At 42.9% G+C, this 576,716-nt stretch overlaps 2 protein-coding genes and 1 long non-coding RNA gene across 18 annotated transcripts; 2 read left to right on the plus strand and 1 right to left on the minus strand.

The window, feature by feature from the left end:
• The first annotated feature begins 25,220 nt into the window (after positions 1 to 25,220).
• On the plus strand, positions 25,221 to 274,795 carry OTUD7A (OTU deubiquitinase 7A). 16 transcript variants are annotated; one of them, XM_056572520.1, is made up of 17 exons: positions 25,221 to 25,544; positions 52,056 to 52,147; positions 52,701 to 52,775; positions 104,915 to 105,023; positions 118,280 to 118,364; positions 122,384 to 122,527; positions 161,960 to 162,116; positions 188,930 to 189,112; positions 192,548 to 192,766; positions 203,474 to 203,575; positions 204,601 to 204,728; positions 211,180 to 211,292; positions 233,747 to 233,874; positions 237,526 to 237,675; positions 253,545 to 253,659; positions 260,276 to 260,360; positions 266,587 to 274,795. In XM_056572520.1, exons 7-17 carry the CDS (start codon positions 162,032 to 162,034, stop codon positions 268,009 to 268,011), a joined length of 2,733 nt encoding a protein of 910 aa, XP_056428495.1. In that variant the 5' UTR covers positions 25,221 to 25,544; positions 52,056 to 52,147; positions 52,701 to 52,775; positions 104,915 to 105,023; positions 118,280 to 118,364; positions 122,384 to 122,527; positions 161,960 to 162,031; the 3' UTR covers positions 268,012 to 274,795. The 16 variants fall into 16 exon arrangements, with proteins under 16 accessions (XP_056428495.1, XP_056428493.1, XP_056428500.1 ...); XM_056572518.1 differs by lacking the exon at positions 52,701 to 52,775; XM_056572525.1 differs by lacking the exon at positions 52,701 to 52,775 and having other exon boundaries at positions 122,393 to 122,527.
• A 156-nt stretch (positions 274,796 to 274,951) lies between these two features.
• On the plus strand, positions 274,952 to 283,744 carry LOC130368609 (uncharacterized). Its single transcript, XR_008892521.1, has 3 exons — positions 274,952 to 276,288; positions 278,085 to 278,139; positions 283,506 to 283,744. It is a non-coding gene; the product is annotated as an uncharacterized LOC130368609 (long non-coding RNA).
• A 64,822-nt stretch (positions 283,745 to 348,566) lies between these two features.
• Positions 348,567 to 424,733, minus strand: KLF13 (KLF transcription factor 13). Its single transcript, XM_056572534.1, has 2 exons — positions 423,726 to 424,733; positions 348,567 to 353,010 (listed from the first exon to the last, which is right to left on the minus strand). The coding sequence occupies exons 1-2, from the start codon at positions 424,225 to 424,227 to the stop codon at positions 352,718 to 352,720; spliced, it is 795 nt and encodes a 264-aa protein (XP_056428509.1). The 5' UTR covers positions 424,228 to 424,733; the 3' UTR covers positions 348,567 to 352,717.
• Between the last annotated feature and the right edge of the window lie 151,983 nt (positions 424,734 to 576,716).

Below are 576,716 nucleotides of genomic sequence, written 5' to 3' on the forward strand. Positions count from 1 at the left end.
TACTGTAATCCTCCGCCCATGTGAGTGTACCCTGTACGTTCACATTGGGGGGGACATCCAGCTGTTGCATAACTACAACTCCCAGCATGCCCGTTGGCTGTCGGTGACTGCTGAGAGTTGCAGTTTTGCAACAACTGTAGGCACACTGGTTATGTATCACTGAGTTTGTGACCTAACTCAGTGTTTCACAACCAGTGTGCCTCCAGCTGTTGCAAAACTACAACTCCCAGCATGTACGGTGCATGGTGTACGGTGACTGCTGAGAGTTGTAGTTTGCAACAGCTGGAGGCACACCGGTCGTGAAACACTGAGTTAGGTAAAAAAAAACTCTGAGTTTCACAACCAGTGTGCCTTCAGCTGTTGCAAAACTACAACTCTCAGCAGTCACCGACAGCCAACGGGCATGCTGGGAGTTGTAGTTATGCAACCAGCAGATGCACCACTACAACTCCCAGCATGCACTTTAGCTGTTTGTGCAAGCTGGGAGTTGTAGTTATACAACAGCTGAAGGTACACTTTTCCATAGAAAGAATGTGCCTCCAGCTGTTGCAAAACCATAAGTCCCAGCATGCCCATAAGGGAATGCTGGGAGTTGTGGTGGTCTGCCTCCTGCTGTTGCATAACTACAGCTCCCAGCATGCCCTTTTTGCATGCTGGGAGCTGTTGCTAAGCAACAGCAGGAGGCTGTCACTCACCTCCAACGATCCAGACGCTGCAGGTCAGTCCCGCCGCCGCAGCTGCTCCTGGGGCCCCGATCCCAACAGGGGCGCCGGAGATCGGGGTCCCCAGCACCCGGGGTGCACGTCCCGCACCCGCTCACGTCCTCCAGAAGAGGGGCGGAGTGGGTGCGGGAGTGACACCCGCAGCAGGCGCCCTGATTGGTCGGTCGGTAATCCGGCCGACGAATCAGGGCGATCGTGAGGTGGCACCAGTGCCACCTCACCCCTGCAGGCTCTGGCTGTTCGGGGCCGTCAGAGACAGCCCCGAACAGCCAGTAATTCCGGGTCATCGGGTCACTGGAGACCCGATTGACCCGGAATCGCCGCAGATCGCTGGACTGAATTGTGAACTGCATAATGACCCCCCTGGGCGATATGCCGGGATGCCTGCTGAACGATTTCAGCAGGCATCCGGCTCCGGTCCCCAACCGGCTAGCGGTGGGGGCCGGAATTCCCACGGGCGTATGGATACGCCCTCGGTCCTTAAGGACTCGGGATGCAGGGCGTATCCATACGCCCTATGTCCTGAAGAGGTTAAAGAATGAATGAATCGCTTATTGCATGTGTATGCTGCCACTTCATTCATTAAGAGGACATTTGTCTTCCATTCTTGGCCTCAATGGAGGTCCCAGCAAACAGCTTCCCACCAATCCTCTTGTTATACCCTATTTTGTGGAAATGGACAGGGAAAACTTTGAATCATGACTACTTATAATCCAAATGATTGATAGATTATAACAGTGTTTGTTGACCTGTTCTATGAAAGCATGATCGGGAATGAAAGTAGTCATACATACACATGTACTGCAGAAATGTAAGTAATGTTGGGCTGTCACTTCTTTTGGGATGGTTCCGTCTCATTCTTTTGTTATTTAGGTTGCGTGATGATTGTAATCAAGCCAAATGGCTTCATTCCGCCTGATATCAGAACGTGAGCACTGCAGGTGTGCACATCAAACAGAATGAGGTCTGAAGAAGCATACATTCTGTAAAGCTGATTAAAGCCTCATTTATTAACATAGTTATACTGTCATTTCTGTTTAAGGATTCCAACCCATGTGTCGCTTTTTCTAAACTAGGCTGGTAGAAGCTCTTCACAATGTCATATGTATGCTAACAAAAACAGACTCTTGTTTTCATGTAACAATGTAAGGCACGCGTGTAAGTTACATACATACTGTATTTTTCGCACCGGCATATAAGACGCACCCAAATTTAAAGGTGCAAAATCTAGAAAAAAAAGATTCTGAACCCAACAGTGATCTTCAACCTGCGGACCTCCAGATGTTTCAAAACTACAACTCCCAGCATGCCCGGACAGCCGTTGGCTGTCCGGGCATGCTGGGAGTTGTAGTTTTGCACCATTGGAGGTCCGCAGGTTTAAGACCACTGGTATAGGAGGTAATACTCACATGTCCCCGCCGCTCCGGACCCATCACCGCTCATCACCGCTGCCCTGGATGTCGCTCCATCGCTGTCGCCGCGTCCCCGTGGTGTCCCCAACGCTCCAGACGTCTTCTTCCCCGGGATCCACGCTTTCCGTTGCCGTCATCACATCGCTACACACGCCGCTTCTATTGGATGACGGGACAGAGTGCGCGACGATGTGATGATGTTGAAGGAGAGCGCCGGCCATGCAGGGGATCCTGGTACGGAGCAGACACCGAGGAGGCAGGTAAGGTCCCTCCCGGTGTCCTGTAAGCTGTTCGGGACGCCGCAATTTCACCGCAGCGGTCCCGAACAGCCCGACTGAGCAGCCGGGTTAGTGTCACTTTCGCTTCAGACGCGGCGGTCAGCTTTGATTGCTGCATCTGAAGGATTAATACAGGGCATCACCGCGATCGGTGATGTCCTGTAGTAGCCGCGGGTCCCGGCCGTTGATGGCCGCAGGGACAGCCGCGATAGGTGTGTATTCGCTGTATAAGACGCACCAACTTTCCCCCCCCCCCCCCCCCAGTTTTGGGGAAGAAAAAGTGCGTCTTATATGGCGAAAAATACGGTACTTAGTATGACTGAAAAAAAAAAGACACATATACATCAAGTTCAACAAGAAACTTATAAAGTGATTTCCAGCCTCCTCTTTAGCGTGTATACTCAGCATCTGTTACCTGGGACAGGGCTGAAGATTAGGAATCTATATACTGGTCTTGCAGTGATTTTGCAGAATTAAAAGTTATAAAAAAAAAATTTTTAAACTTGCAATTGGTGTGAGCCATATTTACAGGCCCTATTTTATTATGTCATAATGTATATCATGACATCAGAGGAAGTCCAGGAAGTTTAAAGAAACCACTAGTGTTGAGCGGCATAGGCCATATTCGAATTCGCGAATATTCGCGAATATATGGACGAATATTCGTCATATATTCGCGAATATTCGCATATTCGTAATATTCTCGTTTTATTTTCGCATATGCATAAATTAGCATATACGAAAATTTCGGATATGCGAAAATCAGCATATGCAAATTTTCGCATACGCGAAAAAACGCACGCCCGTCTCACACAGTAGTATTAGAGCCTTCTTTACACCACACAAGCTGGAAGCAGAGAGGGGTGATCACTGTGAAAAAAAAATAAAAAAAATAAAAAACTAATATTCGTAATTACGAATATATAGCGCTATATCCGCAAATATTCGCAAAATTCGCGAATATGCGATATTCGCAAATAAAATTCGCATTGCGAATATTTGCGAGCAACACTAGAAACCACAACCAGATTTTTTATTATGGCACCATACAAAGTATGTACAAATGCACCATGTATAGATTCTAGCCAAAAAGAGACTGACTCATTTATGAATTTGAATCACATTAAAGGGGTTATCTGGCAAAAAAAAAAAAAAATAAAGCATTTTTTTTAAATATACCCTAGCTACCTGCATTACATTTAAAAAATAAATACTTACCAATCATGCTCCCCTGGTGCCTCCAGTATTGCCCCGATGCAATCCTCTTTTTGGTGCTGAGGGTCAATGCGCCACATACAGTGCTGCTCAGTGAATCTCTGGCAGCAGCAGTCTCCACCTCAGCCTGTGCATCAATGTGATGTATTGAGCCCCAGTCTTCTTCCTGGTGCACGGGTCCTTATGTCACATGCCTTTAAGCCAATTACTGGTAGAGGCGGGAAACTGATGCAGGGAAAGATTTACTGAACTGTATGGTGAAACACGACCAGTACAGCTTTTAAATCAATTCTTGATGTGAAAATTAAATCTTTGGCAGATTTTCATTGACATCAATAGGGCTAGAATTCCAGACAGATTTCAGATGGATTTCCGGAAAGCTGTCAGAGCCCTATCCTCTGAGAGGACAACCAGAGGGTCCCGACCTGACTGTGCTGTCCGATTGGTGATCCAGTTATACAGGTAGCCTCAGCAGCTCTAACACAGATCAATGCTATGCCTATGGCTAGTAATCTAAAGATTGCAGGTAATAGCCCTCTATGGGGACCATAAAATAGTGGAATAGTGGAAAAAAATTAATGTTTAAATCACCTTGTTTTTTCAATATTTAAAGCACCCCCCTTTTTCCATATTTTATATAAAAAATGAAATAAAAAATAAACATACACATATTTGTTATTGCTGTATGTGGAAATGTCCAGGCATTAAAATATAATGTTAGTGTTTTCTCTTTTCAGTCTTCCTCTTCGCCCGGACACCGTCCCCCTTTAAGCTGCTCTGTTCTGGTTCTGGTGTGGTCTGCCATGTTGGGTTCCTCCATGGACTCCCCTCCCCCGCCCAGTGACATAGAAGCCTAGGAAAGGGACCTGGGGACTTTGTGCTTTGTGTTGTGGGGTGTATTCCTTCTCTATTTTCATCTAGGTACCAAGAGGTGGGTTTTAAGCTTCTAACTTGTTGGTACCCAGCACCGATTTGTATCCACAAAATGTTCCCCGCTTCCTCACATCTCAGTTGGAGAGGTTATGGTCACCCTGGATCCATTTTACATGTGTTCTGGGAGTGCCCGCTGCTCTCCGCCTTTTGGAGGGAGGTATAGAAGTTAATGTCATCCTATACAGACCTTGTTTTGCTGTTTTTTCCTGCCTTCTTCCTCCTTCACCTCTCCGATATCCCACGGTCAACCTACAGACACTCTGTCCTGCATCATTTGGTCAATTCAGCCAGAGCTTGCACCCTCACCCTTTGGAAGTGTCCAGAACCTCCCACTCTTCAGGTAATGGATCACTAAAATGCTCTACCTACAGTGTATGAGGAGCTTACTGTTCCCCTCCATCACCATATGGATTGGTATACAAAGACCTGGTTCTACTGGTCTGCCTCTCATTAGACGTCTGAATACCACACTTAATTGCACAACTAACTTCCCCTGAGGTGCCCCCCTTCCTTTCTCCCCCTTCCTGTTGTAGTTGTGTGTGTTGCCCTTATTTTGTGTGTGTCCTGTGTTGTCATCTATGATCATATGTTTTTTCCCCTTCTTATCTGCTTCCTCCTTATTTTTCTTCCTTTCTTTTATCACTGCTCTCCCTCTTTCTATTTTGCTACTTATGCCCTGATAGGATCATTTTGTGTTTGCGTCGACTGTCCTGGCCCCCCATACAGACATGTTCCCTTGCTCTTTATTACTGTTAATGTAGAGAGAATATGTAATGTTAGTGAAACTGCACAATGAAAGGCGTAAACGTAAGAAAATGCCAAAGTCCAGAATTGCTGATTTTTGGCCACTTCATAAATTGCACTGCATAAAAATATAACTACCTAAAAGTTGCAAAATTGCTGTTTTCATTTAAAGGAAGGAGGGGAAAAACTAAAATGCAAAAGTTTTAATTGGTTGCTTCCTCAAGGACAAAACAATGCTGTATCATTAAAGGGTTAAATGGTGAATTTACAATGATTATCTACTTAATAACATTATAATAAAATGCTTATCTGTCACTGCTGTTAGGTCACTTAGGCAGAAGCAGATCAGGGCTTCTGCATCCCAATGCCAATGTGCAATGATGCCACTTTAATTTGTGGCCTGCACCAAAGCAAAAGAAGAGGGAGAAGTTAAAGGAGTACTTTGTCTCTAGACATCTTACTCCCCATGCAAAGGATAGGGGATAAGATGTCAGATCGCGGGGGTCCCGCCACTAGAACCCCCCCCCTGCGATCTCCCCCAGCGGTGTCAAGCCACGCCCCCTCCATTCATGACGCCCACCAGGCCCCCTCCCATTGACATGAATGAGGGGGACATGGTGTGACGTCTCTAAGGGGAGTGGCGTGACATCACCACCCCCGCCACAGGAACCCAGCAATCAGACTATTAAGAACGCTGGATGCTGCATGGAGATGAAAGGAGTCCCAGTGGCGGGACCACCACAATCAGACATCTTATCCCCTATCCTATCCCCTTTTACTCATTTTTTTCTTGTTTATATTGCTAATGGGCAATACTACTTGCCAGCTGGTGGGACCTCCCAATGAGGAAACTAACTACCTACCCACTGGGGGGGGGAACCTGCCTATATACTAGAGAGACCTACCTACCTAAGTGGCTAAGCTACCTACCTATTGGGGGAAATTAATACATTCTGGGGGAACCTATCAAATGAGGGAATTTAATGGGGGAGAAGTACCTACTTAATGGGGAGGACCTAACTACTGACTGGGGCACATTCCTACTTCCTACTAGGAGGCCCAACCTATCTAACAGGGGACATTAATAGGTATTTTTGTGTTCCACAAAAGAAGATACAAAAATTGTAAAACATATCAAAAACTATTTAGTATTTTTGTAACCAAAACAGCCAATAGAAAAAAGATCACATAATATTCCTAACCCATAGTTACTGCCATAAAAATAAATCACAAAAAAAGCTATTTTCACATTAAAAGCTAGTAAAAGTTATTCAATATATTATATGTACATCAAAATGGTTTGCATAAAAGCTATAACTCATTCCATAACATACAAGGTCTACTACAGCTGCACTGAAGTAAAACTATAAAAAGTTATGACCGCTTAAACACAAGAGGGGGAAACATTTTACTGGTCCTGAAGGCTAAAATTGGTCACTGACATATTAAAACCCAGTTAGGGCACCTAAATTATGTGCCATATATACGGTATTCACTTCGACCATAAATTCAAAACCTACAATAAAAAATAAAAAAAATTCAGAAAGGCTTTTTTTTTTTTTTTTTTTTTTACATGTAGCATAATTTTACACCATAGACAGATTTTCTGGATTTTATTCTTCAGTGTAAAGGATGAAATCCTCAATAAGTCTACGCCAACTCCGCACATAAGATATGCAGCTTTTGTGGTAGATTTGTCTGTAGTGTAAAGTTACTCCACACGTGAGAGGGGTTAACACAGGTTTTGTGCAGGAATCTTCACACCGAAGACTGGACATGAGAATACTGTAGTGATCCGGCACAGTCAGAAGCACAATAAACAATCATTAAATCCAATGACTCACAGTCGACATCTTCACTGATTGTAGTCATTTGTTTTCCTGTCACCTCCATCTGGTCCAGACTGTCATGAAGGCTTTTCTCATATTGAACTCTCCTCGGCAGAGTTTACCTCCCAGACATTTTCCCTCTCTATCAACAGATTCTTCTATTCTGTTGCCACCTGTGCTGCTAACCCCAAAATTGTACCCGTTGATGCCCCTAACACAGTGCATGCTAATCCTTAAAGAAGAACTCTTTTTTTTTTTTTTTGCACATTTCATGCACACTCACCATCACTATTCCCACAGTAGTGTCTGTTTTATTCTAGCACAGCTGCATCTACATGTTTCATTACTGTACCTGGGTCATGAGATGAGCATTCAAATCACCAGAAAAATATATGGCTTTATTTGTCTCAGGAAGTGGTCTGTCCTGGGTCAGCTGCCTTCCATTAAACTACAGGATGACATCTTAACCTATGAGATCCCGCTTGGCAGCTCCCAGAGCACTCCCCACCCTTCTCTATCTGTATACTGCTGTTGCTATATCTTTGGGTTCAGACTCAGGCCCTGCTCCACCTACAGGTGAAACTCGAAAAATTAGAATATCGTGCAAAGTTCATTTCTTTCTCATTACATGCAAGGCAAGACAGTTCAAGCCGTGATTTGTCATAATTGTGATGATTATTGCTTACAGCTCATGAAAACCCCAAAGCCCCCTCCCTCCAATTACTATGATTCGGAGAGCCATGTCATCTACTGGTCTTGATCCACTGTGCTTCATTAAGTCAAGGGTCAACGCATACATCTACCAGGAGATTTTGGAGCACTTCATGCTTCCTTATCTTTTAAGTTGCATTAATGAAATACAATGAACTTTTGCACAATATTCTAATTTTTCGAGTTTCACCTGTGTAGGCAAAATAGGCAGCCGACTAGAGTGCCCTCTTCATGGGGGCGCCGTTCTGCCCTCCGCAAGAAAGTTATTTCTCCAGGTCCTGACAGCCTTAAAACTGTCACCCCATTAGTAAGGTAATTACAAGAGGAGGTTTGTTACAGTGTGTGTCACCCCAGTAGTAAGGAGATAACATGAGGGAGTGTGTAGCAGTGTGTCACCCCAGTAGTAAGGTAATTACAAGAGGAGGTTTGTTACAGTGTGTGTCACCCCAGTAGTAAGGAGATAACATGAGGGAGTGTGTAACAGTGTGTCACCCCAGTAGTAAGGTAATTACAAGAGGAGGTTTGTTACAGTGTGTGTCACCCCAGTAGTAAGGAGATAACATGAAGGAGTGTGTAACAGTGTGTCACCCCAGTAGTAAGGTGGGACGTGTCAATGGGAGGAGTCAAGCAGGTGACAAAATTAGTTTTTGCCTAGGGTGGCAAAAATAATTGCACCAGCCCTGTTCAGACTATATAGTAGCTACCTATTTTGCCTTAGGCTGTATTCCCCCATCGCATTTTTGCCATGTTTTTACTGTTTATGCCAAAAATCACAGCAAAAAGTGCAGTTTTACTACCATCGTATTTCATTTTTTGTTTTTTTTTACAGTTTTTAATTCAGTTGGCCAAGGTTAGAAATTAATTCAAAAGTAACGGGTAATATAAAAGAAGGACTTATATGTCTCCTATCTGTTTTTTCTAATTCTGAATTCTCATAAACTGCCTCAAAAACTGCAGTTACTGTTTTCCAAAAAATGTTGTCTACGATGTCAGCCTGAAAGTGCAACATATTGTTTCTGTCAGTACTTTGAACAAAAAGCTCCATAGGAACCCCACCAAATCTTCTTTCAGGGGGATCCCAATGGTAAATTTATGATTTTTCTAAATATACATCCTGATCACTATATTTATGTATCTGAATAATTTTATTTTTGCTTGGATTCTTTGTCCACATATCAGCTAACAACTTGTGAGAAGGGTGTGGTTGTAATATCTTCAACCCAACTTTTATTTTCACTTTGTACATTTCTAAGAAATTTGATTTATTTGCCCCCCCCGTTGCGCCGATAAAGGTCTTCGGTCCTCCGGTCCCGGTCTTCTTCCTGCTTCTGTGTGCACGGATTGTCATAGATGTGCTTTGTTTAATAGCTTTTTGTGTATAATTAATAAAGATTGACATATTTATGAGATATTGGGTGTGCGCTATATGGTGTATTTTTTCTTCTTTTTCTCATCCAGTGTTTTTAAGTGAACTGGTGACAGAAAGTTACACAGTTTTATAAAATACTTCTATTAAAAAATCTTAATCCTGGGGGGGCGTGGCCTGGACGCGCATGGTGGCGGTCGCATAATCCCTGTGCTCCGCTAGTCTCCGGCAATAGAGCGGCCCAAACCGGCTCACCTCGGCTAATTTAACTACCCTCGTACCTGCTTACTCCCGCTGCACCAGGTGTGTGATGGCTCGGACGAAAAAAGCCAAGAAGAGCCCACTGAAGCTCACCCAATTCTTTCCAGCGGCTGACTTACAAGATGGCGCGGGTGGCCTGCCAGCTGCGAGCGCAAGAACATCCCCAGAGGCCGGGAGCTCTCCTACCTCTATGAGCTCCGGTCATCCACGTGGACCATCATCCCCGGGTTCGGCGGGTTCGGTCTCCAGTGGCTCTACCTCCCGCTCTCCTCCGGCATCACCTGACGCTGCCTGCTCCTCTCTCCGGCATCCCTCTGCTCCTACCGGTGGGTCCTCACTTGGCCCTTCCTCGCCCCTCACGGAGGCCGCGCTAATGGCTGTTGCAGCAGACCTCACTTCCACCATCCAGAAAGAAATACGTGCTGCTGTCTCTAGTCTCCAAAAGGAACTCCACTCACTTGGATCCCGCACTTCTCATGTGGAAAACAAAATGGGAGAACTTACCTCAGCCCACAATGCTGTAGTGGACAAAGTTTCCTCCCTCGAAGAGGAGATCGCGGCTATTAGGTCCAAGATGGCGGACATGGAGGATCGCTCCCGGAGAAACAACCTTCGCATTAGAGGGGTACCGGAGGAGATCAAAACGGAGGATTTGGCTGGATTTGTGATGGACTACTTTGCCTTGCTTCTACCAAATGCGTCTTCGCCAGATCTTCTTCTAGATCGAATCCACAGGCTACCCAAGCCGAAATCTGTCCCGCAGACGGCACCGAGGGATGTCATTCTACGGGTACACTTTTTTCATGTTAAGGAGAAGATTATGCTTGCAGCCAGGAACCCGTCTGCGCTGCCGACCAGATTTGCTTCTCTTTCTATCTTTGCTGATCTATCACCTGCTACCATGGCTAGACGACGAGAGTTCGCCGAAGGCACTAGCCTACTCAGAGCTAATGGAATCTCCTACAAGTGGGGATTCCCCACCAAAATCATTGTCACCTACAGCGGATCTAAACACCTGGCTGCATCTCCTGAGGACCTGTTGGAGCTGTGCGCCAAGTGGCACCTCACTGCCTCCTCACCTAATTCGCCACAGATTCCTGCGAAGGTCCCCACTGCGCCTCAACCATCTCCAGTGAAGATGACAGAAGACTGGACTGTGGTACAGTATGGAAAGCGGAAATCTTCTTAATTTTCTGCCAAATGCCATAGTTGGGGGGTAGTTCGTATATTGCCGGTCCGGCACATGTTAGATATAGGTATAGCTTCTCCTGTATCTCCCCCTAAATTGCTCCTTCATGGAGTAATTTGTCACTCTGCATTCTACTTTACAGTTTGTGTCCTGTTGACACTTATACGGTATATGTCTGTTTATTTGTGGTTTTGCACAACCCTTCCACGAACACTCACAGTGTTGAGAACATATGTCCCTTTTTATTGTGTCTTTATTGTCTATGTTAACCTCTTGCCCAGCGATCCGCCTCCCTCTCCACCATGGTAATACAATTTGTCTCCCTTAATGTGAGGGGCCTGAATTCCCCCTTCAAACGATCGATGGTGTGGGCTGAAGCCAAACGCTTGCAGGCAGATTTACTCTGTCTGCAAGAAACCCATTTACTGGAGGCTGATTCCACTCGTCTCCACCATAAAAATTACCCACATATTTTCTTCTCTCATGCACACCGGAAAAAAAGAGGTGTTGCGCTTGCTATCAGAGACTCTATTGCAGTCTCAGATGTGAGAGTGGAGGCGGACGGGGGCGGCAGGTATTTGATCCTACATTGTCTACTTAACCTAATTAAGTATTCTATTGTTGTTATCTATGCACCCAATACTAAACAACATGCTTTCATCAAACATGTCCTGTCCAGGGTGGCGAGGTCATCTCCAGCTGACCGTTTACTAGTTGTGGGTGATTTTAATGTCACCTTATGGCCCTCTATGGATTCTACTTCCCCCACACATCTTACTGAGCCCACGCCTATTTTCCGAACGATCTCAGACAGAAACCTATTTGATGTCTGGAGGATCCAGCACCCTGGTGAGCGCGATTTTTCCTTTTTTTCTCACCCACATAGTTCCTACTCTAGAATTGATTTCTTCCTAGTTACTAACCCCCTTTTGCAATCTATCTCCACATCGCAGATCCACAATATTACATGGTCGGACCATGCCCCTGTATCCATCACTGTAGAAGAGTCATACCCTACCCGAAGATCATTATTATGGAGAGCCAAACCATATATCCTCCAGCATCCCACATACCAACCTGTTATGCGCTCCAACATTGAATCCTTCTTTTCTATCAACAAGGGCTCTGTATCTTCTGAGGCGGTTTTGTGGTGTGCCTTTAAAGCCAACGTTAGGGGTACTTTAATCAGTCAATCAGCTCACCATACCAAACAGATTAACGCCAAGCGGCTTTCCCTCCAACAGGACCTCGCCACCCTACACAGACAAAATAAGTTATCTCCCTCACAAAGCATTCAATCGCGCATATCTGCGCTAAATACTGAACTTCATTCCCTAGACCTACACAAATTCGACCTGGCGCTACGTCGTCTGCAACTTCAGACATACTGGCTTGCCAATAAACCGGGGAAAGTTTTGGCTAGGCAAATTAAGGTGAGGGCTGCCAAGAGCCGCATTCCTTTCTTATCCTTACCAGATAACACGAAGGTTTTTGACCCCCAATCCATCGCCAATGCTTTTGCTTCCTACTACTCTTCCCTATACAATCTCACTTCTGACCCCTCCTCAACGGTACCTACCCCTCACTCCATTTCTTCCTTTCTATCCTCAGTTTCCTTGCCTTCTCTGTCTTCGGAGGCGATCTATTCTCTGACCTTACCTTTTTCATCCATGGAGGTTTCAAAGGCAATCGGGACATTGAAGGGAGCAAAGTCACCAGGTCCTGATGGGCTGGTGAATGAATTTTTTAAAATACACGCCGACACATTAATACCTCATTTGACAGACCTCTTTAATGATATAGCTCAAACTGGCCGGATTCCACCTGAGATGCTAGAAGCGACCATTGTCACCCTCCCCAAACCAGGGAAGCCACCTACATCACCTCCCAACTTTAGACCGATCTCTCTTTTGAATTGTGATCTCAAACTTTACTCCAAATTATGGGCGATTCGCCTTTCAGCTGTTCTCCCATCTCTAATCCACGCCGATCAGGTGGGGTTTGTCAAGGGCCGTCAGTCCTCCGATGGAACTAGGCGGTTTCTTAACATCATTAACATTGCATGCCGGGGTCGGACGCCTTCTCTTCTCCTTTCTTTGGATGCGGAGAAGGCGTTCGACCGGGTGCATTGGGGTTATCTCCGGGGGGTCCTCACCAAGTTTGGTTTTCCCCCTCCCCTTATTACCAGTCTGATGGCGTTGTATTCCTCGCCATCCGCCAAAGTATTTTCATCCAACACTCTATCCTCCTCATTTACCATATCGAATGGGACTAGGCAGGGATGTCCTCTATCCCCCATTCTCTTTACTCTGGTTATGGAACCCTTTGCGGAACATCTCAGGTGCAATACTGGTATTACCGGCATAACTGTTGGCAGCGAAGAGCACAAAATTGGGCTGTTTGCAGATGATGTCCTGATTGCCTTGTCCTCTCCCCTGCAGTCTCTACCCAATGTCTTAAACCTTATCTCTCTCTTCAGTGCAGCCAGTCTTTATAAACTTAACACCTCCAAATCAACCGTTCTACCACTTTTTCTGTCCCACTCTGATACTACACTGCTTAAATCTAGGTACCCTCTTCAGTGGGCTACTGAGGGCATTACATACTTAGGGGTTCTTCTTACGCCTTCCTTGTCCTCTCTTGTTTCCTCTAATCTCTCTGCTTTGACCTCTACCCTCTCTTCTGAAATCAAACGCCTCTCTCATATCCAGCTCTCTTGGTTTGGACGCATAGCAGTTTCCAAAATGTTTATTCTACCCAACATTCTGTATCTCTTCCGCAACTTACCTGTTACCTTCCCTGTCCCTGCTATTAAAAGACTCCAATCCTTACTTATGCATTTTATCTGGCAGAATGGTAGGGCGAGAGTTACAGCCAAGTTATTGTTCCTTCCGACTAAATTTGGGGGCTTAGGGTGTCCTGATCTACTCAATTATTACAGAGCTTCCCACTTGGTGAGCCTCAAGCAGTGGTGGAGGAGAGACACAGATGCCCGGTGGCTTCCAATGGAAGCGGCTATTGCTAAAGTCACGTCTCTACAGCATTTACTTTGGAGAGTGGCCATCCTTAAAACTCCCCTATCATCTCCCAGCCCTACCATTTCTGCTTGTCTCCACATCTGGAACTTTGCACTCTCTTCTGGGGTCCTTTCCCCTTGTGCCTTCTCCTCAACTCCCTTCTCTGTTATACAACATCTTCTTCCCCACATTGATTTCACTAATTGGACGAATGGGGGGGTCAAAAACTTAAGTGATATATGCTCTTCTACCTCTTTACTCCCCTTCTCAACATTTGCCCCTAAATATCGCATACCCCATACTGATTTTTACAAGTTCCTCCAGCTGCGGCACTTTATCTCCTCCCATTCTTGGCCCTCGGAAGCAGGTGATAAGATATACACTTTTTACTTTTCCAACACCGCAGGGATTACAGGTGGAGTGTCTAAAGCATATAAACACTTACAATTACTACGAGCCTCTGACGCCCATCCCTTTCAACTAATGTGGGAGGGAGACTTGGGTAGGGATATTTCAGGGGACCAATGGCTAACCCTATATTCTCTCCCATTTAAGCTCTCTAAGTGCACCAACCATGTTGAATCCGCCCGAAAACTGTTATACCGTTGGTATTACACCCCCGAAAGACTATCTAAGATATACCCTGGAACGGACCCTACCTGCTGGAGGTGTGGCGCTCAAGTGGGGACCTTCCTACATGTTTGGTGGACATGCAGTGCCTTAACACTCTTCTGGTCTAGAGTTCACCACCTACTCCATGATGTTCTGGACGTTGCTATCCAATGGGGCCCAGACTTTGCTCTGCTCTCCAACCACATTATTGATCTCCCTAGTCAATGCAAAACTATCGCATTTCACATTCTTGCAGCTGCTCGTCTTCTTATTGCATCTTCATGGAAGTCCAAACATGCTCCGGACTTTGCCCAGTTACGGGCCAAAATAACATATGCCTGTGAAATGGAGAGAATGATAGCACGCAGACAGGGCAAGGAACAGTCCTTTATTCATTTGTGGGACAGTTGGCTGCGATATATTGCCCGTAACCAGTCAGCAGCTCAATGAAGAAATACCCAATTTCCGCCTTGCTTTACGATTTTATTTTATTTATTTTGTTCCTTTTATCCCTATTTTTCCTTTACTAGGTCGTGTTCTCTAACTAAGGACCCGCTAAATTAGTTGATAACTAAACATGCTCCTGGGTTCTATGTTGTCAGCTACCATTTACCTACGGTTCGTGTGACATTTGCGACAAAATATTTAATCTATGGGTTGTGCTCCTTCCCCTCCCTTCTTCCCCATGTCGGTATCCCCTGTTTGTTTCTTCCCTCTACCCCTTTCTCCTACCCAAATTTAATAGGTTATACTGTAATCTGCGAGGTCACCCGACCGCATGCTATGCTTACTTGTGCCTTATATACCTGTAAAACCTGATAAATAAAGTTTTGAAAAAAAAAAATCTTAATCCTTCCAGTACTTATCAGCTGCTGTATTCTCCATAGGAAGTTCTTTTCTTTTTGAATTTCCCTTTTACCTGACCACAGTGCTCTCTGTTGACATCTCTGTCCATGTCAGGAACTGCCTAGAGCAGGAGAGGTTTTCTATGGGGATTTGCTCCTATTCTGGACAGTTCCTAAAATGGACAGAGGTGTCGGCAGAGAGCACTGTGATCAGACAGAAAGGAAATGCAAAAAGAAAATAACTTCCTCTGTAGTATACAGCAGCTGATAAGTACTGGAAGGATTAAGATTTTTTAATAGAAGTCATTTACAAATCTGTTTAACTTTCTGGCACCAGTTGATTTGAAAAACACGGCGGGGCTTTTAAACTTATTCCGTGAAGAATCTCATTTTATACTGAGGGCATCTCTGTGGGCATCCCGCTCCATTCCCTGCTGCAGGTATGCTGCCCATACTTAGAGCGCAATCACAGCGGGGGGATGAGCAGCAGGGAATGGAGTGACATGTCCCCGCTATGTGCTGATTGCCCTCAGTATAAAATTAGATTCTTCACAGTATAAGTTTAAAAACCCAACTGAGAGCCCTGAATAGCCATTCGGTACCGGCCATTCAGAGCTCCTGGTGGGGTAGTTCAAAATGAAAGTACGGACAATATATACATGCATGGGTGTGGAATTTTTTTTTTAAAACTACTTGTCCAAAGGACTAAAACGGAGAAGAATCTACTTGTCCCTCATAACAATTTACTTGTCCTGGTACAAAATAATTGTAACCCAAACCGTATGTAAATAAGGTCTTTTCTTAATAAAAACTTGATAGGCAGACCACTATGTCACCCCATTAAGTGGATAGGGTCCCTGATAAGTAAGTCTGCCCCACTAATGGAATACTGCAGTGCAAAATAACTGATCCTGACCGCTGGGAAACCCCTCCCCCCGATCTCTTGTAAGGGGCCCCGGCAGGAATGGGGGCTTGTCCGCATGACGCAGCATGACCCATGTATCCCATAGAGGGGGCATTTCAGCAGCCGTGTCATGCAGGGATGGAACATTCCCTTCATGCCGTCTGCTGGGGCCTCATACAAGAGATGGGGGGGGGGGGGGTTGTCCCAGCGGTCAGACCCCCGCAATCTATCACTTATGGGGATAAGTTATTTTGCACTACAGTATTCCTTTAAGTAGGTAGTCCCCCTTCAGGAAGGTATGTCCCTTTATCAGGTAGGGATCAAGTAGGGCCCCCTGCACCATTATGTTACCCCCCCCCCTCTGATGCCCCCTGCGCCATTATATTTCCCCCCTCTGATGCCCCATGTGTCATTATATTCCCCCCACTGATGCCCCGTGTAATTATATTTCCCTCCTCTGATACCCTGTGTCATTATATTCCCCCGCCCTCTGATGCCCCCTGTGTCATTATATTCCCCCCCTCTGATGACACTGGGGGCATCAGAGGGTGGGGAATATAATGACACAGGGGGCATCAGAGGGGGGGATATAATGACACAGGGAGCATCAGAGGGGGGGAATATAATGACACAGGGGGCATCAGAGGGGGGAAATATAATGGCGCAGGGGGCATCAGAGGGGGCGAATATAATGATACAGGGGGCATCAGAGGGGGGAATATAATGACACTGGGGGTATCAGAGGGGGGATATAATGACACAGGGGGCATTATATCCCCCCCCCCGATGCCCCCAGGGTCATTATATCCCCCCCCTCCTCTGATGCCCTGAGGGTCATTATATTCCCCCCCCTCTGATGCCCCTGCGCCATTATATTTCCCCCCTCTGATGCCCCCTGTGTCATTATATTCCCCCCTCTGATGCCCCCTGTGTAATTATATTCCCCCCTCTGATACCCCGTGTCATTATATCCCCCCCCTCTGATGCCCCCTGTGTCATTATATCCCCCCCCCCTCTGATGCCCCCTGTGTCATTATATACCCCACCCTCTGATGCCCCCAGTGTCATCAGAAGGGGGGGATATAATGACACAGGGGGCATCAGAGGGGGGGAATATAATGACACAGGGGGCATCAGAGGGGGGAAATATAATGGCGTAGGGGGCATCAGAGGGGGGGGAATATAATGACACAGGGGGCATCAGAGGGGGGGGAATATAATGACACTGGAGGCATCAGAGGGGGGGATATAATGACACAGGGGGCATTATATCCCCCCCCCGATGCCCCCAGGATCATTATATCCCCCCCTCTGATGCCCCCAGGGTCATTATATTCCCTCCCTCTGATGCCCCCTGTGCCATTATATTTCCCCCCTCTGATGCCCCCTGTGTCATTATATTCCCCCCTCTGATGCCCCCTGTGTAATTATATTCCCCCCCTCTGATACCCCATGTCATTATATCCCCCCCCCCTCTGATGCCCCCTGTGTCATTATATCCCCCCCCCCTCTGATGCCCCCTGTGTCATTATATCCCCCACCCTCTGATGCGCCCAGTGTCATCAGAAGGGGGGGATATAATGACACAGGGGGCATCAGAGGGGGGGGGGGATATAATGACACAGGGGGCATCAGAGGGGGGAATATAATGACACAGGGGGCATCAGAGGGGGGAATATAATGACACAGGGGGCATCAGAGGGGGGGGAATATAATGACACAGGGGGCATCAGAGGGGGGGAAATATAATGGCGCAGGGGGCATCAGAGGGGGGGAATATAATGACACTGGGTGCATCAGGGGGGATATAATGACACAGGGGGCATTATATCCCCCCCCCCGATGCCCCCAGGGTCATTATATCCCCCCCCTCTGATGCCCCCAGGGTCATTATATTCCCCCCCCCTCTGATGCCTCCTCTGTGATTATATTCCCCTCCCTTCTAGTGCCCCCTGTGTCATTATACCCCCCCTTCCTTCTGATGCCCCTTGTGTCATTATATTTTAGCCCAACCCCCCTCTCCTCTCCCACATTATTTGCCAAACCTCCCCTCCTCTCTGATCCCCTGCTACCTGTACTCCGGTCCCATGTGTGCTCCGGCAGGCCCACATATTAGGCAAGTTTATCTCACTCACTGTGAATTCACACAGGTCCGCTCACACTGTTACTGTACTTACATCTCCCTGCAGCAGTCTATAACGAGACTGCCTTGCGGTGATGCGCTCGATAGGTGACGTCATCACAGGCGCCGCACGGGACGTCAGCGTCCCGACGTCCTGAGCTGCGTATGTGATGACGTCACCAATCGCGCGCATCACCGCAAGGAAGTCTCGTTATAGACTGCTGCAGGGAGGTGTAAGTACAGTAACAGTGTGAGCGGACCTGTGTGAATTCTTCTGGCATTTAACGCTGCTTGCCAGAAGCAGGGCTAAATGCCTGAAGAAATCACCTGCCCGGCGTCCGGAACTGCTTGTCCCGGGCGTCGGGCGATAGGAATTCCACATCCCTGACATGGCAGGGGAGCAGAGCATGCCGCCCACTTCCCTGGTTAATAGCTTATTATCGCATCGGGTCTCAGAAGTGAGACCCAGTGCAATCAATCCCTCAGCTCCTGTACTACTACTACCCCCTACATGGAACAGATTCTGTTCCACGATGGGAGTAGTAGTACAAATACTGATGCAGTATCCCCAGATGCCCGTAGACTCTTGCAGCTGGGGGAACTACTACTCTCATCATTGAAATGAGTATGTTCCATGATGGGAGTAGTAGTACCCCCCCCCCCACCCTTTATTCACTGAAGTAATAAATGGATATTAAAAACCTGGTGCAAACGGATGACATTAAAGGCTCATCCGTTTGCCATAGACTTCAATTATAAATGTATTAAATCTGTTTCTCTTCTGTTCTTTATTTTTAAGATACTGCATGCACCGTCTTTTACATAGTAACATAGTTGATAAGGTTGAAAAAAGTCTATCAAGAGTCTATCAATACCAGAGTCTATCAAGTTCAACCTATATCCCTAATCAGTCCCTACTGAGTGATCCAGAAGAAGGCAAAAAACCCTCATAGTAGAGGTAGAAATTCCTTCCCAACTCCAAATATGGCATCAGAATAAATCCCTGGATCAACGTTCTGTCCCTATAAATCTAATATACATAACCAGCAATGTTATCACTCTCCAAAAATGCATCCAGACCCCTTTTAAATTCTTTTATAGAGGTCACCATGACCACCTCCTCTGGGAGAGAATTCCACAGTCTCACTGCTCTTACAGTAAAGAACCCTGTCTGTGCTGGTGTAGAAACCTTCTTTCCTCTAAACGTAGAGGATGCCCCCTTGTTATAGATACAGTCCTGGGTATAAATAGAACATGAGAGAGATCTCTGTACTGCCCCCTGATATATTTATACATAGTTATTAGGTCTCCCCTAAGCCTTCTTTTTTCTAAACTAAATAACCCGTATTACCCTGGTTGCCCGTCTTTGAACCCTCTCCAGCTCCCCTATATCTTTCTTGTACACTGGTGCCCAGTACTGTACTCAGTATTCTATATGTGGTCTGACTATTGTACAGCGGTAGAATTATTTCCTTGTCGTGGGCGTCTATGCCCCTATTGATGCACCCCATGATTTTATTTGCCTTGGCAGCAGATGCCTGACACTGATCACTACACAAATTTATTGTTAACTAAAAAAAAAAAAAAAAACTGAAATTAAACCAAACGGGTGCAAACAGCTGATAAAGGATTGTAAAAAAAATCCTAGTGACATCAATGGGATCCATTTACAACTGTTTAAAAGCTGTTTAACCCCTTAACGACGCAGGACGTAGTTTTGGGCACCTGTCCATAAAAGGGACACTGCGGAGTTGGAAAGGGTGCAGAGACGCGCGACTAAACTAATATGGGGCATGGAACATCTTAGCTATGAGGAGCGATTAAAGGAGTTACAATTGTTTAGTCTTGAGAAGAGACGTTTAAGAGGGGATATGATAAACGTATATAAGTATATTAATGGCCCATACAAAAAATATGGAGAAAAACTGTTCCAGGTTAAACCCCCCCAAAGGACGAGGGGGCATTCCCTCCGTCTGGAGAAGAAAAAGTTTAGTCTCAAGGGGCGACACGCCTTCTTTACCGTGAGGACTGTGAATTTATGGAACGGTCTACCTCAGGAACTGGTCACAGCAGGAACAATTAACAGCTTTAAAACAGGATTAGATAAATTCATGGAACAAAATAACATTAATGCTTATGAAGAAATATAAAATCCCATCCCTTCCCCAATATCGCGCCACACCCCTACCCCTTAATTCCCTGGTTGAACTTGATGGACATATGTCTTTTTTCGACCGTACTAACTATGTAACTATGTAACTATGTCCTGCGCCGGCTCCCGCATCATATCGCATCGGTCCCGGCGCTAATCAACGGCCGGGACCCGCGGCTAATACCACACATCGCCGATCGCGGCGATGGGCGGTATTAACCCTTTAGAAGCGGCGGTCAAAGCTGACCGCCGCTTCTAAAGTGAAAGTGACCCGGCTGCTCAGTCGGGCTGTTCGGGACCGCCGCGGTGAAATCGCGGCGTCCCTAACAGCTGACCGGACACCGGGAGGGCCCTTACCTGCCTCCTCGGTGTCCAATCGGCGAATGACTGCTCCGTGCCTGAGATCCAGGCGGGAGCAATCAAGCGCCGATAACACTGATCACAGGCGTGTTAATACACGCCTGTGATCTGTGTAAAAGATCAGTGTGTGCAGTGTTATAGGTCCCTATGGGACCTATAACACTGCAAAAAAATGTTAAAAAAAAGTGTTAATAAAGGTCATTTAACCCCTTCCCTAATAAAAGTTTGAATCACCCCCCTTTTCCCATAAAAAAAATAAAACAGTGTAAAAAAAATAAACATATGTGGTATCGCCGCGTGCGTAAATGTCCGAACTATAAAAATATATCATTAATTAAACCGTACGGTCAATGGCATACGCGCAAAAAAATTCTAAAGTCCAAAAAAGCGTATTTTGGTCACTTTTTATACCATTAAAAAATGAATAAAAAGTGATCAAAAAGTCCGATCAAAACAAAAATCATACCGATAAAAACTTCAGATCACGGCGCAAAAAATGAGTCCTCATACCGCCCTGTACATGGAAAAATAAAAAAGTTATAGGGGTCAGAAGATGACATTTTTAAACGTATAAATTTTCCTGCATGTAGTTATGATTTTTTCCAGAAGTGCGACAAAATCAAACCTATATAAGTAGGGTATCATTTTAACCGTATGGACCTACAGAATAATGATAAGGTGTAATTTTTACCGAAATATGCACTGTGAAGAAACGGAAGCCCCCAAAAGTTACAAAATGGCGTTTTTTTTTTCAATTTTGTCGCACAATGATTTTTTTTCCATTTCGCCGTGCATTTTTGGGTAAAATGACTAATGTCACTGCAAAGTAGAATTGGCGACGCAAAAAATAAGCCATAATATGTATTTTTAGGTGGAAAATTGAAAGGGTTATGATTTTTAAAAGGTAAGGAGGAAAAAACGAAAGTGCAAAAACGGAAAAACCCTGAGTCCTTAAGGGGTTAAAAGAGGCTTGAACGGAATTTTAAACGGGAAGGAAATTATGCAAACAGACGGTTGTGTAACCGAGCCCTAATTTTTGTGCAAACCTGGGTATGCAAACATGAGGGCTGAGACCTTTACTAGACCTCCAATGCTGCCATAACTGATCTGCTATTACAGGCTGCCATAGTTCCCTGTAATACTAAAGTAATACAAGGACTAAAGAAATCAAAAACCGAGTCACTTGATAGATGAACTGTTGAGCAAGGGGATGCCACCCCAACGCGTATTTCAGCACAGTTGTTTTAGTTAGTTCTTGAGTTGATGTGGGAGATCACATATTGGCCTATACTCAGTCAGGGGCCAGCATTAACACACACGTTGTTTATATGATATATTACTTGCTATCAATATTGGGGAAATTTATCAAAACCTGTGTAGATAAGGATTAATGAAGATCGCTTCTTTCGTTTTTAAAAAGGCCTTTGAAAAATTAAAAAAGCATTCTGATTGGTTCCTCTAAACGGGTTTTGATAAAGTTCCCCCATTGCCCCCACTTTTGTCTGTAAACTGTACGAGTGATCAAGCGATCACATAGTTTAGTCTTCTAGGGGAAGTAAATAAAAAAGGAAGGGGGGGAGGGGGGTTTAGAAATATGAAAATTCCCTCCCCCATAACAAAAATTTAAATCCCTCTGCCCCAATTTTATAAATACAAAAATGTAAACATAATAAACATATTTGGTATTGCTGTGAGCCCAAACTATTAAAATATGACTTATCTTCGAATAAAGCTAATGTCATTTTTACCGCACGCTTGAACCATTCACATGGAATTTCAGCGGCGGAAAATTCTGCTGTACAAACTCCCACACTAAAAGAATGAACATGACTTTTTTCAGCCACATTAGCAGCCAACTGTATTACCATCAATGGTGACCGCGCGCAGGTTCGCATGGTCTTAGCGCTAAAGGATTTCGAAGGCGGCTGCGCAGATGGGATGTGACCAGGAATATGTTTATGTGGAGATTTCAGTGTGAACATAACCTCAGAAGGCACGGATGAAAATCAGAAAACATTTATTCCTCTATAAGGGTTAAAGAGACAGCTTTGTGAAATTTTTTCCCGTTAACCCTTTACAGACACCGGACGTACAGGACTAACACCCTGGAGCGTTAGGTGACTATGAAGCGACCACAGGAGCTGCGCTCGCTTCAGAGCAGTGAGTGTCAGCTACTGTCAGTAACTAGACACTCACTGCTAATAAAGGGAAGCGGCAATCCCGCTGCTGCCGATCACGACGTTCAGACGAGCGGATCCACAGCGTAACTGTGGATCCGCCGCCAAAGGACCCCTAGAGGGTGCCTCAGATGTGCCTGTTTGGAGCAGCAATCCGCCACTACAAGGAGACACGCTGTTGCGATGTGCAAGACGCCGTGCAATGTACTAGCAGACATCACGGCCGCTCCCCCTGCTCCCTGAGCTAGGCCGAGAGCAGCCGCGATGTGAGGGTATACTGTGTATGCACGTGGCGACTCACACATCGCAGTGTGTCTGCTCATAGCAGCGGATTACTGCTCTGAGAAGGAATATCTGAGGCACCCTGTAGGGGTCCTTCGGTGGCGGATGCCGAAGGACCCCTAAAGCAATAAAAAAAAAAAAACAAGCCCTCCCATGGGTCTGTGGATGAAAGGATAAAAGAGTTATGGCTGTCAAAAGGCGAGGAGGAAAAAAAACAAAAATGCTACAATAAAAATTAGCTGTGGACCTTTATGCCCCTTGCTTATCTGTAAATACCCTCCATAAGTTGGGCACCCTGGGTAATGATCTGTTACATAAGTGTTTACCAATCAGTGTGCCTCCGGCTGTTGCCAAACTACAAGTCCCGGCATGCCCGGACAGCCTTTGGCTGTCCGGGCATGCTAGGACTTGTAGTTTGGCAACAGCCGGAGGCACACTGCTTGGCAAGCACTTTTGCTTAGCTCTAGCCTTTGGCTGTCCGGGCATGCTGGGACTTGTAGTTTGGCAATAGCCGGAGGCACACTGATTGGCAAGCACTTTTGCTTGGCTCTAGCCTTTGGCTGTCCGGGCATGTTGGGACTTGTAGTTTGGCAACAGCCGGAGGCCCACTGATTGGCAAGCACTTTTGCTTAGCTCTAGCCTTTGGCTGTCTGGGCATGCTGGGACTTGTAGTTTGGCAACAGCCGGAGGCACACTGATTGGCAAGCACTTTTGCTTAGCTGTAGCCTTTGGCTGTCCGGGCATGCTGGGACTTGTAGTTTGGCAATTACCGGAGGCCCACTGATTGGCAAGCACTTTTGCTTGGCTCTAGCCTTTGGCTGTCCAGGCATGTTGGGACTTGTAGTTTGGCAACAGCCGGAGGCACACTGATTGGCAAGCACTTTTGCTTGTCTCTAGCCTTTGGCTGTCTGGGCATGCTGGGACTTGTAGTTTGGCAACAGCCAGAGGCACACTGATTGGCAGGCACTTTTGCTTAGCTCTAGCCTTTGGCTGTCCGGGCATGCTGGGACTTGTTGTTTGGCAACAGCCAGAGGCACACTGACTGCAAGCACTTTTGCTTAGCTCTAGCCTTTGGCTGTCCGGGCATGCTGGGACTTGTAGTTTGGCAACAGCCGAAGGCAAACTGTTTGGCAAGCACTTTTGCTTAGCTCTAGCCTTTGGCTGTCTGGGCATGCTGGGACTTGTAGTTTGGCAACAGCCGAAGGCACACTGATTGGCAAGCACTTTTGCTTAGCTCTAGCCTTTGGCTGTCCGGGCATGCTGGGAGTTGTAGTTTGGCAACAGCCGGAGGCACACTGATTGGCAAGCACTTTTGCTTAGCTCTAGCCTTTGGCTGTCTGGGCATGCTGGGACTTGTAGTTTGGCAACAGCCGGAGGCACACTGATTGGCAAGCACTTTTGCTTAGCTCTAGCCTTTGGCTGTCTGGGCATGCTGGGACTTGTAGTTTGGCAATAGCCGGAGGCCCACTGATTGGCAAGCACTTTTCCTTAGCTCTAGCCTTTGGCTGTCCGGGCATGCTGGGACTTGTAGTTTGTCAACAGCCAGTGGCACACTGATTGGCAAGCACTTTTGCTTAGCTCTAGCCTTTGGCTGTCCGTAAATGCTGGGAGTTGTAGTTTGGCAACAGCTGGAGGCACCCTGGTCGGGAAACACTGCTACATGCTGCATTGTGGGCACAGTACATACTTCTCATTGTGTGTAAACGAACTCATAGCCTGTTTACTATCAAATACGATCTTAGTTTTTATTTAAAAAAAAAACAAAAATAAATTTACATAAAACGCTAGTGTGAACGAGAACTATAAAAAGGAAGCTACATAGTGGCAAACCGGCACACTTCACGAACTGTCCTAGTGAACCGATTCCAGCCGGTACTGCTAGAGGTTGGGGTGAGGTGCAGGATGCGGGGAATACACCGGGTACATAGCTGACACACAGCAGCAGACCCTCTCCTGTCCCGATCACACACAGCACCAGAGGACAGCAGCAGCAGGTACGGCCTTTAATCTTCACCCAATCAGCGGCCGCCTTTTATCCCCGCCCACACGTCGCCGCACGTTCCCTGTCTCTCCCATTTGGCCCCGCCTCCTATTCTCCAGCCCGCTCAGCCGCGCCACCTGCTGGTCGCTCGCCGTCACTTCTCTCTGGCTGTGACAGACAGGTGGCTGAGCCAATGACCCGGACCTGGCTGGTGTCATTCAGCGGTTCTTCTCCTTCATAGCGCTGTGCTGCTGGGCCGGAGAAGGGGAGGAGCCTGGCCGGGTGATGTCACACGTCTTGAAGACAAGGGGGCTGTCCCTCGGTTCTGCAGGGTGAAGTAAGACGGGATCGGATGCTGTGGACGGTGCTGGGATTGGAGCCTGGGTGCACCGGCTTCGATACGATGCGATGCACGGAGGATGCATGAGGCGGGTAAGCCCGGTCCAGCCGTGCATGGTGGATGCTGAGCGTTGTTGTTGTGTCTGCAGTGCGGGGATGGGACGGGATCCTCTGCCTCTGGTGCACGGTCACTCCGCATTGTCTGATCACCTTGAATGGATGTACTAGTAGGCAGAGAGTTGGCACTGCAGTGCCAGGACTGCCCTGTCTATGCTGTGACCTCCACACCGGTCCCATGCATTCAGTCTACATACGTGATGCTGTGCAGATGGCAGCTCATCATGTATGGGCATCACATGCCATCTAGGTAAACATCACCTGCATTGGTCATGCCAGCCTCATACCCCTCCATGTCACATGGATTGTACTATAAGATCAATGAGACATGTCATATCAGGGGGTCACATGATGTTCTAGAGCAGTGGTCTCCAACCTGCAGACCTCCAGATGTTGCAAGACTACAACTCCCAGCATGCCCGGACAGCCGTTGGCTGTCCGGGCATGCTGGGAGTTGTAGTCTTGCAACATCTGTAGGTCCGCAGGTTGGAGACCACTCTTCTACAGGGTCACATGCCATTGCCATATCACAGGTGCACCACCATGGTGTTAGTGCCATGGAGCATTGTAGACCCTGATGTATGCCAATAGCACCGTGCTATATATAACAGCGCCAGCCAGCTCTATTTTTACTACCTAGGCCAAAAAATAAATAAATTAAAAAAAAATAATACCAGCCAGGTGCCAAACCTACCTGCCTGTGTGCCAGTCTGACCCAGATTATGAGGTTCATCTAGTTTCGGATTGGTCATTGGAATAAGGATACAGTGAAGGAATGCCAGGTACCAGCGGGCCTTGGGCTACCTTGGTGGTGGTAGGTGTCACCCACTGTGTGTTCTATTTATTTGTTATGGTAGTTGGCATCGGTGTATTGTATGTGATTACTGTCCATGGTACCTCGGTGGCTACTGGGGTTCTGGTAAATCCTGTGTGTACAATGTAATATTCCTCTGTAGCCTTACAAGAAGAGGATACGGTGTCGTTTATTTGCAGATTTAATTGGGAAAATCCACAGGCCTTGTGTGAACGTACCCTTAAATAAGTTGCCGGTTGGTACGCTTTGTGGGCACATCATCTCGGGTGGTGTAACCAGATACCATGCTTCCTGCAATTGTGGCTTTTGGTGTAAATAGATGTTTTCTGTGGGCAAGGTGTTTGTTTTATACTTATTTCAGTTGTCAAATCTTAAAGGGGTATTCCTATAGAGCAGTGTTTCCTAACCAGGGTGCCTCCAGCTGTTGCAAAACTACAATTTCCAGCATGCCTGGACAGCCAACTTTTTATAGAGTGATGGCATGTCGCTAGAATACGTCATTGCTGTATGATTGTTTGAGGGTCCGATCTGATCCTGAGAAAGAAGGGTCCGCAGTACTCCACTACATGGAAAGCTGCTACCCGCCACTGCTGGGAGAGGTTGGACCCCTACTGAGCAGAAGGTGATGACATATCTTAGTAATATGCCATTACTTTGCGCAGCGATGACATCCCTGTATACCATTGGTTTCCAAACAGTGTGCCTCCAGCTGTTGCAAAACTACAACTCCCAGCATGCCCGGACAGCCAAAGGCTGTCCGGGCATGCTGGGAGTTGTAGTTTTGCAACAGCTGGAGACACGCTGTTTGGAAAACACTGTCATATACCAATGTGACTGCTGCAACCAGTTACTGGCCTTAGTAGCCTTGTACTATATACCACTAAGGCCAGCGATTGACTGGCATATACTGGCACATCCTCGCTGCAGTGTGGCAGCACAGGGGTTTTGTTGAGTTTATCCGGTGATTAATTGGATATTTTGCTGATTTATTAGGTTTTGTTGCCATTAACCCCTGTAGAATATTTTTCCAGAGAACCCCTTTAGCCTGGCTGGGCTCACATAAAGTATTTTGGACATTATTTTAGGTAAAACCAGAAATGGGTTCAAAACACACAAAAAAAAAAAAAGCTGCAAATCTTTCTATTAGGAAAATGTACGAAGTGTCCATTTTACTGACCAAAATACTGTGTGTGTGAACCCATCCTTAAAGGAGTAGTCCAATGGTGAAAAACGTATCCCCTATCCTAAGGATGGGGGATAAGTTTCAGATCGCGGGGGGTCCGACCGCTGGGGCCCCCACGCGATCTCCTGTACAGGACCCCGGCTCGCTGGCCAGATAGCACGTGTTGACCACCGTACGAAGCGGCGGCTGACACGCCCCCTCAATACATCTCTATGGCAGAGCCGGAGATTGCCGAAGGCAGCGCTTCGGCTCTGCCATAGAGTTGTATTGAGGGGGCGTGTCAGCCGCCGCTTCGTACGGTGGTCAACACGCCCCCTTCCAATCTTAATCCTTCCAGCACTTATCAGCTGCTGTATGTTCCACAGGAAGTTCTTTTCTTTTTGAATTTCTTTTCTGTCTGACCACAGTGTCCAGAGCAGGAGAGGTTTGCGATGGGCATTTTCTCCTACTCTGGAGAGTTCCTGACATGGACAAAGGTGTCAGACAGAAAGAAAATTCAAAAAGAAAATAACTTCCTCTGGAACATACAGCAGCTAAGTACTGGAAGGATTAAGATTATGATATGGCAGTAATTTACAAATCTGTTTAACTTTCTGGCACCAGTTGATTTACAAAAAAATAAAAAATAAATGTTTTCCATTCTAGTACCCCTTTAATTCTGCACAATTTTGTTTCTGCAGAGGTTGCTAAACGGAATTGCCAAATTCTGCTGGAATTGTGGCAGAATTCTTTGTTTACAAAACACAGAATTGCGCTGAAATTCCTAGCCCCATTGACTTGAATGGCATTCCGCTGCGGAATTCCCCAAAATGAAAGTCCACTGTGTGAATGGGACAGCAGAATCCTACTAAAATCTGCTGGCAGTAAATTTCGTCAGATTTTCTGGTGGAATTCTTTTGTGGAATTCTGCACGGGCATCAGGCCTATTGCAGAAAGAACATTTTACACTGGAGTTCTCCTTTAATGTGTATGCTGTTAATACAGTCATTATTGGAGTATATTCACTTATGGCAGGGTCATCACAAAACTTTCTGGGGGAGATTTATCAAAACCTGTCCAGAGGAAAAGTTGTCCAGTTGCCCATTGCAACCAATCAGATTGCTTCTTTCATTTTTCAGAGGCCTGGTTAAAAATGAAAGAAGCAAGCTGATTGGTTGCTATGGGCAACTGTGCAACTTTTCCTCTGGACAGGTTTAGATAAATCTCCCCCTCTGTGATTATACTTTATGGGGGAGATTTATCAAAACCTGTCAAGAGGAAAAGTTGCCCAGTTGCCCGTAGCAACCAATCAGATTGCTTCTTTCATTTTTAACAAGAACTTTACAAAATGAAAGAAGCACTCTGATTGGTTGCTATGGGCAACTGGGTAGCTTTTCCTCTGCACAGGCATTGATAAATCTCCCCCTATGTGAATATACCTTAGACCAGTAAAATACATTAGTAGTTTTGCAGTTCTTGCAAAACTACAACTCCCAGCATGTCCGGGCATGCTGGGAGTTGTAGTTTTGCAATAGCTGGAGGCACCCTGGTTGGGAAAACGCTACCCTAGCTCAAAGCCTTGGCCTTTAGGTGCAATTTGTTTCACTCATGTATTTTATTGATTAAAACTATTCACATACAAAAACACAAAAAAGGAGATTAAAAAAGCAAAAAACAAAAAAAAAAACAATAGTTCATACAAAGGTATCAGCCAACTTCTTTGGTTTTCCAACTGTACAGCTGTGGTGCCAAAAATTAAAGTCTAATAGTGCCGAGTGGGTGCACATCACGTTACCTTTTTCTAGGTTTGTTCAGTTATTTACCTATACTTATACATTGTATTTGGATAAAAATATTACCGTAATTTCATTTAGAAGAGCAATGTATATAGCAACATAAGTGATCAGGTAATAAAAGTGGCTCTTTTTAGACCTTTGTTTCTATTTTCGCAGCCCAGTAAGTTACATTTGGGTCCCTCCTATCAGACACACATTGTCAGAAGAGCATTCATTTGGTCATATACACCTAATAAGGTTCTGAAATCCTTCTCTATGTACATATGTTTATATATATATATATATATATATATATATATATATATATATATATTATTTATTTATTTTTCTTCTTCCCTGTTATGCAGATTTTGAGTTACAGTATATAACTGCCACTGTCTGAAAGTTGGCATCTTCCTGGGCATGGTAATAACTCCTTTTTCTTGCAGTGTTATATTATAGAATGCCGGGCTTAGCCCACAGTGAACTTAAATTACACTTAGAGTACCCATCACCAAAAAAACTTTTTTTTTAAATATTTTGTTGATCCATGTATTAGAAACAACTCTCTAATTATTTTTATTTTTTTTTAACTTTAAAAAAAGGACCACTAGGGGTCTCCCTACATGCCCTGGCGCATAGATTTCGGACTCATGCCGGCCTTGCAGCATGAGTCCGAAATCTTAGTGCTGCCGGACACTGAAGAGCACAGTGCATCTCCCTGCCTCCTGCCTGTCAATCGGGGGGGGGGGTGCTCCTGACCCGGCCAGCCGCGTCATCAGGCTGCTCCCCCTTGCAAGGAGAGCCGGCGCGGGCTGGCCAAATGTCAGTGTAGCGCACGGCTGCGTAGAAGAGGATCGGGTCTGCCTTTCCTGTGTCTGATCGAGGTCTTCAGCAGGGAACAGCAAGGTCATGGGCATTATATATTTGTGTGAAGAGGAAGAAGGGTAGAAGTGTGCCCCGGCAGGCATCAGATGACGTTGTGCCTGCTGGGCCACGCCCCCTTCCTCCCTAGCTCACGGCAGGAATTTGAGCAGCCACAGGGGATGAAAAAAAGGTATTTATAGGCAGTTTTTGGTACAAATAAAGACAGGGATAGAGTCAGTGAGAGTCAGGGACAGATGGAGAGGGGGGATTAGGGACAGTTTAGTTGATGAAAAGGTACTCTTTAATTGTTTTCTGACCTATATCAAACATTAATGCATTTGTATGTCAAGAGTAGTTTTACACGGTTGAAATCACCAGCGGTAAAAGCACCTTATTCGAGCAGCTCGTAACTTGGTTTTCTCTTGTGCACGTTTACATATACCAGAGCGTGAGTGTGTTTCCTCCGCCTGTAATAGTCTGCTGTATGGATACCTTTCCTTCTTGTTCAGCATTACGTATTAGGGCTGCATGGTATATCCCAATTGAAACGTGTTTTTTGCGAATTGCGATCTAGCGATATGACCCCCTGGGAAAATTTGTGATTACCTGCGGTGGCGGCCCGACATCATACGTGCACGCAGGGTTTGGGGCTGGACTGCCACCAAAATTTTAAGGCAAAGGCTGTCTTGGCATGCTGGTAGTTGTAGATTTGCAACAGCTGGAGGGACCCTGGTTGGGAAACATTGTCCCAAGTAATAATAGGGGCATGGGGGAAACATAAAAAAAACCTGATGCCCCCCTAACCCTGGTCCCTGTAGGCCTGCCACAGATCCCATTTTCCTCCATGCTGTCCCGGTGTTTTCTCTGAGGCTCTCGACAAGCAGCTGGTTCCAGGACCTTTCCTGCTCAGCCAATCAGTGGCCGCAACGGGGTCAGCTACGGTAATTGCTGAGCAGGAAGGTTCTGTATGTCCCATAAGACTCCAGAGTACATGGAGGGGAGTGGGACTGGGGATAGGTAAGCATCAGGGTTTTTTAGGTTTCCCTCTGTGTGTGCCGCGGTACAACTTTAATGGGGTATATGTGACATGGGGGGGGGGGGCTGGTGACATGGGGGTTATGTGACAATGGAGAGCATGGAGGAGAATGTGACATTAGCGGATTGATATGAAATGGGAGAGATGTGTAATTGAGGTGTGGACAAGAAATGGGGGGCGGGGGGTCATGAAATGGGTAATGTGAAATGGGGGATGGACATGAAATGAGGGGATAGAGGTGAAATGGGGGAGAATGTGAAATTGGGCGATAGAGGTCAAATGGGGGAGATTGAACATGAAATTGGGGGATTTCACTATTTGTTTATTATATCACAGTCGCAATATCCAAATTGCAATATTTACCTCCATAATCTCAATTGCACATTTTCCTATTGACAAAGGGATAATTTATATGATCAATTTCCCTCTAACTAGCTTAATATAAAAAGGTCAATCTTAGGTTTACAGAAAGAATTGACATAGAGTATATAGATGTATACTGTGTATGTATTGGTCATCTATAGAGTATAGAACGCTAGTCAGTGTGTGATAACTGTAGGATACAGAACTATATAATACAGTGGATAACCTTAGGGAATCACTAGAATTGCTCTCTATTTTCCATCCATTAGAGGGCTAATAAAACATAACATTTATTAACTTAGAAATAGAGAAACAGAACATGGCCGCACATCCACAACTTGTGCAATGATCTAAAGCACCACAGCAATAATGGCCACCACAGAGCACCACACCAATGTGAACACCTACCATATGATACCCGCCAGTGGGCTGCTAATTTTAGTCTAGGTACCCCCTCTGATCATGTGACCTTGACAAGGCAAGTGGGCTTACACATTTTTATCAAAAGGAACAATAACAACCTGTTTTTTTGAAATTATGCTGAGAAGCGGTTAGATCATTGTACAAGTTGTGGACGTTTCTCTATTTTTGAATAACATTTATTAAAGGGGTATTCCAGGAAAAAACTTTTTTTTATGTATCAACTGGCTCCAGAAAGTTAAACAGATTTTTAAATTAATTCTATTAAATCTTAATCCTTTCTGTACTTATGAGCTGCCGAAGTTGTGTTGTTGTTTTCTGTCTAAGTGCTCTCTGATGACACGTGTCTCGGGAGCTGTCCAAAGTAGAAGCAAATCCCCATAGCAAACCTATTCTGCTCTGTGCAGATCCTGAGACAAGCAGGGATGTCAGCAGAGAGCACTGTTTCCATACAGATAAGAACAACTCAACTTCAGCAGATGATAATTCTTGGAAGGATTAAGATTTTTTAATAGAAGTAATTTACAAATCTGTTTAACTTTCTGGAGCCAGTTGATCTAAAAAAAAAAAAAAAGTTTTTTCCTGGAATACCCCTTTAAAGGAAATCTGTCATCAGTTTAACCTGCACTTACCTGGTCCGATTCCGTGCTCTTGTTCTTCCACAATCTTCCATTGTATCTTCCCTGGAACAACCAACTTGGTGCATGGGCAGAGTGATGTCACTGCTGCTGTTCTCTGCTGGGTGCCGCTACTAGCAAACAACAGCGGTGACATAAGCTCCGCCCATGTTCCATGTCAGCCCCAGAACGCAAGATTAAATATGGTAAGTATGGTTGTCATCAGTGTCAGCTGTACTACCTGTGTGTACCGACAGTTTAGTTCAGGTGAAACTGATGAGATTTCCTTCAGGCTAAGTTTCCACTTGGCAGTTTTTGGATATCTGCCACTGCAGTTTTTGAGCCAAAGCCAGAAATGTATTCATAAGGAATAGGACATATATAGGAAGGATTACATTTCTCCTCCCTTATGGATCCACTTCTGACTTTGGCTCAAAAACTGCAGTGGCAGATATCCAAAAACTGCCAGAAAAAAAAAAAACAAGTGGAAACTTAGCCTTAAGGTGCCTTCCGGATACAGAAATGGAGCATGTGTGACTGACAATGTAAAAGCTGTAACTTAATGTGGAAGACTACAGAAAAGAGACAGGCGTCCTGCACTCACCACGTAAGTTCTGGTTATTCAGCTTCCATCTCGGGTCGCTCCTCCGGTAAGGGTCTCAAGACGGCATGGGGCGCTCAGAGGCCTTTGAGGGCTGTTGGTATCAGTGCCACTGTTTTGTTCTTAGTGTGGAACAGATTATGCAAGGCTAAAACCTATTTTAAGGGGGTATTTACTTTTAGTCAAATTAATCCACCAAACCTAGTAAGGCTGGGTTCACACTACGTTTTTGCCATACTGTTTTCAATCCGTTTTTCTAAAGAAAACCGTATGGAAAAAAAACGTATGGAACAGTAGGGAAAAAAAGTAAACCGTATGTGTTTTTAAAAGTGCATACGGTTACGTCAGTTTTTATTTTTAAAAAAAACATACGTTTTTGAAAATTTTGTCCATTTTTAATGGGAGGGGTCTTGGGTGTGGACTTCAGGATTCAAATGCGCATGTGCAAAGTAAAAACGTATACGTTTTCCCGTACGGAACCGTATACATGTGCGTTTCCCATTGACATCCATGTTAAAAAAAACGTATGCGGTTGCAGTACGGTTTTTAAACCGGAGACAAAATCGTGGTCAACCACGGTTTTGACTACGGATTAAAAACCGTACTGCAACCGCATAAGTTTTTTTTAACATGGACGTCAATGGGAAACGCACATGTATACGGTTATTTCCATACGGGAAAAACGTATACGTTTTTATTTTGCACATGCGCATTTGAATCCTAAAGTCCCCACCCAAGACCCCTCCCATTAAAAATGGACAAAATTTTCAAAAACGTATGTTTTTTTTTTTTTTTTTATTATAAAAACTGACGGAACTGTATGCACTTTTAAAAACAGTATACTGTTTAAAAACACATACAGTTTACTTTTTTCCATACTGTTCCATCCGTTTTTTTGCCATACGGTTTTCTTTAGAAAAACGGATTGAAAACAGTATGGCTAAAACGTGATGTGAACCCAGCATAATGTGTTTGACTTAAATGTGTCATCAGGAAATGACCTATTGTTTAAAAGAGAAAGCTCATGCCTGAAATTACAGAAAAACTCTTTAGATCGCAGGGGGGTCTGACTGCTGGGGCCCCCACGATCTCCTGTACGGAGCCCCATCTCTCCCCCAGAGCGGCACATCATTCATGACCCCTGCCTGAAGCTGGAGCCGCCACGCCTCCTGGGAGAGCTGAAGATTGCCGATCGGCTCTCCCACTTTGGGCGTGGGTCGTGACTGCCGCTCTGAGGAGATCTGCGCCCCCCCCCCCCCCCCCCCCCCCAGGGTCTTAAGCTTATCCCTGTAATTTCAAGCATGTGACTTTTCCTTTAAATCAAGTTTTATGTGAAAGTCTTCCTGTCGTTATAAAAAAAAGTTTTTATCGGTCAGGGTCTATTGGTTATGTATTAGAGAACCTGCTAAGTGCGTACTTTTCCCAGTTCATTCTACTGATTTATATAAGGACAGTGCCCATTTAAACATTTTTAAATGTTTGGTGATTTATTTTTCTCATTTTCCCTTTTACTACCTATATTATAAAATAATCCTGAAGGTTTGCAGTTTTCAGTCTTACCCTTAGCATATAACTAAGTAAAGACTTCTTGTACTGTACAGATTACTTCCAGCAGTGTCCTCCTTATTACAGACAAGATTACAGTGAAGGGGAACACCAGTGTATAGATAAGACATCTATCACAATATATGATACTTAGAGCTCGGCCTTCCCCTCCCTGTAAAATAACCTCTGCACAGGTCACAGAGCAAGCCTAGAAACCTCTGTCATACTAGTGAATAGGGCGATGTTTTTCAACTGGTGTGTGTTGCAGTTGTGCTGCAAGACCTGACTGACAATCTTCACAGATTGTCAGTCTGTGGGGCCGCAGTGGCCTTCCAATTTACCGATCTGGCATCCGCGTTTGTTTTGCAGCGGGGCAACCATAACAGCGCTTAGCCTCTGAGTCTACTCTGCAGCATTGCTCTCCAAAGCCCACGCTTAGTGGAGTTTTGTCCCGCTCGTCTGCAGGGAGGAAGGGCTGGAGGAGGCCAAGCTCCCTGTGCATGATGGTCCACAGCTTGATAACAACAGGTGCATATCTATTACTGCTATAGGATCTGCAGGTCACATGTAAAGTGCGCTCCAAACATAAATCCTCCTTGAATCAGCAGACGTAAGGTGAACTACAAGTATCAAAAATCCATAATATAAAAATTTGCTAGAATATTAACACTGAGCGAAAAGGCACCATACATGTTTATGTATATGTTTTATGGTGCCTGTATAATTAGGTTGCTCAGGAGACCACGGTAACATCTATCATATAACCCTCATGATCACAGCATCTGTTTGGTATTGCTGCATGCGGAAATCTCCAAACTATTAACCCCTTATGGATGCAGGGATTTTTGCACTTTCATTTTTTTTCCTCCTTTCCCACATCTAGGCTTGTTTTTTGTGCCACCAGTTGTACTTTGTAGTTACATTGCTCATTAACCACCAAATCTAAAATTACACATTATCTTTATTCTGTAGGTCTATATGATTATGTAGGGCTGGGTGGTACACCGGTTCATACCGAATACCGACATTTTGGTGCTGCACGATATGAATTTTCCCCCACACCGCAATATCGGTTTGGCCCCTCCCCCTCGGGAATGAATGAATCAGCCCAGCGCTGCGCTGTCCCCACACCGGGTTACTAATCCTATGTGACCCGCAAGCACGGTTCTGCCCCCTCCAATTAATTATTAGCCCAGCGCTGTCCCCATCAGGGTACTACTCACGTCACTCGCATGCGCTGCCCTCCTCATCCTGTTTGTTGCGGCCGCCGGCGCTGACACTCTATACTAGGGATCGACCGATTATCGGTATGGCCGATATTATCGGCTGATAATCACGATTTTGGGCATTATCGGTATCGGCAATTATCTTGCCGATAAGCCGATAATGCCCCGCCCACCGCACCGCGACCGCCACCCCCTCGACCCGCCGCACCGCACCCCCGACCCACCGCACCGCGTCGCACCCCCCACCGTGATGCTAGGCGGTATACCGGTATGGATTTTTGCCCATACCGCTATACCGGTCGGGCCCCTCCCCCACCCTCCGAGTCAATAAAAAAATTAAACTTACCCGTAATGGGGGTGGTCCGGACCATCCATCCTTCCTTCCTGTAGTGTCCGGGGGCGTTCCGGGTGAAGAGTGAACCGGTCCGGGCTGTCCTTCTTCTCCCACGGTCTTCTTCTCCACTCCGGGCAGGCTCCGGCCTAGTACGCTGCATAGACGCCGCTACGCCGTGACGTCAGGTGCGTCACTGTGCACGGGCGTCACTGCACAGCGGCGTCTATGCAGTGTACTAGGCCGGAGCCTGCCCGGAGTGGAGAAGATGACCGCCGGAGAAGAAGGACAGCCCGGACCGGACCACCCTCCTCCCGGAACGCCCCCGGACACTACATGAACGATGGATGGCCCGGACCACCCTGACAGGTAAGGGGAGAGAAGCGGGTGGTGGCGGCGGCGGCCTATGGCCCCGCAAAAGCCACTGCAGATCAATGATTTGAAGCGCCCGCTTTAAATCAATGATCTGCAGCGGTGTCGCAGGGGGTTAAATAGCCGATAACTTATACCGGAATATCGGTATAAGTTATCGGCTATCGGCCCTAACCTGCACCGATTATCGGTATCGGCCCTAAAAAAGCGATATCGGTCGATCCCTACTCTATACCAGTGGTCTCCAACCTGCAGACCTCCAGATGTTGCAAAACTACAACTCCCAGCATGCCCGGACAGCCGTTGGCTGTCCGGGCATGCTGGGAGTTGTAGTTTTGCAAAATCTGCAGGTCCGCAGGTTGGAGACCACTGCTCTATACTGTGCAGTATCCCTATGCCCGGGCTGCAAAAAATAAACAAAATAAACTTTAACTCACCTCCCGTTGGTACGGTACCGGCCTCACTTGTTTCCTGGGGACTGGGGAGGACGGCCGTCCGCCTATCACCGGCCGCAGCGATGTTCCGCCTTGGCCGGTGATAGGCTGACAGCTCTCTGACGTTCCCGTCCCCAGCGTAAGGCCGACGTAGGTAAGTTAAAATTTCTTTTGTTTACCTTTTGCAGCCCGGGCATAGGGATACTGCACAGTATAGAGTGCCAGCGCCGGCGGCCGCAACAAGCAGGACGAGGAGGGCAGCGCTTGCGGGTGATATGCGAGTATTTACCCCGATGGGGATGTGGGCTGATAATTAATATGGGGGGGGGGGGGGGGCTAGGAAATACTGTTATATACCGTGGAACCGCCAAAAGTTAAAAAATACTGTGATACACACATTTTGTCATCATACCGCCCAGCCCTATGATTATGACGATATCCAATTTCTATAAGTTTTTTTTGTTGTACTGCTTTTAAAAAATTATAACTTCTTGTACAAAAATGAATATGCTTAAAATTGTCCTCTTCTGACCCCTATAACACATTTATTTTTCCGTATACAGTAATGTACGAGGACTCATTTTTTTGTGCCATGATCTGTAGTTTTTATCGTTACCATTTTTGTTTTTAATGAGGCTTTTTCATCACTTTTTATACATTTTTCAGGTATATGAATTGACCAAAAATCTGCAATTGTGGTATTTTTTTTAAAGTTTATGCCATTAACCTATGAGGTTCAATTAGCGTTAGATTTTAATAGTTTTGGACATTTCCGCATGTGTCGATTTTATTTTTTGTTTATATTATGCTATTTAAAATTGGGAAAAGAGGGATGATTCAAACTTTTATTAGGGAAGGGGCTTGTTTACATTTATTGACCTTTTTTTTCTTTCTACATCTTATTCACTATTTTTGACCTTTATTACATGCACTCTTTCGATTGCATACGCTGAACAATGCTGTTCCATAGCACAGCTTTGATCTGTTTTATCAAAACCTGTCCAGAGGAAAAGTTTCTGAGTTGCCCATAGCAACAATCAGATCACTTCTTTCATTTTTTAAAAGGCCTCTGAAAAATGAAAGAAGTGATCTGATTGGTTGCTATGGGCAACTCAGAAACTTTTCCTCTGGACAGGTTTTGCTAAATCTCCCTCTATAAGTACAGGCTGCTGAGGATTCCAGCACTAATGGAGCGCTGATCAGACGGGACGGATCTAGGGAACTCCACCTGTCATCTGAGCTAATCAGAACTCCGTGATTTCACTGCGATGGCCCTTTAGCTAACCAACAACAGTTTTTAACACATTTAGATGCCACAGTCAACTTTGTCTAAGGCTTCATAGAGCAGGCGCAGGTCGTGCATTAATACTCTGTGTAAATAAGGAGTTAAAATACAATGTTAATAATCAGACACGGTGAATGGAAAAAAATTGACATATGCTAGAGTTTCAAATCTTTGATCACATAATATATCAGAAAAATGAATAGAAAGTTATAAAAAAAAAGTCCCATCAAAACAAAAATGGTTGCAATGGAAACTGCAGATCACGGCGAAATACTTATTGTGCGCCTTGACAATTATATTTCCTGGCTTACTGTGCCTGGAGCTGAAGAAGGTTGCAAATCAGTGGAATACGGTCGGGGCCAGTCTATTGTCATGGAGCCTGCTGTAAAGAATATTCCTAAATACTCTTTAAGAAAAACTGTCAGCCTATTCACCCACTCTAAACCCAATGAAGTCCGATGAAGGGTCCCTTACTAAAATACGTCCAGTAGGTCCTGAGATATGTCCCCCCAGAAGATCCTCTACTAAATTCAGTAAATTGTGAGCTAGAGGCGGGGCCCTGCCGGCTAAATTTACATATTCATGGTCTGTGACTCCGCGTCTTTGTAAAGTGGAGCCGCTAGTCACATGAGCCCTCAGGTGGCTTATGCGCTGTATGTATGAGCAGAGCACTTACATGACCAGCAACTCCATGTCACTAGGACTAGGAGTCGCAGATCATGAATATGTAAATTGAGCCGGCAGGGCCCCGCCTCTAGCGCACAATTTACTGAATTCAGCAGAGGATCTTCTGGGGGACATATCTCAGGACCTACTGGACATATATAAGTAACTGACCCCTCATTGGACTCCTGTTCGCCCACATTATAACCCAGTGTATTGGATTTAGTATGGGTGAATAAGCTGACAGTTTTCCTATAAAATAAGCTCAGGCAAGATGTCTGCCACCAAAATAATGTATATATGATAACAGACTGGAAAAAAAACCATGTTCTAGTATCTGAGTGTAAACAGTAAAACAAATTCTAGGTGATGCGTCCCCTTTGGTGAAGAGGCTGAGTATTCTTTACCACAGAATGACTTCCTCTACTCTATACCAGGTATTATTAATATTCACGTTTGTTCATTTTAGAACATGTTTATTTTTAGAGTTTATACACACAGCCTACAGAAAAAAAGTTGTGTGTCCTTGCAAGTGCAGCAGTTTACTTTTCTTCACTGATCCTACAACGTAACTTGCATTATAGTCAATAGTTATTATTTCATTACAAAAGGCTTCTGTTTGTTATTGGAACCAGTCGACAGGCTCATCCAGAATAGCTTAGCAGCGATCCTATAATGTACAGTCATGGCCGTCAATGTTGGCACCCCTGAAATTTTTCTAGAAAATGAAGTATCTCTCACAGAAAAGGATTGCAGTAACACAGGTTTTGCTATACACATGTTTATTCCCTTTGTGTGTATTGGAACTAAACCAAAAAAGGGAGGAAAAAAAGCAATTTGGACATAATGTCACACCAAACTCCAAAAATGGGCTGGACAAAATTATTGGCACCCTTAACTTAATATTTTGTTGCTCACCCTTTGGAAAAAAATATCTGAAATCAGTTACTTCCTGTAACCATCAATAAGCTTCTTACACCTCTCAGCCGGAATGTTGGGCTACTCTTCCTTTGCCACTCTCCACAGGTGTTCAATGGGATTTAGATCTGGACTCATTTCTGGCCACTTCAGAACTCTCCAGCACTTTGTTGCCATCCATTTCTGGGTGCTTTTTGACGTATGTTTGGGGTCATTGTCCTGCTGGAAGACCCAAGATCTCGGACACAAACCCAGCTTTCTGACACAGGGCTGTATAGTGCGACCCAAAATCCGTTGGTAATCCTCAGATTTCATGATGCCTTGCACACATTCAAGGCACCCAGTGCCAGAGGCAGCAAAACAACCCCAAAACATCATTGAACCTTTACCATATTTCCCTGTAGGTACTGTGTTCTTTTCTTTGTAGGCCTTATTCCGTTTTCGGTAAACAGTAGAATGATGTGCTTTACCAAAAAGCTCTATCTTGGTCTCATCTGTCTACAAGACGTTTTCCCAGAAGGATTTTGGCTTACTCAAGTTCATTTTGGCAAAATGTAGTCTTGCTTTTTTATGTCTCTGTGTCAGCAGTGGGGTCCTCCTGGGTCTCCTTCCATAGCGTTTCATTTCATTTAAATGTCGACGGATAGTTCGCGCTGACACTGATGCCCCCCGAGCCTGCATGACAGCTTGAATATCTTTGGAACTTGTTTGGGGCTGCTTATCCACCATCTGGACTATCCTGCGTTGACACCTTTCAGCAATTATTCTCTTCCGTCCATGCCCAGGGAGATTAGCTACAGTGCCATGGGTTGCAAACTTCTTGATAATGTTGCGCACTCTGAACAAAGGCAAATCTAGATCTCTGGAGATGGACTTGTATCCTTGAGATTGTTGATATTTTTCCACAATTTGGGTTCTCAGACAGTTCTCTTCTCCTCTTTCTGTGGTCCATGCTTAGTGTGGCACACACAGACACACAATGCAAAGGCTAAGTGAACTTCTCTCCTTTTTATCTGCTTTCAGGTGTGATTTTTTTTATATTGCCCACATCTGTTACTTGCCCCAGGTGAGTTTAAAGGAGCATCACATGCTTGAAACAATCTTATTTTTCCACAATTTTGAAAGGGTGGCAATAATTTTGTCCAGCCCATTTTTGGAGTTTGGTGTGACTATTTTCTTCTTTTCCTCCCTTTTTTGGTTTAGTTCCAATACTTACAAAGGGAATAAACATGTGTATAGCAAAACATGTGTTACTGCAATCCTTTTCTGTAAGAAATACTTCATTTTCTAGAAAAGTTTCAGGGGTGCCAACATTTATGGCCATGACTGTATGCTCTACAACTTTCTTGGAAAATGCTTTTTACTACATGAGGTTACAGTAAAGTGCCTGCCCAAGATGTTATACATTTACAGATCAAACCAGAGCAAGCTTAGAACAGACACTGAACAAGCAGGGAATGGTGGCAGACTTGAGTTCAGGAGCCTATAGAATTGTGAAGGCATCTTTTTATGTGAATATATTGCATGTCATACATAAGGCTAATTAGAGATAAACAATGTGCTGAGAAAGAGACTTCACCCTAAAAGTTGAGTAAACTGTTGTTCAGTCATAAACATATTGCCTAATGTACAGTAAGATGGGGGTTATTTTACAGTTTTGGACTAGTTATGTTCCATATGATTTTTTGGGACTTTAAAGAGAGTCTATGGTCAATCCCCCCCAAAAAAGAGATCTTACAATCATTAAATAGCATAGGGTACCCTGATCACACACTTTTTGACAGTTTCTTGATCCACCCTCAAGTTCCTGAGATATGAGGGCTTATAGTTTTTGTTTTCCTGAATTGTCATACAAATTATAAACCCTCATATCTAGGGAACGGAAATGAGGGAACAAGAGACTGTAATGTGATGAATAATCAGGACACCCAAAACTATTTTTATTGATAATGTAATCTCATATTTTTTGGGTTGGCCACAGGTTGTCTTTTAAGGGGTGCTTCACTGGCCAGCGTTCAGAACATTTAGTTCTGAACGCTGTGTGCGCTCTGCGCACACAGCGTTCAGTACTAAATGTTCCGAATGCTGGACAGTGGAGTACCCCTTTAAGGTAATTGCAACAACATCAGATCCCTCCCCTGCGTTACTAGCCTACGGTGCATTCACACCTATTGGATCCATTGTGGATCCGCAGTTGTAAAATCATCTCTTGCGGATTTAACAAAACAATAACTTTATTGACATGCCATTCAAAAATATATAAGAATTGTCTTGTTAACCCCTTAAGGACTCAGCCCATTTTGGCCTTAAGGACTCAGACAATTTAATTTTTACGTTTTCATTTTTTCCTCCTCGCCTTCTAAAAATCATAACTCTTTTATATTTTCATCCACAGACTAGTATGAGGGCTTGTTTTTTGCGCGACCAGTTGTCCTTTGTAATGACATCACTCATTATATCATAAAATGTATGGCGCAACCAAAAAACACTATTTTTGTGGGGAAATTAAAACGAAAAACGCAATTTTGCTAATTTTGGAAGGTTTCGTTTTCACGCCGTACAATTTATGGTAAAAATGACGTGTGTTCTTTATTCTGAGGGTCAATACGATTAAAATGATACCCATTATTATATACTTTTATATTATTGTTGCGCTTAAAAAAAATCACAAACTTTTTAACCAAATTAGTACGTTTATAATCCCTTTATTTTGATGACCTATAACTTTTTTATTTTTCCGTATAAGTGGCGGTATGGGGGCTCATTTTTTGCGCCATGATCTGTTCTTTTTTTTGATACCACATTTGCATATAAAAAACTTTTAATACATTTTTTATAATTTTTTTTTAATAAAATGTATTAAAAAAGTAGGAATTTTGGACATTTAAAATTTTTTTTCGTTCACGCCGTTCACCGTACGGGATCATTAACATTTTATTTTAATAGTTCGGACATTTACGCACGCGGCGATACCAAATATGTCTATAAAAAAAGTTTTTTACGCTTTTTGGGGGTAAAATAGGAAAAAACTGACGTTTTACTTTTTTATTGGGGGAGGGGATTTTTCACTTTTTTTTACTTTTACATTTTTTTACATTTTTTTTTACACTTGAATAGTCCCCATAGGGGACTATTCATAGCAATACCATGATTGCTAATACTGATCTGTTCTATGTATAGGACATAGAACAGATCAGTGTTATCGGTCATCTCCTGCTCTGGTCTGCTCGATCACAGACCAGAGCAGGAGACGCCGGGAGCCGCACGGAGGAAGGTGAGGGGACCTCCGTGCGGCGTTATGAATGATCGGATCCCCGCAGCAGCGCTGCGGGCGATCCGATCGTTCATTTTAATCGCGAACTGCCGCAGATGCCGGGATCTGTATTGATCCCAGCACCTGAGGGGTTAATGGCGGACGCCCGCGAGATCGCGGGCGTCGGCCATTGCCGGCGGGTCCCTGGCTGCGATCAGCAGCCGGGATCAGCCGCGCATGACACGGGCATCGCTCCGATGCCCGCGGTTATGCTTAGGACGTAAATGTACGTCCTGGTGCGTTAAGTACCACCTCACCAGGACGTACATTTACGTCCTGCGTCCTTAAGGGGTTAAATACAGACATTACAACTGCTGATCCACAATGGCAAATCCACAACTTTAACACCACAGTGGATCTTATGTGTAAATGTGCCCTACAGACATATTTTAACCATGGTCCTCACTTTCTGCTCCTGAGTTGTTCTCCCATAATTTGCATGGCCATGAAGTGGACCATGAAGGTCCGTAGGATCCGACTCATTTGGCACTGAAACTATTTAGATGCTGGGTAAGGCTGCGTTCACACGGCCGTCTAGACCCGTCCCATTCTTCTCCCGTCAAAAATAAAAAGACTTTAAAAAAAAAAAAAAAAAAACAGGACAAGAAGGGGTGCAAACGGATGTTATCCGTTTGTATCCATTTGAATCTGTTATTGCTCAGTTAATATACAAAAAAAAATTTTTTTTTTAGTTCTGAGCATGCTCAGAAGTAAAGATGGATCAAAAAACGGATTGAAAAAACTGATGCAAACGGATGACATTAAAAGCTCATCCGTTTTCCATAGACTTCAATGTTAAATTTACTGTATCCGTTTTTTCTTCCGTCATGTGCATGTGCCGTTTTTTCTGCCGTAAAAAAAAACAAAAAAACAGAAATGAGTGCACGGTTACAAATGGATGTAAACGGATTGTAAAAAAAATTCCATCGACCTACATGAATGTGACTTTTTTTCAAACCATTTTTAATCCATTTACAGCCTGCAAGATCGGAACTGAAACGGGGATAAAAAAAAAACGGGGACAGTGGGCCGTGTGAACGCACCCTAAGCAGTCATCCCTTTTTAGGATTAATAGCATTTATAGTAAATGTGATAATTTATTAAGAGTTTACAGAGAAAATAGCACAGTGTGTTTTATATGGGTATCTGTCTGCTAGTATTTCCTTCTTTGTGTATATTTGCAGTCTACTGTGACCGCAGAGGAATTGTGATGTAAAGTATATGTTCTAAAATGTCAAAATTCTGTATCCAAGTAAACAAGTAATCATGGCAGTGCTATGAGCGCAGGCCACAGTGAACCTGTAGTTGGCTGGTGCAGCAGGAATGATCAGAAAATATCATCCTGCTAGTTTGTAACCAGAAACTGTTCACCTCAGCAGTCTCATGACTACATAACCTCAGTGTCTGAGTGCAAGCTGAAATCTTAGGTTTCAATGCCTGCATAGTTTGGCATGATGCCTGCCTGGCTGGTCACCCAAGTCTTCCCTATAGTTCATAAATCACAGCTGTACTCACAGCAAGGCGCTGTTATTTAAAGCGAATTGTACGAACGCTATGTGAAGTGCCTCGGCCAGTGGGGTTGTCGCAATCAATTGCTAGTTAACATATATGGGCAATAGGTACTGTAAAGGCATGCAAAACATTGGTGGAAAGAAAGTAGAAAGTGATGCATTATATTTAAAGTGTGTGTAAACTGCACATTTTTGCGTCTTTGTCCCATGTCCATCAGTTTACGTTTTAGGGCTCTGGTCTAATTTATCAGAAATCCAGATTCATAACTTGTGCTTAAACCTTTTCTACACCTTAAGGTAAGACCAGGCTGAGGTTGGGTTCACAAAGAGTCTTTTGGTCAGTAATTCAGCCAAAACCAGGAGTGGGCCCAAAAACACAGTAGAAGTAGCAAATCCGACTACTCTTAGTTCCTAGTCACAGGCTCACAGTTCAGTATGTGATGCACTTCTGATTTTATCAATTTTGTTTCCTTTAACCCTTTAAAGTGTACCTGTCAGCCCCCCCCCCCCCCCCCCGATAAAAAAAAAACTGTTATATGTTGCTCAGCACCTCATACTGATCATGCACAGGTTTGTGTCTACAACCTATATTTCTGTAAGAATGACCTTTTATTTACTTGCCATCATTGCTCAGTGAGGTTTCTGTCCATGCAGAGGCATGGGGCGTGTCCCTCTCTTCTCCTCACTGTGATAACTCCTACCCCTCCCTCACTCTGCTCTGACTCACAGATACCGGGAGCAAGCACAGCAGCTTTGGACCTGCCTGCAGCCCTGTCAATCACTCACAAGGATGTGGAATTTGTATCAGCCGACGCCCGGGACATGCAATTCCAGGTGCCGGACAGCTGAATTTTTCAGGTACTTAGCCCTGCTTCGGGCAAGCAGGGCTGAACCTGAAAGCCCCCGACAAGCACAGCGGCACTCACAGGGGAGTATGGAGTGGGCTCCCGACTCCAGCCTGCTCCGTACTCTGCAGCCCCCGCTGTTTTCAGTAGCTGGGGGCCGCTGCTAATAGCCAACGGCTAGCTATTAACCCTTTAGATCGCCGCTGTCAAAGCAGACAGCGGCGCCTAAAGGGACATGTGCATGCTCCCTGGTGGGGTAGTGGGGTGGATCCCCCCCCCCCCGCCGCAACGTGTTCACAGGGGGTGGGGTACTAGGCTCTATCAATGGATTGCAGAGCACACAGATCAATGGTGTTCAATAGAACTCTGTTGATCTGTATGAGGAATCTAATGATTCCTCCTAAAAGTCCCCTAAGGGACTAATAAAGTGTGAAAACAATGTTTAATAAAAGTTTAAAAGATACACATTAACCCCTTCCATATTAAAAGTTCAAATCACACACTTTTCCTATATAAAAACATGTAAACATAATAAAAATAAACATATTTGGTATCACTGTGTTTGTAATTGTACGAACTATTAAAATATAACATTACTTATCCCATACAGTAAATGACGTAAATGTAAAAAAAAAAATACCAAACCAAAGAATTGCATTTTTTATAATATCCCCCCCAAAAAAGTTAAAATCTATTAAAAAGTCAGATCAATAACAAAATGCTACCGATACAAAATACAGATTATGGCGCAAAAAATTAGCCCTCCAACAGCCTGGTATGTGAATTTTTTTTTAAAGAGCTATAGGGGTCAGAAAATTGCAATAAAAAAAATCTAAAAAGTTCAGATTTTTTTTTTTAAATTAGTAAAACATGACAGAAACTAATCAAATCTGGTATTGCTGTAATCAGGCCGGCCTAAAGTATCAACAACATGTTAGCTCAACCACAAGGTAAATGGCGTAGAAAAGAAAACCACCAAATTTGCTAAATTATCTTTTGCTATTTGAATTTCACTTCACCAATATTTTTGTTTTGGAGAATAAGTTTAAAAAAATTAAAAGGTATCATTATAGTAGTTAGTTATGGTTATTATAGGGCGAGGAGGAAAAAACGAGAGTGTAAAAACGAAAATTGGCCCGGACAAGTGGATCGTCATGAGGGACAAGTGAATTTTGCTCCGTTTTAGTCCCGTGGACAAGCAGTTTTTTATTAAATTTCCACACCTCCTGATTCATGGTGTCCATGACGTGTCGATGACCACTGGACACAGGACTGGTATGTGTCCCAGGAGGCAGGGGGACCCCAAGTGTCCACTTTTTTGACTGTTTTTTTCAGTATGAAATACATAAAATTTTCTGATGAAAGCAATTGCAAAATTGCATGCTTTATAACATGTCAAAAGTTATTGTATCTGACAGTGCCCCTTTAAGGACAATGGATGTAAATGTATGTCTTGGTGCCCTGTTACTTTTACGTCCTGAGTGGCGCTTGCTTCACAGCCTGTAAGTGATGGCTGCAGTCAGCAGCCGTGCAGTTACAGTCAATGATGGAGAACTGCGATCTCGGCATTATCCTTCATTAACCTCTTTAGTACCATGATCAAAAATGATCACAGCACTTAAAGGAAATGGTCATCCTTTTCACCCACACTAAACCCAATACACTGGGTTACAGTGCGGGTGAACAGGAGACCGATGTGGGGTCTCTGACTAATATACATACCTTTACGCTGGTACCCGGTCCCACTGAAGGTCAGCTTTTATCTTTGCTGAATTGCGCGCTGGAGACGAGCCCACCAGGGGAATTTGAATATTTATGGCCGCTGGTCACTTAAGCACTTGTGCCTACTGAGCGCTCACATGACCAGCAGCCATGAATATTCAAATTCCCCCGGCCGGTCCGCCTCCAACGCGCAATTCAGCGAAGATGGAAGTTGATCTTCAGAGGGACCGGGTACCAGACTGAAGGTATGTATATTAGTCAGAGACCCCGAGTCGGTCTCCAGTTCACCCGCACTGTAACCCAGTGTATTGGGTTTAGCGTGGGTGAACAGGATGATCGTTTTTTTTTTTCTTTTAAGTGTCACAATAACTGTCCCTCTAGTAGATTGGCACCCCTACATCGTATATGCAGGGGTCCGATACGTTTGAATGTCCGCTAGAGGCCCACTCACCTGCTGTCTGTGGGTCCCGAGTCCAATCTGCTTATAGAGCCTTTACCTTCAAGCCATCCCTAACTGACAAATAGGATTCAAATACAGGTGACAGATTTTCTTTAAATTTGTCTTTTTTTTTATTTAAAAAAAGATACAAATTGGAAAAATAAAAAATACAACTTGTAAATATTAGAACTCTGTGTAGCAAGTGTGAAAAGGAAGTTTCCGGTTTAGGAATTTTAGGTTGATACAATGAGCAGATGTTGTCCTCTAATATGGTAATATAAAGTCTGTCAAAATTGATCCCCAGGAGCTAAATCTGGGGCCTGTTGATGGGGGGAGGGGGGGCGGGGGGTCTGCTTTTGAGCAGGTAGACTTGAAGCATGTGCTATTATGGAGCACAGTGCTGTACTATAATGCACAGTGCTGAATATCCACAAACTCTCCAACGTTACGTGTATAGTTACCAGCCACTACAGACTGCACAGTACACATAGCTCTACTACTCTAGAGAGATCCAATCTGGTATATCAAAGACAATGTTTACACCATGTTCAATACACGTCACAAAGAAAGGTTTTGAAAAAGGAAAGTAAATGAAATGTAGTCAGGATTGGAGTCGAGGAGTAATTTTAATCCCTAAAATGTAAAATATTGGCGCCCACCTCATGGAGTTTTTTTTTACTTCTTCTGGATCAACACTATAGGGTAATAGGCTGAACTGGATGGATGTGTCTTTTTTCAGACTTAGGCTGGGTTCACACTACGTTTTCTCCCATACGGGAGCGCATACGGCAGGGGGGAGCTAAAACCTCGTGCTCCCGTATGCCTTCGTATGCGCTCCCGTATGTAATTCATTTCAATGAGCCGGCCGGAGTGAAACGTTCGGTCCGGTCGGCTCATTTTTGCGCCGTATGCGCTTTTACAACCGGACCTAAAACCGTGGTTGACCACAGTTTTAGGTCCGGTTGTAAAAGCGCATACGGCGCAAAAATGAGCCGACCGGACCGAACGTTTCACTCCGGCCAGCTCATTGAAATGAATGACATACGGGAGCGCATACGAAGGCATACGGGAGCGCGAGGTTTTAGCTCCCCCCTGCCGTATGCGCTCCCGTATGGGAGAAAACGTAGTGTGAACCCACCCTTAGAAACTATGTAGAAGCTTGCAGCCTTTTTACTATACATTAGGGCTGCACGATATATCGAAATCTCTAATCCAATCGCGATAAATGTGGATTGCGGTATAGCGATTTCGTCCGTCACAAAATTTTGCGATTATGTAGTAATGCTCATTTCAGAGAGGCCAGGCCGTGCAGCACAGGAGCTGACTTTGTTTTGAAACACTGCAGCCGCCAATCCTGGCCCTGATCCTGGCGGCAGCTGCATGCAGCGCGGCGCGGCCCCTCCAGCAGGACTCTCGCTGTTCCTCTTCCCAGCAGTGCCTAGCGCTGGGAGGAGGTGTCTTAACTCCCTTGTGGCTGGCCACTGTTTATATATGGCGCAGCCGTTTGGTGGGGGTCTATGAAGCGAGCTCAGGAGCTGAGCTCGCTGCATGCTGGCTAATGCCGGGCATCACCAATGTGGGTGATGTCCAGCATTAACCCTTTAGACGCCGTGATCAAAGTTGATCGCAGTGTTTAAAATGCTTAAAGTACATGCCAATAGCTCAGTGGAGCTGATCGGGACACTTGCGGTAAAACCTGCGGGGTCTCTATCAGCTGAGAGGATGGGCGGAGGTTCCCTACCTGCCTCTGGCTCATCCAGTCGTTGCTCCAATAATGCAGACAGCCTCAGCACTGATCAGTGCTTTGCTATAGGCTTCTATGGCACAGCACTTATCAGTGTTGTTGCAAGTAATATTCCCCAATGTGTCTCCAGCTGTTACAAAACTACAATACCCAGCATGCCTTTGGCTGTCTGGGAATGCTGGGAGTTGTAGTATTGCAACAACTGGAGACACACTGTTTGACACTGCCCTAAAAATTGTATAAAAATGTAATAAAAAAAAAAAAAAAGTGAAACAAAAGGTAATAAATGTGAATAAGCCCCTCCTATAATAAAAGTTTATGGGTAGAGTCATACGACAGGGATCCGCAGCGTTTTTTGGGCTGCGGATCTGCCGGTGACCCGACCGTTCGTGTCCCTCCAACTGTTTATCCGCGCTCGTATCGGCAACCCACCACTCCGAGCAGTCACACAAGGGTCTGCAAGTTGATTTGCGCGATTATTCGACCTGTGTGACTGCTTCATATACTTCATATACCAGAAAAAAAATAATAAAAAGTAATAAAAAAAAGTCCCATCAAAACAAAAATGGTACCAATAAAAACTACAGATCACAGCGCAAAAAATAAGCCCTTATGCAGCCCGCATACTGAAAAATAGTAAAGTTATAGGGGTCAGAAGAAGACAATTTAAGCATATATATTTATTTATTTATTTATTTTTTAAAGATGTAATTTTTAGGTAGTAGATTAAAACAAAACCTATATAAATTGGGTATCACTGTAATCGTATGGATCTACAGAATAAAGATAACGTGTCATATTCATGGAAAAGTGCACTGCATAGAATAAACCCTGTCCCCAAAAGTTTCTAAAAAAAATCCCCCCCCCCCCCCCCCAATTTCTCCCCCCAAAAATATATTTTTTTTGTTTCAGGGTAAAATGAGTAATGTCATTACAAAGTACAATTTGTGGTGCAAAAAAAAGCCTCATATCAAAATGGAAAGCATTATGGCTATTAGAAAGTGAAGAGGAAAAAATTACCCCCCCCCCTTCCAGGTCCTCAAGGGAAGTCACATATTCCCAGTGCTCCCTCCCAGTCAATGAACAGGAAATTTGGGGAAAGGGGGCTATTTGAAATAAGGGTATTGGACATGAAATAGGGACGCATGTCACCATTTGTTTATTATATCTCAATCACATATCAAAATCGCAATATTTACCTCCATAATCACAATTATGCATATATATTCTAGTGATATGGAATAAAGCCACCTTTTATTTTTTCTATACTTTGGAGTGCTGCGACTATTTTTCTATTGCTGTATCTGGATTGGGGTCTTAACCGGGCCCAACTAGTTGTTTGCATCCTCTTATTTATTTCTCTCTCTCTCTCTCTCTCTCTCTCTCTCTCTCTCTCTCTCTCTCTCTCTCTCTCTCTCTCTCTCTCCCTCTCCACCTGCAAATTGCATTTCTCTCAGGCTGCAGAGATTGCCCAGGAGTTTTAGACATCCTTTGTCCAGCAGGTGCAGAGAATAATTATTTCGGGGAACTGGATTTGAGGTCAGATTATGAGGACAGGATTTGAGGTCAGAATAACAGGAAAGGCTATGAGTACAAGAGCATCATTGTTGCCCTTCCTCTCTCACAAGGTGAAGGTAGTAATACCAGGCAATGCCGGGTGCTCTACTAGTAAGAAATAATCTTTATGAACACAAGGCTGGACAACTCTATGGAAGAAATTTATCATTGTTGCCTTTTGAAAGGGTCTTTTCTCTCTGGTTTGGTTTGATTTTTCTGCGGGTGTTGTTACCAAATTTTATATTTTGTTTTAACACTTTTTTTTTTTAAAGGAGTACTCTAGTGCTGACTATTCCTCCTCCCTTGTGCCCAAGCTGGAAAAAAAATTAAAGGGGTTATCCACCATAAGGTGATTTTAGTACATACCTGGCAGACAGTAATGGACATGCTTAGGAAGGATCTGCGCTTGTCTTGGGGATAAATGGCTATGTTGTGAGATTACCATAACACTGTGGCTAGCTTTTTGTGAACTAGTATTTCCTGTTTGACTTTTCTTTTTTTGACTACAAATCCCACAATTCCATTTTCCTCCCTCCCACACATCAGCCACCCCACCCATTGAAACATAAATTAGCTGCAGACTTGTTGTTTTCAATCAGGGTACCTACAGCTGTTGCATTAGTTGCAGATTGATCGCTCCACCCATTGAAGCAGACAGGCTCCCTGTCATCAGCTGACTAGTGAGTCAGGTCTCGGCCGCATTGCAAGCTGGTAAAAATCTGAGACAACAGTCATTATGTATGCTGTTAAAAATAAATATTGGGGTGAAAATCACATAAGAATTGTGAGAAAACCGTCACACACACAGGTACAGACACTATATTATGAACTACACTAACTTTACAGCCCCTGTAGCATAGTCAAATAAAAAATTCCTGGAATACCCCTTTAAAATAACATTTCATTCACCTTCCTGCTTTCCCCCAGAGAGCTGTTACAGCTGATCAGTCCTCCGGTCCCCTCTTTGGCCTTCTTCCTCTGCATGGATCATCACACGGCACTCAGCCGTGCTCAGTAAGGTGAGTGAAAGTTTATTTTCATTTTTAATTTTTTCTGAGCCCAGGCACAACAGTGGAGGAATAGTCTGCACTAGAGTACTCCTTTAGTTGCCATATTCTGAACTATGGAGCTGTGTAAGGGCTTGTATTTTGTCCAGTAAGGTGTACTTTTTATTGGTACCAATTCAGGCATTGTGGGTGTTTTATTTTTTATGGCTCAGCACTGAACAGTACAAGCAATCAAATGATTGAACGTCCTGCCATCACTTACTGGACTGTGTCCATGCCTGGGCTTCAGCTGGGACAAAGATGATGGTGCAGCCAGAGCCAGACAGGATTATGTTCTGGATGGTATAGGGACCCCTAGTGGTGTTTTTTAGCCAAGATTTTTATACAAAGTAGATAATTTTTTTTATCAAGTATATTAGAAAGGTTACTGTTTTGCCAAGATGTACAACATATATGCAAAGCTTTTGATTCTGACAGTGCCCATGATAACTTCATGTCATTTTAACAGTAGAAACTAATATACATATTTTTTATTTATTTTTTTATTAATTTTTTTTTGTTTCAGTGATTATGTTATGGAAAAATGAAAGAGGTCTTTCCAAAGTACAATTGGTGCCACAAAAAACAAGCCTCAGTTAAGGTGGGTTCACACCACGATTTTCTATACAGTTTTTGGATACGTTTAAAAAAAAAAAAAAAAAAAACTTATGCAACTGTACAGCAAACCGTGGCCTTAGACTTTCCATTCAAAACTGTATGCACCATATTGTATACGGTTGTCTCCGTTTTTCACACCACACGGTTTTTTACTTTTTTTTTTTTCTGGACTGAAAACCGTGGCCTACCACGGTTTTTGGTCCAGGTGAAAAACCGTATTGACCCGTATACGTTTTTTTTAAACATGGGAGTCAATGGGAACCGTACAGAACTGTATGTGTGTACGGTTCCATCCAGTTTTTACCATTCCGTTTTTGACGATGCACAGTTTTTTTTCTTGGAATTTCAATCAAACAAGTGAAACTTTCTTCATAATGGAGTGAAAAGTTCCAAACGTATACGTTTTTTTTCTTAAAAAACGGATGCATCCGGATATCATTTTTCAAACCGTATAAGGTTTTCAACCGTATACAGATAAAACTTTGTACACACTTTGTACAAACGTTTTAGTCAGGTTTTGAGGAATCCGTTTTTTTAATCAAAAACCTGATAAAAAACTGTATTGCAAAAACGTGGTGTGAACATGGCTATTATAGGGCAAGGAGGACAAAACAAAAGTGCAAAAGCTAATGAAGACCTTTTTTACATACTATTTTGGTTGAAATTATTTTGTGTACCAGGACAGGTGGATTTTCATGAGGGACAAGTAGATTGTGTTCCGTTTTAGTCCCTTGGACAAATAGTTTTTCTTTTTTTTTTTTTCAAAACCCCTTGGTCATTATCTCTTTTTTTCCTCAAAAATCTGAATACATATGGCAGTACTTAAATAGGCACTGTCAGATATAAAAACTTTTGATATTTTGTAAAGCATGCAAAACCAATAGGCTTTCATTAGAACATTTTCAGTATTTCATACTGAAAAAGCCAGTCAAACAACTGCCCCCCTGCCTTCTGGGATGCATTCAGTCCTTCTCTGTACACTGCTTCGTCCTGGACGTTTTGGAGGGGGGAGGGGCTGTACACACTGCAGACTTACGTGAAGAGAATGGGAGGGGAAGGGGCAGGAAGACTGCTGCCGGGCTCTCACTGATGTCTGCTGTGTGAGAGAAACACATTGCATTGCAGATGAAAAAGTAAGTGTCCCTGCATGTATGTGTGTGTGGATATATGTGTATGTGTGTATATCACTGTGTCTATCTAATGTGTATGTGTAAGAATATATGAAGCCTGTGTGTGTGTGTGTGTGTGTGTGTGTAATAAAGGGGGACTACAATCATATGTCTCCAGCTGTTGCAAAACTAAAACTCCCAGCATGCCTGCACAGGCAAATGATGTGTGGGCATGCTGGGAGCTATAGTTTTGCAACAGCTCGAGGCACCCTGGTTGGGAAGCACTTGACTGAGGAGTGAGGGAGGGGGAGTGGTTATCACAGTGAGGGACTCGCCCCCCCCCCCCCCTGCTTCTGGTGGACAAAATTAAGGTATTTCAGAAATAAAGCTAATTCTGAGAGAAATGTAGGTCACAGAATCATACAAAGTACATGTACATGATCAGGATGAGATACTGAGCAACATATAACAGTTTTGTTTTTTTTGAGTGATCTGACGGGTACGCTTTAACATTATACCAATATCTAGCTCAATATTGTTATCACTGAATCCTAGGTGGCTGCTTTAATTGCTGACTTATGAAATATTTATGTATTCTGTGATTGGTCACTTTAATCCATATATATACACTTTGTACAGGTTTTTTTTTTTTTTACTTTGACTTAAAGGGGTACTTTACTTAGACTTAAAGGGGTGGAAAACATATATTTTTTTTATATCAACTGGTGCCAGAAAGTTAAACAGATATGTAAATGAATTCTATTAAAAATAACTTTACCTTTCCAGTACTTAGAGTGCTCTCTGCTGACACCTCTGTCCATGTCAGGAACTGTCCAGAGCAGCATTAGTTTGCAATGGGAATTTTCTCCTGCTCTGGACAGTTCCTGATATGAGCATCAGGTGTCAGCAGAGAGCACTGTGGACAAGACAAAAAAGAAATTCAAAAAGAAAAGAATTTCCTCTGTAACATACAGCTGCTAAAAAGTACTGGAAGGGTAAAGATTTTTTTAATAGAAATAATTTACAAATCTGTTTAACTTTCTGGCCCCAGTTGATTAAAAAAAATAATGTTTTCCACCAGAGTACCCCTTTAAGTTAGAAAATGGTGTAAGGAGTATGCTATAGCAGTGGTTCATATCCAGTGGTTAAGGAGCCACATGTGACCTGCGACTCTATGCTGTTTGGCTCTCCAGAATCCTAAGAGACAACCAAATGCACAGAAAATTTACAGTATTGGAGACCTATGCAATCCTCGAAACAATGGCAATTTGGATAGTATAAAACTAGCGTCACAACGTTTAATATATATCTCCTCAGGTTTTCTGTTTAATGTAAGTCCTGACCATTAGTTAAAGCTGAATGTGGCTCAGAAGGTACAAAAGGTTGGGGACCTCTACTAGAGCTTCTGTCTTTTGGACGTATACACCATGAACATAATTAGTGTTTTATGATGAGTTTCATGTTCATTTGCATTAGAAACCCTCTGCTTGACAAACTGCGTAAGACTTTTAAATGAGAAAGTTCACCATGTACTATAGTATAAGAAAATGTGACTGGTTATGCCCTATACCTGGAGACAATAAAATGATGTGAGTGGATGCCCCGTATTATAAAGCCATGTAAACTGTGGTTTTTCTTTTTCTGCAGCTCATTGTAAGGAGACGGTATTGTACTGAGCATAGAGAGCAACATAGTTTAGTAGCCTAGACGATATTCATTCTCATCTATAGACTCAAGGTTATGCAAGGGGTTACATGAGCCAGCATAGCAGCTACTTAAGTGACATATTTACTGTTCACTTGGATTTGCCAATTTTATGCTGTTAAACTCTGTAAGTGGCTATTTTGAAATGAACCCTTAGAAGACAATTGCCTGGTTGAATAATGTCTTCTCTCTGTAATGGTTTGTATCCCAATCCTATAAAAAGGCTTTATAAATAAACATTATTTTTAAATGAATAATATTTTTATACTAGGACGATCTCAGCTTTTAAAGGGGTACTCCGCCCCTTAGACATCTTATCCCCTAGGGCTGGGCGGTATGACCAAATGTGTGTATCACGGTATTTTTTTAAACTTTTGGCAGTTCCACGGTATATAACGGTAATTCCTAGCCCCCCCCCCCCCCATATTAATTATCACCCCACATCCCCATTGGGGTAAATACTAGGGATCAACCGATTATCGGTATGGCCGATATTGTCGGCCGATAATCCCGATTTTGGGCATTATCGGTATCGGCAATTGCCTTGCCGATAAGCCGATAATGCACCGACGCACCGCACAGCGACCGCCCCCCCGACCCGCCGCACCGCGTCGCACCCCCCACCGCACCGCCCCGGCCCCATTGCCTCCCCCATCCCCGGTTTTATAATTACCTGTTCCCGGGGTCCACGCTACTTCTTGCTCTTGCTGCGTCCTGCGTTACGCTGTGCGCAATGACGAGTGACGTGACGTGCGCGACGTGATGTCACCGCCAGTGCGCACAGTGACAGCTCAGGAGGACGCCACCGGAGCCAGATGTAGAGTGGACCCCAGGAACAGGTAATTATAAAACCGGGGATGGGGGAGGCAATGGGGCGGTCGCGGTGCGGTGGGTCGGGGGGGGGGGGGGGCGGTCGCGGTGCGGTGGGTCGGGGGGGGGGGGCGGTCACGGTGCGGCGGGTTCGGGGGTCGCGGTGCGGCGGTGGGGGGGAGCAGTGGCGGTGATAGGACTCAGGTCCCCCGGACAGGCAGGGGGAGAGAAGCGGGTGGCGGCGGCCTATGGCAGCGCAAAAGCCACTGCAGTGCATTGATTTAAAGCGCCCGCTTTAAATCAATGATCTGCAGCGGTGTCGCGGGGGGGATAAATAGCCGATAACTTATACCGGAATATCGGTATAAGTTATCGGCTATCGGCCCTAACCTCCACCAATTATCGGTGTCACCCACAAGCGCTGCCCTCCTCGTCCTGTTTGTTGCGGGCCGTCGGTGCTGGCACTCTATTCTGCCCAGGCTGCAAAAGGTAAACAAAATAAACTTTTAACGCACCTACGTCGGCCTTACACTGGGGACGGGAACGTCGGAGAGACATCAACCTATCACCGGCCGCAGCGTTGGTCCGCTTCGGCCGGTGATAGGCTGAGCCCACTGTCATGTAAGAAGGCGGCTTCTTACATAACAGTGGGCTCAGCCTATCACCTGCCGAGGCGGAACATCGCTGCGGCCGGTGATAAGCTGACGGCTGTCCGACGTTCCTGTCCCCAGGAAACACGTGAGGCCGGTACCGGACCAACGGGAGGTGAGTTAAAGTTTATTTTGTTTATTTTTTTTGCAGCCCGGGCATAGAGGTACAGCGTACAGTATAGACCAGTGGTCTCCAACCTGCGGACCTCCAGATGTTGCAAAACTACAACTCCCAGCATGCCCGGACAGCCAACGGCTGTCCGGGCATGCTTGGAGTTGTAGTTTTGCAACATCTGGAGGTCCGCAGGTAGGAGACCACTGGTATAGAGTGTCAGCGCCGGTGGCCGCAACAAACAGGACGAGGAGGGCAGCGCATGTGGGTGACATGTGAGTAGTACCCTGATGGGGACAGCGCTGGGCTGATAATTAATTGGGGGGGGGCAGAACAGCGCTCACAGGTCACATAGGATTAGTTCCCCGAGGGGGAGGGGCCAAACCGGTATTGCGGTATGGGTTAAAATTCATATCGTGCAGCACAAACATTTCGTTATTCGGTATGAACCGGTATACCGCCCAGCCCTATTATCCCCGGTCCAAAGGATAGGAGATGAGATGTCTGATCGCTGCACCCAGCGTTTGTTTAGCTCGTCAGGTGCTGCGCCAGAGGCTTGTGACGTCAAGGCTGCACCCCGCTCGTGACGTCACGGCCAAGCCCCCTCAGTGCACGTCTATGGGAGGGTGTGTGACTATTGTCATGCCCCCTCCCACAGACTTGCATTGAGGAGGCGTGGCTGTGATGTCACGAGCGTGGCGTGGCTGTGATGTCTAGAGCGGGGCGTGACCGTGATGTCACGAGCCTCCACCCTGCATCGCCAGTCTTCCGGCATGGAGCGAAGTTCACTCCATGCACCTGATGTCTGGGGACCCTGCGATAAGACATCTTATCCCCTATCCTTTGAATTGGGGATAAGATGTCTAGGAGTGGAGTTCCCCTTTAAGGCTGCAGAGAGCCATATCTGGATTATATAAATTATTTCACCTGGAGTTCCACTGCTATTTTCACTACTAATGTATTAGAACTGTGTTCATAAGATTTTTATTCATACATAACCTAGAGCTTAAAAAAAATAAATGGGGGTAGCAGTTTCTGCATTTGACAGTGCATGTATATTCCAGTGAATAGAAATGAATAAAGAACTGCTAAACACCTCTAGCAGTGGCTTCTCTTCATGATCAAATCCAACATGATCAATTCTTCTTTCTCCTGATGGCAAATTTTGGACACCATACACATTATGCTATGTTCACATTAAAGTTGTTCATTGTTTTGCTAGGTCTTAGGAGCAAAATACCAAAAATGATGGTAGTGCTGGATCCATTACATGTGGACACCATTGTGCCAGTTGGGCCCCCTTTACCATAATGGTGGTCTGTCTGATTTTGGTCATGTTGTCCATTAGGTTACAGGAGCAAACAGCACTGCATGCTGTGCTATTTTGTCTTCCATTTTTTATTGGAAGTGCCCTGAAGGCTATTAATAAAGCCTGTGAAATCTGCCTTCCCTGAAAACTCGGATGTTTCCTTCCTCTTCATGCTCTTATCTGCTGTGAACAACCTTCGACCGCTCCCTGCTGCTATATCCAACACTGAAATCAAGGTGGGGAGAGCAGATAGAATCGGCACCGCCAAAAGCAGTGTGCTGTCCAATATATGTCAAAAGCAGCTATGTAAAGAAGTCACAGAATGCAGCAGCTAAATGGTAGAACATTTCTAAAGGAGACTATTTAGAATGTTGCCTAATTTGGCATTTAGGAAGAGATTAATAACAATAAATTCAGCCCAGAGGTGTCCATATCTGGTGCTCATAATTGTGAGCCAAACTTACCGATTTTAGAGCTATTGGTAAATCATCTGGCCTTATGGCCGATATTGAGGGAAAAATTTGCATTCCTGTTGGTGTTCATCGTTTCTTCTCTATTGTCCCTGGAGATAAGTCACTGTTAGAGGGGTTTAGCAGCACCTGGTCTCTCTTTTCCCATCCAAACATGCCAAAGTGAGAAGTGGGAAACGGAAAATTTAAAGGGGTAGCCCAGTGCTGAAAAAGGTATCCCCTATCCTAAGGATAGGGGATAAGTTTCCGATTGCGGGGGGTCCGACCGCTGTGGCCCCCCCTGATCTCCTGTACAGGGTCCCGGCTCGCTGGCCAGATAGTGGGTGTCAACCACCGCACAAAGTGGCGGCCTACATGCCCCCTCAATACAGCGCTATGGCAAAGCCGGAGATTGTCGAAGGTAGTGCTCCGGCTCTGCCATAGAGTGGTATTGAGGGGGCGTGTCGGCCGCCACTTCGTACGGTGGTCAACTTGCCCCCTTCCCGCGAGCTGCCAGGGCACGAACAGGAGATCGTGGACCCCAGCGATCTGAAACTTATCTCCTATCCTTAAGATAGGGGATACCTTTTTCAGCACTGGATATCTCCTTTAAAGGAAGAACATATATCTCTCTTTCTTGCTAGATCCAATTCTGACTTTCTGAGTGCAAAACTGGCAACCTTCTTATAGCCTAGGCCATCTTTATATAGAGCATCAATTATTTTTAGATCCTCAGAAAGGAAATAATTGGTTCTTTGCCATGATGAACTTCCAGTGACCAATATTAGAGAGTGTGAGAGCAATAACACCAAATTTAAGACACCTTCTCCCCATTCACACCTGAGACCTTGTAACACTAACGCGCCACATGACATCAGGGAGGGAAAAATGGCTAATTTGACCCATTTTGGCCATTTCCACTTAGGGTTGTACTCACTTATGTTGCCAAGGTTTAGACATTAATTACTTTACATTGTAGCAGAGGGTCATTTCTTCAGTGTTGTCACAAAAAAATAAGATATTTGAGGAGTGTACTCACTTTTATAAGATACTGTATGTCCATGATATATCAGACAATCATTTTTCCAACTGGGTTACCATTTAAATATGTGTAAAAACATGTAAGAGCCCAATTACACTATGGGGGAGATTTATTAAAACCTGTGCAGAGGAAAAGTTGCTGAGTTGCCCATAGCAACCAATCAGATCGCTTCTTACATTTTTGAAAAGGCCTCTGAAAAATGAAAGCAGAGATCTGATTGGTTGCTATTGGCAACTCAGAAACTCTTTTCCTGGACAGCTTTTGATAAATCTCTCCCTATGTATTTTCCAAGCAAAATTCTACTTTGGAATTCCACTGCAGAAAATGCGGTGCAGTAGCCTCCAATTGTTTTTAATTGAGTTCTGCTGCACCATTCACACTGGAATTATCGGACACAACAAAATTCTGGACCCCAGACTCATGTTCATTCTTTCTATGGAATCTGCTCAGAAATGCATTGCCATCTGTGGAGTGTGGAATGCAATTCAAGCAGTCCTAACCTTATTTCTTCTGCTCGCTACAGATGGAATCTCTGTCCAGTGTATTTCCGGGCAGAGATTCCGTAGTTTGAATGAGCCCAAACACCTACTGCTACCTAATGAAAATAAAATCTGACTATTGTCTGAAATAAAAAAATGACACCTATACCGCTTGCCTTGTTTGACTAGTGTTATATTTCATGTGGGTAACGTGTTATGAGCTGCTATTCTTCAGCATTTTACTAGCCAAACTGATGATATTTTTATCCTTCTTTATTACATTTCCATTTTAATGGATTTTGACCTAGAGGGTGCAAAGCCCTAACACATAATACAGTTTTATATTACGGTTTTGAGGTTACTGGTCACAAAAGGAGCTTTTCATGAAGATTCTTTTTAGATGATTTGTATTCAAGACTCCCTTTGCTCAGAGTAATGATAATGATGAGATATCAATCTTTCTAAAGCTCATTCTCCATCTGTTAATTCATTTATTAGACCAAGCTTGCACTCATTTTTTTCTCCCTTTTATTTAATTATTTTATACTGTATTTATTTTTCCAAATACTATTTTCCAGAATTAAAGGGGTATTCCAGGAATTTTTTTTATTTGACTATGCTACAGGGGCTGTAAAGTTAGTGCAGTTCATAATATAGTGTCTTTACCTGTGTGTGACGGTTTTCTGACAACTCTTATGTGATTTTCACCCCAATATTTATTTTTAACAGCATACAAAATTACTCATGTCTCGGATTTTTCCCAGCTTGCAATGAGGTCGAGACCTGACTCACTAGTCAGCTGATGACAGGGAGCCTGTCTGCTTCAATGGGTGGAGAGAGCAATCTGCAAATAATGCAACAGCTGGAGGCACCCTGATTGAAAACCACAGGTCTTCAGCTCATTTATGTTTCAATGGGTGGGGTAGCTGATGTGTGGGAAGGAGGAAAATGGAATCATGGGATTTGTAGGAAACAAGTAAAACTGAAAACAGGAAATAAAAGTTCAGAAAAAGCTAGCCACAGTGTTCTGGTAATCTCACAGCATAGCCATTTAACCCCAAGACAAGCGCAGATACTTCCTAAGCATGTCCTTAACTGTCTGCCAGGTATGTGCTAAAATCACCTTATGCTGGATAACCCCAAGAGTACCTATCATCAAAAAAATTGTTGATATGTTAGAGCTGATTGTATATAGAACAACTTTGTAATTAGATTTAATAAAAAAAAAAAAAAAATGCTTCCTTTCATGTGTTTTTTAGTTTTGAAAATGTGGCCACTGGGGGTCTCCCTAGCCGCAAACTATTCATTGATTTCGGACTCACGCCGGCCTGGCAGTGAGTCCGAAATCGCCGTGCTGGCTGAGCACGTGACCAGCTCAGTGCAGCTCCCCGCCTGTCAATCAGACAGGCGGGAGCGCTGTGCTCACATGCAGGGCACTGAACACCGAGGATAAGCGGCGCTCTGAACACTGGGGACAAGCAGGCATCTGGGCACTGAGGACAAGCGGCGCCCCGTACACTGAGGACAAGCGTCGCCCCGTACACTGAGGACAAGCGGCGCCCCGTACACTGAGGACAAGCAGCGCTACATTCACTGAGGACAAGCAGCGCTACATTCACTGAGGACAAGCAGGCATCTGGGCAGTGAGGACAATCGGCGCTCCATTCACTGAGGACAAGCAGCGCTCCATTCACTGAGGACAAGCAGCGCTCCATTCACTGAGGACAAGCAGCGCTCCATTCACTGAGAACAAGCAGGCATCTGGGCAGTGAGGACAAGCGGCGCCGCGTACACTGAGGACAAGCAGGTACTATTCCCATGCCCCCCCTCCCCAAGTGAGGGCGGAAGCAGTCCCCCCAGCAGGCTTCAGTGACGTGAAGCCTACTGGGGCATACCCACATCCTCCTGCCGGGTGCTCACACTAAGTGAGCAAGAAGAAAGGTAAGTTACAGAGCTTTTTAAAGCTCTTTAAAAAGTTTTTAAGGGCAGGGAAGGTGTTAGATGTAGTTAGGGAACATAGCTTAAGTTAGTGTAGAAAAGTTTACTTAGTGATAGGTACTCTTTAAAGATATGTAGAATTCCACCACTTCTAACTCTCTAAGGCTGATGATTTGTACTGATATAAGAAATGTTTATTCCTTTGGATGAATGTATAATAGCCAGGGAAGTTGTGTTTACATTGCACTCGCTCGTTGCTACAGGACACTTTGTGATGGAAACTAAACTTGTAACTTTTCTTTTGTCTGTCTTATGCCACACTTCTTCAGCACTGAGGTGGGTTTTTCCAGATCGTATCACGTCCTATTTAGACGTAAGAAGCATTTGAGTTTTCTGTTTTGACTTTGTGATAGATCATGTCTGTCTCATATGTCAGGTTTTTAGTGAGGTCGACTTCTATATAAAGAAAAAGGAAACCCAAACCAAGCAATAGGAATCAAAGTTCATAATCTTAAAGGAAAAGGGTGAGTTTAGATCTGTAAATAGTGACTTTAAGTGCCACAAACACCCATCAGCCATAACGTTAAAATTTGTCAATGGCATCTGATAAGGGGTTGGTTATTTTAGATTCCAAATTGTGATGGCTAGATGAATGGGTCAAAACATCTAGGGTATGTTCACACGAGCGGATTTTCGCAGCGTATTTAGCTGCAGATCCGCTGGTGAAGGCCCGCTCTATGCTGTCTTTACATGTGCCTGCTCGTAGCGGCAATACGCCGCTATGAGCAGACACACTGCGATGTGTGAGTCGCAGTATACTCTCACATCGCGGGAGTGAGTACCATGCACATTGCTGCAGTGTGTCTGCTCGTCGCGACGTATTGCCGCTACGAGCAGGCACATGTAAAGACAGCATAGAGCGTGCCTTCACCAGCGGATCTGCAGCTAAATACACTGTAAATCCACTCGTGTGAACGTACCCTTAAAGTGGCTTATCTTGTGGGTTGTTCCCTATCTAAGGGTCTGATCCCACAGAGTTATCATTGCTGAGAAGGAATACAAGATGGCACTCATGGTTTGCGGTGAAAAACTTGGTATTCTTTATTGATGGGGTAGCATAGCTGTAAAAACAGGAGCGGTGCTTGGGACGACGAACGTTTTTCAGGTGCTACCTGCTTCAACTGGCCCCTAGGGGACAGTTGAAGCATGTAGCGCCTGCGAAATGGTTGGGGCCAGTTGAAACTGGTAGCACCTGCCATGATGTCACTCACCGCGCGCACCTCCACCAGGAAGAACCCGCAGGCAGATGTAAGTAGCAGTTTAGTGACGGGGCAAGACTGATTGCCCCGTCATATGTGCACCGTGTCCCATGTAACAGTGTTTGCCGAAGTGTGTGAAGTCTTCCAGCATCTAGCCCTGCTTGCCCAAAGCAGGGCTAAATGCCTGAAGAAATCACCTGCCCGGCGCCCGGAACTGCATGTTCCAGGCGATATAAATTCCAGATCACTGGTGCGGGCTGAAAAATTTCAGAAGTTTGAGACCCCTGAACTACAGTGTTTAAGATGAGACAACCACTTTAATGTGTACCTGTCAGATCCCCACAAAAAAAAAACTGAAAAACATATATGACTCCTAATCCTGGCCATGTACACAGTTTTATGCCTTTATTACCTATATTTATTATAAAAATCCTTTTTTTCCATTAGCGCACGGTGTTAGAAATTCTCTCAGGGGAAGGGTGCGTGTCCCTCCCTTGTGGTAGTGGGAGGTCATTTTCAGGTGCCATTTTCTTTATAAAATATTCAAAAATATTTTAAACAGCCATGTTACAAAAGATCTTTTATTTTCATCAGTAACTGCATTGTACTGTTTTCTGTCAGCAACCATCTTGCCCTTGAATATGTATAGTGTTATTTTATCTTAATAGTGCTTTAATGGGTTGTCCGGCACCTAAAAGTTCTTGGTCGGGCTATGTTCACATAAGCATTGTGAAGCTTTATTAGGGAGCTCCTTTACAACTTTTGATAATGGAGCTGGGGTGTGACACCAGACACCAACATTACCCAACAGGTTAGTTGCCCGTGATTTTTATCAGAGAAGAAAAACTAGCATACAGGATTTTTTTTCTCTGCTAACATCCCATAATTTCAACGGATTCCGCAACCGGAACTCTGAACGTTGATGTGAGCATAACCTGATATATTATAAGCTGAGTCTGCATACAAAAAAAAGTTCTGCATACCTGCTCCATCCCACTGCCGCTTCCTGTCCCGACTATGCTCTGCCTCCTGCATTGTTTGTGAGATTTGTGCAGCTGTTGCTGGTCAAAGTGAGTTTTCTAGACTTAAAGGGGTGCTCCAACCCTAGACATCTTATCCCCTATCCAAAAGATAGGAGATAAGATGTCTGACCAGCGGCCGCCACGCCCCCTCCCATAGACTTTTAATGAGGGGGCGGGCCATGACATCATGAGGGACGGAGCTGTCACAATGCTCCGGCCCCTGTATGGCCCGTCATTACGCACAGAGCGAGTTTGCTCTGTGCAGTGATGATGGCGGGGTACCCCAGCAGAGATCACGTGGGTCCTCAGCGGCATTGTCCCCGCGATCAGACATCTTATCCCCTATCCTTTGGATAGGGGATGAGATGTCTAGGGGTGGAGTACCCCATTAAAGGGGTTATCAAGAAAAAAACTTTTTTATAGATCAACGGGCTCCAGAAAGTTAAAGGGGTTATCCAGCATAAGGTGATTTTAGTACGTACCTGCCAGACAGTAATGGACATGCTTAGGAAGGATCTGCGCTTGTCTTGGGCTAAATGGCTATGTTGTGAGATTTCCATAACACTGTGGCTAGCTTTCTGTGAACTTGTATTTCCTGTTTTCAGTTTTCTTGTTTGCCTACAAATCCCATGATTCAATTTTTCTCCTTCCCACACATTAGCCACCCCACCCATTGAAACATAAATGAGCTGCAGACCTGTGGTCTTCAGTCAGGATGCCTACAGCTGTTGCATTAGTTGTAGATTGCTCTCTCCACCCATTGAAGCAGATAGGCTCCCTGTCATCAGCTGACTAGTGAGTCAGGTCTCGACCGCATTGCAAGCTGGGAAAAATCCGAGACAGCAGTCATTTTGTATGCTGTTAAAAATAAATATTGGGGTGAAAATCACATAAGAATTGTGAGAAAACCGTCACACACAGGTAAAGACACTATATTATGAACTGCACTAACTTTACAGCCCCTGTAGCATAGTCAAATAAAAAAATTCCCGAAATACCCCTTTAAACAGATTTGTAAATTACTTCTATTAAAAAAATCTTAATCCTTTCAGTACTTGAGCTGCTGAAGTTGAGTTGTTCTTTTCTGTCTAAGTGCTCTCTGATGACACGTGTCTCGGGAACCGCCCAGTTTAGAAGCAAATCCCCATAGCAAACCTCTGCTACTCTGTGCAGTTCCCGAGACAAGCAGAGATGTCAGCAGAGAATACTGTTGCCAGACAGAAAACAACAACTCGACTTCAGCAACTGATAATTATTGAAAGGATTAAGATTTCTTAATAGAAGTAATTTACAAATCTGTTTAACTTTCTGGAGACAGTTGATATTTAACCCCTTAAGGACACATGACGTACTGGAACGTCATGTGTCCACTCCCGATCTATAACGCGGGGCCACGGCGTGGCCCCGCGTCATAGCGGGTCGGGCCCGGCCTCTAACAACGGCCGGGACCCGTGGCTAATAGCGCGCGGCATTGATCGCTGTGCCGCGCGCTATTAACCCTTTAGACGCGGCGTTCAAAGTTGAACGCCGCGTCTAAAGTGAAACCGAAAGCATCCCGGCTAGCTCAGTGGGCTGTTCGGGATAGCCGCGGTGAAATCGCGGCATCCCGAACAGCTGACAGGACAGCGGGAGGGCCCCTACCTGCCTCCTCGCTGTCCGATCGCCGAATGACTGCTCAGTGCCTGAGATCCAGGCATGAGCAGTCATGCGGCAGAATCGTTGATCACTGGTTTCTTATGAGAAACCAGTGATCAACATAGAAGATCAGTGTGTGCAGTGTTATAGGTCCCTATGGGACCTATAACACTGCAAAAAAAAAGTGAAAAAAAAAAGTGAATAAAGATCATTTAACTCCTCCCCTATTAAAAGTTTGAATCACCCCCCTTTTCCAATAAAAAAAAAAACACAGTGTAAATAAAAATAAAAATAAACATATGTGGTATCACCGCGTGCGGAAATGTCCGAATTATAAAAATATATCATTAATTAAACCGCTCGGTCAATGGCGTGCGCGCAAAAAAATTCCAAAGTCCAAAATAGTGCATTTTTGGTCACTTTTTATATCATTTAAAAATGAATAAAAAGTGATCAATAAGTCCTATCAATGCAAAAATGGTACCGTTAAAAACTTCAGATCACGGCGCAAAAAATGAGCCCTCATACCGCCCCATACACGGAAAAATAAAAAAGTTATAGGGGTCAGAAGATGACAATTTTAAACGTATTAATTTTCCTGCATGTAGTTATGATTTTTTCCAGAAGTCCGACAAAATCAAACCTATATAAGTAGGGTATCATTTTAATCGTATGGACCTACAGAATACATATCAGGTGTCATTTTTACCGAAAAATGTACTACGTAGAAACGGAAGCCCCCAAAAGTTACAAAACAGCGTTTTTTTTTTCAATTTTGTCGCACAATGATTTTTTTTCCCGCTTCACCATAGATTTTTGGGCAAAATGACTGACGTCATTACAAAGTAGAATTGGTGGCGCAAAAAATAAGCCATCATATGGATTTTTAGGTGTAAATTTGAAAGAGTTATGATTTTTTAAAGGCAAGGAGCAAAAAACGAAAATGCAAAAACGGAAAAACCTCCGGTCCTTAAGGGGTTAAAAAAAAAAAAAAAAAAGTTTTTTCCTGGAATACCCCTTTAAGGCTGTGTTTCCACCTATTTTTGGAGAACTGTAAGTGCAGTTTTTGAGCCAAAGTCATAAGTGGATCCATGATGAAGTCCTTCCTTTTTATATTTTCCATTTCTTTTGAATAGACTTCTGATTTTGGCACAAAAACTGCATTGACAGTTCTCAAAAAAAAAAAAAAAAAAAAAAGTGCCAAATGGAAACACAGCCTAAGGGTAGGGTCATACACAGCGTCAAATAGGCCGCGGATGTGCTGCCGGCAGTCGCAAACTGAGCTCCCTGTAGCTCTGCAGTCATTCTGTGACTACCGCCAGCTCATCCGCAGCATCAAGTATGCTACAGATGCGCAGTTTGTGACCCTACACTAAAGCTAGGTTCCCAAACAGGTTTTTTTCTGGTGTTTTTTTTGGAAGTCTTTTATATTTTTTTGGATACACTTCTGGCTGTTGCTCAAAAACTGTAGTGACAGTATTCCAAAAAAAATGTAAAACAAAAAGAGAAACATAGCCGCACATCCACAAATTGCATATTGATCTGCTTGCTTCTCAGCATAATTTCAAAAACTAACAGGTTGTTAGTATACATTTTGCTCAAAAAGTACAAGCCCACTCGCCACGTCAAGGCCACCTATTCAGAGTGGGTCCCTATCCTAACACTGGCATATCGCCAGACGGAGACCACTGCCCTGCGACACCAAGCTGACTGGGGAGTGGCCCGGCAGCCCCACTGCTGCCCGACCAAGCCCCTGGCTCCGGGCCACACCACCCCACAGACAAAGTATTAAAGCAACAATGGCCACCACAGAGCACCACACCAGTGTGAACACCTACCATGTGCTCCCTGCCAGAGGGCTGAGAGAATGCTAGGAGGAATCCCATATGCAGTCTCCTGCTAATTAAAAACACCTGGGCCAAATGGGGGGACTGGAGTGTTCCAAAATACACCAGAAAAAAGACTGTGCTGAAACCTAGCCTAATGGTGAAATCATACGATCGGGTTGCTTTGCAGTTGAAATGCGGTTTGTAACCATATAATGTAAATTTCCAATTGTAAACAATAGAAGAAATTTTTTGCTGTATTACAAATTGCATTGCCACTCTAACACAACCTGACCATGTTTTTTCACCCTAATACAACTATATCTACTTCTTAGGCTACTTCCAAAGTGCCTTTACAGTGTATGTTATATTGGAGGTTTCCATATATCCATAGGCCCCCCCAAACACCTATACAATGTGGAAATCCTCCTAACACTGCACATTGCAAAACACAATGGGGGACATTTATCAAAACTTGCCCATAGCAACCAATCAGATCGCTTCTTTAATTTTGCAGAGGCCTTGTTAAAAATGAAAGAAGCGATCTGATTGGTTGCTATGGGCCACTCAGCAACTTTTCCTCTGGACAGGTTTTCATAAATCTACCCCAATGTAAAACTAGCCTTAGATGTGTGTATGTATGTATGTGCTTAATATAAAAAATAAGAGTGTTCTCATCCACCAATGGCTATCAAGTATCCTGAAAATAGTGAGAAAGTGAAACACAAAGTATATTAGGAAGTACCGTAATATATGATTTATACAATGATAGTCTTATTGACATAAAAATGGAAATCCCCTAAACCATCATGACTCAAAAGTAAAAAAAAATATGTCTCCTTCCACAGTCATTACTGTACCGCACATCTCTAGGTACTTTTACATACTTAGATCCTTTAGATCTTATTTTTTTTATAAACTAAACCTAAAGAGTACTCCGCCCCTAGGGATAAGATGTTTGATCATGGGGCGTGGTCGTCTGATCACGGGGGTCCTGCCGCTGGGGACCCCTGCAATCTTGGCTGCGGCACCCCAGACACGCCCCCTCCCATAGACATCATGCTCCCTCCCATAGACTTGCATTGAGGGGGCGTGCCTGTGACGTCACGAGAAGGGCGTGGCCATGACATCACAAGCCTCCGCCCCGCAGCGCCAGTCATCCAGCACGGAGCGAAGTTTGCTCTGTGCACTAGATGTCTGGGGAGCCGCACCTGAGACATCACGAGTGGGGCGTGACCGTGACGTCACAAGCCTCCGGCGCTGCACCCAACGCTCTAAACGAATACCTGGTACAGCAGAGAATACCTGAAAGGGGTACTCTGACTACTCTGACTACCCTGACTACTACACTCAAATGCAACATATTATCCAGAACCTTTTAGTGACAGTGTGCATGTGGCCTGTGGAATCAGTCGGAATGGTTTCCTATTGCAAACAGAACCACAAGTATAAATTGTGAAAAAATTACCAATGCACGGCTGCTTTTTACCTATTAACCCCTTAAAGGGGTAATCCGCTGCTCAGCCTTTGGAACAAACTGTTCCGAATGCTGGAGCCGACCGTGGGAGCTCGTAACGTCATAGCCCCGCCCCTCATGATTTCACGCCCCACCCCCTCAATGCACGTCTATGGGAGGGGGCGTGACAGCTGTCACGCCCCCTCCCGTAGACTTGCATTGAGGGGGCAGGGCTATGATGTCACGAGCTCTCAGGGCCAGCTCTAGCATTCGGAACAGTTTGTTCCAAATGCTGAGCAGCGTAGTACCAGTTTAAGGGGTTAATAGGTAAAAAGCAGCCAGGCATTGGTCATTCTTTCACAATTTATACTTGTGGTTCTGTTTGCAATAGGAAACCATTCCGATTGGTTCCAGAGGCCACATGTACACTGTTACTAAAAGGTTCTGGATAATATGTTGCAATTGGGTGTAGTTGGGTGTAGTTGTCAGGGTGTATCTCTCCTAAAACATTGTAAGTGATCGTGTCCATTAGTAAGCTGGCATTCTTTGATAGAAATTACTGACATTGGGACAGCTGGGAAGAGACAGGCGCATGGCTAAATGCCAATGTACACATAACTTTATGACTCTTCTCCATTTTGTTAATAAGGCTTTCCGCTGTTACCCTTGTCTGTAGCATTGAAAAATCCTGTGATGTTATAAAATGTGACAGCCATTGAGTTTTGACAGAAGCTCTTACCAGTGGCTGTGAGGCCAGAAAGTGAGACAACCTGAGGCTTGCAAACAGTGACTTCAAAAGCAGTTCACACTGGCTGGAGGCGCAGTTGCTGTGTTGGGTTTTAATGCGTGATGAGCGACAAACAGCTGGGACCTTGTTAATTTTCGTAAGAACTGGCTCATGTGCTGCCATGCATGACTGGATTGTATCATGATCGCTCTGACGCTGCACCTTTTTCTTCTTCTTCTTGCGTCTGTCATATTTTAGGTTGTTTGCCCTTTTTATCGCTTGGACGCTGTACATGACAGGTCCCTGGGGAGTCATGAAGAAGTGTATTATTACACATAGAAACACTGAAGAAAAAAAGACATGATTGCACATCAACCTCTTGTACAGAGATCCAATGCTTCTCAGAATATATATATATATAATGAACAGTACATAAGTGTACATTATGATCTTAAAGTGCAAGTCCGCTCACCATGTCACAGCCATCTGTATTTATAGGGTCCCTAACATCCATAACATAAAACTATGCAGCGCTTGGAGGCGACTATGACGGGCAAGACACCAGTGCCCAAAAGAGGCCCAGTGGCAGAGCAGCCCCAACACTGTCCAACCTAGCCCCTGACTCTGGGCTGCCCCACCCCACAAACATGGCACCACAGCAGCGATAGGTGGCACATTTACCATATACTGCCAGTCTGAGGAAGCATATAGTAATCATAATATACACTAATGACATATAGCTATATATTTTGTTATTGTGAATTATATCCTCTTAATTTTTTTTTTGTTTTCACTTGGTAAGCACTCTGCCAAAGCCACTCAGCCAAGGCCTATTTTTTTTAACAGGGGACTGAAAAGGGGTCTGTTTCTAGCAGTCTTCCAGCACTCAGACTGGTGTGGTGCAGTGCTGTTGCTGCACCATGGCTGTGGAGAGGTGCGACCAAAGATGGGGGCTAGAACGGGGCAACATTGGAGCTGCTCTGTCACTGGCCCATTCCCCCTATGGGCACTGGTGTGGTGTCTTGGGTGAAAGCTACCTAATAGTTATTTTATGTAATTACAGATCAGTAATACAGTATTACAGTAAAGTTTTTATTCAGACTATGTAGAGTAAATCCATAATATGGTATTAACCTTGGTATATTCATATGAAGAAAATGCAGGTTGACTTGTACACATATATCAAAGGTCCACCTCAAAGGCCATGTGAACTAGTGAATGTGCCTTCTATATAGTTTCTCCATTTATTTAATGTATTTTGTCAATTTTTGGAAATTACTTTATTACATAATCATTGTGCCGCTCGAATAGTAAATGGCTTACTAAAGACGGAAATGCAGACCTGGATAGAATTAGTCATATGTTCATGCTTTTTATAACCGTTCTGTATAGCATTATATTAAAGGACAAATACCATGTCAATTGCCCTTAAAGGCCAGACTAACCATTTAGCCTTTTTTCACTGATGGAAATTATAGTGAGTCACTTTGAAAGTACTTTTCGCTTTTTTGTGCTCCTGGTTTTCAGTGCATGTATTTATGTGTAGTTACAGTCTACAAGGCAAGTGACTGTTCTGTTTCTGTGGGCACACTTGACTTCCATGTGATGACTGCAATTTTAGATAATTTTACCAAGATGTGATGCCCCTTGGTTTACATACAGAATGACAGCTCTAATTCCATTGTTATTTACTGAACTAGGTGTCTCTCTAATATTTAAAAGTATTTTCCTGTCTTATTTAAATACATTTTAATTATAGTGCTGAAGATTCTACATCTTTCTTATTTGCTTTGGGAGATGCTTTCTTACCGATTGAGATAAGTTTGGCATATAAAAGACACAAGTCACGTGCACTTTTTCGCTTCTCTCTGAACTTTATATAAAAGTGACGAGAAGTGGGCAAGGTTTAGTGCCCTGCTCTTTATTGTTTGATACCATATGGAAACAGTCTAAGGGTGCGTTGACACAAGATTTAATTTGAAACCCGCTGTGAGTTTGAAAGGGACGGGCTCTGCACGACCTGTTCACTGCAGATTTTCAGCAGCAAGTCAATGGAGACTGCAGCGCATTTTCAACAGCTGAGATTTTGCTGCTGGAACTCGCCCCGTTCAAACTCGCAGCAAGAAACCCGCTGTGAGTTTGAAAAGAAATCCACTCGTGTGAAAGAGCCCTAAGGCTAAGTTTCCACACAGGTTTTTTTTCTGCCATTTTTGAAGAATTGCCACTGCATTTATTTAGTTAAGTTCAGAAGTGGATTCTGTAGGAAGGAAAAGTATAATTCCTTCCTTTATATTTTCCATTCCTTTTGAATATACTTCTGGCTTTGGCTAAAAAAAACTGCAGTGGCAGTTTTTCCAAAAAAAAAACCACCAGAAAAAACCTGCGTGGAAACCTAGCCTAAAGATGAGATAGGCGAGTTAAACACCATGAGTGTGTTCCACAGTGCAAAGCTGGACTCTCTATTATTCCCAGTCACAAGTCCATTCACAAATAAAAGCATCGGATACAGTAATAATCTTAGCTTTTATTGCTTTTTATTGTAGGTGACACGATGTAGAAACGGTCATTTGATAGCTTGTTTTTGGCAAGTTCTCTACTTTGTTCATAAAAGTGAATGGTTTTCTGTCCCCAACGCAGAAAAACAGTAGCCAAGTCAATCACATCCATTTTTTTGTTATTTGGCCATGAGAAGAGACCCTGCACCATTACCATCATATGAGAAGGTACTTCCAGGAACCTGTATGTAGACAGCAAACCTCAGTCTGGTTACTAGGGATTATACTATTGTTTAGGAGTGTGTCAGCATAGAACTTTATTCAACTATCCTCCTCGGGCAGCCGGCATATAGAATAACAACCTGGATTTAACTGCCGCAGCTCCCACAGTTCCCCGGTATCGCCGCTTTTGTCCTTTGGTGCCTTCTTCTTCCTGGTTACTGGTGGTCGATGCGTCTCACTGCTGATCAGCTAATCATCTGCTGCAGCGATGTCCTGTCTTGTCCAATGAGGGTCTCAGAGGCAGAGGGACATATTGAGGCCCGGCACCAGGAAGAAAACCAGTGCCAGGGCTCCATACGTCACACTGCTGATCACTATTGCTGATTCTCCTTCTACTCTATCGTCAAACTTCCCTAATTTCCTTACCTTTCTTTTAGGTGCAAGTCAGCCTGAGCAGACCCTGAACCCTCCCCATCCCCACCCCCTAGTGTGATAGCTTACTTAGATTGTGCCACTTCAGCAACAATGAGTTCTGCAAGCGCCTCTTTTCCCATGACCAAGGCTTTTGGGTACAGCACTCTATCAGGTATCTGTGGAGGCGCTATTTGTCAATTACTGACTTGTACAAAGATCTATGCTTGCTCATAATTGGCATAGGTTTGATTTTCCATTAAACAGTTCCAGCGCTATAGACTTATTAAGAGGCATGCACCTTTCAAGAATTTTGGCACAGATCTCTTAAAATATCTTCTTTACTCAGACTGGTGGAATATGCTCCACATAACATTAGCATTTGTAAAATATGATTCAGCCAACCTGTTCTGAATTGTATGACCATTAATAGGGCTATCCCAAGATTAAACCGTATGACCTATCTACAAGATATGTGATAGGTATCTGATTAGACTACTGATCATGAGATTGGGAGTTCCTTGTCCTATTGAATGGAGCAGCAGCACCCATGCTTGGAGACCACTCCATTCACTTGCTATGGGACTGTCATAGGTAGCTGAGCATTGTACTTGGCTGTCTTTGGCAACCCATAGCGAACAAAAAGAGCAGCAGCCATGCATGCTTCCTCCCACTCCATTCACTCTAGAAATGCAACTACATTAAAGGGGTACTCTGCTGCTCAGCGTTTGGAACAAACTGTTCTGAGCGCTGGAGCTGGCGCCGGAAGCTTGTGACTTCATAGCCCTGCCCACCTCTTGACATCACACCCCGCCCCCTCAATGCAAATCTATGGGAGGGGGCGTGACGGCTGTCACACCCCCTACCATAGACTTGCATTGAGGGGGTGGGGCGTGACATCATGATGGGGCGGGGCTATGAAGTTACGAGCTCTAGGCGCTGGCTCCAGCGTTTGGAACAGTTTGTTCTAAACACTGAGCAGCAGAGTACCCCTTTAAACCTAGAGAGGGTTTTGTAGGAGAAACTAGCTTGCAGCTAAAATTTATTTGATGGAGCTGCATGTAGCAGATTCTGTTTGTACACATACCCTCTGTATAAGTACTGCAGAACATTGGCACCACATAAATGAAGATTATTATGTCTACAATTTGTAAATAGCTGTTATTACTTACATTTAGGTTTTGCATGAATTGTGTTTCTCATTTTCAGCTGTGGTCAATTGTTTAGTGGTGGCGTTTTTAGATGGTTATGGAAAGTTACTTACTTTTATAACTTTTAAACTGAATAACATTGATTCATTTGTTACAGTTATATCTGTCAAAAGGTGACTTATAAAAGACAGCAAGTGAATAGTTGGTTATTGAGGTTGATTGACAACAGGAACAATGGGCAAGCATAAAGATATGAGCGACTTTGACAAATTTTACGTTGTGAAGGTTAGATGACGGTCTGTAAAACCCCGAATGGCATACAGTAGGCACCTCTGCATCCAAATTGGGCCATGGTCTGATAAATGATGTTCTCTTTTACATCATGTGGGTAGCCATGTGCATGTCTATTATGACTACAATTGACCCTAAGAAGGGTAAGGGGTCCTCAATATATAAATACACCAAAACTCCAGAGCCGAAGCCCGGAGTAACTAACACCCTTACAATGTGCCCTCCCCTAAAAAGTAACTTTTATTAGGTGCTCAAATAAAATCCTATAGATATGGTTAACATAATACTGTGGTGGTGTTTGTGTTAGATATCACATATGATTCACAGGGAAGGTCCCTGTTGCTAATGTAAATATGGCGATGTAGCCTGCCAGTTACTACACCATCACAGTGTGCTGTTTAAAATGCAATCACTTTGCCACCCTCAACATGTTTCACTGTTACAACGGCGTTGTCAAGAGGCTAAAACATGGCAAATTGCGTTGCCATATTCTTGTCTCTTGACAACACCGTTGTAGTGGCGAAATACGTTGAGGGTGGCAAAGTGTTTGCATTTTAAACAGCACACTGTGATGGTGTAGTAACTGGCGGGCTACATCGCCATATTTACATTAGCAACAGGGACCTTCCCTGTGAATCATATGTGATATCTTGCCAAACACCACTCTATAGGGTTTTATTTGAGCACCTAATAAAAGTTACTTTTTGGGGGAGGGCACATTGTAGGGGTGTTAGTTACTCCGAGCTTCGGCCCTGGAGTTTTGGTGTATTACTATTAACATGTGCATGCCTGTCACTTACCTGAGAAACATATGTTACCAGGATGCTCTATGGGATAAAGGCAAGCTGGTGGAGGCAGTGTGATGCTCAGGGTGATATTATGCTGTGAAACTTTGGATGTTGGCATTCATTTCAATGTTACTTTAACACATTTGGCAAGTACCACCTACCTAAACATTGTTGCAGATCAAGTATTCTCCTTCATTGTCATGGTATTTCCTTATAACAGTGGTCTTCTCCAGCAGAAGACCACTGACTTGGCTGTCAAAATCCTCATCTCCTGCTAACATCTTGGAACCAAATACCACTGAGGTCTTGTAAAGTCCAAGAGCTTTTTTTTTTTTTTTTTTTTTAAGCAGCGCAAGGAGTACCTAAACAATATTTGGCAGGTTAACATTGTAATTCTGATTTGCATGGTATCAGGATTGTTATTGTTACTTGCTTAGGTATTGTTTTGCTTGTTGCAGTTCTTTGTTCTGATTTTGTTCTGCCTTTTTATTATTACTAACAAAACACATTGCAATTCCCTAATGTCTTTTGTCAGGTGTTGCCTAGGAAATGTTTTGTGCTGAATCGATGAAGATGCTTGTAACATTAGTAGAAAAGAATATCCACCAGCCTTTTGTAAAGAAGCAAATATTCCGTATATGTTGTACGTGCCTGTTCCCTTTCACACATGAGGATGTGTCCATGTGGACCAAGATATGACAGAAATACATGAAATACATCTCTCTCTCTCTCTTTCTCTCTATAATATATATATATATATATATATATATATATATATATATATATATATATATATATATATATATAATATATATTGCTCGAAAAAATAAAGGCAACACTAAGATAACACATCCTAGATCTGAAAGAATGAACTAATCGTGTGAAATACTTTCGTCTTTACATAGTTGAATGTGCTGACAACAAAATCCCACAAAAATGATCAATGGAAATCAAATTTATCAACCCATGGAGGTCTGGATATGGAGTTACACTCAAAATCAAAGTGGAAAACCACACTACAGGCTGATCCAACTTTGATGTAATGTCCTTAAAAACAAGACAAAATGAGGCTTAGTAGTGTGTGTGGCCTCCACGTGTCCGTATGACCTCCCTACAATGCCAGGGCATGCTCCTGATGAGGTGGTGGATGGTCTCCTGAGAGATGTCCTTCCAGACCTGGACTAAAGCATCCACCAACTCCTGGACAGTCTGTGGTGCAACGTGGCGTTGGTGGATGGAGCGAGACATAATGTCCCAGATGTGCTCAATCAGATTCAGGTCTGGGGAACTGGTGGGCCAGTCCATAGCATCAAAGCGATCCTCTTGCAAGAACTGCTGACACACTCCAGCCACACGAGGTCTTGCATTAGGAGAAACCCAGGGCCAACCACACCAGCATATGGTCTCACAAGGGGTCTGAGGATCTCATCTCAGTACCTAATGTCAGCCCCCATAGAAATGCCACCCCACACCATTATTGACCCACCGCCAAACCAGTAAGACTGGAGGATGTTCATTCAGCAGAACGTTCTCCACGGCATCTCCAGACTCTGTCACGTCTGTCAAATGTGCTCAGTGTGAACCTGCTTTCATCGGTGCACATGGTGCAAGTGGCAAATTTTCCAATCTTGCTGTTCTCTGGCAAATGCCAAACATCCTGCACGGTGTTGGGCTGTAAGCACAACCCCCACCTGTGGATGTCGGGCCCTCGTGCCACCCTCTTGGAGTCTATTTCTGAACGTTTGAGTGGACACATGCACATTTGTGGCTTGCTAGAGGTAATTTTGCAGGGCTTGGGCAGTGCTCCTCCTTCTCCTCCTTGCACAAAGGTGGAGGTAGCGGTCCTGCTGCTGGGTTGTTGCCCTCCTACAGCCTCCTCCACATCTCCTGATGTACTGGCCTGTCTCCTGGTAGTGCGTCCATTCTCTGGACACTATGCTGACAGACACAGCAAATCTTCTTACCACAGATCGCATTGATATGACATCCTGGATGATCTGCACTACTTGAGCGACTTGTGTGGGTTGTAGACCTCATCTCATGCTACCACTAGAGTGAAAGCACTGCCAGCATTCAAAAGTGACCAAAACATCAGCCAGGAAGCATAGGAACTGAGAAGTGGCCTGTGATCACCACCTGCAGAACCACTCCTTTATTGGGGGTGTCTTTTTAATTGCCTATAATTTCGACCTGTTGTCTGTCCCTTTTGCACAACAGCATGTGAAATTGATTGTCAATCAGTGTTGCTTCCTGAGTGGACAGTGTGATTTCACAGAAGTGTGAAAGCTTGGAGTTACGTTGTGTTGTTTAAGTGTTCCCTTTATTTTTTTGAGCAGTGTGTGTTTGTGTGTGTGTGTATATATACAGTGGTCCCTCAACATACGATGGTAATTCGTTCCAAATGACCCATCGTATGTTGAGGGATCCGTGCAATGTAAAGTATAGGAAGCTGTACTCACCTGTCCCCGCCGCTCCGGACCAGGTCCTCACCACTCCCGATGCTGTCCCAGGAGCTCCCGATGCTGTCCCGCTGCTCAGCTGTCTTCTTCGTGATCCTCCGGCTTCTTCCGCATCTTCTGCAGGGTCCGGGCCTCGCTTTCTGGTGACGTTATTACGCTGCTGCGCCGGCACGGCCTGCGTAGTGACGTAATAACGACGCCGGAAAGCGAGGCCCAGACCCCGGGGAAGATGCAGAAGACGCTGGAGGATCGCGAAGTGGACCCGGAGCAGTGGGAATAGGTAAGGTAACCTGCCCGGGATGCTTAAACTGCTATCCGACAGCAGCTTAAGCATTTTGCGCTGTCGGATAGCAGTTAATGCGATGGCCCCGACATATAAAAGCATTGTATGTCGATGCTCTGAGAGGCCATCGTATGTCGATTTTATCATATGTCGGGGCCATCGCATGTCGGGGGGTTACTGTGTATATATATATATATCTTACATGACAATAATGTTTTAATCTAAAGTGTGTTATTTTGAAGGAAATATTTTTCTAAAAGCACAGTACATTATTGCAGTGTTGAAATCATGAGTGCTCCAGACCTTGTCCTCATTTTAGGGCATTTGGTTGCCATTTAGGGGTACCTCAACTGATCTTTAGGAGTACATCAGTGATGAGCAAATTGGTGGTGGAGTAACATTTAGAAAGTGGTTTGTCCAGGTTAAGTTCACATTTCCATTGTGCTTCATTCCCTTATGGTCTATTGGGCCCTTTTTTGCCGTGAATGGACCCAAAAAGGGTTGGAGCACAGCTGACAACATCTCCACTCCAACTCCCATTGTTCTAACAGAACAGCCAAAGGAGCTTAATTTACCTGAGGCCAACGGCAATGTGATTGAATCCTAAGCTATATCATTCTAACTCTGGATCGACAGATATCGATTTTTTTAGGGCCTATACCGATAATCTGTGGAGGTTAGGGCCGATAGCCGATAACTTATACCGGAATATCTGGATAAGTTATCGGCTATTTATCCCCCCCCGGCGGGAGATGCGGGGGCGGGGCATTATTGGATTATCGACAAGGTAATTGCCGATACCGATAACGTCCTAAATCGTGAATATCGGCCGATAATATCGGCCAAACCGATAATCGGTCGATCCCTAATTCTAACCCCTGCCATAAATGTTCTATGTCTAATCACTTTACTTGTATACTAAAACACAAGCCCTAAAGATTGGAATTGACAAGTTAATATCTGAATAGACATGGAGTTATTTTACTTCTCTGATTAACAGACATTTACTGAATCTAGAAGTTGCAATGTGAATTTTAAAAACTGGATCAGTAGCCATTCTTCTGTGCCCTTGCATTGCTGTGCATGTCGCGATAGATAATGGGAACAATTTGCTAAGTGTACCTAAATCCTGGCCTAGAGAGGTATTCACTTCGCTTGAAGTTATGTCATCCACAGGATATAAGTTGATCGGTGGCGGTTTGACAGCTGGGATCCTCCACTGATCCAGTAACTGGGGACATAATTTGCCCCCAAAATGAATGCTGTGCACCTCGTGTGCGTGGCCAGTGCTCTGTTTATTCTCATTTTCTAACTGTTGGGACCCCTGCTTAATCCTGAGTACGGGGCCAAAATTTTTCACCGGAGTGCAACACAGTATATAGTACTTGATGGTCATTCTCTATGTGGTCGTGTGCTTTTCTGAGTTTAGCACTTGCCAATGTTCAGTTGTCCCATAGAGAGTGAATAGAGTGCAGGCCATGCACTGTGCTGCATTCATTCCATAGATAGTTTTGTCCTTGTACTTGGGTTTGGAAGGGGTCTTAATAGGTAGACCCTCCCCCTGACCTTTGTTATTTCTTATCATGTATATAGAGGATACCTTTGTGAGATAGGAATACCCCTTTAATTTGTGCCAAAAACTGTCATATGGGCCTTATGGACAATGGGGAACATGTATCAAAGATTTTACCTGTGTTTTGTCTTACATTTTTGCTTAAAATTTTGCGCAAGCTGTTATTTTTCATCTTTTTTTTTTTTTTTGCATACATTCTGGTGGAACATTTCCTCCAGATGTGTATGTTTCAGTGTAGCTTGGAGTGACATATTTAGTACGCACAAATTTATTAACTTCGTACATTTCATTTACCTTCAGAAATCTTGCGCAATGACCATATTTTTTACGCAAATATATGCATATATGCATCTTGGACTGCATGTAGCAAGATGCTCTAAATCGTGGATTGAGGAGTTTACTATCTTATATACTCGAGTATAAGCCGAGTTTTTCAGCACGATTTTTCGTGCTGAAAACGCCCCCCTCGGCTTGTACTCGAGTGAACTCTCCGCCTGTCAATCCCTTCATCAGTGGTCTTCAACCTGCGGACCTCCAGATGTTGCAAAACTACAGCTCCCAGCATGCCCCTCCCCCCCCTCTTTTGTTTTGTACTCACCTCCCCTCGGTGGGAAGGAAGGGTGAGCTGGTACGGGCCATACTATGCTGTGGGGAGGGTTAGTCATTGCGGGCTGTCCATTTTCACGGGGGGGGGGGGGGGGGCCTTCTCCGCGCTTCGGGCCCGGCCCCGGACTAGTGACGTTGCCTTGACGACGATGCACAGGGACGTTGCGCATGAACATCCCTGTGCGTCGTCGTCAAGGCAACATCACCAGTCCGGGGCCAGGCGCAGTGAAGAGGCCCCCCCGTTGAAAATGGACAGCCCACAATGACTAATCTTCCCCACCGGACGGTCCCTGCAGCATAGATGGCCCGGACCAGCTCACCCTAACTTCCCGCCGAGGGGAGGTGAGTACAAAAGGGGGGGGGGGGGCTGTATGATGACAAAGGCCGCAGTGCTCTTCAACCTGCGGACCTCCAGTGGTTTCAAAACTACAACACCCAGTATGCGCGGGCATGCTGGGAGTTGTAGTTTTGCAACATATGGAGGTCCGCAGATTGAAGACCACTGATGAAGGGATTGACTGGCGGTGATGATGAAGGGGGGGGGATGATGATGGGGTCTGGATGATGACGGGGTCTGGATGATGAAGGGGGGGGAATGATGTATTTCCCACCCTAGGCTTATAGTCGAGTCAATAACTTTTCCTGGGTTTTTGGGGTGAAGTTAGGGGCCTCGGCTTATATTTGGGTCGGCTTATACTCGAGTATATACGGTATATTTGCCCGCAATTTATGAAACTCCTTGCACTTGATTGATAAATTTAGCGCTTCCGCGCATAATTTAGAATTCGGCAAAAGGGGTAAACTGCTTCTACCATACACAAATAATGATACATGTCCCCCAATGTGTTCTGTGTTCTAGATACATTTTGTGCTCCAGACGTATTGGCTCAAGGAAGGCGTATATAAAAAAAGGGAAGAAAAAAGCTTTTTAACTGCTCTGCCAGCATACACCAAATTTATAATACACCATTAACCTCTGTTCTAATTGCTTGGTCTAATTTTAAGTTGTCTAAGTTAAAAGATATAATATAAATCTGCCTAAATAAGTCTGCTTGGAAAATCTGCGCTTTGGTGTCCAAAACACTTGTGTGTGCACTGCATTTTAGTTGGAGTACATCTTCCCTATTGTCTGTAGGATGGAGCAAATGTCATGTTGCTGCTCCACTGCCGCTTGCTTTAGATCCAGCTCTAGGGTCATTGGGTTAAGAGTAGCTGTGCTTTTTCACTGGTAATGGGGGAGATTTATCAAAATCTGTCCAGAGGAAAAGTTGCTGAGTTGCCCATAGCAACCAATCAGATCGCTTCTTTCATTTTTCACAGGCCTTTTCAAAAATGAAAGAAGTGATCTGATTGGTTGCTATGGGCAACTCAGCAAATTTTCCACGGGACAGGTTTTGATAAGTCTCCCCCATGCTTTCTCCATCTTCTACAGCTGTCCAAAAATGTATAACCACATTATGGAACTAGTGGTGGGTGGTTGAGTGGTAAGAAAGGCTAACTCCAGCCAAGTAGAGTTACTATGCAGCTTTCCTTGTATAGTTTACAGGCTTTCCCCTATGTTAGGTTCACATTGGCCCAGATTTATCAAACTGTGTGAGAGAAAAAGTGGAGGGATTTACCCACAGCAACCAATCACAGCTCAGCTAACGAGATGTGGTAAAGTGAAAGCTGAGCTGTGATTGGCTGCTGTGGAGAAATCCCTTCACATTTTCTCTCACACAGTTTGATAAATCACCCCCATTATGTTTTTGCATCATGCTGAACTGCCCATTTTTTTTCATAATGAACAACAAGAATTAAAGGACAACTGTAGTGGTTAGAAATCCCTGCCCAAATGTTCCCCAAACAAAAGTTATACAATTCAGTCAATTAGTTCTTTTTACCTATATGCAGCCGTTTCTGAGATATTAGAGTTGCCAGCATAGCCCAGTAGTCCTGCGTCCGTCCCCTATTCATTACATTGCAGCCGCCATCTTGGGGACGGAGATCTCTTCCTCCCAGCAGTGTTTGTGCTCCCCCTAGCCTCTGTCAGGTCCTCCCTGCTTATGCATATGCATGAGCGGGTGCTTTCTGAGGCAGCCATAGGCTCATCCTCAGAAACGCCCCTATCTATAAGATTCAAGCAGGGGGAGAATGAGGACGTCCACAGCTCCTCCCCCCTCCCCTGCTCTGTCTACATAGGACCTCACTTATCACCGGGAGGATTCAAGTTATCACGGGGGAAACATAGAGCAAACCACAGAGCAGGGAGGGGGGAGGACGTGTGTGTGAAGGAGACATATTACACTGCACGGGCTGGTGGTGTATAGACTACAGAGAATAAATATCATACTGGAGATGATTCTGTGTGAGAGGGGGGGGGGACGGGACTACTGAATGACACATGCTGGGAGTTGTAGTCCCTGTTATGTGTGTGTGTGTGTGTGTATGCCAGTGTTTCCCAACCAGGGAATTCTGGGAGTAGTAGTTTTGCAACATCTGGAGGCACCCTGGTTGGGAAACACTGGTGTATGAACTACAACTCCCAGGAGATTACTGAGATACAATAGAGGTGTTTGTGAACTACAACTCCCAGGAGACTACAGAGATACAATAGAGGTGTTGTGAACTACAACTCCCAGGAGACTACAGAGATACAATAGAGGTGTTGGTGAACTACAACTCCCAGGAGACTCCTGATACAATAGAGGTGTTGGTGAACTACAACTCCCAGGAGACTCCTGATACAATAGAGGTGTTGGTGAACTACAACACCCAGGAGACTACAGAGGTACAATAGAGGTGTTGGTGAACTACAACTCCCAGAAGACTACAGAGATACAATAGAGGTGTTGGTGAACTACAACTCCCAGGAGTCTCCTGATACAGTAGAGGTGTTGGTGAACTACAACACCCAGGAGACTACAGAGGTACAATAGAGGTGTTGGTGAACTACAACTCCCAGGAGACTACAGAGATACAATAGAGGTGTTGGTGAACTACAACTCCCAGGAGTCTCCTGATACAGTAGAGGTGTTGGTGAACTACAACTCCCAGGAGTCTCCTGATACAGTAGAGGTGTTGGTGAACTACAACTCCTTTATACACTCAAACAGCAGAAAGCTGACACGGCATGCTGGGATGTATAGTCTTACAACAGCTGGAGTCACCTCTGCAACTCCAAGCATGCACATACAGCAGAAAGCTGACAGGACATGCTGGGATTTGTAGTCTTGCAACAGCTGGAGGCACCACTGGAATTCCCAGCATGACCGAACAGCATATAAAATAACTGGGCATGCTTGGAGTTGTAGTTGTGAAAAAGATGGAGGGACCCCTATCAGGACAATTTTATAGACAAACAATTATGTTTTTTTTACCATTTTTCCTTTCACTCTCCACTCTCCAGTGCCCACACTACAGTGAGCACGGAGGCAGCTGCTTCATCACTGGACAGGAGCCAGCATGGGGAGGGGGAGATGAGCAGAAGGGGAGGGCGTATGCATAGGGAAGGGAGATGTGAGCGTTACAATATAATAATTTGCTCGGGGGGATAGAACATGGGGAGGGCAGCAGCTTACAGGAAGTAAGCACAAGGCATGATGGGAGATGTAGTTTTATTTTCACTTCTCCTCCGTAATTCGTGTGCTGATAACGGGAGAAAGACTGGGCCAATTTTGATGGGGGAGACATCGTTGGAAAGGTCTTTCAAAGACCTATTAAAGAGGTAAAAAAAAGTTTTTTTGCCCAGCACTGCAGATGTCCTTTAAGATCAACTTCTGTTTTTTACAGATCTGTTTTTTAGAGGTTTAAGACTAGGTTCATGCTATGTTTTTGTAGCTTGTTGAAAGGTACAGATTTTTGGGCAAATATATCATTAAAACAGAGTGTAACAGGATCACAAAAATGATAGTGATCTCTTTTTTCTTTTCTGTTAGGAATGTGATCCAGTTGGATCCTGTTTTTTCTTTTTTGTCAACTGGAAGTCCATGACAGAATAGGCATTCTGTTGCACCCTGCTTAAAGGAAAACCGACAGATGGATCAACCCCCCCAATAACCTGAATAGACAGGCGGTTATTGTGGGTGATGATGTTGCCCGATCAGCTGAGTAGACAGCGAGAGGGTCCTTACCTTCCTCCTCGCCGTCTGATCGGTTATGTGATGTCCCAGTCAGCCATGGCAGGCTAAAGCAGCAGAGCACCTATAACACTGAGCCAAAGCTCAGCAGTAAACATTGTATGCAATCGGAAGATAGCATGTTATTGCCTCCTATTGGAACTAAAAAAAGTGTAAAAATAAAAAGTGTAAAAGAAAAAAAGGTAATAAAAGTGAATTAACCCATTCCTAGTAAAAGTTTGAATCAATCCTTTTTCCCATTTTTAAAATAAAATAATGTAATAAAAATTATTATAATCATATGTGGTACCGCTGCGTGTGTAAATGTCCAAACTATAAAAATATAGGTACCACACACACGCTGCTATACACATGGGGGGTATTTACAGAGCATTGCACCCTAGTGTCTTCTGCAGACACTAGGGTGCAGTGCTCTGCACATACCCCCCATGTGTATAGCAGCGTGTGTGTACTACAGAATCTGTACTACAGACACTAGGCTACCATGCTCTGGAGTCTGCATATACCCAAATGTGTATAGGAGTGTACAGACAAATCTAATGATTGCTATAGAAAAAGTATAAATAAAAAAAAATAATAAAAGTTTTATTAAAATGTAAATAAACCCCTCCTCCCTCCTCCAATAAAAATGAGTCCCTTTTTCTTATTGTATACCAAAAAAAGTCCAAAATTGCCTAGAAGCTGTTTTAATGTGGCCATTGTACATCAAGTTAAATCAGCTAACCCCCCTTTTTTGGGGGGGCATTTTAGCCTTTTTTTTTTTTAACGATTAATCGATGAAGTAATCTTCAACTAATCGATTATTAAAATAATTGTTAGCTACAGCCCTAACGTCATTACAAAATAAAATGGGTCTGTAGGTTCAAAATGAAAAAAATTAAGGTTTTTAGTAGAGGAGGAGGAAAAAACGAAAGTGCAAAAATGAAAAATGACCTGGTCCTTAATGGGGTACTCCGCCCCTAGACATGTTATCCTCTATACAAAGGATAGGGGATAACATGTCTGACTGCGAGGATCTGGCCGCTGGGGACCCCCGCAATCTCCAACGCGGCACCCCAGTCGTCTGGTGCACGGAACAAACTCTGCTCTGTGCCGAATTACTGGCAACCACAGCTGCCATGCCCCTCCATTCGGCATGACTGCTGTGTACTAGCAGTCATGCCCCCTCCCACATGAATGGAGGAGGAGTGGCCTAGGGCTTCCATGTTCATAACTGCCGCAGAGCAAGTCCAGATATCGCGGGGGGTCCGGTGGGAAACAATTTTTTTTTTCAGATTAACTGGCTCCAGAAAGTTAAACAGATTTATAAATGACTTATATTTAAAAAAATCTTAATCCTTCCAGTGCTTATCAGCTGCTGTATACTACAGAGGAAGTTGAGGTCTTCTTTTCAGTCTGACTACAGTGCTCTCTGCTGACATCTCTGTCCATGTCAGGAACTGTCCAGAGCAAAAGCAAATCCCCATAGCAAACCTCTCCTGCTCCAGACAGTTCCTGACATGGATAAAGGCGTCAGCAAAGAGCACTGTGGTCAGACTGAAAAGAACTTCACAACTCCTCTGGTATACAGCAGCTGATAAGTACTGGAAGGATTAAAATTAGAAGCAATTTGCAAATCTGTTTAACTTTCTGGCTCCAGTTAATTTGAAACAAATAGTTTTTCACCGGAGTACCCCTTTAAGTCTGTTCCCTAACACTTCAGCTGTGTGGCTCAGTTCATATCAAATTTTTTGCATCATTGTTAAAGGGTCTAAAAAAAAAAAAAAAAAAAGAAGAAGGGTTATGGCTATCAAAAGGCGAGTAGAAAAAAAAACTCGAAAAGGAAAATTGTCTAGGTCCTGAAGGGGTTAATAAAAACAAACTGCAGACAGAGAAACCAAACACTTCACCTTCCCATAATGAAGATGTTTTAACCATAGACAGGTGTAAACCTCAGAATGGCGAAACCTAACCCAAACCTGCATTTCCCGTGTCAGCTTTCCCCTGAGGAAGCTATCTGTGAAGGTGTTCTAAGAATAGTGGAGTCCCCTGTCAAATCTATCTGATCTAGTAACATGACAGCCAACCCAATATCTGGTTTTATATGTGTTTAATTCATAGAGCAGAAATAGTGCTGTTCCCTCTAATGCTGCACTCAGTCCGATCATTATACAGGTCCTTAGCACATATTTGAGATAATAGCAGGTTACAAGGATCTGGATATTGAATATGATTTCCAAGCAACAAGCATGGGCATGCTGATATTCCACATGGTACTTTAGTGTGAATAGCCATAGGGAAATGCTCAATATATTATTGAGCTCAGCTCAGGTTACTAACTTATGCCTGGCTGGATCTTATTTAAACCAGAAGCAACATTGTAATCAGGTTGTCTGAGAGTAGAAGAAAGGGTTTGTATTTGTTCTTGGAACAGCGCCACTCTTGTCCATGGGCTGTGTCTGGTATTGTGTATCAGCTGCAATATAGGTAGAGGTAAAGAGCGCACAGTGTGACTGGCATGGTTTCTCTGGTAAGAAAAAATTCTTATTTTTTCTAGTGATAAGTATTATATAATATATGATCTTTTTTGTGATTATATGATAAGCACAGGAAATGATTCCTTCATTGTCTGCTCAAAATGCGATAATTCACCTTGTAGAGCAAATGTTTTTATAACTGAAGGATAGTGTCTAATGATAAAAGCCTTCCAGACATATTTATTTACCCTTAGATAATGGAATAAGGTCATTTTCAAAGTATAAATAGGGTTGTCATTATTTTATTGCACTTCTTATAGACCACTGTCTTGCTGATTGCAAGATAAGAGGCTTAAAATGCACTTAAGACTGACCCCTCCCATTGTGGACATAATTTACATAAATCTAATTATAATTCTTATAACTACCACATACCGGACAATTATACATAACACCATTAGTCAACAGTTATTTATAAATAAGTTATAACTAGTTGGGACTGTGCTGTAATACCAGCCATTACTAAAACCAAATGTACAGTGCTGTTGGTTAAAGGTGAGGTTCACCCAGCTCCCCTGCCTCCTCCATATTCTCTGTCTACCCGTCCCCATCATTATTATGCTAATGAAGGCCACAGGTGAGTACACATAGAGCAGAGCGCCTCCCTGCGACATTCATTAGCATATAAATTAAGGAGGCAGAGCAGATGGAAAATATGGAGAAGGCAGTAAAGCTGGGTGAGCTGGCTCCCTGCCTCCAATGCTCACTGGATAGCAATGCAGCAGGAAGTTTACAGTGCCAGATCTCTGCATATAATCAACTGATGTCACCCTCTTTGTAAAGCTGTTCACCTGCACCCAGTATATTGGGCTTAGTGTGAGTTAACAGGCTGTCAAATTCTCTTTAAGAAGTTACTTCAACCCCCCCCCCCCCCCTCCTCAGTTTCATAAATCACTCCAAAAATGTGTTGAAAATGTTTACCAGGGTAAAAAAAAACATATTACAGGGTGAAATTAGAAGAAAAAAACATTAATCGAGTACTCCAGTGGAAAACTATTTTTTTAAATCAACTGGTGCCAGAAAATTAAACAGATTTGTAAATTACTTCTAATAAAAAATCTTAATCCTTCTAGTACTTATCAGCTGCTGTATGCTCCACGGGAAGTTCTTTTCTTTTCGAATTTCCTTTCTGTCTGTCCACAGTGCTTTCTGCTGATACCTCTGTCCATTTCAGGAACTGTCTAGAGCAGGAGAAGATCCCCATAGCAAACCTATCCTACTCTGGACAATTCCTTACATGGACAAAGGTGTCAGCAGAGAGCACTGTGGTCAGAAAGGAAATTCAAAAAGAAAAGAACTTCCAGTGGAGCATACAGCAGCTGATAAGTACTAGAAGGATTAATATTTTTTAATAGAAGTAACACATCTGTTATACACATCTGTTTAACTTTCTGACACCAGTTGATTTAAAAAAATTGTTTTCCGCTGGAGTACCCCTTTAATAAATAAAGTGAAATGCATTTTCCTGTACTTTTTCCATCTAAACTTACACAGAACTCCAATATTATATAAGGCCCTTAGTGTATGTTATTGTTAACTTGCTTATACAATAAATGAATGGTAATTGTGTAAAACTAGAAAACCCTTTAACAAACCACAATAAGGGCAGGGGCCACTATAAATGCTCTCCTCACACGGGTGAACATTTAAAGGGGTACTCCACGGGCCAGTGTTCGGAAGTGAATGTTCTGAACACTGTTTTCGCGCTGCAGGGGCCGGCCACGCCCCTCAATGCAAGTCTATGGGAGGGGGCGTGACTGCCGTCACGCCCCCTCCCATTGACTTGCATTGGGGGGGGGGCGTGACCATGACGTCACAAGAGGTGTGGCCGACCCCCACAGCACGAAAACAGTGAAAACGCTGGCCAGTGGAGTACCCCTTTAAAAGACACGTTCACACAGTCTTGCTGAAAACTGCAGTGTTTTCAGGGTATACTCTGGCGGTTTTATATATGAAGCCCCATATATATATATATATATATATATATATATATATATATATATATATATATACTGTGAGGGAGAATTCAGCAATATGAACAAAAAGGCTGTACAAGAAAAAAATTGATTTAATTTGCTTTATTGAGCTTTTCTCTCCAATAGTAGATTAGCTGGGTGCCATGCGTCCGAGTAGACAAATAATGTAATTAGTATTTGTTCTCTAAACTCCCACCCTAAAAACCTGTAATGGAAATGGTCATGACTTGGCAGAAGTATCTAGCACAATTTATTGGCATTCTCCTGACCCTTGGTGTGTCTAGTACTGTCAATATTCTGACTGAATAATTCAGGCGGGTGGAGATAGTAATGGGTCTCCCAAGAGATCACACTTGATTTGTTGACTTCATGGCCTTTGTGACTCATAGAATGTCCTTTAAAGGGACAAAGACAGATTTGCTTCCTTCTTTTTGATCACTGAAGACACTGCCGTACCTTGAAGATCTGTTTTGCATATGGGCAAATATCCAAATATAGATGAAACAAAAGCAGATTAGGTCAAGGCAGTTTTGTAAATTACTTCTATTAAAAAATCTTAATCATTTCAGTACTTATAAGCTTCTGAAGTTAAGGTTGTTCTTTTCTGTCTAAGTGCTCTTCAATGACACATGTCTCGGGAACTGCCCAGTTTAGAAGATTTTTGCTATGGGGATTTGCTTCTAAACTGGGCAGTTCCCGAGACACGTGTCATCAGAGAGCACTTAGACAGAAAAGAACAACCTTAACTTCAGAAGCTCATAAGTACTGAAAGGATTAAGATTTTTTAATGGAAGTAATTTACAAATCTGTTTAACTTTCTGGAGCCAGTTGATATATTAAAAAAAGTTTTTTCTGAATAACCCCTTTAAGGTACGTTCACACATACAAGATCTGTTGCATAATTTTGCTGCATATTTTCTGCATCTGATTTTGCTACCCATATAAGTTAATGGGTAGCAAAATCAGCTGCACACAATATACAGCAAAATATGCAGCAGATGCTGTATGTGTGAACGTACCCTTAAAGGAATACTCCATTGCTAGACATCTTATCCCCTATCCAAAGGAAAGGGGATAAGATGTCTGATTGCGTGGGTCTGGTCACTGGGACCCCACGCGATCTCTGTGCAGACATCCGGTATTCTGAACATTGTGTTCAGAACATTAGGTTCAGGAGGCCTTTGTAGTCACGTTAAGCCACCCCCCCTCCATTATTATCTATGGGAGGGGGCGGGACAGCTGTCACGCCCCCTCCCATAGACATAAATGGAGGGGGTGTGACATCACGACCACGGCCTCCCACGCCCAATGTTCAGAATACCGGATGTCTGCACAGAGATCGCGGGGGGTCCCAGTGACCAGACCCTTGCAATCAGACATCTTATCCCCTTTCCTTTGGATAGGAGATAAGATGTCTAGCAATGGAGTACCCCTTTAAGGAGAAAAATGTGGATTAGAAACAGTGATTTTGAGGTATATCCATTTGACATGTTTAAATATTTATTTTTTTAAGGAGCACCTGCTGACATGGAGTTCTCCTCTTTTGGACTTATTGGACTCTTAGTGGCAGAACCTGAGTACATTAGTGATCCAGTCTGTTACTTGTTACTTCTTAAAATGAATGATCTGTATGATATTTTTTATATTGCCTAGCCCTCATTTTAGGAGCAGTAACAATAATGTGTATATTGGGTTGTTGATTATATCTGCCCCTGTTGACCAATGTTGTATTGAAGCTTTCTTTATATTGATTATTAGAGATTGCCAGTATTCCCATAATCCCCAGTAATATACTGGTATTGCTACAAAAGGGAGAAACAGGGACAAATAAAGTTGTAGCTTTACTAGCCTATCCACAGAACAGAACCTAAAGCTGCAAAGATCTGATCTGCTCCTTTTAACTACCAGAATTGGTACAGTTCATTGTAACTAACACAAAAATACCATATATCTGCTTAGAGGATATGGCCTGATGGTGGGCCATACACAAGAAAGTCCTATAAAATTCCTTTAAAGCTTAAATCTTCCAAATGGATAATCCCAGAAATCCCATTACCATTACTAGCCCCATAGTGCCATCTGTTTTTTTCCAGCACAGCTGCATCTATAGGTTTTGTTACTGTAATTGGGTCATGTACTCATCAACCTGGTCCACCTACAATCACAGTGCTTAATGTGGAAGTGGTGAGTCCTGAGTCAGCTGTCTGCCTGTTAATTGCTCTTTTTGCTGTATTTTTCCTTCTTCAACCCCCCCCCCCCCCCCCCCCACCGCGATTCTTCCAGAATTGCGGCAAAAACCCCTTTAACTACACACCTTTACTTTTGCACCATCCATTTTGAATTTCCCTGGTGGGGATTTATGGAGCTTCTACTAAAAGTTTTAAATTTATGCACAAGCCCCGTTTTGCACAAAAAAATTGTGACTTTTAAACAACTTTCTGTTGTGCCCGTCAAGTGGCGAGAAAGGAGGCGTGGCCTAACACACTTAGATTTACACCTGCAAGCAGTCATTTTAATCAGTGGTACACAGGGAAGACACAGATAAAGAATTTGGCAAATCTGAAGCCAGCCCCAAGGTGTAAAATGAAAGTCTTAATAAATCCCCCCCCCCCCCCCCCCCTTATTTTGGTATGGATTGAAGGGGAGATTTATCAAAACCTGTGTAGAGGAAGAGTGGTGCAGTTGCCCATAGCAACCAATCAGATCACTTTCATTTTTCACAGGACTCTTTAAAAATGAAAGAAGCGATCTGATTGGTTGTATGGGCAACTGCACCACTCTTCCTCTACACAGGTTTTGATAAATCCCCCCCTAAGTGTAAGAATCTCAGCTGATCCACCCGGTGTGCAGGTCATGCTTTATAATAGGCTTCCTCTGCGAATGTTCTCTGTCCTACATGTGAGTTCAATGTACTTTTATCTATTTATCATTCTCCTAATCTAGCACCTAACAAGTTCCCATGACATGTTTGAGATTGTCTAGATGTTTTGTTGCTCAATAGGCATTTTATGTCCGTTTAAGGCTAAGTTTCTACTTAGTTTTTTTTTGTGTGTTTTTCCTCATTGAAAAAACGCTGCGGCCAGATGTTTGCTGTAAATCAATGAGAAATAAAAAAAAAAAAATTCCACTTTGCCTTTTTTCAGTTTGGCGTTTTATTTTTATCCTATTCGCATTTTTTCACGCATTTTTTTGGGTGTTTTTCAGCTCCTTGGCGGTTTTGCAAAGTCGCAGCATGTTGAGCCTTATGGCGTTTTGTTTCCTAAAATCGTGGCATTTTTCTCCCATATAAGTCTATGGAAGTAAAAAAAATGCCAAGAACATCGACATGTGGGTTTTAACTTTGGCGTTTTTGCAGGCGGTTTTTATTCTTTTTTTGGAAAAGAAATAAAGAAAGTGATAGATACCTTTTTTAAATAAAATTTCACCATAAAAAAATAAAATAAAAAAGACACAGTAGTGATGAAAAAAATTGTATTTAACGGAATGTATCTTTTTTTATAACAACATTTTTATTAATTTTTAATCAATTTATGTGGGCGGGCAGGGCACTAAAAATGTAGCCGACAATAATAAAAATGTAGAGTGTGTGTTTTTCACTTTTTTTTTTTTTTTCTTACAATTTTTTTAGGTAGTACTACTACTCCCAGCATGGGACACACTGTTCCATGATCGGAGTAATAGTACCTGTACTAATTGACAGATCGCCCCTTTGTGATCCTCCTGTATAATGTATAGATGCAGCCGGCCGCTCTTCCATGGTCCCCTGCACTGCCGTAGATATACACCTATTCATATTTCCCACAGAGAGCTGTGATTGGCCAGATGGTTCCAGCCAATCACAATTCTCTGTGGGAAATATGAATAGGTGTATATATACATCAGTGCAGGGGACCATAGAAGAGCGACCGGCCGCATCTATACATTATACAGGAGGATCACAGTGAGTGTCACAGAGATGCAAGCGCTGTATAGAGCCGCTCCACATCTCTGCTATATTATGGACGATTGCATCAGGTGTCAGGAGTGACACCCTGGGCGATCTGTCTATTAGTACAGAAACTAATACTCCCATCATGGAAGAGTGTGTTCCATGCTGGGAGTAGTAATACTACCTAAAAAATGTAAAAAAAAAAAAAAGGGAAAAAGACACACTCTACATTTTTATTATTGTCGGCTACATTTTTTGTGCCCTGCCCGCTCACATAAATTGATCCCTTTTTAAAATTAATAAAAATTTTGTTATAAAAATATAAACTTCATACATTTTTTTCCATCCCTACTGCATCCTTTTTTATTATTATTATTATTTTTTTTTTTTAGTACCCAACAAATTTTGAAAAAACGTCAAAGGGGCCAAAAATGCAAGGCAAAAACGCCAGAACAAAACGCAAGAAAAAACGCCAAACATAGGAAAATGCTCTGGTGTTTTTTTCTGGCATTTTTTTGGGCCACAAAAAAAAACAAGTGGAAACTTAGCCTAACACATGAAGCTATTTTCCATTGCACATTATCTATTCAGAAGAACAAACAACTTGCCAGAAGAGGTTGGCGTCTTTATATATAGCTCATCATGTAGGAGGAAGGAAGTTTAATGATTTTATTTTTTCTATTTCACAGTCTTATGGAAATAATGACTTTGCTTTACAAGAAACCATTGTAAGACTATACCACCTGATGTAATGATGGGTTTGCAATTAAAATACTATACATCATATATGTTTGACTTATCTCATGAATTACAATCAGGATATAAACAGGTTAACATTACTCTTGTACTTCTCCACTCAGCAGTGATTAACAGAGTAGTGCTGTTTATCTGCGTACACAACCCAACCTGGCCACATATACACATAAATGTTGGTTCCTGGGCAACCCTTTTACCTGTTCACTCACACAGAAATTATTATTCCATACAGCAGGGAAGAGATGCATTTTTATCTCCACTTATAGATTAGTTTATAGCTGCTAATAGAAGTCTACAGAGGGGTATAGGGAAATATAAGGAGGAAGTTGCTGCACAGTAGGGCAGAGAGAGAGAGAGATACACACACAGCGGCTGTTTGATTCACAACTACACCACTCCTAACTGCTTTAGATAGGGGAGCAAGATCCCCCTTCTCTCTATGTCATGTATGCAAGACCTCATAGCAGCTATTCTTATATGTCTTCTTCCTCCTCTCCCTCTCCTCTCCATAGACTTCTATGGGTAACTGTTAACTGATCAGTCAGTGAAGTTTAGGATCCATCTCTCTGTGTCATAGATTTTGGTCACAATTTTTTCATAAAGTGAATGAATGATATTAAAGTGTACTTAAAATTTAATAATAAGACCAGTTATCCTAGAGACATGTCAAAAGTTGAGAATGGTCCCCGAACAATCACTAGAACAAATAGGGAGAGAAGCCATGTGGTTTTAATGTAGAGCAGAGAACCAGCTTGCCTTTACTATAATTGGGTGTTCATAGCCAAAGCCATTAAAGAGGTTCTCCGGTGCGTACACATCTTTTCCCCTATCGAAAGGATAGGGGATAATATGCCTGATCGCGGGAGTCCCGCCGCTGGGGACGTCCGTGATCATGCACGCGGCACTCCGTTTGTAATCAGTCCCCGGAGCGTGTTCGCTCCGGGTCTGATTACGGGCGACTACAGGGCAGGCGGCTTGTTACGTCGCGCCTCTGCCCCCTTGTGACGTCACGCTTCGCCCCTCAATGCAAGTCTACGGGAGGGGGCAGCCTTTGTTGCAGCCTAGTGACAAAATGAAAAAATAAATAAATACCATTCTGCACAAAATATTACATATTGACAACATGAAAACAGAAAGTTTATGCTAATTTATTAAAACCAAAATAACTAAAATATGATATTGACATATGTATTCAGACTCTTTACTTGGTATTTAGTTAAAGCCCCATTGGCAGGGATTACAGCCTCTCAAGCTATATCATGTTAGCTGGAGACAATTGTATACAACCATTTTTAGGACTCCCCAGAGATTTGTTCAGTTGGGTTAAAGACTTGCCCGTAAATGGCCACTGTCAGATACAAAAACTTTTAATATGTTGTAAAGCATGCAAAACCAATATGTTTTTTTATTTGCATTCATTAGAAAATGTTAACTAATTCAGGGTGAAAAAGCAAGTCAACTAGGGGTCCCCCCCCCGTGCTTGGACACAGTCTGCCGTGTCCAGCGGTCATAGCCTATGTCATGGACCCATCCTCTGATTGACAGCAGGTCCAGCGCGTGCACGGACCTCCATGAGCCTCTGAGCAGGATGGGGAAGGTTCGTGGTGCATCAGTGCCCCACATCCCGAGCATCCACTGCATGGTAGTATGTTTATATATGTTTAGGGAAAGGTGGGGTTGCCGACCCCCAGACATTGCCGATCCCCGGACACTGCCGCCCAACACCGCAGCCAGACACCGCTGCCCAAGTGAGTCCTTTACAGTGTTGCGGATGCACGAGGCTAAATCTCCTAGCCAGGCTGAGCAGGCAGAGGACACCCTCGCAGGAGCTGCCGAAACCTGGACATCGCCACTGCTAAGAGCCCGGAGGAGTGGGGCGGGCATAGTGGGCGGAAATTTAGGGTACAGTAAACTGTCTGAAACTACAACTCCCAGAATGCCCTGACAGTGAGGACAAGCTGGGAATAGTAGTTTTGCTAATGTTAGGGGAGATGTGAGCAGACAGCATACTGAAGGAGGGGGCGGAGACTTGCAGTGAGGAGACGCCCCCTCCCTTGGAGAAGTATTCAAACTAGTGAGCTAAATTAAAAGTGTAATTAAAAAAATAAAAATAAAGGTGCCAGACACATAAAAATTAGATGTACATGGTCAGGATTAGGTACTGAGTAATATATAAAAAAAATCATTTTTTGTTGGATCTGACAGGTACACTTTAGGCCTTATCTGTGTGTTCTATTTAGAACTTTTTATTTTGCTTACGCTGGGCGCACAAAATTTTGCACGTGCACCTAAGCACTTTTTTGTGACTTTTGAGGGTACGCAGAAAGTACCAAACCGCCTTACCTAAGCAACTTTCAGTTTTAACTTTGTAGTGGTGACAAATTTTATTTAGCAAGAATGTCGCACATAGGCATAAAAAAGGTCACAAACCCCCCTAAGCCAGATCAGACCAACAACTGCAACTCACAAAGGAGAGGAGGAAACATACAAAATAGTGTTCTGAAGTGATTTATTATTTTTTGCTTATGTGCTCTAAATTTATCAACTAACCCATCCCCCCCCCCCCCGCATTGATAGTATGATAAATGTGTCACACATACAAAACCAAAGCAAAAAAAAATAATGACTTCAAAACTCACTTTCCGAAGACAACCATGATAAATGTCCCCCATTGCCTTGTTGGAAGGAGCTTTCGTGTTTGTGATGTCACGCCACACCCCCTCCACTCATGACGTTCGTGATTGGGGTGCCACAGCAGAGATCACAGTTGTCCCCAGCGGCGGCACCCCTGCGATTAGACATCTTATCCCCCTATCCTTTTAATAGGGGGATAAGATGTTTTCCAGCAAAGTACCCCATTAAAGGGGTACCCCGGTGGAAAAATGACTTCTATTAAAAAATCTTACTCCTTCCAGTACATATTAGCTGCTGAATACTACAGAGGAAATTATCTTCTTTTTAAAACAGAGCTGTCTGCTGACATCATGATCACAGTGCTCTCTGCTGACATCTCTGTCCATTTTAGGAACTGTCAAGAGCAGCATATGTTTGCTATGGGGATTTGCTCCTACTCTGGACAGTTCCTAAAATGGACAGAGATGTCAGCAGGGAGCACTGTGCTCATGATGTCAGCAGACAGCTCTGTGTTTCAAACGGAAAATAATTTTCACTGTAGTATTCAGCAGCTAATAAGTACAGGAAGGATTAAGATGTTTTAATAGAAGTAATTTACAAATCTGTTTAACTTTCTGGCACCAGTTGATTTAAAAAAAATAAAAAATTAAATAAAAGTTTTTCACTGGAGTACCCCTTTAAGTATATCTCTGTACTTTGCTTCATCCAGCTCTCCCTCAACCCTGACCAGTCTCCTTGTCCCAGCCTACTATATAGATAAATGCGAAGAAGCCTGTATCACAGAGGGGTGTTTACTTTAGTGATCAGTTTTGGTTAATAGGTGTTAATTTACAATCACATCTAATTAATGAAAGGTGTCTTGCAGAGTTCCGGTGCGGTGATGTATAGTATGGATATTGGTGAATAGCGGAATAACTCATTGTACCTCCTCACTTATTGCTTCTGCTATTAATTTCTCTGGAATAAATGGCAGGCGCAATTGTGAAATAAACGTGCGTCTCAGCAAGACGTTTTCTGACTTTTCTTTCAATGGGAGAACCAACCTGCAGGGAAGACATAACAGCAGAGTTTTCCTTTAGCGCTGCCTGCTTGTGGGATTACATATGACTCATTTAAGTGCTGGAGAGGATTGGTTGACATTTGCCTGTTTTTAGCATAGAACTTTATTTCATATATAATATTACTTAAGATTCATCACGATTCTTGGTTGGTTTTGTTTTGTAATTTTACCTCACACGTAGGACTGTTTTTTTTCCATTTATGTTATGTAATAAAAACTAAAATTAGAGACAATACTGAAGTTTTCTTTTGTAATACAAAGAAAATAGCAGAATGTAGGCTATGTTTTCCTGTAACCAGTGGCAGCTGCCCAGCCTTTTAGCATGGAGTCATTTAATCATTGCTTCTGAGTCCTAGTGAATTAATAGATTCCATCCTAATGGATATTGATCACATCTACATTATTAATAAATTCAATTTATAAGACTATTTTAATCTATGAGTCTGGGAATTCTGATTGTCGAGAATTTTATTTTTTATTCATTTACTTAACATTAGATCCAAAATTTTGCAAAGCTGGTTGCAGATAGCCATGATAAGACCATGGTTTAATGTAGAACATAGGCTGCCATCAGTCTGGAGGATGTTCTGCATTGTCTTTATTAGGGCTGGGCGGTATACCGGTTCATACCGAATACCGAAATTTTTGTCCTGCACAATATGAATTTTTCCCCATACCGCAATACCGGTTTGGCCTCTCACCCTCGGGAATGAATTATCAGCCCAGCGCTGTGCTGTCCCCACATCGGGGAACTAATCATATGTGACCCGCGAGCGCTGTTCTGAAACCCCCCCCCCCCCCAAATTAATTATCAGCCCAGCGCTGCGCTGTCCTCATCGGGGTTAATACTCACATATCACCCGCAAGTGCTGCCCTCCTTGTCCTCCTGTTTGTTGTGGGCTGCCGGCGCTGACACTCTATATATATATATATATATATATTGTACGCTGTATCCCTATGCCCGGGCTGCAAAAAGTAAACAAAATAAACTTTAACTCACCTTCTCCGTCGGTCCGGACCTATTTCCGGTGGACGGGAACGACGGACAGCCGTCAGCCTATCACCGGCCGCAGCGATGTTCCGCCTCGGCCAGTGATAGGTTGAGCACACTGTCATGTAAGAAGCCGGCTGGCTTCTTACATGACAGTGGGCTCAGCCTATCCCCGGCCAAGGCGAAACATCGCTGTGGCCGGTGATAGGCTGATGCGTCTGTGACGTTCCCGGCCCCAGGAAGAGCGTAAGGCCAACGTAGGAACGTGCGTTAAAGTTTATTTTGTTTACCTTCTGCAGCCCGGGCATAGGGATACAGTGTACAATATATATAGTGTCAGCGCCGGAGCCCGCAACAAACAGGACGACAAGGAGGGCAACGCTTGCGGGTGATATGTGAGTATTTACCCCGATGGGGACAGCGCAGCGCTGGGCTGATAATTAATTTTGTGTGTGTGTGTGGGGGGGGGGGGGGGGGGGGTGGAAATACTGTTATATACCGTGGAAGCGCCATAAGTTACAAAAATACTGTGATACACATATTTGGTCATACCGCCCAGCTCTAGTCTGTATACACAGTAGCCCTGATTTACTAACGTCATCCCCACTCTTTTTATCACAATTTGTGTTGCACGTCCTCTGCGACACTTTGTGTGACACATTTTACTGGTAAATACCTGACTATTTTCGAATTTTTTAACTTGACTAAAGGGACGTGGTTTGCATAATTAGGGGCGTGTTCCCGACATTTTCCTGAAAACCCGAAAGTTGTATTTAAAAACCCACCAGAAAAATAATGAAATAATGAACTTGAAAACCCGACTGCCTTCAGGTGTGGGGAATCTGTTAAAAAGTGTGTGTTTTTTGAAAATCCTGTTACTTTGTCCCCTTTTTATATTACATTTGTAATTTTTTTTTTTTTTTACTTTTTTTTATCTTGGCTTTCATTTTCTTTTTTTTTCTTTTATTTATTTATTTATTTATTTATTGTTTTTTACTTTTTGTTTGTTAACCCATTAACGAATAACGATCATGAATGTAAAATTACCTCCTGGTGCAGAGTTACTTTGCTTTACGCTTTATTTTTCCTGTGCAACACTTTTTTTTCCCCGTGCGACAGAATTTTATATCATGCGACAGAAATTAACCCGACACTCTTAGTAAATGAGGGCCATTTGCCCTGATTTATACTAAGAGTGGATTGTAGGTTTTTTTGTGGGTTTTAATTTCCTACAATTTATTTTCCACTGTATTCACTAAGGTTTCCCTACATTTTCCACATTCCCTATATTTTCCTTTTTTTACACATGCTCTGATCTGTCGGGTTTTCCTCAGCTGAAACCTTAGTAAATATGTTGGTTTTTTTTGTGAAAATGTTGGGAACACGGCCATTTTCGGTGACCACGCCCCTTCCCTCAATGACCAAGCCCCTTTTAAAGGGTTTTCTTAGAAAAATGGAGAGATAGTCGGGTATTTTTTCAATTCTTGCGCAAATTCTGGCGCAGACAGAATTTCTGGCACACAACCCTACAAAACATGTCAGGTTTGCAATAGTAAATGAGGGCCAATGACTGCTCAAGGTCATATTAGTGCCCAAAATGTAGAATTTTTAGTCTTTTAAATGACCATTAAGTAACATGGGATTGAGAGACTACTGTAGAAATTGCACAGTGTATTACAGTTCCAATGATTTTAAAAGCTTGTCTCACATATATTTCCAAAAAGATAGCTAAATCACAAAGTCGTTGTGTAGCATTACACATGCATACATACTAGTGTTACAGATTTTGCTTCAGAAATGGTCTGGATCTACAGCAAAATCTGCAATTGCAGATCTACACATAGTGTAACTATTCACATTCACTCCACAGGTAATAGTTAAAGGGGTACTCCGGCCCTGAGACATCTTTTCCCCTATCCAAAGCCGGGTGGCGACCACGGGGCCGGAGTATCGTGACGTCATGACTCTGCCCCCGTGTGACCTCACCCCCCCCCCCCCCCGCCTCCGCTCTGCAAGTCTATGGGAGGGGGGGCGTGAAGGCCGTGATGCCCCCTCCCATAGACTTGCATAGCGGGGGGGGGGGGGGGTGACGTCACACGGGGGCGGAGTTGTGGCATCACGATACTCCGGCCTTGCGATACAAGATTGGGGGGTCCCTAGCGGCGGGACCCCCACGGTGAGATGTCTTATCCCCTAACCTTTTAAAAGGGGATAAGATAATGTCTCAGGGTCGGTGTACCCCTTTAAAAGCATCCTCACATGCGTACCTTTTTAGATATGCTGATTTTTGCTTCTGAGATGCGCATGTTACTATTTTTCATATTTGCAAGTAAGGCTAAGTTCACTTGGCTTTTTTGCTTCGTCCCGTTCTTGGTCCAATCGGCTCTTTTTTGTGCCCAACGGCCCCAAAAAGAGTCAGCACAACTGACAACCACTGGGTCACGACAGATCCCATTGACTTGAATGAGTTCCACCAGAGATCCGGTAGTTTACCTAAGTTTAGTGGAGGAGAAAAAAATACTGCATGCACTATTTTTTTCTCTGTTAAAATCCTGTTGTTTTGATGGAATTGCCGACAGAGCTCCATATAGTGGAGCCTGACAGAAATGAAAAAAGAGGTATAAGTAGCAAGGTAGAGATTTATGAAACCTTGTACAAGGGAACTGTGGAGCAGTTGCCGATTAGTTGTTTTTAGTTTTACGACTATTTTTATAAAATAAAAGCTAGAATCTGTTAAGTTGCTTTAGGTTTTCCCGAACCTTTACATAGGGTTTCATAAATTCCCTCCCCCCCCCAATGCCCAAAATTTGGAGCTGATTGCTCCATTTTTATCCCCTATCTTTACTTGCCTCCTTCTCCTACATTTGATTGACAGCCATTGTGCTGTAGGGGATGGAAATGCTGGATTCTTAGGCCATGTTTACATGTCTGGAATGACCGCCTGGTGTAATGAAGAAAACTGTGTCCCTGTAGTGGAATGTGACCCTCCGCACAGGGACACAGTTTTCTGCTTTACAGTCCGCTCACCCTCACTCCATCTTTCTCCCACCCACCCGCGTCGCACATCCACCACCCGTCTCCTATATGTGCGGTGAGGGTTGGTGATAGGCTGTGGAGCGCCTCTGGCTGTGCTCCATAGTCTGTCTAAACAGTACGGGAGATGTGCCGAGAAACTGTGTTCCCATCCCCCTGGAGTGAGAGGGAGTGGTCTGCAAAGCAGAAAACTGTGTCCCTGTGCGGAGGGTCACATTCGGCTCAGGGACGCAATTTTCTTCATTTCACCAGAAAATGTCATTGCGGACATTCCGCAGACTTCGAGTGCTGGCACAATATGCCGGTGCTAGGACTGCACGGGAATGCGCTGTCTCATAGGCTGCTATGCTTTCCATGCGGAGTCCACAGAAAAAATGGACAGCTTTGTCTGGCGCTGAAATTCCACCATACGCACAGTGAAACATAATCCCATTGAATACAATGGATAGCTGAGTGAAGAAAAAGACCGTGCAGAGCTCCCATAGAGTAGTATGGTCACAAAATCTCAGATGAACATACAATTGTATTCTGCTCACCTGGAAGACACAACAACTTATAGAAGCATATTCAAACACAATGTTCACATTGAAAAAGAGGTAGCATACCTTGAAAAGCGCTTGTATTTTGGCTTAAAGGGGTACTCCGGTGCTTAGACATCTTATCCCCTATCCAAAGGATAGGGGATAAGATGCCTGACCGCGGGAGTCCTGCCGCTGGGGACCCCCGTGATTTTGCACGCGGCACCTCGTTTGTAATCAGTCCCCGGAGCGTGTTCGCTCCGGCTCTGACTACGGGCAACCACAGGGCGGGCGGCGTGTGACGTCACGCCTGCGCCCCGTGTGATGTCACGCTCCGCCCCTCAATGCAAGCCTATGGGAGGGGGCGTGACAGCTATCACGCCCCCTCCCATAGGCTTGCATTGAGGGGCGGTGCGTGAAGTCACACGGGGGCGCAGGCGTGACGTCACACGGGGGCGCAGGCGTGACGTCACACGATGTCTAAACACCGGAGTACCCCTTTAATAAACTACATTTTCCAACTTCACGCCTTGCTGTGAGTTATACTGGCTGGATTGAGCCTAAAAATGTCCCTGGTTTTTTATTTCTTGCTGAACATTAAATACATTGGGATCCTGCTGCTGCAGAATCTCTGGCAGTATTCCAATGCGGAATTCTGTACAGAAATTTAAGATCTGTGAACATGGCCTTACAGGACCTCTTAACCCCTTAATGCCCTAGTTCTTACACCCCAGGAAGTACAAATAGGTTCTGAGCTGCATTCTGCAGGAGCTGTGCTCACTTCATAGACTGCCGTGCACTCCCAGTCAATGGCAGACATTGGCGATCACGTTGATGTCTGCCGTCAACCCCTTAAGTGTCGTGATCAATAGCAATCATGGCAAGTAAGAGCCCAAATGTGAGCTGTGCTGCCCGATTGGCACCCCCTCACATATATGAAATCTGATCAGTTTCCATGCTAGCATCTGGCAGACTCTACTAGCAGAGTGCTGATCACACTAAACAATGCTATGCAATTGCACGGCTTTGTTCAGTATTAGCAATCTAATTGCTTACAATTTTTTCTGGACTTATAAAACATAAAATAATAAAAACATGTTTTGAAAAATATTTAAAAAAAGCCCCTTCCCTTAAAAAATAAAAATAAAAATTAAAGACATTTTTAACCCCTTGCCACAGAACTCCACCTTTTATACGGCACAGCGGCGCGGCAGGGGTAGGACGCAAACTCAGGAGCTGAGCCGGCTTCATACTCGCTTGGTCCTGGCTGCTAATAGTATGATACCTGTGGCTAATGCCAGACATCACCGTTCATGCCGATGTCCGGTGTGAGGTGCAGACTTGCGTCCTATAAAATTCTGCGTTCGCTTCTCCCCTCAACTGTCCAAAGATTACCGAAGATACAGCGAGGGTAGGGGAAGGCAGAGCTGGGAAGGACACAACTCTGCACCTCCCTCAACAGGAGGGACGTAGATATTCACACAGCCCTGCTCCTGTCATGACAGGAGGGAGGTAGATGTGCACAGCCCCGCTCCTGTCATCACAAGATGGATGTAGATCTGCACAGCCCACTCCTGTCATGGGGACATAGATCTGCACACAGCCCCGCTCCTGTCATGGGGACATAGATCTGCACATCCCCGCTCCTGTCATGGAGACATAGATCTGCACATCCCCGCTCCTGTCATGGAGACATAGATCTGCACATCCCCGCTCCTGTCATGGAGACATAGATCTGCACAGCCCGCTTCTGTCATGGGGATGTAGATCTGCACATCCCCGCTCCTGTCATGGGGACATAGATCTGCACATCCCCGCTCCTGTCATGGAGACATAGATCTGCACATCCCCGCTCCTGTCATGGAGACATAGATCTGCACAGCCCGCTTCTGTCATGGGGATGTAGATCTGCACATCCCCGCTCCTGTCATGGGGACATAGATCTGCACATCCCCGCTCCTGTTATGGAGACATAGATCTGCACATCCCCGCTCCTGTCATGGAGACATAGATCTGCACAGCCCGCTTCTGTCATGGGGATGTAGATCTGCACATCCCCGCTCCTGTCATGGGGACATAGATCTGCACATCCCCGCTCCTGTCATGGGGATGTAGATTTACATCCCCATGACAGGAGCGGAGCTGTGTGCAGATCTACGTCCCTCCTGCCGAGGTAGCTGCGAGGAGGGAGCTGTGTATGGGAGCGGGGCTGAGAGAGGTGCGAGGAGGGAGCTGAGGGAGGTACAGAGTTGCGTTCTGCCCAGCTCTGCCTTCCCCTCCCCTTGTTGTATATTTGGCAATCTCTGATTGTATTAGTTTATCGTTATTCTATGATTATTGGTAATTGTTATGCCTTTTAGTAGAAATACAGCATGGCATCGCAAATATGAAATTTTCATGGTTTTGAGGTTTTTAATTTTGTTACTCTTTGGTGACCTGCAGTAACCTTTTATATTTGCTGTAATTCACTGGAGATTAAAATGAATCTGCTGGCTTATTTGCTAATTTATCTCCCATTAGTATTAGTGATGAATACCTGTGCATTTGACCATTTTACATGGCATTGCTGAAGGTGCACTTCATTGGTTTGTAGTAGACAAGGCTTTTTATAGGCCTGTGTTAGTGATCTGCATTCTGATACAGGTTTCTCGCAGTCATGTGCTATTTTCAGTTGTGGGTGTGAACATGGTCGTTCTATTTTAACTTTTCGCACATTCTTAATGAATGTGTAATTCAATGTATCGCAGCATCTGGTTCACTTCTATTTGTTTTCATTCAATTTGCAGGGCAGACAGTCTTCATAACAATAGTTGGATGGGTGTCAATCCTGCTTCTCCTAAGAGTATAATAAGCCGAGATGCCTGGAAGCAGTTAACCTGACATAAGCCACTACAAGTGAGTGCATTTACAGAAGCTCTTTTCTTTACTGTATCATGCGTGTATAGAGTCTGCTGAGTTAGCTATGTCAGGCTCACATACTGTGTTCTGTATACTATGTATTTCATCTATTGTACATTTTTAGGTTAGAGTCACATGTAACATATTTTGCTGCATATTTTTCTACCCATTCACTTCAATTGGTAGGAGTATACCCAAGAGCAATTACGCAGCAAAATACGGCACGTGTGACCCTACCCTTGGCAGCCATTGCACAGAGCTGCACTGACTGCTGAGATTTGTAGTCTGGGCTGCAAGTAAGAAAAAAGAGTATTCACGAGACAACCAGGACCACAGGAGCTGGAAAAATAACATGGATAACTATAGGGGACACAGAACAGGTTGTGTATTGGGGTGGCTTTGGGGCATTTTTATTTTTATTAACTTCCCTGGAGCACCCCTTTAAACAATCTACATAAAGTTTATAGTCAGTTTGTGACTTCCAGCTCTGAATAATTTTAATTGCAAAATGTTCCTATTGGTAATAAACAACACTACGAAACAGTCATGTAACAACTGCTGACAATCCACTACTTCTGTAGGGTACAAAGTGCACCCTATGGATAGAAAAACATAAGCCCAAGGTGTGCGTTCCACTGTACTGGGAGATTTCTATAGGCCACAGCAGTAGGTCATAACCCCTGACCGGAGCAGCGGTGGTCGGAGCACTGAAGTGGGCAGTACACAGACATACAGCCTCCAGCCATACACTGTATATGGCTGAAGGCTGTATGTCTGTGGGGGAACATACTGCCAACCTAATGTGGGGGAACTGCAACCTATGTGTGGGAACTGCAACCTAATGTGGGGGAACTACAACCTAATGTGGGGGAACTATACTGCCAACCTAATGTGGGGGAACTACAACCTAATGTGGGGGACAGTGCTGTGGAGTCGGAGTCGAAGTTGGACGAAATTTTGGGTACCTGGAGTCTGAGTCGGCAAACAATGCACCGACTCCTACTAAATTTAGATTGTAATTTAAAAAAAGCAAGTTTAAATGTCCAAATTCACAAAAAGTTATAATTAATTACTTCTCTACTGTAAGAATAAAGACCAATGCGTGCAGTGCCTCACATAACCACAAAATGAACACATTAAGTGACCGTGAAGAAGCATGCTTTTCATGTGCTTCACTATATGACACGCAATGCACAATTAGGAGCGGCAATACTTATACTTTCCATAGTGTTGTGTTCTGCTGTTACAGGGAACCCATGGGTAAACTAACCTCTCACTGATAAGGGATTAAGTAAATATGTTTTTTTGCTGGACTAGAGACACTTGTATAAGTGAAGGGAATGGAGGGTCAATAGTTCAAGACTGAAGCTCTAAACCATTGGAAAAACTGCTGTCATTCAACTAAGGCTATAAAAACTTGTAAACTCGATTGTTAGCTTAAACTTTAAACATGACTATGGGATTCTACTAGGGAAATCATGTTTTGTAATAAATGCCCCTTCCTGGATCCTCCCACTGCCCTATCTTCAGCAGCAGATCAGCACACAAACTCTTCAATACTGTAGACTGTTGGCTTCCCTGCCAGTAGTCCTGTGGTAATGACATGTATGTTGCCTTTCTTTCCTACAAGGAATGTTTAAAATACATTTCCATATTAATACAGAGGAGTCAGGGAGTCGGAAGTACAAAGAAACTGAGCAGTTGGAGTTGGAACATTTATCTACCGACTCCACAGCCCTGGTGGGGGAACTATACTGCCTACCTACTGTTGGGGAACATACTGCCTACCTAATGTGGGGGAACATACTGCCTACCTAATGTGGGGGAACATACTGCCTACCTAATGTGGGGGAACATACTGCCTATCTAATGTGGGGTAACATACTGCCTACCTAAGTTGTTTTTTCTAAACTTAAACCTCAGTGTTTTGATTTAATTGCTGTGCTGGCACTTTGAGGGGAAAAAGATGGCGTGCATTACGGTTTGGGCCCTCTGGCTCAAAAAGGTTCGCCATCACTGGTCTAGGCTGTGGATCCACTGTGCTGCAGAGGTGTTGTCCAAGAAGCCCCTAGTTTTTAGCCTTAAAGAGATATTCCGGTATTATAAAAAAATATATATATATATTGCGGATGGTGTAAAAATAAAAAAAAGCTATACGTACTTACGTTATAAGTATAAGTTATACGTATACAGCAGTTAACAAAACATTGTTTAAAAACTAAAATCCCAGGATTGTGTCTGTTTTAACTCCCACTACACTGATGTCCTTGTTTCTTGTCTGTCTGCCCCTGTTCCTCCATTCTAATGTTGTATTTTTGTAGCACTTTCTATTTCTGCAGGAAAGCTTTCCATTAAAATAAACTACATGTCCCATGAGTCACTGCTTCTGACGTAAAGCCTCCCATGTAAAGTCTGTATAACTCATACCCAGAATTTTTTCAAATCTGCCCACTCATTACTGCCAGAGGGGCAATAGATCTCAGTCTATCAGGGCTGAGCGATCAGTTAGTTCATATATATTTCATATGTGGGGCGGATCAACTCATGGCACGGGAGGATGACAAACCTCCCGTGCATCTTGGGAAAATGATGATGCATTAGAGTTAGACCCAAAATTGCTGTCTTATACATTGCTATGGGGGTCGACTAACTGCTAGAACTACTGAGCTTCTGATGGGAGATATTGACCTGCGCTGCAGTACTCCTTTAAAGATCTGCCAGCTCAGCCAATCACTGCAGTGCTGTCCCATCTTGGTCAGTGATTGGCTAAGGGGCCGGTTCTGCTTTCACATATGGTCTTGAAAGCAGTTTAACGACTAATTTGTTCAAAATGTGGAGCAAATTATGTTCAAGATGTAGGAATTTAGTATAACAGCTGGTGTTTTTTTTTATTTGGATGACTTCACAACTATTTATTGAATTACATTTTTTTTGTCTTTTAAACTCCATAAGTAATTCCCTCTTCCACACTGTGCCTTCCCCTAACCATATATTGTAAATGGTCCATATTATTTATGCTTTCATTAACTCTTTTGCATGAAACTTGAAGCTGCCAAGTTCTCCCTTGAGAAATGGACCATTTTAACTTGTTTCCGGTAAATCCCCTGTCTATTGCAGTAACCCTTTCATACTGAAGCCTAATGGCTAAATGTGGCACTTAAGTGAGCATCAATTGGATTTGTCTTTTACCAGCACAGCAAATGCAATAATGTAAGGTAATAAAAAATACATTTGTGGAAATGCTTTGTCGCAGAGTAAAGTTTGGCCAGAGCACGTGCTTTTTTGTTGTGTTCCTTTCGTGGTCCATAACAGATCATTAAAGATGTAAACCATAGACATTTTTCATTGTAGAGAATGGGTACTGTTCATGGAAACTATAGCATAAGCCTTAGAAGACCATTAAAACTAAGAAGTTTATCCAAAATAAATAAGTGTTCTTTACTACTAATAAACGCACACAATCATGTACAACCACTGACTGTAGTTAGCCTTTGCTCTTTCTTTCGTTGACTTTCTTTAGCCACTGTGCTGTGTATTATACATATTACGTAAAGGGGTTTTAAAAAATTAGCACATTTTGTTACCTGAAGAACCAGCTTTATGAATGAACATTGCTAAACCTTGTACTTGGTTATCTTTGGTGCTTCTATAGACTATGAATGGTGGGGAGGAAAAGACTGCACTGCCGTTCCAATCATTGTCGTTTGGGAGGCCTGTTATTGACATGTTCCCCTGTTATGAGGTTTGTTGAATGTCTGAACATTCTATGATTCATAAATCATACCTCATACACATGAAAGTCATTTCTTTTAGTAAAAGGGATGTATTTTACCAGGTTATGTTAAAGAAAAAATGATTGAATTACTCAATGTTGAGGAAAAAAAAAATATGAAATTGTCAACAATGAGAATCCTAGTCAGTAATTTGATCATCCTCCTTGGGCTTTTATAGCAATCTGAATTCTTTGAGGACATCCCTAATGAAAAGTTATATTCTACATCAAGCCATTGCCAAATTTCTTAAGTAGTTAGCTGGTTAGCTGAGCTGTGATTGACAAAACAAGCCAATATTGCCCTGTTTAATAGGACAGCTATCAGCTGAAGAATGAGCACAGGCCTTAGATTTGCCTTGCTAAAAAATTGATTGTAGGCTGCATATCTGCCCCTATAATAGGGGAAGCAGGGCAGACAATGGATGGAAGCAGGTGTTGTTATAGAATTTTTAAATGATCTATGACGTGTGCGCTCATTTACATTGTGGAAAGCTAATGTAATAGAGCTTATTAAGTATCCCAAAACATCATAATTAAATGGGCACTGTTAGATTCAAAAGCTTTTTATATGTTGTACATATTGGCAAAACATTCACCTTTCTAATAGACTTAATTAGAAAAATGTATTTCCTTTTTATAGAAATCATGGCTTATGAAATCATGGCTTTATCCAAGCTGAAGCACAGGCATGGACAAAGTCCAGAAAGTGGGGGTGGGCTAGCACTCCTCTGTGCTGTCTGATAGGACAGGAGAGAGCACAGAGGAGTACTATCAGACAGGAGAGAGCACAGAGGAGTGCTATCAGACAGGATAGAGCACAGAGGAGTACTATCAGACAGGAGAGAGCACAGAGGAGTACTATGAGACAGGAGAGAGCACAGAGGAGTGCTATCAGACAGGAGAGAGCACAGAGGAGTACTATCAGACAGGAGAGAGAACAGAGGAGTTCTATCAGACAAGAGAGAGCACAGAGGAGTCCTATCAGACAGGAGAGAGCACAGAGGAGTACTATTAGACAGGAGAGAGCACAGAGGAGTACTATTAGACAGGAGAGAGCACAGAGGAGTGCTATCAGACAGGAGAGAGCACAGAGGAGTGCTTGCCCACCCTCACTTCCTGGACTTTGTCCATGACTGTGCTTCAGCTTGGACAAAGCCATGATTTTATAAGCCATGATTTCTATAAAAAGAAGATACAGTTTTATTATACAGTATATTAGAAAGATTAATGTTTTGCCAAAACTGTCAGTTTTTGTATCTGACAGTGCCCATTAAAAGAGGTTTGACCACCTTAGACACTTAAAGGGGTACTCTGGTGGAAATACATTTTTATTAATTATTTTTTAAATCTCATGCTGCCAGGGAGTTAAACAGATTTGTAAATTACTTCTTTTTTTAAAATGAAAGTATTTATTAATAACTTTCATGTTTTCGGCAAAACAATACAAAACTAAGATAACATAAAATAACATACAGCCGGATGCAGAAATCCCCCCCCCCCCCCCCAAAAAAAAAAAAAAAAGCAGGATTAAACAAATGCCAACACATGCTCATCGAAGCAGGTAGGTGAGGAGATCCATTTCCAGCCGACATTAAACACTAAACGAAGACGCAGACCACACACACATACGCTCACACACATTCCCGGAGTGTCCCTCGCTTCCCTCACCAGAATAAGGACAACCCTCCTACCCAGGAGAACCAACCCATTCTGGGGGTACAACCGATTCTCCTATAATAAGCCAAGGCATCCAGATTTTGTCAAATTTCTTAGGGCATTTACGACTAATGTACAACATCCTGTATAACGGTACATATTTTTTAACTAAGTTGAACCACCGTCCAATAGAGGTAGTGGAAGTTTCCTTTCAGGCCATAATCAGAACTTTCCGTGCACAGAACATTAAAAATCGAATAAGTAGGCTCCTATAAGAGCCCGAATCTAAGTCAACAACACCCAACAAACAGACAAACGGGGAAAACACACATAGGAATTCCAAGTGGTCCGACAGGAACTGTAGCACCTCCCTCCAGAAGGGTTCTACACAAGGACAGCTCCACGTAGCATGGAGAAGAGAGCCCACATCCGCATGACATCTAAAACAAACATCAGAAGAAGAGACAGCCAAAGGGGAAAGCCTAACCGGAGTGTAATATGAACGAAGGATGAGCCGAACCTGAATAAGCAAATCTCTTGTGCTAACCACCGTGGGATAATAGGACTTAACAACTTCTCTCCATTGATCAGCCGTCAAATCAGGTTTATCCCCTGCCCTTTTCGCAAAGGCCAACTCAAATGGATTAGGACCCATGCATAACCCTGAGTCAAGGGTTTAGTGAGGTCAGTGGTTCCCAGAAGCAACTCTACTTCAGAAAAGGCCGGGGTCACATCAAGAGAGCCAAACTGCGCCACCACCGCATGTCTCAACTGGAAGAACCTAAACTGGGCACTTCGAGGTAGATGAAAGCGGTCGCACAATATCTTGGAATGAAGGGAAAGTAGGAAACTCCCCAAACAAGTGCATGGCGAATTTGACTCTGTGAGCGCTCCAAAACCATGCAGCCTCCAACTCCTGCAGGTGCTCAAAATGAGGATTCCCCCACAATGGTGCCCTGGGAGACATTACTGGTAGTGGAAAGCGTCTAGAAACCACTGACCACACCTCGGCCACTGTTCTAATAGGAGGCAGCAAGTTAGAAGCGGAGGTATATCTGTACAGGGTATTAGTCAGTGTTTCATATGAATCCATGAGAGCTCCCGCTAGAGCAGTGGAAGCGTTCGCCAGATCCAAATCAATCCACCAGGCAGCATACACAAGTTGAGACGCTAGGAGATGTTAGGAGCAGCTAAACCACCCCTCAGTTTAAGCGCGGATGTTTGTCCTGCCAATAGAAGGACCTCAGAGCGCGACTCAGCCTCGTAAAGAATCTCTTAGGGGGAAGCACAGGAGAAAGATGGAAAAGATACAAGAACTTAGGCAAAACAATAATTTTAAATATATTAATCCTGCCTGCCAGAGATAGGGGTAAAGGGAACCAGGCCTGTAATTTAGCTGTCACAGATAACAACACTAGATCCAAATTCAACCTTACATAGTCCTTTAAACAAGCAGAGACCTCCACTCCCAAATATTTAAAGTGAGAGACCAACTGCAACCCGTGAGGAAGCGATGAAACCAGGCCCGTCGTCACAGACAATGGCATCAAGGACAACTTGGCCCAATTGACCCCGAGACCGGAAAAGGAACCAAAATCATCTAGAACCAGAATCAACAAAAAAAAAATTCCCGCTGGAGTACCCCTTTAATAGAATGGCACGTTAACTTTGTTTGTGAACAGGAATGCAGAAACTCCATTTATATACATGGGATGTGAATTGTTGTTGGATTGGACAGCACCACAGCCAAATTTGTATGAAAACCAGAACATATAGTTCTTGACATTTGCTTGTATCATAGAGAGCCAACAGAGGATAGGGAAATGACAAATAGTGCTCACCTTACACAACCTATTCTATACATCTGCAGTACCATTCATATAAATTAGGTTGTAAGAGAGTGGTTATTTACTATTAATGTAATATTAATAATATTATCACTGTTTGCCCTTATATTCACAATGTGCAGTACCTACTGTAATTATATATATAAATTCATACTTAACCCTCCCCCATATACGAGAGTCATGTTGCCTTTTTTTCATGATTATTTTTCCCAATAGAAATATGCAGTTAAAATAGCTGGGGGTCATGTGACAGGTTGACCCTCATAGCTATGCTTAGGTTAATGTGTAAGGTGGTAGTCAACCTTGCTAGAGGGAACAGTTAGTGCTGGGCGGTATGACCAAAAATGTATGTCACAGTATTTTTTCTAAATTATGACGGTTTCACGGTATTTAACAGTATTTTTTTTAAATGGGAATTTTTTTAATTTCATTTCTTTTTTAAAATGGGAAAAGGGGGGTGATTGTGACTTTTATTGGGGGATGGGTTAAATGATCTTTACTATCCCCTTAAAGGGGTACTCCGCCCCTAGACATCTTATCCCCTATCCAAAGGATAGGGGGTGAGATGTCAGATCGCCGTGGTGCCGCTGCTGGGGATCCCCGGGATCCCCGCTGCGGCACTGCGCTATCATTACAGCACAGAGCAAGTTCGCTCTGCACGTAATGATGCGCAATACAGGGGCCGGAGCATCGCTATGTCACGGCTCCGCCCCTTTCAATACAAGTCTATGGGAGGGGGCCCGACGGTCATCACGCCCCCTGCCATAGACTTGCATTAAGGGGACGGGCCGTGATGTCACGAGGGGCGGAGCCATGATGTCACGCGGCTCTGTCCCCTGTATCGCCCGTCATTACGCACAGAGCAAACTTGCTCTGTGCTGTAATGATAGCGCAGTGCCGCAGCGGGGATCCCGGGGATCCCCAGCAGCGGCACTGCGGAGATCTGACATCTTATCCCATATCCTTTGGATAGGGGATAAGATGTCTAGGGGCGGAGTACCCCTTTAAGGACGCAGCTTATTTTTACCTTAAAGACGCAGGCCTTTTTTGCAAATCTGACCACTGTCACTTTAAGCATTAATAACTCTGGGATGCTTTTACTTTTCATTCTGATTCCGAGATAGTTTTTTCGTGACATATTCTACTTTATGTTAGTGGTAAAATTTCGTCGATACTTGCATCATTTCTTGGTGAAAAATTCCAAAATTTGAAAATGTTGCATTTTTTTTACTTTGAAACTCTCTGCTTATAAGGAAAATGGACATCCCAAATAAATTATATATTGAGTCACATATACAATATGTCTACTGTATGTTGGCATCATAAAATTGACATGTTTTTACTTTTGGAAGACATCAGAGGGCTTCAAAGTTCAGCAGCAATTTTCCAATTTTTCACAAAATTTTCAAAATCAGAATTTTTCAGGGACCAGTTCAGTTTTGAAGTGGATTTGAGGGGCCTTCATATTAGAAATACTCCACAAAGGACCGCATTATAAAAACTGCACCCCTTAAAGTATTCAAAATTACATTCAGTAAGTGTGTTAACCCTTTAGGTGTTTCACAGGAAGGGCAGCAAAGTGAAGGAGAAAATTCAAAATCTTAACTTTTTACTCTCGCATGTTCTTGTAGACCCAGTTTTTGAATTTTTACAAGGGGTTAAAGGAGAAAAATCTTCCTAAAATTTGTAACCCAATTTCTCTTGAGTAAGGAAATATCTCATATGTGGATGTGAAGTGTTCTGTGGGTGCACTAGAGGGCTCAGAAGGGAAGGAGCAACAATGGGATTTTGGAGAGTGAGTTTTTCTGAGGGGGCATGTCAAATTTAGGAAGCCCCTATGGTGCCAGAACAGCAAGAAAACCCCCACATGGCATACTATTTTGGAAACTACACCCTCAGGGAACGTAACAAGGGTTCCAGTGAGCCTCAACACCCCACAGGTGTTTGACAACTTTATTTTAAAGTTGGACATTTAAATGAATAATTTTTTTTTTAAAAATGCAGTTTTTTCCCCAAAATTTTACATTTTTACAAGGAGTAATAGGAGAAAATGTCCCCAAAATTTGTAACCCCATCCCTTCTGAGTATGGAAATACCCCATGTTAGGACGTCAAGTGCACTTCGGGCGCACTACCATACTCAGAAGAGAAGGAGTCACATTTGGCTTTTGGAAAGCAAATTTTGCTGAAATGGTTTTTGGGGGCATGTCACATTTCGGAAGCCCCTATGGTGCCAGAACAGCAAAAAAAAAAAAAAACACATGGCATACTATTTTGGAAACTGCACCCCTTTTACAAGGGGTAAAAGGAGAAAAATCTTCCTAAAATTTGTAAACCAATTTCTCTCGAGTAAGGAAATATCTCATATGTATATATCAAGTGTTCGGCGGGTTCACTAGAGGGCTCAGAAGGGAAGGAGCAACAATGGGTTTTTCTGAAGGAGCAACAATGGGAGAGTGAGTTTTTCTGAAATGGTTTTATTGAGATTATGGAGAGAGAATTTGGTTGGAATAGAAGTCGGGGGCCTTGTGCATTTACAAAGCCCCCCGTGGTGCCAGAACAGTGGACCCCCCCCCCCCACATGTGACCCCGTTTTGGAAACTACACCCCCACAGAATTGAATAAGGGGTGCAGTGAGCATTTACGCCCCACAGGTGTCTGACAGATTTTTGGAACAGTGGTCCGTGAAAATGAATAATGTAAATGCACAAGGCCCCCGACTTCTATTCCAACCAAATTCTCTCTCCATAATCTCAATGGCGCTCCTTCTCTTCTCAGCATTGTAGTGCGCCAGGAGAGCACTTGACGTCCACACATGGGGTCACATTTGGGGGGGGGGGGGTCCATTGTTCTGGCACTATGGAGGCTTTGTAAACATGTTGCCTTCAATTCCGGACAAATTTTCTCTTCAAAATCCCAATGGTGCTCCTTCTCTTCTGAGCATTGTAGTTCGCCCGCAGAGCACTTTACATCCACATATGGTGTATGTTCTTACTCAGAAGAAATGGGGTTACAAATTTTGGGGGGCTTTTTTCCTATTTTCCCTTGTGAAAATGAAAAATTTAGGGTAACACCAGCATTTTATAATTTTTTTTTTTTTCTTTAATTTTCCCATCCAAATTCGTCAAACACCTGTGGGGTGTTCAGGCTCACTATACCCCTTGTTACGTTCTGTGAGGGGTGTAGTTTCCAAAATGGGGTCACATGTGGGTTTTTAATTTTTTTTGCGTTTATGTCAGAACCGCTGTAAAATCAGCCACCCCTGTGCAAATCACCAATTTAGGCCTCAAATGCTCATAGTGCGCTCTCACTCCTGAGTCTTGTTGTGCATCCGCAGAGCATTTTACGCCCACATATGGGATATTTCTGTACTCAGGAGAAATTGCGTTACAAATTATGGGGGTCTTTTTTTCCTTTTACCTCTTGTGAAAATAAAAAGTATGGGGCAACACCAGCATGTTGGTGTAAATTTTTTTTTTTACACTAACCGGCCGATGTAGACCCCAACTTTTCCTTTTCATAAGGGGTAAAAGGAGAAAAAGCCCCCAAAATTTTTAACTAAATTCTCTCGAGTATGGAAATACCCCATATGTGGCCCTAAACTGTTTCCTTGAAATACCACAGGGCTCTGAAGTGAGCGAGCGCCATGCGCATTTGAGGACTAAAATAGGGATTGCATTGGGGTGGACATAGGGATATTCTACGCCATTGATTCCCAAACAGGGTGTCTCCAGCTGTTGCTAAACTCCCAGCATGCCTGGACAGTCAGTGGCTGTCCAGAAATGCTGGGAGTTGTTGTTTTCCAACAGCTGGAGGCTCAGTTTTGTAAACACTGCCGTACAATGTTTTTTATTTTTATTGGAGGAGACAGTGTAAGGGTGTGTATATGTAGTGTTTTCCCCTTTATTATGTGTTAGTGTAATGTAGTGTTTTTAGGGTACTGTAAACCTGCCCGTGTGAATGTAGCCTGTACATTCACATGGGGGCACAAACCTCCAGCTGTTGCAAAACTTCTTTTGCAACAGCTGGAGGCACACTGGTTGTAAAACCTTCAGTTAGGTTCTGTTACCTAACTCAATATTTTCCCACCAGGGTGCCTCCAGCTGTTGCAAAACTACAACTCCCAGCATGTACTTATCGCCGAAGAGTATGCTGGGAGATGTAGTTATGCAACAGCTGGAGGGCTACAGTTTAGAGACCACTGCACATTTATCTCCAAACTGTGGCCCTCCAGATGTTGCAAAACTACAAAATCCAGCATGCCCAGACAGAAAACTGCTGTGTGGGCATGCTGGGAGTTGCAGTTTTGCAAAATCTGGAGGGCCACAGTTTAGAGACCACTGCACAGTGATCACCAAACTGTAGCCCTCTAAATCTTGCAAAACTACAAATCTCAGCATGCCCAAACGGCTGTCTGGGCATGCTGGGAGTTGTAGTTTTGCAACATCTGGGGGGGGGGGCTACAGTTTAGAAACCACTGTATAGTGGTCTCCAAACTTTAGCCCCCCCCCCCCCATATGTTGCTAGGCAACTACTCAGTAGTCTTCACCAGGGAGCCACGAGGGAGACGTACGTCATCGCCGCCCACCGCCCCTGGTCAGGTAAGGGACCTCCGCCGGTCACGCTACAGTTCCCCTGTTCTGCCCGGATTACCGTCAGTGGGCAGGACAGGGGAACCTAACTTTAACCCCCCTGCCCCCGATCTGCTATTGGTCATCACTTCTTGATGACCAATAGCAGGGATAGGAGGGCTGGCACCCCTGCCAACTAACTCCTATCCCTTCAGGGGGACCGGGGGTGTCTTGGACACCCCGATCCCCCTGATTTTCTGGGTCACAGGACACCGGTATCACCCGGATCTGCCAAAAATCGCATGTCTGAATTGAGCGGCGATTTCCTGCGATCGCCGACATGGGGGGGGGGGGGGTACTCAGGACCCCCCCTGGGCATATGCACGGGATGCCTGCTGATAGATATCAGCAGTCATCATGGTCCAGTCCCCGACCGGGCTAGCGGCGGGGACCGGAATTCCCACGGGCGTATCCATAGGACTAAGGATACAGATAACTTTTTTTTTTTTTGCAATGTTATAGTCCCCATAGGGGGCTATAACATTGTATACACTGATCTTTTACATTGATCATTATTATCCCATAGGATAACATTGATCAATGATTCTGCCGCTTGACTGCTCCTGCCTGGATCTCAGGCACGAAGCAGTCATTCGGCGATCGGACATGCAGGAGAAAGGTAGGGGACCCTCCTCGTGTCCTCCAGCTGTTCGGGACGCCGCGATTTCGCCGAGGTGGTCCCGAACAGCCCACTGAGCTACCCGGCACTGATTAGCTTTCACTTTAAACGCGGCAATCAACTTTGAATGCCACGTCTAAAGGGTTAATAGCGCACGGCGCCATGATCGGTGCCGTACGCTATTAGCCACGGGTCCCGGTCATTGCTAGGTGCCGGGCCCGACACGCTATGACACGGGGCCCGCGTTATAGGAAGGGAGCGAGCGGAGGGTCTACAGGTTGGCCCCCTGTCCCCAACAGGGTATACACTCACCGGTATTGTGGTATATGAAAAATTCATATATAAAAAAAAAAAAAACACCTTTATTCGGTATGAACTGGTATACCGCCCAGCACTAAGAACAGTACATCGAAGGTAGTCTGCTCCCTTCGCTGTAAAATGACTGATGCGGTGTCTTGCATTCATTCATGCAGATCAAGTCACTAAAATCTTTCCATCCAGCAATGCAACTTGCCAGGATCCCAGAGAATCCCACATTATTGGTGCCCTTTTATGCCAAGACAGGGATTGACGGTTGTCATGGATTGAGAATATTGGATGCACCATACAAAGATCGTATACAGGGACAATGGTGACAATGAATTGTTTTTTCTATTCATAAGTTTGCAAATATATGTATACTTTTACATTTGAACTCTTTCTGATATTTTTCTCTTTTTACACCTTTAGGTCCCAGGAGACATGGCTCATAGACAAAGCCCACCCAGCATCTTTGAGCATAGAATCTAATCCGCATATCTAATTGGACTGCAAGGTGAGTGCTTGTAAAAAAAATAGACAAGTACATTTCACGCTTTATGTCAGAAATATGATTCTTAATGTTTTCAATCTTCTGTCAATGGCTGTACAAGTGTGAAATATGCCTGTGGCTGAAAGCGAGACAAAATGCTGTTTATTTAAATGTGTGATCCTCCTGGCCTCTTAAAGAGCTGATTGTCAGAGGGGTCTTGTAGGCTTGACAGACTGGCACCAGTTTACCAAATGTTGAAAAGAGCTCTGCAAGCCTATTCATGTACTTGACTGGACTAACATAATAGATATGTATGAAAAGGACAGTGTGAAAGACCGGGAGCAGCTCTGAATAGGCAGTTACAGGATTGGCTTCTGCTAGAAAAACCTAGTATATTATGGGTATTTTGAGACATATTCATATTTTACGATCATAGAGAAATGGAGAAATTACATATAGTATTGATGTTGCCAGTCACAACCAGTCAGAGGTTTCTTCTCCTTCCTTCCCCAAGGTGTGTGTGTGTGGGGGGGGGGGGGGGTTAACCCTTAAAAGGAATGTGTGTCAGTGATGAGAGGTAGGGGAAGGCGGAGGAATAAAGATAAACCAGGAGGAACCATGCACTAAGAGTCTTTTTTTATATGGAGGTTGGTGTATTTGGCTGCTCTGCTTTCACATCAGTAAAGCTAAGGGAAGATGGTTACCTAGTTAGTTTGGTCGAAAAAAGACATACATCAATAAAGTTCAACCAAGGAATTGAAGGGAAGGGTATAGTTCTTTAACTTTGCTATTACTTGTTTAATCACAAAAAAAAAAAAAAAAATTATTTACTGATATGGTTTTAGAAGGCTCATAAGCCACAGTATATACTGTGTATATATACAACGGTATATTAAGTGATTTCGTTGTTTTTTGTCTTGGAGAAAGTCTACCACATGCGCATGACAATGGAACTAAATGCCAGTAAAATAACAGTTTAATGATATGTAGAGGCTGGTATACCAGAGCCATAAAGGTTTTACAGAAAAGTGCATTCAAATACCTTCATATGGCATGGGTGTATTGATTTAATTATGGCAAAGGATATGTAACCCTTAAATAGGCATTGTCTTTTCTGCAAACTTTGCATAAGTACATGAGAAACTTAAAGGGGTACACCACCCGTAGACATCTTATCCCCTATCCAAAGGATAGGGGATAAGACGTCTGATCGCGGGGTTCACGCCGCTGGGGTCCCCTGTGATCTCAGCTGCGGCACCCGACGTTCCTTTAGAACGTCTGGTGCACCGCAGGAGGCATGTGACATCACGGCTGCGCCCTGCTTGTGACGTCACGGCCATGCCCCCTCAATGCAAGTCTATGGGAGGGGACGTGACGGCTGTCACGCCCCCTCCCATAGACTTGCATTAAGGGGGCATGGCCGTGACAGGACGAGTGGGGTGCGACCATGACGTCACAAGCCTCCGCTACGCATTGCCAGTCAACCGATGTCTAAGGTGCCGCAGCCGTGGGGGTCCCCAGCATCAGGACTACCACGATAAGACATCTTATCCCCAATACTTTGGATAGGGGATAAGATGTTTAGGAGCAGAGTACCCCTTTAATACAGTGAAACCTCTCCAAAAGACCACCTCTGTGAGAAACCTTTCCAAAAGACCACCCCCTTACCCAAACAAGGTTTTTTTGTGACCGAATTTTATTTTCACTTTAATTATTCATGCTTTAAGAACGCCATCCCCCTAAGAGACTGTTTTTTTGTGCAATTTTGGGTGGTTGTCTCAAAGAGATTTGTGTAAAAAAAATCTAATATAAAAATCTTTTTGATCTATCTAATCCGAGAAAGAGGCTCATTTTCTGCTCCCCTCTACTAATCGTATCATTCACTCTAAACCTTCTTAAATGTATCTTGTGTTTACAAGAAAGACTGTAAGCTCACTAAGGGATCAGTCTACTTGCTACCCTTAGAAGTGTATGGAGAGGGGAGTTGGGAAAGAGGGAGAGCAAACGGAGACTACATGTAGAGTACACAAGCTTATTGGGAGTATTAGATTTACCCCAGGGTTTCATTCACAGCTTAGACTGCTCACACCTGCTCTATAATGTCCTCCATGCTATCCCTGTTTTATAGAGTTATAAGGCAACAAGGTCTCGTCTTGTGTGTGTGTGAATTGTTTGGTAGCCATACACCAACTAGCTCAGGGACAAATTAACATTAGATGTGAAACTTGCAGAGCATAAATCTGATCAAAAATGCTATATACAAGTTATATAATGGCCAGAAGTTATATTGCTTCCTTTGTACACACACATGACAGCTTATCCTGAAAAGTTTCCTGAAAAAAGTATGTTTCAAAAGTTAGGAACAGAGTGATCTACAGGGTGGGCCATTTATATGGATACACCTTAATAAAATGTGAATGGTTGGTGATATAAACTTTCTGTTTGTTGCACATTAGTATATGTGGGGGGGGGGGGGAACTATTCAAGATGGGTGGTGACCATGGCGGCCATTTTGAAGTTGGCCATTTTGAATCCAACTTTAGTTTTTTCAATAGGAAGAGGGTCATGTGACACATCAAACTTATTGGGAATTTCGCAAGGAAAACAATGATGTGCTTGGTTTTAACGTAACTTCATTCTTTCATCAGTAATTTACAAGTTTCTGAACACTTATAAAATGTGTTCAATGTGCTGCCCATTGTTTTGGATTGTCAATGCAACCCTTCTTCTCCCACTCTTCACACTAGCAACACCGCAGGAGAAATGCTGGCACAGGCTTCCAGTATCCGAAGTTTCAGGTGCTGCACATCTTGTATCTTCACAGCATAGACAATTGCCTTCAGATGACCCCAAAGATATTCCAATGTCCTGTTCCAATTTTTGTTTTGCCCATTCTGCAAATTCAGTGTGCCGATCTGGGTCATCCTCGTTGAGATGCTGCAGTAGCTGGAGTTTGTAAGGGAGCCATTTGTGAGTAGCTAATATCCGCCGAAGGGATGTTCGACTAATGCCACTCTCCAGTGACATGCGGCGAGTGCTACGCTATGGGCTCTTGCTGAATGAAGCTAGAATAGCCACTGATGTTTCTTCCTTAGTGACAGATTTCATGCGTCCACATTTTGGCAAATCCAACACTGAACCAGTTTCACGAAACTTAGCAAGCAGTTTGCTAACTGTAGCATGGGAGATGGGTGGTCTCGTAGGGTGTCTTGCATTGAAATATGCAGCAATGACCGGTAACTGCGTTCACCAGACATCAGCACAATTTCTATCTGCTCCTCACATGTTAACCTCGACGACATGTCAATGGCTGTAAACAAAGAGAAACTTGTAAATAACTCATGAAAGAATAAAGTTACGTTAAAACCAAGCACATCATTGTTTTTCTTGTGAAATTCCCAATAAGTTTCATGTTTTACATGACCCTCTTCCTATTGAAAAAACTAAAGTTGGATTCAAAATGGCCGACTTCTAAATGGCCACCATGGTCACCACCCATCTTCAAAAGTTTCCCCCCTCACATATACTAATGTGCCACAAACAGGAATTAAATATCACCAACTATTCCCATTTTATTAAGGTATATCCATATAAATGGCCCACCCTGTACAATGAAAGTTTGATGTGTTCTTTGGGGACCTTTCCACAAAGCACAAGGGATATCTAAAGTCCAAACAAAGGTTGGATGCATACTAATGAATTGATCCTGCCTATCAATGAAATCTAAATTAGTGCACAATAAAAATCTTGATCTTTTGACATTTTGACGTTTGTGTCTGATTAGTCAGTGTCTATCATTATAAAATCCCTGTGCAGAGCTTTGGTCCCCTTTAGGCTTGGAAAACTAAATTCACTTTCATGTCAAATGTATTTTTTTTTTTTGCCTTATTTTGAACACCTGAGGACACATTGATGTTGGCTTTTGCAAGTCTTTCATTTTCAGAATGCTAAATAGATTTAATAGATTTATTTTCAAATATCCCATCATATCAGTGGTAGAACTGCGATGATTTACTCTAATGCAAAGAGTTTTCCCATTTTAGATTGTGTAGACAACAACTGGAATCTTCCAGCATCTGAACTTTGTGCAAGTTTATATACACTGCAGCGGAATGCGAAACAATACAATACAGCGTGTTACCCACCTTAAACGTTTCAGTCCGCATGTTGCTCAAAGGCTAATAAAAGTAAGTATAAGCTGCTTTGCGAATGGACCTCAGCTCAGGAATCATTCATTGCCACCATTACCAACACTCCTAAAGGGGTACTCCACTGCTCAGCGTTTGGAACAAACTGTTCCGAACGCTGGAGCCAGCGCAGGGAGCTCGTGACGTCATAGCCTCACCTCCTCATGACTTCATGTCCCACCCCCTCAATGCAAGTCTATGGGAGGGTGCATGACAGCCATCACGCCCCCTCCCATAGCTTTGCATTGAGGGGAGGTGACGTCATGAGGGGGCAAGGCTATGATGTCACAAGCTCCCGGCATGGCTCCAGTGTTTGGAACAGTTTGTTCCAAACGCTGAGCAGCATAGTACCCCTTTAAGGAACTACATTTTATTCTGCATGAATGTGAACAATGGCTCTCCTCTCTCTAATGTCTATACACTTTGCACAGTGATATATAAGCTGGGCTAGTCTTACAGCCTAAAAATACTCATTGTATTTTCTGGAAAATTAATAGTTAATAATCATGTGCAGATTTATTATGTCAAATCACAACTAAATTGAAGTCCCTCTTTCAATATCTTAAAACTGTTCCTAGATAATGGAAACACACTATGGCTAGTAAACTTATGGGTTGGGGCCTCTAGATCCTTGTGGGCAGGGCTCTTGATGCAGAAAGTTTCTTACATAGATGGGGGTGATATGGTTAAGGCAGAGGAAAAATTAATGATCTTATCGGACACGTATGAGCAATATTTGATTTATTTCATATGGTTTTGTTTCAACACAATAGTAAACAGATAAGGTAATTATATAAAAAGGCGGAATAGTTTATATATATTTTGGGGCAAAATAAAAAGCCTATACTTACTCATTTTGTCACTGACCAAATATCTCTTCCTCTCCGGTTTTCTGTTGGAAATGCTGCAATGACGTCCTGTATATTGAGCATTTGATTCTTCGGTAATGCACTGCCCTTGGTGGTCACCTGGATGGAAGTAACCCATTTTAAGCATGTTTTCATGTATAGGTTTTACTTCTTTTTCTTCTTCTCTTACATCCGCTCACACTGCAGCCTTTAAATGATCACAATCTGCTGAATTATCATTGTGCATTTAATTTAAAGGGGTACTCCCGTGGAAAACATTTTTTTTAAATCAACTGGTGCAAGAAAGTTAAACAGATTTGTAAATCACTTCTATTAAAAAATCTTAATCCTTCCAGTACTTTTTAGGGGCTGTATACTAAAGAGAAATCCAAAAAAAGAAATGCATTTCCTCTGATGTCATGACCACAGTGCTCTCTGCTGACCTCTGCTGTCCATTTTAGGAACTGTCCAGAGCAGCATATGTTTGCTATGGGGATTTTCTCCTGTTCTGGACAGTTCCTAAAATGGACAGCAGAGGTGCACTGTGGTCATGACATCAGAGGAAATGCATTTCTTTTTTGGATTTCTCTTTAGTATACAGCCCCTAAAAAGTACTGGAAGGATTAATATTTTTTTTATAGAAGTGATTTACAAATCTGTTTAACTTTCTGGCACCAGTTGATTAAAAAAAAAAAAAAAAAAAAAAAAAACGTTTTCCATGGGAGTACCACTTTAATTCCACAAATAATTGAAAAGTGAAATTTCAAGTCATAAACACATTGCAGCCCATGTTCTTGCTATAGTTCGGTTAGACTATTGCTAGAGAAGACGTGGCAGAAATGCAGAATGATTTGTCTGCATTTGCTGGTCAGTAGTTGGAGAAGATTTATGTTACACACTTCACTTGTCTAGGAAGTTGTACAGAGATCATAATAGATAAGCGTTATTATAAACACATTTATGAACATTTTTATTTGGTTGCTTCAGCGGATTATAACAAAATGATACAAAAAATTAGGTGCACAAAGCAGTAATGTGTTTTTACTGGATTCTAAATGATAATTGATGATGTTGTCATCTTGGCTGTAAACACTAAATCAATCCTGACAAGTCATTGAAGCAGTAGTGGGAAGGAATCTATAATGGACCTCAGCAGCATCCCATTTCACTTACCTCTCCCCTATAACCACTGTATTTTTCTTTCTAGATGTCCCCAATTTGTGAATGGCTCTGTAGATTTTACACCCTGTTTGTGCACTGAGACTATGTTTGACTAAGGAAATATGTATAGAGAATTCCATGGACTAGAATAAAATAAAAACCACCCATGCATTAATGCCATTGAGTTCTGTTTCTTCTGTTTCTTTTTTTTGTGTTTTACAATTTGCTTTACAGTACCAGCTTTATTATTTATTTATTACATTTTATTTTATTTAGATTTTTATTTTTACCAGTCCCGCAAGAGAACTTTGACCGCCATCAGCAGATCATTGTTATTATACACTTCACGAATACTCTAGTGCAGTGTATTCTGCCTGTCAGCGTAATGCCAAGAGGCAACGTATCTATGCAGACACCCGTTGCTGCCTTGGAAGCCTATTGGCAAAGGTGATCATGTCGCTGGAAAGTTTATTGGGTGAATGGCGCAGAGATTACTTACATGCAGCAGTCACAGTTTGACTGCTGAAGAGTTTATCTACCAGGAGCAGTGAAACTTGCAGCCGAGGTCCTTCGATCCCTGCATTCCAGTGCCTTATTCCAGTACCACCGTAAAAAAACAACATACTAGAATAAGTATTCTTAATGACCACCATAAAAAGATGTATCGGCGGTCATTAAAGGAGTACATAGGAGAACAGAGGAGAACACTCTGCCCCGGCTCTCCCCATGCAGGAGGCATGTAGAAATAGGTCTACAGACACGCCCCCTCCATGTATCTCTATGGTAGAGGTGGAGATGCAGCATTCGTGCTTCCTCGCCTCTCCCATAAAGCTGAATAGAGGGGGCAATGACACGAGCATTAGCCGCGCAGAGCCGCAGCAATGCCTGGTTACCGTAAGGGAGATCTTGGGGGTTCCAGCGGTCGGACCCCCCCCGCAATCAGACACTTATCCCCTATCACCAGGCTAGAGGATGTGTTCTTTGGCTGCAGTACTCCTTTAAGAGAATAATTAGTTATTCCTTCATAATTTAGCATTAGCTCCTTGCCCATCACATTCGAGAGATCCACTCTCCAGTATGTCTTTTTTGATCAAACGGAGGATTGAAGGGAGATTCTTCCTAATATCTATGGGAGATACTTCCTTAAAGTCTACACCTGTGATTTTTTTCTCCTAATGGATATAAAATAAATAACTAAGAAGCTTTTCAAAGGTTACAGTTTTGTTTATGTGGTTCCTATGCAGACAAGGTGTCTCCATGGTAACACAAACTATACTTTTAAGTCCCACAAAAATATTCAGAAAATGTACAAACATAGTCACAACATTCGATCCATTAAACTCAATGGACCCACTGTGAATAAGGCATGGTATGTGTTGGCTTCCATTTTTGCTGGTACCCTGTATATCAGATATAAATGGTGCCATTTAACACAAACAACTTTTTAAGATCCAACCAGACTAGATTGCATTTTACTCCCCCTTTATACTCCACCACTTAACCTAGGACAAAGAGTTGTGGGGAAAAAAAAATATATAATTGTGGCTGGAAATAATGTATTTTTACTAAGATTGCATACTTGCCTTGCTTTGAACTTCCAAGAGATTTGCAATAAGGAAAGAGCTTCTGAATTCCCTCCGGAGCAGGCAACTCTCCTGCATGACTTGCAGCGGGAATGGATTATTCTGCACCTCTCAGCTCAATTATTCTCTAGCACTAAGCATACCATCTTTACCTCGAATTCCTCAAGGACCCCTCTAAGACAAAGAGAATTAACCTTCACTCTTTCTGACTACTTGTAAGCTTTGTTACAGCCATTAGGTTAGTAGTTGCCCCTTAATATATGCCACATTTTTCTAATAAGTTAAGTTGCCCTTAAGTGGCTCTAAAATTCTTCTTATGCTTAAACAAAGGCCATTTATGACAGAATATCTACCAGTGATGAGGATCATCGGGGAAATAACCTTTAAATGTATAGATCTGAGCACTATTATACTTAAACCTTCTTGTACTTGAAGATCTTGGAAGGCCCATTGAAAATCTGTAGCTCTGTAGTTTCCAACACCAGGAGGAGGGAACTACAGGATCCTAGGATTACCACAAAAAATATCGAATCAGGTATGTAGGGAAGTAATTGATAAATGTGGAGGCTTAATCAAAAAATATAGAATCTGGTATGTAGGGCAGTGACTATTGATTGGTTTGTGAGGCTTACCCTAAAAAATAAGGAATCTAGTATGTAGGGCAGTGACTATTGATAGGTGTTGAAAGTTACCCCCCTAAAAAAAAAAAAATGTAAATGTGTAGTATGAAAAGCAATGAATATTGATGGGTAGCACATCTTTAAGTTATTATGTAATTCTATATATGGTTTTAATGTCCTCTCCTGGGTGCCACTGATAAATTAGTACCATCCCTTAAATGTTAAATAACCAACTCAATACATAGTATATGGTCATGTATGGCTACCAAGGGACTTTGGGACTGTGTAATTAAATGAGTAGATAATTTAGAGCTACTCTTCCATATCCTTCCGGGTGAAATGTCATACTGTTTGTGGCACAATAGCATTTCCTATTTAAATGGTTACAACAATAGTCCAATCAATTTTTGATGTAACACGTTTAAACATCACTTCCTAGACGTGGATAGGTGTAATGGACTGGTTTAAAGAATCACAGGCCTCTAGGTTTTTCAAGAAAAGATTTAGTGGTCAGTTTTTAAATGCAAAATTATAAAAATTAAAATAAAAAGAAATTTAACATTTTTTATATAGATGTGTTCAGAGAGTAAAAAAAACTATAGCTGACCAAGAGAAAAAATAGCAGGTATTCCATCTCCCGGTGCTCTCCATCTTTAGTTGAAGATTTATTACCTCCTTCCACCACCTTTTATTCACTAGCTTTATATACATCTTTTTTCTTGTGATGCTGACAAGGAGAACGTTATTGGAAGTTTTTCTACTAGATTTTTGTTTCTTTTCAACTTTTTTGTCTCTTAAAAGTTTGCAGGAAGATGTGGAGAATTGATGTAACATGTCATAAGCTACTCAAGCTCTGTCCCTGTACAGGTTATCCCCTGAACACCAGAATCCACAGGTTTTCATAAGCCGGAAGTGAAGTTGTAGACCCCTGGATATTGTTCCATAATCTCGAATAATTGAAAAAGCCCTTAAGAAGTAAAGACATAGGAGGTCTCAATAGCAGCAAGGGTGCATACTACTGGGTTGTGTAATAAAGGACTTGAATGACTGGAGGATTCCCTAATGCAAGAAGGTGGGGAAAGGAAACGTAATACAATGGAGGAATGTGAGGAGTGTTTGCAGAAATGAATGTGCCTGCAGTAGAATTATTAGGCCTGTTAAAACTAGACAACCTAAAATGGATGAAATCTTCATATCTGAAGCACTCCCACATCTCTGCTCCTAATAGCCCGCTAACCCTTGTGTTTGGAAATGTTGCTTTCCCAGTCAGCCTTCACCCACCCCCCCCTCTCTTTCCTGAATAAACACAGAAGTGGGGAGATGACCTTTAGGGACTTCCTTGACACGTTTGCCTTAAAGCCACTTGCCTCTCTAGTTGGAGATGGTCCACCCTCTCTTGCCTCCACTTTTCAATACTCACCTCTTTTATGACTGCTAAAACGGAACTCCAACTCCATTGCTCACTGACCTCTTTCGAGCACCTGTGTGCCTCCACCTTGAAAGTAAATCGTCCAATCATTGTATTGTACAATCTCTTCTTGGATTCTTTTAAGGACCAGCTTCTGCTTTTTCGACTTAGTTGGGAAAAGGCAGCGGGCCACTCATTCATGGAGGAGTGGGTGACGGCTGTGCCCACATGCCACTAAAACATCTATCTCTTGTAAGTCACAGAAAATAAATGATAAATTACTCACCAAATGGTACAGGGTCCCGGCCTTGCCCTCACACTTCTATCCGTCCTTACCTGACATGTTCAAATAACTGTGAAAAGCAAGAATTAGTGAGCACAATCTCCTCTAAATTGGGTGCCACCTATGTTTAAATTACATAAGTATAAAAACTAAGACCAAGAACAGCATAAACATACCAAAAGGCACACACCAAAAAAATTACATTTTATATATATATATATATATATATATATATATATATATATATATCTTTATTAGTACAAAATTAAAAGCAATTAAAACACAGAGAGGGCAAGAAAACCTCTAAGACCCTCCCCTTAACCACGGAGGGAATCCCACACTAATAGGACCTCCCCACAGGGACACCCTACTCACTCCTATCAATAAAGATATAACACTATCCCCATGCACAAACAAATGTATAATCACAATAGTATAACTGTATACAATAGCCTCCTGTTTAAGGCTCAGTAATCAAATCAGTGCACGGTCCGGATAGAAACATCACCATAAATAAACCATAGTACCAATCAACGGAACTGGTGTCCCCACGTGTTCTGTCACCCGAAAGTGACTTCCTCAGGGACACATGGTATGTGCCCCTGAGTAAGTCACTGTTGGGTGACAGACCGCGTGGGGACACCCGCTCCACTGATCACCCACTCCGCTGATCACAGTCTCACAGACTCGCACCCCAGCATAGATAAGCATATGGTAATCTGGTCCCAGTGGATTTCATTAGTCTCCTCCCCTAATTTCAGAGACCTCCACCACCCATCATCTCCTGGTTAGATCTCCTCCTTGACCTATTGGCAGCCCATGCCCTTGTCCTGCTCAGTAGAGTTGAGCGCGAATATTCGCAATTCGAATATTTATTGCATATTCGTGAATATGGCAAGTATAGCATTATATATTCACAATTACGAATATTCGTATTTTTTTCCCCACAGAACACATCACAGTGATCTCATCCCTCCCTGCTTCCAGCTTGAAAGGGGTAACTGTGGCACAGGGAATGATGTGGCACTAGGGGGGATGGGGCCAAACTGAGGTGCAGGGGAAATTACAGTTGGGGGGATGATGTGGCATTTAGTTCATCATTTATTTAACATTTATTTTTTTAACTTAAATTTAACTGTAAATATTGGGGTGCGTGTTATACGCCAGTGCGTGTTATATGCCGATAAATACGGTACTTTTCTTTTTGAATTTCCTTTCTGTCTGACCACAGTGCTCTCTGCTGATACCTCTGTCCATTTTAGGATAGGTTTGCTAAGGGGATTTGCTCCTATTCTGGACAGTTCCTAAAATGGACAGAGGTGTCAGCAGAGAGCACTGGTGGAACAGAAAGGAAATTCAAAAAGAGAAGAACTTCCTGTGGATCAAGTACTTGAAGGATTAAGATTTTTGATTAGAACTAATTTAAAAATCTTGCAATAATATGCAGAGATAGAAAATAACGCTGCACTCACCCACTGGAACGTTAAAAGTCCTTCTTTATTATGCAGAAATGAGACACTCGGTGAAAGGCATGCATGTGCGGGGAGTGTCTCATTTCTGCATAATAAAGAAGGACTTTTAACGTTCCAGTGGGTGAGTGCAGCGTTATTTTCTATCTCTGCATATTATTGCAATATATATTGTCCTGTGACATTGAATACGCTAGCACCTCCACCTTCCAATAGGACCAGTATTGCCTGCCTGTACGCCACCTGGGATTTATAAGTGGACTATTACTTAACACGTGCAGTGCCTGGTTGGATACTCTTCTTTGTATTTGCTGCTATAATTAAAAAATCTGTTTAACTTTCTGGCACCAGTTGATTTAAAAAAAAAAAAAAAATATGTTTTCCAGTGGAGTACACCTTTAAATTATATACTCACATAAGAAGTGCGGACTCAGGGGGTCAGTTGGGCTTTGATGTGATGGTTTGTGAAGATTTTGTAAACAGCCTGAAGATATGACTAAAGTAATAATTTAGTCAAGACAATGTATTAAAAAGCATAAGATTTAGAGACTATATCTATATATATAAAACTCAATGTGTATATGTATGTATATATGTATACTGTATATGTATGTATATATGTATGTATGTATGTTCCACAAAAACTTTCAAACGGCTAAAGATATTAACATGAAACTTGGCACACATGTTACTTATATATCAACAACAAACATAGGATAGATAATTTAACCCTTACTCACCCCCATTTGCCAGGGGCGGGGCTTATGTTTAAAGTCCCATGCAAGTCAATGGGAAATATGTTACTGGGATATGACAACAATATACGAGGACTGCATATGAAGTCGTCAAAAGCTTCCTCCTTAGTTTATTTTCCTCCCCAAAAAGGATTAGGAAGGAAAAACCGAGCAACGCCGGGTACTCAGCTAGTGGATTATAAAAAAAATCATAAAATAGTGGAGGAGGGTAGGACATAAACATTTTTCACCTGTACACTGGCGAAACTCCATTATTGATTTTACATTTGTGAATAGTATATTGAGACCAGAGGTTTGTATATTCTAGGCATATTATTTGCTAATTGTCTGACCATGATGGTTTTAACGGAAATTACAGTGAGGCCAAAGATGGGAAGTAGAAAGATATCGGGATTAAATCAATATTAACAGATATAAATGTGGTCAATCAGATGAGAAGGTAAAGAACACAAGGACCAGATCTAAAGTTTATTGTTTATATCAGGCATTAAATACATTGATACATGTATTGGAGAAAATTTCAGTGACCAATTACTTGACTCCCAAGTGCATTCCTTAATGCATTATTATAACCTTAGTGCTTGTGCACTGTCGCTTTATTCACTAAGAGGACAAGACCACTCGTGATTCCTGAGGTCGGACCCTCTCCATCCAGCTAGATCATTTTTATCATGGGATAGCTCCTTTAAGACCTGATTGGACAAAAAATGAATTTATATTTTGCATAGATTGCTTTATTTAGGTGTTTACTTGCTTAGGTTAAAATTAAAAGTACAGCAGATCTTCCAAATTTATGTAGTGTAGTCTTTCTTTTCTAAAAATAAGAGGTCTAGATTGGTAAGAAATATGTCTTTGTCCTTTATGGGTACGTTCACACGTATAGGACCCTGCGCAGATTTGATGCGCAGGATTTTCTGCTGCAGATTTTAATGTAAACTAAATGACTGAGCACAACTTCTAATCTGCAGTTATAAATCCTGCGCATCAAATCTGCGCAGGATCCTGTACATATGAACGTACCTTAAAGGGTCTCAAATGGCGCACATGCTTTGTATTAACCCTTTCAGGACCAGGCCATTTTTCATTTTTTGAGGTTTTGTTTTTTCCTCCTCGCCTTCTAATAGACAAAACTCTTTTATTTTTCCATCTAAAGACCAGTATTAGGGCTTGTTTTTTATGTCACCAAATGTACTTGATAGAAAGATGGATCCAGCGCAGGCCACGTGCAATAGAAAAACTTCTTTATTCAAGTACCAAAAAGGACAGGATAAAAGTGAGGCGTTTCAGCCAGATAGAATAGCCTTACTCATGAGTAAGGCTAGGTTATCTGGCTAAAACGACTCACTTTTATCCTGTCCTTGTTGGTACTTGAATAAAGAAGTTTTTCTATTGCACGTGGCCTGCGATGGATCCATCTTTCTATATTGGTTTCCTTCGGTGTTGGGTTACACCTGTCCGGGCGCGGACATTGGGCGTTATCATGGGTGAGCTCATGAACTCTGCTTTTTCCACCAAATGTACTTTGTAATGACATCACTCTATTTACCTCCAAATTTTCAGTGAAGCAAACAAAAAATTATTTGTAGGATAATTTATAGAAATTGGAAAAAACAAAAACAAAAAACACTTTTTTTTTTTTTACTTTTGGGGGCTTCCATTTCTACCCAGTGCCCCTTACAGTAAAATGACACATTGGCCCTCATTTACTATTGCAAACCTGACATGTTTTGTCGGGTTGTGCGCCAGTTTCGGGCGTATTGTGCCTGAAATTCTGTCTGCGCCACAATATGCGCCTGAAATCAAATCAAAGTTAGGCACTAGATGCACACACATATGTAGACTATAAAACAGTAGAGCATGAGGTCTTGTGTTTTATGGGAACACTTCGAATAATGATAGATCAGGAAATCATGTTCCCAAATCCCAGATATATTTTAGAAATGTTATCAACATTTTCCATTTATTAGTCTATAGAATCATCGGTCAAAAATGATTTTACCTCATGTATGGAGATAATTAGCTGCATGCATCATATACATTGGAGGGGCTTCTATATAAGACTGACTTCAATGCTTTTTTTTACCCAGTATTGTTTCAGCACTTTCTCCAATACAGTGTTCCTTGTCCATGACTTTGTTGGTTTTTCTCCATATTGCTGAGATCAATCATCACACACATGATTGGGCGGCATTTGTTACTGTCAGCTATAGTCTGCTGCTGGTTAATGCTGAGTAGTCACATTACTGGTTTACAGAGCAATATTCTGATTTGTGTTTTGTGTCGGCCTTATGAGATCCCTTGGGTTCTAGTACGCTTCTCTTGAATACATACCAGTTTTCCTAACATATGCTTTGCTGATATAGAATAATATGTATGTATGCATTGTCTTGAAAAAGTATTTCTATACTTGAGTGGATAGGTCAGCCTTGTACTTCTGGGCACTGCAGTCATTCTCTGTCCTTTCCAAAACGCTGTTGCAGGTGCTACATAAGTGAATAGTTATTTCTAAATCTAGCCAAACACACAAACTGACCGTCTCCATATACGCTTTCCGGATTCATTTATTGGCCCTGATTTACTATTGTAAGCCCCACCTGCTCTGGTGGGGCTTACACCACCCCTGCCATAGACTTGCATTGAGGGGGCGGAGCGTGAGGTCACACGGGGGCGGAGCTGTGATGTCACGATCACCAGCCCCGTCATTAGACCCGGAGCTGATGTTCGCTGCATGTGAGATTGCGGGGATCCCCAGCGGCGGGACCCCGCGCGATCAGGCAACTTATCCCCTATCCTTTAGATAGGGGATAAGTTGTCAGCACGGTAGTACCCCTTTAAGGACTCGGCATTTTTCAGTTTTTGCATTTTAGTTTTTTTCTCCTTACCTTTTAAAAATCATAACCCTTTCAATTTTCCACCTAAAAACCCATATGAAGGCTTATTTTTTGCGCCACCAATTCTACTTTATAATGACATCAGTAATTTTTCTCCAAAAAACTACGGTGAAACCAAAAAAATTGTGTGACAAAATTGAAAAAAAAAACAAACAAAAAAAAACGCCATTTTGTTACTTTTGGGGGCTTCCGTTTCTATGCAGTGCATTTTTTGGTAAAAATGACACCTTCTTGTTATTCTGTAGGTCCATACAATTAAAATGATACCCTACTTATATAGGTTTGATTTTGTCTTCTGGAAAAAATTATAACTACATGCATGAAAATTTATATGTTTAAAAATGTCCTCTTCTGACCCCTATAACTTTTTTATTTTTTTGCATATGGGGATGTATGAGGGCTCATTTCTTGTGCCGTGATTTGCAGTTTTTATCGGTACCATTTTGTTTTGATTGGACTTTTTGATCGCTTTTTATTCATTTTTTTATGGTATAAAAAGTGACCAAAAATACGCTATTTTGGACTTTGGAATTTTTGTAACATGTACGCCATTGACTGTGCGGTTTAATTAACAATATATTTTTATAGTTTGGACATTTGCGCACGCGGCGATACCACATATATGTATATTTATTTTTATATACATAGTTTTCTTTTTTTATGGGAAAAGGGGGGTGATTCAGACTTTTATTAGGGAAGGGGTTACCGTATATTACATTTATTAACTCCTTTATTTTTTTTGCAATGTTATAGCCCCCATAGAGGAGTATAACATTGCACACACTGATTTCCTACACTGATCACTACCATGCAATAGCATGGCGTTGATCAGTGTTACAGCCACTTGACAGCGAGGAGGCAGGTAGGGATCCTCCTCGCGTCCTGCAAGCTGTTCGTGACACCACAATTTCACTGCTGCGGTCCCACACAGCACGACTTAGCTGCTTAACTTCAGGGTTAATACCGGACATCACTGCGATTGGTTGATGGCCTCCGGGACTGACCCGATATGACGCGGGGTCATCACGAGACCCCTCGTTCTATCGCGGGAGCCGACGCAGGACATAAATATACATCCTGTGTCGTTAAAGAAAGAACATCATTGTCAAAGTATTAAAAACCCATTTAAAAGTGTAAGGATAGGTTGACACTGCGGAAGCTCCAGATGGACAATTTCTGGCCGGAGATACCGACTGCGGCCAGTACCGACTGAATCAGTCGGTGCTAGTACCGTGTGGACATTGCAGTCCCCAATAGAATGTTCCGCGAGTATTTCCGCCTAAAGAATGAGCACCACTATTCTTCAGGCGGAAATTTTAAAGCGGATTTTCCGTTCACAAATTCTGCTTCAAAAATTCCGAAGTGTGAATTTGTGAATGGAAAACCCATTCACTATACTATACATTTCAGTAAGCAGAATTTCTGCCTGCAATTTCAAAGCGGAATTGCAGGCGGAAATTCCGTAGTGTGAACATAGCCTTACCATAATTCGTCAGGGACTAGACCACCACCAATCATTAGAGCGAGCAGAGGAAAGCGTGTGGCTGAGTGCTTTTCTTCCTGGCTCGTTTCTCTCCCGGTATCACTGCAGGATATGGGCAGAATAGCACTACTATAGATCCACCTGTTGCCATGAGATGGAGAGGGCAGCAAGCCGGGGAGAGAGGTGCTTAGCCACATGCTTCTCCCCTCTTGTTCTAACTTGTACACCCAGATCCCAGCCAATCAAAACTTTTGACATGTCTCTGTGACATGTGAAACTTTTTTCTTTTTAGAGCAGAGTAACACTTTAAGTATATCTCACTTGAAGGAGTACTACAGTTATTAAAAACTGATCCCCTATCTAAAGGACTTGTCTTGGCAGTGATGGGCCACTCAATCACTAGCCGCAGCATGGTTCCACCTTAGCTGGTGACTGGCTTAGCGGGCCGTCACTGCCGAGACCAGTTCAACTTTGGAGTTGGGTGCTGGAGCCCTCAGCAGTAAGAGGCTTGCCCTGTTCTGGAGATCTGGTGCATAGAGGTTAAGTTTTTTCATAACCAAAGTACCCCTTTTAAGCATGGTTAGTTATATTTGTGTCTCAAAGTACCTGGGATCTGATTGCATACTTTATTGGGGATAAATCTTTAAAGGGGTATTCCTGGCCAAAACGTTTTTTTTTATATATCAACTGGCTCCGGAAAGTTAAACAGATTTGTAAATTACTTCTATTAAAAAATCTTAATCCTTCCAATAGTTATTAGCTTCTGAAGTTTTCTGTCTAACTGCTCAATGATGATGTCACGTACCGGGAGCTGTGCATGATGGGAGAATATCCCCATAGGAACTGCACAGCTCCCGGGACATGAGTCATCAGAAAGCAGTTAGACAGAAAAAAACAATTCAACTTCAGAAGCTAATAACTATTGCAAGGATTAAGATTTTTTAATCAAAGTAATTTACAAATCTGTTTAACTTTCCGGAGCCAGTTGATATATAAAAAAAAGTTTTGGCCTGGCATACCCCTTCAAATATGGATACTGATTTGGTCATCATTGCATGTTGTTTATGGCTATTAAGGCTGTTCCAAATGGTTGAAGTGTTACATGTATGTGTATTTTAGTCTTCTGTTGTGCAATGCCCTAATAGACAGTAAACCATTAATGGCCAGTGTACATTATTGCCTGCAATGTATCTTGCATGTTAAAGAGAAACTACTGTAAGTAATGGAACTTTTTTGCCGTCAGAAGGACTGCAGACGTCATGGTGTTTCATCAGTGATTGTCCTTCAGGACCTGAAAACCATTCACACAGGCCTAAGATAATCTGCTACGTATTGCCATGCACATCCACTTGGGACTTGTTGCTAGCATATACCCAAACATTTTAGGTGTTGCCTAGCAAAACAGTTTAGGGATCTTGAAAGACTCCCTGATGAATAAACAAGACTACAAAATCTGTTTACGCCTCTGTTCATTAATGACATTTTTTGCTACTTTACAAGCTGGAGTAAAAACCAGGGTAATTTTGGGGCAACCATTCCAAGTTTAGGTTTATTTGTTTGTTTTTTAGCAATCTTGAACAAATTTACAGCACACAATCCATAAACGTGCTCTGCAGTGCCATATGAATAGGCCTTTCAGGTTTGCCAGCTTATAAAATTTATTGATTTGAAGTTTCTTATGGGACTTTTTATTCAGGAAGCCTGAGTCATTTTGCACAACGGTGGTCCCACAATGTTTATATCAAGACCAAATCATTCTGTTCATGATGTAAACACAACTATTACAGGGATGTGGAAATCCTATCGCCCGACGCCAGGGACAAGTAGTTTTGGGCGCTGGGCAGGTGAATTTTTCATATATTTAGCGCTGTATCGGGCAAGCAGGGCCGGACCGACTTCGCGCTCAGAGTGTATGGAGGGGGCAGTGGCGGCCCCCAGCTGATTTCAGTAGCCGGGGGGCGCTACTCAGAGAACTCACCCCCTGCCCCAGTCTGTCCTCCTTCACACACAGAAATCCTCCCGTGCAGTGCAGTCTGTCCTCCTCACACACAGAAATCCTCCCCGTGCAGTCTGTCCTCCTCACACACAGAAATCCTTCCCGTGCAGTGCAGTCTGTCCTCCTCACACACAGAAATCCTCCCCGTGCAGTGCAGTCTGTCCTTCTCACACACAGAAATCCTCCCCGTGCAGTGCAGTCTGTCCTCCTCACACACAGAAATCCTCCCCGTGCAGTGCAGTCTGTCCTCCTCACACACAGAAATCCTCCCCGTGCAGTGCAGTCTGTCCTCCTCACACACAGAAATCCTCCCCGTGCAGTCTGTCCTCCTCACACATAGAAATCCTTCCCGTGCAGTGCAGTCTGTCCTCCTCACACACAGAAATCCTCCCCGTGCAGTGCAGTCTATCCTCCTCACACACAGAAATCCTCCCCGTGCAGTGCAGTCTGTCCTCCTCACACACAGAAATCCTCCCCGTGCAGAGCAGTCTGTCCTCCTCACACACAGCAGTCATTATGGAGGTCAGCAGCTGTGCACGGACGTCCTTTCACCCCGCCCCCCCCCAGTAACACAGCGGCATTCACTGTTATCGAATCAAAAGACTCCGTGTATAAGTCCCTATGAAGACTGAAAAATTGTGATTAAAATATTTTAAAAAGTGCGTATATGTGTGAATAAGCCCCTTTCCTAATAAAAGTTCAGATAATAAATGGTTCCGATAAAAACTATAGATCACAGCACATAAGATTACCCTCATCCCTGTATATGGAAACATTGGCGTTATAGGGGTCAGATGGGGGGCTTGCCTCGGGTGTAAAAGGCGCTAGCTACAGCCCTCCCGCCGTTAATAGCCAGGCATACTGCGCTCACCATGGCCGCTATTAAACCATTAGATCACGGTCTAAGTTGACAGCAGTGTCTAAAGGGATCTTATATCCATCCCTCGTGGTCTAGTAGGGGGGATCGTGCTGTTTTGGTGGAAATTATTTTATCTACCAGGACAAGTGGATTTTCTTGAGGGACAAGTAGATTGTGTTCCGCTTTAGTCCCTTGGACAAGTAGTTTTTTTTTCAAATTTCCACACCCCTGCTATTATTTCATCCAGTTAGGGCATTCGTAGATTTGTAGGGAAGAGTTAACCATCATTTAGTAATAGATAATGGGTAACCTTCAGTTTATGAAGTGATCTGCTTTGTAGAAAAAAACAATAGAAGATGATGCCTGCTATTTATATGATCCTGATGCTTGTGTTGCATAGCAATTTAAATGAACTTTGCCTTTGCAGAGAATTCTATTCCAGCGCTAAGTTGTTTGTCAGTTTACTCTACACATCTAATATTGGCTATGGCTGTAATGATTTTTATATGATATAACCAATATTATCATGAGATACGAGGGAGCTATTTTTGCATCCATACTTTCACTGCAGTGAGATATTATCAGCTAGTTAATTATAATATCCTTAGAATTATTGGGAACATTTATTTTGAATTTTTTTTCTCTTATATGGCAAGATTCTACACTAGTGTTTCCCAACTAGTATGCCTCAATCTGTTGCAAAACTACAACTTCCAGCAGGCCCAGGCATGCTGGGAATTTTTAAAGGGGTGCTCCGCCCACAGACATCTTATCCCGTATGTAAAGGATAGGGGATAAGATGTCAGATTGTGGTGGTCCTGCCACTGGGACCCGCTACGATCTCAGTGCAGAACCCATGCCGCACCCCGCATACTAAACAGTATGTTTAGAACTCTGGGTTTCCGCAGCCAGAAACATGTCACACCACGCCCTCTCCATTCAGGTCTATGGGAGGGGGCGTGATGGCCGTCACACCCCCTCCCATAGACATGAATGGAGGGGGCGTGGCGTGACCACTTGGACGTGGATACCCAGCATTCTAAACATACTGTTTAGAATGCATTGTGCTGCATGAAGATTGCGGGGGGGGGGGGGGGGGTTCCCAGCGGCGGGACCCCTGCAATCAGACATGTTATCCCCTATCCTTTGCATAGGGGTTAAGATGTGTGTGGGTGGAGTACCCCTTTCATTTTGCAATAACTCGAGCTTGTTCTATACTGTGGAACTCTCTTTAATGAGTATGTCACCACATATTCTTTTATGTGCCTTTTTTATGTCATCAGTGTAAAAGAATAAGAATATCCAGCATCATTTGGGATTATTTTCCTATCATAATTTACATTGTGATCCCCCTGAATTTCATTCATCCTGTAAAATGCTGGTTCATTCCCAAAAAATAGACCTCAAATTATGTCCGGGGAATGGCAGCTCTTTGCCATCAGAAATAGGTGCCAGCTGTAAAATACTAGCAACATCCTTCTGCAATAGTCGAATCGGAGACAACTTTAATTCCTGGCTTATAACCCCTTAAATGCTGCTTGATGCATTTCAGTGGTTAAACAGATTGAGAGATCTCTCGATTGCGGGGTGCTGATGGGTGCCTTTTCTAATTCCCAGATTTGCCATGGCTGTATGCATGTGAGGCCAGTAAAATATTGTACCATTACAATATAACTCATCCAGCAAAAAAAAACAAGGCCTCCTACAGACATGAGAACAGTATACAGCTGCAGCAGTATACCGCAAAAAAAATACTGCTATTCTTTACTGCAAATAGGCTCTGTCCTGAAAAAAAAAAAAAAAAAAAAGCTGCTCATAAATATGTTGCAGGTTTTCTGCAGAATGGCCATGGATGTTTGCACTGTGTTGGTGAAATAAACACCAAAATCCGCTTGTGAAAGCATGAAAGATTACAGTGCAGATTTCATCCACGGCATGTGAACTCAATGTTAGTACTGTACCTAATCCTCTCTGGTAATGCAATCTAGAGAGAGGGAAGAAGGCGCCTCATGTGTGGGATCAGCAGGTCTTGTTAGTGGGGGAAGGGGACGGTAATTCCCAAGCCGTTTACCAGAGTTGGTTGTGCGCCCACACACAACAAGGTAAAGTATAGAATGAATATATGTATAGGTCCACTGCAGCCCTCCTGGGTAGAAGTAGAATCAAAACAGGATGACCGTAAATTCAGGAGTTAGTCCGGCGCAGAGAGGAACCATCAGGGAGCCAGATAAAATCAATGGATTTATTAGATGCAACGCGTTTCGCTGCGCATGCGCAGCAAAACGCGTTGCATCTAATAAATCCATTGATTTTATCTGGATCCCTGATGGTTCCTCTCTGCGCCGGACTAACTCCTGAATTTACGGTCATCCTGTTTTGATTCTCTGGTAATGCAGGCTTTGCTCTGTCTTTTGGAGCTACTGTTAGGGAATTGCATATATAACAGTTGCTTATACTAATATTATCTGAATCGCTCCTGGTAGGTACAAGTGCATTCTATATAATTGTATGCAAAGCCTGCAGGAGGCTACACATTCATCAGGCCTACCCTGCAAATCTGTCTGTACAATGCAGACATATTCAGCTGTTATATCCAAATGTACTGTATATGCTGTACTGTCTGTATCTACTGATAGGGGTCAAGTGTTGGAAATTGATTGTCATTGGATCACTCTCTTGCCCGTGTATTTACATGTAAGAATCTTTTATAAAAATCAGATAATCTTTTATCCTCTTAATCTGTTTGTTTGTGAGTTGTCTTCCTAATATCATCCTGTGCCTGGGCAGCCTGATATAAATGCTGCAAATGGATGGATAACACTACGGGTCTTTGAGATTTTGTTATTTGTAAAAAATTTATTTCATCCATGTTGTGAATTTACCCATATCGTATCTGAAATCCAAGCATATATTCTCCTGTGTATATATATGTAAGGAGCTATGTTGATATATTTTATTACTTTGGTTTTACATACTCATTACTTCCACAAGACTTGATAATACATTTATAATACATCTAAGATTACTACGGTATAGAATATGATGTTATGATAAATGTTACTTATTGGCTTAGTTCTTTGTCCTATCCAACCAATGCATAGTAATTTTACAAATCATATGCAACATCCTAGCCATCGACACTTTATGAAGATCTGTGACATTCAAATCCTCCACGTATCCCAAAACACAGATAGACGGAGAGCGATCAACAGAGAGTCCAAGATCTCTCTCCAATGGCCATCCTCAATAGAATCAATGGATCGTTCCTACTTGTCTTTACTATTATTGGGGTATTATCATAAAACAATATCCAGTAAAGAAAAGTATAAGGCAGAGATAGCCCACATGGAGAAGGATTACTTAGCTGTGTGGTCAATAGTTGTTTTAACTTGATGTTTTTTTTTTTTTAAATGAGCACATAATTGTACATTATGTTTTATGGCCCAAGTGCATAACCTTACATTAATTCACATTAAACTTAATTTGTCATGTCTGTATCCAGACATCACCGTATCCAGTTTAGTGTTATCTACAAATATTGAAATTCTACTCTACAAATCTTTTTACAAAGTCATTAATAAATATATATATATATATATATATATATATATATATATAAAAAAAAAAAAGTGGACCCAGTACTGACCCTAGAAGTACCCCACTTTTAATACTTCCCCTGGGACTAGGGGAGGATATATGTAAATGTGAACCAGTTATTAACACATTGACATATATCCTCCCCTAGTCCCAGCCTCCTCACTTTATGTACTAACCTTTTGTATGGCACTGTATCAAATGGCTTAGAAAAGTCCAGATACACAACATCCACAGCTTTACCCCGGTCCAATCTACAACTGACCTCCTCATAGAAGCTGATCAGATTAATCTTACAGGACCGATTCTGCATAAACCCATGTTGGCACCATGTTGAAAGGTTATTTTTTATTAAAGGGGTACTCCAGTGGTTAGGATTTTTGGCTATATTGCATCTTCTTTTAATGTTCATGTTTTTTGTAATTGACATGTATTATATGTTTGTGTAGCATGTGTATTTTTTTCTTACCTGTTTGTGGGCCAGGAAGTTCTGTAGTTCTGTGTTGGATTTCTTACTGTTGTCCACAACGTTGGCCATGTTAGGATTAGGCTGTGGACAACATGTCATGGCTTTTCTTTCTCTGTTCTTTCAGAACTGCATGAGAGAGATAAGCCATGCCTCCTCATCTCCCCCTCCTGGAGGACGCAGGTCTGCATGAGAGAAAGAAGCCATGCCCCCTCATCTCCCCCTCCTGGAGGACGTAGGTGTGCATGAGAGAATGAAGCCACGCCCCCTCATCTCCCCCTCCTGGAGGACGTAGGTGTGCATGAGAGAAAGAAGCCACGCCCCCTCATCTCCCCCTCCTGGAGGACGTAGGTGTGCATGAGAGAAAGAAGCCACGCCCCCATCTCCCCCTCCTGGAGGACGCAGGTGTGCATGAGAGAAAGAAGCCACGCCCCCTCATCTCCCCCTCCTGGAGGACGCAGGTGTGCATGAGAGAAAGAAGCCAGAGCAGGGGGAGAGAGAGGACATACTTCTGAGGACGCAGGTCTGCACTGAAAGAAGACAGAGAAGATAAGAGTGTTATCTGAAGGGGAGGTGACAAAGTGCACGGGCTGGGGATGTATAGACTGCAGGGGAATAAATCTCGGACTGGGGATGATTTCTGTGTGTGAAGGAGGGGGGGGTACTCCTGAATGACACATGCTGGGAGTTGTAGTCCCTGTTATGTGTGTGTATGCTAGTGTTTACAAACCAGTGTGACTCCAGCTGTTGCAAAACTACAACTCCCATCATGCCTGGACAGACTATGGGCATGCTGGGAGTTGTAGTTTTGCATCAGCTGGAGGCACACTAATTGGGAAACACTGGCCTAGCCTATTCAGTATATTACAAACAAATTGCGTTGTTTCCCAACCAGGGTGTCTTCAGCTGTATCAAAACTACAACTCCCAGCATGCCCGTACAGCTTTTGGCTGCAACACCTGGAGGCACCCTGGTTGGGAAACACTGGTGTATGCCCTATAGAGGTGTGATGAACTACAACCCCCAGGAGACTACAGAGGCAGCATGCTGGTGTTATACCACAGACTGAAGACCCCTGAATGACACATGCTGGGAGTTGTAGTCCCTTTTGTGTGTTTATGCCAGTGTATCCCAACCAGGGCTTATTATATTAGTGTTCTGTGTATAAGGGGGCTGACCCGGGAAAATAGTAGGGTGGGTAAAGGGCGGAACAAACCAGTAAGGCATGTGGCATGCTGGGATTTGTAGTTTTCAGCATAGCCAAAACCAGGAAATAGAAGCAAACATAGGAAAACAAAGTGGGGGATAAAAAGACAACAAAGAATGGAAATAGAGTAGCCTAAACAACAAGAATAGAAATGTAACAAAACAAATAGGGTAAGTCAAAAACGGAAAAACACGTTGACCACCATAATACCCCTTTAAGATACCCCAGAATAGCATAGAAAACCCTCAAAAGTTTTACCCACAACGGATATTAAACTTACAGGCCTCTAGTTCCCAGGATCCCTTTTTGACTTTTTTCTGAATATTGGCACCACATTAACTTAGTGCCAGGAAACAAAACCTGTCATTATAGAATCTTTAAATCTAAGGAATAATGGGGAGATATATCAAAACCTGTGCAGAGGAAAAGCTGACCAGTTGTCCATAGCAACCAATCAGGTCGCAACTTTAATTTGTAAAAAGGCCTCTGTAAAAAAAAAAAAAAAAAATCTGATTGGTTGCTATGGGTAATTGGTCAACCTCTTCACTGCGCAGGTTTTAATAAATCTCCCCCTAAGAATCTGTCAAGTATAAGTGTTCTAATTCCCCATAGAGGTCTGTGATGACACTTGGAGGTCTCCTAGGACTGACCCATTTGTTTTGTCTAGAAGAAGTAGATTGGCTTGGAAAGTGTTCTAATTCCCCATAGAGGTCTGTGATGACACTTGGAGGTCTCCTAGGACTGACCCATTTGTTTTGTCTAGAAGAAGTAGATTGGCTTGGCAAGTGTTCTAATTCCCCATAGAGGTCTTTGATGACACCCTGAGGTCTCCTGGGACTGGCTGATTTATTTTATCTAGAAAAAGTTGTTTGATTTGGCAAATGTTCTAATTCCTCTGAAAAGTCTGTGATTAGATTCTGTGGTTTCCTAAGACTGGCTGATTTGTTTTATCTAGAAATAATAGTTTGGCCTGGCAAGAGTTCTAACTCACCAGAGAGGTCTGGGATGACATGAAGACTTGAAGATCTAGAACAGACTGGTTTGTTTTATATAGAAAAAGTAGTTTGGCTTTGTCTGGTATGACACAGGGATTGTTTAGTATGACACATAGATGCCTCTTAGGACTGTATCCAATAGATGCAGTCCTAGGAGACCTTCATGTATCATACTCGACCTCTCTGGGGAATGGGAGCACTTGCCAAGCTGAACTACGTTTTCTAGACAACGCATATTGCCGGCCGATGTTTGAATCACTACAACTCACTTGAATGTAATTCTTTATTTCCCCTGCAGCCACTGGTGATAACAGCTGATCCCCAGGGGTTCCAGGAATAGGCTTCATCTATCAACTGATCATGGGGTCTACTTTTTTAAAGCGTTTGATCAGATTTACAAATATTAATTTCTATTTCCTTATTGCCATCTAGTATGAACCAGAGGTATGCATTACCCTTGACATAGCCATGGAAACAAAAATCAAAAGTTCCTTTGAAATAAATATTACACAGTTACAGTTTAAATTCATAAGTAAAAAACAAAACAGTTTTACGTAAGTAAGAATATGTCACACTTCTTTTCTATTTGATGTTACAGCTTTGATTTCAGAATTCTTTATGGTGACTTTTATGCCAGGTGAGAAAGCAGCTGGGAGTCACCATGACTACAATATCTGCATTTCTAACTCATTTACATCTTCTGGAGGGTTGGATCACTGTGGCCACTGAATTGACACACAGCAGTTGTCATCTCGGCTAAGACATGTGATGACTTTGACAACTAACCATATCTAACAATACAAGTGTTTTTAGTGTTTGACTCATTTATATGGCCATGTATTACGATCTGGTTATTGGACCTCTGTTGTTGTAGGGTTGTTTTCAGTGTAATCCTAAATGTAGAGACACTTTAAAGATTGTTTATGAGTGGTATCATTATTTTGAATTTGATCTAAAGAGTGTTACATACTGTACCTTGACCTCAAATCACACCAGCATTAGAGAAAATTGACGTTCCCTACCAGTGGCTTGGCAAAATGGGGATGGATCCTAAGAGAGATAAGGCTATGCTCACACCTGAATTGTTTATTTAAGAGCAGAACTACAAAAATTCCAGACAGTGCCGGGTGCGTCAAATGTGGACACCATTGTATTTCCACCATAGTCTCCATTATTTAATGTACAATACTAGGGATCGACCGATTATCGGTTTGGCCGATATTATAGGCCGATAATCGCGATTTTGGACATTATCTGTATCGGCAATTACCTTGCCGATATGCCGATAATGCCATACCCCCCGGCCAGAGACGACCATCGCCGCTGCTGCACCATTGCCTCCCCCCATCCTCTGGCCACATACCGCTGCCCCATCGCCGCCCCCCCCCCCCCATCTTCTGCCCACATACCGCCGCCGCCCCATCGCCTCCCCCCATCCCTGGTGTTATAATTACCTGTTCCCGGGGTACATGATCCTTCTGACTCCTGCGCTGTTGCTGTGCGCTGCACTGCGTAATGACGAGTGACGTCACCGGCGCGACATCACCGTAAGTGCGCACAGTGACAGTGCAGGACCCAGAAGGATTGCGGTCCCCGGGAACAGGTAATTATTACACCAGGGATGGGGGGAGGCAATGGGGCGGTATGTGGGCAGAAGATGGGGGGGGGGGGTGCGGCGGTATGTGGGCAGAGGATGGGGGGGGAGGCCATGGGGCAACTGTGGTGGTTAGACTCAGGACCCCAGGGCGAGAGAAGCAGGCGGCAGCGGTCTCTGGCACCGCAAAAGCAGCTGCAGTTCATTGATTTAAAATGCCCGCTTTAAATCATTGATCTGCAACGGCTTCTGCCCCGCCTGGGGGGGGGTGGGGTTTGAAATAGCCGATAACTTATACCGGAATATCGGTATACGTTATCGGCTATTGGCCTGAAAGGTGACTGAGTATCGGTATCGGCCCTAAAAAATCGATATCGGTCGATCCCTAGACAGTAGTGCATGCGGCAATATTTTATCCAGCATTGTTGTCGCTCTCCTAAGAACCCCTCAAATGCAGATGTTATCAGGATCTAACTAGGAGAAATCTTTCAGAGGAAACGTTTTGGTTATGCTGCTCTTATATGTTCTTACAGTTGGCATTACAAATCATCCCATACTACATTTTTCCATGAGGTACCCTGGTATTACATATCCTTCACACTATGAGGCTGATGTATCAAGCCCTGTGCGTCTGGTAGGCTGGTGCACATTCGTGATTTGTGCTACCTTAGATGTGCACTGCGTGTAACAAGCGAACTTCACTGCCACAAATGCCTTTCTGTGTCAAACACGTCAGTGGTCATGTTTTTGGAGTCTTTTGGGTGTGGTTTCACTGGTGTACCAATTTTTGCCTGATGTGTGATTTGCAAAAGTCACACAGTTTTGTACAAAGGCTTCTCCAACCCAGACCACATGCAGTCAGCTACACCATGTGATCTTTAACCCCTTAACGACCACGGACGTATACTTACATCCGTGGCCAGCTCCCAATCTGTGAAGCGCGCTCAGAAGCTGAGTGCATTTCGTTTCTGCGGGGTCCCAATTGCTATCAGCAACCTGGACCCACGGCTAATACCGGACATCGCTGATCGGCCTGATGTCCAGTATTAACCCTTTAGACACTGCGATCAAAGTTGATCGCGGTGTCTAAAACGGGAGAAATCCGTACCGGCTAGCCGTACCGGCTGTCCCATCAGCGTTTGATTGCTCCAAGCATGAAATCCAGGCTTGAGGAATCAAGCGCAGAAAACACTGATCAATGCATTTCTATGGCAATGCATTGAACAGTGCCTGCAATCAGTGTATGCAATGTTACAGCCCATAGAGGGGGCTATAACACTGCATAAAAAAAATGTATAAAAAGTGATCAAAAAGTCAGATCAAAACAAAAATGGTACCGATAAAAACTTCAGATCATGGCGCAAAAAAGGAGCCCTCATACTGCCCCGTTTGTCGAAAATTAAAAAAGTTATAGGGGTCAGAAGATGACAATTTTAAACATATAAATTTTCCTGCATGTAGTTATGATTTTTTCCAGAAGTACAACAAAATCAAACCTATATAAGTAGGGTATCATTTTAACCGTATGGACCTACAGAATAAAGAACAGGGATTATTTTTACTGAAAAATGTACTGTGTTGAAACGGAAGCCCCCAAAATTTACAAAATTGTGTTTTTCTTCAACTTTTTTTTCCCGTTTCGTGTGTAGATTTTTGGGTAAAATGACTAATGACATTACAAAGTAAAATTGGTGGTGCAAAAAAAAAAAGCCATCATATGGATTTTTAGGTGCAAAATGTAAAGGGTTATGATTTTTAAAATGTAAGGAGTTTTTGTGCAAAAACTGAAAAACGCTTGGTCCTTAAGGGGTTAAAATATGCACCATAGCAAACACCGTGATTATCTTCAGTAGTAAAACATGAGGCTTTGGCAAAGTGTAAACATATTCCTGAACATTAGGTTAAGTTGATAAAAACTAAAAATTTCAGCCAAAGGGATAATTTATTGTTACATTTTACTGGGTAAATGACTATTTAAGCCAACAATGGCAGACTGTCATCATCTGAAAAGGAGTCCGCTGTCTTTGAACTGTTCGGATGACCGATGAAAGATCTTTCGTTCAGGAAAGAGCTTTCATCCATGAAGAATGCTGTCCGAACTTTACAAGAACACCCCCTTATAGATCCTTTGTCTGGGGTTATTGATCAGTAATGGTCAAGGTAAACAACTGTTCACCAGAGAATCATTCCTATACCGGTTGTTCAACCATCAACCTACTTATATTGACCAACCTACTTACTATATAATGTATATTACCTTTTTAATTGTTAACATGAAGTGTTTATTTCCGGATAAGAAATGCATAAAATATCTGCATGTAGCCATTAATAGGTTACAGTGGTCACATTATCTAGAAGACTCAGAACAGTTTTACAATTTGTAAGGTCCTCTAGGCTGTCTGTATTAAAGGGGTATTCCAGGGAAAAACTTTTTTCTATATATCAACTGGCTCTAGAAAGTTAAACAGATTTGTAAATTACTTCTATAAAAAAATATTAATCCTTTCAGTACTTATGAGCTGCTGAAGTTGAGTGGTTCTTTTCTGTCTAAGTGCTCTCTGATGACACCTGTCTCGGGAACTGTCCAGAGTAGAAGCAAATCCCCATAGCAAACTTCTTCTACTCTGTGCAGTTCCTGAGACAAGCAGAGATGTCAGCAGAGAGCACTGTTGCCAGACAGAAAAGAACAACTCAACTTCAGCAGCTGATAATTATTGGAAAGATTAAGATTTTTTAATGTAAGTAATTTACAAATCTGTTAAACCTTCTGGAGCCAGTTGATATATAAAAAAACATTCCTAAAAAAATACCCCTTTAATATTACTAAGTCTATGATAAGCTTCTAGTAGAAAAGAAGGTCCCAGCACTCACCAATCTTCTAGCAACTAGTAGTTTTATTGCATATCCTTATAGAACAGGATGCGTTTCGGCCTCAAGCCTTCCTCTGCTGTAAGGCTAAGTTTCTACTTGTTTTTTTGTAGTGCGTATTTTGGTTTAAAAAAAAAAAAAGCAAGAAAAACCGCCAGTGCAATTGCCTGCATCTGGTGTTTTTTCTGGCGTTTTTTCATTTGTGTGGAAATCGCAATTTTTGCCACCTTTGGCATTTTTTTTGGTACCCAAAATTTGTTGGGTACCAAAAAAAAAAAAAAAAAGGATGCAGTAGTAATGGAAAAAAATGTATTTAACAAAATTTACATTTTTTATAGTTACATTTTAATTAATTTTTTTCTCTTACTTTTAATTTTTAATTTTTTCTCTTTACTTTTAATATGAATGAGTGAGTGGCCGGAGTATAGTGCAGAGATGCGGATCGCTGTATAGAGCCGCTCCATCTCTGCATTAGATGATACCCGCTGTGATCTGTTCTTACCTGCAGGTACTACTACTCCCATCATGGAGCACACTCTGCTCCATGATGGAAGCTGTAGTACCTGCATTAATAGACAGATCGCAGCGAGTGTAACTTCTGACACCTCTTGCGATCTGTCTAATAATGCAGGTACTACAGCTCCCAGCATGGAGCAGAGTGTGCTCCATGTTGGGAGTAGTAGTTCCTGCAGTTAAGGAAAGATCACAGTGGATGTCACTTCTGACACCGCTGTGATCCTCCTGTATGATGTATAGATGCGGAATATACACATATTCCAATTATCCACAGAGAACTGTGATTGGCTGGAACCATCTGGCCAATCACAGCTCTCTGCGGGAAATATGAATAGGTGTATATATACATAAGTGCAGGGGACCATAGAACAGCGGCTGGTCGCATCTATACATTATACAGGAGGATCGCAACGGGGGAACTGTCAATTAGTACAGGTACTACTACTCCCATCATGGAACAGTGTGTTCCATGCTGGGAGTAGTAGTACTACCTAAAAAAAAGTGTAAAAAGAAAAAAAAGTGAAAAACACACACACAAAATTTTTATTATTGCCGGCTACATTTTTCGGTCCCTGCCCGCCGACATAAATTGATCCCTGTTTAAAAATTAACAAAAATTTTGTAATAAAAAAAGATAAATTTTGTTAGATACAATTTTTTCCTTCACTACTGTATCTTTTTTATTTTTTAATGGTACCCTACAAAATGTTATTAAAAAAAGGTATCGCCATCACTTTTTGGGATCGCTAAAGTCCAAAAAAGAATAAAAACCCACATATCGTTTTTCTTGGCGTTTTTTTCACTCCCATAGACTTCTATAAAAAATAAAAATATAGCCAGTGGCTCAACATGCTGCGATTTTGGAAAGCCGCCAAGGAGCTGAAAAACGCCAAAAAAGAGTGAAAATACTTCAAAAGGATAAAAAAAAAAAAAAAAACGCCTAAGTGAAAAACGCCAAGTGGAATAAGAATTTAGCAATTTCTCATTGATTTACAGCTAACATCTGGCCGCAGCGTTTTTTGGTAAAAAAAAACAAGTAGAAGCTTAGCCTTAATCTGATTGCTCACAGGCGTCAGCGACGCCTGCAAGCGATCAGATTAACAACAGAGGAAGGCTTGATGCCGAAACGCGTCCTGTTCTATAAGGATATGCAATAAAGCAATATAACTACTATTTGCTTGAAGATTGGTGAGTGCTGGGACCTTCTTTTCTTCTATGTATTAACTCATCCACTTGCACCACTACATGGAGAAGTGCTGACCACCACTTACTGTACTATGATAAGCTTCTACACTGTTTTAGATAAAGTAATTAGGTTCAGTGTATCTTGTAACCTGGCTTTAAAGGGGTACTCCGGTGCTTAGACATCTTATCCCTTATCCAAAGGAAAGGGGATAAGATGCCTGACCTCGGGAGTCCAGCCGCTGGGGACCCCCGTGATCTTGCACGCAGCACCCCGTTTGTAATCAGTCCCCGGAGCGTGTTTGCTCCGGGTCTGATTACAGGCGATCACAGGGCAGGCGGCGTGTGACGTCACGCCTGCGCCCCCGTGGGACGTCACGCTCCGCCCCTCAATGCAAGTCTACGGGAGGGGGAGTGATAGCTGTCACGCCCCCTCCCATAGGCTTGCATTGAGGGGTGGAGTGTGGCCGGAGTACCCCTAAGCACCGGAGTACCCCTTTAATTGATATTTATGGTAAATGTAAATGCAAAGTTATTGAACAGTTGTTCAACATTTCAGACCGTCTGTTTAACATCCTTTAGTTTTCCTCTGCAGTTTTTAGAGCATAAGTTTACTGATCATATAGGAGATTTATCAAGTAGATTTATTTTTGCGTAAAAAAGTTGCACATACTTTTCTATACATGCTGCAACTTTTGGATTTTTGCTTATTCCAACGCACATTTCTGAAATCTGCTCACGTAGTAATTTTTTACTTTGCAGTAGTCATGTATTTATCAAATGCAATAGTCGCTATTTATGAAGAAAAAAAGTCGCATCTCCATTTAAAAGTCGCATATGTATTCCAGGTCCAACCTGGCTTACAGAAAGTGCATACGTCCACAGAATAGAAGATTAACACCCACTTTAACAACTGTTCTTGTTCTGCATCATGAAACAAAGCTACTACATTAATATTGATGTTATTTATAGAAAAAATTAATTATATAACTAATAACTCTATTAATTTTAAGGTTGAAAATACACACTGCACACCTTGTTAATTTTAGGACACGTACATGCTGGCGTACTCACTAAATTTTAAAATTAATGTTGTGTTAAAATAGAATAAGGCACAAAATAATTGTGTAAGAATTTTTATGGACTACGTAAATAACTCATGTACCACAAAAATTTTTCCTTAAAAAAAAAAAAAAAACAAAAAACATCCATGCCATCGCATAAACGGCTATGCGGCAGTGCAGACTGCTTCAGCTGCCACCGGATAGCCGTTTAATGTGCCCTGTGTGGTCCGTGAGTGTCACTCACCTGTCCCTGACGTCCGCGGCATGCGCAGTGACATGATGAGCAACGAGGACACCCCGGGGACGTGATGACAGCAATGACCAGGGCAGCGGTGATGGTCCGGAGCGGTGGGAACACCTGAGTATAACTTTCTGTATTACTATTGCAAGGATCCCTCAACATACGATGGATTCAAGTAACGATGGTTCATTTGGAACTAATTACCATCGTATGTTGAGGAATCACTGTACAGCTTCATGCACATTTTGGATTCGGTAACGTACCAAGCCATTTTTTTTTTTTTTCGTGGCTTCACTATTGTTTATGTGCCTGTTGGTACTGCGCTGTCTTCCTTCCTGACATAAACTATGGGCCTCAGCGCAGCGACGTAAGACTCCGCCCACCAACATCATAAAATGCAGGCTCAATATTAAACATAAAAGCCTCCAGAGTACGGTTATTCATGGTGCAGCATTGTATGTTTTTAATATTTTTTAATTTCTGAGGAGGGTGGATGGGTTGTTGTTGGAGTGCAGCTGTTTAGTACCAGGCAGGTCAGTCAGGGTGTCACCAGATTATGTACGCCGCCCCCTCCTTCCCGTAACTCTCTAGCAACGCTACTGGTAATAAAGAGTAGATAAAGAACTTTGGCTATTAACATAAGAGAAAACTTTTCTGCTTTAAAAAATGCTTTTGTAATCGGGTTTTGCTTACGTACCATTTATTTATCAAGGTTGTGTGACTATAAATAGGTTGCATGTAAGCAAAAGTAAGTTAAAAAAAAATTGATATATAAAAGCCATACGTTTGAAAAGAATGAAACATCTCCTTCGTAGTGATTTCTTGTATTCTCTCGCTTTTTCATTTTTGTGCTGTCAATTAATTTTAGTTGGAAAAAGATAAATAACATAGGGGGAGATTTATCAAAACCTGTGCAGAGGAAGAGTGGTGCAGTTGCCCAGAGCAACCAATCAGATTGCTTCTTTCATTTTCCACAGGCCTCTAAAGAGGCCTGTGGAAAATGAAAGAAGCAATCTGATTGGTTGCTCTGGGCAACTGCACCACTCTTCCTCTGCACAGGTTTTGATAAATCTCCCCAATAATGATGACATTAAGTGACTAATTCCAAAATAGATCTAAATCCTGACAACACAGACAAGGCTTCTGTTAACCCCTCTTCCCCTCACAAAATGGAGCATAACTGCTAATATGTTAAATAGGACTGGCAAGAAGTGCAGTTTCCGAGTAATACTGAAAAACAAGTGTGTATTTGCATATTAGGAGCTATATCTGAGATCCCTTCAGCTTTCCAATGAGTCATTGTCACACAGAGCAGGGTTTGTTGCTCTGAGCAGAAGCAGCATGGTACAGGCAGCCCACGGTAAGCAGTAACCATTGGCACACTGGATCTCCTTTCTAATAGAGACTAGCTATTTAGAGAAGGAACCCAGACTTCCCGAGACTCCTTTCAGATCATTTCATGTTGAAGATGTCCTTTTTCAAAGTGACACTTAGCAGTATCTTGGCAGCGAGCCTTGGTTTTGATTTCCTTCCCTTCCATGGGTTTCCATTGATAAAAAATTCTTTTTTTTTTTTTCTTTGATTTATGTATGAACCGCATATCGTATTGTCAGGTAGAATGTTTTATACGATTTTATAGTAACTAGTGGCGCTAAAGGGGTTTATATACCACCTCTTGGTCTACAAATCGTTCACGGTCACAGATTATTTTGATGATTTCACCTTTCCGTACCAGCATAGATTCTCTGTATGAGCCTTTTTACTGTGTCATTTGAAAGTTTAGCAGTAGCAAGTAGTATTTATGTAGCAGTAGCAAGTAGTATTTATGTAATGTAGTCAGGATATTAATGTGTTCCATTTCCTGCATCCCATAATGACAACTGAGGCACAGTTCATCTGCGGCAGCACATTGCCATGTTGTAGTGTCGCTTCGATATTAGTGGAAGGCTGACAGGGCACCTGCAATGATGTGAGAGGGACAAGGGCATGTATGGGAAGTTGAGTGCTACAGCATGTAGAACACAAAAGGCAATGGGCATCTGGGGTTGTATACCGTGTAAGAGGGAAGTATCCGAAAGTATTAATGTGTTAAAAGAGCTGCCTTTACACCCTAAATAGTGTGGTCTAATTTGGTCATTTCTTTTCCAGTCTCTGGATTTTAAAAGTCTTATCGTTTAAATCTTCGATTTGATGTAGCAGTTTAGGGGCTTGTTTTTTGTGGGAGAAGTGGCACCAATCTTTTGTTTACCGTAAGTGTTGACGTAGTAACAAGTAACTTTAAAGGGGTACTCCACTAGAAAAAAAATGTAATCAACCGGTGCCAGAAAGTTAAACAGATTTGTAAATTACTTCTATTTAAAAATCTTAACCCTTCGAGTACTTATCAGCTGCTGTATGTTCCAGAGGATGTTCTTTTCTTTTTTAATTTTTATTTCTGCCTGACCACAGTGCTCTCTGCTGAAACCTCTGTCTATGTCAGGAACTATCCAGAGTAGGAGCGAATACCCATAGCAAACCTATCTTGCTCCAGATAGCTCCTAAAATGGACAGAGATGTCAGCAGACAGCACTGTGGTTAGACAGAAAGGAAATTCAAAAAGAATAGAACTTCCTATGGAGCATATAGCAGCTGATAAGTACTGGATGGATTAGGATTTTTTTTAATAGAAGTAATTTACAAATCTGTTTAACTTTCTGGCATCAGTTGATTAAAACTTTTTTTTCCAGGGGAGTATCCCTTTAATCAGTAAGTTGTTGTGGTCATGTCGATACTAAAAAGGGAGTTTTGGGGCAGATTTATCAAAACCTTTCCAGAGGAAAAATTGCTGAGATGCCCATAGCAACCAATCAGATTGCTTCTTTCCTTTTTAACAAGGCCTCTGCAAAATGAAAGAAGCGATCTGATTGGTTGCTATGGACAACTCAGCAGCTTTTCCTCTGGACAGGTTTTGATAAATCTCCTCCTTTATTTCTTTTTTTGGCATGGTAACAGCACTTGAACACGTCTATTTATTTATTTATAAATTTTTTATTTTTTTCACAATGATTCTTACCATACAGGTTGTTACAGATGAAGGAAAACAAGTTATTTATGCAGTAGTTTGATTTTTATTTTTTTATATATTTTTATTTTATTTTAAAAAGTTACTATCTTAACAAGATCACTTGACAGGAAAAGGGTGATTATTTTACTTTAGAATTTTGCATTTTAACTAAATACCTTACCTATTTATTTATTTATTTATTTCTTTTCTATTCGCAGTAGGGGATTTGGACATAACGTTCCTTTGATTTCTCATATACTATATTGTAGTACTCCTATATTCCAGGACATTGGGGGAGATTTATCAAAACCTGTGCAAAGAAAAAGTTGCCTACTGGCCCATAGCAACCAATCAGATTGCTTCTTTCATTTTGCTGAGGCCTTGTTAAAAATGAAAGTAGGGATCTGATTGGTTGCTATGGGCAACTGGGCAATTTTAGCTCTGCACAGGTTTTGATAAATCTCCCCCACAATGTCCATATGTGTAGAACTGACAGCCTACTATGCACTGCCCCTTATTTTTTTATTATGCTTTGCCCCCTCAGGTCCTGCACTAGGCATAAGTCCACTTTCACGCAGCTGTATTTTAGTCATTGAGAATGAGAGTCTCGCTTAAAGGGGTTCTCCACTGGCCAGTGTTCGGAACTAAATGTTACGAACGCTGTTTTTGTGCTGCGGGGGTCGGGCCCTGTCATGCCCCCTCTTATAGACTTGCAGTGAGGTGGTGTGATCATAACGTCACTAGGGGCGTGCCCGACCCCCGCAGCGCAATAACAGCGTTTGGAACATATAGTTCTGAACGCAGACCAGTGGAGTACCCCTTTAAGTACAACTAACAATTTGAATGCATTTTAGAATAGAATTTTAGAGCATGTGTGCTTGAGGGCAACAGAACGTGTTCTCCACAGTCTTTTTACCACTGTGTTTTTGCCCTACATTAAATATACTATTTTACTTTTCTTCTGAAATGTACAGATATTAAAAATGTGTCCAGTTTATTTCCCTATAAAACAAAAAGTGTTTTGTTTGTTTTTCTCTGACATTTTTGCTCGGGAAACATCGCTTGTACTATGTTTATACACATGATTCTTCTTATAGGGACTTCCACTATAATAATATAATTTATAATTGTGTGTGTGTGTGTATATATATATATATATATATATATATATATATATATATATATATATATATACATATACAGTGGTCCCTCAACATACGATGGTAATCCGTTCCAAACGGACCATCGTATGTTGAGTGATCCGTGCAATGTAAAATATAGGACAGTGGTCTACAACCTGCGGACCTCCAGATGTTGCAAAACTACAATACCCAGCATGCCCGGACAGCCGTTGGCTGTCCGGGCATGTTGGGTGTTGTAGTTTTGCAACATCTGGAGGTCCGCAGGTTGTAGACCACTGTTAGAGGAAGTTGTACTGCCCTGTCCCCGCCGCTCCGGACCCTCACCGCTCCCCGGGATGTCGCCGTCCATCGCTGTCGCTGCGTCCCCGAGGTGTCCCCGACGCTTATGATGTCCCCGACCCTTATGGATGACAGGACGGCGTGCGCAGCGACGTGATGATGACGATGGAGAGCGCCGACGATGCAGAGGATCCCAAAGAGGACGCGCCGGAGCCACGAGGACAGGTAAGTGATCGTCAGCAAAGGGCACGGGGCACCGTAAACGGCTATCCGGCGGCAGCTGAAGCTGTCAGCGCTGCCGGATAGCCGTTTATGCGATGACCCCGACATACAAAAGCATCGTATGTTGATGCTGCCTTCAACATGCGATGGCCTCTGAGAGGCCATCGCATGTTGAAATTATCGTATGTCGGGGCCATCGTAGGTCGGGGGGTCACTGTATATGAATTATATTATTATTATGCATTCTTGTGGCGATTAAAAGTATATATCAGCCTAGTTCCCTGAAAACAAGATGTCAGGTATTACCTGTCAAATGAATGCCAAGCCAAGATTACAGGCTTTTGGCCTGCATTAAAAATACCTGTGGATATATTTTTTTTAAGCCAAAAAAGGGTTAGAAAGGTGTCAACAGAACCATATGCAACAATTACAAATGAAAGACCACAGACCTGGAAAAATGTAAGCCCCTTGATGCTATTATCCTGAGCCACGCTAGTCACACGGAAACAACATCTTCTATTCAGGCTTTCCACCTCACCTATAATTTCCTGTTTCCCTCAGCAGATATGATTCAAATCTCTTTCCTTAGACAGAATCTCTAGATTTTTGTTTCTTTTCTAACCTTACATATATGTAGTGGAGTGAGGTACTGGTTACAGCAGAGCCATTCTCATCCATTACATCAGCAGTAGGAATCCCATTTAGATGCCTTTTGGACTTTTTAAAAAATGTTCATGTTATTCAAGTAAACCGAGGTACATGGGAAAAAAATATTAAGCAACCGAGCGATCAACAATACATTTTTCATCTTACAGTTGTGCTGCTGCAACATAGAGAATACACAGAACATGCTATATGTGCCCTATTCTTTATCTGTATAAACCTTGGTGCTAGGAATCCTGCTATGAATAAAGACGCACAATTGCTGCCAATGATGATTGTTTAGTATCCCACAAGGAGATTATTCAACTATTATTTACCTTGTTTTTAAAAAACATACCATATATACTCGAGTATAAGCCGAGTTTTTCAGCACGCTTCTCATCGCTCCGGGCCCGGCCCTGGACTAGTGACGTTGCCTTGACGATGACGCACAGGGACGTTCATGCGCGTCCCTATGTGTTGTCATCAATGCAACGTCACTAGTCCGGGCCCGGAGAAGAGGGCACCCCCCTCCCGGACAGCCCGGAACGACTAACCCTCCACACCGGACGGTCCCTGCAGCATAGATGGCACGGACCAGCTCACCAGCTCACCCTTCCTTCCCACTGAGGGGAGGTCAGTAGAAAACTAAAGGGGGTGTCTGGATGATGACGAAGGCCGCAGTGGTCTTCAACCTGCGGACCTTCAGAGGTTTCAAAACTACAACTCCCAGCATGCCCGGACAGCCGTCGGCTGTCCGGGCATGCTGGGAGTTGTAGTTTTGCAACATCTGGAGGTCCGCAGGTTGAAGACCACTGATGAAGGGATTGACAGGCGGTGATGATGATGACAGGGGTCTGGATGATGACGGGGGGGGGGGGGGTGGATGATGACATGGGTGGATGATGTATTTCCCACCCTAGGCATATAGTTGAGTCAATAACTTTTCCTGGGTTTTTGTGGTGAAATTAGGGGTCTCGGCTTATATTCGGGTCGGCTTATATTCGAGCATATACGGTAGTAAAGTGTAGATATTTTTTACAGCAGCGACATATGGACTAGAAGGCGCAGCCTGTAACAAAACAACCACTGCTGACATGGACTACTCTAGAGTAAATGTATAATGTGGTTCCCTGTGTGCCACTTAGTAGATCCATGTCATATGTGAGTTGATGAAGTTCCCTAGTATATACACTATTTTTTAGGCTTATAAAATAGGTTGAATAATAAATAATAAAAAGGGTGTTCTCTCCCTAAATGCCTCAGCAATGCAAAAAGACCAGCATCATGGTCCCCTACCAATCTTTGTTAATATTACTGCAGCCAAGATTTGAAAGCTGCAGCCAATCACTGGTGCATTAGTGGGATCAATATATATATATATATATATATATATATATATATATATATATTAAATAGAAGGAAAGTGTAGCAATCTCAAGGAGAAAAGTCCTATGAGTGCAGGGTGCAGGCAGTCTATGGGACCCTGGTCCTGGGTCTAACAATGTAGAGATAAATGGGGACGACTGCAGCACACAGAAGTAGCAAAAATGAAGCTTTTAATTCCATCTAAAAAATTGACAATGTTTCTGTTTTGAGTCGCAAGTACTTGAAAAAGGTGGTGTGAGACCACAGAAACATTGTCCATTATTTAGCTGGATTAAAAGCTTAATTTTTGCTACTTCGGTGTGCTGCAGTTATATATATATATATATATATATATACCCATTAAGTAGCATTGATCATACCAATGCAAGAAAACTGGCTAGAGCATTAAGAAAAAAAAAAATAGCATTATGGTATCTGAAAAGGTAGCAGTCTCACCTGGGCAAAGATACCTAAGGGGTCCCAAAGACCCCTCTGTCACACAAGAAAACTCTTGTCTTATAAAAAGCACACATGAGATGGGGAACCTGGGACAAGGTTTGCACTGAAGCCCAGTAGTCTTAACCTGTTAACGACTATGGACGTCTATACTCAACCATGTCCCGTTAACGGGGTATGACACAGGCTCCCGGCTCGAGCCCATGTCATACCGGCTGGCCGTCAGCCGATTCTTGTAGCTGGGGGCCGGCGTTAATAGCCGACATGCTGTCAAAGCTGACATCGGCATCTAAAGATGCCTTTATCTGTCCCTGGTGGTCCAGTGGGGTGGATCGCCTCCCCCGCAGCACAATCGCGGAGGGGCGATCCACCGCTGAGGTAGCCTGAAAGATTACCTCTCCTGCTGTGCCGGCTCCGGCGCTCAGAATGATAAAGCCAGAGCACACAGATCAATGTTGGTCTATGGAATAATTCCTCCTAAAAGTCCCCTAAGGGACTAAAAGTATAAAAGAAAAAAAAAAATTAAGAAAGTTTAAAAACACACATTAACCCCTTTCTTAAAAGTTTAAATCACCCCCCTTTTCCAAATTCCATATAAAAAATATATAAACATAATAAAATAAACATAGGGTATATGGTATCGCCACGTGCGTAAATGTCCGAACTAAATATATCGTTAAATATATCGTTATTTAAACCGCAAGGTCAAGGGCGTGCGCACCAAAAAATTACAAAGTCCAAAATAGCATAATTTTGGTCACTTTTTATACCATAAAAAAAGGAATAAAAAGCGAATAAAAAGTCCAATCAAAACAAAAATGGTACCGGTTAAAACTTCAGATCATGGCGCAAAAGATGCGCCCTCATAGCAACCTGTACTTGGAAAAATAAAGAAGTTATAGGGGTCAGAATATGACAAGTTTAAATGTAGTAATTTTCCTGCATGTAGTAATGATTTTTTCCAGAAGTGCGACAAAATCCAACCTATATAAGTAGGGTATCATTTTAATTGTATGGACCTACAGAATAAAGATAAGGTGTCATTTTTACAAAAAATGTACTACGTAGAAACGGAAGCCCCCAAAATTTACAAAATGGTGTTTTTTTTCTTCAATTTTGTCGCACAATGATTTTTATTCCTGTTTTGCCGTAGATTTTTGGGTAAGATGACTGATGTCATTACAAAGTAGAATTGGTGGCGCAAAAAATAAGCTCTCATATGGATTTTTAGGTGCAAAATTTAAAGGGTTATGATTTTTAAAAGGTAAGGAGGAAAAAACGAAAGTGCAAAAACAGAAAAACGCTTGGTCCTTAAAGGAGAACTACGGGATTGAAAAATGTATCCCCTATCCTCAGGATAGGGGATAAGTTTCAGATCGTGGGGGGTCCGACCGCTGGGGCCCCCCGCGATCTCCCGTATGGGGTCCCGGCTCTCTGGTTAGAGAGGGCGTGTTGACCACCGCACGAAGGAGCGGCCGACACGCCCCCTCCATACACTGCTATGGGAGAGCCGGAAATAGCAGTAAATGGAGGGCGCGTGTCAGCCGCCACCTCGTGCGGTGATCGACACGCACTCTGAATGCAGAGAGCCGCGCCCCCTACGGGAGATCGTGGGGGGCCCCAGCGGTCGGACCCCCCGTGATCTGAAACGTATCCCCTATCCTTAGGATAGGGGATAACATTTTCAATCCCGTAGTTCTCCTTTAATAAATAGGTACTGTAATTTTGCATATATCAATGGTACAAGCAAATACAAGAAACTTTTTAATTTATCTTCTTAGACAAAATGGCCTTTTGTCACTTACTCTCCCACCGCCGCCCTCTGCTCAAATTTTTTTTTCTCAGAAAATCAGCTCAACTTTGTCCTGTGTCTGCAAGACAGGCAATGCAAGTCTATGGAGGGGGAGGAGGGGGCTCCACCCACCAGCTCTGGAAGAATTGCTTTTGGGGGATAAGCTGCTGAATTTTCAGAAATCTGCAAAAAAAACAACATACAATTTAGATAAATGGATTCTATATCTAAGCTCCCTGAATGGAGCCCAATGCAAATATCAACTCTTTCTAATCTCTTTGTAATACATAGCCTTTATGTTTGTTTCATATTTTTCCTATGACTTTTGTAAAATTTTCTACCTCTAGTATCCCATTACTTCTTAAAGGGGTACTCCGATGGAAAACTTTTTTTTTTTTTTAAATCAACTGGTGCCAGAAAGTTAAACAGATTTGTAAATTACTTCTATTTAAAAATCTTAATCCTTCCATTACTTACTAGCTGTTGAATACAACAAAGGAAATTATTTTCTTTTTGGAACACAGAGCTCTCTGCTGACATCACGAGCACAGTGCTTTCTGCTGACATCTCTGTACATTTTAAGAACTGTCCAGAATAGGAGAAAATCCTCATAGCAAACATGCTACTCTGGTCAATTCTTAAAGGGGTACTCTGCCTCCAGACATCTTATCCCCTCTCCAAAGGATAGGGGATAAGATGTCAGATCGCCGCGGTCCCGCTTCTGGGGAGCCCCGAGTTCGCTCTGCACGTAATGACGGGCAATACAGGGGCCGGAGCATCGTTACGTCACGGCTCCGCCCCTCGTGACGTCACGGCACGCCCCCCTCAATACATGTCTATGGGAGGGGGTGTGGCGGTCGTCACGCCCCCTGCCATAGACTTGCATTAAGGGGACAGGCCGTGATGTCACGAGGGGCGGAGCCATGACGTCACGCTGCTCCGTCCCCTGTATCACCCGTCATTATGCCCAGAGCAAACTCGCTCTGTGCAGTAATGATAGCGCGGTGCCGCAGCGGGGATCCCAGGGCTACCCAGCAGCGGGACCGCGGCGATCTGACATCTTATTCCCTATCCTTTCGATAGGGGATAAGATGTCTGGGGGCAGAGTACCCCTTTAAAATTTATAGCGATGTCAGCAGAGAGCACTGTGCTTGTGATTCAGCAGAGAGCACTGTGTTCCAAAAAGAAAAGAATTTCCTCTGTAGTATTCAGCAGCTAATAAGTACTGGAAGGATTAAGATTTTTTTTATAGAAGTAATACACAAATCTGTTTAACTTTCTGGCACCAGTTGATTTAAAAAAAAAAAGTTTTCCACCGGAGTACCCCTTTAAACATGTGTTGTATATTTATGATAAGAAATCTGATTATAGTATTAAGATGTCTGTTTGTCTTTTTGTACTTTAGATGGAATCCTCATAGTGACAACATTCTGCTCCTGCTGCTGCTGCTGGGCAAGCAGCGTCACTACATGATCACATGACTCTGGATATGGACTCAGTCCTGTCAGACTTTGTTCGGTCTACAGGGGCTGAACCTGGTCTGGCAAGGGATTTGCTTGAAGGTAAGACTGCTCTTATTTTTATTTTTTGCTTTATCTATTATTACTACATAGCAGAAATAGAACGGATATTCAATGTTTATAAAGTATGATGAGGCAGTTTGATTATGGGTAATAGTACTCATATGTGCCTAGTATTATTTAAAAACATACATTGTTTATGTATCACTCAGTTATATACTACTCTAGTATCTCTTGTGTTACAGATTTAACCCCTTCATGACCCAGCCCATTTTCACCTTCATGACCTGGGCATTTTTTGAAAATCTGACCACTGTCACTTTAAACATTAATAACTTTGGAATGCTTTGGGCTCAGAAGGGGAGGACTCAGAAGGGGAGGAGCGACAATGAGATTTTGGAGAGTGAGTTTTTCTGAAAGGGTTTTTGGGGGGCATGTCCCATTTAGGAAGCCCCTATGGAGCCAGAACAGTGGACCCCCCCACATGTGACCCCATTTTGGAAACTATACCCCTCATTGAATTTAATAAGGGGTGCAGTGAGCATTTACACCCCACTGGCGTTTGACAAATATTTGAAACAGTGGACTGTGCAAATCAAAAATTGTATTTTTCATTTTCACAGACCACTGTTCCAAAAATCTGTCATACACCAGTGGGGTGTAAATGCTCACTGCACCCCTTATTACATTCCGTGAGGGGTGTAGTTTCCAAAATGGGGTCACATGGATATTTATTGTTTTGCGTTTGTCAGAACTGCTGTAACAATCAGCCACCCCTGTGCAAATCGCCTCAAATGTACATGGTGCACTCTCCCTTCTGAGCCTTGTTGTGCACCCCCAGAGCACTTTGCGCCCACATATGGGGTATCTCCGTACTCACGAGAAATTGCGTTACAAATTTAGAGTTTTTTTTTTCCCCTTTTACCTCTTGTGAAAATGAAAAGTATAGGGCAACACCAGCATGTCAGTGTAAAAAATTTATTTTTTTACACTAACATGCTGGTGTAGACCCCAACTTCACCTTTTCATAAGGGGTTAAAGAAGAAAAAGCCCACCAAAATTTGTAAGGCAATTTCTCCCGAGTACGGTGATACCCCATATGTGTCCCAAAACTGTTGCCCTGAAATACGACAGGGCTCCAAAGTGAGAGAGCGCCATGCGCATTTGAGGCCTGAATTAGGGATTTGCATAGGGGTGGACATAGGGGTATTCTATGCCAATGATTCCCAAACATGTTGCCTCCAGCTGTTGCAAAACTCCCAGCATGCCTGGACAGTCAATGGCTGTCCGGCAATACTGGGAGTTATTATTTTGCAACAGCTGGAGGCTCCGTTTTGGAAACAGTAGCGTACCAGACATTTTTCATTTTTTGGGGGGAGGGGGGCTGTGTAGGGGTATGTGTATATGTAGTGTTTTTTACTTTTTATTTTAGGTTAGTGTTAGTGTAGTGTAGTGTTTTTAGGGTACAGTCACATGGGCAGAGGTTCACAGCAAGTTTGCCGCTGGAAGTTTGAGCTGCAGCGCAAAATTTGCGCCATCTCAAACTTGCAGCACTCACTGTAAACCTCCGCCCATGTGAGTGTACCCTGTACATTCACATTGGGGGGAGGGGGCAAACATCCAGCTGTTGCAAACTCCGAGCATGCCCTTTGGCTGTCCGTGCATGCTGGGAGTTGTAGTTTTGCAACAGCTGGAGGAACACTGGTTTGGAAACACTAAGTTAAGTAATAAACTTTCAAGTGTTCTGCAACCAAACTTAGTGTTTCCAAACCAGTGTGCCTCCAGCTGTTGCAAAACTACAACTCCCAGCATGCATGGTCTGTCAGTGCATGCTGGGAGTTATAGTTTTGCAACAATTGCAACAGCTGGAGGCACTGAGGTACGAAACGGACAATGTTTCCCAACTAGTGTGCCTCCAGTTGTTACAAAACTACAACTCCCAGCATGCCCAGACTGCCCAGGCATGCTGGAAGTTGTAGTTCGGCAATATCTGAAGGATCAGATGTTGCCGAACTACAACTTCCAGCATGCTTGGGCAGTCTGGGCATGCTGGGAGTTGTAGTTTTGCAACATCTGGAGGTCCACAGTTTGGAGACCACTGTATAATGGTCTCCAATCTGTGCTCTTCCAGATGTTAGAGAACTACAACTCCCAGCATGCCTGGACAGACTGAGCATGCTGAGATTTGTAGTTTTGCAACATCTGGAAGAGCACAGATTGGAGACCATTATACAGTGGTCTCCAAACTGAGGACCTCCAGATGTTGCAAAACTACAACTCTCAGCATGCCCAGAAAGCCAAAGGCTGTCTGGGCATGCTGGGAGTTGCAGTTTTGAAACTCTCAGAGGCAGCAGTGAGATCGCTTTACGGCGATCTCACTGCTGCCAATGAAGATGCCGCACTGCTGCTGCAAACTCACCGCCAGGACGCAGCGCTGCCGGGACCGCATGGAGGACGCCGGGACCGCTCGGGACACCGCTCGGACGGGTAAGTGACGCCGGGGGACGGGTCAGGGACACTTAGCAGAGCCGTGTGTGTCCCGATCCCCGTGATCGGGACTCACACACCGCGCTGCTATCAGCTAGTCAGATTTGACCAGCTGATAGCAGCGATCGCTGGGGGGGGTTGGGATGAAACCCCCCGTGGTTGCATGGTAAGATGGCTGGCTATCAGTGATAGCCACCATCTTTCCGGGCGCTGCGGGATGCTGCGAGTAGCGGCAGTAATGTTCATGACGTACCTGTATGTCATGGGTCGGGAACACCTTGCCACCCATGACGTACAGGTATGTCATAGGTCGGGAAGGGGTTAAAGGGGTACTCCCGTAGAAAACTTTTTTTTTTTTTTAAATCAACTGGTTCCAGAAAGTTAAACAGATTTGTAAATTACTTCTATTAAAAAATCTTAATCCTTCCAGTACTTTCTAGGGGCTATATACTACAAAGGAAATGCTTTACTTTTTAGATTTCTCTGATGTCATGACCACAGTGCTCTCTGCTGACTAGAAATAGTTGAATCCCTAGCAGACCATAGCTGTTGAAGACTTTGGTAAAGTCTGTTTTTTAGGCCCCAATTTAGGTAGTGGGGCTTTTCATTCTCTTCCTGGCCAGTCCAGGTTTTCAGTATGGCCCAGATGAACAGATACTATAGGCAGCTGGTTCATGAGCTTTAAAACAACTGTAACAACTTGTAACTTGGTCTGCAGGCTGGGGCTTTGAGAAAACTGTACTTCTGATAGGAATCCTGAGGTTTGCAGCTTCAAAGTGGGCAATGTGACTTGTGTAAATAACACATTTGAAGACTGTTTTGTTAGGTGGCTGGTAGTAAGCCACCTGTATAGATAGGGAATATTATTGTATAGTAAGATAGTAAGTAGAATTTTGTGCATGAATGTAAAAGCGTTATTTTTTTTATGCTTAAAAATGAAAAACTGGAGCAGTCCAGTTTAAACATTACTTCTGTGTCCCTTTCTCTGACTGCTATTTGCCTGGCTTTACAGAGCTAATCTCCAACACATGTTATAAATGATGTTTAGTTCTTAGCAATGCCCCTAGGTAGGTGTACTACAGCGAGTATTAAACATTTTAGATGAGACTGCACATTTTCAGAAAATCTATTTTTAATAAACCTACGCATGTACTATATATATGCATCAGTTGTTCTGCTAAAAAAGCAGACGTAGCATTAATAATTCTTTGTTGCAAGTCTTACTATGCCCTGAAATAAAGCACCAATTGCTTGTATTTACACGTTCGTCCAGAGACACCAGTTCCAGTGTTATATTTTGCCATCTATCAATGTCTCATTATGTAGATCTAAAGCATTTAGTGGGTGATTATATTGTGCAGCTACTCCAGTTACCTTCTGAAATGATTATAGAGAGCTTTAGAGACTTTATCACTATACATTTCATGATTTATGAATTATCTTTTCTGAATACGTATGTACAGAGCTTTCTAAGGACGTGACCTGTAGAAAAATGTCCTATTAAAATATTTGTTCAGGGCTGGGCTTTTTAAAAGGAAAAAGCAGCAAATACCTAAGGCGTTTTTCACACAGCAAAATTTCTGAGTGGAATCAGGCAGAAAGATTCTGCTTGAAAATTCTGTTGCAGCAGAGTCCAATTGTTTTCAGTGGGATTTCTGCCGCATTGTGCACACAGTGGAATTATCAAAATGAAAATACCTGCCTCATAAATTCTGGTTCCAGCCTCTGCAGAAAGAATTAACATGTCAATTCTTTCTGCGGATTCCACTCGGAAATGCATTGCCCTCTATGGAGATGACACATTTCTAAGCGGTCCTAGAGGTCCATGTTATGTCGGTGCCCGTGTCTGTGGAATGTCTGATGGAAATTTTCCATCATGTGAACATACCCTAAGACTGAATTTATCCAGGAGCCTCCACCTTCCTCCTCAGTGAGGTTCCCATTGGAGATCCTACAATTTAACCATATTCTGCTAAAAAAAAAAAAAATCACATTAAATGTGCAGTATCAGGGACTTTCCTTATTCCAGGTAATGTTTTACGGATTTTACCCCCATTTTGCGCCATGTTCTGCCCACTTGGTGGCAAAAAGTTGTAAAATTGTTGTGCAAAACGGATGCTTGTGCAAAAATAATGCAACTATTTACAGTCTATGCCTAGCGCAGGCAATAATAAATCCCCATCCCCCTGGATTTGTGGTTGTTGGCTTTATAGCCAGTGCTTCAAAGTAAATAAAACTTATGCAGGTGCTTTTGGTTTCCTAACTAAAATTTTAGGTTTTAGTCTACAAAACTAAATACAAAAATAATTTATGTTCTTTAAAAAAAAAAAGACTTACTCTGTGCAATGCCTCAATCTTATTCCTCAATTTTCTCTTCCATAAAGGGACTATCCCACAATATAAAGTTGTGATTGTGGAGTCTGACGTGTGGAGTTATGGAGGTTGAATATGTCCATTGGGAATGCACTGCACATGCGCAGCCAGCACCTCAGTCATTGTCTATAGATTGGCACTCAGCAATGTTTACCTATGGATAAGAAATAACTTATAATTGTGGAATAATGCTGATAGTCTAGTCTAGCTATTACAATTACTATAATTACCCCTGTGTAGTACTTTACAACTATTATTGTACCCCCATGAAGAGGAATATTGCTACTATATAATATAGTATTATGTACAAGCATATCATTACTTATAATTTACAAGAGTAAAAGTACTATAATACTGCCCGATGTACAAAAGTACCGTATATCTCCTGTAATATTGTCTCCTATGTACAAGAATATAACTACTATAATACTGCCCCCATGAAGAGGAATAGTGCTACTATAATATAGTATTATGTACAAGCATATCATTACTTATAATTTACAATAGTAAAAGTGCTATAATACTGCCGCTGTAGGAAAGTACGGTATATCTCCTATAATATTGTCTCCTATGTACAAGAATATAACTACTATAATACTGCCCCCATGAAGAGGAATAGTGCTACTATAATATTGTATTATGTACAAGCATATCATTACTTATAATTTACAAGAGTAAAAGTACTATAATACTGCCGCTGTACAAAAGTATATCTCCTATAATATTGTCTCCTATGTACAAGAATATAACTACTATAATATTGCCCCCATGAAGAGGAATACTTCTACTATAATATAGTATTATGTACAAGCATATCATTACTTATAATTTACAAGAGTAAAAGTACTATAATACTGCCCGATGTACAAAGTATATCTCCTATAATATTGTCTCCTATGTACAAGAATATAACTACTATAATACTGCCCCCATGAAGAGGAATAGTGCTACTATAATATTGTATTATGTACAAGCATATCATTACTTATAATTTACAAGAATAAAAGTACTATAATACTGCCCTTAGTACTAGAATATATCTCCTGTAATATTGTCTCTAGTACAATGTACAAGAATATAACTACTGTACCGTACACTTAGTCAAGAATATTGCTACTCTAATAATACTCTCTATGCCAAAAGGCCATTAGAAGCAGTATACATGTAATTAAATGTATAATTTATTATGTTCTTTAAATTTAATCATTGGGGTCCCAGGAAAATATTTGGGGGACATTTTATGAATCATTTTATGAATCTAGTGCAACTCCTTTTAGTTAAGTTGCAATATTGTTCCAAAATATATCCAGGTGTGGTAAGACACTGGAACAATGGGGGCCTATACATATAGGGTATGTTTACACTGCAGAATTGTTACGCCTAGCGCTCCGGGTCCCCGCTCCTCCCCGGAGCGCTCACGGCGTCTTTCTCCCTGCAGCTCCCCGGTCAGTCCCGCTGACCGGGAGCGCTGCACTGTCATGGCCGTCGGGGATGCGATTCGCACAGCGGGACGCGCCCGCTCGCGAATCGCATCCCAGGTCACTTACCCGTCCCGGTCCCCTGCTGTCATGTGCTGGCGCGCGCGGCTCCGCTCTCTAGGGCGCGCGCGCGCGCCAGCTCTCTGAGACTTAAAGGGCCAGTGCACCAATGATTGGTGCCTGGCCCAATTAGCTTAATTGGCTTCCACCTGCTCCCTGGCTATATCTGATCTCCTCCCATGCACTCCCTTGCCGGATCTTGTTGCCTTGTGCCAGTGAAAGCGTTTAGTGTGTCCAAAGCCTGTGTACCTGAACTTCTGCTATCCATCCTGACTACGAACCTTGCCGCCTGCCCCCGACCTTCTGCTACGTCTGACCTTGCCTCTGCCTAGTCCTTCTGTCCCACGCCTTCTCAGCAGTCAGCGAGGTAGAGCCGTTGCTAGTGGATACGACCTGGTTGCTACTGCCGCAGCAAGACCATCCCGCTTTGCGGCGGGCTCTGGTGAACACCAGTAGCCTCTTAGAACCGGTCCACTAGCACGGTCCACGCCAATCCCTCGCTGACACAGAGGATCCACTACCTGGAAGCCGAATCGTGACAGTAGATCCGGCCATGGATCCCGCTGAGGTGCCGCTGCCAAGTCTCGCTGATCTTCCCACGGTGGTCGCTCAGCAATCGCAGCAGATTGCCCAACAAGGACAGCAGCTGTCGCAGTTGACCGCCATGTTACAGCAACTTCTGCCTCTGCTACAGCAGCAACCATCTCCTCCGCCAGCTCCTGCACCTCCTCCGCAGCGAGTGGCCGCTCCTAACCTCCGCTTGTCCCTGCCGGACAAATTTGATGGGGACTCTAAACTCTGCCGTGGATTTTTGTCTCAGTGTTCCCTGCATATGGAGATGTTGTCGGACTTGTTTCCTTCAGAACGGTCTAAGGTGGCGTTCGTAGTAAGCCTTCTTTCAGGAAAGGCCTTGTCTTGGGCCACACTGCTCTGGGACCGCAATGATCCTGCCACAGCCACAGTCCAGGCCTTCTTCGCTGAACTCCGGAGTGTCTTCGAGGAGCCAGCCCGAGCTTCTTCTGCCGAGACTGCCCTGTTGAACCTGGTCCAGGGTAATTCTTCAGTGGGCGAGTACGCCATCCAATTTCGTACTCTTGCTTCCGAGTTATCATGGAATAACGAGGCTCTCTGCGCGACCTTTAAAAAAGGCCTATCCAGTCGCATCAAGGATGTGCTGGCCGCACGAGAGATTCCTGCCAACCTCCAAGAACTCATCCATTTGGCTACCCGCATTGACATGCGTTTTTCTGAGCGACACCAAGAGCTCCGCCAGGAAAAAGACTTAGATCTCTGGGCACCTCTCCCACAGCATCCTTTGCAGTCTACGCCTGGGCCTCCCGCCGAGGAGGCCATGCAAGTGGATCGGTCTCGCCTGACCCAGGAAGAAAGGAATCGCCGTAGAGAAGAAAATCTCTGTCTGTACTGTGCCAGTACCGAGCATTTCTTGGTGGATTGCCCTATCCGTCCTCCACGCCTGGGAAACGCACGCACGCACCCAGCTCACGTGGGTGTGGCGTCTCTTGGCTCTAAGTCTGCTTCTCCACGTCTCACGGTGCCCGTGCGGATCTCTTCTTCAGCCAACTCCTCCCTCTCAGCCGTGGCCTGCTTGGACTCTGGTGCCTCTGGAAATTTTATATTGGAGTCCTTTGTGAATAAATTCAGCATCCCGGTGACCCGTCTCGTCAAGCCGCTCTACATTTCCGCGGTCAACGGAGCCAGATTGGACTGCACCGTGCGTTACCGCACAGAACCCCTCCTCATGTCTATTGGACCCCACCTCAAGAGGATTGAGCTCTTCGTTCTCCCCGGCTGTACCTCTGAGGTCCTCCTCGGTCTGCCATGGCTCCGGCTTCATTCGCCCACCCTTGATTGGACCACCGGGGAGATCAAGTACTGGGACTCTGCCTGCCACAGGAAGTGCCTCTCCCCCCCTCCCAGTCCCGTCGGGCAAGCCTCTGTGCCTCCTCATGGCTCCCGTCCTTGTGTCTCCCTGCCCCGTGCCAAGCTTCACCCTCTGCCCTCCCTCCCCATTCCTACTCCTGCTGTACTGCCTGCCATTGAGGAAACCATCCATTCTTTCCCGGTGTCCTCATCCCAGGGGAGGCAGTCACCGGACAAAAAAAAGGGGAGACCTAAGGGGGGGGGGTACTGTTACGCCTAGCGCTCCGGGTCCCCGCTCCTCCCCGGAGCGCTCACGGCGTCTTTCTCCCTGCAGCTCCCCGGTCAGTCCCGCTGACCGGGAGCGCTGCACTGTCATGGCCGTCGGGGATGCGATTAGCACAGCGGGACGCGCCCGCTCGCGAATCGCATCCCAGGTCACTTACCCGTCCCGGTCCCCTGCTGTCATGTGCTGGCGCGCGCGGCTCCGCTCTCTAGGGCGCGCGCCCGCCAGCTCTCTGAGACTTAAAGGGCCAGTGCACCAATGATTGGTGCCTGGCCCAATTAGCTTAATTGGCTTCCACCTGCTCCCTGGCTATATCTGATCTCCTCCCATGCACTCCCTTGCCGGATCTTGTTGCCTTGTGCCAGTGAAAGCGTTTAGTGTGTCCAAAGCCTGTGTACCTGAACTTCTGCTATCCATCCTGACTACGAACCTTGCCGCCTGCCCCCGACCTTCTGCTACGTCTGACCTTGCCTCTGCCTAGTCCTTCTGTCCCACGCCTTCTCAGCAGTCAGCGAGGTAGAGCCGTTGCTAGTGGATACGACCTGGTTGCTACTGCCGCAGCAAGACCATCCCGCTTTGCGGCGGGCTCTGGTGAACACCAGTAGCCTCTTAGAACCGGTCCACTAGCACGGTCCACGCCAATCCCTCGCTGACACAGAGGATCCACTACCTGGAAGCCGAATCGTGACAAGAATCTTCCACAAGCAGAGATTCCGTCTGCGCCATCACCATTGACGGCTATGCAGTGCTAGTGGAATTATCCACCGCTGAAATTCCTAAATGTGAGCAGGTCTCGCGGAAGACCCATTCACACTGATGGTAATGTTCACAGCACGGAATTCTAATTGCGGAATTCCGCTAATGGAATTCCGCAGTGTAAACATACCCGTAGAGTGTACACTATATGCATTCCTGGCGTGTATGCCGAACGTAGAGCCAGAACAAGGTGTGTGTGCAGGCCCTTTGAACAAAATGCCATTGTTACAATGTATATCCTGTCTGAGTGCAGCTAAAGAGATTAAATGAAGACTCAAAAGAGCCACACAAAATCTAAGCCAATAATACATGTTCCCATTTATTTATGTTCTCTTCACGTACATCATAGTCAATCACACATCCTCTGTCTGAGACTATTGTGGCCGACTAAAAATTATTTCTGGCTACGCACGATCCCCAACATTAACTAGAATGACAGAGACTAGAATAGGTTGTGTATTCTTGTATACCCCGTAGTATACTGTGTCCATAAAATGCCAGGCTGCAGAACTCTAAAGCGATTTAAAAAAAATATTTATTCATGTAGCACAAACATTTATGTATAATACCATTAAAAATGGATTAAATGCAATATAGGTATAATACTTATTATAAACAGATGGAAGATGAAAGTTTTGTAGGACAGGAAGCCAGGAGAGATGGATTCATATATTTATGGTGTGTATATACAAAGCTTACTATTTTATTAACTACACAATTATGTAAACTAAGAAATCATTGTGCTTTATTTACCATTCATGGGAAAATGGGGCAGATTTCCTATGTGAGCCTGATTAAGTCTTTCCGAGTTTGCAGTGAATGCTTCCAAGATGTACTTCCTGATCAAAACTGCCAATTCCTGCCTTTTATGTCTTTAAGAAATCTTCTAGTGTCTTGTGAGCCATTGATGTAATTGCTAGGCTGACTGGAAGGACTAAAATGAAAGGCATTGTGCATCGATGTGAACTAATAATCTGCCAAAAGAGCTGCAAATCAGAAGCTGCATGCCTGTCTTCTTTCTGAATGGTTTCTGGCTGTAGTGCCATTACTTCAAGGGTCATATTCAGAAGGCAGAATAAATAGCCACATACAGTCATTGCTTTTGAAGGCCGCATTTTAGTTGACAATGAAAACATCGTGGACTTTCATAAGAATATGACACATCAGAGCCTATTGTCATTAGGTTATGGTATCAGTAACCATTGCTCATTCTTTATCTTCAGCGGATGTAACGGGTAGAACATGTTAAAGTAAGCTGTAATATTTGGGTCAAGCTTCAGCCAGGTAAAGGGTTGGCTAAAATGTGTGGAGAAAACCATCAACAATTTGCGGTTTGTTTGTGGCTGTGATAGTGTTCCTCTTTTATGTATGAGTACAAGAGTCATGTCTGCATAGGGGTTGGTGGATGCATCCAATAATACGTAATGAGGAAGCTCCTTGTCTAAGATTGCTGACTAGCACAAGAAGCTTTATAGTGATGCCTTTTACTTTCATGGTTGTGTTTAATCAAAATAATCTCTTCCATAAGTCTTGTATGAATTTTGATTAATTTCCCTACTATTATAACGTTATCTGCTCTTTTTTGTCAAATACAGTAGTTTGGATTAGCCGTATATTTTCTCCTTATGAGCTCAGAAATGCTTTTAGTAATATCCTTCTTGTGACATTATCTGATGAGTGCTGTTTTCTCCTGTATGTTCAGTAGTAATATATATGTCCTGCAACTATTTCTGATCAGTGTTGTATTCCCCTGTATGTTCTGTAGTAATATATATCCTGTAACTGTGTCTGATCAGTGTTGTATTCCCCTGTATGTTCTGTAGTAATCTATATCCTGTAACTGTGTCTGATCAGTGTTGTATTCCCCTGTATGTTCTGTAGTATTATATATCATGTAACTGTGTCTGATCAGTGCTGGATTCTCCTGTATGTACTCTAGTAATATATATTCTGTAACTATGTCTGATCAGTGCTGGATTCTCCTGTATGTTCTCTAGTAATATATATCCTGTAACTATGTCTGATCAGTGCTGGATTCTCCTGTATGTTCTTTAGTAATATATATGTCCTGTAACTGTGTCTGATCAGTGTTGTATTCCCCTGTACGTTCTGTAGTAATATATATCCTGTAACTGTGTCTGATCAGTGCTGGATTCTCCTGTATGTTCTGTAGTAATATATATCCTGCAACTATGTCTGATCAGTGTTGTATTCCCCTTCATGTTCTGTATTAATATATATCCTGTAACTGTGTCTGATCAGTGCTGGATTCTCCTGTATGTTCTCTAGTAATATATACCCCGTAGCTGTGTCTAATCAGTGCTGAATTCTCATGTATGTTCTCTAGTAATATATATCCTGTAACTATGTCTGATCAGTGCTGGATTTCCATGTATGCTCTGTAGAGCCATATTTAAAAAGTAAAATCCAGGGACAGTGGGGGAGACTTATCAAAACAAGTGGAGAGGGAATGTGGAGGACTCCCGAAAGCTTGTCTCTACAAAATACTGTTAGTCCAGCAAAAAAAAGTTATTACAAGATTATGCAAAATCCTAAGATTTTGCATGTTTTGTCAAATAAAAACATTCTTGTTTAACCCCTTAGGGACTCTCCTTAAGGACTCAGCAAATTTTCGTTTTTGCATTTTCGCTTTTTCCTCCTTCTTTTCTAAAAATCATAACTCTTTCAATTTTGCACCTACAGACACATATAAGGACTTGTTTTTTGCATCACCAATTGTGCTTTGCAATGACAATACTTATTTTAGAATGTTGACAATGAGGCTCGATATGCAAAGAACTGGAACACCTCAGTGGGTATTCCTATAGTAGTATGGGTGGGGCAGCCATGGTGGCAGGGAAACTTAAGCAGCTCAGGCCTAGGACCACAACAAATGTTGGCTTTCAAGGGGGGTTCCTGGGTAACTCAAGTGGTCACACATATACTAAACCTAGGAGAGATCCCCACGGAAGGGATAAAAGTTAGTTTTAACAGGACATCCACAAGTACTGATCTTCTTAAACCCAGCCAGATAGAAAGGTACTTACATGACCCAAGGTGGCCAAATAACACCCTCTTTCCTCAGGCTACTCAAGACGTAGACTGCTATAATATAACAGGACACAAACCATGCAATGACACGTTAGAATACCATCTTACTAATCCAACATGTAATAACCCAGATGTGGGCTACTGCGGTAGATTAGGACAGATACCTTTCTGGTGTTACTTAAAAAAATGCCTAAAGACTTATTGCATAGGTCCTACTTGTTGCCATTACATAGACACTTCAGGAACAATTCAGATGCACCACCAGCTTGAGAACATACCAAAATTGAGGGACAAATATGCCAAAGACAATTAAATCAACAGGGATAAGTGGTGGGGGATACCTTTTCAATATTGAATCCTGCTACCTGGCTCAAGGGCGTAGGAGGATGGATAGGGGGCGTTCTGCAGCTCATAATACACATTACTGTCATTGCCCTCATAGTATATGCGTCAATAAAACTTATTTTCTTATGTATGAAACGCTGCAAGCAGGGACCTGCTGCAGATACTAAAATCCTCCTCTCCACCTCATCAGACACCCAAGTCCCTCTACTTCACCGTCACTCGGCAGAAGGCTATACTGCCTACATAAAGACTTTCCAAAAGAAAATAGAAAACAAGAAAACCAAGTTGTCTAAAGTGACAACTGGTTTTAAGAGGGGATTGAAGGATACAAGGGTCTTGATAAAATAATACAGATCTGTAATCTTGTATGATATATATCTTAATTCTGCCTTTTGTAACCGCAAGGCACGTACCGTACTTCTCGTTTTGTCAACTGCTGATTCGTAACGTACATCCTGTTTTTGTGTTCTGCTGACTTGTAACTATTAAGCAACCATGGTATATATATATGAACGTTGGCAAATAGTAAAACAGAGCGTACTTAGAGGGTACCTTGTGTGTGCATGTATTTTTTCCACACCTGACAAGACGCTCTCCTGGCCAGTACAAGCCTAAAGCCAAATTGGACCTAGTACCAGGGGTACTGAGTAGACAGAGAACCTTTCAGTAACCTGCGGCGAAACAAAAAAAAAATATTTGTGGGGTGAAATTTAAAAAAAAAAAACATTTTGTAAATTTTGCGGGCTCACGTTTCTATGCAGTGCAATATTTGGTAAACATGACAGCATATCTTTATTCTGTAGGTCCATACAGTTACAAGGATACCCAATTCATATAGGTTTTATTTTATTTTAATACTTAAAAAAATTATAAACTACATGCACCAAAATTAGTATGTTTAAAATTGGCATCTTATGACCCCTATAACTTTTACATTTTTCCGTATAAGGGGCGGTATGAGGGCTCTTTTTTTGCGCCGTCATCTTTTTATCGGTACCATTTTTGTTTTAATGGGACTTTTTGATCGCTTTTTATTAATATTGTTATGGTATATGAAGTGACCCAAAAATACACAATTTTGGACTTTGGTATTTTTTTATGTGTACACCATCGACCATGTGGTTTAGCGAACCTTATATTTTAATAGTTCGGACATTTACGCACGCGGTACCAAAAATGATTATTTTTATCCTTTATTACATTATAAAATGGGAAAAGGGGGGTGTTTTAAACGTTTAATAGGGAAGGGGTTAATGAACCTTTTTTACACTTTTTTTTACAAATTATTTTATTTTTTGCCTCCATAGGGGGCTACAACATGCAATCTTCTGATTGCATACACTGTTCAGTGCTCTGTCATTGCAAAGCACTGATCAGTGAAACCGGTGGTCTACTGCTCTAGCATGCTGCGCAGGCATGGAGCAGTAGATTGCTGATCGGACAACGGAGAGGCAGGTATGCATATGCCCTGCGTCCCCAAGAGGTGAAGGGTGCGTTCACACAGCTGTCTGTCCCCATTTTTTAATCCCCTTTTCGGTTCCGTTCTTGCAGGCTGTAAACAGATTAAAAAAGGTTTTAAAAAAATGGGATTTGGACTCCTCTGTGCTCTCTCCTATCTGATAGTACTCCTCTGTGCTCTCTCCTGTCTGATAGCACAGAGGAGTCCTATCAGACAGGAGAGAGCACAGAGGAGTGCTATCAGACAGGAGAGAGCACAGAGGAGTACTATCAGACAGGAGAGAGCACAGAGGAGTCCTTTCAGACAGTACTTCTATGTGCTCTCTCCTGTCTGATAGTACTCCTCTGCCCTCTCTCCTCTCTGATAGCGCTCCTCTGTGCTCTCTCATGTCTGATAGGACTCCTCTGTGCTCTCTCCTGTCTGATAGGACTCCTCTGTGCTCTCTCCTGTCTGATAGGACTCCTCTGTGCTCTCTCCTGTCTGATAGGACTCCTCTGTGCTCTCTCCTGTCTGATAGGACTCCTCTGTGCTCTCTCCTGTCTGATAGGACTCCTCTGTGCTATCAGACAGGAGAGCACAGAGGAGTCCTATCAGACAGGAGAGAGCACAGAGGAGTGCTATCAGACAGGAGAGAGCACAGAGGAGCCCTATCAGACAGGAGAGAGCACAGAGGAGCACTATCAGACAGGAGAGAGAACAGAGGAGTACTATCAGACAGGAGAGAGAACAGAGGAGTACTATCCGATAGGAGAGAGCACAGAGGAGTACTATCCGACAGGAAAGAGGACAGAGGAGTACTATCCGATAGGAGAGAGCACAGAGGAGTACTATCCGACAGGAAAGAGGACAGAGGAGTGCTGTCAGACAGGAGAGAGCACAGAGGAATACTATCAGACAGGAGAGAGCACAGATGAGTACTATTAGATCGGAGAGAGCACAGAGGAGTACTATGAGACCGGAGAGAGCACAGAGGAGTACTATGAGACCGGAGAGAGCACAGAGGAGTACTATGAGACCGGAGAGAGCACAGAGGAGTACTATGAGACCGGAGAGAGCACAGAGGAGTACTATGAGACCGGAGAGAGCACAGAGGAGTACTATGAGACCGGAGAGAGCACAGAGGAGTACTATGAGACCGGAGAGAGCACAAAGGAGTACTATCCGACAGGAGAGAGCACAGAGGAGTACTATCCGACAGGAGAGAGCACAGAGGAGTACTATCCGACAGGAGAGAGCACAGAGGAGTACTATCCGACAGGACAGAGCACAGAGGAGTACTATACGACAGGAGAGAGCACAGAGGAGTACTATCCGACAGGAGAGAGCACAGAGGAGTACTATCCGACAGGAGAGAGCACAGAGGAGTACTATCCGACAGGAGAGAGCACAGAGGAGTACTATCCGACAGGAGAGAGCACAGAGGAGTACTATCCGACAGGTGAGAGCACAGAGGAGTACTATCCGACAGGACAGAGCACAGAGGAGTACTATCTGACAGGAGAGAGCACAGAGGAGTACTATCCGACAGGAGAGAGCACAGAGGAGTACTATCCGACAGGAGAGAGCACAGAGGAGTACTATCCGACAGGAGAGAGCACAGAGGAGTACTATCCGACAGGAGAGAGCACAGAGGAGTACTATCCGACAGGAGAGAGCACAGAGGAGTACTATCCGACAGGAGAGAGCACAGAGGAGTACTATCCGACAGGAGAGAGCACAGAGGAGTACTATCCGACAGGAGAGAGCACAGAGGAGTACTATCCGACAGGAGAGAGCACAGAGGAGTACTATCCGACAGGAGAGAGCACAGAGGAGTACTATCAAACCGGAGAGAGCACAGAGGAGTACTATCAAACCGGAGAGAGCACAGAGGAGTACTATGAGACAGGAGAGACCACAGAGGAGTCCTATCCGACAGGAAAGAGGACAGAGGAGTGCTGTCAGACAGGAGAGAGAACAGAGGAATACTATCAGACAGGAGAGAGCACAGAGAAGTACTATGAGACAGGAGAGAGCACAGAGGAGTACTGTCAGACAGGAGAGCGCACAGAGGAGTGCTAGCCCTCCCTCACTTACTGCCAGTGCTTCAACTTGGACAAAGGCAAATCTAGATCTCTGGAGATGGACTCGTAACCTTGAGATTGTTGATATTTTTCCACAATTTTGGTTCTCAAGTCCTCAGACAGTTCTCTTCTCCTCTTTCTGTTGTCCATGCTTAGTGTGGCACACACAGACACACAATGCAAAGACTAAGTGAACTTCTTTCCTTTTTATCTGCTTTCAGGTGTGATGTTTATATTCCCCACACCTGTTACTTGCCCCAGGTGAGTTTAAAGGAGCATCACATGCTTGAAACAAATCTTCTTTGCTTTTTTTCCTCCCTTTTTTGGCTTAGTACCAATACACACAAAGGAAATAAACATGTGTATAGCAAAACATGTGTTACTGCAATCCTTTTCTGTGAGAAATACTTCATTTTCTAGAAAAAATTCAGGGGTGCCAACATTTACGACCATGACTGTATTACTAAGCAACTGGACATAGGCTGCACATATTACTAACCAAGTGGACATCTGCTGCACACACTAAGCATACTGCACATTACCAGTCCGGACACATGCTGCACATAATAATAATAATACTCACGAGACATGCCAGTAACACTCCACAATTTAAGTTCTCATATAAATCCGCTTATATATTAGAAGTATTTCTGATGCCCCAATTCAAGTCTGTGAAGAGGTACAGTGCAGGACCTTTCTGCTCTCTAGCAGAGCATGTGACCCAGAGGTTGGATCCCTACCTAGTGTACTTTTGGAACCTCTTTGATTGACAGCCTATAAAAGTGATAAAAGACAATCCCTGTAACAGTAGTTACGCTCGCATATCAAAGTTGCTAGATAGAATTTCTAACAGCTTCATACAACAGAACGTCTGCTGCTTCTTCATACGAAAACCTATTTAACAAGTAAATTTGATATAAAATAAAACCAAAGATAAGAACAGACAGCTACGTTTGCATGAAATATTTGTTAAGCCTCAGATCTCTCTTTAGTACATTTCCAGCCCCGGAGTTGATTTATATTTAATCCCTTTAGGCAGAATTTTGAGACCTTAAAACTCTGCAAACGAAATTACTATGAGATTTACTTATTTCAGGCTCCATGTCTTGCTTCTGTTCCATGAGAATATACGCCAGTTTTACATGATGTACTTTTCATGTTGTCAACCTCTAATTTCCACTAATGGTACTTGGCAAAGTCCTCATAGTTCACACTGATTGCCTCTGCATCTTAAATATATTTGTATTCAAGCACTTCTTAAATTGAGTGAAGTGGTAGAATGCATGTCACAAGCAAATTCAATTACTTATTGATATAGATTTCCCTTGGCATCTGATCCAAGCTCCTAGGGCGGCTCTTTCACTCACTCTTACCATACTTTCTGGTAAAGAACTTCTCCGATTTAGCTTTTATGCAGAAATAAGCAAAGTAGAATAAAAGTTAACTCTTTAGGAAGGCCGAACTTACCAGTTCCAGGGCACTAGTTCTATATGACTGTACCAAAGAAGAAGTCCTTATAAAGCTTTTCAATAAAACTTGTCCTTTATTGGATATGAATTAAAACACAGTTCCACTCCATGTTAAACTCCACAACTTACAGCAGGTGCTCCATCTCGTTCACCCCAACTCGTTTCTATGGCTCACACCAAGTGCCCCATCTCGTAAACCCCAACACGTTTCGTGCGCATGCGCACGAAACGTGTTGGGGTGTACGAGATGGGGTACTTGGTATGAGCGGTGGAGTTTTACATGGAGTGGAACTGTATTTTGTTGAATATCCAGTAATGGGCAAGTTTTATTGAAGAGCTGGATCGTAAGGACTACTTCTTTGTTGCAGTCATAGCGGGTGCTGGGTTTGGCGTATATCCGAGCGCTTAATCGACAAAGAGGTGAGCTGTGGATATTTTTTATATTCACTAGTTTAATATACCTGTTCTAAAGGAGACATAGCACCATGGAACGTACTAATGAACAGCCATTCACATGCCTACCTATTGCATTGCAGCCGGATGTAGAAAGGAGAAGGTATCCAAGAAGAAGAAAAAAAACAGCACTTCAGACTTCAGCTCATATAGAACTGCTTTATTGAATTCCATTGAAAATATAGGGAGGCCATTATAAATTTTACAAAAAAAAAAAAACACAACGCAGTTCGGGAAACCCTACCGTGGAAAAAGGGTTTCCTGAAACGCGTAGATTTTTCTGTAAGATTTTTATGACCTCCTTGTATTTTTACTGGAATTCAATAAAGATGTTATGTTTTTTCTATATGAACTGAAGTCTGAAGTGCTTAGATTTTTTCTTCTTCTTCGATACATTCATCTGTATACCTTTTTTTTAAGTGTATTGACTATGTTTTTATATACCAAATACAGGAAGTGTGGGTAGACAAGCAGGGCTGTGTGTTGTGAGGACAAGCAGGGCTCTGTGCACTGAGGACAAGCAGGGCTCTGTACACTGAGGACAAGCAGGGCTCTGTACACTGAGGACAAGCAGGGCTCTGTGCAGTGAGGACAAGCAGGGCTCTGTGCAGTGAGGACAAGCAGGGTTCTGTGCAGTGAGGACAAGCAGGGCTCTGTACAGTGAGGACAAGCAGGGCTCTGTAGACTTAGGACAAGCAGGGCTTTGTAGACTGAGGAAAAGCAGGGCTCTGTGCACTGAGGACAAGCAGGGCTCTGTGCAGTGAGGACAAGCAGGGCTCTGTGCAGTGAGGACAAGCAGGGCTCTGTGCAGTGAGGACAAGCAGGGCTCTGAAGACTGAGGACAAGCAGGGCTCTGTGCACTGAGGACAAGCAGGGCTCTGTGCACTGAGGACAAGCAGTGCTCTGTACACTGAGCACAAACAGGGCTCTGTACACTGAGGACAAGCAGGGTTCTGTGCAGTGAGGAGAAGCAGGTCTCTGTGCACTGAGGACAAGCAGGGCTCTGTGCACTGAGACTATGCCATGCACCCGGCTCACACAGCAGGATAATTGACAAGCCCGGAGCCTGCACAGAGCCCTGCTTGTCCTGTCCTCACTTCCTGTATTTTGTCTTTGCATAGAGAAACATAGTCAATATTTGCAAGGACAGCATTTTTTCATCCAAAAGTATACAAATGTTATAACCAATGTATATTACATTAATATGCTTATAATGGTAGTATCTACATTTATATAAAAAAAAGTTTTTGCAAATGACAGATACCGTTTAATAAAAAAGAAAGAAAAATAAAAACAATAAACTATACAATAGTTATGTTCTGAAATGTGTATGACCAGTGTAAGAACTTCAGTATTATTTCACAGATCAAATGTAAATGTTTTCTCAGTTTGTCACCCAGTCCAAGAATAGATTGAAGTGTTACCAAAGATTTGTTCTGTAAATGTAGTGTTAATGGACAAACATACAGCATGGGTTATGAATATAGACCAAGTAAGGTGTAATGGAGGGAAAATTGTCATAAAAACAGACCTCACTCCATTATAGAGATTGTTTTGTGTCATGCTGTATGGGAACACTTCATGACCTCTTACTGTTTTGGTGCAGAGCAATCATTTTAAAGAGCATTGAAAGTATGATTCCCTGCTGTGTGTATTTCTACCTTTTAAACATTTACCCTATTGCTTTGTTTCCAGTTCTGGGTTAAGGTCCTTTTATTACTTACAATTACACTAGAAAAATATCTGTTAAATAAGATACTTCTGCGAAATGGGATTGATAAATTTAAAACCATCCCATGTAGTGTAGAAAACATGTCTTGCAGACACGTGCTGACAGATAATGGCGCATAAACAAGAACATTACCTTTTCTAAAACTGACAGTTTCATAAAGACATCACAATATTTATTTTGGCTGAAGTGTCAAGGAGGTTGGGCTGAGATGTTGAAGTGCCACTTTAGCCTGCCTCCTTAAAGGGGTTCTCCGCTGCCCTGCCTTCCGGAGCGTCCAGAAGTTCCTTACTCCGAATGCTGTGTGCAGGCTTCCGTGTTCGAGGCCGCCCCCCTCGTGACGTCCCCTCGTGGCCGCCCCCTCATGATGTCACGCCCGCCCCCTCGTGACGTCACGGCTGCCCCCTCAACGAAAGTCTATGGGAAGGGGGCGCGACAGCGGTCGCGCTCCCTTCCCATAGACTTTCGTTGAGGGGGTGGGCGGGACGTCACGAGGGGGCGGGCGTGACGTCACGAGGGGGCGGCCTCGAACACGGAGTAAGGAACTTCCGGACGCTGCGAGTGGAGCTCCAGAAGGCAGGGCAGCGGAGAACCCGGTGGAAAACTTTTTATTTTTTATTTTTTAAATCAACTGGTGCCAGAAAGTTAAACAGATTAGTAAATTACTTCTATTAAAAAAAATCTTAATCCTTCCAGTACTTATTAGCTGCTGAATACTACAGAGGAAATGCTTTTCTTTTTTGGAACACAGTGTTCGCTGCTGACATCACGAGCACAGTGCTCTCTGCTGACATCTCTGTCCATTTTAGGAACTGTCCAGAGCAGCATATGTTTGCTATGGGGATTTTCTCCTACACTGGACAGTTCTTAAAATGGACAGAGATGTCAGCAGAGAGCACTGTGCTCGTGATGTCAGCAGAGAGCTCTGTGTTCCAAAAAGAAAAGAGTTTACTCTGTAGTATTCAGCAGCTAATAAGTACTAGAAGGATTAAGATTTTTTACTAGAAGTAATTTACAAATCTGTTTAACTTTCTAGCACCAGTTGATTTAAAAAAAAAAATTTCCACTGGAGGACCCCTTTAACACTTTAGCACCAGATAATAACCATATTTCATGATTTCTGCAAAGGACCTCAGCTTTAGAAAAAGTAATGTTTGTGTTACTTCGCCATAATTTGTCAGCACATGCCTGCAGCTCTATGGGGGAGATTTATTAAAACCTGTCCAGAGGAAAAGTTTACCAGTTGCCCATAGCAACCAATCAGATTGCTTCCTTTATTTTTCAGAGGCCTTTTCAAAAATGAAAGAAGCGATCTGATTGGTTACTATGGGCAACTCAGCAAGGTTTCCTCTGGACAGGTTTTGATAATTCTCCTCCATAGTGTGTGCACATGGGCTGACAAATTCACCTAAGTAACACCTAAGCAGTCAGTTCTTGAAGTTGATGTGTTGGAAGCAGGACCAATAGTCAAGAATATGGATCTGAGTGACTTTGACAATAGCCAAATTGTGATGGATGGATGGATGGTCAGAGCATCTCTTAGTGTGCTGTCACATATGTCCAGTGATCCTGCTTAGTACAGAGCCGGATCACCAGCAACAATTATGGCAAAGTGCAGCAGGTTTGTATGATCCGGCACCCAGTTATTTCTGCAGGCCGGATCGGGGATTCCCCTGTTCAGCATGTCTGATGATCCAGCATCCCATTTGAGGCAGCGGATAAATCTGAACAGTTCGGATGATCAGTGCCGGAGGGAGCCACATCTCCGGATATATGTGAAAGCACTCTAAGGGCAGGGTCACACAGGGCGCATCCGCAGCGTGAAATATGCTGCAGATGCGCCGCATGTGACCCTGCCCTTAAACAGCAAATCCTTTTGGGTGTTCATAGTATGTAGTGGCCAGTACCTACCAAAAGGTAAAACAGCTGTTGTACCAACAAATGGGTAATGATTGCCCATGGTTCATTGATGCATGTGCTATACTATGGCTAGCATGTCTGGTCCAATCCTATAGACGGCTACTGTAGCATGAATGCTGGCTATGGTAGAAAGGTGCAACAAACTACACTGCAGCTTGCTGCATATACCAGAGACTGGTGTTCCTGTGCTGACCCCTGTCCATCACCAAAAGAACCTACACTGTGCATATATGTATCTGTACTAGACCATGGAGCAACAGAGGAAAGTGGCCTGGTCTGATGCATCACATTTCCTTTTACACCTGGGGGAAAATATGGCACAGGGATGCACTATGGGTAAAAGACAAGTCCACAAAGATAGTTTGATGCTCTAGGCCAGTGGTCTTCAACCTGCGAACCTCCAGATGTTGCAAAACTACAACTTCCAGCATGCCCGGACAGCCATCGGCTGTCCCAGCATGCTGGGAGTTGTAGTTTTGAAACCTCTGGAGGTCCGCAGCTTGAAGACCACTGCTCTAGGCAATGTTCTATGAGGAATCCTTGGGTGTAGATGCACAGTATAATCTCATACCCACAGACACGCATATATATATATATATATATATATATATATATATATATATGTATACATTTAGCTATTAGTAATACATATTGAATGAGTAAAATCAATGTTCAAAAATATAGCCCCAAGACTCCTGAAGTGACATTGAAAGATGAAAATGTAACCTATTCAATTATCATGCTGATAATATATAAACATTACGTAGCCCTGTAATAAATATAAAGTCTATATAACATACAGAAGAGGCAAAGTAACACATCTATGGATCCCTGCCAAGGAACTCGAAATCCAAAATGTGCAACATGGTGGACATGTGAATAGCCTGCCACCTAGTGGAAGTAAATGAAAAGAGTAAATACAACAGTTACATATTTATGATTATCAAAGTATTGAAAGGGTAATGATCATTATTATTATTGTTATTATGATAATCAAATTATTGAAAGGGTAATTATCATTATTATTATTATTATTGTTATTATGATAATCAAAGTATTGAAAGAGTAATTATCATTATTATTATTGTTATTATGATAATCAAATTATTGAAAGGGTAATTATCATTATTATTGTTATTATGATAACCAAAGTATTGAAAGGGTAATTATCATTATTATTATTGTTATTATGATAATCAAATTATTGAAAGGGTAATTATCATTATTATTATTATTGTTATTATTATAATCAAATTATTGAAAGGGTAATTATCATTATTATTATTATATTTATTTTTATTATGATAATCAAAGTGTTAAAAGGGTAATTATCATTATTATTGTTATTATTATAATCAAATTATTGAAAGGGTAATTATCATCATTATTATTATTATAGAAATGCAAGGGGAGAAAGTTTTTATATTTATCTGTAATCAAAGGTAGATTACGCTATATAAAAAATAAAATACAATAAAAAGACAACGCACATCAAATTTACATTGATCTATTTCTGCTAAGCATAAGTGTTTATAAATAACACAACGTAGAAAAAGGGAATAAGACTCAGCTCACCAACAGCAGGGTAGAAGACTGGAAATTCACTTCAGATATGGAGAGCAGGGCAGGCAAGCAGCAGGCAAGAACATCAAAAGAGGGCAAAAAAGCAGGGGCCTCCAGCTGCTCCAAATGATAATGGTGAAAAAATAGATTAAAACTTCACTTTTATTTCATTTAGTTAAAACCAAAGGATATCCATGGAAATTAAAAAAGACACACATGATACACCGACGCATTTCGAGCCGTAAGTGGCTCTTAGTCGTGGATATCCTTTGGTTTTAACTATATGAAGTAAAAGGGAAGTTTTAATCTATTTTTTCACCATTATCTTTTTGAGCAGCTGGAGGCCCCTTCTTTTTTGCCCTCTTTTGATTTTTATAAATAAGCATGAAAAACTTCGAGCACCTCTTCTGTGTGTACACCCAAAATAATATGATAATTAATAAACTAATATTTGTTGCAAAATACATATATGCACAAAACACACCTACATAATTAAAAACACTTAACCCCTAGAAAACACGTCGTAAATGTATGTACATCATGGTGCCCTGAGACTTAGTGCACCATGACATACATTTACGTCAAAAAGCATAAAATGAGTGCAGGAGGAAACCGGGACCTCAGCGATAATGGCAAATATGAGCGATCACACTGATGCCTGCCATTAACCCTTTAGATGCCGTGATCAATACTGATAACAACAACTGAAGCAGTTTGTGCACTCAGTTACACACAATCTGACCACGCGCAGCACGATTGTGTATCCTAGCACTGTTCTTTCCCTGACCCACAGTGATCTCATTTCTGCAGCCCTATAATAAAGTCTAGTCTATAAGGCTGTCCAGTGAAGCAGGATGGAGAACGCTGAGAGCCAGTGAGTGAAGCATGCAACCACCTGCTTCTTCCTGCTCATTCTACTGATTGCTGGGGGCCTCAACACTGATCCAACCAATTAAAACATATGAAAGGCATAGGAGGTTTTTTTTTTTTAAATAGGAAGTTAAACACAAAAAAAAAGAGACATCATCTGAGCTTTTTTTAAAGTAAAAAGAGAAAATATTTTTACTGACTTCCAGCAGAAAGAATTGTTTAATCCACAATAAGTATTTTTAAAGTGTTACTCATAATTTTTTTTTTAAACTCTTAAAGGGGTATTCTATGACAAAACATTTTTTTCCATATCACCTGGCTTCAGAAAGTTAAACAGATTTGTAAATTAGAAAAAAATGGGGTATGTGCAGCTCACAAAATAAATTAGTCGAGGCTATATGGAAAGTATTTACACCAAAAAAATACCAATTTAAAATAATATATAAAAGGAGAAAAGGGGTACCAAATGCCTCTAGACTAATACCATAAATGGTACATGATGATATAAATTACAGAAAAATTAAAGTCGGACTGTGCTTCACTTTAAATGATGTACAAAATTTTATATAAAATAATTACAAATGAGACATAAAATAAATATAAATAATATAAATCAAATACATAAATATCTCCTTCCACAGGGCCCTTGTGGGGAGGTAATTATATAAAAAATAATAAAATATATTCATTTTATTTTTAATATAATTACCTCCCCACAAGGGCCCTGTGGAAGGAGATATTTATGTATTTGATTTATATTATTTATATTTATTTTATGTCTCATTTGTAATTATTTTATATTAAATTTTGTACATCATTTAAAGTGAAACACAGTCCGACTTAATTTTTTCTGTAATTTATATAATCATGTACCATTTATGGTATTAGTCTAGAGGCATTTGGTACCCCTTTTCTCCTTTTAGATTTGTAAATCACTTCTATTAAAAAATCTTAATCCTTCCAGTACTTATCAGCTGCAGGAGTGGAGTTGTTCTTTTCTGTCTGACAACAGTGCTCTCTGCTGACACCTCTGTCTATTTTAGGAACTGTCCAGAGCAGGAGCAAATCCCCATAGAAAACCTCTCCTGTTCTGGACAGTTCCTGAGACAGACATAGGTGTCAGCAGAGAGCACTGCTTTCAGACAGAAAAGAACAACTCAACTTCAGCAGCTGATAGCTACTGGAAAGATTCAGATTTTTTAATAGAAGTAATTTACAAATCTGGTTAAAGGGGTACTCCACTGGAAAACGTTTTTTGTTTTTTTTTTATCAACTGGTGGCAGAAAGTTAAACAGATTTGTAAATTAGTATACAAAAAAAGCAGGTTGCAGCAGCACTCTTTGTCAAAAAACGGAGGCTCTTAGCGCACTTTTTGATCAATACGTGTCCCCCCATCCACCACAGGGAGGTGGCATAATTTCGGATGGGACCCTAGCACAAATTCTTAGCCTAATGTTTTGATCAAAAAGTGCGCTAAGAGCCTCCATTTTTTGACCAAGAGTGTTGCTGCAACCTACTTTTTTTGTATACTCTGTATTTGCCACAGCAGCGTGCACCCGTGTATTAGGTAGTTTTGCTGGCTATTTTTCTTTTTGTAGATTTGTGAATTACTTCTATTAAAAAAAACTTCATCATTCTTTCAGTACTTATCACCTGCTGTTATGATCCACAGGAAGCTCTTTTCTTTATGAATTTCCTTTCTGCCTGACCACAGTGCTCTCTGCTGACACCTCTGCCCATTTTAGGAACTGTCCAGAGCAGGATAAGTTTTCTAAGGGGATTTGCTCCTACTCTGGACAGTTCCTAAAATGGACAGAGGTGTCAGCAGAAAGCAATGTGGTCAGACAGAAAGGAAATTCAAAAAAGAACTTCCTGTGGATCATACAGCAGCTGATAAGTACTGGAAGGACTAAGATTTTTTAATAGAAGTAATTTACAAATCTGTTTAACTTTCTGGCACCAGTAGATTTAAAAAAAATGTTTTTTGCATGGAATGCCCCTTTAATAATTTCTAGGAACATGTCAAAAGTTTAGATTGGTCATGGTCTGGGTGGTGAGACCCCCACTGATCGCTAGAATGAGTGTGAAAAAATACTTAGCCAAGCACACTTTCATGTCCTTCTCCAGGCTCCATAGACTTTCATGTGATGTAACATATATTTATCCTACCGTAATAGGAAAATAATAAGGAAATAAAGTACAGACTAGATGGGGCATGTGATCTTTTTCTGCTGACAATCTTCTATGATTTTTCTTGTCCCTTAAAAAAAAGTATTGTTTTTGTGATAGGGACATGGCTAAGTATAAACTTGGATAAAGAATGTTTTTGTGGACAAACTACATAGCATGTGTAGTCAATGGTCGGAAAAAAATATTCCAGCAGAGAGAAGAGCAAGCGAGAGACAGTCGGGGTGCATTGCGGTCTGTTCCCATTAAAGTGTTAGGTTGTGTCTCCGCAGACAGTCGGGGTGCATTGCGGTCTGTTCCCATTAAAGTGTTAGGTTGTGTCTCCGCAGACAGTCGGGGTGCATTGCGGTCTGTTTCCATTAAAGTGTTATGTTGTGTCTCCGCATACAGCGCCCCCACTAATTCACCTCTGTAATTCAATTTGTCAGGAAAGAACTGGGACCTAACGGCAGCTCTGAGTGACTATGAACAACTGCGACAGGTACACACTGCAAACTTGCCTCAAGTGTTCAATGAAGGGAAATACTATAAGCAGCAGGACAGAGAAATCACCCAGCATGTCAACAAGATTGAGAGACCAAACCTCCAAAGACAAGAAGACATAGCTCAAGGTAATGACATTTTTAGGAATAATTTATTGTGATGTGTACACAGCTGTGTTTATGACAGATTCTCTTTAACTCAACCACCCAGGTCAGCGAACTAAATGTTCATCTGTGAAATCCTTGTAAGCTCAGTGACTACATGCTCAATAGTTTAATGCATATAGAGATAACTGAAAAATTTGGAAAACTTTCCATTGGCACCCACCTATGAAAATATTTTTTACTGGATTAATATCCAATAAAAACTGAACGTCCCGGCAGGAAAGATAGGGCGCATCAGCCGCAGCTGCGGCTGATGCGCCCTATCTTTCCTGCCTGGACGTGCAGTTTTTATTGGATATTAATCCAATAAAAAATATTTTAACCCCTTAACGACCACTGACGTAAATGTACGTCCTGATGAGGCGGTACTTAGTGCACCAGGACGTACATTTACGACCTGTGTATGACCGCGAGCATCGGAGCGGTGCGAGCATCATACACGGCAGGATCCGGCTGCTAGCGATCGGGCGGATGTCCACCATTAGCCCTTCAGATGCCGTGATCAGTACAGATCATGGCATCTGCGGCAGTGCGCATCTTAAAATAGATGATCAGATCGTCCGCAGCGCTGCCGCGGGGATCCGATCATCGATCCGATCATCTGTAATGGCGAACGGAGGTCCCCTCACCTGCCTCCATCCGTCTCCCGGCATCTTCTGCTCTGGTCTGAGATCGAGCAGACCAGAGCAGAAGGTGACCGATAATACTGATCAGTGCCATGCCCTATGCATAGCACTGAACAGCATTAGCAATCAAATGATTGTTTTAGATAGTCCCCTATGGGGACATAAAAAGTATAAAAACAAAGTTGAAAAATGTAAAAATAAAAAGTAAAAAAAAAAGTGAAAAATCCCCTCCCCCCAATAAAAAGGAAAATTGTCAGTTTTTCCCATTTTACCCTCAAAAAGTGTAAAAATAATTTTTTTTATAAAGATATTTGGTATCACCGCATGCGTAAATGTCCGAACTATCAAAATATGATGTAAATGATCCCTTTCGGTGAACGGCGTAAACGTAAAAAATAAAGCAAATCCAAAAATGCCGCTTTTTAGTCACATTTTATTCCCCAAAAAATATATAACCACCCTTAAGGCTTGATACTAAAACATAACTTTTAATAACTCTAAGTTAAAAGAGGTACCAAAACACAAAGATTACAATGGAAGTCTATGTACAAATTTCATATGGCCTGGATTGGAGACTGATCAAGATACATGAATAGATAGATTTAGAACAAGATAAAGGTTAATAATTGTGATTATTACAATGTAGATATGTAAATTGATAGATTGGAGGGATAATATTGTTGGAACAATAATGAGCAGGAATAGGTAATCGTGCCCACCCTAATGGCTATATCCCCCCAAAAAGTATTTTGAGGGACCCATCTCCTTAACAGGATGGCCTCGACCACGGTGACGTTCCCTTCCTGTAAACTATGTGCACAGGATAAAAAAACAAACAGATACAGACGGGGAATAGAGAGATAACAAGGCAGTGAGGGATTATAAATGTATATAAAAGCTCAGATCGTCTCGAATCCAGGCCAGAGTGTATATGTGAACACACGTGAAAAAAAGTTCTAAAAATCACATAGAATGACCACTAGGTATTTGGACCATCCTAGTTGTAGGTAAACTCATTCCCTAAAACAACAAGGTAACAATCCCCATGTGTTTTACCGAAGTGTTTCCCCCCACTCTTAGCATAGAGGGGTTCATCAGGGATAGGGACTAGGGTACATCACTTGGGCAACAATCACCCTGGTACCACAAATTCAAAGTAAGCTAGACCAGAAGGGACACATAACATCAAAGCCACATGATATACAGTATTCAGGTAATGATGACCCAAACAGGGGCTCCACAGAGCATAAGGAGATCACTTTATATACTGTAATATGCATATAGAGCACAAGGCAGATGATACTTGGCTCAATCCCCCCATGGAAGAATAACAAGTTCAAGGTTTTTCAGCCCGATCAGCTGAAGTGCCCAGTCCTGCAGCCGAAGATGTCCAGACTGCGGAGTGGAAGCCCGGTTTCGTCAGGGAGGATGCCAAAAGTTGGACACAGCGATATTGACACCCTGCACTCTGATAAGTGTCCCCTTTTATAGCCCTTACCTGCTGTTTGTCCGGAGCTAATTCGTCTCCTCCCAGGGAGCTGCATGCTGTCTGGTGAATGAACCGCAAACAGCGTTCCAGCCCAGGCGCCTGCGCGTGACTTATCAGAGTGCAGGGTGTCAATAGCGCTGTGTCCATCTTTTGGCATCCTCCCTGGCGAAACCGGGCTTCCACTCCGCAGTCTGGACATCTTCGGCTGCAGGACTGGGCACTTCAGCTGATCGGGCTGAAAAACCTTGAACTTGTTATTCTTCCATGGGGGCATTGAGCTAAGTATCATCTGCCTTGTGCTCTATATGCATATTACAGTATATAAAGTGATTTCTTTATGCTCTGTGCAGCCCCTGTTTGGATCATCATTACCTGAATACTGTATATCATGTGGCTTTGATGTTATGTGTCACTTCTGGTCTAGCTTTCTTTGAATTTGTGGTACCAGGGTGATTGTTGCCCAAGTGATGTACCCTAGTCCCTATCCCTGATGAACCTCTCTATGCTAAGAGTGGAGGAAACGCGTCGGTAAAACACATGGGGATTGTTACCTTGTTGTTTTAGGGAATGAGTTTACCTACAACTAGGATGGTCCAAATACCTAGTGGTCATTCTATGTGATTTTTAGCATTTTTTTTCACGTGTGTTCACATATACACTCTGGCCTGGATTCGAGACGATCTGAGATTTTATATACATTTATAATCCCTTACTGCCTTGTTATCTCTCTATTCCCCGTCTGTATCTGTTTTTTTTTTCTATCCTGTACACATAGTTTACAGGAAGGGAACGTCACCGTGGTCGAGGCCATCCTGTTAAGGAGATGGGTCCCTCGAAAGGCAGGTAAAGACTTTTTAGGGGGATATAGCCATTAGGGTGGGCACGATTACCTATTCCTGCTCATTATTGTTCCAACAATATTATCCCTCCAATCTATCAATTTACATATCTACATTGTAATAATCACAATTTTAGTTTATTTTGTTTTGATAAAATCAAAGCTCCTTTATTCAGCTCTTAAAAGAAAGCAGTAACTGAGTGAGTTGTAGAGTTCAGTAGTAGTAGTTGTTGTTCTGAAGAAAGTCTATTTTTACAGCCCAAAATGATGTGATCTCCACTTGTATCTTTATTTTCCGTGCATGCTGTCCCATGAGTCCTACATAATACTGTACTCCTCCACCTAATATGACAGATGATATGTTTATAAAATGGCGCATGTCCATAAGAAAAACTGTTAAGAAAAAAAAGAGATCTCATTTGTGGATTTTCTTTTGTGTTCTCTAGAGAAAAGACTGTCCCGAGGCATATCCCATGCCAGTTCTGCCATTGTTTCTCTGGCTCGGTTGCATGTGGCCAATGAATGCAGCAGTGATCCTTTTCCTCTAGAAATGCCTATCTATACATTCCAACTACCAGACCTCAGTGTGTATAGTGAAGACTTCCGAGTCTTTATTGAACGGGACTTAATAGAGCAGTCAACAATGGTGGCCTTGGAGCAAGCAGGTACGTAACATGGCTTACGTTGGAGTCTTGAATATGGCGCTTTGCCAAGTTAGGGGTAGTCCAATAAATAAAGAAAAAAACAGCTGCAGATTTTTGATAACTGTAATGCAGAATTCAGAATGTTACCCACAATACCTTCTTGCTCCTTAATCCTTTGCACCATAAATGCTGTTTTATAGTGAACACCGAAAAATTGGTAATATATAGCATTAGTGTAATTATTGTCTACTTAAAGGAGTACTCTGGGATATGAAAACTTATCCCCTATCCTAAGGATAGGGGATAAGTTTTACATTGCGGGGGGGTCCGACCACTGGGGCCCCATGTGGTGAAATAGCGCGTGATGAAATAGCGCGTTTCGACCACCGCATGATGTAGCTGCCGACACGCTCCCTCAATAAATCTCTATGGCAGAGCCAGAGACTGCCGAATGCAGGGCTCCGGCTCTTCCATAGAGATGTATTTAGGGGGCTTGTCGGCGCAGCGTCATACAGTAGTCGGACACGCCCCCTGGCCGCTGACTGTTGTGGCCCCGTACAGGAGATCGCCGAGGGACCCCAGCAGTCGGACCCCTCATAATCTGAAACTTATCCCCTATCCTTAGGATGGGGGATGAGCTTTCATATCCCGGAGTATTCCTTAGGGTATGTTCACACTGAGGAATTCACGAGGAATAATTTCAGTCAGGAAATTGTTGCCTTCTGTCATTTTATCCATCCATCGAAGCTGAATTTGAGCGGAATTTGAAGAGCAATGAAGGAGGAGGCTATTCAATTCTACTTTCCTGGATTCTGCTTGAATTCCACTTGAATTCCGCTTAAAATGGATTTTGTCAGGAAAAAAAAAAATCCCATTGACTTCAATGGGCTTTTACTCGAGGATTCCGTCTGAAGAATGAACATGTTCTATCTTCAGGCGGAACAGAATTCAGCGTCAGAATTCTGCTTGCAGAAATTTCTCAATGTGAACAGGGCAGCGGAAAGTCCATTAAAGTAGAACTTTCATTGTAATAATATTTGGAGCAGAATAGGCGAGCAGAATTACTCAACTAATTTTCTCTCCAATTCCTCAGTGTGAACATACCCTTAAGGGTACATTCACACGGACGGGTCTTCCACTGTGGGTTTGAGCCACGATGGGTTCTCCGCGGCAGAAAATATGCAGCAGACTCCATTGAGGTCAATGTAATCTGCTGCAGATTCTGCTGCAAGCCCGCAAGGCAACCAGCCTGTGTGAGCATGCCCTAAACTCGCAATAGAATTATGACTAATATGCTATGCTGTCAAATATTGTTGCCATACATAAATAATGTAAAAATAATGTCATCACCATGTACACGTATTAGCCTTGTAGGTTAGCACATGCTCTCACAAGTGGAGTGTACTAGGCAGTGGTACCTTGTGTAAATGTAGCCATGAGCATGATTTTATTTACTAATACAGTTCTGGTTGTATATTATAAGCAATATAAATTATTACAGCGAGGCAGGAACAGTGAAATAAACTTTTTTTTTTATGTGGCCATGAGACAGTTTGCAATAATTTTTTTAAATTTGATATAAGAACCATAGTGTACCTTATTTTTCGCCGTATAACACGCACTTTTTCTTCCCCTAAACTGGGGGGGAAAAGTTGGTGCGTCTTATACGGCAAATGCACATTAAAACCCTGTCCGATCGGGTCGGTCCCTGCGGCCATCAACGGCCGGGACCCGTGGCTAATACAGAACATCACCGATCGCGGTGATGCCCTGTATTAACCCTTCAGATGCGGCGATCAAAGCTGACCGCCGCGTCTGAAGCGAAAGTGGCACTAACCCGGCTGCTCAGTCGGGCCGTTCGGGACCGCCGCGGTGAAATCGCTGCATCCCGAACAGCTTACAGGACACCGGGAGGGACCTTACCTGCCTCCTCGGTGTCTGCTCCGTGCCGGGATCCTCTGCATGGCCGGTGCTCTGCTTCGTCGTCATCACATCTTCACGCACGCTGTCCCGTCATCCAATAGGAGCGGCGTGCGTAGCGACGTGATGGCGGCGACAAAGAGGGAGGATACCGGGCAGCAGAGACGTTCCGGAGCGACGGGGACACCGCGGGGACGCGGCAACAGCGATGGAGGGCGACATCCAGGTCAGCGGTGAAGAGCGGTGATGGGTCCGGAGCGGCGGGGACAGGTGAGTATTACCTCCTATACCAGTGGTCTTCAACCTGCGGACCTCCAGATGTTGCAAAACTACAACTCCCAGCATACCCGGACAGCCGTTGGCTGTCCGGGCATGCTGGGAGTTGTAGTTTTGCAACATCTGGAGGTCCGCAGGTTGAAGATCACTGTCCTAAACTTTACATTGTATTTGGTTCAGAATCTTTTTTTCTAGATTTTCATCCTTTAAAATTGAGTGCGTTTTATATGCCGGAGCGTCTTATATGGCGAAATATACGGTAACTTGAATATGGTGAAAATAAATATTGTATATCTTTTTCATGTAACCATGAGACCATTTTGCATTTAAGGACCGTATTTTAAAGACTGTAAATGGACAATGACAGTGTTAATTCTGTATCCTATAGAATAGCTCTGATTTAGTTTTGGTAATACACAATTGGATATTAGATCAGATTTTTACTCTTATCCCTTAATTCTCCTGTGAGAGACTATTTTTTTTTCTCTTCTTTTCTTTTGTTATGGACACATTTTCAGATCAATAAATATATTTTAAAATTCTATTATTTTCTATGATACCATCTAATCTCCAAAGCATCTTGTTGTTGATGTGATGTACAATCTGTTTTAAGGAGATTATAGGATGACATATTTTCTATTACTGTTTCTTCACAGCTCTTTGCATAAGGGATTTAGCTATGTACAAAACGTGAAGCAATCTGATTGGTTGCTTTGGACAAATGTACCACTTTTCCTCTGCACAGGTTTGGATAAATCTCCCCCTTAGTGAGTAACTAGAGTAACTTAGTGAGTAACAAGAATAGCGAAAAAGACATATAGAAAATACCTCTGATGGTGCCCAGGTCCACTCTAATCTCCACTTCAGTGTTTCCCAACCAGGGTGCCTTTAGCTGTTGCAAAACTATAACTCTTAGCATGCTGGGAGTTGTAGTTTAGCCATAGCTGGAGGTCCCTGGTTTGCAAACACTGCTCTACTTCCTTATCCCTGTCTTGACACACACAAACTGCAGATACTGCCAGGTTGATTGTTAGAGCGGGCATTTCTTGTGTGTTAAGACCGGGACCAAGAGGTGGAGATCAGCGGAGATCTGAACTCCATTGGAATCAATGCAGTTAGTACCATTTCTTTATTTTACCTCTGTCTCATTTTTTATTTTATCCTGCTGAAAAAACTACAAACAATAGATGGAAAGTCACACGCAGTGACTAACATTGTTCTCTAAGAAGATAGAATGTCCAGCGCAGGATCAGTCCAACGAATCAACTTTATTGATTAAAACCCAGGAAACATGGATACAGCAAGCACAGGTGACGCGTTTCGGCTCAAGGGATGAGCCTTAGTCTAGACTAAGGCTCATCCCTTGAGCCGAAACGCGTCACCTGTGTTTGCTGTATCCATGTTTCCTGGGTTTTAATCAATAAAGTCGATTCGTTGGACCAATCCTGCGCTGGACATTCTATCTTCTTTCTGTACCTGTTTGGCGCTGCCCACGCCAGTCACACTAGAGGAAGAGAGCTGGACTTACATCCACATACCTGTAACATTGTTCTCTGTACTACAACTATCACCTTCTCCATGGCACTGCGCTAAAATTCTTTGATCTGACCCATTGCTGTAGAAAATACTTTCACTGACCGGGGATAAGATGTATGATTGCAGTTGTCCCGCGGCTGGGACTCTCGCAATCTCAGTGCAGCCCCCGGCATTCTGTGCCAGGCGCTGCCTACGGGACCGAGACGTGGCATCACGACCTCGCACCCTTGTGATGTCACGCCACGCCTCCTTCATTCAGGTCTATGGGGGGGGGGGCGGGACGGCCGCCATGCCTCCTCCCATAGACATGAATGGAAGGGGCGTCCCAGCGACAGGACCCCTGCGATCATATGCGATCATAAGATGTATAAAACCAGAATACCCCTTTAAGTAACCCCACTGCCCGACAACATGAATTGGCAGGTGGTGCTAGGCCCCTCTTTTTACACTTTAGGGTAGGGTCACATGTGACATATTTTGCTGCGTGTTTGCTGCTACGTATTTTCCTACTCATTGAAGTCAATGGGCAGGAAAATCAGCTGCTCATTTTGCTACCCATTGACTTCAGTGGCTAGGAAATTATGCAGCAAAATCACCTATCTTTAAACTCCAAATGGGTCCCTAAAAGCAGTATCAGCCATACTGACCTTATGGCACCTTCAGTTTGAGCATTGGGAGTACAGGCTTAGTTTTAATCCCCATTTTTGCACGCTATATATTGTGTAGTATTTGTAAGAAAATATTTTCTTATAAATTTGCTGCCTTCTAGAATAATGCCTGTTGTATTAGCTGTAACTTAGATTAGTTTATTTCCCCCAGACCTGATTAAGAAAGTCCTGCCGCCGTATAATAGGAGTTATTCAGCTACTAAAATACTGCATCAGTTTGTCATTAAAGCTGGAGCAGTGTTCTGTGGAAGCGGGGATTCTCACGTGTCTAATGTGCTTCACAACTGCATGCTTTTTGGATGGGAATAACGGCATTAGAGAGCTCTCATGGTTTAAGACAGAAGATGCAACACTATATTTATTTATTATTTGCCTGTAAAAATACATAGTTTATGGTTCATTTAGTGGAAAAATCCAATTAGCTGGCATGTAGAAGAGCTAAATGCAGAAAAGTATTTAAATAAATGAATTGATTGGCGTAATTTATTATAGAAAAGAGAAAATTTGGGTTTTCCAGCCATGATGCTGGTCTTTGTTCTTTCACGTGCAGTGCCCATTGGTGTCATTGAGACCTTTACTTGTTTGTGGCCACCCTTAGAGCTGGAAGCAACCTTCGAGCAGTACAAATGGTTTCTGTTGGTAGCACTTCTTTTTACAGATGGGTCAAGGTTATGTTTACAATAATGGAAATGCCATGTAGCTTCTGCTTCACATGGTGACCCCCCCTTCCCACCCATTGTATGATATGCCACCGTACACTTAGTTGACATATTTAAACATATATATATATATATATATATATATATATATATATACACACACACCCACATCACAGATCTTTCAATCACAATTTCTTCATGACAGCTCAGCCCCACTTTACTCCACAAGCTTCGCATCTCCAGGTGTATGTGTTGGGACGCTTACAAGCCACACCCCCTTCCACAAACCATGCCTCCTCCCCCCCCCCCCCAATCCACACCCCTTACTATTTTCAGCCTACAATCTCTTCACCTGAGGATGGGATATGAGGTTGGGATATAAGAATGGGATATGAGTATGAGGATGGGATATGATGTAGGGATATAAGGATGGGATATTAGTATGTGGATGGGATGTGAGGTCGGGATATAAGGATGGGATATGAGTATGAGGATGGGGCATGAGGTCGGGATATAAGGATGGGATATGAGTATGATAATGGGATACAAGGTCGGGATATGAGTATAAGGATGGGATATGAGTATGAGGATGGGATATGAGGTTGGGCTATAAGGATGGGATATGAGGTCGGGATATAAGGATGAGTATGAGGATGGGATACGAGGTCGGGATATAAGGATGGGATATGTGTATGAGGATGGGATATGAGGTCGGGATATGAGTATAAGGATGAGATATGAGTATGAGGATGGGATACGAGGTTGGGATATGAGTATAAGGATGGGATATGAGTATGAGGATGGGATATGAGGTTGGGATATAAGGATGGGATATGAGTATGAGGATGGGATACGAGGTTGGGATATAAGGATGGGATATGAGTATGAGGATGTGATATGAGGTCCAGATTTAAGGATGGGATATGAGTATAAGGATGGGATATGAGTATGAGGATGTGATATGATGTCGGGATTCAAGGATGGAATATGAGTATGAGGATGGGATATGATGTCCGGATATAAGGATGGGATTGGATTATGAGGATGGGATATGATGTCGGGATATAAGGATGGGATATGAGTATGAGGATGGGACATGATGTCGGGATATAAGGATGGGATATGAGTATGAGGATGGGATATGATGTCGGGATTCAAGGATGGAATATGAGTATGAGGACGGGATATGATGTCGGGATATAAGGATGGGATATGAGTATGGCATATGATGTTGGGCTATAAGGATGGGATAGGAGTATGAGGATAGGATATGAGTTCGGCATATAAAGATGGGATATGAGTATGAGGATGGGATATAATGTCAGCATATAAGGATGGGATATGAGTATGAGGATGGGATATGATGTTGGGATATAAGTATGGGATGTGATGTTGGGATATAAGTATGGGATATGAGTATGTGGATGGGATGTGAGGTCAGGATATAAGGATGGGATATGAGTATGAGGATGGAGTATGAGGTCGGGATATAAGGATGGGATATGAGTATGAGGATGGGATACAAGGTCGGGATATGAGTATAAGGATGGGATATGAGTATGAGGATGGGATACAAGGTCGGGATATGAGTATAAGGATGGGATATGAGTAAGAGGATGGGTTATGAGGGCAAGAGCATCATTGTTGCTTTTCCGTTTCCACATGGTTTAGGTAGAAAGACATACATACATATATATGTTGATGACATACATTATCAGACAAGTTTCAGGCAACATATTCTCATCTAATAAAATGATGGCATATTGCTAGGATATGCTGTATGCCATCACACTTGGATACCAGCCCGTGAAGGGAACTCCAGCTTTCTCTGTTCACTTAAATGTTGTTGTTCTGCCATTCACATGCACAGTGGGTTGCAAAGAGGGACACTTTGTAGGGAAGCACAATGAAGGGGCCACAGCATTGAATCAGTGCTATGGCTGCTTCATTCATAGGATTGGTGGGGCCCCCAGAGGTCTGACCCACTGCTGATTATAAAGTGATGTCATATCCTAATGGTAAGTTAACACTACACAAGATAGAAATAACCCTTTAATGGCCTTACCCTGTGTGGTACTGTAGTACCACTGCAAATATCAGGGCCGCTGACTACATATAGAGCAGAGAGAGGAGAATATGCTGGAATTTATATATGAAATGACCTCTATCTATTATTGGCTCAGCTGAGAATTAATGAACTAGAAATAACCTTCAGATTTGGTCATACAGTTCTGCAAGAAGAATGACCCACTAAAGACTACAAAGTGTCTGATACACTCTATACAGTTTCACTATAAATCTAGATAAATAGAGCCCAAAAAATGCAATGATCAGACACATTTTTCTTAAAGTAAATGTAAATATCATCATGGTATTTATGGGTAAAACATTCTGTGCAGATGTATGCCTTTATATATCATTTTTCTCCTCATACCTAAACTCAAAACCCTCCACAGAAAGAGTTAAGGATATTTTCTGTCTGCCTGTCGCCTCCACTATGGTCGCTGCGGAGCTTACTGCACGCTGTTCTACTTCCAGCTCTTCACAAGACAGAATGCAGTAAGCTCCTAAGCTGCCTCTAGTGGCCCCTGCAGGCAGCCACAATGTCATCATTTCATGCTGTCTATGCCAGGGATTTAGTACTCATTCTAGTGGTGGGAACACTGATTCCCTCATAAAATGTGGTAGAAATGATTTTGTACACAATTTTGACCCTAAAATGACATGTTGTTAAAAGGGGAACAATTTACTCTAAGGCTGTTGTGCACATGTACAGACCACATGAACTCCTCATGAACATAAATTAATGTTGAGATCATTGGAATATGTGGGGAGATTTATCAAAACCTGTGCAGAGGAAAAGTGGTGCAGTCGCCCATAGCAACCAATCAGATTGCTTCTTTAACCCGTTAAGAACACAGCTCATTTTGACCTTGAGGCACAGGAAACTTTTGCCCTATTCTGCCCTCCATTAACTTTCTTAAAATTGTTATATACATTGCTGTATGAGAGCTTATTTTTTGCTCCAGGATTTGTAGTTTTTATCAATATAATTTCTTTGGGATACCGTATATACTTGAGTATAAACCGACCCGAATATAAGCCGAGGCCCCTAATTTCACCCCAAAAACCTAGGAAAAGTTATTGACTTGACTATAAGCCTAGGGTGGGAAAGACATCATCCCCCCCATGTCATCATTCCCCCTGTCATCCAGACCCCCGTTATTAACACCCCCCTCATCATCACCCTGTTATCATCACCCTCGTCATCATCACCCTCGTCATCATCACCCTCGTCATCATCACCCTCGTCATCATCACCCTCGTCATCATCACCCTCGTCATCATCACCCTCGTCATCATCACCCCCGTCATCATCACCCCCGTCATCATCACCCCCGTCATCATCACCCCCGTCATCATCACCCTCGTCATCATCCCCCTTCATTATCACCGCCTGTCAATCCCTGTCCCTTATCACGCCTGTCAGTGGTCTTCAACCTGCGGACCTCCAGATATTGCAAAACTACAGCTCCCAGCATGCCCAATTTTCAAATTATGGGGTACAGGAAAACAAAAAATAAAAGGTGAAATATGGGGAAAAGTCAGTAAATCAAGAAAACAAACCAAGCAAATGATCATGACATAGTATTGTAAAAGAGTATACAGTAATAAGCATAATAAGAATTATAGCATATGTGGACTTTGTTATTTTATTTACATATATTGTCAGACATTTCCACATGAGAAAAGGAGATTTTAATTTTTTCTGGGCTAATTTACTTTTATAAAAAAGTTTTTAGTTTTTTTCTTTTATACATTTTTTAAGTCCCCTCAGGGACTATTTTTTGCAATTTTTTGATTGCTAATACTGTTCAATGCTGATTCAATGTACTCTGCAATCTACTTCTATGATCAGTGTTGATGAATGCATCTGAAGGTTAAATAGCAGGCATCAGTGTAATTGTTGATGTCCACCATTACCGGCGGTAATGCTGATGGCAGCCGGGACACGCACCCTATGAAGAGATCGCAGCTTTTGCTCTCACTTCAAAGTGCGCCAGGACTCAGAATGTATCTCCCCCATATATACTAGGACTGATTTAATATGCACATTTAGTAAATTTCTCATATAAAAGTAGCATGCCCTAAATTGCCATCAGTGTTACCAGTTGAATCTCATTGGTATTTTTACTCATACATATCTTTTTACTCTTGTTATTTGACTATGAATACACCTCACTGAGTTTTCTCCTTATTGGATAAAGCAGGCCTGGTGGGGTGTTTCTCAGCAAGTGTGAAGCACTTTTTGCCTGTTTTCTGTCCCTCCATAGGCTTTGCATTTGTATCATGTGTAAGCAAACAGCGACAACCTATCTGCACTTATGCTCTCCTCCAACTCACATATAGGGGGAGATTTATCATTGCTTTTAGAGCATTTTTTTTGTCTATGTTTTGGCGCAGTTCAGACGCAAGCAGCATATTTAGAGACTTTTATGCTCCTTTTGATATAGACAGTTTCACTCTTTTTGCCTACCCGTAGAACTTTTTCTTTTTGACCATGCAGTGGTCACATATTTATAATTTGCGACTTTTGTCAAAAGTCGCTATTTTGTGCGCAAAGGTACTTTTTTAGGCGCAAAACTACACCATCTACCAGTAGGAGGGAGAATCACTTCTACCTTCCACAATTCAACCTTTAACCTCTTGTGGGTGACAGCGTCCCACTCCTCTTCTATGACACGTGCTCAGGAGCTGAGCGCGGGTCATAGCTGGGTGGTCCTGGCGGCTATCTGCCAACAGGACCCATCTCTAATGCCAGACATCACCGATAACGGTGATGCCCGTCTTTAACCCCTTAGACACCGCAATCAAATTTGATTGTAGCGTCTAAAATGCAAGTAAAAATGTCCCAGCAGCTCTGTGAAAGTAAAAACACCTAACCTGCCAAATTCAGGACCCGGGAAAGTGTCTACTTCCCTCCCTCACAAGCGTCTAGAAAAAGTGTATGTGGTAGAGCTTTTCCCACCACAGCAGAGCTGCGCAAAATTCATCATACTGCTGCACCTTCTTGATAAATAAGATGCACGCTAGTCAAACCCACCACCCAAATAAACGTGGGACAATAGCTCTACCATAGACATTCTTTGATAAATCTGGGCCATAGTGTATATGCTTTGAATTTATGCAGAAGATCCTCTGCTGTGTTCAAATGTTATGCACATTTATCTACATGGCATAACATGTGTAACATAAAATCTGCAGTGCCTATGCTATGTAAAAACATAAACAGCTTAAAATCTCTAACAAAATCTACAGCATAAAATCTGCAATGTATCCGCTACATGTAAACATACCCTTGAGCCAGTGCACAGATTCCCTGGGTTTGGCTTATCCCTGGTTTACTGTTTAGTAAGTGAAGCAGCGGCTACTGGTAGCTTAACGTTGGTATCACATTGGTGCACAGTAAAAACTGTGCAAGTGACTGGCAATGTCTGTTGATCATTTTCTGTATTTATACAGGGTGCTTTTTAGTGTTAATAGGCTTTTATATGTATTACACTTAAAAGGTACACACACACAGGCTATATACAGTAGTTATTTAATGAATTCACACAGTGTCACCTTTATGATATGGAAGTCTTATTAGCTCTATAATATTCCCTTAGGGAGGCTGAACTGGTGGTCTACAACCTGCTCAAGTTGTAAACGTCTCCTGCCATTAGCTACAACTGGTGATGGGAACTGCCTTCTACATGCTGCCTCTTTGGGTAAGATCCAGACTTCTCCTTCTGTTCACCAGAATTCCTTGCGTTTATTCACTTATTTACTGTACTAAATTGACTTTGTTGTTATTAAATCTCACAATACAGATTGATATAAAAAAAATGGTCTCCCTGGGCCACCTACTACCAAAGAGTTAACTCTTCCACCACCTTTAATCCCACACATCCTTTATACCAAGATCTGTTCAACTCAACATATTACTTACTACCTGATCTTAAATATGATTCACACTTCAAGTCATAAATGTGATCCTCTGCAAATATGGTTTACATATTACTCCTGTATTATCCCAATGTACTGTGCTTATCCTTCTGTCTATACAGTCGTGCATGATTATTTTTGCTTTCTCTTGTACATGTAGTTCTCCAATATTTGCTCTTTTCCTTAGTTATTGTATTGCCTGAGTCAATTATGAGCCTCCCTTTGTTGTAACCTTTCATAAAACTCAATAAAAATTAAAAAAATAAGTTCACTGGTCTTTATAAAAAAATAATAATAATAAAATTGTTTTTTGATAGTGAAGTCCATCAGAGAAGCTTTTCTCTGTTGGGCACTTCATGAGCCTTTCTGTTCTCTCTTTAGCCAACGGCTGATTTATGGTCATGTAAAAGGTCAACTTTGACTTATAAATCAGCTTATTAGTTTTGTTGAGGAGACCAAAGAAAATCTGATTGAGAGCCTGTCGGATAATAACTTCTATGAAGGACTTCACTGATTACAGACACTGTAGTTCACACACTAAAAATGTTTTATTACCTATGGAAAAAGAGTTTTTTGTACCACAGTAAGTGCAAAGCATGAATTAAAAATGTCCATAGCCTTTAACTTTACAAAGGTGTATTATTGCAGAAGTAGACTGCCACGTATTTAAGTGTAGTCTTTGCATCTTTGTCCTCATCTGTAAATGTATGAACTATTCTTGCAAGGAATCTAAAAAAAAATGAATAGCTTGGGTTATGTTCAGTTCTACCAGGGTGTATTTGGATTTATTGTATTTCTTGTACAATAGGAATGTGGGGATTTCATGACCGAGATCTTGTTCTAAGGAAAGCTCTTTATACCATGATGAGAAGTGGAGCAGAGAGGGAAGCACTAAAGAGACGATGGAGGTGGCAGCAGACACAGCAGAATAAGGAGGTATTGATTTCTGGTTCTTCTTATAACCACTTCATTGCTACACAAAGGCACCTGTCTATTGTGACATTGTAATTGGACTCTAGTGAATTCTTTAGCATTTACTATATTTTATCTTTCCTGTATACTCTAAAGTCTTCATAGGGTCACCCTGTAGAGTGCCTCAGGAGTATTATCATTGTATTTCACTAGGAAACTATAAGCCAGTTATCATGTGCATTATTGACGGTAATAGCATGAGTGGGGAATGATGCCACTAAGTATAAAGTATCTTACTGAAATGTTTAAAGGTTTGAGATTAACATTGGAATTTGTGATGCTCATGTTCAGTTGAAGAGCACTTTTTATCTTCCACTGAACAGGACAGAGCTGCAGTACCAGCTACAACCTATGTTGGGTGTGGCGCCATTTTTGGAAATAAAGCAGCGGAATTTTTTTAATTTCTGTCAACCTCATTACATTTATAATGTTAGGTTAGTTACACAACCTATATGAGAAATTGTAACTTTTAAAAATATCAGTTCCTAATTATTATTATTTTATTTTTCTATTTTTACTTTTGTTTAAAATGTCCTTTACATAAAAAAAAGAAATCATGGAGCGAATTCTTAATAGTGGCCAGTCAGCTCAAAACCATCATAGTCAGGGCTAGTTTTAGACTAAGTGTGGCCCTGGGCAAAAATAAAAATGGGGCCCATGGGTCACATGACTAAAGATCACCATGTTGAATTGTGGTGAATCTCCACTGAAGGCCATAACACAAATGCAATATAAGGTCCAAATCTAAGCTATATAGGGGGAGATTTATGAAAACCTGTGCAGAGGATCAGTGGTGGAGTTGCCATGTCTTTTCCGACATCACAGCCCGCCCCGGCACCAATCACTGACTGAGAAAGAAACAGACCTGCGTGCCAGTCAGACTGGGGCAGTGCTGTGACGCCAGAGAAGAGAGGCTTGGCAGCCCTGGGGCATTGTATATCCCTGGCCACTCCTCTCTGACTTTTGGCAACTGTGGGTAAAAGTAATTTTTACAGCATAGAAGACACAAAGTCCCGAAACAGAGAGATGGCTGCAGTATACCAGTAATCAGCTCGTAGGCTGCAGTATACCAGTGATCAGCTCGTAGGCCGCAGTATACCAGTGATCAGCTAGCAGGCTGCAGTATACCAGTGATCAGTTCGTAGGCTGCAGTATACCAGTGATCAGCTAGTAGGCTGCAGTATACTAGTGATCAGCTTGTGGGCTGCAGTATACCAGTGATCAGCTCATAGGCGGCAGTATACTAGTGATCATCTCGTAGGCTGCAGTATACCAGTGATCAGCTCGTAGGCCGCAGCATACCAGTGATCAGCTCGTAGGCTGCAGTATAGCAGTGATCAGCTTGTAGGCTGCAGTATACCAATGATCAGCTCATAGGCTGCAGTATACTAGTGATCAGCTCGTAGGCTGCAGTATACCAGTGATCAGCTCGTAGGCTGCAGTATACCAGTGATCAAGTTGTAGGCTGCAGCATACCAGTGATCAGCTCGTAGGCTGCAGTATACCAGTGATCAGCTCGTAGGCAGCAGTATACCAGTGACAGGCTCGTAGGCTGCAGTATACCAGTGATCAGCTCGTAGGCTGCAGTATACCAGTGATCAGCTCGTAGGCTGCATTATACCAGTGATCAGCTCGTAGGCTGCAGTATACCAGTGATCAGCTCGTAAGCTGCAGTATACCAATGATCAGCTCATAGGCTGCAGTATACCAGTGATCAGCTCGTAGGCAGCAGTATACCAGTGACAGGCTCGTAGGCTGCAGTATACCAGTGATCAGCTCGTAGGCTGCAGTATACCAGTGATCAGCTCGTATGCTGCAGTATACCAGTGATCAGCTCGTAGGCCGCAGTATACCAGTGATCAGCTCGTAGGCCGCAGCATACCAGTGATCAGCTCGTAGGCCGCAGTATACCAGTGATCAGCTCGTAGGCCGCAGTATACCAGTGATCAGCTCGTAGGCTGTGCTGATGGTTATTGACTTATTTTTATGCTACATTTGCGCTTTAGCCATTAAATTAATCAGACCCTAAAACACTTCTGTATTGTGGCCATGTTAGAGCAGCTCTCACCTGATCAGAAGCGGTCACAGCATACAGGACTATTAAATCCAGTGACCACAGGGGGCGTCTTCTCTGATTGTATATGTTCTCTTTTCCATCCAGCCCAGGCAAATATGATGATATCTCCTGATGACTGAAGACTATACCAAGACATCTGTGGCCCCTTCTGCAGTCTACCCAAAACTCTATAGTAACACTCCCCCATCCTGCTTTGCTAATGCTGTGCTTGCTGCTGCCCCATTACCATGTCTACAGCATAACTAGCGGACAGTGTAAAAATCTAATCGGTAGGATCCGACCACTGGAACCCCTGGGTGATTGGAACAACAGCACATGATCCCATGTCACTCCATTCGTTCTCTATGGGGTCTCCATACATGTGAGTGCAGCGATCAGCAATGTTTATAAGTCCCATAGAGAAGAAATGGAGCTGCAGGTGATCATGTGCTGCTGCTCCATTCATTTGGGGGACAAGGGACGTCTCTTCTCATGATCGGTGGTGGTCCCTGGGGTCAGGTCTCACCGATCAGATATTCTGTGTATTGGTGATGACCTTTGGTGTACAGACCCCAGACTGGACCAAAAGACCCTCCCCCATTCACACATTGCTCCCCATGGCCCTCTCTCATATATACTTTTCTGTATGACCCCTATCTCACATAACCTGCTCTGTATGTCTCCTATCTCACATATACTGTTCTGTTTGTTCTGTATTTCACATATATACTGCTCCCTATGACCCCCCTATTACATATATACTGCTCCCTATGACCCCCTATCACATATATACTGCTCCCTATGACCTTCTATCACATATATACTGCTCCCTATGACCCCCTATCACATATATACTGCTCCCTATGACCCCCTATCACATATATACTGCTCCCTATGACCCCCTATTACATATATACTGCTCCCTATGACCCCCTATCACATATATACTGCTCCCTATGACCCCCTATCACATATATACTGCTCCCTATGACCCCCTATTACATATATACTGCTCCCTATGACCCCCTATCACATATATACTGCTCCCTATGACCTCCTATCACATATGTACTGCTCCCTATGACCTCCTATCACATATACACTGCTTCCTATGCGCCCCATATACTGCTACCTATACCCCGATATATTGCTAACTCTACCCCCTATATACAGTTTATATACCTCTCATCACATGTACTGGTCTCCCCACCTTCCTCACAGCCCCCTCCCCCATGCATTTCCCTATTACCTCCTCCTCCTCTTTGTACACTGTATGGTAAAGGACCTGCGATGACATCATCAGGAAGCTCCTTTACCATTCAGTGTGAGTGTCTGTTCTACTCTGTGGGCTCTCTGAAGCCCGGGCTCCCATAGGGCCACTCTCATTACTGTAGTCTGCGCAAATCGTGGCAAAATGCGGTAATGTTCCTCTAGAGATCAGGGGGCCCTTTTGGACATGGGGGCCCTGAGCAATTGCCCAGGTTGTCCCCCCCTAAAACCGTCCCTGATCATAGTTTAAAGAGAATCTGACAGCTAGTTCACCCGCACTAAACTCAGTATACTGGCTTATAGTGCAGGTGAAGATCTGTAAAATGAGGGGCTACTAACTGAAATATGTTCTCTAGGTGTTGCGTTTTTCTAATTCCCTAATGTGCCCCAGCGGGCATTGGAGAGGGGGAGCATACTGGCGAGTTTCCCTGGTCACTCATAAAAAGGATTAGGATATCCTTTAGATAGCTTAGGGGAGGGGCTGGTCATATATCTTTATATAGCAAGGCCATCGCCCCATTACAGTAACCACACTGAGCACAGTCAAACAAAGCCCATATTATAATCATGTTCCCGCCCCTCTGATGGATTGCCTTAATAGCCAGAGGGCCTATAACTCAGGCTTCAGGGGAGAGTGGTGTAGCGACCGACATGCTATAAAAAGGTATGTGATCAGGCCCCCTAAGTTTTTAAAATTACTTTTAAGTGTATATTTAAAGAGTACCTGTCATCAAACCATATTTTCTAAACTAACTCAGATTATATTCCCTAACTACATCTAACACCCCTTCTGTCCTTAACATTTTTTTCTGAGCTTTAAAAAGCTGTGTATCATACCTTTACCCTTGCTCACATTATGTGAGCTCCTGACAGGAGAAAGTGGGCGTTCACCAGCAGGCGTGATGTCACTGAAGCCTGCGAGAGCTGTGCCTTGCCATGCCCCACATGGACTTCCTGAGTTTGGTTGCATGCCAGACTGAAAGGAGACCAAACTAAATATTTGACTTGCAGCAGGGAACAGAACAGAGCCACGTAGTAGCCATTTATTCAATCACATTACAAACATATAAAGGTTGAGAATTTTAACAGCAAGTAAATAGCAAAGTGTCTTATAATAACATAAGGAACAATATATTAAAAGTTTAGTTTGTTGACAGGTACTCTTTAAAAATTTAATTAAAGGGTACTCCAGAGAAAACATTTTTTTTTTCAAATCAACCGATGTCAGAAAGTTATACAGATTAGTAAATTATGTCTATTTAAAAATTGTAAAGGGGTTCTCCGGGGGGAAAAAATGGTTTTCAAATCAACTGGTACCACAAAGGTAGACAGTTTAGTAAATTACATCTATTTATCAGCTGCTGTATGCTTCAGAGGAAGTTGTATAGTTCTTACCAGTCAGACAGGTGGCAGCAGAGAGCACTGTGGTAAGTGTCAGGAACTGTCCGAAGCAGGAGAGGTTTAATATGGGGATTTCTCCTGCTCTGGACAGTTCCTGACACAAACAGAGATGAAAGCAAAGAGAACTTTGGTCAGACTGGAAAAAATTACACAACTTCCTTTGGAGCATATAGCAGCTGATAAGTATTGGAAGGATTAAAGGAAATCTGTCATCAGTATCACCTGCACTAACCTGTCATACAGGCTTGTAGTGCATGTGATACTGATCAAAATGATACTTACAATGTCCTGAATGGCCCAGCCGTTGCCCCGTTATCGCTCTTTTTCTTTTTATGTAAATTAGGTCCTTGGGGCATGGGTGGAGCTAGGACCGGGGCTCCAGGCACCCCACATTGTCTCCTGCTGGGCGGGCGCTCTGCCCGACTCATCAATATGCACGACCTCCCCAATGCTCTCGTGGGTATTGGAGACGGGGAGCTTGCTGGCAAGTTTCCCAGTCTCCTAGACTATCGCCTGTCAGCCCTGCCCCTTTATTATGCTAATGAAGGCTGCAGGTGAGTGCACAGGGAAAAAATTTTCACTATTTACACTGTGACATCACAGGAAAGAACATATAATGATGTCACATGCAGATATAATATTCACATGATGTCACAGTAAAGAGGTAATAAAAACTATGATGCTGCAGAATACAGATTACATTTCACATGCCCCTTTCATTTTTCACTATTTACACTGTGACATCACAGGAAAGAACATATAATGATGTCACATGCAGATATAATATTCACATGATGTCACAGTAAAGAGGTAATAAAAACTATGATGCTGCAGAATACAGATTACATTTCACATGCCCCTTTCATCATCCACTAATTCTACCTTATCTTTGTAGAGATTGTCCTTCTTAGTTGTGGGGCCCCATAGAAGCTGTTCTGCCTGTTACCCTGTTAGTTGCACCCACGAACTGAGGCACATTAAAGGGGTACTCCGGCCCTGAGACATCTTATCCCCTATCCAAAGATTAAGGGATAAGATGTCTCACCTCTGGGGTCCCGCTGCTACGGACCCCCGCATTCTTGTATTCGCCACCCACCTTTTTGAGCTACACGCTGCGGTGCCAGCTCACAAACAGCCGGGTGGCGACCACGGGGCTGGAGTATCGTGATGTCACGACTCCGCCCCAGTGTGACGTCACCCCCCCCCCCCCCCCCGCTATGTAAGTCTATGGGAGGGGGCGGGACGCCCCCTCCCATAGACTTGCATAGCGGGGGCTGAAGTCACACGGGGGCGGAGTCGTGACGTCACGATACTCCGGCCCTGTGGTCACCACCCGGCTGTTTGTGAGCTGGCACCACGGCGTGCAGCTCAAACAGGTGGGCGGTGAAAACAAGATTGCGGGGGTCCCCAGCGGCGGTTTATCTTTGTAAAGAAGTGTGTGTTAGTTTATTGGCACATAAATGTAACAGCCAGTGGTAATAAATAAAAAGAAGAATAAAAACTGTTGTGACAATAAGGGTACATTCACACGTGTTCACGCATTAAGTGACATTGATTTACACAGTATCAAATCTCCATGAAATCCACTACAAACATGGTACGTGTGACTGTACCCTATAAAGCTGTTATCATCCTGGAGAACGTGGCCTCGGTTGGTACTGTGCCATCACTTTGATTTTTTCTTTTCAGTCTGGGCTGGTTTACACAGAAGATGAGTGGGAGAGGGAGTGGAATGAGTTGTTGAAGTTAGCCTCCAGTGAGCCTCGAACACACTTCAGCAAGAATGGAGGCTCTGGTGGTGGGTAAGTTTTTTCTATCTAAAAACCTCCTTAGATTACCTTTGGATGGGTGTGAAGTGTTTCCTTGGAAGTAAATTCATAATGTAAAAATACAGAATATCATCTAATGCACTTCCCTTATTGCTTATGTGTTTTCTTGACAATTATCATTCCTATATTTTCTTTAGTTGTTATTTTGTTAGTTATATGCAGTTGTTTATTTTAGAATCAGTTTAAATTTTTGATCTGTTGTAAAGACATGTAAAAATGTTGATCCCTCTGGTTCTGGAGTGTTTAAACTGCAACTGATAGCTAGAACTAGCTGGGAAAAGGGAGACAAACGTACAATGTAAATCTATGGGATTGTCTTGGTCAGCTACGCTTTACTCCTTACTAGCTCTAACAACTGGTCGGATTGCCAGATCAAAACATTTGACATGTCTCTACAACCTGTCAAAACTTTTTTAAACTGACAGGTCCATTTTAGGGTAAGTATCAGGCAGAAAATGACATGTAAACAAGGAAATATAGGGGGGTGCAAAACACATTTTGGGTCGCTTGGTACAAACACAACTACAGACTGTACTTTTTTATATATATATATATAGATAGATAGATAGATATAATATATTGATAGCAAAGATGTTTTAAAACCATTGTCACTTATTTCCATACTGCAACTGTTTTATTCAAAGGGCTTATTCATTGGGAGGATGGGGGGTTGAAAACTATGCCCATTGTGTGGGATATCAAAAATTAAACCTCTACTTACCTCCAGCATCCTCCGGTGCCTCCGGTGTCCTGTTCAAGTCCCCCGATACAAACGTCTTCCCAAGCTTGACATGTCATACTGCCACGAACCGCTGGCTGCAGCAACTCTTTTTATTATAAAAATGCAAAACAAATCAGATACAAAATATTAAACAAAAACAAGCTTAACCAGCTATAACAAACATAACATAAATAAAATTGCAAAAACAAATTCTGCCTAACCGGCCAGCCCAAATTTACTAAAATACACTTTTACTTTTTTCACATACCAAAAAACTAAATATCACACTCAAACACGCATTCCAAAAAGAACATAAAAATAGCCCAACTTGGCTTATAAAAATATATAAAACATAAAATAAGCACGACTTGGCTATAAAACAAAAGAAAAGGAACATAAAGGTAGCACAACTTGGCTGTAACTCAAAAATGACCCTTACCCAGGGGAAAAATAAAAAAAATATTTCAGCACAACTTGCTAATAAATAACACTCTGCCTCACAGCCAGAGATCCACCGGTGAAAGAAGGGCAGGGAAAAGCAGCGCGGAGACGCGACCGGAGAGAGGGCCCAAAGAGCCCAGCCCCACGCACCGCCCCCGCACGGCCGCAAGGCCCGCGAAGCACGCCCAGCACGGCAAGGAGCCGAGGACGGCCAGAGAGGACCCGCGCGCGGCCCAGAAACCGGCGAGAGCCGGACCCAAAAAGAGCAAGCCACAACCGAAGAAAAGGACAACACCGCCGAAAAGCGAGACCTCGAAGCCGGAAGCGAGGAGAACAGAGACACCGGAGGGGAGCAGCCCCCCCAAGGAGGAAAAAATAAAATATAAAATTTTATACACAAACATGTATACATGCATATACGCAAGCATACACATACATACATATATATATATACATACACATGTATATACACATAAACGCACACATATACATACACATAAACACATATGACACTACTTAACTACTGGCCCGACTGCACTATACACTATATAATATAAAACAATATAAATACAAAACCCAATATATACAAAACACAATACAAAACTTACTGAAAATACACAAAAATATACTACAGAAAACAACGGAAAACACCTACACTAAAACTGTCCCCTCACCCACACCACCCCTCCTGTACATGGGTCAGAGTCCATACCGTCCATACAGTTCACAAAGTCCAGTCCTTAACTGACCCATGTCAGGACCCCAAAACACCACAAAACCACCACCCACAAATACACCCTCCCCACCTAACACTCCTCCCAACCAACTTATATACAAACTTATACATTCTGAACCACCACCCCCTTTAGGCCCAAGTTTGGTTGCCTGTAAGCCCTTCATACCATGTAAATTGAAAACAAAACAAAAAGCTAATGTGCACATGCATCAGCCCACCACCAGGGAGAAGGATGGCAGACCTGATACATAAATCATTTTATACTCTTTCCCTAACTCCCCCTACAATTCTCCCTAATTCTATCCCTACAATAAATCTGACCCTACCCTCACCCTATCTCTACCCCTATAACACTGCCCCTAACCAAAAATAAAAGGTACTCTACCCAAAAGGTTTAGTACCTAGGGCACATGAAATGAGAAACCTCTCCACAGGAGAGAAGCCCTACTGGTACCAAGACTGCCATACTCCAAAGACCTGATCTTCCCGAGGTCACCAGTGATGTTCCTACAGACCTCCACCTCGGAGAGGATTTTCTGTTGGGTCGACACTAAGCACCGTGCGTTCCACGTGTAGTACCTAACCACTAAACTGACTAAAAATAAAGTGCCCCGATCTCGGCCACCCAGGTTCCTGAATGCCCCATAAGCCCACTCCGGATAGGCAAGGCCGGCAAGTTGACTCCAGCCGATGGAAGCGCCCACCCTGTTGTAGACCCCTATGTTAAAGGGACAATGAAGCAGGAAGTGGTCCATGCTTTCCAGCGTGTCCCCACACTCTTCTCGGGGACATCCCCGGTCATCAGAGTTCCTGTACTTCAGGTTGTCCCTTACACATAGCTTCCCCTGAAAGCAGCGCCAGGCCAAGTCCCAAAACTTCTGGGGGATCCTTTTCATGTTTAAAAGATACAACCCCTCCCTCAGATCCCGACCTGGGCAGTCCCTGAGCGCCAGAGGCTTCTGGAAGTGGGTCAACAGAACCCGTTTGTCAAGGAACTGCCTTGACTGGGTCCTGATCTCCCACACTCCCAGACCCCACCGACGTATCGCCTTCAGAGTCGGGGTAGCGTAAGCCGGAAGATATCCATGTGGTGTACGGAGGTCCTTCACTTGCCCTCCTGTCTCCCATTCCTGGAAGAAAGGCCGAAACCACTCCTTGCAGGAGAGTACCCACGGAGGAGCCCTCTCTTTCCAGAGGTTTGCAATGTTGGCTTTCAAGAAGGTGTTCGTTAAGAACACCACGGGGTTTACCATAGATAAACCCCCTAGTCTCCTCGTGCGGTACGTAACCTCCCTCTTGACTAGGTTCAACCTGTTCCCCCATAACAGTTGGAAAAACAGGCTGTAGACCCTAGTGTAGTAAGCCTCTGGTAAGATACATACACTGCCCAGATAGATAAACAAGGGGAGCAGGTACGATTTGATCAGGTGTACCCTTTCCCTGAGGGTCATAGACCAACCCTTCCACTGGTTCACCCTCTGAGTGGCATCCTGGAGCTTACCATCCCAGTTTTTGGTGGGATAATCATCCTGGCCGAATGTGATGCCCAGAATTTTTGCTGACTCTTGGAGCCCTGGAAGGGTGTCAGGGAGATCAAACGTGGGATCTCCCCCTCCCAGCCAGAGACTTTCACACTTATCCCGGTTGATCTTGGACCCGGATGCCTCCGAGTAGCGGTCCACCTCTGACATCACCACATCGACCTCCTCCCGTGAGGAGACGAAAATAGTGACATCATCAGCGTACGCCACCACTCTCTGGGCGACATCCGGCTCCGCCAGAGTCATCCCGACTCCCGCCAACGGCCCACAATCTACCCTCCGGACGAAGGGATCGATTGCGAACACGTATAACAGCGGGCTCAAAGGACAACCCTGACGGACTCCGGACCCCACCTCAAAAGAGCGGCCAGACCAACCGTTCACCAGCGGGAAACTCTCTGCCCCTGCATATAAGGTGACAAGCCAATTCACAAAAGTACTCGGTAAGCCATATCTCAGGAGGACGGACCAGAGGTATTCGTGGTTCACCCGATCAAATGCTTTGGCCTGATCCAAGGACAGCATGTACCCCTTCCAGAGACCCGCACTACTCCGCTCCACTGCCTCCCTGACACTGAGGACAGCACTTAAGGTGCTTCGGCCCGGAACAGAGCAGTGCTGGGCCCCCGAAAGGAGCCGGGGTGCAAACTTCACCAACCGATTAAACAGTATCTTGGCCAGAAGCTTCCGGTCCGTATTGAGAAGAGCTATGGGCCTCCAATTCTCAATCCGGCTAGGATCTTTACCCTTTGACAGAAGAATCAGGGCTGACCTCCTCATTGACTTTGGTAGAGTGCCCGAGGAGAGACACTCATTGAATACCTCAGTCAAGAGGGGAGCTAAAGACTCCTTAAAGGTCCTGTACCACTCGGATGTTAAGCCATCCGGGCCTGGCGACTTCTTGGGGGCGAGCCCCTCGATCGCCAGTCTCACTTCCTCTTCCCTGATTTCTTCTGCCAAAACATCAAGAGAGGGGTCTACCCCTGGCTCAGGAATAGTTTCAGCCAGGAAAGCCGACATCCCGTCTCGATTTAGATCCTTCCTTCCCAAGAGGTGCGAGTAGAAGGATCTGACGACCTCCAGGATCCCTGATCTGGACCGATTCAGAGATCCCGTACTATCAATCAGTCCTGAGACCACTTTACTACTCACTGACATCTTACAGTTCTTGTAAGGGTCGGGCGAGCGGTACCTCCCGTAATCCCTCTCAAAAACCAAAGATGCGTGCCTATCGTACTGACACCCCATCAGCAAGGATTTCACTCTGGAGATATCCTCCCGGCTACCTCCAGTCGAGACAAGGAGCTCGAGTTTCCTCCTCAGACCCCGATACAGGCGGTACCTATTCAGGGACCTGAGGCTCGAGAGCTGGCGGAAGAACCCCGCAACCCGCTTCTTGAATATCTCCCACCACTCTGACTTACTACTACAAAAGTCCAGTAAAGGTACCTGACTCTGAAGAAAGTCCTCAAAGGACTGTCTTATCTCCGCTTCCTCCAGGAGGGACGAATTCAGCTTCCAATAACCTTTACCCATCCGGGGGGTCTCTGAAACATTCAAGGAAAACAAAATCATACAGTGATCGGAGAATTCCACCTCAACCACGGACACTGCGGAAGAGACGGCTTCCTCCTTTAAATAAAACCTGTCTATCCTAGACCTGCAGCTACCTCGATGATAGGTGAAACCCACGTGGCCTGAGGGGCTCCGGATGTGGGCGTCCTCTAGGCGAGCTTCCCTAACTATATTATTGAGGGCCACGCTATCGTAAGCCAGCGGACCATTGGAACCTCTCCTATCTTGGGACCTCGTGACATTATTGAAGTCCCCTCCAAAAATCACTTGCCGGCTAGTAAAAAGGAAGGGCTTAATCCTCATAAAGAGATCTTTGCGGCCCCACTTGGTTTGTGGGGCGTAGATGTTAATGAGCCGGAGCTCTTGCCCCTTCATGAGGACATCTAAGATCAGGCACCTCCCCATTTCTAACTCAATAACCCGTCGGCATTCAACCGGAGCGGTAAAAAGGACCGCCACCCCACTATACGGCTCAGCCGCAAGAGACCAGTGGGAGGGACCGCACCTCCACTCTCTTCTGGCTTTTACCAGGGAGGCTGAATCTGACAACCTGGTCTCTTGCAGATACAAAATGTCGGCTTCAACACGGCCGAGAAAATCAAAGGCTGCGAATCTAGCCGTATCAGACTTTATGCTGGCACAGTTAATGGATGCCAGCGTCAATGGGGTGAGTGCCGCCATCATGGGTGATTAAGTTAGATGGCCTCACCTTTATTTCTTCTTCCCCTTCTTCTTCGTGCCCTCATCCCCAGAAGAAGAAGAAAGGGCAGGACCGCTTTTACCCCTTTTTTTGGACTCACTCTGGTCCATATGGTCCCCGTCTCCGTCCGACCCCGGTCTAGCCCTGCCCTCTGAGGAAGGTGCCTCAACAGGACAGGGCCCAGTTCCCCCCAGAGGCTCTCTCTCCCTAGGCACCTCGCCCTCACCTTCCCCCTCCAAGGAGGGGGAGGAGATGTTATCAAGGACGAGGTACCGGTTTGACAGGTCAACCAGAGGGGGGGCAGTCAGGCTTCCGCTTTGGACCCGGCCCGCAGTACGAGGGAGAGAGGGCTTGGACCTCTTCTTTCTCCCTTTCCTTTTGCCCTTGTCTTTCTTTTTGGCCTTCTCTACACTCTCCTCATCCACACTTTCATAGTGGGAGGAATCGGAAGAGTCGGCCATATTGCCTTCCTCTTCGCCCAGTCTCCTGACCTCCTCATCCAGCACGTCCTCCTCCAGGGCTTCAGTCATTTCAGGGCCAGCTTCAGGAGCAGGGGCCGGAGCTACCCCCGTCACTTGGGCACTCTCCTGCTCCCTACTCCTCCTCCGATTTTCCTCCCGCCTTAGTTTGGCGGGGCCCTTCTTCCTCACTAGCCCTGGTGCGCCCCCATCCCTGCTCGTACCCTCTCCAGCCGAGGCAACTTCACAGCTCTCCCCAGCCGGAGCGGCCGCCGCACGGGCGAAGGCGCTAGGACAACGGCTGAAAGGGTGCCCGAGGACACCACACAGATGGCAGCGGATCTGCCTACAGGATGCGGCCAGATGACCCACCCCACCACACAAAGCACAGACCTGTACAGTACAAGCTGCGCTAAAATGGGTGGGGCTACCGCACCTGTGACAGACCTTAGGCTGCCCCTGGTAGAAGACCTGGATCCTGTCACGTCCAAGGAAGGCGGCTGACGGAATGTGGGCAACAGTACTCCCTGAACGCCTGAGTTTGACGGAAAACGTCCAGGCCCCGGACCAGATCCCGTGCTCATCAATGTTTTTCTTGGGCATGTCCGTCACATCCCCATACCGACCGAGCCAGGTCATGATGTCGTAACAAGAAAGTGACTCGTTACGGGTCAAAACGGTCACCTTCTTGACCGAGTTCTGACGGGAAATTGCCTTTACGGCAAAATCCCGCCAGCCGGGCTCGTTCTTCGCCACCTCGTAGTTTGACCAGAAGAGTTCGAGACCCTCTGGCCGAACGAAACTGACGTCAAACTCGGACGTACCGTAGGGGTGGATCAGGGCAAAGATGTCACTCGCCCTGAATTCCATCTGGAGGAGGAGCTCAACCACTTTAGCGCGAGGTGGGCACGCATCCTCACCCCTCCAAATCAGACGGACCACATTCCTGCGGTTATTGTCCTGCCCGGTTGTCGGGAGGGACCAGACCACCTCCCCATTCTGCTCTCGGAAAGCCCCCAAACCGTGCCTCTCTATCCAGAAAGACAGGTCGACCTCACCCCTTCCCTCTACCTGGATCGACCTGTCTCCCCTACGCAGAGCCTCCAGGAGGCGCTGTTGCAAGTAACCCCCGGGGACGGATGGAGACGGGGATCCCCCTGGACCCCCGGCAGCGACATTAGCATAGCTCCTAGGAGCAGTCACTGCCGGGGGGGCAGCCGGGCCAGACCCAGACCCAGACCCAGAACCACCATTCACACCACCACTCACATCATCCTTTTTCCCATTCATACCACTACTCCCACCAACATTCACTCCACTGACACTCCTCTCATCCACAACACTACTACACTCAGCATTCTCACTCATACCCTGCCTAACTGATTCTGGGCTGGCTGGGATTTGTAGTACCGCTGGCTTAATTTCGGGCTTGGCTGCTGCTGCTGATGATGATGGCTCCTCCTTCTGAATGATCAATGGTGCCTCCTGAGTCTGGGGCTGCCCCACCGAGCGCACCCCAGCTCCTCCCACGGCGCCATTGCCGGACACTGATCCCGACACCGGGACACTCCCCCCCCCTCACAGGGGAGTGCCCTGCAGTGCCCGCAGAACACACTGTACTCGGGGGACCGCCCCCCGAGCACACAGACACAACGCTCTCTGGCGCCCGGACACTCCCCCCCCTCACAGGGGAGTGCCCCGCGGCGCCAGTAGTGCCCACAGTACTCGGGGAACCGCCCCCCGAGCACACGGCAGCATAACTTGCCTCTGGCACTTGGACACGCCCCCTGCCACCCTGGGGCGGTCCTGCAGTGCCAGAGCTGCCCGGCATGTGCCCATCCTGCCCTTCCCTACCGACAGGATGGGTGGGCTTCACAACTATTGCGCCCTTAGCCTTTCCTGACGCCTTACTGTACTCCCCGTGCTGGCCCCGCTCCACCACAGGAACGGGGTCTGGCAGTTTGGGGGAGCCCGCAGCCTGAACCAGCTTTGCAGCTGGCCCAGACTGCTGGAAGGGGACAAATACATATTGTACCGTCTCCTTTGTCTTCCTTTTCTTGGACCTCTGCTTGACCACCACATCTTCACATTCCTCGTCCCCAAAGGTGAAATTCTGGAGGTGGGCTGGGGACTCCTGCATCACAATTGCCCTCAGCAGACCCCCAGCCTCACCCTCCACGTCATCCTCCTCACTCTCGCTTGGCGGAAGTGCCACCTGTCCAGCCTCAATGTAGCTGTCCTGGGTCTGGGTGTCACCTGGAGTAGCTACAACTCCCACACTTTCCTCCATCTTCTCCTCTTCACCACCATCCTCACTATCTTCGCCGCCACTACTCTCCCCATCATCCACCTCCACCTTACCTGGGGATTTCGTGGCGGCAAACCGATTGCTGTTGATCAGCTTCTCCTTGAAGAGTCCGCTCCCCTCCAGTATCTCCGCTCTCCTCGCCTCCAGCCTCACAATCTCGCCTTTCAGCGATGTTATCCTCTTCTTCAGTTCTGGCTTGCTCTTTCTGGATCCGGTACTCATCAGACTCTGGGTCGCACGCAGATCCTCTCTGGCCATCCTCAGCTCTTTGCCGCGCTGCTCGTACTCCGCAAACCTTGCGGCCATGCGGGAGCAGTACGTGGAACTGGACTCGCCGGGCCCACTCTCCGACCACATCTCCACACTGCCTTTCCTTGCCTTTCTTCCACCAGTGGATCTCTGGCTGGCATCCGTAGCCTGGGTAGCAGAGCCTGCATTGCTGCAGACTCTGCCCGATCTTCTCCCGGCCGGAACAATGGCTGTCGAAGTTTTCACTCCACTTCCCGCCAGCCTGGAACGGGGAGTGGAGCCACGAGGCTCCATTGCAGGAGCTTCTTCCCCAGGAATCTGCCACAAACCTGGGGAAGGCTTGTTGGAAATCTCTGCTTGGCTCTGCTCTGCTGGAAGTCTCAGGAGACACACCCGCACACACCCTGCTGGCTGCAGCAATCTTCTTCCTTGGCCAGTGATTCACTTAGCGGCAGTATGACATAGGGCCTGCTGCATCTCAGTAGGACAATCACATTGGGGGACCAGATCAGGACACTGGAGGCACTGCACTGCTGGAAGTGGGTAAAGATTTACTTGTATTTTTTTTTACCCAAAAATATACACATTTAGTTCAACCAATTAATGTATATTACAAATATACATATAATATTATGTAAATTATAAAAAAAAAAAGTTTTTGCAAATGACAGTGCCCTTTTAACAACATTTAGAGATAAGATTTTACAGCAGATACATAGACATAAGAAGCAATAGAGTGGAAGGGAGCTTATTGACTTCTATTGAAAAGATATTCTCTAGGCATGAGCGCACAGCTCATGCCTAGAGAATATCTTTTCAATAGAAGTCAATAAGTAGTATGCAAATGAGGAGGTCATTATGCAGGGAGAGGGATGAGGGAAGCTGTTACTATCCCCTATTGTGAATGGGCCGATATTGACATTTGCCACGGAAATTCCACCGTGCGCGAAATTCCGCTCAGAGATTCCACCAGGTAAACATAGCCTTATTATCACTGTGATAAAAAGGAGACTACCGAAAAGAAACAAGAAGTGTCTTATTAGGTTTGAAGTAAAAACTTTAGGATTTTAGGATTAATATAAAATATAGGCAGTAAAATGAAAAAAAAAAAAACTGAAAATTGGTAAAAACAATAGGTCATTTTCTGGTGACACATTGCCTATGATGTGTAACCTTGCAGAATAATTTAGTAAGTGCTGTGTAATTACATTATGTAGGGAAATAAGCAAACCTCAATGTCAGTGCCTGAATGAATGCTCATAATGAAACAAACAGAACTCCCTATAGTAGCTACTAGGAGTAGCACATCTTTATAAATGACATTTGGGCAACTGCTGAGAAAACCTGACTGTATGCAAATGAGACCGTACTGCACTGAATGTGAACAGCGCGGCAGCGAGTGCTCATCACATAAAAGAGCAAGGTCTCCCAGTAAATCAAGGATAATTACCTACAGTACTGATTTGAATTGTTAACATTTTACCATAGAGACATGGGGACTTTTTTTTTTGTAGAACGTGTTCTTATCAGTAAATAGATGGTTGTATAAATTCTAACTTCTATCTGTAGATTTTATACATCAGTGGTTTCAAACGGAGGCCCTCCAGATGTTGCATACCGGGAGTTGAAGTTTTACAACATCTGTAGGGTCACAGTTTGAGACCACTGATATATATGGTTGGATGTACAAGAAGGGTTGAGGATGCTGCGGACACAGCGGAAAAAAGGATGTCTTCTCGCGCTCTCCAGAGGAAATAAAAAATAATTTTTAACCTTAACCACGGACTGATAAAATAACAAAGATTTATTTAGCATAGGTTGTTGCGAAAAACGCGTTTCGAGGGGCGGGACCCCCTCTTCATCAGTTCCAATGAGGATCATTGGACCTGACGAAGAGGGGGTGACGTCCCTCGAAACGCGTTGTCCGCAACTACCTATGCTAAATAAATCTTTGTTATTTTATCAGTCCGTGGTTACGGTTAAAAATTATTTATTTCCTCTGGAGAGCGCCGAGAAGACATTTTTTTTTCCCGCTGTGCCCGCAGCATCCTCAACCCTGATTTCCTGACCGCCCGAAGGACGGGATCCATGTTGGCTGCACTCCATATCCACTGAGCCACTTTGTGTTGGCCAGATTGGTGTTGTGCCCACAGTACAACACACCCAGGTGAGCATACTCCCCCACAGCACACCCACCTACCTATTTAAAGGGAATAACAGCACATGGTTGCGTTTTTTTCTTTTCTGTTGTTTTTTCTTTTCTCTGAAAACACACCCATGGATGTACAAGAAGAGCAGACATAGAGGTTGTGTTTTGTGTCTTGCACTTGAGCTTTCTTCCTATTGAGGCTACTTTAAAGATGACTTGTGGTCACTCATAAAAAATGATTAGGATATCCTTTAGACAACTTAGGGGAGGGGCTGATCATATATCTTTATACAGCAAGGCCATCGCCCCCATTATAGTAATCGCACTGAGCACAGTCAAACACAGCCCATATTATAATCATGTTCCCGCCCCTCTGATGGATTGCCTTAATAGTCAGAGGGCCTATAACTCAGGCTCCTGGGTAGAGTGGTGTAGCGACCGACATGCTATAAAAAGGTATGTGATAAGGCCCCCTAAGTTTTTTAAATGATACACTAATAATAATAGAAGTTTTATTTTTAAGTGTATATTTAAAGAGTACCTGTCATCAAACCATATTTTCTAAGCTAACTCAGATTATATCCCCTAACTACTCCTTACACCCCTCCTGCCCTTAAAAAAAATGTTTTGACCTTTAAAAAGCTCTGTATCATCCCTTTTCCCTTGCTCACATTGTGTGAGCTCCCGGCAGGAGAAAGTGGGTGTTCCCCAGCAGGCACGACATAACTGAAGCCTGCGAGAGCTCTGCATCTCCATTCCCTGCATGCTCTTCCTGAGTTTGGTCACCTGCCAGGCCAGGAGGAGACCAAACTAACTGTTTGACTTGTAAAGGGAACAGAACAGAGCCACCTAGTAGCAATTTTTTCAATCACATTAAAAACATATAAAGGTTGAGAATTTTAACAGCAAGTAAATAGCAAAGTGTCTTATAATTACATAAGGAACAATATATTAAAAGTTAGGTTGGTGACAGATACTCTTTAAAAATTGCATTAAAGGGGTACTCCAGAGGGGAAAAAAATGTTTTCAAATCAACTGGTGTCAGAAAGTTATACAGATTAGTAAATTATGCTTCAGAGGAAGTTGTATAGTTCTTACCAGTCAGACAGAGGTGGCAGCAGCGAGCACTGTGGTCAGTGTCAGGAACTGTCCGGAGCAGGAGAGGTTTGCTATGGGGATTTTCTCCTGCTCCGGACAGTTCCTGACACAAACAGAGATGAAAGCAAAGAGAACTTTGGTCAGACTGGAAAAAACTACACAACTTCCTTTGGAGCATATAGCAGCTGATAAGTATTGGAAAGATTAAAGGAAATCTGTCATCAGTATCAACCGCACTAACCTGTCATACAGGCTTGTAGTGCAGGTGACACTGATCAAAATTATACTTACAATGTCCTGAATGGTCCAGCCGTTGCGCTGTTATCGCTGTTTTTCTTTTTATGTAAATTAGGTCCTTGGTGCATGGGTGGAGCTACGACCGGAGCTCAGGGCAACCCACAAGGTATCATTTTGATAAGTATCACCCTCACTACAAGCCTGTATGACAGGTTAGTGCGGGTGATACTGATGACAGATTTGCTTACAGATTTGTAAATAGAAGTAATTTACAAATCTGTTTAACTTTCCCGCACCAGTTGATTATCAGTTCTTGTTATTGTTGTAATTGCAGTTTACAAATGTAGCAACAACTATGGCATCAGATAGGGGGCTTTTAGGGTCTTTTTTTTAGGTGACAGTCAACCATGACAGGTACGGTCATTTTGTAGGTAGGTCAGGTAAATCTGTCCTATCTTATTGTATCTGCCCTGTGTTCATCAATCACCACTGCATAGAAAAATCATTCTGGTCAACCATAGGGCAGGTCTCCAGTGTAATATGCCCCACTGACTTATAGTTTACAAAAAAAAGACTTGCATTGCTTATTTGTAATCATGTTTATTGTATTTTGTTTGTTTTGGTCCTTTTCTCATATGTTATGTATTTAGGCCACTTTTTCATGTTTTCAGCACCCTGTAATTACCAGTAATGTCATTTTATACTAAAGAGTGATGATGATACCTGGCTGATGACTTTGTTGCTGTTTTTAGTAGTTGTCTGACTCCTTCCATACATCTTCGTTGTTTGCTAGCGTCTATCATTAATAAAATATATCGGTGGCTCCAGGTTTCTAAATGCAGACTTGGTCTTTTACTCTGTCAGTGCTTGTAAATCATCTAGTTGGGAGTTAGGACAGGATGTTATTGCTAAAACAGGAATGTTTGCCTGATTCGCCCTCCTTGATTTTCCAGAATGCAGTGGGCTGGTACAGTGTGTGGGCTGCTTTATGGTACCTGTGCTGTATAGAGAGGCACTACTGTGTGCTTAGTCATAGGATGACTCATGCTGATTGGTGGTCTTACCCTGTTTTTAGTTTATGGCTGTTTCAGTGGGCGCACTTCTTGACATAATTTGTCAGTTTTTTAACCACATAAGACAATGTATATAAGTTGTATATTTCTTATGTTATCCTATATTTATAGTCTCTAGGGAGTTATCTCTTTGGAAATAATTTAACCTATATACGAGGAAACTCACAAGGAGGTGACTTAAGAAAGTAGGTACTGAGGTAGATGTATCTACCTTTTATATGATATTTTCTTGGCATAAATAAGTAACAAACTTTCCACAATGCTTGTTTGAGAAAAAAAAAATACTTTTTTGACTCCTCCATACCATGCCCGCCACTTTTCAGAAAGTGGGTGGGCTTTGCAGCAAAGGGAGCAGAGCCACAGCTGCCTACAGCACTTACTATGATTTACGCCAGTTACAATCATTGATTTTAGGCCCCTTTCACACTACCATTATTTCCCTGCATTCTGACACCCCGTTATTTAGCAATAACGGGTCATGAAAAAATGGATGAAATAACTGAATACAACGGATGATAACTAATGACCAATTTTGGGGACATTCTGTCAAAGTAACGGACCTGCTATAGTCTGTTATTTTATGTCCATTATTTTATTTCCATGTGACTTCCTGGTTGTGATGCTGTACTAAGCATGCTTAGTAGCAATAACGGATCATAACGGAACATAAAAAAACGGACAACATGTGTGAACATCAGTCACCCATAGACTTCAATGTTCAATTTTAACGGCCGTTATTTTTGACGGAACAAAAATTAGTGCATGCATGGTCTTTTGTGCCGTCAAAAATAACGGACATAAGTCATAACGGGAAACAACTGATGCTAAAGGATGGTCAAAAAATCCCATTGACATCAATGGGATTTTTGATGCCCGTTTTCAGGGCTATCTGACGGGAGTTCATGACGGAGGTTTTTACAGGGGAATAACGGTAGTGTAATAGGGGCCTTAGTCAGCTGTAGCTTAAAGCTGGCATAGATTTCTAAGGCTGGTATGGCAGTCATGAGGGTTGTCACTCAAAGAAGGTAACTAAAAAATGGCTGAATACAATTTTAACTGCTTGACAGAAGAACTGCATAAAGACACTCTTGCTGGTGGTCATGCCCTGTCCAATGTTGTTGTAGACTGTCACTTTGAGTGTGTTACCACTTCAGCCAATTCCTGTGCCCCCTTATGTCTGCAGCTGGGCTCTCCTATGGCTGCACCATCCTCCCATGGTGCCTTGTGCTAAATTCATTGTACTGACAATCACTTCTACCTGTAACCTGTTTTAACCTTGTAAATATCAACATTTCACCTTAAAAACTGAACACTGGGATCCGTGCTCTCTTATGCAACTTTCAGGGTTTACTTTCTAGCTAACTTAATACACTGCTCAAAAAAATTAAGGGAACACTAACATAACACATCCTAGATCTGAATGAATGAACTAATCGTAGGAAATACTTTCGTCTTTACATAGTTGAATGTGCTGACAACAAAATTGCACAAAAATTATCAATGGAAATCAAATTTAATACGGAGGTCTGCAAATGGAGTCACACAATCAAAGTGGAAAACCATACTACAGGCTGATCCAACTTTGATGTAATGTCCTTAAAACAAGTCAAAATGAAGCTCAGTAGTGTGTGTGGCCTCCACGTGTCCATATGACCTCCCTACAACGCCTGGGCATGCTCCTGATAAGTTGGCAGATGGTCTACTGAGGGATGTCCTCTCAGACCTGGCCTAAAGCATCCGCCAACTCCTGGACAGTCTGTGGTGCAACGTGGCGTTGGTTGATGGAGCGAGACATGATGTCCCAGATGTGCTCAATCGGATTCAGGTCTGGAGAACGGGCAGGCCAGTCCATAGCATCAATGCCTTCCTCTTGCAGGAACTGCTGACACACTCCAGCCACATGAGGTCTAGCATTGTCTTGCATTAGGAGGGACCCAGGGCCAACCGCACCAGCATATGGTCGCAATAGGGGTCTGAGGATCTCATTTCGGTACCTAATGGCAGTCAGGCTACCTCTGGCAAGCACATGGAGGGCTGTGCGGCCCCCCAAAGAAATGCCACCCGACACCATTACTTACCCACCACCAAACCGGTCACGCTGGAAGATGTTGCAGGGAGCAGATCGTTCTCCATGGCATCTCCAGACTCTGTCACGTCTGTCACATGTGCTCAGTGTGAACCTGCTTTCATCTGTGAAAAGCACAGGGCGCCAGTGGCGAATTTGCCAATTTTTGCGTTCTCTGGCAAACGCCAAACGTCCTGCATGGTTTTGGGCTGTAAGCACAACCCCCACCTATGGACGTTGGGTCCTCATAACCACCCTCATGGAGTCTGTTTCTGACTGTATGAATGGACACATGCACATTTGTGGCCTGCTAGAGGTCATTTTGCAGGGCTCTGGCAGTTCTCCTCCTGCTCCTCCTTGCACAGAGGCGGAGGTAGCGGTCCTGCTGCTGGGTTGTTGCCCTCCTACGGCCTCCTTTATGTCTCCTGATGTACTGGCCTGTCTCCTGGTAGCGCCTCCATGCTCTGGACACTATGCTGACAGACACAGCAAACCCTCTTGCCACAGCTCACATTGATGTGCCATCATGGATGAGCTGCACTACCTGAGCCACTTGTGTAAGTTGTAGACTCTGTCTCATGCTACCACTAGAGTGAAAGCATTGCCAGCATTCAAAAGTGACCAAAACATCAGCCAGGAAGCATAGGAACTGAGAAGTGGTCTGTGGTCACCACCTGCAGAACCACTCCTTTATTGGGGGTGTCTTGCTAATTGCCTCTAATTTCCACCTGTTGTCTGTTCCATTTGCACAACAGCATGTGAAATTGATTGTCAATCAGTGTTGCTTCCTGAGTGGACAGTGTGATTTCACAGAAGTGTGATTGACTTGGAGTTACATTGTGTTGTTTGAGTGTTCCCTTTATTTAAGCAGTGTTGAATTCTCTAAGTACAACATGGGGGAACTCTGCTGTTACTGCTATATCCCATGCAGAGAGCATAGCATTTTACATAGCATTTACATGATGTGCTGCCTTGTAAAATACTCTAGAGTGTTGTCCTTTAATGACCCTGTTCCACATCCTTATCACAGGGATAATCTGTACTTGGCATCCAGCTGAATACTCAGCTAGGGCTGCGGCTGCCCATACTGTTTCCCATCTGCCACCAGTTGTTTGCGCACACAGTTATGTCAACCAGTGACGATTAGCGTGCATAGTGGTGCTGGCATCAGAGAAAGGAAAAATCAGACTCTCCTTATAGGCATAGGTCATTGGCAAGCGTTACCCAGTAGTTCTTAAAGGGGTACTCCCGTAGAAAACTTTTATTTTAAATCAACTGGTGCCAGAAAGTTAAACAGATTTGTTAATCACTTCTATTAAAAAAAAATATTAATCCTTCCAGTACTTTTTAGGGGCTGTATACTAAAGAGAAATCCAAAAAAGAAATGCATTTTCTCTGATGTCATGACCACAGTGCTTTCTGCTGACACCTCTGTCCATTTTAGGAACTGTCCAGAGCAGCATATGTCTGCTATGGGGATTTTCTCCTACTCCTGACAATTCCTAAAATGCACAGCAGAGGACAGCAGAGAGCACTGTGGTCATGACATCAGAGGAAATGCATTTCTTTTTTTGGATTTCTCTTTAGTATACAGCCCCTAAAAAGTACTGGAAGGATTAAGATTTTTTAATAGAAGTAATTTACAAATCTGTTTAACTTTCTGGCACCAGTTGATTTAAAAAAAAAAATATTCCACAGGAGTACCCCTTTAAGACATTATAGAGCCAGTATGAGGGTACAGAAAGGCACTCTTCCCCGTGGTTCTTGCCGTCTTAGCCAAACTGCACCATCTAGACACTATTCGGACATTAGCATATTTTACTTATGGAGTAGATGTTGGCGGTTAGCACTCATGAGCCAGTACTGCCTGAGGAACAGGGAAGTGTGAACAAGAAGCTACCACAGCGACACATCTTCACAGCTGCTCTCCGCATCATCCTGTCCACACTTTCTGTAGTAAAGACACCATGCTACTGTCACCATCCACACCAGTCATATGCATAACTTTCCCAATTCATAGATTAATGCCTGGCATAGTATCTAATTGGCAAAGAGGGTTTTCTGACTGTTCTTAAGGAGCTTTTCCTATGGGTTTTAGCGTGCAGTGTATCGACAGAGACCTTCCAAGACAAATTACCTGGGGGGAGTCAATACTGGAAGCAGAAAATAATCCTCTTTGATGCCATGGTTTTTGCGTAGAGGAAGTAGTAGAGGAAATTCAGTGAGGAAATTCTGCCATGTGAACATAGCCCAGGTTCACACTATGGAAATTCCGAGTGGAATTTCGTTTTGAAACTACGTTTTGAAATTCCGGTGCAGCAGAGTCCCATTGCTGACAGTCTGATTCCGCTGCACAGTGCACACTACAGTGTTTTTCGAGGCCAACTTTCTGCCCAGAAAATCCATTAAAAAATTATTCCAAAACATTGAACTTCCGTTCCACAGACATTGACGTCTATGGGGACGGCAGTGTCTGTGCGGCAATTCGGGGACAGCATTGTCTCAGCGCTTTGAAGATTTCTGTCCGGAGCATCACAAGTGTGAACCAGGCCTAATAGTATACAGGGAGGAAGTCCAAGACAAGTAGAAGACATGGCATGAGAAGTTGTATTGAGTAAACCAACCACTTTACTTTACATATAAAAGGCACAAACTGTAAACGGTAGTTTGTTATTGTGTTTAAAACAAACTTTTGTGTGAAGTGTTCCTTTAAACAAAACGGGGAATATTAGGGGAAAGCTAATATGAGCCAGCAACATTCAGCAGCTGACTAAACAGACTATGCAATCAGCTAGGCCTGATTACCATCAAATACCCTAGTTGGCCTCCGCTCCACTTTACCATATCGTTTGCCTGATTGCATGCTTTTTTTTTCCCGCGAATCCATTTGCACTTGCTTGAAAGAATTAGCTAAGCAGCAGCGATTATGAATGCATTCATTAAATCCAGGGCTAAATGTATTTTTAAATGCTTCAGATTAACTGTGATAAAAAGTCTACCAGACTCTGGAGATTGTCGTTATGCGCTATTATAGACTAACGTGCCCTTCTGTGGAAATAAATAGTGTATTAATGGATATATGATGAATAAGCCGATGTAAAGGCGCTGCTTGTGTTGTCATATTTCAGGGAAACCCTTTTGTTGCTTCTGGGTACAGATTCCTATAATGAGGCTTATCTTATTGATAATGCAGCCAAGTCTTAGCGGATTCTTCTCTCTGTGTACTCTCATACATTTCCTATACGGCAGCATTGACATATGTTGTTCACATTTGTTGCTTGGCTTTTGATTGACAGCTGCTGTAAATGATACAGAGAGAAAGTATTATTATATTATAATGTAATATTATTATCATTTTCATCCAGCCAGAACCGTAGCTACCATAGGGCATAAAAGCCCATGCGTTCTGGTACCCATCAGGAGCCCTGATTTTTTGCCATTTAAGAGTGAAAATACAGTTTTAAAATAAATAAATAAAAAATATGGACGATTAGACGCTTAAAGTCCTTTTCACCAATGTTTTCCTGCTGGCAGGTCTGCTTGAAAAGTAGGGTAGATAGGAATACTCATTTAATGTAGAATTTGTATTTTAAAATCCTATGGTTTGCCTCCAAGTTAAAGATATTTGGTATTTAAAAGGGTAAAGGGTACTCTGCTACTCAGCATTTGGAAGAAACTGTTCCGAACGCTGGAGCAGGTGCCGGGAGCTCATAACGTCACACCCCGCTCCCTCAATGCAAGTCTATGGGAGGGGGCGGGGCGTGACATTATGCGGGGGTGGGACTATAACGTCATGATCTGCCGGCTACAGCATTTGGAACAGTTTGTTCCAAACGCTGAGCAGCGGAGTACCCCTTTAATGTTTAAAGGAGTTTTGGCTTGGTTACTTTATCCTTCACAGAAGCTGGCCATTAATATCTTGTGTCCAACGCAGAAAAATCAGAACAACAGTTTATAATAGATCATTATTTAAATATATGAAGAAATAATGGTGCACCGAAATGAGAATTTTGGACCGAAACATAAAATTTAGGAAGTTCTTGGCTAAAAACCAAAACCGAGAATGACCGAAAACTACAAATTCCAGCAGGTTGGGCTATAGGGCAGTGATCTGCAACCTGTGGCTCTGTGTATGGTGCAGCAGTACAACCCTCAGTAGGCATTGACAACTATCAGCAAAACATAAGGGGCAGTAACACAATAGTGTATAAGTGCACATATTACTAATGTATAGTCTTTGGCTATCAGACTGGTGGGTGTTGTAGTTCTGCACCAGCTGCAGAGCTACAGGTTGCAGACCACTGCTCTATAGCAATACATGGACACATTTTATTCATGTGCTACTGCCAGTAATTATAGAGCTTTGATCTGTAACCTTTCTTTTAAATTTTTACATCCCCTTTAAGATTTTCACAAAATAAAACAGTGTCACATAATAAGGGCCACAACTCCAAGTAACATGCAAACCTAATTTTATTGAAGTAAAAACACATTTAGAAATCATTGTATGAAAAAATAGAGGATGTGACATAATCAGGCAAAATAAAAGGTTTTCATTGACCCCCTGAGGAAGCTGTATGCAGGGGCAGGGTTGGATATTCATCCCCACCTCTAAATAAAGTTGTTTCTATGGGTATATTTTTTGCATTCTGAATGTTCAGATGTGTGCTTTTTTGGAGTATCTGTTGGGGGAAGTTTTGCTAGTTCCACTGGGGTGGGGTTACGGCATATAAGTATGAACCGGAACATGTCTCATGACCAGGCGTATTTCTGTATGCAGTGACTTTTGATATTTTTTTTAAATGTATAATTATTTATGTTAATGAAGTTATGGACGTCATTATGTTATCTTGTTTTTTTGTTTCCTTGTTTTGACATGGCAAGAAAAGATCTTGAAAGCTGTGACAAAGTGTATTGGAAAATTATATAACTTTTTCATCAACTGTTTCGTTTTGTTCGGATTGTTATCCATATCATAAATGTCACCATATGGGGGAGATTGATCAAAACCTGTGCAGAGGAAAAGTGGAGCAGTAGCCAATAGAAACCAATCTGATTCCAGCTTTTATTTTTCAGAGGCCTTTTTAAAAATGAAAGAAGCGATCTAATTGGTTGCTATGGGCAACTGGTCAACTTTTCCTCAGCACAGGTTTTGATAAATGTCCTCCATGGTTGCTGAGATTTATGACATTTGGAAATGGAATGGCAGTATTGTTTAATAGGGCACTGTCATTTGCAAAAACCTTTTTATATAAAGTAGATAATAATAATATATGTATATTTGTAATATACTTTGGTTAAAACATGTATATTTTTGGGTGAAAAATGTTCAATGCATCCTACAACCAAGGGTCCTTTCACTGTCTAGAACACTGTCTTGTCCCCGCAGCTATTGCCTTTGTGTCTCTGTACAGCAGGGCTCTGTACACTGAGGACAAGCAGGGCTCTGTACACTGATGACAAGCAGGGCTCTGTGCACTGAGGACAAGCAGGGCTCTGTACACTGAGGACAAGCAGGGCTCTGTACACTGAGGACAAGCAGGGCTCTGTACACTGAGGACAAGAGGGGCTCTGTACACTGAGGACAAGAGGGGCTCTGTGCACTGAGGACAAGCAGGGCTCTGTGCACTGAGGACAAGCAGCGCTCTGTACACTGAGGACAAGCAGGGCTCTGTAAACTAAGGACAAGCAGGGCTCTGTACACTGAGGACAAGCAGGGCTCTACACTGAGGACAAGCAGGGCTCTGTGCACTGAGGACAAGCAGGGCTCTGTACACTGAGGACAAGCAGGGCTCTGTACACTGAGGACAAGCAGGGCTCTGTACACTGAGGACAAGCAAGGCTCTGTGCACTGAAGACAAGCAGGGCTCTGTACACTGAGGACAAGCAGGGCACTGTACACTAAGGACAAGCAGGGCTCTGTACACTGAGGACAAGCAGGGCTCTGTACACTAAGGACAAGCAGGGCTCTGTACACTGAGGACAAGCAGGGCTCTGTACACTGAGGACAAGCAGGGCTCTGTACACTGAGGACAAGCAGGGCTCTGTACACTGAGGACAAGCAGGGCTCTGTACACTGAGGACAAGCAGGGCTCTGTACACTGAGGACAAGCAGGGCTCTGTACACTGAGGACAAGCAGGGCTCTGTACACTGAGGACAAGCAGGGCTCTGTACACCGAGGACAAGCAGGGCTCTGCACACTAAGAACAAACAGGGCTCTGTACACTGAGGACAAGCATGGCTCTGTGCACTGAGGACAAGCAGGGCTCTGCACTGAGGACAAGCATGGCTCTGTTTACTGAGGACAAGCAGGGCTCTGTGCACTGAGGACAAGCAGGGCTCTGTGCACTGAGGACAGGCAGGGCTCTGTGCACTGAGGACATGCAGGGCTCTGTGCACTGAGGACATGCAGGGCCCTGTACACTGAGGACAAGCAGGGCTCTGTGCACTGAGGACAAGCAGGGCTCTGTGCACTGAGGACAAGCAGGGCTCTGTGCACTGAGGACATGCAGGGCTCTGTACACTGAGGACAAGCATGGCTCTGTACACTGAGGACAAGCAGGGCTCTGTGCACTGAGGACAAGCAGGGCTCTGTGCACTGAGGACAAGCAGGGCTCTTACACTGAGGACAAGCAGGGCTCTGTGCACTGAGGACAAGCAGGGCTATGTGAAGTGAAGACTGAGGACAAACAGGGCACTAAACACTGAGAACAAGCAGGGCTCTGTGCACTAAAGCTCTGTGACACGCCCTTGGCTCACACAGCAGGATGACTGACAAACCAGGAGCATGCACAGAGCCCTGCTTGTCCCTCTCACACTTCCTGTATTTTGTCTCTGCACAGAGAAACAAAGGCAATAGCTGAAGGGACAGCATTTTTTTTTCACCTAAAAATATGCAACATTTTTAACCAATGTATATTACAAATATACATATAATGTTATTATCGATCTATTATATAGAAAAAAGTTTTTGCTAATTACACTGACCATTTAAGTGTTCACTTATTTGTTCTTTGCTATATGTGTATATCACAAACATGAACTAATAAATGGGCTTCTTTATAATTTTTTTCAGAGTGGACAATGCCGAAGATCCAGTTTATGAAAGTTTGGAAGAGTTTCATGTCTTTGTCCTAGCTCATATATTAAGACGGCCGATTGTAGTAGTGGCTGACACCATGCTGCGTGACTCGGGGGGAGAAGGTAAGACTATCCATGTATTTATTGGCATTCTTGTAATACATAGCATATACTATTCCTAATTATGCTAATTGTTTTAGCTACCTACTGAATAACTTGGCCTCTACAGTAAACATTAGGATGGAGATGCTTCACCCAGTGATACAGGTTGTGTCACAGTGGGTATGGGTAGGAGTCCTAAAACATGAGGGGCATTGGCACATTTAGAAAATGCCATCTATTGGGAGGACCCTGTCATCACTTTTCATTGGGATGGTCTTCTGCACTTCTCCCTGCTCAATCAGCCTTCATTGTTTGGATGGATATAGGGAGAAATATATCAATCAAGGCCAGCGGGGCGAGGATCAGCCACCAGTGACTTCCTCAATGACTCATGGTTCAGGCATCAGGTTCTCTTCAAGAATTTTAAGTACATTTAGGACTTATGAGGAATGCTATTAAATCTGTCCTCTGTCCTGGAAGGCGCAAAGCCACTGAAAAGTCTCTAAAACTACACCAGCCCAGACTTAGCTTAGCTTTTGGTGTATGTGAAGAGTGAAGTTTCTGAAAATGTTTATCTGCACAAAATTTATCGAATGCTCTGTGACCATTTGATAAATTTGGTGCTCCTACATATTATCAGCACACAAAAAAGGTATAGAAAAATGCTTCACTTACACCTACAATGATAAATGCCGGCCAATATGTTTTACATCCCGGCAAAGCATGAACCTTTCTAATATACTTCATGAGAAAATGTTTCTTCCCTTTTTTATAGAAATCATGGCTTATAAAATTATGGCTTTGTCCAAGCTTAAGCACAGGCATGGACAAAGTCCAGTAAGTGAGCGTGGACTAGCACTCCTCTGTGCACTTTTCTGTCTGATAGTACTCCTCTGTGCTCTCTCCCATCTGATAGTATTCCTCTGTGCTCTCTCCTGTCGGATAGTACTCCTCTTGTGCTCTCTCCTGTCTGATAGTACTCCTCTGTGCTCTCTCCTGTCGGAAAGTACTCCTCTGTGCTCTCTCCTGTTTGATAGTGCTCCTCTGTGCTCTCTCCCATCTGATAGTACTCCTCTGTGCTCTCTCCCGTCTGATAGTACTCATTTGTGCTTTCTCCCGTCGGATAGTACTCCTCTGTGCTCTCTCCTGTCTGATAGTACTCCTCTGTGCTCTCTCCTGTCTGATAGCACTCCTCTGTGCTCTCTCCTGTCTGATAGTACTCATCTGTGCTCACTCCTGTATGATAGGACTCTTCTGTGCTCTCTCCTGTCTGATAGTACTCCTCTGTGCTCTCTCCTGTCTGATAGAATTCTCTGTGTTCTCTCCTGTCTTATAGCACTCTTCTTTGCTCTCTTCTGTCTGATAGGACTCCTCTGTGCTCTCTCCTGTCTGATAGCACACCTCTGTGCTCTCTCCTGTCTGATAGCACTCCTCTGTGCTCTCTCCTGTCTTAAAGTACTCCTCTGTGCTCTTTCCTTTCTGATAGGACTCCTCTGTGCTCTCTCCTGTCTGATAGGACTCCTCTGTGCTCTCTCCTGTCTGATAGCACTCTTCTGTGTTCTCTCCTGTCTGATAGGACTCCTCTGTGCTCTCTCCTGCCTGATAGCACTCCTCTGTGCTCTCTCCTGTCTGATAGTACTCCTATGTGCTCTCTCCTGTCTGATAGCACTCCTCTGTGCCATCTCCTGTCTTATAGGACTCCTCTGTGCTCTCACCTGTCTTATAGTACTCCTCTGTGCTCTCTTCTGTCTTGATAGCACTCCTCTGTGCCATCTCCTGTCTGATATAGGACTCCTCTGTGCTCTCACCTGTCTTATAGTACTCCTCTTTGCTCTCTTCTGTCTTGATAGCACTCCTCTGTGCTCTCTCCTGTCTGATAGGACTCCTCTGTGCTCTCTCCTGTCAGAATGTGGTACCCAGGTTTAATATTACAAATTATTTAGAATATTATTATTTATTACAGAAATTAGGGGTAATAAGAAGGTTAAAAATGTATCACTCATATACCAAGATATTACACCAGTTGGTTCTGCTGACCATATCTGAGGAGCAGTTACCTTTTGCTTAATTTAATAGAATGGCCTGCAGTAAGTTGGTATTTTGGTAGTGGTAGGCTTAGTGTTTACATGAAAGGAAATAATGTGGCCATACACTGTCAATAAACTGTCAGCTGAATATTTATTCAGTCGATAGTTATCTCTCTCAACCTCCCTCTGCACAGGAACGTTTAAGCACAGCTGATCATTCCCTTTTTGGCATGGTAAGGGGTAGTCAGACCACTCTGACATTGGCTTATCCCTCCGAGAACAAAAGTGTCATATGGCAAAAATCTGAATTCAAATAGAGAAAACAGACATGGCCGCACATCCACAATTTGTATTTTGATCTACTTGCTTCTCAGCATAAATTCAAAAACTAACAGGTTGTTAGTATACATATTGATCAAAAAGTACAAGTCCACTCGCCACGTCAAGGCCACTTATTTAGAGTGGGTCCCTAACATCCCTAGCATAAAATGGCGTATCACTGGGCGGCGACCACCACCGCCGCACCACCAGTGCCCACAGGGGGAACGACCCACTGGCAGAGCAGTCCCAGGGCCGCGCCTCCCCATGGTGAAAATCCATCACACCTGGCCCTTCTCTCCACCAACAGATTGTCTATCGGCGGAGAGTTGAGGCCACATACACCTTAGAAAGCAGGCCAAACTCTTGGCAGGTTGGCCAACTTTAATATATGGTGTATGGGCATCTTTGTATACAGTAAAAGCTAATTTAGTTTTGATATGGTAATTTACATATATATATATATATATATATATATATATATATATATATATATTACATTTAGTATAAAGTGTATTCAGTTATAAATAAAGATTGAGCGGAGTCAAGACTGAGCTGGCCTGTTACAATGTGAAGAATGAAGAATGAGCCGTGTGTTGTCTGTTTCTCAGAATAAATGTCAGCTCACAGACAAGGGGTCATGATTCCTCCTAAAGGGGATCATAGAAAGATTACCACGTCAGTTTCTATTGTCCACGCTCTTAGTCAGCAGCGTTACACCTACCTTCTGTATGCCTCCATGGCTTTGAAGAAAAAGTTTTATTGTTGAATATATTCAGGTATTACAGTAATACATTTTATTTAGATTTTTGTACTTTTTCTTTTTCGTTACCTTTTTTTCTTGTTCATTGATTTTATTTTAGGTTAACTTAAAAATATTATGTTCTTAAATGTTCTACTACCTTGGCAGTAGATGAAAAATCTATACAGATTTTGTTACATTTAGATTTAGTTGGCAGTTTGTCATTTAAATGCAGAAACAGAGAGACATATGTCCTTGAAGTCTGACCATTTGGGATGTATTGGAGATGGCACTGCTTGGGGTTATTTGCTGGAGTTTTCAGTTTATCTTTTCATTACAATTCCCCATATTCTTCTAATAGGGTTAAGTAGAACTGTGAGCTTTTCATTACGATTGTTGCTTTCAGGGACTATTAGATATAAAACTTCTCCTTATTGATGTGCTCCATATCTGTCTACCGTCACATAAGCTGCGTCTCTACAGTATTTGGCTGTAAATAGTCCACACTTATAAAGCCTAAGAAAAAAGATGATCTTATGGTGACGTTTTGATCTTTTATTTGCTTCCTGGGTTATATTTTTCCAGCATTTGCACCTATCCCATTTGGTGGGATTTACTTGCCTCTTGAAGTTCCACCCAACAGATGTCATTGTTCACCGCTGGTCTTGGCTTATGATCAGGCTCATTTCTCAGCACTGGTTTCTATGGAGCAGAAAGATCAACAACGTGAACAAGGTAGGACAAACACATGCCAAAGCAGGATATTGTTTTGCGGTGAAACATAACATTTTAAATCTTATAATTCTTATATAATAACATAAACTGTTGATGCTAATGTTGAAGGTTAATAAAGCATTCTTAGGTGGGGCTGGGGCAATGATTTACAATCTATGGGGAGAGTTATCAAAACCTGTGTGAAGAAGAGTGGGGCAGTTGCCGATAGCAACTAGTCAGATCGCCACTTCTTTAATTTCTCAGAGGCCTTTTAAAAAATGAAAGAAGCTATCTGGTTGCTACGGGCAACTGCACCACTCTTCTTCCACAAAGGTTTTAATGAATCTCCCCCATAGATTGTAAATCATTACCCCAGTTCCACCTAAATCTCTCCCTTTGTTCTGACTGAAACAAGGTAGTTACTACTGTACTGGGACAGATATACTTCTGCAAATACATCGGAATTCTGGCATTAGGTGTTAATACCTTGAACCACATTGAAAACTATGAAATAGTTTTTTATGCTTTGTCTGACAAGGAAAGATGGCGTCACAATTAATGGTGCATTCACACCATGTTTTAGCTATACGGAGACCCGAATCCCTTCTCATTCATTTGAATGAGCCGACCGGAGTCAAACAGCTACTCCAGTTGACTCATTCTTGTCCCGTATCTGGTTTTCTGACCAGACAGAATACCGTGATATGCGGGGGGGGGGGGGGGGAGGCTGGGGGGTAACAGAGGGGTGGAAAGGGTGCAGTACCTTAAGCAAGCCGGCACGGGGCGCAGCTTGCAGTTCCATGGCATCTTCCCTTCTTTGGTGTAGCAGGGCACCATTTTCGACTTACTGCGCCGCAGGGGAGGGGAACGCAGGGTGGAGGGGACTGAGGGGGAAACAGGGGGATGCCGAGAGACGGTGTGTGCGCAGTACGCACGCAGGCTTCCCTTTCCCCCACAGGCGCGCAGGCTGGGGCGGGAAATAAATAAAAAAATTGAACATTCACGGCAAAATCCCGCGGCACCCCGGGCAGTGCCGAACGGCACACCAGTGTGGCGGGGCACCCCGGTTGGGAATCACTGCCCTAGACTAAGTTTACACTCTTAGGGCACGTTCACACGTACAGGATCTGCTGCATATTTTTGCTGCATATTTTCTGCAGCTGATTTTGCTACCCATTAAAGTTAATGGGTAGCAAAATCAACTGCAAAAAATATGCAGCAAAAATATGCAGCAGATGCTGTACGTGTGAACATACCCTTTTACTATATGGGCCTGTATACACAATGGGAGGTATTTATCAACGGATTTATGTGGGTTTTTTTCCGTAACTTTGGCGCAATTCTTTGGCGCAGTGTCTTTTTGCACCAAAGTTTGGCGCATTCTCTCTACTTTCGTTTTTTAAACTTGCTCAAAATCACACATTCCTGTGTGTTATTTTTGCCTTGGTCAGTAATTCATCATTTGTGCCAATCAATCTTTGGCGCAATTTTGCGCCTTTGGGTTTTTTTGGGCGCAATTCACCGCCAGGAAATTTTGTACATGGAAAACACACTTGGAAAAATGTCAGAAAATGTAAAGGCGCCAAAATACATTAAAGACGTCTCCGGGGCTGCGCACTACTATCCTGCGACATTGTAGTCTCTGAGGGACCTTCACCTTCCGTTGAGCCACATGGCCACACAGGTTCAGGAAAGTTAAGCACTAAAGGTAACAAAAAAAACAAAAAAAAAAAACAGTCAAGTTAAAAATAAAATCCATTTCACATGGTGGCTATGAACCCCACTAAAGAAAATAACTCATGTCGCTTGCTGATATACTGCAGAAGGGACTCCGAAATGGCTGCTCTACAGGGTAAAATACGCGTCCTCTGTGGTGGTAAGTTCTGTGTAAAAGGCGCTGTGAACAGTTGATTTCGGCATTTGCGTCAAATGATAAATTTGGGACACGTCCGCAAAACGCAAAGTGAAAAAAAAAGGGTAAAAAGAAACTGTCAACAGGCATAATTGATAAATACCCCCCAATATCATGATTAAGGTCAGGTATATCCAGTGTAAGTCAAATAATGGACACATTTTAATTTTAGGGTAACAGGAGCAGATAATGAGCAGAATTTAAAGACTTTGAAAGAGACTTTTGTTTTTCACCATTAAAACAACAAAGTTCCTCAATCCTCAATTTACCATCTTTCCCAAGTACAGATGTATAATGAATGTCTGGAAATGGTATAATTGAACACTAATATTTATTTAAAAAAAAGGACAATCAATAATACAATACTGTAATAAAAGCACACAAACCGCAGGGCCCTACAGCTGGATGCTGCTAATACACTTATACATATATGCAAATAAGTGTCTACATTCAATGCATTTATAGAATCGGATATACTGCGTTATTTGTTCTAACTTATATTAAAGGGGTTATTCAGGAAAAAACTTTTTTTACATATCAACTGGCTCAAGAAAGTTAAACAGATTTGTAAATTACTTCTATTAAAAAATCTTAATCCTTTCAGTACTTATGAGCTTCTGAAGTTTAGGTTGTTCTTTTCTGTCTAAGTGCTCTCTTATGACATGTGTCTCGGGAACCGCCCAGTTTAGAAGAGGTTTGCTATGGGGATTTGCTTCTAAACTGGGCGTTTCCCCGAGACACGTGTCATCAGAGAGCACTTAGACAGAAAAGAACAACCTTAACTTCAGAAGCTCATAAGTACTGAAAGGATTAAGATTTTTTAATAGAAGTCATTTACAAATCTGTTTTACTTTCTGGAACCAGTTGATATATAAAAAAAAGTTTTTTCCTGGATAACCCCTTTAAACCCCCAATCGCCCACTTTATGTGCTAAATGACCAATTCGGATTATGGTATATAATCTGTATCACAATATGACAATATCGGTATCTTATATATGAAAATATATTTCTCCGTTATTTTGCAAGATCTACAATGTATTTCATTATTCAATATTTATTTTATTTATTTTTATTTGTATTTTTATCTCTATTCTTCATTATTATTTTCATTTTTTTAATAATTTTTTCTGTTATTTTATTTTATTTCACCTCTTATATGTTTATTATTATTTTCACTTTTATGCATTTTCACCTTTTATATTCACATTGTTCTATATACTTACATTGTATTACCTACAGTACTGTGGAAACTATCATTAGGTGTGGTATCTAGATATATGTACATATATACATTTATACCTTAGTTGCTCTTTGTTACAGTTGTGTCTCCAGATCATAATGTAGTATATATTGAACCATCCAAATTAATCCATCCCAGATTTTTCAGAGATACGAGGTGGCACATATGATATGTTCTTGCTTTTATACACCCCAAAACGCATTTGGTTTTATGGACATTGGACATTCTCTCTTGCATCCCGTTCATATTGAGAAGGCGGACTATTACTGCATTTTTGCAAAAGGAACTTATTTCTCAAGTTGCTCCGCTGTTTAGCCGAGAGAAGCTTTACTACAGCCCGTACTATACAATTCCAAGACAAGTCACCACTGGTATCAGCAAGCCCTGTTGAATTGTATATACAGAGCATTGACTATATAGAGCACCGATCCTGCCAGCCTGATGCAGAACAACTGGGACGGAGCATATACCTGGCTTATAGAATCCCCAATCTCCCCTCCCGGTCAGCTGACCTGCAATCAGGTGACCACCTACATCACATGCCGTAGAGATCCCACTGGAGCAAGGGGCCGCACCGAGGTGTGCTTCCATCGCCGCCTCCAGCAGACAGATCAAGCCAGCGTACTCCAGGGGCCGGACACCTACGGCTGTGTAGCGGGAGTGGTGAGTGCCAACATCTTTCCTTACAGGAATAAATAGTTGAACTGCTCTGTGTAAGACACAACGTCCATAATTACATGCACAGGAGCATTATACATTTCTCTTACAGGATCTGTGCCTATCCATTGCACACCTCTCTAAGACTTGTGATTATCCCATATGAACATTGCAGCCTTTCTATTCACAGGGTCTTTGCATATCAGAAACCAGAGGACCTTTGTTTACAGGATTTGCCTTTTTTTCAGGATTTGCCTTTTTTGCTTTACAGGAATTAAATATCAGCAAACAGAACGAATCTTTTTCAGGACGCAAATCTAACAAATAGAGGATTACTTATTTTCATATATAAGATACTGATATTGTCATATTGGGATACAGATTATATACCATAATCCAAATTGGTTATTTAGCACATATAGTGGGCGATTGAGAGTTTAATTTATGTTAGAACAAATAAGGGAATGTATCCGATTCTATAAAGTGCATTGAGTATAGACAGGTATTTGCATAAATGTATAAGAGTATAAGCATCATACAGCTGTAGGGCCCTGCGGTTTGTGTGCTTTTATTACAGTATTGTATTACAGTGGTCCCTCAAGTTACAATATTAATTGGTTCCAGGATGACCATTGTATGTTGAAACCATTGTATGTTGAGTCCATAACTCTATGGAAACCTGGTAATTGGTTCTGAAGCCCCAAAATATCATCCAAAAATTGGAAAAAGTGAAGATTAAACAAAAATAAGTAGATAACTAATATAGATAAAGCAAATCCTTCCATATAAAAGTAAGAAAGATCTGCTGGGAGCTGTAATCACTGTCTATTTCAGTGTTTCCCAACCAGAGTGCCTCCAGCTGTTGCAAAACTACAACTCCCAGCATGCTGGGAGTTGTAGTTTTGCAAAAGCTGGAGGCACCCTCTTTTGGAAACACTGGTCTATGTAGAGGAAAGAAGCTTCTTCAGGGTCCTGTACAGAACACCCAATGTACTAAAAAAAAAAAGTAAATTGAAGCCGCTCTCACCTGATGTCCAAAGGAGCAGCTAACTCTGGCACAGGTAAAGAGTACAGAACATGTAATACCTCCCTGTACTGTAGGTGGCGCTACCAGACACCAGTCAGTGCATGCACTTCAGTAATACAGGTAAAGAGTACAGAACATGTAATACCTCCCTGTGCTGTAGGGGGCGCTACCAGACACCAGTCAGTGCATGCACTTTAGGAATACAGGGGTTTTACCAGTGAAATGTCCATTCTGATTGGTCGGTTCTTCCAGCCCTTGACACGTTTCGCAGATTCCATAGCATTGTATGTTGAGTCTGGTTTCAAGTTACAATGGTCCAGAAAAGACCATTGTATGTTGAAACTATTGTATGTTGAGGCCATTGTAAGTTGAGGGATCACTGTATTGATTGTCCATTTATTTATTTTTTTATATTAGTGTTCAGTTATACCATTTCCAGACATTCATTATACGTCTGTACTTGGGACAGATGGTAAATTGAGGACTGAGGAGCTTTGTTGTTTTATTTATTTTTCTATCACTCTCTGAGTGTGAGAGTATCTCGGTTAACCTCATTTATTTTATTGTGAACTGCACATATACATATTTAAGATTTTTTTCACCATTACCAGGAGTAAAAAAAAAAATCCAAAGATTTGCCAAATTTATTATTAGGCATGCACTGCTAAATAAATGTAGCACATCCTACTGCAGCACACTTTGCATTATGACCAGCATACAGATCAGCTGAGTTCATAAATAACCCCCAAAGTATAATAGAAAGTTGTAGAACTTTTTTTTTTCTTTTCTATACATTTTTAAAGGGGTATTTCGTTCTCAAACATTTATGGCGTATCCACCTTGACTGCTACAAACAAGTCAGATGGAGATAGGGGGCCTCATTCTTGCGGTAGGTGCTGGTCCCAGAGGTGAGACCCCCATTTATCAGACATGTATGGCATATCCTAAGTGGAAGAAAAACTGCAGCACCATAGAAAATGCCTAAAACAGCTTTATGTCACGTTTGTTGCAATAAAGCCATTTTAAGATTTTTTTTCTACAAATGGTTGCTGTGGTTTTCAATTAGTTGGCGAAGATGGAGAATCCCACACAGGTCGCAGTCTTACCCTGTGAGCACAACTTATATACTGGACTGTATAGGACTTGTAGTGCTGCTGAATTCTATAATATCCTGCGGATACGCCATAAATATGACAGATGGGAATACCCACCTATAACATCCTGCACATATTTGATGCTTCATATTTAATGCTGTGTTCAGTCATTTAGTTAACATTAAAATCTGCAGCTTCAGCCCTGTGCAGGATACTGTACGTATGAAAACACCTATAACAGTTATTTATGTAAAGCCAGAAAACTTCTTCAATGAAAATCTTAGCTTTCCTAATTACTATATCTGATGCAATGGGTGAAAAATAAAGGATATTTTCTGCAGCGCTGGACCGTGTAGATCAGAAGAGACTAAGCTCTAATAAGTAGGTAAAATAATGTTTTATTGTAGCACATACAACGCGTTTCTGGCCTGGACATTGCCCTTCATCAGGACAGTGCACTGTCCTGATGACGGGCCTTGTCCAGGCCGGAAACGTGTTGTATGTGCTGCAATAAAACATTATTTTACCTACTTATTAAAGCTTAGTCTCTTCTGATCTACACGGTCCAGCACTGCAGAAAATATCCTTTTTTTTCACCCCATTGCATCTTACTTCACTACCGATCTTCTGAAGCCAGTGATCGGAAGGATTGCAAGCTACAGGACCCTTCATATCCATTCTTCAGGCAAATATAGGTGTTGTGTTCTGAGCGCAACCCTATAGGGTGAGTGGATTTCTTGTTTCTTTTAAACTGAATTTATCTTACAATACTTCACTAGGGACGCGTGTCTTCCTTTTCCTTCCCTACTTACTATATCTGACACGACTTGGTTTCATATTTATTTCTAAGTTTGACAGCTTTTAAACTTTAGACAGCAACCTAGTTATTTAATGTTGTGAGGGCTCTTTTCTTATGCCATATGTAAATGTGTATAGTGCTCTCTGTGGAGACTGCTATTTGATGTGCTTTGAAGAGAGTGTTTTAGTTTAGCGAGACTTGTAAATAAGTTATCAGTTGTCGTCTATTTTAGTCTCTTTTTTATCTTATTCTGTCATGTGAGATCTTATAGATGAGATATAATTGCTGTAAACAAATTATGTAACATGGTGTTGGGATGGTTTCTCAAGAGCAAAATATACATGTGGGAATGCCGGTTTGCTCAATATGTGTGTACTGTAGTTCCATAACTGGGTATGTATTAACATGGAATGGGGCTATTCATTGTGTGTCCAATGCAGATCCATCATATACAACGGGTAAAATAAGTATTGACCATGTCACCATTTTTCTCATTAAAGTGGTTATCCACCATAAGGTGATTTCAGTACATAGCTGCCAGGCTATCTGGGTATTTCCTGTTGGAGTTCAGTCTCTTAAACTACACATCCCATAGTTCCATGCTTGTAAGTGTGAAGTTACATTCCTCCCTCTCACACATCAGCCACCCCACCCATTGCAGCACAAATAAGCTCAAAAGATCAGTGTTTTATAATCAAGGTGCCTACAGCTGTTGCTAAATTAACTCTCTGTCACTCCACCCATTGAAGCAGGACAGGCTTCCTTTGCACAACTGACTAGTGATAACAGGTCTCAATGCACTTCAACCTGGGAAATCCCAAGACATGAGTAATTTTGTATGCTGTTAAAAATAAATATTGGGCAGAAATCACATAAGAATTGCGAGACCACTGTCACACACAGCCCCTGTAGCACAGTCAAATAAAAAAAAAAATCCTGGAATACCCCTTTAAATAATGTTTTATTGAGACAACAGTACTTGCTAATTCCAGGTATTTTTAAAGCTTTCCACAAGTGGCCCTTGGCTCCTAAACAACTCTTCTGATTATTATTTGTTTCACTTCTCTGTCAGAAATCTTGATCGAGGCAAGAAGACCTTTTTGCAGGCCATCGATTTGGGCTGAAGCAGCTGATTTTAATTTGCAATGACAAGGGGCTATATTGCTTTTACTAACTGATAGATTTCAGCTGTTGTCTTGGCTTTCTGTGCCTTATTGCACCTCTCTTTCTTCATGTGTACAGTCCTTTTCCCTTTGTCATTTTAGATTATAACACAACTTAATTTCTGAGCTTTTTTTTTTTTTTTTTTTGTATGGATTACATGGGTGGTTATCAACATCTGGGGAAAATGTCATGTCAATAGCACCTTTGGAAATACATTTATTGAGAAAAAATGCTGAAATGTCCAATACTTATTTCACCCGCTATATGTCAAAAAGTGGAGTCTGCAATCCCCCTCCAAATTTGAAGCCTTCTGTATTTACTGATGTATGGGTTATACAGAAACAAAGAAGTATATGTGGCTGTTACCGTAGTTTCTTTAGTACAGAATGGAGGTAGCATATTAGTTCCTGTACCTATTTGCAGCGACTTCAACAGGCTAGACATTGCTCAGGGCACTCCTTTGGCATCCATATATTTCACTTTAGGCTATAAATACTTATTCTGGTCTATAAACCAAACGTGGTGAGAATATGGCCTTCAAGGTACCTACCGCTACTTTACCAGCAAATTTTTTGTTTGTTTTACCTTCTCCCAATTAACTTTAAAGGGAATCGGTCAGCGGTTTCATGCTGCTTTGTGTTTTTATGGATACGTGTCATTTAGGGCCATGGGGTAGTCAGAGAGCAGGTATGGGGTACACCTCCCATGACAACTTGCCCAATTCCCGTATGATTTTTCATGATTGTTTGAGGATTTCAGAATAAATCAGAGTCAGGATTGCACCCCCTGTCTGAGTTTCATGCTGCCTTTAATAATGTAAGGCTACATTCACATCACGATTTTGCCATACAGTTTTGCATCAGTTTTTTTTTTGCATAACATTTGCCTTAAAATCTGACAAAACTGTATGCAAACGTTTGTTATAAATTTAAACTGCATGCAGTTTTAAACCGTATGCGCTCTGCATTTAAATATCTGGTTGCATCAGTTTTTGCCAAAAAAGTGTACTTTTTTATTTACTCTTTCTTGCAATAAAGTGTTTTATTAAAATTCCAAGAAAAGTAGGTGTGGTTTGCAGTGTTGTAGAAAAACATGTATCCCAAAAGCCATATGCCACTGTAAGCAAATCTGTTTTTCATTTAATGTTAAAAAAAAACTAAAACGATATGGTTTGTATACAGTATTTAAACTGTAGACTGCATAGTAAACTGCAGTTTTGTGTATGGTAAAAAAAAAAACGCATAAAGCCGCACATGCCCAAAAAACATACACAACCGGATACTTCTTGTTGCGTATGTTTTTGTATGGGAGGTCTATGTATACAGTTTTCTATATGGTTGTATATGGTTTGACTGTATAAAACCGTATACGGGAACTGTATAGCAAAATTGTGATGTGAATGCACCCTGATGGCATTAGGGGGTATGTTGTTGTTCCAATATATTATCTCAAAAATTTTTAGTGCAGATTTTGTTTTCTCTCTTGTAAAGTATAAAAAAAAAACTGAAAGCAGGGAGACATCTGCATCTCCATGATTAGAATAATCACATAATATAATAGAGATTAAAGAAGAAAAGCTTTCCTCTAGCTGGGAGTTGTTGTTGACAGGCGTTTGAAGCCTCCTTGGAAGTACTGCAGTTCTTTTTTACAATTAAACTTAAAATGTGTCAAAAAATAGCAAAGATATGAAAGAGCTGTAGTCATTATCAAGCAGTCTTTTCACCAAATGTGTCTGGGTAAGCTTTTCCTGAGATCATACACGATAATAAATGGCATTTGCAGGAGGTTATGTATTAAAGGGGTACTCCGCTGCCCCAGCTTGGAGTGGGCGACGGGGGTCGTGAGGTCACGGCCACGCCCCTTGTGACTTCACGCCATGCCCCTCGTCACGCCACGCTCCCTCACATATACTTGCATTGAGGGGGTGTGGCTTGACGTCACGAGGGCCGTGATGTCACAACGCCCGCACCCAGCGTTCTAAATGAACACTAGGTGCTGCACAGAGATCGTGGGGGTCCCAGCTGCGGGACCCCCGGGATCAGACATCTTATCCCCTATCCTTTGGACGCCTTTCAGGGGGAGTGGCTTGTAGGAGGGGCTTGTGAGCCAGGCGGACACATTTACCTGGAGATGCGGAGCTTCTGGAGTAAGGCGTGATGAAGAGATTGCAGTTGAAGGACCTTTGATATTGGTGTATCACACAAAAATTATTATTTTGGCCTTGTGCTGAAACAAAAAACCTCAAATCTCATATCCCATCCTCAACAGGGCTGAATTGTGATGAAGAGATTAAGCCGAAAAAAGAATGGGGTGTGGCTTTGCAGGGGGTGTGGCTTGTGGGAGGTGGCTAAACTGTGATAAAGAGATTGTGGTTAAAGGACCGGAGCTGAAACAAAAAAAACAAAATAGGGCTGATAATAGAAGTGGTGTGGATTGTGGGAGGGGTGGGGCTTACAGGAGGGACAGGACTTGCAAGCTGGACCCATACACATTAGGAGATGCAGAGAGGAGCTTGTGAAGTAATGTACTGGAAATGCTTATAGACTTGCATGGGACTTTAGACAAAAACCCCAACCCTCACAAATGGGGATGGCTAAGGGTTAATTTAATTATCCTATATTTAATGTGAATACCAAGAAATGTGAATACCAAGTTTGATCATAATTGGGGAGATTCATCAAAACCTGTGTTTAGTCAAAGTCGACCAGTTGCCTATAGCAACCAATCAGATCGCTTCTTTCATTTTTGAAAAGGCCTGTGAAAAATGAATGAAGCAATCTGATTGGTTGCTATAGGCAACTGGTCAACTTTTTCTCAGCACAGGTCTTTATGAATCTCCCCAAATGTCCCCAGCCATTTGGAAGTGATAGATACAATGACCAATCCTTTTATGTTCTATCTTTCATAAAAATAGTGGTAAGTAACGTAAATGTTTTCTTCCTGTAAATACACATTATTAGGGCAAACTAAATATTCAGAGAACATTTATATTGATTGGAACGAACAACAACATAAAAATACTGAAGCACATGCTCATTTTGGAAATGACTTTTTACAGGAATCGGATGCATGAGTCCTTGTTCTGTGACATTACTGGGAATTAATGATTTGGTGCTAGGAGCTGCAGGAAGGATTGCTGTGTCCAGTCATTCTATACGGCACTGCAGGATTTAGGATAAGACAATCAGGAATTGGGGATGATATCTAAAATTAAATACATTAATTACATACAATATGTAAATTCCAATTGATACTCAAGTTAAGATATCACATGCCTGGACCCGGTGTCTAGTGAACATAGGGATGCTTATCTATTACGAATTATTTATTTAGACCAGTGTTCCCAACCAGGGTCCCATAGACATCTTGGGGCTCTTTGTAACCAGTTCAGGGTTTCCCTAGAATACGACATTAGCAAGTGCTATTCCAAGCCTGTCCACAGATGCTTGGCATAGGGCAGTAAAAAAAAGCTGGACCAGAATTGGGATTATAAAATGCATGAATCTCCTATATGCATTGTTTTTTTTTTTATATTAGAATAGGAGTAGTAGTTACATGGAAAGTTTTTCAGGTGTATGTAGGAAAACTGAGCTAAACCTAAATATGAGTGAGTGATTATTATGCATGTAGAGCTATAGGGAATTTGTTTGCTGTATAATATTGTATTATTATATTTTTATTATAATAATAACAACAATAATCATAATAATCACTAATTATTATTATTAGCAACAATAATGCAGACTAACAAAATGTCCATGTACTAAGATGCTGTGACATTACCTGGTCCAGCGTCAGAAAAGCTTGTTAGCTGAGAAGTCTACAGAATTGGATACGTTCCTGCACCAACTCATACTGAATGTTATTAGCAACCTACTTGGCTGAAAACTTTGGGATGGAGCCAGGTGGGAGATGCCTGAATTTGAACCTGAGGATAGTGTGACAAGATTAAAGAGAATAAAACATTTATAATGTGTGGTGGCTGAAATCCAAACTGGCATGTAACGCGGTGCAGACTCTAGTTACTGGAAGTGCTGTATGCAGGAATCAAATACAGAACACGCAACAGATAAGGGCTCGTTCACATTTACGTCATGCCCGTTCTCAAATTTGTTCAAGCCTATTGCAGATGGCTGTAAATAGATGCCATTGATGTCAATGGGATTTTCTTTTACAGTCTTTTGTCACCTGTTTGCACTCATTTGGTTCCTATTCCTTTATTTTTAGTGGCAAAAAAGACGTTGCATGCAGTATTTTTCTCTCCGTCAAAAATAACGGATTAAAAACGGATATATGAAATTTAACATTGAAGTCTATGGCAAATGGATGAGCCTGTAATGTCATCCGTTTGCATCCGTTTTTTCCAGTCAATTTTTGATCCGTTATTACTTCTGAGCATGCTCAGAAGACGTGTGAGCAACCAATAATAGATACAAACAGATTAAAAATTGATGCAACAGGATGCCACTTAATGGAATCCCTTTGCATCAGTTTGCATCCGTTTGTTAGTATGGTTCATTTAGCAGCAATCATGGGAGAATAGTGGGACGGGAGAGAACGGCCGTGTGAACCTAGCCTAATACAGTATATGTCCAGCAGCTGACCTGGCGTAATACAGTGAAAGGCTACATCAGCTCAGAGCTGGGGCAGATTTTTTTAAGAGGCGTGCACCTCTTCATAAATCCAGTGCAGTCTTGCAATGGCGGGGGTTTACTTTAGACCAGTGTATAAAAGAAACGGTCTTGGTAAATCCTTTCCTGTTTGTGAACCAGCTTAAAAGGGTACTCCGCTGCTAGACATCTTATCCCCTCTCCAAAGGGGACCCCCACGATCTCCCGCAGCACACTGGGTTCCTGCAGCCGTGATCATGACGTTACAGCCAGGCCCCCTCGTGATGTAACTCCATACCCCCTCCATTCATGTCTATGGGAGGGATGTGTCAGCAGACGCCCCCTTCCATAGACATGAATGGAGGGTGGCATGACGTCACAAGGGGGCGTGGCAGTGACGTCACGGCCTCCGGCTCTGAGCGTTCTGAACAAAATGTTCAGAACGCTGGAGCATCGGAGTACCCCTTTAAAAGCTAAAGCAGGTTCTATGTATCACTGTACATTGCAGGCTGTAGAATCCCATACCCATTGGAATCCATCAGAGATCTCATCTGCAGAAGCCAAACAGTTTAACATTTTTAATAAACAACTATTAAAAATGTTTTGATTAGGTTTGCATTCAAATGCATTCATTAAATGAGAAAAACGCCCCACAGGTGTCCGTACTGCAAATAAAATGGCTTCCATTTGTCAGATTTTCCTTTGTAAAATGAGGTTAGGAGCTGAAGATAAAATCGAATTATTCTCTGACACTTGTCAAAGCGCCTCCCAAACCAGAGCGGAGCCTTACTAGGAGCCCTACTATAACACAAGGAAGAATATGTAGAAAGAGAAAGGCCCTTGGAAATCACCAGGCGCTGCAGACTCACAGGAATGGATGAGAAGGAGCCAGAGGTTGTATCAAGTCAGCAATCTGCTGATCTGAGGAAGGGAGGGCTCCTCCAGAAATGCGTCATCTTTATTTTATTTGTTATTTTCTTCAATATATAGTCCTACCCAGGACTGACTTGAGACAACCTCTGGCTCCTTCTCATCCATTCCTGAGAGTCTGCAGCGACTGGTGATTTCCAAGGGTCTTGTTTCTTTCTACGAATTCTTCCATTTGCTATCCAGGACCTACATCGTATGTTCCTGTGACTCAGTGGCTCAGTAGAGACTCCACAGTTCTGGTACCCCATTTGATTGGGGCATTTTGTGTATTTGACTTTGTCCTGAGGTGAGCGGCCATCTATTGTCTATTGGTTTACTGAGGGTAATACACGAGGCGCCGATACCGGTCTCCTCCTTTTTCTTATTCCTACTATAACACAAAACCTCTGAGATCACACAAGTAAAATCCTGCTTTTTCTGTGAGCGGAAAGATAGCAAGAAGAGAGCAAAGCGATCTCAGTAATATCAGTGTGTTTTAGGAAAGCAAAACCTTTAGTGGGCCTCATCTCCAGATTATAAGCGTTCCTCCTTAATAAGACCACTTTACATATTAAAGAAATGTAAAATTCTTTTAGCAGTTCTTCCACTCTGGTCTCCACAAACTGCGCAGTCGTGTACTGGTGCTATTACTAGCTATTATTTGTTTGACTGTAAATGCCAAGTAAAATGAATACCTTTCCATTGTGTAAAGCATATCACCCTCACAAGTATTATTGATAAAGCATTAGATTGGAAATCAATATGAGGTCTGAATAATAATCTTTACATGTCACCATCCTGAGTTTAGGCCTTAAATATATGACAAGTTATCTTTAATAATATTACAGTATACAGCAGCTCCTCCAGTTGCAATATGTTCAGCATAATATGGTCTTTCCTGGACATTTTAACGTGAAACTATATTCAACGTACAGTGCTATAGATAAACGGCAAACAAAAGATGCTATAAACAGTCCGGATCTGTGAAATTTATGAACGTCTGGAATATCTGACCAATCACAGTGGGCATTTCACTGGTAAAACCCCTGTATTATTGTAGTGTATGCAGTGGTTGGCTTTCAAGTAGTGGTTCTCTACTCCAGTGTTTTCCAACCAGTGTGCCTCCAGCTGTTGCAAAACTACAACTCCCAGCATGCCCGGACAGCCTTTAGCTGTCCGGGCATGCTGGGAGTTGTAGTTTTGCAACAGCTGGAGGCACACTGGTTGGGAAACACTGCTCTACACTACAGTCCTGCAGGACCAGCTATTGAATGGAAATCTTTGGTGAGTTCCACTTTTTTTTCTCAGGACATGACCCCTGCCTCTAAGTATATATAAAGTGATTTGTATCTTCTAGCCATGACCACTAGAGATGAGCGAACTTACAGTAAATTCGATTCGTCACGAACTTCTTGGCTCGGCAGTTGATGACTTTTCCTGCGTAAATTAGTTCAGCCTTCAGGTGCTCCGGTGGGCTGGAAAAGGTGGATACATTCCTAGGAAAGAGTCTCCTAGGACTGTATCCACCTTTTCCAGCCCACCGGAGCACCGGAAAGCTGAACTAATTTATGCAGGAAAAGTCATCAACTGCCGAACCGAGAAGTTCGTGACGAATCAAATTTACTGTAAGTTCGCTCATCTCTAATGACCACCATTAGAAATGTTGAGGCCCCATACTGTCTAAGTCTGGGTGTTTATCTGCACACCTGGGAGAATTCGGGGGAGTCAATGCTTTCCTACTGAGTCAGCAGCCACAATGGTCGTCAGCGCAAAGCAATCTCTATAGTGATGTGTGTTGTGGATGTAAACAACGTGCGGTGACCTGAACTCTGCTGCCATCTTGTGACGTTAAGTGTCTACTGCAAGAAGAAACATTCCAACGCAAACATTTTATAACAAGTTACATAGTCTGGTGTTTTTCTTTTAGAGAAACTATGTAGGTGTTAAAGTTCAAGCGACGCTGAATGGAAATAAAGAATGGAGGGCATTGAATAGAACTTCAACCAAAGAGTAGGGATTATCCGCACTGGTAGTCTGAAGATGAATCTTTAGCAGCTGAAGGGTGATCCCAACCTCCCTTCATTCACATCCAAGGGAAAATACACAGTGGAGTCAGTATTTTTAAACGTGGGTCGTCTCTTTTATTTTCAAAAGCACATACAGAGTGCAGATATTGTAATATATATATATATATATATATATATATATATATATATGCCGCATGCTTTATATAAAAAAATAAAAATAAAAAAAAGAACAACCATAGTTAAAGGGGTTTTCTAGCCTTGTGCAGAAATCCCCCTGTGGCTGTAGTGTCCCGTGCATGGACAACATCTTAGCACTTCTGCGATGAATTCCAACATGGCACAAGGCCAGAAGACCTCTGTATGATTTTCCTCCTTACAAATGTTTGGTGCACCCTGTTCATTTCTAGTTCTTAATGAACATCAATGTGTGTTTTGTGCTTTTCCTACAGCGGTTATTCCGTTAACAGACTCTGAACACAGGCTTCTACCTTTGCACTTTGCAGTTGACCCTGGGAAGGACTGGGAATGGGGCAAGGATGACAATGACAACATTAAGCTGGCCAGGTAACATTTACTCTCATATTTTACTACCTGTAAATTTCCACACATGGACACATGTGAACAATGTCTGGGCATGCTGGAAGTTGTAGTTTTGTAACATCTGAAGGGCCACATATTTGAGACCACTGGTCTAGAATAGATCACATCACTGGCCATATCAATGCAGTATTGGTTTACTTATGTACTTGCAGTGTTTTAAAGAGTACTTGTCACCAAACTAAACTTTTAATATATTGTTTCTTATTCCCAACCTTTATATGTTTTTAATGTGATTGAAAAAAACGGCCACTAGGTGACTCTGTTCTGTTCCCTGCACAAGTCAAACAGTTAGTTTGGTCTCCTCCCGGCCTGGAAGGAGACCAAACTCAGGAAGTACATTGCCCCTGCTGGGTAACGCCTACTTTCTCCTGCCAGGAGCTCACACAATGTGAGCAAGGGGAAAGGTAGGATACAGAGCTTTTTTAAGCTCAGAATTTTTTTTTTTTTAAGGGCAAAGGGGTGTGTGGAGTAGTTAAGGTAGTTAGTTTAGAAAATATGGTTTGATGAAAAGTACTCTTTAAGCCTGCTTGATAAGGACCAGCTTTTTACACAAATAAGCCAAAAACTGCTTTGCTTTGGTGAGTGCTGTCCTCTATTACATCTATTTTATATTCCACTTCTGAGCGGCCTCAATAATACCCTGGCATTGATTTAGACTGCCCTTTCCATGAATGTCAGATAAATATGTATTTTGTATATTAGCTTTTGCTATGTGCAGGATTACACTACCACACAGTGATAGATGTAAAATCCAAAGAGTATGGACAACTCAACAAAAATCGTATGAGGTTAACTGGGTACACCTGTACCCGCAGGTATGAGAAAAAGGTATAAAAGAAATAGTGTCCCAGTCCTCAAATACACCAACCAAATGGATAATTGGTAAAATATAGTAAATATATATTTATTTATAAATAAATAAATTGATTATATGCAAGTATGTGACTAATCACAGGGCCCATGTGACATATAAAAACCAAAATATAAATACCAAAATATACAATCACATATACATAAAGTTAATTATAAATATAATGAGCTGCAAACCTGCAAAGGAAAAAAAGGACCAACAGAAGCAATAAAGTGTCCCAAAATGATCACAAATAAAAGTCCTGTAATAATGGAATAATCGTGAGTACTAGGTCGTCAACAAATGAAATAGTTAGTTATTAATAGAATGTGACCTGTAGCACACTCACTGAAAGCAAGATCACCAAATCAAATAGATAAGATTGGTACAATGTACCGCTCATCGACTTCAAATGCAGATGAACGCTCCGCTGATGTTACTCAGGTCAGCAGCGATAACTCCCAGCACTGTGTGCAGACACCGGTCAGTTGGTCTCTCGATACAAAACGTGGACGGTGAGCGTCGTGAGATCAGCTGATGTTGCGAAACGCTGGTATTGCAGAATAACGGAGCGCTGGTATTGCAGAATAACGGAGCGCTGGTATTGCAGAATAACGGAGCGCTGGTATTGCAGAATAACGGAGCGCTGGTATTGCAGAATAATGGAGCGCTGGTATTGCAGAATAATGGAGCGCTGGTATTGCAGAATAATGGAGCGCTGGTATTGCAGAATAACGGAGCGCTGGTATTGCAGAATAATGGAGCGCTGGTATTGCAGAATAATGGAGCGCTGGTATTGCAGAATAACGGATCGCTGGTATTGCAGAATAGTTGGTATCTTAGAGTACTTGAAAATCACAACTTGCTTCAGTGTAAATAATAGTCCTAGGCATAGGTCCTTCAAATAGTAGGTTGCGACCACACATCATGATCAAGAATGAGGTACCGGTATGTATTCAAAAATCCATCCTTTGCATCTTGTGTAAACAGTGCTCAATAAGACTCCTTATAATAATCCAGATAAAAACCATCCAAATAAAAAGTGATAGATGTAGCTCTGTATAATGCAGCCATAGCTAAGAACAGTGATTCTGGAGTTAGTGTAAGGCTGGGTTCACACCACGTTTTTGCAATACAGTTCCCGTATACGTTTTCAAAGTGGAAACCGTATGGAACCGCATTGGAAACCATATGCATTGACTCTCCATTGAAAACCATATGCCAAACGAGGCATCCGTTTTGCATCTTGTACGGTTTTATCCGTTTTTTTCCTTTACCCAAACCGTAGCCTACCATGGTTTTCGGTCCGGGTGAAAAACTGTATTGAAACCGTATGGGAGTCAACGAGAACAGTATGTGCGTACGGTTCCATCCAGTTTGCACCAGACGTTTTTTTACTTTGCATATGTGCAGTGCACACCGAAAGTTTTTTTTTTCTTGGAATTTCAATCAAGCAAGTGAAACTTTTTCATAATGTATTGAAAAGTTAAAAACATATTTTATTTAAAAAAAAAAAAAAAAAAACAAATGCAACTGGACATCTTTTTTCAAACCGTATACGGTTTTCAACTTTATTCGGGTTAAAATGTGTACACACGTTTTGATACAGTTTAGTCCGGTTTTGAGGAATCCGTTTCTCTTTAAAGAGTAGCTCCCACCATCCTATTTTTTTTTCTGTCCCTGCCTATTGCCCATCTATCCCTAACCCCCTCCCTGCTTAAATTTTTTTTTTTACTATATTAAAAATGCCTTTTTGTCTGCCTGGTAATATGGTAATGCTGGGGCCGACACTTCCGCCCTTACTTCATCTACACAGGGTGCGCCCAGCTGTTTCACCACTGCAACTCCCAGCTTGCCCTGACATCTATTGGCTGTCAGGGCATGCTGGGAGTTGTAGTAGTGAAACAGCTGGAGGCACCCTGTGTAGATAAAATATAAGTTAGTGCCATGCGGCGCTACCCTGTTCCCTCTGTCACCCCCCCCCCCTTCTGAAATCCGGAACCCCAGTATCCTACATCCCCAGTTATAATCACCAACTCCCCTAAACATCTCTCCTCCATACTTACTGATACTGCAGAGTCCGGCAGCGGGCGTGCAGGGGCAGCGGTGGCGGCCGCGACATGTGCGGGAGGAGTGGCCTCCCAGCCAGTGGCCCGGGGAGCCAATGCGCTCGCTCCCGCCTGTCTGATTGACAGGAAGGGAGCGAGCGCAGTGTAAATGAATTAGGACCGATTGCCCGGCCGCAATCAGTCCGAATTCAGGCGTGATGTCACGCCGTGCTGCAGCCGGCCACTAGGAGGGAGACCCCTAGTGGTCGGTTTTCAAACGTAAAATTCACCATGAAAATGAAAAAATAAATAATGAGAATATATTACAGATATGTTGTAGTACATAAGTACTACAACATATCAAAAAATAATGTTGGTGACAGTACCCATTTAAAAACCTGATCCGGGAACTGTATTGCAAAAACTTGGTGTTAACCCAGCCTAAGGTACCAAGGCAGGTTTTGTCCTTCCTTCAATTATTTTTGTCCAGTAAGTAAAGGTATGTGGTTGGAAAACCTTAATCTAATCATTCCATAAAAGAAATGTTGTGGATTCTCTTAATCTAATCATATTTGTATATTGTTTTTCTCAACAGCAGCTTTTTTTTTTGTTGTGTCCGAAGGATGGCATATTTAGCAGGGTTGTCTCACCTAGACAGCCCCATTACCTGTGGGAACTGCAGAAGAAATAAGATTTTTTACAGAAACAATATTAGCAATATTAGCCATTCGCAATTACATGCCCACAAAATACTCTAATTATTACCTTGCATTTCAATTTTGGCAGTGCTGGGGAAACATAAAAAACTAATACTTACCTAACCCCAGTCTCCTGTTGATCTGCCTCAGATCTCACTCTCCTCCAAGTAGCCCCTGTGTCTTCTCTGTGCTTTCTTCAGAGAAAAGCAGCTGGTTGCAGGACATTCTAACACAGCCAATCACTAGCCCCAGTGGTGTCCTGTCTGAGCCAGTAATCTCTGCTTGTCTCTGAAGAAGGAAGCTCAGAAGACACCAGGGCCACATAGAGGAGAACAGGATCTGCAGCAGACAAAGCAGGGACCAGGCAAGGGTGCTTTCACACTAGGGATTGACCGATATCGGTTTTTTAGGGCCGATGCCGATAATCGGTGGAGGTTAGGGCCGATAGCCGATAACTTATACCGATATTCCGGTATAAGTTATCGGCTATTTATCCCCCCTCGACACCGCTGCAGATCATTGATTTAAAGCGGGCGCTTTAAATCAATGCACTTCAGTGGCTTTTGCGGTGCAATAGGCCGCCATCACCACCCGCTTCTCTCCCCCTACCTGTCAGGGTGGTCCGGGCCATCCTCCCTTCCTGTAGTGTCCGGCAGCATTCCGGGTGGAGGGTGAACCGGTCCGGGCTGTCCTTCTTCTCCGGGGGTCATCTTCTCTACTCTGGGCAGGCTCCGGCCTAGTACGCTGCATAGACGCCGCTGCGCAGTGACGCCCGTGCGCAGCAACGCACCTAACGTCACGGCGTAGCGGCGTCTATGCAGCGTACTAGGCCAGAGCCTGCCCGGAGTGGAGAAGATGACCCCCGGAGAAGGACAGCCCGGACCGGTTCACCCTCCACCCGGAATGCCGCCGGACACTACAGGAAGGAAGGATGGATGGCCCGGACCACCCCCATTACGAGTAAGTTAAAAAAAAAATTTATTGACTCAGAGGGTGGGGGAGAGGCCCGACTGGTATAGCGGTATGGGCAAAAACCCATACCGGTATACCGCCCAGCACTACGGTGGGGGGTGCGACGCGGTGCGGTGGGTCGGGGGGGGCGGTCGCGGTGCGGGCGGTGTGGGGGGCGGGGCATTATCGGCTAATCGGCAAGGTAATTGCCGATACCGATAATGCTCAAAATCGTGATTATCGGCCGATAATATCGGCCATACCGCTAATCGGTCGATCCCTAATAAAAATGCACCCGTTATGAACGCCCGTTATAAAAAGAGGGGAAATCGGCAGTTATACGGGCGGTACAAAATCACTAACGGCTATAAGAAAATCCCATTATAGTCTATGGTTTTTTTTCTAATAGCCGTGTTAACCCGTTATCGCCCGTTATTAATAACGGCTGTTATTTTGTGACGGGCAATAGTAACGGGAGAATTAGTGCATGTTCTATTTCTCCCGTTCATTCGCCCGTCACAAAATAACGTCCGTTATTAATAACGGGCGATAACAGGTTAACACGGCTATTAGAAAATCCCATAGACTATAATGGGATTTTCTTATAGCCGTTTGTGATTTTGTACCGGCCGTATAAATGGCGATTTCCCCTCTTTTTATAATGGGCGTTCATAACGGGTGCATTTTATAGTGTGAAATCACCCTAAGCATCAGGTGTTTTTATGTTCCCCCTGTGCCTGACACAATATTAAGGGGGAAAGACATGAAATGGGGGGGGGGGGGGGGGTGGACATGAAATGGTGGGATGTGAAATAGGGGAAATAGACATGAAATTGGGATGGGGACATAAAATGGGGGGATAGAGGTAAAACTAAAGGATGGACATGACATGGGGAGATCAGGCATGAAATGGGAGGATTTTATTATTTGTTTATTATATCGCATTCCCATATAGGAATCTGAATATTTACCTCCATAATAGCAATATGACATTTTCCCCAAATCGTCCTGCCCTAATTGCACTGCACCCATTACAATGAAGATGCAACCATATAATGCATGGGTGTGCCAAACATTCATAAAAAAAATGGGAGCCACTCTTTTCTGTCTCTTGTCTACAACCACATGTCTAGAAAACGTTCAATTTCTTTTTAGGTTTTTAACTTATTTTCATAAAATCAACCAGGAGAAGTAAGTGAAAGTCTGAAAAATTAGGCAGATTTGCCATTGAAGAGAACTAAAGGAAAGCATAAGTTGTGTTTTTCTTTTATGACTTAAAGGGGTACTCCGGTGAAAAACTTTTTATTTTTTTTATTTTTTATTTTTTTTAAATCAACTGGTGCCAAAAAGTTAAACAGATTTGTAAATTACTTCTATTAAAAAATCTTAATCCTTCCTGTACTTATTAGCTGCTGAATACTACAACGGAAATTATTTTCTTTTTGAAACACAGAGCTGTCTGCTGACATCATGAGCGCAATGCTCTCTGCTGACATCTCTGTACATTTTAGGAACTGTCCAGAACAGCATATGTTTGCTATGGGTATTTCCTTTTACCCTGGACAGAGATGTCAGCAGAGAGCACTGTGCTCATGATGTCAACAGAGAGCTCTGTGTTTCAAATGGAAAAGAATTTCCACTGTAGTATTCAGCAGCTAATAAGTACAGGAAGGATTAAGATTTTTTAATAGAAGTAATTTACAAATCTGTTTAACTTTCTGGCACCAGTTTTTCACCGGAGTACCCCTTTAATATAAATATGCTTTTCATGTTTATTGGATGCAGCTTCTATGTTCAAACATCCATACTGTAAATTCTTCAAAATGAAGATTATCTGCCATATTAGTTACCGAGAGAACAAGCCGGAGACTTCTTATGTAAGGGAGAGTATTCTAATACTAATTTAATGACGGGCTTAAGTAATTGGTGTATTTGTTATTGTTATATTATGAAATATTTTTCTTTCCTAGCTGATGTCATCTGTATAAATGTGTGTAATGTTTCCTGCCGTCCTTTTCATATTCCCTCTGCAGTTTGATTCTATCCCTGGAGGCCAAACTGAACCTTCTGCACAGCTACATGAATGTAACCTGGATACGCATACCCTCGGAGACACGGGTAATCCCTGCCGAGTACATACAAGCTGTACTTTTTCTGCATATTTTATATATTTCTATTCTATAATTTAGAATTTTTTGTACTCACCATTTTGCCATTTTGTATTAGGGACTGATGTGTTAACAGGGTTTGGCCGAGTGGCATGAAACCTCTATTCATATTTTATTGATGCCTTTGTTTCCCAACCAGGATGCCTCCAGTTGTTGCAAAACTACAATTCCCAGCATGCCCGGACAGCCAAAGGCTGTCCGGTCATGCTGGGAGGCGTAGTTTTGCAATAGCTAAGCCACTTTGGTTAGGAAACACGGATCTATGCCCTTTTCGGGTGCTATTGCTTTACAAAATGCTTAAACCGCACGCCTCTCAATCCTGACAGTTTCTCCAGCATGGAGCCACAGGAATACCATCAGAAGAAGCAGGGATTTCCATCTGAAGAATAGTGGTAAAACTTTAACTTTATTGTGGGCATAAAACCAGTATATCCAGTAAGAGTTCTTGTACACACCAGAACTGACGCGTTTCAGTCACTAGAACCTTAGTCATAGATCACTGATTAAGGTCGATGTGACAGAAAAACACGTCAAATCCCCTTTGTACTTCTTACTGTTGAATATACAGATTTTATACCCACAATAAAGTTAACGTTTTACCGCTATTCTCCAGCTGGAAATCCCTGCTTCTCCTGCTGGTATTGTAACGCTACAATCCCCTCCATGACCCGACATCCTTTGTCATGTCATGATGGGAGTTGTAGTTATACTGGAGAGCCAGGATTTGCTTTACATAACGCGCAGCATATGAAAATTTGGATATAGCATTTCGGTTGATCACCTTTCATTTCTGACTCTTTGTATGAAAGTAAGGGTTGGGTCACACTACGGAATTTCAGAGGTGGAATCCGCCTGCTGGCATACATTGCTGTCTATAGGGATGCCATTGTATGCAGTCAGCGCTGGCCGCACCCTGAATCTCCAGCCGCAAATGTTACTGTCTGGAGATTCCGTAGTGTGAACCTAATAGTGCTATAGAGATGAGTATATATTAATTGTTTTCTCTGTAATCAGCTTTATCCATTGGAGATCAGCATAAGGGTCTATACACACGGGCAGAATTTCCGCATCATTTCCGCTTCTGCTCCTTGGGTGGTTTCTGGCTTTTGTGCAATTGGTGCGGAAATTCAGAAGAGTGGAATCCTATAAAAATCTATTGGGCTTTAAAGGGGTATTCCAGGAAAAAACTCAACTGGCTCCAGAAAGTTAAACAGATTTGTAAATTACTTCTATTAAAAAATCTCAATCCTTTCTATAATTATCAGCTGCTGAAGTTGAGTTGTTGTTTTCTGTCTGGCAACAGTGCTCTCTGCTGACACCTCTGTCTGTCTCGGGAACTGCACAGAGTAGAAGAGGTTTGCTATGGGGATTTGCTTCTAAACTGGGCGGTTCCCGAGACAGGTGTCATCAGAGGGCACTTAGACAGAAACAACAACTCAACTTCAGAAGCTCATAAGTACTGAAAGGATGAAGATTTTTTAATAGAAGTAATTTACAAATCTGTTTAACTTTCTGGAACCAGTTGATATATAAAAAAAAAAAAGTATTTTCCTGGATAACCCCTTTAATTTGAGGCGGAATTCCACAAGTGGAAATTCTGCCGTGTGAATAGACCCTTAGTCTGAGCCTGTGTCTCCTTGAATAGTATGGAAAGCAGATAGGAGAAAAACATACAGAGACGGCGCTCCAATAGTGAAGATCGTAAGTGATAGGTGATATTTAGGAAAGGTAGAGTAAAGCTCCCCTTCAGGTGTTGTGCTTGCAGGCACAACACTGGTACGCGCTTTTAGATGCAGGTATGTCGGGATGCGGCCGGCCGTCGGTCCCGCTTAGCAAGCAGTCAGGGAGGGGTTGACAGATGTGGAATCCGGGTTGCCTGGCAGGGTTAACCAGATGTCCGATGAAAGTCCGACTTGTGGCTGGATCGGCGCAAGCCTGAGGATGGACACAGAGCCAAAATGGAGTTTTGAAGGTTTTATTTAGTGCAGAACAACACGTTTCGAGGGGTCACCCCTCATCGTCAGGTTCGTCATGACAAAGATGCGAACCTGACAAAGAGTGGTGACCCCTCGAAACGCGTTATTCTGCACTAAATAAAACCTTCAAAACTCCATTTTGGCTCTGTGTCCATTCTCAGGCTTGCGCCGATCCAGCCTCAAGTCGGACTTTCATCGGACATCTGGTTAACCCTGCCAGGCAACCCGGATTCCACATCTGTCTACCCGTCCTTGAATAGTATTGCTTATCCCCCAAACCCTCCTCCTTTCCTTGGATACTAATATGGCTGCATTCACACAATGTTTAGGGCATACGGCAGCCAGATCTTCCAGGGACATTTCAAAACCACCTCCTGCCGTATCCCTGTCGGGATGGCTCCTTTTACCACCGATTTCAGTTTTTTTATACCGGACTGAAAACTGTGGTCTGCTGCTCTATTCAGTCTGGTTGAAAAACCTGGAAAATTAGCCAACTGGAGTCACTACTAAATGTAGTGTAAATGCAGCCTATATTAGATTTATGTTCGCTAACACAGCTACATCTCAATCCAGAAAATGTAGGATGTGGATATAACCATTGATTCGAATTTCTTCAATTGACCTACTATTTCCCATGCTATGAAAGTATCAGATCTGTTTTGGCCAAGTGGTGGCAGTATTGCTCCAGATGTTCTATAGTGTAGCGGAGCAGCCTAGAACTAGGTGGAGACTGCAATAGATCCCTTACTAAATGCCTTTCAGAATAGAAAACAATGAAGATTGATAGATTCTACTAAGTTAGCAATACGATTTTACATTATTTGTGTTATTTGAGTAAATTTTTTTTTTATTAATACATCATCACTCACAGCCAAAGGCTGTCCGGGCATGCTGGGAGTTGTAGTTTTGCAACCGCTGAAAGCACCCTGGTTGGGAAACACTGATTTAGAAGATAATCTCTATTAAATGCAGTTATTTTTCTAAGGTTCAGTTCCCAATTGGCATAGCTTTTACCTTTTGGCTTTTACAGGAACCCTGATCTGTTTTTTAAAGGGGTACTCTGGTGGAAAATAATTTTTTTAAATCAACTGGTGCTAGAAAGTTAAACAGATTTGTAAATTACTTCTATTAGGAAATCTTAATCCTTCCAGTACTTATTAGTTGCTGAATACTACAGAGGAAATTATTTTCTTTTTGGGACACAGTGCTCTCTGCTGACATCACGAGCACAGTGCTCTCTGCTGACATCACAAGCACAGTGCTCTCTGCTGACATCTCCGTCCATTTTAGGAACTGTCCAGAGCAGCATATGTTTGCTATGGGGTTTTTCTCCTACTCTTGACAGAGATGTCAGCAGAGAGCTCTGTGTTCCAAAAAAGAAAAGAATTTCCTCTGTAGTATTCAGCTGCTAATAAGTACTGGAAGGATTAAGATTTTTTAATAGAAGTAATTTACAAATCTGTTTAACTTTCTGGCACCAATTGATTTAAAAAAAAAAGTTTTCAACAAGATTACGCCTTTAAAAATCTTAATCCTTCAAGTACTTATCAGTTGCCTTATGCTCCAGAGGAAGTTCTTTTCTTTTTGAATTTCTTTTCTGTCTGACCACAGTGATCTCTGCTGACACCTCTGTCCATGTCAGGGACTGACCAGAGCTGGAGCAAATCCCCATAGCAAACCTCTCCTACACTTGAAAGTTCCTGACATGGACAGAGGTGTCAGCAGAGAGCACTGTGGTCAGACAGAAAAGAAATTCAAAAAGAAAAGAACTTCCTCTGGAGCATACGGCAAAGTACTTGAAGGATTAAGATTTTTAAAGGCGTAATTCTGTTGAAAACTTTTTTTTTTTTTAAATCAATTGGTGCCAGAAAGTTAAACAGATTTGTAAATTACTTCTATTAAAAAATCTTAATCCTTCCAGTACTTATTAGCTGCTGAATACTACAGAGGAAATTATTTTCTCTTTTGGAACACAGAGCTCTCTGCTGACATCTCTGTCAAGAGTAGGAGAAAAAACCCATAACAAACCTCTCCTGCTCTGGACAGTTCCTGACATGGACAGAGGTGTCAGCAGAGAGCAGTGTGGTCAGACAGAAAAGAAATTCAAAAACAAAAGAACTTCCTCTGTAGCATAGCGCAGCTGATAAGTACTGGAAGGGTTAAGATTTTTAAATAAAAGTAATTTACAAATCTGTTTAACATTCTTGCACTAGTTGATTTAAAAAAAAAAAAAAAGTTTTCCACCAGAGTACCCCTTTAAGAGTACATGTGGCGGATTCTCAGCAGATTTTACATATGGATTACAAAGAAAATAACCTAGGCATGCTACAGAAATAAATGCACTGACAATCTGTGGGTTTGACATCCACAGTATGTATATTTATGTTGTGGATCTGCTTCAGATTTGTTGTGGATTTTCCCTAATGACTTCAATAGAGAAGTCAAAGTCTGCGATAAATCCTCATTCTCTGCAAAATCTGCAAATGTGGATGTTAAATACATTGGCCCAGATTTACTAGTCCCGTCCTGACAGTTTAGTGTCGCCTTTTGTGACACAATTATGGCAATTTTGTGTGCCAAAATGTTAGTAGATTGCCACACTTTACAAAAAGAAACCCGAACAACCCCACAAATTGCGTTTGTAACCCAATAAAGTGGGTATGTCCACAGGTTTTTGTCAAAATCCCACAGATTTACTATTGAAACCTACACAAAAAGGCTGGGGTTATATCACAAGTCTTAAAGTGGTCAGTGATCTTTCTTCGTTTAGACCTGCACCATATTTGTAACTTTAGACCAGCACCATATTTGTAACTCTGGTGAAAACAAAAATCCAAATACTAAATCTGGGCCATTGACTTTTTTTTCTTTTTTTTATTTGTAATCCATATTGGATTTTGGTGTGACTGTATTCTTGCAGGTCTAAAAGGAAAACTGACAGTGGGTTCACCTGAACTAAACTCAATAAACAGTGTAATAGTGCAGGTGAACCGGATTCAATAATGTATAACTTACCTGGTCTGGTAACAGAGATACCCATTTGCTGGCATTGCTGATCTGGAAAAGGACGGCTATGTGCAATGGAGGCGGGACCAATCATACCTAGCATCCCCGCCTCTGTCCCCTCTTCACTGATATGCCCGACCACCTCCTGAATATTTATGAGACCCATTTGCCCATTTGAGCATGTAGTGGGCAGGTATATCGGAACAGAAGGGGGGGGGGGGAGGCAGGGATGCTGGGTATGCCAGGTTCCACCTCCATTGTGCAAAGCTGGCCATTTCCAGATTAGCAATGTCTGCTAATACAACCGCGGATCCGGATAAGTAATACCTCATTGTAATCTGGATCACCCACACTATAACACGATGTATTGGGTGAACAGCCTGTACGTTTACCTTTAACATACACCATTGACTTGTAAGTAAGATTTTAATTTTATTTTATAATCCTATGAACAGTTTACTCCAGTATTCTGATGATCATAGCTCAATGGAAACCTGACTGTAAGCACAGCCTTAGGACCATCCAATACATTTATCATAAAGATACAGTGTAAGCATTGCTAGTTCTGAAAATATTAAAATGATAAATTTATAACTATTTGGCAATTACGCTATTCAGTTTCCTTAAAGCCATTGCAGAAATGTAGGAACCAGTGGTTCATTCTGACATCATGGTAGCAGTCTGTGACACCTTTTGGTCCGGAGGCGAAGGGTAAGGTTTGTTGGGCCTCTCTCCTATCGGAGAAGGGCTTGCGATAGACCGCATCCTCTGTGCACATTTTTTTAGTGTAACACATTTGCACTTTTTCTTGCACTTTGGGTGACTCGAGAGCACGTTCCTCACCTCTTAGATACATGGGAATCAGAATTTCCAAGGCAAATGTTTCCACCATGTACACAGTGCAGCAGAATCCCATTAAAATCAATGCTGCAGCCGAATTTCCGAGCGGAATATTCAAACTGAATTTCACTCGGAAATTCCGCTGTGGGAACATAACCTTAGACACAGCTAATTATGAGAAACATAAGCTGAGCTGTTAATGGTTGCTATCTGTCTGAGACAAAAATCAGATATGTTTGTCTCAAACAGATTGATAAATCTGGGCCATTATGTTTACCGTTGTAAATGGCCATATATGTATTATTAGCTATACTGAAGTTCTATTGTAAGTTAATGCATATTCTGTTCTTTTAGGCTCCTTTGGCCCAACCAGAATCTCCAACAGCTTCTGCGGGAGAGGATGTACAGTCACTTGCGGACTCTGTGGAGTCGGACCGTGAGTCAGTCTGCAGTAATTCCAATGTTAACAATGGTAAAAATGGGAAAGAAAAGGAAAAAGAAAAACAAAGGAAAGAGAAGGAAAAGAACAGAACTGACTCTGTGGCAAATAAGCTTGGAAGCCTTAGCAAAACACTGGGTATAAAATTAAAAAAGAACATGGGAGGTCTTGGGGGCCTAGTGCATGGCAAGATCAGCCGAGCAAATTCAGGCAATGGGAAAAACGGTGATTCCACTGAAAAAGCAAAGAAGTCCAAATCTCGCAAAGGAAGCAAAGAGGAGTCAGGACAGTCTGCTAGCACCTCGCCTTCAGAAAAGACAACTCCATCACCCACTGATAAAGCTAGCATATCTCCCACTGATAAGCTAACAAACAGATCCCTATTAGATAAGTCAGACCCCTGGAAATATAGCACAGATGTTAAACTCAGCCTTAATATTTTGAGAGCTGCCATGCAAGGGGAGCGCAAATTTATCTTTGCTGGACTCCTTCTAACCAGCCACCGGCATCAATTTCATGAGGAGATGATTGGTTTTTACTTAACCAGTGCCCAGGAACGATTCAATGCTGAGCAGGAACAGAAAAGAAAGGAAGCTGAGAAGAAAGCTGTCCTCAATGGGTCCTCCTGCAGGAAGCTAGATCAGGAAGGATTTGTTAAAGAAAAGTTGGAAACATCTCCTCAGGATAGGGCATCACCAATCTTGCCTCAAAGCCATACAACGCAACTAGTTCTAAAATTAAAGGATCGATCCAGTCCCACCCCTGCTTCCTACCCCTCACCCAGCAACGGTGCTAAGAAATATGGTCCCGTGCCAGTATCTGCCCATTACAGCCATACTCCACCAGTCCAAAGGCAAAGTGTTATTCATCTACATGATGTCAACTCCAAGTCATCGAGCTTCCAAGATGATCCTTATAAGCCAGTTGTGGGCTCTTTGAAAACTTGTGCTACATATCCTCAGCAGAATCGCTCATTGTCTTCACAGAGCTATAGTCCAGCTCGATTATCGGGAATACGCACAGTAAACACAGTTGAATCCCTTTCATATGACAAACCCACAGAGCATAAATCTCAGACATATACAAATGGGTTTAACTCTACGGATATTAGAGACTGCTTAGAATATGCTGATGAGGAGTCTCCTCAGACGTGGTTGAACAATGACAAAAATAGTAGAGGCAGAAGTACAGGCTGCCCAATATATTCACTTCACCAGAGCAGGTGTAAGAAGGAGAACTGCTCTTTCTATGGACGCCCAGAGACTGATAATTTCTGTTCTTACTGCTATAAAGAGGAACTGAAGAGACGTGATCGGGAAAATAAAGTGCACAGGCACTGAATTGAGATTAAAGGTCCAGATCTCTTATCATTTTTTACATGCAAAAATTCAGAACTAAAATGCAATGGAACAAAATAGCCAAATTGGAGAGCAAGGATGAAATAGTAGAGTTGCTTGCTGTTATACAGGTCAAGCTTTATTAGACTGCTCAGAATGAAAAGGAATAAAAAGCCTTTGTTAGATTTTTCTTTCTCTAGTCATTTTCATGTATTAAGCTGAAAGGTTGGTTATGTCGCAGTCAGAGCTGTGTATGATGTGTGGTTATTAACTACTAAGGTGCCTGATTTCTTTTTCTATCACTCAGGTAAGTAGAAAGGGTCATTATAGTGGACTTCTCATCTACACACCCTGAAGACAGTCAGTTTGGGGTATGTCGCAATACATGACCCAGCAACATACTTGCAACTAGATACATCACTGATGCATGAGCCATAGCAAACCTGATGTTTGTGTGATGTCACTAATCTCAAGTTGTTTGGTTAACTTCGATTGGGTCAAACCAAGAACAGTACTGGCTCCACTGTGCGCAGATGACTAATCCACTTTTAATATTTCCTAATATCAGTTTTGGTTATATATAGCCGAAGCACTAATCTGTTCAATGCACTTTGGCTACCATACTTGTCTAATGTTCTTTAGAAGAATTGTGTATACATTTGTACTACCCCTTAAAGCTTTGTCACTCCACGTACAGTGTATTCATTTTTTAAATTAACATCCAAGCAAAAGATAATAATAAAAAGAGGATTGGAAGACTGCTTCTGTAAAGCCATGTTAAACCAGAATTTCATTTATATGTAAGGTTGACATGCTCTTACAAGTCAGTTGTGTATCTTTAGGGAATTGATGGTAACAGGTTCTGTATTAGTCTAATATATAAAGTCTCTGTTTTGTCATATGGTTTCTTTCTCAAGCCTGTGTGAGCTGTCCTCCAAGGTTTCTCTCCCCCCTGTCCACTATCTGAGTTGGTGTGCAAGCCCCCTGCTTCTGTTATTCCTAACATGAAGAAAGCAGAAAGTCCCTCTTAAGTTGGGTTCGCATATGTCCGGCATAGGTGAACTCTGCCTAGATCTCAATGCAACTTATGCCACAACTGATGACAAGTTGTCATCAGTTTTATGGCATCCGGCATCCATTGTTTCTGGACGGCTGCCGCGTTCCCCCTTCCCTCCGGCGTGTCCAACCATCCGGTGTCAAAATTGAGACCCTGAATGGTTGTGAACTGTCCCATTCAAATTAATGGGATTAGTTCTAGCGTCATTTTCCCTCAGGTGCATGCCGGAGAGAAACTATGTCGGATGCCTGATATATGTGAACCCAGCCTAACTCTGATGAACTTATCTTTATTTTAGTAGCAGCTATATAGTATAGTATGGAGACTATATAGAAAGTTGCTTAATGTTTGTCAGGAAACAAATCAATTATAAAAATATCAGTGTAAAGCTGTCCATAGCTTTTAGGGTCTATTCACACGTACAGTATTCTGTGCAGATTTGATGCGCAGGATTTTTTTCTGCAGATTTCAATGTAAACTGAATGACTTGAAATCCTGCGCATCAAATCTGCGCAGAATACTGTACATGTGAATAGACCCTTAAAGAAGTTTTCCAAGATACCAACAGAACAGGACTTCAAAAAGTCTTTCCCATAAGCCATATTACATGTTCTGACCATTTTTTGTTTCATTACATTATGTAATTATTGTTTTCCGTGGGCATGTTGCTCGCCTACCAGCTAGTATGGGGTGTGTCTGTAGTCTCAGCTGCATGCTGAAACTACATTTCCCTTTATGCATTGCTTGCTGTAAACTGTTTGTAGTGTGCTTCATCTTCCTGTATCTGTAAAGTCCTCTATAGTGGGCAATAACTATTATGTGCTACTTAGATATGTGATCAATTTACAGAATGTCACCATAGAAGGAGGAAAACATTACATCACTTGCCACGTGATCGGTGGCGAATCTCTAAAATTGGGGTCATTTGAAAGTGTAATTCAGATGCATTGACAACTGACTGGTAAAGTTTAGGACTTGGAAAACGCCTTAAGCAATATTAGTCATGGCAAAGTAGCTAGGTTTAATATAGTGCCACCCTGTTGGATGGTGACCTCCTAGGGAAAGGGGGTTTAAAACCTATTGCTTAATTTTACATTTATAACAGCACTTACTTGAGCAGCCAAGCAATTGAAGGTAACTTGGTAACTAAATTGTTTCTTTTTGTTCAGGAATAGACACAGGAGCCTCATTTTTTTTTCCCATAAACAGCATTCGATAGTGTTTAAGACAAGGATAGGTTTGTGGCTCAAATCCATATGAACACAGAAGATTACCAAGTGATTTGCTGAGCAGGCCATAACAGAAGCCCATCTCCATGGGGGGGTGGAATGTGCCAAGGATGGGTGAATAGCCAGCCCCCGTACAGGCGATCGCGGGGGCCCCAGTGGTTGGACCCCCAGGATCAAAAACTCATTGCTTATCTTATGGATAGGGGATACGTTCTATTTCCCTGGAGTACCCTTTTAAGCTTAAGAAACTTTTAAGAGTATTCAAGTATAGAATATATTTACAAGGTTTGATAACTCTCCCACTATATATCAGTTTTCTTTTATGTATATTCCTAATTGTGATTTTAATCTACATATGACTGCACTTTATTATTTAGATTAGTTAATTGGTCAGAAGTTAATTGGTCAAAAAAAACATGCCTTACTGTCCAGGAAGCAAAATCAGTCCTGTAATGGGAGACCCATTTCGATCTTTGCTATGGGCCCCTTTTCAACTATGTACACCACTGGTAGCAGGACAGGAGAGTGGTGCCAGTTAATTAAGAGTTTGTACTAGATTACATATGCTTTGATTTCATGTTATAGCTGTCCTCTTTGTATTGTGACTGCTAGACTTTACTGTTTCCCCTCAACATGTAACGTACATAGTGACTATAATCCGTCCACATTAAGCCATCACAGAGTACATGTGAATTTACCACGATTCAGATTGTGAAGTTAGGAGCAACCATATAAACAGGTCTGTACACATACTGCAAAAGAAGCCACTCTGTCTGCCTCTCTCGCAGCAGGAAGTACCAGCACAATTTTGAACACCAACCAGTTACTAAATTACATACAATAAATGAAACCCATATCATTAAAAGTTTGCATATGTATCTACAGCGTATCTATCTCACATATTATCACTCCCCACATTATGACCTGTCAGTAGTATGAAGTCAGCAAACATTACTGTGTTCGGCAGACAAGTGGTTTAAATGAAAAGAGAGCAGGGCTTCAATGTCTTCTGGTAGAAATGTATTTTCAGTGCATGGAGAGACACATGAACACAAAAAACACAGAGTTAATCTTTTCCTCATGGTTGACTACTAACTGTAAACACTGTGTATCAGAATATGCATTTTATAACATTGCAGTTATTATGTGACAACCCCACCATAGTTTGTTAAGCGGTAACAGCAAATATAACATTATAAGTTCTACCATTTAAGAACAATCATTTCAAGGCAATAAAGTACAAGTTACAGTGGTTTTCCTAATTTAAAAGAAACATTTAGCAATATCTTGTTTACATAAAAGTAATTACAAACCATTACATCATATAAAGCAGTACATGTTGTATTGGTCAACAAGTTCTCCTTGGGTACAGAACATTATTGAGAAATTTCCTGTTATTATACAATTGTGGGTATAATAGAAATGTTATGTTTCAGCAAACCTTTCTATCAGTTTATTATGTAGAACCATATAGCAATTTAAAAACAATGACTGATCCAGTCTCAATTCACATCTACAGAGTTTTATTACCTTAAAGGGATTTTCCAGCTAGAATGTTGTTTATTTTGCTCAGACAGGTGAAAAATAAAAGAAAAACATACCTTCCTCTCTATCCTGCCACTTATGTAACATTTCCTGATGCGCCTCACATCTGGGATCATGGTCAGCAGGGGACATTGCCAAGTCAGCCAATCAGCAGCTGCAGCAGTGTCCCTTCTCTGCTGGTGATTGGCTAATTGGGAAGGAAGTTTGTCACACCAATTACAATCCAGAAAGTGAGACGCATCAGGGAGCGGGGTTCTGTTACAGAGGTGGCGGCCATGAGCAGCATGAAACAGATACAGCGAGCGGGGTCATAGAACACTATGAAAACATGGTTTAGAAAAAAGCTGCTGGGACAGCTAAGTAGTCTCTGGGTCAGTCGGTTGCTCCCCTTCAGCCTTGAGTGATGCGTCTCTCCCTATACACAGATAGGGCTTGGGTGGTTTGGTTAGCAGATGCACTGGTTGGTATGCTGAATTCATCACTTGCTCACAAATTTAGTCCAGTAACCAGCTGGTGTAGGAATGTGAGCACAACATGATATATTTTGCGCAGCAACTGGGAAAACGACACACGTATGCATTGTGCAAAAATCTGAGCTAATGATAAATTCCCCCATAGTGTTCCACTCACTGCAGTTCGGGCAGTATGATACAGGTAACAGGTTCCCTTTAAGGGGAATTTAAACACCATAACATTTTGGGGGCTAGATAATTCTGTTTAATTCCACGGTAAACCATTATTGTGTTAATTGTCTGTATTGGTTACTAGTAGTTTTCTTCTATCAGTGATATTTACATCTAATCAGATTATTAAAGATTATTATCAGATTATCTGTTATCACTTTTGGCATGTACTGAAACTCTTTTTCCTACTACTTGGAAGTCTTTGGCCCCCACTATTAGGTCCTGGCCAAGTAAACTAATCCTTTAGAATGTAAGAAAAAAATGTTACCACAATTCTGTACCTGTGTAAAGTCCAGTCTTATTGAAAGTGCAGTAGGGTTTCTTACCCCCTCAGCCTGTGCATGTGATCATCTACCAGCTTCATTACCCCAGTGGTGCAGGAATAAGACTGATGTCTATGAGCGGCCATCAATTGTGAGACCCCAATTAACTTTACGAGGTTTGGCGGTGTGATACAATATCAGTAACATGTTTAGGTTCTGTGTTGCTTGTGATTTATTTTGCTAATTGCACAAAATTGTAAAAGTCTGTGAATAATCTTGATGTATACTAACACGTTTATGTATAATAGGAGTTGCTATGCAAATGTTTACCTTCATATACTGCCAGCTGTATGGGTTACAGTGTTGTATGAAGGGATTACTGTTATTTTTGTTCTATTATTTTATACTATATTAGGAGTATTGAATGTTACAGGGTGAACTGTTGGCCTATTGGGAGATCATGTAGGCAGATTACAGGATGGAAAGCTACTCACACTGAGGGAATGTGCATTTGGCATGTATAAAAATTACTGGATTTACATGCAATTTAAGGTCTTTACAATCTGGTGGATCATCAGTCATGTAGCAATTCACTGGGCATGAAGTATGTCCACTATACAGCCCCAGACTCCACTATAAGGGCCATAGCCTGGTGGACTCACACTGCTACTGTCTACTCACTGCCTGCAGAGAATTCCTGCTATTTCTTTAGTTTCAACCAGTTTGGCCAAAAGTATGGATATTAACTGGCATTCTCAAATACATCCTACTTGACCAGAAAGCAGTAGCTCTGTGCATTAGTTTGTGGGGATTTATAGCAGGTGCCTATAACATACACTGGTTCAACCTATTAAAGGGAACCTGTCAATTTAAACATGCTGTCTGATCTGCAGGTAGTACATTACGATTGCCCCATCGCATGCGCTGATGTGCGCCGTAATTGAGTGCCGATCTTTTAGACTGGTGTTTGTTTAAAGGGCCTATTACAAGGTTCAACTACCATGCAGGGTGGGCCACCTGAGCAACTGCCAGATCGTTCGTGCAGCCCTCTGCTTCAATCATTCATTGGCCACAAATCCTCTAATACACGGTTAGATGTTCAGATGATAAACAATTTAGCTAGGCAAAAAAGTGATCAGCCAACAAATGAGTGTTTGCTTGTTGATCAGCTGATTAGTAGTGTTGAGCGGCATAGGCCATATTCGAATTCGCGAATATTCGCGAATATATGGACGAATATTCGTCATATATTCGCGAATATTCGCATATTCGTTATATTCTCGTTTTATTTTCGCATATGCGAATATTCGCGTATGCGAAAATTAACATATGTGAATATTGGCATATACATAATTAACACACGCGTAAATTCGCATATGCGAAAATTAGCATATGCTAATCTTTCGCATATGCGAATTTCCGCACGCCAGTCTCACACAGTAGTATTACAGCCTTCTTTACACCACACAAGCTGGAAGCAGAGAGGGATGATCACTGTGATGTGTACTGTGAAGAAAAAAAAAAAAAAAACGAATATTCGTAATTACGAATATATAGCGCTATATTCGCAAAATTCGCGAATTCGCGAATATGCGATATTCGCAAATAATATTCGAATTGCGAATATTCGCGAGCAACACTACTGATTAGTAGCCCTGTTACACAGGGCAATATTGGCCTGTTCAGCAGATTCACTCTGTGTAATAAACCTATAGGGAGTAATAGGAAGAAGCTGAGTAGTCTATATAAAAATGGTTTTTTTATAAGTGTCAGTCTCCTTAGATCTAGAAAAGCAAGAGAAAGCGCTCCATAGCGTAATACCACCTGGGTAGATATAACAAAGAGAATTGATTGTACGAGTCTCTTACCCCAGGTGGTTGTGCGAACTCACACACAACAATGGTAAGCATGAATAAGCGGAAAGGTCCGGTCTGCAGCCTCCAAACCAGTTGAACAGTAACTGGGGATGGACTTCCAGGGGGTGGCGGGTATCCACGGCGCTGACCAGGAACAGACACGTCAGGTAAGTAAAAGGTAGCTTTATGTAGATAATGCAACGAGTTTCACCACGCTTGCGCGGCTTCATCAGTCATACCTGATGTATGCCTGATGAAGCCGCGCAAGCGTGGTGAAACGCGTTGCATTATCTAAATAAAGCTACCTTTTACTTACCTGACGTGTCTGTTCCTGGTCAGTGCCGTGGATACCCGCCACCCCCTGGAAGTCCATCCCCAGTTCCTTAGATCTAGAACATGCTTTCTGCAGATGAGACATCGTATTCAACTTGACAGGTCCCCCACAAGGACATCATACAGAAGTCCACATTAAGGGTAGGGTCACATGTGCCATTGAAGTCAATGGAAAATATGAAGCCGATTTTGCTACCCATTGACTAGGAAAATACGCAGCAGCAAAATACGCAAAAATACGCTATCCTAAAACTGATTTCATACAGCCATAAAATAGCTGGAAAGGTTTTCCTGCTGAGATCCATTCCTGTCTTTGTCTCTAAGTATTTGATTCCCATATGGCTGTATGATTCACTCTAATGTGCAGACTGATGGTTAAGGGGTACTCCACTGCCTTAGCGTTCGTAAGTGTGGGCGCTGGGGCTCATGATGTCACGGCCTCGCCCCTCATGATGCAGCCGTCACACTCCCCCTCCAATAGACTTGCATTGAGTGGGCGTGGGGTCACAAGGGGGCGTGGCCATGATATCACCAGCCCCAGCGCCGCACTCAGTGTTCGGAACAAAATGTTCTGAACGCTGAGGCAGTGGAGTATCCCTTTAATGTACAGCAGTTTTATAGGAGTCGGACATTTTACAGTCAATGGTAAAAAGGAACTAGAAAACGGAGTTAAAATCCTAATACTATTGGTGTACCATTTTAAGTAATTGAACATGGTGGCATTTGTTATCCCCCCCCCCCCCCCCCTACATTTGTATTCTAAACATTGAAAGGACTGACTATGATTGTAGGTAACTTTTATGCTCTGGCTTTTTCATGACACTAATCTGCGTGTAGCTGGATATTTTTATTAATATATTGTAGGTAGTATATATAATGGCCAAAGGTGCCATTATGAAAAAACTATGGCCTTTTCAAATTTTCGCTTTGAAGAGGAACTCTCTCATACGCTTTTTATCATATTGTTTTATGATAGAAAACGAATTGTATTTTTTTTCAGTTTACACATTTTCTATATTTTTTTTTGCACATCTCGTCATTAACAATATAGTGAAAAAAAATAAAAAGTATATCGCTGAGAAAATAAAAGAAAGTTGTTTGTATGTGTTCTGTTTGTAGATTAAAGGCTGTATTACGTTGAAATTTTACAAGCCAAGTTTAAATTGTAATATAGAACTTATTTTTATATTATTTTCAAAATATGCTATAGAGCAATATTTTGCACCTTTATTATATACAGGGTTTGTCATTTTAGTAGATTACCTGCAGAGCCATTGGTAGACCATGACATGAAGATGCTTTGTAAACAGTCTAGTAAGTTATGAATGCTATTTATTGTTATGCACATAAAATGTTTATTGAAAGTTGAAATATATGAATGGTTTCTATTAAAATTGTCTTTGCTTTTTTTTCTGTTTCATTCACCTTTCAACCAAACATAGCAAACTAAAGTGATTTATTGCAATATGAGATTTTTTTGAAAGCGTACCTGTCATATCACAGAAAAAATAATGCTTACATATTTTACTCACTAGGTCATGCACATGCTTTTACATGGCTTTTTTTTAATGTGTCTAGCTTCTTTATTTGGCTTACAAATCTCTCTGCTCTGCTGCTCACTTATTCTGACATCCACTGCTCAGGAAGGGGCATGTTCAAGGCAAGCACTGAGCCCGCCCTCACCATGCATTTGCTTCCTCCTTGAGTCTGCTGTGCTGTACTGGGTCTCTTCATTCTATCACTCCTCTCTGTTTTCATGCTGCAGTCTGATAGGATAGGAGTGAGCACAGAGAAGTGCTAGTCCCACCCACACTTCATGGACTTTTTCCCACTCTGTGCTTTCGTCTTTTTAATAAGCCATCATTTCTATCAAAAGGAGATAACAGTTTTATGAAGTATATTAGAAAGGTTAATGTTTTGCCAAGATGTACAACATATAAAAATTATGTCCATTTAAAGCATATTTGCTAAAAAAGAAAAAACATGCAAGATGTTAGAGTATTTCCATCTCCCCTAATGCTTCCTGGCCCCTCCAGCCTGTTTGTGACATTGATAGGTGGTTAGGAAGCTGAAGTGGGCAAGGTATGCAATTTGTGTAACTTCTGTTGGCATTAATGGGATTTACATAAGAAGTGTAGCTTGTGGGGCTATGTCACTGGTGCAACTCCCATTAACAACAATGGGATGTTATGCAAATTGCACAACTTGCCCGCTTTGGCTGTATTTGGCAGAAGGGGGCCTGGAAGCTATTAGTGGAGATGGAAATACCCCTTTAAGGGTGCGTTTACACGCTATTACTAGCAGCGGATTTCACGCTGCGGGAAACCTGCTGCGAGTTACACTACCATTGATTTGAATGGGTCCACAGACAGTCCACAATAGTGTCAGACTTGCGGACTGTCCGTGAACCCATTTAAATCAATGGTAGCGTAACTCGCAGCGGATTTCCCACAGCGGGAAACTCGCTGCTAGCTACTAGCGTGTGAACGCACCCTAAAGGGGACTTTTTTCATCTAGTTTTTGTCATAAACTTTATTCTGTTTTTGTTATTCTGATTATAATGATTCTAGAGGTCAATATGGGGTTTTTGATCATGGAATCCTGTGTGCAGAAGAAGGACCCAGTGATTCCAGGTTTTCTGCACTTGCTCCCAACACACACCCATTCCTCATAGGAGACAGATTTCTGTCTGTTGTGTGTGGGTGATGTAGCAGATGGAGCATATTGATCTCTCCACTGGCTACAGACGCCTCCTCTGTGCAAAGAAGGCAAGTACAAATAAAACTAGACCTTTTTATTTCTTAATAATAAGTACAGTTGTCAATTCTTTCCTGGAATAACTCTTCAACCAGAAATATTGCACGACATGCATCACATTAGTCTTAATGACTTGGAAATAATATCACACTACGGCCACATAAACAATCTGGGTGGATGTTTCCATCCTTCCATCCATAATGTTTCCATCCTCTGATGCTCTGACAGTAAATGTTAGACTGTGCATAGCTGTATTCTTCCAGATACCACTCCTTCTCCTTTTCCTCATCTACTTTCTAGCTGTTTTGTTGTGTATTTTCATGAAATAATTTCAAGCTCTTGTATTTTTACAGCTGTGCACATTTACACCAAGGCCAGATTTTGTGTCTGCAGCAGAACATCAAATAGGTCAGTGCTTTTTCAAGTAATTTCTTTTTCAAACTTGTTTTCCAGAGCAAAATAGTTTAGCAGTAGACATAACTTTAGTTGAGGCAACTAAAGTTATGTCTACTGCTAAACTATTTTGCTCTGGAAAACAAGTTTGAAAAAGTGGACAGGAGGCCTGTCCATACACTGAAGATAAGTGGCCACAGCCAGGCTACTCACTTCCAAAGATATGATCTGTTGTTTTGGAATTTTTGGTCACTGTCAGACTTCTTTATTTCACACAGTTCACATCAATACAGGTAAAGGGGGCAGCGGTCAGCCAGCGCTTGAGAAAGTGTTACAATGGAGATACATAGCCTGCTTAGCAGGTGTAGAAACAGAACTTAAAGTATACCTGTCAGATCCCACAAAAAGTTACTCAGTATCTAATCCTGACCATGTACATCTAATTTTTATGCCTCTATCACCTATATTTCTTAGAAAAAAAAAACACCTCTTTTTATTAGCTCACAGTGTTCGAAATCCTCTCAGAGGAAGGGGTCGTGTCTATTCCTTGTGGTGGTGGGAGGTGATTGGTGCACCTGCTCATGCAGCCTTGTCCATGAGTCATCTCTTGTCGATGACTCATGGACAAGCATGATGCTGCTGCAGTACTGGTTAGTGTCCCAGTAGGTATGGGGACCCCTAGTGGGAACCCCCGTTTTGTTTATTCAATATATATATATATATATATATTTTTTTTTTTTAACAGCCATTTTACAAATGGTGTTTAATTTTCATCAGTACCTACATGTAAAAAGTTTTTGGATCTGACAGTACTCATTTAAAAGTTGCTTAACCCCTTTGCGACACATGACTGATCCAGTCCATCATGGTGCCGCTAATGGTGTGTGGAGCAGAGCCCGCTCCATACCTTGTGACCCCCAGCTGATTACAGTATCTGAGGGCTGCTTCTAATAGCCTGCATACAGCGATCACCGTGGCCGGCTATTAACCCTTTAGATCACCGCTTTCAGCTTTGTTCTGAAGGGACCTTTAAACAGTCACTGGTGGTCTAGTGGGGTGGATCAGTTGGAACTGCACTGATCTGTTTGAGGAAGCTAATGATTCCACCTAAAAAAAAAAAAAGGAGACCATTATAATGTGAAAAAAAAAAATGGGACGTCAGTGACAACCCTGCGTACCCTACCTTCCAGCGGCCCCTACGTTTTTTTAAAGTTCCGGATAAAGATCTTTCGGGACACAGGGATGTCCCAAATGTGACGGGGGAAATTAATCGGGGGGGGGGGAGGGTGGTCAACAGGGCGGGTGCAGCACCCGACGTATAAGACGATCCCCAACTTTTGGGAACATTTTCCACGGTTGAAAAGTCGTCTTATGCGTAAGAAAACATAATAAAAATAAACATATTTGGTATCTCCACATGCGTAATTGTCCAGACTATCATAATATTACATTATTTATCCTGTGCAGTAAATGCAAAAAAAAAAAAAAAAGAAAGAAAAAATCCCCAAATTGTGTTTGTTTTTTTTTTATCACATCATAGCCCAGAAAAATGTTAGTAAAAATCAATCAAAAATACTGATTAATACCACAATGGTACCTATAAAAACAACATGGCACAATAAAGCAGCCTAGTATACGGAAAAAAAAATTAAAAGTTATAGAGGGTCAGAAAATGGTAATTAAAAAAAATGTATCTAAAAAGTTTAGGATTTTTTTAAATTAGTAAAACATTATGGAAACTAAAAAAAAAATAAAAATTGGTACTGTTGTAATCGCGCTGACCTAAAGTATCAATATAACTTTGAACACATTGTAAACAACATAAAAAAGAAACACCCCTCCCATGTGGTCATGGAGTTCGTCAAGGATAAGTAAAAAAGACTGTTTCAGTATCTGGTTCTTATATGTAAAAAGAAAAAAATATATATGAAAAAATTAAACAAAACATTACTTGCACCCTAAAATACATCTTATTCTGCAAAGAGGTGAAAGTAAAAAACATAAAGAAAACATACATTTCATGGGTCATCCAGCAGAAAACTTGGTATTGCTGAAAGAAGGATAGAAGAGGTTAGACTCAATATTAATTTCTCAAGGTTAAACTTACAGAAGTTTGACATTGATCTGGAGGTCTGAGTAATATCTCAATGTGATCAACACGGAAAGAGGTTGGAGTTGATAGACTTGTGTATATTGTTGTTTTTAACCTCATGAACTGAAAGTATGTAACTAAATCCAATAAGGGGTTTGTGGGACCTATATATGTTAGAATGGGTTTTAAAATGTTAATAAAGATCTAATGGCTATGACCTTGAGTTTTAGAATGCTTATTTTACAGTATGCTGCATACCTTTTAAATTAATAACATTTTTAGGAACCACCAAGTGAAAGTGCCTAGGGATAGATTTATTGTTACCATGTTGGATTATTAATACAGTAATAAAATGCACAACATTTGCCATTGTGGCGCACAGCAATATATCTGGCAGAGCTCACTATACTTTTCCTTACTGCCTAGCTTTTGCACCATTTTTGAAACCTTTTACATATTTTTTAAACAAGGTGCAAAAAATGACTAAAGCAATCAAAATTGGCAAATATTTTAGGCAGAATTTGTGGGAGAATATTTTCCTTTGTCCATATTTTAGTTTAGCACTTATAAAGAAACATTCATTTTGAACACAAAATGCCATTAAGAAAAATAAGAATTAGGTTTATTTTGCAGTACATAAATAAATGCATAAAAATGTTGGTCACATAAATGACATGGCTTTTAACAGGTTCCCAAATTTTAACACTTGACACTGACATTTTTTAGGGACATGTCAAAAGATTTCATTGTGGTCTGTTTGTTCAAATTCTGACCAATCATTAAAACTAGCGGGGATGAGAGTGCTGCTTCTCCCTTGTCAGTGTGCATGCGCCATAAGACCGCCCTGTAGAATTACATTATGTGACAGTCTTAAAGGAGTACGACAGTCTTAGACACTTATCCTTAGGGGATAAGTGTCTGATCGCGGGGGGTCTGACCGCTGGGACCCCCCCGCGATCTCTTGTATGGGGACCCGCATTGCCGCATCTCTGCACGGCTAATGTGACCTCAGTGAGGTCAACGACACACCACCTCCATACAGCTCTATGGGAGAGGCTGGGATGCCCGAACGCTGCATCTTTGCCTCTCCCATAGTGATACAAAGAGGGGGCGTGTAAGCTGCGGTGTCTTGCTATGACCAACATGCCTCTTGCGGATAGGAGATGTCTAGGGCTGCAGATCTCCTATAATCATGTGCACAGCGTCGGGAGAGAACGTGCTAGCTATGTCAATTGGTTGGGGTCTGAACCCAGACCTTGACTGATCAAAACTTTTGGTATGTCTCTAGGGCATGTTAAAAAATTTGTGAAAGCTCAGTGACCCTTTAATTATCCAGTATTGCACAAATACACACAAATGGTAGTCTACTATAAAGAGTAAGGAAGTACATAAACAACATTACCCAATCAATGAAAAAGTAAAATAAAAGTGTCACAAATACAGACTGCAAATTTCTCACAGTTTGGACTGTATTACTGCAGAACATAAGGAAAAATCTGAACGTCTGTTAGGCTGGGTTCACATCACGTTTTTCCCTGTACGAGACCGCGTACGGCTGGGGGGAGCTAAAACCGGGCGCTCCCATATCCCTGCCATATGCCGCCTGTATGTAATGTATTTCAATGAGCCGACCGGCTGCGGTTTTCTACCGGACCTAAAACGGTGGTTGACTACGGTTTTAGGTCTGGTAGAAAACCTCATACGGGCAAAAATTAGCCGACCGGTTCACTCCGGTCGGCTCATTGAAATACATTACATACGGGCGGCATATGGCAGGGATACAGGAGCGCCCGGTTTTAGCTCCCCCCAGCCGTATGCGGTCCCGTATTGGGAAAAACGTGATGTGAATCCAGCCTTAGAGCTGGTGGAAGCTGTAGTACAGTCCCTTAGAAGCTGGAAACCTTGTTGATTATAGCAGGATATATATTATGCATTATTGTCAGTTATTTACACCAGCAGAGATTATAGCTACTTATATTGGTTATTGTCCTCATTGGAACACAAACTTTTTTTACATTGATTTTGATAGAAAGTCTATTGACATCAGTATGGCGATTATTCGGAGAATAAAACCACTTTGCAGACACATCTGTTCATCTCATTTTAATTTTTATTTTTTATTTTTGGGGGGGGGGGTCCATATTATACCATTCACTGTGCAGTAAAACAGACATGTTAAAAGGGGTATTCCTCCATTTAAATATAATTCATGTAGAGCTGGGGCTGTAGACAAAAGAAAAGAAAAAAGATACCTACCCCTCAGCTGCTCCTCTCTTCTTTCCTTTCAGCTTCCAAGAAAAGACTTTGGAGCAGGACCGGCCCACTTACCCAATCACTGGCCGAGAAGAGAAACTGCTGTGTCCAGTGATTGGCTGAGTTAGCGGGTTCTGCTCTGAGCTCTCATCTTGGAAGCAGACAGAAGAGACAAGCATTCGGGGGCTTGAAGGAGTTGACAGGGAGCTGCAGCATTAGCTGTGGGGCACCAGGGTAGGTAAATATTGTTTTTTCTCTAACAGCCCCAGCATTGTATCTGTTATTTTAAAATGCTCGATTGCACCTTTCATTTATTTTCTGTGTCAGTACAATTACATTGATACCAAATATAGTTTTTGCAATGTTTTACAACTTTTTTGTTTGGCGTAGTAGTGACATAATTTGGCCAGATAGAGGGCACTCTTTAGGCCTTTGTGCAGCATTGGAAGCCTATGGATATGTTTAATATGTACATGATGAGCTGTTCTGGCATACATGCTAAATTTAACAAAACAAAATGTGAACAGGACCTAAACTTTAAAAACTTTCCCAAAGAACCTCATCACCCAACATAAGGGTTAATATATGATAGTTAAGAATGCTGCAATGTAGCATTTAGTTCCCTTAGTGCACAGTAGTAAAAAAAAAAAAAGACTTTTACAGCACACACTAGCCAGTTATTTTACTTTTTAAGATAAACTTTCTGAGCGTAAGTGTTCAGTTCAGGTTCTGTTTTGCTACCTAATGTAATTGCATTGGACAGAAGCCAAATCTGATATAGTAAAAGCGTGCACACATACATTTTCCACACGGCCCGCCACGTTCCTATTTATAATTAAATATATCCAGCTAGTAACTGTATGAAGTCCTGTTACTCACATTAGTGCCCATCTACTATAACTGCTGCAAATTTAGTTTTCAAGTTTCCAAATACAGACTTTACTATGCTGGATAAATGTTATCTCAGTAAACTCTGCTATACCTTTTACAGCAAAGTGCAGAGATTATATAATGCTGTACATTTTTCTACACCTAGGTTCTTCTTCAGAAGACAAGAAAACAATTCCTGCATATGAATAAAAGTGCTGCCTTCCACCTTATTTCCTACATACTTGTTCATCATATGTTAGGCATCAAAGTTATATGCAGAATAAGGTTTCACATCAGAAAAATGTATCAGGAGTATATGAAGACTGCTAAAAGTAATAATATCCAGTATATACAGAACTGATCATAAACAATATGTTTCCTGTTTAATAACATTCAGTCTGAGGGGCCCATTTACCATTCAAAACCTGTGAATCACCTAATATTTACATTTGACAATTATCCATAGAATAACCTTCAACCTAGGTAAAGCTTCTTAAACATTGAACATATGGACCTGACATTTGCAACTGTATGACATATTTTGTTCTTTGGGAAAAAGCTAAGTGACATCAGCTGTTGGGTGCCAGTGGCTGCCTCATTTAGGCTTCTGGAGAAACATCTGCTATTATACCAACCATCTACTATTACGAAGAGCAGGTAACAGCTCACCCGTTCTAATGCACACACCTGTGCTCGGACCTACCTTCACCGCCCGTTTCAACATAGATGCAAAAGAGAAGAAAGCTGTCCAGCACCATTGATGTGTAGAAAAAACAATTCTGGATGTATTGAAGGTTGCATACAAAGGTTCTGAAATGCAGGATAAAAGTCTCTGACGTGTTTCACGCCATTGGCACTTAATCATAGATAGTCTGTTGCATCTACCATTATGACACCCGTTATAAAAAGAATGCACTACATATGTGTTTAGTGGGTAACTGTACTAAAAATAGTAATTGGCCTGTACAGTAAAAAAAACTGCTTACTGTTTAGTAAGTGGAGCTGGGGATTTCTGACAGTTTTTGACTCCATGCTCCACTTATAAAGCTTCCCTGGTGCTTTGCAATGTTTGCATAGGGCACCACAGAAAGTACTGGGTAAGTAACTGCCAATGTGTACATTATGCAAAGTGCATAGTGCAGTGCAAGTGAACCTGTTGGTATAAGGAAAAAAGAAGACCGACACAGAGGCGCCTCATGTATTATCACTTAGACACTTAGTGTCAGGGACCGACCAGCGGACAGGGAGAGTGAGCCCTAAACTGACCCTAAAACCACTCTCCCTGCCTACTTGCCCATCCTCCCTAAACGGTGGATCAACAACTTGGCGCCAGTCCCTCCCTAAACTAAAGTGCAGGGGCCTAAAAACACATACTAACAAATGGTCGGTCACAAACCAGATACAACAGGAATATAGAACTCTATAACAGATTAAGTTCAGAGGACACAGATCACTGAGCAGCACAGGGGAAACTATGGATCAGCGGTCAAGAACAGATGACACTATAGATCAGTGCACATGAACAGAGGACTCTATAGATCAGTAGTCATGTACAGAACTCCAAAGATCTGAAATCAAGAAGTAATATACATATAGAGTTCAAATCACTAGACAGGAAAACGGATTAGTCTAAACAGACTCCAGGAGCAGACAGGAATATAGCATAATCCCCCAGAACCTCCAGTAGACACAAAGTCCACATGGACCATTAACAGGAATCTATAGCTAAACAGGAATATTCATAATCCCACATAAAACCTCCAGTAGACATGGAGTCCCCATGGATAGGTAACAGGGATGCCTAGATACACAGCATATATTTATAGAACACTGTTCACAATGAACACAAGACAGGAATAATTGCAATCCCTTCAGAACACTTCCAGTAGACGCAGGAACAACAAGACCCTCTGAGTCCCCGTGGACAAGTAACGGGGATGCCTAAATACACAGGATATAATATAGAACACTGTTCACACTGAACAAAAGACAGGAATAGCAATTCCTCTGAACACCTCCAGTAGGCACGGAGTCCAGTGGCACACTCAGCAGTGTGGACAGGATGCTGGCCCAGTAGGAAAACAGAAATATAAAACACAAAATTTCAGAAGAATGGATGCAAGAGAAAACACAGTGTGAACAGATACAACATTAAAGATATAAAAATCCTAAAACTGACTATACAAAGATTAAAATCTACTATAAGCATGCCACCTAGCCATGGCTAAAACCAGAAAATACAAAGTGCATGCTCAGACAGAGATAGTAGATTAAAAGCTCAAATAAAGAGTGTTTCACAAAGAGCTCCAAAGCAGCATGTCCAGCATATTAGCAAGTCAGGATGTAATTATCTCAATCACTAGCCCAGAGGCTAGACTGGGCTGACTTTAAATAGACACACCGTAGGAGCTATTGGCTAGCACGCAAAAGGCTATTAACTATTCCCTGACCAGGGAACATAAAACTGTTCACACACAACCAAACCAATAGCTGTGTATGAACACAGGCCAATACAGACATGACGCTTTGGGAATAAGATAGACAATGGGCAGAATGAGGCGGTACATAGTGGCCGCTCACCTAGAGCACATAAAAAACTTGTATATCGACCCACACCAGTGGGTTACAAAGAGAACGAAACAGCTGCTGAGCCCGGAGTCCCAGCAGATAGAGAACTAGTCCTGATGAATGTAGTGAAGAACGGAGGAAAAAAGACCCTTGTGATGGTGCTACCAGTTTCAGATGGGCTAACAAACCAGACCAGAGACGTAGGTTACACAAAACACTGGAAGGGATTATTGAGAAATATAAATAAACCTTTCCAGTGTTTTGTGTAACCTACATCTCTGGTCTGGTTTGTTATCCCATCTGAAACTGGTATCTACATCTCAAGGGTCTTTTTTCCTCCATTTTTCACTAGAGCAGTGCAAGGACAGTAATGCCACACCAGCACAATCTGTACTTAAAAACTTCTGTAAATGATATGTTTAACAAAAAATATGGTATTATAGCAATAGGTCATTTTCTAATGACACATTCCCTTTAAGAATTACCTTTAATATTGAAAAAAACATAATGAAACAACATGAAAAAACATAATCGTTTATAGACAACAAATATTCCCATGTGATGCTCATGTCACTTCATCTTCATGGTAGAGAAAAAAAATGTCCTCACTTATTTCCTAAAAGCAATTTCACCTATATTTATTGTCTAACTAGCTTAGTACCTGTCTTTGTCCGGTTTTTCCTTCCTAATCCTTGTTGGGGAGGAAAATCAACAAGGGAGGAAGCTTTTGACTTCATATCCCATCCTCATATATTGTTGTCATAGCCCGTCCCCATATCCCATCCTCATATCTCATCCTCATATCCCATCCTCATATCCCCCTCCTAATATCCCGTCCTCATATCCTGTCATCATATCTCAACCTCATATCCTAACCTCCTATCCCATCCTCATATCTCGACCTCATCCCGTCCTCATATCCAAATCTCCTATCCCGTCCTCCTATCTCGAACTCATATCCTGTCATATCCCAACCTCATATGTCATCCTCATATCTCAACCTCATATCCTGTCCTCATATCCCGACCTATCCCGTCCTCCTATCTCGACCTCATATCCCGTCCTCATATCCCGACCTTATATCTTGTCCTTGTAGCCCGACCCCATATCCACCTTTGTGAGGAGGGTGTGCTTGCAAGCTGGATCGACACATTCACCAGGAGATGCAGAGCGGAGCTTGTGGAGTAAGGTACTGGAAGTCCCATATACTTGCATAGGACTTGAAACAAAAAAACATTTTTTATATAAGGGTGTAGGTAAGGGTTAATTTAACTATCATATTTTTATTTGACATATAAGTAATATGTGCACAAGGTATTATTGAAAAATCTCCAGCCGTACAGAAGTTATGTGGGAACATACATTTCCCATTGATGTGCATGGGACTTTAAACAAATACCCCGACCTTTACAAATGGGGGTAGTTAAGGGTTAAATTAACTATCCTATATTTTTAGTGGACATATAAGTAACATGTGACCAAGTATTATCGAAATATCTCCAGCCGTTTGGAAGTTACGCAGTTAAATGACCTATCCATGTTTGTTGTTGACATAAGTAACATGTGTGCCAAGTTCAGGACAGACCAGCAGCGGTGCAGACGCCAAGACAGGATCATCCTCCAGCTCTCCCACATTGAACATAGAAATATGGGAATTGTTAAGTGGACCTGAGGAAGGCATCAGTGGATGCCGAAACGCGTTGTCCCAATTTATATAAATAAAAATCGTTATCCTGCACCGCCTGAGTTTCTCAGTAATTTCACCATTCGAGCAGCGCCTCCACTGTACCGGCTTCTTTTCACCCTTTCTCCTCACATTGCATATCGGCTCCTTATTTAGGTGCTCGATGCCGGTGGGAGAGCAGCAGCTCATCCAATACTAGGGCTGCACAGGTCCCAGTGCGGCCCCTTCCAAGGTCGGTATATCACTGTTGGTGTGGTGGAGGGTGCACATCAGTGAATACAATTCTCTCAGGGAGCGCCCCCTGCACCTTTTCTCCCCTCTCGTTTTCTAGCTTTTCTTCCTCCTATACCGACCTCCTATGCTGACCTCCTATCCTGTCCTCCTATCCCAACCTTCTATCCCGTCCTCCTATCTCAACCTCCTAATCCTTGTTGGGGAGGAAAATCAACAAAGGAGGAACCTTTTGACTTCATATCCCGTCCCCATATATTGTTGTCATATCCCAACCCCATATGCCGTCCTCATATCCCGACCTCATATCCCGATCCTCGTATCCCATCCTCATATCCCGACCTCATATCTTGATCTCCTATCCCGTCCTCATATCCTGTCCTCATATCCCGACCTCCTATCCCGTCCTCATATCCTGTCCTCATATCTCGACCTCATATCCCATCCTCATAACCCGTCCTCATATGCCGTCCTCATATCTCAACCTCATATCCTGACCTCCTATCCCGTCCTCCTATCCCATCCTCATATCTCAACCTCATATCCCGTCCTCATATCTCGACCTCATATGCCGACCTACTATCTCGTCCTCATATCTCGACCTCATATCCTGACCTCCTATCCCATCCTCATATCTCAACCTCATATCCCATCCTCATATCTCGACCTCATATCCCGACCTCCTATCCCGTCCTCATATCTCGACCTCATATCCCGACCTATTCCGTCCCCAAATCCCGACCTCATATCTCGACCCCCTATCCCATCCTCAAATCTCGACCTCCTATCCCGTCCTCATATGCCGTCCTCATATCTCGACCTCATTTCCCGTAGTCATATCTCAACCTCATATTTCGACCTTCTATCCCGTTCTCATATCCCGACCTCATATCTCGACCTATGCCGTCCTCATATCTCGACCTCATATAACAACCTCCTATCCCGTCCTCCTATCCCGTCCTCATATCTCCTCCTCATATCCCAACCTCATATCTCGACCTATCCCGTCCTCATATCCCGACCTCCTATCCCGTCCTCATATCCCATTATCATATCCCGACCTCCTATCCGCCCTCCTATCTCAACCTCATATCCTGACCTCATATCTCAACCTCCTATCCCATCCTCCTGTCTTGACCTCATATCCCGTCCTCATATCCAGACCTCATATCACCATCCACCTATCCCAATCTCCTATCCTGACCTCCTCTCTTTGTGAGATGGGGTGTGGCATGCAAGCCAGATTGACACATTCATCAGGAGATGCAGAGCGAAGCTTGTGGAGTAAGGTACTGGATGTCACATATACTCACATGGGACTTGAAACAAAAACCCATCTTTTATGTAAGGGTGTAGGTAAGGGTTAATTTAACTATCATATTTTTTTATTTGACATATAAGTAATATGTGTACCAGGTATTCTTGAAATATCTCTAGCCGTACAGAAGTTATGTGGGAACATACATTTCCCATTGATTTGCATGGGGCTTTAACCCCTTAAGGACCAGGCCATTTTTCACTGTAGGACCAGAGCGTTTTTTTGCACATCTGACCACTGTCACTTTAAGCATTAATAACTCTGGGATGCTTTTACCTTTCATTCTGATTCCGAGATTGTTTTTTCGTGACATATTCTACTTTATGTTAGTGGTAAAATTTTGTCGATACTTGCATCATTTCTTGGTGAAAATATCCAAAATTTTATGAAAAAATTGAAAAGTTAGCATTTTTCTAACTTTGAAGCTCTCTGCTTGTAAGGAAAATAGACATTCCAAAAAAATTATATATTGATTCACATATACGATATGTCTACTTTATGTTTGCATCATAAAGTTGACATGTTTTTACTTTTGGAAGACATCAGAGGGCTTCAAAGTTCAGCAGCAATTTTCCAATTTTTCACAAAATTTTCTAAATCGGAATTTTTCATGGACCAGTTCAGGTTTGAAGGGCTTTCTTATTAGAAATACCCCACAATTGACTCCATTATAAAAACTGCACCCCTCAAAGTATTCAAAATGACATTCAGTAAGTGTGTTAACCCTTTAGGTTTTTCACAGGAATAGCAGAAAAGTGAAGGAGAAAATTCAAAATCTTCATTTTTTACACTCGCATGATCTTGTAGACCCAGTTTTTGAATTTTTACAAGGGGTAAAAGGAGAAAAATCCTCTCAAAATTTGTAACTCAATTTCTCTCGAGTAAGGAAATACGTCATATGTGTATGTAAAGTGTTCGGCGGGCGCAGTAGAGGGCTCATGTGTGGACGTCAAGTACTCTGCTGGCACACTACAATGCTCAAAAGAGGAGGAGCGCCATTGAGCTTTTGAAGAGTGAATTTGTTTGGAATGGAAGTCGTGGGCCATGTGCGTTTACAAAGCCCCTCGTGGTGCCAGAACAGTGGACCTCCCCACATGTGACCCCATTTTGGAAACTACACCCCTCACAGAATTTAATAAGGGGTGCAGTGAGCATTTACACCCCACTGGCATTTGACAGATATTTGGAACAGTGGGCTGAGCAAATGAAAAATAAAATTTTTCATTTTCACAGACCACTGTTCCAAAAATCTGTCAGACACTTGTGGGCGTAAATGCTCACTGTACCCCTTATTACATTACATGAGGGGTGTAGTTTACAAAATGGGGTCACATGGTCCATTGTTCTGGCACTATGGGAGCTTTGTAAACACACGTGGCCTTCAATTCCAGACAAATTTTCTCTTCAAAATCCCAATGGCGCTCCTTCTCTTCTGAGCATTGTAGTTCGCCCGCAGAGCACTTTACATCCACATATGGGGTATGTTCTTACTCAGAAGAAATGGGGTTACAAATTTTGGGGGGCTTTTGTCGTATTTTCCCTTGTGAAAATGAAAAATTTAGGGTAACACCAGCATTTTAGTGAAAAAAAAATATTTTTTTCATTTTCCCATCCAACTTTAACAAATATTTGTCAACACCTGTGGGGTGTAAAGGCTCACTATACCCCTTGTTACATTCCGTGAGGGGTGTAGTTTCCAGAATGGGGTCACATGTCCGTATTTATTTTTTTGCGTTTATGTCAAAACCGCTGTAAAATCAGCCATCCCTGTGCAAATCACCAATTTAGGCCTCAAATGTACATAGTGCACTCTCACTCCTGAGCCTTGTTCTGTGCCCGCAGAGCATTTCACGCCCACATATGGGGTATTTCCGTACTCAGGAGAAATTGCGTTACAAATTTTGGGGGTCTTTTTTTCCTTTTACCTCTTGTAAAAATAAAAAGTAAAAGGGCAACACCAGCATGTTAGTGTAAAACATTTTTTTTTACACTAACAGGCTGGTGTAGACCCCAACTTTTCCTTTTCATAAGAAGTAAAAGGAGAAAAAGCCCCCCAAAATTTGTAGTGTAATTTCTCCTGAGTACGGAAATACCCCATATGTGGCCCTAAACTGTTTCCTTGAAATACGAAAGGGTTCTGAAGGGAGAACGCTCCATGCGCATTTGAGGACTAAATTAGGGATTGCATAGGGGTGGACATTGGAGTATTTTACTGCAGTGATTCCCAAACAGGGTGCCTCCAGCTGCTAAACTCCCAGCATGCCTGGACAGTCAGTGGCTGTCCAGAAATGCTGGGAGTTGTTGTTTTGCAACAGCTGGCGGCTCCGTTTTGGAGACACTGCCGTGCAATAAGCTTTTCATTTTTATTGGGGGGGGGGGGCAGTTTAAGGGGGTGTATATGTAGTGTTTTACCCTTTATTATGTGTTCGTGTAGTGTAGTGTAATGTTTTTAGGGTACATTCGTACTGGCGGAGGTTTACAGTGAGTTCCCTGCTAGGAGTTTGCGCTGTGGCAAAAAATTTGCCGCAGCTCATACTTGAAGCAGGAAACTTACTGCAAACCTGCCTGTGTGAATGTACCCTGTGCATTCACATGGGGGGCAAACCTCCAGCTGTTTCAACACTACAACTCCCAGCATGTACTGACAGACTGTGCATGCTGGGAGTTTTACTTTTACAACAGCTGGAGGCACACTGGTTGGAAAACCTTTAGTTAGGTTATGTTATCTAACTCAGTATTTTCCAACCAGTGTGCCTCCAGCTGTTGCAAAACTACAACTCCCAGCATGAACTGATCGCTGAAGGGCATGTTGGAAGATGAAGTTATGCAACAGCTGGTGGGATTGCAACTACAACTCCCAGCATGCTGGGATTTGCAGTTTTGCAACATCTGGAGAGCTACAGTATAGAGACCACTGCAAACTGTGGCCCTCCAGATGTTGCAAAATGACAAATCCCAGCATGCCCAGACATTAAACAGTTGTGTGGGCATGCTAGGAGTTGTAGTTTTGCAAGATCTGGAGGGCTATAGTTTAGAGACTACTGTATTGTGGTCTCAAATTGTAGCCCTCCAGCTGTTGCAAAACTAAAAATCCCAGCATGCCCAAGCAGCTGTCTGTGCATGCTGGGAGTTGTAGTTTTGCAACATCTGGAGTGCTACAGTATAGAGACCACTGTATAGTTGCCTCGGACTGTAGCCCTCCAGATGTTGCTAAGCAACTTACCGTCTTCCGTCGGATCCAGGGAGCCAGCTGCACGACATCGCCGCCCTCCGATCTCCGACACCGATCTTCGCCCGCAGCCTCGACCGCAGGGTAAGTGAACTCCGGCGCCGGTCCCCTTAGTTTCCCCGTCCTGCCCCGCCTATTGTGGGTGGGCAGAACGGGGAAAACGAAAGTTAACCCCCCCCGCCCCCAATCTGCTATTGGTCGGCACGTCTATACGACCAATAGCAGGGATAGGAGGGGTGGCACCCCTGCTACCTCACTCTTATCCCTTCAGGGGGATCGTGGGTGTCTTGGACAACTGTGATCCCCCTTATATTCCGGGTCACCATAGACCCGTAGTGACTTGGAAACGTGCAAATCGCAAGTGTGAATTCACTTGCCATTTGTGACGATCGCCGACATGGGGGGGTCTGATGACCCCCCTGGGCATTTGTGCGAGGTGACTGCTGATCGATATCAGCAGTCACCTCGGTCCTCGCCCGGCTTGTGGCAGGGACCGAAATTCCCACGGACGTACGCGTACGTCCTTGGTCCTTAACTACCAGGGTGCTTAGACGTACGCGTACGTCCATGGTCCTTAAGGGGTTAAACCAAAACCCTGACCCTCGCAAATGGGGGTAGTTAAGGGTTAAATTAACTATCCTATATTTTAAGTGGACATATAAGTAACATGTGACCAAGTATTATCGAAATATCTCCAGCCGTTTGGAAGTTATGCAGTAACATACAGGGTGGACCATTTATATGGATTCACCTTAATAAAATGGGAATGGTTGGTGATATTAACTTCCTGTTTGTGGCACATTATTATATGTGAGGGGGGAAACTTTTCAAGATGGGTAGTGACCATGGCGGCCATTTTGAAGTCGGCCATTTTGAATCCAACTTTTGTTTTTTCAATAGGAAGAGGGTCATGTGACACATCAAACTTATTTCACAAGAAAAACAATCATGTGCTTGGTTTTAACATAACTTTATTCTTTCATGAGTTATTTACAAGTTTCTCTTTGTTTACAGCCATTAACATGTCGTTGAGGTTAACAGGTGAGGAGCAGATAGAAATTGTGCTGATGTCTGGTGAATGCAGTAACCGGTCATTGCTGCATATTTCAATGCAAGACACCCTATGAGACCACCCATCTCCCATGCTACAGTTAGCAAACTGCTTACTAAGTTTCGTGAAACTGGTTCAGTGTTGGATTTGCCAAAATGTGGACCCATGAAATCTGTCACTAATGAAGAAACATCAGTGGCTGGCAGGACCCTCAGTTTACGCAGTAGATTTTGTTCAGTGATGAGGCAAACTTTTATGTGAATGGTGAAGTTAACAAACAAAACCACCGCTATTGATCTGACACTAACCCACATTGGATATATCCCTCCAAGACTGTTGGAACACAAAAATTGATGGTATGGTGTGGTATATGGGGTACAAAGATAGTGGGGCCATTCTTCATCAATGGAATCCTCAAGGCCACTGGATATGCAAAATTGCTACATGATGATGTGTTTTCCTCTTTATGCACTGAAGCTGACACGTTCCTTGAGTTTTTCCAGCAAGATGGTGCACCACCACATTATGGGTGTCAGGTCCGAGCATTCCTAGATGAACAGTTTCCTGGAAAGTGGATTGGCCATCGTGGGCCAGCTGAATGGCCCCAAGGTCTCCCGATCTGACCCCCTTAGACTTTTATCTTTGGGGTCATCTGAAGGCAATTGTCTATGCTGTGAAGATACGAGATGTGCAGCACCTGAAACTTCGGATACTGGATGCCTGTGCTAGCATTTCTCCTGCGGTGTTGCTATCAGTGTGTGAAGAATGGGAGAAGAGGGTTGCATTGACAATCCAACACAATGGGCAGCACAATGAACACATTTTATAAGTGGTCAGAAACTTGTAAATAACTCATGAAAGAATAAAGTTACGTTAAAACCAAGCACATCATTGTTTTTCTTGTGAAATTCCCATTAAGTTTGATGTGTGACATGACCCTCTTCCTATTGAAAAAACAAAAGTTGGATTCAAAATGGCCAATTTCAAAATGGTCATCATGGTCACCACCGTTCTTGAAAAGTTTCCCCCCTCACATATACTAATGTTCCACAAAACAGGAAGTTAATATCACCAACCATTCACATTTTATTAAGGTGTATCCATATGAATGGCCCACCCTGTATATTTCCCATAGACTTTTATGGGACTTTAAACAAAAACCCCGACCCTGACAAATGGGGGTGAGTAAGGGTTAAATTACATATCCTATGTTTGTTGTTGACATATAAGTAACATGTGTGCCAAGTTTCATGTTAATATCTTCAGCCGTTTTGGACGTGATGCTGGAACACACACACATTGGGGGGAATTTATCCTTGTATATAGAGCAGTTTTGTGTCTATTTTTAAGTTAAGGTTTTTTTGCGTCTTTTTTTTTTTTTGCGCAAATTTTGATTTTGAAAAAAAAGGGGATGAAAAATTTTGAATTTTTCATCCCCTTGTCTACGGTTAAGTTTACCATAGAGCACTTTCTACTGTAGAATCAAATTTACTAACTGCGTCGGTTTTTTTTGCGCAAAAAAAAATGTGCAAATGTCATTTTCTTGCGCAAGTATACAGCACCTCGGAGGACACGTACCAAAGTGTCTATTTTGACACAATAAGGACTGCTACTCCCATCATGGACAGACTCTGCCCATGATTGGAGTTGTAGTCTAGGGGCTGAGGTGCAGATCACAGCAGGTCATTATCCAGAGACCCGCTGCAATCCGGATTTATTAACTATACAAGCCCACGATACATGCGGCGTTTTGCATAATGGGAACAGAGCCTATCTGGCAGTGTTTTCCCAAACAGGGAGACTCCAGCTGTTGCTTAACTACAGCCCCCATGATGGGAGTTGTAGTTTAGTACCAATTGCAGGCTCCCTGTTTATGAACATGCTGCATTATGTGCGCTCTTCCCATGGGAGAGCAAAAAAAAAGTACTAAGCCATATTTCTTGTTTTTCTTTTCTTCTCATTTCAGATACGTGAATGCGGAGGACTACGTCAGATTCGGTGGACTGTGATGATGACCAGCTGTAGGGAGTATTTTTTTTAAATACATTTTTTTTCAATGTGTCTTGTTTTTTATAATTGAATTTTTAGGGTTAGTAGTAAAAGCGATCTTATAGACGGAATCCATTACAAAGCCGGGGCTTAGTGTTAGCCCCAAAATCAGCTAGCGCTAACCTCCAATTATTACTCCGGTACCCACCGCCACAGGGTTGCCTGGAAGAGCCGGTACCAACAGGCCCGGAGCATCCTGGGCCTAGGCGGTAACAGGCTGGCGTTATTTAGGTTGGGGAGGGCCAGTAACAATGGTCCTCACCCACAATCGTAACATCAGGCTGTTGCTGCTTGGTTGGTATCTGGCTGATACTAAAAATAGGGGGAACCCTATGCGTTTTTTTTTTTATAAATAAATAAAAAAAAGTGTGTGGTTCCCTCATTTTTTAAGTATCAGCCAGATGCCAACCAAGCAGCAACAGCCTGATGTAACCAGGGTGGGCGAGGACCATTGTTACTGGCCCTCCCCAGCCTAAATAACGCTAGCCTGTTATCGCCTAGGCCCAGGAGCGCCATTTTTGATGCTCTGGGCCTGTTGGTACCAGCTCTTCCCGGAACCCCTGTGGCGGTGGGTACCGGGGTAATAATTGGGGGTTAGCGCTAGCTGTTTTGGGGGCTAATGCTAAGCCCTTGCTTAGTAATGGATTCTGTCTACAAGACACCTTCCACTACTAAGCCTGAAAAATTCAATTATAAAAAAAACACAACACATTGAAAAAAAAAATTTCAAAAACACTGCAAATCGTCGCAATCCACAAAATCTGATATAGTCCTCCGCATTCACGTATCTAAATTTCAAAGAAAAAAAATTACAAAAAGTTTAGTCAATTTTTTTGTTTCCACACACCAGCAAAAACGCAAGAAAAAAATGCAAGAAAAACTGACAAAGCGTAGGAAAAATCTGGGACAGTTTTTCTGGCGTTTTTTATGATGGACAAAAAACCTCAATGGAATCCGACCTCAAAGCAATAGAACAAAATTCCTACCTCCACTTTTCCTGAGGTAGAGAAGGAGTGTACGGTAGAGCGAGGGGGGGCATTTCTATATTTGCACAAGATTTATCAAAGGAGTGCACAGCCTTAGTAAATTCTGAGCAAGAGTGTACAATAGACAAGCAGTGTAAATGGGTAGAACTCTGTCTACAATAGACATATAATGATAAATCTCCCCCATTGAGTGTTCTATATATAGATAAGTCATAAATAAACATCAGTACTTATGAAACATACTCGTACTTATCACTTGGTCTCTTGGATAATTTTTAGAACCTCCTGATTAAAGAATTCATCATGGGTCTATTGACATGTACAGTAACCTGCACAGGATTTGATGCTGCAGATTTCAAGGTGTGTCCAGTGGCTTTGTTTACATTAAACTCTTCAGCATCAAATCTGCAGCTTCAAATCCTGCACATCACGGCAGGAAAATTTTTCGTATGAGGGATGACGTAGTTTTGGAAGAGAGACTTTAGGATGACAAAGGAGGGACGAGGGAGTTGTGGCTGATAGAGGGAGATTGGCCCGAGAGAGGAGGCGGGACGCCGTTTCACCTGATGGAGGACGGAGTTACGACTGACGATGTCCTAAAATGGACACAGTATTATTTAAAAAAATCATCTTATCAGTAGTACTCCAAAATATAAAAAGTTTTTCACAATGACAGTGCCTCTTTAAAGGGGTACTCCCGTGGAAAACTTTTTTTGTTATATCAACTGGTGCCAGAAAGTTAAACAGATTTGTAAATCTTAATCCTTCCAGTATTTATTAGCTGCTGAATACTACAGAGGAAATTGTTTTCTTTTTGGAACACAGAGCTCTCTGCTGACATCATGACCACAGTGCTCTCTGCTGACACCTCTGTCCAATTTAAGAACTGTCCAGAGTAGGAGAAAATCCCCATAGCAAACCTATGCTGCTCTGGACAGTTCTTAAAATGGACAGAGATGTCAGCAGAGAGCACTGTGCTCGTGATGTCAGCAGAGAGCTCTTTGTTCCAAAGGGAAAACCATTTCCCCTCTAGTATTCAGCAGCTAATAAGTGCTTGAAGGATTAAGATTTTTTAATAGAAGTAATTTACAAATCTATATATAAGGGTCCCATTTACCTCTAGACTAATACCAGAAAAACTGATACATGACGGTAATAAAAGGATAAAATATATTTGTAACTGTGCTTCAGATATATGATGAAAATAAATTGTTTTTATTCATAGATAACAATATAAAATACCGCTACTATAATCTCTTAATCATAACAACCATAGTAAAATGATTAGCAATAACTCCTTACACAGGGACCAAGATAATAGCAGTGATGCTTGCGGTAAAAAATATAACTAGACGCGTTTCAGGGTTCTGAATATTGACCCTTTCCTCAGTGGACTAGTACTTCTACGGAGGAAAGGGTCAATATTCAGTACCCTGAAACGCATCTAGAGTTATATTTTTTACCGCAAGCATCACTGCTATTATCTTGGTACCGCAGTCTAACAAAGGACTTTCTGCCATCCATCCAGCCGCTCATGTTGAGCTATCACTGCTTCTACTAATCCAGCTGCCAGCATTTGGTTACCACCGCTCTCACTAACAGCATTCACCGGGCTGACATCCAGCGCTGCAGAGCTGACGTCACACGCCGAGAATTCCTCCATGAGGTCTGTTTTTCACCATCGGAGTTTGATCATCTACCTCCGTGTCCGGCGGCATTGTTTCGGTCTGTGGCCAGCGGACCAGCCGCCGGAGCGTACGCCAGCGCATATCAGCCTCTAGAGGAAAATCAGGAATACAGCTCCAAAGCTCGGCTCGTCTATTGCCATAAGCCGGTAAATATATGCTGCACAAATCTATATAAAAGCGGACTTGGATACATGCTTAATTTGCTTAACTGCATCACCATTTATGCTGGATCACTGGATCTAAGAAATTTTTCTGCGGACCCATAATATTTTAAATTTTTTAAAACCATTTATATTTTATTATTGCAATTTTTCTCTCCACACAAGGGCCCTGTGTAAGGAGTTATTGCTAATCCTTTTACTATGATTGTTATGATTAAGAGATTATAGTAGCGGTATTTTATATTGTTATCTATGAATAAAAACAATTTATTTTCATCATAAATCTGAAGCACAGTTACAAATTTATTTTATCATTTTATTACCGTCATGTATCAGTTTTTCTGGTATTAGTCTAGAGGTGAATGGGACCCTTATATATCTATTTTATTTAATTACATTGTACTTTGCGGTGTAAGTACTATCCATTCATACCTCGACTAATTTTTTGTGAGCTGCTCTTCCATTTGTATTTTTTCTATTTATTTACAAATCTGTTTAACTTTCTGGAACCAGTTGATTAAAAAATATAAAAGTTTTCCACGGGAGTACCCCTTTAAGTTTTAGGCCGGATAACTGTTTTCATAAAAAAAAAATTATTTCTATTTTTCTATCCATTTCTTTTCTTGTTCTGCTTTCTATTACGAAAGAGTTTATGTTGTAGATCACTTATTATTGTTGCAATATGATTACTATTGTTATGTAATAACACCTTTTTAGCAATATTGGAAAAGAAAAATCACATTGGTCTGGAGACCTTATATTAGGACCTCTAATGCAAAGTGTTGTGGACCGTTCTGAGAATTGGTGGCGGTGCTTGCTTACCGCCATATAGGTTCAACGAGTTTCAGCTTTATTCAGTGATGCCATAGTAGACCTCATGGGCACACAGACACTACAGTGATTAACCTACCTTCCAGCTATGCCAGGTTTTGAATATAAACATAACTGAATAAACCTTTGACATATGGGGTAGAGGGTTTAATTGAAGGAATTGTCCCATTTTAAAGGTGGCCTGGCTTCAGAGACCCCCAGAGATCAGCTGCCCTTGCTGCAAAAGCTCCAGCTGTCCATTTGTATACTCAGCAGCTTCCATCTGTAATTACTCGATGAACAATCCCCAATGGTATTTAAATTGTGGGAACCTTTTTTTTTTTTATTAATCCCCCTATTACATAGCATTTAAGGCTCTATTCAAGCCCGGGTTTTCATTTCAGTTTTTCTGCTCCCTCCTTGGAGCTCCAGATCCATTGCACAACAGGCCCAACTGACTTATGGGTCTGTCAGGTGGATGAGAAGAATAGCGCGGCATGCTGGGCTTCTCTTCACATCAAATATAATGGAATCTGCGAGGCTCCGAATGTAGCTTCCAACACAAATGTGAACAGATAAATATATTATACACTTTCCAGGATAAAAATGGTTAATGAGAAGGAACCAATTCTGCGAAAATGCCCCCCCCCCCCCCCCCCCCCGTCTCCCCCGCTGAGTTACATTAGCTCAGGAAACAAACAGACTGTTTCTTGATTACTGTAATTGCAGCTTCTGCATGATAAAGCTGGGAGCAATTGTCTGTAATCTGAGCTATCTCCAGGCTCCTCCGGGACTCCTGGGTGACATCCCAACAATCCTGTGTCAAATTCTTCACAGGAAATCATACTAGTAGAGTGCAGGACAATGAACGAGTGCATGCAGCTGTTTGTTCACAAAATAACTTTATTATATACTTTATTAACTTGTGATAGTATAAGACACAGAATCTACTATATGGCATTGTTGTGAAGCAGAAATTGAGGTGTTCCTGCACTTACCAAGGCAAATCCTTCAACATTGTGTGATAATAGAAGGTCCAAGTGCAGACAGTCAACATATGGTGTCACCCTGGAGAATTGCATGGTCCTCAACAATGCTACAGCTTATGAATATATAGGTCCGGCTACCATAACGCTATAACATGAAACAATATGAAACAATATAGATATAACACGATATAGGTACAACATTACTAAATATACTATATAAATAAAATATAATATAAACAAAATATATGCACTACAGAAAACACCTACAAAATCAATAGAAAACCCTAGGAAAAATCCTACACTAAAACTGTACCCTCACCCACACCACCCCTCCTGTACATGGGTCAGAGTCCATACTGTTCTTACAGTTCACAAAGTCCAGTCCTTAACTAACCCATGTAAGGTCCCCCAAAGATGAACACCACACCCACAAGCACACCCTCCCCACCTAGCACTCCTCCCAACCAACTTATACACAAACTTATACACACTGAACCACAACCCACTTTAGGCCCAAGTTTGGTCGCCTGTAAGCCCTTCATACCATATTAGCTTAAAAACAAAAAGCTAGCGTGTGCATGCATTAGCCCACCACCAGGAAGAAGGATGACTTGATACTTTCAAAATAATTTTACACTCTTTCCCTTACTCCCCCTACAATTCTTCCTAATCCTATCCCTTCATTCAAAATAACCCTGTTCTCATCCTATCTCTATCCCTATAACACTGTCCCTAACCAAAATAAAGGTACTCTACCCAAAAGGTCTAGTACCTAGGGCATATCAAAAGAAAACCCTCTCCATAGGAGAGAAGCCCTACTGGTACCAAGACTGCCATACTCCAAAGACCTGATCTTCCCGAGGTCACCGGTGATGTTCCTACAGACCTCCACCTCGGATAGGATTTTCTGTTGGGGTGACACTAAACACTGTGTATTCCACGTGTAGTACCTAACCACTAAACTAACTAAGAATAAAGTGCCCGGGTCTCGGCCACCCAGGGTCCTGAATGCCCCATAAGCCCACTCCGGATAGGTAAGGCCGGCAAGTTGACCCCAGCCGATGGAAGCACCCACCCTGTTGTAAACCCCTATATTAAAGGGACAATGAAGCAGGAAATGGACCATGCTTTCCAGCGTGTCCCCGCACTCTTCTCGGGGACATCCCCGGTCATCAGAGTTCCTACACTTCAAATTGTCCCTCACATATAGCTTCCCCTGAAAGCAGCGCCAGGCCAAGTCCCAAAATTTCTGTGGGATCCTTTTCATGTTTAAAAGGTACAACCCCACCCTCAGATCCCGAACTGGGCAGTCCCTGAGCGCCAGAGGCTTCTGGAAGTGGGTCAACTGAACCCGTTTGTCAAGGGACTGCCTTGACTGGGTCCTGATCTCCCACACTCCCAGACCCCACCGACGTATCACTTTCAGAGTCAGGGTAGCATAAGCCGGAAGATATCCATGGGGCGTACGGAGGTCCTTCACTTGCTCTCCTGTCTCCAATTCCTGGAAGAAAGGCCGAAACCATTCCCTGCAGGAGAGTACCCACGGAGAAGCCCTCTCTGACCAGAGGTTTGAGATGTTAGCTTTCAAGAAGGTGTTCGTTAAGAACACCACAGGGTTTACCATAGATAAACCTCCTAGTTTCCTCGTGCGGTACATAACCTCCCTCTTGACTAGGTTCATCCTGTTTCCCCATAACAGTTGGAAAAACATGCTGTAGACCCTAGTGTAGTAGGCCTCTGGCAAGATACATAGGCTGCCCAGATATATAAACAAGGGGAGCAGGTACGATTTGATCAGGTGTACCTTTTCCCTGAGGGTCATAGACCAACCCTTCCACTGGTCTACCTTCTGAGTGGCATCCTGGAGCTTACCATCCCAGTTTTTGGTGGGATAATCATCCTGGCCGAATGTGATGCCCAAAACTTTTGCTGACTCTTGGGGCCCTGGAAGGGTGTCCGGGAGATCAAACGTGGGATCTCCCCCTCCCAGCCAGAGACTCTCACACTTATCCCGGTTGATCTTAGACCGGGATGCCTCCGAGTAGCGTTCCACTTCCGACATCACCACATCGACCTCCTCTCGCGAGGACACGGAAATGGTGACATCGTCAGCGTACGCCACCACTCTCTGGGCGACATCCAGCTCCGCCAGACTCATCCCGACTCCCGCCAACGGCCCACAATCTACCCTCCGGACGAAGGGATCGATCGCAAACACGTATAAAAGCGGGCTCAAAGGACAACCCTGACGGACTCCGGATCCCACCACAAAAGAGCTGCCAGACCAACCGTTCACCAGCGGGAAACTCTCTGCCCCTGCATACAAGATCATAAGCCAATTAACAAAAGTAGTCGGTAAGCCATATCTCAGGAGGACGGACCAGAGGTACTGGTGGTTCACCCGATCAAATGCTTTGGCCTGATCCAGGGACAGTACCCCTTCCAGAAACCTGCACTACTCCGCTCCACTGCTTCCCTGACACTAAGGACCGCACTTAAGGTTCTTCGGCCCGGAACAGAGCAGTGCTGAGCCCCCGAAAGGAGTCGGGGTGCAAACTTCACCAGCCGATTAAACAGTATCTTAGCCAGAAGCTTCCTGTCCATATTGAGAAGAGCTATGGGCCTCCAATTCTTAATACGGCTGGGATCTTTACCCTTTGACAGAAGAATAAGGGCTGACCTCCTCATTGAATTTGGCAGAGTGCCCGAGGAGAGACACTCATTGAATACCTCAGGAGCTAAAGACTCCTTAAAGGTCCTGTACCACTCGGATGTTAAGCCATCCGGACCTGGCGACTTCTTAGGGGCAAGCCCCTCGATCGCCAGTCTCACTTCCTCTTCCCTGATTTCTTCTGCCAAAATATCAAGAATGGGGTCTACCCCTGGCTCAGGAATAGTTTCAGCCAGGAAAGCCGACATCTTGTCTCGATCTAGATCCTTCCTCCCCAAGAGGTGAGAGTAGAAGGATCTGACGACCTCCAAGATCCCTGATCTGGACCGATTCAGAGATCCCGTACTATCAATCAGTCAGCTCCTGAAATGACTTTACTACTCACTGACATCTTACAGTTTCTGTAAGGGTTGGGCGAGCGGTACTTCCCGAAATCCCTCTCAAAAACCAAAGATGCTTTCCTATCGTACTGACACCCCATCAGCAAGGATTTCACTCTGGAGATATCCTCACGGCTACCTCCAGTCGAGACGAGAAGCTCGAGTTTCCTCCTCAGACCCTGATACAAGCGATACCTGCTCAGGGACCTGAGGCTCGAGAGCTGGCGGAAGAACCCCGCAACCCGCTTCTTGAATATCTCCCACCACTCTGACTTACTACTACATAGGCCCAGTAAAGGTACCTGACTCTGAAGAAAATCCTCAGAGGACTGTCTTACCTCCACTTCCTCCAGGAGGGACGAATTCAGCTTCCAATAACCTTTACCCATCCGGGGGGGTCTCTGAAACATTCAAGGGAAAAGAAATCATACAGTGATCGGAGAACTCCACCTCAACCACGGACACTGCAGAAGATACGGATTCCTCCTTTAAATAAAACCTATCTATCCTAGACCTTCGACTACCTTGATAATAGGTGAAACCCGCGTGGCCTGAGGGGCTCCGGATGTGGGCGTCCTCTAGGCAAGCTTCTCTAGCTATGCTAATCAGTGCCACACTATTGCAAGTCAGCGGACCATTGGAGCCTCTCCTATCTTGGGACCTTGTGACATTATTGAAGTCCCCTCCAAAGATCACTTGCCGACTCGTAAAAAGAAAGGGCTTAATCCTCATAAAGAGATCTTTACGGCCCAGCTTAGTTTGCGGGGTGTAGATGTTAATGAGCCGGAGCTCTTGTCCCTTCATGAAGACATCTAAGATCAGGCACCTCCCCATTTCTAACTCAATAACCCGTCTGCATTCAACAGGAGAGGTAAAAAGGACCGCAACCCCACTATACGGCTCAGCCGCAAGAGACCAGTGGGAAGGACCGCGCCTCCACTCTCTTCTGGCTTTTACTAGGGAGGCTAGATCTGACAACCTGGTCTCTTGTAAAAAGAAAATGTCGACTTCAACACGGCCAAGAAAATCAAAGGCTGCAAATCTAGCCGTATCTGATTTTATGCTGGCACAGTTAATGGATGCCAACGTCAGTGGGGTGAGTGCCGCCATCCTGGGTGATTGAGTTAGATGGCCTCACCCCTTAAACCTTCTTCCTCTCCTTCCCTCCACCCCCATCTGAATTGGAGGAAGACCCTTTGCCACTTTTTAAACTCAGGGATATATCCATCCCAGGATCTTTACCTCCGGCATCTGGTGTTACCTCCGCCCCTGAGGAAACTGCCCCAGAGGAAGGAGGCACGGCACCTCCTGGAGGCCGCACTGCCTCCTGACCCTCGAGAATAGGAGGGGAGATAGTATCCCCAAGGGCCTCATATCGATTTGAAAGGACGATCAGAGGGTTGGAGACAGAGTTGTTCCTTCTATGGTCTGAGGCTACAACTGAAGAGGAGGACGGCGCCGCCTTACTCTTACCCTTCTTCCTCCTCTTCTTCTTTTTCTGGCCACCATTTACTGTCTGCCCCTCCTTCTCCTCCTCATCCACAGTTTCGGATTCAGAGGCATGACTGGAGGAAGGAGCATCTTGACCTTCTTCCCTATGCAGTCTCCCTATCTCCTCATCCAGTCTCCTCATCTCCCTATCTCCTCATCCCTATCTTCCCTATGCAGTCTCCCTATCTCCTCATCTCACCCAAAGCCTCAGAGTTATTCTGACCTCCTTCTGAGCCAGTGTCTGGAGTGGGACCCGGAGCCACCCCTCTCAAGGGCCCTCTCCAACCTGCGCTTCTCCTCTCGCCTCCGCATAGAGGGGGTCTTATGTTTTTCGTTCACTGTCTTTGGTGCCCCCTCTCCTCCACTAGTCTCCTCCCCCGCCGTGGCAACCGTTAGGATCTCCCCAGCCGGGGCGATCACAGTGTTAGAGAACGAGTGTGGAGACCGGCTGAATGGGTGACCTAAGTCACCACACAAGTTACTCCGAATCTGCCCACAGGTGGCCACCAGGTGACCCACCCCACAGCAGAGGGCGCATATCTGCAAAGTGCAGTTGGCACTAAAGTGGTTTGGGTCATCACACCTGTGACACAGCTTTGGCTGCCCCTGGTAGAAGATCTGAATCCTGTCGCGTCCCAGGAAGGCGGCCGAAGGGATGTGGGTGACCGTGTTCCCTGAACGCCTGAGACGAACGGAAAACGTCCAGGCCCCAGACCATATATTGTGCTCGTCAAAGTTCTTCCGGGGGACGGTCACTTTCTATACCATACCCTGGCGAGCTACCGCTTTTACAGCGGAATCTCGCCATCCGGGCTCATTTTTCATCAGCTCATAATTAGACCAAAAGAGATCTAGTCCTTCCGGCCTAACAAAGCTGACGTCAAACTCGGAGGAGCCGAAGGGGTGAATCAGGGCAAAGATGTCCCCAGCCCTGAAACCCATCTGGAAAAGAAGCTCCACCACCTTGCCCCTTTGGGGGCACGCATCTTCGCCTTTCCAGACCAAACGGGCCACATTCCTGCGACCTACCTCCTGCCCGGGTGTCTGGAGGGACCATATGGTCTCCCCATTCCTCTCTCGGAACGCTCCCAGACCATGTCTCTCCACCCAAAAAGACAGGTCCATCTCCTTTCCCTCTACCTGGAGCGTCCTTTCTCCTCTCATTAGTGCCTCCAGGAGGCGCCGTTGCAACTGACCGTCACCAGATGCAGGAGGTAAAGATCCTACTGAACCCCCAGTTGCCACACGTGCATAACTCCTGACGACTGGGGGGGGCAGCCGGACCAGACACCGTCCCTACATCCCCGCCTAGGCCACCTGTACTGCCACAAAAGCCACTCTTATTCCTACCATCCACACCACTACTACTACTCTCATTCACACCACTACTCCTCCCATCTGCACCACTACCACTCCTCTCATTCACACCACTACCACCCCTCCTATTCACTCCACTATCACCACTCTTATTCACTTCACTGCCACTCCTCCCGATCACTCCACTACCACTCCTCCCATCTACACCACTACCACTCCTCCCATCTACACCACTACCACTCCTCCCATTTGCACCACTACCACTGCCACATACACCCCTCTCATCCACAGCACTACCACTCCCATCTTTCAAACACCTTGTATTAACATTGCTTTTATTGACAGTATTTTTGGGATCAGCAGCTGCATCACCCACTACCTTTGGGCTGGCCTGGACATGCTTTAGCTTGGCCTTCTTGTACATTCTCAGGTCACCGGCGGCTGCCATTGTCGGCGACATCTCCCAAAGCTGAGACTGCCCCTCCGGGCGCACCTTCACCCCTCCTCCTGCCACTGATGTGCAGGGACTCCCCTCTCTCACAGGGGAGATCCCTGCAGTGCCTGTGCCACACACTGCGCCCAACCGCACGGGCTCAGCAGCAGGTTCTGACACCTGGACGCTCCCCCCCCCCTCACAGGGGATTGCCCCGCAGCACCGACACTACTAGCAGTGCCCAGGGGACCGCCCCCCGAGCAGAAGATCTCGCCACACACCTCAGGTGCCCGGACACTCCCCCCCCCCTCTCAGGAAAGTGCCCCGCAGGGCTGGTAACATTGCCCACAATACTCGGGGAACTGCTCCCCTTGCAAACTGCCGCATAACTATTGCCCACCATTAGCCCGTCCTGCTCTTCCCTACCAGCAGGACGCATGACTGTAGCACCCGCGGCCATGTTGGATGCAGCACTGTACCCCCCGTGCTGGTCCCGTTCCACAGCAGAAGCGGGATCTGGCAGGGTGGGGGGCCCAGCAGCCTGAACCAACTTTTCAGGTGGCCCAGACTGCTGGATAGGAGAGAAAACAAACTATCTGCTCCTCAGCCTTTTTCTTCTTCTTCTTTTTCTTCCTCTTCCTCTCCTCAGGGCCCAGGTCCTGGCCAAAACTGAAATTTTCCAGACGGGTGGGTGACTCCTGCATCACTATGGCCCGCAGGAGCCCCTCACCGACCGGTCCACTGTCACCGCCATCACTACTGTCACTTTCCTCAGAAGTGGCTGGTAAGGCGACTTGGGCAGGATTGATGTAATCCGCACTCGGGGTGACAGAGGTCTTAGGGGTACATGGGGTATCACACACATCCTCCTCACTCTCATCACCCTCACTGCCGCCATCTCCCTCACCACCTTCCTCCATCTTCTCCTCCGTGACACACAGACACTCTTTCTCCCCCTGGCTATCCTCTTCCACAGGGGTCTTCTTCACAGGGGTCCACATGGTTTTATAGAGGTCTTCATTCTTTAATTTTTCTTTAAACATGCCCGCTCCCTCTACAATCAGCATTCGGGCTCTCACCACCTCCTGCTCCTCTGCCTTCAGCTCACACACCCTGGCAGCGAACCTTGCCCTCATGGCCTTGGCAGAGTTATTTGTTTGGCAGCGGGCAAACTTCAGGTCTTCCCTTATGATTTTCAGCTTTTTTCCCAGCTGCTCATATTCTACTAGATTTGCCTGCATGCAGGAACCGAAAGTATCTAGCGACTCCCTGGGTCCCTTCACCTCCCATTGCTGGGGTTCTATGATATTAGACACAGTCCCCGAAGACATAACTGTAAGCTTCTTACCGGACGCCTTGCGGTTTTCAGCGATGGACGGGGGAGTGGGCTCCACATTTCTGCGGAGCCTGCTGGATCTTCTCACCCCGTCCTGGGAATCGGCCGTAGCTCTCTCACTCCCACCCCCCGCCGGCCCAGTTTGAGGGGTGGAAGTCTGGGGCTCCATAGCAGGAGGCTCTCCCAAGGAAGCTGCCACCCTCCTGGGGAAAAGGCTGTAGGAAACACTGCTTCAATCCTCTCTCTCTGGAAAACTCTGGAAGTCAGACACACCCAACAGCTGCTGTGTTCCACAGGAAGTGCTCTCTGCTGTGTCAGGAACTGTCCAGAGCAGGAGAAAATCCCCATAGCAAACCTATGCTGCTCTGGACAGTTCCTGTCACGGACAGTGGTGTCAGCAGTACCCTTCCAGTACTTATTAGCAGCTGTATGCTACAGAGGAATAGAATTTCCTCTGTAGCATAACAGCTGCTAATAAGTACTGGAAGGGTAAAGATTTTTTTTAATTGAAGTAATTTACAAATCTGTTTAATTTTCTGGCACCAGTTCATTTAAAAAAAATAAAATAAAAGGTTTCCACCGGAGTACCCCTTTAATGTTCAGAATGTCTATTTTTGGCACCACTAGGACTGCTCGGAAATGCATTTCTGAACTGAATCAACAGAAACATTGACGATTTTTTTGTCAAAGGTTTGAGGTTTGTTTGTGCATTTTATACAAAAACACTGGCATGTAATATGACCAATGATTTAAGTATTATTTATTTCCATAAGGACTCAGGTTTTTTTTTATTTTTGCATTTTCGTTTTTTAAATCAAACGCTTAAAATTTTCCACCTACAGGGCTTGTTTTTTGTGTCACCAATTTTACACAACATTATCTTTATTCTGTAGGTCCATACCATTTAAATGATACCCAATTTGTATAGGTTTTATTTTGTTTTACTTCTTTTAAAAAAAATGATAACTTTTTGTATGAAAATTAGCATGTTTAAAATTGTTCTCTATAACAATCTATATGTCCCTATAACTTTTTTATTTGTCGGTATACGGTGATGTACGAGGGCTCATTTTTTGCACCGTTATATGTAGTTTATATCGGTACCATTTTTGTTTTAAAGTGACTTTTTAATTGCTTTTTATACATTTTATTAAGGGTTATGGGTATACAAATTTACCATAAATACGCAATTCTGGGATTTTTTAGTCCCCATATGGGACTATAACATGCAATCATTAGATTGCACTCACTGAACAATGCTATCCCATAGCATAACATTGATCAGTGTTATTGGTGCTTCATTGCTCCAGTCCTAGTGATAGTGAGAGTGAAGGAATTAGACGTCAAAACAAAAGTTTTTCTTTTTCAATAAATTACCAAACATTTCTAAAATTCTGTTTACACTTTATCATTATGGGGTATTAAATGTAGAATGATTGAGAAAACGTAAAGAGTACCTGTCATGATAAATTTTATATGTTACATTTCATAATCCTCCCAGTTCACTGCTCCCATCATGATAAACCACCCCCTGCCTTTTTTTCTTTATTTGTTCGTTTTGTACCTTAATATTGCTCCATATTTTCTGCTCAGCTTCAGGGAAGGGGCGTTACCCAGCAGGCGTGACATCATCTGAAGCCATACGGGGAGAACTTCCTCCCTCACTCTGCTACACACAGCCCAGAGCAGTTCAGTGTGAGATGAGCTATGATTGGCTAAGGCTGCACTCAGCACTCCAGACTGCATTTCCTGATTTTGGATTTCTGCCAGGCCAGCAGGAGTCCAAAGTCTGTGCAAGAGATAGGGGGAAGTGTGCTTAGGACAATTAGGGAGACACCTAGTGGCAGCTTTTTTAAACACAAAACATAGAAAACTTAATTTCTTTTAAACAAAGATTATTAGAAGTATTTTTTATTTACCATAAGGAATGCAATAGCAAAAATTAGTTTTAATGACAGTTCCCATTTAAATAACAAAAGGTATTTTTTTCCTGATTTTTTTCCTTCAACACAAAAGCTTGTTGACAGCAATATTAATGTGTATTACATTATAGTTATGCTCCACATTTAGACCCAAATATAACTCATTTGCAGTACTACTAGTGTTGATAATTTGCTACACAATTATTTAGACTGAGAGTCCTTCCTTACGTAGACTCAATAATAGTGCCAAAGTTGTGTATAACTTGGCATACAGTTTTTGAAGCAGTAAGATGCATAAAAAGCCACCAAAATGAGGTCTAGGCAGTTTACAAATACTCATTATAAAGACCAGCTATGCATCAAGCTTTTTCTCTCTTCCATACCTCCCCTCTCCATCTCTTCTGCATCTTATCTCAGATTTATGCAGATCTTAGCACCTGTTGACCACTTTAGGATTTATGTATTGACTTAACCCCTTAAGGACCAAGCCCATTTTGGCCTTAAAGAAGATATCCCATGCAGCAAAGAAAAAAAAATACCTAGCCATTCCATAGTATATTCACCTACCACCTCTCTGACATGTTTGTGATTTTTTTTCCGCCCCCCATTCACTGGCTATTCAGCTCATAAATTCCAGTTACTTCCTGGTTATGGTGGCTATCTCTGTGATCTCAAAGACTACATTTCCCTGCATGCACTTCTCACATTTCCTGCTCTCAGCTGCCTGAGCAGAGAGCTTGTTACCTCCCCTAACTTATGTTAGTCACTCCCACAGCTCTGCTAGCTCACTCCCACATAACACTGAGCTCCAATCATAGCCCTATACAGCAGGGTGGCCACGAGGAAACAAAATGTAATCTCAGTGCTCAGAGAGAGGGACCCTGGAGTTGAAGCTGCAGTTTTACACTGTAAAATCACTCCCTCCCCCTCCTCCTCTCAATGAAACAGCTTTACAGTGGCACAATCACCTCCTCTCTCCCAGTGCTCAGTGTGACAACTCTACTCTCCCTCCCCTCCATTCTCAGTGTGACAGCCCTACGCTGGCAGCTCCCTCCCCTCCCCCCTCTCCTCCGTTATCAGTGTAAAAACATTAGCAAGGAGAGGGGAGAGAATCAGCCTGTTTGCTGACTCTGCTATGATCTGAATCAGCCGGTGCATTGCCGTAGAATGAGATTTGCCATAGAATGAGATGGTCCGCCTCCATCACATCCTATTGGCTCTCTCTTGTCACGTGACATGTTTAAACGTCACACATCGATGCGCACAGTAGTGTCAGTTTGGCTATCACAGGGAGAGGATCTCCTCACCCTGTGATAGCTGAAGCTGTACGGAGCTCTCATGGCCTCTGTGGCCCGACAGAAGTTCACACATGTACGCAGCTCATACGGCTGCCTCATATACATTTACTGTTGATCCACAGCGCTATCGGGATCCCGATGCCCGATGGCGCTGTCATCAGTGTTCGTCCCCGCGAGCGCCCCACGCCCGCAGCTCTACTCCCCGTCCCGTTAACGCTCAGGGAGCGGGGAACAGAAAGTAGAGCATCGGGCGCAGGTCAATTTATTCGCGTAGTGCTGCCCATGCGCAGTACTACTTTACCTGCGCCCGATGCTCTACTTTCTGTTCCCCGCTCCCTGAGCGTTAACGGGACGGGGAGTAGAGCTGCGGGGGACGGGGAGTACAGGTGCGGGCGTGGGGCGCTCACGGGGACGCACACTGATGACAGCGCCATGGGGCGTAGGAATCCCCATAGCGCTGTGGATTGCTCCCTGAGCGTTCACAGGGGACGGGGAGTAGAGCTGCGGGGGACGGGGTGTAGAGCTGCGTAGGACGGGGAGAAGAGCTGCGGGGGACGGGGAGTAGAGATGCGGGGGACGGGGAGTAGAGCTGCGGGGGACGGGGAGTAGAGCTGCGGGGGGCGGGGGACGGGGAGTACAGCTGCGGGGGACGGGGAGTAGAGCTGCGGGTGTGGGGCGCTCGCAGGGACGCACACTGATAACAGCGCCATCGGGCATCGGGATCCCGATAGCGCTGTGGATCAACAGTAAATGTAATAATAGAGTAAGTGTATATGAGCCAGCCGTATGAGCTGCGTACATGTGTGAACTTCTGTCGGGCCACAGAGGCCATGAGAGCTCCGTACAGCTTCAGCTATCACAGGGAGAGGAAACCCTCTCCCTGTGATAGCCAAACTGACACTGCTGTGCGCATCGATGCGTGACATTTAAATATGTCACGTGACAAGAGTGAGCCAATAGGATGTGATGGAGGCGGACCATCTCATTCTATGGCAAATCTCATTCCACGGCAATGCATCGGCATATAGGCAGTGCTGCTCAGCCAATCACTGCAGAACAGAGGGAGGACAGTGTGAATATTCATCAGATGGGAGGGGCTAAGGCCGAGCACAGGGAGCTCTCTGCAGCACAGGGATTTTCTGGGTAATTGTCACGTCACGGCCCCTGGATGCTGCTGATAACAGCCTGAATAGGGGGTCGAAAGTCATGAAAACCTGGAACAGCTGAATTTCCTGTCAGACAGAAGAATGCAGATAAAGCTTGTTTCTAAGCAGCATTGGTAATGGAAGTGATTTACAAACCTATATAACTTTACCTTCTGCACTAAAAGCTGAACAATTGTTTACTGTGAGACTTGTCCTTTAAGGACCAGAGCGTTTTTTGCACATTTGACCACTGTCACTTTAAACATTAATAACTCTGGAATGCTTTTAGTTATCATTCTGATTCCGAGATTGTTTTTTTCGTGACATATTCTACTTTAACATAGTAGTAAATTTTTGTGGTAACTTGCATCCTTTCTTGGTGAAAAATCCAAAATTTTATGAAAAATTTGAAAATTTAGCATTTTTCTAACTTTGAAGCTTTCTGCTTGTAAGGAAAATGTATATTACAAATACATTTTTTTATTCACATATACAATATGTCTACTTTATGTTTGCATCATTAAATTGATGAGTTTTTACTTTTGGAAGACATCAGAGGGCTTCAAAGTTCAGCAGCAATTTTCCAATTTTTCACAAAATTTTCAAACTCGATATTTTTCAGGAACCAGTTCAGTTTTGAAGTGGATTTGAAGGGTCTTCATATTAGAAATACCCCACAAATGACCCCATTATAAAAACTACACCACCCAAAGTATTCAAAATGACATTCAGTCAGTGTTTTAACCCTTTAGGTGTTTCACAGGAATAGCAGCAAAGTGAAGGAGAAAATTCAAAATCTTCATTTTTACACTCACATGTTCTTGTAGACCCAATTTTTGATTTTTTGCAAGGGGTAAAAGGAGAAAATTTGTACTTGTATTTGTAGCCCAATTTCTCTCGACTAAGCACATACCTCATATGTCTATGTAAAGTGTTCGGCGGGCAAAGTAGAGGGCTCAGAAGGGAAGGAGCGACAAGGGGATTTTGGAGAGAACATTTTTCTGAAATGGTTTTTGGGGGGCATGTCACCTTTAGGAAGCCCCTAGGGTGTCAAAACAGCAAAAAAAAAAAAAAAACACATGGCATACCATTTTGGAAACTAGACCTCTCGAGGAATGTAACATGGGATAAAGTGAGCCTTAATACCCCAGAGGTGTTTCATGACTTTTGCAAATGTAAAAAAAAAAAAAATTTACCTAAAATGCTTGTTTTCCCAAAAAATAAAATTTTTTAAAAAGGGTAATAGCAGAAAATACCCCCCAAAATTTGAAGCCCAATTTCTCCCGATTCAGAAAACACCCCATATGGGGGTGAAAAGTGCTCTGCTGGCGCACTACAGGTCTCGGAAGAGGAGTAGTCACATATGGCTTTTTGGAAGCAATTTTGCTCTGGGGGCATGCCGCATTTAGGAAGCCCCTATGGTGCCAGGTCAGCAAAAAAAAAAAAAAACCCACATGGCATACTATTTTGGAAACTAGACCCCTCAGGGAACATAACAAGGTTTTTTTTTTTTTTTTTTTACCTAAAATGCTTGTTTTCCCAAAAATGTTACATTTAAAAAAAAAGGTAAAAGCAGAAAATACCCCCCAAAATTTGTAACACAATTTCTCCCGAGTACGGCGATACCCCATATGGGACCCTAAACTGTTGCCTTTAAATACGACAGGGCTCCGAAGTGAGAGCGCCATGCCCATTTGAGGCCTAAATTAGGGTTTGCATAGGGGTGGACATAGGGGTATTCTACGCCAGTGATTCCCAAACAGGGTGCCTCCAGCTGTTATAAAACTCCCAGAATGCCTGAACAGTCAGTGGCTGTCTGGTAATACTGGGAGTAGTTGTTTTGCAACAGCTGGTGGCTCCGTTTTGGAAACAGTGGCGTACCAGAAGTTTTTCATTTTTATTGGGGAGGGGAGGGGAGGGGGGCATGTGTATATGTAGTGTTTTTTACTTTTTATTTTATTTTGTGTTAGTGTAGTGTAGTGTAGTGTTTTTAGGGTACAGTCGCACGGGCAGGGGTTCACAGTAGTTTCTCGCTGGCAGTTTGAACTGCGGCAGAAAATTTGCCGCAGCTCAAACTTGCAGCCAGATACTTGTAGTAGAGTATAGCTACACCCATTGTGTTATCACTATATTTTTCAGTATGTGAATTGCAGTTTCTGTATGCCATATAATAGTTATGAACTGAATATAAAAGTTAAAACCTGACATTAAATCTAGAAGGTAGCATGCCAGGGAATGCACCTGTAGGGCCTGCGATTGCCCAATCCCATGCCCCAGCCTTCTAAAGGCTTTTGTGGCTTCCACAATAGGACTAGTAAAATGACAGTACACTGTATACTAATGCATAGATAAGTACCATAGAGGGGTTAAAAAGTAATAAAAAAAAATCTCCATAATACCCTTTTCCAAAAAAAAAAAAAAAAAATCTAAACTCCCGATGAAATAAACATAATTTGCATTGCCATTTGTGGAAATGTCTGAACTATTAGACCCGTCTAATGTTTTTATCTTTTCTACGTTGTATTTTCTATTGGTATCGTATTGGGGTAGATGGAACATTTTGATTGCTTTTTATTTAAAATTTTCTACGATGCAATGCCAACTTACGATACATTAAGCAGTTGCTTTACTATGGCAGCCAAAGGCCTAATAAAAGGCTTCCATAAGGATCTTCCACAAGCATCTGCCTTTTAGGCTGTGTATTTCAAAGCATCTAGATCAATCAATCGCAGCTTCATTTCCTGTAGAGGGGGGAAAAAATTACATTTGAGCTTAAACTTCTCACATGTTTGTTAGGCCCCTAGCAAATCACATCGTGGGCACCAATCAGCTGACAGAGGAGCCTCTGTAAAACATTGTAGATGTTGCAGTTGCCATCTTTATTGTTCTCCAGTCAGTGACCTGCATGGCGCTGCAATCGTCCTCTAAAGAAGAAAGCAGAGAACTGAGTAGGTGAGATTTTTTTTTTTTTAGTAATTCTGAGGTTATGACAGCCAGACTAAAAGAGCAGGAAAATATCAGAAGGATAAATATTGTTAGGTGACTAGTGACATCTAGGGAGATAACCAGGAAGAGGAGAGTAGAAAATGGGGATACTAGACGAGCGCTACTGCAAGAATAAAAGGATGCGGAACGCCAATAAAGCACAGGACAGTTTATTATGGTTTAGAACAAACGGACAACGCGTTTCGGCACCAGCATGTGCCTTCTTCAGGTCCATAAAATAAATGATTCCGGCGTCCTGAAGCCTATGGTGTGCTGTGGTGACACCACCACAGCACACCATAGGCTTCAGGACGCCGAAATCATTTATTTTATGGACCTGAAGAAGGCACATGCTGGTGCCGAAATGCGTTGTCCGTTTGTTCTAAACCATAATAAACTGTCCTGTGCTTTATTGGCGTTCCGCATCCTTTTATTCTAGCAGTAGCGCTCGTCTAGTATCCCCATTTTCTACTCTCCTCTTCCTGGTTGTAATATTTCCGTACCCCATCGCGGTCAAGGACAGGGGGTCTCGAGCAGCACAACTGCCCCTATTACTTTCCACTTTCCACTCGCCAGGTGAGGTGCTGTCCCTGTTGATAACCTCGGCGGGACATCACACCACCCAGAGTGCAGTGGTTCTTAACAATTTCACCACGCCCCCATCATCCATGAGAGAGCGCCCCAACCTTTTTTACTGCTCCTTCAATCTAGGGAGATAGAGAATGGGAAGTGATTTTGTGCTGGACGTTGTCATTTTTGACTTTGAAATGATTGCCCTGGTTTTCCAGAGCAGGAGCAAATCCCCATAGTAAACCTTATCTTTATTCTGTATGTCCATACATTTACAGGATACCCAATTTATGAAGGTTTTATTTTATTTTACTACTTATTACTACAAATTATAACTACATGCACCAAAATTAGTATGTTCAAAAGTGTCATCTTCTGACCCCTATAACTTTTTTATTTTTCTGCATAGGGGGCTATATGAGGCTATAGTTTTTATCGGTACCATTTTTTGATCGCTTTTTATAAAAAAAAATTATGGTATAAGAAGTGACCAAAAATGCACAATTTTGGACTTCGGTATATTTTTACGTGTACGCTATCGACTGTGCAGTTTAACTAACCTTATATTTTAATTACGCATGTGGCGGTACCACATTTGTTTATGTTTATTTTTTATTACATTATTTTATAAAAAAAATGGGAAATGGGGGTGATTCAAACTTTTATTAGGTGAGGGGCTTAGTCACATTTATTAACTTTTTATTTTTACACATTTTACTTTTTTTGTTCTAGTCCCTATAGGAGGCTATTCCATGAAATCTTTGGATTGTATACACTGTTCAACACTGAGCTTTGGCTCAGCATTGATCAGTGTTATCGGCGCTCTGCTGCTCCAGCCTGCCATGGCTGGCTGGGAGCTTCAGAGCTCCGATTGGAGGGCAAGGAGGCAGGTAAGGGTCCTCCCGCCATCTTCTAAGCTGATTGGGATATCTCGATTTTTTACCATGAAGGTCCTGATCACCTCTGCTGAGCTAACCGGCACGTTAACCCAGCATTCTAGACGCTGCAATATTTTGTTTAGAGGCATCTAAAAGGTTAATCCCAGGCAACTGCCCGATCGGCGATATCCGGCATCAACCCTGAGTCCTGGCTGGTGATAGCAGTCGGGACCCACCAGGTTTGAAGCATGCTCAGCTTGGGAGCGCGCTTCAAACCCGATAATAGGACCAGGGTGTACAGGTACGCCCTTGATCCTTAATACCAGGACGCAAGTGCGTACCCATACGCCCTGCATTCTTAACAGGTTAAAAAATCAGTAGTGTACAATTTATATAAATATTCAGAAAATGCTCTTGCACGGTTTAAGCTTTTTGGAATATGTTTCTACTCCATTCCTGTCTTTGACAGGAGACACAAATACAATAGTGGAATTTAATTTAATGATTCAGTGATCTGCAAAAAGTAATCAAGCAGACTTGAACCATACTGAAAAGTAGGAGCCGGACTGCTTCCTCCTTTTCTATCATTTGTTCCTATGTACCTAGATTTAGAAACTGTAAGTGTTAAGAATATTTTGTTTTGTTTGGAATTGATTGAAGAGAATACAACCAGCCATGTACAACATGAGACATTACAGCGCTCTGGAGGTTAAAGCTCTTCCAATGTTTACCTCACACATCCATTATAGCGGTTCATATAAAAAGGCCAAAGTTTACTGTACATCTACAATGACATAAGCAGCAGAAATGAACGGTAATAGAAACAAGCGCTCTAATGGAATTCATCCATATTCAATCTTAAATGCAATTAAACTGATTAGTCAACATTTCCTCAATGGAAATTCATTGCAGATCATTAGAAGATGCATGTGCTGGATTTCAATGAGAAGCTGTTACTTCAATGTTTATTAATGGGTTACTGCTACTTATTAAGTCATTTAAAACAACCAGTGAAATAAGTGATGCCAAAAATAAACCAAAGGACCGTATAGCATGTAAAAATGGGGAAATATTAAGGTAATGCTGTTTGAAAGCAATCTGGATCTAGTCCTATGTTATAAAACAATTAGCTACAAGTCATCAGTTACACATGTCTGTATGGTTGGATGAGGAGCCTTTTACTGGAAATAATGTGCGGCAATGGATAAAAATTCACAATTGCCATCAGTCCAGCCTCTTCTGGATGTTAAAGTGGAGAGCAGTAAGATGGGGAACTGGGGAAGGTGAGTATGTATGGCTGCAACAGCTCTTAAAGCATTTTTTGTTGTTGTTTTTTCCTTGTCACATTCAAATCCTAATGAATTTATGAGGCTGAGTTACATTTTTTTATAGTACAATTTTTGGGGTTCCTAAAACAAAATAATAATTAACACTCATGGAGTTTTTTTCTGAGGAGGAAGACACCATTTGCTTTTTTTCCTTGTAAAGTATAAATTACACTTTTATTTTATTCTATAGGTTGTTACTTAAAAACTTAATATAGACACATGGAATGTGGCGGCAGATAAGAATCATTTGGCCCATCTAGTCTGCCCAAAAATCTGAATACTATGAATAGTCCTTGTCCCTATTTTATGTAAAGGATAGTCCTATGCCTATCCCTATCTTATATGAAGGATAGCCTTATGCCTATCCCTATCTTATATGAAGGATAGCCTTATGCCTATCCCTATGTTATATGAAGGATAGCCTTATGCCTATCCCTGTCTTATATGAAGGATAGCCTTATGCCTATCCCTATGTTATATAAAGGATAGCCTTATGCCTATCCCTATGTTATATGAAGGATAGCCTTATGCCTATCCCTGTCTTATATGAAGGATAGCCTTATGCCTATCCCTATCTTATATGAAGGATAGCCTTATTCCTATCTGTATCTTATATGAAGGATAGCCTTATGCCTATCTCTATCTTATATGAAGGATAGCCTTATGCCTATCCCTATCTTAAATGAAGGATAGCCTTATGCCTATCCCTATCTTATAAGAAGAATAGCCTTATGCCTATCTCTATCTTATATGAAGGATAGCCTTATGCCTATCTCTATCTTATATGAAGGATAGCCTTATGCCTATCTCTATCTTAAATGAAGGATAGCCTTATGCCTATCCCATGCATGCTTAACTCCTTAATTTCCCACTTCCACTACTCTCTCAGCAAAGTAATACTTCCTCATATTACAGCATACACCTTTTTCCCTCTAGTTTAAAACTATGTCCTCTTGTGGTAGGTTTTCTTCTTTTAAAGGGGTAATCTGGTGGAAAACATTTTTTTAAATCAACTGGTGCCAGAAAGTTAAACAGACTTGTAAATGACTTCTATTAAAAAATCTTTACCCTTCCAGTACTTTTTAGCAGCTGGATGCTACAGAAGAAATTATTTTCTTTTTGAATTTCCTTTTTGTTTTGTCCACAGTGCTCTCTGCTGATAACTGATGCCCGTATCAGGAACTGTCCAGAGCAGGAGAAAATCCTCATAGCAAACCTATACTACTCTGGACAGTTCCTGACATGGACAGAGGTGTCAGCAGAGATGTGGACAAGACAAAAAGGAAATTCAAAAAGCAAATAATTTCCTCTGTAGCATGTACCTGCTTATAAGTACTGGAAGGGTATAGATTTTTTTATAGAAGTAATTTACAAATCTATTTAACTTTCTGGCACCGGTTCATTAAAAAAAAAAAAAAGCTTTCCACTGGAGTACCCCTTTAAATATCATCCCCACATTTACTCTTTTAATTCTCTTTATGTATTTAAAAGTCTCTATCATATCCCCACTGTCTCGACTTTCTTCCCAGCTATACATGTTAAGATCCTTTTCTGGTAAGTTTCATTCTGCAGTTCATGTACTACTTTAGTACCTCTTCTCTGAACTCTTTCCAAAGTATCTATATCCTTCAGGTCTCCTCAGTGTTCTATACAGTGGCATGAGCACTTCTCTCTTTCTATTGCTTATACCTCTCCCTATACATCCAAGCATTCTGCTAGCGTTTCCTGCTGCTCTATTACATTTTCTTCCTACTTTTAAGTCTTCTGAAATAATTACTTCTAAATCCCTCTCCTCAGATACTGAGGTCAGGACTGTGTCAAATATTCTAAATTCTGCCCGAGGGTTTTTACACCCCAGGTGCATTATCTTGCACTTGTCCACATAAAATTTCAGTTGCCAGAGTTCTGACCATTCTTCTAGTCTAAATCCTTTTCCATTTGGTGGATCCCTCCAGGAACATAAACCCTGTTACATATCTTTGTGTCATCAGCAAAAAGACACACCTTACCATCAAGACATTTTGCAATATCACTAATGAAGATATTAAACAATATTGGTCCCAGTACAGATCCCTGAGGTCCCCACTGGTGACAAGACCGTGCTCTGAATATACTCCATTGACTACAACCCTCTGTTGTCTGTCACTCAGCCACTGCCTAATCCACTCAACAATATGGGAGTCCAACAATATGGGAGTCAAACATGAAAAGTGGAGGAGGTGCACGACTTTTCACTTCATTAATTCACGTGTTGAAAACTGTGTACCTGCACCAAATTTATTACATGGCACAGGGCATGTGATAAATCTGGTGCTGATCAAATTTCTCTGCAACTTTGTGACTTTTAACCCTTGCAACAAAATGTGAGACTTTTTAATAATGCTGTCCACAGTCAGTTTCTAAGCCAACTGAGGGCTGATGTAGAATTGCGCCAAAATAAGCATACTTGCGCCAAAATATGCAACAAACTGAAAAGTCGCAAATCATAAATTCCTGAACACTGCCTGATTGCAACTGAAATCACAACCATCAACGTTGCTTTGAAAAAAAATGTTCTGTTTGGTTTGTCACAATTATTTGTCTCTAAAAGTCAACTGCACCAAAAATAGAGACAAACTATAGCCAAAATAATGGAGTAAAAGGTTTGATACATACCCCAAATGACTGCAGCTTATTGATAAGTCTTCTGTTTGGTACAGTGTAAAAAGCCTTACTAAAATCTAGATAAGCGATGTCTACTGCACCTGTTGGGGAGTCCAAAAAAGATTATTTGTTTATTAATTTTAAGGATAGTGGATAAGATGTCTAGGGGTGGAGTACCCCCTTTAAATGGGCAAAACTAACGACTATGTTTTGGTAATTTTAAGAATGTATATACCGTATTTTCCGGCATATAAGACTATTTTTTAACCCCATAAAATGTTCTCAAAAGACAGGGGTCTTCTTATACGCCGGGTGCTGCAGTCTTCCGGGACGCCTGGGGTATGGATTATCCATACCCGGGCATCCCACCCGAGATTAACTTCCCCCGTCACAAGGATGTCCTGGTTACCTTTCTGCGCACCTGCTTTAACTTTAAAAACGCAGGGGCTGCCGGGAGGTGGCACACGCAGGGACGTCACTGATGTCCCGTGTGTGCGACCATAGCAACAGCGGAGCAGCGAGGATGCGTGGGCATGGCAAATTACCAGCACGTAATCTTCGGTGCTCTGACCACCGCTCCTCCAGGCCATAGCAGTAGATCTTGACCCCGGCCCGGAGGAGCGGTGGTCGGAGCACTGAAGGGGGGCAGTACACAGACATACAGCCTCCAGCCATACACTGTATATGGCTGAAGGCTGTATGTCTGTGGGGCCCACTGCCTACCTAATGTGGGGGAACTGCAACCTAATGTGGGTAAAACTATACTGCCAACCTAAAGTGGGGGAACTACAACCTAATGTGGGGGAAACTATACTGCCAACCTAATGTGGAGGAACTACAACCTAATGTGGGGGAAACTATACTGCCAACCTAATGTGGGGGAACTACAACCTAGTGTGGGGGAACCATACTGCCAACCTAATGTCTGGAACTACAACCTAATGTTGGGGAACTATACTGCCAACCTAATGTGGGGAACTACAACCTAATGTGGGGGAACTATACTGACAACCTAATGTGGGGGGAACTATACTGCCAACCTAATGTGGGGGGAACTATACTGCCAACCTAATGTGGGGGGAACTATGCTGACAACCTAAAGTGGGGGGGAACAATACTGCCAACCTAATGTGGGGGAACTACACTGACAACCTAATGTGGGGGAACTATACTGATAACCTAATGTGGGGAACTATGCTGACAACCTAGTGTGGGGGAACTATGGTAAGGTACCGTATCACAGTAGAGGGGTCGTCTTATACGGTGAGTATATCCCAAACTCTATATTTTAACTGTAAAAGTTGGGGGTCGTCTTATATGCTAAAAATACAGTATGTTTTTTCTCCAACTCATGGTGTGCTATGCTTTTGAGTCTGAGTTAGTGCACAAATATGTTTGGGAAATTACTTAATGACTAGTCAACTACAATCAGGCCATTAAGTCAATGGGGTCTGTGCCTATCCATGCACATACACTGACTGTTAGATGCTTGGCAACTGTTCTTTCTTTATTCGATCATTTTCATGAAAGTTCAGGACTGTAACATTTCGAAGCTTGCAGATGTTAGACATTCGGCATACAACCGTCCCAGCAGAGATGTAATTCACTAGTGGGGAGCCATCAGGGTCTGACGTGACGTTTCGGGGGAACGCCCCCTTACTCGCCCCTCCCCCGAAACGTCGCGTCAGACCCTGATGGCTCCCGACTAGTGAATTACATCTCTGCTGGGACGGTTGTATGCCGAATGTTTAACATCTGCAAGCTTCGAAATGTTACAGTCCTGAACTTTCATGAAAATGATCGAATAAAGAAAGAACAGTTGCCAAGCAGCTAACAGTGAGTGTCTGTATATTTCATTGGAAGCACTAGCTGTACAGCTCATGGTACTATCTATCTAGACTTGCATTGGGGATTAGGTGAATACCCACACCTGAGCACAGCATTGGAGTCTGCACAGGACTTTTTCTTTACTATCCCATGAACATATACATTAGCATCCAATTTTTAAAGTTTGCTGACATCTTCTGCCACGGAGGGCACAATTGTAGTGGGAGCCCAGCCTTTCTTAGGGGTGTGTTTGAGGTGAGTTTCCTGTAGGAAACTAGAGGACAGAAAAGTAAAGAACAAACAGGTTTTTGAGGTTCAAGTTATCTGGATTGTAAACCTTATTTCTACCAGTGATGAGCTGCAGGGGCCATATTTGAATTTGCAATATTTTGTGAATATATTGACGATTATTCGTCCTATGTTCGCGAAATTCGCATATTTGCTATGTTCATTCACTTTTTTTCCATGTGAAAATTTGTATGGGAAATTTGCATAAAAATTTGCATGTGAAAAAAAAAAGAAAAACGAATGTTCGTCATTACGAATAAATAGCACTATATTCTAAATATTATAAGTGCTGATATTCAAGATAAAAATTTGCATTACGAATATTCGTGCTCAACACTAATTTCTACAGTCATAAATGTGCAGCCTCTCAGATATCTGCGGATACTAAAATAAAGTACCGGAGAGTTAGTCAGCCTCTGCGATGAGCCTTTTAGGTGTTGGTCTTCTGTATTTGTTTCTTCGTTCCTGTGGCACTGCTGGGTCCTGCATGTTCCCAAAGAATTTTGGCAGCTCTCAGGAGGTGAAGACATAAAATTATCTTTTAAAAAATGTATTTCCATGCAATCACTACCCAATAATCCCCATCATAGTCACTTAAATTGACAATTTTATGAGTATTATGCTATTACACGTTGGGATTAGATTGTAAAGTAGTATTTTTTTATTTTATTTTTTTAAATACCAGTTTTTTGGCCATGCCCGTGAGTCTACAGTGAATAAGAGCACTTACCTGTAGCAGCAATCCATTGTTTCCATGGGTTAATTACATAGACCAATGCATAATTGTCAACAATAGACTGGAGTTAGAGCCATAATATATATCTTTTTATATAACTATTTTGTGGCTATAAAGACTTATTCATATTTTTTCAGAAAACAAAAAAATCTTTAAGATCATAAACTAAAAACTGCATGTAAAGTAGATAGACTTTATTAAACTATACATATAGTTTATATACAGTGACCCCTCGACCTACGATGGCCCCGACATACGTTAACTTCAACATGCGATGGCCTCTCAGAGGCCATCGCATGTTGAAGGCAGCATCAACATACCATGCTTTTGTATGTCGGGGCCATCGCATAAATGGCTATCCGGCAGCGCGGACTGCTTCAGCTCCCGCCGGATAGCCGTTTAAGGTTGCTGACGATCACTTACCTGTCCTCGGGGCTCCGGCACGTCCTCTTCGGGCTCCCCTGCATTATCGGCGCTCTCCATTGTCGTCATCACGTCGCTGCGCATCCAATAGGAGCAGCGTGTGTAGCGACGTGATGGCGGCGACGGAGAGCGCGGATGCCGGGGAAGCAGAGGCCTTGCCGGAGTGTCGGGGATGCGGCGACAGCAATGGATGGTGACATCCCGGGCAGCGGTGACGGTCCAGAGCGACGGGGACAGGTGAGTACAACTTCCTCTAACAGTGGTCTACAACCTGGGGACCTCAAGATTTTGCAAAACTACAACACCCAGCATGGGTGGGTGTTGTAGTGGGGTTGTAGCTGGGTGTTGTAGTTTTGCAACATCTGGAGGTCCGAAGGTTGTAGACCACTGTCCTATACATTACATTGCACGGATCCCTCAACATGCGATGGTTTCAACAAACGATGGTCCATTTGGAACGGATTACCATTGTATGTTGAGGGACCACTGTCCATATAGTTTATATATCAATATATAGTTATAGATATAACTATATATTGATATTATTGCCACTGGGATATCGCTACTGTCACAATCAGTTATATGTACAGTTATCGGTGCTATTGTGGTGCCTAGTGTCAGACATAGATTAAAATCCTATTGTTCAGGTCTAGTGGCCTATTGTAGTAATAAACACAATGCACATTTGATTTATCACTATTGATTTATCATAATCTGTTTAGATGGTAACAAGCAGGGCCTCAGTTCTTGCCCTTTATTATTGGTATGAAGCCACAGAGACTCTGCATCGTGTATGGTCTTCGCTCACACTTGCTTTGCTATTGTATTCCTTAAAAACCTAACCTTATGGACCAATTATTTGTTTACAAATGGATAAAAATACATCTTAACAGGTCTCCCATTAATTTAGAAAAAAAAAAAAAACTGAGGCAGAAGCTATGATGTCATTGTGATCTGACCCTAGCAGGTGAATAAAAGTAACAAAAAACAAAAACTGTCCAATTCAAAGAGCATGCATACGAATTGCGAAACACATTCCTAATATGGTAACACAGACAATGTACTAGTGTTTGATTTGCTTTATTAGAAATTTTATTTCAAAACAACAGAACCCATGCATACAGAATATGATCTATAACAATTCTACACTTTCTTTGTTGCCCTTAACCATTTCATGTCCACAATATATAGTATACAAAGTACAAAATGCATGAAAAATAAGTACAGTGAAGGAAGTGTTATACTAATATAGCCAAAATACTCACACAAGAAAATAAAAAAGATGGAAGACTTCCATGAAGCTAACATCGCACACTGTTCAGACAGTAACGTGATACATACACAACGTTTCTATTTACTGTTATTCTAATAGACTTGTTCTGCTGAATAAACTGTTACAACCTGCATTTGACAATCACTGGCTTTCTCCGGAGAAGATTGATACATCCAGCGAAGTCTTCTGTATAAGTGTATATTCACATGGTGTGCTAAAGAACTATATCTGAAAACTACACGCAGTTTTACCGCGCTTTGCTGCAGTTTTAGTGATGACGTTATTGGCTGCACATTTTTTTTTTATCTTACGTATTTTGAGGCCAATGAAAACATTGCAAAACCTACACAATCTGTAAAAAAAATGCACCATGCGCATGTACTGTTAGGTAGAAACTGTGTTTGCACCAATGAGATGCACATATACACAGTATACAAATGTTGTGACATTGCGGTCTATGTGTTTACACACACACTAATGTAACATATTAAAAATCCAATAAGATTGTCTTTATTTGGTTTCGTAGCATTGGGTAAAGGGTGTATTTTGGCTTAGTGACAAGCTTCATAGCTTTATCAATGTGAATAAAGGAGATTCTAGGCAGCATTCTGTTAAATTCTGGGTTTCTACCCAGCAACACAATGACCTGTTAGAATGCAAAGAATGAATGGGATTAGAGAGCGATTTTGAAGCTTATATCCGTACATATGTTGGTAACATATGTCCTGTGAAAGGATATGCCTACAGAATGTATTACATTTATCTAAATCTATGGTCAAAATAAAGGTAATGCCGTGGGTATTAAGAAATCTGAATGTAATAACGACATTATGCAGTCTTCAGGGTGGAGACCACCTTAGGTCATTACCTTATATAAGTGCTGTATATAGGAAGGGATCCTCCCTGTAACCCAAAGGGTCAGCTCATTTTGTGGATACACTGTTAAAAAGCAATATACTTACTCTGAAAACTCAGTTCCATAATGCCTTTTAGACATGTATTCTCCACTTAGGACTTTATATATTTTGTGAGGTCTATGTGTGTATATATGTATGGCTCATATAACAAGCGCTACCTTTGTAACATACGGTAGTTTTTAAGTCTAAGAAAAAAAAGATGTGTCCATCCACTTCAGCCATTATTGAAATGTTAATCCAGAAGTATACATTTGTGCCCTGGTTGAGTCCACTATTTGTGATCTCTATACCTATATCACAGTCTATATGGACCATATATATATCACAGTCTATAAATCACAGTCTATATGGACAAGTAAAAGAGACCGTGCCCCTGTCCTGCACACATGCAGACCTACAGGGAAAATAAGAGCCTATAGAACTGAAATAGAACACAGAAACATTACAATGTTGGATTTCTTTACGTCATATTTCTGTTACTATAATGAGTGCTTATAGCTAAGTGCACACCATAGTTTTGTCACTACAATAAGTGCATGTATAGACATATGATTTACAGCATCCACAGACATCCATACATTGGCATGCATTTAGCATGCTTACATCTAAACAACTATTAAAAGTGCAAAAAAAATGTTTGTGATATATGTTTTATTACAAATGGTAGATGTATGTAATCAGATAGGAATGTATCATTATCTCTTTTGATTTGTTTGATATATACTTTTGATTTACTTATTTTTCTTTTAATCCTTAAATGGGCCCTGTCAGATCTAAAAACTTTTTACAGTATATGTTGTTACTGATAAAAATTAAAGACCTTTTGTGATATGGTGGTTTAATTTTTTTTGAATATTTCATAAAGAAAATGGCTCCTGAAAATCCCATACCTACTCAGACACTAAACAGTCCTGCAACAGCCTCAGGCTTGTCCATGAGCCATGGACAAAAGAGGACTCGTGGACAATGCTGCATGAGCAGACACACCAATCACCTCCCCCAACCACAAGGAAGGGATACACCCCTCCCACCACACACCAATCACCTCCCACCACCACAAGGGAGGGATACACCCCTCCCACCACACACCAATCACCTCCCACCACCACAAGGGAGGGATACACCCCTCCCACCACACACCAATCAACTCCCACCGCCACAAGAGAGGGACACGCCCCCTTCCCCTGAGAGGATTTCTAACACTGTGAGATAATAAAAAGAGGTATTTTTAAAATTAATATAGGTGATAGAGGCATAAAAATGAGATGTCCATGGTCAGGATTAGGTACTGATTTACAAATTATTATTATTGTTTGTGGGATCTGACAGGTACACTTTAACTCTATAAACACTTTAACCCAATATGCACAGTCCCTGGGCAGTAGTTAGCCTGGCTGCTGATGTACAGTCTTGTAATATAAAACTGGGTAGAACTTGGGGTGATCTTTCCTTTTCTATGCAAAAAGCTCCATATAAAGTTGAAAACATACTAAGGTTCTATAGGGTCCCACTTTTTATTGCTGATGGCTGAGAGTTCATTCAGCCAGCAGCTATATCTCTCAACCTCCTCATACATCAGCATGGTTGAATTGTCATGTATTTTCTTATCTCTCCCAGAACAATAGAGTTAGACAATTAAAATCCTATTACCTAACCCTTCTCCACACCAACATCATTTGTCAGGGGAGAGTCAGGAGGCCACCATTTTTATGGAGAAACATGAGCATGTAAGTGATAAGATTATGTTATGAAGCAAAATACTATCTAACAATCATAACAAAGATTGGAAACAAAGCTCACAGAAAGCAAAGAGATCCATTCACATTACCCTAAGGGTACGTTCTCACTGAGGATTTCATCTGGTGGCCGTTGCCGGAATAATTTGGCAGTAGGACTGCACGGCCCTGCGCCATCACCATTAACGGCAATGCAGGGCTCGCTGACTTCCGCACAAAGAATGAAAACATTCTTTTTTTTTTTTTGCCTGAATCAATTTCAGTGGCGGAATTGTCCACAGCTGAAATTCCTCAGTGTGAACGGGTCTCATGGAAGACCCATTGACACTGATGTTAATGTTCACTGTGCGGAATTACGCAGTGTGAACATACTCTAACAGGAATTTGTGACATAATATACAAAAAGTTTATGAACTGGCATAGACAAAAGCTAGATATATATATATATATATATATATATATATATATATATATATATTGCGTTCACTTGCGAAAGAACATAATGTTATTAGTTCCTAAAGGCAACGCCTATCACTATTATATTGCGTGTGCTCTATGCATCATCCACACAAATGCACAAACCCTTCATTGTCAATTGCTCATTCTACTCCCTCTACAAAATATGAGTAGTGTCTTTGTACATTCTAGTTGAGGATGCTTGTATTGGAATGAATTTAAAAAAGAAATGCCAATTCTAATTGTAGACAATTTATGGTTCTTTATTTTCTGTGCTCTTACAAAGACTCGCATAGGATAACACAAGGAACCGAGAGTTCTATCCATTAAGTGTATGTATCTAAATATACGTAGCCTTCTTATGGTAAGTGATGTATGCCTCAGGAGACATTGACCACTCAAATGCTGGATCAATAAGTGCTTCAGTGATCATAAATAAAGCTGCATATAGCTCAAGGTACTGTATATCACTTTCACTCTCCAAAATGCATTGTATGACCTCATGTGCAACAAAATATCCCGACATACAATCAATAATAACCATTGATTAGATGTTTCCTGATATTAAGCTCATGGTGTGATGACAATCATATATACTCATCCATATCAGAATAGCAGACATGTACGCTTCCCATTCACCCACTAATGTCTATTGAACTTTCTTGAACAAGGCAGTAGTTTGGAGTAGCCTTATTAGTTCAGTGATACTGAAATTATAGAATGTTGCAGAATCGTGTAATAAATTTTTAATTAGACTAATAGTATTTCGTAGAGACAACTTTTCAAGTCAAAAGCATTCCTGAGCTCATAGGATGAAAACATACAAGTTACCATAACCTACATAGATAAGTGTAAGAAAGGGTGGGGGGGGGGTAGGAGTGTGAATGGTAATTAAGTAGGACATGGTGAGATACAGGACAGAGAAGACAATCCTGCAAAGGTTATAAGATTACAAACTTGTCTGCCAACTCCATATTATTAACAATGGGCATAGAGTCCCTGTACGGTAACGTTCCTCACAAAGATGGAATTGATGCCTGCTCCTCTCCTCCCGAACCCAAAACTGGAAATACAGCCTTAAATTATTACCAAACTTATAGAATTCATTCTCCCACACAACTACTTACACATATATATTTCTATGGATGATGGGCACCGCAATGGGAACCAGGATGGCACCACATTATGCCAGTCTATTCATGACTGATTTAGAACAGTGATTTCTAGATACACAACTTTACAAACTCTACAGATACGTCCATTATATTGATGAAATGTTATTGTTTGGACAGAAGGAAAAGAAAAACTTGATGCCTTTATAACATTAAATTCATTTAACAAGCTCAAAGTAGACTTCCTTGACACTACTGTAACAATAAATAAGGACACAGAAAACCCATAGACAGATTCATCTACACAAATCAAGTTTCCACCCTTCACATACTAAGAAGGGCATGATATACAGCCAAGCTACCAGGTACCATCACATCTGCTCCAACACTGGTGACATGCATCTACAAACAATGGGGGATATTTATCAAAAACTGTGCAGAGGAAGAGTGGTGCAGTTGCCCATAGTAACCAATTAGATAACGTCTTTCATTTTTGAAGAGACCTGTGAAAATTGAAAGAAGCGATCTAATTGGTTGCCATGTGCAACTGCACCACTCTTCTTCTACACAGTTTTTGATAAATCCCATTGTCAGGGAAATTTAAAGGGGTACTTCGCTGCTCAGTATTTGGAACAAACTGTTCCGAACGCTGGAGCTGGCGCCGGGAGCTCGTGATGCCATAGCCCCACCTCTCCAGCGCCGGCTCCAGCGTTTGGAACAGTTCCAAACACTGAGCAGCAGAGTACCCATTTAAACAAAAAGGTTACAAATCAAGGACCATCAAGAAGAAAATCCACTCAGCCCTCAAACACCACATGAACACCTGCTACAATACAGAGAGAAACACATATCATCACAAATACCACTGGTAGCCACATACAATCCTGCCCTTATATAAATATGCAAAATTATGAAGGACCTGCAGGCAATATTAGCAGAAGACAATGTCCTAAAATAAATTTTCCCTGAAACTTCCATATTGGCCTTCAGGCCACCACCTAATTCAGAATCCGGTACCAGGAAATAACCTATAGAAAGAGTACACACAGATATATGTGACCAAACCATAGTTAGGCCAATAAAAAGGTATTACAAGATTCTGAAACATTCTATAATTTCGCATCTTAAACAAGGCATAAATACGACTTCTAATACGTGTACCTGTTATATGCATGTGGACTTTGCATTCTGATTGTTCAGTGCTGCAAAACAAAATCTAACTCCAATCTCATATTCCTCCATGGTATACTGGTAAAAAATTTCATAATGGCTAGATATCATTTTCTTTCTTTTCTTTTTATATTTCAAAATATAATGTTTCTATGTTTATTATATTTTGTTTTTAATTCTCAATTTGTGCCAGATAGTGTTAGACGTAGGGATTAAAGGGGTACTCCGCTGCTCAGCTTTCGAAACAAACCGTTCCGAACGCTGGAGCCGGGAGCTCGTGACATCACGGCCCCTCAATGCAAGTCTATGGGAGGGTGCGTGATGGCTGTCACGCCCCCTCCCATAGACTTGCATTGAGGGAGAGGGGCATGATGTCATGAGGGGGCGGGGCCGTGATGTCACAAGCTCCCGGTGCCGGCTCCAGCATCAAGAACAGTTTGTTCCAAACGCTGAGCAGCAGAGTACCCCTTTAAATCTAGAGTATTAAATCTTCTGTCACTTTATACAATGGAGCATAAGGAAAAGGGGGTATCCCACCAAGAACAGAAGAGCCTTGTATTTCTTCACCCTTTCAACAACCATTGGGCCAATTCCCTAACCTTGCTTTGTAAAAATCAGCAAGTGCTCACCACACAGTAGCAAAAGGGGATAGGACCAACCAGAATCGGTATTCCTTTTTTAAGGGATCCATAGTAGCTGCCTGGTCTGCCTCTATGTATGTACCTTGCTTCCAAAATGGGTAAATAATATTTTCTGTAATGTTTTTTTTTTACTTTTTACTAAACTATCTGCCATTTTTTACAGAATGTAGTCAGACATACAGTCAATAAATATGCACTGCTTTTGATACTTGTTCTGACAAATTTTATAAAAAACCCTTTTGGGATGACCATCCAAAATTGCATTAAGAGTGGTCGTAAAAAAGGCCATAGTGCATAATGTATGGTGGTCTGAAAATCTCTCACACATACTCTGATCTGGAAAAGGGGGTGGTCTTCTCAAAGAGGTGGTTTTGAAACTTTTGGAGGTTTCACTCTAAATATAATGGACCAAGGTGTCTCTCTGTTTTCAGTAAATGCAGCGCACACTGGCCACAGTAACAAAGTCAATAGATGGTGGATTATGCTATACGGTCTCACTGTTCACTTGTATTGGTAAAATTATTTTCTGTACTTTGCATATAGTTTGATTTTAGAACTGACAATAATAGGTCAATATCTTTTACCATTCTGCATTGTATGACTACATGCCTCTTGCAAACATTAAGAAAGCCTAAATAAACATATAAGAGTTATAGCAGAGGTGGAGAGAGAGTTTTGTGGTCTGGTATCAGTATGGCATCAGTTTTCTGTGTCTGGTTTTCAACAGACTGAAACCTGAAAAGCTGTCTAAAAATGACAGGTTTACCAAAACCTTAATGTCACTGTTAAAACCAACAAACTGCTAAGCCTACTTAATCTGCAAAAATATAAAAACCCTCTTATTTCGTATTATTGCTGTTGGGTTTAAATAGGTTTGATCACAGCTTTTGTTCAATATTCGGAATTAATCTATTTTGTTCTAAAAGTGTATTAAGTATACAATATATAACTATGCAGGGTGCCATAAACATGCGGTCCTTCCTAGTATATGTTGCCCTTCTTATGTAAATTTGCCAACCAATATGTATGGCAGACTCTACCTGGGTGCCTAACATGTATAGGTGTTTGATTTTGATAATGCTACCTTTCTTGACATAAATGCCATCATTGGCGTCTGGCAGATGCTCAACAAATTCCATCTAGAAATAGGGAGCCATGTTAAAGAGGTTTTCCAACACTTTATCAGGTGACCGATCCTGAGTTATCAAAGGATTCTTCTTAAAGGGGTACTCCCGCCCTAAGACATCTTATCCTCTATCCAAAGGATAGGGGATAAGAGGTCTGATCTTGGGGGTCCTGCCTCTGGGGACCCCCGCAATCTTTCATTCCGCACCCACCTTTGTGAGCTCTCCGCAGCGCTGGAGGCTCAGAGTGTAAAGCGTTACGACCATGGGGCTGGAGTATTGTGATGTCACGCTCCGCCCCTGTGTGATGTCACGACTCCGCCTCCATGTGACATCATGCCCCCCCCCAATGCAAGTCTATGGGAGGGGGCGTGACATCACGATACTCCAGCCCCGTGGTCATAACACTTCACACTTGGAGCCTCAAGCGCTGCGGAGAGCTCACAAAGGTGGGTGCGGAATGAAAGATTGCAGGGGTCCCCAGCAATCAGACATCTTATCCCATATCCTTTGAATAGGGGATAAGATGCCTCAGGGCCGAAGAACCCCTTTAAACAGAAGGAGGAAGAAGGATGCATCCAAGGCACTCCCCAGTGGTATGTGTAAGAATTAACCAATAGAGGACTCCTAAAATAATAAACAATATGGTTTAATCCACCAAGGACTGTGCTTCAAGGACCTGATGAAGAGGGGCCCCTCCCCTTGAAATGCGTTGTCCGTTGTAGATATCTATGGTGGATTAAACCATATTGTTTATTATTTTAAGCGTCTGCTATTAATTCTTATTGTTAATTCTTACGCATACCATTGGGAAGCGCCTTGGATGCATCCTTCTTCCTCCTTCTGTTTAAGAAGAATCCTTTGATCTTTTATCACCGCTTCTACACCTTTGAAGAATCAGGGTCGATGCCAGCTGCACCCCATTGATTTAGTACAACATTTCATATACCTATCCTGAGATTAGGCCATCAATATCGGATCAGTGGGGTTTTGACACTTGATATTAAAGTTAATGGGAACTGTTCTGCAGTAGTCTGATCTGGTCACTACACAATTCCTATCTGCTCTGTTGTACAGCTGATCGATGGGGGTGCTGGTGTCAGCATCACACCGCTCAGATATTGATGGACTATCTTGAAAATTGAGATCTAAAAAGTCATAGTAAATCCTTTTAATGTAGGGGGCCTGCATGGATTTCCTAGATCTGATAAAATGATAGACCCTAGTGAATAATATTCTCAGATACTTAATCTGAAACTGAATTTCTGGCAGGAGAATAGCCTGTAAATTCACATCTATACCATAGTGTTTTGGTTCCTGAATTACCTAATGCCTTCCTTGCGCATGCACGCACGCACGCACACACACACACACACACACACACACTAATACACTTTTTGTATGTGACAATATATTACCAGTTCTTGGCAATGATACAAAGAGATCCCCTTCTTGAAGTCTGAGCCCTTGTCAGATATGCACCAGGTTGCCCATGACTTTGTCATCATGTCTAATGTAATTTTGGTTTTAAATGTCTGACATTATAATAACTACATGTCACGGTTAAGAAAACATAAAATGATATAATAGCGATGAGAAATTTAAGTAATGACATTTAATACAAATATCACAAAGAGCAGAATAATATTCAGTGCAGGAAAGTGAAACTTGTTTAAGGTCATATTTTAGGAGGTGTTAATGCAGAACTGGATTTTGCATAGGAAACACAATCTACTCTGGCTTTATGTACCAAGAAAATACATGGTGGTTCTGCCAGAGATGAGGTCACCGCACATTTGCTATGATTTACAAAGACAGCACTATGCCAGCAATATGCATATTTATGATTATAAAATATGAAGTAACAGAAATTTGTCAGAAAAATAATAAAAATGCAATTTAATACGGCTGTGTACATTAAAAAGGTCTGACTATTAACAAGGCTGGACAGAGAATGAACCAGGTCATCACTAGTGATGTCTTTACTTGGCCCACTTAAAGGGTATTATCGTAATTTTCCTAAGGTGTGCAGGTTAGTACATAGAGAAAATCATAATGTCCCTGCTTTATGTTATATACATTAAGCCAGATGGATTATTATAATTGATTCAACTAATATTTTACTTCTAATACTAAACACAATGGATGATGGCAAAGCATATGATTATTCTATAATAAAATGCAAATACATATAGGCCATTGTCTCAAGTGCTATATATAAAACATGGAGGTTTTTAAACCTATATGGACCTCCTGACTTCGGTAAGTGCTTCCAGTCTAAAGTGAATGCCAACTTCTTGACTTTCCAATAACTGATGATTTTGGGTGGATACAGGATAAAGGGTGTTTAAAATTGGATCAGACGATTATAGTACTTCTGCCAATAAAAACTCATATGGAGATTATAGTATAGTGATATATTTTATTTAAAAAGCGCGTTTCTGGTCCACACTAGACTCTTCCTCAGCTATTTTATCCTGCAACTGTGACTGCTCTAATTATGTAGAGAGCATTCCATTAGTATTGAACAAGAAGCAATTTGGGGTGTTATCTGCATTACTTTGTGGAGGTGAGTGAAATTTAGAGCTAGTGACCTAGGTTTTCAATAGTGAGGTGAGCACCTGAATAAACTTGTAACCTTCAAAGTCATACTGCTAATACAGAATATACAATATCATCATTAAAGTGGACAAATCACACTACTAGAAAACAGTATCTTTATACTCCATACTGTTCCATTTATCTGTTCCCACAATCCCTTACAAACTAGAGACAAAGTATGCTACTAAATCCCTCGAACAAACACATACCAGTAAGTCTTTATCACCATTACTTATACATTGTCTAGTTCTGCACATTACAGCTCAAAATCCCTATTAGCTTTTCTATAGGTTGCTCTCAAAGACACCATTGGATTTTCCTTTCCAGAAATCCTACAAGAGTGATCACACTTTATAATGTTTTACTATACTTCCTACAATTACAGAGTACAACACCAAAGCCATAAACGGCCATTACTTTCTTCATAAAACATCCACGTATACATTAATATCGCATTCTGTTTCTTCATATCCATTAAATTTTGTTTTTTAATCCAAAATGCTATTCTGTATCATGCACAAGCAAATATTTATATCTTGCTTAATTTGTTTGTAAAAAGGTATATACAATAATACAACACGGCAAAAATTGGGAAAATATAAATAACACAACCTCTTTGGGTATAGAACATATAAATGAGAGGTAGAACAAATGATTGTCATGGTCATTTATCCCAAAGATTTGATGTGTAAACCTTTCTAAATATATATATATATATATCTATGTGTATATAACGTTTTTTCTCTGAATAACCATATTGTAATGCCTCTATTTATCTGAATGTGAATGATTATTGCTCAGTAATCCCTGTCTTTATAAGTATACCCTGTTCTGTATATTGGCAAGAAAAAACAATGCTCAGAAAATAGTTATTTTTGTTGTGTCCCTGTATGATGTACAACATATTCATTCTAGGCAAGAGAATAGTGATTTATTGTGACATTGTGTAGTGCAAGGTCTGCAGGAAAGATCCGGTCTATATAAAGATTCTATCACAAGAGAAAAACAATCATGCTAAAGAAATAGTAGATGTCCTCAAACCATCTACATTAAGTGCTTTCAAGCTTCAGGTTCACTGAAGCAATCCATGGTCTCTTAGACTTCTTCCAGTTGTTTGGTGTGCCACTGCTTAGTTAAGACGTTTATATAACATGATACATATAACAGTATATATACATATTATAAATACAGATTCTCTACTGAAAACAAGGGACGTTTATTTTAGCCTGGTTTATGTTCTTTGCTATCTTTGGCTTCACATATAGGGGTTGTTTGGGGTGGTGCTCACATGTACAACAATGGGACTTGCTTCATGCCCAACAGGGTCCACTGGAGCCAAAGGGGAGATTTAGGAATGAGTAATGGTTATTTTTTTTTTATATATATATAATGTTCTGCTCTTAGGCAACTTTCTCAAATAACAATATTTATGAAGAGCTCTAAACATTCTTTAAAAATACACACTTTTTCACTGCATGATAGGAAATATGAATAAAAAATTGATCCATCAATACATAAAACACTAAGAAACAACATATCAGTAAGTACTAAGTCGAGTAATGGTTTAGAACTCTTCTGTACAGAATATTAATAGGTCACATGGTTTGCCAGTTTAAAAAAAAAAATTTTATTATACCCATCCAACTACACACAAAACCAGTATGATGGAGATCAACCCTGTACTTTTTCTGGAAATAAAGTCTCAAATGGAATTTACCAGAAAGGTTAGGATAATTAATAGTTGTAATTATGCCAGAACTAGCATTTTAGCATGTCTTAGCCACTGCTATTAATAAAGAGTACCTGTCCTCAAACCATATTTTCTAAACTAACTCAGATTATACTCCCTAACTACTCCTAACACCCCTCTTTATCATATCTTTCCCCTTGCTCACATTGTGTGCGCTCCCGGCAGGAGAAAGTGGGCGTTCCCCAGCAGGTGTCACTGAAGACTGTGAGAGCTGCGCCTCACCATGCCCCGCATGCACTTCCTGAGTTTGGTCTCCTGCAAGGCCGAGAGGAGACCAAACTAACTGTTTGAGTTGCCCAGGGAACAGAACAGAGCCACCTAGTGGCCATTTTTTCAAATCACATTAAAAACATATAAAGGTTGAGAATTTTTACAGTAAGTAAATAGCAAAGTGTCTCATAATAACATAAGGAACAATATATTAAAAGTTTAGTTTGGTGACAGGTACTCTTTAAACACATTTTATTTTGCTTCTGTTTTAATATTTCTTATAATAACCCTTTTCATTTGTGATTTTACTTTCTGTAATTATATATTTTTTTTATATGTATGGGGCTTTTTTTTTATTGGTATATTGATTATTATCTAGAACACCACCTTCAATATATAGTTGTTACTATAGTATGGTGGATTATTCACTTTCTTCTAGAAAGGATTAGGCACAAGTACAAATTTATGTGAAAATAGGGGAAAACACATGGCCTAAGCATAATCTATTAAAATCCAGACAAGTTTTTTTTCTTAATGTTCTGAACATGTACAGACTTACTCTGATTCAAGTTTTCATCCTTCAGAATAGTGTGTGGGTGCAAATAAGCATGTGGGCCATTCACAGGAAGTGAGTATTAATGTTTAGATTGTATCAGAGATCTTCTTAACACTCTTCTGTCTAGCCTTGCTGATAGTAGGGTCTTATTTTTTTTTCTAGAAACACAAAATAAAATTTCTATGGAGCCTGTCTACTGCTAAAGCATAGGATGGAGGTAACCTTATAAGAGAACACTGATATCATTGTGGTTAACCAGGTGCAACCCTTCAATGTTACTGTGTTTTTACTGACAAATCTAATTTCAGAAGAAAACATTTATTCCATTCTCATGTGGTGTTAAATGTGATTTTTGGGACTAGCACTGCCTGCTATGACAATGTTCACATGGTGCTGCAGATAATAATTGGACTGTGGTCATAAGCTGCACATGCAAGCAGAGACAACTGAGGCCAGTGATTGGATCTACATATATGACATCATTGCAGCAGGCCATGCGGGACAACATTAGCAGTGCTGAAACGGCAGCAGATTTAGGTATGAGTAAAGTTTTTTTTTCTTTTTTAGCCTCATTCTAGCATGTACTCATTTTCTCTTAAAACTCCCAGACCCCCCACACACCCTTTATGTTATTCTGATGGCATAGGAAATTCCAATCTATATTATATAAATTAACTGGAAGCCATGGGGGAGATTTATCAAAACCTGTTCAGAGGAAAAGCTTGCCCATAGCAACCAATCAGATCGCTTCTTTTATTTTTCAAAAAAGCCTTTAAAAAATAGGTAATTTATTGTTTGCTTTTAATAACTGGTCAGCTTTTTCTCTGCATAGTTTTTGATCAATCTCCCCCAGGTGGATATGTTTCTGCCTGGGAAGGAGTGAACACAAGTGTGTATGTAGTATCAAAGGATTAGACAATCATATGACACATCTAAAAGATTTTTTTTTTTTTTTTAAAGCAAACAAGCAAAAAACTCACAGTACTCGTTGCTTTTTTTTTTTTTTTTTTAAAGCTGGAAAAGGAAAAGCTTGACAAGGTATACTTAAAGGGGTACTCCACCGGAAAACATTTTCTTTCAAATCAACTGGTGCCAGAAAGTTAAACAGATTTGTAAATTACTCTGTTAAAAAATCCCAATCCTTCTAGTACTTATCAGCTGCTGTATAATGAGGAAGTTCTTTTCTTTTTTTTTGGAATTTCCTTTCTGCCTGACCACAAATGCTCTCTGCTGACACCTCTGTCCATTTTTGGAACTGTCCAGAGAAGGCAAATCCCCATTAGATATCCTCTCTTGCTCTGGACAGTTCCTGACCTAGACAGAGGTATCAGCAGAGAGCACTTGTGGTCAGGCAGAAAGGAAATTCAAAAAGAAAAGAACTTCCTGTGTATTATACAGCAGCTGATCACTACTGGAAGGATTGGGATTATTTAATAGAAGTAATTTACAAATCTGTTTAACTTTCTGGCATCAGTTGATTTAAAAGAAAATGTTTTCCAGTGGAGTACCCCTTTAAAGCATTAAGGTTATTTGATCTAATGTAAACACATTTTTATCACAACATGAAGTGATACCAGATATATATATATATATTTTTTTTTGGGGGGGAAGGAGGAGGAGATTTGAGCCCATTAGAGCAGTACACTTAAAGTTTGGCTATTTGGACAATCCCCAGTCAGACATGCTATAATGTTCATGGGGTTTCATAATTCTGGGATTCCCTGTGTTCAACTAATTGACAAAATATCATGTCTTGCCCAGTGGGGACCTATTTCTGTGATCTCTTTTAGACAAAACTGAAGCAAAAGCCACTTTACAAAAAGAAAACCTAAGTGGTACGTTGAGTGCTTATGTGAATAAAACCAGTTAATTTCCAGCCTACATGCATATAGTCTTACTGTATATAATATAGGTATATCATACGGGAATTATGTCATAAAATAAAAATGAAAATAAAATGAATGTAAATGTTGAATAAATGAAAAACAACAAGCCATTATTTTTGTAAGACTGAGCATAAAAAGTACGTTTATTAAAATATAGAAACCATAAAACTAAAAATGAGAACCTAAAATGATATAAAAATGAAATAGTATACATTTTTTTACTTTTTTTTTTTTACTTATTATGAAAAGTCTTATTCAAACACAAAAAGATGAAAATTTAAGTACGGTAATACATGCAAAATATTACAGATTATAACTATACAAATGGCTCCTAACTTAGGATCACTTTATTATTTTTACAAAAACATCTGAAAATGATAACTTTTATCACCCAAAAGGCAGAAATTCAAGAATTTATGCAAAATTCAAGTTTATACCAAAAGTATACAAACATACGGTGCAGTGCTGATGAGTATGTATACAAGAGAGATTTGACTTTACTGTGTCTGTATATATTGGGGGAGGGGGAGTGGTACTACATTACTAATGTAAAAGGGGAGGGGAAGTACTAAATGTCGACACAGATAACTGAACCTAGTTAGAGAAGTGAAAATTCTTGTATAACTTTAGTATGCCAACAAAACAAAGTGTAACCTTAAACGTAATGAATATGGCTATACTATTTACTGTATACAATTACTATATAGCAGAAAACCAATTTGAAAATGATTTGTATTGTATGGGATCTTTTCCTTCTATGCTTTCCAGCATTGAATGTATCACTACTATAAGTTTTGTTTAGTTTTCTGTATGTCATGTATTTGCTATAAGTTATTGGCTGGCTGTTTCTTCTTCATTCCTAATGATTGGTCCATATGTTATTAATTTTTCAGCAGCAGTTTTGATGAAAATTCTACGTTACATGTGTATTTTGCAGCAGACTGACTGTGGATTTTACCCCTTTCTACAAGAAAAGGGGTGAAATTTGCACCTCGTCATTTTCCGTGCGGAACATGCAACCAGCACATGAATAAGAAACCTCATCCAATTGCCTGCAGATTTTAACAGCTTATATATCTGCAGAATTTTTCACCTCATGTGAAATCTTGGGCCCCATTCACATATATCCCAATGATCCAGCAGGGTTTCCCTTGCCAGAGGGAATCGAATGATAGAACAGATCCCATTCATTTGCATGAGAAAATTTCTCCGGCGCCTCAATTTGGACACCAGACTGTTGGACACGCTGCATGGTCGTCGGGGGAATGTCTCTTGCGGCTTTCCTCCATCTAGGCTGCACAAAGGCTTCCAGATGCTAGACAACTGATGGACTTTATCATCAGTTGTGGGCAGTTTTAGGCTAGCTTCATTAACCTGGATAGCTATTTACATGTAAACCCAGCCTTAATAGTCACATGCTATTGTTTTAGCTTGCTGCTTCAAAAAGTTCAGTTACCTGTTTAGTAAATACACTACTGCCTTTAAGGGATCAGACCACCTACAGCTTCTTTATATATACCCTATATATACGGTATATATATTGGGTTAGATTTCTATAAATATCATGAAGTAGAAGAACAAAAAAACTTTTAAACATTGCTGAGAATTGTTAACTAAATAAAAATGTGTGTATCCATTCCATATACAGTTTTCTAGTATTCGAAGCTTTCTCATCATCACCTGGTTATGACAGCCTGAGTGTACATTGCATAGAGAAATACAGGCTGTTGTAACTAACAGGTTCTTCTATTCTATTGCTGGATTCTCCAGGTTGAAAATGGGTTGATCCCATCTGTATCTGAAGTAATTCCTATCATAATATATTCGGGTTTTTACCCCTAGAAATTTTTAAATAACCACATTGTATCCTAACATTAAAACAGCTAACACCATTAGCTTTAGGGACCTTTTAAATGGCCCGGTGCTGTATGTATATGGGCAGGAGCTTGGCTTGAGCATTGAGGGCCCTACAAATAATCAGCAAATCGTTCGTGTCGCCCTTTGCTGCTATCAACAGATGAATTTTTGATGTGTCCAAATGACCTGTTCGTCAGCTGATCGCTGGCCTATTACATAGGATGATATTGGCCTGAGCGGCTGATAATCACCCCATGTAATAGGGCCCATACAGTTGCTAGGATAATAACTTTAATACAGTGTCTCTATGGTTTTCTTAACAAGTTTAAAAATCTGTTTGATTGTCCAGAAGTTTGTGCATGTTTTTTTACTATGTTTTCCTTTTTCAACTAGTATATATTCGTCTGCTTAATTGCCCAGATTTTCTGCATTATAACTAAATATCTATATCAGGATATATATTGGACACTTAACTACTAGATATAGTATTTAATGTGATTCCTTTAAAACATTATGATCATTATATATATATGAAGTAATTGCCTATTTTTTTAATTGAATCATTCACAATAATTTGTCATAGTTCGCTCTTATCTGCTATGTGACCATCCTAAGGCTTGCAAAATGTGTGTCTTCCAAGACCATAGCTATAGTTGGTGCAGAAGCAGCCTTCACAACAAAGTCTTGTTCAAAGTATTATTAAAATTTCATGCCTCCCCTGAAGAGTCAATAGACTACAAAAATGGACCATGTGACAGGGATGAAGACTCCTAACTCTTGAAAAGTAAAGCATTAGCAGTGTCCATCAGACATATATAGGAGTCCATAACATAAAGGTCTGATTTATAGCTATGTTGGAAACCACTTAGTGGCATCCATCATGCACAGGGCCCCAAAGAAAAGAAAAAACATTTTTAAGGGATCCAGATGGAAGGAAAAGCAGAGGGCTGCACTATTCTGTCCAGCAAACCCAATGCATTAGGGAGACCAAATGACACAGATAAGATTGCTTCCACAAATAATGGTATTTTAGCAATTCTGTAAAATATCTGTCAGACTATGTGTACTTGTTGCATAAACCAAAAAAAAAAGAGGATGTTAATCCAAAAGATAAATCTGTTGAAATTATGTATATTTTGCCAGAAGCAATAAAAAAAAAAAAAAAAAAACACGCATGAAATAGACAGCAAACCTTCCCAAATAAAATGTTTGAGATAGTTCTACAGAAAAGCAGAAAAGCCGCCATTGAACTTGCAGTGGTAAGTAATACTGGAACTATCATTAATGCCAAATTTAAATGACAAAGATTTCTATTGTGAACCCCTCATCTATATTCTTCAGTAGAACAGGATTGCTTACTATTATTCGTGCTTTTTAGACAGTTATTAAATTGATTACCATGTATGAGACTGGTAAAATATTAAGAATATGATTTTACTGAAAGCTATTTAATTTTATTTAGTAGAGTAATATTATAAGAGCAAAGTACAGAATCTCTTTTGTACTGCCATTATCTTAATATCCACATAGCACCCATTGTAATGTACAGGCCTGTATGTATTGACTTCTTGTAGTTAAAGGGGTACTCCCGTGGAAAACTTTTTTTTAAATCAACTGCTGCAAGAAAGTTAAACAGATTTGTAAATCACTTCTATTAAAAGATCTTAATCCTACCAGTACTTTTTAGGGGCTGTATACTAAAGAGAAATCCAAAAAAGAAATGCATTTCCTCAGATGTCATGACCACAGTGCTCTCTGCTGACCTCTGCTGTCCATTTTAGCAACTCAAGAACAATCTGGTCCTTGTTTTGACTGTATGTTTATTTTACTTTGTGACAGTCTTGAGCACCTTTGAGCACTATATCCTTCACTTGGAACAACACAAAACCTTTTCACAACAACTCTTCATTTAAAAAGAGCTATTGTGGTGTCCTTCTGAGGATCTCTATTAGCCACTTAAGGGCCTAGCGATTTCTGGGGCCTTAAAGGGGTACTCCGCTGCTCAGCATTTGGGACAAACTGTTCAGAATGCTGGAGCCAGCACTGGGAGCTCGTGACGTCATGGCCCCGCCCCCTCATGACGTCACACCCCACCCCCTCAATGCAAGTCTATGGGAGGGGGCGTGGCAGCTGTCACGCCCCCTCCCATAGACTTGCATTGAGGGGTGGGGTGTGATGTCATGATGTGGCAGGGCTATGACATCACACCACATCACATCACATCACAGTTTGTTCCAAATGTTGAACAGCGGAGTGTTCACCATGTTCATTTAAACCTCACATCACATTTGGTCAGCCATAACTTTATCTTTGAGGCTACATAGCTATAACAAGCCTTGCTTTTATAAGAGAAGATTTTTTAGGACAATTATGTTCAGGTAAATATATGGTAGCATTTCATGTACATGCATTTTTAGTATGGGAGAATGTATATTTTGTCTGTTTTCACAGTTAACCTGGCAATTGTAGTGCTGGAGCTGAGAGGGAAAGGACAAAAAGGGAGCACCCCATCTTTTCCACACTGCAATTGACAATAAACACAGTGCTTAAGGGGTTAAGCTGCCAGAATTGGATTTTTCTTCTATCCCAACTGTTGTCAACCACAGCCTTTTTCCAGTAGGTAAGTGAAAGTGCACAGTACTTATATGTGTGTCCGGGGAAAAAGGACACTTCCTGTGACATACATATTTGTTGATGGAGGAAGGGGCTAAATGACATAATTTACACAAGCTTAACATGCCCCATCACTATAGAAAGATATAATAGAGACGTCTCTAAATATGTATCAGTGTCTATTGACTCTCTGCCAATGTCATACAGTGGCATAAAAAGAAATTGTAGTACAGAGACTACAATACCACCAAGGCTTCTGCTAGGCTTGGGCGCCCACAGTGCTGGTGCTACATAGGAATACTATTTTAAGTGGGTGGTGTCATCCCTTAAAAAAATTTTAATAGGTTGCAAAAGTGGCAAAACAAATTTAAGGTATCTGTACAACATTATGCTAAAAATCATGATTTAAGTGCCATGGAATCCAATAAAAAAAAAAGTTTTGAAGTCGTCTCCAAATTAACAATATATACAAAGTATAGTGATTGTGAAATTGATACAATAATTGGATTTTATGCATTAACATGGGAAAAAACTGATGAACTGATAAAGTGTCAAATTTTTCTATGAAGTGTGAGCTCAAAAGAAGACCTATGAGCACCACATCTCCATGGACAGCACACCCATTTGGAGTCTGTAGTGAAGTAGGCTATTTTATTTCGTTTACTATGCTAAAACAGACTAGTTTTTGTCAGGTTATTTCAAGTTATTTTGGCACAGAGTCTGCAACATGTCGCCACCAGTGTGCGCCAAAAAATCTGGTAAACCCGACACTGCATTGTATAAATCAGAAAGAGCGCGTGGTCGGCCTATTTACCATTGAATTCACTGAAAATCCTCCGAATAAACGGCTATAAATTTACACCAAGAAAAAGCTGCTCAGAAAACTTTTCCAACTTGTATATCTGTGAATCCCCAAAGTAAGTAGAGAGGAATCCTGCAAGTCGGAAACATTTCACACTAGTAAAAAAAAAACAACAACACTCTTAGTACGGCCAATGCCTTGAGTGAAAAATGGTGTGGATGAAACCAGAAAGGTTTATCCCACAACAAACAATTACTACCTAACCAAGGCATAAGTGATAAATGTCCGATTACTGGGACCCTCACTGATCACTAGCAGGACTGCAGTGAGGAGCAAGGTGCCGCTTCATCCAAAGTCTGTAGGACCTATGGAGAGCACAGAGTCCAGTACTTGGCTGTTTCCATCAGCACCATAAACAATGAATACAGCTGTAAGGAACATGCTCAAATTCTACTTCCCTTAATCAATCTCCTCCTTGTTGCAGTCCTTCTTTGGATCCCAATATTTGTGACCTCTGAGACCAGAGATGGGGCCCCAGCAGTCAGACATTTATCACCTATCTTAGGACTGGGCGGTATACCGGTTAAAACCAAATACTGAAATTTTTGTGCTGCACGATATGAATTTTTCCCCATACCGCAATACCGGTTGGGCCCCCTCCCCCTTGGGAATGAATGAATTATCAGCCCAGCGCTGCCTTGTCCCCATATCGGGGAACTAATCATATGTGACCCGCCAGCGCTGTTCTGCTCCCCCCACCAAATCATGTGACCTGCCAGCGCTGTTCTGCTCCCCGCCTCCCCCCCCCCCCAAATCATGTTACCCGCCAGCGCTGTTCTGCTCCCCCCAAATCATGTTACCCACCAGCGCTGTTCTGCTCCCCCCCAATTAATTATCAGCCCAGCGGGGTACTACTCACATATGTCACCCGCAAGCACTGCCCTCCTCCTCTTTGTTGCGGGCCGCTGGCGCTGGAACTCTATACTGTACGCCAGTGGTCTCCAACCTGCAGCCCTCCAGCTGTTGCAAAACTACAACTCCCAGCATGCCCGTACAGCCAACGGCTGTCCGGGCATGCTGGGAGTTGTAGTTTTGCAACAGCTGGAGGTCCGCAGGTTTGAGACCACTGCTGTATGCTGTATCCCTATGCCCGGGCTGCAAAAGATAAAGAAAATAAACTTTAACTTACATACATCGGCCTTACGCTGGGGACGGGAACATCGGACAGCCGTCAGCCTATCACCGGCCGCAGCGATGGCCCGCCCCGGCAGGTGATAGGCTGAGCCCACTGTCATGTAAGAAGCCGGCTTCTTACATGACAGTGGGCTCAGCCTATCACCTGCCGGGGCGGGACATCGCTGCGGCCGGTGATGGGGGGGGGGTTGGGTGATGAAAGAAATACCGTTATATACCGTGGAACCGCCATAAGTTACAAAAATACCGTGATACACATTTTTGGTCATACCGCCCAGCTTTAACCTATCCTGTGGACAGGTAATAAGATATCCATCATGGGTCAATCTATTTAATTTACCTAATGCATGCATGCGTTGTACTGTCGATGAATGACTGGGGCATTTTGTTTGCTAAAGGGGGTGTAATAGTGGGCAGCCCCATCTTATATTCCTGAGAGCCCCCACTATAATCTCTTGGAGATGATGGGACCACAATGTCTATCCATGTTATCAGAAAAGTAGTAAGATACAATAACTCTTTTCAATAGCATCTATTGCGTTACTCCATTGCCAAGACTGAATGCAGGTCTAAGCCTTAGCTAACAGATCATTTTAACCTATACATGCCCTAACAGGGCATGTAGCCCGAGGTTTTTATCATAGATAACTTATTTAAGAAAAAAAATATGCTTCAAAAGGATCATTCAACTCTCTGGAGTAATATTGCACTTGTAGATTTCTTAGAAAATATGATATTAGACTGTTTATCTTCAAGAGAATGACCGTGTAGACCAATCAATATATCAATGTGGTACTCTTACCATCAAACTATATACACATCCCATATATATATGTATTTGTTTGTCAATATCAGATATAAAAATGTGCAGAATTCTGCTAAAAACAACCTTCTATATATTTAACAAATGTTTCTGATGACATTTTACATCACTGTGCCTACTGCAAACAACAGGTTTTTTTCTTACAGATTAATATAAAGCAAACTACAACCTTTCAAGACAGTCAGTAAAGACCCTAGTAGGAAAGTAGAAATGCCTTTTAACATAGAATATACAACAACAACCCAAAAAACATCAACATAAAAAAATAAAATAAAATGCTACACATGCGGCTTCAATGCAAAGATAAACCAGAGTAATTATTGATGCCTTAAAATAAGTAACTTACTAAACATAATAATAAAAATCCTAATACACAAGTATACATATATTTTCCCTGCATGCAATATTCCCTGTCTGTTGGAATGTCATACAGCCACATACATTTTGTGACCCACGTGGTTCATTGCTTTAGACAGACCTAACAGCTCCCTTTTAAAGAGAAATGCAAAAACAAATGCAAACAGCAAGAGAAATACTGCTGGAAAAAAATTAATTTAAAAATAATCGCAGTAAAAAACAAAAACAAAAAAATATTTTATAATAATAAAACAATCTGTATTATAAAGAAGGAATAATAAAACTGAAATTGCACAAAATGCCTGCTTTGATAAATATAAATGGAACCTGAATGCCCGAATATAAAGTCTATGGAATGCTAGGTTTCAATGCCCTGCTATTGGTAAATTTTTGTTACTTTGTAAAATATCTCTCTTTACAATTGCTTTATATACGTAAAATGCCCACTCTGTAGAACATGTAACTTTTAAAAGAAAAAATGTATATCACACTTTACAACATATATTGGTAGACTAGACATGCAATTTATGTTGTGTTATTTGTAATATATACATTGCTTCTTCTAAGGGCCCTTTAGGAAAAGCATTTTAAATCCTGGTACTCATACAGTCAGGTCATTACCCATAATGCCCCATGGCAATTGCCTTTAAGTCAAATCAAAGAGCACGTTTTTACAAATGCTGCTCCTAAAGAGCCGGAGTGATTGTGTCACATTACTCTTTTGTTTACGGTAAGTATTTTATTTTTCAGAGAATATTTTTTAATCATGTGGTGTTTGTCAATAAAAAGTCATATGTACATTAGTCAACGTGGTACCTAAGCTATATTTGCTATGATGTACATGCATAAAATGACTTTGGCGAAATTTTATTGTACAAAACTTATATGGCTCTAAAAACCAGACCATGCTGGATACACCCAACAATTAACAGCTACACTGTAAATACCTGTTATGGAAAATCGGTATAACCATTTGGGAACTAAACCATTATGTAAAATTGAAGATAGTCAGGAAGCCGAAAACAGCCAAGACGGTTTTCTTCCACAATTAGTATCGAAACTATGGGAGTAAGGTCTTCTAATAAATTGTGAGTGTGAATGAACCGCCAGGTATAGATTAAGTCAACCGAGAACTTTGTTTTAGTCTCTATCTGAACATGATGTCCGGTATGTACAAGCATGGGGTTCCTTACCGATTCGGAAATACAGTACAAACAATATATTTGTAAATTATTGCTAAATGTTAGTGATTTTTGTTAAGTGATCACCAAGCTTTTTTTTGTATTGTTACTACTATGTTACTGAGTAAAAAGGAGAGAGTCTAAGGCAAAATGTAGGTTAAGGTAGGCCTGGTGTTCCAAACTCTAGTATTTTTGTGTCAAGCTTTCCAGATACTAAACCCCCATACCTGTATATAAAAAATATTCTTTCAAGTAGAAGACAGGAAGTTATGTAAAATACATCTTGAAAAGCAGTTAGGTCTTTGCTGAAAAATCTTGAAATATATTGTTTTCTTTTTTTTTTGTTCTTTTTGTTTTTTGTTGTTGTTGGTGATCCACTTTTAAGAATATCCCTTATATCTGCTAATGTGAATGTCCATTTCATAACTGTGCGATAGAGATGAGCAAAGTTACAGTGATTCGATTTGTGACAAACTTCTCGGCTCGCCAGTTGCTGACTTTAGCCTGCATAAATTAGTTCAGTTTCCAGGTGCTGCGGTGGGCTGGAAAAGGTGGATACAGTCCTAGGAGAGAGTCTCCAGCCCACTGGAGCACCTGAAAGCTGAACTAATTTATGCAGGCTAAAGTCAGCAACTGCCGAGCCAAGAAGTTCGTGACAAATCAAATCACTGTAACTACGCTCATCTCTACTGTGCGACTATCTGTATAGTCTTAGTGATGATTTAGCCGTATTGTACAAGTACCTTGAAATGAACATCGTGCATACACTACAATGCTGTGTTTGATAGTAAGTGTTTCCTGCACCCGATACACAATTTACAAACAGATTTCTAACAAGAAGACATTAAGGCTTTAAGCATTTCACATAAACTATAGATTTTTTTTTTTTTAACTTTTCTACCACACTATAAAACAAACGTAAAGTAAGTTCATGATCTGTGAAACTACAGAGTGGTAAAATGCAACGAGTACGTGAAAACCAGAAAGTTAAAAGTGTGGCTTCATAGATCCTGCTACAAAACCATATTGCGGTTTACTGTTGTATAGATAGATATGTATAGATTTATAGAGATTTATATAGAAATACACAGACACACTCAAAAGCCCAAAGTGCAATACCTATTAGTAGTGAAGCTGAGTTAAATGCATAAAAACTATTTAAAGGGGTACCCTGGTGGAAATTTTTTTTTACTCTAGTGGAAAAAAAAAAAATTTTTTACATCAACAGGTGCCAGAAAGTTAAACAGATTTGTAAATTAGTTATATTAAAAAAATCAATCCTTCCAGTACTTATTAGCATCTGTATATACGACAAAGGAAATTTTCTTTTTGAATTTCTTTTCTTTCTGCTCTCTGCTGACACCTCTGTCCATTTCAGGAACTGTCCAGAGCAGGTAAAAATCCCCATAGCAAACATATACTGATCTAGATAGTTCCTAAAATAGACAGAGGTGTCAGCAGAAAGCACTGTGGTCAGACAGAAAAGAAATCCAAAGAGAAAATAATTTTCTCTGTAGTATACCGACGGTAATAAGTACTGGAAGGATTAAGATTTTTTTAACAGAAGTCCTTTACAAATCTGTTTAACTTTCTGGCACCAGTTGATAAAAAAGAAGAAAGATTTCCACCGGAGTACCCCTTTAATACAGATGTAATCAGACCAGTGCTAATCTTCATTATGACCCAGGCTACATTGCAACTACAACTCAGGGCGGGTTCTTGACAGGAGTAGTTACAGTAGGTTGGGGAGTCTTAATTAATTTACATTGAACCGCACAAATGCGATTGACAGCAACTTTTAGTCAACACAACTCATATCTACAGCCGGGTTGCCCCAATTATCAGTAGCATTAATCCAGCTGCCACCATGACAACATGTAGCCTGGGCCTAATCAGAGTTATGTCAAAATAATGATGCAGGCCTTGTCTGAGGGAGCACTGCCGGCATCAATAAACCGATGCACCATATAAGTACCACCTTCTTAGACTTGTGATCAAACCATTGAGTAAGTGGCACTATCCCATACCAGTCATGTACTGTGTAATTTTCCAAATGAGTGGCATGTACACAAGGTCATCTGAACTAGAACAGCAAATCAAAAAGTATCAGGTGGTAGTCATAAAAAATAGGCAGCCACCTTGTTGCCATGTTCCGTGCATGAACATGCTTGGTTACTGTAAGATAAAAATGTTATGCCACAATTCTATTAATCCTTTAGTTAACTATGAAAATTGACTATTCTACTATTCAGTGTTGCCAAAGCAATTTTTTGTAAGACATTTACTTAAAGCAGTGGTCCAGTCTTATGTAAATAAATAAAAAAATTGTACATTTTAAAAGTTCTGAATTTTTCTAATATTCTTTGTTTTTCTATTCCACAACATTGTCAAGATTTTTGCTTCAGTCAGTGAATGGAATCATTGTTTTTACAGAGAGACTGAAAAGAAAAGAAAAAAAAAAGAAAAACTTCCCCTGCCCTTGTATCTAGACAGTAGTAGACAGCGGTCTAGACAATCCTAAATAAGCTATGCACACCACAGAGGCATGGATGTCTTTCAAGTTAAGCACTTAGACTAAAGATGACAAAACACCGTCAGCCGAATGTAGTCAACACATGAACGTTAGGTATGGCCAAACATACATGCATTAACTACATGGATGGGGAGGGGGTGGGTAAGCCGCAGTCAGATAGCTCTGTCGGTGGCCTCTCTTTCCAAGAACAATATGCCAAACTTGCCAAGGTTGGCAGGTTTGGCCAACTTTAGTTTAAGGTGTATGTACACCTATTACCTACACTAATAAGTTTTCATCCTATCCATGTAAGCAGTAATGTTTACATTCACTGACAACATGCAGAGAGCTTGACAACTTTGTTTATGTTACTGAAAGGCTATGGGCACCTTTGAAGAGCATGTTCGTGCTTTGTACTAAATATGGTTCATTAACATTTTTTCCAATTGTCTTTATTAAAAATGTTGCTTACTTTTGCTTGTATAGTCTCAATGTGCTGTATTGAGTTCTATTTTCTCTATACTTGTACAGAGCCTATGTGATTCTCTCCTGCAGAATGCCTTGTATATCGTCTCTTTTTCTAGTCTGTGTGAGCTGTCCTCCAAGGTTTCTCTCGTCCCATCTACCAGCTGAGCTCCTTTCTCCCACTGTTATCTCTAAAAAGTCTGCAGAAAGTCCTTTAGACTCAGATATACCTAATATTTAACAGAGTAGCAGCTAAATGGTATGAAATTTGTAATGAAGACTATTTAGTTACTTAATTTTGCATTCAGCAAACATATTAAGAAGAGAAAGAAAGTCAGTGCAAAGGTGTCCATAGCCTTGAAATGTACATATAAAGGGGAAAGAGTAAAAAAAAAAAAAAAGTTTAAAGGATGGATCATAGACAGATCCATCTTCATTGCTATCAGTAGGGAAATAAATATGACCTATAATAAGCTCTGTCAGTAAAACAGTTAACAGCTGGCATCCACTGTAGAATTCGCCCTGGCAGTGCTGCTTTCTCAGGCATCTATCACAAGTGACTTGGTAAGAGGTGCTATTTTTTTATGACTGGATAAGAAAAAAGTGCACTGAATCTATACTAAACTGTAAAATATAATGCTCGTATTTGAGTTTACATTACAGCCCTTGTACAGTTAAATACATTTTTTTTTGGAAAACATAAAAAAATCAGACTGATAAACAAAAAATATATATTATCCACACAGTGCATATATGTACATGTGGACATGACTAGGAATAACATATACAACTGAATTATATAATGGTGAAACATGACTAAACCAGAATTACCACAACACTAAATGGGCACTGTATCCTAGGACTGACACTTCCTATTTGTGTACATATTTGAAAAAAAAATTTTTTTGCAAAAAACAAAACAAAAAAAGGTAGGACCTTACACAGTATAAGGCTGCAGTAAAGGTGTGACTTCATTGTACTCTTAAAACCAATGGACAATCCCTGAGAGAGGGCGATATTGAAGAAGAAGTGAGCGTCAACATTGAACTGCAAGTTGTGGACCAATGCTATTGTGCAAGTTTCTGGAGTCCTGAGGTGAAGAATATCATTTGATATACCATACATTGTCCTTCTGGAAGAATATATTCAGATTTTGATGAATTTCAGACAAACAGGAGATATAGCAGATAAGAAGGTGGGTCGTAATGGGCTTTGGAGATATTCCACGAAAAAAAATGGAGCTCCGAACTGGTACAGAGACTCATAGAGGTGGACACACAAAAAGTATGGGATTTTAGATTTGTAGAGATATGTATATAGTATAGTATTTGTATATATAAAACAGAAAATTTATGGAAATCTGGAGGTAGACGACTGAGGAAGTACTGAATTCTGAAGATCCAGGACAGAGGAACCTGTATAATTCTGGAGATCCAAAACTGATTTGTTAAGAGAATTTTGGAAATCCAATAGAAAGGCAGCCAAGAATGTTTGGAAAGGTAAGATAAAGGAAATCTGGAAGTTTATCCATAGATTGGTAACTGGTATTTGTTCTAGTCATATCAATTAAACCATCTTCAAACCACTTATAAAGAAATAAAGAAAGAAATAATACAAAAAAAGTTAAATGTAAGTAAGAAAACAGTTAATTTTCCAAAGTGTTCCACATTAGCAGAAGCAAAGTGCTAAAGTCCAGTGCAAGTAGTTTTAAGGGGAGCTTGCTGGGCTTATAGCAGGGCTAGATGCATCGGAACGGCTACAGTCGCTGACAGAGCCATTCCTGGAGCTGATACCACCTCGCCCTTTAAGCATGCTGGGCTGGAAGTTGGCATGGCGGCGGGCATGCTTAGTCAGGTGGTCACTACGCATAAAACGCTTTTCACAGATAGGACAGCAGAACTTCTTCTCTCCAGTATGAGTGCGGTAGTGTCTGGCGAGTTCATCTGACCTGGCAAATTTCTTGTTGCACTCTTCCCAGCTGCACTCAAAAGGTTTCTCACCTGAGAAAACAAGTGAAGAATGGTGTCAGTATTAACAAACAGCGTCATTCTACATGATGTGACAGTTAACATCTTAAAAGGGATACTCCACTGGCCAGCGATTGGAACTAAACGTTCCGAATGCTGTTTTCGCACTGCGGGGGTCGGCCATGCCCCTCGTGACATCACGGCCACGTCTCCTCAATGCAAGTCAATGGGAGGGGGCGTGATGGCGGTCACGCCCCTCCCATAGACTTGCATTGAGGGTGCATGGCCGTAATGTCATGAGGGGCGTGGTCGAACTCTGCAACGCGAAAACAGCGTTCGGAACATTTAGTTCCAATCGCTGGCCAGTGGAGTACCTATTTAAAGAATAACCATGAAAAGATATTCTTCTCTAAAATCTCTACAAATAGTTTAAAACTTCTTACTTTAGATTAGAGATATGGGTGAAGCTGCCAATAACAACCAACCAGATTGCTTCTTTAATAAAAAAAAAATACTTTTGAAAAATTAAAGAAACAAACAAACAGTCTGATTGGTTGCTATGGGCAACTGCACCACTTTTCCTCTACACAAGTTTTGATAAATCTTCCCCATTGTGTCATATTATAAAGGAAACAGTCCCCTGCCAGCCATTATCTGAACACCATGCCAAAGGAAATTGAAACAGCAGCTGCTGGCGCCCACATATCTTCTGGAGAATAAACTACACACAGTGCCCATAAAAGTGAATGGGTGGCCATATACAAATATGATGGGCACATTTGGGGAGATTCATCAAAACATGTACAGTGGAAAAGTTGACCAGTTGCCCATAGCAACCAACAAGATTGCTTATTTAATTTTTCAGAGGCCTTTTTAAAAATGAAAGAAGCAATCTGGTTGCTATGGGCAACTGATCGACTTTTCCACTGCACAAGTTTTGATTAATCTCCCTCATTATTTCTTCAACACACAGACCACTAACTACCCTCATTTAAAGGGGTACTCTGCTGCTCAGCATTAGGAACAAACCGTTCCGAATGTTGGTGGCGGAAGCTCGTGATGTCATAGCCCCGCCCCTCATGACATAACTCCCCGTCCCCTCAATGCAAGTCCCATAGACTTGCATTGAGGGGGCAGGACATGATGTCATGAGGGGGTGGGCTATGACATCACAAGCGGCCGGCGCCGGCTCCAGCATTCAGAACAGTTCCAAACGCTGAGCAGCGGAGTACCCCTTTAAATGTTCATAGTGCTCACATTTATTTTGAATCTGTTCAATGTACATTATGGAACCTGTCACATTAAAAATGCAGTCCAATCTGCAGGCAGCATGTTATAAAGCAAGGGGAGTTAAGCAGAATGATATATAGAATTCTGGGAAAAGATTCAGTGTATCTTATAATGTATTGATAGGAATTTTTGCTCATTCTGGGCTTAGGAGTCCAGTGGGCGGTCCTACTCAGAATAACCACCATTTCTGTATGAACATAATTACAAAATAGTTATCACTAGATGCGGTAATTGGCAGAGCAGGCCGTCTCTGCTGAGATAAGTTCCTCTTGGAAGTAGCAGAGTATTCAAGGGACTGATCGATATCACAAGGGAATACCCAAGGTTTTTTTTTTCCATTGCAGCCTCAGCATTACATATACAATTCTAGTATCCAGAATGCCCCTTTAATAAATTATTCCAAGATTACATCTCATCTATCCACAGGATAGGTAATAAGTAGGAGCAGTGGCCATGTTGGCGGAGATTTCAGGAGTTGGAACACCACGGATTATGGAAATACGTGTTCTCTGTGCCACTTTGTGACTGGAGCAGCAGTCAAGCATGCATACTGCCACTCCAATCACTTGGTAAAGGACTACCAAAGATAGTTGAGTGCTGTACATGATTATTTCCATCAGTCCAATAGAGAGTGAATAGAACCTCAGCATGCCTATCCGTGGGCACCACCGTTCTCATGATCAGTGTACGCCCAGCGGCCGTGCTCCCATAGATCAGATACTTATAATTTATTTTGTGAATAGGTGAAAAGTTGCAATCTTGGGACAACTACTTTAAGTGGAAAACACAGGTTAACTCCACTTAAGGCCCTTTTACATGGAGCGATTATCAGCTGAACAGGCCGACCATAGCCCTGTATAGAAGATCCATCGACCGGCCAATGAACGAGCAAATCGATTGTGCAGCAATGTAAATCATCATTTGTGATGCAAACAGTAATGTCTTTACTATGCCCTCAATTACTATAGCAATAAGCTAAATAAGGAATGGTTTATCAGATTAAAAATGTAAGTGCTGTACTTTTATCCTTGGAGCTCGTGCCATAAGTATATCCGAACACACCTTAAGCAAATAATCTGCTGACTGTACATTCTGCTCTTTTTAGTGACCATGAATAAACCTCTTGGTATAACACCTAAGCAAACACATTATGCAGTCTTGGGTAACTCCTATCCGGTTACATTTGTAAACATAAGTGTTATGCCAGGAAGGCAGAATATGTGGCATTTAATACTTCTTTCAGATCCTTTGCATTTGAAGAACCCATGTGACTTCCTATAGTGATGCAGATAGCGTATACTCTTCCTAAATACACATGTGGTTTTAGCTTCATATCAAAGTTTTCTCTAAGTTTCCACATGCTACAAACTGAAATTGTTACAACTCAAAAGGATACAAAATGCAAAAATGTAATGGCCACTTAAAAACATTAGACTTACAGAATGATTCTGCTTGATCACACAATATATTGTTAATATACCATAACTGAGCAGAAATGGAAGTCAAATTTTTTTTCCTGGCTGTAGAAAAAACATGGCAACAAAAACTGGACCAAACTGTCCTGTAAACAAAAATGCCACAAACTATCCATTAGGGTAGGTTCATATATCTATACCGAACACATCAGTTTGTGGTAGACCAGAAACCAAAGTGCCAAAACAACACCAATTCTTTTTTGTTAATATATTCAACTACGTAAAAAATTTAAAGCAAGCAATAAACAGAAATAAAAAACCATATACCACACCATGTGTCCCCTATACACCTCTATGAGGAAAACAAAGCATACGATTATACAAAAAAATTCTACACATATGTACAGGGGATAAAAACACTTCCAAACAAACATACTTTTGGCAACTTTAACATAATAGAAGTTTACGTCTATACCACATTATACGTATAGGTACCGTGTAAACGCATCTCCCATCTGTGGTATTGATGGGAACGAGCTCTAAGTCTGTCTATCATAAAAAATGCTAATTTTTCTACAGACTTTTTCCAGGTAGTGTTAAATTGTTCATTTTCAAACCTATAGAGGGAAAAAATGCTTTAAAGGGGTACTCGGGTGCTTAGACATCTTTGGATAGTGGATAAGATGCCTGATCGTTGGAGTCCTGCCGCTGGGGACCCCCATGATCTTGCACACAGCACCCCGTTTATAATCAGTCCCCGGAGCGTGTTCGCTCCGGGGATCGATTATAAACGGGGTGCCGCGTGCAAGATCACGGGGGTCCCCAGTGGCGGGACTCCCGCGATCAGGAATCTTATCCCCTATCCTTTGGATAGGGGATAAGATGTCTAAGCACCGGAGTACCCCTTTAATAGTTTGCCACTGATCCCAAAGCACCACTGTGATATCACAACCTAAATAACTGAGTGTGCACATTTTCATAATTAAAAGGGATAGTCCAGGGGATGTGTCTAATCGTGAGGGGTCTGACTGCTGGGACCCCCCCTTGATCTCCTGCACGGCACTTTGGCTCTCCTCATGCATAAGGTTGACAAGCCTCCTCCATGCATTTCTATCGGAGAGTCGGAGATACACAAGTACAAGCTTGTGTATCTCCGGCTCTCCTATAGTGATGCATGGACGGGGCATGTCGATCCCTGCTCTGTGCACAAGGAGAGCTGGATCGCTGGCCGGGAGACCCAGCGGCCCCCTCCTTTTTAGGGGATCAAAATTAAAATACTGGACTACCTAGGGCTGGGCGGTATACCGGTTCATACCGAATACCGTCATTTTTGTGCTGCACGATATGAATTTTAACCTATACCGCAATACCGGTTTGGCCCCTCCCCCTCGGGAATGAATGAATTTTAAGCTTGCGAGCGCTGTTCTCCCCCCCCCCCCCAATTCATTATCAGCCCAGCGCTACTGCTCACATATGTCACCCGCAAGCGCTGCCCTCCTGGTCCTCCTGTTTGTTGTGGTCGCCGGAGCTGACACTCTATACCAGTGGTCTTCACCCTCAGATGTTGCACAACTACAACTCCCAGCATGCCCGGATCCGGGCTTGCTGGGAGTTGTAGTTTTGCAACATCTGGAGGTCCGCAGATTGCAAACCATTGCTCTATACTGTATCCCTATGCCCGGGCTGCAAAAGGTAAACAAAGTAAACTTTAACTCACCTTCCCTGTCGGTCCGGACTTGCTTCCCAGGGAATGGAACGTTGGACAGCCGTCAGCCTATCACCGGCCGCAGTGATGTTCCGCCTCGGCCAGTGATAGGCTGAGCCCACTGTCATGTAAGCAGCCGGCTCCTTACATGACAGTGGCCTCAGCCTATCACCGGCCGAGGTGGAACAACGCTGCGGCCGGTGATAGGCTGACTGCTGTCCGACGTTCCCGTCACCAGCGTAAGGCCGACGTCGGAACATGCGTTAACGCTTGCGGGTGACGTGAGTAGTACCCCAATGGGGACAGCACCACCACAGGTGAAACTAAGCATTACAGAGTGTCTATTTACATCAAGTGTGCACACAGCAAGACGCAGTTGGGTTGTACCTCTTACTGCTAAAGGTGGAACAATCGGCTTGGGGTTGGAGAATGTTCTATTTTACACAGGGTCAGTTAGTGGTGGCTAACTTTTCCTTCAATAAATCAAATGAAGATCATATTCCTGCTCTCATGTCCCACAGGCCCACAGCAGAACGAGAGCTGCAACAACGTGTTTGGATGCCATGAACAGCTCCTCCACTTTAGTTGTGACTTGTTCCCCCAACTGCATTGCGCAGATTTAGTAACTGTTAAAGAAGAAAATAACAATCTCATTGTGGCCTAAGGGTTTATTTGGGGCACTGAATATGGAAAAGAATTCTGAGTCATATTTCCTGCAGAACCATGAGAATTGTGAAAGCATGCATCAGTAGGGAAAATGTCAATCTGCAGGAGCTGCTCAGCTGGTGCACCTTTCAACTAAGCTTTCCTTTTTAATTCGCCTAAACAGAATTGGCGTAACTCGGAGACCATGTCAATTAGCGAGAATGCAGCTGTTTCTATCATCAATTCAGAGGCCATGAAATATACATTAAACAGCATTCATACATACTCCAGTATTCATGTGATATAATACTGCCGCAACTGTGTCAAGACCATTTATTTCCTGGACAAGTAACAATGCGGCAGCACTAGAGTGATATCATTTCATGCCATGGCAGCAGTAAAGAGTTGGCACCTTCATTAGTTCTCCTCTGGCCCTAGGTGGCTTCGGAAACAATCGCTCCTTATTTGGGAGATTTGTTGCTGCAATTATGTATCGGCATGATCACTTGTTATGTCTACAGCGCCACGGCATATCCTGCAAAGGCACAGCTGGTAAAGCAATAACAGCACATTTCATCAAAATCAGAGTGGGATTTTACTGTACAACCCGCAGGTTTTTAGGGTGCACTCTAAAGTACACATGATCTGCCAAATAGCTAGTTGTTATGTAGCTAACAGTGGATGTATCTACAAAGGATATTCAGCTTTGTTGTTATGTCATTTTAGACTACTTTCACACTATGGTTCATAAATCCGTTATAAAACATCCGTTATATTCAATTCTATACTGATTTAACGGACGTTATATAACGAATGAATAAAACGATAATAACGGATGAATAGATTTCTAACGTCCGTTAATTAAACGGATAAATGTTTATCCATTATTATCCGTTAATACCTTTTTATCAACGTCCGTTATATTCACCTTTGTTTGACCTCTCTCTAACTGCACACCTTGCAACAGCTGAAGCTCCTCCTCCTACCTGAAGGGTGCACTACTCTGCCTCCTAGAGGGGGGGGGGGGGTGCAGGAGGGTACACTACTCTGCCTCCTAGAGGGGGGGGGGGGATGCAGGAGGGTGCACTACTCTGCCTCCTAGAAGGGGGGGGGTGCATTAGGGTGCACTACTCTGCCTCCTGGAGGGGGGGGGGGGTGCAGGAGGGTACACTACTCTGCCTCCTAGAGGGGGGGGGGTGCAGGAGGGTACACTACTCTGTCTCCTGGAGGGGGGGGGGGATGCAGGAGGGTGCACTACTCTGCCTCCTAGAAGGGGGGGGGGGGGGAATGCAGGAGGGTGCACTACTCTGCCTCCTAGAGGGGGGGGGGGGATGCAGGAGGGTGCACTACTCTGCCTCCTAGAAGGGGGGGGGGGTGCATTAGGGTGCACTACTCTGCCTCCTGGAGGGGGGGGGGGTGCAGGAGGGTACACTACTCTGCCTCCTAGAGGGGGGGGGGGGTGCAGGAGGGTACACTACTCTGCCTCCTGGAGGGGGGGGGGATGCAGGAGGGTGCACTACTCTGCCTCCTAGAGGGGGGGGGGATGCAGGAGGGTGCACTACTCTGCCTCCTAGAGGGGGGGGGGGTGCATTAGGGTGCACTACTCTGCCTCCTGGAGGGGGGGGGTGCAGGAGGGTGCACTACTCTGCCTCCTGGAGGGGGGGGGGGGGTGCAGGAGCGTGCACTACTCTGCCTCCTGGAAGGGGGGGGGGGTGCAGGAGGGTGCACTGCTCTGGTTCTTGGGCGCTGTTGAAGTGCTAGCACGCGGATAGCGGCGGATGAATACGGATACCCAAAACAGACTCCTACTGCTGCCTCCTGCTGTCTGACCAGGAAGTAGAGGGGGTGTGACGGGGCGTGTAAGCACTACTCAACTTTCCCATGTGACTTAAGGAGTGTAAAGTCTCTACTGAGCATGCTCAGTAGCACTAACTGACATTAAATTAACGGACAATAAAGGGTGTATTTTGTAACGTCCGTTACGCCATAGGCTTCAATGTTAATAATTAACGTACGTTCAATGATCCGTTAATTATAAACGGAAAAAAATACTGCATGTCCGTTCTATTCTTCCGTTATAACTAACGGACGTTAGTTTAACGGAAAAAAAAAGGTACAAACGGAAGATTAAAAAATCCCATAGACTTTAATGGGATTTATTAACAGAAGTTTAATGATCCGTTATAAAAGACTTTATAACGGAATTTCATAACGGATCTTTAACCTCTTAAGGACGCAGGACGTAAATGTACGTCCTGGTGAGGTGGTACTTAACGCACCAGGACGTACATTTACGTCCTGTGCATAACCGCGGGCATCGGAGCGATGCCAGTGTCATGCACGGCTGATCCCGGCTGCTGATCGCAGCCAGGGACCCGCCGGCAATGGCCGACGCCCGCGATCTTGCGGGCGTCCACCATTAACCCCTCAGGTGCCGGGATCAATACAGATCCCGGCATCTGCGGCAGTGCGCGATTTAAATGAACGATCGGATCGCCCGCAGCGCTGCTGCGGGGATCCGATCATTCATAACGCCGCACGGAGGTCCCCTCTCCTTCCTCTGTCTGGCTCCCGGCGTCTTCTGCTCTGGTCTGTGATCGTGCAGACCAGAGCAGAAGATGACCGATAATACTGATCTGTTCTATGTCCTATACATAGAACAGATCAGTATTAGCAATCATGGTATTGCTATGAATAGTCCCCTATGGGGACTATTGAAGTGTAAAAAAAAATATAAAAAAATGTAAAAGTAAAAAAAAAGTGAAAAATCCCCTCCCCCAATAAAAAAGTAAAACGTCCGTTTTTTCCTATTTTACCCCCAAAAAGCGTAAAAAACTTTTTTTATAGACATATTTGCGTAAATGTCCGAACTATTAAAATGAAATGTTAATGATCCCGGTGAACGGCGTGAACGAAAAAAAAAAAAAAAAGTCCAAAATTCCTACTTTTTTAATACATTTTATTAAAAAAAAATTATAAAAAATGTATTAAAAGTTTTTTATATGCAAATGTGGTATCAAAAAAAAAGTACAGATCAAGGCGCAAAAAATGAGCCCCCATACCGCCGCTTATACGGAAAAATAAAAAAGTTAGAGGTCATCAAAATAAAGGGATTATAAACGTACTAATTTGGTTAAAAAGTTTGTGATTTTTTTTTAAGCGCAACAATAATATAAAAGTATGTAATAATGGGTATCATTTTAATCGTATTGACCCTCAGAATAAAGAACACATGTCATTTTTACCATAAATTGTACGGCGTGAAAACGAAACCTTCCAAAATTTGCATAATTGCGTTTTTCCTTTTAATTTCCCCACAAAAAGTGTTTTTTTGGTTGCGCCATACATTTTATGATATAATGAGTGATGTCATTACAAAAGACAACTGGTCGCGCAAAAAACAAGCCCTCATACTAGTCTGTGGATGAAAATATAAAAGAGTTATGATTTTTAGAAGGCGAGGAGGAAAAAATGAAAACGTAAAAATTTAATTGTCTGAGTCCTTAAGGCCAAAATGGGCTGAGTCCTTAAGGGGTTAAACGGAAGAACTTTATAGTGTGAAAGCAGCCTTAGCTACTATATTCCTAGAAAGATACATATTACATGTCATATTGTCATGTCATGTCATATTGTCAGGCTGACACATTTTACATTATAGGGGTACTCCGGCCTGAGAAAATTATAAGCCATTGGGCAGCAGTTGCATGTAAATCTGTAAAATGCTCCTATAGGGGGAGATTTATCAAAACCCGTCCAGAAAGTAGCTGAGTTGCCCATAGCAACCAATCAGATCGCTTATTCATTTTGCAGAGGCCTTGTAAAAATTAAATAAGCAATCTGATTGGTTGCTATGGGCAACTTTTCCTCTGGACAGGTTTTGATATATCTCCCCCATAGATCTTTGGCTTTTATCCCCAACCTTTACTTGTCCCAAGACTGGAAGTTTAGTAGCTTTTCACCTTTTACTTTACCATATAGTGTCAGGGCCATTTTGTGACAATAAGTTACATTCTTTTGTCATCTAAGGGGGCTTGGCTAGATCTTGTCCCCTCTGCCAGGCCAGGCCCCCGAGATGATGCTGTAAATTCGTGAACTGGAAAAATGGCAGAAATGGGGCGTATAAGCTTAAACTGGTGCAAGAAAGTTAAACAGATTTGTAAATTACGTCTATTAAAAAAAATCAGCTGCTGTATATTTCCTTTCTGCTTGCTCTCTGCTGACACCTCTGTCCATTTTAGGAACTGTCCAGAGCAGGATAGGTTTTCTATGGGGATTTTCTCCTACTCTGGACAGTTCCTTAAATGGACAGAGGTGTCAGCAAAAAGCACTGTGGGCAGACAGAAAGGAAATTCAAAAAGACAAGAACTTCCTGTGGATCATATAGCAGCTGATAAGTAATGAAAGGATTAAGATTTTTTTTTATAGAATTTAAAAATCTGTTTAACTTTCTGGCACCAGTTGATTAAAAAAAATAAAAATAAATGTATTCCAGTGGAGTACCCCTTTAACCACTTAAGGACCCAGGGTGTACAGGTTTGCCCTGATGCCCTGGTACTTAAGGACTGGGAATTTTGAGGGAATTTCGGTCCCCGCCGTGCGGGGAGCAGGCACCCCATGCAAACCCCTGGGGGGTCCTGAGACCCCTGAGATTGCCGCAAATCGCGAGTCAATTCAGACCAGCGATTTGCAGCAATTCCGGGTCAATCGGGTCTCTGGTGACCCAGAAAAAGGGTGAATGGGGCTGTCCGAGACAGCCCCGTTCATCCTTACCCATCAGGAGTGAGGCGGCCCAGGTGCCACCTCATGATCATGTGATTGATTGGAACGACCGACCAATCACTGCTGGGCAGTGATTGGGGCGGCAATCAGGGCTGGCGGGGGGTCTCTTACCTCTCCCTGGTCCAGCGGGGATCCCCTCAGAAACTGCGGCGGCGGTCCCAGCGGCAGTATACAGCAAAAGGTGAGACCCGTTCACCTCCTGCTGTTGCTTAGCAACAACTCTCAGCATGCACAGCCAAAGGGTATGCTGGGAGTTGTAGTTTTGCAACAGCTGGAGACACATTGGTTGTGAAACAGAGTTTGTGTCCTCACTCAGTGTTTTTCAACCAGTGTGCCTCCAGCTGTTGCAAAACTACAACTTCCAACATGCACTGAGAGACTGTACATGCTGGGAGAACTAGTTTTGCAACAGCTGGAGGCACACTGGTTGCGAAGCACTGAGTTAAGTAACAAACTCTGTGTTGCGCAACCAATTTGCCTCCAGCTGTAGCATAACTACAACTCCAAGCATGTATGGTCTGTCAGTGCATGCTGGGAGTTGTAGTTTTGCAACAGCTGGAGGTCCCCCCCCCATGTGAATGTATAGGGTACATTCACACGGGCGGGTCTCCCAGCGAGAAACTCACTGTAAACCCCCGCCGGTGTGAATGTACCCTAAAAACACTACACTACACAAAATAAAAAGTAAAAAACACTACATATACCCTTACAGTCTCCCCCCCCCCCCCACCAATAAAGAAAAAAAAAAAAAACTCTTGTACAGCACTGTTTCCAAAACGAAGGCTCCAGCTGTTGAAAAACAACAACTCCCAGTATTGCTGGACAGCCACTGACTGTCAAGGCATGCTGGGAGTTTTGCAACAGCTGGAGGCCCCCAGTTTGGGAAACACTGCTGTAGGGTATTTTGGTGGTGGATGCAAATTCTCAAAATAGGCCTTAAATGCGCCTGGCGCTCTCTCACTTCGGAGCCCTGTCGTATTTCAAGGAAACAGTTTAGAGCCACATATTGGGTATTTCCGTACTCTGAGAAATTGAGTTACAAATTTTGGGGCTTTTTCTCCTTTTACCCCTTGTAAAAAGGTAAAGTTGGGGTCTACACCAGCATGTTAGTGTAAAAAATTTTTTTCCACTAACAGGCTGGTGTTGCCTCATACTTTTAATTTTCACAAGCGGTAAAAGGAAAAAAAGGACCCCCAAAATGTGTAATGCAATTTCTCCTGAGTACGGAACTACACCATAAGTGGGTGTAAAGTGATCTGCAGGTGCACAACAAGGCTCTTGACATCCACACGTGGGGTATTTCCATACTCAGGAGAGATGGGGTTAAGAATTTTGGGACCCTTTCTCCTATTACTCCTTGTAAAAATGTAAAATTTGGGGGAAAACCATAATTTTAGTGGAAAAAAAAATGTTTTATTTACACATCCAATTTTAACGAAAAGTCGTCAAACACTTGTGAGGTGTTAAGGCTCACTGTACCCCTTGTTACGTTCCTTGAGGGGTGTAGTTTCCAAAATAGTATGCCATGTGTTTTTTTTTTTTGTTCTGGCACCATAGGGGCTTCCTAAATGTGACAGCTGTCATGCCCCCTCCCATAGACTTGCATTGAGGGGCGGGGTGTGATGTCACACGGGGGCGGAGTCGTGACATCACGATCTTCCGTCCTGGTGGTCGAAATGGACTGAGCCTGAGGACCTCCAGCGGTTTCGGAAGCCGCTACAGGTGGGTGCTGCATGGTAGATCCAGGGGGTCCCCAGCAGCGGGACCCCGGCGATCTGACATCTTATCCCCACAGTGCGAAATTATTGCAGATTTTGACTTGCCCTTTTAAAGTCAATGGTGGGGAAAATCCCCAATAAATTCTGCAGCGGTTCTGCATTATAAAAATGTCATGCTGTGGATTTACAACCAACACTGCAGGCCAGTTTTCCTTGCAGAAACGGTTTAGATTTTTTCCACTGCATATAGATGAGATTCTTCTCTTTACGTTGTTTGTGTGCAAAAAATCTGCAGTGTATACGCCCTACCCAAAAATAACACTTTGGATAGAACGGATACTTTATAGCAGCATTTCCTAACCAGGGTGCCTCCAGCTGTTGCAAAACTACAACTCCCAGCATACCCGGACAGCCTTTGGCTGTCCGGGCATGCTGGAAGCTGTAGTTTTGCAACAGCTGGTGGCACCCTGGTAGAGAAGCACTGCTTTAGAGTTTTACAGTGTTCCTCCCGCTGTTACAAAACTACAACTCCCAACATGCCCGGAGAGCCTTTGGCTGTCTGGGCAAGCTGGGAGTTGTAGTTTTGCAACAGCTGGAGGCACACTGGTTAGGAAACGCTGCTTCAGAGTATTATATAACCACTCTGAATGTCAGCACATAGTGATATTCTTATCATTATAAAAAAAGACAAGTTGTATGATACTACTGCCATGTGAGAGCAGTAAAACATAGCGATTTCTAGAAAGAATTGCACACAAACTTACCCTGTGGCTACAATGTTTCCAGCTCCGTAATGTCGGCTCAACTGTATTACTGTACACAGAAGTGTAGGAAAAGTTCATGCTGCCCCATTTGACACCAGCAAACAGTCAGCAAATATTTGAAATAATTCAATCCATACACAACTTCAAAGACTGTGCGGAAAATGTCTGCATACCGCTCCCTATTTCAAGTGGCTAAAAAGAACACTTAAGAAAATCTTTATCGTGTATCAGGCGATGAGCGAACCTTGGAAGATGTCCAGATGTGAGATAATATTAAAACAAGCAGAATTACATGGTTTATTAGAGCAGTGTTTCCCAACCAGGATGCCTCCAGATGTTGCAAAACTACAACTCCCAGCAAGCCCGGACAGCCTTCGGCTGTCCGGGCATGTTGGGAGTTGTAGTTTTGCAACATCTGGAGGCACCCTGGTTGGGAAACACTGTATTAGAGTGATCCTAATCTATAGTGCTATAGTCATACAACTGACACAACTATCCTATGTCTATGGTCCAAACAGCCCTTGTAAAGAACCAGCCCTGTGCAGGGACTCAAGGTCCAAAGTGCTCTGCATCCCAAAGGCTAGACCCCACATCTTATCCAAAACATGCGTCCAAGGTAGAGAGGCGGCAATTTACCTTGGACGCATGTTAAAGGGCTACTCCCGTGGAAAACTTTTTTTTTTATATATTTTTTTTTCAAATCAACTGGTTCCAGAAAGTTAAACAGATTGGTAAATTACTTCTATTAAAAAAATCTTAATCCTTCCAGTACTTTTTAGGGGCTGTATACTACAGAAGAAATGCTTTTCTTTTTGGATTTCTCTGATGTCACGACCACAGTGCTCTCTGCTGACCATTTTTGGAACTGTCCAGAGCAGGAGAAAATCCCCATATGCTGCTCTGGACAGTTCCTAAAATGGACAGAGATGTCAGCAGAGAGCACTGTGGTCGTGACATCAGAGAAATCCAAAAAGAAATGCATTTCCTCTGTAGTATACAGCCCATAAATGTATTGGAAGGATTAAGACTTTTTAATAGAAGTAATTTACAAATCTGTTTATCTTTCTGGCACCAGTTGATTAAAAATAAAAAAAAAGTTTTCCACTGGAGTACCCCTTTAAGTCCTCTTTTAAAGATCCTCATATCATTGTAAGGGTGGAAAAATGGTGACAGAAATTGTCCTAGTTCATCCTGCATTACTAAGGCTGCATTCACACCACATTTTGCAATACAGTTCCTGTATCAGGTTTTTGATGAAAAACTGATTCCTCAAAACCTACAATGTGTGTACAAATTTTAACCCATATATGATTGAAAACCGTCTACGGTTTGATAAATGATGTCTGGTTGTATCCGTTTTTTTAAAGAAAAAAACGTATACATTTTTAACTTTTCACTCAATTTTGAATAAAGTTTCACTTGTTTCATTGAAATTCCAAGAAAAAAAACTGTGCAAAGTCAAAAACCCTATGGTGAAAACCGGATGGAACCGTACGCACATACGGTTCTGTACAGTTCCCATTGACTCCCATGTTAAAAAAAAAAAACGTATACGGTTTAATGCGGTTTTTCACCCACACCAAAAAACGTGGTGGTCTACGGTTTTGGGTTCGGGTAAAAAAAAAACGGACAAAACCGTATAAGGTGCAAAACGGACTAAAGCGGATGATCCGTTTGACATACGGTTTACAATGTAAAGTCAATGCATACGGTTTTCTATACAGTTCCATACGGTTTTTAACTTGAAATCGTATAGCAAAAACATGGTGTGCATGTACCCTAAGACAACCAATTCGTTTGAATAGGCTCCCTGTAATGCCTAAATGAAATGTATCATATTGGTTTGGGTGTTTTTTGCCAGATAAAACATTATACATCTTGCCTGATCTGTACTTAAAAACATTTAGAGAAATGCTTTACAGGAAGCCCTATGGACAAGAGCTTACCCATTGGCCTGAATGGGAGATGTTTGTGGGCATACTTTCTGACCTTTACAGATGGTATTCTAGAGGGAGCGGGAGGCTGAGCTGTGAACATCACCTATTGTCTTATCTATTATACTGGTGTCACCTGTCATTGTAATCCTGTCTGTTATAAGGAAGTCAGTGCTGGGAAGTGACCAAAGCAGAAAGTCACTGCTTAATATTAGGCCTAGTGGTATAATAAAAATTACAAGATTAGAATTATTTTACAATATAGCTAGTAACATGGCAAATTAGAAGAAAAATCACCAATTATTAAAAAAATGTAACATAAAAACTTGTTTTAAAAACAGTAGGTCATTTTCTAAAGACACATTTTCTACATTTGGGTGGCATTGTCGAGAAACTTAACACTTACTGCCAGGTTTCCCCAAAGATAACAGCTGATTGACAGGAGTTCATCTGCGGAACACTTTTTTCTCTTCTGCTTAAAGGGGTACTCCGGTGGAAAAGTTTTTTTTTTTTTTTTTAAATCAATCGATGCCAGAAAGTTAAACAGATTTGTAAATTACTCCTATTAACCCCTTAAGGACCAAGCCCAATTTAACCTTAAGGACCAGGCCAATTTTATTGTCTTGGTTTTTTCCTCCTCGCCTTCTAAAATCCATAAATCTTTTATATTTCCATCTACAGACCCATATGAGGGCTTGTTTTTTGCGTGACCAATTTTACTTTGTAATGAAACCTCTCATTTTACCATAAAATGTACGGCGAAGCCAAAATTTTTTTATTTTTTTAGGGAGGAAATTTAAATGAAAACCACAATTTTGCACATTTTGGAGGGTTTTGTTTTCACACTATACACTTTATGGTAAAAATGACGTGTTCTTTATTCTGTGGGTCAATACGATTAAAATGAAACCCATGGCTAGATACTTTGATATTTTTGTATCGCTTAAAAAAAAAATCTAAAACTTTTTGTACAAAATCAATAATCTAAAATCGCCCTATTTTGACCACCTATAAGTTTTTAATTTTTCAGTACATAGGGCGGTATGAGGGCTCATTTTTTGCGCGGTCATCTGTTCTTTTTATTGATACCACATTTGCATATATAAAACTTTTAGATCATTTATTATAAATTTTTTTGGAATAAAATGTGACTAAAAAGCATCATTTTTGGTCTTTTATTTTTTATGTTTACGTCATTCACTGTACCGGATCATTAACATTATATTTTGATATTTCGGACACTTACACATGCAGCGATACCAAATATGTTTATAAAAAAAAAAAATTATGCTTTTTGGGGGTAAAATGGGAAAAACGGACAATTTTCATTTTTTTTTTTTATTACACTTTTTATGTCCCTATAGGGGACTATCTATAGCAATTGTTTGATTGCTAATACTGTTCAGTGCTATGCATAGGGCATAGCACATCAGTATTATTGGTGATCTTCTGCTCTGGTCTGCTCGATCACAGACCAGAACAGGAGACACCAGGAGACGATGGAGGCAGGTGAGAGGACCGCCGGCCGCATTACAGATGATAGGATCCCCTCGACAGCGCTGCGGGCAATCTGATCATCTATTTTAACATGCACACTGCCGCAGATGCCGTGATCTGTACTGATCACGGCATCTGAAGGGTTAATGGCAGACATCCGCGCGATCGCGTCACTGTCTAGTCACTGTAATCTAGTCACTATCTGCACCTGTCTAGATCACTTATAGTTGAAGTGACAAGCGTACGTACACTTGGGATGAAGTCCCTAGACCTCATATTTTTCCCTCCAGTTGTTTAGGAGATCTACTTAGCACATTTCACAAGCATTTCATTTATAATTCACTTAATCAAAATTCTAGTGGATCAGGAGATTACATACAATAAGTTGACTGTGAATTTCAATAGCTTGGAAATGAGGTCATAGCTTTAGAAGCTTGTGATAGGCTAAATGACATCATATAAGGATTGTTAGGCTGGGTTCTCACCACGTTTTTGCCATACTGTTTTCAATCCGTTTTTCTAAAGAAAACCGTATGGCAAACAAAATGGATGGAACAATATGGGAAAAAGTAAACCGTATGCGTTTTTAAACTGTATACTGTTTTTAAAAGTGCATACAGTTCTGTCCGTTTTTACAAAAACCATACGTTTTTCATAATTTTGTAAATTTTTTAATGGGAGGGTGTTGGGTGGGGACTTTAGGATGCAAATGCGCATGTGCAAAGTAAAAACCGTATACGGTTTCCTGTATGGAACCGTATACATGTGCGTTTCCCATTGACGTCCATGTTAAAAAAATACGTATGCGGTTGCAGTACGGTTTTTAAACCGGACACAAAAACGTGGTCAACCACGTTTTGACTCCGGTTTAAAAACCGTACTGCAACTGCACACGTTTTTTTTTTTTTTTAACATGGACGTCAATGAAAAACGCACTTGTATACAATTGTGGTCCTTTAGTAGACGCTTGTCAGTAAAAGATTTATCTGTTCAAACAGTAAGATGTGTCCTATATCGACAGAACCTAAAAGGAAGAAGCCTGCAGTTCTCCCGACTCTAGTCATAAACACACACACACACACACACAAAAATAAATAAAATTAAAAAAACAATAGTATTCACTAAAAAAATAAAAGTAACTGCAATAAAGCTGTTTTCCGATAGTAACATCTGGTCTCCCAGCACAGTCTCTGAAGCCTGTGAATCTCCATTTAATGTTAAAATTGTAACCCAACAAGACAAAGGCCTGGCGTGTTTAAGCTGTTAAGTGCCATGCTGCTCACATGAAGCATGTGGTATTTTTATTGCACTTTTTCTGCTCAGTGATTGATGTTCTTCACACATTTGCTTCATTTATGGAATGTTTATTGTCGAGCTAAGCATACATCATATGAGTGGCACAATGCAAATAAGTTCAGGCTTATTTTCAACTCCATTAAAGCGCAACCGTCATGAACTTGGGGCTACATAACCTACACACAGCCTTTGTACTGTGTGCAGATTGTGTCTACAGTAGTGTTTTTACCTTATTTCTCTCTGCTTTTATCACCCCAAAAAACATTTTTGATAGCTGCCGCACACAGTCGGATAGGCGTGGTGCCCCGCCACCGACACGCCTATGTACGTCAACGCTGGGATCGCTGTGTGATTGACACACAGGTCCCAGCGCATGCGCATCTTAGCTTATTCCCTGTGCGCGCCGCAGCGTGTTATCCTGGCAAGAGCTTGCTCCCGCCGCCTGCCTCCTCAGTGCGCCTGCGTAGTGGATATAAAGATGACGCTCCTAGATTAGGCTTTAAAAAAAAAATGCATCAAGAACTGCATTTTTGAGTCCAGGACTAATGACAGGAAATTCTAAATGTTTTTATTAAAAAAAATAATGAAATCCTTAGCCCTCACAAAAAAACAAAAACACATAACAAAAATAAAGAAAATGTTTTTTAGAATATGCACATCCTGTAAGTGATTTGATAGCAGAAGTCCAGTCCAATCCAATCCAGCGCTCCTCACATGACCTCATAGCCTTCTCCTCTCCAATCTAAAGCTGCAATGCTAATAATAGCTTGTACCCAACTCCTGCTGTGAGTCCTGCCATTATTACGGGCACCATTTTGGGCTGTTGTATACTTGTGCAGTAAGGTAGAGCCCTGAATCAGGATTGGGATCCCATGGGTCCTGCCGGATCCAATAAAAAGCTTGCAGGCGTGGGCAGTAATGAGGCTATTGCAGAATATACAGCGGGTCCCACAAGACCTCTGAAATGCCACAGTTTGCAGGAGAGGGCAGGATTAGACACATGTTGAAGGAGTAGGTGGGAGTGGAACACACACGTTGCGGTAATAGGCAGTAATGGTCAGAAATTCAGCGGGAGTGGGATCAAGAAAACAGTCCCATGCAGGACTCTCCCGTAAGGCTATGTTCACTTTTACATTGGAGGTTCCATTAGGAGCTTCCATTGCTTATCCTGCCTAAAATGCCAGCCAGAATAATAGGGTACTATGTGCTTTTTTTGTCTGGTAAAACGCTGGGTACCATAGTGGTTAATGTGGTATGTCCGGTTGCCATTTGCATCCGGGCACAGTGATTTTTTTCATTGTTCTGTTCATTTAATAGAGCAGACGAATGACAAAAATAAAGCAGATGTGAACCTAACCTTAAATTACAATAATGTCTGTGGTTTGGGCTCTACAATAATTTACAGCTGTCCAAACAGTTTTTAAAAATCCTATTCACACGATGCAGTGAATAACCAGGGCACGCTATGTTTGTTTCTTAGCAACTCCAAGCCTATTCAGTAAACTTCTTTGTGGCGAGTTTGCTGCAGTCTTTATTTTAGTAGGGCCCCAGCCTAGCGTCAGTAGTATCTGGATATGAGATCACCATTGACCTGTTCAGGACGCGGGGCCTATGCATACGCCCTGCGTCCCGAGTACTTAAGGACGTAGGGCGTATGGATACGCCCGTGGGAATTCCGGTCCCCGCCGCTAGCCGGGTGGGGACCGGGATGCCTGCTGAAATCATTCAGCAGGCATCCCGGCACATAGCCAAGGGGGGGTTCTGAGACCCCCTCCATGTTGGCGTTCGGAGAAAATCGCATGTCAATTCAGACATGCGATTTTCTGCTATTTCCGGGCTGATCGGGTCTCTGGTGACCCGATCGCCCGGAAAACAGGGATAATCGGAGCTGTCAGTGACAGCCCTGATCATCCTGAGGGATAGGAGCGAGGATGCAGTGCTGCGATCTCCTCCTATCCCCTGCCATTAGACAGAAATGAATGCTGACCAATGGCAGTGGAAGACAGGGGGTTGCCATGGAAACCCCCCGCTCTGCCCACCCCTGGATCTCGGGCAGAACAGGGGAAGAAGATGGCGGACGGTACCTGAAGAGAAGATGCCGTGGGGCCCTCCGATCATCGGTGACAGCAGCGGAAATCAGCGGTGCAGGTAGGGAAGCAACGGTGGGGGGGGGGGGGGGTGAAGGAAGGTGGCATATTTACTGCTGCCCTTCTAGTGGTCTGTGCATGCTGGGAGTTGTAGTTTTGAAACATCTGGAGGGTCACAGTTTGGAGACCACTATTACAGTGGTGCCCAAATGGTAGCCCTCCAGATGTTGCAAAAGTACAACTCTTAGCATGCCTAGACTGCCCGGGTATGCTGGGAGTTGTAGTTCTATAACATCTGTCCCTTCAGATTTAGCAATTTTCATGAAAATATTTAAAATTGCTGCTAAACTTTGAAGCCCTCTATTTTTTTCAAAAAGTTAAAATATGTCCATTTTATGATGCCAACATGAAGTAGACATATTGTATTTGTGAATCAATATAAAATTTATTTGGAATATCCATTTTTCCTTACAAGCAGGGAGTTTCAAAGTTAGAAAAATGCAAAATTTTCATAAAATTTGGGGATTTTTCAAAAGAAAGGATGCAAGTAACGACGAAAATTTTACAAAAATATAAAGTAGAATATATGACAAAAAAACAAACTCAGAATCAGAATAATCGGTAAAAGCATCTTAGAGTTATTAATACTTAAAGTGACAGTGGTCAGAATTGCAAAAAAGGGCTGCGTCCTTAAGGTGAAAATGAGCTGCGTCCTTAAGGGGTAAAGACTCTGTCTTGGTGGTCGTTCTGGTACAAGGGCAGTAGGGAGTTAATTTTTTATACTGGGACTTTGTTTTAAAGAAAGGGTAGGGCTAAAAAAGAAAAAAAACTAAGAACATAACTTGCTGAACTAGCAGTACTACAGAGTGATGGACGTATTGTACATGTATCAACAACATGTTAAAGCTCCGTCTGGTATAGATCTAGCTCCCATTCTACACAAACGACTTGTTTTTTTTTTCTTTCTGTGGGGGAAAGAGCTAGACAGACAGATGGGACAGTGAGAATAACTGCAGAGGGTGGGGGAGGGTTAAACAGACAAGGGTGGGGCACCTTTCCTCTAAAAGCTTCTACCATGAATAAAAAAGAACAAGCTGCTGTCTGATCTCTGAGCCCCAGGACTGTGGTTTCTAGAAGTGAGTCAATGGCTTGTCAACGGGTCTTTATTGTGCAAAAACCTACACATTCTTAAAGGAACAGGACTAATATCAATGTGTAAAGAGCAGCTGGTTCTAGAACGCTTAGAAAGGTTTCTGTATCGAAATCAATAACTACAAAGTATTTTTTTTTACAATAAGGGTGAATGTACAAATCTCATAATAGCAACAATAATAATAATAATCATGATACTGCTATCCCTGGTGTATTCCATAGAAGATGTTTTCATGGGATGGAGTGAGCTGGTCTGTGGATAAGAGCATACATGTGTATTCTACTGTATATACTCAAAGGCTGTATAATACACACACAGTTAGGGCCAAATGTGTGTATCACGGTATTTTTTAAACTTTTGGCGATTCCATGGTATATAACGGTATTTCCTAGCCCCCCCCCATATTAATTATCAGCCCACATCCCCATCGGGGTAAATACTCACATATCACCTACAAGCGCTGCCCTCCTGGTCCTGTTTGTTGCAGCCGCCGGCGCTGGCACTCTATACTGTGCGGTATCCCTATGGCCTGGCTGCAAAAGGTAAACAAAATAAACTTTAAGGCACCTACGTCGGCCTTACGCTGGGGACGGGAACGTCGGAGAGACATCAACCTATCACCGGCCGCAGCGATGTTCCGCTTTCGACAGTGATAGGCTGAGCCCACTGTCATGTAAGAAGCCGGCTTCTTACATGACAGTGGGCTCAGCCTATCACCATCCGAGGCGGAACATCGCTGTGGCCGGTGATAGGCTGACAGCTGTCCGACGTTCCCGTCGCCAGGAAACAAGTGAGGCCGGTACCGTACAAACGGGAGGGGAGTTAAAGTTTATTTTGTTTATTGTTTATTTTTTTGCAGCCCGGGCATAGGGATACAGCGTACAGTATAGAGCAGTGGTCTCCAACCTGTGGACTTCCAGATGTTGTAAAACTACAACTCCCAACCTGCTGGGAGTTGTAGTTTTGCAACATCTGGAGGTCCGCAGGTTGGAGACCACTGGTATAGAGTGTCAGCGCCGGTGGCCGCAACAAACAGGACGAGGAGTGCAGCGCATGCAGGTGACATGCGAGTAGTACCGATAGGGACAGCGCTGGGCTAATAATTAATTGGGGGGGGGGGAGGGGTCAGAACAGCGCTCGCAGCTGGGCTGGGTCAGAACAGCGCAGGGCTGGGCTGATTCATTAATTCCCGTGGGGGGGGGGGGAAATCGGTATTGCGGTATGGGTTAAAATTCATATGGTGCAGCACAAAAATGTCGTTATTCGGTATGAACCGGTATACCGCCCAGCCCTACACACAGTATGATTTTAGAAGGCCGAAATGCCCCCAGGATATGCTCCACAGTAGGTGTAGGGTAGCGGACTCTCCCTCCATATGCCAGTACAGACAGTACACTTTTCTGCTTTTCTTCCCCATGTATCTACTGCTGTGTCTTATCTGTTCAATGCGCCCTAAGGTCTTGGCCTCCTCCCCTCACTTAGGGCTGCAGGAGGATGATGGGACCTAGGAAGAACCACAATGTGTCACCTAGTGCATCACTAGTCGGGGAGTTGGGGTACAGGTTTAGGAAGCCTTGAGGCTGCTGGAAGAATTAGGTCGCAGGCTAAAGTGTAAGGGTTGAAAAAGGTCAAGGTGTTTTCTATGATCCAATATATTCCATCATTACCTGCGAATCAGAGGCTATGGCTGATAAAGGGCTAAGGGACAGTAATAATAATTATTGTAATAATTGGGGAATAACATGAACATGCCGAGTGCTAAGGTTCAATGGGGACATTAACAGCCAGCACTCATTTTTGGTAACTAATCCTGCACTTATGCCTCCACCCCTGTAATTGGCCTGGGCCTTCAATTCTCACCTGTCGTCTTTGCATCTTCAGGCAGTTTCTGCCCAACAATGAGATAGTTTAAAGCCACCAGCAGCCCCAGGATGATCGGAATACTCAATCCCATCATCTCTTGTCGTAATGATAAAAAGAGAGCATCAAAAGGAGGCAATCTGGTGCATAAGACACAGACTTTTTAGTAAGATTTTTTCCTTGCTCTAAAAAGTGCAAAAGACTTTCGTCTTAAAGTAAAGTTTTCGCTTCTTTAAGACAAAACTCGAAAAACTTGGATCCTAAGTAAAATACGAAAAATCTCCATTAGGCTAAGTTTCCACTTGGTTTTTTGTCTGGTAGTTTTTGGATATCTGCCACTGCAGTTTTTGAGCCAAAGCCACAAGTGTATTAAAAAAGAATAGGACATATAAAGGAAGGACTTACACTTCTTCCTTATGGATCCACTTCTGACTTTGGCTCAAAAACTGTAGTGGCAGATATCCAAAAACTGCAAGAAAAATGAACAAGTGGAAACTTAGCCTTAAGATTACACATTGTGAACGTGGTTGAAGACCATGTGCACATGTAGAAGATTAGCAGAAAGTTCTTTGCAGATTTTCTCCAAGTCTGTAACTTAAGTAGAGTAAACTGCACCTCATACATGCAGTGTATAAAATAGCTCATGAGGATTTGTGGGGAATTCTACTTGCCATTTCTGGGTTTGCCATAGATTGCATCCACAACTCTACCCACATATACACTGCCCCAATAAAATGGTACCCACATACTCAATGAAAATGTTAGAGTGCCCATAAACACAGTTCTCCAACCAGAGAGTACCCCCATACAAACTGAACTAGTCAGAAAGCGCCTTTATGCGTAGTGCCCCAATCAGAGAGTACCTCCATACTCATTTTCCCAAATAAACAAACAAAAAACCTCCTTGATAAACAAGTGACTGCCCACATCTATTACTATCCCCTCTCTGGTCTATCTCTGACTGGTCACTGTAGCTAAATAGATTCTAGGTTTTGTGAACCACTTGCCCTTCCTTCCAAAAAATGTTTTTTTTTTCTTTTTTGAAGGAAGGGTTAAAGGGGTACTCCGGTGAAAAACTTTTTTTTTTTTTTTTTAATCAACTGGTGCCAGAAAGTTAAACAGATTTGTAAATTACTTCAATTAAAAAATCTTAATCCTTCCTGTAGTTATTAGCTGCTGAATACTACAGAGGAAATTCTTTTCTTATTGAAACACAGAGCTCTCTGCTGACATCATGACCACAGTGCTCTCTGCTGACATCTCTGTCCATTTTAGGAACTGTCCAGGACAGCATATGTTTTCTATGGGGATTTCCTTTTACCCTGGACAGTTCCTAAAATGGACAGAGATGTCAGCAGAGAGCACTGTGCTCATGATGTTAGCAGACAGCTCTGTGTTTCAAACAGAAAAGAATTTCAACTGTAGTATTCAGCAGCTAATAAGTACAGGAAGGATTAAGATTTTTTTAATAGAAGTAATTTACAAATCTGTTTAACTTTTTGGCACCAGTTGATTTAAAAAAAATTGTTTTTCACCGGAGTACCCCTTTAAGTGTTGTGAACTTACCTTTAATTTAGCAATGACAGGAATGATTTCTGGAGCTGTAAAAGCCTTTATAGGAGACTTATGTAATGGTCTGTTCAGAATACACGGGTTACAGTGCCAAAAGTCAGAATAATGTTCTTCTTGACGTCTCCATTGTATGTAATCATTTTGCCCATAAACCCACTCTTTGAGTACACTGCCTAAAACCGCAGCAGAATTAAAGTACAGTGAAACCTTTTTGAGACAAGTAACCAAAATTGTAAAAAAATAAATAAATAAATAAATGGGGGTGGTTTTCTCATAGCGGTGGTCTACTGGGGAGGTGTCACAGTAAGATTGACTTAGGGATCAGTTCCCTTGAGTAAAACATGTAATGTTATACTATACATAAATGTGCTAATGCCCCTCTCCCCATTACACACACCCAAAAATTACATACCTGGCTCTCTGAGCTTTGAACTTTTGCAGACAGGTTAATTTGATTCAATGACAGCAAAATACATTTCTTCTCAATTGTAAAATTGTGGGCCAATGCATGGTAAGCCTTGCCTGCTCTACAGGCATCCCACCACCAGTTGCAATGCTCTATAGCAGTGGTCTTCAACCTGCGGACCTCCAGATGTTGCAAAACCAGAACTCCCAGCATGCCCGGACAGCCAACGGCTGTCCGGGCATGCTGGGAGTTGTAGTTTTGCAACATCTGGAGGTCCGCAGGTTGAAGACCACTGCTCTATAGAAAGAAGCCCTCAGCTATTTAGACACTACCTAACAAGAAAAGTTACTGAAAGTCTAAATGACTCTCTAAAAACAGCTCCACATTACTAGAGTTTTCATTTCATCATCCCAGGCATTACTAGAGGTGCCTTATTTTCTGATCCAGACCAAACTGACAGATCCTTCTGTGCTTGACAGATCTGTAAATAGGACTCTCTATGCCAGGCTTTGTTCAAGTAGACCCAACCAGTGGAATACATTTTCAAAAATCTATATTATAAAATATTAAAACACCAGAAAATTGTTTAAAAAGTCAGTAATGATGTTATATATAAAAAATGAAACCATACTCACCCTCCCCAATCCCCCACCGACAACTCCCAGTCCCTGCTGCTCTCTGCTTCTTCATGATTCCACTGACGTGCTGTCTGCACAGGAGCTGACCATTCAACCTGTCATTGCTGGAGGTGTCACCACTGCACACAGAGATTGGCTGAACAGCGGTTTCTGCGGGGACAACACCTCAGTGGAATCAGGGTGCAGCAGGGCCTGGGAGCCGTCAGAACAGCAGCAGCAGGGGATCAGGGCAGGCAAGTACCATGACTAACCTCTAACTTTTTTTGGGGGGCTGGAATAACTGCATTTCCAAGAATTGTCTTTTCTTAATCAGTAGAAGAAGATACAATAGTGTAAATGCAAATATATTAATTATGTATTCTATTTAAAGGTCCACCAGCCAACAAGAATATCTTGTTTTCTGTAAATCTATGCATTTTTCAGATAGTTACAGACTATAGCAAACTCTGCATAAAATCTGTAGTCATTACCTATTACATAATATCCATCCAAGTTCATAAAACTAGACGTGTTTTTGTACAGCAGCTGCTGGGTTGCTTTCGACTACTGCTGCATGGTACATAGTGGACATTTGTAGGAATAATTGTTGCCAGATGGGGCAGTTAAAGAACCATGGAGAATGGTGGGGAATAAAAGGAGGGGGGGGGCATTATATTATACAGTATTCTGACTGTGTGACATTTTAGGAACAAGGTTGTTAACAATTAGTTTCTCTGCTTGTAGAAATTACATTTCACAAGCTTATACAAGCAGTCTATACATAAAGCGGGCCGAGGGCTTGTTTTTACGTTCATAATGAATGCCACATGTACAGGTATCAAATGGCTACCAGAAAGGCGCGTGTTCGTACCCATAATAGTAACAATGATGTGGGTTTTATTTTATAGCTATCATAACAACAACAAACCTCATAGAAAAAAAATCCCTGGCTCATCGACTCATTCCTACCAAATCTACCCTGCTGAGATATATGTGCATATAAATGCGACCGAAACGCGTCCATGTTTGCAGTGTAACACTGGCTAGGTAGTGAGTCGTGTGTGCTATGTCTGTTGCAACATTTTAACTTTTGGATACAAATAAAGCCTATGTTTTACGGAATTGCTGGATCAACATTTTTCTTCAATATACTACGTATCAGGCGGGGCCAGGCCGAGGATCCGTGCAAGACCAGTGGGAGTTGAGCTGAAAATTTCCTTTATATTTCATATAAATGGCTACCTAAAAGCTATGAAACGCAGACATTTCTACTTCATCGATTTTCGAGACCTCATATTACACTCTACTATATTGATATTGCCAACATCACCTCATGCACCATGGATCCACAGCCAATACTAATACAACTTTATTAGGAGGCTGCACTCGACTACTGCTCAGTACTGGAGAATGACTACCTGACCTGACCTCCTGCTTTACCACTCCTGCACACACACACACACACACACACACACACACACACACACATTAGACTCTCTGCCTTTTTTTAAAGTGTTTGAGAAAAGAAAAAGATTGTTTCAAGCTTTAGGGTACGTTCTCACGGGCGGATTTTCGCAGCGTATTTAGCTGCGGATCCGCTGGTGAAGGCCCGCTCTATGCTGGCTTTATATGTGCCTGCTGGTAGTGGCAATACGCCGCTACGAGCAGACACAGTGCAGTGATTTGCGTGGCGTACTCGCACATCACGGCCGCTCTCCCTGCTCTGAGCTAGGCAGAGAGCTCCCGCGATTTGCGAGTATACTGCGACTCGCACATCGCAGTGTGTCTGCTGGTAGCGGCGTATTACTGCTACCAGCAGGCACATGTAAAGCCAGCATAGAGCGGGGCCTTCACCAGCGGATTTGCAGTGTAAAATACGCTGTAAATCTGCGCGTGTGAACGTACCCTTAGGCATTCTTAGAGAACGGTACATTATATTTAAAAAGAAAATGAATTAAAAATGCCACCAATCAAAAAGCTTAGCAAGTGTATTTTATATTTTACTCTACAGTAAGATCTGTGCACAAAAAAATGTTTAAAAAGCTGCAAAAAACACAGCAAAACAGTGTGTGTGTGTGAAACCAAATTTCACAATTTTACAAATCGTAAAATATACTGATGTGCATTTGTCTATTACCAAAAAACAAAACACCATATTTTTACTCTTGAAAATGCCTGTGTAAAATAAAATACTGTAAATTTGACAACTTACATTGAGGATACCTTCACATATGCTTATTTTGATGCAGAGTTTCTATTATAGATTTTGTTGTTGACTTAGTAGCAGAAAATCAACAACAGAAAATCCACATCCAAATACATACATGTGAACATATCCTTAGGGCTCATGCACACTACAGAAATTTTGCAGGTGGAAAATTCTGCAATGTGCAAAGTGCAGCAGAATCCAATTGAGAGGCAATGTAATCCAATTGAGATGCACCAACATCACCAGGCAGAAATCCTAGTGTGCATGGGCACATAGACTGGTTTAAAATACTTTCAAAATCCTGTATGTTATAGGGGTGGCATATTCCCATTGGCTTCTCTATAGGAAAGGGAAGGAAAAAAAAAGATAAATTAAAAAGTAAAGACCATTAATAAAAAGAAAAACATAAAACAGCACATGAAAAAGCTAAATGTTTTTTTTTTTTTTGACAAGCCAAAATAAAATCCGCAAAAAATATGCGTAACTCAAACCTTATAACTACTGAGATCTAACAAACTTTTTGTTGTATAAACAGACAGCAATATAGATGGAAGTGAAGTTCACAAGCAACAAAGGTGAGAACACATTGGCAACTGATGCATCTACAGCCGGACATACACATGCACGAGCTACCGTGACTTCACCCAACTCCACCACAGATATGCACAGCCTTCAATAAGGATTGCTTCTTTCATTTTTAAATAAAATAAGCAATCTGGTTGGTTGCTATGGGCAATGGCTCCACTTTTCCTCTAAATTGGTCTTAATCTTTCCTATACATGTGAAAACAAAAAGATAGGACTTGCTGAATTCCAACATGACCACAGTAGAGCTTTTTGGAAAGCCTCTATACACATTAGTTAACCAAGTCAGAAACAGCTACCGGAAGCTGTATAGATATATAGATACACACAATTTATGTAGAGGACAGGAGTTTCTTCAGGATCTGTACTGAACATACAGTATGGTGTGTAATATATATATATATATATATATATATATATATATATATGCATGGTAATAATAAAAAAAACTGATGTCTCAAATACCAGTCAACTGGACTTCTACTTTCCTAAATGTAAAGAACTAAAAATGCTGTACATAACATGAGAGGATTGGAATGCTTTAGGCCATGGGTGTATTTGTTACATTCATATACAATGCAGTCAGTGGAGACTTGGAGGTTACCGGTAGCAAAAATGTGGCTGTGATGTATGAAACCGGTCTTTGGTTTATTAAAACCTTAAAGACGCAGGACGTAAATGTATGTCCTCGTGAGCTGGTACTTAACGCACCAGGACGTACATTTACGTCCTAAGCATAATTGCGAGCATCGGAGCGATGCCCGGATCATGTGTGGCAGGTCTCTGCTGCTGATCGCAGCCAGGCACCCGGCGGTAATGGCGGACATCCGCGATCCCGCGGATGTCTGCCATTAACCCCTCAGATGCCGTGATCAATACAGATCACGACATCAGCAGCATCGCGGTCACTAAAATGGATGATCGGATCGCCCGCAGCGCTGCCGCGGTGATCCAATCATCGAGCACGGCAAACGGAGGTCCCCTCACCTGCCTCCGCTGCCTCCCCGGCATCTTCTGCTCTGATCTGCCTTCCCACAGACCAGAGCAGAAGATGACCGATAACCCTGATCAGTGCTATGTCCTATACATAGCACTGAACAGTATTGGCAAACGAATGATTGCTATAAATAGTCCCCTATGGGGACTATAAGAGTGTAAAAATAAAAGTAAAAAAAATGTGAAAAACCTCCTCCCCAATAAAAACGTAAATTGTCCCATTTTCCCTATTTCCTCCCCCCAAAAAAAGTGTAAAAAATTTTTTTATATACATATTTGGTATCGCCGCGTGCGTAAATATCTGAACTATTAAAATAAAGTGTTAATGATACCGTACGGTGAACGACGTGAACGTAAAAAAAAAAAAATTCCAAAATAGCAGCTTTTTTAATAACATTTTATTCCAAATTTTTTTTTCATAAATGGATTAAAAGTTTTATATAAGCAAATATGGTATCAATAAAAAGTACAGATCACAGCGCAAAAAATGAGCCCTCATACCGCCGCTTATACGGAGAAATGAAAAAGTTATAGGTCTTCAAAATAGGGGGATTTTAAACATACTAATTTAGTTAAAAAGTTTGCGATTTTTTTTAAGCGTAACAGTAATAGAAGAGCATGTTATCATGGGTATCATTTTAAATTGTATTGACCCAAAGAATAAAGAACACTTAATTTTTACCATAAATTGTACGGCGTGAAAACAAAACCTTCCAAAATTAGCAAAATTGCGGTTTTCTTTTTAATTTCCCCACACAAATAGTATTTTTTTTTGGTTGCGCCATACATTTTATGGTAAAGTGAGTGATGGTATTACAACGGACAACTGGTCGCGCAAAAGACAAGCCCTCATACTAGTCTGTGGATGAAAATATAAAAGAGTTATGATTTTTTGAAGGCGAGGAGGAAAAAACGAAAACTTAAAAATAATAAGAGTCCTTAAAAGGGGTTCTCCGGTGCTTACACATCTTGGGTTCACACTACGCTGGAAAAGATGTGTAAGCACCGAAGAACCCCTTTAAGGCTCAAATGGGCTGAGTCCTTAAGGGGTTAAGGATTTTTAAAGGGTAACTCATGAAAACTAATTTTTGCTATTGCACTCCTTATGGTAAATAAAACATATTTCTAATATACTTTGTTTAAAAAAAATTAAGTTTTCTATGTTTTATTTGTGCTTAAAAAAGCTCAAGAGCACATTTTCCCCCATCTCATACACAGACTTTGGACCAAAGTCCAAACACAGAAAGTGCAGCCTGGAGTGCTGAGGGGTGTGTATCCAGCCTCATCCAATCATAGCTCCTCTCACACTTAACTGTCATATGCTGTTGGTTGGACACATCTGAAGTTTTTTGCGGTACCATTTTTGTATTGATCGGACTTTATTCATTTTTACATGATCTAAAAAGTGAAAAAAATACACTATTTTGGAATTTGGAATTTTTTTGCGCGTACGCCATTGTCCGTGTGCTTTAATTAACGATACATTTTTATAATTCGGACATTTACGCATGTGGGGATACCACATGTTTATTTTTATTTACACAGTTTTTTTTTTTTATGGGAAAAGGGGGGTGATTCATTTTTAACTTTTATTAGGGAAGGGGTTAAATGATCTTTATTCACTTTTTTATAGAATGGGAGCGGACTCATGACGTAACTTTACGTCATAGGTCTTTAACAGGTTAATGAGAGTGCCCAGTTAAAGTAAAGAGCCATGTTACTCGCCTTTCAAAAGAACATCACGATTCCAGAATATCGTGTCAAAGGGGTTATCCAGGAATAGAAAAACAGATCTAATTTCTTTCAAAAAACGTTCCCTGTCTGTCTCCAGATTGGGTGTGGTTCTGCAGCTCAGTTTCATTAACCCCTTAACGACGCAGGACGTATATTTACGTCCTGTGCTGTCTCCCGCGATATGAAGCGGGATCGCGCCGCGATCCTGCATCATATCGCTTCGGTCCCGGCGCTCATCAACGGCCGGGACCCGAGGCTAATACCACACATCGCTGATCGTGGCGATGTGCGGTATTAACCCTTTAGAAGCGGCGGTCAAAGCTGACCGCCGCTTCTAAAGTGAAACTGAAAGTATCCCGGCTGCTCAGTCGAGCTGTTCGGGACCGCCGCGGTGAAATCGTGGCGTCCCGAACAGCTGATCGGACACCGGGAAGGCCCTTACCTGCCTCCTCGTTGTCCGATCGACGAATGACTGCTCCGTGCCTGAGATCCAGGCAGGAGCAGTCAAGCGCCGATAATGCTGATCACAGGCGTGTTAATGCACGCCAGTGATCAGCATAGGAGATCAGTGTGTGCAGTGTTATAGGTCCCTATGGGACCTATAACACTGCAAAAAAATGTAAAAAAAAAGTGTTAATAAAGGTCATTTAACCCCTTCCCTAATAAAAGTTTGAATCACCCCTTTTCCCATAAAAAAAATAAAACAGTGTAAAAAAATAAACATATGTGGTATCACCGCGTGCGTAAATGTCCGAACTATAAAAATATATAATTAATTAAACCGCACGGTCAATGGCGTACACGCAAAAAAATTCCAAAGTCCAAAAAAGCGTATTTTGGTCACTTTTTATACCATTAAAAAAATGAATAAAAAGTGATCAAAAAGTCAGATCAAAACAAAAATCATACCGATAAAAACTTCAGATCACGGCTCAAAAAAAATGAGTCCTCATACCGCCCTGTACATGGAAAAATAAAAAAAGTTATAGGGGTCAGAAGATGACATTTTTAAACGTATAAATTTTCCTGCATGTAGTTATGATTTTTTCCAGAAGTGCGACAAAATCAAACCTATATAAGTAGGGTATCATTTTAACCGTATGGACCTACAGAATAATGATAAGGTGTAATTTTTACCGAATTATGCACTGAGTAGAAACGGAAGCCCCCAAAAGTTACAAAATGGCGTTTTTTTTTCGATTTTGTCGCACAATGATTTTTTTTTCCGTTTCGCCGTGCATTTTTGGGTAAAATGACTAATGTCACTGCAAAGTAGAATTGGCGACGCAAAAAATAAGCCATAATATGGATTTTTAGGTGGAAAATTGAAAGGGTTATGATTTTTAAAAGGTAAGGAGGAAAAAACTAAAGTGCAAAAACGGAAAAACCCTGAGTCCTTAAGGGGTTAAAGTGAATAGAGCCAAGTTGTAATACCACACACAACCTGGGGACAGACGTGAAGCTGTTTTTAAAAGAAATTCTCTCTTTTTTTGTATTCCTGGATAACCCTTTTAATTTCTCAAGTTCCCCTTGGACAGGTCAAGAGCCAGAGAACATAACAATTGAAGTGAAACCACTGCTGGGAGGATCCGGGACAATAAAATGCATTCGCAGTCTCGTGTTGACACAGAGTTTTCCAGCGTAGTGTGAATTGGTAGGCCACAATAAAAGCTTTTGGCACGTCTCGCTCTCACACTCCTAGCAAGACATGACATTGTCAATCTGTGCAGAGAACAGGACATGTCCAGACTGCACGCTCTTCCCCCATCGTGAGTTCTTGTTGTGTCTTCGTCTTAGGCAAGTACCGTAGGTTTGTTTGCTTTGAGTTTCGGTTTTGCAATAGAAAGAGTATTTTATGAAATATTACACAACTTGTCCTGAATAAAACATTGATGTTTTATTATCCAATATGCTGTGTAATGCCAAATGAATGATAACTCCTCTTCCCTTAGCTGATGAGGACTCTATTGGTCACCACTGTGCTTCTACTTGTAATAGAAATAGGGGGAATACAAAAGATTTCACTTATGAAAACAGTTGAATGTCGTGAAGAGTTTGCATTTCCAGCATATAAAATGAAAATAAAGTTTTCACCAATTTTTAAACATCCTTTTTCTGGCAAACCCAACTCGTTCACAAAAAAGGGCGTTGCGTCATGCCTCTCCATGCGTCATGATCTCCATACACAGCCGTCATGCCTCCTCCCATAGACATGAATGGAGGAAGCGTGGCGGCCGTTGTTTCGTCAGTCATCCGGCACGGAGCAGAGTTTGCTCTGTGCACAGGATGACTGGGGTGCCACGGCAGAGATCGTGGGGGGTCCCCAGTGGCCAAAACCTCGTGATCAGAAATGTTATCCTTTGGATAGGGGATAACATGTCTAGTAGCGGAGTACCGCTTTAAAGGTTAAATGTTTACCTGAATACTGTATTAAGATATTACACTTTGTACTGTTACAGAGAGTTTGGATTAGACATTTGAAAACTCAGTAATGCTACAGGACTGGGAATAGAACGGAGACAACAGCAGTTACCCCTGTGACTATATTAGCGTTCATGAAAGGTATCCAATAAGACAATCCCTGTAGCTACAGCTCTGGGAAACCCATAAAACTAATTCAGAACGTATGTCCTGATGTGTCTGCCACAATACAACTCATTATCTGTTCTCCTTACGCTCCTTCGTATATCTCAGATGTTAAATATATATTATGATTTGTTCATCTTGGCCATACGACACCAACATCTGTGGTGAAATTGTGGGTTTCCTTCCCAAAAATCTACCCTTTGAGCTTAGCAGGTGTAAAGTGCCAACTTCCAGACAGCCCAGCTGTTTAAATAAAATGTTATAATATTGGAACAGGGTGGAAAACTGGGTTCATGTAAGGTAAAGCTCCAGTCCTTTCTTTGATTTCCACAGCTTATTTCCTTTGGCACAGAAGAAGAAATATTGGGGTCTTTACATTAAGGCAAATGTTGTTGCAGAGAATGTTGCCAAATGTTACTCGAGCTTCTCTCAATGGAGTCTGTGTGCGTGTAGAAGTACGTATTTCTAGGTAAAATAAAAACCTAAACAACTGCTAAAGAAATCAAACCAATCTTTTGGTATATCTGAAATCCGTGTGTAAAGAAAGAACAAGACAAACACATGCCTATAAACACACTCAATCCATATAAAACATCTCAAAAACTGCCACCCACTGGATTAGCACAACTGGCTACAGGTATAAAAACAGACAGATTTGTTGTGTAAACCTGGATTTCTAAAATGTATAAGTCTTTACTGGTTACCTTATGTCTGCCATTTTTTTCTTTTGAATAAATGTTAATTTATTAAGCATATGCAATTAGTTTCAACAGAAAAAAAATTCATGGCTGGTCAGACAAGGATTTCTAGAAATGTTGTATATTTTACATTGCATGACTTTTTTTTTTTTTTTTTTTTTGCTGCCACTAGTATGTTAAAAAAAAAAATAGCTAACCTGTGCACTAAATTTACATGCTGCAGGGGAACACCTGAAAATTCGGCAAACATCTATTAAAAAGAAACTGTGAACACAGACATTTGTCTACATTGGGTGGATGAAGGGAAGAATATGGGGAATGAAGAGGAGGTGTATGGTTGGATGAAGGGAGGAATATGGGGGATAAAGTGGATGGGTGTGGGTGGATGAATTATAGGGGTATGGTGTATAAAGGGTGAGGTATGGGTGGAAAAAAGGAAGGGGTGAGGATGGGTGAAGGCAATGGGTTTGGGTGGATACATTGAAGGGGTTTGGGTGGATGAAGGGGAGGGGTTTGGGTGGATGAAGAGAATACAATGGGGGATGAAGAGGAGAAGTATAGGTAGATGAAGGGAAGAATATGGATGAATTAATGGAAGGGGTTTGGGTGGATGAAGAAAAGTAGTGTGGGTGGATGAAGGGGAGAGGTACAGGTGGATGATTTGAAGGGGTAAGGGTGCATAAATTGGGGGAAGGTGGTATGGCATGGATGAAGGGAGGAATATGGGGGATGAAGGGGAGAGGTATGGGTGCATGAAGGGAAGGATATGGGTGGATGAATGGGACGGGTATGGGTGGATGAATGGGACGGTTATGGGTGGATAAATGGGACGGGTATGGGTGGATGAATGGGACAGGTATGGATGGATGAATGGGACAGGTATGGATGGATGAAGGGGAGTGGATGTGATTATATATTTCTGCATGTGCATTAATGTTATTTTGATCTAAAAATATATCAAAGACTGTTTTGAAGCCCTCAACTGTTTTATAAATTCACAGTTTGTATGGTAAAGAAGGCTTTTGGGTCTATGTGTTGCATATATCTGTTCTCTCCATAGGGTTCCATTTACCAAAATAGGGCCTCATTTACTAAGATTGTCGGGTTTTTACTAGTGGGAAAAGTTGTTTCAGACATGCAGGATTCCTCTCTATTTACTATTGGGAAAAGTCGGGAACATTTTCTGACCAGCTTTTTCTAGGTCGATATTTCCAGCCATTTACCCACAGGATTTTCTGTGAATTCTATAGTAAAATCGGTCGGGTTGTGAAACCACACCCCCTTTTGGCCAGCCACGCCCCTTTTTCGGGTTTGTCGGATTTTTCAGGCACACACTGTCTCAGACATGTCTAAGGCAAAATAACCAGACAAAAACTGGTCGGTTTCAGCTTAGTAAATGAGGCCCATAGTGTTTGTTTGGCCTCCATTAAGCCAGTATACCTTTGAGCCAGAGTTGAATAGAATAGCAGACTATACTAATCCATGCAAAGTATCCAGTAAAACATGACGATTGATCAGCTCTATTTGCCTTCTGATATAAGCTCAAAGCGTGATGTAAACGGTACCTAAATCTGCTTAATGGTTTAAAGTTACTGAAAAGCTTTTTTTTTTTATAAGAAAATATATAAAAACAACTGTAACTTTCAAATGTATTTAGCATTTCGAGTTTTGCTTGAATGGCCACATTCACAGATGGCAAACCTTTACAGACCTAACCTTGCTCACAGATGAGAGTTTCCTACACTGAATCCAGGACAGAAGATGATCACCTCACTAAGAAATTCCTAAACTTGATACAATTCTATCAAACTACTCAAAGGGTACGTTCGCGTATTACGCTGCGAATCCGTCGCCGAAGGACCGCTCTATGCTGCCTTCACAGGTGCCTGCTCGGAGTGGCAATACACCGCTACAAGCAGACACACTGAAGGGATGTGCGAGTCGCTGAGCATGCGTGGTGTACTCTCACACATCACGGCTGCTCCCCCTGCTCTAGGAGCTAGGCTGAGAGCTGCCGCATGTGTGAGTATTTCGCACATCGCAGTGTGTTTGCTCGATGCGGCATAATGCCACTATGAGCTGGCACCTGTAAAAGCAGAATACAGCGGTCCTTCAGGGGCGGATCCGCAGCGTAATACATGCTGGAGATCAGCTCGTGTGAACTTACCAGAACCAAGGTATTTTTGTGACTTTTATAAAGAACTACTTCATCTATGACGTCTAGGTATTGGAGCACACGTTTGGTTTGGCTTGGTGTCACAATCAGAACAGTGAATCAGTTTTCTAATCTCCCTGCTATATAGAAAACATCATTCAGGATCCAGAGAAGGAAGGAGATAAAGGGAATGTATCGAGGAAACTATACAAGACAAAATATCTTATTTCTTACCCTAATGGATTTGAATAAGAAAGAAATTATTTTTACGAAACAGGGCGATACCATTACCAGTACAAGTTTGCAAACGGGGACTTTCCAGTTGTTGGTAAAACCACAACGCACAGCAGCCACAGGTCACAGACTACTTCCAAATTAAAGGGGTTATCCAGGAGTATAAAAATAGAGCTAATTTCTTCCAGCACCATATTTGGCCTCAGTTTGTGTGTGGTATTACAAATTGGCTCCATTGACTTCAATTGAACTGAGTTGCAGAACCACACCCAACCTGAGGATAGGTGCGGTGCTGTTTTCTGAAAAAAATCTGTTTTAATTTTTCTAATCCCCTTTAACTGTTCCTATTCTTTTTTGTTCATTTTCTTAACTCCAAACTCATAAAACAATGACAAGGACTGGTTTATTGGGGGAAAAAAAGACTGTGTGAAGTGTTTTACACTTTTTTTTAGGGACTATTCTCATGTTTTTTAAATGGTCAGAACATTACTAGCATGATTTCTTCAGCAGGGCCACATATATTTCCAACTCTCAAACTGTGATTCACGTGGTCTTTTTGGGACATAAAGGTTTCTTTGTTGAGAAGCTATGTAAACTGACATTGTGCATTAGCGTCTATGTGACAGGCTACTAACAAAAGGTAACTGCATTCAGGGATTGTGGAAATGTGTGGGCTTGAAGGGCAGAGTCACTGAAAAGGACCAAAAAAAAAAAAAAATTTGAGCTCTCAATCAAGACTGAATTCTTTCCTTACAATAAGATCCACAGCTCGACTGAGCACTACTATACACAACCACTTCATATGACACACAGGCACCTACAGACTCTATAGAGGCATGTCTACATTACTCAAGAAAGCAACCATGAACATAGCTGCACTTTAAGATGTATATTTAGAATATATAAAGCTTGCATTTGTCATTTCCATCATTGATTGTTATGCAAATAAGCCTTGCTAGCTGAAGCTGGTCACAGACATGTAAATCATTGGCTTTTTCAATGATAAATTTATGCATGCAAGTGTTTGGCAGACACCACTGGCATTGCTTTGCAGGGGAAAAACCAACCCAAGTCCATTAATCCCTCTTTATAAGGTTAATTCTAGCAGCCCTGTAGGTATTAGAACTACGTATTGGTCTATCTGAAAGAGGTTGGTCTTTTTTTAGGCTAATAGATTTCCCATGTAGTCTGCTTTGCCATTCTTTGGTAGAAAAAAAAAAAAAAAAGCAGAGCTCTAGTGCCAGTTAGACTAGGTGCACCAATACCTTTTTGTCTTGGTTTTAAAAGGGGTATTCCTGTCAAAGACATCTTATCCCTTATCCAAAGTATAGAGGATAAGATGTATGATTGCGGGGGTCCCGCCGCTGGGACCCTCTGTGATCTCTGTGCAGCACCTGCATTCTATGAGGGGCTGCTGCTTCAGTCTTGGAATCCTCTGTGCTTCCGGGACTGGAGACGTGAAGTCACGCAACTCCGCCTCTATTCAAGTCTATGGCAGGGGGTGAAACGGCCTTCACACCCCCTCCCAAATACATGAATGGAGGAGGCGTGCTGTCAGGCCCAAGGCCTGATTATTAAAATCCTATATGTGTATTATAAATTATAACTGTGTGTGATGGATTATCCAAGACATGGGTGAGAGGTCATTCAGACGGTGTATCCTTTTGTGTATTGCATTTAATGCAATACACAATTGGGGGTCTGGCTGTTTGTATCTCCTTTGAAGTCAGAGGCTCTTCATGATGTAAGGGACATTCTGGTCCCATCATATAATCAACCAGATAAGAGGGCCAGGAACAGAGATGCCCCCCCTGGTGGGATCAGAGGGGAGGGGGGAATGGAGTCTCCCTCCAAAAAGGGAGATATATAATATTTTAACAATGCTAGACTCAGGGTTGTTGAAGGCTGTGCAACAAGCTGACAAGACCATCCTAAGAACAGCTGGAACTCACTCTCATGGACTGCTATATCATCATGCTGTAAGAACTTCATCTTTTGTTTTCTGAACTTGCCTTGCTAAACTCTTTTATATATTTTTGTATCTGTATGTCATTTGTTTCTGTATTTTTATATATTTAGCACTGTGATACCTTTTATCAGATTAACTATTTAATTAATCAGCTCTGGTCTTTGATCTCTAAATATATGAGCTCACCTTTCTGAAGGCAGCTCTGGTGGAAACAAAGATGACAAATACACATTTGACCTTTCACTATGCTGCACTAGAAAGAGGTGTTCGGCTGAAGAGGCTTAATATGTAATAGTCATACAAAAAGCAGCTGTGTGAAAATGTGTGAAGATATCAGAAACGTAGCAGTGTTATCAGAAGACCACATCGTAATATGGATCATCAGCAGTCATCTCCCTATTGGATATTCACAATTACATCTCTGCATTCATCGGAAAGGCTATCAAGCTAAGAGCTCCAAACAAACGGAGGAACAAAGGGTGAAAAGATGCCCATGGTCTCCATCCCCATAGACATGTATAAACACATCAGCCATTTTTTTATGGGAACGACCAACCTTCCAATGTGTTTGGGCCTTTTGACTCCAACTAATGATGTTGGGTAAGAGAAGAATTGGATATGACTTATAAGATGGGCTAAGTGTCCATGTGTATTGAGGAACAGAGACATATTGCACTATTGCTCTACATCCCAGGTGTACATGAATGTTCCTTCAAAAGGGGGATTATAACATAAACCAAGGTGCTCAGAAATGGGTGCTTTCACTTTTATGGCCAAAGTTTAGTAAGCTAGTGACATATGGGACACTTACTGCGCATACATGTTTATTTTGCTGTACTCAACAGTGCAACAGACCATGCCATTGAGTACAGTGCAATAAACATGAAATGTAGGATGTGGCCTAAATGTAGTTACAAGCTGACACTATTAACGCCACTGAAGTGAATGCTGTTTGCCATGGTAAATGTTAGCATCCCTTTCTTTGGTAATAGTTATATCGGCACTTCCATCTGTGTTGGTGGTGCACGAGGTGGGAGCAGACCAGTATATGGAATAAGGAACCCAGCAATATGTTTTGGCATATTGGCCCTCATTTACTAAGAAAGTCGGGTTGGGTTTCTGGTTGTATTTGAACCCGACACCTTAGTTTCCTCGCTTATTTACTATTGTGTTGTAGGCATGTTGCAATTTTTTTTTTTTTGTGTCGCACGCTTGTATTTGTGTCGCATTCTTTCTTAAGTAAAAAAAAAAAAAAAAAATATATATATATATATACACACACATTAGAAACAATCAAATAAAAAAGAAGCAGTCACTAATTTATGAGAAAAAACCATCACACCAAAAAATACAACATATCAGGCTTTCCATAGGTTAGATAGGGCTATTTGCAACAGGTCAGAGCTGTGGAAAAAAAAAAAAAAAATACGACAATTCGGGTGCTTTACAATGATAAATATGTGTGAAAGGGCCTTTTTGTCGGGACACGCCCCTTTTTCAGGTTCCAGCCTACCCGAGTCGGGAAGAACTGTCGCGCACTGGCGCATGATGTCTGCGCTATGTCGCAGAAAAAATGCGACAAAAAAAACCCGAAAAAGTTGTCGGGTTGTGAATAGTAAATGAGGGCCATTGTCTTCCTCAGCTTGCTGCCTATAGGCCACAAGCTGATGAAGGCAATATGCCGAAACGCATCCTTCATGTAATGATTTCTACAGTGGATCAATAAATCCACATGATTTAGCATTATCGGTGAGTGCTGGGTTCCTTATTCCAGCATCCCTTTCTTGACAGTATGCGGATGTATAGCTGGGACATACAGCAATAATGCTGGGTGAACCTAGCCTAACAGCAGAAAAGGTGTCAGATGGGTTGAATTTGTCCGGTCAGATACAGCTGAAAGTTTCTGGCAGCTTCAAATTCCAAATTCAGAGCAGCTGTTGGCTGAATACTAGGTGGGTCAGTAGATCCATGATATCTAGGGCCATGCCACTTTTTAAAGATTAGGGAAATGTTGGCAAACATAATGATCCCATAAAAGTCTAAAGCATGTGTCTGGATGGAGCAACCTCAAGGCTATAATAACTGCTTAGGTCTGTACAGCATGCAGATTCCAGAGGTTATCTAGGGCCACAGCCGAGGATGATCGCAGCTAGAACAGGACCCTTTGGTACAGTCAGCAATATCAAATGCCTTATCTGAGATATGGCTCTTTGCGGTGCACAGATGAAAGCAAGTCAGAACTCTGCAGCTCAGTTTGGGTGGGTACTGATAACTACAAATGATAATGGATGATAGAGATCCACAAAACGTAATTTTTGGAAGATATTTTTGGCCTCTCAAGTAAAATGGTGGTATTAAGTTTGAACCAAAGAGTATCATTCTCATTCTCTGACATGTATTCCTTCAAGTTTCAACAACATCAGTTAAAGGCCCTTGAGGCACAGCATTGCACTTTTTGGAAAACAGCAGCACTTTTCAATTTCTTTCTGAATCTTTTTATTGTTATTTTGCAAACGATGCTGTTGCCAGAAGTTTGCTGACAGTCAACAGTGAACTAGATTTTTTACTTCTTTACTTTCATGCATTTTTTTTTTTAAAGGTAGGCTTCTCAACTAAAAGTGCATGTTATATATAAGTATCAGAAAAAAAAGTGTACCCCAAAAGCTCTAACCCCTTATTGCCTTGCGGTGTCAATATATAAGGTGCAGACAGGAAGCTATTAACAAGAACCATTGTACTAGAGCCCTGTGCGGGACTGCTTTCTTAATGCTGTACCCGCCCGATTCCTGAGCATTACTGCCCACTCCCGTAAGGGGTGTGTTCCACTCCCACAACATGTTTCATTCCTGCCCACTTCCACATACATACTGTCACTGATTTTTAGAGATAAGTGCCATTTAATTACCTTGATCAGCCCCTGTGGCATTTCAGAGGTTTACAGGACTGCACAGGATTTTGCCGAACCCGTTGTATGTTCTGAGACCTCCGTCTCCCACCTGCTCAAGACTAAAAACCAGTCCGCACGTTTTATATCAGGAATCCACGGGATCCCAATCCCATTGCAGTCCTCTACAATATACCGCAGATTGAACACTATAACATAAAAAAAAAACAATGGAGGAAAATCTCTTTTTCTTTAGAGTCCCATGTAAGAGTCTACTCACACTGCCATCTATGTAGGCTTTACACTGATCAGCAGCCTGTTTAAGCTGTGACACATTGTATACAATCACAACATGTCTGAGATGATGATATGGTGCTGGAATTCACAAAACGCTGACTAGACGCCTGCCTGAATTCTTAATCCAAAAGGAGAGCAAAGGTCAGTAAAAGGGGATAAGTAATAAACTAGTATGGTGAGGCACCTTGAGTTAGCTCCCACGTTTTAGTCACACTTCTCTTTGTTGCAAGGGAGCTGTTTTGCAACTTAAAAGAGGTACTCAACTGGAAAAAATTATTATTATTATTTTTTTATTAACTGGTGTCAGAAAGTTAAACAGATTTGTAAATTACTTCTAAAAAATCTTAACCCTTCCAGTACTTATCAGCTGCTGTATGCTCCACAGGAAGTTCTTTTCGAATTTCCTTTCTGCCTGACCACAGTGCTCTCTGCTGACACCTCAGTCCATTTTAGGAACTGTCCAGAGCAGGAGCAAATCCCCATAGCAAACCTATCCTACTCTGGACAGTTCCTGACATGGACAGAGGTGTCAGCAGAAAGCACTGTGGTCAGACAGAAAAGAAATTCAAAAAGAAAAGAACTTCCTTTGTAGTATACAGCAGCTCATAAGTACTGGAAGGATTAAGATTTTTTTAATAGAAGTCATTTATAAATCTGTTTAACTTTCTGGCGCCAGTTGATTTAAAAAAATGTTTTCCAGTGGAGTACCCCTTTAACAAAGCAATTCTTGTGCAACTGAAAACACAGCTACGGCTGTAACTTTTACGAATGCAATGCTGGAACTTGTGGTTTTCCATACATTTAAAGCGTACCTGTCATATCACAAAAAATTATGCTTATAATTGTTACTCACCAGGCCATGCAGATACTTTACATATCTTTACATGATTAAAAAAAAAAATCTGCCTAGCTTCCATATTTCTATCATAAATGCCTCTGTTCTGCTGCTCACTAATTCTGACATCCACTGCTCAGGAAGGGGTGTGTCCGAGTCAAGCACTGAGCCTGTCCTTACTTACCAAGTATTCACTTCTTCCTTGAATCTGTTGAGCTGTGCTGGGTTTCTTCATCCAATCACTGCTGGCTTCTCTGTAACCCCCCCTACCCTCCCCTTTTTCATGTTGCAGTCTGATAGGACAGGAGTAAGCACCGTAGAGTGCTAGTCCCACCCTCAATTCCTGGACTTTGTTCCAGCCTGTTCTTCAGCTTGTAAAAAAAGAGGATGCTGTAGATGGACAGAATAATGATCAGGGTGGTATAGGGACCCATAGTGGTCTTCTCTAAAAACATGATTTCTATAAAAATAAGAAAATAATAAGTTTTTGAAAATGCCCCTTTAAGTCTTGTGCAATACTGCACACATTCATTTTTTTACTTAAAGATAACTTATGTATACCTTGTGTTTACCTATTTTAGCTAACGTGGCATTCATGGGTTTTTAGCCATACTGATTCCAGTTTCATTCCGGAAATTATTTTCTAATGCTGCCTACATTTCCTATTAATCCTCCGGCTTTACAGACAGAGGGGATGGAGTCTCACCACTGCAGTTCCCCTAATGAGTTCCCCTGGTAATCTAATCATTGCCTACACTCCAGCAGCCTAAATAACTAAAGGATAACTTGTTATTTTATTCTCTGCTTATTCTGGGCTTAGGAGTCCAGCGGGCGGACCTACACAGTCATTGACAGCTTTCTCCGTATGAGCATGCTCTATAACAACATGATGCCTGCAGATTGAGCTTCATTTTCAATGGGAATGGCTTGCTATAAAGCGGGGCTGCACCCAACAATGACATAAAGGACACTTCTTTCTTTTGTATATTTATAATGACTAAAACCCGTTGTGAACCAAGTATCATTACATTTTAGTAACATGGCGCATTATTATGGATGGAATAAATGGCACTTGAGCAGTAAATGTGCCCTGAAGGGTCAGTCATAACGCAGTTACGGGTGTTCTCTACAGGACTACAGTAAAAGTCAACTTATCTTCCTTCACCATTTATAATTATTTGTATTCACTGCGAGAACTGCAAATATAGGGAGGTATTTATCAAAGGATTTATGTGTTTTTTTTTTCACGTAACTTTTGCGCAATACTTTGGCGCAGTGTCTTTTCGCGCGAAAGTTTGGCGCATCTTCTCCACTGTCATTTTTACAACTTTCTCAAAATCCCATGGTCCTGTGTGTGATTTTAACTTCAGTCAGTAATTCATCATTTGCGCCAATCGATCTTTGGCGCAAATCCCGTTTTTATGGCGCAAATCCCAGCCAAGAAATTTTGCACATGGAAAACACACATAGCAATGTCAGAAAATGTGAAAGGTGTAAAAATATATAAAAAAATGTTTTTTTTTTGTAAAAGCAGCAACGCCTCCAGGGCTGCTCAATACTATCCTGCGACATGGTTGTCTCTGAGGAACCTTCACCCTCCATTGGGCCAGCATTGGACATGGCCACACAGGTTCAGGAAAGGTAAGCACTAAAGCAGTGGTCTCCAACCTGCGGACCTCCAGATGTTGCAAAACTACAACTCCAAGCATGCCCGGACAGCCAACGGCTGTCCCGGCATGCTGGGAATTGTAGTTTTGCAACATCTGGAGGTCCGCAGGTTGAAGACCACTGCACTAAAGTAACAAAAAAAAAAAAAACTACCTAAGTTGAAAATAAAATCCATTTCACATGGTGGCTATAAACCCCAATTACAGTTTTTTTGTTTGTTTGTTACTTTTATTACAATTTATAATGTGATTCTGAAATAAAGTTACTTGAGAATTACAGATAACGTAGGGCTTGCAATGAACCAGCGCGCTGAGCGTGTGTGAAGGTTTCATTGTTTCCAAATAAGCACTCTAGGGAAATCTAGGAGAAGTGTTCAGCGAGGTTCATAAAGAGGTGTCCTCAAACAACCCGCCCGCCAGTAGTGGAGCGCAACTAGACAGGGGAATCTCTCTGTATTTAGGGGAAATTTCAATATATCTTTTATACAAAATGTGCATAGCCAAAAAAGCCAACATTGCAGATCATTTCTTTCACATATTGTCTTTTCATTATAATCCTGGAAATCTGATAAGAAATTAAACGAAAAACTAAAATTGCTAAACTGTAACTATTGTAGTGGATAGGAATCACCCCAAGTAACACGGTAAAATAGGAAGCACACTTAAAGCATACCTGTCAAATCGAAAAAAAATAATGCTTCTACATGTTACTCACTAGGTCATGCAGATGTACATGTGTCTAGCTTCTGTATTTGGCTCACAGATCCCTCCTTTCTGCTGCTCACTCATTCTAACATCCACTGCTCAGCATGGGGCGTGTCCGAGGCAAGCACTGAGCCCGCCCTCACTCATCATGCATTCATTCCTCCCTGAGTCTGCCGTGCTGTGTCTCTTCATCCAATTACTGCAGGCTGTTGTGTAACCCCTCCTCTTTTTTCATGCTGAAGTCACATAGGACAGGAGTGAGCACAGAGGAGTGCTAGTCCTGCTCTCACCTACTGGACTTGGTTCAGTCTGTGCTTCACCTGGGACAAATATGATGCTACAGCCAGACAGGATTATGTTCTGGATGATATGATGGTCAGGATTTCTATACAAAGATGATTTTTTTTATGAAGTATATTAGAAAGGTTAATGTTTTGCCAAGATGTACAACATATAAAAAGTTTTTGACTGACAGTGCCCATTTATAAGGGCACATGTGGTTTTTATAAGCAGTTTATTAGACAGTTTTGTCCAATCATATGTAAATAACATATTTACATAGAATACACTGCTGTACTATCTGCTAAACATCCCAGCTCTAGGTGACTTACTTGTGCAGTATTTTCCAACTCCTAAGAAGAGATTTGTTACACTTGCCATATATCACGTTAAACTATTTCTACAAGGGTCACCAATAATTTTCTGTGACAAATATTACGGCCTCCCAGGCACATTTGTGGTCTGTGGTTTACTGAGTATATTGATTTTCCTCTAGTACATGGAGAGGAATTGATGTTGGAAAATCAGGACGGCACATTCTGCCTTGAGTATAGTTTATTATATAATTAGGTTTGTTATAAACTGGAATAAAAAATAAATAAGAAGATACGTTTATTTTTAAATAAAAAGTTTTTTTTGCAAAGGAAAGAAATAAGCCTGCAGACAAAAGGGTAAGAACCTATATAATGTGGATCGTATCACACTGAACCTTATTACTCTTAGACATGTAGTTTTTTAGTGAAAGTCTGTATTCCTGGTCGGTATTAAAGGCTTGAAATAAATGTCACATTTTCTACAAATGGATCTGGATCTGACCCTATGCTATATATAGCCATGACCACTGTGGCAAGTTCCATGCACAGCCGCAGGTCAAGTTTAGAGTTCATAGATTGATCTACAATCAAGGTAGCGGTGATCTCTGAACTGACCCACCCTATACTACTAAGTAAGCAATTGTGGGGGAGACTGTTAAAAATGTCAGATTTATAACAGTGGCTTAAGCTGTATGAAATCAGTCACATCTTTAGACTGTCTAGTCTAAGTTGAACCATAAATTAGTTGGCTTATTTTGACACCAAAAATGTGAGCCAAAAAGAGGCACATTTCTGGTGCACTAAAAGGGGTACTCCGCAGCTCAGCGTTTGGAACCAACTGTTCCGAACGCTGGAGCCGGGAGCTCGTGATGTCATAGCCCCGCCCCCTCATGACGTCACGCCCGACCTTCAATGCACTGTCATGCCCCCTCTCATAGACTTGCATTGAAAGGGCGAGGCATGATATAATCAGTGGGCAGGGCTATGATATCACAAGCTACCAGCGCCAGCATTCCAAACGCTGAGCAGCGGAGTACCCGTTTAATATCCACCTTTCCTGATAGGCTCCACCTACTTTTCGAGCTTGGTGCAAGTGTGCCTAAAACGCTTTTAAAAACACATAAATGTGCTGCAAGACATGTAACAGTTTATTTTTTTTTTGGGTGGCATCTCCCACTGTGTTTATTATGGGGTAACTATTTAGCAAATCTCTTGAACCCCAGCCCTTTGCCTGCAAAATTAAAGGGAAACTAAAAGATGGATCTACCCCACTAACCTGAATATACAGGTGGTTATTGTGGTTGATCCTTACAGGGCCAACTCTGCCTATAGGCAGCCTCCTAGAGCGCACTCTTGATGAGGGCGCCTCTCTGTCTGCAGCAATGAAGTTAGCCAACATCTGAAGCACCCGCCCATCCAGCAAAACCCTGTCACCCCAGTAATAAGGTGATTACATGCGGAGGAGGTTTGTTACAGTGTGTCACTCCAGTGGTAAGGAGATTAAATGAGGAGGGGGTTTGTTACAGTGTGTCACCCGAGTAGTAAGGAAATTACATGACTAGGTTTGTTACAGTGTGTCACCAGAGTAATAAGGAGATTACATGAGCAGAGGGTTTGTTACAGTGTGTCACCCCAGTAGTAAGGAGATTACATGAGGAGGTTTGTTACAGTGTGTCACCCCAGTAGTAAGGAGATTACATGAGGAGGGGTTGTTACAGTGTATCACTCCAGTGGTAAGGAGATTACATGAGGAGGTGGTTTGTTACAGTGTGTCACCCCAGTAGTAAGTAGATTACATGAGGAGGGGTTTGTTACAGTGTATCACTCCAGTGGTAAGGAGATTAAATGAGGAGGGAGTTTGTTACAGTGTGTCACCCCAGTAGTAAGTAGAATACATGAGGAGGGGTTTGTTACAGTGTATCACTCCAGTGGTAAGGAGATTACATGAGGAGGGGAGTTTTTACAGTATGTCACCCCAGTAGTAAGGAGATTACATGAGGAGGGGGTTTGTTACAGTGTGTCACCCCAGTAGTAAGGATATTACATGAGGAGGGGTTTGTTACAGTGTATCACTCCAGTGGTAAGGAGATTAAATGATGAGGGAGATTGTTACAGTGTGTCACCCCAGTAGTAAGGAGATTACATGAGGAGGAGGTTTGTTACAGTGTGTCACCCCAGTAGTAAGGTGATTACATGAGGAGGGGGTTTGTTACAGTGTGTCACCCCAGTAGTAAGGTGGGGCGTGTCAAAGGGCGGAGCCAATGGGTAGCAAAACTGGGTGGTACAAATTCTTGCACCAGGCCTGGATCCTGAGTACAGCCATGTATTCCTTACTTTAATCTGTTCAGCCGTTCCTGAGATATAGCATAATATTGCCATATCCAAATTAAGTCTTAACTGTACTGGAGGCGGGTTTAAAGACTATCTGCACCTCTGATACTTTCCTCTGGTCTCGTTCTCACCATCTACTTCAATATAAATCTCCTGATGATCAGGGAAGTGTGAATGGGACCCAGGCAACAAAGGTGCAGTCTTCAAACCTGCCATTAGGAGTTAATTTACATAATGTAAGATTGTGCTATATCTCGCGAACGACTGAACGGATTGGGATAAGAAGAAAAAAAATGATCACCCACACAAACCACCTGTATATTCTGGTTAGTGGGGTTGATCCATTTGTCAGTTTCCCTTTAATAGTTTAGGGATTGGATTGTATATTATACCAAGAAATTCCGGAACATCAAGCGTCCATTTCACCTACATTTATTTACTGCTGCAGAACCCCTTTGAAGAGATGTTCCTGTTTACAGAGCTCCTTGATAGGATAAAAGTAAGATCTACTTTTTAGGCTATTGTGCCCATTACATATATTTTAAGTGTGGAATGACTGCAATCTGTGGGCAACTTAAAGGGGTACTCCGGCCCTGAGAAATCTTATCCCCTATCCAAAGGATAGGGGATAAGATGTCTCACCGCTGGGGACCCCCGCAATCTTGTATTCGCCACCCACCTCTTTGAGCTGCACGCCGCGGTGCCAGCTCACAGACAGCTGGCTGACGGCACACCGGGGCGGAGTTGTGACGTCACGATACTCCGGCCCCGTAGTCGCCACCTGGCTGTTTGTGAGCTGGCACTGCTGCTTCCAGCTCAAAGAGGTGGGTGGCGAATACAAGATTGTGGGGTCCCCAGTGGTGAGACATCTTATCCCCTATCCTTTGGATCGGGGATAAGATGTCTCAGGGCTGGAGTACCCCTTTAAATGATTCCCTATGAGTAAGAAATGTGCAGGGAAAACCCATTTTTTACAAAGTTTATTGCAACTTTCCCACAGTGAAACACATCGGGGGAGATTCATCAACACCTGTGCAGAGGAAAAGTTGCCCAGTTGCCCATAGCAACCTGATTGCTTCTTTCATTTTTAACAAGGCCTCTGCAAAATGAAATAAGCGATCTGATTGGTTGCTATGGGCAACTTTTCCTTTGCACAGGTTTTGATAAATCTCCCTTATGATTTCCTGTGAATCATGGCAGACAGGGATCAGATGCATGTGTATAATGTTTCCTTTCCCCTGCAGGATTGATGCCAGTTGCTGGGAACCTGCTGGCAGGGAAAGGGTTGCCCTATGTGCCTATACTCCCATAATAGCCATTTTTTGATGCATGACTGATCACTGTAAACCAAATTATATATTCTTCTGTTACCTAGTTAGTAGTTTATCAGTTCAGCCACAGACACTTCATTGAATAAGGACCCAAATGTGCCACAATGTGTCATGGCACAGATGATGTTTTCATAGCACCATTTGCTTATTCTATTATTCTATTATTGTTACCCCATGAACCGCACCCAGTGATGTAAGGATAATTGTAGGAAAACAGCTGTTTGCCATTAAATGTGGTAGGATGGAGACGCGCTGTACACACAACCAGAATGATGTTTTCATTTTATTTTGTAGCTCATTTCAATTTGTACCATAAAGTAGGTGACTCGTGACCACACTGACTCCTGGTATCCAGTAGAGAAGTCTGCTAGAAGACGATCGATTTGGTAGTTTAGTTATATTTTGAACAATTTACTGAATTGAAAGAGTTGTGTGAGTTTAGAGATACATCAGATTTGTTGCTAGAATACTATTTTACCAATTTTCAAGCTGCCTGAGTGACAAACCAATTTCTGCTGTATAGACTTCTCTGAGACATGTAGTAGGAATGTGGATTTGTTTTTCTGTGTAAGACAAACATCTTAGACCTTTATCCTAGTAATGTTTACAAGGTCTGGAACAAACTGGTCATCTTAGAGCTTAGACCTGGAGACTGGGTTTCGCTTCCTGGTCTTGATGCATCTGATGGCCAGGTGCTCCCCCCTGGTGCAGAACGCATGCAGCTCAATGTTGGCACTGACTAAAGGGGTACTCCACTGGCCAGTGTTCTGGCTGCTTTTGGAGCATTTAGTTCCGAACACTGTGCGGGCACTGCAGGGGTCGGCTATGCCCCCTCGTGATGTCAGACCATGCCCCCTCAATGCAGGCAGTCGCCATGCCCCCTCCCACAGACTTGCATTGAGGAGGTATGGCCTGAAGTCATGAGGGGGCGTGGCCGATCCCCGCAGCGGGCACAGCGTTCGGAACTAAATGCTCCGAACGCAGCCAGAACACTGGCCAGTGGAGTACCCCTTTAAAGGGGTACTCCAGTGGAATTTTTTTTTTTTAAAGGACAACTGCAGCGGCATTACACTTATCCCCTATTCACAAGATAGGGGATAAGTGTTTGATCGCGGGGGGTCCGACCGCTGGGACCCCCCCCCTCCCGATCTCCCTAACGGGGCGCCGCCATTAGCGTTCACGGTGAGCGCTAAGGCTCGTAGCGTCGACCTAGAGGTCGACGGTAACGCCCTGTCTCCTCACAGTTCTATGGGGGATGCGGGGCGGCACGAATGCTGCCTCCCCGCCTCTCCCATAGAGATGTATGGAGGAGGCGTGCTGGCCGCAACGTCATGCTGCGGCTGGCACGCCCCCTGCACGGGAGAGCCGCGGCCCCGTACAGGAGATCGCCGGGGGCCCCAGCGTTCGGACCCCCCGTGATTAAACACTTATCCCCTATTACAGAGGAATTTCTTTTCTGTCTGACCACAGTGCTCTCTGCTGACACCTCTGCCCATGTCAGGAACTGTCCAGAGCAGGATAGGTTTGCTATGGGGATTTGTTCCTGCTCTGGACAGTTCCTGACTTGGACAGAGGTGTCAGCAGAGAGCACTGTGGTCAGACAGAAAAGAAATTCAAAAAGAAAACAACTTCCTGTGGAGCATACAGCAGCTGATAAGTACTGGAAGAATTACTATTTTTTTAGTTGAAGCAATTTACAAATCTGTTTAACTTTCTGGCACCAGTTGATAAAAAAAAAAAAAAAGATGCCTGATTGTGGGGGTCCCGCCGCTGGGGACCCCCGTGATCTTGCACGCCGCACCCTGTTTATAATCAGTCCCCGGAGAGTGTTCGCTCCGGGTCTGATTATTGTCGATCACGGGGCCGGAGCATTGTGACGTCAAGGCTCCGCCCCGTGTGATGTCACGCTCCGCCCCCCTCAATGCAAGCCTATGGGAAGGGGCGTGACAGCTGTCATGCCCCCTCCCATAGTCTTGCATTGAGGGGCGGAGCGTGATGTCACACTGGGGAAGAGGCGGTAATCAGACCCGGAGCGAACACGCTCTGGGGACTGATTATAAACGGGGTGCGGCATGCAAGAATACAGTGGTCCCCAGCGGCGGGACCCCCGCAATCAGGCATCTTATCCCCAATCCTTTGGATAGGGGATAAGATGTCTAAGCGCCGGAGTACCCCTTTAAGGCTGAATTCACACCACAAAATTCCTGTACTGAGAAAACAAGGGCTGACATTCTGAGCACACGCTTAGGCATGCACCATCACCATTGGTGGCAATGCATACCCAAGCGGATTCTTCTCAGAGTCTGGAATTTGAGTCCAGAAATTTAGCAGTGTGCTTGGTGCAGTACAATCCCATTGTATTTCTCAGCTCAGAAATTCTGTATTGTAAATGCCCCCTCAGAGTGCAGACCCAACACTAGCACATTTTTACTGGTGTCTAGACCCAGCCCCTATATACACATAGAACATGCCACAGGACAAAGGGATTTATGGAATACAGAATTTTTGGATTTATAAACTTGTGTTTAATCATTTTTTTGTTTTTATTATTGTTTTGTTGCTCTGTACTAATAGAAGATTCATTTTTTAAAGATGTTGTTTGCTATTAACAGGTCATTATTAGGGTTTATAGAGGTCACAGAAGGGGAGAGGTTTTCTACAGTGCACATATGCTACAAAAGCAACACATGCCTTTGCAAATTTGGCATGTCCAAGCATTACACAGAAAGTCCAATAATTTTATTGGATACTGTCTAATAAAACCTCCAAACAGACCCAAATATAAGGTGCTAGAAATAAATTACTACTGGGTTGTTATTTATGTCTGGCCCTGGGATTAATGGGCATTCGAAGACTTTAATATAATGGTCGTGTGCTCCTCAATTAGTTGATCTGTGGGGGTACCTTGCTAGGGGTAGGTCCTCTATAATGCAGTCCCAGAAAATTAACAAAATTAAAAGTTAGTTAACAAGCGGACCAGTGGGAGTCCACCGGCTGGGACCCTAACAAATCCTAAGACCATTGCCAAACTCAGAACTTCAATCATTTAAGGAACAATTTTCCTTCATTCTTGGGATTGGTAGGGGTTGCAGCAGTCAGTTGGACCCCACTGGTCAGTTTGTTATTCTCCTATCCAGTGGAGGGGGATAACTTTTGAGGGCACATTCACACCACGATTATTGCCTCCAATGCACAGATACATTGGGAAACTGTGAAAATGACATGACAAGAAACAGGTCATTTACTGAGCAGATACAAGTTTTGGCTGAGAAGCATTGTTTGGGACAAAACGCACATATGTTCGGAGAAGAAAACGAAAGTCGCTAGCTGCTTGCGCTCAAGCCATTAAAATAAATGGGGCTGTGCCTGTCCGAGTACGGATAGATAAGCATGTTATTTTGACATTTTCTCTATGGGGGACATTTATCATTGGCTTTACACCACTTCAATGTTCTAAATGCCCCGCAAATTTTGCATTATTTGCTCAATTTTCAGTAGAACATCTTTCAAAGTTGTAGACTGTTTGGTGCACTGTACTGCACTTTTTGCAGTGGAGCTGTATTTATTACTTGAGCAAATTAAATTTGGCAGTTTTTTTTTTTTTGCGCAAACCTACACCACCTAATAGGACACGTACAAAAGTGTCAGATGCCAGAGCACAAAGCACAAAGCTTTGGTGAATTTTGAGTAACTGCATACATTACACCAAGCAAACAGGAGTAAAATCTTTACTACCTTACACCAACATTGATAAATGTCCCAGTATGTACCCATGCCTCAGAGACACAAATTGTGGTGTGAACCCTGCCTAACTTGGGCTACACCGTACTGGTCAATAGTCCTTTATTTATAACCTTATGTTCCAGCTTGAGTTGTGTTGTTTCCCATTGTGCTTTCCTAACCATCTGTCTGCATGTAATAAATAGATATTTTCACATACTTGGAGCTGAAAAGGTCCTTCACAAATTCAGAACAGATAGTGGGAGATGGTAAATTCTCCTCATCCCATCAATTATTCACTGTGACATTTATGATAAATCACGGCTAATGAATTTTAATGATATCATTTTGGTCTATATAAGGGTCAGCACTACAAACCAACAGACTGTCACACACACACACATATATTCACCGAAATAGTCTTGTAGCTACTTATTTCTAGCACTTATAATGGTTCACAAATGAACGTGCAAGTAAAAAGACAGAAGGAGAAAAATACTTATCTATGAGTAGTACAATAGCTATACAGGCGAGCTCAAATAACTTGGTCAGCAGAAATGAACAATACTTGTGAAACCTGGATTGCTTAGGTTCTGATGGAAAAGCCAAAAATAAAACAAGAAAGAGGAACTAGCACTCATGAGAAAACTGCTGCCAGGAAATCTAATAGGAAGTCTACTGGATTTCAAAGTAATGTCCCTTTATGTATAGTGTAGTAGACAAAGCAAAGTGAAACCATCTATAACTTATGATCTCAGCTTCTCTTGGGCATTCCAAACACAATACATTACTATAAACATTATACTGTTACACGCAGAATGGAAAATATATATTTATTAGACAAATATAAATATTATATATTATATAAAAGGAAGAAGGATTGTCCAGCGCTTGACTCTGGGAACAGGTACTTTAGTGAGAAGACAGGGAGAACATACAGGTACACGGAGATGTGACGCGTTTCAGCTCGGGACTAAGGCTCGGTAACGCGAGCCGAAATGCATCACACATCTCCGTGTTCCTGTATGTTCTCCCTGGCTTCTCACTAAAGTACCTGTTCCCAGAGTCAAGCGCTGGACAATCTTTCCTTTTCCATTGTTGGGGCGGAATCCACACCTGGTCCGTGCGCCTGCTACAAGGGTGAGCTGATACGAACGGTGTTCTATATATAATATTTATATATGTGTATGTATTTATCACTATGTAAATTGGTTTTAAAGATGACAACCCATGTAAAAGGTTTACATCAAGTTCATATGTGTTCCCAAAACGCAACAATAAGGGGCTTCACCTAAAGCTGGTTATATACATCAGACAGCTGTCAAACCATAGTTTATTTTACCAACAGATGTTCTCCTCCCTTCTACACCATTAGCATGCCAGAGTGTGTATGTTTATTCAATGGGGAGAGGGAAGAAGTTGCTGCCTGACAGGGGCTTATAACCCATGAGGACAAAATCTTCGAGCATGTTGAAATCCATTATACTTGATGCTTCTCTTTCCCAATACCTCCAATCAATGAAGAGTCAAGAGACTCACATGCACATTAGATAATAATAGATAATAATTAGACATTAGATGATAATAATAATTAGAGATGAGTCAAGTTACAGCGATTCGATTCGTCACAAACTTCTATTACACTGTAACTTCTCTCATTTCTAATAATAATAATAACAGATAATGCCGTACCCTTTTTTTTATTATTATACATGACTGCCCTTAAAGGGGTACTCCAGTACTAAACAACATCCCCTATCCACGGGATAGGGGGAAAAGTGTATGATTGCAGGGGGTCCAAACGCTGGGACCCCGATCGATCTTCTGCATGGTGCCCCGGCTCTCCCAATCAACGCACAGAATGGTGGCTGACACACCCTCTCATGCATCTCTATGGGAGAGACTCTCCCAAAGCAATGCATGAAGGGGATGTGTCGACCATGCAACTCCAAGCATAGGAAGAGCCAAGGAGCCAGGCAGGAGATTGCAGACACTTATCCCCAAACCAGTAAATAGGGGAAAAGTTGTTCAGTACCAAAGTACCCCTTTAAAGTGTAACTTTGCTTTTAACAAACGTCTGGCATCCCAGTGACATGTCAGAAGTTTTAAAAGGTAGAGGTTTGGGTGCTAAGACCCCCGCCAATGACTTAAATGGACAGGCAAAAATGCTCAGGTACAGTCTATGAGCCTTCCATACTATGTGCTTGGATTTTCATAGAGAGCTGAGCAGTGCAGAGCAGAAATGTATGAGCACAGTACCTGGACTCCCATTTATCCAATTTTTACAATGACATGTCATGGAATTTAGCGTAGCAATATAGATATATGTAATATTATGATAACTGAGTAAGATTTTCTTATAGCGTAAACACTATGCAAGTAGGAATACAAGTGTGCGATTAAAAACCATTGTAAAAGCCTGCAGGTTACATAAAGACTATGGGAACACAAAACTTTGGGGGAATTTGGGGGAAAAATATCCTGGTATATTGTAAAAATCTGACACCTGCGTTATCACAACTGAGGATCCCATTCTCTGTGATGTGAGAGCAGCAAGTGGCACAACTATTGTGTTAAATCTAGACGGACTGCATTCATCAAACTCCATTAGATCTCAGCCATCTTGCCTGTAACTACCATTTATGTCAATAGGATTTACAGCCACATTAACACATAACCCAGGTTGATGAATCTCTCCCACTGGAGAAGCATGCCATTTTCAGAGTTGGCTGTGGTTTTCCTTTGCAATGGAGGGGAGTTGCTATTATGGCTTGATTTATGAGCCATCTGATATACTGGCACTAAAAGGATTAAGTTTTTTTGTAACTCTTCATAAAAAAAAAGAAAGAAGAAAGGGCGGGTTGGAAGGAAGGGGGGGGGGGCACTCTTGAGAATTTCACCTGCAGAACACATTGTTATGTGAGGGATATAAAAAGGAGGCAAAGTCAGAATGACTGCATCTCTTGTATAATATATCTGGCAGACTATTTGACACAGTGCCAGACTGGAGTAAACCCTAATCCTCCATTTAATCTTAGATGAGGTCTGCTTTCAGTAAGACTCAACAGATAATAGAGAAATAGGAAGCAAACTTGGCAGCTCACACACTTGGCAGAAAAACAGTGTCTTCAGTTGACCCATATTACAGAAAAAGGGCAAGCAAAACATTAGAAGGAAGCAGCCTGTTACCTTCAAAAATTATTCTAAATATAAACTTTTTTTTTTTTTAATGCAGTAAAATCTCCATGGAAAATTATTTGGAATTACAGCCTCATCCACTGTACCAGTTCTTGCAACAGGTGCCAGTCTTAATGGATGGTAACTGCAGGGTTTTACTCCACGGCAATCACAATGGGGGAGATTTATCAAAACCTGTGCAGAGGAAGAGTGGTGCAGTTGCCCATAGCAACCAATCAGATTGCTTCTTTCATTTTCCACAGGCCTCTAAAGAGGCCTGTGGAAAATGAAAGAAGCAATTTGATTGGTTGCTATGGGCAACTGGACCACTCTTCCTCTGCTCAGGTTTTGATAAATCTCCCCAAATGTGCTTACACCCCCACACAACACAAATTTAAATTGAGAAAGTGGCATTTTTTAAGTTATCTCCATAGCTTTCTATGTATTCCAATTGTCACCTCTAGTTTCTCCACCATCTGTTCAAACACATGCATTACCACACGTTCCAACACCTGTGCACAATACAGTGTGTAAGTTAACACTCCAATGCCCAGGCCGAAATACAACTTGTCATTCCTCGAATACGAGCAAAAGGCGCAAAACAGTCCAATCCTTTGACATTATCCAAATTGTCTTTCAGACTCCACCTCACTTACAGGGAAGTATATGAATCTCTTATGATAGTTTCATGCTGAATACATTAAGAAGCCTTTAAAGGGTACTCCGCTGCTCTGTGTTTGGAACAAACTGTTCCAAACGCTGGAGCCGGGAGCTTGTGACGTCATAGCTAGAGGTGAGTGAACTTACAGTAAATTCGATTCGTCACGAACTTCTCGGCTCGGCAGTTGATGACTTTTCCTGCATAAATTAGTTCAGCTTTCAGGTGCTCCGGTGGGCTAGAAAAGGTGGATACAGTCCTAGGAGACTCTTTCCTAGGAATGTATCCACCTTTTCCAGCCCACCGGAGCACCTGAAGGCTGAACTAATTTACACAGGAAAAGTCATCAACTGCCGAGCCGAGAAGTTTGTGACGAATCGAATTTACTGTAAGTTCGCTCATCTCTAGTCATAGCCCCACCCCCTCATGATGTCACATCACGCCCCCTCCCATAGACTTGCATTGATGGGATGGGGTGTGATGTCATGAGGGGCGGAGCTATGACATCACAAGCTCCCGGCTCCAGCCTTCGGAACAGTTTGTTCCAAACACAGAGCAGCGGAGTACCCCTTTAAAGGGAACGTGTCACCTGAAAAAATAACTTCTTGTTTAAATATTAAAGATTTTATTTTGACCATATTTTTAAACAAATGTGGTTATTTTTCTAATTTTACTATCTATATTTTAGAATAATCCTAAAATCTTGCACTTTCTATTCTGGTCAACAACTCTAAAACTAAGATGACATGTCCTGTTCTGCACAGATCACTTCTTAGCAGTGTCCTCCTTACGATCACAGGATTACAGTGAAAGATGACACTAGTGTATATAAAGGGGGGGGGGGGGGGGAAAGGAGGTACACACAATAACTGTTATTCACATATCAGCCTCACTTTCCGTGTAGAATAACCTCTGAAAAGGTCACAGAGCATGCCTAGACACCTTTACCATTTGAATGGTCGAGCTTTAGTCTATTGTTGCCTATGTGCATAGGGCATGCAGTAAAGCATATCTCTTAATGCAGTTACAAATAGCTCATACAAGATGGCAGTCTCCATAATAATGTACAAATACAAAATAAAATTACAAAGTTATAGAATTTCTGCTAGATTTCTCACAGGGCTACCAATATATACTTATGCAAAGGATACTGCAGTGTTGCTTACATGCACGTGTGATTATGACACCCGCATACACAACCAATTTATCATTTTCAGTTCTCGTGACCCGTCAATTGTTACTATGATTAAATCTGGAATCATTGTAGAGCAGAGTTTTGTAATTGTGTGTGCAATACCACGCTATGCAAGAGTAACCTTTCTCTCATTTCCTTTATCTTGCCCAACAGTGTAAAAAATGCTGCACACAAAATACAATAGAGGTAAAGTGCTTGAAAAAGGAATTAAGTAAATGTCAGCTTACTTAACCACTTACCATAGAATAGAGAACTACCGTAACTATTTTTCTTTCAGGTACACATACAATCTCTCTCATTGGAGAGATCTAGCTATGTATGGAGCCTTACAGGGAAAAAGTATGCACATCAGCTCTCCATCAGATAAAAGATAACAGTTTTTCTGGTGCCACCAATTGAGGTTAGCTTTGGCTGGGATCACACTACGTTTTCTCACATACGGGAGCGCATACGGCAGGGGGGAGCTAAAACCTCGCGCTCCCGTATGCCTTCGTATGCGCTCCCATATGTCATTCATTTCAATGAGCCGGCCGGAGTGAAACGTTCGGTCCGGTCGGATCATTTTTGCGCCGTATGCGCTTTTACGACCGGACCTCAAACCGTGGTTGACCACAGTTTTAGGTCCGGGGGAAAAGCGCATACGGCGCAAAAATGAGCCGAGCGGACCGAACGTTTCACTCCAGCCGGCTCATTGAAATGAATGACATACGGGAGCGCATACCAAGGCATACGGGAGCGCGAAGTTTTAGCTCCCCCCTGTCGTATGCGCTCCCGTATGGGAGAAAACGTAGTGTGAACCCACCTAAGACTGTTTCAAACTTTTTAATAAGTCTTGCAACAGGACCAGGTAAATTGGCCAAGCTAGACACTTATCTCTAGACATCAGTTTTAGGGTGCTCACCCTTGTCAATGGGACTTTGAATTGCAGGGGTTAATTTCCCCTGCAGATTTTGTGCAAAATTACCAGTGATTCTGCACGGTGCAGATCCGCTGAAGGATTTAAGCTAGGAAATCCATGCTGAATTTCTATAGTGTGAATGGGCTCTTACACCCACCCACAGGACAGATACTACATAAAAAAAAAAAAAATCACAATAAAGCAAGAGGTTGAGAGTATGAATTTGCTCCTTTTATTCAATTCACCATACATCTCGAGAGGAAACCTCTAATTTTATTAAATGGGCATGGTCATTATTAAAAAAATGGAATAAAATCAGTAGAATGTGCTAGAAAAAGTGTTTTCTCTTCCAGTTTTTTGGATGTCGATGGGACCATTCCACTCACATAGTGGGGAGAGAAGTGTGCTGCGTTCTAGTGTTCAGACCCAATCTGACAGGAAATGTCAACCTTTTTTTCCCCTGTTGTAAGCGGTAATACGTTTACACAAAATAACAGATTATTATGTAATTTTGTTTTAACAGTCTTTGAATAGTAAGAAATGGTTGCTATAAGCATCCAGTACTCACACCTCTAATGCTTGACAGCCGGATCTGGTCAATGTCCAACATTATCCCTTCACATACAGGAATCAAAGTTAATCCTAGGATCTAAAGGGCAAAACATTTGGTGGTGGTGGGGCTGATCGAGACCGCAGGGTCCCAATCTGCTGGATGTTGGCTGGAGGGTCCCTACCTGCCTCCATGCCACCTGACTGGCGCTTCATACACCAGAAACAAAAAGCGAACAAAAAGTCTAGTCAAAACAAAAATGGTACAGGTAAAAACTACAGAACACTAGAGCTGGGCGGTATGACCAAAAATGTGTATCACGGTATTTTTGTAACTTATGGCGGTTCCACGGTATATAACGGTATTTCTTTCACCCCCCCCCCCCCAAAATCATGTTACCCACGAGCGCTGTTCTGCTCCCCCCCAATCAATTATCAGCCCAGCAGGGTACTACTCACATATGTCACCCGCAAGCACTGCCCTCCTCCTCTCTGTTGCGGGCCACCGGCGCTGGAACTCTATACTGTACGGCAGTGGTCTCCAACCTGCGGACCTCCAGGTGTTGCAAAACTACAACACCCAGCATGCTTGGAGTTGTAGTTTTGCAACAGCTGGAGGTCCGCAGGTTGGAGACCACTGCCGTACGCTGTATCCCTATGCCCAGGCTGCAAAAGATAAAAAAAATAAACTTTAACTTACCTATGTTGGCCTCACGCTGTTCTTGGGGACGGGAACGTCATCCTATCACCGGCCGCAGCGATGTTCCGCCCCGGCCAGTGATAGGCCGAGCCCTCTGTCATGTAAAAAGCCGGCTTCTTACATGACTGTGGGCTCAACCTATCCCCTGCTGGGGCGGGACATCGCTCCGGCCGGTGATAGGCTGACGGCTGTCCAACGTTCTGGTCCCCAGCGTAAGGCAGACGTAGGCAAGTTAAAGTTTATTTTGTTTATCTTTTGCAGCCCGGGCATAGGAATACAATGTACAGCAGTGGTCTCCAACCTGTGGACCTCCAGCTGTTGCAAAACTACAACTCCCAGCATGCCCAGACAGCTGGGAGTTGTAGTTTTGCAACATCTGGAGATCCGCAGGTTAGAGACCACTGGCGTACAGTATAGAGTTCCAGCGCTGGTGGCCCCCAACAAAGAGGAGGAGGGCAGTTCTTGCGGGTGACATATGTGAGTAGTACCCCGCTGGGCTGATAATTAATTGGGGGGGGGGGGGGAGCAGAACAGCTCTGGCAAGTAACATAATCTGGGGGGAGCAGAAAAGCGCTGGCGGGTAACATGATTTGGTGGGAGGTGGGGAGCTGAACAGTGCTGGCAGGTAACATATGATTAGCTCCCCGATGGGGACAGCGCAGCGGGCTGATAATTCATTCCCGAAGGGGAGGGGCCCAACCGGTATTGCGGTATGGGTAAAATTAATATCGTGCAGCACAAAAATTTCGGTATTCAGTATAAACCGGTATACCGCCCAGCCCTACAGAACACTGCCCAAAAAAAAATTAGCCTTCATACATCCCTGTACACAGAAAGAAAAAAAAAAAAATGATAGGTGTCAGAAGAGGATATGTTAAGCATACTCCGTTTATTACAAAAATGTATATTTTTTTAATAGTAAAATAAAACAAAACCTACATAAATGGTATCATTGTAATCGAATTTTATCCATGAAGTGCTCTCTGGAGAAGTGCCGCCCCCAGAAGTTGTTAAAATTACTTTCAATTAGGGATCGACCGATTATCGATTTGACCGATATTCATGATTTTTGACGTTATCTGTATCGGCAATTACCTTGCCGATAATCCGATGATGTACCGCCCCCACGCCTCCGCCCCCAATATCCCCGGTTTTATAATTACCTGTCCCCGGGGTCTGGGGCCCACGTTACTTCTGGCTCCTGCTGCGTCCTGCGTTGTGCTGTGCGCTGCGTAGTGACGTCCTCAACGTGGTGTCACCGTCAGTGAGCACAGTGACAGCTCAGGACGGGAGCCAAAAGTAACGCGGACTCCGGGAACAGGTAATTATAAAACCGGGGATGGGGGCGGTGGTTGGGAGGACCCCTGGACAGGCAGGGGGGGAGAAGCGGGTGGCGACGGTGCTCTCTGATTTAGCCAAAGCCGATGCAGTTCATTGATTTAAAGTGCCCGCTTTAAATCAATGATCTGCAGCGGCTTCTTGGGGGGTGGAGAAATAGCCGATAACTTATACAGATTATCGGCCCTAAAAAAAAGGATATTAATGTGAATTCCACCTAGGGATGAGCAAAGTTACAGTAATTCGATTTGTCACGAACTTCTCGGCTCGGCAGTTGCTGACTTTATCCTGCATAAATTAGTTCAGCTTTCAGGTGCTCCGGTGGGCTGGAGACTCTCTCCTAGGACTGTATCCACCTTTTCCAGCCCAACGGAGCACCTGAAAGATAAACTAATTTATGCAGGCTAAAGTCACCAACCACTGAGCCGAGAAGTTTGTGACGAATCGAATTACTGGAACTTCGCTGATCTCTACTTGCCGCAGATTTAGTGGTAAAATAAGGATGCCATTACAAAGTGCAACTGGCACCATATAAAACAAGCCGACGTATTGCTCAGTAGGAAAGGGAAATTGAAAAACCAAAACGCAAAAATTTAAATTTGTTGCGTCCTCAAGGCCAAAACAAGGCTGCTTCTTAAAGGGTTAATGTATCATTTATTGTTAAGGTAACACTTATGTTTTATATTAGTTATTATAGCTGTTTTATATTAGTGATTACATTTCTATATAATTGGGCTCATTGATGTAGTGATTATTGTACCATTAGTTATAGTTATTCTATAGATCACTGTGGAGCTACTTGAGTGAGTGCAGGTAAGTGAGTGCTGACAGAATCACAAGGCTGCTTCATGTTAAAGATTCAGGATCTGCAATGAAATGTAAGCAGACAAAATGAGAATCTACTCTGCATAGGATATTTACACTGCTAGCAGTGTTTTCTGTTGTAAGGACTGTTCTGATTATAAGACCAGTTTAGTGCCAAAATTTATTGCATAAACTAAAGTTAAGATCTTGACTGCTACCTGCCATACATCTGTTAGGAATAGTCTGCTTACCAAGACTTGAAGCAGTAAACAGATGATGTCACCGGTGTGGGAAAGCCATTGAACTTTCTAAGCATTTACTTCTAATGGAGATTCAGAGAGACTTGCTGAGTGTGCAGCGCAGGATGTGAGAGTCTGCACTCAGATGACCCCCATTGTAAGCCAACAATGCTCGGCTCTTATCTGGCCTGTCAAGCGATTTTAGCAAACTCTGAAAAAAAGTGCAACAACACATAGACCAAAAAATACACTGCTCAAAAAAAAACCTAAAGGGAACACTTAAACAACACAATGTAACACCAAGGCAATCACACTTCTGTGACATCACACTGTCCACTCAGGAATTTCACATGCTGTTGTGCAAATGGAACAGACAACAGGTGGAAATTATAGACAATTAGCAAGACACCCCCAATAAAGGAGTGGTTCTGCAGGTGGTGGCCACATACCACTTCTCAGTTCCTATGCTTTAGTCCAGGTCTAGGAGGACATCCTTCAGGAGACCATCCGCCACCTCATCAGGAGCATGCCCAGGCGTTGTAGGGAGGTCACGTGGAGGCCATACAGACTACGGAGCCTCATTTTGACTTGTTTTAAAGGAGAACTCCAGACCATAAAAATTGTCCCCCATAGTGACGGCAGTAAAAAAATAAAGATGTACATACCTTCCTCCGCTCCCCCGGGGCCTCCGGTAACCGGCTCCGGACTCCGCCGCGATCCACTTCCTGGTTGCCGGAGGTCAGATGAATCAGCCAATCGCCAGCCGCAGCGCAATCTGACTTGGCCGGCGATAGGCTGAGCGGTAGTGTGAAAACGCTTCAGGACACAAAATTCTTCACTACACCGGCACCTGAGGCCAGGGCCAAAAATGTCACACTGCCGCTCAGCCTATCACCGGCCGAGTCGGACTGCGCTGCGGCTGGTGATTGGCTGATTCATCCGACCACCAGGAAGTGGATTGCGGCGGAGACCGGAGACGGTTACCGGAGGAGGGTATGTACATCATTATTTTTTTTTACTGCCGGCACTATGGGGGACAATTTTTATGGTCTGGAGTTCTCCTTTAAGGACATTACATCAAAGTTGGATCAGCCTGTAGTGTGGTTTTCCACTTTGATTTTGAGTGTGACTCCATATCCAGACCTCCATGGGTTGATAAATGTGATTTCCATTGATAATTTTTGTGTGATTTTGTTGTCAGCACATTCAACTATGTAAAGACGAAAGTATTTCATATGATTCGTTCAATCTTTCAGATCTAAGATGTGTTATCTTAGTGTTCCCTTTTATTTTTTTGAGCAGTGTAGTATAACAAACAACCACACTGCTCCATATTTAACAAATGTATCTAAATTTAGAGAGTGAAATAAGGTTTTTTGCACCACAAGACGTTTCCACTTTCCCAAAACAACGGAGTTACAATTAGAAAAAAGAAAAACACATGGCTTCATTCTAAAAACAGAACTAAAACCACATGGCACATCCTGGGGACATCCAAGTTTATTTTTGACTTCTCCGAGATCCCATACTTTTTCTGTAGCCAAATGAATCCTCGTATTTTATAATGTATACTGTGCGGCTGAAAAGGTCTCTCTAAGCCAAAAATAGAAAAAAGGAATAAAATGCCTATTCATGAAGGAAACAGCGTAACTTTCTATGTATGTATAGGGAGGCATTCTGTTAAATGAATTTTCTTTGCTCATTATGAGTGTCTTGGAAGCACAGAGCCGCATTGTACTGTACTTATGTTTGTTTTCCTATAGTCAGGGATTGGGAATTCACAAACAGAATAGAACGTGCGCTCGTACGTGTAACAATGCGCACTCCTGTTCTGACTACATTAGAGATCAGTAACATGAGAATGGCTGAGGTGGTGAGCACACCATTATATGGCCAGGAGGCATTTGCTAAGACACATTTAGAACAAGCGAGGTTTTTTTTTTGTATTTTTCCCCCCCTTTCTTTCTTTCAAAAAGTGTATTTTCATATCACGTGGGGAGTGTGGATTTGGTCGGACACCAGATGAAACCAAACTAATATTCCAGTTAACTGAGGTTACACATAAGCCTGAGCAGGCACTGTGTGAGGTCTCGGCATTCTAAGAAAACTGAGATGATATTGTGCTCAAAACTCTCCATGCCATGCCTAAATGCCCTTCTCATGGTGGCATGGAGCCAGGAAGAAAGTGCACTGCTGGGTGGATAAGGGGAAAGAAGAACTATATGTGAGAGCAGAGGAACTCTTCATACACCTGCATAAAGAAAAACCCTAAAAAAGGCCAGAATCTGCCTTCTCTTTGTTTAAAGGGGTTCTCCGCCCCTAAACATCTTACACCCTATCCAAAGGATAGGAGATAAGATAGCTGATCGTGGGGGTCCTGCCGCTGGGACCCCTGCAATCTCTGTGCAGCACCCGATGTTCGTTTAGATGGTCCCATAGACTTGCATTGGGGGGGGGGGGCGTGACATGAAGTCACAAGGGGCGTGGCCGTGACGTCACGACCACGCCGCCGTGCATTCGGAACAAAATGTTCTGAATGTTGGGGCAGTGGTGTACCGCTTTAAAGAACTCCAGCCACAAATAACTTATCTCCTATCTACAGGATAGGGGAGAAGTAGTTTATCACAGGAGTCTGAGCACAGGGACCCCTGCGATCTCCGGATCGGGACCCTGGCTTTCTCAATCAAGTGTGTTTCGTCTACTAGTAGACGCACACGCTCCATTCATTTCTATGGGAGCGCTGATGATGTACCAGTGCTGTACTCAGGTCTTTTCAGCACTCCCATATATTAATGGAGCATGCGCCATCTGCAGCATGCGCTCCTCACTAAGAGCCGGGTATCGTTTCGTCCACTGGGACCTGCCACGATCAGCTACTTATCGCTGTCCTGTGGATAGGGGATAAGTTAATTGTACGTGGGGTTCTCCTTTAACCCCCAAAAGCCAATCTGATCTTTGGAGTAGTCCAAACAACAGAAATTTCCTTACACATAAAACCTAGCAGCAGCACTTTTCTAGGTCCATAAGTTATCTAGTGTCTTGGATGTGACAAAACAAGAACTGCTGCAAATTTCTTGGGTTATCTTAAAGGGGTTGTCCATGATGGGATATCCAATTTTGTTACAAGGCTTCCCTAATAACAAACTGCTTACAGAGTGCCCCACTGTTGCAGTTCCCAGAGATCAGCTGTAATGCATCAGGGAACAAGTTACATTTACCTTTAGTGCCCCCACAGATACCATTTAAAGGGATACTCCCGTGGAAAACTTTTTTTTTTTTTTTAAATCAACTGGTGCCAGAAAGATAAACAGATATGTAAATTACTTCTATTAAAAAATCTTAATCCTTCTAATACATTTTATGGGCTGTATATTAGAGAGGAAATGCTTTTCTTTTTGGATTTCTCTGATGTCACGACCACAGTGCTCTCTGCTGACCTCTGCTGTCCATTTTTGGAACTGTCCAGAGCAGGAGAAAACCCCCATAGCAAACATATGCTGCTCAGGACAGTTCCTAAAATGGACAGCAGAGGTCAGAGAGCACTGAGGTCATGACATCAGAGAAATGCAAAAATAAATGCATTTCCTCTGTAGTATACAGCCCATAAAATGTACTGGAAGGATTAAGATTTTTTTTTTTAATAGAAGTTATTTACAAATCTGTTTAACTTTCTGGCACCAGTTGATTTAAAAAAAGTTTTCCACGGGAGTACCCCTTTAAATCAAATCGCTGTAATGCATGGATGTCTTGGGTTCTTCAGCACAAGAGATATTCTTGTCTAGCTAAATGATCTGACTTTTGAATGATCTATTGTGTTTAAAGGGGTATTTTTGATGCCCTTAGTGTAAGTCAGAGTTTCCCAACCAGGGTGCCTCCAGCCATTTCAAAACTACAACTCCCAGAATGCCCGGACAGCCTTTGGTTGTCCAAGGATTCTAGGAGTTGAAGTTTTGAAACGGCTAGAGGAACTCTGGTTTGACAACACTGGGATAGGTCATCATTATCAGCGGGGTGCCCACAAATAGCACCAAATGCAGCACCTACATATACAGAGAGCAGAGCTAGAAGCCGATAGGTCATTGAGCAGTTGTTCAGCTTCTATTCACTTCAATTGGAACCGAGGTGCAGTATCTTAGGGCAGCCCTTAATGACCAAGCCCATTTTCATCTCAAGGACCAGGCCAATTTTATTTTTGCGTTTTCTTTTTTTCCTCACCTTCTAAAATCCATAACTCCTTTATATTTCCATCTACGGACCCAAATAAGGGCTTGTTTTTTGCGTGACCAATTGTATTTTGTAATGAACCCTCTCATTTTACCATAAAATGTACGGCGAACACAAAAAACATTTTTTTAGGGAGGAAATTTAAATGAAAACCAAAATTTTGCACATTTTGGAGGGTTTTGTTTTCACACTATACACTTTACGGTAAAAATCACGTGTTCCTTATTCTGTGGGTCAATACAATTAAAATGATACCCATGGCTAGATACTTTTATATTTTTGTACAAAATCAGTAATCTAAAATTGCCCTATTTTGACCACCTATAACTTTTTCATTTTTCCGTATATATGGCGGTATGAGGGCTCATTTTTTGCGCCGTCATCTGTACTTTTTTTAGATACCACATTTGCATATATAAAACTTTTAGATAATTAATTTTTTTACAAATCGCAGACCAGAGCAGAAGAGCCCGGGAGACGGCCGGAGCTAGGTAAGGGGACCTCTGGCTGTCATGCTGGATGATCGTATCCCCGCGGCAGCGCTGCGGGCGATCCGATCATCCAATCAAAGTGCCGCAATGCCGTGATCTGTATTGATCACGGCATCGGAGGGGTTAATGGCGGACATCCCCGCGATCGCGGATGTTGGCCATTACTGGCAGGTCCCCGGCTGCTGCTAGCAGCCGGAACCTGCCGTGTATGACGCGAGCACCCTTCCGATGCTCGCGGGCATACACAGGACGTAAATGTACGTCCTGGTGCGGGAAGTCCCGCCAAACCAGGACGTACATTTACGTCCGTGGTCGTTAAGGGGTTAAAGGGGTACTCCACTCCCCAGCATTCGTAACATGCCATCACACCCCCTCCCATAGACTTGCACTGAGGAGGCGGGGCGATCTCCAAAGCCCACATCAGCATTCAGAACTTAAAAGGGCGACTCCGGTGGAAATTCTTTTTTTTTTTTTTTTTTTTTTTTTTAAATCAACTGGTGCCAGAAAGTTATACAGATTTATAAATTACTTCTATTAAAAAATCTTAATCCTTCCAGTACTTATTAGCTGCTGAATACTACAAAGGAAATTCTTTTCTTTTTGGAGCACAGAGCTCTCTGTTGACATCAAGAACACAGTGCTCTCTGCTGACATCTCTGTCCATTTTAAGAACTGTCCAGAGTAGGAGAAAATCCCCATAGCAAACATATGCTGCTCTGGACAGTTCATAAAATGGATGTCAGCAGAGAGCACTGTGCTCATGATGTCAGCAGAGAGCGCTTTGTTCCAAAACTAAAATAATTTCCTCTGTAGTATTCAGCAGCTAATAAGTACTGGAAGGATTAAGATTTTTTAATAGAAGTAATATATAAATCTGTTTAACTTTCTGGCAGCAGTTGATTAAAAAAAAAAAAAAATATTCCACCGGAGTACCCCTTTAATACGTTTCTCCCAATGACTGTGCTGTAGCCAACACACCTTTAGCACTTTTCCTGAGGCAGGAGCCACTCCGCCATGTACCCAAGAAGCAAAAGAAGAAGAAGAAGAAGGTCCACTGCAAGGTTAATATTTAATTTCTTCAAGTAAAAATAATTACATAAATAACATTCAGTATGTCAATAGCCCGACAGGTTTCGCACACTACAGGAGCTTTGCCTGCCTATTGTTGATAATTGGGTGGTTGGCGTGAAAGCCTACAGAAAATGGCTACCAACACTAGCACACATACTACAGTGGCCCATCATAACTACCAGCAGCATCCAGTGCCCAAAAAAAAGAGAACAACCAACATCACGGCACAACACCTGAACACTGGTACTGTTTAATGTCCAAACAAGAATGCCATCCAGTGCCCACATAACTGAGCCTCAATGCGCCCTGATGGTAATGTAACTTTACAGTCAACAACTGCTCTGGGCCATCCTGAGAGGGTGGATGCCCCTAGATGATAGAGGCCACAATAGGAAAGCACTTTGATCCAGCTACAGAACAAAAATTATCCAAGTTTCTTAGAAAAGCATTAAAGAAATAAAACACCCAGGTTCACCCACACTAACCACCTGTATATTCAGGTTAGTGGGGATGATCCACCTGTCAGTTTCCCTTTAAAAGGGGTAGTACACTACCCGCAGCCGCCAAGCCCCCTCCCATACACTTGCATTGAGGGGGCGTGGAGTGACATCACAATGGGCGTGGCCGTGGCACCACAACCTCCGCAGTCCGCACCCAGCTTTCGGCACAAAATGTCCCGAACGCTGGGGCAGTGGAGTACCCCTTTAAGGTCGCCACTTCTGTCATCTTGATTTTTTGCTAATTTCATTTATCAAATAAAAGAATGGGAAACAAAAAGTAAATATTCTTAAAGAGCATGTGGTCACTGTAAAAGTTTTTTTTTTGTAAACAGAATGTAGTAGCCTCAGGTGCACAGAATTTGAGGCAGAGAAGATGTGACCAAGAAGCACAGGGGAACCTGACTATAAAGCTTGGGGGGTGAAGGAGGGTTCATTAAAGGTAAACTCCAGTTTTTAACTTATCCCGAGGAGATTGTGCCGTCCCAGCAGACGGATCCCAGCGATCAAACACTTATCCCCTATAAGTTTTAAAGGAGTACTCCGCCCCAGACATCTTATCCACTATCCTGGGGTCTGCCGCTAGGGGACCCCTGCAATCTCTGCAACGGCACCTCATCGTCATCACTACAGAACAAACTGGCTCTGTGCGTGATGACGGGGCGATGCAGGGGACAGAGCACTGTGCCATCACAGCTCCGCCTGTGACGTCACGTCCCACCCACTCAATACAAGTCTATGGGAGGGGGCGTGGCGATCACACCCCCTCCCACAGACTTGTATTAAGGTGTCCGGGTGTGACGTCACGGGCGGAGCTGTGAAAGCACGATGCTCTGTCCCCTGCATCGCGCCATCATCACGCACAGAGTGGCGGGACCCCCGCGATCAGAAATCTTATCCTCTAGCCTTTGGATAGGGGATAAAATGTCTGGGGCGGAGTACCCCTTTGTACCAGAGTTTCTCCTGTAAGCTTTAGGGGGTGGGAAGAGGACAATGAAGTATTTGACTGTGAAGCAGGGGTGGGCATGACTGGGAAGCTCAGCCTGGGGGAGGTACACTATGAGGCTCTTAAGGGTGTGAACGTGAAGCTCAGGGGAGTGTGAGTGTGAGGGGAGCTTCACACACACCCTCTCAGTCTCACATTCACACCCCCCTCAGTCTCACATACACACCCTCACATTCATACACCCCCCTCAGCCTCACATACACACACACCCTCACATTCATACACCCCCCTCAGCCTCACATACACACCCTCACATTCATACACCCCCCTCAGCCTCACATACACACACACACCCCCCTCAGCCTCACACACACAACCTCACATTCATACACCCCCCTCAGCCTCACACACACCCTCACATTCATACACCCCCCTCAGCCTCACACACACACCCTCACATTAATACACCCCCCTCAGCCTCAGCTCAGTCACACACCCCTAAGCCTCACACACACACACACACACACAGCTTCAGCCCAGTCACACACCCCTAAGCCTCACCCCCCCCCCTCACACACACACACACAGCTTCAGCTCAGTCACACACCCCTCAGCCTCACATTCACCCAACCCCCCCCCCCCCCTCTCTCTCACCCACACCCCCTTTAGCCTCACACACACCCTCAGTCTCACATTCACCCCCTCAGCTCAGTCACACTCCCCTCAGGCTTAGTCATATCCACCCCTCATAAGTCCCTCAGCCTTAGTCACATGCCTTTGAGCCTAATCACGTTTTTTAAGTGAAGTTTCCAACCTTCTGGCCAAATAGTAAACCCAAAATGTCTGAAGAACCTGGAGGTGTATCAACAAAATGTACAGTTTTCAGGGCACAAAGGCTACACAATGCTCCACCTGAGCCGTCAGTGCTGCCCTCAGAGGAAGTCCGTGTTACTAGGCGGGAGCTCCCTAACAACTGGTTGCTATGCAGTAAGTTTGCCTGGTAACCAAAGGCTGCAGCGTCAGGTCACCGGCGGGAGTGTCCTGGTATTTGCAGCCATCTGAGGAGTCCTCTGCTCCATCACCTGCTCAGACTTCTTTATTCTAAGAGTAAATCATACGTAATGTAGAATACAATGATCTGCATCCTACTACATACAGCCACACATGTACGGTGCGCGGCCCCACCACACCCCTGAGCCCCGCACACACTCCGCTCTGCTACATTCTGCGATCCGTTAGTGATGTCTGTTGCTGGCCAGAAGAGTAGCCTGCCCGGCACAGGGCGAGGTCGTGTGACTGAGAGGGTGGAGTGGGCGTGCCCGAGGTGGGACGTGTCACCGGTGGGCGTGGTCGACACAGGGGGGCGTGTGCCGTATAACAAAGAACCCGACGGGCTGGTAGTATAATGTAGCTCCCGTACAGCGGTACCGCTGCGGTTATAGCTGACACCTGGGGATACGGAGTGCTCCCGGCTCGGGCGCTGTGCACATAGGACGGCTGCCGCGCTCCCAGCGCCTGTGGCTGTCCAGAGGTCATCTGAGGTGCCGGGGAGCCTGGCTCCGCCCCATAATGTAGTGGACCCGGCTATGTCATCCATGTACACAGCCCCCCTCCCCCGGCCGTGCCCTGCTGTCACCCCCGCACATGTGCCCGCTCACACCTGGCGCCGGTGGGTGTGATGCAGGTGGCACTGACCTGTGTGCGTCCTCAGATGCGCCTTCAGGTGGGATGACTTGCCGTAGACTTTCTCGCAGCCCGGGTAGGGACACTTGTGCTTCTTGAGGGGTGACCCGGGGTCACCTCTGCTCTTCCCCCGTTTGGCCCTTTGTCTGACGCCCGGCTCCGGCAGGAGGGGAGGAGTGGCAGGCCGGTCTCCAGCACGTTTACCGGCAGCGGCCGCACTCTCCTCCGGGTCCCCCCCGGCCGCCCCCTCCTCCTCCTCCCCGGGGTGATCGGGGACTTGCTGGTTGAAGTCTGCCAGGATCCGGGCCACCACGAACAGAGAGGCGTTCTCCCTGCCAGCCTTGTCCTCTGTGGGGGCAGGGGGCGGCGGGGCGCTGTGCACGATGGCCCGGCTGGACATGGACACCAGGCACTCGGCCGCGAAGTGATCCACATAGGCCACCGTGGACATCTTCTGGCGGATTCCTTCACTTCTCTGGTGATCTGGGGATCTGTTAGCTGACACTTGGTCCATACAGATCACGCCCAGGGTGCATAGAGATCCATGTGAGTGAGGGCAGAGGGGCTCCTGACACTGACAGCTGCTCACAGATCCTCTGAGATCCCCATAGATCCTCTCCGGTCCGGCCCCGATCTACATGCTGTGCTGCTGCCCGCTCTCCCGGCTATTACCGCTGCTCCAGGAGCCGCTCAATGTGTCTCAGTCCCACGTGGGGGTGTGGCCTGGAGAAACATCTGTGAGTGACGTCACCAAGAAGCCACATCCTGGGCTGATCGGTCTTCTTGAGAAGTCTTCATCTCTGACTCCTGATCGCTGCAGCACCCATTGGATCCTGGCAGCACCCGGTGCCAATCATAAGCTTGTTTATAGTCATCCTATTGGAAACTGCAGGCACCATGAGAGGGGAGAGAACCAGCCTAGAGTCCCATCACCATCATTCTCTGCTCTGCACTATACCGGGGGTCCCATCACCATCATTCTCCTCTCTGCACTATACAGGGGGTCCCATCACCATCATTCTCCTCTCTGCACTATACCAGGGGTCCCATCACCATCATTCTCCTCTCTGCACTATACCAGGGGTCCCATCACCATCATTCTCTGCTCTGCACTATACCGGGGGTCCCATCACCATCATTCTCTGCTCTGCACTATACCAGGGGTCCCATCACCATCATTCTCCTCTCTGCACTATACCGGGGGTCCCATCACCATCATTCTCCTCTCTGCACTATACCGGGGGTCCCTTAATCATCCTACTCTCTACACTATACAGGGGGTCCCATCACCATCATTCTCTCTACACTATACAGGGGGTCCCATAGTCATCATTTCCCTCTCTGCACTATACCAGGGGTCCCATCACCATAATTCTCCTCTCTGCACTATACAAAGGGTCCCATCACCATCATTCTCCTCTCTGCACTATACCGGGGTCCCATAGTCATCATTTCCCTCTCTGCACTATACCAGGGGTCCCATCACCATAATTCTCCTCTCTGCACTATACCGGGGGTCCCATCACCATCATTCCCCTCTCTGCACTATACAGGGGGTCCCATCACCATCATTCTCCTCTCTGCACTATACCAGGGGACCCATCACCATCATTCTCCTCTCTGCACTATACCAGGGGACCCATCACCATCATTCCCTTCTCTGCACTATACCGGGGGTCCCATCACCATCATTCTCCTCTCTGCACTATACCAGGGGACCCATCACCATCATTCTCCTCTCTGCACTATACAGTGGGTCCCATCACCATCATTCTCCTCTCTGCACTATACCAGGGGACCCATCACCATCATTCTCCTCTCTGCACTATACCGGGGGTCCCATCACCATCATTCTCCTCTCTGCACTATACCGGGGGTCCCTTAATCATCCTACTCTCTACACTATACAGGGGGTCCCATCACCATCATTCTCTCTACACTATACAGGGGGTCCCATAGTCATCATTTCCCTCTCTGCACTATACCAGGGGTCCCATCACCATAATTCTCCTCTCTGCACTATACAAAGGGTCCCATCACCATCATTCTCCTCTCTGCACTATACCGGGGTCCCATAGTCATCATTTCCCTCTCTGCACTATACCAGGGGTCCCATCACCATAATTCTCCTCTCTGCACTATACCGGGGGTCCCATCACCATCATTCCCCTCTCTGCACTATACAGGGGGTCCCATCACCATCATTCTCCTCTCTGCACTATACCAGGGGACCCATCACCATCATTCTCCTCTCTGCACTATACCAGGGGACCCATCACCATCATTCCCTTCTCTGCACTATACCGGGGGTCCCATCACCATCATTCTCCTCTCTGCACTATACCAGGGGACCCATCACCATCATTCTCCTCTCTGCACTATACAGTGGGTCCCATCACCATCATTCTCCTCTCTGCACTATACCAGGGGACCCATCACCATCATTCTCCTCTCTGCACTATACCGGGGGTCCCATCACCATCATTCTCCTCTCTGCACTATACCAGGGGTCCCATCACCATCATTCTCCTCTTTGCACTATACCAGGGGTCCCATCAACATAATTCTCCTCTCTGCACTATACCGGAGGTCCCATCACCATCATTCTCCTCTCTGCACTATACAGGGGGTCCCATCACCATCATTCTCTTCTCTGCACTATACCGGGGTCCCATAGTCATCATTCTCCTCTCTGCACTATTAGGGGTCCCATCACCATAATTCTCCTCTCTGCACTATACCGGGGGTCCCATCACCATCATTCTCCTCTCTGCACTATACAGGGGGTCCCATCACCATCATTCTCCTCTCTGCAGTATACCGGGGTCCCATAGTCATCATTCCCCTCTCTGCACTATACCAGGGGTCCCATCACCATAATTCTCCTCTCTGCACTATACCGGGGGTCCCATCACCATCATTCTCCTCTCTGCACTATACAGGGGGTCCCATAATAATCATTCTCCTCTCTGCACTAAACCGGGGTCCCATCACCATCATTCTCCTCTCTGCACTATACCAGGGGTCCCATCACCATCATTCTCCTCTCTGCACTATACCAGGGATCCCATCAACATAATTCTCCTCTCTGCACTATACCGGAGGTCCCATCACCATCATTCTCCTCTCTGCACTATACAGGGGGTCCCATCACCATCATTCTCCTCTCTGCACTATACCGGGGTCCCATAGTCATCATTCTCCTCTCTGCACTATACCGGGGTCCCATCACCATCATTCTCCTCTCTGCACTATACCAGGGGTCCCATCACCATCATTCTCCTCTCTGCATTATATCGGGGGTCCCATCACCATCATTCTCTCTGCACTATACAGTAGGTCCCATCACCATCATTCTCCTCTCTGCACTGTACCAGGGGTCCCATCACCATCATTCCCTTCTCTGCACTATACAGGGGGTCCCATCACCATCATTCTCCTCTCTGCACTATACAGGGGGTCCCATCACCATCATTCTCCTCTCTGCATTATATCGGGGGTCCCATCACCATCATTCTCTCTGCACTATACAGTAGGTCCCATCACCATCATTCTCCTCTCTGCACTATACCAGGGGTCCCATCACCATCATTCTCCTCTCTGCACTGTACCAGGGGTCCCATCACCATCATTCCCTTCTATGCACTATACAGGGGGTCCCATCACCATCATTCTCCTCTCTGCACTATACCGGAGGTCCCATCACCATCATTCTCCTCTCTGCACTATACAGGGGGTCCCATCACCATCATTCTCCTCTCTGCACTATACCGGGGTCCCATAGTCATCATTCCCCTCTCTGCACTATACCAGGGGTCCCATCACCATAATTCTCCTCTCTGCACTATACCGGGGGTCCCATCACCATCATTCTCCTCTCTGCACTATACAGGGGGTCCCATCACCATTATTCTCCTCTCTGCACTATACAGGGGGTCCCATCACCATCATTCTCCTCTCTGCACTATACAGGGGGTTCCATCACCATCATTCTCCTCTCTGCACTATACAGGGGGTCCCATCACCATCATTCTCCTCTCTGCACTATACCGGGGTCCCATAGTCATCATTCCCCTCTCTGCACTATACCAGGGGTCCCATCACCATAATTCTCCTCTCTGCACTATACCGGGGGTCCCATCACCATCATTCTCCTCTCTGCACTATACAGGGGGTCCCATCACCATTATTCTCCTCTCTGCACTATACCGGGGTTCCATAGTCATCATTCCCCTCTCTGGACTATACTGGGGGTCCCATCACCATTATTCTCCTCTCTGCATTATACTGGGGGTCCGGGATTCCAGGGCACAGCTCCACGAGTGGGTTTAGCAGTTCCACCTAATGTGATTATCTGCTCCGGAGGGATAATGGAGGAGACGAGCAGATGCTGTTCTGCCAAGCTCTCTGCAGGGCTTTGTTCCTTCCTATTATCTATCCCAGATACAAGGGGAGGTTCACTGTAAGAACATTATACAGCAAGTTAGGAGTCCATAGCAAGTAATGGCATTGTGAGCCAACCGTGGCTGTTTTCTATAGAAATAAAAGCCCATACGCCTGCTGTTTATAGCTAAGGGCTGGAGACTGGTATATCTCATATCTCAGCTGTGCACTGATAAAGGAAATATTATGGATACCAAAGGGATATGTGTTCAGCATTGAGGAGATGGCATTACTGTATAATGCAGTGATTCACAACCAGGGTGCCTCCAGCTGTTGCAAAACTACAACTCCCAGCATGCCCGGACAGCTGAAGGCTGTCTGGGCATGCTGGGAGTTGTAGTTTTGCCACAGCTGGAGGCACCCTGGTTGGGAAACACTGATATAATGCTTTATGTTAGGGGATGTGCACAAAACTCTTCCACTGACTATAGCTGGGGAAAAAAGCTTGTGGTTTTCAGAAAACAACACAGAAAAGAAGGAATGTGTGACTGGCCAAAGAGGTCCTGCTTGGAAGTTGACTTTGAAATAAAGAAGTAAACAAATGAAATAAAAATGAGAAATCAACACCAAATACCACAGTTTTTGTGAAGGGAATATGTCAGTTATATATTATGCTCAGCTGCAAAAAGCTGATAGAAAAAAAAATAACACCTGTTTGCAAAGTTATAAAATTATGTTTTCCTTCACATATAAAGTGATATAGAGGCTGTGCTGAGCTGTAGAATGCATGCCTCCTTCCTCCCCCACCCTTCTCTGCTTAAAGAGGGATAAGATGTCTAATCGTGGGGGTCCCGCCACTGGGGACTGCCGCAATATCCCTGCTGCACCCGGCGTTTGTTTAGAGCGTCAGGTGCAGTGCCGGAGGCTCGTGACGTCATGGCCACGCCCCACTCGGTACATCATGGCCATGCCCCTCAATGCAAGTCTATGACGGCCGTCACGCCCCCCCTCATAGACTTGCATTGAGGGTGTGTGGCTGTGACATCATGAGTCAGGCGGGGCCTTGACGTAGCGAGCCTCTGCCCCACATTGTCAGTCATCCAGCACGGAGTGAAGTTCGCTCTGTGCGCCGGATGTCTGGGGTGCCGCAGCCGATAGGGGGATAAAATGTCTAGGGGAGGAGTATCCCTTTAATGAATGATGTACAAGGATCAGTGTTTGAAGACAAACCCTGTACATCAATCATGCAGGGCAGGGGGGGGGGGGGGGGGGGGGGAGACATGCTTGCTGCAGCTCAGCCCGGCCTCTATGGCACTTGAAAATGGAAGGAAAACATCATTTTATAACTTTGCAAACAGCTAAGAGATTAGATGCTACACTGAGCTAGGATGCTGTGAGCCTCCTCTGAACATAGAGAAAAAAAGGAAGAAGGGTGGGACGGCACTGGTACTGAGCAAAAAATGTACCCAAATGTGAATAGGGATAAACAGGTGTCACTAATAACTTATCCAGCAACTACCTGAACGGACTAGAGGGAACCAACCTGACTGTCTTGTGGTGCCTCCCCGCTATGGAAGAGGGGGTTTGAAACCAACTCTCCTGCCTTGGGACACAGGTCGATTATGTGAGTGCTCCGTTACTTTTTGTTTCTTCTTGTTGCTCTATTTTCCTCTGGACATAGTTTTCAGGGATACTGTCACATTCTGCAACAAGAATGATGTCACTTTTTCACTACAAAGCTGTTCTTACAGCCTCGATGTCAGAAAGGCCAACAGAATGCAATGCTTCAGTTATTTATAAGACGTCCCTCCAAAAGTGTAATAAAAATTTAATTTCAAAGAAAAGAAGCGATCTAAACATTCTTGTGAGGTTTCCTGATCAAAAGAGACATGGCTGACATTTATCATTGTCTTTAGACTGTTTTTTGTGTCTAAAAAAGGCGCAAGCAGGGTTTATTCGTGCCTTTTGATTTACAAATTTCTGCTGATTTTGAGTTGAAATCCACAGATTTTGGCAAAAAAGGCGCAAAGCCACAGAAAAGTCTCTAAAACTACACCAGCCGAGACTTAGCTTAGCTTTTTTGTGTATGTGAAGAGAGAAATTTCAGAAAATGTGACCTGCACAAAATTTATCAAATGCTCTTTGACCATTTAACCCCTTAAGGACTAGGCACGTATGAGTACGTCCCTGCGCCCTGGGTCTTAAGGACTAGGCACGTACTCATACGTCCTGGCGAATTTCGCATCCCGCAGATCGTCCGCAAAATCGTGCTGGCGATCTGCGGTGATTCCGGTCATTCGGGTCAATGGTGACTCGATGTTCCGGAACTAGATGGTGATCGGCGATGTACCATACACCGCCTATCACCTGCCGTTGCTGGGGAGAGGTGACAATACTGTCACCTCCCCAGCAACGCTACTATTGGCTGGCGATCGTCCAGCCAATAGCAGTGCGGCAGAGGAGGGGTTAATGGTCCTGCACCTGCTCTCTGTGTTCAGTCAGCGGGTGAAGCAGTGAGGAGAAGTCCGGAGCCCCCTCACCAGCCATAGAATAGGGACAGCGGATTGCAGGGACAGGTAGGAGTTAATAAAGTAAAAAAGGTAAAATTAAAAAAGTCCCCCCCCAACCCCCTAATAGGTCCCCAAGGGTCCTATTAGGGTCTGATTCCTTACTCGGGTCCTATTATGGGGTCAGGGAGCTGCTTGCGCCATCCGTTTTTATTTTTTTGGCCGCAGCTTTTTTTTCTTCCCTGACCCCCTAATAGGTCCCCCAGGGTCCTATTAGGGTCTGATCCCTTACCCCGGGTCCTATTAGGGGTTTAGGGAGCTGCGTGCGCCACCCCTTTTTTTGGGGGGCCGCAGCTTTTTTTTTTTTCTATTACTGTTGTACACTTTTTACAAGCACCAAGCACCACACACTACATACTTCCCCGCCCCCCCCCCCCGCACACCCCCCCCTGCCACCGTAGAAAAAAGGCGATGGCGCGCCGGGCACTTTCGGCAGCGAAGGCTTACGCTTTTTTAGCCTCCAACTCCGAATCTGCCAGTGAGGACGAGGAAGATTCTACATTTTTGTATTCTCCCTTGTCCTCCTCATCATCTAGTAGTGATGATGAGTCCCCTGTACGGCTGCGGAGACGCCGCACGAGGCCACGCACCCCCCATGAGAGTGACCCAGTGGCCGACACTAGTGCGAGTGGCAATGCCGCTCGTAAAAGGAGTCCGGCCCCCCAGACAAGTGCACCGGAGCCCCCTTCCGGTGACCCTGTCTGGAGCCCCCCAGAGGTTTATCAGCCTCGGATTCCTGAGTTTGTTGGAGACTCAGGAATCCGGATTGACCATGCTGGCTTCACTGATCTGGACTTTTTAAAGTTTTTTTTCAGTGACAGCCTGGTCAATCACATGGTGGAGCAAACAAACTTGTATGCCCAGCAGTTCATGCCCACCACCCCGATTCGCTTTTGGCCAGGCCCAATGAATGGTGCACCATTGATGCAGCAGAAATTAGGATATTTTGGGGCCTCACGCTGCATATGGGCCTGGACAAAAAACCAAGTGCTCGTCATTACTGGAGCTGGGACGTCCTCTATCAGACCCCACTTTACAGTATGGCGATGACACGGAGGCAGTTCGAGGCCATTCGGAAATGCCTGCATTATGGAGATAATGCGGCATGTCCGTCCTGAGGTGACCCCGCCCATGACCGGCTTTACAAAGTGAGGCCGGTCATCGAACACTTTGGGGCCAAATTTTGGAGGCCTACGTACCGCTCAGGGACCTCTCTGTAGATGAGTCACTCATCAGTTTTAAGGGGAGACTCATCTTCCGCCAGTATATTCCCTCGAAGCGGGCGCGGTATTTAGTGAAGCTCTATAAACTTTGTGAGAGTAACTTCGGGTACACTTGCAAGTTTATAGTGTATGAGGGACGAGATTCCCGTATTGAACCCCCAGAATGTCCCCCCACTCTGGGTGTTAGCGGGAAACTCGTTTGGGACCTTGTGCACCCATTGCTGGATAAGGGTTTCCACGTATACGTGGATAACTTTTATACCAGCATCCCTCTGTTCAAATCCCTTTCCGCCAGATCCACGTCCGCTTGTGGAACCGTGCGGAAGAACCAGAGAGGCATCCCTCTAAATTTGGTCCAGAAGCCTATCCCCAAGGGTGAGTCCCGTGCCCTCACCCATGATAACCTTTTTTTGGTGAAGTATAAGGATAAGAGGGATGTCCTTATGCTCACCACTATTCATGGGAACTGCAGCACCCCTGTCCCTGTGCGAGGTACCGTGGGACCTGTCCTCAAGCCCGATTGTATTCTGGACTACAATTGGTATATGGGGGGAGTTGGCCATATAACGCCATGCGGAAAACACAGGCATGGTACAAAAAAGTTGCGGTCTACTTGGTACAGGTTGCCATGTACAACGCTTTTGTACTATCCCAGTACACTGGCAACACAGGAACATTCCTCCAGTACCAAGAAGAAGTCCTAAGGTTCCTGATCTTTGCTGACCGGGAAAGATCAGGCCGGACTTCCCAAGGGTCTGGAGTTATAGGCGCCAGGATTGTCCCAGGCCAACACACTTTCCAGGTGTGATCCCCCACAGTGGAAAGAAGGGACGAACCCAGAAAAGATGCAGAGTGTGTAGCAGGAGGGGGATACGGATGGACACCACGTATCAGTGCGACACTTGCCCAGATAATCCGGGCCTCTGCATAGGCTGCTTCAGGGAGTATCATACTTCCATGGAGCCCTAAATTTTCCCTTTTCAGTTTAATTTTCCATAATTTACCTGATAAGACCTCTGGGGGTGTTTTTTCAAAAATGGGTCATAGGTCACTGAGTCACTATCATCGGGGACTTTTTTATGTTGCCTCAAATGCGCAGCGCTCTCTCTCCACTTCAGCGGGTGCGCATTTGAGGCAACAGGTTAGGGACGGCCACACACATCACATTCCCAGAATGATGACTCATAGCATAGGGTTTGAGGTGGGCATATTTTTTTTAGTTTTGGCTATGCTCTGGGTCATCATTCTGGGAATATATCCTTTTTTATTATAATTTATAATTTTCTGTCCCGCTGTACCCCATATTACGGGCCTCCGTACCCCACCTGTCTACCCCAGTTACAGCCCGTTGTCCCCAATAGTGTTCCCATATTTTAGGGCTCAGTGCTCCCTACATTAACGCTCCTTGAGGGGGGTCCCACATCCTCTGCTATGAAAAGCTCAAGGCCCCTGACTGACCTCATGCCTATCCCAAGACCTGGTGTGCACAAGCGGAGCCAAAATCATCAAAAAATCAGGTATGTCCTTACTCCAAAGAAATGTATTTACAAATTGTGGGGTGTCTTTTCTGCTATTAACCCTTGTAAAAATGTAAAATTTGGAGGAAAAGACACATTTTAGCATTTTTTTTTTCTTTTTTTACATATGCAAAAGTCGTGAAACCCCTGTGGGGTATTAAGGCTTACTTTACCCCTTGTTACGTTCCTCGAGGGGTCTAGTTTCCAAAATGGTATGCCATGTGGTTTTTTTTTTTGCTCTCCTGGCACCAGAGGGGCTTCCTAAATGCTACATGCCCCCCGAGCAAAATTTGCTCTCAAAAAGACAAATATGACTCCTTCTCTTCTGAGCATTGTAGTTCGCCAACTTCAGGTCAACTTATGGGGTACCTCCGTACTCAGAAGAGATGGGGTTACAAATTTTGGGGGGTATTTTCTGCTATTAACCCTTGCAAAAATGTGAAATTTGGGGGGACACACACATATGCAAAAGTCGTGAAACCCCTGTGGGGTATTAAGACTCACTTTATTCCTTGTTACGTTCCTCAAGGGGTCTAGTTTCCAAAATGGTATGCCATGTGTTTTTTTTTTGCTGTTCTGGCACCATAGGGGCTTCCTAAATGCAACATGCCCCCCAAAAACCATTTCAGAAAAACGTGCTCTCCAAAATCCCCTTGTTGCTCCTTCCCTTCTGAGCCCTCTACTGCACCCGCCGAACACTTTACATAGACATATGAGGTATGTGCTGACTCAAGAGAAATTGGGCTACAAATACAAGTATAAATTTTCTCCTTTTACCCCTTGTAAAAATTCAAAAATTGGGTCTACAAGAACATGTGAGTGTAAAAAATGAAGCTTGTGAATTTTCTCCTTCACTTTGCTGCTATTCCTGTGAAACACCTAAAGGGTTAAAACGCTGACTGAATGTCATTTTGAATACTTTGGGAGGGTGCAGTTTTATAATGGGGTCTTTAATGGGGTATTTCTAATATGAAGACCCTTCAAATCCACTTCACACCTGAACTGGTCCCTGAAAAATAGTGAGTTTGAAAATTTTGTGAAAAATTGGAAAATTGCTGCTGAACTTTGAAGCCCTCTGGTGTCTTCCAAAAGTAAAAACATGTCAATTTTATGCTGCAAACATAAAGTAGACATATTTTATATGTGAATCAAAAAAAAAATATTTGGAATATCCATTTCCTTACAAGCAGAGAGCTTCAAAGTTAGAAAAATGCAAAATTTTAAATTTTTTCATCAAATTTGGGGATTTTTCACCAAGAAAGGATGCAAGTTACCACAAAAATGTACCACCGTGTTAAAGTATAATATGTCACGAAAAAACAATCTCGGAAACAGAAGGATAACTAAAAGCATTCCAGAGTTATTAATGTTTAAAGTGCCAGTGGTCAGATGTTAAAAAAAAGGCTCTGGTCCTAAGGTGTAAAATGGCCTGGTCCTTAAGGGGTTAATAAATTTGGCGCTCCTACACATTATCGGCACACAAAAAAAAGATGCAGAAAGATGCTTCACTTACACTACAATGATAAATGCCGGCCACATTCTTTGTATCTGTCCTCTGTTTTAATTAAAGGGCTACCTCAGTACAAGACAACATTTAGAAAGTAACCCAGGGGATATAAAATAAATAAGAAACAAAACAAACCTTCCCCACGTCTATACAGCTGCCATTCCAACCACTCCCAGTTCCCTCCAATCACTGGTGCTTCCTGTTAAAGGGGTATTCCAGGATTTCTTTTTATTTGACTATGTTACAGGGGCTGTAAAGTTAGTGTAGTTCATAATATGGTGTCTGTACCTGTGTGTGATGGTGGTCTCGCAATTCTAATGTGATCAATTCAATGTTTATTTTTATCAGCACACAAAATGACTGTGCGGCTCGAGACATGATATCACTAGTCAGGTGTTTAAAGGACAGCGGGATTAACACTTATCCCCTATCCACAGGATAGGGGATAAGTGTTTGATCGCGGGGGGTCCGACCGCTGGGACCCCCTGTGATCTCCTGTACGGGGCCGCGGCCGGCATGCCTCCTCCATACATCTCTATGGGAGAGGCGGGGAGGCAGCGTTCGTGCCTCCCCGCCTCCCCCAATAGAACTGTATTGGGACTGGGAGGAGACGGAGCGTCACCGTCGACCTCTAGGTCAACGCTACGCGCCTTAGCGCTCACTATGAGCGCTAATGGCAGCGCCCTGTTAGGAAGATCGCGGGGGGGGGGGGGGGGGTCAGACCCCCCGCGATCAAACACTTATCCCCTATCTTGTAGATAGCGGATAAGTGTATATTGCGCTGCAGTTGTCCTTTAAAGAAAGCCTGTCTTTGCTTCAATGGGTGGAGCGACTGCTTGGTGGGAAGGAGATCATTCTGCAGTGAATTTTAGTTTTTGCAACAGCTGGAGGCACCCTGGTTAGAAAACACTGGTCTATTGTTAACAGCAAAGCATGGAAGGCAGCTCACCTGTGGTTCAACGGGTGGGGTGGCTGATGTGTGGAATGGAAAAAAAAGTGACCACCAGGAAATAGCCAGTTCTCAAAAAGATAGCCTCAGCGTTATGGTAATCTCATAACGCAGCTCCAAGACAAGCGCAGATCCTTCCTAAGCATGTCCATTACTGTCTGGCAGGTAAGTACTAAAAATATTATTATGGTAAATAACCCCTGTCATCATCTTTTGACCCCCCAGACCACTATAATGGTGTTCCAGATGATTATAAGGTGACTGCAGCCATACCTTTATTGCTGTTTGTTCTTCTTTTCTTACTAATAAAAAACTTTTATCCAAAAGTCAGGCACAGTCAGATAGGCGTGGCATGGGGTTCACCAAGCCACGCCGCTGCCACGCCTATCCTGCCTTCCTGCGCTGGGATCACTGTGTCTCACTACACAGTGCATCCACAGCGCATGCGCCCGTCGGCTCTAACGTGCGTGCCGCCGCGTCCTGAATTGACAGAGCGAGCGCTCGCTCCAGACTTTTATGTGCTCAATGTGTATGTGCTGTACTAGAGGCGGTGAGCAGATGAGTGTCTGCCTCTAGTACAGCACATGCGCACTGGTCGATCAGATGTCAGAAGCGAGCGCTTGCTCTGTCAACTCAGGACACGGTGTTAGAGCCGATGGGAGGGGCGCATGCGCTGTGGAGTCACTGTATAGTTAGACACAGCGGTCCCAGCGCTGGAAGGCAGGATAGGCGGGGCGTGGCAAAACCCCAAGCCACGCCTATCCGACTGTGCCTGACTTTTGGATAAAAGGTTTTTATTAGTAAGAAAAGAGAAACAAACAGCAATAATGGTATGGCTTGATTATGTCACCTTATAATCATCTGAAACACCATTTTAGTGGTCTGGGGGGGTCAAAATATGATGACAGTTGCGCTTTAAATGGGCACTGTCACTAAACTTTTTTTTTTATTGTACTACAACATATCTCTAATATAGATCCATTAAATTTTTTTTTTATTTTTTATTAAAATAGTTTATTTTAATTTAGAAAATTGGCCACTAGGGGTCTCCCTCCTAATGGCTGGCTGCAGGCTGACGTGATGTCACGCTTGAATTCGGACCGATGCCAGCCGGGCAATTGGTCCTAATTCATTCAGCCTGCGCTCACTCCCTGCCTGTCAATCAGCTGGGAACCCCCTGAGATCTCCGTACAGCACCCGCATCTCCAGTCTTGGAAAGCTATTTGTTTCTGGGACTGGGGACGTAACAGGCCCCTTGTGATGTCATGCCACGCCCCCTGACGGCTTCCATGCCCCTTTCCATAGACATCAATGGAAGGGGCATAGCATGACGTCACGTCCCCGGTCCCGGAAACAAAGAGCTTTCCGAGACTGGAGATGCAGCCCTGCATAGAATGCGAATGCTGCTCTTTGGCTGTATTACCTCTGTAACTCCTTCAGGACGAAGGGCGTACCTGTACGCCCCTCGCCCGGTCCTGGTGTTTAAAACGGGGTCACACCGTGACCCCGCATCACACTGGGTCGATCCTGGTCAAAGTTGATCGCCTCGTCTAAAAATGAAAGTAAATGCTTCCTGGCAGCTCAGTCGGGCTGATCGGGATATTGCGATAAAATCGCGATGTCCCGATCAGCTAGGACGTGAGCGGAGACCCCCTTACCTTGCTCTGTCGCGTCCGAACGGCGTTTGATTGCTCCAAGCCTGAGCTACAGGCTTGAGCAATCAAGCCCCTATCTCGCTGATCCATGCAAAGCTATGGCTTTGCAGGGATCAGGATAAAAGATCAGTGTGTGCAGTGCTATAGCTCCCTATGGGAGCTATAACACTGCAAAAAAAAAAAGTTAACAAAGGTCAATTAACCCCTTCCCTAATAAAAGTTTGAATCACCCCCCTTTTCCCCATAAAAAAAACAAACTGTGTAAATAAAAATGAACATATGTGATATTGCCGCGTGCGGAAATGTCCGAACTATAAAAATATATTGTTAATTAAAGCGCATGGTCAATGGCATACGCGCAAAAAATTCCAAAGTCCTAAATAACGTATTTTTGTTCACTTTTTATATCATAAAAAAATGAATAAAAAGCGATCAAAAAGTCCTATCAATACAAAAATGGTACAGATAAAAACTTCAGAACATGGCGCAAAAAATGAGTCCTAAAACGGCCCGTATGCGGAAAAATAAAAAAGTTATAGGGGTCAGAAGATGAGAATTTTTTACGTATAAATTTTCCTGCATGTAGTTATGATTTTTTTTCCAACGTACGACAATATTCAACCTATATAAGTAGGGTATCATTTTAACCGTATGGACCTACAGAATAAAATAAGGTGTTATTTTTACCGAAAAATGCACTGCGTAGAAATGGAAGCCCCCAAAAGTTACAAAATTACATTTTTCTTCAATTTTGTCGCACAAGGAATTTTTTCTCCGTTTTGCCGTGGATTTTTTGGTAAAATGTATAATGTCACTGCAAATAACAATTGGGGGCGCAAAAAATAAGCCATCATTTGGAATTTTATGTGCAAAATTGAAAGAGTTATGATTTTTAGAAGGTGATGAGGAAAAAATGAAAATGCAAAAACGGAAAAACCGCTGCGTCCGTAAGGGGTTAAGGCTGTTTGCTACTTTATGCGTACCAACAGAAGTGGCAAAAAAAAAAGTGCTTAGCCGAATATGTGACATTTTGTCCACCCGGAGTAATATATATTTCCTACTTTTAATTGCAGCATAAAGATAAGTTAAAAATAGAGGAATGGATGAAGAGAGAATTTTCTGGAATTTTTATGCTTTGAGTTTATTGCCCTTCATTATGTTGCAGTCATCTTTTTGGACAGAGGGGCTGTTGAATGCCCTCAGGTGACAGATGGGATTATAGCCCCTCTAGTTATGCCTTTGCTGTCTAGTTAACCCTTATCTGATGAGGTCAGTTGGATGAACTCTCTGACTCCTTGACATTATATAATCAGCTCCTGTATTGTACATAATTCTCCATATTATCACTACATATGGATCCATTGCACCCATCCAACAGGCTTTTTTTTTTTAATGGAAAAAGCTGGGCCTCTGCCTGATGTCTATGAATGTTTCCCAATAATGATATTATATATGGAGAACACTGTCACCATCTTAGGCTCCTTTCACACGGTAGGTGACATCCGTTTAGAAAAATTTGTGCATGACACATCTTTTTCTCCAGCTATCTTTGGCTGCAATAAGGGAGTTATAACGGATGTTAGAGAAATCCCATTCAAGTGAATGGGATCCTCTTTGCCCATTATAACTCCCGTTTGGCTCTGTTACAATAACGGATGTTAATGGCAGATAAAGTAGAAAAAGAGCTATTAATGTCCATTTGTCACGGAGCCTCTTCACTAGTGTGAAAGAAACCTAAATACATTGGGGGAGATTTATCAAGGGATTTAAAGCAGTTTTTTTTTTTTTGCTTACAAAAGTCGCACGTACACCTAAGCAAATTTTAGCAAAAATGAACAAAAGAGCTTACGAGAGTAAATTTCAGTTTTCACTTTGCAGTGGTCAGGGATTTATCAAGTGCGAAAGTCACACAAAAAGTCGCAACTGCCTCCAAAGCAGCGTGAATGTAAGCCAGCCCAGAGCTAGCTTGCAAAACTTGCTTTGGAGAGCAGATTTTATATTTCCCGCTGGGTGTCGATACCACGGCTCTGGCGGGAAATATGAAATCACAGCTGTACAAAGGAGCCTGGGCTGGCATCACTGTGCAGTCGCCCAGGTTCTGTCTTACTCCCCCACCACACGGTCATCTCCCGCCGACTCCCCCCACCCTCTCATCTCCCCCTCTCATCTCTCCCCCCCTGCCCGGTCATCTCCCGCAAACTCCCTCCCGCCAGGGAGCCGGTCGGCCTGCCTGCATCTACCACCAGCCCGCTTGCCGCTGCAACTAAGACTCCCAGAATGTCCTCACAGAAAGGACATGCTGGGAGTTGTAGTGCTGTAACAGCTAGCAGCAGGGTGGAATGTGCACAGGCAGCAAGGTGAAGCTGACCAGAGGCGGAGGAAAGATAAGCGGGGGATTGCGGGAGATAACCGGGCAGTGGGAGAGAGGAGCTGGAGGGGGGGGAGGAGATGAGCTGGAGGAGAGAGGAGGAGAAATGAGCTGGAGGAGAGAGGGGGAGAAATGAGCTGGAGGAGAGAGGGGGAGAAATGAGCTGGAGGGGGGGGGATGAGCTGGAGGGCGGGGGAGATGATCTGGAGGTAGGGGAGAGGAGATGAGCTGGAGGGGGGGAGATGAGCTGGAGGGGGAGATGAGCTGGAGGGGCGGGGAGATGAGCTGGAGGGGGGGAGATGAGCTGGAAGGGGGGAGATGAGCTGGAAGGGGGGAGATGAGCTGGAGGGGGGGGGGGAGGAGCTGGAGGGGGGGAGATGAGCTGGAAGGGGGGGAGATGAGCTGGAGGGGGGGGGAAAGGAGCTGGAGGCGGGGGGAGATGAGCTGGAAGGGGGGAGATGAGCTGGAAGGGGGAGATGAGCTGGAGGGGGGAATGAACTGGAGGGGGGGAGATGAGCTGGAGGGGGGGGGGGAGATGAGCTAGAGGGGGGAGAGGAGCTGGAGGGGGGGAAATGAGCTGGAGGGGGGAGATGAGCTGGAGGGGGGGAGATGAGCTGGAGGGGGGGAGATGAGCTGGAGGGGGGGGAGATGAGCTGGAGGGGGGGAGATGAGCTGGAGGGAGGATAGATGAGCTGGGGGGGATGAGCTGAGGGGTAGGCGTGCCTCCAGCTGTTGCTAACCTACAACTCCCATCACGGGAGTTGTAGTTTAGGAACGGGGTGTCTCCAGCTGTTGCTAAACTACAACTCCCATCATTGGAGTAGTAGTTTAGCTGCAGGGTGCCTCCATCTGTTGCTAAACTACCACTCCCATCACAGGAATAGTAGTTTAGCTACAGGGTGCCTCCAGCTGTTGCTAAACTACAACTCCAATAATGGGAGTTGTAGTTTAGAAACAGCGAGACTCCAGCTATTGCTAAACTGGAGGCTCGCTGTTGCTAAATTACAAATGATGGGGGTTGTAGTTTAGCAATGGGGTGTCCCGGTACCGTATTGTATACCGTACCTTGTGTGGTGGTCCCCAAAGTCAGAGTTACTTTGTTCCAGTAGCATCCTCCCAGTGGGATAGCCCCTAGTCGCCTCTTTCTTATGCAATTCTGTGATGTTTACATGTGTATTTAATTGTATATTTAATTAGTTATATAATGTCGCAGGACCTTAGGTCACATGTTAATTCTAGTAAGGTGTGTTGAAGGACCTTTAGAGGTCTCATGTGTGGTCACATGGTTAGACCATAATTCCTTGTAAAGTGAATGACAGATGGTATGGACCAGTGAGCTTGTTGTTTTATTAATTTCCTTTACAAGCTTAGTAGTGGAAGTTGTCTTATAGATGGAGTCCATTACTAAGCCAGGGCTTAGTGTTAGCCCCAAAAACAGCTAGCGCTAACCCACAATTATTACCCTGTTACCCAACGCCAAGGGGTGTCAGGAAGAGCCGGTACCAACAGGCCCGGAGCGTAAAAAATGGTGCTCCTGTGCCTAGGCGGTAACAGTCTGGCATTATTAAGGCTGGGTAGGGCCAGTAGCAATGGTCCTAGCCTACCCTGGTAACGTCATGCGGTTGCTGCTTGGATGGTATCTGGCTGAAACTGAATATACAGGGAACCCGATGAGCTTTTTTTCCCCCTAAAATAAAATAATTTTAAAAAAACGCATAGAGTTCCCTGTATATTCAGTATCAGCCAGATACCAACCAAGCAGCAACAGCCGGATGTTACCAGGGTAGGCTAGGACCATTGTTACTGGCCCTCCCCAGCCTAAATAAGGCCAGTCTGTTACCACCTAGGCCCAGTAGCACCATTTTTGATGCTCCGGGCCTGTTGGTACCTGTGGGTACCGGGGCAATAATCGGGGGTTAGCGCTAACTGTTTTTAGGGCTAACGCCAAGTCCTCGTTTTGTAATGGATTCCGTCTATAAGACAGCTTCCACTACTAAGCCTGTAAAGTAAATGAAAAAAAAAAAAAACAACGTGTTTAAAAAACTTTCATTCCCAGAAAACGTTCCCCCACAAGCCCTCCTTAAACATTTTATTAATATTAAACAAAAAAAAAATGTGGTTCATTGTAGTCCACTGAATCTGAAGTCCACAGGAGACACGGATCTGAAATGAGAAGAAAAAAAACAATCAAACATAAAATGGGTTAGTACATTCAGAGGGATAAAAGTTGTAAAAAAAATGTAATATACACACACACACACATATATATATATATATATCATACATGTTTTTCACAGCTGCTACTTGAGGTGGGGGTGATTAAGTGCTGTTCTGAAGTCATGTATTGTTTTTTGCTTGTGTGCTAAAAAAAATGGTATTCAAAAGTGATTTATTGTTTGCGCTTATGTAAGCCGAATTTATCAACCCCCTATGATAGTATGATGAATATGTCACACATAAGCAAACCCAAAAGCAAGAAAAAAATGCCTACAGAACTCTCTTACCAAAGCAACGATGATAAATCTCCCCGATTGAGCTTTGTAAAGTAACCTGAAACATCACATGTCTAGACATGTCCACTGTATCCTGACCAAGCATTTTCCAAATACTTCGAAAACTTCAGGCCACTTCTTATGCTTACTGTGTGGTAGAATAAATACTTGGAGGAGCAGTCGGTCAGCAGATGTAGCATTTTGCAGAGTTGCATTCTGCTGTCTTGAATATGACTAAATAATAATTCGGAAACAATGCTTTAAGAATGATTTATTACTCCTCTTTACATGAATTTACCATTTACTGTATTCTTTACTTGGGTTTGTCATTTGAAAATGTTGAGTCAGAGAGGATTAGAATTATGCAGCCAGCACAACTTGTTAGGCGTATGTGCACATTTCCTTCTTGTTGAACCTATGCACCAGTAAATTCTCCTGGTGAATGGTTCTATAGGCTTACATTTTTTCACTGTGCACCAGAATAATGTCCTTTGTTTGGTTCTTGTCAGCATGTTTTTTTTTTTTTGCTACATTGAAAAGTGGAGTTGTCTACATTTGTCATGCTACAAAAAGATCGAGTACACTGGGTATGTACATTTTGTTAACATGAGAATAAGAAGAAAAACAACTTATGAACATATAAGTCATACACACTGCTAAAAAAAATAAATAAAGGGAAAACTTATACAACACAATGTAACTCCAATCAATCACACTCCTGTAAAGTCACACTGTCCACTCAGGAAGCAACACTGATTGACAATCAATTTCACATGCTGTTGTACAAATGGAACAGACAACAGGTGGAAATTATAGGCAATTAGCAAGACATCCCCAATAAAGGAGTGGTTCTGCAGGTGGGGATCACAGACAACTTCTCAGTTCCTATGCTTCCTGGCTGATGTTTTGGTCACTTTTGAATACTGGTGGTGCTTTCACTCTAGTGGTAGCATGAGACAGAGTCTACAACCCACTCAAGTGGCTCAGGTAGTGCTGCAGCTCATCCAGGATGGCACATCAATGTGAGCTGAGGCAAGAAGGTTTGTTGAGTCTGTCAGCGTAGTGTCCAGAGCATGGAGGCGCTACCAGGAGACAGGCCAGTACATGAGGAGACGTGGAGAACACCATAGGAGGGCAACAACCCAGCAGCAGGACCGCTAACTCTGCTTTTGTGTAAGGCAGAGCGCTGCCAGAGGCCTGCAAAATGACCTCCAGCAGGCTACAAATGTGTATGTGTCAACTCAAACAGTCAGAAACAGACTCCATGAGGGTGGTGTGAGGGCACGACATCCACAGGTGGGGGTTGTACTTACAGCCCAACACCATGCAGAACGTTTGGCATTTGCCAGAGAACACCAAGATTGGCAAATTCGCCACTGGCGTCCTGTGCTCTTCACAGATGAAAGCAGGTTCACACTGAGCACATGTGACAGAATCTGGAGATGCTGTGGAGAACATTCTGCTGCCTAGAACATCCTCCAGCATGACCGATTTGGCGGTGGGTCAGTAATGGTGTGCCATGGCATTTCTTTGGGGGGGGCCTCACTTGTGAGACCATATGCTGGTGCAGTTGGCCCTGGGTTCCTCCTAATGCAAGACAATGCTAGACTTGATGTGGCTGGAGTGTGTCAGCAGTTCCTGCAAGAGGAAGGCATTGATGCTATGGACTGGCCCAATGCTATGGACTGGCCAGCACATCTGGGACATCATGTCTCGTTCCATCCACCAACACCACAGACTGTCCAGGAGTCGGCGGATTCTTTAGTCCGTGTCTTGGAGGACATCACTCAGGAGACCAAACACTACCTCAGGAGGTCATACGGGCACGTCGAGGCCATACACACTACTGAGCCTCATTTTGACTCGTTTTAAGGACATTACATCAAAGTTGGATCAGCCTGTAGTGTGGTTTTCCACTTTGATTTTGAGTGTGACTCCATATCCAGACCTCCATGGGTTAATAAATTTGATTTCCATTGATCATTTTTGTGTGATTTTGTTGTCAGCACATCCAACTATGTAAAAACGAAAATATTTCATATGATTAGTTCAGTCATTCAGATCTAGGATATGTTATCTTAGTGTTCCCTTTATTATTTTGAGCATTGTATAATGATGCACCTAAAATAAGGGTGTACACTTTTAACATGGTGGTGTCCTGAAGACAACCCCTGCCAATATGTCTTATTGGAGCATATGGACATCATAATGGGGGTTCCCGAACTACAATGCAGAATTCTGGTGGACTCAGGACATACGTGTATGACATAGAATTGTATATCTCTTTGCTTTTCACTGTGTAGCAAATGGTTATTTGAAGGTTCTTTGCCTGTACTCAACTTTTGTATCTCCCGCTAAAATTTTTAAGGATGTCTTTTCAGTGGACAACAGGCAGTACTTTCAGTCTTTTTAAGACAAGACAATAGAATTCCCGTTTTAATCTGTTTAGGTCTATGCTCTACATAGATGGTTTGGTGGGTGATTAAAATACAGAAGGAAAAAAGAAAAAAAAGTAAAGTTTTCTGTAAAGGGAACCAGTCAGTGATTTAATGCTCCCTAAATGGCGTGCAGCAGGAAACTTGGACAAGTAGCGCAATCCAAACACACTATGTGCGGCATTAATCAATAAAATTGTGTCAAAAATGGTAAAAAATATTTTTTGTGCAAGGAAGGCCCAAGCACATAAATCATACAACTTTTTGATAATTTTTGCAGTCCTCGCCAAATGGGTGGAACTTGCGGTGGAGAGGTGTGGCTTAATACAAATTGGGTAATGGCAACCCCCATTCGCAGAATTTATCACAGTTTATGTTTGCTAGCGTGTAAGCTGTGCTTGAGCACAAGGCAGCCCTGATTCATACAGATTGGTCTCGTAGAGGTGCACTGGCGGGGTGTTTATTTGCTGGCAGCAAAGATGCTGGTCTTGATGCATGTCCTCTATGATTTACTCTGAAATGCTACAGGGAAGTTTGACAGAAATCATAGTTTTAAAAAGCTGCCAGGACTGGGGTAAGTAGTCATTTGGCATCCCCAGTGGCTGCTTTCCAACCCACCTGCATAAGTGACGTGTCTCTCCATTTCTGAGTATAATTGCTGGTGGGGCAGAGAGAAGCTGTGAGGACCACCTCCCCCTCCATGTATCTGTATGGGAGAGCCAGAGATACAACATTTGGGTAACTCTGCTCTTCTATAGAGATACATGGAGAGGGTGTATTACCTGCCGATTTGTGCAGGGATCAACATGCTCCATTCCTGGGGAGAGGTGAGGTGACGTGCAGGAGACTACATGTTTCAGCTCCTTCCACAGGTGATCAATAGGATTCAGACCAGGGCTCATTGAACTTCCAATGTTTTGCTCTTAGCCATTCTTGTTTTTTTTTTAGCTGTGTGTTTTGGGTGATTATCCTGTTGGAGGACCCATGACCTGTGATTAAGTTTAGTAACACTGAGCGACACAGTTAGCTTTAGATTTCAGATTTACAATTACTATGATGAAAACTGCAGTTACCGGGAGCAGTTGTGTATCATGGAGTACAGGAATAGAAAAACAGAGCTAATTTCTTTCAAAAAACGTTCCCTGTCTGTCTCCAGGTTGTCAAAACCCGACTAACTCTACATTTTACTAAGAAAACCCGAAAAAGGAGCGTGACCGTTCGGGAAAGGGGCCGTGGTCACCGAAAAGGAGCGTGTTCCCAAGATTTCCACAAAAAAACTACATATTTACTAAGGTTTCCCCAGAAAATGTGGTGGATTTGAGCTGAGGAAAACCAGACAGATCAGAGCATGTGTAAAAGAAGGAAAATGTAGGGAAAGTGGAAAATGTAGGGAAACCTTTGTAAGAACGGTTGAAATTGTAGGGAGTTAAAACCCACAGAAACCTACACTCCACTCTTAGTAAATCAGGGCCATTAGCTCAATTTTTCTATTCCTGGATAACCCCTTTAAACTGCCGTCATATGCCTGGACCTCATTGGCCTATTGGTAAATACGCCACTACAATATAGCACAGCATACAGATGGTGGACCTATTTCAATGTGCTGAACATAGCCTTAAACTTACTGTTTGGCACAATAAGCATATACTTTTTTTTTTTTTTTAAACTCAAGAGCACAATTGACCAAACAGTATATGCTCACAAATGTGTCACACCTTGTCACTTTTAGACAACACGCTGCACGTTGAAATTAATGGATTCTGCGGGGGCATGCTGTAGTATACGTTGGCATCCCATTCTGAGGTTGCCAACATATACCACACAATTTGCATTGTATTAAAGGGGTACTCCGCCCCTAGACATCTTATCCTCTATCCAAAGGATAGGGGATAAGATGTCAGATCGCCGCGGTCCCGCTGCTGGGGAGCCCCAGGATACCCGCTGCGGCACTGTGCTATCATTACAGCACAGAGCGAGTTCGCTCTGCACGTAATGACGGGCAATACAGGGGCCGGAGCATCATTACGTTGCACCTCCGCCCCACGTGATGTCACGACCCGCCCCTTTCAATACAAGTCTATGGGAGGGGGCGTGGTGGTTGTCACGCCCCCTGCCATAGACTTGCATTAAGGGGACGGGCCATGATGTCACGAGGGGCGGAGCCATGACGTCACGCTGCTCCGTCCCCTGTATCGCCCGTCATTACGCACAGAGCGAACTCAGCAAAGGGGTACTCAGGTGGAAAACGTTTTTGTTTAAATCAACTGGTGCCAGAAAGTTAAACAGATTTGTAAATTACTTCTATTAAAAATCTTAATCCTTCCAGTACTTATTAGTGGCTGTATACTACAGAGGAAATTCTTTTTCTTTTTGGATTTCTTTTCGGTCACAACCACAGTGCTCTCCGCTGACACCTCTGTCCATGTTAGGAACTGTCCAGAGCAAATCCCCATAGCAAACATATGCTGCTCTGGACGGTTCCTAAAATGGACAGAGGTGTCGGCAGAGAGCAGAGGTGTGGTCGAGACAGAAAAGAAAGCCAAAAATAAAATAATTATTCTCCGTAGCATACAGCTGCTAATAAGTACTGGAAGGATTAAGATTTTTTAATAGAAGTAATTTACAAATCTATTTAACTTTCTAGCACCAGTTGATTAAAAAAAAAAAAAAAAAGGTTTTCCACCGGAGTACCCTTTTAAGTGTGAACATGTCCTATTAGAAGGTTGTTCCAAGAAGAGTACTATACAAAATGTATATGTTCTAATAACCTTCTATAAAGGTGAAACAAAAGAGGTTACAAAAAAGCAGCATTTAACCCTTTAAGGGGTATTCCTGTGAAAAACAATTTTTTTCATATCAACTGGCTCCAGAAAGTTAAACAGATTTGTAAATTACTTCTATTAAAAAATGTTTATCCTACTATAATGGCCGTTTATTTGTTTTTGTATTTTTCTGTTTAGGTGTGTATTCCGCACTAGTTTGTTCTGAGCAGTTTGCTATTCTCCCTGAATTGGGAGTGGTTAATGCTCAGAGCCAATAAGATCTTGGGTGTGTCTATTTTAACCAGAGTACTCATGCATTCACTGCTGGTTATTTTGTGCAATAATCCTACTATGATGTCTGTTTGTGCAATACTCTGACTATGTCTGCGTAAGCATTTACCTCGTATTTACAGTCATGGCCGTAAATGTTGGCACCCCTGAAATTTTTCAAGAAAATGAAGTATTTCTCACCGAAAAGGATTGCAGTAACACATGTTTTGCTATACACACGTTTATTTCCTTTATGTTTATTGCAACTAAATCAAAAAAGGGAGAAAAAAAGCAAATTGGACATAATGTCACACCAAACTCCAAAAATGGGCTGGAAAACATTATTGGCACCCTTAACTTAAAATTTGGTTGTACACCCTTTGAAAAAAATAACTGAAATCAGTCACTTCCTATAACCATCAATAAGCTTCTTACACCTCTCGGCCAGAATGTATGACCACTCTTCCTTTGCAAACTGTTCCAGGTCTCTCTTATTGGAAGGGTGCCTTTTAATAACAGCAATTTTAAGATCTGTCCACAGGCGTTCAATGGGATTTAGATCTGGACTCATTGCTAGCCACTCTCAAGCGCTTTGTTGCCATCCGTTTAGGGTGCTTTTTGACGTATGTTTGGGGTCATTGTCCTGCTGGAAGACCCAAGATCTCGGACGCAAACCCAGCTTTCTGACACTGGGCTGTACAGTGCGCCCAAAATCCGTTGGTAATCCTCAGATTTCATGATGCGTTGCACCCATTCAAGGCACCTAGTGCCAGAGGCAGAAAAACAACCCCAAAACATAATTGAACATGTATTAACTGTAGGTACTGTGTTCTTTTCTTTGTAGGCCTCATTCCGTTTTTTGGTAAACAACAGAATCATGTGCTTTACCAAAAAGCTATATCTTGGTCTCATCTGTCCACAAGACATTTTCCCAGAAGGATTTTGGCTTACTCAAGTTCAATTTGCCAAAATGTAGTCTTGCTTTTTTATGTCTATATGTCAGCAGTGGGGTCCTCCTGGGTCTCCTGCCATAGCGTTTCATTTCATTTAAACCCTTAAGGACTCAGCGTTTCTACGTTTTTGCACTTTTGTTTTTTCCTCATTACATTTTAAAAACCATAACCCTTTAAATTTTGCACCTAAAAATCCTTATGATGGCTTATATTTTGTGCCACCAATTATACTTTGTAATGACGTCAGTCATTTTACCCCAAACTCTCCGGCGAAATGGAAAAAAAAAACAGTGCGACAAAATTGAAGAGAAAACACCATTTTGTAAATTTTGGGGGCTTCCGTTTCTATGAAGTAAATTTTTCAGTAAAAATGACACCTTATCTTTATTCTGTAGGTCCATACGGTTAAAATGATACCCTACTTATATAGGTTTGATTTTGTCTTACTCATGGAAAAAATCATAACTACATGCAGGAAAATTTATACGTTTAAAATTGTCATCTTCTTACCCCTATAACTTTTTTATTTTTCTGCCTATGAGGTGGTATGAGGGCTAATTTTTTGTGCCGTGATCTGAAGTTTTAAGCGGTACCATTTTTGTATTGATCGGCCTTTTTGATTGATTTTTATTCATTTTTTCATGATATAAAAAGTGACCAAAAATACACTATTTTGGAATTTGGAATTTTTTTGCGCCTACGCCATTGACCGGGTGGTTTAATTAACGATATATTTTTATATTTCGGACATTTCTGCACGCGGTGATACCACATATGTTTATTTTTATTTACACTTTTTTTTCAATGGGAAAAGGGGGGTGATTAGAGAAGGCGTTATATGACCTTTATTAACTTTTTTTTTCACTTTTTTTATAACACTGCACACACTGATCTTTTACATTGATCTTTGTTATTCCATAGGATAACATAGATCAATGATTCTACCGCTTGACTGCTCATGCCTGGATCTCAGGCTCTAAGCAGTCATTCGGCGATCGGACACCAGAAGGCAGGTAAGGGGACTCTCCTTGTGTCCTACAGCTGTTTGGGATGCTGCGATTTCACCGCGGTGATCCCGAACAGCCCCCTGAGCTAACTGGCAATCACCTTTGAACGCCGCGTCTAAAGGGTTAATAGCGTGTGGCACCGCGATCAGTGCCGCATTCTATTAGCCCCGGTGCCATTGTTAGAGGACAGGCCCGACCCGCTATGACGCAGGGCCACGATGTGGCCCCACGTTATAGTAAGGGAGCGAACTCAGGGCATATAGGTATGCCATGCGTCCTTAAGGAGTTAAATGTTGACAGATAGTTTGCGCTGACACAGATGCTCCCTGAGCCTGCAGGACAGCTTAAATATATTTTGAACTTGTTTGAGGCTCCTTATCTACCATCCAGACTATCCTGTGTTTACACCTTTCATCAATTTTTCTCTTCCATCCACGCCCAGGGAGATTAGCTACAGAGCCATAGGTTGCAAACTTCTTGATAATGTTGCGTACTGTGAACAAAGGCAAATCTAGATATCTGGAGATGGAGTTCTCTTCTCTTTCGGTTGTCGATGTTTAGTGTGGCACACACAGACACACAATGCAAAGACTAAGTGAACTTCTCTCCTTTTTATCTGCTTTCATGTGTGATTTTTATATTGGCCCCATCTGTTACTTACCCCAGGGGAGTTTAAAGGAGCATCACTTGCTTGAAACAATCTTATTTATCCACAATTTTGAAAGGGTGACAATAATTTTGTAAAGCCCATTTTTGGAGTTTGGTGTGACATTATGTCCAATTTGCTTTTTTCTCTCCCTTTTTTGGTTTAGTTCCAATGCACACAAAAGGAATAAACATTTGTATAGCAAAACATGTGTTACTGCAATCCTTTATCGTAAGAAATATTTCCTTTTCTAGAAAAATTTCAGGGGTGCCATGCCATGACTGTATCTTGTGATTGTATCTGAGTTTTAGCCATGGTTAAATAGTCTTGTTGATTGTAGATTTTAGTCTGTGTTACTTTTGTCGGTTTAGAATTAGTATGTCTGTTCTGCTTAGTCTGTGTTCACACTGTTTTAGTCTAGTGTTACCTGTGCTCTGTATGTTAAAATTCCTGTTTGGTATCCTGGAGTCTATTTTTACTCGTCCGATTCTAGTCTGGTGTTTTGTTGTTTATATATTTGTTTCTGGATCAGTATCCTGATCACACAGCAGTGTGTGCCACACTGGTTAGTACTATTTTTGGCTTTATTATGCCATTTACTCCTTTTGTGGAGTGGGGTGTCCAGTTTGTTAGTTCTGTGTCCCAGTGTCCTATGTTACCTGATCAGTTTAGTGTTCTAGCTTTCAGTTCTTCTGCTCATCCGCTGCAGTTCCTGGTTTCTGCTGTATACTCGTACAATGCCTAGTCTTGTTCATTTATCTATGTCTGCCGTTTATCTGGATTTCGGTTTGTGAACTGTTTGTTAATACACTATATTCTGTCCTGTTAGTATTTGTATCCTGTCTGGTTTATCCATTCTGAAGTTGAGTGGTTCTTTTCTGTCTGACAACAGTGCTCTCTGCTGACACCTCTGTCTGTCTCAGGAACTGGAATACAAGGCTTCAGAGGGAACCCGGCTCCACGGCGCTGAACGACCACAACAGGTGAAGGATTAAAAAAGATTTATTTGTCCAGAATGCAACGCGTTTCGCTGCGCATGCGCAGCTTCATCAGGCATGATGAATTTGCCTGATGAAGCTGTGCATGTGCAGCGAAATGTGTTGCATTCTGGACAAATAAATCTTTTTAATCCTTCACCTGTTGTGGTCTGAACGCCGTGGAGCTGGGTTCCTTTGCCTGATATTTACCGGAGGGCAGAAGACGACCTAACCTATTTCTACGCCTACATCATTGTTGTGTATGAAGTTGCACATCCACCCAGGGTGAGCATTTTATCTATATAATTACCTCACCATTGGATCGCAAATGTTACTACTCTATGGAGTGCCTGTTTTCCTTATTCCTGTCTCAGGAACTGTCCAGAGTAGGAGCAAATCCCCATAGCAAACCTCCCCTGCTCTGAACAGTTCCTGAGACAGACATAGGTGTCAGCAGAGAGCACCATTGTCAGACAGAAAAGAACAACTCAACTTTTCAGCAGCTGATATGTACTGGTAGGAATAAGATTTTTTTTAATAGAAGTAATTTACAAATCTGTTTAACTTTCTGGAGCCAGTTGATATGCAAAAAAATGTTTTCACAGGAATACCCCTTTAATAATAAACATAACATTTTAACCTATTTCGATTCAAAATCAAATCACAGGGTCACTTTAAATAACATTTACTATATAGAAATTGTATGGTTTAGGGTATTAGTATCCTACTTTGAAAGCTAGAGCCCATTATAAAATGCAAACGTCTTTAATGCTATCTTCCTGTCACAGGAAAATAGTTACTTTCTTATACTTTCTAGGAAAACACTTACAATAAAAGGCATGTGTGCAATGCCCCACGCTCCACTAGAATCTACAATCTTGGTACAATAACAAATAGATGTAATTCTATTTTAAGAAAGGGAAGCGATTATGGGCTGACCTACTTGGCTGAACTTGAAATTATATATTGTCTATGAGATTTATATGTGGACCGCTTATCGGCTTAGTGTTTAGACCTTCAGTGAACTTAAAAATCACACAAAAGCAAATGATGTGGTGCTGACTGAAGTTTTAGAGTTTGTTTGCACCAAGACACAGTCCGTCTGAGAATCCTGCTGTGTAAGCTTACTGTACAAGAAAGGAGGACAAGTGGGAGGAAGGAAGACAAGATGAGTGATATGGTGGTAAGGATTGACTTTATTTAAAATACACCCAGTGCAGATTAGTAAACCATAAAACATGTAGCTACCAAAATGATTTCATAGTTACCTGTACATTATAGACATTATATATCATGGGAACAGGACAGCGCCCATAACACTATATCAATGCATTATCTATTTGGGCAATTAAGGCCTAACCCAGTGGGGTAACTATAAATTTGGGGGCCTCCCTGCGAGACTCAATGAAGAGGCCCCTTGGCTCCTCCCCATAGGGTATGCCACACCTACGCCAATATACTCCACCCATACCAAATTGCTCTGCCCATACAGATATGCACTGCCCATCAGCATTTTTTATGGACGTATGAAGAGAATCTGTACGTAATACTTCAAATATCAGTGTAATGTACAACATATAGCATGGAGAGAAAAAAAACTACAATTATCTATTGTCCCTAAGCAAATAAACAATCTTGTCACCTGCCCCCGCTGCACGACTACAACTCCCAGCATACAGATTTTTAGAAGGCTAAAAGTAAAAAACCAAAAAGAAAAAAAAAAGCAGCAGGGCCCCTACCTAGATGGCTGGCTGCGGGGGCCCCCCGCTACGCCACTGGCCTTACATAGACTAGGACTGCATCTTTCAACTGGTGTGCCACAGCACCCTCTCGTTATTATGGTAGCCAGTGGCTACATTTGTTGTAAAAATATAGCTCCATTCCCTAATTCTCTCATGCCTATGTCCTGGCTGGACAACTGTAAGGTGGCGTCCTGGGGAGAAGCATGTGACCATATATTTTTCTCTGCCACTCTCCACTGCTCCTTGCTTGAGCACAGTGTAATGCTATGGAGAAAGCAGATTAATGGAGTGTATTTTGACCTGCTCCTCCACAGGATGCCATCTTATGGACAGAAAAGTCATCAAGCCAGCATACAGTTGCGGGGGGACGTAGCTACATTTTTCCAAAGAAAGGGGCCAATGACAGGGTGCAGTGTCGGTCCTACATACAGAGGCGTATCTAGTTCTCCTTGTTCCAATGGTGAGGTGCTGTGTCGGCACCCCCATCCCCCCCATTACATTATTTTAGCAAAAAACTATGCACGTACATCTAACATTCTTATCTTGCCTGAGCTGTTTTTAACGACTTAAGCACAAAGTGGCATCTAAGCACGCATCATAGCCGGTTGGCCCCATCTGCTATCAGCAGCCGGGATCCGTAGTTAATGTCTGACATCGCCAAACAGGCCCATGCCCGTCATTAAAGGTGTAGTCCGGTGAAAACATCTTATCCCCTATCCAAAGGATAGGAGTTAAAATGTCTGATCGCAGGGTTTCCGCTGCCGGCGATATCAAGGCCGGAAGCGTCGGCGTCCGGAACACAGAAGCTTGGAACGTCCGCATTCATGCTATAGCACCTACTCCCATAAGCACCAAAGTAAAAAAAAAAAACTATTAACTATAGCTAAAAAGCTATATAAATTGGGTATCGCCATAAGCGTACCAACCCACAGAATAAAAATAACATAATTTTTACTGTACACTGAATGCCATAAAAAATTAAAAAGCCAAAAACGTCAACATTTTTCCACAATATTTTGGAGTTTTTCACAAAAAAATTCTGCATATGCCAACACAGACTTACCACTAATATATAGTCCAATATGTCAAAGCCACTGACGGTCGGATAGGTGTGGTGTGAGATACTCGATGCTTTGCCGCCACTACGCCCACCCCCTGTATGTCAGCACTGGGACTGCTGTGTCATTGACACACAGGTCCCAGGGCATGCGCCCTTCAGCTAATCTAACGTGCGCGCCGCTGCGTGTCATCCAGCAAGCGCTCACTCCCCCAGCAAGCGCTCGCTCCTGCCACCGTCTTCACCCTCAGTGCGCCTGCGCAGTGCTAGCTGGATGACACGCAGGGGCGCGCACGTTAGATTATCTGAAGGGCACATGAGCTGGGACATACAGGGACAGTCAGTGGCTTTGATCAAAAGCCTTTTTTTGGTCATAAAAGCCTGCAAATATTAGGTAAAAACATTGCTATACCTACCACCTGCACAAAGTACAAAGGCTGTGTGCAGGTTATTGCACCCAGATTTTATGACAGCTGCGCTTTAAGGTAAAAACAGGCTCCGTTATTAACCCCTTAAGGACCAAGCCCATTTTGAACAAAAGGACCAGGCTAATTTTCGTTTTTGCACTTTCATTTTTTCCCTCCTCTCCTAAAAATCATACCGCTTTCAATTTTGCATCTACAGACCCATATAAGGGCTTGTTTTTTGCGCCACCAATTGAACTTTGTAATGACATCAATCATTTAATAACAAAATCTACCACAAAACCAAAAAATATATATTTGTGGGGTAAAATAATTTAAAAAAAAAGCCCTTTTGTAACTTTTGGGGGCTTCCGTTTCTACACAGTGCAATTGTTGGTAAAAATGACACCTTATCTTTATTCTGTAGTTCCATATGGTTACAAGGATACCCAATTTATGTAGGTTCTATTTTATTTTTAACTACATGCACCAAAATTAGTATGTTTAACTCCTTAAGGACCAAGGGAGTCCGCTCCCTTTCTATAACGCAGGTCGGGCCCGGCCGGGACCCGTGGCTAAAAGCGCGTGTCACCGATCACGGTGCCGCGCGCTATTAACCTTTTAGACGCAGTGTTCAAAGTTGATCGCTGCCTCTAAAGATGTAAAAATGCACCCCAGGAAGCTCAGTTGGGCTGATCGGGACCATCGCATCAGGAGGGTCCCTTACCTGCCTTCTGCGCTTCCAATCGCTGAATGACTACTCAAGCGCAGTCAAGCGGCAGAATCACTGATAAATGGTATCCTATGGGATAACAATGATCAGTGTGTGCAGTATTATAGTCCCTACAGGGGGCTATAACACTGCATAAAAAAAGTAAAAAATAAAAAAGTTAATAAAGATCATTTAACCCCTCCTCTAATAAAAGTCCCAATCACCTCCCTTTTCCCATAAAAAAATAACTGCTAATAAAAATAAACATATGTGGTATCGCCACATGCGGAAATGTCCAAAATATAAAAATATATCATTAGTTAAGCTGCACGGTCAATGGCGTATGTGCAAAAAAATTCAAAATTCCCAAATAATGTATTTATGGTCACTTTTTATACTATAAGCAAATTTATTAAAAGTGATCAAAAATCCGATCAAAACAAAAATGGTACCGATAAAAGCTTCAGATGACGGCACAAAAAATAAGCCCTCATACCGCTCCGTATGTGGAAAAATAAAAAAGTTATAGGGGTCAGAAGATGACAATTTTAAACGTATACATTTTCCTGCATGTAGTTATGATTTTTTTCAGAAGTACCACAAAATCAAACCTATATAAGTAGGGTATCATTTTAATCATATGGATCTACAGAATAAAGATAAAGTGTCATTTTTACCAAAAAATTTACTGCGTAGAAACGGAAGCCCCCAAAATATACAAAATGGTGTTTTGTCTTCAATTTTGTAAACAACAAAAAAGAGGTGGTCTCAACTGGCAGGAGGTGCTCAACCCCAAATGCGGTTGTGCATATATGCTAGGGGAGCAGACCCTGCCCTTGTGGTCTGTTGCTAAGGGTGATCCCCAGCATAAAAATGCATACAATGGTGGATGCCTGCAACAGACCACAAGCGCCACAATGGCATCCTACACCAGATAAATGGTGTGGATGTGTAACAATTAGAATAATACAGGAATTTAGGTGCACTACTGTGGTAGATGTGAACAATGACATTGGCTAACCCTCAACACTGATGTTAAAATTAGCCAGTATGTATACCTGAGCCCGCACACCAACGTCAAGGTTTCTCAAGTGGCACGGGACCTAACACTAACCTACTTGTGCATGATAAGCAAAACCAGGGGCCAGTGGGCAATTACAGCAGCATTAGGCCCAACTTACAGCCTGTTCCCAGTTACCTCCAGTGTGGATGAGCACACATACAATGGAAGGAGGGAGGCAGACTATAAGCCCCACCCAAGTTGGCTGATATGTTGTCGACCTCACAGGTGGACCTTAATGCTGCCTATAATAGTAATAAAGGTGCATTAAATGTGGAGTTTTTACATCTCTAAGTGTAAGATTTAAACAACTAAAAAGACGTGGTCTCAACTGGCCCCTGGTTTTGCTTATCACGCACAGGTAGGTTAGTGCTAGGTCCCGTGCCACTTGAGAAACCTTGGCGTTGGTGTGCGGGCTCAGGTATGTCCTTCATATAAGGGTATACTGGCTAATGTCTCAATTTTAACATCAGATTTGAGGGTTAGCCGACAGTAGTGCACATAAATTCCTGTATTGTATTATTCTAGTTGTTACACATCCACACCGTTTATCTGATGTAGGATGCCATTGTGACACTTTTAGTCTGTTGCAGGCATCCTCCATTGTATGCATTTTTATGCTGGGGATCCCCCTTAACAACAGACCACAAGGGCAGAATCTGCTCCCCCAGCATATATATATATATATATATGCACAACTGCATTTGGGGTTGAGCACCTCCTGTCTGCCAGTAGAGACCACCTCTTTTTTGTTGTTTAAATCTTCTACTTGGAGATTAGTGTTGAGCGGCATAGGCCATATTCGAATTCGCGAATATTCGCGAATATATGGACGAATATTCGTCATATATTCGCGAATATTCGCATATTCGTAACATTCTCGTTTTATTTTCGCATATGAGAAAATTCGCGTATGCGAAAATTTACATATACGGAAATTAGCATATACAAAAATTAACATAAGCGAAAATTCGCAAATGCGAAAATTAGCATATGCAAATTTTCGCATATGCGAAAATTCAAACACCAGTATCACACAGTAGTATTAGAGCCTTCTTTACACCACACAAGCTGGAAGCAGAGAGGGGTGATCACTGTGATGTGTACTGTGAAAAAAAAACAAAAAAAAAAAAACGAATATTCGTAATTACGAACATATAGTGCTATATTCGCGAATAAAATTCGAATTGCGAATATTCGTGAGCAACACTATTGGAGATGTAAAAACTCCACATTCATTGCGCCTTTATTACTATTATAGTCAGCATTATCACGCACAGGTAGGTTAGTGTTAGGTCCCGTGCCAATTGAGAAACCTTGTCGTTGGTGTGCAGGCTCAGGTATGTCCTTCATATAAGGATATACTGGCTAATGTCTCAATTTTAACATCAGTTTTGAGGGTTAGCCAATGTCATTGTTTACATCTACCACAGTAGTGCACCTAAATTCCTGTATTGTCTTCAATTTTGTCGCACAATGATTTTTTTCCATTTCACGGTAGATTTTTGGATAAAATGACTGATGTCATTACAAAATAGAATTGGTGGCGCAGAAAATAAGCCATCATATGGATTTTAAGGTGCAAAATTAAAAGGGTTATGATTTTTAAAAGGTAAGGAGGAAAAAATGAAAGTGCAAGAACTGAAAAACGCTCGGTCCTTAAGGGGTTGAAATTGTCATCTTCTGACCCCTATAACTTTTTCCACATACTGGTCTATATGAGGGCAAATTTTTTTGCGTTGGGGGTCTGTAGTTTTTATCGATACCATTTTTATTTTGATGGGACTATTTGATCACTTTTTAATTGATTTAAATTGTATTTATTTATTACATTATTTTATAAAAAAAAAAAAAAGGGAAACTTTTAATAGGCTTGGAGCAGCAGATCACCGGACGGATGACGAAGAGGCAGGTGAGGACCCTCTCATCGTCCATTAAGCTGATCGGGACATCGCGAGCTGCCAGGATAATTTCACTTTCATTTTAGACGCCGCAATCAACTTTGATCACGCCATCTAAAGGGTTAATGCTGGGCATCGCCCCGATCGGTGCTGCCCGGCATTAGCCCTGAGTCCTGGCTGCCATAGCAACTGGGACCCACCGGGTTTAACCCGTTCTCCACTCTTGAGAACGGTTTACACCCTGTTAACGGGACCAGGGTGTACAGGTATGCCCTTGATCCTTAAGTCCCAGGATGCGAGGGTGTACCTGTACGCCCATGGTCCTGGTGGGGTTAAGGGGTTAAATACTCTGCCCTCTTGTATGGATTAGATATTGTAACCCCCTATGTCGATTATGTACGGTGACCCACCAATCAGTGGCGTAGCTAGAACCCATAGGACCCCGATGCACAAAAGTGCCTCAGGGCCCCCTACCCTCCCACGCAAGGGTTGGACTAGGGCAGTCAATTTTTTTGGGTGGGGGTCAAAATGCTGGGACCCTGACCAATCACCTCGGTTCAAGTGGCTCTCGAGCTGTTGCAAAGCTACAACTCTTATCATGTCTGGAGAGTCTCCATTGCATTATGGGAGTTGTAGTTTTGCAACAGCTGCAGAGCCACATATTGGGGTACAGTGTCACCCATCATCACTGCAGAACTTACAAATTACAACAGCTCTGATGGGACAGTCAGGAGAATACACAATGACATCTGGTCCTTGTCTTCTTCCAGCTACATCTTTTCTGCAGAGTCTGAAACCCGGACATTGTTGGTTCCTCACTTTTTCAGCAGATCCTCATCCTCTGTATAAAGACAATAATCATTATAACTTTGCCAGACACTGTACCCACTGAATATAATACTGGCACACACTGTGCCCATAATGACATAATTATATTGTCTCACACTGTTTCTTCTTCCTCCCCCACCATCCTTGGTCTCCTCACCCCCCCTCCCATCCTTGGTCTCCTCACCCCCCTCTCTCTCTTCATCCTTGGTCTCCTTGCCCCTCCTCTTCATCCCTGGTCTCCTTACATGCCCCTTTCATCCTTGATCTCCTCATCCCCCCCCCTCATCTTCATCCTTGGTCTTCTCACCACCCCCTCTTCATCCTTGGTCCCCTTACAACCCCCCTGCACCCCATCTTTGGTCTTCCTAGTCTCCCTTCCACACCCTATCCTTGGTCTCAAATCTTTCCTTTTCTTACCTTTTACTGTATGTAGCAGCAGCTCTGGTGCTCCTCATAGCACAAGCCCGGCCTGCGCTCAGCATCGGGTCTCGGGTCCGAGCTTCATTGCATAGAGACGCTGAGGGAGTCATGTGATGACACTTTATGTGACTTCACCGCGGCCCCCCCGCACTCTGTGTACCAGGGACTGGGAAACGTTGCAGCCGCAGGCAGCAGTTCAGATAGCCCTGATGATTGCTGCCTTGCGACTGCTGATCCCGCTACCGCCAGACCCCTCACATTAAAGCCGCATTAAAGGGCCCTGGCGGAGGCACAGACGGGTAGGTAAAGATTTTATAAAAAATAAAAAAACAGCAGGCTGGCTGGGGGCCCCTACATAGACGGGCCAACCCCCACACACCGCGGGGGCTGCGGGGGCCTCTTCTACGCCACTGGCCTAATATGTGTCATATAATTCCACTTCTGTGAAAATATGTCCGAAATCTGAATTGTCCAAAATCTGAAGTTCTGCTTAAAGACATATATTTTCACAGTAAAATATTGCTTTGCTAAATATAATTAAAGGGAATGTGTGTTCAGAAAATGACATATTGCTTAAATTAAGTATTTATGATAAACATCTACTATCTGCATTTTCAAATAATCCCTTGTCCTGTAGCTCCCATGAGGTATGGGACAGGTGAACTCAGAAGAGGTCTTCTCTCTGCTCTAACACCCCACTACACTACACTGACTGAACACTACACTACACTACACTACACTTAAAGGTACATTATCACCAAAAAGTGAGAAGCATCACTAAAGCATTCTTATAATACAATAATGCCCAGGTTTGGGTGGTGGAAGCAAGCACCATATCATAACATCCACCTGACAGAGCAGACAGACAAGAGTGTTCCACTCTGGGACACCACATAGTACCTGACTCTGTTTAGTAAAAAGGTTACAAACAATAAAACGGCAAACTAAGATAGAGGCAACTATTGCAAACTATTTTCGGCATATGAGGTTAGGATATAAGAAAAAGCAGCTTCCTCATATGTTGCTTTTCCTCTCCCACAAGATTTACTGTAGGTGGGAAAAAACATGAAACCGATACTGATACTGCAATGTATATGTACTTTTAAAGGAGAAATGCAGCGCAAAACTTTTCCCTTCCCTTGTGCCTGGGCTACAAAAACTAAAAATACAAACTTTAACTCACCTTCCTACGTTCCCCCATTGCGCCAATATCGGCGGCCCGTTCCTCCGGTGATGCTCTTCTTCCTGCTTCTTAGGCTCGGAACGTCACACTGCAGTCAGCGTATCACCGGCCGCAGCGATGTCCTGCCTCGGCCAGTGATAGGCTGAGCACACTGTCATGTAAGGAGCTCGGGCCCCATCTTCTCCCTGCTGCTCGGACTCTTTACATGACAGTGCCCTCAGCCTATCACCGACCGAGGTGGGACATCGCTGCAGTCGGCGATACGCTGTGTGATAAAGTGAAAGGTGTGGCCCTGGAATTACTGTATGTGTCACCAAGGTTCCTGGCCTTGGTGAGGCAAGAGCCGGTAATTTTTAGTATATGTACTGCGGTGCAGCCAAATACTGTACCCGTAGCATGGCTGGAAGGCCGATCCGGCACGGCTCTTGCCGGGAATGACCAAGAGCTGGATTGTGGGGGTCATTCCCCACAATCCAGGCTGGGCTTTTTGTTGCCTTTTTTTTTGCCATATGGTTTTCTTTAGATAAACTGATTGAAAACAGTATGGCAAAAACGTGGTGTGAACCCAGCCTAACTTGTACTCTTTCCCTTGTTATTACAGGTTCACACTAGACAAGGGGTAGGCAACCTTTTGGTGGTGCTGTGCCCAAAGATTTTTTGAAGTCGCTTGTTGTGTCGGTGATATGGGCGTGGCTTATTGTGTGTGTGGGTGGGGCTTGTGGGGTTTGTGGCCTGTCACAGATTTTTTTTTTTCAGAATATTTCCTATATATTGTCCTTGCTTTAAGGAGCTTACAATAAAGACATTACAGAGGGAGGGGATCTACCACAACAGTCATTAAAGTTTTTGTTCAGCACAGATAACCATTTTAATACAGATCCCAGAATCAGATCCCTCCATAATACAGACCCCAGAATCAGATCCCACCATAATACAAACCCCAGAATCAGACTCCACCATAATATAGACCCCAGAATTGAACCCCAGTCATTTTACACAGTAATATACATATAGTTACATTAAGTGACTCTCAATTCACGTATTTTCTGATCAGTGTCATCTTCTTTCCTTTTCTTCTCCGGCTCAGTCCACTATAAAAATTCCTTCCAGCCAAAACCCATAACTACAGCATCTGCAGGACAAACATCTTAGTATTAGCATTTTTCCATTGCCCCACCTCTACTCTATTGGTAGGTGTATCCTACAGTAGTTAGTTCCTTATTAGGTAGTGCCCCCGCCCCATAGGCAGAAATTTCCTCAGGTAGGTATCTCCCCAATAGGTAAATACATCCTTAGATAGGTAGATCAATCCCCTCCCCCTCCAGTAGGTAAGTATGTTGGTAGGTAGCTAACTAGGTAGCCAAATAGGTAGATAGCCAGGAAGGGAAGTAGCCAGGCAGGTAATTATGGTAGAAAGCGAGGTGAGGAAGTAGCCAGGCAGGTAAATAGGTAGTTAACCAGGTAGGGAAGTAGCCAGGAAGGTAATTAGCATAGGAAGCCAGGAAGCGAAGTAATCAGGCAGGTAATTAGGTAGTTAGCCAGGAAGAGAAGTTGCAAGGCAGGTAATTAGGGTAGGAAGCCAGGTGGGTAAATAGCCAGGCAGGTAATATGGGTAGGAAGCCATGTGGGGAAGTAGCCAGGCAGGTAATTAGGGTAGGAAGCCAGGAAGGGAAGTAGCCAGGCAGATGGTTAGGGTAAGTAGCCAGGTGGGGAAGTAGCCAGGCAGGTAATTAGGGTAGGTAGCCAGGAAGGGAAATAGCAAGGCAGGTAATTAGTGTAGGAAGCCATGTGGGGAAGTAGCCAGGCAGGTAATTAGGGTAGGAAGCCATGTGGGGAAGTAGCCAGGCAGGTAATTAGAGTAGGAAGCCATGTGGGGAAGTATCCAGGCAAGTAATTAGGGTTGGAAGCCAGGAAGGGAAGTAGCCAGGCAGGTAGTTAAAGGGGTATTCCAGGCAAAACCTTTTTTTTTTATATATATCAACTGGCTCCGGAAAGGTAAACAGATTTGTAAATGACTTCTATTAGAAAATCTTAATCCTTCCAATAGTTATTAGCTTCTGAAGTTTTCTGTCTAACTGCTCAATGATGATGTCACGTCCCGGGAGCTGTGCATGATGGGAGAATATCCCCCAAAGCAACTTCAGAAGCTAATAACTATTGGAAGGATTAAGATTTTTTAATAGAAGTAATTTACAAATCTGTTTAACTTTCCGGAGCCAGTTGATATACAAAAAAAAGTTTTGGCCTGGAATACCCCTTTAAGATAGGTAGCCAGGTGAGGAAGTAGCCAGGCAGGTAATTGACAGTTAGCCTGGTAGGTTGGTAGCCTGTGCTCCTTCACATCTGCTACCCTGATCCCTCGAAATGGTTGGAACAGGATTATCAAAAATCCAACTTTGGTTTTCACAATCCATGGAGTTGTCTTGACATGATGCCAATATGACAGTAATATTAATGCTAATAATTGATGTTATCTACAAACCAGGCTTGGTTTAAACTATGTTAGTAATAGCTATGTTTCATTGTAGATAATCTGATTCTGGGCATTATTTATTGTTCATGTTACTCAACAGTAAAATCAAGTGGATCTAAAGGCCAATATATGCATGACCTGGTCTGTGGGTGAGTAAATAGGGCTCTTCTATAGAGGATGCTATTGTGGCAGCTGAACAATGTTTTTGTTATTCTCATTTTAGTTACGCTTAAAGGGAACATGCAAATCTCTCTGTTTATCTTGAATATAATTAATAAATAATGGAAGTTTTATTCATATTTATATCTGACATTTACTCGTTCTCTTTAGCATTTACGTTTTCAGTGGTCATATTTGATTATGCTGAGCTATGCGTCTCTGGTGCAGACAGAAGAAAGTGTTGATGTAGAGTTCACAGAGCAGGCCTAGGAAACTCTATCCATATAATCAGTAGTGGGGTCTCTAGACACCTCATATCATAACATAAAACAGCTGTTCACCTCAGCTATTGAATGGGATGTATACTTTTCTAAAGGATGAGTTTTGTTTTTTAGTAGTTCCATGGTTCCTCTATGGTTTTCTGGGATGTTTACAAGAAATCTGTTCTAGAAATAAACATTCAACGCAGCTTTTTAGACAGTTCTATTCATGTACTAGATGGGATTGGACAGTGTCTCTGTAAGGGTGGACTTGCTTGTGGTGAACATGGACTCTATAGTAACCTACCACATATTACTCCTAGGGTAGGGTTACACATGCCATATCTTGCTGCAGTTGATTTTGCTTCCTATTGACTTCAATGGGTCGGACAATATGCAGCTGCAAAATACGCAGCAAAATACGGTACGTGTGACCCTACCCTTAAAGGGGTACTCCGGTACTTCAGCTTTCTGAACATTTTGTTCAGAACGCTTTGTGCCAGCGTCCATGATCTTGAGATCACAGCCACACACCCTCTTGACGTCATGGCACGCCCCCTCCATTCATATTTACGGGAGGGGGCTGTCTGCCGACATGCCCCCTCCCATAGCCATGAATGGAGGGGCGTGACGTCACGACCACTTCTGTAGGAACCCAGTGTTTGTTGAGAATGCCGGGTGCTGCGAGAGATTGCGGGGGGCCCCAGCTGCGGGACCCCCACGATCAGACATCTTATCCCCTATCATTTGGATAGGGGATAAGATGTCTAGCAGCGGAGTGACCCTTTAAGCAGAGAAAATTTTGCACAATTTTAACAGCTGATGAGTACACAAAAGTCTGTTAACTGTCCAGTAGGTGAGAAGCAGAGGATAGTTAGGAGAGGGGCAGGAGAGGGGACAGGGCAAACTTGGGAGAGAAGATTTATTGCAGGGTGAGAGAAGGGTGAGGGGGAAGAGGACAAGACATCAGTGCAGGGGGGCGGGGGAGTTGTCAGGCATGGCAGTGCTTCTGCAGTGAGGAGTACAGGCAGAGAGAGCAACATTTCACTGCTGGGGCTTCAGGAGACTGGTAAAGCTGGCTGACATGCAGTATGAATCTCCTGCAGACACTTCCTGGGACTGTTTGTATCTGCAGAGATACAAAAGAAGTGCTGCAGAGACCCAAATGAGGCGCTGTAGAGACCCAAATGATGAGGCTGTCGGGTGGATTGCAAACTGACCTTTATGGGGACATCTAGTGGCTGGAAATATAACTGCCAAATACTAGGTAATATAGGCATAACTTCTAACAGAAATTCATCAGAGATTGTCTTAATCTTCCATTATCTGCTACATATCAATATTTAATAATAGTGACATTGCCTTTTTAACTCACTCACAGCATAGGACCTTAAAAACTTTATTGCTAATGACAGTCTTTTGACTATTTATAGGTAAGTTGAGCTTTGGCACCAAAGTTTAGTATCCCATGTTTAACTCTACATCAACAGTCTGTAGCATCTTGTTCATGAAAACCGTGATGTGAGAACAGAGTATAAAACAGTGATATATCAAATAATAAACAAATAAAATATGTCAAATTCCATATTTTTCATAATTTTATTAATCTCCCTCTGTCCTACCACTCTTAGCCTAGAAGTGACCCTTTTAATGACAACCAACATTAGTGCAGTGGATCTATGCCAAAAAATCGAGTTCTAATAAAGAGCAAGCTGGCCAATGGATTAGCTGCGAAAAGGCACTGCTTTCTGGCATGGCATCATAAAACCGTTGGTAAGGCAGGTGGGCCCTGACTTTGGTTATTCATTCTACATCTGCTGTACAGTTCTGTTCATACAACACATCCCAAACATCCACTGGCTGTTGGCTAAAGAAAAAACACTGCTTCTTTTGTTACATTTGTTGGCTTCCAGAGCAGCGACATAAGTGTCCATTATGAGAATTATTGGAATATACATAAATTAATTTCATATTTTGCTTGAATCCCAAAAATATAAGACACAGACAAAGATGGCTACATGAAACCCATAAGATTGTTACAGACTGTTACTTCCTCTTTATATCAACAGGTACAGCCTGGCACTTAATGTGAGTGTCAAATATAGTGTATCCATATAAATAATTTCATTTTTTGCTATTTATTTATTCATGTTACTTTCTAAGTTCAAATATTTTAAATGTAAGTGTCATTTCATCTGACTTTTTAGGATAAGCTGCCTTTATGTATAGAAGTGGAGCACTAAGCACATAAGTGTATAAGGAGGAGACAGTTGTGTTTAAAATGACAGTTGCACTTTACATTGCAGAAAAGTAATAAAATATCTGATAACACAATTCCAAAATATACAAGTTAAATGACCTTGCTTTGTGCACTAGGGCATAGTCATCCTGGGCCAATCAAATTGCCTTCCCCAATTTGTTCTTGCAAAGTTGGAAAAACACAAATGTTCTAAATTTCTTGGTAGGCTGAAGCATTAAAAGGGTTATCCAAAAACAGCACCTCCTCTGTCCTCAGGTTGTGTGTTGTAATGCAGCTCAGTTCCATTGAATAAAGCCAAGTTGTAATGCTACACACAACCAGACAGGGTGGTGCTGTTTTGGAAGAAATTAGCTCAGTGTTTCTATTCATCAGACCCTGACTTGGCCATGAGACTTCCAGATAGAGAAGTATAATCCATCACCCCATAGAACACAATTTCCTTGATCCAGAGTCCAGTGGCAGCATGCCTTAAACCTCTCCATCCAATGCTTGGGGATGTAAGGCAGCTGCTCCACCATGGAAACCCATGCCATGAAACTCCCGACATACAGTTTTTGTTCGGATGTTAATGCCACAGGAGGTTTTGAACTCTGCATGAGACTTTCCGTTATATTTAAGTGCAATAAGAGTACACAGTGCTGTGTTTTCAAACTATACCATGCAAGGGTCCATTCACACGTACAGAAACCTGAGCAGATTTGATGCGCAGGATTTGTAACTGCAGATTAGAAGCTGTGCTCAGTCATTTAGTTTACATTGAAATCTGCAGCAGAAAATCCTGCGCATCAAATCTGCGTACGTGTGAATGTACCCCAAGGCTGCTTTTCTGTCTTTTTATAAACGCTACAGGTACACCTGTGCAATCCTTGGAGCTCAAAGTGGTTCCTGACAGGCAGTGTAGTGACTGGCGTAGGGACGTTGTGAACGACTGCATCACAGGGAAGATGCTGAAGATCTAGGTGGCCCCCACATCAGCGTTTTGGGAGGAAACAGTAAGGAGCTTTGCAAAAAGAAAAGGGCGGCCACAGATAACGCTCTTGAACACTCAGCGTGGACGTGGACATTTGATGAGAGCATTCCATAAGTTTGACTGTTTTCTTTTGCAGCACAGAGTTTACATTGTAAGAGATATTTCTCTTCTGGGAGAGACTATTGCAGCAGTTAGGGCCTTTCAGTTATACACCATTTTTTGGGTTGGTGTGAAGGACCCTTGATATATCACATTATATTTCCTTTTGATTATGTTTATGTGTTTTTGGCTACTCATACAGAGTATGCAATTTTAACGTGTTTTTAAAGCGGTACTCCGCCCTTAGACATCTTATCCCCTATCCAAAGTATAAGATGTCTGATCATGGGGGTCCCACTGCTAGGGACACCCACGATCACCCTGCTGCACCCGGCGTTCGCTTAGAGCGTTAGATGCAGAGCCAGAGGCTCGTGATGTGATGGCCGTGCCCCGCTCGTGACATCACGGCCACGCCCCCTCAATGCAAGTCTATGGGAAGGGGCGTGGAAGCCGTCATGCCCCCTCCCATAGACTTTCATTGAGAGGGCGTGGCCATTACATCATAAGCGGGCCGTGACCATGATGTCATGAGCCTCCGCCCTTCATCGCCAGTTATCTGGCATGGAGTGAAGTTCGCTCCGTGCATCAGATGTCTAGTGTGCGAGATCGCGCTGGTCCTCAGTGGCGGGACCGCCGGGATCAGACATCCCTTTGTATAAGGGATAAGATAAGATATCTAGGGGCAGAGTACCCCTTAAATTTTTTTGTTTTTATAGCTGATGCTTTTATATGCTTATCAAATGAAGTAGTTGCATTTTTACTTACTGTATACTAGGATCGGTTTAATGTAATGTTTAGGATCATTGTCTTGTTGGAAGATGACATTTTGGTCCAGTTTAAGGCCCAGAGCACTCTGGATTTGGCTTTCATTAAAACCACTCTCCCTGTCCCAGCCAGTAAAAAACACCCCCACAGCATGATTTTCCCACCACCATGTTTTACTGCAGGGATAACATTGGTCAGAAAATGAGCAACAGAATCTTGTTTCTAAGAGTCCTTTTAGGTGCTTTTTTTTCTTCTTTTTTTCCTTTTTTGTGCAAACTCAAGACAGGCTTTCATGTGTCTTTTACTAAGGAGAGACTTCTTTCTGGTGGCTTTTGGCCACTGTGCCATAAAGCCCAGATTGGTGGTGCGCTACAGCGATGGTTGATCTTCTTGAAGTTTCTCCCATCTACACACAGGATATTTGGATCTCAGTCAGAGTGACCACTTGGTTCTTGGTTACCTCTCTTACCTAGGCCCTTCTCCCCCAATGACTTATTTTTTGAGGAGGCCAGCTTTAGGTAGAATCTTGGTTGTTCTTTTATTTAAAGGGGTACTCCGGCGGAAAACTATTTTGTTTTTTAAATCAATTGGTGCCAGAAAGTTAAACAGATTTGTAAATTACTTCTATTTAAAAATCTTAATCCTTCCAGTACTTATCAGCTGCTGTATACTACAGAGGAAGTTCTTTTATTGTTGAATTTTCTATCTGACCACAGTGCTCTCCGCTGACACCTCTTTCCATGCCAGGAACTGTCCAGAGCAGGAGAAAATCCCCATTGCAAACCTATCCTGCTCTGGGCAGTTCCTGCCATGGACAAAGGTGTCAGCAGAGAGCACTGTGGTCAGACTGAAAAGAACTTCAAAAAGAAAAGAACTTCCTCTGGAGCATACAGCAGCTGATAAGTACTGGAAGGATTAAGATTTTTAAATAGATGTAATTTGCAAATCTTTTTAACTTTCTGGCATCAGTTGATCTGGGGAAAAAAAATTCCATCGGAGTATCCCTTTAAGAATTATGGAGGCCACTATGCTCTCAGGAACTTTCAGTGCAGTAGAAATATTTTTGTACCCTTTTCCAGATCCTGCCTCTGACTTTATGAGTTGTTTTTTTCTCTGATATGTATTGTCAGCTGTAAGGCCTTATAGACAGGGCTGTGTCTTTCCCAATCAATCAAGGTATAGAAACATCTAAAAAATGATCAAGAGAAATGTGAGGCCGCGATGAGGGAAAACTTTATTTTTTTTATTTTTTATTTTAGCATAAGGCCGCAAATGCATTGCATACATGGAATTGCTGTGAGCACAGTTTTCTAATATTCAGTCTTTAGTAAGCCCATTTTTCCATAGGTTAAAATACTAAAACTGAAAAATGCCCTGATCACTGAAGGAGTTGTTTTCCAAAAAAAGAAAACAGCAGTAATGCTCCTCAAACAGTAAGACACCACCAAGATATTCTTGTCCCTGGAATAAGCGATTTATTACAGATTGCTTTATTTTGGAGGTGCCACAATGATGTCACCGATGAGGTGTCAGAAGAGAATGTCTGGGGAGTGTAGCATGGGAACCCCTGCAATTCTTATTATCTGCACACAGTCAAGGACATTCCCTGTTAAAATATTATTTTGTGACGTCATGTATTTTAAAAGAATGTTTAAATAACAACAATTTCAACTTGTCTAAAATATTCTAATATCGAGGAGTTGGTATTTCTGCTTCATAACTAACGTCCAGTACGATCAGAAGTTAAAAATAAAACAAAACCAAACAAACTAACAAAAAAATAAAAAAATGTGAAAAAAAACTTTTCATCTTAACACATTGGTTGCATAATGTTTTGCATAACAATAGGAACATGCCAAAAAGGAAGTCATTCATTCGGAAGGAACAAAAATGGGTCAAAGAATGCAGGTGTTAAAACTTCCAGACAAACAAAAGAAAAAGATCCAGATCGTAAATGACAAAAAAAAGATAATGCTACAAAAGGTTTTGTGGTTCAAGCCACATCCCTTCCCCTCCATTGAAATCACATTGGTGAAGTCGTGTTTGGTAAGTAGTCCGTGTGACATGTGCACTACTTTAATTCAGGATGATATCATTTTAGAATAAGCCTTTTCACTGTTTAATCCCAACAGTAACTATCTACAGTAGGTTGTTACCAGATATGCTAGGTCTGTCTTTCTGCTGTTTTAAAAGCATAGACTGTACAGCGTTTTACTGCCCAGTAATCTTTGTCATATTTTCTGTGGTTTATCTCGACTGTTGAGAAATGTTTCATTTCCCATAACTGCGTCAACAGCTGTTCACTATTCAGTGTGAAAAACATCAGGTGGTGCTACTACTATAACACAGGTCACTCACTGAAACTGTTTACAATGTGCAAACTTCTAGAGCTGCTATGGAGAGAGCAGATGTGGATATACTATAGATATTTACACTTTTTTGTTCAGATTACTAGTCTAAAAGGACAAGATCCCTTATACTGTAGTTTATTGTTGATATTACATTATATGAAATCATATTAATAGAAAGTACATGGTGAATGTAGCACAACAGTTAGAAAGGGGTTACACAACACCACAGAGTCTCCAATGCTTATTGCAGATGATAAAAGCAGTCTTCACCAAGAGACTGGACACAATGCACTTTGCTTTTCGCTGTGTAGATATAACAGTTCATTGCAATAGAATTAAAAAAGAAAAACGTGGCTCAAACGTTTGCAGCTTTATTAAAGGGGTATTCTGCCCCTAGACATCTTATCCTCTATCCAAAGGATAGGGGATAAGATGTCTGATCACGGGGGTCTTGCCACATAGATTTGCATTGAGGGATCATGGCTGTGATGTCACGAGCGGGGCGCGGCTGTGATGTCACGACCCTCCGGCACTGCACCAAACACTCTAAACAAATGCCGGATGCAGCAGGAAGATTGCGGGGGTCCCCAGCGACGGGACCCCTGCGATCAGACATCTTATCCCCTATCCTTTAGATAGGGGATAAGATGTCTAGGGGCGGAGTACCCCTTTAATCCATGGTATCAAACACATGGAGGAGATAATACAGACTTGAGAGGCGCACTGTACAGGCTCTGATCTTTCGTGCAGCTTATGTACTTCCTCAGGCCTTAGCATAGAAAGTTCATAAACTGCACAAAACAATCGTTGTCTGTTCAGTGAGCCCCTAAAGTTTGTATTGTCTCTCCCTTTCATTTGATACCTTGGATCAATAAAGCTGCAAAATGGTAAGTGCCGCATTCTTCTCTTTATTTGTTTTCATTACATGGTGAAAGTGTTGCTACTCTATAAGCAACAAGAAAATTTAAAAAAATTGACTTTGGGGCTAGATTTTTCGATCTGTTTGAGATAAAAATGGTTTAATTTTCCCATATCAACCAATCACAGACCAGATTTTATTTTACAAGAGCAATTGAGAAATGAAAGCTGGACTGTGATTGGTTGCTATGGGCAAAACAGTTTTTCTCTCAGACTGATAAATCTCGTCCTGGAAGTTTTAAGAATTTGTGGTTGTAACGAACCAACAGGTGTGGACCTACCAAATTACCGATTTGACTTTGAGACAAACTTAGGAGCAAAATCTAAGTACTCTCCTGGTTTTCCTGCTTTCTGCTGCAGAAGAGATACCAGGTCGCTGCCGCAAGAGTGGTCCCAGTTAGTCGGCCAGGCAAACCAGAACGCTGTGGGGCCAAGCACTGAGGATATAGGCAGGAAGGGCGAGCATATGCTATAGTTGAATTTAAACAAAATAAATCATCACCTCAAGGCTAATACCAGACAACCTGATACATGATAATTGTAAAAAGCATAGTGCTTCAATTTTATAATGAAGAATTGCAAGATTTATTACAAATGCATATATATAAAACAATATGTAAAACAATAATGTTAATAAACCTCTTTCCACAGGGCCCTTGTGGAGAGGTAGATAGTATAACTTATTAAAGATATAGCACTTAAATTGTAAAAAGCTCCACTACATGCGTTAGAGTGATATCCGATAATCCGGCATTTATTAGTTCGGAATATTTATAATTCACAGTCTGCAATATACTAAATAGTGTTCATATGTATCCAAGTCCATATTATTCACTGTATATATAGTTACCAGCCAGAAATAGATTGTCCCAGAGGGCTAGTGTCCACATACGCTTGGTTGGGCCAATGTCTGCATACGCTGGCGTGCGCTTCCGGGGCTGGTCTGCCTGCCACAGACCCGGTGGATGCCGCTAGGATGGTGAGGATCTAATAAAGAGAAAAGAAAAACAGGGAGGGCAGCGCCTCGTGTATTACCCAAGGTACCGTAGTCCCTGCAGAGGACAGGACAAGGTGGGCTCTATAAAATGGCCGTTCACCTGACTACGGAGAAATTGCGCATATCACTCCTATGGGGTATGAAGAGATCTTCTGGGTTTGAACTGCTGAGCCCAAGGTGTGGATGGGATAGAAGAGGACTTCTTCCATAGAAAACATGCAGACTTGTAGTAAAAATTAACCTTCTCAGCGGGAAGCCAAGATAGGGTTAAAGTGCTAGGAAGCACTATGTTTATTTAAATACATAATCAATAGACGCATTTCGGAGGGTCAATCCTCCTTCCTCAGACTGGCCAACGACTGTATTTGATGTCCCTATATCAGTCATGTTGTATAGTGAATTGTCTTTTTTCTTTTCTTTTAAATCTTTATTTCTGTTCAAATTGCTAGTGCATAATAAAATACCACACAACATTAAGACATTAAAGGAGTACTGCAGCAATAGAATGCTTATCTCCCATCTGCAGCATAGGGGATTAGTGTCTGATCGCTGGGGGTCCAACCGCTGGAACCCCCTGCAATCTCCCAGCAGCTCTCCTCATGCCATGAAGATACTTGGAGGGAAAGTGTCTGCCATGGTGTCATGCTGCTGCCGACACATCCCCTCTATGTATCTCTATGGGAGAGGCGGAGATGCAGCGTTCCTGCTTCCCCGGCTCTCCCATAAGGCTGAATGGAGGGGGGCATGTCTGTCGACCTCTTAGTGAGGATGACGACACTTGCATTAGCCACACAAAGCCGCGGCAATGCCGGGTCCCCGTATGGGAGATCGTGGGGGGGTCCCCAGTGGTCGGACCCCCCCTGTGATCAGACACCTATCCCCTATCTATGGCTTCAGTACTCCTTTTAAGGACATCATCTGTCAGGACGTATTCCCCACCACCAACCCACCTACCCCTAGAGAGCGAAGGAGAGAAAAAAAAACAACACAATTACTTATACTTCCCCAGTTGTCTTTTAAGTGAATGTAACAGCAGTATGCATGCTCAACTTTTGTTCAGCTCACTTACCATGGGATTGCTAAAGATAGCCGGGTGTTTTATTCAGCTATTTTTAGTCGTCCCATAGTTAGTGAATGAAGCAGCAATCGAGTATGAGTTCATTCACTAGGGAGACAAGGTACCCCCGTTCTCAAGATCAGTTGGAGTCCCTGTGGTTAGACCCCAACAATCAGAAACATGTCATCTGTGCTGTGCATAGGTAATAAGTTACAGCCTTCTTTAAAGGGGTACTCTGGTGGAAAACTTTATTTTTTATTTTTTTATCAACTGGTGCCAGAAAGTGAAACAGATTTGTAAATTACTTCTATTAAAAAATCTTAATCCTTCCAGTACTTATTAGCTGCTGAATACTACAGAGAAAATTCTTTTCTTTTTGGAACACAGAGCTCTCTGCTGAATCACGATCACAGTGCTCTCTGCTGACACCTATGTCCATTTTAAGAACTGTCCAGAGTAGGAGAAAATCCCCATAGAAAACATATGCTGCTCTGGACAGTTCCTAAAATAGACAGAGATGTCAGCAGAGAGCACTGTTGTCATAATGTCAGCAGAGAGCACTGTGTTCCAAAAAGAAAATAATTTCCTCTGTAGTACTCAGCAGATAATAAGTACTGGAAGGATTAAGATTTTTAAGATAATAGAAGTAATTTACAAATCTGTTTAACTTTCTGGCACCAGTTGATTTAAAAAAAATAATTTTTTTCCACCGGAGTACCCCTTTAACTACTTTAATTACTTTTTGCTAATCTGTGGTCTAGAGGGTCTACAGACACACTCTTAAAGGGGCACTCCGAACGCTTAGAGCCGGCGCCAGGAGCAGGAGCAAGTCATGCCCATAGACTTGCATTGAGGGGGTGGGCCGTGACATCATGAGGGGGCGGGGCTATGACATCACAAGCGGAGCAATAGAGTACCCCCTTAAGTTTAGTGCTCAGGGGAATGATTTTTTGAATTTGTTAAGTAGTAGTAGTGTATGTATGTTGAAGCCTAATATTTTTTCCATTATGTGATAGATGATACACAGCCTATACCTTTTTTATGGGGCTGTATATGCATACTTAAAGGGGTATTCCAGGAAAAAAACTTTTTTTTATATATCAACTGGCTCCAGAAAGTTAAACAGATTTGCTAATTACTTCTATTAAAAAAAATCTTAATCCTTTCAGTACTTATGAGCTTCTGAATTTAAGGTTGTTCTTTTCTGTCTAAGTGCTCTCTGATGACACGTGTCTTGGGAACCGCCCAGTTTAGAAGCAAATCCCCATAGAAAACCTCTTCTAAACTGGGCGGTTCCCGAGACACGTGTCATCAGAGAGCACTTAGACAGAAAAGAACAACCTGAAAGGGGTTCTCCGGTGCTTAAACATCTTATCCCCTATCCAAAGGATAGGGGATAAGATGCCTGATCGCGGGAGTCCCGTCGCTGGGACCCCCGGGATCATGCACGCGGCACCCCGTTTGTAATCAGTCCCCGGAGCGTGTTCGCTCCGGGACTGATTACCGGCGACTACAGGGCAGGCGGCGTGTGACGTCATGCCTGCGCCGACGTGTGACATCACGCTCCGCCCCGCAATGCAGCCTACGGGAGGGGGCGTGATAGCTTTGGATAGGGTATAAGATGTTTAAGCACCGGAGAACCCCTTTAACTTCAGAAGCTCATAAGTACTTTTTCTACTGGTTTTAACTGTAGGAGAAGTCTAGGAGAAGCCACCCCATGTTGTCTAAAGTCTCACATGTGTATATGAGAAGCCAATCATACACTTCACCACTCACCTACACTGTAATTTTTGTTGTTTTGCCTTAAGCTATCAGCATTGAACACTCAGGAAAGAACCTACAGTAGCAAGGACTCCTGACAAATTAAAGGATTCCCTGCTTTTGTACTGCACTTGTCCCAGTTTGTGTGCAACAGAACAGTGTGTAAGTGGTGATGTTTTATACCATCACCACCTTATATGACAGTTTATGCCTCACAGCTCAGAAAGGTATGTACAATAGCAGGGACTCCTTTCAAAGAATGGATATTCTACTTCTGTACAATAGCTTTCAAAAACTCAGCTGCTGACACTTACCGTGGGGGGGATTCTGCTGCTTACACCTACTGTGGGGGGACCCCGCTGCCTACACCTACTGTAGGGGGACCCCGCTGCCTACACCTACTGTGGGGGAACCCCCCTGCCTACACCTACTGTGAGGGAACTCTGCGGCCTACACTTACTGTGGGGGAACTCTGCGGCCTACACCTACTGTGGGGGAAAATCTGCCTAATATAATGTGGCGGAACTCTGCTGCCTACACCTTTTGTGGGGGAACTCTGCTGTCTACACCTACTGTGGGGAACTCTGATGCCTACACCCACTGTGAGGGGAACTCTGCTGCCTACACCTACTGTGGGGAAACTCTGCTGCCTACACTTAATGTTATGTAACTCTGCTGCCTACACCTAATGTGAGGGACTATCTAATATGTTCCTGCCTAACTAATATGAGGACAAACTACCAAACTAATAGGAGGGCTACCTACTACCTGCATAGGGGGTTTTCATACAGGGGCAGCTATCTGGGGGATTTACCCACAGGGGGCATAACTACCTACCTGGAGGACATTAACTACCTGGGGGCATGATCTACTTGGGGCCACTACCTCCTGGGGACATTACCTATCTGTAACTTCCATAAGCAACACCTTATTTTCTGTCCGCTAAGACAAAACACTCTGATAGTGCTCCTCCCGAGACTAGACTCTGGATCCGCCACTAGGTGGAGGGGGGTGCTGGCTACATACTTGACTAACTGCCTGGCTACCTAACTTTATACCTGGATGCCTAACTACTTACCTACATACTTGGCTATTTAACTGCCTACATACCTGGCTGCCTATCTACCTATCTACATATCTTGCTACCTACCTACATACCTGGCTACCTAACTATGTACATACCGGGCCTTCATACATGGCTGCCTAAGTACCTAGCTAGTCCCCTACCTACATATCTGGGTTTCTGATCTACCTACCTAGTTACTTATTTACTTGGCTACCTACCTACCTGCCCTTTTACAGTGCAGTACACCAAAGAGGGCATTATTACAGTTTGTGGGCCTATAAATGGGAAAATTGTGTAGAGGAGTCTAACATGTTTGTCCTGCAGATGAGATCGACATGGCGGTTTGATCAGGATGGAGAAGAAAAGGAAAGAGGACCCTGCAGATCAGAAAAAGACTTAATTGTGAGTCCCTTTATATAACAGTAATCACTTCTATGGTGTACAGATCCTGTGTACAGCTGATATCTAGCACCATATGGTCCTGTATATAATCACATATATGGTATACAGACCCTATATAGTATACTGGTCTGTGTATAGTGGTTTTATTTAGTACAGTATGGCGGTATTATCCAGTTATTGTGTGGTGGTATATATTTACTCATTGTATACTTATACTTATATTATTGATCCTGGAAATTTATTTTACCTACTTTAAAGTGTTTCTTATACATAAAATGTAGTTTATTTTGTGTGTAGGGGTAGTGGAGGGATTCGGGTAGAATAGGGGCAGAAGTACGACCAAAAGCGGAGTATCTCAGGGGGCCCTTACTTTTTTCAGTATGGGGGCCCTGAGTGTTGTCAGTCCACCCCTGCATATACACTGAAGTTCTCCATCTTCCCAGAACAGTCTCTCATGAAATGTCCTGTGCCTCCTCAGTATAGGCAAACGTTATTAGTTTGCCTATGTTATTGATCTATATTATACAGAGTATGGCATCCTAGAATCTTAACACAAGCATGAATATGGTTTAACATGTTATAGTGGATTTTGAGAAAATACATTTTCAAACATGTGAATATGCACTTGCACTTTAGTAGGTATATGTCTGCAAATAAGTCAGAAGATTGAATTGGGTTGCTAGTTGCAAATGGCTTTTGTATGAGCATTTTAATGTTATCAAGGTATAGTTACAAGTTGCATTGCTGCAGCACTTACACTCTTAGGCCACGTAGCACTTACGCAGCACAGACCTGTGTTTTTAGAAAGGTTTGGAGGCGGGGCTACACGCCAGTGGGACTGTGACATGTGGCTCCGCCTCCAAACCTCACTGAAAACATAGGGCTGCTGCCAGGTAGCTGCAGCAGTTTTTGCGCAGCGTGAAATATGCAGTGTCCTTTTTATTTATTTATTTTTATCTAATAATGTGTTATATTAAAATCTATGAAAATGCGAAATCATATATATATATATATATACAAGGGGGCTCCATAGGTATAAAAAAGGAATATATATATATATATATATATATATATATATATATATATATATATATATTTGTATAATCTCTTTCATAGGGGGAACACCCTAAGAAATATGATATCAGTTGTTATCACTATGAAGAAACAATTTTCTGTTGTCTGTTACAAAACATTTTTATTGCTTTGAAGTTGTGTCACAGATATGTAAATTATTAATATGCCCTGCAATTGTGATCAATGAATCTGAGTAAATCCTCAAACAATACTGAAAATAAAAAAGGAAAAATGACCTGCTATCAAGTACTTTTAGCATTTAATACGAAATTGTATATGCTCAAAAGTACCCCATTATGCTCAGTGACCTACATAGAGATGCATTTCATTTCAACATACTGGGTACTAGCCTTGCAGTTCTACTGGCGTTATAGATACATAATTAGAAAAATGTTGACATTGGTACTTGGCACACAATTGAATTGATGTCTGACGCCAGATGGATAAGTAGGTTGCACAAATGCCTCTTTAACAAATACCTCTAGTTAGTTCTAACTGTTCCAGGAGAACACTGCCATGTAGTTTCTACAGTAACACAATTAGATTCTAATCATTGTGACACATCATATTATGTAACATTTATTTTACTGAGATAATTTATTCCATGCCAATATATAACTGGGAGATTAGAAAGGCGAAGTTCAGTGGTAGAAAGACTGCAGCTAAAGCACACTGCACTTACTGGTGGAGAGTATACATTGTACAGTATACAGACAGGTACTTCATTCAGGCTCCTTGCCCTCAAGGTTGTCTGAAAACATTGCCACTAGAGAGGAGCGAATTTTTGAAAAATTTGATTCAGTCGATTTGCTGCATTTTCCAAAAAACTTGTTTTGCTTCAAATTTATTTGCGGTGAATTGCTATTAAAAATTGATATTTCTGGCCTACAGGGAGCCTCAATAGGGGTGTAGAACACTTTGCTTTGCTGTAACACGCATATGGAGTGTGCTGGGGTAGTGAACTAACACTGTTATTCAGTATGACATGCAGATCAGAGGCATCGCTATTAGAATCACTGTCGCAGAGCAGCACAATGACAGAGCCTGGAGGTGGCATAAGTATGGGGAGATCATATAGTGGCTAAATGACACAGCGTGGAAGTGGCGGCAGCATGAAGAGAACATATAGTGGCTGAATGACACAGAGTGGAAGTGGCGGCAGCATGAAGAGAACATACGGTGGCAGTATGAGACAGCTTGGAGCTGGCATTAGCATGAGGAAAACATAAGGTGGCAGCAGCATCAAGAGTCCTGAAAGTGACCCTGTGATAGAGTGGTGCGGTGAGTGGCAATACTAGTATCAGACTGTTGAAGGTGGATGAAAAAAGGAGAACTTGGCATCAGGCGGTTGGCAGGATCAGAATAGTAGCTGAGGCAGGTAGGCAGCAGAAAATAGTCTCTTTTGTAAAAGTGTTAATGTGCACAAGTAAGTATTGAGGATATGCATTACTTAAAACGTAACTTTTAATAATATCCATAGGTTAAAATATATGGACCCCAATTTATTTTTTTAAATAAAACAAAAGGAAAGGTGTTCAAAAAACACCATGTGCCACCTACACAACTAAGTATTGATGTGATGCAAAGACCTCTAAAAGGTGGAAGGGGACAACGTATGGTTCATTGTAACCGGTGGGGGTAAAAACTTCACCCTGTAAGGCCCTACTCTCACATTATTTATTCCCTTCTTGGCAAGTGTTACTCACCCTAAAAAGAGGGGCCCCACACAGGAACCTCTCCCTATTTCCCCCTACAAACACTGCCATTTCCAGGGTTTTTAGGTGGAAATAGGGAGAGGTTCCTGTGTGGGGCCGCCCTTTTTAGGGCGATTAACACTTGCCAAGAAGGAAATTACAATACAGAAATTTAGGTGCACTACTGTGGTAGATGTATACAATGACATTGGCTAATCCCTCAACACTGATGTTAAAATTGAGACATTCGCCAGTGTATCCTTATATTAAGGACACACCAGAGCCCACACACCAACGCCAAGGTTTCTCAGATGGCATGGGACCTAACGCTAACCTACCTGTGCGTAAAAAGCAAAAACCAGGGGCCAGTGGGCAATTACAGCAGCACTAGGTCGACATGCAGCCTGCTCCCAGTTCCCTCCAGCGTGACTAAGCACACATACAATGGAAGGGGGGAGAGAGGCTACAAGCCCCACCCAAGTTGGCTGATATAGGTGCATGGCCTCACAGGTGCAACCCTAATGCTGCCTGGAAAATGTTCAAGGTGCATTAACATATGGAGTTTACACACCTCCACGTATAAATTTACAAACAACAACAAAAAACGTGGTCTCAAATGGCTGGAGGTGCTCAACCCCAAATGCAGTTGTGCATATATACTGGGGGAGCAGATCCTGCCCTTGTAGTCCGTTGCTAGGGGCGATCCCCAGCATAAAAATGCATACAATGGAGGATGCCTGCAGCGGACTATAAGTGCCACATTAGAATCCTGTAGGATTCTAGCAATGGACTACAAGGGCAGGATCTGCTCCCCCAGTATATATGCACAACTGCATTTGGGGTTGAGCACCTCCAGCCATTTGAGACCACGTTTTTTGTTGTTGTTTGCAAGAAGGAAATTAGTAATGCGAGAGTAGGGTCTTAGGCTAAGTTTCTACTTGTTTTTTTGTGGCCCAAAAAATGCAAGAAAAAAATGCCAGAAAAAACGCCACAGCATTTTCCTGTGTTTGGCGTTTTTTTTTCTTGTTTTTTCCTGAAATGTTTTTGTTTTTGAGTGGAAATTGCATTTTTGGCCCCTTTGACTTTTTTTCAAAATTTGTGGGGTACAAAAAAAAAAAAATAATAATAAAAAAAATGCAGTAGTGATGGAAGAAAATGTATTTAACAAAATTTATATTTTTTATAATGAAATTTTAATTAATTTGTAATAATGTGTTTCACTTTTTTTTCTTCTATTTTTTTAATTTTTCAGGTAGTACTACTACTACCAGCATGGAACAGACTGTTCCATGATGGGAGTAGTAGTACATGTACTAATAGACATATCGTCCAAGTGTCACTCCTGACACCAGATGCGATCGTCCTATCTATTGCAGAAATGCCGTGCGGCTCTATACTGTGCTCGCATCTCTGCTCTGTACTCTGACCGGCCAGTGATGTGAATAGAAATTCACATCACTCATTCATATTTTCCGGCCAGAGTGGGGATTGGCCGGATGGTTGCAGCCAATCACAGCTCTCAGAGGGAAATATGAATGAGCAATGTTCCATTCATATCACTGGCTGGCTGGAGTATAGTGCAGAAATGCGAGCGCTGTGGAGAGCAGCTCCGCATCTCTGCAATAGATAGGACAATCGCATCGGTCCTTAACTGCAGGTACTACTAATCCCAGCATGGTGCACACTCTGCTCAATGCTGGGAGCTGTAGTACCTGCATTAATAGACAGATCGCAGCGAGTGTAACTTCTGACACCTGTTGCGATCTGTCTATTGATGCAGGTACTACAGCTCCCAGCATTGAGCAGAGTGTGCTCCATGTTGGGAGCTGTAGTACCTGCAGTTAAGGAAATATCACAATGTCACTCCTGACACCCGCTGCGATCGTGCTGTATAATGTATAGATGCCGGCGGACGCTCTTCTATGGTCCCCTGCACTGACGTATATATACACCTATTCATATTTCCCACAGAGAGCTGTGATTGGCTGGAACCATCTGGCCAATCACAGCTCTCTGTGGGAAATATGAATAGTTGTATATATATGGCAGTGCAGGGGACCATAGAAGAACGGCCAGCCGCATCTATAAATTATACAGAAGGATCGCTAAAGACCCTGGGCAAACTGTCAATTAGTACAGGTACTACTACTCCCATCATGGGAGTGTGTTCCATGCTGGGAGTAGTAGTACTACCTAAAAAATTTAAAGGATTTTGAAAAAAAGTGAAAAACACACACACACTACATTTTTATTATTGTCGGCTACATTTTTAGTGACCTGACCGCACACATAAATTGATCCCTGTTTTAAAAATTAATAAAAATTTTGTTATAAAAAAGATAAACTTCGTTAGATAAAAAAAATCTCCATCACTACTGTATTTTTTTAATTTTGTTTTTTTTAATGGTACCCTACAAAATTTTATTAAAAAAGGTGACTCCATCACTTTTTTTGGATCGCTAAAGTTAAAACTCACATGTCGTTTTTCTTGGCATTTTTTTACTCCCATAGATGTCTATGGGAGAAAAACGCCACGATTTCAGGGGAAAAAACGCCAAGGCTCAACATGTTGCAACTTTAAAAAACTGCCAAGGAGCTGAAAAATGCCAAAAAAGAGTGAAAAAACACCAAAAGGATAAAAAAAAAGGCCAAACTGAAAAACGCAAAGAGGAAAAAGAATTTTGCGATTTTTCATTGATTTACAGCTAACGTCTGGCTGCAGCGTTTTTCTATGAAAAAACGCCATGGGTGCCGTTTTGGCATTTTTTTGGGGGGAAAAACACACACAAAAAAAAACAAGTAGAAACTTAGCCTTACAGGAAAGTTTTTACCCCCACCTGTTACAATGGACATTAGGTTGTTCCCTTCCAACTTTTAGAGGTCTTTGCATCACAACAATACTTGGTGTAGGTGGCACATGGTGTTTTTTGCACACCTTTTTGTTAGCTTTGAAAAAATGTTGGTGTCCATATATTTAATCCTAAATTATGTTTTAGCTAATGCATATCCTTAACCCCTTAAGGACTGAGGGTTTTTCGGTTTTTGCACTTTCGTTTTTCCCTCCTCACCTTTAACCCTTTAAGGACCCAGCCAATTTTCACTGTAGGACCCGGCCATTTTTTGCACATCTGACCACTGTCACTTTAAGCATTAATAACTCTGGAATGCTTTTACCTTTCATTCTGATTCCGAAATTGTTTTTTCGTGACATATTCTACTTTACGTTAGTGGTAAAATTTTGTCGATACTTGCATCGTTTCTTGGTGAAAAATTCAAAAATTTGATGAAAAAATTGAAAATTTTGCATTTTTTTAACTTTGAAGCTCTCTGCTTATAAGGAAAATTAATATTCCAAATAAATTATATATTGATTCACATATACAACATGTCTACTTTATGATTGCATCATAACGTTGACATGTTTTTACTTTTGGAAGACACCAGAGGGCTTCAAAGTTCAGCAGCAATTTTCTAATTTTTCACAAAATTTTCAAAATCAAAAATTTTCAGGGACCAGTTCCGTTTTGAAGTGGATTTGAAGGGCTTTCTTATTAGAAATACCCCAAAAATGACCCCATTATAAAAACTGCACCTCCCAAAGTATTCAAAATGACATTCAAAAGGTTTGTTAACCCTTTAGGTGTTTCACAGGAAAAGCAGCAAATTGAAGGAGAAAATTCAAAATCTTCATTTTTTACACTGGCATGTTTTTGTAGACCCAGTTTTTTTTTACTTTTACAAGGGGTAAAAGGAGAGAAATCTTCCTAAAATGTCTAGCCCAATTTCTCTTGAGTAAGGAAATACCTCATATGTGTATGTCAAGTGTACGGCGGGCGCAGTAGAGGGCTCAGAAGGGAAGGAGCGACAATGGGATTTTGGAGAGTGAGTTTTTCTGAAATGGTTTTTGTGGGGCATGTCGCATTTAGGAACCGCCATTGGTGCCAGAACAGCAAAAAAAAAAACCCACATGGCATATTATTTTAGAAACTACACCCCTCAAGGAACACATCAAGGGGTACAGTGAGCCTTAAAACCTCACAGGTGTTTGACGACTTTTTGCTAAAGTCGCATGTGTAAATGAAAAAATAATTTTTTTCCCCCACATTTTATATTTTTACAAGGGGTAATAGGAGAAAATGACCCCCAAAATTTGTAACCCCATTTCTTCTGAGTATGGAAATACCCCATGTGTGGACATCAAGTGATCTGCTGGCGCACTACAATGCTCAGAAGAGAAGGAGCGCCATTGAGCTTTTGAAGACAGAATTTGGTTGGAATAGAAGTCAGGGGCCATGTGCATTTACAAAGCCCCCCCGTGGTGCCAGAACAGTGGACCCCCCCACGTGACCCCATTTTGGAAACTACACCACCCACAGAATTTAATAAGGGGTGCAGTGAGTATTTACACCCCACTGGCGTTTGACAGATCTTTGGAACAGTGGGCTGTGCAAATGAAAAATTACATTTTTCATTTTCACGGACCACTGTTCCAAAAATCTGTCAGACACCTGTGGGGCGTAAATGCTCACTGTACCCCTTATTACATTACGTGAGGGGTGTAGTTTCCAAAATTGGGTCATATGTGGGGGGTTCCATTGTTCTGGCTCTATGGGGGCTTTGTAAACACACGTAGCCTTCAATTCCGGACAAATTTTATCTTCAAAATCCCAATGGCGCTCCTTCTCTCCTGAGCATTGTAGTTCGCCCGCCGAGCACTTTACATCCACATATGGGGTATGCTCTTACTCAGAAAAAATGGGGTTACAAATTTTGAGGGGCTTTTTTCCTATGTTTCCTTGTGAAAATGAAAAATTTTGGGTAACACCAGCATTTTTATGAAAATTTTTTTTTCATTTTTCCATCCAAATTATTCAAACACCTATGGGGTGAAAAGGCTCACTATACCCCTTGTTACTTTCCGTGAGATGTGTAGTTTCCAAAATGGGATCACATGTGGGTATTTATTTTTTTGCGTTTATGTCAGAACCGCTGTAAAATCAGCCACCCCTGTGCAAATCACCAATGTAGGCCTCAAATGTACATAGTGCGCTCTCACTCTTGAGCCTTGTTATGCGCCCGCAGAGCATTTTACGCCCACATATGGGGTATTTCTGTACTCAGGAGAAATTGCGTTACAAATTTTGGGGGGCTTTTTTTCCTTTTAACACTTGTGAAAATAAAAAGTAAAGGGCAACACCAGCATGTTAGTGTAAAATTTAGATTTTTTTTACACTGACAGGCTGGTGTAGCCCCCAACTTTTCCTTTTCATAAGGGGTAAAAGGAGAAAAAGCCCCCCAAAATTTGTAACACAATTTCTCCCGATTACGGAGATACCCCATATGTGGCCCTAAACTGTTTCCTAGAAATACGACAGGGCTCTGAAGTGAGAGAGCGCCATGCGCATTTGAGGACTAAATTAGGGATTGCATAGGGGTGGACATAGGGGTATTCTACGCCAGTGATTCCCAAACAGGGTGCCTCCAGCTGTTGCTAAACTCCCAGCATGCCTGGACAGTCAGTGGCTGTCCGGAAATGCTGGGAGTTGTTGTTTTGCAACAGCTGGAGGCTCCGTTTTGGAAACACTGCCGTACAATAAATTTTTCATTTTTATTGGGGGGACAGTGTAAGGGGGTGTATGTGTAGTGTTTTACCCTTTATTATGTGTTAGTGTAGTGTAGTGTTTTTAGGGTACAGTCACACTGGCGGGTTACAGTGAGCTTCTCGCTAGAAATTTGCGCTGTGGCGAAAAGTTTGCCGCAGCTCATATTTGAAGCAGGAAACTTACTGTAAACCCGCCCGTGTGAATGTACCCTGTACGTTCACATGGGGGGGCAAACCTCCAGCTGTTTCAACACTACAACTCCCAGCATGTACTGACAGACCGTGCATGCTGGGAGTTGTAGTTTTGCAACAGCTGGAGGCACACTGGTTGGAAAACCTTCAGTTAGGTTCTGTTACCTAACTCAGTATTTTCCAACCAGTGTGCCTATAGCTGTTGCAAAACTACAACTCCCAGCATGTACTGATCGCCGAAGGGCATGCTGGGAGATCTAGTTATGCAACAGCTGGAGGGATCGCAACTACAACTCCCAGCATGCAGAGACAGCTGTTTCGGCATGCTGGGATTTGCAGTTTTGCAACATCTGGAGGGCTACAGATAGAGACCACTGCACTGTGATCTCCAAACTGTGGACCTCCAGATGTTGCAAAACTACAAATTCCAGCATGCACAGACAGCAAACAGCTATGTGGGCATGCTGGGAGTTGTAGTTTTGCAAGATCTAGAGTGCTACAGTATAGAGATCCCTGTGCAGTGGTCTCTAAACTGTAGACCTCCAGCTGTTGCAAAACTGCATCTCCCACCATGCCCAGCAGCTGTCTGGGCATGCTGGGAGTTGTAGTTTTGCAACATCTGGAGGGCTACAGTCTCAGACTGTAGCCCTCTAGATGTTGCTAGGCAACTTACCGGCTTCCGTCGGATCCAGGGAGCCGTCCTCTTCTGCTTTACGACATGCCGCCCGGGCCGATCACCGCCGCCGATCCGGTCCCGCAGCTTCCACCGACGGGTAAGTGGATCTTCGGCGTTCGGTCCCCGTCATTTCCCCGTCCTGCCCCGCCTATTGTGGGTGGGCAGAACGGGGAAAATGAAAGTAAACCCCCCCGCCGCTAATCTGCTATTGGTGGTCGCGTCTAGACCACCAATAGCAGAGATAGGAGGGGTGGCACCTCTGCCACCTCACTCCTATGGCTACAGGGGGATCGTGGGTTTCTTAGACAACCGCGATCCCCCTTCTATTCCGGGTCACCGGGTCACCATAGACCCGAATGACCCGGAATCGGTGCAAATCGCAAGTGTGAATTCACTTGCGATTTGCGCCGATCGCCGACATGGGGGGGTCTGATGACCCCCCTGGGCATTTGCAGGGGGTGCCTGCTGATCGATATCAGCAGTCACCCCGGCCCGGTCCCCGCCCAGCGCGCGGCGGGGACCGAAATTCCCACGGGCGTACAGGTACGCCATGGGTCCTTAAGACCCAGGTACAGAAGCCGTATCCATACGCCTCAGGTCCGGTACGGGTTAAAAAATCATAACCCTTTAAATTTTGCACCTAAAAATCCACATGATGGCTTATTTTTTGCGCCACCAATTCTACTTTCCATCATCAAACGCCATTTTGTAATTTTGGGGGCTTCCGTTTCTATCCAGTAAATTTTTCAGTACAAATGACACCTGATCTTTATTCTGTAGGTCCGTATGATTAAAATGATCCCCTACTTATATCGGTTTGATTTTGTCGTACTTCTGGAAAAAATCATAACTACATGCACGGAAATGTATACGTTTTTGTGTGCCATGATATGATGTTTTTATCGGTATCATTTTTGTATTGATCGGACTTTTTGATCGCTTTTTATTCATTTTTTCATGATATAAAAAGCAAAAAAAAACAACGTTATTTTGGACTTTGGAATTTTTTTGCGCATACGCCATTGACCATGCGCCTTAATTAGTGATATATTTTTATAGTTCGGACATTTACGCACGCGTCGATACCACATATGTTTATATTTATTTTTATTTTCATGGGTTTTTTTATGGGAAAAGGTGGGTGATTTGAACTTTCATTAAAGGAGTACTCTTAACCAAAACTTTTACCTGCCATTATCACTGATTCCCCAAGTTATATAATTTTGTCAATTACCTCAGTAGTATTCCATGAACGAATCCATGTTTTCTAGCCAAACCGGAAGTGCAGCCTCACCCAGTGAATGATGACTTTCGTTCCGCACTATCTGGCCGTCCGCAGCCATCTTTGAAACGAAACGTCATCATTCCTTTGTTCCTCCCCGCATTTAGCCGGCCCCACAAATGCGATTCGGTCACTCCCCCAGTTGAATATTCAACAGCCCCCTCGTTTACTCAGCCGACATTCGCTCGGCTGAGTAAATGCCTCTGCAGCCTCCCTCCTATCATGAACCGAGTTGCGCGCATGCGCAGTAACCAGCATCCTCGGACCTGGCATGTGATTACGTTCAACCAGTAATATAACTGATAGTTACGCCGCCGTAACTATCAGTTATATTCACAAAGCAAGTTACGCAACTAACTTACTATACTCGCATGCGCACACCCCAATAGGAGCAAATGGAAACCGTACCTATTCCATTAGAAAAGTGTGTTTAAAAGTCATTTTATGCATGTAAATAGCTAATAGCTATTCTCCGGTACACATGTGCTACAGCGATGTGAGCAGAGTAGGCTTACATAGCTGTAGCCAGCGTGATCCGGCTGCAGGAATTGTTACATTATTGGAGGAGGCAGAGAGGGGCGTAGTGATGAATATTATTAGGGGTGGGGAGAAAGTGTGAGGGAGGGCTTGTGGGCAAAAGGATAGGCGCAATGAATGCTGGGTAACGTGATTGCTGACGTCAGATTCAGACGTACAGTACCCGGAAGTAAGCCAAATTACCACGGGCTGCAGCGGGAGAACCGCCGGACCGATTCAGGAGATCAGCACCTCTATTGAGAGGTATTTAAAGAACCTATGCGATGGTGACATTTTTTTCTGTATCATAGTACTCCTTTAAGGAAAGGGTTCAATCACATTTATAAACTTTTTTTTTTACACTTTTTTTTGCAGTGTTATAGCTCCCATAGGGACCTATAACAGTGCACACACTGATTGCCAGCACTGTTCACTGCAAAGCCATAGCTTTACAGTGATCAGTGTTATCAGCGGTCGATTGCTCAAGCCTGCATCTCAGGCATGGAGCAATCAATCGCCAAAGGGACACACCGGAGGCAGGTAAGAGGACCTCCGCTCATGTCCCAGCTGATCGGGATACCGCATTTTCACTGCGGTGGTCCCGATCAGCCCCACTGAGCAGCCGGGCAGCTTTCACTTTTATTTTAGAGTTGAACGCCGCGTCTAAAGGGTTAATAGCGCGCGGCACAGCGATCGCTGCCGCGCGCTATTAGCCCCGGGTCCCGGCTTCTGATACATGCTGGGACCGACCCGATATGATGTGGGGTCACCACGTGACCCCGCATTATATCACTGGAGCCGGCCAAGGACATAAATATACGTCCTTGGTCGATAAAGGGGTTAATACTTACTTGTGGTCTGATGCAGAGGAATGTCTGTAACTGGGGAGCAGCACCCTAAATATGTTTTGCACTATGCATATTCCTAAATTTATTGCAAGATAATTTTATGGGCCAGTTTGTGGAGGACCCAACAAGAAGTGATGCCTTGTTGGATCTGATCATTTCCAACAACGCAGAGCTCGTTGGTAATGTAACTGTGCGGGAAAACCTTGGTAATGGCGACCACAATACAGTTCCTTTTGACTTAAAATGTAGAAAACAAAGACAGGCAGGGAAGGCAAAAACATATAACTTTAAAAAGGCAAACTTCCCTGGGCTGAGGGCTGCACTACAGGACATAGACTGGGGGGAGGTTTTGTCGAATACTGATACAGAAGGTAAATGGGACATATTTAAATCAACTCTAAATAACTATACAGCTAAATATATACCAAAGGGGAACAAATATAAATGATTAAAACTAAATCCTACATGGCTGACAAATGATGTTAAAAGAGCAATAAACAACAAAAAAATAGCCTTCAAAAAATTCAAATCTGATGGGTCAGCTATAACATTTAAACAGTACAAAGAGCTTAATAAAATCTGTAAAAATGTAATAAAAACAGCAAAAATTCAAAACGAGAGACAGGTGGCCAAAGAAAGCAAAACTAATCCAAATTTTTTTTTTAGATATATAAATGCAAAAAAAACCAAGGACAGAGCATGTAGGACCCCTTGATAATGATAATGGGGAGGTTGTCATGGGCGATCAAGAGAAGGCGGAGCTACTGAATGGGTTCTTTAGTTCTGTATACACTATGGAAAAAGGAGCTGACATTGGCCAGGTCAGTGCTGGTAACACATCATGTAATGTACTGAAATGGCTTAATGTAGAGATGGTACAAGGTAAGTTAAGTAATATAAATGTAAGCAAATCTCCAGGGCCAGATGGATTGCTCCCAAGAGTTCTTAGAGAGGTAAGTTCAGTAATATCTGTACCCCTGTTCATGATATTTAGAGATTCTCTGGTGTCTGGTATTGTGCCAAGGGACTGGCGCAAGGCGAATGTGGTGCCAATCTTCAAAAAGGGCTCTAGGTCTTCCCCAGGAAACTATAGACCGGTAAGTTTAACGTGCATTGTGGGTAAATTGTTTGAAGGACTTATAAGGGATTACATACAGGAATACATAGGGGATAATAGTATTATAAGTGATAACCAGCATCGGTTTACTAAGGATAGAAGTTGTCAAACCAATCTAATTTGCTTTTATGAAGAGGTGAGTAGAAGCCTTCACAGAGGAATGGCTGTGGATATAGTGTTTCTGGATTTTGCTAAAGCGTTTGATACTGTCCCTCATAGACGTCTGACAGGTAAGTTAAGGTCTTTGGGTTTGGAAATTTTAGTTTGTAACTGGATTGAACACTGGCTCATGGATCGTACCCAGAGAGTGGTGGTCAATTATTCGTACTCTGATTGGTCCCCGGTTATTAGTGGTGTACCCCAAGGTTCAGTACTGGGCCCGCTGTTGTTTAATTTATCAATGATATAGAGGATGGTATTAACAGCTCTGTTTCTATCTTTGCAGATGACACCAAGCTTTGTAGCACGGTACAGTTTATAGAGGATGTGCATAAGTTACAAGATGACTTGGATAGACTAAGTGTCTGGGCATCCACTTGGCAAATGAAGTTCAATGTGGATAAATGTAAAGTTATGCATCTGGGTACTAATAACATGCATGCGTCGTATGTCTTAGGGGGGATTAGACTGTGAGAGTCACTGGTAGAGAAGGATCTGGGTGTACTTGTAGATCACAGACTACAGAATAGCATGCAATGTCAGGCTGCTGCTTCCAAAGCCAGCAGGATATTGTCATGTATAAAAAGAGGCATGGACTCAAGGGACAGGGACATAATACTCCCCCTTTATAAAGCATTGGTACCGCCTCACCTGGAATATGCTGTTCAGTTTTGGTCACCTGTACATAAAAGGGACACTGTGGAGCTGGAAAGGGTGCAGAGACGCGCGACTAAACTAATATGGGGCATGGAACATCTTAGCTATGAGGAGCGATTAAAGGAGTTACAATTGTTTAGTCTTGAGAAGAGACGTTTAAGGGGGGATATGATAAACGTATATAAGTATATAAATGGCCCATACAAAAAATATGGAGAAAAACTGTTCCAGGTTAAACCCCCCCCCAAAGGACGAGGGGGCACACCCTCCGTCTGGAGAAGAAAAAGTTTAGTCTCAAGGGGCGACACGCCTTCTTTACCCTGAGAACTGTGAACTTATGGAACAGTCTACCTCAGGAACTGGTCACAGCAGGAAAAATTTACTGCTTTAAAACAGGATTAGATACATTCCTGGAACAATATAACATTGATGCTTATGAAGAAATATAAAATCCCATCCCTTCCCCAATATCGCGCCACACCCCTACCCCTTAATTTCCTGGTTGAACTTGATGAACATATGTCTTTTTTTGACCGTACTAACTATGTAACTATATTTGTGAAGTGTTGCTGTGGCACCATGGTCAATCTACTCTGATGCATCTGGCATTGGTGGTTGGAAATCCTGGCTGATCCATGCCTAATTCAACTTCACAAAGGTCTCATTTTAACGAGTTCTCCTAGGGTTACTTTGGCCCCCGCAGCACTAAACACGCTCTCTGATGGCACACTACTGGCTGGGCAGGACAGCGTTTCCAGGGCAAACTCTGCAAGCTGTGGCCACAAATCAAGTTTGTGTGCACAGAAGTCCATCGGATCTTCAAGGTGTGTTGGCATGGTCATGTCAAGGTATGCGACCACCTGCTGGTTCAGGTCCTGCTTCAAGTCTACTTGAAGGCAGCTACTCATCAGCAACTGTAGACTGCTGCTGATGGAGCTGGTACTGCTCCTGTCTCCCCTCCCCAGCAGCCATGGCAGTGGAAGGTGAGCACAGAGGGCCGCCCGAGTCAGACTAGCGAGAGGATGGACGATGGTGCAGATAGGCATCAGCCAACTGACTATGTAGGATGTCTCTGTAGTAGGTCAGTTTGTCCTCCCTCTCAGTGGGTGTAAAAAAGGCCCTCATTTTGTGACGGTAGCAAGGGTCCAATAAGGTGGAGAGCTAGAAGTCATCCCGCTGCTGAATGGTGACAGTTCGGCGGTCACTACGCAAGCAAGTGAGCATGCATCGTGCCATTTGTGCAAGTGACTCGGAGGGACTCCCTGCCTCCATCTCCACTGCATACTGCCACAGTGTGTCTGGGTCCTCTGTCTCGCCTTCCTCATAACTCTCTAGCTCCTCTAGCTGCTCCTGCTCCTCCTCTTCTGTCAGATGACTAGAAAAACCGCCCATCTTGGGAAACCTAAATTGTGCTCCACTGTGCCCCTCCTCCTCCTGTTAAGCCCCCACAGGGCTCATGTGGCCGTAAGATGTAGGCGCCATGTCTCCAGTGCCCTGACCAGCCATTGTTTCCAACACCTGTTGTAGTAGATGAAGCAGTGGAATGATGTTTTTCATCCCGTAATCCTGGCGACTGACTTATAATGTGGCTTCCTCAAAGGGCCTGAGCAAACGGCAGGTGTCACATATGAGCTGCCACTGGTTGACATTGAAGTTAACCCCTTAAGAACACAGGGTTTTTCCGTTTTTGCATTTTCATTTTTTCCTCATCACCTTCTAAAAATATAACGCTTTCAATTTTGTACATAAAATTCCATATGATGGTGTATTTTTTTGCAGCACCAATTCTACTTTGCAGTGACATTAGTCATTTTACCCAAAAATCTACGGCAACAGTAAAAAAATTCACTTTGCGACAAAATTGAAGAAAATATGTCATTTTGTAGCTTTTGGGGGCTTCTGTTTCTATGCAGTGCATTTTTCGGTACAAATGACACCTTCACTTTATTCTATAGGTCCATATGGTTAAAATGATACCCTATTTATATAGGTTTGATTTTGTCGTACTTCTGAAAAAAATCATAACTACATGCAGGAAAATTTATATGTTGAAAATTCTCGTATTCTGATCCCTATAGCTTTTTTATTTTTCTGCGTTTGGGCCAGTATGAGGGCTCATTTTTTGCGCCGTAATCTGAAGTTTTTATCGGTACCAATTTTGTATTGATCTGACTTTTGATCGCTTTTTTTCACTTTTTGGAATTTTGGAATTTGGATTTTTTTTGCGCGTACGCCATTAACCATGGGGTTTAATTAACTATATATTTTTACAATTTAGACATTTCTGCACGCGGCAATACCACATATGTTTATTTTTATTTGCACTGTTTTTTTTATGGGAAAAGGGGGGTGATTCAAACTTTTATTAGGGAAGGGGTTAAATGACCTTTATTAACTTTTTTTCCACTTTATTTTTTGCATTGTTATAGGGGGCTCCCATAGGGGGCTATAACACTGCACACACTGATTTTTTACACTGATCCCTGAAAAGCCATAGCTTTGCATGGATCAGTGTTATAGGCAGTCGACTGCTCAAGCCTGTATCTCAGGCTTGGAGCAATCATTCGTTGATCAGACACGGCAGAGCAAGGTAAGGGGGCCTCTGCTCGCGTGCTAGCTGATCGGGACATCGCAATAGTCCCGATCAGCCCGACTGAGCTGCTGAGAAGCTTTCACTTTCATTTTCATTTGCCGCACGCTATTAACCCTTTAGACGCAGTGATTAACCCCTTAAGGACCGGGGGTTTTTCCGTTTTTGCATTTTCGTTTTTTGCTCCTTGCCTTTAAAAAATCATAACTCTTTCAATTTTGCACCTAAAAATCCATATGATGGCTTATTTTTTGCGCCACCAATTCTACTTTGTAAAGACATCAGTCATTTTGCCCAAAAATTTACGGTGAAACGGGAAAAAAATCATTGTGCGACAAAAATGAAAAAAAAATACGCAGTTTTGTAACTTTTGGGGGCTTCCATTTCTACGTAGTACATTTTTGGGTACAAATGACACCTTATCTTTATTCTGTAGGTCCATACAATTAAAATGATACCCTACTTATATAGGTTTGATTTTGTCGGACTCCTGGAAAAAATCATAACTATATGCAGGAAAATTAATACGTTTAAAATTGTCATCTTTTTATTTTTCCGTGTATGGGGTGGTATGAGGGCTCATTTTTTGCGCCGTGATCTGAAGTTTTTAACGGTACCATTTTTGCATTGATAGGACATATTGATCACTTTTTATTCATTTTTAAATGATATAAAAAGTGACCAAAAATGCACTATTTTGGACTTTGGAATTTTTTTCCGCGCACGCCATTGACCGAGCGGTTAAATTAATGATATATTTTTATAATTCTGACATTTCCGCACGCGGTGATACCATATATGTTTATGTTTATTTTTATTTACACTGTGTTTTTTTTTTATTGGAAAAGGGGGGTGATTTAAACTTTTAATAGGGGAGGAGTTAAATGATCTTTATTCACTTTTTTTTGTCACTTTTTTTTTGCTCTATGTATGCCCTACGTCCTTAAGAGGTTAAACTGGGGAGTCCCCCTATACGCTTTGATCATCAAGAAATTATGGCTTTTCTCTGTTCGTATAGTCGGTCCAACATATGGAGGGTGGAATTCCAATGTATAGGAAACGTCGCAAATCAGACTATGTTCAGGGATGCCGTTCTGATGCTGCTGCTCAAGGAGGGTGTGCTTTGCGGTGTATGAGTGGCTGAAGTGCATGCAAAGTTTCTTTCCCAATGTAAGGATGTCTTTCAGATGCGGAAACATTTCAGGAACTGCTTGACAACCAGATTTAACACGTGTGCCATGCAGGGCGGATGGCTCAGGCTTCCTTGTCGTAGCGCAGACAAGATGTTCTTCCCAGTGTAAGTCACCATGGTTCACATTTCCAGTTTTCGTGGAGTAAGGCATGATTTGATTTCTTCATGAATTACTTTTAGCAGTGACTCCGTTCGCCAAGGCAAATGTCACGATGCCGGCTGGCAGGTAGTGGACCCTCTGTGCCAGAGAGGGATTGGCGTGGACCGTGCTAGTGGACCGGTTCTAAGCCACTACTGGTTTTCACCAGAGCCCGCCGCAAAGCGGGATGGTCTTGCTGCGGCGGTAGTGACCAGGTCGTATCCACTAGCAACGGCTCACCTCTCTGGCTGCTGAAGATAGGCGCGGTACAAGGGAGTAGGCAGAAGCAAGGTCGGACGTAGCAGAAGGTCGGGGCAGGCAGCAAGGATCGTAGTCAGGGGCAACGGCAGAAGGTCTGGAAACACAGGCAAGGAACACACAAGGAACGCTTTCACTGGCACTAAGGCAACAAGATCCGGCAAGGGAGTGCAAGGGAAGTGAGGTAATATAGGGAAGTGCACAGGTGAAAACCCTAATTGGAACCACTGCGCCAATCAGCGGCGCAGTGGCCCTTTAAATCGCAGAGACCCGGCGCGCGCGCGCCCTAGGGAGCGGGGCCGCGCGCGCCGGGACAGAACAGACGGGGAGCGAGTCAGATAGGGGAGCCGGGGTGCGCATCGCGAGCGGGCGCTACCCGCATCGCGAATCGCATCCCGGCTGGCAGCGGGATCGCAGCGCCCCGGGTCAGAGGACGTGACCGGAGCGCTGCAGCGGAGGGAGTGAAGCGAGCGCTCCGGGGAGGAGCGGGGACCCGGAGCGCTCGGCGTAACAGTACCCCCCCCCTTGGGTCTCCCCCTCTTCTTGGAGCCTGAGAACCTGAGGAGCAGACTTTTGTCAAGGATGTTGTCCTCAGGTTCCCAGGATCTCTCTTCAGGACCACAACCCTCCCAGTCTACTAAAAAAAATTTTTTCCCTCTGACCTTTTTGGCAGCCAAAATTTCCTTGACCGAGAAGACGTCCGAGGAGCCGGAAACAGGAGTGGGAGGAACAGATTTGGGAGAAAAACGGTTGAGGATGAGTGGTTTGAGAAGAGAGACGTGAAAGGCATTAGGGATACGAAGAGAAGGAGGAAGAAGAAGTTTATAAGAGACAGGATTAATTTGACACAAAATTTTGAAAGGACCAAGATAGCGTGGTCCCAACTTGTAGCTAGGGACACGGAAGCGGACATATTTAGCGGAGAGCCATACCTTGTCTCCAGGGGAAAAAACGGGGGGAGCTCTTCTTTTCTTATCCGCGAACCTCTTCATGCGTGAAGAAGCCTGTAAGAGAGAATTTTGGGTCTCTCTCCATATAATGGAAAGGTCACGAGAAATTTCATCCACAGCGGGCAGACCAGAGGGCAAGGGGGTAGGGAGGGGGGGAAGAGGGTGACGGCCGTACACCACGAAAAATGGGGATTTGGAGGAAGATTCAGAGACCCTGAAGTTATACGAGAATTCGGCCCATGGAAGGAGATCTGCCCAGTCATCCTGGCGGGAGGAAACAAAATGTCGCAAATAATCACCCAGGATCTGGTTAATTCTTTCTACTTGTCCATTGGACTGGGGATGATATGCAGAGGAAAAATTTAATTTAATCTTGAGTTGTTTACAGAGAGCCCTCCAGAATTTAGACACGAATTGGACCCCTCTATCCGAGACAATCTGCGTAGGCAACCCGTGAAGACGAAAAATGTGTACAAAAAATTGTTTAGCCAACTGAGGCGCAGAAGGAAGACCAGGAAGAGGGATGAAATGTGCCATTTTGGAGAATCGATCAACGACCACCCAAATAACGGTGTTGCCACGGGAAGGGGGTAAATCAGTAATAAAATCCATACCAATCAGAGACCAAGGCTGTTCGGGGACAGGCAGAGGATGAAGAAAACCAGCGGGCTTCTGGCGAGGAGTCTTATCCCGGGCACAGATAGTGCAGGCTCGCACAAAGTCCCCAACATCCGTCTCCAGAGTCGGCCACCAATAGAAGCGGGAGATGAGTTGCACAGATTTCTTGATGCCCGCATGACCTGCGAGATGGGAGGAGTGACCCCATTTGAGGATTCCGAGGCGTTGGCGTGGAGAAACAAAGGTCTTTCCTGGAGGAGTCTGCCTGATGGAGGCAGGAGAAGTGGAGATCAGGCAGTCAGGTGGAATGATGTGTTGCGGAGGGAGATCAACTTCTGAGGCATCCGAGGAACGAGAGAGAGCATCGGCCCTAATGTTCTTATCGGCAGGACGAAAGTGAATCTCAAAATTAAATCGGGCAAAGAACAGAGACCACCGGGCCTGGCGAGGATTCAGCCGTTGGGCAGACTGGAGGTAGGAGAGGTTCTTGTGGTCGGTGTAGATAATAACAGGAAATCTTGATCCCTCCAGCAGATGCCTCCATTCCTCAAGTGCTAATTTAATGGCTAGAAGCTCTCGATCCCCGATGGAGTAGTTCCTCTCCGCTGGAGAGAAGGTCCTAGAGAAAAAACCACAAGTGACAGCATGCCCGGAAGAATTTTTTTGTAGAAGAACAGCTCCAGCTCCCACTGAGGAGGCATCAACCTCCAATAGGAAGGGTTTGGAAGGGTCAGGTCTGGAGAGCACGGGAGCCGAAGAAAAGGCAGACTTGAGTCGTTTAAAGGAGTCTTCTGCTTGAGGAGGCCAGGACTTGGGATCAGCATTTTTTTTGGTTAAAGCCACGATAGGAGCCACAATGGTAGAAAAATGTGGAATAAATTGCCTGTAATAATTGGCGAACCCCAAAAAGCGTTGGATAGCACGGAGTCCGGAGGGGCGTGGCCAATCTAAGACGGCAGAGAGTTTGTCTGGATCCATCTGTAGTCCCTGGCCAGAGACCAAATATCCTAGAAAAGGAAGAGATTGGCATTCAAACAGACATTTCTCAATTTTGGCATAGAGTTGGTTGTCACGAAGTCTCTGAAGAACCATAAGGACATGCTGGCGGTGTTCTTCTAGATTGGCAGAAAAAATTAGGATATCGTCCAGATATACAACAACACAGGAGTATAACAGATCACGAAAAATTTCATTGACAAAGTCTTGGAAGACGGCAGGGGCATTGCACAGTCCAAAGGGCATGACCAGATACTCAAAGTGTCCATCTCTGGTGTTAAATGCCGTTTTCCACTCGTCCCCCTCTCTGATGCGGATGAGGTTATAGGCGCCTCTTAAGTCCAATTTAGTGAAGATGTGGGCACCTTGGAGGCGATCAAAGAGTTCAGAGATGAGGGGTAAGGGGTAGCGGTTCTTAACCGTGATTTTATTAAGACCGCGGTAGTCAATGCAAGGACGTAGGGAGCCATCTTTTTTGGACACAAAGAAAAATCCGGCTCCGGCAGGAGAGGAGGATTTACGGATAAAGCCCTTTTTTAGATTCTCCTGGACGTATTCGGACATGGCAAGAGTCTCTGGGGCAGAGAGAGGATAAATTCTGCCCCGGGGTGGAGTAGTACCCGGGAGGAGGTCGATAGGGCAATCATAAGGCCTGTGAGGAGGTAGAGTCTCAGCTTGTTTTTTGCAGAAAACATCCGCGAAGTCCATATAGGCCTTAGGGAGACCGGTTACTGGAGGAACCACAGAGTTACGGCAAGGGTTACTGGGAACCGGTTTTAGACAGTTCTTGGAACAAGAGGACCCCCAACTCTTGATCTCCCCAGTGGACCAATCCAGGGTTGGGGAATGAAGTTGAAGCCAGGGAAGTCCAAGGAGAATCTCCGAGGTGCAATTGGGGAGGACCAAAAGTTCAATCCTCTCATGATGAGATCCGATGCTCATAAGAAGGGGCTCCGTGCGGAAACGTATGGTACAGTCCAATCTTTCATTATTTACACAATTGATGTAGAGGGGTCTGGCGAGACTGGTCACCGGGATGTTGAACCTGTTGACGAGAGAGGCCAAAATAAAATTTCCTGCAGATCCAGAGTCCAAGAAGGCCACTGTAGAGAAGGAGAAGGCAGAGGCAGACATCCGCACAGGCACAGTAAGACGTGGAGAAGCAGAGTAGACATCAAGGACTGTCTCACCTTTGTGCGGAGTCAGCGTACGTCTTTCCAGGCGGGGAGGACGGATAGGACAATCCCTCAGGAAGTGTTCGGTACTAGCACAGTACAGGCAGAGGTTCTCCATACGGCGTCGTGTCCTCTCTTGAGGTGTCAGGCGAGACCGGTCGACCTGCATAGCCTCCACGGCGGGAGGCACAGGAACAGATTGCAGGGGACCAGAGGAGAGAGGAGCCGAGGAGACGAAACGCCTCGTGCGAACAGAGTCCATATCTTGGCGGAGTTCCTGACGCCTTTCAGAAAAACGCATGTCAATGCGAGTGGCTAGGTGAATAAGTTCATGTAGATTAGCAGGAATTTCTCGTGCGGCCAGAACATCTTTAATGTTGCTGGATAGGCCTTTTTTGAAGGTCGCGCAGAGGGCCTCATTATTCCAGGACAATTCTGAAGCAAGTGTACGGAATTGTACGGCATACTCGCCAACGGAAGAATTACCCTGGACCAGGTTCAACAGGGCAGTCTCAGCAGAAGAGGCTCGGGCAGGTTCCTCAAAGACACTTCGGATTTCCGAGAAGAAGGAGTGTACAGAGGCAGTGACGGGGTCATTGCGGTCCCAGAGCGGTGTGGCCCATGACAGGGCTTTTCCGGACAGAAGACTGACTACGAAAGCCACCTTAGACCTTTCAGTGGGAAACAGGTCCGACATCATCTCCAGATGCAGGGAACATTGGGAAAGAAAGCCACGGCAAAACTTAGAGTCCCCATCAAATTTATCCGGCAAGGATAAGCGTATCCCAGGAGCGGCCACTCGCTGCGGAGGAGGTGCAGGAGCTGGCGGAGGAGATGACTGCTGAAGCTGTGGTAGCAACTGTTGTAGCATAACGGTCAGTTGAGACAGCTGTTGGCCTTGTTGCGCTATCTGTTGTGACTGCTGGGCGACCACCGTGGTGAGGTCAGCGACAACTGGCAGAGGAACTTCAGCGGGATCCATGGCCGGATCTACTGTCACGATGCCGGCTGGCAGGTAGTGGACCCTCTGTGCCAGAGAGGGATTGGCGTGGACCGTGCTAGTGGACCGGTTCTAAGCCACTACTGGTTTTCACCAGAGCCCGCCGCAAAGCGGGATGGTCTTGCTGCGGCGGTAGTGACCAGGTCGTATCCACTAGCAACGGCTCACCTCTCTGGCTGCTGAAGATAGGCGCGGTACAAGGGAGTAGGCAGAAGCAAGGTCGGACGTAGCAGAAGGTCGGGGCAGGCAGCAAGGATCGTAGTCAGGGGCAACGGCAGAAGGTCTGGAAACACAGGCAAGGAACACACAAGGAACGCTTTCACTGGCACTAAGGCAACAAGATCCGGCAAGGGAGTGCAAGGGAAGTGAGGTAATATAGGGAAGTGCACAGGTGAAAACCCTAATTGGAACCACTGCGCCAATCAGCGGCGCAGTGGCCCTTTAAATCGCAGAGACCCGGCGCGCGCGCGCCCTAGGGAGCGGGGCCGCGCGCGCCGGGACAGAACAGACGGGGAGCGAGTCAGGTAGGGGAGCCGGGGTGCGCATCGCGAGCGGGCGCTACCCGCATCGCGAATCGCATCCCGGCTGGCAGCGGGATCGCAGCGCCCCGGGTCAGAGGACGTGACCGGAGCGCTGCAGCGGAGGGAGTGAAGCGAGCGCTCCGGGGAGGAGCGGGGACCCGGAGCGCTCGGCGTAACAGCAAACCATGTGAAGAACAGCTTGACACAGCCGTGCCCTGCACACATGGCATGCTGGAGGGGCACTGAGACATGTCTGTGCAGTGGAGGCTGGGGACACGGTGGAGGATGAGGAAGCAGAGTTGCACACTGTCACAGGACCAATGGCCTGAGAGCGTGGAGGCGGAAGCGGTGTGACATGTCCAAGTTGCTGTTGTGGCTGTGCAGGAACCACATTCCCCCAGTGGGCCATAAAGGACATGTATTGTCCCTGACCGTAGTTACAGCTCCACACGTCGGCGCTGCCGTGCACTTTGGTACACACCGACAGGCTCAAGGACTGGCCCCATCTTCTGTTCCACAGAATTGTGTAGGGCTGGAACTGCCTTTTTTGCTAAGAAATGACGGCTTAGGACTCTCCACCTCGGCTCGGAACAAGCGATCAGTTCTATGAAAGGTGCAGAGTCCACCACTTGAAAAGGGAGGGACTGCAGCACCAGCAACTTGGACAGGAGCATAGTCAGCTTCTGTGCCGTTGGATGAGTGGACGCATACTGTTGTCTCTTGGACATGGCTGCACCGATGGATTTCTGGCGGAATGACTGACTCATAGTAGCAGGAGCAGAAGCATCTGGAGCGACAGGGAGATGGGTATGACACACAGCTCCCTTTGGCTGAAGTGGTGGAGCCTTGGCTGTTTTAAACAGGGAATGGCATGCCACTGGTTGATGCAGCAGGCTGGACCACCACATCGGAGCCACGGTTCTCTCAGGCCGCTTTATGGTGACGCTGCATATGTTGACACAGGGCCATGGTGACAACATTGGGACCCTGGCCATGCTTCACCTTCTGCCAACACATCTTGCATGTGGCCATGTTAACCTCCGGATGCCTGAGGTTAGCTGATTTTCCCACCAACAGTCCGCACTGATTGACTGATACTGCCGCTGACTCCAGGAATCATTGTTTCACTACCTCCTGGGAAGGTAGGCTGCCATGAAGCAGGTGGTCTCCCCTGGGTCCGTTTGGCTCCAGAATTTCCACTTCTGACACCTCACGGGCAACCTGCAACCCTCTTCTCATGATGATGATGATGATGTCCCTTCTGCACCTGGCTCCCAAGTGCGATCTGCTTCATCATCATCGAGTTGTGTCTGCACATCACTGATGTTCTCCTCAGGTTCCTCAACAGTGTCTGCTTCAGTAGCCTGAACGCTGGCAACACCACCTCCCATCACTACTCTCCTCTCCTCACTACTTGCCCGCCTAGCGGAGGAAGCGGCAGATGTCTCCTCCACTTCTTTGCTGGACAGTAGCTGCTGACTGTCCTCTAGTAGATTGTCCTCACTAAATAGTGGAGCTGAAACCACAGCATAAGATACTTCTGTGGGGGAGGGAAGAGCAGAGGACAGAGGCAATGGGAGGACAGGGACTGCTCCCGGGCCATGCTAACTGAAGGTTGTGTCTAAGGAACCCACCAACTGTTGACTGGGGAGCATCAGATGTCACTTGTGAGGAAGTGGATGACCGTGTTAACCAATCGATGACCACAGATGGGTTGCTGGTCGAGACACGACCGCTAGCTGATACCAGGAGCTCAGGCCTCTCACTGCGACTCCTGCTGCCACTCGCCCCTAGTCTGCTGCGACCTCTGCCTGATGAATTTAGGCCTCTGTCACTCCTCTGTGCACGTCCTGGCACTTCTCTGGCTGACATACTTAGGGCCTATATGGGGGGAGTACAATACACTCCACTACGATTATAACAGTATTCTTGTACAACACCTGCTGGTGAGTGCTTTGGCTGGCCTTTCACAATATCTAGACCCTTAAGACTTTAACAGGAACAAAATAGTACACCATTTAGATGTACATATGTGGTATGCACTCATAAGGGGAGAACAATGCGCTCCAGTAGACTTAAAAAAGTATTTGTGTACAACACCAGCAGTACACACCAGTGCTGCAGCACACATTCGCTGTGTACTACACCCAAAATTGCACTCTCTCGCTCAATCTCACTCCCTTCCCTATCAGTGCTTCTAGGCAGGATTTAGGTTTGAGGTGAATCGCTGCTGTTCTGTGCAACACACTGCTCTCTGTCCCTCTCTGTAATAGAACGCTGTAGTGACTGGGAGGTAAATTGCTGCTGTAAAAAATGCTTTTCTGTGCAACACACACTGCTCTCTGTCCCTCTCTCTCTGCAGTAAAAGGCTGAAGTGACGCTGCAAGATGGCTGCCGATTATATAGGGCTGTGAAATCACAGGGGTGGCTGGCTGCTGATATGCTTCATGTGATTACCCTGCACGCCTACCCTTGTTCCCGCCTTCCTAGGATTCCTTGCCCCATTTCCTCACATGTGGATCCGCCATTTTAGATGCCCTGGAGCCTGGACCGCACTAAATGGAGTTTAATGAAGAAATTTGTGCGATTGAATTGCTGTGATATTGACATTCGTTGCTAATCGAATCTTTCCTGAAACTCGTAACGAATTCGGATTCGTCAGATTCGATTCACTCATCTCTAATTGCCACTGTCTAATAGCTAGTATAATCTTAGACTAGACAGTCTGACATTGTGCCAGATTTGTCACTGTGGCTCATTCTGTTTGATAAAGTTTGTACATCTTTAGACACTGTTGACCATGTAGTTGGCTTACTTTATGCCAAAACTTTGCACCAAAATGTTGGCACAGTTTTTTTTAAACAAGTTTTAACTCATTTATTTTACTTGATTCAAGTTAGAGACAAAAGTTTCTGAAATACATAATGTGATGTAAGGCATGTACACCAGGAAACAGAAATACATAAATCAAAAGTCCATCATCAAATAGTGCATTTGCAGTAGTATCTAGTGCACTATTCCAGACAATACCAATAACCTAATAAAGACATTGAGCTTACAGGTATGCCTTAATTTAATGCACCAGGGCGTACATGTACATACATGTAATTTTGAAGTGAGCGCTAGAGCTTTGCTCACTTAATTGAGTGTGGGCTACTGCCAATAACTGGAGACTCACTGCTAATGATGAAGAGTTGATATTCCGTCGAGCCCTTTTTAGGCACTAATGTCATTAAAGAGGTGCTCCGCCCCTAGACATCTTATCCCCTATCCATAAGGGGGGATAAGATGTCTGACTGCGGAGGTCCCATGGCTGGGGACCCCCGCGATCTTGGCTGCGGCACCCCAGACATCCAGTGCCCGGAGCATTCTTTGCTCCGTGCCAGATGACTGGTGATGCGGGGCGGAGGCTCGTGATACCACGGCCACTCCCCCTCAATGCTAGTTTATGGAAGGAGGTGTGACGGCCGTCACACCGCCTCCTATAGACTTGCATTGAGGGGGCGTGGCCGCGACATCACGGGCGGGCTGTGGCCATGAAGTCACGAGCCTCCGGCGCTACACCCGATGCTCCAAATGTATGCTGGTTGCAGCAAGAAGATTGTGGGAGTCCCCAGCAGCGGGACCCCCGGGATCAGACATCTCATCTCCTATCCTTTGTATAGGGGATAAGATGTCTAGGGGCGGAGTACCCCTTTAAGCTTTTAGGCACTGTGATCAATTCCAATCACAGAATAAAGCATTAAATTATAGATGCCGGCTAGTCCAAACTATTAACCCCTTAAGGATTCAGCGCATTTTGGCCTTTGGCCAGCAAATGTTTGTTTATTTTTTACGCTCTCCTCTTTTAAAAATCATAACGCTTTCAATTTTGCACCTACAGACCCATATAAGGGCTTGTTTTTTGCGTCACCAATTGTACTTTGTAATGACATCACTTATTTTATAACATCATCTGTGTCGAAGCAAAAAAAAAATTATTTGTGGGGCCAAAATAAAAAGCCATTTTGTAACTTTTGGGGGCCTCCGATTCTACGCAGTGCACTTTTCGGTAAAAATGACACCTTATCTTTATTCTTTAGGTTCAGACGGTTACAAGATAGCCCAATTCATGTATGTTTTATTTTATTTTACTACTTTAAAAAAAAATTAGGACTACATGCACCAAAATTTGCATGTTTAAAATTGTCCTCTTCTGACCCCTATTACTTTTTTATTTTTCCGCATACGGTGATGTATGAGGGCTCATTTTTTGCGCTGTGGTCTGTAGTTTTTATCGATATCATTTTAATGGTACTTTTTGATTACTTTTTATGAATTTTTTTACGTTATGTGAAGTGACCAAAAATGCACAATTTTGGACTTTTTTTTTAATGTGTACTCCATCGACCGTGTGGTTTAGCTAACCTTATATTTTAATAGTTTGGACATTTACACACGAGGCGATACCACGTATAATTTTTTTTTTCATTTACTTATTTTTTTTTTTTACATTATTTTATTGAAAAAATGAGAAAGGGGGGTGATTCAAACTTTTATAAGGGGGGGGGGCTTATTCAAATTTATTAACTTCTTTACACTTTTTACTTTTTTTTAGCTTCCATAGCGGACATACCATGCGATCTTTTGATTACATACACTGATCAATGCTATGCCATAGCATAGCATTGATCAATGTTATCGGTGCTCTGCTGCTCCACCCTGCATGGCAGGCTGGGAGCAGCAGGGAACCGATCGTACAGTGAGGAGGCAGGTAAGGGCCCTCCCACCATCCTTTCAGCTGATCGAGGCATCACAATTTAATCGCGATGGCACCGATCAGGTCCGCTGAGCTGCTTGGCATTAACCCTGGTTCTCAGCTTGTGAGAATGCTTTAAACACTGATAATGGGACAAGGGCATACAGGTACCAGGACGCAAGGGCGTACCTGTACACCCTGCATCCGTAAGGGGTTAAAATATAATGTTTATGATCCTACACAGTAAACCGTTTTAACATAAAAAAAATGCCATAAATGCAAATTTTGGTCACATCATATATCAGAAAACAATTAATAAAAAGTGAAGTTCCATTAAAACAAAAATTGTACTACAGAAAATGACACTCAAAAATGAGCCTTCACACAGTCTCGTTTACCGAAAAATAAGAGTAATAGGGGTTAGAAAAGGACAAAAGTAGGCATACTGTTTTTATTTATTTATTTATTTATTTATAAAATATTAGAAAAACTAAAATATAAATAAGGTATCTTTTTAATAGCATGGACCCACAGAAGTAAGATTTTTATATTTTTTTTACAATAAAGTGCACTGTGTATAAACAACCACCGCCACCAACAATAATTTTCATAATTGTATTTTTTTACATCACAATAATATTAATTTTTGGTTGTTCCATACATTTTTTCGTAAAATGAAAAATCTCATTACAAAGTACAATTGGTCTCACAAGAAACAAGCCCTCATATGGGCCTGTGATGGAAAAAATAAGAGTTATGGCTCTTGAAAGACTAAAAAATAAAAAATAAACACGAAAATTGGCCAAAATGGGCTGTGTTCTTAAGGGGTTAAGTTAAATTGGGTTGAAGCTGATTCCAGGCTGCAAAATCTTCTCTTTGGTGAGGTGATTGTTTGCTTGCATAGATGATGTTGCTACTCTCAATTGCTTTTCCAGATTTGCATTGGTTACTCTGGAGGTAGCTTGCCCCTGTTGGAAGTTTGCCTCCCTTGTAAATAGGACCTCCTCTGTAGGTAATCCCCCCCACCCCCCTTCATATGTAGGTAGGTGCACATCCCAGAAGAAGAGATGATCCTGGCCTTTAGTGGCCTCAGGCTTAATGCTGCAGCATAGAGGTTAAACAGCCTAGGATGCACTAGGACACCAGTGGTGGTGCTCAGCTTCCTGTTGCCACCTTCCCCATTGGAATGGCGCAGCACCCCTGGTAGGTTCTCTGAACGCTCTTGTTGAGAAATACAAGCTATTGCCTTGCAGGTCACGCCAAATCATGTCACTGGCCTTATTAAGCCTTGAAAAGCAATGCACAATGCAGGGCAGTGTAGAACATCAATTTCAGTAAAATACAACCTTTATTCTGCATAATACTCAAATGTCTTACCTAAAGAGTCAATCCCAATTAAATATTGGGGGAAATTTATTAAGACCAGTGTTGTACCTGCCAGACCTGTGGTCAACCTTCAAAAATGAGATTATACTGTTATTAACACCTTAACGACCAAGCCCATTTTGGCCTTAAGGACCAGGCCAATTTTCGTTTTTTCCTCCTCCCCCTTTTAAAAATCATAACTCTTTTAATTTTGCACCTACAGACCCATAGGGCTTGCTTTTTGGGTCACCAATTTTACTCTGTAATGACATCAATCGTTTAATAACAAAAACTACAGCGAAACAATATATATATATATATATATATATATATATATATATATATATATATATATTTGTGGGGTGAAATTGGGAAAAAAAACAGTTGTAACATTTTGGGGCTTCTGTTTCTACGCAGTATAATAGGAAAAACACTTAGGTCATAAAAATTATTCTTTATTGGTACACATTAAAATAGAAACAAGTGCATAAATAAATGCAAGGTATATTGATAACACACAATTGTTAAGAAACTCAGCTGATCCTTGATGATGGACCAGTTACCAATGGCCCCTATACACTGGCCCTGCTAGTCTGTGTGGACCATTTTTATCTGTACCATTTTTGTTTTGATTGGACTTTTTGATAGCTTTTAATTAAATTTTTTTATGGTATATGAAGTGCCCAAAAATGCGCAGTTTTGGACTTTGGTGTTTTTTTTTATACCTGTCTACAAATACCCATCTCAATACACTGAAGATCCAAGTTTCACTAAAGTATGGGATGACTTGGTGCCAGAAAGTTACAGATTTGTAAATTACTTCTTTAAAATAAAAATAAATCTTAATCCTTCCAGTACTTATTAGCTGCTGAATACTACAGAGGAAATTCTTTTCTTTTTGGAACACAGTGCTCTCTGCTGACATCACGAGCCCCGTGCTCTCTGCTGACATCTCTTTGCGTTGGGGATTTTCTCCTACTCATGGACAGAGATGTCAGCAGAGAGCACGGGGCTCACAATGTCAGCAGAGAGCACTGTGTTCCAAAAAGAAAATAATTTCCTCTGTAGTAGTCAGCAGCTAATAAGTACTGGAAGGATGCCGATTTTTCAATAGAAGTAATTTACAAATCTGTTTAACTTTCTAATACCAGTTGATTTAAAAAAAAAACGTTTTCCACCGGAGTACCCCTTTAACAACTTAAGGACACATGACGTTCTCATACGTCTCCAATTCCGAGTCCTTAAGGACACATGACGTATGAGAACGTCATGTGTTTTACCGGCCCCCCGCAACCATCTGGAGCGGAGCCGGTGCCCGATGCCTGCTGAAATCGTTCAGCAGGCATCGGGGCATATCGCCCAGAGGGGTCATGATGACCCCCCATGTCGGCGATGGCCGCAGATCGCTAGACAATTCAGTCCAGCGATCTGCGGCGGATTCCGGGTCAATCGGGTCTCCAGTGACCCGGTGACCCGGAATTATTGGCTGATCGGGGCCGTCTCTGAAACGTCAGAGACGGCCCCGAACAGCCAGAGCCAGCAGGGGTGAGGTGGCACTGGTGCCACCTCACGATCGCCCTGATTCGTCGGCCGGATTACCGGCCGACCAATCAGGGCGCCTGCTGCGGGTGTCACTCCCGCAACCCGCTCCGCCCCTCTTCCGGAGGACGTGAGCGGGTGCGGGACGTGCACCCCGGGTGCTGGGGACCCCGATCCCCGGTGCCCCTGTTGGGATCGGGGCCCCAGGAGCAGCGGCGGAGGCGGCGACGACGAGGGACTGACCTGTGCGGCGAGGATCGTTGGAGGTGAGTGACAGCCTCCTGCTGTTGCTTAGCAACAGCTCCCAGCATGCAAAAAGGGCATGCTGGGAGCTGTAGTTATGCAACAGCAGGAGGCAGACCACCACAACTCCCAGCATTCCCTGTTTTGCAACAGCTGGAGGCACATTCTTTCTATGGAAAAGTGTACCTTCAGCTGTTGTATAACTACAACTCCCAGCTTGCACAATCAGCTAAAGTGCATGCTGGGAGTTGTAGTGGTGCATCTGGTGGTTGCATAACTACAACTCCCAGCATGCCCGTTGGCTGTCGGTGACTGCTGAGAGTTGTAGTTTTGCAACAGCTGAAGGCACACTGAGTTAAGTAGCAAACCAGTGTGTCTCCAGCTGTTGCATAACTACAATCCCCAGCATCCCCAGCCAAAGTAGTATGCCTCCAGCTGTTGCATAACTACAAGACCCAGCATGCCCTTCCGCTGTCCGTACATGCTGGGGGTTGTAGCTTTTGCAACAGCTGAAGGCACACTGGTTGCAAAACACTGAGTTTGTTACCAAACTCGGTGTTTCACAACCAGTGTGCCTCCAGCTGTTGCAAAACTACAACTCCCAGCATGCACTGATAGACTGTACATGCTGGGAGTTGTAGTTTTGCAACAGCTGGATGTCCCCCCCCCCCCCCCAATGTGAATGTACAGGGTACACTCACATGGGCGGAGGATTACAGTAAGTATCCGGCTGCAAGTTTGAGGTGCGGCAAAATTTCTGCCGCAGCTCAAACTGCCAGCGAGAAACTACTGTGAACCCCCGCCCATGCGACTGTACCCTAAAAACACTACACTACATTAACACACAATAAAATAAAAAGTTAAAAACACTACGTATACACATACCCCTACACAGCCCCCCTCCCCAATAAAAATGAAAAACGTCTGGTACGCCACTGTTTCCAAAACGGAGCCTCCAGCGGTTGCAAAACTACAACTCCCAGCATGCACTGATAGACCGTACATGCTGGGAGTTGTAGTTTTGCAACAGCTGGATGTCCCCCCCCCAATGTGAACGTACAGGGTACACTCACATGGGCGGAGGATTACAGTAAATATCCGGCTGCAAGTTTGAGCTGCGTCAAATTTTCTGCCGCAGCTCAGACTGCCAGCGAGAAACTACTGTGAATCCCCGCCCATGTGACTGTACCCTAAAAACACTACACTACACTAACACAAAATAAAATAAAAAGTAAAAAACACTACATATACACATACCCCTATACAACCCCCCTCCCCTCCCCAATAAAAATGAAAAACGTCTGGTACGCCACTGTTTCCAAAACGGAGCCTCCAGCTGTTGCAAAACAACTACTCCCAGTATTGCCAGATAGCCGTTGACAGCTGGAGGCACCCTGTTTGGGAATCACTGGTGTAGAATACCCCTATGTCCACCCCTATGCAAGTCCCTAATTTAGGCCTCAAATGCGCATGGCGCTCTCACTTTGGAGCCCTGTCGTATTTCAAGGCAACAGTTTAGGGCCACATATGGGGTATCGCCGTACTCGGGAGAAATTGCCTAACAAATTTTGGGGGGTATTTTCTGCTATTACCCTTTTAAAAAATGTAAAATTTTTGGGAAAACAAGCATTTTAGGTAAAAAAAAAATATATTTTTTTTACATATGCAAAAGTCGTGAAACACCTGTAGGGTATTAAGGTTCAAATTACCCCTTGTTACGTTCCCCGAGGGGTCTAGTTTCCAAAATGGTATGCCATGTGTTTTTTTTTTTTTGCTGTCCTGGCACCATAGGGGCTTCCTAAATGCGGCATGCCCCCCAAAAACCATTTGTCGCTCCTTCCCTTCTGAGCCCTCTACTGCGCCCGCTGAAAAATTAACAAAGACATATGAGGTATGTGCTTACTCAAGAGAAATTGGGTTTCAAATACAAGTAAAATTTTTCTCCTTTTTATCCCTTGCAAAAATTCAAAAATTGGGTCTACAAGAACATGCGAGTGTAAAAAATGAAGATTTTGAATTTTCGCCTTCACTTTGCTGCTATTCCTGTGAAACACCTAAAGGGTTAATACACTTACTGAATGTCATTTTGAATACTTTGGGGGTGTAATTTTTATAATGGGGTCTTTTATGGGGTATTTCTAATATGAAGACCCTTCAAATCCACTTGAAAACTGAACTGGTCCCTGAAAAATAGTGAGTTTGAAAATTTGGTGAAAAATTTCAAAATTGCTGCTGAACTTTGAAGCCCTCTGGTGTCTTCCAAAAGTAAGAACTCATAAATTTTATGATGCAAACATAAAGTAGACATATTGTATATGTCAACCCAAAAAAAATATATTTTGACTATCCATTTTCCTTACAAGCAGAGAGCTTCAAAGTTAGAAAAATGCAAAATTTTCATTTTTTTCATCAAATTTTGGGATTTTTCACCAAGAAAGGATGCAAGTTACCATAAATATTTACCACTAAGTTAAAGTAGAATATGTCACGAAAAAACAATCTCGGAATCAGAATGATAACTAAAAGCATTCCAGAGTTATTAATGTTTAAAGTGACAGTGGTCAGAATTGCAAAAAACGCTCCGGTCCTTAAGGTGTAAAATGGCCTGGTCCTTAAGGGGTTAAGGTTTCACCTGTGAGGCCAGCAATATATCAGCCAACCAGGATTTACATCGTTTACATTGTTTACATCTTCCACAGTAGTGTGCCTATTTTCCCGTTCTTTTGTGGTACTTGTGACCGTCTGCAGGCATCCTCCATTGTATGCACATTATGCTGGGGATCGCCCATAGCAAGGGACCACAAGTGCAGGAGCTCCACCCTAGGTGCACAACTGCATTTGGGGTTGAGCACCTCCTGCCATTTCAGACCACGTCAATGTAGTTGTTTAATGTGTAAAATTTATACTAATGCACCTTTTTATCATATTGGGTAGCATTAAGGTTTCACCTGTGAGGCCGGCAATATATTAGCCAACCAGAGTGGGGCTTGTAGCCTGTCTCCCCCCTCCCATTGTTTGTGTGCTCAGCCACACTGGAGGTAACCGGGGAGCAGTCTACAAGTCAGACTCAATCCTGCTGTAATTTGGTTCCTGGTTTTACTTATCTGGCACAGGAAGGTTAGTTTGTTAGGTCCCGTACCACTTGAGAAACCTTGGCTTTGGTGTGTGGGCTCAGGTATGTCCTTCATATAAGGATATACTGGCTAATGTCTCAATTTTACATCAGTTTTGAGGGTTAGCCAATGTCATTGTTTACATCTCGCACAGTACTGTGCCTATATTCCTGTTCTTTTGTAAGATTTGAAAGAATAACTTAAAAAAGTTCTTCTCTACTAATATTTTATCCAGTAAAGAAAGTGCATCAAAAGTGGAGGGTGATGAAAGATGTCAGATCGGTCCTCTGGGTTTTTGTGTACCTAAAGATTTTGGGAAGGAGGAGAAAATGAGCCCAATGTTATTAGCTGACATCTCAGAAATGAATGTATATGATATAGAAGAGAATAAGGATGAAAGCTTTAAAGGGGGTAATCTATCTGTATTAGACTTGTGCACTAGAAAAATTTTCGTTTAATTTCGTTTCGTTTTTTCGTTTTGGAAAAAAATTTCGGTTCGGCAATATTTTCGGTTTAGATTTTTCGGATACATTCGGTATTCGGGTATTCGTGTTGTTTTTTTCGGATACATTCGGTATTCGGGTACATTCGGTAAATCTTTTTAGTCTTTTTTTGGACTTTAGCGATCCTAATAAATAATGGAGATACCTTTTTTATTAAAATTTCGCAGGGTATCATAAAAAAATCATAATAAAAAAGATACAGTGGTGATGAAAAAAATTGTATCTAATGAAATGTATCTTTTTTATTATGAAATGTTTATTCATTTTTAAACAGGGATCAATTTATGTGAGCGGGTAAAGCACTAAAAATGTAGCCGACAATAATGAAAATGTAGTGTGTGCGTGTTTTTCACTTTTTTTTTTAAAACATTTTTTAGGTAGTACTACTACTCCCAGCATGGAACACACTCTTCCATGATGGGAGTAGTAGTTACCTGTACTAATTGACAGATTGCAGGGGTCCCTTGCGATCCTCTTGTATAATGTATAGATGCGCCGGCTGCTCTTCTATGGTCCCCTGCACTCACGTATATATACACATATTCATATTTCCCGCAGAGCTGTGATTGGCCAGATGGTTCCAGCCAATCACAGCTCTCTGTGAGAAATAGGAATATGTGTATATATACGGCCGTGCAGGGGACCATAGGAGAGCGGCAGCCGCATTCATACATTATACTGGAGGATCACAGCAGGTGTCAGGAGTGATACCTGCAGTGATCTTTCCTTTACTACAAGTACTAATACTCCCAACATGGAGCACACTCTGCTCCATGCTGGGGACTGCAGTACCTGTATTAATAGACAGATCGCAGCGGGTGTCAGAAGTTACACTCGCTGCCATATGTCTATTAATGCAGGCACTACAGCTCCCAGCATGGAGCAGAGTGTGCTCCATGTTGGGAGTATTAGTACCTGCAGTAAGGGACAGATCCCAGGGATGTCACTCCTCCTGACACCCCCTGCGATCCTCCTTATGTGAATGTCGGGATCAGCTGTTCTCAGGGCTACAGAGCCAGGAGAACAGCTGACGCTGAGCTGTAGGTATACATCGTATATCTACTGCCCAGCAAGAACTTACAGTGAGCTTGCAATGTGTATACAGCATACACATTGCTGGCTCACTTAACCCCTTGCTGAGCTGTGCGCTATGCGGAAGCCCAGCAAGGGAAGAGTTAACTTACACTGCTGGACAGTGTAGGTTAACCCTTTGTGCAGTATACACTTTATACAGCTATCTATAGATAGCTGTATACAGTGTATACAGAAGACGAAGTCCAGCTTACTTCCCTCGAGTCCCGGGCCGGGTTCGTGTAGCCCCGCCCCCTAGTGGTGACGTCATTAGGGGGCGGAGCTACAGAAGGGAACAAGGCTAGTTTATCTGAAGCTCTGTTCACATTGTACGTTTTGTATAATGTGAACAGACCCTTCTGGCAGTGTCTACCCAGACAGGGAGACTCCAGCTGTTGCTAAACTACAACTCCCAGCATGCCCAGACAGCCAAAGGCTGTTTGGGCATGCTGGGAGTTGTAGTTTTGCACCAATTGGTGGCTCCCTGTTTGGGTAGACATTGCATCATGGGTGCTCTCCCCAGCGGACAGCGCCAAAAATGTCATAACCAATTTTTTGTGTTTTTTTTTCTTCTCGTTTCAGATCCATGTATGCAGAGGATTACTGCGGATTCGATGGATTACGGCGGATTATTTTTTTTCCCTTTAATAAAATGGTTAACGAGGGCTGTGGGGGAGTGTTTTTTTAAATAAAATAATTTTTCCAATGTGTTGTGTTTTTTTTTTTATTTTTATTGAATTTTCAGGGTTAGTAGCGGAAGCTGTCTTATTGACGGAATCCATTACTAGGCCAGGGCTTAGTGCTAGCCCCAAAAACAGCTAGCGCTAACCCCCGATTATTACCCCGGTACCCACCGCCACAGGGGTGCCGGGAAGAGCCGGTACCAACAGGCCCGGAGCGTCAAAAATGGCGCTCCTGGACCTAGGCGGTAACAGGCTGGCATTATTTAGGCTGGGGAGGGCCAGTAACAATGGTCCTCGCCCACCCTGGTAACGTCAGGCTGTTGCTGTTTGGTTGGTATTGTGCTGAGAATGAAAATACGGGGAACCCTATGCGTTTTTTTTTTAAATTTAAATAAAAAAATTTAAAAAAAAAACGCATAGGGTTCCCCGTATTTTCATTCTCAGCCAGATACCAACCAAACAGCAACAGCCTGACGTTACCAGGGTGGGCAAGGACCATTGTTACTGGCCCTCCCCAGCCTAAATAACGCCAGCCTGTTACCGCCTAGGCCCAGGAGCGCCATTTTGACGCTCCGGGCCTGTTGGTACCGGCTCTTCCCGGCACCCCTGTGGCGGTGGGTACCGGGGTAATAATTGGGGGTTAGCGCTAGCTGTTTTTGGGGCTAGCACTAAGCCCTGGCCTAGTAATGGATTCCGTCAATAAGACAGCGTCCACTACTAACCTTGAAAATTCAATAAAAAAAAAAAAACACAACACATTGGAAAAATTATTTTATTTAAAAAAACACTCCCCCACAGCCCTTGTTAACCATTTTATTAAAGGAAAAAATAAATAATCCGCCGTAATCCATCGAATCCGCAGTAATCCTCTGCATACACGGATCTGAAACGAGAAGAAAAAAACACAAAAAATTGGTTATGACATTTTTGGCGCTGTCCGCTGGGGAGAGCACCCATGATGCAATGTCTACCCAAACAGGGAGCCATCAATTGGTGCAAAACTATAACTCCCAGCATGCCCAGACAGCCTTTGGCTGTCTGGGCATGCTGGGAGTTGTAGTTTAGCAACAGCTGGAGTCTCCCTGTCTGGGTAGACACTGCCAGAAGGGTCTGTTCACATTATACATAACGTACAATGTGAACAGAGCTTCAGATTAATTAGCCTTGTTCCCTTCTGTAGCTCCGCCCCTAATGACGTCATCACTAGGGGGCGGAGCTACACGAACCCGGCCCGGGACTCGAGGGAAGTAAGCTGGACTTCGTCTTCTGTATACACTGTATACAGCTATCTATAGATAGCTGTATATAGTGTATACCGCCCAAAGGGTTAACCTACACTGTCCAGCAGTGTAAGTTAACTCTTCCCTTGCTGGGCTTCCGCATAGCGCACAGCTCAGCAAGGGGTTAAGTGAGCCAGCAATGTGTATACTGTATACACATTGCAAGCTCACTGTAAGTTCTTGCTGGGCAGTAGATATACGATGTATACCTACGGCTCAGCGTCAGCTGTTCTCCTGGCTCTGAAGCCCTGAGAACAGCTGATCCCGACATTCACATAAGGAGGATCGCAGGGGGTGTCAGGAGGAGTGACATCCCTGGGATCTGTCCCTTACTGCAGGTACTAATACTCCCAACATGGAGCACACTCTGCTCCATGCTGGGAGCTGTAGTACCTGCATTAATAGACATATGGCAGCGAGTGTAACTTCTGACACCCGCTGCGATCTGTCTATTAATACAGGTACTACAGTTCCCAGCATGGAGCAGAGTGTGCTCCATGTTGGGAGTATTAGTACTTGTAGTAAAGGAAAGATCACTGCAGGTATCACTCCTGACAGCCCCTGCGATCCTCCAGTATAATGTATGAATGCGGCGGCCGCTCTCCTATGGTCCCCTGCATGGCCGTATATATACACATATTCCTATTTCTCACAGAGAGCTGTGATTGGCTGGAACCATCTGGCCAATCACAGCTCTGCGGGAAATATGAATATGTGTACATATACATGAGTGCAGGGGACCATAGAAGAGCAGCCGGCGCATCTCTATATTATACAAGAGGATCGCAAGGGACCCCTGCAATCTGTCAATTAGTACAGGTAACTACTACTCCCATCATGGAAGAGTGTGTTCCATGCTGGGAGTAGTAGTACTACCTAAAAAATGTTTTAAAAAAAAGTGAAAAACACGCACACACTACATTTTCATTATTGTCGGCTACATTTTTAGTGCTTTACCCGCTCACATAAATTGATTCCTGTTTAAAAATGAATAAACATTTCATAATAAAAATGATACATTTCATTAGATACAATTTTTTCCATCACCACTGTATCTTTTTTATTATGATTTTTTTATGATACCCTACGAAATTTTCATAAAAAAGGTATCTCCATAATTTTTTAGGATCGCTAAAGTCCAAAAAAAGAATAAAAAGATTTACCGAATGTACCCGAATACCGAATGTATCCGAAAAATCAAACTATCTATATCCTTTTTATTATATTTGTTATCAGAATGAATTCTTCACGTTCGTTTACAGATAATGAATGCATTCGTTATTTACAGCAATATGGTTGGGAAATAACGAATGTATTCGTTACTTTGCTATTCGTATTATCGTGGCTATTCGGGAATGTTCAAAATATGTTTTCGTGCATTCGGATCGGTCCGAATGCACGAAAACGGTAAAATTCGTTAATTTAGACATTCGTTACGAACCGAATTGCACATGTCTAATCTGTATTTAACCCTCCCATTTTGCAAGGAAGCCCCATAGATTTATTCCATAAGTCAGTGATCAAGGCCTTAATATATCCACCCTTGCATTTAAATATTTCAAGTAAAGAAAAGGAAGCTCTGGATAAATTGAGGAAAAGGGAGGATATTCTGATTACAAGGGCTGACAAAGGGGGATCTGTTGTCTTATGGACTAAGAAGGACTGTGATGATGAGGCAACAAAGAACTGGGTAATACTGATACATATATTAAGCTAAAAAGTGATCCCACTAATAATATTATAGACAAGCTAAGATCGCTATTATGTAAATTCTATGAAAAGGCATAATCAGTAGAAATACAGCTGAAAAACTCCTCCCCACAAATCCGAGGAAACCAAAATGGTATTTGTTACTCAAGGTCCACAAATCGGTGAGCCAACCCCCGGGACGTCCTTTGGTCTCAGGGATCGGCTCACCAACCCAATATCTGTCTAGTTACATAGACTGGTTAATTGCACCTTATAGGAATACCCTCCTGTTTAAAAGATTCTGGAAATCTAATAAAAATATTGGAAGATTTTCACTGACAGCCAGGGTTCAAGCTTACATCTATAGACGTGGAGAGCCTGTACACCTGCATCCCTCATAATGGGGGTGTACAGGCAGTCCGGAAAATGCTAGCAGGTACAGATAAATCCATGGAGTTTATTGAGTTTATTGCAGAATCCCTTCAATTTATCCTTGAGAATAATGCTTTCCAGTATGGCAGAGAATGGTATAGGCAATTACTCGGGACTGCTATGGGGTCCCCTGGTTACAAGATGACTTGGATAGACTAAGTGTCTGGGCATCCACTTGGCAAATGAGGTTCAATGTGGATAAATTTAAAATTATGCATCTGGGTACTAATAACCTGCATGCGTCGTATGTCTTAGGGGGGATTAAACTGGCAGAGTCACTGGTAGGGAAGGATCTGGGTGTACTTGTAGATTACAGACTACAGAGTAGCATGCCATGTCAGGCTGCTGCTTCCAAGGCCGGCAGGATATTGTCATGTATAAAAAGAGGCATGGACTCGAGGGACAGGGACATAATACTCCCCCTTTATAAAGCATTGGTACGGCCTCACCTGGAATATGCTGTTCAGTTTTGGGCACCAGTCCTTAAAAGGGACACTGTGGAGCTGGAAAGGGTGCAGAGACGCGCGACTAAACTAATATGGTGCATGGAACATGTTAGCTATGAGGAGCAATTAAAGGAGTTACAATTGTTTAGTCTTGAGAAGAGACGTTTAACCACTTAAGGACCAAGCCCATTTTGGCCTTAAGGACCAGAGCGTTTTTTGAACATCTTACCACTGTCACTTTAAACATTAATACCTCTGGAATGCTTTTTTCTATCATTCTGATTCCGAGATTCTTTTTTCGTGAAATATTCTACTTTAACATAGTGGTAAAATTTTGTGGTAACTTGCATCCTTTCTTGGTGAAAAATCCCCAAATTTCATGAAAAAATTGAACATTTTGCATTTTTCAAACTTTGAAGCTCTCTGCTTGTAAGGAAATGGATATTCCAATTTTTTTTTATTATTCACATATACAATATGTCTACTTTATGTTTGCATCATAAAATCGGTGAGTTTTTTCTTTTGGGAGACATCAGAGGGCTTCAAAGTTCAGCAGCAATTTTCCAATTTTTCACAAAATTTTCAAACTCGCTATTTTTCAGGGACCAGTTCAGTTTTGAAGTGGATTTGAAGGGTCTTCATATTAGAAATACCCCATAAATGACTCCATTATAAAAACTGCACCCCCCAAAGTATTCAAAATGACATTCAGTCAGTATTTTAACCCTTTAGGTGTTTCACAGGAATAGCAGCAAAGTGAAGGAGAAAATTCAAAATCTTCATTTTTTACACTCGCATGTTCATTTAGACCCAATTTTTGAATTTTTACAAGGGGTCAAAGGAGAAAATTTTTACTTGTATTTGTAGCCCAATTTCATTCGAGTAAGCACATACCTCATATGTCTATGTAAAGTGTTCGGCGGGCGCAGTAGAGGGCTCAGAAGCAAAGGAGCAACAAGGGGATTTTGGAGAGAACATTTTTCTGAAATGGTTTTTGGGGGCATGTCACCTTTAGGAAGCCCCTATGGTGCCAAAAAAGCAAAAAAAAAAAAAAAAACACATGGCATACCAGTTTGGAAACTAGACCCCTCGGGGAACGGAACAAGGAATAAAGTGAGCCCTAATACCCCACAGATGTTTCATGACTTTTGCATATGTAAAATAATTTTTTTTTTTTAAAAGGATAATAGCAGAAAATACCCCCCAAGATTTGAAGCCCAATTTCTCCCAATTCAGAAAACACCCCATATGGGGTTGAAAAGTGCTCTGCTGGCGCACTACAGGTCTCATAAGAGAAGGAGTCATATTTGGCTTTTTTGAAGCAAATTTTGCTCTGGGGGCCTGCCGCATTTAGGAAGCCCCTATGGTGCCAGGACAGCAAAAAAAAACAAAAAACTACATGGCATTACATTTTGGAAACTAGACCCCTTGGGGAACGTAACAAGGGGTAAAGTGAACATTAATACCCCACAGGGGGTTTCACGACTTTGGCATATGTAAAAAAAAAAAAAAAAAAATTACCTAAAATGCTTGGTTTCCCAAAAATTTTACATTTTTTACAAAGGGTTAAAGCAGAAAATACCCCCCAAAATTTGAAGTTCAATTCCTCCCGATTCAGAAAACACCCCATATGGGGGTGAAAAGTGCTCTGCTGGCACACTACAGGTCTCAGAAGAGAAGGAGTCACATTTGGCTTTTTGGAAGCAAATTTTGCTCTGGGGGCATGCCGCATTTAGGAAGCCCCTATGGTGCCAGGAAAGCAAAAAATACCCACATGGCATCACATTTTGGAAACTAGACCCCTTGGGGAACGTAACAAAGGGTAAAGTGAACCTTAATACCCCACAGGGGTTTCATGACTTTGGCATATGTAAAAAAAAAAAAAAGAAATTTCCCAAAAATTTTACATTTTTACAAAGGGTTAAAGCAGAAAATACCCCCCAAAATTTGAAACACAATTTCTCCCGATTCAGAAAACACCCCATATGGGGGTGAAAAGTGCTCTGCTGGCACACTACAGGTCTCAGAAGAGAAGGAGTCACATTTGAGCTTTTTGGAAGTGCTCTGGGGGCATGCCGCATTTAGGAAGCCCCTATGGTGCCAGGACAGCAAAAAAACCAAAACATATGGCATACCTTTTTGGAAACTAGACCCCTTGGGGAACGTAACAAGGGGTAAAGTGAACCTTAATACCCCACAGGTGTTTCACGACTTTTGCATATGTAAAAAAAAATAAAAAAATTCACTAAAATGCTTGTTTTTCCCCATATTTTTCATTTTTACAAGGGGTTATAGCTGAAAAATTACACCAAACTTTGCAGCCCCATTTCCCTTGAGCAAGGAAATAACCCATAAAAGGACGTGAAATGCTTTGCTGGTGAATTACAGGTCTCAGAAGGGAAGGAGCAAAATTTGGAGAGAGAATTTTTGGGGGGGCATGTCGGATTTAGGAAGCCCCTATGGTGCCAGAACAGCGGGAACCTGCTGAGGTATTCATCTAGGGGTATAATAGAAATTTTTTGAAGTTTTGTTTAGGGGTTTAGCAAGATGGTGAAAATAAAATTATACCTGCCAAGGTATTCATCTAGGGGTATAATGGATTTTTTTTTTTGTTTTGTTAGGGGTTTAGCAAAATGTTGAAAATATAAAACTATACCTGCCAAGGTATTCATCTAGGGGTATAATGGGAATTTTTAGTTTTACTAGGGGTTTGCCAATTAGATTTTTTTAAATAGTGTAGTGGAGAAAAAGGGGAAAATAAATGAATTGCTCACATGTCATTCCAAGGGTGCATTGGGTAGAGTTATCCAAAGTCATTTAAAAATAATTAAAGGGGACAAATTTAGAAATCATATGTTGTGTGATAGATTTTAAAACAGTCTTCAATGCACAGACCGGGTTTGTGGAGACATGTCTCACAGTGGTATATAGTGCATTTTCTAATGCCACGCTTGGAGCACACCCGACACCGCTTCTGTTGCCTACTCCCCGATTCTCTACGGGGAACTACCGCAGGAAAATGTTGCCCTGGAACTATTCTGTTCTCCGATTCTGTGGCTCTGCTTCCCTCCCCTTCCGGATCCCCAAACAGAAAGTCCTAAATAACATTTTCCTGGAATTGCAGGTATGTGCATGTATTTCCTGCACGTTTGTACACCACAAATGAATTGTACATGGTAATTTGGAAGAGGTGCAGTGCCAATTTTTTATAGCAGGTCTTAGTTTTGCGTAGGGCAGTGTACAGCTGCTAGGCCTGATCTGACAGATCCACCCCTCCCATGAACTTATTATAGTCCTGGATACACACAGGATTAGGGGCACTCTCTGTGGTACCACGGACGTGGACAGGGGTGGATCTGTCTGGGTGTAAGGTGGTTAGTACAAGAACATCACGCTTGTCCTGGTACTTCACAAGCATCATGTTGTCCTTGCACACAGCCTTGCTTTCCCCCTTCTTCAACTTTTGCCGTACAAAAATTTTAGGCAGATCCCTTTGATTTCAACTGATGGTACCACAGGCGGGAGTACCCTTGGCAAACAGGCATTTTAGTAATGGGACGCTAGTGTAAAAATTATCAAGGTAGATGTTATACCCTTGATCTAGCAGGGGGTGAACTAGATCCCATACTATTTTTCCCGTTGTTTTTAGTACGGGGGGACACTCTGGGGGCTCTATTTTAGAGTCTTTCCCTCATAGACTCTGAATTTGTGCGTATAGCCAGTTGTGCTCTCGCACAATTTATAAAGTTTTACCCCATACCGGGCCCGTTTGTTAGGCAGGTATTGCCTAAAGTGCAACCTTCCTTTGAAGTGCACAAGAGATTCGTCCACTGCAATCTCTTTTTCTGGGGTGTACACTTCTGAAAATTTTTGATTTAAATAATTAACAAGGGGCCGAATTTTATATATGCGATCAAAATTTGGATCACTGGGAAGTGGACAATTTTCATTAATAGCATAATGTAGAAATTTGAGGAGGACTTCAAACCGAGCCCTTGGCATGACTGACCGGTACAGTGGAGTATGGTAAAGAATATCTTTACTCCAATAGGAGCGAATTGTGGGCTTTTTAATTATGCCCATGTTAAACAAAAGGGCAAATTTTTTTTTTTTTAGCTCTAGTGCATTGGTTGGCGTCCATTGGTAAGGCCTAGCATGATATGCCTTTGGATTGGCTGCAATGAATTGCTCAGCATACCGGTTGGTTTCCTCCACTATCAAATTAATCTGCTTTTCTGAAAAGAAGAGCTGAAAAAAATCTGCTTCTTTTAACCCCGCGGTGTCAACACGAATGCCTGCAGTGGCCACAAACTCAGGCAAATTGTATAAAGTTTGAAGCTGGAGCCCACACAGAGATGGCACTAGGACCTGGCTCAATATTGGTACTAGGACTGGTACTAGGACCTGGCCTAGGGCGGTGGTGGGGAGGTTCCTTGTCAGAATCAGTGGAAGAGGAAGAAGAAGAGGGCAAATATAGCAACTCTTCACCGCTATCTGAACCAGAGGAAGATGCCAAGAAGGCATATGCCTCCTCAGTGCTGTACATGTGACGCCTTGACATATTGGATGACACTACAAGTGGTGAACTGTCTCTGATGTACAACACTAGAACAATTTTTTTTTTTTTTACTTTAAAAATTTTTTTTTTACGGAAGCAAATAACCAAAATGTAACCGCGCTACGAACAACAAAACGGTGGCGAACTGTCACCGCTGTCCTAAATCCCTAGAACTAAGCTCGCGGTTAGGAGAGTATGGATAAAAAAAAAACCAGAAACTGTAACAGTACCACTAGTACTATAAGATGTCACAAATAGCTAATATATATAATTATATATTTTTTTTCTTTTTTACTTTTTTTTATAACAATGGAAAAACTGAAACAAAAAGCGCCACTAGAAGTAAAAAAAAAAAAAACTGCAGCGAACTGTCACTGCTGTCACAAATCAGTGACGCACAAGGTAAAAACGTAACAGGGTAGTATGGAGGTGTGCGAGGTGGTGATGGGATGAAACGGTGACAGTCACTTCAGGGGCATTGACAGTAATTTATATTATTCTTCACTGTCACTGTTATGGTCAGTGACAGACTTCAATTTCTTCACAGATTACAGCAGCTGATGAATGAATAAATGAATGAATGAACGAATGAATGAATCAGCAGCAGGATAAGGGGCACTGATGGGCACTGAAACTTTATTACTGTACTGTACTGTAGAATGTAACTATATTTAGTTACAGTTACAAGTTACAATCTTCACTGCAGCCTGTCAGATCACACAGGCTGCAGACTTCAGACAGGGAGGAGAGCAATTGGAAGGGGCACTGATGGGCACTACTGGACACTGATGGGCACTGCTGGGCACTAGACTGTCACTGTTATATTCAGTGACAGTCACTAGGATCGTCACTGCAGCCTGTCAGATCGCACAGGTTGCAGACTTAGGAGGCAGCAGGTGGGCACGGATGGGCACTGAGGGGCACTGCTGGGCACTACTGGACACTGCTGGGCACTCATGGGCACTAGACTGTCACTGTTATATTCAGTGACAGTCACTAGGATCTTCACTGCAGCCTGTCAGATCGCACAGGCTGCAGACTTAGGAGGCAGCAGGTGGGCACGGATGGGCACTGAGGGGCACTGCTGGGCACTACTGGGGCACAGATTTATACAAGACTGTCACTGTTATATACAGTGACAGTCACTAGGATCTTCACTGCAGCCTGTCAGATCAGACAGGCTGCAGACTTCAGACGGCGGCAGCAGCAGCAGGGTAAGGGGCACTACATGGGGGGTTCTTTTACTTTCACTTTAATTTTTAGCTTTTAGAAAAGCTTTTTTACACTCTTCTGTCTTCTGTCCTAACACTAACACCGGCTCCGATCGCTGTTCAGAATGAACTGAAAGCTTCGGAGCCGGTGTTAGTGTAACAAAGACGCTGATACACTGTGATTGGTCCCTGTAGGCTCTAATCCCAGGACCAATCACAGAGGGTCCTGGGATGTCAGGCAAAACTTGTCTCCCGCCGCTGGGCACGGGACTTCTGCCTGTTAACCCGTGCGCTGCTATGCAGCGCCGGGTTAACTGCATGTCATTTATAAACGTCGGGATGCGCGAATGCACTGCACAACCCAGCGTTTATATATGACATTCTGCGGGAAGGGGTTAAGGGGGGATATGATGAATGTATATAAGTATATTAATGGCCCATACAAAAAATATGGAGAAAAACTGTTCCAGGTTAACCCCCCCCCCAATGGACGAGGGGGTACTCCCTCCGTCTGGAGAAGAAAAAGTTTAGTCTCAAGGGGTGACACGCCTTCTTTACCATGAGAACTGTGAACTTATGGAAAAGTCTACCTCAGGAACTGGTCACAGCAGGAAAAATTATTAGCTTTAAAACAGGATTAGATACATTCCTGGAACAAAATAACATTAATGCTTATGAAGAAATGTAAAATCCCATCCCTTCCCCAATATCGCGCCACACCCCTACCCTTCAATTCCCTGGTTGAACTTGATGGACGTATGTCTTTTTTCAACCGTACTAACTATGTAACTATGTAACTCTGTTCATACGTCAACATATTCCTCGCCATACTGGAAAGCAATCATATTTATACATAAAAAAAAACTATATTGTAAAGATAAAACTGTACTTACCTTTTGTCGAACGTTTTGTTCGAGAAAGAATTTTCTGATTTTGTAGATTACCTAAACAAAGAAAATACGGTAAATATGCTGTTCACTTCAGTGTTTGGAGGGGAATTCTTGGACGTAAAAATGGATGTGGTAAATGACAGGTTGATAACCTTTGGTTATAGAAAGAAGATAGCTAAAAATGCTATTTTACACTATTATTCATCTCATCCTCCACAAGTAAAAAAAAATGGCATTCCATTTAGTCAAATCATTAGATTAAAAAGGGTTAATAATACACATGAGAAATTCAAGACACAAGAAAGAAAGGCTAGTTGAACTAAAAGAAAGGCTAGTTAAAAGAGGTTACCCTGCTGCTTTGATTGATAAAGCCAAAGAAAAACAAATACAATTCCTATAAGGCAATTATTAAAATCTAAACCTAAAAATAAAATGGATAGATTGGTCTTCTCCTTTGAAAACACACCCCTCAATAGTATCATTAGAAACGCTATTTATAATAAATTGCATATTCTACAGGAGGATGAAGATATTCAGGATACCTTGAGGAATAAGCCATGTGCAACTTTAAAAAAAAAAAAAAAGCTCTTCAAAGGCAGTTTTGTAAGCCAGTTGTGTAGATTTGCAGTGTTTTTAAGGGGTTTGCGACATTTTATGCAAAAGTTACATTTGATAAGTTTTTATGTACACATATCTATGCTTAGGTGCACCTGTAAAAATCAATGCGCCCAAGCTAAGCAAAAAAAAAAAAAAAAGCTCTTCCTGCAATGATAAATCTTCCGCTATAACTTTATGTAAAAAAAATCAGTATGCTTTACATTGTTCTCTTCTGACCCCTATAACTCTTATTTTTCTGTATACGGGCCTGTGTGAGGGTCATTTTTTGCACCATGATCTGTAGTTTTTTTTATCAGTACCATTTTTGTTTAAAGTGAACTTTTAAATCACTTTTTTTTATCAAAAAAATACATAAATTCGTCATTAAAAAGATGACCAAAAATCTACAATTCTGGATTTTGGTAATTTTTTATACATTTACGCCATTCACTTTGTGGCTTAATTAACACTTTTACGCACACAGGGATACCATATATGTTTATGTGTGTACATTATTTTAAAGGGGGTGATTTAAAATTTTATTTGGGAAGGGGCTTATTTCCATTTACTAACAGTTTTAAAAATATTTTATTTCCTATTTTGTACTACAACCTCCAGTATGCAAGGCAAAAATGCACTACAACCCCCAGCATACAAAGGGACAAAGAGTCTGTAGTGCCTTTTTGCCTTGCGTGCTGGAGGTTGTGAGCTTGTAATGCATTTTCACTTTACATACTAGGAGTTGTAGTGCTTTGTCCCATGTACATTGGAGTCTGTAGTACAAGTGCTATGGTAGAAAGCACTACAACCCCTAGTATGAAAACTGACAAACCACTACAGCCCTCAGTATGCAATGGGACAAAACAACTGTTGTAGTGCTTTGACCCTTAGCATACTGTAGGTTACACTAATAAACATTATTACCAGGGCTTCACAGAGACTCGCACTTCACTGAGGCAGTGAAGCCTCAGTGATTCAAACTTTTATTAGGGAAGGGGTTAATTCACTTTTATAAACTTTTTTTCACATTGTTCTGCTGCTCTAGCCTGCAGAGCCTGACCAGAGCCTCAGAGCATCGATTGGACGGTGAGGAGGCAGGTAAGGACCCTCCCGCTGTCCACTCAGCTGATCAGGACCTGAGATTTCGCCATGGAAGTCTTGATCTGCTCTGCTGAGCTAACCGGCATGTAGCTAACTCAAAATTAGATGCCGCAATCAACTCTGATCGCAGAGTCTAATTGGTTAACGCCGGACATCGACCTGATTGGCAATGTCCTGCATTAACCGTGGGTCCTGGCTTCCAATAGCAACTGGGACCCACCAGGTATGAAGTATGCTCAGCTTGTGAGACATGCTTCAAAACCCGGTAACGGGACCAGTGTGTACGGGTACGCCCTTGGTCCTTAAGTACTAGGGCGTAAGGGCTTACCTGTACACCCTTCGTCCTTAATGGGTTAAATAGTTTAGAGTGGTCACATCATTTATTAATTTCTTGATACACCATCCCGACCCCAAAATATGTAGGTTTATGGTTTGTCTGACAATTCAAGAAATCAGTCAGATGGGAATTAACTTATTCTTAATAATCACAGTGAATATTAGGTAATGGGTGGGATTATACAGTCAGGGGGTGTGATTGTTGTAAATTGAGGGGCATATATGTCTAATCCACACTCCCTGACTGTATAATCACCTGACATTCACTTGGTTGAAAAATTACCCCCCCCCCCCCCCCATTACGGATTAGAGAGTGGTTTATAATGTAGTTCACTATTCTTTTAAAGTCATTTTCCATAATGACCACATGATCAGTGATTGCACATGTAGGAACATTTAATCCCTTAATAATCACATGAATTGGTTCTCTTATTTTCCAGAAAAATTGTTCCTGGAGACAGAACCCAGCAATTCTACAGGGTGAGGGTTGATAATTTAACGTATGGAAAAAAATTGATTTCCAAAAAATAGTTCACTTTTGCAAACCCCAGTGGATGATGTTTCTGGAGGATGCTGTTGCTGGCACCACAGAGGACTCAGTCACAGAAAACACGGGCAGTATCTGAATGTGAAAAGGATGAAAACAATCTCTTTGTGTGCACAGCTCTTTGTTTTCATTTTCAGCAGCACAATGGCGAGCCAATTCATGGCTAAGTGCTATTCATTCTCTAAATAAACCTGCATGTGTTGAGATGTTCTCCTTAGCATTGCAGAGTCTTCTCTGTTCCTACCTGGAACAATACTGAATATTCTTGTTTGTAAAATTGTATGGCTTAGATTTTAACACTACGTTAATCTCAACACCGCACTTCTACTGCCTCACACTGGAACATGATGGCTATTACTTCTTCCAGTACTGTGTGTAAAATGCACTGATTGGCTATCTTCACACAATATATTTTCAGGCATATTTTCATTTATTTAAAGTTAAGCTTAAAAACATAAATAAATAAATACATAAATGAATTAATTAATGTGCTCTATGTAAGTCTATGGGAAAGTGGCTGTCTGTGCACGCCATGTATTAAAAGAGAGAATTTGTGGGCATGCTACTTATTTGTGGACAAATTTTTTTCTTCGATTGTTCTCACATGGGTGGGGGTGGTTGATTTTTTTACACTGTGGCCTGGTGTAAAAGGGGGAGTAACCCCATGTCTAGTTTATTTCAATATACACCAGCAAGCTTGTGTATAGGTTGGCGGTAATCTACTCCGGCTTAGAGCTGGTGTAGATTTCAAAGTGCGTCATGCAGGACAGACGCAGAAATCCCTAATACATTAAAGGGGTATTCCAGCAAAAAACTTTTTTTTTTAATATCAACTGGCTCCAGAAAGTTAAACAGATTTGTAAATTACTTCTATTAAAAAATCTCTGCTGACATCTCTGCTTGTCTCCGGAACTGCACAAGTAGAACAGATTTGCCATGTCGATTTGCTTCTAAACTTCCCGAGACACGTGTCATCAGAGAGCACTTAGACAGAAAAGAAAAACTCAACTTCAGCAGCTCATAAGTACTGATAGGATTAAGATTTTTTAATAGAAGGAATTTACAAATCTGTTTAACTTTCTGGAGCCAGTTGATATATATATATATATATATATATATATAAAAAAAAAAAGTTTTTTCCTGGATAACCCCTTTAAGAAGACGTATCCTCTTGCTAATGATGCAGAATGCTATGGCTCCAAAAGACTGGCATGTGAAACATCAGTCTTAGTAAATCACCCCATGGTAAATAGATTAAATGTAACATAAGACAAATATCCTGACGACAATTAAAAATGTGTTGCTAAATAAGAAAAATACAGTCATAAAATGTATGACTGGGTTGTTATACACCACAAAAATACACCAGGCAAAACCCTGTGTGAACATACCAGCATACATGTACTGTAGGTTAAATAGAAAGTTGTAAACCGAGCGGTTTGAAGCTCCTGTCTAAAAAAAAAGGGATTTTTTTAAACATCATTTTTTTTATATTTCATTGTTGGTACATTATCATGGGGGAAGCCATCTTGCTTGAACTGTTTTTAACAGCATTTAGAGAGATGCTTTACAGCAAGCCCCATGGACATAGGCACAATAGACTGTCCTAGACTCTATAAATGGGATTGTTTTCTGAGCATACTCTATGACCTGGGCAAAGGGGATCTCACTAGAAGGGGATACGGAGCTCTGAGCATCATCTTTTGTCAATGGCGTCTTATATATACACTAGTATCACCTTTCACTGTAATCCTGCCTGTAATGATAAGGAGGAAACTGCTGGAAAGTGATCTGTACAGAACAAGAAATGTCCTCTTACTATAAGGCTTAGCTGTCAAAATAGAAACAGCAAGATATTGTCCGAACAAAAATGTTGCATGTAAATTGCTCTTACGGTTGGGCAACTTTTTACAGGTATTAGAACTCAAATAAAAAAAAAGGGGCAAAACAAGCCACCCTACTATATACCCCTAACACAGGACTTCAAATTAACATAAAAATTGGATCATTTTCAAAAGGTAATTTTCTAATTATACCTTATCTTCAATAAGACATACAGTAAATCACACTTTATTTCCTCCATTGAAGGAGCAATAGAAGAGGTCATCAGTGACATCTGCTTACCTCAGCCAATCCTTGGTATGCTTTTCTATAAGTAATGTGTCTGCTGTGTTTTTATAGTGTTTATTATATGATGTCTATAGATAGTTTAAATAACTATCTTGTATACTGACAACATAGCAAATATAATAATATTTAAATATTCAAGATTAAGTATTTTTTAGAAAAAGCTGAAGTGTGCATGCTGTAACAGTGGAGTACAGTCACCAGCATAACAGATATGGAGGATTTTTCTAGCTTGTTTCTATGACTGTAGTGTTTGATCTGCAAATGGGGGAGATTTATCAATAATTAAAGAAGTGATCTGATTGGTTGCTATGGGCAAATCAACAAATTTTCCTCCCAACAGGTTTTGATAAATCTCCCCCATAGCGACTATAGACCTATAGAGGAGCCCCATGTATTGACTTTAGAGGCGTAGCTAAAATTTCTACTAGAGTGCGAAACAAGGAAAAGGTACTCTCTAACAAAATATTGGAGCTTCATAAGCCTTATCAACTACAGTGCATTTGGAAAGTCCTCAGACTCTTTTATTTATTTATTTAACATTTTGTAATATTGTGGCCTTGTGTTAAAATCAATAAATTCAGGTTTTCCCCCACCATTTTGCACTCAATACCCCATTATGACAAAGGGAAAACAGAATTTAAGAAATATTTGTTAAGTTCTTAAAAAGGAAAAACAAAAATGTTCACATGGACATACAGTCATGGCCGTAAATGTTGGCACCCCTGACATTTTTCAAGAAAATGAAGTATTTCTCACAGAAAAGGATTGCAGTAACACATGTTTTGCTATACACATGTTTATTCCCTTTGTGTGTATAGGAACTAAACCAAAAAAGGGAGGAAAAAAAGCAAATTGGAAATAATGTCACACCAAACTCCAAAAATGGGCTGGACAAAATTATTGGCACCCTTAACTTAATATTTGGTTGCACACCCTTTGGAAAAAATAAGTGAAATCAGTTGCTTCCTATAACCATTAATAAGCTTCTTACACCTCTCAGCGGGAATTTTGGACCATTCTTCCTTTGCAAACAGCTCCAGGTCTCTCTTTTTGGAAGGGCGCCTTTTCCCAATAGCAATTTTAAGATCTCTCCACAGGTGTTCAATGGGATTTAGATCTGGACTCATTGCTGGCCACTTCAGAACTCTCCAGCGCTTTGTTGCCATCCATTTCTGGGTGCTTTTTGACGTATGTTTGGGGTCATTGTCATGCTGGAAGACCCAAGATCTCGGACGCAAAATCCAAAATCTGTTGGTAATCCTCAGATTTCATGATGTCTTACACACATTCAAGGCACCCAGTGCAAGAGGCAGCAAAACAACTCTAAAACATAATTGAACCTCCACCATATTTCACTGTAGGTACCGTGTTCTTTTCTTTGTAGGCCTCATTTTGTTTTCGGTAAACAGTAGAATGATGTGCTTTACCAAAAAGCTCTATCTTGGTCTCATCTGTCCACAAGACGTTTTCCCAGAAGGATTTTGGCTTACTCAAGTTCATTTTGGCAAAATGTAGTCTTGCTTTTTCATGTCTCAGTGTCAGCAGTGGGGTCCTCCTGGGTCTCCTGTCATAGCGTTTAATTTCATTTAAATGTTAATGGATAGTTCGCTCTGACACTGAGGCTCCCAGAGCCTGCAGGACAGCTGGAATATCTTTGGAACTTGTTTGGGGCTGCTTATCCACCATCCGGACTATCCTGTGTTTACACCTTTCATCAAATTTTCTCTTCCATCCACACCCGGGGAGATTAGCTACAGTGCCATGGGTTGCACACTTCTCGATAATGTTGTGCACTGTTGACAAAGGGAAATATAGATCCCTGTATATGGACTTGTGACCTTGAGATTGTTGATATTTTTCCACAATTTTGGTTCTCAAGTCCTCAGACAGTTATTTTCTCCTCTTTCTGTTGTCCATGCTTAGTGTGGAACACACAGACACACAATGCAAAGACTAAGTGGACTTCTCTCCTTTTTTATCTGCTTGCAGTTGTTATTTTTATATTGCCCACACCTGTTACTTGCCCCAGGTGAGTTTAAAACAGTTTACAGTAACACAATTTTGAAAGGGTGCCAATAATTTTGTGTAGACCATTTTTGGAGTTTGGTGTGACATTATGTCCAATTAGCTTTTTTCCCTCCCTTTTTGGTTTAGTTCCAATACACACAAAGGGAATAAACATGTGTATAGCAAAATGTGTTGCTGCAATCCTTTTCTGTGAGAAATACTTGATTTTCTTAAAAAATTTCAGGGGTGCCAACATTTACGGCCATGACTGTATGTTTTCAGATCCTTTACTCAGTTGAGTGAAGAGATGACAGCCTCCAGTTTTCTTGCAGATGATGCCACAAGGTATACACACCTGGATTTGTAGATTTTAGGCCATTCTTCTCTGTAGATCCTCTCAAGTTCTGCGAGGTTGGAAGGGGTCCATCAATGGGAAACGTTCAACTAGGCTTCAACACAATATACTATGAAAATAACCAACCAACAAATGGGCTTTAGGTAAATCAAAAAGAAAAACCAATGTCTCTGTGTATCACAAATTACCAAAGTCACAACATATAACCACAGAGACAGTCATTATGCAAAAGAAGTGTATAACCTTTATTAGAGTAATTATTAAAAACACATAAAATGGAACAGGTACAAACAGATAAAAATAGGCGGCTCAAAAAAGTGGTATGAAGCTGAGTAGCAGTATTGATAACAATTGATTGGACAGATGCCTAAATGGATATATACAAGAAGCCTGCTGCAAAGTCATATAAAAATTACCAATATATAAACAGGTCTACCCACAGAGCTGTGCACCAGTATAAATATATAAGCTAATCATATAACTAGGGTTACCCATATAAAAATGCAAATCCACATAACAGATAAGGTGCAGTGTTACCAATACAATAAATGGGGTAATACCTTGTAGTGCACATAACTGCTGCCAATGTATTGGCAGGTATCGGCCACCACACAAAATAGCCCACAATACAGGTAGGTATAACACCGCACACCATCCGCGTGGAAAAATAGGACAACCCTTATCACTGAGACCGCCACCCCAATGCCGTTTCGCATAGAGCTTCTTCAGGGAATGTATGGTGACTAATACAGACATTTCATTTATATGCCCCCAACACCAATCACAAAACAGAAAATAAATAACAATAAGCATCACCTGTATGTGTACACGCTTCCTCTATCTCACATGGCCGCCGCCATCTTGGACCGCACTGCGCATGTCCCGGCGTCTAGATGACGCGGTGCGTCCACCACATAATCACGCACGGAGAATGCGCAGTAGGAATCCGGCCTGTGGACTTGCGAGATCTCGCATAACCAATGGTGAGAGTGCGCGACTGCGCACATCCCCCCAGGTCAGCGTATTGGCCATTGTATGTGAGGGCAAACAGACGGGAAATAAACCATCACTATAAACATCATAAATGTGCAATATAATATGATACATTCGCAATGAATTTCAAGTGGGACATAAATAACTATCTAGTTCATCCTATTTAAAAGATAAAGTGCAAAATGAATATGAAAAGTGAATATGAGAAGAGAAAAAAAGAAGTGCTTGAGTGCTGCAAAAATGTGCAAACCAGTGAACACACGTGACATGCTAAATCTCAAAGTAAATATAATACTGAGTGTGTCAATGAATATCATAATAGAAATATATTGATATATGTGCATATAAATAAAAAATGCATATAAACATATCTATATGAGATTAATAAAAAATTTATTATTTTAATTGTAAAACATATGTGTAATATGTGCAATTCATGTATAATATTATACAAAGTGATAGATGTATAGTGAGAAAAAGATTATTTAAAAACCATTAAATATTCTATAAGTAATCCATATGTATAACATACGTAAAGATAATTGAAACCACTATTTAATATTAACCAGATCGGGATACTGTATATAAAAGATATACGAGGAAAAAATTTTTTATATAAAATTTCCTGAGATTAAACGTCCAACACCAAAACACATTTTCAGAGGCCAAAGGCACATATATACATGTTCCGTATTCGTGATCCTTTATCACCTTGATGAATCTTAAGCAACTTGCTGTCACATCGTTGCACATCGGGCGTAATTTATTATGCGACCTGTCCATGCCGCCTAATATATGTGGGTTTGACCTCTAGGGAACTACGGAGGCGAGTCCGTGAACATGTATTGGGGATTGAAGCCGCGAGAGAAATTGAAGACGTGTCCACTTTGAAGAGCCTCCCACGCCACTTCTATGACTATCATAACTGTGACAGCAAGTTGCTTAAGGTAAGAGGGATAGACAGAGTTCTGGTTGGCCCTAGGCGGAGGGGGAAATTGGCGCAAAAGGAATCCAGATGGATTCATACCTTGAAAACTACTAAACCATATGGTTTAAACGATTATAACAGCTTTGCCCCCTTTTTTGAAATGAATTGTTCCACCTACTTACATTTAAATGCGTATACTGATGCAGTTTTTAATTTTCAATTTATGGTTTTAATGGTTTTATATTCTGTTATATGCCCTCTTGTCTTGGTTAGGTTAGCCATGTGATTGTCCTTTTATGTTTTGTGGTTTATATGGATTTGTTTGGCGTCATGTGTCTCATGTTATGCTGTTTGTGTTGTTGTTTTGTCATCTGCTGGTTTTGTGTATTTTTTTCATCTACTCATTATATATTTATATTTTTTATTTTATATATTATTATTTTTTTTCATTTTTTATCTTTTATTTTTTATTATTATTTTTTCGTTTTTCTTTTCCTTTTCTTCTTCTTTCTTTCTCTTTCTTTCTTTTTACTGTTGGTTCTTCTCCCTTCCCCCCTCCACCCCCCTATTCTTTTTTTCTTTATTGTCGGTGTGTGTTTTATTGTGGATGTTTGTAGTGTCTTATCACCTGCTTTGTGTATAATTGTTCCCCAGATTCATCAAGGTGATAAAGGTGATAAAGGATCACGAATACGGAACATGTATATATGTGCCTTTGGCCTCTGAAAATGTGTTTTGGTGTTGGACGTTTAATCTCAGGAAATTTTATATAAAAAAAAAATTCTCGTATATCTTTTATATACAGTATCCCGATCTGGTTAATATTAAATAGTGGTTTCAATTATCTTTACGTATGTTATACATATGGATTACTTATAGAATATTTAATGGTTTTTAAATAATCTTTTTCTCACTATACATCTATCACTTTGTATAATATTATACATGAATTGCACATATTACACATATGTTTTACAATTAAAATTCTTCATAATTAATTTTTTATTAATCTCATATAGATATGTTGATATGCATTTTTTATTTATATGCACATATATTAATATATTTGGATTATGATATTCATTGACACACTCAGTATTATATTTACTTTGAGATTTAGCATGTCACGTGTGTTCACTGGTTTGCACATTTTTGCAGCACTCAAGCACTTCTTTTTTTCTCTTCTCATATTCACTTTTCATATTCATTTTGCACTTTATCTTTTAAATAGGATGAACTAGATAGTTATTTATGTCCCACTTGAAATTCATTGCGAATGTATCATATTATATTGCACATTTATGATGTTTATAGTGAAGGTTTATTTCCCATCTGTTTGCCCTCACATACAATGGCCAATACTTTGACCTGGGGGGATGTGCGCAGGCGCGCACTCTCACCAGTGGTTATGCGAGATCTCGCAAGTCCACAGGCCGGATTCCTACTGCGCATTCTCCGTGCGTGATGATGTGGGGGACGCACCACGTCATCTAGACGCCGGGACATGCGCAGTGCGGTCCAAGATGGCGGCGGCCATGCGAGATAGAGGAAGCGTGTACACATACAGGTGATGCTTATTGTTATTTATTTTCTGTTTTGTGATTGGTGTTGGGGGCATATAAATGAAATGTCTGTATTAGTCACCATACATTCCCTGAAGAAGCTCTATGCGAAACGGCGTTGGGGTGGCGGTCTCAGTGATAAGGGTTGTCCTATTTTTCCACGCGGATGGTGTGCGGTGTTATACCTACCTGTATTGTGGGCTATTGTTTGTGGTGGCCGATACCTGCCAATACATTGGCAGCAGTTATGTGCACAACAAGGTAGTACCCCATTTATTGTATTGGTAACACTGCACCTTATCTGTTATGTGGATTTGCATTTGTATATGGGTAACCCTAGTTATATGATTAGCTTATATATTTATACTGGTGCACAGCTCTGTGGGTAGACCTGTTTATATATTGGTAATTTTTATATGACTTTGCAGCAGGCTTCTTGTATATATCCATTTAGGCATCTGTCCAATCAATTGTTATCAATACTGCTACTCAGTTTCATACCACTTTTTTGATCTGCCTATTTTTATCTGTTTGTACCTGTTCCATTTTATGTGTTTCTAATAATTACTCTAAAAAAGGTTATACACTTCTTTTGCATAATGACTGTCTCTGTGGTTATATACTATGAAAATAGTTAAAGGGTTTGAAAACTTACTGAATGGGTGGTTTATCTTAAAATAGTCCAAAACATATATACATCATTTACAGGTACACAGGTACACTTTAAAGAGTCTCTGCAGGATTTGTCTGCTTTGAGTTATTCTGCCTACTTGTCTCACCACGATATACAAGGCTTTAGTGTCAAACACACAGGACCTAATGCACTATTGTGTTTTCCTTTACATTTAGATGAAAACAGTATGGGTAAATGCATTTAACTCTATTTATTAATGTGGTTTTTTTACTGGAATTTCCCATTTTTTTCACCCAGTTTACCATGTACAGCTAATTATACCAAAAGTAGGAGTGGTTTAACATTTTTGCTCAAGCCAAGTGATTTCTGAAATTGTTTACTGTGTTTTTGGCTTCTTATCAGGCTCTGATTTTTTTTTTATTTTTTACTTTTATTAGAGAGGTTAAATAAAACCACCGAAGTGTCACAACATGTATAAGCACATGCATGCATATAAAGTAAAAATTAAGAATAATTCAGTATGCAAAGGAAAAAAGGGGAAACATAGTACACGAGGCCAACAGTCTGCAGTCTTCCACTTTAGTGTGTAACTAATAGCAGTCATAACTACCGCTATGGGGCCAGTGCAAAAACTAAGAGGGCTCATCCCCACAAATGGGTTGGTTGCAGTTAGTAATGCCTACATAGTTAGTATGGTTGAAAAAAGACATACGTCCATCAAGTCAAACAGATGATGTAATATGAAATAGGGTGTAGGGTGAAATAAAAAACGTATTGCCCCCATGCAGTGTGCAATATACTTCTGCTGTGGTATTGTCAGGGTCTTATCCTTCCCCTGCTCTACTACCTGCTTCTCACTACACCGCAGCTACATTTTACCTGAAGCTAACAAGTAACTCCTCGTTTTTCTGCCCACTGCGCTATCATTACTGCACAGAGTGAGTTCGCTCTGTGCGTAATGATGGGCGATACAGGGGACGGAGCAGCGTGACGGAGCAGCGTGACGGAGCAGCGTGACGGAGCAGCGTGACGGAGCAGCGTGACGTCACGGCTCCGCCCCCCGCTCCGCCCCTCATGACATCACAGCCCGCCCCTTCAATGCAAGTCTACGGCAGGGGTTGTGACGACCGCCACACCCCCTCCCACAGACTTGTATTGAGGGAGCAGGCCATGATGTCACGAGGGGCGGAGCCGTGATGTAACAATGCTCCGGCCCCTGTATTGCTCGTCAATACGCGCAGAGCGAACTCACTCTGTGCAGTAATGATAGCGCGGTGCCCCAGCGGCGATCCCGGGGGTCCCCAGCAGCGGGACCCCGGTGATCTGACATCTCATCCCCTATACTTTGGATAGGGGATAAGATGTCTAGGGGAGGAGTACCCCTTTAAGTTTAAACCAAGTATCTCGTTCCAATTATGGTGCAATTTTGGCTTTTAGTGTTATATCCCAAGCCATGGACCCCTTTGTCGACCTCAACATAAAAAGTATCAAAGACACATAAAAAATGTGGTGCACATCCATTTTGTGGCACAAATTGTGTCAGACATCTGGCACATTTTCAGTAGTAAATCTGGGCCAATTTGTATGTTATACTGCCACAGGAAAGTTTTTTTTCCTTTGCTGTAAAATAATCATGTACAAGGTGGCATTGTATTATTTATGGGTTGTGATATCAACATGTGCATAATATTGGTACTGTTACATCACTTGTGTTGTGGCCTCCCTGCATTATTCCTGTATTTTTACTTCCATGTCCTTTTTTAAACCAGTGCTGCAACTTTACTACATAGATGATGCTTGTACCACCAATGTGCACATTATCCCACTACTTAGACATCACTATGTCCATGATTACTGTGATGTAATGTAATTGAGTTAAATATCCCCTGAATGGGACATATCCATTCCATTATCACCATACCCATTATCTCTATACAGGGACATTCCTGTATTATGACATCAGTGTGCATTACCTCTACAAAAGCTTAGAAAAAAAATAAGATTTTCATGTTTTGAGTTTCCTGCTGGAGGTGGTCATATTGAGATAGGGCCAGATTCCAAGTTTTGCTATAGAGCTTTATGGTTACTTTCCACTGGTTGCCCAGAATAAGATCTAATACACTTTTCCAATAAGATCTAATACACTGCACCAGTATGAAATATCCCAATAAATCCAAGATTACATGTTGTGACACTCACGTTTCAGTAGACTGGAACACAGATGATAGTGGATCCGCTTGACCTGTGTGGTAGATGACTCTGACTGTACCAGGGAGCGGAGTCTAAGGTGTCACTGGTTTTCACCAGAGCCGGCCACCCAGGTCGCTACCCCTGGCACGGCCCAACCACATAGGCGGCTAAGGAGATTCGAGCCACAGGGTCTGGAAAGCAGGAGGTCAGGGCAGGTGGCACAGTAGCGTAGTCCGGAACATTGCAAATGGTCAGTAGGCAGGCGGCAAAGGAACAAAGCCAGGTCACGGAGCAATTTATCAATGAGCCACAGGGGTTACTTCACTAATGGGCACACTGGCCCTTTAAATCTTAAAGCTCCGGCACGCGCGCCCTAGGGGACGGAGATACGCCCGCCAGAGCAGAGAGGCAGGGACGGGGGCAGGAGAAGCACCAGGTGAGTGACGGGCTGGGATTCGCATGTGGCGCATCCCGCGATTCGAATCCCAGCCCACCAGCAGCAGCATGTAATGGGACCATGCACTCACGGCGGGAGCGCATAATGTAACAGTACCCCCCCTTTGGTCTCACTCTCGTTTTACAATTCAGAAAACTCCCGAGAAGGTCACTGTCCAGGATATTCTCCTCAGGCTCCCAAGATCTCTCCTCAGGACTGTAACCCTCCCAGTCGACCAGAAAAAAATTGTTTACCTCTCACGGTTTTAGTGGCAAGAATCTCTTTAACTTTGTAGACGTCAGAAGAGCCGGAGACAGGTGTGGGGACAAGATTCTTTTGAGAAAACCGGTTTATGACAAGAGGCTTGAGGAGAGAGACTTGAAGGAATTGGGAATACGTAATGTAGCAGGAAGATGGAGTTTGTAGGAGACAGGATACATTTTTTTGTAGAATCTGGAAGGGACCAAGGTAGCGAGGACCAAGCTTGTAACAGGGTATCTTGAAGCGGATGTACTTGGATGAAAGCCACACCATGTCACCAGGAGAGAAGGACAGAGGAGGTCTTCTATTCATCAGCTTGCGCCTTCATGCATGAATAAGCCTGGAATACCGACTGTAGGGTCTTTTGCCAGATGGTGGAGAAGTCATAGACCAGCTCATCAACAGCAGGCACACCGGAGGAAACTGGGATAGATAGAGGAGAACGGAGATGGAGTCTGAAGACAACAAAATAGGGAGATGACCTCGTGGACTCGGAATCCATATGATTATATGAGAATTCAGCCCGGGGGAGAAGGTCGACCCAATCGTGTTGGCGAGCTGAAAGAAAATGCTGAAGATAAGTCTCAAGAATTTGATTAACCCTCTCCACCTGACCGTTGGACTGAGGGTGGTAGGCCGAGGAGAAGTCCAGATTGATGTCCAAACGGTTACGAAGGGCTCGCCAGAACTTAGAGACAAACTGCACTCCACAATCCAAAACAATATGCTGAGGAAGACCATGTAAACTAAAGACATGCAACAAGAAGTACTTTGTCAGCTGTGGGGCAGAAGGAAGACCGATCTACAATGACCCAAATGACAGTGTTATTATGAGATGGTGGCAAATCAGTGATGAAATCCATGGCGATATAGGACCAGGGAGTCTCCGAAATGGGTAAAGGCTGTAAAAGTCCTGCAGATCTCTGTCGAGGAGTTTTGCACAAGTTTCACAGGAACGAACAAAATCAGAAACATCACGTTCAAGATGGGGCCACCAGTAGTGCCAGGAGATTAGAAGTAGAGTCTTGCGTATACCAGGATGACCTGCTGTCAAGGAAGAATGACCCCATTTCAGGACCTTGCATCTCAATCTGGCGGGCATAAAGGATTTTCCCAGAGGAACTTGCCGAATTTCAGCAGGAGCTGCAGGAATCAAACGGTCTGGAGGAATAATATGCCTAGTCGTGGAGTCCAAACCAATGGCATCAGAAGACCCGGAGAGAGCATCTGCCCTGATGTTCTTGTCTTCCGAACGGAAGTGAATGAAGAAGTTGAACCTAGAAATGAACAGTGACCACTTTGCCAGGCGGGGGTTAAAACGCTGAGCAGACTAAAAGTATAGAAGATGCTCATGGTCGGAGTAGATGCTGACCGGATGAGAAGAACCTTCCAATAAATGTCGCCATTCCTCCAAAGCTAGCTTGATATCGAGGAGTTCACGATCTCCAATGGAGTAGTTCCTCTCAGCAGGAGAGAAGGTCTTGGAGGAGAATCCACAAGTTACAATCTCGCTCTTGGCGTTTTTCTGAGCAAGAACGACACCCGCTCCAATAGATGAGTCTTCAACCTCCAAAGCAAAGGGCGTCTCCGGGTCTGGTCTTGTAAGCACGGGAGCAGAAGCAAACGGGAAAAAGCCTCTTCAGCCTCTTGAGGCCAAGACTTAGGACTAGAAGTCTTCTTAGTGAGAGCCACGATTGGAGCAACCAAGGATGAAAAATGTGGGATAAATTGCCGATAATAGTTAGCGAATCCCAGAAAGCGTTGAATAGCACATAGGCCCAAAGGACAAGGCCAATACAATACTGCAGACAATTTATCTGGATCCATCTGCAGGCCACGATGAGAGACAACGTAGCCAAGAAACGGAAGACTAGAATTTTCGAGCAGGCATTTCTCCAGTTTGGTAGAGAAGATTTTTCCGTAGTCACTGAAGAACCAGACGGAAGAGAAGATCAGGATTAGAGATGAGCGAACTTACAGTAAATTCGATTCGTCACAAACTTCTCGGCTCGGCAGTTGATGACTTATCCTGAATAAATTAGTTCAGCTTTCAGGTGCTCCGGTGGGCTGGAAAAGGGGGATACAGTCCTAGGAGACTCTTTCCTAGGACTGTATCCACCTTTTCCAGCCCACCGGAGCACCTGAAAGCTGAACTAATTTATGCAGGATAAGTCATCAACTGCCGAGCCGAGAAGTTCGTGAAGAATCGCATTTACTGTAAGTTCGCTCATCTCTAATCAGGATGTAAGGACGATGTGGAGGCAGAGACTCAGCCTGTTTCATACTGAATACGTCAGAGAAATCTTGGTACGGTGGCGGCAGGCCTGGTAAAGGAGGAAGACAAGAAACAACTTTAGGCTGAACTGGTTGGAGGCAAAGATTTTGACAGGATGTTCCCCAGCAAATTATTTCTACAATTTTCCAATCCAGTTGCGGAGAATGGCGTTACAGCCAAGGAAGGCCAAGAAGAATCTCTGAAGTACAGTGTGGCAGAACATAGAATTCAATCTTTTCTTTATACAATACTCCCACTTGCATGACGAGAGACTCTGTATGATTACAGAGAGCTCTCCAAAATTTAGACACAAATTGAACGCCTCTATCCGAGACGATACGCATGGGAAGCCCGTGAAGACGAAAAAATTGCAGAAAAAATTGTTTCGACAACTGTGGCGCAGAAGGAAGGCCAGAAAGCAGAATAAAATGAGCCATTTTGGAAAAACGATCAACGACTACCCAGATGACAGTGTTGCCATGGGATAAAGGAAGGTCAGTGATGAAGTCCATGGCTATGTGGGACCAAGGTTGTTCAGGCACCGGCAGAGGAAGGAGAAGACCTGCAGGCTTCTGGCGTGGGGTCTTGTCACGTGCACACACTGTACAGGCTCGTACGAAATCGGTCACATCCTTTTCCAGGGAGGACCACCAATAGTGTCTGGCAATCAACTGTATAGATTTTTTGATTCCAGCGTGACCAGCCAGAAGGGAGGAATGGCCCCATTTGAGGATCCAGAGGTGAAGACGTGGAGGAACATACGTTTTTCCTGGAGGAATAGACACCAAAGAAGCAGGAGCAGAAGAGATCAGACACTCAGGGGGGATGATGTGCTGAGGAAGGGTCTCGGCTTCTTAGGCATCGGTGGTACGTGATAGAGCATCAGCCCTGACATTCTTGTCTGCGGGACGAAAATGGATTTGAAAGTTTAAACGGGCAAAAAACAACGACCATCTAGCCTGGCGAGGATTTAGCCGCTGGGCGAATTGAAGATAAGACAAATTTTTGTGATCTGTATAGATGGTGATGGGATGAAGGGATCCTTCCAGAAGATGTCTCCACTCCTCAAGTGCCAACTTAATAGCCAATAGTTCACGGTCTCCTATGGAATAGTTCTTTTCAGGAGGAGAAAAGGTTTTGGAGAAAAGATATTTTTTTCCTTTAGCGGATTTTTGTAGGAGAACAGCTCCGGCTCCAACTGAGGAGGCGTCAACCTCGAGGAAGAAGGGCTTCAGAGGATCAGGTCTGGACAAGACTGGAGCAGAAGGCGGCTTTGAGGTGGTTAAAGGCTCCACGTAGTCGGTCAAAGAGTTCAGAGATGAGAGGCAGATGATAGCGATTTTTTACTGTAATTTTATTAAGACCGTGGTAGTCAATAAAGGGGCGTAGAGATTCATCTTTTTTGGCAACAAAGAAAAATCCAGCTCCGGCTGGAGATGAAGATTTCTGGATAAAACCTCTTTTGAGGTGTTCCTGAATGTACTCAGTCATGGCCTGTGTTTCCGGAGCAGAAAGTGGGTAAATCCTACCACGGGGCGGTGTGGTACCAGGGAGCAAGTCGATAGGGCAGTCATAGGGTCTATGTGGAAGTAAGACCTCTGCTTGCTTTTTACAAAAAACGTCAGAATAGTCCTGATAGGCCTTAGGAAGACCTGGCAATGGAGAAGCGATGGAGACTTGATTGACAGGAACCGACATAAAACATTGATTGTGGCAGGAAGGTCCCCAACTCTTAACGTCCCCAGTGGCCCAGTCGAGGATAGGTGCGTGACGCTGAAGCCAGGGCAAGCCAAGAAGAATTTCTGAAGTACAATTGGGTAATACGAAAAATTCGATATTTTCAAGATGGTGAACTCCAATGTTCATGAGCAGAGGTTCAGTGCGATAACGCACGGTGCAGACCAGTCTCTCTCCATTCACCGAGGCAATGAAGAGAGGTTTGACGAGACGGGTAACAGGAATATTGTACTTGTTGATGAGTGAGGCCTCAATGAAATTTCCTGCTGAACCAGAGTCCAGAAAGGCCTCAGCAGAGAAGGACGACTTAGTGGGCAAGGAAATCCGTACTGAAATAGTAAGAAGTGGAGAGGAAGAATTCACACCTAGTAACGCCTCTCCCATGTTCACTAGGTGCAGCGTTTCCCTGACACGGAGGACGAAGAGGACAGTCCTTTAAGAAATGCTCAGAGCTCACACAGTATAGACACAAGTTCTCGTTCCCACGGCGAGTCCTCTCTTGTTGGGTCAATACGAGATCGGTCCACTTGCATGGCCTCCTCGGCGGAAGGCACAGTAACAGATTGCAAAGTATGCTGAAAGAGAGGAGCCAGGCGCGGATTATGCCTGGTGCGAACAAGATATTTTTCCTGGCGAAGCTCCTGGCGTCTTTCAATGTAGCGCATATCAATGCGGGTAGCCAGGTGGATGAGTTCAGTCAGGGAGGAGTGTATCTCTCGTGCGGCCAGACAATCCTTGATGTGGCTGGATAAACCTTTCTTGAAGGTTGCGCAGAGAGCCTCATTATTCCAGGCCAACTCAGAGGCCAGAGTACGGAACTGTACAGCATATTCGCCCACTGTAGAGTCTCCTTGGACGAGGTTTAGCAGGGCTGTTTGAGTGGAAGAGGCACGGGCAGGTTCCTCAAAGACACTGCGTAGTTCAGTGAAGAAGCACTGGACAGAAGCAGTGGCAGGATCGTTGCGGTGTGGCCCAGGACAAGGCCTTTCCAGATAGCAGACTGACCACGAATACAACCTTAGACCGTTCAGTGGGAAAGTGGTCCGACATGATCTCCAGGTGCAGCGAACACTGGGTCAGGAACCTACGGCAGAGCTTAGAATCCCCATCAAACTTGTCAGGTAGAGACAGGCGGACTCTGGGCGTGGAGGCGGCAGCTCGCTGGGAGGAGATGCTGGAGCTGGCGGAGGAGATGGTTGCTGCTGTGGAGGTAGAAGCTGCTGGAACATAACAGTCAACTGTGACAGCTGCTGTCCTTGTTGAGCGATCTGCTGGGACTGCTGGGCGATCACGGCGGTGAGATCAGCGAGGCTTGGCAGTGGTACCTCAGTGGGATCCATGGCCGGATCTACTGTCAGGGACCGGACTGGAAGCGGGTAGTGGATCCTCTGTGTTAGTGAGGTGATGGCGTGGGCCGTACCAGGGGACCGGTTCTAAGAAGTTACTGGTTTTCACCAGAGCCCGCCGCAAGGCGGGATTGAGTTGCTGCGGTGGTAACTCCCAGGTCGTATCCCCCGATAGCGACTCAACCTCACTAACAGCTGAGATAGGCGTAGTACACAAGGACAAGGCAAAGGCAAGGTCGGACGTAGCAAGAGGTCAAGGCAGGCGGCAAAGGTTCGTAGTCAGGGGCAACTGTAAGGGACTGGATACACAGGCTTAGGAACACACGGAACGCTTTCTCAGGGCACTAGGCAACAAGATCCGGCAAGGACAGGAAGGGGAAGTGGGTTTTTATGTGTTTGGAAGTGATTAGCACTGATTGGGCCAGGCCCTTTAAATTTCAGAGAGATGGCGCGCGCGCGCCCTAGAGAGCGGGGCTGCGCGCGCCGGGACACGACAGCAGGGGAACGGGGCAGGTGAGAGGACTGGGATGCGACCCTCGGGCGGGCGCGTCCCGCCACACGGATCGCATCCCCACCGGTGATGACAGACCAGTGCTCCCGGTCAGCAGCTGTGACCAGGGCGCTGCACGCAGAACAACGCCGCGAGGGCTCCGGGGAGGAGCAGGGACCCGGAGCGCTCGGCGTAACACACACATATATTTATAAATATCTATATCTATATATAGCACGAGAGAATTAGAGCAGCACGTCCCACAATGTTATGATAGCGGTGCAAGCAGCGAGTGGAGCCCCGGTCAAGGCAATTCAGACATCAAGGAAGGATGCCGCAGCACACGGAAGGTTCAAAAGTGTAAACAGTGGTTTATTCCATGATAATACAAGTTAGCAACGTTTCTGCTGCCAGTGCAGCCTTTGTCAAGCAACAAAATGGTGACCAAACAAGATATTTATATGCAAATGAACAAACAAATCAATCAAATCAATTAGTGTGGATACAGTGTAAAAAATACATTTACGATATAGGGTAATTAAAACCACTATAATATACATGTTGTACAAGTGCTCTGCAGTGATTTAAAATCGATATACATAAGCAAGGGCTGCAAGTAAAGTTATAAACAATATAACATTATAAATAGTCTTAACAAGATTACATGTGTACCTAATGATTAGGAACGGGGGCTGAATGGTCACGTGATCCCGACTCGTCTCCATGCAAACCGCCGTTGCTGTAGGTAACAGCGGAGCTGTGATGTGTGTAATCGCAGGACGCCAGGAGTGGCCGCGCGGCCCCACTGTGTCAGCTGACCAGGGTGTCACGTGACCGCTCCTAAGTCCGGGCATGCGCATTAGGAGAAATGATCGTTATACTGCCATGGTGGTTAAGGGAAAAGGGGAAGAATCTAATCTATCTAGTTGAGGTCTCTCAGGGCAAAAGAGAGATAAGGAGAGAGAGTGTCCTATGTGTACATATAGTGGATAAAGATAAGTTTACAGGCATTATAGGTGTATAGATATTAAAAATGTGTGAAAAGTGGATAAGAATAAAAATGAGTAGACATTAATACCCTGAGTATTTCCTCGAAAGGAAGGGTATGTAAAGAAAGAAGATAAGTGCATATAGAGTGATATACAAAGATAGAAAAGTAAATTTAAATTAAAAATAAAAATAAAAAAAATAAAAAAATAAATAAAAAAAATAAAAAAATAAAATAAAAAATAAAAAAAAAAAAAAAAAAAAAAATAAATAAAATAAAAAAATAATAGGAATAATAAAATAATAATAATTATTATTTTATTATTCCTATTATTTTTTTATTTTATTTATTTTTTTTATTATTTTTTTTATTTTTTTTTTTATTTTTTTTATTTTTTTTATTTTTTATTTTATTTTTTTATTTTTTTTATTTATTTTTTTTTTATTTTTTTATTTTTTTTATTTTTATTTTTAATTTAAATTTACTTTTCTATCTTTGTATATCACTCTATATGCACTTATCTTCTTTCTTTACATACCCTTCCTTTCGAGGAAATACTCAGGGTATTAATGTCTACTCATTTTTATTCTTATCCACTTTTCACACATTTTTAATATCTATACACCTATAATGCCTGTAAACTTATCTTTATCCACTATATGTACACATAGGACACTCTCTCTCCTTATCTCTCTTTTGCCCTGAGAGACCTCAACTAGATAGATTAGATTCTTCCCCTTTTCCCTTAACCACCATGGCAGTATAACGATCATTTCTCCTAATGCGCATGCCCGGACTTAGGAGCGGTCACGTGACACCCTGGTCAGCTGACACAGTGGGGCCGCGCGGCCACTCCTGGCGTCCTGCGATTACACACATCACAGCTCCGCTGTTACCTACAGCAACGGCGGTTTGCATGGAGACGAGTCGGGATCACGTGACCATTCAGCCCCCGTTCCTAATCATTAGGTACACATGTAATCTTGTTAAGACTATTTATAATGTTATATTGTTTATAACTTTACTTGCAGCCCTTGCTTATGTATATCGATTTTAAATCACTGCAGAGCACTTGTACAACATGTATATTATAGTGGTTTTAATTACCCTATATCGTAAATGTATTTTTTACACTGTATCCACACTAATTGATTTGATTGATTTGTTTGTTCATTTGCATATAAATATCTTGTTTGGTCACCATTTTGTTGCTTGACAAAGGCTGCACTGGCAGCAGAAACGTTGCTAACTTGTATTATCATGGAATAAACCACTGTTTACACTTTTGAACCTTCCGTGTGCTGCGGCATCCTTCCTTTATATCTATATATATATATATATATATATATATATATATTTATATATATATAGGGTTTTAGTTACTGCCACAACCCGTTTAATACTTTGTAGGTTACCATATGGCAACATTTTGTACCTATTCAGTAGAGTGCAATTGTTGAGTTGTACAATAGAACAGCTGTCCAAACTAGGGGCAGCATAAAACACTGATAGCCTCCATTATCACAGTGGTATATGATTCACTGCTGCTCCATTTTAAAGGAATCACAACTTTAAGGGTAAGATAACACGTGCTGTATTTCTCTGCATATTTTGTTGTGTATTTCCTGCAGCTGTTTTTGCTACCCATTGACTTTAATGAGTAAATATGCAGCAGAAAATATGTAGCAAAATATGCAGCAAAATACGTCATTTGTTACCCTACCCTTAATTTGGCTGGGAACCGGGCATTGGGCCCTTAGGGTGGTCCTCGGCACCCGCTCCCAACCCTGCTGACTTTGGTGGACAGATATTTCCTTATGATATTGGGAACAGCAGTGATGCGCCGGAGTTGTGGTATTGTTGTGGTTGTGAATTCTGGAGGCATCTAGGTGGGGGGGATTTGGACAGAATTGTAGGAATTTTGCAAGCATTTGGGGGGGGGGGTAAAAGGAAGCCATGGCAGGTGGGTGTATGGGAGCATCTGGGTGGGGGGGGGGGTGAATGGAAGCAGTGGCAGGGGATTGGGGGCTGAATGAAGGCAGTGGCAGGGTGGGTGGGGCTAGGAATGAAAGCATTTGCAGGGGGGTTAATGGAAGAAGTGGCAGGGTTGGTAGGGGGGGGGTGAATGGAAGCAGTGGCAGGGTGGGTAGAGGGTGAATGGAAGCAGTGGCATGGTGGGTGAATGGAAGCAGTGGTGGTGGTGGTGGTGGTGGGGGGGGTTAATGGAATCAGTGGCACCAGGGTGAATGGAAGCAGGGTGTGGGGGTGAATGGAGGCAATAGCGCGGGGAGGCAGGAGGCAATTTGGGTGGCTAGAAGCAACATGGGAGGCAATTGGGTGGCTGGAAGCAATGTGAGTATCTGAAAGCAATGAGTGAGTGGCTGAGAGTCTGGATGCAATGGGGGAGTCTGAAGGCAATAGTGGTGGGTGGGTAGCTGGGAGTCTGGAGGCAATAGGGGAGTATAGGGGTGGGTGGAAATCTGGAGGCATTTTGAGGTATTGTGTGTATGTGTGTGTTAGGTTGGAGGCATCCTGTGTGTGTGTGTGTGTGTGTGTGCGTGTATGTGAAGAGTTGTGACTGGAAGAAAAAGGAAAGTGACCGACTCTGATCAGAGAAGACGCCATCTGTGAGTCCTGCATATAACAGCACTGTAATCTATATAGCCAACAGATCTATAAGTATTGTGGATTGCTTCTTTTTAGCCAATTTTTGGTGCACATTAAAAATTATTCAATAGGGGTGCCCCCGCTAAAACATTTTTTGCAAGGGGTGCCTGAGCTAAAAAAGGTTGGGAAACATTAGGGAATAGTGTGAGATCTATCAAGGGGAGAAGCTGTTAGGATCCACCCCAAAGATCTAGAGCGCCATTTCCCCCATACCAATGAATTATGCATCATGTTGTCTGGGCAGCATGAAACCCCTGACACATTTTCTTTAACTTAATGCACAGTATTCTTGACTGAACACTTGTTGAAGTGATCTGACTGCTAATACTTATTAAGTTTATACTATATCATGTTATTCATCTTTTACCTCCAAGCTATACAACTATTAACTAACAGCAGATACTGCAGTACACTGCTGAACAAATGCATTGCATTTTTTTTTATACTCAGATCCTATTTACTATCCGGGTGCACTTCTCTTTAAAGCCTAAGGATGTTCATATATCATGTAACTCATGATCTGGGAGCTATCACATAACACATACAATTGTTCCCACCCCAGACATGAGGCACCAACAATGAATGCTGTAATCTGTCAGGAAATGTGCTGGCCCTCTGGGAGCTACAGTGTGTTCCTGGTCATAGTAACTGTACTGCTGTGTCTGCAATGTTAAAGGGCAAAGAAAAATGGTCTTTCATAATCTCCATTGTCAGCCGAATAATTTGCCTGGTAAAAATGATTGTTTACTGTGTACTTGTTGCCCTTTGCACAGTTTTTCTGTCCTCGATACTTGTATTAAGCATCTATCTGTAACATGTAGTTATGCTATTTAGTCACACAAAAGGAAGCATGTTGTCTTGTAATAAATTTGGAAAAATACATTCAGGAATTATAAATATATATATATATATATATATATATATATATATATATATACATATATACAAATCAAAATCAAAAAATGTTGCAGTATCTTGTAAAAATAGGTATTACAAGATACTGCATTATTTTTTTTTTGATTTGCATCTGCTTCACTAGACTAATACGGCTACTCAAATTTACTCTCTCTCTCTCTCTCTCTCTCTCTCTCTATATATATATAGAGAGAGAGAGAGAGACTAGCAGAGTACCCGGCGTTGCCCGGTTTTTCCCTCCTAATCCTTGTTGTGGAGGAAAATCTGTGGAGGAAGCTTTTGACTTCATATCCCGTCCTCATATATTGTTTTCATATCCCAACCCCATATCCCGTCCTCATACCCCGACCTCCTATCCCGTCCTCCTATCCCGATCTCCTATCCAGTCCTCCTATCCCGTCCTTCTATCTCAACCTCCTATCCCGTCCTCCTATCCGCTCTCCTATCCCATCCTCCTGTCTCGAGCTTCTATCTCAACCTCCTATCTCGACCTCCTAACCCGACTTCCTATCCCGACCTCCTATGCCTTCCTCCTATCCCATCCTCCTATCCCGACCTCCTATCCCGTCCTCCTATCTCGAGCTTCTATCTCTACCTCCTATCTCAACCTCCTAACCCGACCTCCTATCCCGACCTCCTATGCCTTCCTCCTATCCCGTCCTCCTATCCCGACCTCCTATCTTGACCTCCTATCTCGACCTCCTATCCCGTCCTTCTATCCCGACCTCCTATCCCGTCCTTCTATCCCTACCTCCTATTCAGACCTCCTATCCCGACCTCCTATCCCGTCCTCCTATCCCGTCCTCCTATCTCGACCTCCTATCTCGACCTCCTATCCCAACCTCCTATCCCAACCTCCTATCCTGTCCTCATATCCCAAACCGTAATATGTGCCCCAGGTATTGAAATATTTCCAGCCGAACGGAAGTTAAGTGGGAACATACATTTCCCATAGATTTGCATGGGACTTTAAACAAAAACCCCAACCCTCACAAATGGGGGTAGTTAAGGGTTAAATTAAACTATCCTATATTTTAAGTGGATATATAAGTAACATGTGACCAAGTATTATCTAAATATCTCCAGCCGTTTGGAAGTTAGGCAGTAACATATATTTCCCATCGACTTGTATGGGACTTTAAACAAAAACTCCGCCCCTGGCAAATGGGGGTGAGTAAGGTTTAAATTACCTATCCTATGTTTGTTCTTAACATATAAGTAAGATGTGTGCCAAGTTTCATGTTAATATCTTTAGCCGTTTGGACGTGATGCTGGAACATACACACACACATACACACATGTTGAGTTTTATATACCGTATTTATCGGCGTATAACACGCACTTTTTAGGCTAAAATTTTTAGCCTAAAGTCTATGTGTGTGTTATACGCCGATACCGCCCCAGGAAAGACAGGGGGAGAGAGGCCGTCGCTGCCCGCTTCTCTCCCCCTGCCTTCCCTGGGGTCTAGAGCCCTGCTGCCGGCCCTTCTCACCCCCTGGCTATCGGCGCCGCTGCCCGTTCTGTCCCCCTGACTATCGGTACCGGCGCCGATAGCCAGGGGGAGAGAAGGGGCAGCGGCACCCATTGCCAGCGCCGCTGCCCCGTTGCCTCCCCCCATCCCCGGTGGCATAATTACCTGGGTCGGGTCCGCGCTGCTGCAGGCCTCCGGCGTGCGTCCCCTTCATCGTTGCTATGCGCTGCACGGCGCGGCGCATGACGTCAGTGCGCCGCGCCGTGCATAGCAACGACGCAGGGGACGCCCGCCGGAGGCCTAGAGCAGCGCGGATCCGACCCAGGTAATTATGCCACCGGGGATGGGGGGAGGCAACGGGACAGCGGCGCCGGCAATGGGTGCTGCTGCCCCTTCTCTCCCCCTGGCTGTCGGCGCCGCTTCTCTCCCCCTGGCTATCGGCACCGGCAATGGGGCGCCGGTACCGATAGTCAGGGGGACAGAACAGGCAGCGGCGCCGATAGCTAGGGGGAGAGAAGGGCCGGCAGCAGGGCTCTAGACCCCAGGAAAGGCAGGGGGAGAGAAGCGGGCAGCGACGGCCTCTCTCCCCCTGCCTTTCCTGGGGATGTATCGGGGTATACACTCGCACACACGCACCCTCATTTTACCATGGATATTTGGGTAAAAAACTTTTTTTACCCAAATATCCTTGGTAAAATGAGGGTGCGTGTTATAGGCCGGTGCGTGGTATACCCCGATAAATACGGTATATCTACTAGCTGAGTAGCCGGCGCTGCCCGTTTTTTCCTACCTTATCCTTGTAGGGGAGGTAAAGCAACAAAGGAGGAAGATTTTGTCCTCATATCCCGACCTTAAATCCTGTCCCCATATCCCCTCCTTATTTCCCAACCCCAAATATCCTTCTCATATTCCAACCTCATATCCTGTTCTTATATTTTGTCCTCATATCTCAACCTCATATTCCTTCCTCATATCCTGTCCCCATATCCCGTCCACATATACCAACCACATATCCCGTCCCCATATCTCGACCTCATATCATGTCCCCTATCCCAACCTCATATCCTAACCTCATATTCCGACCTCATATCCCATCCCTATATCCCATCCCCATTTCCCGACCTCATATCCCGTCCCCATATCCCGTCCCCATATCCCATTACCATATCCCATCCCCGTATCCCGTCCCCATATGCTGTCCCCATATCCCGTCCTCGTATCTCGACCTCATATCCCATCCCTATATCCTGTCCCTATATCCCTTCCTCATATCCCGACCTCATATCCCGTCTTCATATCCTGTCCCCATATCTAATCCTCATATCCCATCCTCAGGTGGGGCTGCGTTGTGCTAAAGATATTGTAAGCTGAAAATAAAAGAGGTGTGGCTTAAAGGGTAGGCGTGTCTTTGTAAGATGGGGCATGGAATTCGGGGAGGTGGTGGCTTGCCAGCCGGACTGACGCATTCACCAGGAGATGCAAAGCAGAGCTTGTGAGTAAGGCACCAGAAGTCCTATATACTTGCATGGGACTTAAAAAAAAAAAAAAAACATCCTTCACATATAGGGGTAGGCTAGGGGTTAATTTAACTACTATATATTTTTATTTGACATATAAGTAACATGTGACCAAGTATTATCCAAATATCTCCAGCCATACGGAAGTTGTGCTGGAACATACATTTCCCATAGATTTGCATTGGACTTTAACCCCTTAAGGACCCAGCCAATTTTCACTGTATGACCCGGCCATTTTTTGCACATCTGACCACTGTCACTTTAAGCATTAATAACTCTGGGATGCTTTTACCTTTCATTCTGATTCCGAGATTGTTTTTTCGTGACATACTCTACTTTATGTTATTGGTAAAATTTCATCGATACATGCATCATTTCTTGGTGAAAAATTCCAAAATTTCATGAAAAAATTTAAAATTTAGCATTTTTTTTTACTTTGAAGCTCTCTGCTTGTAAGGAAAATAGACATTCCAATAAATTATATATTGATTCCCCTATAAAATGTCTACTTGATGTGTGCATCATAAAGTTGAAATGTTTTTTTTTACTTTTGGAAGACATCAGAGGGCTTCAAAGTTCAGCAGCAATTTTCCAATTTTTCACAAAATTTTCTAAATGTGAATTTTTCAGGGACTAGTTCAGTTTTGAAGGGGATTTGAACGGCCTTCATATTAGAAATACCCCACAAATTACCCCATTATAAAAATTGCACCCCTCAAAGTATTCAAAATGACATTCAGTAAGTGTGTTATCCCTTTAGGTGTTTCACAGGAATAGCAGCAAAATGAAGGAGAAAATTCAAAATCAAAATTTTTTACACTCGCATGTTTTTGTAGACCCAAATTTAGTATGAGAAAAAGGAGAAACAGTCCCCCAAAATTTTTAACCCAATTTCTCTCGAGTAAGCAAATACCTCATTTGTGTATGTAAAGTGTTCGGCGGGCACAGTAGAGGGCTCAGAAAGGAAGGAGCAACAATGGGATTTTGGAGAGTGAATTTTGATGAAATGGTTTTTAGGGGGCATGTCGCATTTATGAAGCCCCTATGGTGCCAGAACAGCAGAAAACCCCCCACATGGCATACCGTTTTGGAAACTACACCCCTAAAGGCACGTAACAAGGGGTCCAGTGAGCCTTAATACCCCACAAGTGTTTGACGACTTTTCGTTAAAGTCAGATGTGTAAATGAAAAAAAAATTGCAGTTTTTTTTCCAAATTTACCATTTTTACAAAAGGTAATGGGAGAAAATGCCCCCCAAAATTTGTAACCACATCTCTTTTGAGTATGGAAATACCCCATGTTAGGACGTAAAATGCTCTGCGGGCGAACTACAATGCTCAGAAGAGAAGGAGTCACATTTGGCTTTTGGAAAGCGAATTTTGCTGAAATGATTTTTGGTGGGCATGTCGCATTTAGGAAGCCCCTATGGTGCCAGCACAGCAAAAAACAACCCACATGGCATACTATTTTGGAAACTACACCCCTCAAGGAACGTAACAAGGGGTACATTGAGCCTTAACACCTCACAGGTGATCAGTGCTGTGTCCTATACATAGCACTGAACAGTATTAGCAATCAAAGGATTGCTATAGATAGTCCCCTATGGGGACATAAAAAGTGTAAAATAAAAGTTGAAAAATGTAAAAAGTGTAAAAAATTTAAAGAAGATATCCCATGCAGCAAAGAAAAAAAAAATACCTAGCCATTCCATAGTATATTCACCTACCACCTCTCTGACATGTTTGTGATTTTTTTTCTGGCCCCCATTCACCGGCTATTCAGCTCATAAATTCCAGTTACTTCCTGGTTATGGTGGCTATGCCTGTGATCTCAAAGACTACATTTCCCTGCATGCACTGCTCACATTTCCTGCTCTCAGCTGCCTGAGCAGAGAACTTGTTACCTCCCCTAACTTATGTTAGCCACTCCCACATAACACTGAGCTCCAATCATAGCCCTATACAGCAGGGTGGCCACATAACACTGAGCTCCAATCATAGCCCTATACAGCAGGGTGGCCACGAGGAAACAAAATGTAATCTCAGTGCTCAGAGAGAGGGACCCTGGAGTTGAAGCTGCAGTTTTACACTGTAAAATCACTCCCTCCCCCTCCTCCTCTCAATGAAACAGCTTTACACTGGCACAATCACCTCCCCCTCCTCTGCCCTGCACTCCTCTCTCCCCAGTGCTCAGTGTGACAAATCTACTCTCCCTCCCCTCCATTCTCAGTGTGACAGCCCTACGCTGGCAGCTCCCTCCCCTCCCCCCTCTCCTCCGTTATCAGTGTAAAAACATTAGCAAGGAGAGGGGAGAGAACTATGATCTGAATCAGCCGGCATATAGGCAGTGCTGCTCAGCCAATCACTGCAGAACAGAGGGAGGACAGTGTGAATATTCATCAGATGGGAGGGGCTAAGGCCGAGCTCAGGGAGCTCTCTGCAGCACAGGGGTTTTCTGGGTAATTGTCACGTCACGGCCCCTGGATGCTGCTGATAACAGCCTGAATAGGGGGTCGAAAGTCATGAAAACCTGGAACAGCTGAATTTCCTGTCAGACAGAAGAATGCAGAAAAAGCTTGTTTCTAAGCAGCATTGGTAATGGAAGTGATTTACAAACCTGTATAACTTCTGCACTAAAAGCTGAACAATTGTTTACTGTGAGACTTGTCCTTTAAGTCCAAAAATGCAGCTTTTTTGTCACATTTTATTTAAAAAATTAATAAAAAATTATCTAAAAGTTTTATATATGCAAATGTGGTATCGATAAAAAGTACAGATGATGGCGCAAAAATTAGCCCTCATACCGCCCTATATATGGAAAAATGAAAAAGTTATAGGTGGTCAAAATAGGGCGATTTTAGATTACTGACTTTGTACAAAAAGTTTTAGATTTTTTTAAAGCGGTACAAAAATATAAAAGTATCTAGCCATGGGTATAATTTTAATCGTATTGACCCACAGAATAAAGAACACATGTCATTTTTATCGTGAAAACAAAACCCTCCAAAATGCGCAAATTTGTGGTTTTGATTTAAATTTCCTCCCTAAAATTTTTTTTTTTTTGTTTCGCCGTACATTTTATGGTAAAATGAAAGGTTTCGTTACAAAATACAATTGGCCATGCAAAAAACAAGCCCTTATATGGGTCTGTAGATGGAAATATGAAAGAGTTATGGATTTTAGAAGGCGAGGAGGAGAAAACAAAAACGCAAAAATAAAATTGGCCTGGTCCTTAAGGTGAAAATGGGCTTCGTCCTTAACGGGTTAAAGTTGGATGTGTAAATGAAAAAAAAATATTTTACTAAAATGCATTTTTCCCCCCAAATTTTACATTTTTACAAGGAGTAATAGGAGAAAATGACCCCCAAAATTTGTAACCCCATTTCTTCTGAGTATGGAAATACCCCATGTGTTGACTTCAAGTGCTTTGCTGGTGAACTACAATGCTCAGAAGAGAAGGAGTTCCATTGAACTTTTGGAGAGTGAATTTGTTTGGAATGGAAGTCAGGGGCCATGTGCGTTTACAAAGCCCCCCATGGTGCCATAACAGTGGACCCCCCCATGTGACCCCATGTTGAAAACTACACCCCTCACAGAATTTAATAAGGGGTGCAGTGAGTATTTACACCCCACTGGCGTTTGTCAGATCTTTGGAACAGTGGGCTGTGAAAATGATGAAAAATTTAATTTTTCATTTTCATGGACCACTGTTCCAAAAATCTGCCAGACGCCGAGTACGGAAATACCCCATATGTGGCACTAAACTGTTTCCTTGAAATACGACAGGGCTCCGAAGTACGAGAGCGCCATGCACATTTGAGGACTAAATTAGGGATTGCATAGGGGTGGACAAAGGGGTAATCTATGCCAGTGATTCCCAAACAGGGTGCCTCAGCTGTTTCTAAACTCCCAGCATGTCTGGACAGTGGCTGTCCGGAAATGGTGGGAGTTGCTGTTTTGCAACAGCTGGAGGCTCCGTTTTGGAAACACTGCCGTACAATATATGTTTAATTTTTATTGGGGGGGACAGTGTGAGGGGGTGTATATGTAGTGTTTTACCCTTTATTATGTGTTAGTGTAGTGTAGTGTTTTTAGGGTACATTCGCACTAGTGGAGGTTTACAGTGAGTTTCCCGCTAGGAGTTTGCGCTGCAGCGAAAAATTTGCAACAGCTCAACCTTCAAGCAGGAAACTTACTTTAAACTCGCCCCTGTGAATGTATCCTGTACATTCACATGGGGGGGAGAACCTCCAGCTGTTTCAAAACTACAATTCCCAGCATGACAGACCGTGCATGCTGGGAGTTGTACTTTTGCAACAGCTGGAGGTTCTGTTACCTAACTCCCAGCAACTCCCAGCATCTACTGATCGCCGAAGGGCATGCTGGGAGATGTAGTTATGCAAAAGCTGGAGGTACGCAACTACAGCTCCCAGCATGCAGAGACAGCTGTTTGGGCATGCTGGGATTTGCAGTTTTGCAACATCTGGAGAGCTACAGTTTATAGACCACTGCACATTGATCTCCAAACTGTGGCCCTCCAGATGTTGCAAAACTACAAATCCCAGCATACCCAGACAGCAAACAGCTGTGTGGGCATGCTAGGAGTTGTAGTTTTGCAAGATCTGGAGGGCTACAGTTTAGAGACCACTGTATAGTGGTCTCAAACTGTAGCCCTCCAGCTGTTGCAAAACTACAAATCCCAGCATGCCCAATCAGCTGTGTGGGCATGCTGGGAGTTGTAGTTTTGCAAGATTTGGAGGGCTACAGTTTAGAGACCACTGTATAGTGGTCTCAAACTGTAGCCCTCCAGATGTTGCTAGGCAACTCACCTACTTCTGTAGGATCCAGGGAGCCAGCCGCACGACATCGCCGCCCACCGATCTCCACTGTCGATCGTCATCTCGGCTGCCACCGGATGGGTAAGTGGACTTCAGCGCCGGTCCTCCTCAGTTTCGCCGTTCGGCCCGGCCTATTGTGGGTGGGCAGAACGGGGAAACCAAAAGTTAACCTCCCACCCCCGATCTGCTATTGGTCGTCGCGTCTATGTGACCAATAGCAGGGATAGGAGGGGTGGCACCCCTGCCACCTCACTCCTATCCCTTCATGGGGATCGTGGGTGTTTTGGACAACCCCGATTCCCCTTATTTTCAGGGTCACCATAGACACGTATGACCGGGAATTGCGCAAATTGCCAGTGTGAATTCACCAGCGATTTGTGGTGATCGCTGACTTGGGGTGGTCTGATGACCCCCCTGGGCATTTTCGCGGGGTGCCTGCTGATCGATATCATGTAGGTCATGGGTCCTTAACTATCAGGGTCCAATGACGTACCTGTATGACATGGGTCCTGAACAGGTTAAACAAAAACCCCCGACCCTCGCAAATGAGGGTAGGTTGCGGTTTAATTAACTATCCTTATATTTTTTGTGGACATATAAGTAACATGTGACCAAGTATTATCGAAATATCTCCAGCTATTTGGGAGTTATGCAGTAACATATATTTCCCATTGACTTGTATGAGACTTTAAATAAAAACCCAGACTCTCGCAAATGGGGGTGGGTAAGTTTTAAATTACCTATCCTATGTTTGTTGTTGACATATACAGTAAGTAACATGTGTACCAAGTTTCATAAAAATATCTTTAGCCGTTTGGAAGTGATGCTGGAACATGCACACACACATTGAGTTTTATATATATAGATAGACTAGCTGAATATCCGGCATTGCCCGGTCTTTCTATTTTAACCTTTTGGGGAGGAAAATCGTAGTAATATAAATATAAATAAATAATAAATAACACAATGTTTAATTTTAAAAATGACGGATAAAAATATGAATATCTACGATTTGATAATAAAGTATTGTATTTCATAACTTCTTTACAACATTAGGCCCTTTTATGACATCTTCCTTTTCAGGTTGTGAATGTTGAAACAGAGCGAAATATGGTACAATGAACCAGATTAGTACTGACTCACAGACCCTTAAAAATTGAGGTTAACTCAACTAACATATTATTGCAATGCTTGTTTGTATACTATATTCTTAGTTTCTCCCGCATTTGCAAAAATCAACAAATTATTTGGGGAACGCACCCTGGAGCACGATACATAAAGTTGACCATGTGAAAAACACGGTGATCTTAAATCAACTCCGCAGTACCGAATGGACTGCCCTTGTGACTTGTTGATCGTAATTGAAAATGCAAGCGTCACTGGGAGTTGTAGTCTCTTGAAAGTAAAAGGCAGATGTCACGATGCCGGCTGGCAGGTAGTGGATCCTCTGTGCCAGAGAGGGATTGGCGTGGACCGTGCTAGTGGATCGGTTCTAAGTCACTACTGGTTTTCACCAGAGCCCGCCGCAAAGCGGGATGGTCTTGCTGCGGCGGTAGTGACCAGGTCGTATCCACTAGCAACGGCTCAACCTCTCTGGCTGCTGAAGATAGGCGCGGTACAAGGGAGTAGACAGAAGCAAGGTCGGACGTAGCAGAAGGTCGGGGCAGGCAGCAAGGATCGTAGTCAGGGGCAACGGCAGGAGGTCTGGAACACAGGCTAGGAACATACAAGGAAACGCTTTCACTGGCACAATGGCAACAAGATCCGGCAAGGGAGTGCAGGGGAAGTGAGGTGATATAGGGAAGTGCACAGGTGAACATACTAATTGGAACCACTGCGCCAATCAGCGGCGCAGTGGCCCTTTAAATCGCAAAGACCCGGCGCGCGCGCGCCCTAGGGAGCGGGGCCGCGCGCGCCGGGACAGGACCGACGGAGAGCGAGTCAGGTACGGGAGCCGGGGTGCGCATCGCGAGCGGGCGCTACCCGCATCGCGAATCGCATCCCGGCTGGAGGCGGTATCGCAGCGCCCCGGGTCAGTGGATCTGACCGGAGCGCTGCAGTGAGGAGAGTGTAGCGAGCGCTCCGGGGAGGAGCGGGGACCCGGAGCGCTCGGCGTAACAGTACCCCCCCCCTTGGGTCTCCCCCTCTTCTTAGAGCCTGAGAACCTGAGGAGCAGACTTTTGTCTAGGATATTGTCCTCAGGTTCCCAGGATCTCTCTTCTGGACCACAACCCTCCCAATCAACTAAAAAAAAAGTTTTCCCTCTGACCTTTTTTGATGCCAGAATCTCTTTGACGGAGAAGATGTCCGAGGAGCCGGAAACAGGAGTGGGGGGAACAGATTTGGGAGAGAAACGGTTGATGATAAGTGGTTTAAGAAGAGAAACGTGAAAGGCATTAGGAATACGAAGAGAAGGAGGAAGAAGAAGTTTGTAAGAGACAGGATTAATCTGGCACAAAATTTTGAAAGGACCAAGATAGCGTGGTCCCAACTTGTAGCTAGGGACACGGAAGCGGACATATTTAGCGGAGAGCCATACCTTGTCTCCAGGGGAAAAAATGGGAGGAGCTCTTCTTTTCTTATCCGCGAACTTCTTCATGCGTGATGAAGCCTGTAAGAGAGAATTTTGGGTCTCTCTCCATATGATGGAAAGATCACGAGAAATTTCATCCACAGCGGGCAGACCAGAGGGCAAGGGGGTAGGGAGGGGGGGAAGAGGGTGACGGCCGTACACCACGAAAAATGGGGATTTGGAGGAAGATTCAGAGACTCTGAAGTTATACGAGAATTCGGCCCATGGTAGAAGATCTGCCCAATCATCCTGGCGGGAGGAAACAAAATGTCGTAAATAATCACCCAAGACCTGGTTAACTCTTTCTACTTGTCCATTGGATTGAGGATGATATGCAGAAGAAAAATTTAATTTAATCTTGAGTTGTTTACAGAGAGCCCTCCAGAATTTAGACACGAATTGGACGCCTCTATCCGAGACGATCTGCGTAGGCAACCCGTGAAGACGAAAAATGTGTACAAAAAATTGTTTAGCCAACTGAGGCGCTGAAGGAAGACCAGGAAGAGGGATGAAATGTGCCATTTTGGAGAATCGATCAACGACCACCCAAATAACAGTGTTGCCACGGGATGGGGGTAAGTCAGTAATAAAATCCATACCAATCAGAGACCAAGGCTGTTCGGGGACAGGCAGAGAATGAAGAAAACCAGCGGGCTTCTGGCGAGGAGTCTTATCCCGGGCACAGATAGTGCAGGCACGCACAAAGTCCACAACATCCGTCTCCAGAGTCGGCCACCAATAGAAGCGAGAGATGAGTTGCACAGATTTCTTGATGCCTGCATGACCTGCGAGATGGTAGGAGTGACCCCATTTGAGGATTCCGAGGCATTGGCGTGGAGAAACGAAGGTCTTTCCTGGAGGAGTTTGCCTGATGGAGGCTGGAGAAGTGGAAATCAGGCAGTCAGGAGGAATGATGTGTTGCGGAGAGAGTTCAACTTCAGAAGCATCCGAGGAACGAGAGAAAGCATCGGCCCTAATGTTCTTATCGGCAGGCCGAAAGTGAATTTCAAAATTAAATCGGGCAAAGAACAGGGACCACCTGGCCTGGCGAGGATTCAGCCGTTGGGCAGACTGGAGGTAGGAGAGGTTCTTGTGGTCGGTGTAAATAATAACTGGAAATCTTGATCCCTCCAGCAGATGCCTCCATTCCTCAAGTGCTAATTTAATGGCTAGAAGCTCTCGATCCCCGATGGAGTAGTTCCTCTCCGCCGGAGAGAAGGTCCTGGAAAAAAAACCACAAGTAACAGCATGCCCGGAAGAATTCTTTTGTAGAAGGACAGCTCCAGCTCCCACTGAGGAGGCATCAACCTCCAATAGGAAGGGTTTAGATGGGTCAGGTCTGGAGAGCACAGGAGCCGAAGAAAAGGCAGACTTGAGCCGTTTAAAGGCGTCTTCCGCTTGAGGAGGCCAAGACTTGGGATCGGCATTTTTTTTGGTTAAAGCCACGATAGGAGCCACAACGGTAGAAAAATGTGGAATAAATTGCCTGTAATAATTGGCGAACCCCAAAAAACGTTGGATAGCACGGAGTCCGGAGGGGCGTGGCCAATCTAAAACAGCAGAGAGTTTGTCTGGATCCATTTGTAGTCCCTGGCCAGAGACCAAGTATCCTAGGAAAGGAAGAGATTGGCATTCAAACAGACATTTCTCTATTTTGGCATAGAGTTGATTATCACGAAGTCTCTGAAGAACCATACGGACATGCTGGCGGTGTTCTTCTAGATTGGCAGAAAAAATCAGGATATCGTCCAGATATACCACAACACAGGAGTATAAGAGATCACGAAAAATTTCATTAACAAAGTCTTGGAAGACGGCAGGGGCGTTGCACAGGCCAAAGGGCATGACCAGATACTCAAAGTGTCCATCTCTGGTGTTAAATGCCGTTTTCCATTCATCCCCCTCTCTGATGCGGATGAGATTATAAGCACCTCTTAAGTCCAGTTTGGTAAAGATGTGGGCACCTTGGAGGCGATCAAAGAGTTCAGAGATGAGGGGTAGGGGGTAGCGGTTCTTAACCGTGATTTTATTAAGACCGCGGTAGTCAATGCAAGGACGTAGAGAGCCATCTTTTTTGGACACAAAGAAAAATCCGGCTCCGGCAGGAGAGGAAGATTTACGGATAAAGCCCTTTTTTAAATTTTCCTGGACGTATTCAGACATGGCAAGAGTCTCTGGGGCGGACAGAGGATAAATTCTGCCCCGGGGTGGAGTAGTGCCCGGGAGGAGGTCGATAGGACAATCATAAGGCCTGTGAGGAGGTAGAGTCTCAGCTTGTTTTTTGCAAAAAACATCCGCAAAGTCCATATAGGCCTTAGGGAGACCGGTTACGGGAGGAACCACAGAGTCACGGCAAGGGTTACTGGGAACCGGTTTTAGGCAGTCCTTGGAACAAGAGGGCCCCCAACTCTTGATCTCCCCAGTGGACCAATCCAGGGTTGGGGAGTGAAGTTGAAGCCAGGGAAGTCCAAGGAGAATTTCAGAAGTGCAATTGGGGAGGACCAAAAGTTCAATCCTCTCGTGATGAGGTCCGATGCACATTAGAAGGGGCTCCGTGCGAAAACGTATGGTACAGTCCAATCTTTCATTGTTTACACAATTGATGTAGAGGGGTCTGGCGAGACTGGTCACCGGGATGTTGAACCTGCTGACGAGAGAGGCCAAAATAAAATTTCCTGCAGATCCGGAGTCCAAGAAGGCCACAGCAGAGAAGGAGAAGGCAGAGGCAGACATCCGCACAGGCACAGTAAGACGTGGAGAAGCAGAGTAGACATCCAGGACTGTCTCACCTTTGTGCGGAGTCAGCGTACGTCTTTCCAGGCGGGGAGGACGGATAGGACAATCCTTCAGGAAGTGTTCGGTACTAGCACAGTACAGGCAGAGATTCTCCATGCGGCGTCGTGTCCTCTCTTGAGGTGTCAGGCGAGACCGGTCGACCTGCATAGCCTCCACGGCGGGAGGCACAGGAACAGATTGCAGGGGACCAGAGGAGAGAGGAGCCGGGGAGAAGAAACGCCTCGTGCGAACAGAGTCCATATCCTGGCGGAGCTCCTGACGCCTTTCGGAAAAACGCATGTCAATGCGAGTGGCTAGGTGAATGAGTTCATGTAGATTAGCAGGGATTTCTCGTGCGGCCAGAACATCTTTAATGTTGCTGGATAGGCCTTTTTTAAAGGTCGCGCAGAGGGCCTCATTATTCCAGGATAATTCTGAAGCAAGAGTACGGAATTGTACGGCATACTCGCCAACGGAAGAATTACCCTGGACCAGGTTCAACAGGGCAGTCTCAGCAGAAGAGGCTCGGGCAGGTTCCTCAAAGACACTTCGAATTTCCGAGAAGAAGGAGTGTACAGAGGCAGTGACGGGGTCATTGCGGTCCCAGAGCGGTGTGGCCCAAGACAGGGCTTTTCCAGACAGAAGGCTGACTACGAAAGCCACCTTAGACCTTTCAGTGGGAAACTGATCCGACATCATCTCCAGGTGCAGGGAACATTGGGAAAGAAAACCACGGCAAAACTTAGAGTCCCCATCAAATTTATCCGGCAAGGATAGTCGTAGACCAGAAGCGGCCACTCGCTGCGGAGGAGGTGCAGGAGCTGGCGGAGGAGATGATTGCTGAAGCTGTGGTAGTAACTGCTGAAGCATAACGGTCAGTTGAGAAAGCTGTTGGCCTTGTTGCGCTATCTGTTGCGACTGCTGGGCGACCACCGTGGTGAGGTCAGCGACAACTGGCAGAGGAACTTCAGCGGGATCCATGGCCGGATCTACTGTCACGATGCCGGCTGGCAGGTAGTGGATCCTCTGTGCCAGAGAGGGATTGGCGTGGACCGTGCTAGTGGATCGGTTCTAAGTCACTACTGGTTTTCACCAGAGCCCGCCGCAAAGCGGGATGGTCTTGCTGCGGCGGTAGTGACCAGGTCGTATCCACTAGCAACGGCTCAACCTCTCTGGCTGCTGAAGATAGGCGCGGTACAAGGGAGTAGACAGAAGCAAGGTCGGACGTAGCAGAAGGTCGGGGCAGGCAGCAAGGATCGTAGTCAGGGGCAACGGCAGGAGGTCTGGAACACAGGCTAGGAACATACAAGGAAACGCTTTCACTGGCACGATGGCAACAAGATCCGGCAAGGGAGTGCAGGGGAAGTGAGGTGATATAGGGAAGTGCACAGGTGAACATACTAATTGGAACCACTGCGCCAATCAGCGGCGCAGTGGCCCTTTAAATCGCAAAGACCCGGCGCGCGCGCGCCCTAGGGAGCGGGGCCGCGCGCGCCGGGACAGGACCGACGGAGAGCGAGTCAGGTACGGGAGCCGGGGTGCGCATCGCGAGCGGGCGCTACCCGCATCGCGAATCGCATCCCGGCTGGAGGCGGTATCGCAGCGCCCCGGGTCAGTGGATCTGACCGGAGCGCTGCAGTGAGGAGAGTGTAGCGAGCGCTCCGGGGAGGAGCGGGGACCCGGAGCGCTCGGCGTAACAGCAGATCTGTTGGAATAAGAGGTATTCGTGGAATAAAAACTGTTTCTCTGTTTTATTTATTTATTTTTTCATTAAAAAGGTTTAATTTACATTTAAAAACCGGCCACTGAAAAAGGACTGATTTTGGAGTGGCAATCAGTCCTTTTTCAGTTAGGCTGCACTCGCTCCATGCCTGTCAATCAGACAAGCGGGAGCGAGCGCATTGGCTCCCCGGCCACTGGCTGGGAGGCCACTCCACCCGCACATCGCCGCCGCTGCCTCGTTGCTGCCACTGTCCCTGCACGCCCGCTGACGGACTCTGCAGTAACTGCAAGTGTAATGAGGGAGCGGGGCATGCGGGGCGGGGGGGGGGGGGAGGAGGGAACAGGCTAGTGCCGTAGCGGGGGGGAGGGGGAACGGGCTAGCAAAAATAAAAAATAGAATGGTGGGAGCTACCCTTTAAGTGATAGGCGATGTGGTGGCAATTCAGCCGGATCAATGGAATTCAGGAACTCTGGTGGGAAATTCACATCCTCATCGGCATCTACTATGGTATCAAAAGATTTTTAATCCGTTACTGCTCCTGGTATCATAGAAATTATTTGATTGTTAATTTCACGGACATCCTCATTTTTAGCAGCAAGAATTGCCCTTTCACACAACCAGTTTAGATTGTATAAGTTGTCTGAAATATTATGGTATACTGCATCTTTTAATTCTGTAACTGACGATACCAGTTTGCAAAAATCAGAGGGAAGTTTTATGTTTCCCGAAGATTCAACTGGTAGTCTACCCTCTCCAATTTCAAGAAGTGTGTTTGAAAAAAAATGAGCATTCTCATCCCTTGGAAGTACTCTCATATTTTCTTTTAATTAGATTTTTCTGACTCTTTTCCACAAAACTGAATGTTTTAAACAGGCATATATTTCATCTGCTGGTGTTGATTTTGGAATGATAGGCAGGGTTTTGTCTAAAGTCTCCACAGAGAAGCACCAGAGCTCCTCCCATAAGGTTGTTATTCCCTTTGAAATCTTTAAGAGTTATGTCAAGGGCCTCAAGAGCTTTTCTGTGGGCCATGGTGCATTCATCCCAGACGATTAATTTACATGTTTTAAGAACCTGCGCTTGACCACTTGCCTTGCTTATGTTGCATGAAGGATCTTGCGATGTCTAGTGTCAATTTTAGTGCAGAGTAGGCGGTTCTTCCACCTTCCATAAGTGTAGCTGCAATTCCTGATGAGGCAATAGCAAGGGCAACTTCTCACTGAGCCTGAATCTCAGCCAAAAGTAAATTAGTCAAAAATGTCACGAATAATCAAGAAAAAAAATCCCACCTTGTTGTTTTGATGATTTGGTATCCTTTTCTTTGATCTTGATTTAGAAGTTGTTTCTTATCTGCCACATATGCACGCAGCTCTTCGATGTTGTAGTTCTTCTCTCTCATGTAGTCTGCATTCAGTACATCTTGTCTTGTACTGGTGCTAACTGCACTAATGTCTTATTGATCATGGCAATACACTTGTCCTCTAAAATTATTAACACCCTGTTGAAAATCTCGAGACAAAAAGTAATTTCCAATGTTGGGTTTTCCCTTAGAGTTTTGGCAAGTAAATTCTCACTTAGTGCTCCATTATACTTCTCCCATAAAGTGTTTGGATTTGATAGACTGCATGTTGTTAGTATTATAGCAAACAGGTTTCTGATTTGGTCTGGTAAATAAATTAATTTGGCTTATCTCAATGTATTATCCCAATGTTGGTCTCCTTCAAGCAAACCAAGCTTCTGACAGGCTTCTCTGTATCTTTGGCACAAACATTCAGCATTGTTGGGGTGAACTGTATACACTTTACCCAAAGCATCACTTTCCACTTTATTGTGTCCAGGGAGGTGCTGTCCAGCTTTTTTCTACAGAAAACTTTCCTTGGGGCCTTCCATATATAATATCGAGGAACCTCAGGATAAAGCAATGTTCTTGCAAAAAGGATCCTCTTGACATAGTTTAAAGAATGCTGTTAAAATTGTGTTTGGTGGCTGTTCAACTACTCTAGGAGCACTCTCCGTTGTAAAATGAACTCTCTGACCGTTTTCTAAATGAACACTCAGGTGAACAACTGTAGGGTGTCTTTCATGAATTGGAAAGCCTAGGATCCGCCCCACTGCTTCGCTGCTGCTTATGTATCTACTCAACTGATACTGAATTACTTCATTGTTTGTCTTTTCATTGTTTAGGCTGAACACAGCCATATCACTGCCTTTGTACTTACTTGCACATATACTTGATTGATTTTACACTGTTGCAGTACTCAACGTTAATGTATGCATGGAACATTAACATCGTTGGCATACGTTCCAATGCTGTTTTAAATGTTTTAATTAGACAACTGTGCTCATGAAACATCGTTTGCAAGTTTAATACAATCTGATGCCTTGTTCCCAAAATGTAGTCACATCGTTGGTCGGCCTCCAATTGCTCGTCGCCCATAAAATATAATTGTAGGAATTTTGGGTCTTGGGAAGGGATGATCCAGCCTTGTGGTATATCTGACCTTGCACAGCGAATGTTGCTGAAAAGCCAGGATAACAACAACCTACAGGTGTGGAAGACCACACAACAAAATGGTGAATATACCCCAGTTAAAAATAATTTATGACAAGTATAATCATGTATAAAAATGGTTTTATTGAAATATATAGTTTAAAAAATACATATATGTATATCTGAAAACACAGAATCAATTCATAAACGGTAGTATAAAAATAAAGGATATATATAAAAGTATAAGTATAAAAGTATAAGGTGGATGCTGGGGTGAGAAAGCCTGTATGCCAATAAAATAGATAAAGAGATAAAATAGTTCTTTGAGAAGTCACAATGCTAGTAGTGAGCTGCAATTAATGGTTATAAATAAGTAGATTAATAATAATAAATAAATTAATATCTGCAGGGGTTGCATGCACAAGGTGAGGGGAAGAAGGGGGGAAGGGCGTCGTGCAAAATGGCCGGTGAGGGCAAACAATGGCCGGTGAGGGCAAACAAATATGTGATAGAATTATGATTAATAACCAAGGCAGAAAGCAAATGAATAAAACATAACACTCAAGTGAGTTACAACAAGTGCAAAAAATTAAAAAAATTACCGTGCAAATGAAGTGGACAAGGACCTGAACATGCAGCCCAAAAAAAGGGGAATAATATCACCTGGGTCACACAGTATAGTGCTGATAACAACCAACAGGCAATTAGCAGCAATAATATGGATAGCAGCAGATAGAGCAGCAAGTTTGAGTGGTGACTAGCAGCAAAGAGTAGTATGCAGGGAAAAAACGGTTTGGTATAGGCTGGCACAGGACTCACCTAAGTCCACCTCCACAACTCCGACGCGTTTCGCCGGAAGCGGCTTTGTCAAGGAGTGAGGTGGACTGGAATAGCCTCGCTATAAGTAGTATATGTATGCCAATGGGGAGTGAGGAACGCACCTGTTACGAGACACTGGGTGATGTAAACCGGAAATAGCGTCAGGTCACATGAGCGGATCAGCTCATGTGAATGAGACCGGGATCTCGCGAGAGGAGGGCCGTGTAAGCCGTCCTCGCCTAGGGTACACTACTGCGCATGTATGCCGGCTCGACTCCCATACAGGGAGCCGGAGACGCGCAAGGATGGAGCTATTGGCGCAGGCCACACAAACATGGCCGTATGCTATGATATTGCGCATGTGCGCCGGGCCCGGTCCCTAGAGGCAAAAAAATGCCTGTGGCCTCACTAAGATGGCTGAATGCCGATAATGACTAATTGAATGAAGGGATGTGTGAAAGATAATTGAAAAATAATACTTAATGGGGGGAAAAGGTAGGATCTAAATTGAATCGACCATATGGGATGTATGTGATACAGGAAATGTGTAAGGATGTGTGTGTGCATGGGAATAAACAACATTGTGCAAAGTGATGAAAGGGCAGGGAGGAATAGAAGGGAAGGAGAAGAAGGGGAGGTGTGAATGGAAATTATATAGTGTGATGAACCTGGTGTGCAAATATGCAATAGAATTTAATGCTAGGAGGGTGAGTGAGTGAAAGTGATGAGATGAATAAATAAATGTGAAAAGTATGGGAGATAATTAATACATTGATATTGCCAAGTGAAAGGGTATGGGAACCAATAAAAAGGGGCGTGATAAATGAATTGTACATCAATAAAAGAGAATGATAATATAATAGCCAAATATTGATAATTATAAATAACATATAGGTTATGAATAAACATACATAATAAGGTGGGGGGCCCCCCATATAGCTTTAAACATAATTAAGAAAAAAATCACAAGAGCAACAAATCAATATTGTATGAACATGCATACATGAACCATCCACAGATGGTTAATTGAAAAGCCAGGATGTTCAATTATTGATGTGGCACCAAAAGATGTCATTTGAAAACATGAATTGTACCTTCTGATGTTATTGAGAAAATGCTTTGATTCAAGTGTACCTCCTGATGTGTAAGACAAAAGTTCATCTGGTGGTGATTCCAATTGAGATAGTTTCACTTTCCCATTTTTTCAGAACATTCCAGGTGACTCTGATTTGAATTTCTTGGCTTGACAGAAATGAAAAATTATGTCAATTTTTCCAATGGTAACACTGGCATGTTGTGAGTAGACCTTTTGTCTGTCGTAGTTAAATCCTTCAAACAGTAAGCCAAAATGTTCTGCAGCCCTTGTCATTGTGGTTCTCCTTCTCTTATCCTGAAGTCGAATGTTACGCTGTTGTTCAGTTTCTGAAGCTCTAGAAGTAGTAGCTCTCTCCCGCTTATTCTGAACTCGAATGTAGCGCTGTTGCTCAGTTTCTTAAGCTCTAGAAGTAGTTGCTCTCTCCCTCATATCCAAAAGTCGCATTTCATGCTGTTGCTCGGTTTCTGAAGCTCTAGAATTAGTAGCTCTCTCCCTCTTATAAGGGCGTAAACTCCGCCTAGCGGCAGGAGTAGCCTAGGGCTATTATAGGGCGAGTCGCAGGTAGTGGCCACACGCACCAATTGGCCTTATATATCTATCCTGTAGGTCCCTACCCCCCCTTTTTCCCCTACCTTTACCCCACCTTTAGGTAGGAAACATATACTTATCTACGACTGGTATACACCCTGTGCCTTTGTATATATCATCTGTAAGACTGCATTGAGACCATTTATTAGGGTTGTTGTGCAGCAACAATAATATATATATTTTTTTCTTTTTGAGTTTGGTCAGTGGATCACAATTGGATCCTTTTTAAGTGAACTATGTATTAAAAGTAATATTTTAGTGTTTTTTATTTATTTTTTATTTTTTTTCTCTCTCCCTCTTATCCTGAAGTCGCATTTCATGCTGTTGCTCGGTTTCTGAAGCTCTAGAAGTAGTAGCTCTCTCCCTCTTATCCTGAAGTCGCATTTCACGCTGTTGCTCGGTTTTTGAAGCTCTAGAAGTAGTAGCTCTCTCCCTGTTATCCTGAAGTCGCATTTCACGCTGTTGCTCGGTTTCTGAAGCTCTAGAAGTAGTAGCTCTCTCCCTGTTATCTTGAAGTCGCATTTCACGTTGTTGCTCGGTTTCTGAAGCTCTAGAAGTAGTAGCTCTCTCCCTCTTATCCTGAAGTCGAATGTCACGCTGTTCGGTTTCTGAAGCTCTTGAAGCTTGCACTCTATTTCGCATTGTTGGAAGTCTTGTCCTGCGCTCCTCAAGAGTTACTAACCTACGCTGTATTTAAAAAATGTTTTGCCTTTGATTGCACTTGGCTTATAGCTTTATATTTTCTTTGAGGCCACAAACAAAAATGTTTAATAAACTTGCAAGTCACAATTGAAATGTCACATTTTTCAACATAAAATTGAAAAAGTTACTGAGGTAGCCCTCATAAAAAAAGGGCATAAAATAGAAGGGGTGTGGCTTGTGGGAGGGGTGTGGAGAGGGCATTGTTAGTGGCGTGAGCATGGTTTGCAAGACAGCCCACATACTGACCTGAAGATGCAGTGCAGAGCTTGTGGAGTAAGGTGGAGCTGAGCTGTGATGAAGAGATTGTGGTTAAAGGACCTGGGATGAAATCAGTAGGTGTGGCTACGATGTGATGAAGAGATTGTGGTTAAAGGACCTGGGATGAAATCAGTAGATGTGGCTAAGATGTGATGAAGAGATTGTGGTAAAGGACCTGGGATGAAATCAGTAGGTGTGGCTAAGATGTGATGAAGAGATTGTGGTTAAAGGACCTGGGATGAAATCAGTAGGTGTGGCTAAGATGTGATGAAGAGATTGTGGTTAAAGGACCTGGGATGAAATCAGTAGGTGTGGCTAAAATGTGATGAAGAGATTGTGGTTAAAGGACCTGGGATGAAATCAGTAGGTGTGGCTAAGATGTGATGAAGAGATTGTGGTTAAAGGACCTGGGATGAAATCAGTAGGTGTGGCTAAGATGTGATGAAGAGATTGTGGTTAAAGGACCTGGGAGGAAATCAGTAGGTGTGGCTAACATGTGATGAAGAGATTGTGGTTACAGGACCTGGGATGAAATCAGTAGGTGTGGCTAAACTGTGATGAAGAGATTGTGGTAAAAGGACCTGGGATGAAATCAGTAGGTGTGGCTAAACTGTTATGAAGAGATTGTGGTTAAAGGACCTGTGATGACATCAGTAGGTGTGGCTAAGCTGTGACGAAGAGATTGTGGTTAAAGGACCTGTGATGACATCAGTAGGTGTGGCTAAGCTGTAATGAACAGATTGTGGTTGAAAGACCTGTGATGACATCAGTAGCTGTGGCTAAACGGTGATGAAGAGATTGTGGTAAAAGGACCTGGGATGAAATCAGTAGGTGTGTCTGAGCTGTGATGAAGAGATTGTACTAAAAGGACCTCTGATGACATCATTAGGGCTAAACATATAAGATTGCAAGGGGCGTGGTTTGCAATTTGGACTGATGCATTCAGAGCAGAGCATGTGGAGTAAGGTTGAGCTGAGTTGTGATTTGCATCGGGCAAAAATGGTGATTTTGGCATGAACTGAAATGAAAATAGGGCCAAAAAAAGAAGGGGTATGGTTTGTGGTAGGGGAATGGCTTGTGGGAGGGGTGTGACATGCAAGCTGGACAGACACGCTCACCAGTAGATGCAGAGCAGAGTTTGGAGTAAGGTAACAGAAGTTCCATATACTTGCATGGGACCGTCCTCATATCCCGACCTCATATACCATCCTCATATCCCGTCCTCATGTCCCATCCTCATATCCTATCCTCATATCCCATCTTCATATGCTGTCCTCATATCCCGTCCTCATGTCCCATCCTCATATCCTGTCCTTAGGTGGGACTGATTTGTAATGAAGATATTGTAAGCTGAAAATAGAAGGGGACGTGGCTTTGTGGGGCTGGGTGTGATTTGCAAGCCAGACCGATGCACCAAAAGGGTAGAGAATAAAAGGGGTGGGGCTTAAACTATGGGCGTGGCTTGCAAGCCGAATTGACACATTAACCAGGAGATTCAGAGTGGAGCTTGTGGAGTAAGGTACTGGAAGTCCCATATACTTGCATGGGACTTGAAACAAAAACCCATCTTTTATATAAAGTTGTAGGTAAGGGTTAATTTAACTATCATATATTTTTATCTGACATATAAGTAACATGTGACTAGGTTTTACACAAATATCTCCAGCCGTACGGAAGTTATGTGAGAACATACATTTCCCATTGATTTGCATGGGACTTTAATCAAAAACCCTGACCCCCACAAATGGGGGGTAGGTTAGGGTTAAATTTACTATCCTATATTTTGAGTGGACATTAAAGTAACATGTGACCAATTATAATCGAAATATCTCCAGCCGTTTGGAAGTTATGCAGCAACATATATTTCCCATACACTTGTATGGAACTCTAAACAAAAACCCAGACCCTGACAAATGGGGGTGGGTAAGGGTTAAATCACCTATCCTATGTTTGTTGTTGAGATATAAGCAACGTGTGTGCCAAGTTTCATGTTCATATCTTTAGCCGTTTGGACGTGATGCTGGAACATACACATACATACATACATACACACACACACACACACACACACACACATACACACATACACACACACATTGACCCTCATTTACTATTGCAAACCCTACATGTTTTGTCGGATTGTGCGCCAGATTCTGTCGCATTGCGCCAGAAATTCTGTCTGCGCCAGATTGTGCGCCAGAATTGAAAAACCCCGACTAACTCTCAATTTTGCTAGGAAAACTCGAAAAAGGGGCGTGACCGCGGGGAAAGGGGGCATGGTCTCCGAAAAGGGGCGTGATCCAGACATTTAAAAAAAAAAAAAAAAAAAGAAACAACATATTTACTAAGGTTTCCACATAAAATGTGGTGGATTTAAGCTGAGGAAAACCAGACAGAAGTGTAGGGAACATGGAAAATGTAGGGAGACCTTAGTAAATACCGTGGAAAATAAATTGTAGGGAATTAAAAATCACAAAGAAACCTACACTCCACTCTTAGTAAATAAGAGTTTTGAGTTTTATATATATAGATATATATCACATTACAGACATATATCTATATGTCTGAAAAGAAAGTCAATTTACAGCAAAGGCAAAAAATACTGAAATATTCTTGTAATTTCGTCAAATATTTTGGTGATCTGCCTTTAGGTATAATTCCAAGCAATTAACTGAAAATTCAGCTCTTGATCAGACTTGGGTCTCATGTACACAACCATATTAGTACCATTCTGTATAAGTACAGATTTCTACCAGCTGGTAGAGATCTGTACTAATACAGAATGGTACTAATATGGTTGTATTCTGCCATGATGTTGCACTTCAAAATCCTACACATATTAACTTTAAGGAAATGTAATAAATAAACACATAATTCTGGCTGTCATTTGACTCGGCCGGGAGCGAATCTGAACCTGTTGTGGGGCAAATTTGGACGCGTTCTGCCCAGCGTGTCGTAGGATGTCAATCCCAACCAATGACAGACTGTCACTGAGCAGAAATTAACCCCTGTCCTGAATAGCGGAAAGGGGTTCACAAAAAGTTCAACCTACAGAATAGAGGCCACAGTTGACCATGTTGACCCCTCCTGAAGGGTCTGGCGATTCTCAATTCAATAACACGGATGAGTCTTTGGACATCACCAGTCTACCCAGAAAAACCTGGGTAATCAATCCCCCTCCTCCAGTGATGGTGCCCGCAGAATGAATAGATGGACAGAAACTGGCTATCTAAGTTGCAGATTCCTACCATAGCTGCCCATTCTTCCAATCATTTACAGCACCAGATTCTTCAACCAATAGATGACCACAAGGCACAATAGATTTCCACACAACAACCAGAGGACAATCCACATGTCCAAATAGTTCTCTTTTTCCACCAAGTAAGCTCTACCAAACAAGAAAGGGAAAACAGCGAAAACCCCATCACAACCACTTTCTTCGCACTTGTGAGAGAAAGGGCCAAACCAAACACCAAATGAGCAGGCTTGGGGACACCATTGGGGCCCACATTATTCACTTATGTTCCCCACCATTTATTATAATCATGGTGCCAGGTCTGCTGTTAAGACTGTTGCAACTGGTGAAGAAGAAGAAATCATTGAACATTTTAACTTATCTGAGCTACATATCATAGAAAGAAGAATGCACCTAAAAGATACTAGTTATGAAAATAGCAGTGGTGAAAAAAAAACAACCCGGGGTTCCTCTGGCGCTATCCGCAGCGATAACAGGACTTCAGTGGATTGTAATATCCAATACACTTTATTTGCCAATACAGACGCGTTTCGGGACCTAGTCCCTTTTTCAATGATACAAATGGCTTACAAAACATTAGTCGCCCATTGATATTGGCAAATAAAGTGTATTGGATATTACAACCCACTGAAGTCCTGTTATCGCTGCGGATAGCACCAGAGGAACCCCGGGTTTTTTCTTCACTATTGCTACATTCTGATCGCATTGGACCATCCAGGATCCGATTTCGGGAGGCAGCACCACAAACATCACGCAAGGCGATTCATAGTGGTTGTGGCTGTGACACAACCCTAAAAGGTAAGCATAATACCTCACTGTATGTTCCCGTATTTGACCATAATTTCTTTACCTATACGTACTGTCCCATGAGAGGCTCTGCCTGTTTGTTTCTCTTGTAGTCAGTTAGTTTTGAAAATAGTGAGTTTTAATAACACTGCTAAAGAAAAGGCTCAAGTTTGTAGTAAACTGCTAACTATAAGTGAACCAACAAAACCTGTTGTCTATTTCCTATGTACTGACTGCATCAAACATACTGTAAAAGGTAATGAGTAAATGCACAGTAAGACTGGGGCCAGCAGCACACAGGTATGCAAATCAATCCATCCTAGGAACAGAACTTGCCTTGAGCGATAACGAACTCTATACCATATGACCTCATCTGACTCATTGTCCTCACATAGTACGCATACTCTATTATGTCAGACATGTGCATCAGTAGTAAAACCACAACCATTTCATCCATGTAATGCAGGGTGATTCAAAAAGGATGGTAAAAAGTAAAGACCTGTAGTTAAACTAATATCAGTGGTAAATGGTCAGTGACTGAAAACTAAAGCAAAACTGGCTTAGTTGCCCATAGCAACCAATCACAGCACAGCTTTTATTTTTAGGAACCAAATTTGAGATGCTCTTACATGGTGTGACATAAAATAGCGACATCGAAGCAAAAAAAAAACTTTTGCCATGTTGGAATTTGCAAGAATGGGGTCTGTTATGATAATACAGCAAACGTTTCAGAATAAATTTGGTAAATGTGCTGCGCCTAAAAACTGCATTTCATGTTCGGTCAAGCAATTCAAAACTGGGCTTTATGTCATGGAATGTCTGGGCAAGAAAAGACTTCAGAAGAGAGGGTAAAGAGGATTCAAGCCGCGTATGAGAGGAGTCCTAGAAAGTCAACACAAATAGAGAAACATAGCCGCACATCCACCATTTGTATTTTGATCTACTTGCTTCTCAGCATAATGTAAAACACTAACAGGTTGTAAGCATACATTTTGATCAAAAAGTACCAGCCCACTTGCCACGTCAAGGCCACCGAGTCAGAGGGGGTCACTAACCTTACACTGGTGTAGTGCAGGGCGGCGACCACTGCCTCCAAGACACCATGCCCAAAGGGGGGACGACCCAGTGACCAGGCAGCCCCACTGTTGCCCAACCAAGCCCCTGGCTCTGGGCCGCACCACCCCAAAAACAAAGCATCAAAGAAACAATAGCCACCGCAGAGCACCACACCAGTGTGAACACCTACTATGTGCTTCCTAGGGCTGGAAGAATGTTAGGAGGAAACCCTTATGCAGTCTCCTGCTAATTAAAAAACGCCTGGACCAAATGGGTGGAGTGGAGTGCTGGCCATGGAAGAAGGGAGAGACTACAAATGTACAACACAAATAGAAAAACATAGCCACACAGCCACCATTTGTATTTTGATCTACTTGCTTCTCAGCATAATTTTAAAAACGAATTGGTTGTTAGTATACATCATGATCAAAAAGTACAAGCCCACTCGCCACGTCAAGGCCACATAGTCAGAGTGGGTCCCTGACCTTTTTTTTGGCAGCCTACCAGTCTCTGGCTGGGAGCACATGGTGAGTGAGCTTTTTACATCTGTTCACACTGGTGCGGTGCTGTGTGGAATCCATTGCTGCCCCGGCACCTTGTCTGTGGGGAGGCACGGCCCAGGGACTCGTTTGAGTGGCATTGGGGCTGCTCTGCCAGTGGGTTGTTCCCTCTGTGGACACTGGTGTGGAGGCGGTGGTGGTCGCCACTCAGTGCTGCGCCATTTTATGCTAGGGATGTTAGGGACCCACTACTTACTGGTGGCCATGACGTGGCTAGCGGGCTTGCACTTCATGATCATAAAGTACACTAACGTCCTGTTAGTTTAATTAATGTTGCTGAGAAGCATTAGATCAAGGTGCATGTTGTGGATGTGCGACCATATCTGTTTTTTTCTCTAATTGAAGTCCTAGAAAGTCAACCTGGCTGTCTAGTATGGAACTAAAAGTGCCACAAACCACTGTATGGTGTATTTACAAAAATGGCTACATTGTAAACCCTACAGCTTACATCCTCTGAAACCAGACAACAAACTGATAAGTTGTGAATTTTGGCTTGTAAGGCTGATAGGAAGAACAACATACAAGAGTTGAGAAAGAGAGAGGATGAGATATCTTTTTTGGACAGAGCAGATCTATTAAATAAAAAAATAAAAAAAATATAAATAAAAAGAACAAAACTGAGAGAGTAATGTATATTAGTACATACGACAGACATACCAATTTAATAAAAAAAAAAACTATAAAAAAATATTGGGGAATATTGAAATCTGACCCTAAATACGGAAAATTATTTAAAGAACCCCTTATGTTTATACACAGTAGAGGAAAAACAATTGGCAATATGATCATACGAGGGGATATTTCAAAAAAGAAAAAAGATTATCAGACTTTTCTAGGAACGAAGAGAAAAGGTACATACCCTTGTTTATCCTGCCCTCATTGCAATAATATTATTAAAGGAGAAAATATTTACCATCCTAAAAAGGATTCTAAAATTCCATGCCGCGGCTTCTTCACATGTAGTACTGAAAATGTCATATATATGTTGAAATGTCCGTGCGGAAAAAATTACATCGGTCAAACTTGCAGAAAGATTAAATTAAGAATTGCAGAACATAAAAATAACATTAGGAAAGCATTAACAACTAAAATGGTAGGAGAATCTACTAAATACAGCGAGACTACAGTAGCGAGACACTTTTTAGAAGCTAATCATAATGTGAATGAACTCTGATGGCAAATATTGGAGCAAGTTCACATAGAGGCGAATGAAGCACAGAACCGCAAGCGTCTCTTGCAAAGGGAGGCCTATTGGATTACCTTTATGGAAACGACTTCCCCATCAGGCTTAAATGAAGTCTGTAGTTATAAAGCTTTTTTTGTAAAATATGTATATGTAATACTGGTAAGATAGATTAGTAGTCTCACATAACATATTACCTGAATTATTAGCAGTTGCTATTGGATAACACACACATAGTAAAAAAAAGCTTTCCTACCTTCTCAGTACTAATTAAATGTCATTCAGGTGTGAGACTTCTATATCTTCCTTCCGATATCCAGGATCTAGTACGCATGAGTAAGGGGGAGGTCCCCCAAAAAGGCACGTCATGCCCCTTATGGCTCCCAGCTAGTGAACTAAGACCTTTGCTAGACTGGATGTGTGCCAACATCCCATCTACCAAGCTGTTTTGTACTACAGAAAAGATCCGAAAAAGGAATAAAAAGAAAAAAATGAATCATCTGACCGTGAGTGCTGGAATTTATTTGAATTGAGTGTATAGCCCATTTTTTCTCATATGTATGTGTCTATAGTGCAGACGGCGAATCTCCACTGTTGGGCGTTTTACACAGTCTACACAGAGACTTTCAAGGAAGAACATACATTCGCTGAAAGAATCGTGTCCAGCAAAGAGGCAACCTTTCCCCTCAGTAGGAAGGTCAATCACTACATAGTTAGAATTTGAGGCCCAGAAAAACCATGAGCACTTATCAAGCACATGAGAGGCCAAAGTAAACATGTTCTGTGCAGTGAGCAGGCATAAAGTCTATAGTCTTTTCTTTTTGCCAAGGATAATTTCGCTGGTCACTCCTACCTGTACATGGAAAAGGAATGGCTTAAGCCACAGAGAGTGTAAGATCTGCTTAATGTAATCTATTAGCAGGATGGCACACCTCCACATTTCTAATAATGTTTGCTGAGTCATGATTGAAAGTCTTTCGAAACAACTCACCAATGTTGCGCTGGCCTCCATGATTGCCAGATCTAATAGTAACATAGTTCATAAAGTTGAAAAAAGACCAGAGTCCATCAAGTTCAACCTATAACCCTATTGTCTCTCTACTGAGTTGATACAGAGGAAGGCAAAAAAAAATTCATACTAGAGGTAAAAATTTCTTCAAGACTCCAAATATGGCAATCAGAAAAAAGTCCCTATAAATCTAGTATCCATAACCTTTAATGTTATTACTAGGGATGCACCAAAAG

Source organism: Hyla sarda, chromosome 4 (assembly GCF_029499605.1).
Source record: "Hyla sarda isolate aHylSar1 chromosome 4, aHylSar1.hap1, whole genome shotgun sequence".
Classification (NCBI taxonomy): Eukaryota; Metazoa; Chordata; class Amphibia; order Anura; family Hylidae; genus Hyla; species Hyla sarda.

Bases quoted from the DNA above. Each gene is read 5' to 3' on its own strand.
- OTUD7A (XM_056572517.1), top strand. From the start codon at position 183,477: ATGGATGGATGGTCAGAGCATCTCTTAGTGTGCTGTCACATATGTCCA. The intron at 183,583-188,929 runs GTTTGTATGATC...TCAATTTGTCAG, and splicing joins ATTATGGCAAAGTGCAGCAG to GAAAGAACTGGGACCTAACG. The intron at 204,729-211,179 runs GTATTGATTTCT...TTTTCTTTTCAG, and splicing joins AGACACAGCAGAATAAGGAG to TCTGGGCTGGTTTACACAGA.
- KLF13 (XM_056572534.1), bottom strand. From the start codon at position 424,227: ATGGACCAAGTGTCAGCTAACAGATCCCCAGATCACCAGAGAAGTGAA. The intron at 353,011-423,725 runs GTCAGTGCCACC...TTGTTTTCTCAG, and splicing joins GCATCTGAGGACGCACACAG to GTGAGAAACCTTTTGAGTGC.